The 573,860-nt window shown below is 37.3% G+C and overlaps 1 long non-coding RNA gene across 3 annotated transcripts, besides 3 other annotated features; it reads left to right on the top strand.

Moving 5' to 3' along the window:
• Window positions 1-17,383: 17,383 nt before the first annotated feature.
• On the top strand, window positions 17,384-445,547 carry LOC105374510 (uncharacterized). 3 transcript variants are annotated; one of them, XR_001741601.2, is made up of 7 exons: window positions 23,813-24,545; window positions 94,440-94,528; window positions 234,683-234,878; window positions 343,813-343,897; window positions 407,896-408,015; window positions 437,624-437,723; window positions 438,448-445,547. It is a non-coding gene; the product is annotated as an uncharacterized LOC105374510 (long non-coding RNA). The 3 variants fall into 3 exon arrangements; XR_001741602.2 differs by lacking the exons at window positions 23,813-24,545; window positions 94,440-94,528 and adding an exon at window positions 17,384-17,473; XR_925445.3 differs by lacking the exons at window positions 23,813-24,545; window positions 94,440-94,528 and adding an exon at window positions 126,378-126,809.
• Window positions 235,708-236,208: an enhancer, noted in NCBI's record as "H3K27ac-H3K4me1 hESC enhancer chr4:18631748-18632248 (GRCh37/hg19 assembly coordinates)". NCBI's record gives its function as "activates a minimal SCP1, AML or CMV promoter by ChIP-STARR-seq in naive H9 embryonic stem cells {active_cell/tissue: H9 hESC(naive)}" and the evidence as "EXISTENCE:reporter gene assay evidence [ECO:0000049][PMID:30033119]".
• Window positions 297,251-298,184: an enhancer, noted in NCBI's record as "OCT4-NANOG-H3K27ac hESC enhancer chr4:18693291-18694224 (GRCh37/hg19 assembly coordinates)". NCBI's record gives its function as "activates a minimal SCP1, AML or CMV promoter by ChIP-STARR-seq in naive H9 embryonic stem cells {active_cell/tissue: H9 hESC(naive)}" and the evidence as "EXISTENCE:reporter gene assay evidence [ECO:0000049][PMID:30033119]".
• Window positions 304,076-304,155: an enhancer, noted in NCBI's record as "active region_21360". NCBI's record gives its function as "activates an Ori minimal core promoter by ATAC-STARR-seq in GM12878 lymphoblastoid cells {active_cell/tissue: GM12878}" and the evidence as "EXISTENCE:reporter gene assay evidence [ECO:0000049][PMID:35858748]".
• Window positions 445,548-573,860: the final 128,313 nt, after the last annotated feature.

Below are 573,860 nucleotides of genomic sequence, written 5' to 3' on the forward strand. Positions count from 1 at the left end.
ACTGCTGTATTCTGAGGGAGTATTTTAAGGAAAATGTACATCTCATTATGAATTTATTTTTCACACATATTAAAAAATTAGAATCAATAATTTAAAACTTCTTTTTTTTACAGTTTAATAAAATCACCTTATAGTTTTCTTATGGCTCATACCGAGAATGAGCATATCTACCAAGGGCAGATATTATTTCACTCCATTTATTTCTAAACCCTTTCTAATGCTGCCTAGAATTTGCCAATCTTTTGGGGCTTTGTTGATTATTGGATTTTTTTGTTTTTACATGAAGACATATATATCCTCAATTTCTCATGTGTTGTTTTTGTATCTGTTCCTTGATCTTCCTTCCCTAAGTTACTTCATGAATCTGAGTTTTGATTCTGCTTTGTACTTGGGTAAAGAATGCGGTAGTGAGTGACAGTACCCCTCAGGCAAGGAAGTCCTACTTCACCTTGCAGTGAGTGAATGTTAAGAATGCATTTACAAGGTCACACAAAAATGTGAATTTGGGAAATTCTAGAAAGCAGACATGGGGAAACATATTCTTAGCAGAACACTAAGGGAAAGGAGAGATGCTGGAGATGTACCCAGCCAAAGGGGCCTCACAATGGGAGATAACACTTAACATTCAGAGATTACAAACCTATTGGGCCAATAATAGAATTTATTACCTCTTTCCTAATCATAATGAATGCAAAAATAAATATGAATCAGCAAGGTAGTATGTGTGCAAAGGCCAGTGAGAAGTGGGCTAGGAAGTATAAGGTTTAGAGATATAATAGAAAACATCCTGTATTTAGAATCGAAAGGCTGGGTTTAAGTCTTTGTTGTAGCCTGTGATCCTGCCTGTGATTTTGGAGAAACTTAATTTCTCCAAGTTCTCCTTTGTAAAATGGGGATAATAATAACTCTCCTTTATTTAATATTTACTAAATGCCAGGTACTGTGCAGAGTTCTCACAATAACCCTATGAATTCAGTATTATTATCTCCATTTTACAGATGGAGAAACTGAGGCTCAGAGAGGTGAAGTAACTTACTTCAAGGTAATCAGTTAATAGCTAGCTGAGCAAAGATCCTAGTCCAGCTTTTATTTTGAAACTTTATACTTTACTGTTCTATCCTGCCCAGAGAGTTGAAGGAAAACAATATTTATAATTGTGTATGAAAAGTTTTCAGACATGAAATTCGAACTATTATTATTCACTCCATTGTCCAGTCTCATATGAATAAAAATGGTTAAAATATCAGGAAATAAAACACACAGCCAGTAATTTCCATTGTTGTTTTTAATGTCATCAGTTTACCAGGGAAGATAAAATCTCTAGGGTGGGGACTGATCTTTTTCTGATCGACATCATCTTTGGGTTAAGTCATTGGTGCTTGGAAAAATAGAAATCATAAATATTCATGGCTTAGGGAGCATCAGCATTTCCGGGGCAGCCAAGTTCATACAGCACAGCAATAGCTTCCTGATGGAAGGATGGGATCCAACTTCTGCTCCAGTGGGTGGTGAAGCCACCAGAGTGTGCAAGGCATGGACAGTAGCATTGTTACCCACGTACCTCCTCTACACCCTCCTGTGTGAGGTGTAGACCAGCAGAGGAGACACCAGGCCTTGTATTCACAGAGGAAAAGGGAGACTGATTTTATTTCTCATCACTCTCTTCTCCTGTCATGTTGATTCACAAGGTTCTTTTCTGATTTGCTATTTCTTTCAGCCCTGAGTCCAAAGCTTAAAGCAATTTACATGCAAGTAAGCCAGCTGGATAGGACAGACCTGGCATCACGTACTAGATGCACAATTCTTGAAAATGCACGAATGTTACCTGAGCCCTGGTTTTCTCATCTGCACTATGGGCATGATAACATCTTCCCAGGTGCTTGGGAGGATTTGGTGAAACAAAATGTGAAAAGGGTCTGGCATGTAGGCCACACCCAATAGTCACCAGCGACAGCTGCCATTTTTGGCTGCTTGGCATCTATCTTTCTATTTTGGGAAACATCCCACCTGCCCCATCTCCATTCTTAAAAACTAGAGTAAAAACCATACATCCTTCCACTACCCGTTAGCAAGAGTTTGCACAGATAACCTAGGCTGAGCCAATCTGATGCCTCCATTCAGGACTGCGAATTGGAAACAAGTTCCGCAAAGACCAGGAGAGTTTGGGAGACATCCAAAGTGGGATGGTGGTGTCTGTAATGGGTGTCTGTAATGGTTAGAATTCTTGCTAACAAAATGGTCATCGTCATTTGTGTTCTTGGCCCTGCGCAGGCCCCTCCTTTCCTGCCGCTTTTGAAGTCTGTTTTTTTTTTCTTTTTTAAAAAAAAGCCTGTTAAGGATTCTGTGTTCCCTTGCTAAACTTCTAATACCTATTTTTCCTTTGAAGATAGCCAATTGTTTTCTGTTACTTGCAGCCAAGAATACTGATAAACACACTCTACGCTCAGTAGTGTTATATACATACCAACTGCACCTCAACTAATGGGGATATTTAATGAATCAAAATTGCCTTTTCTCCACCCTGTAGTCTGTTTTATTTTGGAAAAATTTTGACCAATGACATAAAGATTTTATTCCACTGTTTTATTTAATTATAACTATTCTTTTTTTTTTTTTTTTGAGGCAGAGTCTCCCTCTGTCACCAGGCTGTAGTGCAGTGGTGCGATCTCTGCTTACTGCAACCTCCACCTCCCAGGTTGAAGCGATTCTCCTGCCTCAGCCTCCCAGGTAGCTGGGACTACAGGCGAGTGCCACCACACCCAGCTAACTTTAAATGAGCTACCAACAGGAAAATCTTGGTTTGAGTATCCATTCAGTTGCATTTCTCTTCTCTTGACAGTAATAACTGTGAGCATTTGCATTTTGCTTGGTATTTTCCAGCATGTTTGGAAATACACTGCTAAGGCTGATACTTAATTCTATGAGATGAGTATTCTCCTGATTATCCCAATTTTAGAGATGCGGTTCCTGAGCTCCGGTGACTGGCACAGGGTCATGCAGTTTGTGGTGGAGCCAGGACTCAAGCCCAGGTTTCCTGATGACAAGCCCCAACTCTTCTAGTAATATTATATTTTTAATGACAGCTATGAGACTTTGCAAAACTAAGACCATAGCCTGAAATTTAATTTAATCAGGGGTGCTCATTCTGCTCAGCAAGCTGGTTCATAGTCAAGGAAAACCATCTACCCAGGAGTGTGTGTCTAAGGCATTGTGGAGATTGTGCTCAGATAACCTAAGATTGGAGTGTGGATGCCGTCCTTGTCCTACACTGCATGCCTCTTGTCAGTGTAGACAAAATGAATTAGACTGGTGAAATGCTTGCTAAAACTAATAGTTGACTGATGGCTGCCTCTCCCCTCCCCCAACCATTAACCCTGCCTACGGGAATTTGCTCATGGAGCTACAAATGAGTGACTGGCAGGCTGGGGAATAAAATGGAGACATCCACAGAACTGGGCATCACTAGGTAATTTTTCTCATCATGACATGACTTGTGACAGGTGCAGGGTGGATGTGTTTTTATCTCAGTAATTTCCTGGTGACATTCTGCTCTGCAGAGGGAAAATGCCTGAAGTACACACTGCTGTGGCATGCATACAGGGTTGCTGAACCAGGTTAACTGTTTCCTAAGATTTCTGTATCAGGGTACCTGCTGTTTGAGTTGATCTGGGAAGAAATCCCTAGCGATGCTCTCGTTAATTCCAGCTAATCATTCTTCAGCAGGAGTACCGAAGGCAGGCTTGTTCCCTTGGTGGGACTTAGATCTTTAAATGCTTGTGACTTTAAGTACTAATGAGCTAAAGGAAAGCTGCCCTACACAGTTTAACCTACTGCTTCTTAAATGACAATCCTCGGGGTCTTTCCTTCACATTCAATCTCTGATAAGCTATTTTATAATTTCCTGATGACAGTTAAATTGAGTCTCCTCATTGGCACAGTTACCCAATTTGCTTCTGACAATTCTGCCTTAAGAAACTTTTGATGAGGACATTGCAAGGTGGCACCTCCAGCAATCCCCATGGTGGGACATCATGAAAATGAAATAGCTGGTTTTTAAAACAAAAAGGAAAGAAATAGGGGAAATCATTTTTTTTTTAAAGCTTGTCTCTAAATGCAGGGATGGTTTCCCAGAATTCTATATGGTTAATGAAAAGTCAGACAGCAGATGACATTTACCCTGCTAAATGTTGATGATTAAGAAGGAAAAGGTTATATCCTGCTTTTTTTTTTTTTTTTTTTCCACTTCTGGAGCTTCTGCACAAGGGGGTCAACTGGAATGTCTGCATAAAAGGAATTGCCTGTTTGCGAACAACCGCAGACCAACTCCAGTATTGTTACAATTGCTGTTGATGATGGTAATTACTTTGTGTCCCCCCCTGGGGATTCAGCCTCCCAGTCCCCGATAGCCAGCTCCCTCCTGGACACATGCCAGCAGCCCGTAATTAAAGTGTTTTCTGAAGGGAGCATCTCTGTGTACTACCCATTGTGAATGATGTCCTTGGAGTCTGGCTGTAGTAATTGAAAAGAAATGAGACCTTTCCAGTTTGTCCCTCTTTCTGCAGCCCCTGCCCCGCCCCTTTCCCAAGACAAAAACACTGTGAAATGCCACACAAGAAGGAAGGATTCATTTTTGTGAATTTGAAAGCTGAAGCACAATACACTCCCATCCCCCACCCCGAGGAGCTGATGTTTCAAGTGTAACCTTCCTATTACAATTATTCTTGCATGATTAAATAGAGACTGTCCTCCTATTATGCTCTTTGTTGATAGATTAAATGTTCCAATGAGACATTAGACTGTGTTGTAATGAAGCATTTCTGGAGAGTCAAATTGTAAATTAGGTACGTCTTTGAGGATTACCTTCAATGAAATTTGATTATGTGACTGTTAATTCTAAATAAACATTATCAACATTTTCATATATATAATCTCATTTGATCTTGATAATAATTTTATAGGGTAGTTAGCACTGGAATTGTAAATCCAGTATTTTAATTCTGAGAAAACTTCAACTCAGAGAAGTTAAATAGCTTTCTCTAAATCCTCCAGTTAGTAAATGGAAGTGAACCATGAATCCAGATTTCTTGATTTCCAAAGTGGGGTTCTTTTCATGGAATCATAAGATAATTTATAAAGACAATGTACAGAATGTATATGTTGATTTTCACAAAATTCTGCAAATGTATCTCCAAATGCTAAGGCAATAATATTGAAAAATTATAATGGTTTTCAGAAGAGAGAGGTTTGATTGAGTCGTGCTGTCTTCTACCAGTTGGCCCAAATGCACAGAGTGAGAACAATTATATTACCAAACTCCATTCTCAACAATGTAATTCATATACAAAACTTGGAAGGAAATTAAAGAGGCTTGTTGGCTTCTGTTCCACAACAAACATGGGAAAAGAGATCTGTGTTTGCTTAATGGAAACCTTAATTCAGATTTCTAATTGGGTATAATGAACAAAGGAGAATGTCCCAAATGCTTGAAAACTGTAAACAGTACAGTGTTCTCTTAATGATCAAATACTGATTATCTTAGTGAATCTAAATGACATGGGTCTGAGTGCTGCCCGGGAATGCATAATTCCTTTTTTTGTGTTTCCAGTAAACTCTGAGCTGTCTTGGTCAGGGAGCCTAGGGGTGGGGCACAGCCGGGTGGGTTCTTGCTAGCAGGCTGATAGAATTGCCCGCCATGAGGACAACCACTTTTCAAAGATTTATAATAAAGAAAAACCTGAAATACAACTTTGATTTAAGGATGTTGACTTTTAAAACTTATATAGAGAAAAAATGATAGTTTATGTTTAATGGTCTTCGGAGACTAAGCCACGAATTTTACAGATGCTGAAGATTGTTTTTGGAACCTATATGAGGGGTTGACCTTAGAGTTTATATTGATTTCTTTTAACTTCTTCAGCAGTTGCAAATGTTTGTCTAGCTTAATTTTGGGAAAAAAATTAATGCTGTTTGAAATCATATCAGGTTTGGTGAATTAAATAAGGGAGTGATTGAGGGGGCCAAGCCCACTTGGGGTCAAGATGAAGCATAACAATGTATGAAGAATCATTTTCTTGTGTGCTTTGTTTACTACTCCTGAGGAAAATTCTAGAGGAGACATTGGAAGTACTTTTGGTGGTGGAAGCATCATTGAAATAATGCCATTAGTAGATTTTTTTTAAATAGTTTTTTTCGGCCAGGCACGGTGGCCCACACCTGTAATCCCAGCACTTTGGGAGGCCGAGATGGGCGGGTCATCTGAGGTCAGGAGTTTGAGACCAGCCTCGCCAACATGATGAAACCCTGTCTCTACTTAAAATACAAAAAATTAGCTGGGTGTGGTGGTACGCACCTGTAATCCCAGATACTCAGGAGGCTGAGGCAGGAGAATCGCTTGAACCCAGGAAGCGGAGGTTGCAGTGAGCCGAGATCACGCTATTGCACTCCTGACTGGGGGACAAAAGCGAGACTTCGTCTCAAAAAAAAATAGTTTTTTTCTCATTATAAAATTTATATATATACTCATATATATGCATATCTATCTATCTATCTATCTATCTATCTATCTATCTATATACATATGTTCATTTTTGGGTAGAAAATTTAGAAAGTGTAGGTATGTGGAAAGAAGAAAACAATCACCAGGATTGTCAAGTAGCCACTACTCACCTAGTCTGTTCTCATTGTTTTCACAGATATACATATACATGTTAGAGAGGAAGTAGAATATCGTGTTTATGAGTTTAGGTGGAAGAGTTCAAATCCCAGCTTCACAACTTTCTAGCTTTGTGATTCTAGCCAAATTACTTAAACTCTCTAAACTTCTGTTTTCTCATCTATAAAATGGAGTTAAGAGTTGTACTAAACTTGCTGGGTTGTTGATCATTAATTTTTATGTATTTATTCATGCATTCAGCAAATGTTTATCAAGCACCCACTCTGTACCTGGCTCTGTTTTAATCCTAGGACCAAAACAGGAATAAAAACAGTAGGAGTCCTGAACTCAGTGGATGTACTAGAAAGGGGATGTGGACAAAAAACCTTATAAATAAATTGAAACATGTTATTACAGTGCTTGCACCAATCCTTGATTACCACTGGCAATGCCAGTAAGGCCGGAAAGTGCCTGCACATGCAGTGGCTTGCATTACAGGAGAAGAATCATGAGTTTAGGGAATTCTAATCTTTCATAATGGACAGGAAACCCGCCTGACCTTTGTTCTAGACAGAGACATTATTATCTTTATTATATAGGACAGCAAATACACCCACCTTTTATTATCTTCTGAGTAGTAAAATATCCTTGTATTTAAGTATAAATACATCCTTGAAAAGTAGTCCACAAAAAAAGGAAGATAGTGCCTCTGCTTGCAAGATGTGCAGAAATACAAGAGACTCATAGAAAATTGTCCCAAAACACATGTTTGAAATGAAAAGTTTTCGGCCCCATCTAGACCTATGGGGACTGAAACTCTGTGGGTGTGAAACTCTCAGCAATTTGTGTTTTATCAGGCATTGAAGTGATTTTAATGCAGCTAAAGTTGGAGGTCCACTGCCTGGGGAATGGACTAAGGTCTCACTAAGGAAGTTGGGTAGAAGTGGATGGCAGCTCAGTAGGGATCTCTCCTGGGGCAGTGTCAGCAGTAGACAGACCAGCATGTGCCTGGGTTCCTGATCACGGTAATGTCACAAGGCACAGAGGGTGTGGGTAGGACTTAGAGAGACAATATCAATTTATAAACATGAACTAACCTAGAAATCAAGATACCAGGTTTTAGCCATTACCTTAGCCTTGTGAACTTGAAAAAATAATCCCATTTTAAAGACTTACAATATTTTTTAAAAAGTTTGAACAGTCATCTAGTCCTGGGATACCAAATAGGGATTTTTCTCTTTGACAACTCCAATCCCCTGATATGCAGGCTTTTGAGGGATTTGCAGGTGTCTGCCATGGATGAGGGAGGGATGTGACTATACTCTTACAGTTAACATATTTAATCCATCCAAATGCCTTATTTTTCTTTAGGACAAGAAAGGACAAGCTGTCTATCATTTGTTAGTTGTTAGTTTTCTGTTCTCCATCTTTTTATCAGGGACCACTTCAGGACCAACTTTCTTTCATAAGTCTAATTTCTGTTATAACTTTGAACTGTTTGGGTGAGCTATCATTAAGGCTACTAAAAAAGTATAGGACATTTGGATTTTTAGGCTATGATTTTGTATTATAATTCAGTCCAGATCAACAAATTTTGAGGCAAAAGTCTTTGTCAGGTTACTTTCTCTGAAGTCTTGCTTGTTCCCAAACCAAATGGATTTCTTAGTGCATTTGCAATCAGCAATAACTAGAGAGAGGAAAAATAGGCATTTTGAAATAGTTTCCTGAATATCAGTTCAAAGGTTTGAGCAAGTTGGATATATTATTAATTGTCACATAAAGTCTTAAAACAGCTTTGGAACTCTTAGAATCTTATCTATTTTTACATTTTTAAATTAAACATTTTTAGTCAGCCAAGCACATCGGACAAAGTACAATTTTGATTCAAATTGAAGAAATTTCTTTAAGGTGAATCTTTAATTTTAAGTGGGGCTAACACTTCAAGTGAAATTAAACATTAGTAGATAATGATTTTGATCTGTTTCCAAGAAAAAATAATTTATAGCAACAGATTTGTTATGGTACTAATTAGTTATTGCACCAGTAATTGCAATATTTAGAAAGATGAGAAAAAAATACCAAATAGTAGTACAAGTAGTGCAGAGAACAAGAGAGAGGAGTAGATAGGAGAGAGGAAGAAGTATGGAGAGAAAAACGAAAGAGAGAGAGAGAGAGAGAAAGAGAGAATATTTGAAAAGGAGTTGTCAGCCTCTTCTGCCTTGACTCCACCCTTGCTAAAACTGTGTAATTTCCAAGGGGTGAGAAGCTACTTTTCAGTTTTAAGCTAATGCTTTCCCAGAAAATGTTTTCTTTGCTCCCTAAATTATTGATTGGGCTATTAAGGGTCTAAAATGAAACTTTAACTCATTGTTTTAATCTTCCCAGAGTGACCTCCTAGAACATACTGACTGAGTTGCTACACTGCCTAATTGAGAAATGTCTGAGAGCAGAAAGTAAACGCCCATAGACAGCAGTGGCCTGACCACTCAGCACCTCCTTTTGCACGCCTTACCAGAAAAGATACTACAGAATAATTCCCAACCTCCCTATGCCCATGAGGCGTAGGGAGGTTGGGAATTATTCTGTAGTATCTTTTCTGGTAAGGGGTACAGAGTCCTTGCCATTACAACTTTAGCAGGGTTGGAAATTGTCACTGGCATCTGCTTAGGGGTCGAGAGCACCTACTTCAACTCATCATCACATCTACTCACTAAGAAACTGGTCCTAGAGGCAGAGGGTACTGAGTTATGAACCTGTCAGCCATGGAAAAGTTCTGAAAGTATGGGAGGTGGGTGATTTCTGTAGCTGTAAAAAAGACAGTCTTTGATACCAGACTCTAAAATTCCAGATTTAAATCTTTTATTTCCCTCTTAATGGCAGTAGTCTTGGAAAAGGTAATTAATGTATCTGCTTCTCAATGTTATTGTTTGTAAAACGGAGACGATGATAAAACAGCAGAGCCAGTATGTGGAGAAGATACAATGTAAATAAAGTGCTTAGTTACTTGCCTGGTAAGCACTTCAACTGATTTAAATGTCATCATTTAAAAAATTATTTACATTGTCATCATTGTCAGGGACAGGACTGTAAGATCCAGCTATTAGTTCACCACATCAGGAGCAAGTCAAAGGATTTGGGAACAAGGATGTGTAGAGGGGGATAAATTAACCAAGTCTTGGGGAAAAGATAGGCAGAGTATAGAGACCAGAACATTAAGCTGACATTTAATTATCACCAATACCAGTACGTATCATTTATTGCTAATTTGTCAGGTGCTACTCTCTTCTATTTTGCTATTGTTTCCAATCCTCATGTCTACTGTATAAAAAAGAAATATCATTTTCCTGTTTTAACTGGTAAGATAAAAGTGCTCAGAACATTTATGTATCAGTTGAGGACCCAAATTCTCATTCTAAGGACTGTGACTTTCCAGTGCACCCACACTTCAGGTGAATGCTGTCTGGGTCACTAGAAATGTCTGTGGGTTTGGGTGTCTTTTCTACTTTTTTCCTTCTGTATTTGTAATTATTAGGATTTTTAGCCTCAGAGAAAAATTCAGAGGCATGCTCCTCACCCATAATCTTCTTATCTTTTTCCTCTCATTTCCCTTTCATTTCCTGGCTCTGATTTTATTTTGCAGTGTTGGTGGATCTTACGGTACCTCTGATTTTATTGTGAAGAAAAAATATTGAAGTGTGTTAGTTAGATATTGAGTGTAGCAAGTCAACCTCAAACAACCATTTCCTGTTGTTCATAGTCTGTGGGTTGGCTGGGGATTGGTTTGTCTAGGCTGGGCTTGGCTGCCGGTGGCTCTGCTCCATGTCTCTTATGCTAGAACCATCAGGCCAGCCTAGAGCAAGGGAAAGCACACAGGACTTCTTTAGGCCTAAATTCAGCACAGGCACACCTCACTTTCATCTCATTCTGTTGGTTAAAGCAAATCACATGGCTGGGTCAAAAGTAAATGAGCAAAGAGTGCCCTCACTTATACTGAAGGGCACTACAAAAGTACAGTACGTGGCAAAGGATATGGAAATAGGGAGGGGTGGGGAATTAGAGCCATAGATGCAATTTATCACAAAGATATGTCAACCAAGACATCATTTTGAGACTTACTGTTGCCTGGTGGTTTCTCTTTCTCTATGTGACACTCACTTGCGGGTTAGCTGTCTTTTGAGTCCTGACAATCATGGGAAGCAGATGTCTCCCTTGGGCATGGTTGACACTGAGTGTTGCTTTTTCCAGTATCTCACTCTGCACTGTCTCCTGGTGAAACTATAAGCCTTAGGGAAGAAACAGTATCTTCAAACTCTTACATCATAAAGTAGGACATATTTGTGAAGTAACTGATTTTTTTCTTTGACTCTCCAAACAATTCCCTTAAAGCACTCTATTTCCTGCAGTAAGTTTAGGGAGAATAAGTTTATCAGTGGGAATATTCATACCATAACCTGGTATTCTTATATTTTAACTGGTATTATAACTCTGTAATCCTTTCCTTGGTATTATTGTTCTTACTGAAACTTGGCAAGACACAATGTCTTTTGTTAATGGAAGAATCTTAGGCAAGGAATATTCTGATTGGGTAATAGCAGGGCTCTGAAATTGAAATTGGGTAATAGCGGGGCTCTGAAATTAAAATTACCTCCTGTCCTTGAGCATGAGTCTTGATCATTACACAGAGCGGGTGCTCATACCTGATGACACTGATTGACTTAATGAATAAAAGTCACTCTTATTTTTGCTCTGCAAGATTCTATCTTTCCAAGGCAGGAATCTGAAACAACTTTGTGTTGGGTATAACCATAGGCAATTTCTCTCAAGTTGCTTGCAATCAAATATTGACAGGTTTATGTGAATTGAGATTCTGAGATCAAGTTTCCAAGGCCAACAAATCACAGACATTGAAGGTAGAGGGAGGAGAATGAACTTTTACAGAATACCCACTATGTGCTACGTACAATGTATTGGGCTCTCTAGGAATACTTTCTTATAAATTTACATTACATCAAAAGAGATGGATAGCATCATTTTAATTTTAAGAGAAAGAAATTGAGGCTAAGTAACTGTCCATGGGCACATAGCTCATGAGTTTAAGGTTTAGGCTTAGGTCTTTCAGATTCCAAAGTGTGTATTTTTTCCTAGGCCAAGCTGCCTACAAAAATGAGATGGTGATATTGTCCAAAGTTGGCTAAATTGAGTAGATCTTTGACTCTTTTCATTGTCTTTAGGGCTTGTAGCACTACCTTTATAATCTCTCTTATAAATCACCTCATGTGAAACCTGCTTTTCACAGTCAATAAATAACTGGGTGGTTTTAGACTTGGGTTCTTTGTTAATTATTATGGTTATGTTTAAATCCAAATAAAGCTTCATGATAAGATAAAGAGGCCAACTGAGTGTGGGTTGACCATTAAAGCTGGAAGCATTGATTTCTGATATAATTATGGGGGAAATAAATTCTTATCAGAAACTGGGTTAGCAATTGACAGTGTTGTCCCTGTACTAACCCTGTAGCCTTTCTTCTCGAGGAAGCTGACCCTCTGGGAGCATGTTAGACCCATTCACAGAGATTTTATTTCAGAGTTGATCATTGCCTTTTCCATTTCAGAGCCTCATCCAACAGTTTACTAAATGGTATCCCCACCATGGCCTCAAAGAGCTCTGTCTCCTTCTGTGAGCCTTCTTCTCTTTCCCAGGAAATTGCTTCAGTCCTGGTGGAATACTGCAAACTGTAAAAGCTCCTCAACTTCCTGTGTTCTAAAAGGTATTCACTAACAATCCAAAATTAAGGGGCGGCACAGTGGAATGGTAGAAAAACACGGAGCAAGGCAGACCTGGGTTTGAATTTTGGGTCCTCTGCTTAGTAGCTGTGTGGACATGGGTTAGTTAGTTAACCTCTCTGGTAATCAGTTTCCAGATTTGGATAGCTCTCTAGAAAAGAGGGTGACAAAATCTACCTCAGAGGTTTGTTGTGGATATTGAATGAGGTAAAGTATGTAGAAAATCTTCAGTGCAATAATACAATTATAATCTATTGATGTAGGCCTGCCATGAATGACTACAGGCCGCACACTGCTTGACTCTAGGGGGTGACATTCACAATGTGCTCAGTGCTATGCCATGAATAATCTTTATAACCATAGTCATCCTACTGACAAATTTACCCTACTGCCCAGTGCAAAGAAAGCATATATATAAAAAAGCAGTCATTATCATTATTATTATCCCTCCAGTGAGATTTGCGTACTGGTTACTCACCCTTGTTTTTTCTTTTTAAGTTATTTACTCTGTTAGGCAATCTACCTAACTAGAGTTCATTTTCATCCAAACTGAACAGTTTCTGCAATAGCCTACGACCATTTTGGACACAGCAACCTACAGGCAAGTTCTCATCTGGACTCCTGGATATTTTCCCCAATCCTGGACCTAGAAATTAGCCTTTTCATTTGCTTAGGAAATGGAATCAAAGGTCATGGATGAAACGCATGAACAGGGTTTAGGAGACGGGGAACCTGCTCTTGGGGATGAGGATGAAAGCTGCAGACTATCAAACTTGAACTTGAAAATTGTGGTGATCTTCTTGAACATCTGTTTCCTAATCACAGAAGCACAAAAACGTATTTAAAATTATGGCAAAAAGACTTCAAGGATCAATAGAACTTCTCACTAGAGAATTTGGCACTTCTTTGGAGAATATCCGTAATAGCTACAATCTATAATTTAATTGTCAAGCATTAATATGAATTTATGAATGCTGAACTTTAGGTGCAACCAAATCCCATTTTTAACAGCAAGAGAATCATTTTGTGGACCTTAAATTGCATTGATTTTAAATAACTTGGAACCACACCTGCATTTTTAATGTGCCGCTTTGCTCTCACTGTATAGGGTGATTCTTACCCAAACTGGTAGATGCGCTGTTTGCTCCATCCCTTTAGAAGTACATCAGGGGAAAGAAAAGGGAAGAGAAAACTAGGAAATTACACCCATTCAGAAATCATGAAGAGGCTGGGCTTTTGTCCTTCATATGTGATTTTTTTTGAAACATGATTTTTGAAATGATTTAAAACGTAAGTTGTTGTAGGTTTGAATTATACAGCTCAAGTGAAGGGGTGTAGGATGTATGTGGAGGGTAAGGGATGAAGGTTGGAAAAATTACTGTTTGTGAGGTCCAAGCTATTCATGTATTTGTTTAATTCTCATAACACTTCTGTAAAACTAGGGTTATTGTTTCCATTTAACAAGGAGAAAAGCCAGGCTCTAAGAAGAAAATTAATCTGCCGAAAGTCATAGCTTTGTTCTCTTCAGAATAAAACCTTTACTTAAAAGGTAAAGCTATAATGTTATTTTCTTTACTGAAGATGTCATGAATGGTACATTTCTAAAAGGTATCTCCCATATCTACTTACCCCAAGCAAATCCTCTTTCCTTTGAACCAAAGCCAGCACACATTTTTGGGAAATAGTAAATATTTTAGGCTTCATGAGCCATATCGTGTCTGTAGCAACTACTCAACCTGCTGAGGTGGAGCAAAACCAGCCATTGACCACATGTAAATAAATGAGCATGGCTGCGTTTCAGCAAAACTTTACTTATAAAAGCAAATGGAATACAAAAGCGGGGAGTCAGTGAAATTTGGTCTGCAAGCCTGGTTTGCCAACCCCTGCTTGAGTCCATACATCCTCAGAACAAAAATGAACAAAAAATCCAAAAAAGTGCTAAATGAAGGTGGAGTTTGGAGGTGAAAACATTTTCTGTAAAGGGTATCATAAGCTTTATATTGTTTTCATCATATATTGAGGGGAAAATCCATTACTGTATATATACTGTATGACTGTATCAGTTGTATAACTGTGTAGGTCCTTGGAATAAAACAAAACTCTTCTTTAAATATATGCATGCCCAGTGTTTCAAGTATTACACATAGTTAACCACAGAAGACTGAGTGAGAGCATGCTCTGATTCATGCAAAAACTGTTACAGTTCCGCTGTAGTTGAGTGGCTGGTTCCTTTTCTTCTTATCATCAACTCAATTTTAATGCAATCTTTAAATTCCCTGACACCAACAGATTATCATATTGTTGGAACAATTTCAATATCCTAGAGCTGGATAGATAACATTTACTTAAAAGGTAAAACTATAATGTTATTTTCTTTACTGAAGGTATTATAAATAGTACATTTCTAAAAGGACAATTTCTTTGCCATTTATTTATTTATTTTTACATGCTATACAGAGGCAGAGAGACTGGGAGACCTCAAATAAGATGCTAACTAAAAAAAGTAAAAGAATTTTTTATTTTTTTAGAAAAATCAATGTAAGTATTTGGAAAATGTGGAAAACACTGCACAGCTTCTAAACTCTCATTAAACTCCATAGAAAATCACCAACTAGCTCTTCTATGTAAGGTATGAGACATCTGATAGTTGGAAATTGCCTAGTGCAATAACTAAACCAAATAGTGTAACTGAGGAATACTAAAGGCCAGAAGCCAATTTACAGTGGAGTTCACGTCCAACAGCTTAATATTCTGGTTGAGAAATCCTATTGCAGTGGTTCAGGCTAGAGATAATGAAAGTTCAAATTGAAACAGTAACTGTTAACAGTGGCAAGAAAGGGATGAATATGAGAGATTTTTGGATATAGAATTGGCAAAAAGTGGTATACTAGTTAAAGGTCGTTGTAGATGATGATAATAATGACTTTTTGTGTGTGGAAGATAACAGAAACTGACTGGTGGAATTAAGAAGGAAAGATTTATCAGAAGGATTCTAGGGTAGCTCATTTAATTAAAGAAATGACTGAATATTCAAATCTTGGAAATGCAGAAATCAGGGGCTCTCTAGGGAACTCAGCAGTGAGCCTCCACATATCTTTTTTCTAGAGTATTGCCATTAGGGTTATTGACTTCAAATCTATGGTTAGTTACTTTTATTAATGGTCTCAATTAAAGACTTCATTGTATCTATGCCCTTTGCTCTGTAACTCTGTAGCCCCCTCTCATGCTGAGTCTGAAATTGGCCATGGAACAGTAGTGAATATGGTGTCAGCAAAAACTTGAATAACACTTGCAGAAATAGTTTGGCTCTGTGTCCCCACTCAAATCTCATCTCGAATTGTAATCACATGTTGAGAGAGGGATCTGGTGGGAGGTGACCGGATCATGGGGGTGGTTTTTCCCCATGCTGTTCTCACGGTAGTGAGTGAGTTCTCATGAGATATGATGGTTTAAAAGTGTTTGGCAGTTCTCCTCGTTCTCTCTATCTCTCCTGCTGCCATGTAAGGTGTACCTTGCTTCCTATTCACCTTCTGCCATGATTGTGAGGTTCTTGAAGGCTCCCCAGCCTACAGATCAACTAAACCTCTTTTCTTTTTAAGTTACCCAGTCTTAGGTAGTTCTTTATAACAGTGTGAGAATGGACTAATACACTTTCAGATTTCCACTTTCTTGGTTGCTCCCTGTCTTTGCCATGAGAATATACCTGGGCTAGCCTAATGGATGATGTGGCAAACAAGATATTGGCTCAAGATGGATGATGTGGCACAAGATGTGGAGCTATGACATCCTAGATTTCTGAGCTGAACCCCCAGCTATGAGAGAAAACCCATCTGAAAACTGCATATCCAACCCCGCAGCTGACTGCAGGCACATGAGTGAGCCCCACCAGACCTAGTTCAGATCAGCAGAACTGTCCAACTACCCACAGGCTCATGAGAAAAAACAAATTGTTGCTTTAAGTAAATTTTGTGGGTCTTCTGTGTCTCTGAATTCAAATCTCAATTTCTTGAATAACAGAATTTGTTTGATTCAGCTTGGTTCTTGTGTCATAACTCTGGATACTTTAGCTGTGACCAGAGGGCAGTTGGCATGGCTAAAAGGAGAGAAATTTGTGAGCTGGAAAAACATCCCACCTAGTAATTTATTACATATGAGAAGGGTTGAGATAAAATGGAGAGTCAAAAACTCCTGGAATATTTGTAATTACTCCCAAAGATTCACCAAACTCATGAGAAGAAAGGGAAATTGAGGATCAGCATTGGGGAAATTGCTTGTTCATAAGGAGCCAAAAATGACTGGTCCAGACCCATGAAGAATTTGATTGAACAGAGATCATAGAAAGGACACTTTTTTTTTTTTTTTTTTACTTCTGCATCTTCAGTGCCTAGCAAAGTATGGTACACACTCTCCTTCCTAAAGAAGGAGAAGGGCGTCAAAAGAATTGTTCAAAATAAATATCAGCTGTTGCTATTGAAACGAGAGGGGCCAAATGTTGCTGGTTATGAATATATCAATACATGGTAATGAGATACCTACATTGTATTAAACATTATTAAAAGTAAGAATCTGTGCCAGAAACAAAAACATTTATATTATCATATAATACACTAACATTTTTTTAGGCAACCAGCCGATGAACCACCTCCATGTGGTGTTTATCTCACTGTGCTTACATCTTGCTTGCCATAATCATAGAATTTTAGACCTGGAGGGCACATAAACCCTCTGGCTAGAGAGGTTATGGCACAATCCCAGATATACTCAATCAGCACCTAATTACTGAGCTCAAGCCATGTACCTTGCACAAACAGAAGGTGCAAGTAAGCAGTTCCAGGAGTCAGGTACTTATTATGACTGGTTAGTTAGTGATTAATGTGATCTTAATCACATTAGTCAACTTCTTCATTTTCATTTCTCATATTTCACCACAGTCTTCTTGCATATCTGGGCTCAGTCTCTGTACTCTCACTGCAAGCCTGAGAGGAATGCATTGAGAGGATGGCATGAGGAAGCACTTTTTCCTATGTGAGGTCTTGAGGTTAGTTGCATTTAAACTCTCATTCTCCCTTCTTTCCCTCCCCTATTACTTCTCTGTCTCTCTCTTTTCCCTCCCTACTTCCCTCCTTCCTTCCCTCCTCTCATCTCTTCTTTCTTCCTTTCCTTTCCTTTCTTTGCTTGTCTTTCTTTATCTTTTTCTTTCTTTCTTTCTTTCTTCCTTCCTTCCCTCCTTCCTTCCTTCTTTCCTTCCTCCCTCCCTCTCTCTTTCTTTCTTTTCTTCTCTCTTTCTATTCTTTCTTTCTTTTTCTTCTCTTTCTTTCTATGCTTTCTTGCTTGCTTTCTTCTTTCTCTTTCTTTCTTTCTTTCTTTCTTTCTTTCTTTCTTTCTTTCTTTCTTTCTTTCTTTCTTCCTTCCTTCCTTCCTTCCTTCCTTCCTTCCTTCCTTCCTTCCTTTCTTTTCTCTCTCTCTCTTTCTTTCTTTCCTGATTAAACCCTGGGTTCAACACATGGTATGTATCATATGTTCTCACTTATAAGTGGTAGCTAAACATTGGGTACACATGGATAAAACCATGGAAATAATAGACACTGGGGACTCCAAAAGGGGGGCTGGTGGGAAGGGAATGAGGGTTGAAAAATTACCTATTGGGTACAATGTTCACTATTTAGGTGATGGGTATCTTAGAAGCCCAAACCTCAGCATTATGCAATTTAATCCATGTAACAAACTTGCACATGTACACTGAATTTAAAATAAAATAAAATGAAAGTCATGTAATACTAAAGATACCTTTCCAGACCCTGACCCCCGACGTTGGCCAAAATCTAGCATATATGGTTAAAAAAAAAGACATTTTACTCAGATCTGAGACAGAAACAATTATGGAAAATTGTGGTTCCTATATTGTTCTAGTTGTTGACATAAAATATCTCCTTTAATCCATGCAGCAACTTTACAAAATAGATATTATTATCCTGATTAGTAGATAACAGAAATAAGGCTCAGACAAGTAGGTAATTTCCTCAAGGTCACATAGCTGAGATGTGGCACAACTGGGATTTGAGTGCTTGTTCTGCGAGTTATGACTACAAAACTTGTGCTCATTTTTCTGCACACGGCAACAGATCCATCACCCCTTAGCCAAATTCCCACTCATAAAATAAGACATAGTTTCTGTGTTATTTAGCTCTTGCTATAATAGAGCTGCATAATAAGCAACCCCAAAACTCATTGGCTCATAGCAGTAAACATTTATTTTTCTCACACATTGGATCTGTAAGTTGGATGGTATTTGGCTTATTTCAGCTGGACCTGGATGGATTCAAGTAGGTTTGGCTCTGCCATGCAGGTTGGATGCAGGTCTATTCCAAATGTCTTCTCAATTTCCTTCTACCACTATCCTAGGCATCTTCTCATAGTGAATGATAGGAGTGCAAGAGAGCCAGCCAAGCCATGGGAACCCTCTAAAGCCACTGCCCACAATAAAATGTTCATTAACATTTTATTGGCCAAAGCAAGTCACATGGCCAGCTGAACTCACAGAGGCAGGAAAATGTAGTCCACCCATTTGGGGAAGAACTATAAAGTTATATGGCAACATGTTCAGATGTATACTTCTGTAACAGAGAGGGAGTGAAAAGTTGGGAGCAGTAATTCAGTCTATCATAGTCCCAGACCCTCAAGATGGCCAAGTAAGCGTGTGAGTTGGGGATCTACTGGCTTTGTAACTTCCTGTCCATGAATCATTTTACCTAACATGCATCTTTTCTGAGCCTTCATCTGTGCTGGAATAGTCACCATAATCCCTGTTCAGTATTCCTCACAAATTTATTGTATGGGGCTGGGTGCGGTGGCTCGCACCTGTAATCCAGCACTTTGGGAGGCTGAGGTGGACGGATCACGAGGTCAGGAGATCGAGACCATCCTGGCCAACATGGTGAAACCTCGTCTCTACTGAAAAAAAAAAAAAAAATATTAGCCAGGCATGGTAGTGTGCGCCTGTAGTCTCAGCTATTCAGGAGGCTGATGCAGAAGAACTGCTTGAACGCGGGAGGCGGAGGCTGCAGTGAGCCGAGATCCCGCCACTGCACTCCAGCCTGGGAGACAGAGTAAGACTCAGTCTCAAGAAAACAAAACAAAAACAAACAAACAAAAACCAAACTTATGTATAGCTCTGAGAGATCAAATTGAACTTCTTTATAAACTTTACTTCAGACTGAAAGTTACATTGTCATGTATTATTTTTATCAATATTATTACCATTATCATTATTAAGGGTAAAAATACCATTAATTAGGATATTTTTGAAGTTTTGTTGGGTGCCACCTGGTAGTCTACAGTTGGAGAACCCAGTGGTCTTGTGGCATTAATGCTTGTAGATTGTGTGATAGCATCGATGGTTTGGTTTTGGGTATTATTAAGTTATTTGTTTATGATATTTAATAAAAGCAGGCACTGTCTCGTCTGCAGCTCATCAGAGGTGGTACCAGCTTTCCATTTCTTAGGGTGTGGTTTTCATTTGGGGCAGCCCCAAGTGGGAATGAGGGCGGTTGTTGGTTCGTGGGCTTCGTCTATTTCACCTAAGTGGTCCGCAGTCTGCCGGAGCTTGAGAGCCCTACTTCCCGTGAGTGCACTGACTCCCAGGCTGAAAGCATTCACACAATTTCTATTGCTTCATAATGGGCTGAATTCTCTCTCCATCAGACAAACACAAATAGTACTTGAGGTGAGCCAGAAAGCACAATAGGTAACCTCTGCCAGAGCCAACTAGCTGCAAGCGTGGATGAAAAAATATCTCCCCGAAGAAAGAAACCACAACAATGAAAGGGGGAAGAGGGAGGCAGAAATTGCTATTATAAACTGAAAATAAAATTTATAAGATAAACCTAAACATATTTTTACAAGGTTTGCATATTTTTTCAGTTCACCTCAAATCTATGAAATTCAATTCTCTGCAACTCAATCCAGTCAATATTTGTTGAGACTAGTATCAGAAACACAGGGATGAGTTTTAACTCCAAAATGAATAATATATGAACTCTGTCCTTAAGAAACTCTAGGCCGGGTGCGGTAGCTCATGCTTGTAATCCCAGCACTTTGGGAGGCCGAGGCGGGTGGATCATGAGGTCAGGAGTTCGAGAACAGCCTGGCCGACATAGTGAAACCCCGTCTCTACTAAAAATACAAAAATTATCTGGACTTGGTGGCAGGTGCCTGTACTCCCAGCTACTCAGGAGGCTGAGGCAGGAGAATTGCTTGAACCCGGGAGGTAGAAGTTGCAGTGAGCCGAGATCTAGCCACTGCACTCCAACCTGGGCGACAGAGCTAAACTCCGTCTCAAAAAAAAAAAAAGAGAAACTCCAGCCAGTGGTGAGCACCACCCACCCCCACATCCCAGACACACATACATGAAAAGTCAGCAGGTAGGAGTGAGGCAGACTGTTGTTCAGTTCCTGGAACAAAGTCTTGACCTCACTGAATCTGTTTCCTCATCTTTAAAACAGGGACAATATTGTGCACCTCACAGACTTCATCTGATGTCATTAATTTATTTAAAAAATATTAACTAAGCCCGTTTTGAGTCAGGAGATGTGGCAGCCTTTCAGAATCCCACAGACTTACACAGGAGGCTACAGTATGGCAGTGATTGGGAAGAAGGCAAAGCAGCTGTGGGGAGGCCAGTAGTAAGTCTACTGCGATCTTCCAGGAGAGGGGTGTTACTGGCCCCCTGTGTAGTAGGAGTAGGGGGTCGAGAAAAAGACAGTCTAGAAACAATCTTAGGAGGTCACCAATGTCAAGGCCATTACTGATCTACAAGTTGTTGCCAAATTCACTGGTGAATTCCTTGTCCTCCTGTTGCTCTACATTCGACACAAGCTGATTATATTGATTATGTCCTTCTTGAAGCATTTATTTCCCTGTGTTTCTGGGATACCACCATTTCTTGGAGTCCCCCTAATGCACTGGCCACTTCTTTGTCTGCTTTGCTGCATCTCTCTAATATTCAAGACTTACCAATTATTTTCTTTTCTTTGAGTCACTCCCTACCAAATTATTATTTCCATTCTAACTTCCTCCTGATTTGTATACCCAGTTGCGAACTCCACTCAGATATTTAAATCCAAAATGAAGTTGTTAATTCTACTCCTTGTCGTCTAGGTCCTAACGCTCCATTTTTTCCAGTTACTTAGAGCAAAAACACTTGGAATCAACCTCGACCCCTTTTTTTCCTTATAATTCACATTCAGTCCCTCACACACCTTGGAAGCTTATTTTAGGCTGATTGCCTTCATGACTTCAAGTAATGATGTCCCTGTGTCCACATTCTTTGCAATGTGGCTTTTCATTTCCTCCCATTAACTGTGGAGTCTATTTCCCCAACTTTGAATAGGGGTTAATTTTGTGACTCACTCTGCCAAGAGAGTGAAAGACTTCATATTTAAATGAACAATATCCAGCAGCACCCAGCCCAGAAAAAGAAACAATAACTTTCATAACCATTGGCCACAAATGGTCAGGACTTGATTAATAACTGACAACTTTCCTAATGTTTGCCCCTGCTTCCAAATTAGAACCAACTAGATAAAACTAAATATGCACCCCCAACCAATCACATAAGATGCCCCGCTCCCAGTTAACTCACCTATAGTTGCTCTGTGCAACAACCTACAATTGCAGCTCACCTGAGGCCTTCTCTTTTTTTCCACTAGAAAGCTTCCCACACCTCTGCCTGTCTTTGATTCTGTCATATGCAAGTGACAGTGGCTGACTTTCTTGCTCTATCAAGCTCTGAATAAAAAGCCTTTGCTTTTTCTCATTTGGGTGGTCTTCCTTTATTCCCAGAAGACCACAGTAGTAACAATATGCCCATTCTATGTTTGTGTCTCAAGAAGCCTCTTTGACAGTTAGCAATTCTGCTCTTTTCTCTTGCTTTTCTGCTATCACCATGAGAACAAGCCAGGCCAATATCCTGGGAGTTCAAGGGCCTGCTGGAGTTCAAAAGACTGTATGGAACAGGGTCAGATGTACTTTTGTAATAGAGTACACTTTGCAGTAGAGCCGCCTGAAAGTAAGAAGCCAAAATAAGGAAGCAGAGAAACTTAGAAGGTTAATTCTGGGGTTATTTGGGTGATAGGAAGATATGCAAAGTATTTAGCTTTCCAGTTAACAACTTGAGTTGGCTGGGGTTAGCGATAACTTGGGTTTCTCTTTTGGTGTCTACAAGAAGTAGAGGAGGCAGGATCACTCCAGGAGTCTAGGCTGTGATGCTGCTTGCAGGAGCTACTGCTAAAGCCCCGAGCCAATCAGCTTCTATTTCATGTTGATCTTTCGAGGGTGAAAACCTACTGGAGAAGAGCATGAGCAAAGCCATTGTATTTGCTGGGGCATTTTAAATATAGCTGAGATAGGAAATATTGTGTTTTACAGAGCCGTGAATGAATTCTTTGTGTGTTTATAAATGCTTAACAAGCACAGTCATGCATGGATTAACAACGGGGATACAATGAGAAATGGATCCTTAGATAATTTTGTTGATGTGTGAATATCAGAGTGTACTTACACAAACCTAGGAAGTATAGCCTACTACACACCTAGGCTACGTGGTGTGGCCTATTGCTTCTGTGTCCGGAATTGGTGGGTTCTTGGTCTCACTGACTTCAAGAATGAAGCTGTGGACCCTCGCGGTGAGTGATACAGTTCTTAAAGGCGGCGTGTCCGGAGTTTGTTTCTTCTGATGTTTGGATGTGTTCGGAGTTTCTTCCTTCTGGTGGGGTTCGTGGTCTCGCCCGCTCAGGAGTGAAGCTTTGGACCTTCGCGGTGAGTGTTACAGCTCTTAAGGCGGCACGTCTGGAGTTGTTCGTTCCTTCCGGTGGGTTCGTCGTCTCGCTGGCTTTAGGAGTGAAGCTGCAGACCTTCGCGGTGAGTGTTACAGCTCATAAAGGCAGTGTGGACCCAAAGAGTGAGCAGCAGCAAGATTTATTGCAAAGAGCGAAAGAACAAACCTTCCATGGTGTGGAAGTGGACCCAAGCGGGTTGTCACTGCTGGCTCTGGCAGCCTGCTTTTATTCTCTTATCTGGCCCCACCCACATCCTGCTGATTGGTAGAGCCCAGTGGTCTGTTTTGACAGGGCGCTGATTGCTGCGTTTACAATCCCTGAGCTGGACACAAAGGTTCTCCACATCCCCACTAGATTAGCTAGATACACAGTGTGGACACAAAGGTTCTCCAAGTCCCCACCAGAGTAGCTAGATACAGAGTGTCATTGGTGCATTCACAAACCCTGAGCTAGACACAGGGTGCTGATTGGTGTGTTTACAAACCTTGAGCTAGATACAGAGTGCCGATTGGTATATTTACAATCTCTGAGCTAGACATAAAGGTTCTCCACGTCCCCACCAGACTCAGGAGCCCAGCTGGCTTCACCCAGTGGATCCCGCACCGGGGCTGCAGGTGGAGCTGCCTGCCAGTCTCCCGCCGTGCGCCCGCACTCCTCAGCCTTTGGGTGGTCGATGGGACTGGGCGCCGGCGGAGCAGGGGGCGGGGCTCATCCGAGAGGTTCCGGTCGCACAGGAGCCCACGATGGAGGTGGGAGGCTCAGGCATGGCGGGCTGCAGGTCCCGAGCCCTGCCCCGCGGGAAGGCAGCTAAGGCCCGGCGAGAAATCGAGCGCAGCGCCGGTGGGCTGGCACTGCTGGGGGACCCAGTACACCCTCCGCAGCCGCTGGCCCGGGTGCTAAGCCCCTCATTGCATGGGGTCGGCAGGGCCGGCCGGCTGCTCCGAGTGCGGGGCCCGCCAAGCCCACGCCCACCCGGAACTCCAGCTGGCCCGCAAGCGCCGCGCGCAGCCACGATTCCAGCTCGCGCCTCTCCCTCCACACCTGCATGCAAGCTGAGGGAGCTGGCTCCGGCCTTGGCCAGCCCAGAAAGGGGCTCCCACAGTGCAGCGGTGGGCTGAAGGCCTCCTCAAGTGCCGCCAAAGTGGGAGCCCAGGCAGAGGAGGCGCCGAGAGAGAGCGAGGGCTGTGAGGACTGCCAGCAGGCTGTCACCTCTCACTTCTGGGCTACAAACATGGACAGCATGTACTGAGGACTGGAGGCAACTGTAATGCAACGGTAAGAGTTTTGTAGCTAAACCTATCTAAACATAGAAAAGATACAGTAAAAATATGGCATAAAAGATTTAAAAATGGTATACTTGCATAGGGGACACATCATAAATGGACTAAAAGTTGCCCTGGGTGAGTGCGTGAACGGTGAGTGAATGTGAAGTCCGAGGACATTACTGTATACTACAATAGATTTTATAAATTGTAAACTTAGACTACACGAAATTTATAAAGAAATTTTCTTTCTTCAATCATAATGAACCTTAGCTTATCATAACTTTCTTACTTTATAAACCTTTTAATTTTTAGAACATTTTGACTCTGGTAATAATAACACAAATGCATTGTATAGCTGTAAAAATATTTTCTTTCTTTATATTCTTATTCTATAAACTTTTCTATCTAAAATTTTATTTATTTATTTTACTTTTTGTTAAAGGCTAAAACACAAATACATTAGTGTAGGCCTACACAGGATCAGGATCACCAATATCACTGTCTTCTACCTCCACATCTTGTCCAAATGGAAGGTCTTCAGGGGCAATAGCATCACGGAGCTGTCATCTCCTGTGATCAAAATGCCTTCTTCTGGAAGACCTCCTGAAGGAGCTACTTGAGGCTGTTTTACAGTTATCATTTTTGTTGTTATAAACAGATAATTACACTATAAAATAATGAACAAAAGTCACTGCAGTAGGTTTGTTTATACCAGCCTTCCTACAAACATGTGAATTATGCACTGTGTTGTGACTTGTAACAGCTATGCTGTTACTAGGTGATAGAAACTTTTCAGCTTCATTATAATCTTATGGGACCACTGTCAAATATGCAGTTGGCAGAAATACCCTTATGTGGAACATGACTGTTCTGAAAAGGACTGTTATGAAAAGGAAAAACAAATGTACTTTTAGCCTCGGAAGCCTACTAGGTATGATGAGCATAACAAGATCCCTGAGTTGAGATTTCTGTTGTAGAAAGCTGCTTCAAATAAGCCTTCGTGAGAACTCAAAGGTTTGCGACTATGACTATCAAAAAGCCACAATTTGCATTGCCCAGACCACAGCTTATATCTTACTGAAAACATAAACATGAAACTAAATATGAACCATGTGGCCTAGATTTTTAGCTATCAATACTTTTCTTTCTTTTTCCCCCACTTTGTACAAAGAATACTTTGATTTCTTCCATCACATTTCTTTTTCTTTGCAACTTGCATCAAACACAGGCACCATGCACATGTACTTTGTTTGGGATCCAGTGTTCCTCTCTTTACAAGTCAATCCCTGAGGATAGATAGGGAGCAGCCAGTTGCTGAGCGCGAGAGCTTTCTTTTTCCCTATGAAGTTCACTAAGAAGTACCCAAGGGGCTGTCTGCAGTTCATTATTACCGGATAGGGCCTGAGCGGTGACCTTTCACTTCTGACCTGTGGATCTAACTCTAGCATTGTTTTTAGTGAGCATGCTCACTAAAAACTTGGGGATCATCTGTATCAATGGATATCCTCAGAAGTTTTTATTTTCTCTTTCTGTCAAACAAGCAAGTGATAATCTTGATGTCTTATGAAAGTCTTTGTACCAGTGTTTATCATTAAAATAGCTATGTCTAAAATCCTGTGGGCTTACATAGAAAATAACTAAGTGTAGCCAAACACATATCAGGCATTCCAGGTTCAAATCCTAGCTAGGTGAGTTGGGGCAAGTTGTTCACTGGGCTACAGTTTCTTTGGCTACAAAGAGACGTGGTTGCCAAAGTCTGTCCATCTCTAATGTTGGATAACATCAACTATGTGCAAATTGTAAATTTAGAATTCTGCAAAAATCCTAAATTGCGTAGTTTGAGTGCTTATTATATGGTTAAGGGATTTTAAGACAGTCATTTAACAAACATCAATTGCCCTCATCCCATGCACCGGGCAGACTTATAGGTGCTAGAATAGGACATAGAGCAAGACAGACATGATTCGTACAATCCCTGGACAAATGTGCTGGTGGTAAAACTGGCCTGAGGTCCCACCATGATTAAGTAATAAAGCCAGTTTTGAACTCAGGTCTGTAGGATTACAACATGCTTGTTCTTATTCCCTAAGCTTTATTGTCTCCTGACATTGAAAGACCAAGGCTTTACGTCCCTGGCTTTGTCTTACAGGGACACAAATGTGGTGGTGATGGCTAGGAGGGCCTTTTCATTCTTGAAGTTTAGCCCAATAGGAATTCAATATATTCATTGAAAAAGCATCTATTGACTGTCACCATAATTCTGGGAATATGGGAAATTGTAGCATGACACTGTATTTCTATTTATACCTTCCTCATATCAGTGCAGAGTTAATATTGAGCCCTATTTTCCCAACATTTATGCTACTTCCCCTGTACTTTACCTCTGTAATAGGTCTGCTATCAAGATAAGTGAGGACATTACAAATTCTCCTGAAAGAATGGACTCTATAAAATTAAGTATTTCTTCTACTTAGTGTCAGATCAGTGTGTTCTTCAGCAAAGACGTCACACTCAGAATAAAAACCAACAACAAAAACAACAAGTGAACAGAACTTAGCATTATAATTTACTAGCCTTTTGGATTTGGCTCACACAACTTATCTGATTCCCTATCACAGAATTTTGTCTGTATGTACCTAAAATAAGACATAATCTGTTAAGTGCCTAGCATAGTGTCTGAAGCTATTAAAGGTATTCAGTAAATATTCGTTCCCTTCTTTCTCTAGAAGGGAAGGGCACGCTGTATTGGCAGCCTGCCCTCAGCCACCTGGAGGCTTACCACAAAAAGAGCTGAGCTGAGGCCTTCAGCCTTAGGCAACAGCTAGGTAAGTTAAAGATAGTTTCACTTCAGGATGTGATTTCTATACATTTATTCACATTTTTATACCATACCCATTTTATAGATGGAGAAAATGAAGGAACAAAGAAACTTAGTTTACCTGGCATCATCCTGGTTAGGGCTAGAAAAATTAAGCCCTACAGTAATGAATTCGATGAAAGGTGTTTGTAGCCATCTCTGCTGTTCTCTTCATCATAGGCAGATATGTACCAAAGGGAAAATGTGTTTATCGTGAGCTTTCCATCCCTTTCTCTGATGTCACTGTAGAATATAGCCAGCAGGATATGGATAGTTCCTCAGAATGTGGTACTAACAGGGCAGGGACAACTATCTCTTTCTTTGATCAGAGGTCAAAGGGCTGGTGTGCTATCTATGATCTGGATACCAAAGAAACGACCAAGGTAAATGCACTATGTACAGGCTAGGGAACTTTTGATTCCTCTCCACACTATTGGCAAGAATGGCTTACATTGTGAAAATAGGACATTTGCTGAAAAGTGGCTTGATACATCCCAAATTAAGACACAGTAGAGCTGGAGTGAGAACATTTGTTTCTCCATTAATGATCCTAGATTATCTTAAAACCAAAATATTATATGTTTAACAAATTTCAGTGTACCAGACACTTGCCTTTAAATTACTTCCTTTATTCATCTGAACAGTCTTGTCAAGTAAGACAGGCGTTAGCACATTTTACTGATGAGAAAACAGAGTCTTTGAAGCTCAGTTAACTTGCCCCAAGTTGCTCAGTTGGTTAAGAAGTGAGCTAAGTATTATGAACCTTCTCTTAGCCATGAGTTACCTAATTTCAGATGACTTAAGCAACATGTCCGTGAAGCTTGTCCTTAGGATCACAAGTCCAGTGCCTTTGCAGCAGTGGACGAGGGTTAAACTCTCAAGGGTTTCCAAAATTAACCTGTGGCCACATGTTGAAGTCTGGTGGGATGAGCTGAGTCAGTGCTCCATCGGCTTTACTCTGCGCCCCTTGTTCCTTAAGGCCAAGAGAGGATGTCCCCTCCAGTCTGTGCCTTTCGGTGTCTTGAGTCTGGTGGCTTCCTTGCAGTTGCCATGACAACTGTGGTTACATAATCACTCCCTTCACCCTCAGGCACCCGTTAACTTCTGACCTTCCCTGAGGATTTGCTCCATGGGTAACCTGCTGTCCAGACAGCCTGTTTATGGGAGGACAACCCCACATTGTTTGTGTCATGAACTGCCAGCCATTTTCCATCTTCCCCCACTTCTCATCTGTCATTTGGGCTTGTGTCAAAAGGAGGGTCAATTAACTTCCTACAGAGATGTTAACATGGCAGACACAAATTGATTTACTTGCTTTAGCCTGGCCAGTTTTTGCCATGAGTATCCCAGGTAGAAGGGATAGTCGCGCCTGGAGACTAGATGTCGATCGATTGCTCTTTTATTTTGGAAGAAATACAACGTAAATAGTAGATGTGGGCAGATGGAAATTTGTCTGATAGATTGGTGCCATCCAAAGCCTGAAGGGATTGCTTCCTCCTTATGGTATTTCTGCTTTACAGCATCAACCTCCACTTCTCCATGCCATCATATTTCTTTGTCAGAGAGCACCTGCTCTATCTTGGTTACTGTTATCCTTGCTATTTATCTAATGGCTCCATCCAGAAACAAATTGTCATCCTCATCAACCTTCTTTAATAAACTATCCTTTTATCAACCTCCTCACAATCTAAATGGCCATTACATAATGTTGATTCTACCTCTGAAATAGTCTCTCTTCTATACCTTCTGCTACCTCCTTTTCCACTTAGCCACACTTCAGGCTACCATCTCCTCTCCAGTGATCATTGCCATCACCTTCTACCAGGCCCTGAAGTCTGAACTTCTCCAATCAATTCGCCAGCCTAGTCTTGATTGGAGGGCAGGGTTAATCATATTACTTCTCTGCTTAAAAGCCTCAATGAATCTGCTGCCTACAGAATGAAGTCCCAAGCAGGCCAGATGTGATGGCTCATGCCCATAATCCGAGCACTTTGGGAGGCAAAGCGGAGTAGATGGCTTGAGCCCTGGAGTTCAAGACTGGCCTGGACAACAAAGTGATATCCTGTCTATATAAAAAACAAACAAACAGCATGAAGTCCCAACATTTATGCATTTCTTATAAGGCTCTTTATTGTGGGGAAAGGACTCCCTATTCAGCAAATGGTATTGGGATAACTGGCTGCCATTTGCAGAAGAACAAAACTGGGCTCCTACTTTCACCACATGCAAAAATTAACTCAAGGTGGATTAAAGATTTAAATGCAAGACTTCAAATTATAAGAATCCTAGAAGAAAACCTACGAAACACTATTCTGGACCTTGGCCTTGGGAAAGAATTTACGATTTAGTCCTTAAAACCAATTACAACAAAAACAGAATATGACAAATAGGGCCTAATTAAACTAAAGAGCTTTGCACAGAGAGAAAATAAACTATCAACAAAGTAAACAGACAACCTACAGAATGAGCACAAATATTTGTAAACTAGGCATTGGAAAAGGGTGTTCAGAATCTATAAGGAGCTTAAATAACTGAACAAGCAAAAAATAAATAAGCCCATTAAAAATGGACAAAAGACACGAACAGACACTTCTCAAAAGAAAACATAACGTGCGGCCAATGAGCATATGAAAAATTGCTCCACATCACTAATCATCAGAGAAATGCAAATCAGAACCACAATGAGATACCATCTCACATCAGTCAGAGCGGCTATCATTAAAAAGTCAAAAAACAACAGATGCTGGTGAGGCTGTGGAGAAAAAGAATCACTTATATACTGTTTGTAGGAATGTAAATTAGTTCAGCCACTGTGGGAAACAGTTTGGAGGTGTCTCAAAGAACTTAATGCAAACTACCATTTGACACAGCAAACCCATTACTGAATATATACCCGTAAGAAAATAACTAGTTCTACCAAAAAGACACATGCACTAGTATATTCGTTGCAGCACTATTCATAATAGTAAAGACATGGATTTAACCTACATACTCATCAATGGTGGATTGGATAGAGAAAATGTGGTACACATACACCATGGAATACTGCTCAGTTACAAAAAAATAAAAATGAAATCATGTCCTTTGTAGCAACATGGATGCAGCTGGAGGCCATTATCTGAAGCAATTTAATGCAGGAACAGAAAACCAAATACTGCATGTTCTGTTTTAACTGGAAGCTAACCAATGAGCACTAATGGACATGAAGATGACAACAATGGACACTGGAGACTACTTAGGGCAGCGGGGGCAAGGGTTGAAATAATAACTGTTGGACACAATGCTCAGTATTTGGGTGATGAGATCATTTGTACCCTAAACCTTAGCATCATGCAATATACTCAGGTAACAAACCTGCCCATATACTCCCTGAATCTAAAATGAAAGTTGAAATTATTAAAGAAAAATAAAGCTGTCCATTATGTAAGCTCTGTGTACCTATGCAATCTTTTTCATAGTCATTCTGTTCTTTGAAGCAATGCTAAAGTCTTGCTTTTCCAGAAATATGCTATAATATTTTGTATAATTATATCGTTGCACATGTTCCCTTTGTCTGAAATAATGTTTTCTTTTTTTGTCCCTTGGAAAACTCTTATTCATCCCTCAAGATCCAATTCAAATATCACACCTTTAGACCAGTCTTTTATCCCTAATTTGAATTTAATAGCATCATTTTCCTTATACTCTGCCTCTGTTATAGCAAGTGTCCCACTGAATTACATTTAGTTACTTAAAGGATTGTTCTGCTACTAGCTTTGAATCTTTAGGAAGAGGAATCATGTCTTATATATTATTATATACCTATCACTTTGCAAGGTGGTGATGCATAATAAATTCTCAGTAAATGTTTTAGAATTATATGAAGTGATTACCTCCCAAATCTCATTGCCAACAAGGAGTTAGTGAGAGCTTTTTTAAATGCAAAGAAATTACTCACTCCTCCTATGATGCTTTATATCTTTGATTCTTTGCACACGTTTCCTCTGCTTGTGACCATGCCACTTGTCCCTTGAAGAAGTCCTATGTACTCTTCTTAGCTCAAATATCATTGCCACCTTGAAGCCTTTCTTTACTTTCCTAGGTAAAATTAATCGTTCTTTCCTTGGATTTCTCCCTGTACAATCTGTATACTTATTTCATTCTTTTATTGTAGTTAGCTCAATGTTTTTCTAAACAATCCTTTAAAAATCATGAAGCATAAATTAGTTCAATCATTGTGGAAGACAGTGTGGTGATTCCTCAGGGATCTAGAACCAGAAATAGCATTAGGATTATAAATCATTCTACTATAAAGATACATGCACACGTATGTTTATTGCAGCACTGTTCACAATAGCAAATACTTGGAACCAACCCAAATGCCCAACAATGATAGATTGGATAAAGAAAATGTGGCACATATACATCATAGAATACTATGCAGCCATGAAAAGGATGAGTTGATCTTCTTTGCAGGGACATGGATGAAGCTGGAAACCATCATTCTCAGCAAACTAACACAGGAACAGAAAACCAAACACTGCATGTTCTTACTCATAAGTGGGAGTTGAACAATGAGAACACATGGACACAAGGAGGGGGAACATCACACACTGGAGCCTGTTGGTGAGCGGGAGGCTAGGGGAGGGATAGCATTAGGAATAGCATCTACCTAATGTACATGATGGGTTGATGGGCGCCGCAGACCACCATGTCACTTTACTTATGAAACAAACCTGCATGTTCTGCACATGTATCCCAGAGCTTAAAGTATAATAATAAAAATAAATAAAATAGAATAAAAATCATTATTAAGCAAATAAATGCCCATTTCCTTCATTCTACCAGAATTAGTTGTAGCTTCTTTTGTAGGTTCATAGCGTGTATTTCTAATCCTTCCATATAACTTGTCTTAGAGTATAATAGTTATTTGCTTATGTATCTATAACATGTTAAGCTCCTTGAGGGAAGATTTGTGCTTTATTCATCTTACTTTTCTTATTGCCTACGAGGACACCTGGCACATAGGTGCTAAGCAATTATATGTTAAATTGAATTGAAATGAACAAATGAACAAAATGAACAAATGAACAAAACTATAAGATGTTTGAGAATAGTGATTTTACCTTCCTCCTTGATTTTACCAAAGTAGCCATAGGAGGAAGATTAAAAAAAAAAAAAAAAAGAATAGCTTTTGGTTGTGCCTATTTGACAACTGGAAACATTTCTGAAATAAAACAAGAGCCTGTATTATTGTTGACCTGTCACTAGAATGTCCCTAAAGTTTAAAAATAAAGTTCTCTCTATTATGGCTCCTGTGCTGGAGCTACATGTACTCTGCAGTGGGAACTTATAGACAGAACTTGTTTATGCGTTTCTAGTAAAGTGAGTTAATGGCTATGAAAAAACAATGTTGAGTTCAAATATTCCAAACTTCTGCTCCAGATCAAATACTCCAGAGATTCTCTTAGGATATAAAATGAGTCTTCTATTAAAATGTTCAGTTGTCTCTTAAGATGGCTCAATTAGAATTAACCTATGTTTCTTTTTACTGCAGGTAGCCCATCTACCTGAAGTAGTTGGTTCTTTTTTTTTTGAGACAGAGTCTTGCTCTGTCACCCAGGCTGGAGTGCAGTGGTGCGATCTCAGCTCACTGCAACCTCCGTCTCAGGTTCAAGTGATTCTCCTGCCTTAGCCTCCCGAGTAGCTGGGACTACAGGCACACACCACTATGCCCAGCTAATTTTTGCATTTTTATTAAAGTTGGGGTTTCACCATTTTGGCCAGGCTGGTCTTGAACCCACCATCAAGAACCAACATAATTTAAGGTCAAGATGTAACATATAATTGCCACAGAGGCAGCAAAGCGTAGTATTTAAGAAGATGGGCCCTGGAAGTAGAGGTTCTATGTTCAAATCTCAGGGATGTTGCTTTCTAACAGAGTATGCATTCCAAGTCTCTTAACAACTTTTCCTCATCTGCAAAAATGGGCCTACCTTAGTGGGTTGTCCATAAAATATACATGAATTACTGTTTGATAATTTCTTAGAACAGTGCCTTGTACATAGTAAGAAATGCTATGTAACTATTTATGAAATCAGTACCTTCCCTTGAGTCTTTTGGGGCATAGTTTTCTGCCTGAAATGTTCTTATTCATGCTTTTTTTCTACTTAAGGGTTTATTTTTAGTTGCATTCTATTTCAACCTTGAAGACTTTGATGATCAATCCTGCCTCAGTCACATTTCCTAAATTTAAATTATAGCCCAAACACATGGTAAATTCCTTGACACTCTTTACTCCATTACTGTCTATTGGGTGTCAAACAGTGACTCAAGGGACAACTATCAGGGGCTTAGCCATGTGTCAAGCCAAACCCATGGAATTTTCTAATTAAAAATCTTATGTGCAGACATATTCTGCAGGCAGATGGTCTAAGAACAAGGAAGAACTTAAAAAATTCCTCAAGAGAGGCACAAATCAATTACTGTGTATGTAGATGTGTGCTTAATCCCCCTAGGTAGTGGGGACTCTCTAAGACCACAGGGAATCCTCATTACTTTGGACAACAAAAATTCTAAACGTTTTAAATTTAAATCTTTAAAAATTTTACTAGTAAAATTAAAAATTTAAAGATTAAAAAAATGTTAAAATATTTGTTCAGTAGTCCTATGTGGACTTTGTCTGAGGCAGTGAAGAGCTAAAGTAATCCTGACTCTCAGAGGATTGTGAGAAGGTCCCAGTGACCTAGAGTGGAAAGTAGAGGCATTGTTTGAATGTAGGAGAGAGATTTGATTAGATTGTGGGTGTGTGTTGTCTACTTGGACTGTTTGAGTCGACCTGCACAGGGTGGATGGAATTCTCTGTTAGTTTTATGTTTACAGTTTATATGCCTTCAATTTGCAATGTCCAATAGAGTAAACTAGTCACATGTGATTTCTGAGCACTTGAAATGTGGTCATTCTGAGTTGAGATGTGTTGTAAGTATAAAAGACACATTGGATTTCAAAGACTTAGTATGAAAGAAGATAGAATATCTCATTAATCTTTTTATATAGATTACATGTTAAAATGATAATATTGCAGATGCGTTAAGTTAAATAAAATATATTTTAAACATTAATTTTACTTGTTTCTTTTTATCTTTTCTAAAGTGGCTACTAAAACATTTAAAATTATACATGTGGCCCACATTATATTTCCCTTGGACAACTTTCCCTTCAAGTATGATTTTGAAAGGCTATAAAAACTTATTGAGTACATATGATGTGCTAGGCCTTGTGCAAGTTGTTTGCAATTAAAAGATAAATAAGATGAATCTCACAGTTTGAGACAGAAACAGATGTATAAGCACCTATCTGTGATGCAGGGTAATGAGTGTGCACTTGGGTGGCAGTATTGTGTGGAAAAAAGGTATGAGGTTGGGTCATATGGAGCTGAATTTGAATTCTAATTCTTCTACCTGCTGGTGGTATAAAGGGGACATTCATTTGCCCCTCCGATTTTCAATCTTTTTATCTGTATAATGGTAATGATTATGTCAGCTTCTTTTATTTGTGGTTAGTATTTGCATAGCCCTTAACAGGTGTTCAATAAATGAATTAGTGTCATTTGATTATATGATCAAAGTTCTTTGGTGCTGTGGGAGAAGAGAAAATGAAGTGCCTAATGACTAATGTTGAGAAAGTTGAATAGGTGAGGCCTACAGAAAAATGTCATTCAACTGGAGTGTTAAATGATCATTAAGAATTTAGAGAACGGATGGCAAAATCAAGGACAATAATAAAAAGGAAACTTACATGCTCATTTATTTCTCACTGTTCTAAGTATTGTACCTGTGATAGCCCATTTGAACCTTTCAGAAGTGCTACGTGGTAGGCAGTTTAATTAAGTTCCTAGTTTGCAGATGAGAAGAATGGGCACAAAGAAGTAACTTCTCCAAGGTCACACAGCTAAGAAGAAGCACAACGGAGGTTGGATCTAGGCGCTTAGGCTCCAGAGTCCATGCTCCTAGGCACTCTACTCTGCTACCTGAAGAGGAACCATCCAGAGCAGGGCAGTGGGAGAACCTAGCAGACTGTCCATCATGCTTGAAATACATGAGGAGGGTACCATGGTAGCATATATGAGGGAAGGAACTTGATGAGTGAGGATGACGATTGCCTAGAGGTGAGACTGAAGAGGGTAGTGAGGGTTTACTAGTGAGGGACTTTGGTTGCCATACTAAGGAATATGGCCTTTATTCTGTAAACTGTGAAGAGCCGTGGAGGATTTCCAAATCGGGTAGTGGAATGAACAGGATTTTATTTTAGAAAGAGAATTCTAGTAGCAGGATGGAGATTAGAAAGGAGCAGATAGAGGACAGAAGCAAGGAGACTGCTTAGAAGAATACTAGAGTATTGAAGTAGTCCAGATGAGACATATTGATGGCTTGAGTTAGGGCAGCAGCAACAGGCATGGATCCAAGAGGTAGAGTCCATAGGACTTGCTTGTGGGAATCTATAAGGAAAGATGATGATGCTTGTTATTATTTGGTTTTTCTCCATTGTCTGTGCTTCTTTTTGTTGGCGTATGTTCCCTAGTTAGTCCAGATTGAGTTTTTCTTTTCTTTTTTTTTTCTGTTTTTCTATCTCAAGTTGTCTTTACACTGTTGTTTATATTCTGGACATTATAGCACATGATAATTGTTATGCTTCAGGTTACAGCTCCATGAAAAATACAGTGTGATTATTGTTCATCTGTATTTTTTTTCTTAATGCTTAATGGTATATTTTTACTGGGCACAAATAATCGCCTAATTGCTATGTGGTTATTGAAGTCACATACAATGCTCTGTTAAAGATTACCCTAATTATGAGGCAAGGTTATTAGATTCTTCGTTTGCCTAGTTTTAGGCCTGTAGAATTTTCAAAAAGCAAAAGGTTGAATAGGCATTGTTATCTTAATACTGTCCCATTCAGCACCCCTCTCATTTGGCTGTTGGGGCAACCTATGTACACAAATGGGTTGACTCCAGTCACACTCCCTGCTTTGATGAGACCAGGCAGCATGAGCCCTGAGCACGCTGGGGAAACCATTGTTGTCTAAAATGAGGACTGTCTGATAGGATATAATACTCTTGTGCTTTTGTTTCTAGTTAGATTTTCTAACCATGAATATATTTTTCCTCTTGGGTTAGCTATTTGTATGTTCTTGTTCAAATGTATACCTTATAGATATCTTATTTTTTAAAAATAATTTTATTTAATTAGATTTTTGGTAATGTTTCTGGCATCCAAAATGATAGGAGCAGTTGGACCTTCCATTTGTTTAGTAAAAATTTAAATGTAATTGCATTAGTGGAAAATGTAACTGTCCAGAAGAATGAATTTGAAAATAGGCAAAGAATTACAACACATTTTTTTTGTTTTTTTTGAGATGGAGTTTCGTTCTTGTTGCTGAGGCTGGAGTGCAATGGCATGGTCTTGGCTCACTGCAACCTCTGCCTCCTGGGTTCAAGTGATTCTCCCGCCTCAGCCTCCCAAGTAGCTGGGATTACAGGTGCCCACCACCACACCCGGCTAATTTTTTTTGTATTTTTAGTAGAGACGGGGTTTCACTATGTTGGCCAAGCTGGTCTCGAACTCCTGACTTCAGGTAATCTACCCGCCTCAGCCTCCCAAAGTGCTGGGATTACAGGCGTGGACCACTGGGCCCAGCCACAACACGCTTTCTATGGATGGAATAAGCTATATCCTGAACTGGTGTTAAATTGTGCTTGTTACCCATGCCCATTCACTCACAAGGTCATTATCACGCAGAAGGCATCCATTGTAAAGTTGCAGATCACACACTGCTGCAAGAAGAAGGAAATAGTTGGGCTATCAGATTAAGAATCCCAAAAGACCTTGACAAGCTGAGGCAATGGATTCAAGCTAAAATATCATCTTAAGATGGTTTTATTTGGTTCCAAGAAATCAATCACACAAGTATACCTTTGGAGATAAGAGCCTGGGATGCCATATATAAAGGAAAGATATAAATCCAAACCATAGAGTTATAGAAGAGGTGGCTACTTTAGTATTTTAGGAAAGTGGTGGGTAAGGGAAGAGAAAAGCAGGGATGGCAGTTCAAGAGATGCATATTCTTTCGCTTTCCATGAAAGCATAGAGCTGTAGCTATATGCTGAGAAGAGGGAGAGGATAGATAGTGTGAGATTGCAGATGCCAGAACAAGGAGATCTGATTATCTTGAGGGCGGGGAGTGAGGCCCAGTGGGGAAGAATGAAGGTGGTATTAAGGGCATAGTTGGAAAGATTAGCCTGGGAAGAAATGAAGGTTGTATGTCTTCCTAGACAAGAGGGGTGGAGGTAAGCCTACAGAAAAACATGGCCACTTTAAAGTTACAAGCATCGTGATGAGAAGGAGAGAAGAGATGGAAATAATGAAACTGGGAAGCTTCACCCTTCTCAGAAATGGTAGATGAAGTCACCTGCTAGGTGTGAAAAGGTGACATCCTCAGAGATGGAGAACTGTGAGACAAGGAACTGCAGATGTGGTCAATGCCAATGCAGAATGGGTCACTCAAAGCCTAAAGAAGTGAGGGCTTGGTGTGATATCATACCCTTTGTGTGATATATTGTGTCGTATCTTGTCACTTTCTTGATTTAAATGCTATGACGGCCACTCACTGCTTTTGGGGATAAAGATCAAAATTCTTAGCTGTTTTGCAGTCCCTCCATAATCTGGGCTGTCCTCCTTAGTGGCCTCGCCTTGTTCCGGTCGTCAGTCACTGTGTTAAATATCCTTTGTTAGTGTTGCCAGCCCACCCTGTGCTTTAAGCTCAAAGGCTCAGCCTGCAATACAGTCTCCCAGCTCTTGGCCTAGTTAGCAACTGCTTCTTCTTCAGAATGCAGAGGAAATCTGACTTTCTCAAGAATGCTTCCCTAATCTATCTGACTAGTTTTGTTCCCCACCCCTTGCATAGCACCCCTCTCTTCCTTTATATTTTGTCCTAAATGTAATTAAGTAAATCATTGTAAAGATAAATCAAGAGAAGGTAGGAAGAGAAATAAGAGTAAGTCATGTGAGTTCAGGATTGGTAGTATAATTTGTAGGTCCCAGTGCAAAATAAAAATGTGAGTGTCTTGCCAAAAATTATTAAGAAATTCAAGACAATGACAGCAGAGCATGAAACCAAGCACAGGGACATCTGATCATGAAACTTTGTGTGACCGCCTGGGTCATCTACCCACGAAGCAGCCCTGTGTGAGCTTCTCCTGCTGCAGACAGGGACTATGAATTCTCTGGATTTAACCCATGAATTGGCTGATTGACTCAATGGGAGTTTAAGAGTTAAGGCACTCTGCAATGCTAGTGAGGACAGTGTTGAAATGATGAACCACTGTCCTTAGAACAGAATAGGTTACAACAAGAAAGTAGAATGAGGCTGAGACTGGCTGAGTAGGAAACAGCAGAATGTCAATGCAGTAGAATTTTGGAGTGAAGGACGCAATAGAATAGAATGTCCATGCATTATTTATTAGTGCATCAAATTGGCATTTAATTTGTTGGTTCCTACTTTGTGTTGGAAGGAGAAGTCATTGACTTTTTCAGAGTATGACATAAAGGAAGACCTTGAGAAATTTTAGAGAGAGTCAGGTATGGAGTTGGAAGCTCAGTGATATGGTTTGGCTGTGTCCCCACTCAAATCTCATCTTGAATTGTAACTCCCATATGGGAGGAACCTGGTGGGAGGTGATTGAATTATGGGGGATGGGTCTTTACTGTGTTGTTCTCGCGATAGTGAATGAGTCCCTGAGATCTGATGGTTTCAAAAAGGGGAGTTTCCTTGCACAAGCTCCCTTCTCTTGTCTGCCGCCATCTGAGACGTGCCTTTCACCTTCTGCCATGATTGTGCAGCCTCCCCAGCCACATGGAACTGTAAGTCCAATAAACCTCTGTTTTTTTTTTTTTTTTCGTAAATTGCCTAATCTCAGGTATGTCTTTATCAGCAGTGTAAGAAGGGACTAACTAATACGCTCGGGTTTACTATTTATCAGCTCTGTGACTTTGATAAGTTATTAACTTCTCTGTGTTTTGGATTTATTTTTTGTGGGGATGTAAAATTGGGATGATGTTAACATGTCATATGGTTGTTTCAAAGACCAAATGAGTGAACTGGGTTTATAGTAAATTCTTATAATTTTGTACTTGTACACAATTAATTTTCTCTTCAATGCCATTTTCTTTAAGTAAGTTAGTTGAATTCAGTCACAGTATTACCATATATTATAAATAGCTAAAATTCATGATTAGACTTAGGTGGATGCAAAGAATGTATTTGTGTGCTTTGTGAAACTTGTAATGGCAACTTTGAGCAAAAGGAGCAAAATGTATAAACAAACTCATCTTCATTATAGTAAGTGCCAAATACATCTGGAACACATCAGCAAATTAGTGTTTAACATATTTCAGTGAACTCCAGCATTTTATATCTGTATTTCTACAGTCAGAGGGCTTTCTCTTGGGTACCTCGAGGTAATTACCAAGTGCTAGAAATTGTGGGAAACAAAGGTTAATGATCTATGGTTCTGTCTTCAGTTTTAGTAATTCATACGAGTAAGTATCTTTTATTTATTGAGCATAAAGTTTGTAGGTTTTTTTACTTTACAATTAGGATGCCATTTATTTTAGGTTGCTCTGCTCTGGAGAATATTCTGATAAATTTCATAATCACTATGCCTAGCATTTTCATTGTACAAAGGGTCATCAACAAAGTCATCTATATCATTACTAATGGCTTCCCAATTTATATCACTAGCTTGCCTGAGTTCCAGGTATGTATCTATGATTGTCCACTAAACATCTTTACCTGCATATCCCTCAACACTTCAAACTCTACTTGTCCCAAGTAAAATTCTCACTCTTTTCTACAAACCCAGTTGCTTCTCTTAAACAACTAGTTTTTTGGCTCGTTCCTAATAGAAAGATTGCCTGGTGTTGTAGATTCCACCTTCTTTATAATTCTTGAATCCATACCCATCTTTTTATTGCTTTTGCTGTTGACCTAGTTCAGATTCTCATCATCTTTGACCCTAGCATGTCAATCACCTCTCACTTTTTAGTCTCCCTTTCTTTGAATCCACTCTACTCACAGGTTAGTCAGAACATTTTTTTTCTGAATTACAAATCTGATCATGCTTTCAATTACATTCTTGTTGTTCCCTAGATAAATTCCAAATATTCTAGCATGTAATGTAAAAATTTGCACAATCTATTCCTAACACTTTTCCCCACCCATATCTTCTGACAATTCACTGCTCTTAGAGACAAGCACTGCATATCCCTAGAGTACAGCAAAAGGCACCCTACCCTAGTGGAGAGAGCCAGGAAAGTCTTCTTGGAGATGACATTTGTGTCATTTCCAAGAAAGGATTCAAAGAAAAATTCTAGGCAAAATGGGAGGACCTCTGTTATGAGATGTATATAACAAATTATAATTGCTTATTTATACAGGCAAACAACATTAATACTAGGAAGCCTCATTTTTCTAATAGGTCCTAACTTTCACAAATACTCATTTTTGTTGCTTTTTCTCTCTGTCAGCCTGTCTACATTTGATTTCCCTTGGAGATTCTCTCTAGTCTAATGGAATTCTCCTTATGGGACACAGGTCTTTGGTGGAAAAGCCTACACTAAGTTACTTATTAATTCAACACATAGTTGCTGAGTATTTAAAAATGCCAAACACTGTGCTACTTGTTGAGAATATAATGGAGAACAAAACTGACCACTTTCCCTGCCATCATGGAACTTACATTCTATTTGGGGAGGCTATCAGTGAAAAGGTAAACTGAAAAAAAATTATAATAAAGTACAAAGGAATAATCCAGGGCCCAAGAAGATGGATAGGATATAATAAACTTTACTTAACGTGGTAGACACTGGAGGCTTCTCTGAAGGTGACATTGAGCCTGAGATCTGAAGAATGAGAATAGTATGTGGGGAACAGCATTCTAACTGGAAGGGTTAATGCATATAAAAATCTGGGGAAGGGACAGTATGATGATGAAGGTGGGGTGGAAGAGGGAGATGCAGTGGGGAGGTGCTGGTGGCATAATCTTCCATTTCAGAAGCTCTCTCTGGCTGCTGCATTCAGCACAGCTCAGTGGAGGGCAAGCACAGCCACAGGGAAGTCTGTTATTATCTGGTTGTAATTGTCAAGACCAGAATTGATAGCAGACTGGACTAGTCAGCCATTAATAAAACACTCAGCACCCACTGTGCACTGATCTTTTGCTAGGATTGAAATATGATAAGACATCATCACAACACATAAAGAACAAATCCTTTAGTGGAAGAGAAACATTCAAAAACATCTCTTAAAGGATTGACACATAGTATATTAGCAGCATGAAAAATGAGCCAAGGCAACTCAGGGAAGGGAGTGATCATCCCTGGTGTAGCTGTAGCCAGGAGGCTTTACAGAGGAGACAGTAATTAGCTGGATCATGGTCTCCAAAGTTGAGAAAAGTGGACAGGTGGCCAAGAGTATAAGGAATATTCCCTGCTGTTGTTCTTTGTGGTGGGTGGCTGGGATTGAGGGTAAGTTCTCAGATCTTGGGTCTGGGCTGAAGAACTAGAAACAGAGCAAAAGTGTGTAAAATGCAGCCAGTTGTGTGTCTTTCACAATATAGTTCTTAGCAGCTTCAAAAGTAACCTTTTTTTGGCCTGTCTTCTGATCTTCTTTTCCATTCCCCTTATTCGGTGTAGTCATTGGCAAAGAGACTATTCCTAATGAAGTCGAGCTGACTTCATAACCCCTGATGATCTGCGTGCTGTTCTACGGCTGACGTTTCCACTTTGATTGGATGGATGAGACAGAAAACAAAGAGTTGACTACTTCTGGTGATTAAAACCTCCCTTGATGATTTTTAAAAGGGATTGTTCAAAGCTTTTAGTATGTCTGAGTAGCGAATTACACTTTACTTCCCTAAAACTACTCCAGCAATTGTGCATGGACATAGCAGACTTTCTTTTCTGCTGCACAACACTACAGAGAATAGTTTTTTTTAAGAGTAGCAGCCTTTTAGTAGGAGATTAAGTGATTTGTGCATATATAATTTATAAAGCACTTGAAGCTTTTTGTATAAGAGCACGTTGGAAAGGTAAAATTATTATTACTTATGTTGTTATTAGCTTATTTTATCCTGTTCTCATGTGAGATATTAGTTTTTGAACTAATAATTCAAAGCAGAACTGTTGATCACAAAGAGAAAAAGAAATAGATTGGACAAACATAAAAATTAGGGCTGATCTGTCACAATAGATAAGATTGAGTAGTGTATGACATTTGTTTTTCTTTATAATATTATATTCCTTATATATTGTAAGGAATATAATACATGATTATATTCCTTGTATTATGTGTGTGTATATATATATAATTTGTTTTTCCTTGAATTTATACACACACACACACACACATATACACAGAGAGAGAGAGAGAGAGAGAGAGAGAGAGAGAGAGAGAGAGAGAGAGAGAAGGTCTCACTCTGTCATCCAGGCTGGAGTGCAGTGATGTGATCATAGCTCACTGCAACTTTGAACTCCTGGGCTCAAGGGATCCTCCTGCCTCAGCCCCTCAAGTAGCTGGGACTATAGGCATGTGCCACCATGCCTGGCTATTTAAAAAAAAATTTTTTTTAGAGATGGGGTTTCACTATGTTCCTCAGGCTGGTCTCAAACTCCTAGCCTCCAGTGATCCTCCTGCCTTGGCCTCCCAAAGTGTTGGGGTTAGAAATGTGAGCCACCATATCTGGGCAGAAATTATTTCTTGATTATTGTTGGGCAGACATTTTTTTCTTAGGTTCCTTTATAAATCAGATCCTGAGAGCAGTGATTTACTGGTGTGTGAGTGTGTGCAAACACACACACACACACAAATTACTTAAAACTACAAATTATTTGAAACTTCTGTTTTACTTTGGCCTCCATGCAGCTGATAAACAAAGAACCAAATGACATAATTATGATTGTAGTGTCTTTAATTTAAGGTGCAGAAAAAAATGAGCTTTTACTTGTCTGCCTTCCATCAAAGAGCTTGCCCTGGATACTGGTACCTTGTGGGTTTTCGACATTTGTTATGCCCAAGGGTTAGGAATGGGAATGGAGGCATGATATAAAGTTTGATTAAGGCTTTGATCCCCTTTAGGCTAAAAAAAAAAAATCACAGGTTAAATTAATCTTTTTTCTATTATTCAGGTACATTAATTAAATTATTCTAAGATCCTTTAGATTATATACTTTGACTATATTTATACCAGTTAGGATTAAATTTGACTGCATACAACAGAAAAACACCAAAAACCAGGAGCTTAGATAAAAATTCTTTCTCAATTTAAAAGAATTGGATGTAGGTAGGGCCAGGTTAGGGGCTCCCCAGTTATTAGGGACCCAGGCTCCTTCTTTTTTTTTTTTTTTTGAGATGGACTTTTGCTCTTGTTGTCCAGGTTGGAGTGCAATGGCGCAGTCTCGGCTCACTGCAACCTCCACCTCCCAGGTTCAAGCAATTCTCCTGCCTCAGCCTTCTAAGTAGATGGGATTACAGGTACCTGTCACCATCCCTGGCTAATTTTTTCTATTTTTAGTAGAGACAGGGTTTCACCATGTTGGCCAGGCTGGTCTCGAACTCCTGTCCTCAGGCAATCTGCCTGCCTCGGCCTTCCAAAATGCTAAGATTACAGGCATGAGCCACCATGCCTAGCCCCAGGCTCCTTCTGTCTTGTTGCTCTGCTATCTGGAGCAGGTTGCCTCTTGGTCCAAAATGGCTGCTAGGGTTCCAGCCAACATATTAACACTCCTTTGCAGGAAGGAGCAAGGGAAGAAGAAAGGTATATATTCCACTTTTGAGGAGACTTCTTAGAAATCTCACTAACCCCTTCTGTTTATGTTTCATTGACAAGAGATTAGTCATACAACATGTAGCCAGCTGAAAGGGAGACTGGGAAAAATAATTTTTGTGACAATGCATCCAGCTAAAAAAATTTACCTTTCTGTGACTGAGGAAGATAGGGAGAATGAGTACCAGAAGTCATTTGCAACTTCTGCCATAGTATTTACTTCAGGTTGATTTGAAATACTTCTTTCAGAAGGTGGAGAAGTTGATTTGCTTTAAATTCACTTGGTTTTACTGAGTGTAATGGTGTGGCGTGGTGTGGTCAAATGAGTTCTGGGGTACTGGATTCTAATTCCAACTTAACGTGATGCTCGGCTTTGGTGTCCTCATCTCTAAATAAGGAGTTTGTATTATAGGTCCTCTAGGATTCCTTTCAATTCTTATTTCCTAATCTGGTTTCTGAAATTTTACAGCAAAGCTGTCCATATACACTCATATATAATTATATGGTATATCATTAAAACACTTGTTTCTATAGAAATAAAAGGTATACATAACAGCCATATTAGTGGAGAGCTACTTGTTTAATATTTTTCCATTTTCACCCTCCTTGCTCTAAATGAAAAGAATGGTATCTTGCATGCGAATTAAATGCTGAGAGACTGAATATGGGGCATAATTGTCCTCGTTCAAATTAGAAGTAAACTTTTCATCCTAAGGAGCAGGTCCCTCTCCCGTTTTTCTTGGTTGCATTACTGTTGTGTTTTGCTCATCAGCTTCTGTAGGAACCCGTGACCTGGAGGAGTTGGAATTTGTGTTCTTAAGTATGTGATGCAACAGAGTCCATTGCACTTTGGAATGCCTGGACATATTAATGCTGGTGTTCCTGGGAAATAGTGATATGGGTATTGCATTTTCTCTGTCTCCTATTTCCCATGGTTTCAACTGGTTGTAGTTCTTTGCCTTGGGACAGCTGTTATAGAGCACTTGGTAAACTTTTCCTAGGACTTGCTTTGTGCTGCTTGTTGACTGCTCCACAGGCCACACAAGATGCCGTCTTTCAGGGCAGTGGGTTGTGAGCCCTTTATAAACCATCCTAGTATGTTTTATCAGATGGAATGATTCTGAAGACACTTGCATGAAAATTACTAGAAAAAGGCAAAACAAAGCAATAACAACAAAAGAATATTGGTTGCTTTTCCTTCCTAACTGTTGTAATTTTTAATCCTAAGGGGAAGAAAAGCAATTATAAAATGGCATTATCCTTCTTAAGTCCTACATGGAATACAGCAAAGTTACAAACAAACAAATAAACTGAATAAATACTGCCTTTTTATGTTGTTGAAGCTAAAAGGTTATTGACAGGTTAGGTGTTTTAGGTTGAACCATATGAAATTGCTGCTTTTCAGGTCAAAAAAGGTCAAATATAGATAATTTTTAATGGTTCAACCTAATATAGAAGTTTTTAGTCTGGTTACAAAATAGAAATCTTTGGTTTTAAAGCTTATATCATTTGGAGTTTCTCCTCAGCCATATGTTTTACTTGGAAGAACATTTGGCTATTAGACGATATTTTAAAATTCAAACAAATATATATATATCTGTATATATATACATATATATACATATATATATATATAAAAGCAATGTAATTTTGAATAAATCCACTTCTTCCAAGGTAAAAAATTAAAAAGTTTAAGTTATATTTTTTTAAAAAAAGACTACATAGATTTAAAATAAGTATGCCAATAAGACTTTCCTCGTCCTTGACTTTTGAATCCATAGGTAAACACAGTGAAATGGAGTGGAAACAAAGCCTTTGCAAAATGAAATCTATGAAGAACTTTACTGTGAAAAATGACACCCTCTAATAGCCCCCAGAGCTCTCCAAAGGCAAAAATATACTCCACAAATTATTTTAATGAGTTGAGGGACAGACGTTTCCATCAGGAATGATTTAGCATCCACATGGGCAATTTAGGAGGAAACCAGATTCCTTCCTCTGTCCTGGCTTGGAGCTGACTCCCTCCGGCACCACTATCCATGGTCTAAACGTCCCCAGGCAATTCTTCAGCGTGGGTCTGTTCTCTCCAGGGTCAAGGAGGATGAGTCTCCGTACAAAAAACAAAAACAAAAACAAAAACAAAAACAAAACAAAAAGGCAGGCAGGGTGGGGATAGAGTTAATTGTGGAGCTCACTGTGACTTGTTATTTTTGGACACTCCGGGGAATATGGCTGTGTCTGTTTTGGATGGCCCTGATTTCTTTTGGCTGTGGAAATACTGAAACCACCAGCTAGCTACCTGCTGTCTCCAGAAGGCTGAAACCTTGAAAGGTAAATGCTAAGTGCCCCAGGTAGCCAAAGCATGACCTGTCTGGTTACTAAGGAACAATTTGCTCAGCTGGTTACTAAGTAAGACAGGGAGGAGGAAAGACAGGAAGAAAAACCAGTACAAGATATAGAATCCCCATCCCACCTTCAACCTGGATTCATTGTGCTTTCAAATTTTAGACTCCGATTATCAACCTGAGAAGAGAAGCAATCCTCTAAAATCTAGGAATCCTGTGGATGTAAATAAAAAGTCCTGAATGGCATTTTAGTTTCTTTCTCTGAATTGATATGCAAATTCCTAATTTACTTAAAGCACACTGTCGTGCATTATAATAAAGCCTAATACATGCTTCTATGTAATTATGCGTAATAACCAGTGATCAGAGGGAGGAGGGAAGGCGAGAAGGGAATTGTGTTTCCAGCTGGCCCTCTACACCTGCAAATAACAGACAACTCCTTTCAGTGTAGAGGAAACAAGATAATGACAGTATGATATTAAATACAAACATTAATTCTTGGGAACAAAACATAAAGAAGAGGTCTTTCAATTAAGATGTGTGATAGTGAGCAACTTAAATTACATTCCACATCATCTTAAGGAGAAATAAGACCAAGCAGAATGAAAACCTTAATTTGCTATTTACTGCTATACTCTGATGATATGAATCTTATTATTTATTTAAAGAAATATTTGTCTGGACCACTTAAACCCTGTGGTAGGATCCACTTTTCATACTCATTTGGTTTGGTTTAAGAACTAAATTGCAATAACATGGTCTCTCACTCTGAAAGGACAAATCAGATCCTAGAGGGAAAAATCTCAGGGTCCCAGGGGTGCCTCAATTCTGAGGAAACAAAAACAATATAAGGAAATGCTTTGTGAGCAGGAAAGTGTAATCCTAATATAGGAACTGTGGTCCCAGCTACTGTTACTGCGAGTTTTGTTATAAGAGGTGTCTTCCTGAAAAGTCATCTGCAGAAAGAATTTCTTGACATTTAAACTTACATCTCCGTGTGCAAGGTAGTTTAATATAGTCATTAGGACTTTTGAAGTTTTTCTGACCTGATTTTGCTTCCTAGTTTCATTAATTATTAGCTGTGTGATCTTGGACAAGTACATTTCTTAAAGCTTATTTTCAAGAAGACTTTTCAGCACAGGCCACAAAATTTCTGTTGGGTGCCCATTATGTTCCTAATATGATTATGTCACCATCCCTACCAAGATTAACTGTAGCTTATCAGTGCACTCCACCAAGGTAGTGGACACCTTGTTGTACGAATAAAGTGATAAACTCTTGGTGTGGGTACATTTTTTTTTTTTTTTTGAGACGGAGTCTCACTCTGTCGCCCAGGCTGGAGTGCAGTGGCGCCATCTCAGCTCACTGCAGTCTCTGCCTCCAGGGTTCATGCCATTCTCCTGCTTCAGCCTCCCTAGTAGCTGGGACTACAGGCGCCTGCCACCATGCCTGGCTAAGTTTTTGTACTTTTAGTAGAGACGGGGTTTCACCGTGTTAGCCAGGATGGTCTCGATCACCTGACCTTGTGATCTGCCCGCCTCGGCCTCCCAAAGTGCTGGGATTACAGGCGTGAGCCACCGCTCCCGGCCGAGTACATTTCTTAAAGCTTATTTTCAAGAAGACTTTTCAGCACAGGCCACAAAATTTCTGTTGGGTGCCCATTATGTTCCTAATATGATTATGTCACCATCCCTACCAAAAGGATCTCAACATTTCAAGTAGAAGATTTGGGATGTAAATTGACACTTTTAATTTAATGTGGTGAGTGTTAGGACAGTAGCAGGTATTGATGGGAGCCCTCAGTTCATCTTGGAAGACCAGAGAAGGCTGGTAGAGGGAGATGCATAAAGAGACATGAAGAGGGAGCAAAGTGGGTTAGGTAAATAATTGGGAAGAGTTTTCCATACTTGGAGAAATACATAAACTAAAGTATGGATTTCAAACATTGAAGCAATCACAGTGAGGAGGCTGTTCATAAAGGTGGTTGGAAAATTAGGTGGAGATGTTTCCTTAGTCCACACCAGGGATGGCCAACTTTGTTTTTCTTTTTTGCAAATGGTCAAGTAGTAAGTATCTGTAGTACTGAAAGGCATATGCTCTCTATCTCACCTACTCAGCTCTGATGTAGTGTGAAACCTGCCATATGTAAATATGCCATATAACAGGTGATTTGTAAACAAATGACAAGTGTTCACTTTCTAGTGGCGTTAATTATTAGCTTTGTGGTCTTGGGCAAGTTACCTAAGCTTCTGAAAGCCTCAGTTTCTTCATCTATAAAGTGGGAATAAAAATAACTACAACTATAGCCAACTGAGAGCATACTCATGAAAATGAAAGAAAATAACATGCCTACTCTATACCAGGCCTACTTCCTGGGGTCTGTAGAAGGTTTGGGCCTGGATTTGGCCTGTGGGCCATAGTTTGTCAATTGCTGCATACCTTATATCATCAGCATGATAAACCCACCAAATTCATTAGGTTACTACACATAAACTATAAAATGTCCTTTGATCTCATCTTAAAATTTTATCTTACGGCTTCTATTTTCCTTCTATTTTAGTAATTTCCTGCATCAAAATGTAACATAGAATGAAGAATAAGATAGATGGAGCCCCCTTGGGCTTTCATTGCATTTATACTTATAGCTATGAATGGGATTGTCTACTTTACTTGAGGAAAAACAGATGACTATTTAGATCACTAAATCTGTAGTCAGTACTTGGCTCTTAGAGATGAATGGTATTAAACTAACATTTGTTGAATGAAGACTTTATGGTAGGCATATGCTAGATACTTTTATACACGTTATCTTATTTCTTAAGGTCTCGAACATAAATTACTACCACTGTTGTTTTATTCCTACATTTTTTCTTTTTTAATTTTGCAGACTACATTTTATTTCTTTATATTCTATTCAAAACCCATTTATTGACTTCTGCTTTCAAGCAAGATGAAGTAAAGAGAAAAAATTTACTCTCTCAACCAATTAAAACATTTGACAAAATGTACAAATTTGACAAAAATGTACAAATCAGCTATTTTCAGATATTGGAGAGAGGGCAGTTCATGACAATGATACTTGAGAGAGAAGAAATAAACAATGTGAACTGTAAAATAGCCCAAGCTTACTGAGGAGAGATTAATGACTAGAGCATGGAAAGAGGAAACCAAGGAGAAGCTCGAATTGAAGAGACAAAGTGCAGAGTTCAGAGATAAAATGGAGGCTAATCACAAGGAAGATTTATGGGTAGGAGAGGACTGAACAGAGAAAGAGATAGCTGAAGAGATCTGCAGAAGGTCCCCTGCCCAAGTGTTCATGTGAGTACTACTCCACACCTGCATGTGAGAAAACTACCCAAAACTAGAACTACTTGAAAGGAGTAGAAGGACCAATCCTGGAGGTCACACAAGGCCAGGAATAGTTTGACCATCAGCGAGAGTGGAAACAGCTCAGCACTGTGCTCAGTTGTAAGAAAGATTTCACAACTGTAGTGGGGCAAAGTTTGCCCTAGATTAAAGGCTGGACTAGCGCGGCTAAGATTTCAAGCAAGGCTTGAAAGGATCAAATAAATTCAATATAAGTTAGCTGTGTCTCAGAACAAACCTCAAGAATTTAAAAAAGAAAAGAATGCCTATTATTTAATTCAAAATGCACATTCTGACATCCAATGAAAAATTACATGGCATCTAAAGGAGTAGGAAATACCATAATGAGGAAAAAGATCAGTAAATCAAAACTTAACCAAAAATTATATGAATGATTAGTAAACAAGACCATTAAAACAGCTTATAAGTATGTTAAAGAGAGACATGGAATACATTAAAAAGACCCAAATCAAACATCTAGAGATGATAACATAATCGCTGAGGTGAAAAATACACTGGGTAGAATTAGTAGAACACTAGAAACAGCAAAGTAAATGTTTAGTGAACTTAAATCCACAGTAATAGAAACTATCCAAAATAAAATACAAAGAGGAAAAAACCTGAATAAAAATTAACAGAGTGTCAGTGACCTGAGGAAAAATTTCAAGCAGACTAATATGCTTAAATGTGAGTCCCCAAAGGAGAGAGGAGAAGGATAAAGGAAAGAGAAGAAAACATGTATTTTTGGAAGCTTGAAATGTTTATAAATGTGATGAAAAATACAAATTCACAGATCTAAGAATCTTAATGAACCTCAAGCAAAGCCACACCAACACAGGCTACAATCAAATTAAAACTGATGATAAAGAGAAAAGTCTTAAAGCAGCCCTAGAAAAAAAGACAGTACAGACAGAAGAACAGCAATAAGAGTGACAGCAGACTTCACAATGGAAACGACAGATATGAAGGCAGTGGAATAACATCTTTAAGTACTGAGATAAAACAATTGTCTTAGAATTCTTGCCGAGTGAAAGTATTTTTCAAAAGAGAAGGAAAAGAAAGACTTTTTCAGGCGTACAATAAATGAAAGAAGTCATCATTAGCGGTTCTGTATTGCAATAGTATTACAATAAATATTAAAAATCTTTCATACAGAGAACAATATCAATGGTGTTCTGGATTTATACAATATAATGAAGTGCAGCAGAAATGGTAAATATATGGGTAAATATAAAATATTTTCTTTTTATATTTAAAATTACTCTAAAATATAATTGGCCACTTGAGGAAAGATCATTACAATATATCATATGTTTTATACCAACTGTGAAGGTAATGTATAACATGTTCACAAAATCAAAAAAGCTGAAGGGAAATGGAAGTATAGTATCATAATGTAATAATACCATATGTAAAATGGCATATTATTTGAAGGTACATTGTGATAAGGTAAATTTGTATGATGAAAACACTAAACTAACCACTATAATGTGTAACTCATATACCAAAGAGAAAAAAAATGGAATTATTAAAAAAAACACGATCACAGTTTGTAGAAAAACAGAAAAGGGGAACAAAGAATAGATGAGATAAATAGAAAACAAATACAACCATTGTATATTTAAATACAACAAAATCAATAATCACATTAAATTTAAATAAACTAAACATGCCAAATAAAAGGCAGATATTTCAGATTACTTAAAAAACAAGACCCAACTATATACTGCCTATAAGATATGCACTTTAAATATAAAGACAAAAATAGACTAAAATGGGAAACAGTGGAAGCAAGTGTATTATGTTGGTGCAAAAGTGATTGTGGCTTTTCCCATTACTTTCAAAGCAAAAACTACAATTGCGTTTGCACCAAACTAATATCATGGCAAACGAATTTAAAAAAAAGCTGGAGTGCTGATATTCACATTAGATTAAGAGGATTTCAAAGCAAATAAAATGACCAGGGATAAAGAGCATAGTTTTATTTATACACATAAGGTGATCAATTCATCAAGAGAACATATGTATGTTAAACATATTGTACCAATCAACAGAGCTTCAAAATACATGAAGCAAAAACTGATAGAACTATAAGAAATAATGAGATTTACAAATATATTGGGAAATTTCAGTATCCCTCTCTCAATAGTTGAGAGATGTCTGAAACTCAGTAAGCATATAGAAAAGTTTATCAATACTATTAACAAAATAACAATTTTATTTATAAAATATTACACCCGACAAGAGCAGAATATATGTTAATTTCAAATATAGATGGAACAGTTATCAAGATATAATTATATTATGGGCTATAAACCAAATCTCAAAATTTGAAAATATTCAAGACATAAAAAGCATGACCACGTGGAATTTAGAAATCAATAATATAAACATATTTAGAAAATCCTCACGTATTTTAAAACTAAATAACATTCTTTAAATAACCCACAAACAAAAGTTTAAAGTATTTTAAACTGAATGGAAATAAGCCTCTCCAAATTTCAAAATTTGTGAAATACAGATAAAGCAATACCTACATGGACATTTATAGCACTAAACACCTATTTTAGAAAAGAATTTAAATCAATGATCTGAGCTTCCACATTAAGGCACCACAAAATTAAGAGCAAATTAAACACCATGTAAGTAGAAGAAAAGAAATGACAAGGCTAAGAGCTGAAATTAATGAAATAGAATTAAAAATAGAGAAAAATCAGTGAAGCCAAAAAGTGGTTCTTTGAGATCAATAATACTGATAAACTGTAGCTAAACTGATCAGGAGAAAAGTATAGAAGACACAAATCACCAATATCATAAATGAGAGAGGCATATCACTATAGATACTATGAACATTAAATAAATATTTAGGGATTATATCAACTTCATTTCAACCAATTCAACAACTTAAGTAAAATGACCTAATTCCTTGAAAGACACAAACTTCCAAAGGTCATTCAAAAAGAATTAAAAACCTGAAATCTCTATATCTAGTAAACAATTAGTATTTGCTGTTTAAACCTTTCCAGAAACAAAACTCAGGCTCACATGGCTTCACAGGTAAATTTGACTAAATAAGTAAGACATAATAAAAAGTCTGTATAAAGTCCAGAAGTCTATATAATAAAAGAGAATGTTATAAAAAGTAAAAGTCTATATAAAAAGTCCAGAAAAATTTAGAGGAAGGGACACTTCCCATTCTATGAGGCTGTCATTACCATCATACAAAATCCAGGCAAAGATAAAGAAAAGAAAACCAATCTCTCTTATAAACACAGATACATGCAAAAATTCTTAACACAACAAACCTGGCAATATATAGAAAGAATAACATATCATGACCAAGGGAAGTTCATCCCAGGGATGTAATAATACTGATTCAATATTCCAAAATGAATCAATATAATTTACATTAATAGATAAAGAACAAAAATATCCATAGGATAGTCTAAGAGAAACTCAGGAAACTATTAATAGAAGGAAACTAACTTCCTTAACCTGACTTAGAACAACTACAAAAAGCCTACAGGTAATAATATATTTAATGTAGAAAGACTGAATGCTTACTCCCTATTGTATTAATCTGTTCTTATGCTGCTGATAAAGACATACCTGAGGCTGCATAATTTATAAAGGAAAGAGGTTTAATTGACTCACAGTTCCACATGGCTGGGGAGGCCTCACAATTATGGCAGAAGGCAAAGGAGAGGCAAAGTCACGTCTTACATGGCAGCAGGCAAGAGGGCATGTGCAGAGAAACTCCCTTTTATCCAACCATCAGAACTCAAGAGGCGTATTCACTATCACAAGAACAACATGGGAAAAACCCACCCCCATGGTTCAATCACCTCCCACCAGGTCCCTTCCAGGACACATGGGGATTGTTATAATTCAAGGTGAGATTTGGGTGGGGACACAGAGCCAAACCATATCACCTATGATCAAGAATAATCAAAGATTTATGTTCTCACTACTTCTATTCCATGTGGTACTGGAGGTCTTAGTCAGTATAATAAATCAAGAAAAAGAAATACAATGCATAGAGCTTGGACAAAAAGATTAAGACAGTCCCTACTTGCAGATGATGTGATTTGAACACACACTGTTCTATAGACTAAATGTTTGTGTCCCCGCAAAATTCGTATGATAAATCCTAATGTTGAATGTGATGGTATTTGGAGGTGGAGCCTTTGCGAGGTGATTAGGTTGTGAGGTAGAGCCCTCATGAATGGGATTAGTGCCCTTCTAAGAGATCCCTTAGGCTTCTATGTCCCTTCTGCCATGTGAAGTGACAGTAAGAAGATGGTCATCTATGAACCAGGAAGCAGGCCCTTACCAAACATTGCATCTGTCAACTCCTTGATCTTGGGCTTCCTAGCCTCCAGAAGTGTGAGAAATAAATTTCGGTTTACAACTCACCCAGTCTATGGTATTTTGTTATAGCAACCTGAACAGACTAAGACTGCTACAAAAGACATGTGGATATAAAATAATTGTATAAAAAATTTCTCAACATCAGTCATTAGGAAAATGCAAATTAAAACTACGAGATACCACTATACAGCTATTAGAATGTATATAATTTCAAAAAAAAAAAAGTGAAATGCCAAGTGCTGGTGAGAATTCATTGTTGGTAGGATTGCAAAAAGGTACAGCTACTTTAGAAAACAGTTTGAAATTTTCTTACAAAGTTAAACTTACACATATTATACAATATACAATCCAGTGATCTCATTCTTAGTTATTTACCCAAGTGGAATGAAAACCTATGTTCATACAAAAATCTCTTTATTTGGAATTAATCCAAATGTTTCTCAGCAGGATGATGGATAAACACAGGTACATGCAAAAATTCCCGTCAAATGAAATACTACCCAGCAATAAAATGAGGGAACTGCACACAACGACATGGATAAATCTCAAATGTATTATGCTCAGTGAAATAAGTCAAGCTCAACAGGCTACGTGTTGTACGATTCCATTGATATTTTTAAAAAAGCAAAAACATAGGGGCAGATCAGTCTTTGCCCGGAAAGGTGGTTGCAGGGATTGATTGCAAAGGGAATGATTGCAAATGGGGAAATTTTTTGGCGTGATGAACCTGTTCTATATCTTGCTTGTGCAGGTGGCTACATGGTTGTATAGGTTGGTGAAAACTTGCAGAAGTATAATACAGAAAGCATAAGTTTTGCTGTGTATAAATTGCACCTTAATTTTTTTTAAGTTGAAAATGACTCAGCCCCAAAATGGGGGTTGTACAATTTCCTCTTTATTAAGAGATGGAAACAAAGACTGTAATTAAAATAAATGTATTTCGCAAGTGGGGTTATGATGATGACACAGAAAATGGGTATCCAGCCCTCCCGAGAAAAGTATCCATGGGTATCCTGAAGGGCTTCCTGGAGAAAAAGAAGGTAACTAGCAAGACTTGCATTATTAGAAATCTGTCCATATCTTCCAGTTCTTCAAAATGCTATGACTTATTCTTTACCATTAGCCTAAGGGGAAATAAACCTTACCCTCCTATTTCACATGCAAAGGAAATGGACTTCCTCCCTCTCCTTTTCTGAAGGTTTCTCTTTCTCTTCCATCCAGTCTGTTTCAGTATTTTCATAAAGGAAGCTGCCAGAAACAGCCAAAGGGTCTGAAGGATCATGAAACAGTATGTTGAAATTGGTAAAGACTGATCTTGACATATTCCTCTGACAACCTTTTGATTAATTTTCTGCTTCATTAAAACCCTTAATTAAATTAACACGGGGTGTAGCCATATCCTTGACATATTTTGTGTATTAGCAAACAAATCCTTAGATTTCAAAGCCTGTGGCAGTGGAAAGAAGAAAAGGGCTCCTGAAGCTGGGTCAGTAGTTCATGGGAGATGGTGGTAATGAAGAGGAAGAGGATGAGGTTGGAGCTTGTTCAAAAGCCCTGTGGGATTTGAACAGTGGTGCTCAATGATAACACAGAGGAGGAGGCCTTGTGTGGATTGGCCTCACCTTGGTCAGACTCCAGCCTCCCACTATCGCCTGTCCTCCTCTCCCTACCCCTACCCCTAATCTGTTCCACCTCAGACAAGACATCACAACTCAAAATGGTTAAACTCCTGAACAGATCATTCACCGCACCACGATCAATACTTGATTTGTCCCTTTAACACTTACAGATATAGCTTTGTAGGCGTGCTTTTCATGAGTGATGAAAAATGAGGTGTCAGTACTCATATCTTGAAAAATTCTAAAAACGATAAATTGATCATTTTTAAAGTTCCTCTTTCACCTCTCCCCATATGTTGGATTTAGCAGCACATATGCTACTGTTGGCATGATGTCTGTGCCTGCATTGTGCAGAACTTAAAACATGGGGAGGGGGAGGTAATAAAAATCAAAGATCTATAATGGTATAAAAATTATGAACACATATAATTCATAAATGTATTCCTTCAAGTCAAATTATTTTAAGTGAAGTTACTGTCATTCCTATTTCATAGAAAAAATTAATTTCCACCAGGTTCTTTTCTAATATAACAGATTGACAAAGACGGGATGCAGGTTGCTCATGCATCTCGTGTATTAGCGTATGAATGGAACTTACACCCTTTCTACAATTAAATCACTGACTTGTGCCAGATGCAGGCTTATAGATGTTTTAATAAACAACACAAGTTTACCACTTTTCTTCATTTGTTAGCATAAAAATACAAACTTATGCTTATTTCTTGGAGGAAGGTCTTATGGGTTAGTTTACAAATTTCTGTGTAAACTTATCTGTTACAAATGAGTTTGGTTGATAGTCATACATTCAGCACAGGAGAATTTAGTGCCTACTAATGTGTCAAGCCATGCCTGGAAATATAGCGATGAAAACCACAGTTTCTGTTCTCAAAGATGCCATAGGTCAATATACCGGGAGTAGTGACCCAGATTAGCACAGCGGATATAGGCGTATATAGAAAAGTAAATTCAGTAAGATTAGGGAGGTGGTCAGTAAAGTCTTCTAGGAGTCACCATTGCTGATGTTAAGGTTTGGTAGATGAAAAAATGTTGTTTAATGGCCCTGGTGAAGGTTTGGGAAAGCATCAGGGAAGAAAAGCCTCACTAAAAGACATAGCTGTATGTGCCAATCACAAACATGCAAAGCAGTAAGTATGGTGGGGGTGGGGAGGCAGTACACCTAACAAAACAGTGTGGTCGAAGGCCTGGAGAATGGTTCAAGATGAGGCTTGAGAGGAAAGCATGAAACAGTTCATGAAAGGAAACAAAGAAATATAAGCGTGTCCCGGGAACTGTGAGGAGCTACTGGAATATTTTAAGGATGGATAGGATCCGGTTGGATTTCTCCTGCCGTAGAGTTATCACTGGCAGCAATGTAGAAGGGTGAGATGGATTTTGGAATGAGAATTTAGTGGCAGGAGGCAGTGGAACAAGGTAGGAGGAGGTGAAAAAAATTCAAGTTGGAAACAATTAGAACTTGAACTTGGAGGAAAAGAGAAGAGGGCAGTGCATGATAAATGCTGTTGCATTTCATTGAATGAACAAAAGGAGAGCTACTGTTGGCACTAGTCAAGGATACAGACCTCATGGGAAGGCTTTTAAAAAACTGTATCTCCTAAAGATAAAATATAATACTATCTCCATGGTTACAGCATATAGCCTTGTATTGGGTGATCCATATTGCTGCACACATTGTTTTACCTGGAATACTTCATTTTTACACGGACTAGAGTTGTTTAGTAGGAGAGATAGCAGCAGCAGCTCCAGAGGGATGTAAAGAAAGAAAGTTTGGCTCCTGTGGGTGGTGGGAGGATGTTAGGTGTCATACTAAGTGCAGGGCACTCTGCATTAACTCTTTTCATCCTGGCAACAATCCCTTGAAATAGTGCTCTGGTAAATACCACATAATGTTGAGAAGACTTGGAGACAGAGAGATTAAGTGACTGGACTGAGATCACACAGCTGGTGAGGGGAGGGATCAGAATTCCATCTCAAATCCTCATCTCCTCTTCTTTACATCTTTATCTCATGAAACTTCACTGTCTTTTTCTAATGTTCTTCTGTTGGTCTCCTGATTTCACCATTCTGTATTTACAGCCTGAATAATAAAAGGTATACAATCTTCAAGAAGATCTTTTGAGAATCAGCATGGCAGGGTGGTAATGAGCAAGGGCCCTGGCATGCAAATGCTTGAGTTCATATTCTGCCTCCATCATTTACTAGCTGTGTATCTTCAGGCTCTATGCTTTGGTTGACCTATATCTAAAACAGAAATAAGATAATCTCCAATTTAGGGTTTTAGGAGGATTAAGTGAGTTTATAGACATGAAGCACATATAAAAATGCCTGATGCATAGTAGGCACTTACTAAATATTAGCTATTGTTTATTGCACCTAATGAAATAAATGGTTTCTGTGTTGATATCAAGAAAGACAACTACATCTTAACAAAGGTGCCTCAAAGGCGACGAAGCCCCGCATCATGCCGTAAGAAGACCAGAACTTCAGAGTCAGTGTTGCACGGCTATTCCATCCAGAAACTGTGCTGCTTTGCGCACACAAAAAACTATGTCTCTTTAAACCTAGATTGCCTTATCCTTAAAGTGACATCTCAGTATATCTTCAGCAGAAAATATAAAGTTTAAAAAATAAATAATATAGTCATAGACATTTCAGAGCCACAAGAGATTCCAGATATGCCCAGATGCAATGATGTTTTCTTTTCTTTTCTTTTTTTTTTTGAGACAGAGTTTTGCTCTTGTTGCCCAGGCTGGAGTGCAATGGCATGATCTGGGCTCACTGCAACCTCCACCTCCCAGGTTCAAGCAATTCTTCTGCCTCAGCCTCCCAAGTAGCTGGGATTACTGGCACCCACAACCACGCCCAGATAATTTTTGTATTTTCAGTAGAGATGCGGTTTCACCATGTTGGCCAGGCTAGTCTTGAATTCCTGACCTCAGGTGATCCACCCGCCTCAGCCTCCCAAAGTGCTGGGATTACAGGTGTGAGCCACCGTGCCCAGCCTTGCAATGATGTTTTCATTAGGGTTCAGGGAAGAAATTTTTAAAATGATTTGAGAGGTTTTACAAAGCTCTGAGATTTTTTTTTCCTCCTTTTTGGGTTTCCTTTACCTTCCCAAAAGGATTGCTCTCATAATGTGGTAAGATTGCTCTTTGTTTCTGATAAGGGTATGTTGTAGATCACAGGTATGCAAGATTGGAATAGAGGTTTAAAAAAACACCCTTTTAGCCCCATATCTTCATTTTGCAGATGAGAAAAAAGACCCAGCAAATTTAAATATACTGCACAAGGTCACATAGCAGATAAGCGACAGAATTGGGACTAGTTCTTTTAAACCTGCCTAGTGGTTTACTGCATCATTTTGCTTCTCTTTTAAGGATCAATCCTTCTAAAATTTTAAAGTGTTTTAAAGAGGTAAGGTCTTTACTTGATGCTGGGCTTCATCGCCTTTGAGGCAGCTTTGTTAGGATGTAGTTGTCTTTCTTGATATCAACACAGAAACCATTTATTTCATTAGGTGCAATAAACAATAGCTAATATTTAGTAAGTGTCTACTATGCATCAGGCATTGTTATATGTGCTTCACATCAATAAACTTTAAAGAGGTGTAGATACATCATTCTTTGACTGAGACATTTAACTGGGGACAAAAGATTACAGCCAAATTAAAACCCTTAGAAGATCCAAACTCTACACAGATTGTACTGCCACCTCTTCCTCATACATAATTCACAAAAATATCAATATCAAACCATAAGGTAAATGTAAAGAAGTCCAACAAAGTTATGATTTCCAGTTATGATGTCCTCACTGCCTTATTTGAAATATCCATTTCGAATCTTCACAGAATTCTTTTAAAATATCAGGATGCCCCACATAGGCTGTTGCTCCAAGTATGTTCATGTCTTGAGATCAGGTTTGTCATAAAAATGAGGCAAAGATGGCCAATGTGTATTGGCCCCCAGTTTGTCCATTTCTTCACTGCAGGCTGAAACCTGTTAGCTCAAAAGCCACTGGCTCCAAACTCAAACTTTTATACATCTGATTGTTTAGAAATATAGCCCAAACAAGCACATATTTAACCACGTAGAACCTGCCTGTTTTATATACCCTATAAAACCTCACCTGGTAGGTGTTCCTACTGATAATATAAAGCCTAGCGGTTATACGGTCCCAAGTCACTGCTGCCCTTCAGAGCACTCTGACCTGGGAATTCCCTGCTGTGCTGCTGAGCCATGCTTGTTAAGGCCCCCAGTATGATTGATCCTCTTCTCCCTTGGGAGTTACCTTGCCTTCCTTCTGAATGATGGCCACCTGCCCTTAAGCCTCTGAGCAGTCTCCTGTTGTGAGAGGCCTCCCCTCTCATGCAACCCTGTCCAATTACTGTCTTAAAGGAGAAAGACACACTCTTACCTGAACCCAGGACACAGCCAGATGTTGTATATGAATTAATCCTGCCTATATTAACTTGTTTCAATATCTTTTCCTAAGATATTGGATATGCCACACCAAAAAAATGTTCAGGTCAAAGAAATTCTGACCCATAAATTAAACTTCACTACATATTACTTCAAGAGACTTCTTCCTTAGCCAAATTTCTGGGTAACTCATAAAGAGCCCCATTCATAGGTTCATTCTCAGAGTGGCAATGGCATCAAAAAACTATGATTCAGCAACAAAGGAAGACATTTCAAAGAAACCATTTCCTAATTGCACATTGCAATCCCTATAAAGAGGCTAGGAGTATCTCCCTATTGTTTTATTTTTCTTTCCTCTATGTCTCCTCATAGATACCCCACTGCCCTTGCCCCTCCTGATCTCCTAGGCTTCCCTGAGAACTCCTGCCCAGCCTTAGCTTATATGCTCAACCCTTGCCCTGCACATGTCCATTCCCACCTGATCATGGCAGTATATAGTTATTCTCTGCAAGAATGATTTTCCTCAGAAAGTGGAGATAGGAAGAACTATAGCAGAGAGAGGCAGAAGCCCCATGAGTTATCTTGGGAGGGAAACCTTGGCCACGCTCACCTGTTAATGATGTTCGTTCCATTCCACAGTAGCCTTCTTTCTCCTTAGATTCACAGCAAGATATGTCCAATGATAGGTGTTGTTTTCAATCTCAATCTTCTTTGTGTTGCTCCTTCAGTGCCTGACAGCAGGTTCAGTTTCTGGGGAGCTTTCAATAGTTGTTCTTAACCACTTGAGGGAAAAAAAAGCTCTTGAAGATATCCGTAGATTCTATAACTGTTTGCTCTTGGTTTTGAAAATGATATTTTCCAATTAGTCTTTGCCAAGCTTGTTCCCCTTATCCTGAGGGGAAAGTCAGCAGGGAGCAAAATGTAGACCATGAGAAGTGACACACTTGACCTTGCAAACAGTGTGAAGGTCTAGCTTTATTAGTCTGCAGCATTGCAAGAGATATTGGCTCCAGTCTTTGGTAAAGCTTTTAATAGGAAGAAACTTCTTAAAATTGAAAATCAGTTTCCTTGACTAAAAATAGTCTGATAGAAATTATTCTCATTGACAATCAGGTTACATTGCTCAAGGTCAGCCATCCAGAGAACTGAACAGAGAAGCAAAAAGTTCAGGGAAACTTTTACTTCAAGTTCTGCATTTGAGAAAATCCATTTATCACTCTGAAAAAACGATACCCACATGTTTCCAACTTTGGGATACATTTAAATATAGTTTCATGCTGGATTTATGACCTGATCTCTCTAAGTTTACCTGTCTTTGCAAAGTAGATTTGTTTTTGAAAGTTTGCATCTAACACAAATTTGTATAAAACAGACTCATTATTAAGCAATTGTTATTAAATTCTTTAAAATGGAAATACACAGATTGTTACATAATACAGAGATTATGTGTAGGGGTTGGAATAATTTATCATTTAAAGCAATATTATGATCAAGTCATTGATAATGTGACATAACCTTCTCTATTATAAATAAATATTTACTCTCTGCTTAGGAAAACACAACTCAACTAAATGCTGAGTCTGAAGATTCCTGCCCCCAAGCAGCCAGGTCATCTTGGTGAGGTTATGACTGTTTATTCTAATAATATTTGCAGGGCGGGTCCTGTAATAAACCATTCCCTTGCAACTCTCTAAAACTTTGATCAGAATAAACTACAGCAGGTTCTCAAATAACAATTTCATTCAGCATCTTTTCAGTAATGCCGATGAGCAAAAAAAAAAAAAAAGATTCCCAGCTAGGACCGTTCTCTGTGTGGAGTTTGTACATTTTCCCCATGTCTGTGTGGGTTTTCTTTGGATACCCTTGTTCTTCCCACATCCCAAAGCTGTGCACATTAGGTTCACTGGTATGTCTAAATGTGTTCCTGGTCTGAGTGAGTGTGGGTGTGTGTGAGTGCACCCTGAAATGGGATGGTGTCCTACCCAGGACTGCTTCCTGCCTTGCACCTTGAGCTGTTGGACCAGACTCTGGCCCCCTGTGACCCTGAACTGGAAGAATTTGGTAAATAATTATCTAAGTCATTTTTATTAATCTTTCTTATATGCATATGCACCTCACATTTATTTCAGTGTTTAATATTAGAAGTGTTTGGGTTTTTCTTTAGAAGTTTGGTGACGTGTTTGTGACAAGAAATGTGAGGTAGGAAATTAACGCTTGTTTATACCAATTAGCCTATGGTAAAATTAGTTTTGAGATAACATTGTTTCATTTAGTCACAGTTTCCAAGAAACTATCTACAAAGTGAAGACTTACTATGCAAGGAATATTCTTGGATAAAATCATTGAAAAGGGTCATTGGGATAGGAGGATGATAGAAAAATGGAAAGAATCAGGCAGATGTATTTTTAAAGTTCATGCCGTATACTAGCTATATGGACTCAGACTTGGTTAATTTATTTAATATCCAAACCTCAGTTTCATTATCTCCAAAGTGGAGTTAAGGATGCTTTTCCTGATAGGATTATTGTGAGCTTTAAATGAGATAAGGTATGCAAAATATCTGGCATGGGGCTAGACATTGCTTCTCCTTTCCTTGCCACTATATGAAATCTCACTTACACGAGAGTTGCCTCCTTTCCTATTTTTCAACAAGACATGAGTCTACCTTCTTCATCTCTGCCTTTCTTTCATCGTTCTTCCCAGCTAGAGTACTCTTTCACTTCCACACTGTTTCAAATATTTGAGGTTCAGCTTATACCCTATCTTCTCACTAAATGCAACTCTTTGCTGTTTATCACAACACATAGGGTTCTCTCTCTTAAAACAATAACAGATAAACAAACCCAACTGCTGTTCTTTGAGTGCCTACTATGTTGAAGATGTCCCACATATATTATCTCCAAAGAAATTCTATCAAATCTGTATTATTTGTACATAGACATATTTTAAAACATGTAGCTCAGGGAGGTCACCCATTTGCCCCAGGTCACACAGCTAGTAAGCAGCACACTAGGGATTCAAATCCAAGCCTGCTTGACTTCAAAGGTCGAGATCTCTCTTGACCACAAAATTGGCAAATTGAATAAAAGCAACTTGCATTTTTAAACATTTTCAAGATGGAAGAGAAACCTAATACTTGTGGGGACCATTGTATAAAAGATATGGGAATAGTAACGCAAGCCACTGAATCACCTGGTTGGAGCTCAGGGCAGTTATAAATCAATGCCTATGGGACCCATTCAGTATTTGGTAAATGCAGAGATTCTTTGTCTTGTGGAGAAGGATGTTTTGTTTGTTTGTTTTAAGGCGGTGGTAACCTTTTAAGAACAGGTTAAAGAGACAAGCCACCAAAGACTCCAATATCCTTAACAATTTTTTTTCTAATTTGTTCAATGAATACGTTCTTTTGGTCCCACTTTACCTAAACAGGATTCTGAGACTTTAAATCATGATTTTATCAGACACAGTAATCTAGAACTTTGGACTGAGAAGGGATCTGATAAATCATGTGATTCAATATTTTCATTTTGTCCTTTAAGATATTGAGATTCAGAGAGATTAAGGGACTTGCCCTCACTTATAAATGCAGTTAATGATATGTATTTTGGCTCAAGTGGCCAATTATTTGTCTTCTCTAGTACTTCCTCCACTTGATGGGATGATAGAATACTTGAGGATGGAGATGGCACTATAGGCTTTGTTTTATCTCACATTCTGGACTCACGGTAGTTATGTAATATGGAGTACTAGAACAGAATTCAAGAAGGGTGATAGTGAGTGCTTCAGGTCTTCTTTTTTGATAAAAAGCAAGACAAGAAAAATAAATTGCTGAACACAGAAGTTTGCTGACTCTGCAAAAGCATGTCAGATATGATTACGTTTTGGCCTAGTGATTAACTAAATAGAGCATGTGCCATGGTGTTATCGTAAGAGACCAACAGCTGTTATTAAAGGAAGCTATCTTGACTAGATCATGTTCTTACCTTAGTAAATGTCTTGTATATTTTCTCTCTGTTTTTTGACATCAGAATGATTCCAGAGCTTCCACCATCTCTGTTGTTCATACAGTGAGAATTTTGTGGTCTCTCATCTGATATCTAAAAATCCTTCACTCTTTGTTCCTAGCCCACATTCTACCCAACTGCTGATGCCTCACTCTGCCCCATGGCATCTCCTGTTGCTTTGTTTCTGACTTGACTTTGATAACTGCCTACAGCCCTGCTTCAGAGGCCAGCCAACAGGGGATGCCCAGGGTCCCAGGCTGAGCAGGTGAGAGGGTGGAAATTAGAAGGGAAATATCTCTTCTATTAAATCATAGATGTAAATCACAAATAAATTCCCAGAGATTTTAGCTAGGAAGAGCCCTGAAAGCAGACTTAGCAGAAATAAATTATTGATACCCATAAGTATTGTTGGTGACATGTTTGTAGGATTGATAAGACAGTCCTGGCCCACAAGGAACTGAGCATAGAGTGAGTGAAACCCTTAGTGTGCAGAGGCTGGCTAGAGGCTCAGCAATCCCACTTCTGTTCCATGGACACTCAGCAAAACTATACTTTTCAGCTTTCTTTACATTGTTAGGTTGGGGCCATGTGGCTCAATATGGCCCTTCAAATGTTGGCAGAAGGGATTTCTAGAACTGGCCTTAAAACATAGCTCTTTCTTTCCAGTTCATGTGGCTGATCATGTAATGATGTGATCATATAATCATGTTATGATGAACTCATGTGATAAGAGGTATCTGGATCACTGAGCTATTGCATGGAAGTGAGCTGCTGAGGATAGCCTCCCAATGTTTATTGGATTGTGACTTGAATGAAAAGCAAAACTTTGTTGCCTTGAGCCATTTAAATTTGGGTATATTTGTACTGTAGCATAAGATATTTTATACTACACATGACTACAAGACAATGGAATTGCTTCCCAGTGAAATTTTTTCAAATATTATGCTGTCACCAAGGACAGCAACTCTGTTATCCTGGGGAATTATGGGATGCTTCCTATAAAAAGAGATGTGTAAGGTAAGTCTTAAGATAATTCATCCTTTTCTGTTTTCACCTTTCTCTCTCTGGATTTTTTCTTTATATATCAAAGCTCCTTTAATTGAAATAGAAAGTGGAATGTTAAAAGTAGAAAACAGATCCAGGTGAATTTATGTCTTTGGCCCTCTTTTAGCAATGAGTTAGAGAAGTTTAAAAGTTCACTTTCATGTAGAAGAGAATTAGATGATAATTATTGCATGGAAACACAAGTTGTAAAGAAAGGGCATCAGATAAAGCACCTGTAGAATTATACCTACTCTTTGGAGTTGGAGTAAAGTTAGGATGGGCTCAGAAATCTGCACCTTAGAGACTTTTAAATTTGCTGAATCTTATGTATTTTCCTTAAGGATGTTTACACACAAGAGAAGCCTTAAATGCACTGGCAGTTGGCACCATTTGGTAAGAGTAGACCTCTTGTTACAGCTGTTGGATGGTAAGATGACTCTAGTTTGAATTATTTATTTTTTTAATATAATGAACACTAATGATCCAAGAACTATCCAAAGCACTTCATGAATATAAACCTCCTTAATATTCATCAATACCTTATGAGATACTTACTAATATTTTCTTCATTTTAAAGATGAGAAAACTGAAGCATAGAGAGTTTAAGATTATACATTTCCCAAGATTGCACATATAAAAAGTGTTGGAACCAGGATTTGAACCCAGGATGTCTGGCTCCAGATCCCAAGCATGTCACTGCTTTGCCATGCTGTGATGCTTTTGCTAATTAATAAAGACACCATCCAACAACTATGATTTATTGTTTACTATTTGTCAGGCATTGTTCTAAATTTACATGTACTGTTTTTTCAATGCTCTAAACCACCTTACGAATAGGTACTATTATTACTCTTGTTGTAAAGATGAGACAGGGAATAAGAGAGAAATAACCAGGAGGCATTCGGAAACAAGAAGAGACAGAAACTGTGCCAAAACTCAGGCAGACTTGGGTGCAGAGCTTTGTAGTTTACTATTGAAGCAGATATCCTCTTAGTAGTTGAGATGCAGGGTTTTTCCAGTCATAGATAGAAGAAAATTCCCTTGAAACCAAGAACCATGAGTCCTGTGCCCTTGCCTGTTTCTCCTTCCAGGTCACTTAGGAATGAGGACAAGTCTTGGCTATTTTCTTGGCCTGGAATATTTTTCTCTCCTTCTTCATTTATTGATGCTCTTGATAATTCCTAAACTATAATTAAAAGTCCAGCTCAAAAGCTACCTTTTTTCAGAAAAAAAATCTTCACTCTCCTAAATTATAAAAGAATGAATTTCCTTTTTGTCATGTTTCATTGGAAATCTAACAATGAAAAATTACCAGTAATTTATTCCAATGGATGCTTCATTAAAGCAAACTTTTACATATTAATATACCTACCATATCTTTGGCTTTTTTGTCTTATTTTCTGAGTTTTAGCTTTAGCTGGAAGAGATACTTTTACATAGTTGCATTGGTGGTAAAAATCTAATAATATGTGTAAAAGAGAGAACTCTGGGTCTGTCATGATGATTTTTAACCTAGAGATAGGAGGAAAATATTAGAAGTACTATGCATTTAAAGTTGTTTAATATTAGGTTATTTCAGATGCCACATTCGCTATGTTGCAGTACTGTAAATAGTTTTTGTTTAAAAATTAGCTAATTGTGTATATCAATATTTATAATTTTAATACATTTTCTTTCTTAGAATTTAAAAAGGATTTGTGAAAAATACATATCTTTGTCACATATAATAATTGCCAAAAATAAATTAAAAGCCAACAACAGAACAACACACACAATAAAAGCAATTTAGAGCATAGCTTACTTTTGAAGACAACTTATAAAAACATTGATGGACCCATTTATTCTTATTACGACACTGGATAATTCATTCAACCTTTTGTCTTCTGTAAAATAGAGGAAATAATATCTATTCTGCAAAAATGAGATGAAATTATTTATATGAAAATATTAAGGACAGAGGATGACATAGAGTAGAAGCTTTATTCAACTTCCTTCCCCCCTTCTTCCCTTGCTTCCATTCTCCATTTTTCTTCTTTTACTCCTCTCTATGTCGACTTCTTTAGGTCACACTGCAGAGCAGAGAGAAGAAAAATGGAGGAGGAGAAAGTGAAATGAGTCTTGTTTTGATAAGACTGGAATTATTTTGGGAAATGGACTTCTTAGATGGTGCTGCCCCTTAGCTACTTCAGAAATGAAAGAAGGGATGACTAGACTTATAGAGAATGTATTACAGTGCTCAGGATCCTGTGCACTGGTGGATTTAGTCCCAGCTTGAACTCCCAATAAGAAGTAACTCTCCCTAGCAAAGAAGGTTTAAAGCCTCTTTACTCTAATCATGGCAGGCATACTATTACTGGTAATTCCAGAAAGGACACAGATCAAAACACTATAGGTGGCTAAGGTAGAGTACTGTTTCCTAAAGCCATTTTTGATAATACATAATGCTGGTAATCATATGAAGGAGTACATGTTAAAGGAAAATCCTTCCTTGGAAACAATGAAATACAGAGTCAGAACCCAAAGATTACTTTGAGCAACAGCATGACCAAAATCACAGACTTCCTGCAACCGGTAATAAGTAAAGCAAAGTGTAGGCATTCCGGCAAATGGCAGTGTGGAGATCTAGCCTGGACTAGAATTACTCCCATAACCACTATATTATGTCTTCTATTGCTGTGTAACAAGTTACCACAAACTCAGTGACTTAAAACAACATACATTTATTGTCTTGAAGTTTCCATGGCGTGAGAAGTCTTGGCATAGCTTAGCTGAGTCTTCTGCTCAGGTCCTACGAGGCTGCAATCAAGGTGTCACTCAGGCTGCATTATCATCTGAAGGCTCGCATGGGGAAAAATCTACTTTCTAACTCATTCAGGTTGCTGGTAAAATTCATTTTTCTTGTCAGTTATGAATGAAGGTCCAGTTTTTGCTGGTTGTAGGTTGAAGGCCTCCCTCAGGTCCTGGAAGACACCCACAGGTCCTAGCCTAGTTGGGCTTCCTCAGCATAGCTGCTTACTTCATTAAGCTAGCAAGGAGAATCTATCACCTGAAGGAAGACCCAGTCCCTTTTCTAAGGGCTCCCACCTGTTTAAGTCAGACCTACTCAGGATAATTACCCTTTTGATTAATTCAAAATAAACTTGAATTACATCTACTAATTACCCCGCCTTTGCCATATAAGATAACCTAATTAAAGGAGTGACATCCTTTGCCATATTCCCTTGGTTAGATGCAAATTACAGCTCCCGCTCATACTCAAGGGGAAGGGATTTTACAGGGTATAAATATTAGCAGAGCAGGAAACATGGGGGCTTCTATAGGATCTGTTAATAACAGCCAAATTGGTTGAGGTTATTGCTGGTTAAGAGTAATCAGAGATAGGTGTAAGAATTCCTGTATACTCTTCACATTTGAATAATTTAATTCAATTAACTGTATAACATATGCAATTTCACTCAAGAAACTGTATCTGGTAAACATGTAGCATATTAATTGGTAATTGTTCATTACCAATTTACCAATTGCTCATTACCAATCAACTTTTTCTCACCTTTCTGTAGAGATAAGTTAATGAAGTCCATGAAGGATCTGTATGTATTCATTTATTCATTCATTTGACAAATATTTATTGACCACCAACTATAAGCCAGACACTGTTTAGGTGCTAGAAGTATGGTAGCAAACAAAAAGGATTGAAAATAATCCCTGCCCTCATCACTGTTACATGCTAGAAGAGCAGAGAGGCAATGAATACAATGAATTAGTAAATATGTTTGGTAGTGGTACGTGCTACGGAAAGGAAAGGAAGGCATGGGTTGTGATTATAGAGAGTTTGGGCAGGGATGGTGTTTTTAAGAAGATCACACGTAAGTAAAGACCCGAAGAAGTGAGAGGATAAATCTCATGGGGATTTGGGGAATGAGCACTCCAGGCACAGAGAAGAGCAACCGCAAGGCCCTGACATTGAAATGCGCCTGAGGGGTCCGAGGGATTATAAGGAGGTCGGAGTTTCTGCAGCTGAGTGAGCCAGGGGACCATGTAGGAGATGGAGTGAGAGAGGAAATGGGAGCTGGGTGTAGCAGGTCTCTGTAGGTCTTTGAAAGGAATTTGGTGTTTACTCTGAGATGGGAGCCATTGGAGCATTTTGGGCAGAGGAGTGATATGATCTGATGTGTTCTAACAGTGTCACTCTGGCTGCTGTGTTGAGAATAGGCATTCAAGGGTGAGACAGGGAGACCAGTAAGTGAACAATTATGATAATTTAGGTGAGGGATATACACATATATATGTGTGTGTGTATATATATTGGGGAATGAGCAGAATGTTGCAATCTGGAATACGCATGTTATGACCGATGCTGGGCATATTCAAGGAGATTGAGGTAAGAGGAAGCTTTTAAAAGCAAACGGAGAAGTGTGCATAAGTTGTTTTGAATGAAAGAGAACATTGGTTACAGGGGCTTTATTACAGGAGTTGACGTCAGTTCATTAGTGGAGACAGTGTGTCAGACAAGTGTTCTTGTACAAATGGTTAGCTGTCCTTGTGTGACTCATGGAGCAAGCTGTGGTTGGAAAAAAATCTATCAGGTAAATTGTAAATGAGAGCCCTGCCTTCATAACCTCCCAGCTCCATTTAGTTTGGTTTTAACATAAGTGACTCCATTTTGGTACTGACAGTTTTCACAAGGCTAAAATGCACTTTTTTCTGAATCCTCTAGCTGAGAATTGGTCTTTTGTCTTACTCAGGTTCTTAACAGAATCTCATTCTTTGCAGTAGTGATAGTAAGATCCTTTCTTCTGGCTGGCTGTCAGTTCAGGGTAGTTCCCTGCCTTCAGAGGCCATTGTATTCCTTGGGTTATGGCTCCTTCTTCCATTTTTAAACCAGAAATGGCAGGTCGAGTTCTTCTCATATCACATCTATCTGACCCCCTGTGAACTGTTCTCCACTTTTAAGGACTCGTTATTAGATTGGATCCACCCAAATAATTCAGGATAATCTTGCCTTTTAATTTTTAGCTGGTTAGCAACATTCATTCTCTCTGAAACTGAACAGAAAGAATTATGTGAAAAAATTGCTGTGTAACATACAAATTCACAAATTTGAGTAGTGAAACATAAATATCTTAAGGGACCATTTTTCTTCCTTACACCACATGCACAGACATGTACACATACACACACACACACACACACACAACTGGCTCACATTCATTTTTTGCCTCTTTCCACTTAATTATTCAAATTATGAAAAAGGAAAATAAAACCCAGTTGGTCTCTTCTGCTCTCACACACTTCTGACACCAAATGTTTGGGATATTTTTTTTTTCCACACCAAGCAATTTTTCAATTATTTGCGGATTCCAACTAGGTGTCCTACAATTCAATTCAGTTCTGAAACTGTCTTCCTGGAGCTAGCCTCAGATCCCCACAAGTTAAGGGCTTGGTCTAACAAGACTGCCCCAATTTTAGATGCCAGTTGCCAGTCTGAGCTCCACTTCTGACCGACCAGCTATAAATTGGGGGTTCCCAAGACCCCCTCCTTGAGTTTGATCATTTTCTATAGTGGATCATGAACGTCAGGGAAACATGTACTTATGTTTAGCAGTTTATTATAAAGGATACAACTCAGGAACAGTCAGATGGAAGAGACATAAAGGACAATGTGTGGGGGCAGTGGTGCAGAGCTGCCATGCTCTCTCTGGGCACACCACTCTTCCAACACCTTGATGTGCTCAACCCAGGAGCTCTCTGAACTTTTGGGTTTTTATAGAGGCCTCATTACGTAGGCATGAATGATTGAATCATTGGCCTTATGGTGATTAAGCCAAACTATAGTCCCTCTCCCCTCCCAGGAGGTCTCTACCCCTGAATGGTGTGCTGAATGTCCCATCCCATTCTATTTTTTTAAGGTTATTTTCAACTGACCACTAATTATATAAGGAATTACATCGACTTGTAAAAAAAAAATCTGGTCTATCTTTTCTCTATAGTACCGTAGTTTTGAGGTTGTAAGAATAAATTACACGTTTAATGCTACTTCAAAAGGGATTTAAAAAATAAACATTCCAAATGTGCTTCTAGGCTCATGCTATCAACTATTTTTCCAAGATTATAGTGATTAAGATTTTGCTTTTCAAACTGTTTTATGCCTATCGGTGTACGTTTACTTTGACCACGTCGTTTATCTGCTTAGAACTCTAAATCGTGTTTGAATTTCATGCTATCTACTGGCTCTGAGTTGAAATGCTTATTCAGTTGCTTAAAGGAAAGAAAACATTTCTTTGAGCTGCTTCAACCCGTAATAGTCTTTAGACAATAGCCATTGTATAAAAAAATCTGTACATCGCGCTTGATATTCATGTTTACTCAGTATAATAATCAGCAATGTCTTGGGGATGGTAACAATGTGCTATGTGTTTTATACAAACTTTTTCCTTGAATTCTTACAGCATACCTATGGGAGTATGTGCTGCTGTCAATTCTGTTATATAAATCAGAAAATAAAAAAACACAGGGGGCCGAAGTCATTTGTTCAGTCATGTAGCTGTGAAGTATCAGCAAAGAAACTTTAGCTCACTGACAAGAATGCCTCTGCCCTGAGCCATTTGGCCATAAATGCCTCATGAAATTTATTCCTTTTTAAAGTGGCTATTTTACCATTAATATGGGGGCATATGTGGATCAAATATTACTATTGCTTTATTGACAGGAAATTGAGTACCATAGTTGCCCTAGTCAGATATCTAATATTCATAATTGTATAACTATCCTTTCATTTCCTTGTTCTATGAAAGCTGTATTATGGCAGGTAACCAATTTCCATTATAGCCTATACATTTTGTTTCAGCTAATAGAGGTTTTTTTTTTTTTTAACCCACTGGACAAATCTTTAGATTGTCTCCTATTGCTGATTAGAAAAAAAGGGTTTTCTGGTTTTTCCTCAAAATTAGGGATAACTCTGGGGAATATTTAGGACAATATGTAAATAAATTTCATATCTAAGACAGACCTTTGTATAAGCAAATCAATAATCTTTGCCACATTCCAGTGTGTTCTGTTAGCATTCATAGAACACATTCATATGAAGCCAATCGCAAAGCTGAAGGTATCAAAGAAAGTGATAAGAATAAGAAACGAGTTCATTTAATTTACCAAGATTCTTCAGGTAGACCCTTCTAATTTTCATTTATTTTGCAGGTCTTTTCAGCTCCCCAAAAAGCTACATTAATCACCTAGGATATTTATATACCAATCCCCAGTTTCCAGAAATAGGTGCCAAGGTTGCATCATACATGCAAAAGAAGAGTATTTGGGAGGCTCTTAGGTAATTGATCTGTTTGAGAGTCTCCACCCTGAGTTTCAGTCTAGTGTCTAGGATCTCACCTCCATTCCCAGGGAAACACTACTTACTTATTGGCAAAGACATGCCTTAGTCCAGAGGAATAAGAAAAAAAGGTGTCACAGAAAAATCATGAGACATCTAAAGAGAACAAGCTGTAGGAATAAAAGGCACAAGTAGAACACATATAAGAGGATGCAAAATTGATGGAACACATACAGCAAGGCTTTAAAGTAAACATATTCTATGTTATCACAGAGATAAGATAGACAATTGGAAACAGTAGATCAGATAGTTATAAATAAACAACTGGAGGTATTAGAACGAAATAATAATGTTGAACTAAATTGCTGCATGGATATGCTGACTCACAGGATTGATATTGCTGAAGAACGAACAAGTGAGCTGGAAGATCACATTGAGGAACTCTCCTGAAAGACATCAGAAAATGACAAACAACTGGAAAGAATAAAATATTGAGAGATAGAGAGGATAGAAGTGCCAACAGCTAAATAAAAAGGAATTTCAGAAGAGAACGAAGAGTAAATAGAGGAGAGAAAGTAGTAGAAGTAATGAACAAGACATGCAGCCTTAGGCAGAAAAGAATCATAGAGTGCTGGTAGAACTGATAAGAAGAAAACTACCTCTAGACCCATGACAATGATATTTGAGGACATGAAAAACCACAAATGTTTCTAAAAGCTCCAGAGAGGAAAAACCAGACCCCTAGTAAATAAGTGATGATAATCTTTTCAATAGTAACACTTGCTGCAAGAAGACAGTAAAAATATATTTTCAAATTGTTGATGGAAAATGACTTTGAACTATATTCATTAAAGCTATTATTTAAAATTACCAACTGGGCATGCCTTTAATAGCAGCACGTTGTCCGAGACCAGCAATTTAAGAGCCATCTGGGCAACACAGTAAGACCCTATCACTACAAAAAAAAATTTTTTTAATTAGCCAGGTAGAGTGGCATGTGCCCATAGTCTTCACTCCTTGGGAGGCTGAGATGGGAAGACTGCTTGAGCTCAGGAGGCTGAGGCTACAGTGAACTATGATTGCATCACTTCACCTAGCCTGGGCAACACAGTGAGACCCTGTCTCTAAGAAATAAAATAAAATAAAAAAAATTGTTATTGAGTATAGAAGGTCTTATAAAGCAGACTAAATAAAAGTCTTAATAAATTCCCCAAATTAATATCATTCATGACATAAAATATGTCTGTAATTTAAGAAAAATGGAAACTAATAATAAAACTTAAACACTAACATAGCTAAATAACTAAAAATATACTAAATAAACAATAAAAAGAAAAAATAATAAGGGAAACTAAAATAGGCTAAATAGCAATGAAAGCACTACGTGTCAATACCTGGGGAGGCAGATTAGGAAGAAATTAATGGACTTAGAACATTTAGCAAATAATAAGAACTACTGAAATAAATTAGCTAAGTGTTCAACTTAAGAAATAAAGAACAACAGAATAAATCGTAAGAAACAAGAGGGAAATTAATAAAAGTGAAGGCAGAATTGAATAAAATGAGATTATATAAAGAAAATTAGAGAGGGTAACAATTTCAAAAAACCCCTGTTCTTTTAAAAGACAAATAAACCACTGGTGGGATTTAATAAGAAAAAATTGACAAGATATTTAAATAAAATATGGAGTGAAAATTGAAAATAAATACACATAGAATACAGATTTAAGAATCATTAAAATATGAAAATAATACTTAAATAATTTTGAAAACATTGATGTAGAAGACAAATTTCCCCTCAAATAACAAAATGAACAAAAGCAGATGGAAATTAAAATAGATTAATAACCACCAAAGTGATTAAAATGGATTCTCAAAATGTCCCTTGGCCTCCAATACCGAATAGTTTTACAGATGGATTCAATCAAATTGTCAAGAATCATATAATTTTTCTTATGTACATTATTATATTAAAATATAAAAAATAAAAGGGAAATGTGAGAAATTAGGTTTATGGGCCAATTCCATTTAAGAACATAGATGTAAATATACAAAAATTAACTAAGTAAATACAGCAATGCATTATAATTGCATTATGATATAATAGCATTGATTATAAAAATGCCAGGATGATTCAACACTGAACAAAATCTATCATCTTGATAGGTGTAGAAAAAAAATTGATAAATGTCAACAAAATGGTAGACAACCTCACACCTGTAATCTCAGCACTTGGGAGGCCAAGGCAGGCGGGTCACCTGAGGTCGGGAGTTTGAGACCAGCCTGGCCAACACAGTGAAACCCCGTCTCTACACAAAGACAAAAATTAGCCGGGCATGATGGCGGGTGCCTGTAATCCCACTACTTGGGAGGCTAAAGTGGGAGAATTGCCTGAATCCAGGAGGGCAGAGGTTGCAGTGAGCCAAGATCGTGCCATTGCACTCCAACCTCCATCACAAAAAACAAACAAACAAACAAACAAAAAACAAAAAAAAAAACCTCATATGAAAAACATTTTTACTGAAAATGTTTTAGCCACATTACATTTAATGTAAGAAAAAAGACAATAATTTTCAGTCTTCCTGTTACTAGTCAACTGATTTTTAGAGGTAGGGTAATCAACTCAGGTTTGCTAGAGACTTTTCTGAGTTTAGCTCTGAAAATCTTGTGTCTGGGGAAACTCCTCAGTCCCAGGCAAACTGGATGATTAGAATGGCACAGTTAGAGTTTTAAAGCTAAAGTCCCATGTCCCAGAACCCTTTTCAGCCTCAGGCAAACTACACAGCAACTACAGATCCTGACTAGAGCTATATAGAATAAAAAGACACATAAAGTATAAAAATGGGAAAAAAGAGGTAAATGTTTTAAATTATTTATTGAGAGATAACAAACTTACAAAATGTAAGAAAGTCATTAAACTGCTAAGATCAATAATATAATGGCAACGAAAATACTGGATCAACAATCAGCAAAACAGATTAATAGGATTTCTTAATAACCAACTAGGAAATGTAGACTGAATATCATTTATAAAAGTAATAAAAATTGTGGGGTATCTAGGGGTTGTCTAACAAAGTCTACTAGAAACTTTATGGAGACAATGTGAAAGTTACTTTAAAGGATCTAAAAGAAAAATCTAAAAATGAAATATACCTCATTCCTGAGAAAATAATTTTGCATTGTAAACATAAATTTTCTCTGTATTAATAAATCCAAAGCAATTCTAACCAAAATTCCAGCATAATTTGGAGGGGGAGGAGTGACTTGGAAAATTACTTTAAAACTGTATATGGAAGAATCAACTTCCTCAAATGGATAAAACAATATTGAAAAATTAGAATAAAATAGAGGGAGCCAGTCTCACATACTAATAAATAATCCAAAATATATATAGTAACAAAACAATGATGTATTGCTGCAGCAACAGGCAAATAGGCAAAAGAAACAGAATAGACAGCTCAGAAACAAACTCATGTTTAAACAAATTGGTAATTAATAAAAATGCAAATATGTGAAGATAGTTGGCTACTCTACTTTAAAAACATTAGGTTGGATACTTATCGTCTATTATATTAAAATTATTTACAGTTACTAAATATGAAAAACAAAATAAATATGATATAAAATAAAAGAAAATACCTAGTAATTTAAGAAAATTTAGGACAATGTGACCTCAGGATAGGGAAGGATATTTAAAACAAGATCCTCAAGTTCAAACATAAAGACAAAAAAATGACAAATGTGATTACATCTACTTTTCAATTTTTTTCTTCAGTAAATTATACATAGACAAAATTTAGTGGAGATAGGTGACTAGCAGAAGATATTTGCAATGTCTATAAAATTTTAAAGGCATCAATATTTAGTGTATACATGAATTGCCTGGAAATCAGCAAGATAAATGCAAGACATTCAACAGAAGAGTAAACGATAGGATTAAACTATTGCAGAACGGTGGATGCTGATTTAATAAGCATGTGAAGAGATCTTGACAGGTATTTAGAGAATGCAAGTTAAAATCAAGAAACACTCTCCTGCACCCAAAGATTTATTAAACATTAGAAAGTCAGGTAGTATCAGCTCTAGCAAAATGTGGGAGAAATGGGTATCCTGAGGTTGGTGGGAGTGCAAATTGATGTAGTCATTTGAAAGGACCAGCCAGTAGTGCTCGGTGGAACTCAGTACGCGGATAATGTACAATCGAGAAATCTCTTCATCTGTATACAGAAAACCTCTCACACAGGTCTGTAAGGATAAATGTGCAAAAATGGTTATTGCAGTAGTCACTTTTGGTAGCAGAGTTGGAGGCAATCCTTCAATTGGTCATCCTAGCAAAATGAATATATAACATGTGGCATATGCATACAATAGAAAACTAGGCAGCTTCAAAAATAATTATATATGTAAATGTACAGTTGTTCTTCACTATTTATGGATTCCATATTTGTAAATTTGTCTACTTGCTAAAATTTATTAGTATTCCCCAAATCAATACTCTTGGCACTTTCACAGTCATTATGGACATGACATTTGCTGAGAAGGGAAAGCTTTGAGTTGTTCAATGTGGATATTCCCAGCTGAGGTCGAACACGGCCACATTCTTTGTGTTTTGTCTGTCATAAGATAAACAAGTGTCCTTTTCGTGGCCTATTCAGTGCCACATTTATTGCATTTCTGTTCTTTATGTTGATTTTGCTGTTTATTTTTTTAAATTTTTTATTATGCTTTAAGTTTAGGGTACATGTGCACAATGTGCAGGTTTGTTACATATGTATACATGTACCATGTTGGTGTGCTGCATGCATTAACTCGTCATTTAGCATTAGGTATAAATCCTAATGCTATCCCTCCCCCCTTCCCCCACCCCACAACAGTCCCCGGTGTATGATGTTCCCCTACCTGTGTCCATGTGTTCTCATTGTTCAGTTCCCACCTATGAGCGAGAACATGCGGTGTTTGGTTTTTTGTCCTTGCGATAGTTTGCTGAGAATGATGGTTTCCAGCTTCATCCGTGTCCCTACAAAGGACATGAACTCATCATTTTCTATGGCTTCATAGTATTCCATGGTGTATATGTGCCACATTTTCTTAATCCAGTCTATCATTGTTGGACATTTGGGTTGGTTCCAAGTCTTTGCTATTGTGAATAGTGCCGCAATAAACATACGTGTGCATGTGTTTTTATAGCAGCATGATTTATAATCCTTTGTTATTGCTGGGTCAAATGGTGTTTCTAGTTCTAGATCCCTGAGGAATCACCACACTGACTTCCACAATGGTTGAACTAGTTTACAGTCCCACCAACAGTGTAAAAGTGTTCCTATTTCTCCACATCCTCTCCAGCACCTGTTGTTTCCTGACTTTTTAATGATTGCCATTCTAACGGGGGTGAAATGGTATCTCATTGTGGTTTTGATTTGCATTTCTTTTTGCTGTTTAAAGCTGCCCTGAAGCATAATGCTGTCTGGCATTCCTAAGTACAAGAAGGCTGTGATGTGCCTTATAGAAAAAAATAAGTGTGTTAGATATGTGTGGTTCAGACTTGCCATTGACTGTGAGTTCAATGTTGATGAATCAACAATATATATTAAAATGTCTTTAAACAGAAATATACATAATACAAGGTTATGTATTGATCAATTGATAAAAATATTGTGACCAGAGACTCAAGGGAACCTAACCCTGTACTTCCTCTAAAAGTAATGAGTAAGTATTTACTAATTCAGTATCCACAGTGGCTTTTTAGAACATAAAGACTGCAAATAAGGATTGACTATATATGTATGTATATATATATATGTGCATATGCATATGTATGTGTGTATATACATGCCTCTAAATATGTTTGAAAAAAATGCACATATGTGTACATATATATATATTATGCTGAAATTTCCTCTTTATAGATTTACATAGAGAATGATCTAAAATAACATAGTGTTAAGGAAGATTGTTGAAATAATATAATTTACAGTCAGTATGATGTACCATTTGAGTAAAATTATAACAACCCCCAACAAAAATAATGTGTTACAAGCATATGCACATATCTAAATAAGTTTATAAAGTTGGATTGGAATATATTATGTATTATAATGAGAGCTGGAGAATGGAAGAAATGGGAATGGGGATGGAGAAAGAAAAAAAATTATAAATAATTTTTCTCTTTCCCTTGCAAAGCAAAATAAATGACAATGTGCTATAAACCGAGCTGTGTTATTAGCCTAATTGTGAGTTTAAAATAAAAGTCTTCTGGCTTATAAGCACAGTCCATAATGTTTTATTTTACCTTTTTCTGAGAGAGTCTCACTCCATCATCCAGGATGGTGTGCAGTGGCTCAATCTCAATTCACTGCAACTTCTGCCTCCCAGCCTCAAGTGATTCTCATGCCTCAGCCTCCCAAGTAACTGGAATTACAGGTGCAGGCCACCATGCCTGGCTAAATTTTGTATTTTTAGTAAAGACAGGGTTTCGCCATGTTGACTAGGCTGGTCTCCAACTCCTGACCTCAAGTGATCCTCCCATCTCAGCTTCCCAAAGTGCTGGGATTACAGGCGTGAGTCACCGTGCCTAGTCTATTTTTATTTTTTAAATAAGAATTACAAAACTGACTTTTTGCCTTTCTCTCCATTCCTGTGAATTTAGGGGCCAATACAGGTTGCCATAAAAAATTAGGAAAAAAACCTGCCCTTTTTCAATACTTGATGGCATGAAAACCAAAGTTAATAATAATGTATTAATATTGGCTCATTATGACAAATGTAATGTATTCATATAAAATATTTATAATGTGAGATCTGGTTGTGTGGGTATATGGGAACTCTGCACTCTTTTCACAATTCAGTACATCTAAAACAAAACATTTATTAAAAGGTAAAGTTAAATACTGGTTTCTCACCACCATCCTGAGATTTTTTATTTGCCAGCTTGTGTTCACTGAGTATGAATCCTGATGTCTTTATCCAGAAGCTAGTTTTAAAAAGCCTTTCCCTTTTTAGTAGGCTGTTGAGTGTTTAAATTAACCTTAGAATATCAGGAGCTTAATAGCTTCCTTGAAACTTTTGATAAGCTATTTGTGGAAGAGAGGTCAGAATTAGGGTCTATAGATAAGTTAAAGGAAGGCCGACTTCGAGTTCTGGAGGAAAAAATATATACTAGTGATTTAAATGGGATGCAGATGAAATGGCTTGCCTGAAGTTGGCTTCTCATATCTGGAACATTTTAAACAGAGACCTCTTTTTAGGTCTATTATACATGGGAGAATAGGTAAAATGCTAAATAACAAGGTTAGAATAGTCTTTATTGATAGCCCCTTCTTACTGTCACCTTCTGGGTCTTTACTGAGTTGACAATCTGATTCTGCAACCCAGGTTCTCTTGATTTGCTTATTTGTGCATCCAATAAATATTTGTGAATCACCTACCATATGGCTAACATTTTACCAAGCCCTGGGTATTTGACATTGAACACAAAGAAATGACGTTCTTTCCAAGTCCACTGAGCAAGGTTTCCTTCTGTGGAACAGGTCAGAAATGGTTCATTAAATCCTTTGTCAGTCAGTTCAAGGGCCACTATTACTCTCTTTAGAGAGGAATCACCCAGAAGGAATGAAATCCTGATGAGGATTTACTGACAATAAAGGCTATCAAGACACTTTAAAGACATACTTTTTTTTTTTTTTCAGGGAGCAGGTGGAATGTAGTTGTTTGGCAGTATCTTCCTTCCCCTGACCTATGTCATCATTCTCCCCAAGATAGACATAAGAAACCAAAAACTGCTGTGCTGAAGACAAAGATGTGTGTAATTTAAAGAGAAGTGGGCCATTTAAAATTACTATCTTCCTTATGCCTATCAAGTATCATGTAATTTAGGAAAAATCATTTCTTTTAGTTCTGTTTTGGGGCTAATAATTCTCCTTTGCAAATAACCGCAGATGTTCTCAAATGAAGCTGTTGTGTGCATTCCACATGAATTTACGAATTTAAAGAGTTTTGCTCAGATATTCATTCTGTTGTATTTAGGGTCAAAAAGAAGTCAACCTGTCTCAGGAAGGAAGCCAACATTTTATCTAATGCATACCATGTAAACTTTATATTTATTATTTCATTCATTACCTATAAATCCTTGGAGGCTCAGAGAGTTTAAATAATTTACTCATTTACTTTAACTGAATTATTAAATGTGGGAACCAGGTAACCAAACTCAGTTGGAAACCCCGGAGTTCTTTCCTCACAATTGGACTTCTGACTCTTTTTACAAGGTCCTCCTTGGCCATCTGAGATTGATTCATTTATTTTGTCTAAAGATATTTCTTGGCACATACACTGTGTTCCTAGCATAATGGCAGATGATGGGAACACATTCCTGAAAAAAAATAGACACGGTTCTTGTAGATGTGAGACTTAGAGCCTGGTGAGAAAGTCAAACAGTAATCAAGTAAATACACATTTAATAAAACTAAATAATAATGGATCAAAAGATAAATCCTGTAATCTTAGCACTTTGGGAGGCTGAGGTGGGAGAATTGCTTAAGGCCAGAAGTTCAAAACCAGCTTGGGCAGCATCATGACACCCAATATCTACAAAAAATTAAAAAATTAGCCAGCCATGGTGGCTCATGCATGTAATCCTAGCTACTCAAGAAGCTGAGGTGGGAGGATCGCTTAAGCCTGGGAGTTTAAGTCTGCAGTGAGCCACGATTGCACCATTGCACTCTAGCCTGAGTGACAGTGTAAGACTGAGTCAGAGAGAGAGAGAGAGAGAAAAGCTATAGGAAAAATCAACAGATGCCATGACAGAAATCAATGAGGGTAGAGAGAAGGTTTCATTTAAACAAGTTAATTCATGAAAGCCCCTTTGCAGCAATGGTATTTGAAGATAAGCAAATGTCAGTTGGCGAAGGTTGAGGAGTGGAGTATTATAAAAATGTTTGAAGGTACAAGTGTGTTTCCATTTAATTCTGTAATCCATTTTGAGTTAAATTTTGTGTAAGATGTAAGGTTTAGGTTGGAGTTCATTGTTTTGGCCTATGCATGTCCAGTTTCTTCAGTGTCGTTTGTTGAAAAGGCTGTTTCCTCCCCTGAATTGCTTTTGTAACATTATAAAGTCAACTGCACTGATTTCTGGATTCTGGATTCTGTTGCATTGATCTATGTATCTGTTCCTCCATCAATATCACACAACCTGGATTAGTGTGGCTAACTAATGTCTTGATACTGAGCAGACTAATTTTTCCTACTTTATTCTTTTTCAAAATTATTTTAGATATTCTAGTTGTAGTTCTGGTAATGACAGAAGCTTATAAAACCATCAAATCTCATCAGACTCAGTCATTATCATGAGAACAGCATTGGGGAAACCACCCCCATGATCCAATTACCTCTACCTTGTCCTGCCCTTGACTCATGGGGATTATGGGGATTACATCAAGGTGAGATTTGGGTGGGGACACAGCCAAACCATATAATTCTGCCCCTCTCAAATCTCTTGTCTTCACATTTCAAAACACAATCATGCCCTTCCAACAGTCCCCCAAAGTCTTAACTTGTTCTAGCATTAACCCAAAAGTCCAAGTCCAAAGTCTTATCTGAGACAAGGCAAGTCCCTTCCGCCTGTGAGCCTGCAAAGTCAAAAACAAGTTAGTTACTTCCTAGATACAATGGGAGTACAGGCATTGGGTAAATATACCCATTCCAAATGGGAGAAATTGGCCAAAACAAAGGGGTTACAGGCCCCATGCAAGTCTGAAATCCAAAAGCATAGTCATTATACCTTAAAGTTCCAAAATGATCTCCTTTGATTCCGTGTCTCACATCCAGGTCATACTGATGGAAGAGGCAGGCTCCCACAGCTTTTGCCAGCTCCACCCCTGTGGCTTTGCAGGGTACAGCCCCCATCCAAGCTGCTTTCATGGGCTGTGGCTTTTCCAGCTGCATGATGCAAGCTGTTGGTGGATCTACCATTCTGGGGTCTGGAGGATGGTGGCCCTCTTCTCACAGCTCCACTAGGCAGTGCCCCAGTGGGGACTCTGTGTGGGGGCTCCAACCCCACATTTCCCTTCTGAACTGCCCTAACAGATGTTCTCCATGAGGGCTCCACCCCTGCAAAAAAATCCTGAACATCCAGGTGTTTCCGTACATCCTCTGAAATCTAGGCAGAGGTTCCCAAACCTCAATTCTTGACTCCTGTGCACCCATGGGCTTAACACCATATGGAAGCCACCTAGGCTTGGGGCTTGCACCCTCTGAAACAATGACCCGAGCTGTACCTTGGCCCCTTTGGCCACTTTTAGCCACAGTGGAAGCTGAAGCAGCTGGGGCAAAGGGCATCATGTCCCCAGGCTTCACAGAGCAAGATGCCCTTGGCCCAGCCCACAAAACCATTTTTCCCTCCTAGGCCTCCAAGCCTGTGATGGGAGGGGCTGCTGTGAAGGTCTCTGACATACCCTGGGCACATTTTCCCCATTGTCTTGGTGATTAATATTTGGCTCCCAGTTGCTTATGCAAATTTCTGCAGCAGGCTTGAATTTTTTCCTAGAAAATGGGCTTTTATATTCTATCACATCATCAGGCTGCCAATTTTCCAAACTTTTACGCTCTGCTTCCTTTTGAATGCTTTGCCACTTAGATATTTTTTCTGCCAGATACCCTAAATCATTTTTCTCAAGTTCAAAGTTCCACAGATCTCTATGGCAGGGGCAGATATCAATTCTCCCCAAAGTGATCTATAAATGTAATGCAATCCCAACAGGATTTATTTTTTGTAGAAATCAACAAGCTGATTCTAAGATTCATGTGTAAATGCAACAAATCTAGAATAGCCACAACAGCTTTGAAAAGGGAAAACGAGATTGGAAGTTTAACAGCACCCAATTTTAAGACTTATTATGAAGTTACTATAAAAAATTATTGGCATCAAAATAGATGATCAGATAATTGAATAGAGGACAGAATCTAAAATTTACCCATAGACATATATAGACCACAATTTTTTGACATATTTTCAAAGGCAGTTCAGTGCTGGAAGAATAGTCATTTCAACAAATGGTGCTGGAAAAATTGGATATTCATATGCAAACAAACAAAACCCAAAACTTTGATTCACACATCACAACATATCCTAAAATTAACTCAAAATGCATCAAATACCTAAATGTGAAAACTAGAACTACAAAGTTTCTAGAAGAAAACTGATAATTTCCCTATAGTACTTATCACTATCAAAAATTACCTTATGATTTGTATACTAAGCTTTATTTTAGATTTTTACTTCTTACTGACTGACTCCTCCCTAGTATAATGTATGCTCCGGGTACACAGATACAACAAAACATATCAAATAGAAAATATTTAATAAATATTTTTGACTAATGAATAGAACAAGGACCAAAAGGAGCTGTTTCCTCAGAAGCAGTGGAGTGGTCAGATGTAGCAAACTGAAAAACTACTGATGGGTGCTAAAAAAATAAAAATAAAAATAAGTCATTTTAGGCAACATATGCATTTAAAATTACTTGATTAAAACTTAATGGCTTAAAAAAATAACTTTACTTTTACACCATATCTTCAATCTCTATACCTTTACTTAAATATACAGGGCAACTAAGGTATAGGGGTAAAGAATGAGTTATTCAAGGTCACAGAAATATGCCATTCATTTATTTATTTAACAAGCATTTAATACAAACACTATTTACAAAGGACTGAAATGTATATAGGCAAAGATAAGCAAAATATAGTGTTGTTCTGTCTAAATTCTAATTTATAATTTTATTGGAGGAGGTGAATGCATACAAAATCGGGGTGGGGGGACAATGAATGAAGTGGGAGGAGTGGAGGAATTCCGTGTGTGGGTTAAATATGGCAATAACCCAACTTTTGGAATGAGAAAAGCAGGCCATTGTATATTTAATTCCAATCACAATGGTGTCACTGTGGCAGTCACCCCAGGTTGAGGTCAGCTAAGCCTACAGTCTGCTCTTATAACTGTTCTTAGTAGTCCAGTTGGCTGTAAAAGCAAAATACTATGGGGCAATTAATTTCAAGACTAGCACTCAATCCCAGGTTTCTGACAATCCTACACCTTTAAAAGTATGCGTTCTTGTTGCAATGAACAATACCCAAGTCATTAGTTAGCAGGCAACTCTAATTTTGATAAGAACATGAGAAACCCTTGAAAATATCCTCGAGCATTTCAAACAAAATCTTCAAAATGTTGATCAGTTAAAGTCATGGGAAAATACCTTTGTGCGTAGCAAAATAATAGAGAGAAACTTCCTCTGGAGGAATATTAATAACCAGGTTCTAACTATATTGATGATATATTTATAGATTCATCTCTGCTAAGGAGTTGCTGAGCTAAACTATTTTATTGTTCAGATTACAAGCTGTTTCATTCTAGATTGGAACAAAAAAAGTTTTAAGCACCATTGCAAAAGAGAGTCAAGATATAGTTTTAGAGAGTTTGTTCAACAGGAGATTAATTCGGTCGACCAAACCCATTTTCTCAACCTTCAAATATTTTGCTGTCTGTTTATTCATTTGTATAGCTATACTTGGTTATGAGTACTAAAACAGTTCAATTTTTAATTGTTGTAAGAGCCAGTTTTTCTGAGTCCAAATCCCATGCTCTGCCTACTTTGTTACATTGTCTCATCCCATTAGTGAGTAGGAGTTCTGCCCACTTTTCACATTCCATCTTTTTGGAGCTACAGAAGGCAAAAAGAATTTTGTCAGAGTACAACTCCTCCCCAGATCAGCTTATTTGTGGTGTTACGTGTTGTGGCCAAAAGGCTGCTTTCCTACAACAATCAATGAGAAGGTGTTAAAAAGTCAGCCTTATGAATAATCGCATTTTGTGTGTGTGCCAGTGGGGCTTGTGGCATTTCTGTGCAGTGTCTGTTAGTGACCTTACTTCCATTTCCTGAAAATTTATCTTGTCTACAGTATTTTAATCTTTTTAGCGTGAATAGAAAAAAATCTTTATAGCAAAACATACTTTTACACTAGGGACTGATTTGATTTCATGTTTCTGTGAAGGTTTTTTTTTTTTTTTTTTTTTTTTTTAACCTCTATTGAAGGGAGACTTTGTGAGCTTCCTCTTCCTAGTTGGCATTTTCAGGCTATTTTACAATCCATGGTTAGCATGTAGAGTGGGTGATCTAGAGAATATATTTTTAAAAATATTTTTTGAAGTTAATGCTTCTATAAGTTTATAAGATTTATAACAGAAAACATTTACAGAGACTTAATTAAGAGGTAACACTGAAAGCTTTAAGGCAAATGAAAACAAGATATGTGTACTGATTTCCACACAATGAGTGATTTGAAATCTGCCTGGTTAACATCTGTGGAATTTGGGTCCCAGCTCTAACATTTACCAGTCATGTGACCTTGAGCAAATCTCTTCTCCCCTCTGAGCCTAGAGAAGAAATTAGATAGAAGTACTTGCCTTACCAAACTCAGAAGGTAGCTAAGAGATTCAGATGAGATAATAAATGTGAAAATGCTAAGTTAACTATGCATTGCTTTGAAAATACCAAAGGGTAAGATTAATACAAAATTTAAATATAAATATATCAGATGTATCAAGATGGGATCTAAATAGAATAATTAAGCATACTAATAATAATGATAACTCCATCAGCATAATAATATTGGGGCTGGATGTTATGGAAGTGATGATAAAATTTCTCCCTTTTCTCTTGCTATTTTTTCTTGTCAAATGAATACTTTAAAAAGTGATATTTTCTTTTGTATATAGATAGCTTTCTTCACCTCCAGACCCAAAACTTTGTTCCTAAAGATGTGGCAGGGTGAGGACAAGCACAATTCTGAAACTCAAGCAGAGGTAGAAAGAGCCAGGAGCAGGTGACAGGAGACAGGATAATGGACCTGGGCTCCAGTGTTTTCATTAGAACCAAACAAACATAAATGATGTATTCCAAATGATTTTAAACATTAACAGAACAGACAGGTGTTTCAATTAAATAAGCAACAGAACAGGTAAGTTAATTATTAGCTTGGGAAAGACTTTTAATATTTTGAGCCATACCAACCTCCAACAGGTGATTTATAAGCAACTTGACTGCCCCTGAAAAAATTACAAGAATAATTTTTATAAAATGACCATTATGGTTTTCAAAGAAGTTTCACATGTTTATTTACTTACTTTTCACAAAAACCCTGTAAGGTGGGCAAGAGGAATAGCAACTGGACATAGACTTGCCTGACATTAGATAGAAGATAGATATCCTATGGTCTTTCTCTGGAAGGAACACATACAGGATTCTTGATACAAGAAAGACATAAGGACAGCATGTAGCTGAACATATTTTCTTGCTCTGCCTTTATTTTCAAAGAAATGGAAGTTCTAAGTTATAAAAATAACAACAGGAACAATAATGAGATTCCACAAATACCATAAATTAACAACTCAGGGAGAAAGATTTATTACCAAATCTGTTGGCATAGTCTCAATTATAAATAGATTTGCTAAAGTTTCAGTAGCAGATATTTGCTTCCTACAAGCAAATCCCCCAACTATCTTTCCTACTTATTCTGGATCCAGCTTAATCCAATGATTTAAAAATACTTATTGAGCATCTACTCTATGTGAGGGATTATGCTAACTTTTATGAATTCTCCATCAGTTCTATCCAATAGAACTTTGCTTTTTTAACTTTTATTTTAGGTTTGGGGTTACATATCAAGGTTTGTTATATAGGTAAACAGGTGTCACGGGGTTTGTTGTACATTTTATTTCATCACACAGGTATCAAGCCCAGTATCCAATAGTTACCTTTTCTGCTTCTCCCTCTCCTCCCACCCTCCCCCATCAAGTTGACCCCAGTGTCTATTATTTCCTTCTTTGTGTTGATAAGTTCTTATCATTTAGCTCCCACTTATAAGTGAGAACATGCAGTATTTGATTTTCTGTTCTGGCATTAATTTGCTAAGGATAATAGCCTGCAGCTCCATTCATGTTCCTGCAACAGATATGATCTCATTATTTTTATGGCTGCATAGTATTCCATGGTGGATTTGTACCACATTTTCTTTATCCAGTTGGTCATTGATGGGCATTTAGGTTGATTCCATGTCTTAGCTATTGTGAGTAGTGCTGCAATGTATTAGTCTGTTCTCATGCTGCTAAAAAAGACATACCCAAGACTGGGTAATTTATAAAGAAAAAGAAGTTTAATTAACTCACATTTCCACATGGCTGGGGAGGCCACATAATCATGGCAGAAGGCAAAGGAGGGGCAAAATCATGTCTTACATGGCGACAGGTAAGAGAGAGTGTGCAGGAGAACTCCCTGTTATAAAACCATCAGTTTTCGTGAGACCTATTGACTATCACGAGAACAGCACAGGAAAAACCCGCCCCAATAATACAATTACTTTTCACCAGGTGCCTCCCATGACATGTGGAGATTGTGGGAGCTGGAATTCAAGATGAGATTTTGGTGGGGACACAGCCAAACCATATCATGCAATGAACATATGTGTGTATGTATCTTTATGATAGAATTTTATATATTCCTCTGGGTATATTCCCAGTAATGGAATTGCTGGGTCAAGTGGTTGTTCTGCTTTTAGCTCTTTGAAGAATCACCGTACTGCTTTCCACAATAGTTGATCAAATTTACACTCCCATCAACAGTGTATAAGCATTCCCTTTTCTCTGCAACCTCTCTAGTGTCTGTTATTTTTTGACGTTTTAATAAAAGCCATTCTGACTGGTATGAGATGATATCTCACTGTGGTTTTGATTTGCATTTCTTTAATTATTAGTGATATTGAGCTTTTTTTTTCATTTGCTGTTGGCTGCATGTATGTCTTCTTTTGAGAAGTATCCATTCATGTCCTTTGCCCACTTTTAAATGGGGTTGTTGTTCTGTTGTAAATTTGCTTAAGTTCCTTGTAGACTCTGGATATCAAACCTTTGTTGGATGCATATTTTGCAAAAATTTTCTCCCATTTTATAGGTTGTCTGCTCACTCTGTTGATAGTTATTTTTTTTAGGTCCCACTTGTCAATTTTTGCTTTTGTTGTGTTTGCTTTTGGTGTCTTTGTCATGAAATCTTTGCCCATTCCTATGTCCAGTATGGTATTGCTTAGGTTGTCTTCTAGGGTTTTTATAGTTGTGGATTTACATTTAAGTCTTTAATTCATCTTGAGTTGATTTTTATGTATGGTGTAAGGAAGAGGTCGAGCTTCAATCTTCTGCATATGGCTAGCCAGTTATCCCAGCACCATTTGTTCAATAGGGAGTCTTTTCCTCATTGCTTGTTTTTGTCAGCTTTTTCAAAGATCAGATGGTCATAGGTATGCAGTCTTATTTCTGGGATCCTTCTTCTGTTTCATTGGTCTATGTGCCTGTTTTTGTACCAGTACCATGCTGTTTTGGTTACTGTAGCCTTGTAGTGTAGTTTGAAGTCAGGTATTGTGATGTCTCAGCTTTGTTCTTTTTGCTTAGGGTTGCCTTGGTTATTGGGCCCTTTTGTGATTCCATATAAATTATAAAATAGATTTTTCTAGTTTTGGGAAGAATGTCCTTGATAGTTTGATAGGAATAGCATTGAAACTGTAAATTGCTTTGGGCAGTATGGTCATTTTAATGATATTGATTCTAAAAATGAGCATGGGATGTTTTTCCATTTGTTTGTGTCTTCCCTGATTTCTTTAAGCAGTGTAATTCTCATTGTAGAGCTCTTTCATCCCCCCGGTTAGTTGTATACCTAGGGATTTTATTTTTTTTGTGGTAATTGTGAGTGGGATTGCTTTTCTGATTTAGCTCTCAGTTTGGTTGTTGTTTGTGTATAGAAATGCTAGTGATTTTTTACATTTATTTTGTATCCTGAAACTTTGCTGAAGTTGTTTATCAGCTGGAGGAGCTTGTGGACCAAGACCATGGGATTTTCTAGATATAGAATTATGTCATCTGCAAACAGAGATAGTTTGACTTCCTCTTTTCCTATTTGGATGCCCTTTATTTCTTGACCCAAGAGAGGAGACTAGTTCATCTCCCATAGATGCTATACATGTCGCACCCCCCTTCACATGCACACACACAAACTACTCATCACTAGACAGAAAACCCTCGGCTTGAGTCCACAGCACACACCCTCCATCCTGGGCTGATTGCACTGAGCAATTGCTTACCTGCATCTCTCTGAGGTAGAGTCCCCAGGGGACAAGCAAATGACCCTCAGCAACAACCACTACTAAGATCTCTTCTTCTCCTGCCTCTAAGTTGGGGAAGGAACATAAACACTGAGATCACTCCAGAGATGCAGTGGACAGCCTAAGAGTGCATCTCACAATTTACAGCCAGCACTTAAGGGGAAGAGGAACCCACACTTTCAGAGCATCGAGAGGGAAAATGACTGTAACTGTGAGGAAACATAGGGCAACCACACAACCAAGCAAGAGTCTACCAACTGACCAATAACCTAAGTGCCACCTGCTGGATCACACCCCAAAGCGTCAACACCAAAAATAACTCACTGACATATCCCCCTCTGAAACCAGAGACAAGAAGTCAGCTTCAAATAAAGACCCTACACAAAGCCTCGGCCCAGTGAAAACAAGTCTACTGACTTTATTACATCTATACCACAGTTAAAAGAACACCCACACAGAGAGATGAGAGGGAACCAATGGAATAACTCCAGTAACTCAAATGGTCAGTGTCGTACATCCTCCAAATGGCCACATCAGCTCTCCAACAAGAGTTCTTAACCAGACCAAACTGGCTGCAATGGCAGAAATAGAATTCAGAATACAGATAGGAACAAACACCATCGAGATTCGAGAAGATGGCAAAACCCAATCCAAGGAAAATAAGAATTACAATAAAGTGATACAGGAGCTAAAGGATGAAATAGTCCATATAAAAAAAGATACATAATGGCTCTGACAGAGCGGAATAATCCAATACAAGAATTTCACAATGCAATCACAAGTATTAACAGCAGAATAAACCAAGCTGAGGAAAGAATCTCAGAACCTGAAGACTGGTTCTCTGAAATAAAAGAAACAAAAATAAAGAAAAAGTAAGAATAAGGATTGAACAAAACCTCTGAGAAGTATGGGACTATGTGAAGAGGACAAATCTACAAGTCATTGGCATCCATTAAAGGGATGGGGAGAAAGCAAACGACTTGGAAAATATATTTCAGGATATCATCCGTGAAAACCTTGCCAACCTTGCTAGAGAGGCCAACGGTCAAATTTAGGAAATACAAAGAACTCCTGAAAGATGGTACACAAGAAGATCATCCCCAAACACATAATCATCAGATTTTCCAAGGTCAAAGTGAAAGAAAGAATGTTAAAGGCAGGTAGAGAAAAAGCTCAGGTCACCTTCAAAGTGAACACCTTCAGGCTAACAGCAGACATCTCAGCTGAAACCCTAGAAGCCAGAAGAGATTGGGGGCCTCTCAGAGAAATGCAAATCAAAACCACAATGAGATACCATCTAACACCAGTTAGAATGGCGATCATTAAAAAGTCAGGAAACAACAGGTGCTGGAGAGGATGTGGAGAAATAGGAACACTTTTACACTGTTGGTGGGACTGTAAACTAGTTCAACCATTGTGGAAGTCAGTGTGGTGATTCCTCAGGGATCTAGAACTAGAAATACCATTTGACCGAGCAATCCCATTACTGGGTATATACCTAAAAGGATTATAAATCATGCTGCTATAAAGACACATGCACACGTATGTTTATTGCGGCACTATTCACAATAGCAAAGACTTGGAACCAAGCCAAATGTCCAACAATGATGGACTGGATTAAGAAAATATGGCACATATACACCATGGAATACTATGCAGCCATAAAAAATGATGAGTTCATGTCCTTTGTAGGGACATGGATGAAATTGGAAACCATCATTCTCAGCAAACTATTGCAAGGACAAAAACCAAACACCTCATGTTCTCACTCATAGGTGGGAATTGAACAATGAGAACACATGTAGGGGAACATCACACACCGGGGACTGTTGTGGGGTGGGGGGAGGGGGAGGGGGAGGGATAGCATTAGGAGATATACGTAATGTTAAATGACGAGTTAATGGGTGCAGCACACCAACATGGCACATGTATACATATGTAACAAACCTGCACATTGTGCACATGTACCATAAAACTTAAAGTATAATAATAAAAAAAGAGAGATTTGGGGCCTAAATTCAACATTCTTAAAGAAAAAAGTCTTCAAGAATTTTTCATCTGACCAAACTAAGCTTCCTAAGTGAAGGAGAAATAAGACCCTTTAGAAGCAAATGTTGAGGGAATTCATTACCAGAAATGAATTCATTACCAGCCTACCTTACAAGAGATCTTGAAAGGAGCATTAAACATAGAAAGGAATGACCACTACTAGTCAATACAAAAACACACTTAAACACACACTCCAGTGTCACTGTAAAGCAACCACACGAAGAAGCCAAACTAATAACCAGCTAATAGCACAATGACAGGATCAAGTCCACAAATATCATTACTAACCAAGAGAACTTTCTACAGTGATGGAAATATGTGTATCTATAGATTTGTGCTGTCTAATAGTAGCCACTAAACATGAATGGCTATTGAGCACTTGAAAACTGTGATAGTTTGAATGAGGAAGTGAATTTTACATTTTATTTAATTTTAGATAAAGTAGCCACATGCGACTAGTGATACTATATTTGACATTGTGGCTCCAGATTGAACTCGTAAAGGTCGTCCTGATGCTATTTTTGATGGGAAGCCTTGGAGAAGTTATATTTTGACATACGTTTTATATAGAAATGAGGGAATTAAAAAACACTTTTTCTCCCAACCACTTTGTTAAACACACATCTCCCTATTTTTACTGTGTTACTGCAGTGCCTTTCTAATATTTCTTTAACCTGCTTTGAATGTCTGCTGATCTGATTTGGCACTGCAATCACAGTTCTCTGTTCTGATGTAATGCTCTGCCCTCTCCTGTTAATTACCTGTGTTCAGATATTCCTATGGTTGAATTTCTTTCACTTCATAGGACCTCAAAGGAGAAAGATTTCATGGAAGAATATATTGAAATCTGTCTATCTATCTTTTAATACAATTTTATTATTTTTTGATATTTTTTCTTTTTCTTCTGGACATGTATTAAAAATTTGATTTTATCAACCTTTTTCTGATTGCTCTTTGAGGATGCTATCTCTTATCAACATGTGGACACATGGTGGTTATGGTAATAAGATCCATACCTTATCATGGCCCCCCATGGACATGCGTAGTCTGGGGAGTGAATACCTCTCTTACTTCATTTCAAACCCCTTTCCCTTCACTCACTGTGCTTCAGCTTTATTGTTTTATCACAATTCCTACAAGACACAAACATCCTACCAGTCTTTGCACTTGCCTTGCCTTATACTCAAGTTTAATTATCATCTCATTAGAAGGGCCATTTTTGCTCACTTTACCTAAATTGGCTGCTATCTTCCTCCTATTTTATTTTTTGTCACAAGCTGCATTTATTTTTATTTGTTTATTTATTATTGCTTAATGCTCTCTCTAGAATGAAAGCTCAGTGAGGGCAGGAATGTTGCCTTTCTCTGAATTTCCAAGTGTATACCCATTGTCTCATACAGAGATTGAAAAAATGGTAGTTGCTCAATAAATTTTTGTTAAACCAATGAATAAATCACAATTTGTCTAAGGATTCATAAACTGAATTCATAACAGGCTATAAGTCTGGTTGTATTAATAGCTATTCCTAAATCCTGTGGATTTATATTCTTACCTTCTCCATAGATACATTGTTGGATAAATTGACAATTCAAATATTTTGGGTGTACTACATGCTAGGGTATTTGTAAATAGGAGTAATACAATATTGTTCTTATGCATAAGAAGTACAGTTTATTGGGAGTGCCAGATAGGTAAACAATTAATTACAATATTGTGTACGTTCAATAACAGAGGAACATGCTGCCTGAGTCTTCCTGAGGACAGAAGGCTGCAAAATGAGAGCACAACATCTGTGACATCAAATGCACTGTGATTTGGCAGTTAAACAAAATGTAACCTGGGCTAGTAGAAAAGTCATGAATTCTGAAGTCGAAGGAATTTGTCTTTTAGATCTTGTTCTGCTATTTCTTTCTTGTCCTTGGCTCAATGCATAAATTTGTTGGGCCTTAAGTTTCTTCCTCTGAAATGGGAAAGGCAAACAATACCTCCTTTGTAGAATTATTGTGGGCATTAAGGACCACACCCAACTTGCAGAACCTTCAATAAATGTTTCCTCCTATCTGTCTTTTCTCTGTTTAACATATCCCCTAAACTAGAAAGGAGAATTTTTTGAGATGATTTAGTGGGGCTCCAAATACTCAAAACTTTACAGAATTTTTTTTCCCCCAGAGTAAATTGAGGACTTTCACTGTTCCACGCAGAGGCATTTATCTTTGAAATGGAAGAAGATTGTATTTTGGCTGGCCTGTATTGACTCCTAGAAAATGAAAGTAGTTACTCACCAAGGATATAAGCCTTCCCAGAGCTTACTGATGCTTCAATCCTAGAAGTTGTCAATGTTTAGTGAGGTTAAAGCAGCAAGAGTGTGGATATCTCTGTCTTATACCTTAGCTTCCAGGGAATTGAACTAAACATTATATCTGTCTCCATAATTCTTATACAGATTTTTCATGCCAAATGATGTGGGATCTGGAAAGATGGGCGAATAGGAATAGCTCTGGTCTACAGCTCCCAGCAAAACCAACACAGAAGGTGGGTTATTTCTGCATTTCCAACTAAGGTAGGCAGTTCATCTCATTGGGACTGGTTAGGCAGTGGGTGCAGCCTATGGAGGGCAAGCAGAAGCAGGGTGGGGCGTTGCCTCACCTGGGAAGTCAAGGAGCTGGGGCACCTCCCTCCCCCAGCCAAGGGAAGCCATGAGGGACTGTGCTATCTGGTCCGGATACTATGCTTTTTCCACGGTTTTTTGCAATTGGCAGATCTGGAGATTCCCTCAGGTGACGACATCACCAGGGCCCCAGGTTTCAAGCACAAAACTGTGCGGCTGTTTAGGCAGACACCAAGCTAGCTGCAGGAGTTTTTCTCATACGTACCCCAGTGGCACCTGGAACCCCAGTGAGATGGAACCGTTCACTCCCCTGGAAAGGGGGCTGAAGCCAGGGAGCCAAGTGGTCTCGCTTAGTGGGTCCCACTCCCACACATCCCAGAAACCTAAGAACCATTGGCTTGAAATTCTCACTGCCAGCACAGCAGTCTGAAGTTGACCTGAAATGATAGAGCTTGGTAGGTGGAGGGTCGCCCGGCATTACCGAGGCTTGAGTAGGCGGTTTTCCCCTGATAGCGCTAAGGAGGCTGGGAGGTTTGGACTGGGTGGAATTCGCCACACCAAAGTAAAGCAGCAGTGGCCAGACTGCCTGAATAGAGTCCTCCTCACAGGGCAGGACATCTCTGAAAGAAAGGAAGCAGCCCCAGACAGGGGCTTACAGATAAAACTCCCATTTCCGTAGGACAGAGCACCTGGGGGAAGGGGCGGCTGTGGATGCAGCTTCAGCAGACTTAAACTTTCCTTCCTGCTGGTTCTGAGGAGAGCAGCTGATCCTGACAAGGAGGATTCTCCCAGCAAAGCACTCGAGTTCTGCTAAGGGACACACTGTCTCCTCAGTTAGGTCCCTGATCCCTGTGCCTCCTGACTGGGAGAGTCCTCCCAACATGGGTTGACAGACACCGCTTTGCTGCGTTGTGGTGAATTCCACCCAGTCCAAACCTGCCAGCCTCCTTAGCACTATCAGGGGAAAACCGCCTATTCACGCCTTTGGTAACGGCGGGCAACTCTTCCCCCACCAAGCTCAATCATTTCAGGTCAACTTCAGACTGCTGTGCTGGCAGGAGAGCTCTGGATGGCATCAGGCCAGTGCCCCTCTGAGACGAAGTTTCCAGAGGAAGGAGCAGGCAGCAATCTTTGCTGTTCTGTATCCTCCACTGGTGATAACCAGGCGAACAAGGTCGGGGGAGTGGAACTCCAGCAAACTGCTGCAGAACTGCAGAAGAGGGGCCTGACCGTTAGAAGAAAATCTAACAAACAGAAAGCAACAACATCAACATCAACAAAAAGGACTCCCACACAAACCTCCGTCCAATCATCATCAGCCTCAAAGATTAAAGGTAGATAAATCCACGAAGATGAGGAAAAACCAGAGCAAAAATGCTGAAAATTTTAAAAACCAGAATACATCTTCTCCTCTAAATGACAGCAACTGTTCTCCAGCAAGATCTCAAAACTGGGCAGAGAATGAGATTGATGAATTGACAGAAGTAGGCTTCAGAAGGGGGGTAATGACAAATGCCTCTGAGCTAAAGAAGCATTTTCTAACCCAATGCAAGGAAGCTAAGAACCTTGATAAAAGGTTACAAGAACTGCTAGCTAGAATTACCAGTTTAGAAAGAATATAAATGACCTGATGGAGCTGAAAAACGCAGCATGAGAACTTCGTAAAGCCTACATAAGTATCAATAGCTGAATCAATCAAGCAAAAGAAAGGATATCAGAGATTGAAGATCAATTTACATAAATATAGTGTGAAGACAAGGTTAGAGAAAAAATGATGCAAAGGAATGAACAAAGCCTCCAAGAAATATGGGACTATGTGAAGAGACCAAACCTATGATTGATTGATGTACCTGAAAGTGACAGGGAGAATGGAACCAAGTTGGAAAACACACTTCAGGATATTATTCAGGAGGACTTCCCCAAGCTAGCAAGGCAGGCCAACATTCAAATTCAGGAAATACAGACAACACCACAAAGATACTCCTCGAGAAGAGCAACCTGAAGACAATAATCATCAGATTCTTCAAGGCTGAAAAGAAGGAAAAAATGTTAAAGGCAGCCAGAAAGAAAGATCAGGTTACCTACAAAGGAAAGCCCATCAGACTAACAGCAGATCTTTCTGAAGAAACCCTACAAGCCAGAAGAGAGTGGGAGCCAATAGTCAACATTCTTAAAGAAAAGAATTTTCAACCTAGAATTTCATACCCAGCCAAACAAAGCTTCAGAAGTGAAAGAGAAATAAAATCCTTTACAGACAAGCAAATGCTGAGGGATTTTGTGACCACCAGGCCTGCCTTACAAGAGCTCCTGAAGGAAGCACTAAATATGGAAAGGAAAAACTGGTACCACCCAGTGAAAAAACACACCAGAATATAAAGACCAACGACACAATGAAGAAACTGCTTCAACTAATGTGCAAAATAACCAGCTAGAGTCATGGTGACAGGATCAAATTCACACATAACAATATTATCCTTAAATGTAAGTAGGATAAATGCCCCAATTAAAGGACACAGACTGGCACATTAAATAATCAAGACCTATTGCTGTGCTGTCTTCAGGAGACCCATCTCATGTGCAAAGACACACATAGGCTCAAAATAAAGGGATGGAGGAATAGAAATGGAAGGCAAAAAAAAAAAAAAAAAAAAAAAAAAAAAAAAAAAAGCAGGGGTTGCAATTCTACTCTCTGATACAACACACTTTAAACCAACAAAGATCAGAAAAGACAAACGAGAATGCACAAGCCGCAGTAACAATGAAATCAACTGGAAGAAAGGGTATCAGCGATGGAAGACGAAATGAATGAAATGAAGAGTGAAGAGAAGTTTAGAGAAAAAAGAATAAAAAGAAATGAACAAAGCCTCCAAGAAATATGGGACTATGTGAAAAGACCAAATCTACGTCTGATTGGTGTACCTGAAAGTGACGGGGAGAATGGAACCAAGATGGAAAACACTCTGCAGGATATTATCCAGGAGAACTTCCCCAATCTAGCAAGGCAGGCCAACATTAAAATTCAGGAAATACAGAGAATGCCACAGAGATACTCCTCGAGAAGAGCAACTCTAAGACACATAATTTTCAGATTCACCAAAGTTGAAATGAAGGAAAAAATGTTAAGGGCAGCCACAGAGAAATGTTGGGTTACCCACAAAGGGAAGCCCATCAGACTAACAGCTGATCTCTCAGCAGAAACTCTACAAGCCAGAAGAGAGTGGGGGCCAATATTCAACATTCTTAAAGAAAAGAATTTTCAACCCAGAATTTCATATCCAGCCAAACTAAGCTTCATAAGTGAAGGAGAAATAAAATACTTTACAGACAACCAAATGCTGAGAGATTTTGTCACCACCAGGCCTGCCCTAAAAGAGCTCCTGAAGGAAGCACTAAACATGGAAAGGAACAAGCAGTACCAGCCACTGCAAAAACATGCCAAATTGTAAAGACTATCAAGGCTGGGAAGAAACTGCATCAACTAACGAGCAAAATAACCAGCTAAGATCAAAATGACAGGATCAAATTCACATATAACAATACTAACCTTAAATGTAAATTGGGTAAATGCTCCAATTAAAAGGCACAGACTGGCAAATTGGATAAAGAGTCAAGACCCATCAGTGTGCTGTATTCAGGAAACCCATCTCACATGCAGAGACGCACATAGGCTCAAAATAAAGGGATGGAGGAAGATCTACCAAGCAAATGGAAAACAAAAAAAGGCAGGGGTTGCAATCCTAGTCTTGGACAAAACAGACTTTAAAACAAAGATCAAAAGAGACAAAGAAGGCCATTACATAATGGTAAAGGGATCAATTCAACAAGAGGAACTAACTATCCTAAATGTATATGCACCCAATATAGGAGCACCCAGATTCATAAAGCAAGTCCTTAGTGACCTACAAAGAGACTTAGACTCCCACACAATAATAATGGGAGACTTTAACACCCCACTGTCAACATTAGACAGATTAACGAGACAGAAAGTTAACAAGGATATCCAGGAATTGAACTCAGCTCTGCACCAAGCGGACCTCATAGACATCAACAGAACTCTCCACCCCAAATCAACAGAATATACATTCTTTTCAGCACCACACCACACCTATTCCAAAATTGACCACATAATTGGAAGTAAAGCACTCCTCAGCAAATGTAAAAGAAGAGAAATTATAACACACTGTCTCTCAGACCACAGTGCAATCAAACTAGAACTCAGGATTAAGAAACTCACTCAAAACGGCTCAACTACATGGAAACTGAACAACCTGCTCCTGAATGACTACTGGGTACATAACGAAATGAAGGCAGAAATAAAGATATTCTTTGAAACCAACGAGAACAAAGACACAACATACCAGAAACTCTGGGACACATTCAAAGCAGTGTGTAGAGGGAAATTTATAGCACTAAATGCCCACAAGGGAAAGCAGGAAAAATCTAAAATTGACACCCTAATATAACAATTAAAAGAACTAGAGAAGCAAGAGCAAACACATTCAAAAGCTAGCAGAAGGCAAGAAATAACTAAGATCAGAGCAGAACTGAAGGAAATAGAGACACAAATAACTCTTCAAAAAAATCAATGAATCCAGGAGCTGGTTTTTTGAAAACAATCAACAAAATTGACAGACCGCTAGCAAGACTAATAAAGAAGAAAAGAGAGAAGAATCAAATAGACGCAATAAAAAATGACAAACGGGATATCACCACTGATCCCACAGAAATAGAAACTACCATCAGAGACTACTGTAAACATCTCTACACAAATAAACTATAATATCTAGAAGAAATGGATAAATTCCTCGACACATACACTCTCCCAAGGCTAAACCAGGAAGAAGCTGAATCTCTGAATAGACCAATAACAGGGTCTGAAATTGAGGCAATAATTAATAGCTTACCAAGCAAAAAAAGTCCAGCACCAGATGGATTCACAGCCGAATTCTACCAGAGGTAGAAGGAGGAGATGGTACCATTCCTTCTGAAACTATTCCAATCAACAGAAAAAGAGGGAATCCTCGCTAACTAATTTTACGAGGCCAGCATCATCCTGATACCAAAGCCTGGCAGAGACACAACCAAAAAAGAGAATTTTAGACCAATATCCTTGATGAACATTGATGCAAAAATCCTCGATAAAATACTGGCTAACTGAATCCAGCAACACATAAAAAAGCTTATCCACCATGATCAAGTGGGCTTCATCCCTGGGATGCAAGACTGGTTCAACATATGCAAATCAATAAATGTAATCCAGCATATAAACAGAACCAAAGACAAAAACCACATGATTATCTCAATAGATGCAGAAAAGGCCTTTGACAAAATTCAACAATCCTTCATGCTGAAAACTCTCAATAAATTAGGTATTGATGGGACATATCTCAAAAATAATAAGAGCTATCTGTGACAAACCCACAGCCAATATCATACTGAATGGACAAAAACTGGAAGCATTCTCTTTGAAAACTGGCACAAGACAGGGATGCCCTCTCTCACCACTCCTATTCAACATAGTGTTGGAAGTTCTGGCCAGGGCAATCAGGCAGGAGAAGGAAATAAAGGGGATTCAATTAGGAAAAGAGGAAGTCAAATTGTCCCTGTTTGCAGATGACATGATTGTATATCTAGAAAACCCCATCGTCTCAGCCTAAAATCTCCTTAAGCTGATAAGCAACTTCAGCAAAGTCTCAGGATACAAAATCAATGTACAAAAATCACAAGCATTTTTATACACCAATAACAGACAGAGAGCCAAATCATGAGTGAACTCCCATTCACAATTGCTTCAAAGAGAATAAAGTACCTAGGAATCCACCTTACAAGGGATGTGAAGGACCTCTTCAAGGAGAACTACAAACCACTGCTCAATGAAATAAAAGAGGATACAAACAAATGGAAGACTATTCCATGCTCATGGGTAGGAAGAATCAATATCGTGAAAATGGCCATACTGCCCAAGGTAATTTATAGATTCAATGCCATCCCCATCAAGCTACTAATGACTTTCTTCACAGAATTGGAAAAAACTACTTTAAAGTTCATATGGAACCAAAAAAGAGCCCGCATTGCCAAGTCAATCCTAAGCCAAAAGAACGAAGCCTGAGGCATCACGCTACCTGACTTCAAACTATACTACAAGGCTACAGTAACCAAAACAGCATGGTACTGGTACCAAAACAGAGATATAGACCAATGGAACAGAACAGAGCCCTCAGGAATAATGCTGCGTATCTACAACTATCTGATCTTTGACAAACCTGAGAAAAACAAGCAATGGGGAAAGGATTCCCTATTTAATAAATGGTGCTGGGAAAACTGGCTAGCCATATGTAGAAAGCTGAAACTGGATCCCTTTCTTACATCTTATACAAAAATTAATTCAAGATGGATGAAAGACTTACATGTTAGACCTAAAACCACAAAAATCCTAGAAGAAAACGTAGGCAATACCATTCAGGACATAGGCATGGGCAAGGACTTCATGTCTAAAACACCAAAAGCAATGGCAACAAAAGCCAAAATTGACAAATGGGATCTAATTAAACTAAAGAGCTTCTGCACAGCAAAAGAAACCACCATCAGAGTGAACAGGCAACCTATAGAATGGGAGAAAATTTTTACAACCTACTCATCTGACAGAGGGCTAATATCCAGAATCTACAATGAACTCCAACAAATTTACAAGAAAAAATCAAACAACCCCATCAAAAAGTGGGCATAGGATATGAACAGACATTTCTCAAAAGAAGACATTTATGTACCCAAAAAACACATGAAAAAATGCTCATCATCACTGGCCATCAGAGAAATGCAAATCAAAACCACAATGAGATACCATCTAACACCAGTTAGAATGGCGATCATTAAAAAGTCAGGAAACAACAGGTGCTGGAGAGGATGTGGAGAAATAGGAACACTTTTACACTGTTGGTGGGACTGTAAACTAGTTCAACCATTGTCGAAGTCGGTGTGGTGATTCCTCAGGGATCTAGAAGTAGAAATACCATTTGACCCAGCAATCCCATTACTGGGTATATACCCAAAGGATTATAAATCATGCTGCTTTAAAGACACATGCACACATATGTTTATTGCGGCACTATTCACAATAGCAAAGACTTGAAACGAAGCCAAATGTCCAACAATGATAGACTGGATTAAGAAAATGTGGCACATATACACCATGGAATACTCTGCAGCCATAGAAAATGATGAGTTCATGTCCTTTGTAGGGACATGGATGAAGCTGGAAACCATCATTCTTAGGAAACTATCGCAAGGACAAAAAACCAAACACCACATGTTCTCGCTCATAGGTGGGAATTGAACAATGAGAACACATGGATACAGGAAGGGGAACATCACACACCAGGGACTGTTGTGGGGTGGGGGCAGGGGGGAGGGATAGCATTAGGAGATATACGTAATGCTAAATGACGAGATAATGGGTGCAGCATACCAACATGGCACATGTATACATATGTAACAAACCTGCACAATGTGCACATGTACCCTAAAACTTAAAGTATAATAATAATAATAATAATAATAATAATAATAATAATAATAATATAGAAAAAAAGAACATTACATGATGGTAAAGGGATCAATGCTACAAAAAGAGCTAGCTATCCTAAATATATATGCACTCAATACAGGAGCACCCAGATTCATAAAACAAGCTCTTAGAGACCTAAAAAGAGACTTAGACTCCCACACAATAATAGTGGGAGACTTTAATAACCCATTGTCAATAGTATCAACTGATCAACAAGACAGAAAGTCAACAAGGATATTCAGGACTTGAACTCAGCTCTCGACCAGGCCAACTTAATAGACATCTACAGAACTCTCCACCTCAAATCAACAGAATATACATTCTTCTCAGGACCTCATCGCACTTATTCTAAAATTGACCACTCCTCAGCAAATGCAAAATAACTGAAATCATAAGAAACAGTCTCTTAGTGCTATCACATTAGAACTCAGGATTAAGAAACTCACCCAAAACTACATGGAAACTAAATAACCTGCTCCTGAATGACTACTGGGTAAATCACAAAATTAAGGCAGAAATAAAGAAGTTATTTGAAACCAATGAGAACAAATGGAAATGTACCAGAATCTCTGGGACACAGCTAAAGCAGTGTTTAGAGGAAAATTTATAGCACTAAATGCCCACAAGAAAAAGCAGGAGAGATCTAAACAACACCCTTACATCACAATGAAAAGAACTAGAGAAGCAAAGGCAAATAAATCCAAAAGCTAGCAGAAGACAAGAAAGAACTAAGATCAGAGCAGAAGTGAAGGAGATAGAGACACAGATAACCCTTTAAAAAATCAATGAATCCAGGAGCTGGTTTTTTAAAGATTAACACAGTAGATGGACTGCTAGCCAGACTAATAAATAAGAAAAGAGAGAAGAATCAAATAGACACACAAAAAAATGATAAAGGGGATATTGCCACTGATCCCACAGAAATACAAACTACTGTTAGAAATTACTAAAAACACCTTTATGCAAATAAACTAGAAAATCTAGAATAAATGGATAAATTCCTGGACACATACACCCTCCCAAGATTAACCAGGAAGAAGTCGAATCCCTGAATAGACCAATAACAAATTCTGAAATTGAGGCAGTAATTAATAGCCTACCAACCAAAAAAAGCCCAGTACCAGATGAATTCACAGCCAAATTATACCAGAAGTACAACGAGGAGTTGCTACCATTCTGTCTGAAACTATTTCAAATAATGGAAAAAGAGGGACTCCTCACTAACTCATTTTATGAGGCTAGCATCATCCTGCTACTAAAACCCAGCAGAGACACACACACACAAACAAAATTTCAGGCCAATATCCGTGATGAACATTGATCCGAAAATCCTCAATAAAATACTGGCAAACCAAAGCCATCCAGCAGCACATCAAAAATCTTATCCACCATGATTAAGTAGGCTTCATATCTGGGATGCAAAGTTGGTTCAACATATGCAAATCAATAAATGCAATCCATCACATAAACAGAACCAATGACATAACCACATGATTATCTCAATAGATGCATAAAATGCCTTCGATAAAATTCAACATCCCTTCATGCTAAAAACTCTCAATAAACTAGGTATTAATGAAACATATCTCAAAATAATAAGAGCTATTTATGACAAACTCACAGTCAATATCATACTGAATGGGCAAAAGCTGGAAGCATTCCCTTGGAAAACCGGCACAAGACGAAGACGCCCTCTCTCACCACTCCTATTCAACTTACTATTGGAAGTTCTGGCCAGGGCAATCAGGCAAAAGAAAGAAATAAAGCATGTTCAAATAGAAATAGAGGAAGTAAAATTGTCTGTGTTTGCAGATGACACAACAGTACATTTAGAAAACCCCATCATCTCAGCCCCAAAACTCCTTAAGCTGATAAGCAACCTCAGCAAAGTCTCAGGATACAAAATCAATGTGCAAAAATCACAAGCATTCCTATACACCAATAATAGACAAACAGACAAACAGAGAGCCAAGTCATGAGTGAACTCCCATTCACAATTGCTCCAAAGAGAATTAAATACCTAGGAATACAACTTACAAGGGATGTGAAGGACCTCTTTGAGGAGAACTACAAACCACTGCTCAAAGAAATCAGGGAGAAGGCAAACAATTGAAAAAACATTCCCTGCTCATGGATAGGAAGAATCAATATCGTGAAAATGGTTATACTGCCCAAAGTAATTTATAGATTCAATGCTATTCCCATCAAGCTACCACTGACTTTCTGCACAGAATAAGAAAAAAACCACTTTAAATTTCATATGGAACCAAAAAAGGGTCTGTATATCCAAGACGATCCTAAGCAAAAAGAACAAAGCTGGAGGCATCATGCTATCTGACTCCAAACTATACTACAAGGCTACAGTAACCAAAACAGCATGATATTGGTACCAAAACAGATATATAGACAAATGAAACAGAACAGAGGCCTCAGAAATAATGCCACATATCTACAACCGTCTGATCCTTGACAAACCTGGCAAAAACAAACAATGGGGAAAGGATTCCTATTTAATAAATGGTGCTGGGAAAACTGGCTAACTGTATGCAGAAAACAGAAACTGGACCCCTTCCCTACACCTTATACAAAAATCAACTCAAGATGGATTAAAGACTTAAATGTAAAACCTCAAACAATAACAATCCTAGAAGAAAACCTAGGCAGTACCGTTCAGGACATAGGCATGGGCAAAGACTTCATGACTAAAACACCAAAAGTAATTGCAACAAAAGCCAAAATTGACAAATGGGATCTAATTAAATGGAAGAGCTTCTATATAGCAAAAGAAACTATCATCAGAGTGAATAGTTACCCTACAGAATGGGAGAAAATTTTTGCAATCTGTCCATCTGACAAAGGTCTATGTAGGTCCAGAATCTATAAAGAACTTAAACAAATTTACAAGAAAGAAAAAAACAACCCCATCAAAAAGTGGGCAAAGGATGTGAACAGACACTTCTCAAAAGAACACATTTATTTGCCAAGAAACATGAAAAAAAGCTCACTATCACTGGTCATTAGAGAAACGCAAATCAAAACCACAATGTGATACCATCTCATACCAGTTAGAATGGGGATCATTAAAAAATCAGAAAACAACAGATGCTGGAGAGGATGTGGAGAGATAGGAAGGCTTTTTCACTGTTGGTGGGAGCATAAATTAGTTAAATCATTATGCAAGACAGTGTGGGGATTCCTCAAGGATCTAGGACCAGAAATACCATTTGACCCAGCAATCCCATTACTGGGTATATGCCCAAAGGATTATAAATCATTCTACTATAAAGGCACATGCACATGTATGTTTATTGCAGCACTATTTACAATAGCAAAGACTTGGAACCAGCCCAAATGCCCTTCAGTGATAGGCTGGATAAAAGAAATGTGGCACATATACACCATGGAATACTATGCAGCCATAAAAAAAGAATGAGTTCATGTGCTTTGCGGGGACATGGATGAAGCTGGAAACCATCATTCGCAGCAAACTAACACAGGAACAGAAAACCAGGCACTGCATATTGTCACTCATAAGTGGGAGATGAACAATGAGAACACGTGGACACAGGGAGGGAAACATCACACACTGGGGCCTGTGGGAGTTGGGGGGCAAGTGGAGGGAGAGCATTAGGACAAATACCGAATGCACATGGGGCTTAAAACCTAGATGACAGGTTGACAGGTGCAGCAAACTGCCATGGCACATATAAATCTATGTAACAAACCTGCCCGTTCTGCACAGCTATCCCAGAACATAAAGGAAAAAAACAGATGTTATTTATCTGAATACATTGAATACATTCTTTCCCCTACTTAGAGATGTGGGTGTATAATGCTCAAATCTCCATCAAAAGAGGAAGAATGAGTTTTACACAATAAATGTAGAGAGAATGTAATAATTAGGTTTTGGTGGAAAAAGCTGGATGGAAATATGGAGTCATGTAAGACTGGGTTTCTGTCATGCAACTAGCTGTACAACTGGGGCATTATGGGTTACTGAACCACTTTGAGATCCTGGTTTATGACTTTTGCCGATATATTTAGGTTTAAATGTTACTTCAGGTTACTTCTATATATATTTGCTTAACAGTTTTCAATTTTGGAGGTGATTTTCCATGTATGTTTTCTCTGCTTGGAATGCTCTTCCTTTAGATACTCACCTGTAGATATTAACTTCTTAACCCCCTTCGAGACTGTGTTGATGTTACATTAGTGACTCCTCTTTGGAACCTTCTTTGAACATTGCAACTCCATCTTTCTCATCACTTATCACTTCTTTTCCCTTCTTCATTTCTCCATAACACTTATTACCTTATGATGTACTTTGTAATTTACTTATTTATTATGTTCGTGGCCTGTCTCCCCAGTTTGGAGTGTTAGCTTCAAGTTGGCAGACATTTTTGCACTTTGGTTTAGATCTATGATAAGACAAGATAAATAGCATGGATTTAATATTTGTCAGGTGAATGAATGAATGAATGAATGAATGAATTCTCTCCTTGGATTCTCAGACAATTCTGTGATGTAGTTTGAATACTCATTGATAGTTTAGAAATGAGGTATAGTAGGGAAATCAAAAGATAACTTAATGTTCTATGCCTGATTCCGCTCTCAATGCCAAGGACTTGCTTAACTTTCTAAGCACAAGAAAGCCCCAGAAGATTTCACTGAAAACCTCCTGTGTAGAGCTGGAAGCTCAAACTGCAAATTCTCCACCCTCTATGACCTTCTAAGGAAATTTATGACATAAGTTTGTCCTTGTGCTTCTTGATTTGCTAACTTCTCTTAGTTTAACTGAAAATATTCTACTAACTTGCTAATACATTTAAGTACAATTTTAAATTTCTTTTAAAGACAATTGAAAATACAGTTTAATTATTTTAAAGATCATATATATGTGTATGTATGTGTATATATGTGCATACACAGTCAGTTTGGAAAACGCAGATGAGAACAACAATACAAGAAAATTATGACAAAAATGCACTGCCAAGTGGTAATCATAATGAACATTTTGATCATTCTCTCTTGCTTTCCATTTATATATACATCCCCCAGCTATTTATTCAACAACTAGTGATCATTATGTGCCAGATTTTGTTCTAGCTAATACAGTGACTATAGGTAGGTTTATATATATTTGATAATATAGGACTATATCATCCATATTATTTTTAAACCACTTTTAAAAAATACAGTGAACATCTCATGTCATTAATGGTTTTCCTATTTCGATTAAAATAATGCATCATTTAACTGAGAGTATGAGAATCCACTTTAGAGATTTACCAGAGATTAGTCAATTTCTTCTTTTTAGGGAAGTTGAGTCTTTTCCAAATATTTAAGTTTCCTTAATCCTTAAAGGTGTATTTTAACTCTGTGAAATCCTCAAGGGCAATGATCTTGTCCTGTTTATTCATTTTATCAAGTGTAGTAGCTATTATATCATTAATTTGACAGATGAGAAAACTGAGGCTTAGAGAAGTTAAGTAATTTACTAACAGCCATAGAGTCAGGAAATGGCTGAAATGACCACCAAAGCCAAATATGACTGCAAATTCCATGTTATTTCAGCCACACCTGCATCACATGGGTGATTCTCTCTCACTTCCTCTAATAATTGTCAATATTATTCCAATACCAAGGCTACCTTGGCCTGGGCCCACCTTTCAGGGCCAGGCTTGTTTTCCTGGCTTTGTTGCCTGTAACAGTTTTTCTGAGATCCCAATGTCTGCAGTTTTTCATGACACCTAAACTTCTATATTCTAGTATAATCTCCTTCTTAGGAAAAATCTTCAAAGTCATTCATGGTATGGTATGTAAAACATACAAAAATGGAAAGATCGCCACTCCCAGCAGGATTTACATTTTTAGAATGGTCAGGAAGTCTTAAGATAAAAATAGAGCACACTAATGATGAAATTTTAGATATTGGTAGTATATGAGATGGATCTTTAGCTAAGTAGAGGTTTTCATGCAGAGAAGTTGGCTAGTGGGAGGGAAGTGTGTTTTAGGTATATGAAGTGCTCTCAGCAAAGGCAGGGGTGTAAAGGAGTGTGTTGGATTCAGGGGACAGTGAGCTTCACATTGTGTGTGGTGTATAGCTGAGAGCAGAGAGATCAACCAGTAGCCATTGCTTGGGACGTGAAGTCTCTGGAAGTTTATGCTTACCTGTGTGTAAGCTGATCTCTTGGGTGAGGGGCAGGTGCAGTCCATTAACTTACATGTGGAGTTCTAATTGGAAACCCAATTAGACAGGGTGCCTAATTGCTCTGCTTCAAGACACCCAAATCATCTGATTATTGAACATGTTATTTCACTTTCATAACTATGTACACAAACTCTGTGGCCTTGAACATGAATGGCTTTGCTATATACTGATTAAATAAGTAGCCCTTCTTACATTTCAAGGCCACCATTCATGTATGTTGCATTTTGTTGTCTTTTTAATTAACTTTTGCTTTACTGAAAATAAATTAGAAAGATCAATTTGATTATTCTTATAAGTAGTATCTTAATGGAAGACTCTCAGCATTTTAGCCAAGTAGATCTAGTCAAGTTGCTTTGTGCCTTTGAGTTCCAGACTGCTTCTGTGGAAAGTGGAGATAATATACCTAACATTTGCTGTGATGAGTAAATGAAGAAATGAGTGCACATGAATGACTAAGAAAAGGCACTCAATAAGTGGTATCATTGTTGGTATTATTTCAATAATAATGTATCATATGCGACGATATCAGAACTAGAAGGAGATGATTTATTGGTTAATCAGTGTCTTCATTCATTCATCCATTTAACATATATTTGTTGAATATTTTCTGTGAATCAAGGATTGTGCTAAGTTTTAGTAGTAAAGCCTAAAATGTAACACTGATATTGCCTTCATGGGGCTCATTCTTGTGAAGGCACATATGTTAGTTTTTGTGGCTGCTGGAACAAATGCCTACCTTAGTGGCTTAAAATAATGCAAGTTTATTATCTTACAGTTCTATAAGTCAGAAGTCCAACATGGATCTCACTGGGCTAAAATCAGCAGGGTTGTCTTCTTTTCTAGAAGCTCTAGAGGAGAGTCCGTTTCCTTGCCTTTTCCATTTTTTTAGAGGCTGCTCCTATTCCTTGGCTCATAGTCCCTTCCTCTGTCATCAAAGTCAGCAACTTGGTGTCTCCTTGACCATTCTTCTGTTGCCACATTTCTTTCTGACTCTGATCTCAATCAGAAAAGATTCTTTGAAGGACATATGATTTAGTTGGGTCCACCATGATATTCTAGGATAATTTCCCCATCTAAGGGTCCTTAAGCATAATCACAAGTGCCAAGTCCCTTTTTCCATATGAGGTAATATATTCCCATGTTCCAGAGGTTAGGATGTGGACACCTTTGGGGGAACATTATTCTGCCTACCACAGGAAATATACTATAAACAACAAAATATGAGCAAATAAATATGAATAGGTAGTGTGAGTTATTGATAAGAGTTAGGGACTAAGTAAAGCAAGCTAAAAGGAATACAGAGTTCCAGGGAGGAAAAGGGATTACAATTTGTCTGGGCAGTCCAGTAAGTCCTCACTGATAAGGTGACATTTGAGTGACACTTGAATTAGGTTTAAGCAGAAATTATTTAACAAACCTATACTGCTAAGACTAAATGCTTTTGCCACCTCCACAAATTCATCCTAACCCCCAAGTTGATGACATTAGGAGGTAAAGCCTTTGGTAGGTGATTAGGCCATGAGGGCAGATCTCTCATGAATGGGATTAGTGCTCTTATGAAAGAGACCCCAGAGAGATCCCTTACCAGGTGAGGACACAATGAGAAGACAGCGATCTATGAATGAGAGACTTCTTACCTGCTGGCTCCTTGATCCTGCATTGTTTATTTTTTATAAACTACCCTACCTGTGGTATTCTGTTTTGTTTTTTATAAACTACCCTACCTATGGTATTCTGTTATAGCAGTTCAAGTGGGCTAAGACATAAACTTTAAACATTTTTCTTGAACATAAAATGAATGAAGTGTATTTATTCACTAAACATTGATAAACGTCCAAGCCATTTCTGAATACATGAGCCTTCAGATAGGATACTAATCATGCATTGAGATTTTTTCTTTTCTTTTCTTTAAAGTGGACCAAGAACCTAAGATATTGATGAAAGCAATTTGAATTCTTAATCTTCAGGATTTTGACAATTTTCTCCCAATTTTTTATAGTTGTTTCTATAGCAAACTTTTTATTATCTTTCCTCTTTTCATACTCGCTTTATTGGTTTATATAAAACCAACGACTAAATTAAGTAATTTACAACAACAATTACAACTATAATGGGAACAAGTTGAACAGACTTCTGATAAATGTACCATTCAAATAATGGGAGAAGTATATGGGTATGTTAGACAGTAGACTATTGACTCTGGGTGAGGGTGCCACAGGCAATAATAGCTCTGTAGTTAATGGAGGAAATGAGAAGTATCATTGCTTTATCTGATGTGTTAATTAAATGGTGGTCTCTTACAAATGCTCTTACAGCATTACTAACCTGAATTCAATCAACCTTTATACCAAAGTTTCATCATTTTAAAAATTTGATGAAAAGGCTTAATGGGTATGAGATAGAAATATGAGTTGTTGTAGTGTAAAGATAGTTGAAGTTACAGAATTAGATGCATTCAATATTTATTCCAAAGACTTTCTATTGAAATGTTTCAGATGATGCCCCTAAATAACTTGAAAAAAAAGAAGAATTTTCTGCTTTTATTTTAGTTATAGGGGGTAGCTGTGTAGGTTTGTTACATGGGTATATTGTACTCAAGTTGTAAGCATAATTCTCAAGAGTTAATTTTTCAACCCATGCTTTTCTCCCTCTCTCACCCCTCTAGCAGTACACAGTGTCTATTATTCCCATGTTTTTGTCCATGTGTGTTCAATGGTTAGTTGCTGCTTATCAATGAGAACATGAAATATTTGGTTTTCTGTTCCTACATTATTTCACTTAGGGTTACAGCCTCCAGCTCCATTCATGTTGCTGCAAAGAACATGAATTTATTCCTTTTTATGGCTGAGTAATATTCCATGGTGTATATGTACTACATTTTCTTTCTTCAGTCCACTGTTGATGGGCACCTAGGTTGATTCCATGTCTTTGCCATTGTGAATAGCATGACAATGAACATAAAAGTACATGTGTCTTTTTGGTATAATGATCTATTTTCTTTTATGTATATACCCAGTAATGGGATTGCTGGGCTGAATTCTAGCTCTGTTTCAAATTCTTTGAGAAATCTCCAAACTGCTTTCCACAGTGGTTGAACTAATTTACATTCCCAGCAACAGTGTATAAGCATTCCCTTTTCTCTGCAGCCTCACTAGTATCTGTTATTTTTTGACTTTTTGATAATAGCCAATTCTGACTGGTGTGAGATGGTATCTCATTGTGGTTTTGATTTGCATTTCTCTAATGATTAGTGATGTTGAGCACTTTTTCACATTTTTTGGCTACTTACATCATATTTCTTCTCTCCCACTGAATCACTCAGCTTTGTGCAAGTCTACCCTCTCTGTTCCCCAGTTTTTTAAATTTGAGAATTGGGAATGATAATAGAACCTATCTCATAGGGTTGTTATGAATTTCAAGTGGGTTAAATCTAGTAAAGAGCTCAGAAAAGTGCATGGTATATAGTAATCCAGCAGGAAGTGTGAGCTACACATGTCTGTAGCTGTGAAAAATGCTGTGTATATGAGACCAAATAAAAGGTTCGTCTTCTTAGTTTACTTATAGTCCAATGTTGTGCTGGTAGTGCAGATCTCTTGGATATCATAGAGCATAAGAGTTATTTCAGAAGTTCATGAAAAATATGTATGTTATTTTTTTTGAAAACACTTGCTCATGACTGGGCGCAGTGGCTCACATCTGTAATCCCAGCATTTTGGGAGGCTGAGGAGGGTGGATCACCTGAGGTCAGGAGTTTGAGAACAGCCTGGCCAAATGGTGAAACCCCATCTCTACTAAAAATACAAAAAAGTAGCCGGGCATTGTGGTGGGTGCCTGTAATCCTAGCTACTCGGAAGGTGGGAGGCAGGAGAATCACTTGAACCCGGGAGGTGGAGGTTGCAATGAGCTGAGATTGCGCCATTGCACTCCAGCCTGGGCAACAAGGGCGAAACTCCGTCAAAAAAAAAAAAAAAAAAAAAAAAAAGAAGAAGAAAAGAAAAAGAAAACTCTTGCTTAATACGATTGGAAGGGGGCGTAGGAAACATTATTGTTGTAACAAGCACTCCAGGTGGTCAGAAGGCCACTGGGGAGAAGCAGTCATTTAGTCACCCATGGATTAAAGTTCAACTCTTTAACACTGGGTGCTCACTTTTTGTGTGTGTATATTTCCATTTCTGTGTGCAACGTGGTTAGTAGTGGCAGCTTAAGGCCCCAATATATCAACTGGAAAAAGTCCAAAATAATTTTAATTAAAAAAACTTTAAAAACATCAAGAGCAGAGAAAGAATCAAGGAACAAATGAGCCACAATTCCAGAGAGAGATAATTATTTCAATGTGAGATGACACGTGTTTCCCTTGGAGCATTTTCTGATTCTGGATGTGTGAGGAGGACCAGGCTTGGCCAGACAGAGAGGCTTTGTTAGGGGAAAGAGAAGCTAGTTGAGCTTTAGTGTCAGGTAGGGACCTGGGACATCCACTGAATTGTGGGGCTGTGTGGACAGCTAGGGGAATGGAGGATGAAGGCAAGGCCAAAATCATGTAAAGGCAGAATAAATTTTTTTTACAATATTGCCATATTTAGGAGGGATCTTACTCCAATTACAAATTATATAATTGGTCTCCCCCTTAGGAAGCTTGGTGAGAAAGGTTAAAGCTCTAAAGAGCAGAATTATTTCTTCTACACAGATTTTTAGGGCTAGGAAGAAAGGTGGAGCTAGAGCGAGAAAGAGAGAATTATCCAAAATATTAAAAATATACTTCATATACACTCAGAAATATTAAAAGTAAAATGATAAAAATAAGATGGAGCATGCAAACACTAGCTGAAGAAAGCTAGTATAGCTATAAAAATTTTAAAGTAAACTACAGGTAAGAATCACTATTAGAAATAAAAATATTTCCAAATGGAAGAGAAGTCAATTCCATAGTATATTGGCATCAAATATCTGTGTTCATCAATAATATGGCTTTAAAATATATGAAGCAAAAATTAATAGAACTAAAAGAACAACTAGAGAAGTACACAGTCATACCTGAGATTTTAACACATTTTTCTCAATAGTTGATTTTTTAAAAATAATAATAAATCCACATCCTACTTTGCATCCAGTTTTTAAGCATAGAATTATGTGCTACAAAGTCATTTGGCTCCTTGTAGAATACTTTTTATGATGAGACACTCACTACTTTTTTGAGGTAATCAAATCCATTTCAAGAGCACTCTAATCTAACTTGTGACTCAGATTTTATTAGGTAGTGATTCCTAGAAATGGAAGTACAACAATAATATATGTCCTCTCTAAGAACATTCAGCAAGTTAGTGTTTGATCTGGGTCATGAATCCTGGTCTCAAGACTCATAATTCAATTAAATATTCTCTAAATGAATTTTAAATATTATCTGACTGGATTAAATACTCCCTGAGGGTAGGAACTTTCTTTTGCCCTTTTTGCAATACATACCTTTAGAGTCCTCATATATTACTGAACACTTCAGTGGGGGTGGAGAGTGGTTTTGGTGGGGAAAGATGAAACAGATAAGAAAAATCACTGCTTTTATATCCAGTTGGGGTCAAAGTACTCCTGACTGTGTGCCCCCTAGAAACCCACCCAAACTCTCAGAGCCTCACTTTTCTCAATTTTTATGTAAAGTTGAAAAGCTATGCCATTCGAAGAGCCTATATGGCACAGGGGCTTAATATATATTAAATACATAGTTCCTGATAAATATTTACTGTTTGAGAGGCATAAGAAAAGTTACCAATAATTATGAAATAAAAAGACTGTAAAACCTTTTAATGAGGAAGATTGTACAAGCATATGTATCAGTCCAAAGTAGACAAATGGTAAATTCATCATGTTATTTGTTAAAAAACAGCACCAGTTTTACATAGCAGTCCATTATAAAACACAACACACTTTTTGTCTAAATGGGTTTTAGGCAGACTTTCATTTTTTTTAATGCTGTAAAATTCTTCTCTTATTCAAAGTTTAAAATGGCTCCCTATGAGACCATTAATAAATATTTCTCTCTGTTAGAGTGATTTTTTTAAGCTCTTCTTGTCCAGAAAGCAGAGACCAACATGATAATAAGTGAGAGCACAAGCGTATTTTCTCTTTAAGATATCTCTGGTCATAGGACAGGCTCATTAATGTTGTCATAGCAACCATTCCCTCACAGGTTACATGCTTGTGAGCTTCTACTAAGATGCAAATTCTCGATTAAACAAAGCAAGCTTACTCTGAAATGGCATGTCAACTTTCAAGGGGGAGTAGAGTGCTCTGATGATTTTATTTTTTCCATATGCAATATACTATTTAAAGAGCTGACTTCTTTGTTTTCCCCTATATGTTAACTCTTATTTTGTCCAAAATGCATTTTGCCCAAAAATAGGAAGAAGATAGATTAAAATGGGATCTCAATAGAAGCTCTCCTTTCACATTTATTTGCCTCCTGATACCACCTGTCACATCATCCCTTGATAAGCCAGTGCAGATAAAAATGTTCATAAGTCAGTCTAAAACATATTTAACATGAACTCGCCCTTGAAGCCTTCTTTTCGTCTCAGATCTACCCTTCTTTGATTGTTCAACTTGTGTCTACACCCATTACAATGCCATTATGAGAATTATAGTCCAGAAATCAAGGAAGTTTCAGTGAGAAAGCCAGGCTCAACTCAATACCTTGAAGTTGGATGTGGAGGTTGATCCTCTCCCCTCCAATCTACACACCTTGACCTTGACCCATAGAGGATGCTGCTGTCATTTCCCTTCCCCATAGAACTAATGAGGTCAAAGGATGGAAACTAGGGCATTTGATGAATAATTTGTGTGATTGTTGAAGTTTCAAAAGCTGCAGATAGAAGTGGGGGCAGGTATTAAGATAATAAAGCAGATGCTAAAGTCAACAATAAATTAAGGAGAGTGGCTAGGGTATTGAAAGAGCACAAAGAAGGGTAATAAGTGTAAAAATAGGAACATATGCTTCAAAGGAGCTGGGCTTTTGGAGAAGGAAGGTAGGAGAGACAGTTATAATGGGGCAATGAGAAGTAACACAAATATTTCCCCCATACATAGCCCACCTTTAAAATGGCTGCTAAGAGATCATCATGGTAGTAAGTGATTATGGATGATCGAGGGTGCTTTGTCTTCTGATGGAGAGTGAGGTGACAGGTATGTATGTTATGTTGCTTGGAGATATCAAGTGAAACTCACCTGAGGCTAAATGTGTTTTGGTAGCCTGGAACATGCAGTCATTGAACTTCTGAGGGTGCATGTTCTTGCCTGATGGTGGGGTACACATGCTATTATGAGAAACCCTATATTTTGGAGGTTTATAAAGTTTTTCTCCTTGTATGTATTATCTATTACCAGAATCCTGAAGTGAATGAGTGATGAATGGTAAGACTTGGCATCCTGTATTCAAATTATTCTTAGTAATGTGACCATAGGTCATTGTTAGGATCTTTAGGGAATATACCATTATAATCTAGAGTGAGAGATAAAACTACAATTGACTGCCGTGCACATATTTGCAATAACCAAATATTGTCTCATTTGATGAAAAAACTAAAGAGAATTAAACGTCCCAGGACTCTCACTCCTGTATGAGTATCCTTCCTCTTTTTAATAGAGTTTCAGCCAACAGAGGACTAGACTGGAAATTGAGAGATCTAGACTTAAGACTTATAGGAACTCCTAATTAACTAAATGAGTGACCTTTGGCGGGGGGAACCTCTCTGTGCCTTAGTTTCTCCATGTTTCTCCATCTATACTACAGAGATAATGTATACTGATCCTTTTTCCTATAAATGTGGAGAGTCAAGTATTGATGCAGATGAGAGTGCTTTAGAAATAAATTACTTTTTATAAATGTTATATCTATTTTCTATCTTGGAGATAGGATGAGCACTGCAAGTAAGATCAAGTTTGGTCTATGCACTTCGTAAACAAATTCCATCAGCATCATATTTAGAATAGTGTCCTGACATAGTGATGGGTTGTAAGGTATTGTTTTGGAGGCATTTGTCTGGTGGCTAACATTTCTAAGAGATGGCTATATTTTAAGTCACAAGATGAGCCCATAGAACAACACTGCCATTTCCAAGTCTGGGTTAATCATTTAATTTCTCTGGACATCTAGACCTTCATTTGTATGTAAAGTAGAGATTTTGATATGTGCTCTGCCTCTTTTGTGGGAATACTGTGAAAATCAAATATAATGCATATTAAAGTCTTTTGTTAACCATGGAAAGAAACCATTTCTAGTGGAATTTGATGAGGTCCATAAGTAGAATGCATGATTTATTGTTTTTATAACCTTAGTGACTAGTAGCATGTTACACAGCAGGAATTCAAGAAAAGCTTGTAAAAATAAATTGTGATTCTGACTTTGCATTTGAGTCCCTCTTCTTTCTCTGTTTCCATATGAGCTTAGCTCCAAGACCAATCATGAAATCTATAGTGTGGGTTCCATTCTGTTCCTGGGCCCTGTGATTCCCAGAGCTATGCTTCACTTCTCTTCCCTCTCGTTCCTCACCCCACCCTGCCACCCACCTAGTTCAGGGTGAAGTCTGAAGTCTTTATCCCAGTGTTATTTTTTAAATATCCCAAATGATTACTGCATCACTGAAAAGATCTGCTGTGACCCACCTATCACATTACAAATGCGTAATACTGAAAAGGCTGGCAAGAGATGGGACTAATGTGCGGGCTTAGATTGTGTTATTTTAAATCGGTTTTAAAACATACTTTTTGTTAAATATTATTCCAAAAGTGGTTTGTTTTAGATGAGATAATGATGTGGAGATATATTTTTTGAAGTTTTAATATCTTTAATATTTATATGTTTCTAATTGATAGACATTTTTCTTACAAAAATCAATAACAAATACAATACCAACAAGCAGATTTTGTTTACAAGTGGTTGAAGGACAGTGCTATTTTGAGCTCACTTGGGCAAAGAAGGGACAGAGAGGCAAACATCAGCAGGTGAATAATGGGCAGAAAATGATTTTTTTTCACATGACAAGACTTAAGTCTTTACAGGAGCAAATGTCAGTTACCTGGAGAATGGAGGCCATGGTTACATATGGGAACATGGGAAAAGCAACATCTGTGAGGCAGGGCAGCTATGAGAGATGCAGCCAATGACCTGGAAATAAGGTTTGGCTACAGTTCAGTCATCCATGGGTTTAAATAGTGTTCTTAGGCAACTGTGCTTGTCTACAAAGGAACCTCTTAGAAGATCTTGCTTTTGCTTCATTTGGTGTGCCTTGCATAGCCAACTTAGAGACCCTCTTGGTTTGACCCTTACCCAACATAAGGCCATAATTCATTTTGGGTGGAAGACTCCTCTTTCCTTTGATAAGTGATTGAAATAAGACAGTCATGGGAGTTTATATTTATGTTATATTGGCGCATTCTTTGTTAGCATTCTTCTTCCATCTCTCTTTTCATCCCTTCTTTTTTAGCTTTCACTGCTTCTTCCTCATCTACCTTCTCTTCCTTTTCCTTCTTTTCCTCCTCCCCCCTTGCCTCTTCTCTTCTTCTTCTCCCTCCTCTTTTTCCTTTTACTCATCCTCCTCTTCCTCTTTTCAGAGTAAAGAGGCAACAGAAAAGTTCAAAGGAGTGAGAGGCAATAGAAAAACCTCATCATAATTTTCCGGGTAAATATATGACATATGGCTCTGATATGGAAAAACACTGGCAAGTGAACAAAGTAATGTAAAAGGCCATGATAGGAAATTGCTCTGAAGCCCTAGGGAATGAAAATGAAAGCAGAATTAGGCACAACAATTTAATGAAAGATTATGTAGAAGGTTAGAGCTCTAAATCTTCCAAAGATCATTAAGATTTTTTAAAGAAAAAAGTAACAACAATCTCTATTCCAGTTAAAATATTTTTAGCTAAAAAGATATTACTCAATTGGCTTAAATAAAGGAACATGTTACTTTACACAAAAGGAAGTCCCAACATAAAATAGTGTCAAATCAAAATTGCACTAGCCAGAGTTAAACAGGCAAGGAAGACTTTTTTCAACACTATTGCAATAGGAAAGAGAGAAAGAACTCAACTCCACTGAAACAAAGGGCTGGAGGGCTTTTAAACTCTGGGTTGAGCTCATGGAAAAGTACTGAAATACATTGGAGGGGAAGTTGGTCAGTGTGATTAGGCTATCTGAGTTCACTAATTGTCCCTTATTGTAGTTAGGCTCCTACTCTCCCACAGAAACTGGGAGATAGGGGTATTACATTTTTAATTATTATATTTCAAAGGGATGGTGCCTAGGTCCTTGAAAAAAAAATCCTGTATTATAAAACTGTCCTGAGGCTGGGAGAAAATTTACATCACAAAGGGCAGAGAAATAATTTACAATTGCAAGTTTTCTAAAGTAAATCTAAGAAAAGAACTCAGGGACCTACAGTCAAGAAGAAACAAACTTGAAGTTTAGTAAAACTCTGGGGAATGCCCAGGCTGTCTTGGTCAATAGTTTTGGGGCTGATTTAATTCAGAGTGGTAACCTTAAAGAAGCAGGGTGATTTTATCTTTGCTCAAATTCACTTGAGAAAATAAAGAGAAGAGTCATTCAATGCTGATATAACTGAAAGTCAAGGGTAATTGGCTTTGGGCATTGTTGGACCTAGGTGTTTGAGTTTCATCAGAAATCTGTTTCTGTATCTTTTGCTTATCTTTTTATTCACTTTTATTTTAGTTCATTCTCAGACAGGCTTTTCTTTCCTTATGTCAAGATTCTCATTATTAATTCTAGAATTACATCCTTTCCATCTTGCATAACTTCAGAAAGAGTGTCTCATTCTCAATAATTTTAACAAAAATCTCATATGATTTACACTGTTCAGCTTGGACTATGTGTCCGACTCTCAATCCATCTCTTAGCCAGGGGAATAGAAAATATTCGTTTTCTCAGTCTGGGCATTTTATGTGCCTTAAGCTGGAAGATGAGTTCTTTCTTAACCAGAATGAGTAATTTTCAAAGGGAAAATCATCATGCTGTAGCAGGAAAGGGCAAAATGCATGTCGGGGAGGCTAAAACAATAGATTATCGAGTCAGGGTTTCTTTCATTCCTCTTCCTAATTCTCTTCAGGGAATAAGCAGAATAGGGCTCTGCTGAAGGTAGGAAATGAAATTGCAGAACCTAGGGCCATATAACCAGCATGGTTCCATTATTATTGACAGATAATGTTCCTGAAAGATAAATTACTGGGATTGCATAATCAGATGTATATTGCAGTTTCTTCTATACTAGGATGGCATCATCAGACCAACTTGATGACTCTAGCATAATTAGTCTCCTTCCCTCACCTTTGTTAAGGTTTCATAGTCCTCAAGTATTTCTGTGCTGATATACTTGGTTCCATGTTGACTTTTCTGGAAGAGAGAGATTGTGACCTATCCCTTGCTGTCCCTTCTCAGAGATTCCTACCTGGCTCTTGCCCACCAGTTTAGCTGCCTGCATTTAGTATTGAGAGTAACTCTCGTTAGGGCTCTCTACCTTGATTTGAAAATTCTCTCCTCATGACCCTTTGACTTTTCATGTTTGGCTTTTTACCTGTACTCCTTCTTTTTGCGTTACCCCAGATTGACAACTTTCTTTTTTTTTAAATTTTATTATTATTATACTTTAAGTTTTAGGGTACATGTGCACAATGTGCGGGTTAGTTACATATGTATACATGTGTCATGCTGGTGTGCTGCACCCATTAACTCGTCATTTAGCATTAGGTATATCTCCTAAAGCTATCCCTCCCCACTTGCCCCACCCCACAACAGTCCCCAGAGTGTGATGTTCCCCTTCCTGTGTCCATGTGTTCTCATTGTTCAATTCCCACCTATGAGTGAGAATATGCGGTGTTTGGTTTTTTATTCTTGCGATAGTTTACTGAGAATGATGATTTCCAATTTCATCCATGTCCTTACAAAGGACATGAACTCATCATTTTTATGGCTGCATAGTATTCCATGGTGTATATGTGCCACATTTTATTGGATGGACTATTCACGTCTAATCTTGTACAGTCCAAGACACTGCTTCTCAACTCTTACCTTGGTCCTTTGTACTGCAATTTACAGGCAAATCTATAGTACATTGTAATCAGCCCATTAGATCATTACTTCTCAACTGGGTCTCAGTGTCCCTGGATTTTTATTTTCTGAGAATTAAAATGAGACAGAATGCAATAGGGAGATGAAATTAGTTTCCTAATTGTATGATAATATATTTCTCATTTTTAAGCCATAAGTTGGATTTCCACTTCATATATCACTTTTTTCTGTTGAGTTTGGTTGGTGTAATCACTCTCGGTTCATTGACAGAGAGAAGTGTCTTGACAAAGGCAGTATCACTTTTGAACTGAACCCATTTTAATTCCAGTGCAGTCTCCCCAAACTGCATGGCCGTGGGAAAATTACTCACCATCTCTGGACTTTGGTTTTCTCACCTAACAGCAAATGATGAAGGCTACTTCTCAATGTTGTGGGGATTACTGAGGCAATTCAATGCATAGCATACTCAATAAATACTCTTCTTATGGTTGTATATTGTATTTTAAGAGAGTCTGAGAAAAGTTTAGGCTCAGATTCTGAAGTGTGGTGACAGCACCAAGATAATTTCACTGTCTAAGACTCTGCTTGAGTAGGCTTCTTCTCCTTCAAAACTTCCCAGGCATATTGGTATGCTACAAAAGGATGACAGATGTTCTTTCAATTCTCATTTGCCTCCAGGCAGTTGAGCAGAATCTCAGGGTTGTTGAAATTCCCTAGGTGGTTCCCTGGCATCATTCAAAAACAGCCTTACCTGTTTACTCTATTGTACCATACAAATATTTTTATGTATTATATGTGTCATGATGTGAAATAGTTTGGAAAGCAATACTGTACATTATTTCTCTTTAGATGCAACAATCCTATATGTGAAATGTATGGCACATAAAGTAAATATGGGAAAATGAATGCTGAAGTCCAGAAGGCTTAGTAAATTGGTGAAAATTGATCTGATTCTTGAAGAACAAGCAGTATTCAACATACTGTGAAAGAGTAGAAGCAGAAAATTTTAAAGTGAAGTTGAGGAACAGATATATTTATTGGCTGTGCTTGTTGGGGTACTTAACACTAGCTGACATGGTGGCTTGATTGTGTGTGTGTGTGTGTGTGTGTGTGTTTGTGTGTTTCCATTCATACTACATATAATGTAAGGTAGACCCTGGAAGTGGTGGCTCACACGTGTAATATCAGCACTTTGGGAGGCTAAGACAGGTGGATCACTTGAGGTCAGGAGTTTAAGACCAGCCTGGCCAACATGGTGAAACCCTGTATCTACTAAAAATACAAAAATTAGCCTAGTGTTGTGGCTTGTGTCTGTAATTCTAGCTACTCTGAGGCTGAGGTGGGAGAATTGCTTGCAGGTGGAGGTTGCAGTGAGCTGAGATGGTGCCACTGCACTCCAGCCTGGGTGACAGAGTGAGACTCTGTCAAAAACAAACAAACAAACAACCAAAAAACAAAAAAAAAAAAACAAAAAAACAGTAAGGCAGTAAGGTAGAGAACCGCCCTCCATCTTGTTGTAGATTTGCCATTTGGAAACACATGATTTCCAAGTTTGCATAGGCAGTGCAGAGAAGTTAAGAGGATTTAAGAGAAATTGTAAAGAGCCAGGCCTGTCTTATGTCATATCTCCCATACCCCATTGGCCACAATCCATTTCTACCACCTCAATCTAATTGCAGAGGAGATTTGGGAAACATAGACTTCCTATGTGACTAGGAATATAAAATGTTGTGTTAAACACATAATATAGTCTGTGCCATAAGAATTTTCAGAATCACCTATATGGAAATCCTAATTATCAGCAAGGGTTGATTAAGAAGCAAGGTATCATGAGACAGAGAATGCGCTGGGGAGTCTCAATGCCAGAGCCATAAATCAATACAGCCTAAGGTGTCCGTCATCACTAAAGAGTATAAAAGATGAGAATCCGCATGTCAGCTTGTCAAGGTGAAGATGGAGACACTTGACAGTCTTGATTGGCTCCCCCTACCTGTTCTGCCTCTGTTGGTCAGCTGTCACCTCTATTTAGCCCCATCATATTTATGCACTTAGTAAAAGTAGTAGGGGCTGGTGTCATAGAAATGTTGGAGGCTTCCTCAGGAAAGTATCAGGGGTTCTTGGACAAACTTTATGGAGAGTGCTTATAACAGTCAAAGGAGAGAAGGCTGCAAGAGTTGCTACTATCTTGATTGTGAAAGGACAAACTGTATGTTAGGCTAAAGGGGACCATCTTCATTCTTAGATTGTGAAGATTCACTGAAAAAAAAAATTGAGCAGTGTTGTCATCTTGTTTATCAAACTATGCCTTTGTTAGATGAATCTGGCTTTTCCTGATGCCACTGCAAGCTATGCTTGTTGTAGCCCAAGTTGGCCACTGAAAACAAGCTTAAGATGTCTCTTTTCTGTGACTCCATTGTACTGAAAAATTTTTGGTGCTAATATCTGTTTTATGTTTTCCTCATCTACCCTAATGAGCTTATCCTGGACTAGGACTAGTCTGATTTGTTTTTCTATCACCAGTGTTTTGCGTACTGTCTCATAGCAGCACGTTTAGGGAGCACAAGTTCTCAAAAGCTATTTATTTATAAAGCCACCTTTCCCATTCTCCTCAACAAACCAATCTGGATAATTGTCAGTTCAACTCTTCTGTGAAATGGATATTCCTGAACCTGAGCCCTAAAAGAAGCTAAGTAGCCTCTGAATCATCAAAGAGATTCAATTATACTCAATCTATATTTTAATGGCTTATATGTTGATTATATACAATTATTTGAAACTTGTTCCTCTGTATATGAGGATATTCTACTAAGTAGGGCATACTGTTTTTAAACTATCATTATCTCTTCATGTTGATTTAAATAATCTGTTTGAGTGGGTGAGAAAGCCACAGGGAAACCAAATAATTCTCAATAGTTTTATGCATATTTACAAACAAAAATGAAGTATGGAGACTGACCATACAGTGTTTTTTCTGAGAGTAAGCTAAGCCTTAGAGGATTTCAGTGAGATACGGAAAGGAAATAAAATGTTTTGAACACCTGCAATACTCTGGGAAATATGCTAGGCATTTTACATCTGTTTTCCCTTTTAATTCTTCTAACAACCTGCAGGATTGATATCAGTATCCCCATTTTACAGATGAAGAAATTAAAGCTCAGAGAAACTAGGTCTGTTGTCCAAGGCAAACATCCAGGAAATGATCTGTAGGACTCTGAAGTTTGCAAACCAACATTTTATGTGGCAAAAGCAGATCTGAGTCTTGAGTATGGTTAAGACAATACCTTTTGTAAATATCTGAAACTTACTTATCCATAATTCAGTAGCCGTTTTTCTACCCTCCCTTCTTCCTTTCCTTCTGATTCTTCTGCACTGATCTAATTAATTGGCATTGCCCGAGTCTGCCCCTTAGGGATTTACCTCACCTTGAATGGCCTGTATGGAAAGCACCTCTCAGCAGGAAAAGATCAACTTAAAAACGTTTCTGTGGCAACCATTGACTCCCAAAGACTGCTCCTCCTTTGACCATATATCTGAAAGCCAGAAAATAGATTACTTTTTAAAGTTTCATTTTACAGCAAAGTCTACTTACCAGTGATGAACAGCTAATATTTTAAAAAATATAGTCAGTTATGTAACCTCTGCTGATTGTTGCCAGTGGAAATCAAGGAGCTTAGAGCTATCCTCTTCCCTCAATCCTTAGCTCCTCTGCCAATAGAATTTTTTTTCAAACGCCAATAGAATTGGAGTTTGGGGAAGCTTAGGTGAATTGAATTTGCAGGGCAGGATCCTTGAGAAAAGTGAGCTTAGTGAAGAGAGTTCCCAAAATCTGCACAGAAGTCTTCTTTAGTCTTTAAGTGACAGTTTGTGCATGTATTAGATACAATTTCAGAAATATGCACATAAAACAATTTCTGGGAAAAGAAAAATTACCTAAGAGCTGTAAATTCAATAATTCCCAGGTTTACACAGGAATGGGATCTTGTGACCTTTTACATCCAGAAGGAAGAGAACTTGTAAAATACAGGGGACAATTATTAGGAATCGTAGAACAGTAAGGTCTTAGTATTTCTACTGAATTCCACCTATAGGAAAATCTGCCACAGACTAGACCTAAGATAACTTGAAAACGATGCTTAACAGGAACAAACTATTGAGCAAATAAATGAATTGCTTGCTGTAACAAAGTCTAAAAGTCTGTCAAATACTACATCAAAATAGAGCACTCTATTATGTAAAAGTCACAATATCTGACATCCAATCAAAAACTGCTCGACCTAGTGAAGGAGCAAGAAATTGTGACCCACAATCAGGAAGAAGAAGACTGTAAAGAAAGGTTCATAAAGAACAGAGATGGAACTGTTAAAAAACAAAGATCTTAAAATAATGTTTATAGGAATTTTAAAGGAACATGAACCTAGAGAGGAAAGACATGGAAGAAGAAATATTTTTAAAATGAATGAAGCTTCGACAGATGAAAAATAACCTCTGAAGTAAAATTTTCACTGAATGCATTAAAATAGATCGGACATTTCAGAAGAAAAGATCAGTGGACTTGAAAGAAAGCAACAAACACTATCCAAAATGAAGAACATAGAAAAAAAATTAAAAAAAAAGCTTACGATCTGCAAACAAAATTAGTTCTCTAACACACGTCCTCTGTAGCTAGAGCCCCAGTATCTAAATTTTTCTGTGACTCTAAAACTGTCCTGAAAAATAAAAAGTCTACTTAAAAAGAATAAAATGATGGAATAAAATATTTTGTGATAACATTTATCAGAAAGTTGGAATGGCAACATTAATATCAGACACAGTAGACTTCTGGGTACCAACTATTGCCAGAGATAAAGAATGACATTTTATAATAATAAAAAAGATGAATTCATTATGATGACATAATCAACCTAAATTTGCATGAACTTTATAACAGATATTCAAAATACAATGGAGCAAAATTTTGACATAATTGAAAGGAGAAATAGAAAAATTGAGAAATATAGTTAAAAATTTCAACACTCCTTTTTCACTAACTGATATAACAATAGTCAGAAAATCAATAGAAATATAGAAGAAATTATAAACCAACTTAATCTAACTGATATTTGTAGACGTTTCCACCCATCAAGTGAAGAATACAAATTATTTTATTTACCAAGATAGACCATATTTTGTGTCATAAAACATGTATCATTACCTTTGAAAGGACTGAAATCATACCAGCTGTGTACTCTGACACACCAGGAATTGACTCAGAAATCAGCAACAGAAAAATATCTGGAAACCCTCCCCCCACAACATAGCTGGAAATTTAAACAATACATATTTCTAAATAACCCATCTGTCAAAGAAAAAAATCACAAGATAAATAAAAAACTATTTTAATGGAAATAAAATACACTAAATTGTGGGATGCAGGATCTTAGTGTGCTTGGGCTGCCATGATAAAATACAATGGACTGGGTGTCTTAAACAACAGAGGTTAGTTTCTCACAGCTCTGGAGGCTGGGAAGCCCCAGACTAAGACCAAAGTGCTGGCTGGTGTGGATCTGACTGAGGGCTTTCTTCCTGGTTTGTAGAGGCAAGTAAGGGAGCAAGAGAGGAGGGGCGATCTCTCTTCCTCTTCTTATAAGGCCACCCATTCCATCATAAGGACTGCACCTTCATGACCTTATCTAACTCTAATATTTCTCAAAACACCTCTCCAAATACCATCATGTTGTGAATTGAGACTGGAATATATGAATTTTGGGGTGTACACACTTATTTCTTAACATGCAGCCAAAACATTGCTTAGTTCTCCCCTCTCAAAAAAAAAGTTATTGAGAAATTTTTCATCATCCCATAATAAAACTCTGTTCCCACTAAATAAAAATACCCCATTTCCTTTCTCCGTAGACCCTGGTAACTGCTGCTCTGCTTTCTGTCTCTAATAATTTGAGGATTCTAGGTACCTCATATAAGTAGAATCTTATAATATTTGTCCTGTTGCATCTGGCTTATTTTATTTAGCATAATGTCTTCAAAGTTCATCTATATTATATCAGAGTTTTATTCCTTCTTAAGGCTGAATAATATCCCATTGTATTCACATACCAAATTTTGTTTATCTGCTTATCCATTGGTGGAAATTTAGGTTGTGTCCATTTTTTGGCTATTGCGAATAATCTTGCGATGAACATTAATGTGTAAATGTCTGTTTGAGACCCTGATTTCAATTTTTGGGGTATATACTCCAAAATGAAACTGATGGATCATAGGGTAATTCTATACTTAATTTTTTTTAGGAACTGCCATACTTTTTTACACAGCAGCTGCACCATTTTACATTCCCACCAGCAATGCACAACGGTTCTGATTTCTCTATGTCTTGTGAGTATGTATTATTATCTGTTCTTTTGATAATAGCCATTCTAATGGGTATAAAGTCGTATCTCATTGTGGTTTTGATTTGAGTTTTTCTAATGGTTATTGATGTTGAGCATCTTTTCATGTGCTTCTTGGCCATTTGCATATCTTCTTTGGAGAAGTATCTATTCAAGTATTTTGTCCATTTAAAGTTTTTTTAATGCTTAGATTAGATACAAAGAAAGGTTTATAATTAGTACTCTTAGGTGGCATTAAGAAGCTAGAAAAGAAAGCAAAGTATACCCAAAATAAGTATAAGGAGATAAATAATCAAAATAAAGGTATAAATCAATGAATTAAAAAACCAGAAAAATAGAGAAAATTGATTAAACCTCCGATCAATTAATAAGTCTTATTGTTCCCTATCTCCCAAATACATCTTAAGCCTGCCAGCCTTCCAAATTTGTTCATCTTGGTAATTCCAGTGGCTGGCATAGTACCTTGTTAATAATGTGTGTTCAATAATTACTTGACCAATTAATTCACATATTTTTTTTCACAAATTAAAAATGGTAAGATAAGACAAACACATAGAAACAACACAGAAAAATGCAAAGAAGTGCAGTGGAAAAGGAACAACATTTAGAATCAGAAAATTCACTGTGTAATTATGTTGCTCTACACAAGTTCGTGTGGCTTTCTGATCCGCATCTGTAAAATAAATATGATTCAAATAACAAATATTAATGTTTGGGATCTCCGTTCAACATAAATTAAAAATGGTTTCATTAATCCAGATTTTGGGGTTAAACTTGGTTCAGCTCAGAGCAGTCCTGCTCTATTGTCTCTCAGAATTGTGCAATGTCTGCATGGGTACCTCTTCATGTGCTGTCTAAAAATTCACCTTCTCTTGTGTTACCTTCTTTGAACTGTCATTCCAGCTTAAGTCACAAGACACAAGCTCCTTGAGGTCAAGTACAAAAACTTTCTCTCCGTCTTCCTTGAAACTGACAAGTTCCTGGCATAGTAAATCATTGTTGAATTAGAAGGATTAGAAGAGTGTGAAAGCTATCAGAGCCTAGAGAAAATTATAATTGCTAATACTTTATTTCTGAAAAAAAAGTAACGTAGGATCAACTGCTCAATAGTTCTGTTTCTTCATGTAACACTTGTTACTTGAAATACCAAGGATGAAGTTAAGTACTTGATTCTATGCAGCCTTTTCCCATGATCTCCTTAATACCGGACTCCAAATTGTTTTCAAACTATTTGTCAGATCTCCTTTCTTTCCTATAAGCATTAAAGAGGTTTTCTCTCTGGCACATACTTAGCACGTAGTGCTCTCTTCACCAAGCAAGACTTGTGGAATTTGTCCATGCTTTCAAAGCAAATACAGTGAGCAGAAAAAGGAAAACTAGACTTGACTGAAAACTAGCACGAGTTAGAAAACTATGAAACTGGGAGTTTCTTATTTTCCAATCAAGTCAGAATAGTTCATCTGTTACAGTAAATTTCTCCCTCCTCTTTGCTGTCCAAATCACGTCCATCCTCTTCAGCCCCACTCTAATCACACTTCCCTGTGTAATCAGACTCTTACCTACTGCCCTCTGCTTTATCTGAATTTCTGCAGCATTTATAAATAATATCACAAATCTAGTACCTGTTTAAAATCTGTTCCGCAAAAATAATTATATCTGAACTGCATTACACTTTTGAAATGCTTTTACTTTTAATTTCTTTGGTGTTTGCAATTATTTGGAGAGTTAGGTATTAGTGTTTATGCAACCATTTTAAAGATCAGAGGCAGAGAGAGCCTTGGGGACTTACATGAGGCTGTGTATCATGATGTTAGGATTCCAAGCCTATCCAGTGACCTTACCCAATGGTCCTGCATTGTTTCTCTGTGCTTGCCTTGGCTTCCCCATCTCCAGCCTTAGCACGTCATGTCGTCCCAGCAAAGCCTAGTAGAGCACTAGGCACAAAGCCTCGTGCTTACTTATCCTTTGTCCACTGCAGGGTACATGTTCATGTAAAATTTCTATTTGTTGTAAAACATCATATTTTTGCTCTTTTGTTATATTAAATGTTCATTGCTTCAGATTTTAACTAGCTTCTCCGGTACTTGTTTGTAACGGGATCTAGAATAACAGAATACAGAAAAAATAAGCTATGAAGAAACTTGAGATCATATAAGCCACCACCTTCTTTTCCGGTACAACATCAATTCCTCTTGGTGAAAACAGACCTACCAACCTAGCTGAGAAATGAATTCCATATGGTTCTGATGATCGTAGGCCCTTCTTCTTTTCTATTCACCACACATAGAGCCGGAGACATGACTCAGGAATGGAACAACACCCAAAGCCCCAGTCAAAACTATTGGTCTAGCCATGGGCACGTGCTTGAAGAAAAGGCAGAATTCTCCCTGGGATGTACATATACACATATATGTATTTTGCCAAACCTTTGGAAGAGGATACATTTCCCCTGGCAGAGTATCAGTTCTGATTATGTATTTCTATTACATTCATTACTTGGAGAGAGTGTACTTGAGAGAAATGGAACCCCAACTACATTGTTTGAGTCTTTTATCCTAGCCATACCTAACCTTAGCACTAAATTTGATCGTTTCTATTGAGTAATAGTTCTTTAATGTTGAAACTAGTTCAAGTCATATTTTTGTTACTTGACAATTGGGAGTAGAGACTAATGCACTTGTCACTACAGAAGAGAAAACTCATGTTGGAAATAACTTATTGAAAGTCATAAATCTAGTTAGTGACAGGATCTGAAAAGAAATAACCCAGATCACTTTAATTATAGTAAAATATTTTTTCTAGCTTACCAAATTTCAGTACGTGAGGTTTTCATTTTCTGGGTTTATAATTTACAACATCACTGCCTCTTTATTATAAGAGTGCACAAATATTCTTATTGCAACATTTTTTAATTTCAATAAATTTTACCACCCATGATGAAGCCCCTTCTTATTCAAAGGTTCTATAATTGATGTCTGCCCTTCATGAGTTATGACATGGTATATATTTGGTATATGTATGCCATATATTTAAAATAAACTTTAGGGCTGTACTAATTATGATGGCAATTCTTATGTGCCAGCTACTCTATTTTGCACTTTCTATGTTTTCTAAATCTACTTAATGATGCTATAAAGTATCCATTTTTAGAGTAGAAAGTTGAGGGTGAGATAAATTATATAAATTGTTCAATGTCACTCAGAGTTAGATTGAAATTCAGTTGTATTTGACCCCAACCTGTGCTCTTTTCTCTGTACCAGATACTTTCAAGTTTCTCTGCTTTTATCTGAGTTTTCATTTTGCTGATGAAAAATCTAAACCACAGCAAGTTTTGCCACTTGTTCAAGGTCATCCATTCAGTTAGTGGCAGAGCTGAAATCTATTCACTCAATACCAAAAATCTAGACAACACTAAGAACATAATCACTCACAGGTACTACATGGCTTTGGGGTAGCTTTCAACAGAATTATTCACTTCTCATTATACTTATGTTGGTATTGCTAACCATCCAAATTCCCTGGCTTCTGGACTCTAGAGCTTTGAAATTAGTGCCTTTTAAGTACATAAATGTCTCATCCGCTGATAAGGGAAGTAGGGCCTGCCAAGCAAGTGTGTTTTTCCACAGGGATCTATGCCAGGCAGATGGCGTGAGCCCAGGTGGCCATCAAGGCAACACAGCGGAGAGACTTCGGAAGGCAAGCATGAAACCATGCCAAGAGAGTTCTGGTGGTCACAACTGAAGAAGCCACATCTGTTGTCATGTCCCTAAAACAAATATGGAGCTAAGAATGAAAAAAAAAAAAAAAAAACCCAAGGGATGAAGTCTAAGTAGCACAGGAGTATAGTGGATGCTAACGAACAAAAGAATGAAGTAAGATGGTTTAGGACTTTCATGTTAAGTGGCGCTGGGATGCTGATGTTATTGGCCTATACCACATGATGCTTTGGTAGACACAGCCTGAGTTATAGGAAAACGTTGGTATTGGAAAATTTTAGGAATTTGTAGGAATTCTACTTCAAAACATATATGGTGCGGAAGCTGCCTAACTGTGGAAGAAGAGCAGTAGATGTTTTTGCTGTTTGGATTCATTGCAAAACTGCTCTTTTCTCCAATTTACATAAACTCCACATTGAAGTACTTACATATTAAAAGCATTTCCTGAAAGCTCTTGGAACACTTCACAGTTTTCATTCTTTAATTCTTATATATAGGTACTCTTAAAAATATTATGAAAAACTATTCCACCACACAGAACTGAAGAAAGCCTGAGAATGGCAGACAAGTTTTCTGTGTTGATTTTAAGACCAATTACAATTACTTGGAGAATTTAGACTTGAAGCTTTCTCAGTTGAGATAAGGCAAATGGCCATTTGATCATTCTGTTCTATAAAACAGAAAAAGTACATCTAACCAGAAAACTGGTTGCATTTGGAAGAGACGCTGGCTTCTCTTCTGAGAGCTCAGGTAGTACTATTCACTCTTGGACTGCAAGTAATGAAGTTGGCAACTCCTCAAAGGGAGTGAGCTTCTTGTTGTTTTATGAATTTTATTTTTCTTCTTTTTAACCTCAACTGGCTTGTGTTTTAAGATTTTCTTTGATTTTATTCAAATGAAGTGCAACTACTTTTGAATTTGATTGACATATACACTTAACTCCAAAATTATATAATATTTATTGCTCTTATTTTGTTTAAAGTAGTATTATGAGTTTATTTTAGAAAATTTGAAATGTACAGTAAAGCACACCAAAAATGCCAGCTGTAATTTCACCATCAGAGAAAACTGTTTTTTCTATTTTAATGTCTGGGGTTTTTTTGTCAGTTATTTTTGATGCTTAATGATATTTTATCAGAAATATTCATGCTTCACATACTAAATTGTAATCTATCTTTTATCATTTTACACCAGAAAATGCACTCTCCTAAAAGAATGTATACCATCATTGATTTAACCAATCCTATCAAATGTTTAGATTATTGCTACTTCTTTCTTACTCTCTTACAATGCATGATGCTGGAATAAACATCTCTTTAGATATCCATGTACATATCCATGATGTTTGCCTTACAATCAATACAATTCTAGAAGTGAAATGTATGCTTGAGTTCTAGAGTAACACTTTGACATGTTACCTCTTTATTATCAGGTTGTAAAATAAATATTGGCCCAATTCAAACTAGTATTTAGGGGGTGAGGCGTAAACCTGGAAGGTTGATAGACAAGTCAGTGTTGGTCAATGTTGAGACTGGATTTTGAAATCTGTAGCTCGATTTGATGGAGATAGTAATTTGAGAAAACTGAGATAAAGGGAACCTAAAGACCCAGTTGGTTAAGTGGAGATAAAATTATAGTTTAGGAGTGCCCATGTGACTGAACATTTTGCTTTGTGCTAGACATACAATGACTGTAATCGTCAAAGATCTCTAAGGCAGGTATTACCCCTATTATTTTAGAAGTACAGCAACTAAGGCTCAGAAGGTTTAGCTAAGAATCTTTTAAAAGGGCATCCCTCCAGGTCAGGGTTTCTCAAACCTGACACTATTAACATTTTGGGCTAGATAATTGTTGTGAGAGGCTGCCCTGTGCATTGTAGTATGCTTAGCAGCATCCCTGTCTAGGTACCACTAAACACTAGTAGCACTCCAATCCCATCACTGACAAACAAAAATGTGTCCACATTGCCACATCTCTTGGGGATGCGGTGGGAGAAGTGGTCCCTGGCTGAGAACCACCACTGTTGTAGGAAGAGCTAAAGACAAAATTCAAAATCTCAACTGTGTGATTTCAAAGCACGTGTTCTTTTCTCTACAGTTTATTACCTCTCTCCAGAATAGGAATTCTGATGTGCTCTGGAGCCCTGGCTGGTATCCGATCTGATTTCTCACAGAAGCTGCTGGTGGCTTTTACATTCTCTAGAAATTTTATGATCCATTTCTTAGCAGACTATTTCACCATATTTCACTGAAAACCGGACACTCATTTAATATTTCCTCATCTTGCCTTTTTGTTCCCCACTCTTTTCATCCCCTCCAGAGTAAACTTGATATCTTCACTCAATTACTTCTCTCTCCAACTGTCTGAAGGAACAGAGTAATTTTCTGGACAGGTGTGGTGGATAAAGCTAGGCTTTGGAATGCAAGATCTCTGGGTTTGAATCTAGACTTTTATACTTGCCAGCTTTGTGACCTTTGATGAGTTACCTAACCATTCTAAGTCTACTGTTCTTTATACGTAAAATGGGGATTAAAAATAACACCTTATTCGCTTGCTAGGGGGGTGCTGTAACAAATACCACAGACTGGATGGCTAAAACAACAGAAATTAATTATCCCACACCACTAGAACTTCAAAGTATGGTGTTGGCAGGTGTGGCTTCTCCTGAGGTCTCTCCATGGCTTGCAAAGGGCCATCTTCTTGCTGTGTCCTCACATGGGCTTTTCTCTGTGCCTGAGCATCCCTGGTGTCTCTCTGTATGTCTGAATTTCCTCTTATTACAAGGACATCAGTCAGAGTGGCTTAGGACCTTAAGGGCCTCATTTTAACTTAATTACCCCCTTAAGGGCTCTATCTTCAAATACAGTCACATTCTGAAGTACTGGAGGTTAGAGCTTCAACATGGACATTTTGGAGGGAACATGATTCAGTTCATACCATGTATTTACTGTAATATTTTAGGAATAAGTTTATTAATAAATTTACTTTTTAACTTTTATTTTAAGTTCAGGGGTACATGTGCAGGATATGCAGGTTTGTTACCCAGATAAATGTGTCTCATGGGGCTTTGTTATACAGATGATTTCATCACCCAGGTGTTAAGCCTAGTATTCATTAGTTATTTTTCCCAATCCTCTCCCTCCTCTCGCCCTCTACCCTCCAATAGGCCCCAGTGTGTGTTGTTCCCCTCTATGTGTCCATGTGTTCTCATCATTTAGCTCCCACTTATAAGTGAGAATATGTGAATCAAAATCAAAATGAAATACCATCTCACACCAGTCAGAATGGCTATTATTAAAAAGTCAAAAAATAACAGATGCAGGGGTGGTTGTGGAGAAAAAGGAATGCTTTTACACTGTTGGGAGTGTAAATTAGCTCAACCGTTGTGGAAGACAGTGTGGCAATTCCTCATTAATTTATTTGAAGGTACATCACAGAATGATGGCATGAAGGAGACCATCTATCTGAATTAAAACATCTGAACCTCATTGAAAAATAATTTCAAATTTTATTTTAGTTTCGGGGGTACATGTGCAGGTTTGTTACATGGGTATATTGCGTGATGCCGAGGTTCATGATTTGGTTGTTCCCATGTCCCAGGTAGTGAGCATAGTACCCAATAAGCTAGTTTCTCAAACCTTGTCCCCCTCCCTCTATTCCTCCACTAGTAGTCCCCAGTGTCTGTTGTCGCCATCTTCATGTTCATGAGTATCCAATGTTTAGCTTCCACTTATACGTGAGAACATACTGTATTTGCTGAACCTCATTTCTTTCCTCAGGGTATACCTTGACTCTTCCATTTCCTTCTTTTCCGGAAGCCTTCTTCACTTATACAATTTATCTTTTATTGTCTCTCTCAAAACAATATAATTCAGAGCAGAATTAGGTATAGCATAAAAAGAGAACAAATCAATTACAATTGTATATCTTTTGAAAGATGTACATACGATATGATATACTAAAATCTTTTATTTTCCACCATATATAGGTATTTTTAACTTACCTATATATGTAGTGAAATATATAAATACCTATATATAGTCAAATATAGGTAATTTTTAGACATACCTATATAATATATGGTCAAAACCAGAACACTTTAATTTTGACCATATATATAGATATGTTTAAACATACCTATATATGGGATCAAATATATAAATACCTGTATATATATGGTCAAATATAGGTATATCCTTTTAGATAATTTATAAATGTACTTTATGATATACTAAAATCTTTAGTTTTCACCATATACATAGGTATTTTTACCTTGCTCCAACCTTGTATATACATAATTTTGTATCCTGATCTCTTCAGTTAATATTACACCTGTGCAACATAGACACAGTATTATATAGCATTCTTTTTATGTTAAAAATAACTAAATTAACAGTCTCATCATTTATTTAACTATTCACATACTTTGCAATATTTGGATTGCTTTGATGTTCTGGGGCTGTTATCAACAATACTGTCATGTACATTTTCAGCATATAACTTTTATTTCTTTTGGCTTGTTTCTCAGAATAAATTTCCACACTAAATCAAAGAGAATGCACATTCTTATGGTGCTTTTAGATTAGAAGGCTGCTTTTCAAAAAGGTAGCACTAGTTTGTACCAACACTAGCAGTGAACTTGTGTGAAACTTTGACCATGAGATTATTGAGGATTTGATCTCCCTTTGCTCTACTGTGCACAGTCATCAATTTTCCAGGTGTTGTTGACTTAATAGGTGAAGTGACATCATTATTTATTTAGGGGCCTATTTTCCTTTTGATGAAGTCATACTACTTTTGTGTATCTTTATTGATTAGATTTTTGTACTGTTCTCTATTTTCTGATCTCTAACCTTTTTATCATATTAGCCTACAGATGGAAACCAAGTCTTACTTTCCTCAAATGAAACTTCTCTTGATTTTTCTTTTTAAATGTTAACATGATTTCTTTCCTTTTAATAATGTCTTAAATTTTAAGAACATTTTTTGGTAACAAAACAATAATATTTTGAAAGTAGTAATAGTCAAAAGCTTAGAAAATATAAGAACACTTGGAAATAAAAAATTCTTAGTCTGAGCATGTGGCTCATGCTTGTAATCCCAGCACCTTGGAAGGCCGATGCAGAAGGATCACTTGTGTCCAAGTGTTGGAGACCAGCCTGGGCAACATAGGAAGACCCCAGCTCTAAAAATAATTTAAAAAAATTAGTCAGGTGTGGTGGCGTGCACCATGGTCCGAGCTACTTGAGAGGTTGAGGTCGGAGGATTTCCTGAGCCTGAGAGGTTGAGGCTGCAGTGAACCATGAACCATGATCCAGCCACTATACTCCAGCCTGGGTGACAGAGCAAAGCCCTGTCTCAAAAAAAAAAAAAAAAAAAAAATTATGATTTAACCACCTTAAGATGACTCACTTAAAAATACATTATCATAAAGTTTTCTTGCATAAATATATTTAAAATTAGGATGATATCGATGATGGTTTAGTATCCTAATTTTTTCACTCAACATTATGTCATTAGTATTTTCTGATATCCTTTGACTTTAAGAACATTAATTTAAATGGTCAAACTATATACCATAAAAGAACTATACTGCTTTGCATTTAACTATTGGTCTACTAAACACTTAGGTTAGAATCATTTTGTTCCTGCCATTATAATTAATTACATTGAGCAACCTTGTACACAAATCTATCTACTCATGTATTCAGGATATATTTGTAGAAGCTACTGATTCCATAGATATAAACTTTCTAAAGACTCAATTCACATTGCCAAATTGCATCTCAGTCAGGTTGTGCCAATTTTCCCTTCCTTATAACGGGTGAGTGCCTGCCTAATGCATCCTTGCCAATACTAGGATAATCTTTGAAAAATCTTTGCTACTTTAATACTTGAAAAATATTAACTCATTACATTTGCATTTGTTTAGGGAGTCTGATCATTTTTGCATATGTCCACATTTGTTGTTTTACTTATGTGAGTTATTTAGTAATGTCCCTTTCCTATTTTTAAGATATGAGTGATTTTTAATTAATTTATAAACATACTTTATGATTAAAGATATTATTCTGTTGTCAGCATATTACTTATAAATAGTGCCCGTGACACTATCGGTTTGCTTTAAAATGATTATTGTAGCTACTTTGTGGAAAAGAGGTTATAGGGTAATGAACAAGATGGGGCAGATCAATAAGAGGCTATAGCTGTCACATTTGGAAGATACAATACTATTAATTTTTGAAAATGTATTTGTATTTAACTACTTTATTTAAATTATCTTTGTTATAATTCTAGAAGTCTTTCAGTTGGCTTATTAGGATTTATAGATATATAATGATTATTTTTAATTGATAATATTTTTTATCATGTACGATATTCATACCTATTGTAAGAGGTATTTCATTTCCTTAACTTTAATGATAATGTCATGGTTGAGCCATGATTAAATATGGTAATGCACACTGTTTATCATCCTGTGTTTTTAACACGCTTTTATCAGTAGTTTATATTCAATTGCATCAATGCCATATTGGCATCTATATGATAATCACATAGTGCTTCTCTTTCGATTATTATGTAGTCTTATCTCTTCTCATGGTTACAACTCTCAGTCCTGTGACATTAACCCCATCTTAGAAATCTAGCTGGAGAGAGTCTGTGGCAGGTGACACTATTATCTAAAATAAGGAGCTCCAGAGGTGGGAAATTAAATGATTTGTTATAGTCACACAGGATTATCCAATTCTAAGACTTTCACATCTTTGGAAGTGCAGGTTTAAATATAACACCCTCTTCGGCTCATTTGCTAGTTTTTATTTGGTGTAAAACCTCAGGTCTGCATGCAGAAAGAGCCAGAAAGAATAAAGAGGAAAGAAGGACCAGGGAGGCAATATGATTGCCATCAAATGTGCAAAGATTTGGGGAGCCCTTTATTGCATGGTTCGAATCCCACCTTGGCTGTTACTAGCTGTGTAGCTCTGGGCAGGATACCAGATTCTCTGGGATAAGAATCTTAGCTTTGAAGGAGGACTGTGAGGATTGGATGATAAAATTTAAGTAAAGGATTTAACACGGCGGTTGGCAAAGAGTAATTCTTACAGAGATTTCCTAGTGAGCCTAGCATTGCACTAAGAACTGTTTTGTGCTAAAATGTTAACTCATTCAATTCTCCCAACAACCCTATGAGATAGGTATTATCATTATCATTTCTGTTTTGCAAAGAGGGTAAATGAGACACTGAAAGTGTAAGTAATTAACCTGCATTCCCACTGAAAGTAAGTGGTACTGCTGGGAGGTGATATTGGGTAGTGTGGCTCCAAAGAGCCTGCTCTTGACCACTGCTGAGACACGACATCTTACTGTAGATAGTGTGCATCTTTCTCTACTCACTAAGACTTCAAGTTCTTAGAAATCACAAAGTACAGCTACTCCATTTAACAACTGAGGAAATTGAGGCCCAAAGAGGTAAACGACTCTCCCAAATCACAAAGCAAATGAATCCCAGAACTAGGATGAGAATTCTGGTCTCCTCACTCCATTTTCTACTTCTGCAAGTAGAAGGCGCTTCCAGTACCACTGGTTTGGAACATTCTGGGCCTACCTTCAAGCTCTTATATAAGCTTCAAGCCTTGGAAAGTGAAAAGAGGCATTTATCTACATTGTGTAATTATTTTCAACCAGTTTTTAAAAGCTTTTCCTTTAGGTCAGACATAATTACTTCAAGAATGTAAGTTATAAGTCTTTGTGGATCTTTATGATGCTACAAGTGATTATATTTATCATATTTTTTTCTGTTTTTTTTTTTTCTTTTTTTTTTGAGATGGAGTCTTGCTCTGTCTCCCAGGCTGGAGTGCAGTGGTGCGATCTCTGCTCACTGCAACCTCCGCCTCCCGGGTTCAAGCAATTCTCCTACCTCAGCCTCCCAAGTAGCTGAGACTACAGGCGCGTGCCCCGACGCCCAGCTAATTTTTGTATTTTTTTTTTTTAAGTAGAGACGGGGTTTTACCATATTGGCCAGGCTGGTCTCAAAATCTTGACCTTGTGATCCGCCCACCTTGGCCTCCCAAAGTGCTGGGATTACAGGCATGAGCCACTGCGTCTGGCCTATTTATTACATTTTTAAATTGTGGAAGAAAGTATAAACAAAAGGAAAAAACTGAACAAACAAAAAATTAAGAAAAATCTACATGTATAAGTCTTGCAGGTTTACTTAAGACTTAATTTACCTGGCCTAACTTGAATTTCTAGCTCAGTTTCAATAAGAGGAAACAGTGCCATGCTTCCAGTACCAAAATGGATTCATTTCTGAATAACATAGATAGAGCAATGCCTAAAATGCAAATCCCAGTTTTCTCATTACCAATGTGATGAAATGAGATTTGTTTCTATGGAGGAAACCTTCCCCAGTGGACTTTGCTAATAATATCTGATGAGGAATGAATTGAGGTATTGGGAGCTCAGATTCTAGAGATAAGTTATCTACCAGAAGTTCACTGTTAGACGTCTTCACCGTATTTCCTATCTTTGTTTTTTCTAAGGTTTCAACGTTGCATTCATGGAGCTCTGGCAGTTATTTTCTTGCCATTCTTTCAGCTGCTGCTGAACTGAACCTGACCAAATAACATCAATTATCAAGTTAGTGTGGTCATGCCACAAGAATTTCCTGCATGGCTCTGATCACATTTTGGAATGGATCTAAAATATACAATTTGAAAAGGACAACACAATATCTCACATTAATAGCACTTATTTTCTACTTCATTACCTCCATAGACAGGGAACTCATCACATATTTACCACCATTATCATCACCCAACACTACAATTTACTCAGAACTTACTGTGGGCTGAATGCTGTCTGTGTCTACCCTTTTTAGTCCCTTCAAAACTTTATAAGGTAGGTATTATCTTCCAAATTTTATGGAAGGGGAAATGAAAGATCAAATAAGTAAGAAAAGAAAGAAAAACTGACTCACAGTTTCACAAGAGTGAAGATAAAATTGAGCCAAATTCTTTATGGGTTCTGAGATTAACTCCTTCCTGATAACTGAGAAGTCACAATTACAAGGCTGCATCATTTCCACCAAGGGGACAAAAAGGAAGAAGCTTTATTTCTTCCTGCATATCTCGACCCCTTGATTGCTGATTTAACCCTATTCTCTTTCATTCTGTGTTGGGAACATGACTTCTCTGGGTCCTGAAAATTTTGCAATTATAGTTAGTGAGTCAGATTACATTGCTAGTTGTCATTCTATTTTGGAGACACCGACAGTGGAGTGCACTGGATAGGGACACAGACTGTGATGCCATGCTGCTTGAGTTCAAAGCTAAGTTCCTGTGATGGTTAATTTTATGTGATAACTTGACTGGGCTAAGGAATGCCCAGATAGCTGGTAAAATATTATTTCTAAATGCGGCTGTGAGAGTGTTTCTGGGAAAGAACGGCACTTAAATTGGTAGACTGAGTGAAGACTGCTCTCACCAGTGTGGGTGCACATCATCCAATTTGTTGAGGACCAGCTTAGAACAGAAAGGCGCAAAAAAGGACAAATTCACTCTGTCTTCTTGGGCTGGGGTATCCTTCTCCTGCTTCCTTAGAGATTTAGTGCTCCTGGTTTTCAGACCTTGGGACATGGAGTGGGACTTACATCACTGGTCCTCCTGGTTCTCAAGCTTCTGCTGTTGGACTGAAACTACACCATCAGCTTTCCTGGCCTCCAGCTTGCAGACAGGACACTGCGTGGCTTCTCAGTCACCATAATGGTGTGAGCCAATCTCTCATAATGAACCTATTTATATTGCGCTCTCTCTCTCTCTCTCTCTCTCTCTCTATATATATATATATATATATATATGTTGCTCTCTCTCTCTCTCTCTCTATATATATATATATGTATATCTGTATCTATATATCCTGTTGGTTCTGTTTCTCTGAACAACCCTTACTAATACAGTTTCCCCAACAAAATTAGCTCTATGACCTTGAACAAATTACTTAACTTCTCTATCCCTTCATCTGTAAAATGGGAAAGTTGTGAGGATTTAAAGAGTTAATAGGTATAAAACACTTAGAGCACTACCTGGCATTTGGTAAATGCCATATGAAAGGATTTACTATTATTGTCACTACACACCAGCCCAACCTAATTCCCAGCTTCCTTATTCCTGCTTCTTGGAGAACTGGAGCTGATGTGTGAGACAGGGTGCCTGTCCTGAGGTAGAGTGTGTTTCAGGACCTCTTCTTTCACATTCTGGGGCTCAGTCTCCAGTCTTATCCAGATCCTGTCTCTCCTTCCCATCACTCAATCTATTTTCCACACTACTCTGGGCTTTTGTTGTGTCACCTGCTTCTGACCCAGGATGGCTCCTCAGAATCTCCACTGTGAGATCCCTGCTTTACTGGGGAACTCACTCTACCTGCCATCCTCCTCATCTGCCACTTTTCCCAGCTGCGTCCTATGCTCCCATGTCTTGAAATAGATTTCCCTCCCTGAGCACTCCTTCCAGGAGTTTTTATCATTTCATTCCTTCCTTCTGGAAAGCTCTTTGTCTTATCCTCATGGCAAAATCTCAGATATCATCATGCCAGACCCAGTTAAATATGTTATAGCCATAGAAGTCTATCAGTTTTCCTTCTCTGGATCACCAAGACTCTATTTGTTCAATTTCTTGTAATAGCCCATGTGATATTAGTGTGCTGCATTAGTTGTTTATGAGTGTCTTCACTGTCAGTAAAGATGATGTAGAGTATCACCCTGGCATGGTGTACTCATGGTGTACAGAGTGGTGTAGAGTACCACTCTGGCATGGTGGTGTAGTGGATTGGGACGTGACTCCGGCAGCCACATTTTTTTGATTTAAATTCTCATTTTTCAACTCCCTGTGTAACCAAGAGCAGATCGCAGTGTGCATTCCTCTTTGCCTTGACTTCCTCATGGGGAAATTGGAGGTAATAATAGTAATTTCCTCATAAAATTGTTGTAAGAATAAAATAAATGTATAAATGCTAAGAATATGGAAACATAACTTGGTATATCAAAAGCATTCAAGAACCATTGGTTGCTAGTAGTATATTGTTATTATTAAGTCCTCACTGCTTCTCATAGTAAATGACATGGCCCATGGATATACTCAATCACTATTTGGTAATTAGATGAATTTCCAATTTTAGAAAATCTCAGCTCTATACAAATATCTATTGTATATCATATCCTTTCTCTTTTTCTTTTCCTCCCTTCCTCCATTCCTCCCTCCCTCCCTCCCTTCCTTCCCTCCCTCCCTCCCTCCCTTCCCTCCCTCCCTCCCTCCCTCCTTCCCTCCCTCCCTCCCTCCCTCCCTCCCTCCCTCCCTCCCTCCCTTCCTTCCTCTCTCTCTCTTTCTTCCTAAACTGTTTTCAATGTGCTCAGTATGACAGGGTCCTCTAAATCTGGAACCTTCTTTCTACCTTGCTTTACCCAATCCAGCAACTGGAGTCTGGCCCTCACACTTAGTCTCGGACCTGAGTTTCTATCAGCTGACAGTCCTAGCTCTTTGCAGAGGATCCTGAGCAGCCCCTGCCTGGGTTTCCTGTCCGGCTTTGCCCTCCTCCTTATCTTGGATGCCTATCTTTCAGGCCACTGCATATTTATTTTCTGGTCTGTGCCCCATTGTTACCCATCTGTTTGGGAACCTGTTATGTCCCTGGACAGATCTGTCTCTTAGCACCTGTAGGGGGCCCTGTCTCACTAACTCTTGCCACATCCCTTGTAGCTGAGTTAGTTCTAATTCCCAGCTCCACCCCATCTGCTCTGTCCTGCAGATTCATTGCACTATATTCAAATATATCTGCAACCAAAACATCAAAGCTGGGGAAGGGCCAGTTTGGCTTGTAATTTAGATATCATTGGCTTTTTTTTGCATTATTAGGAGATATAATGCTGAGTGAACCTATTTTCCTTTGAGGATGCCCTTGTGCTGAACTCAGCAATGAGTGAAAAGGGTAAAGCAGGGAGTAATTCTTAAAGTATTTCACAGTGTAGTATGAGCACCTCTAAATTAGAGTAGGTGCTGCATGTAAACAGTCAGTTTGGCTGTTCCCAGGGGTTCCCGCTGGAGAAGAACTCAGTCCTAGAAGCTAATATTGCAGTGATCTTTTAGGCCCTTATTAGGGAGCAAAATGTCTTTTTTTCAGTCTCCTTTTCTGTATACATGTCTTTAACTGTTAATGTTGCCAGATTAAATACTGTACACATGGTAAAATTTGAATGTATTCAGACAAACAATGAATGATCTTTTAGATTAAATATTCCTCAAAGATTACATGGGACATACTTATAGTAACAGTAATACATTATTTATCTGAAATCTAATGTTAGCTGGACATCTTGTATTTTTGTTTGCTAAATATAGCAACTCAATTTACTGTTCCTCACCCCATTCTGGCCTAAACGTTGTGCCCAGCTTTATCCCCATGCAGTTGAAATTATCTATATTCCCATTTCAGTGACTGAGTGGCACATAGTAACTGCTGCAGAAATGTTTGTGGAATTGTCTTTTAATGAAGGAAATTGAAAGAAATCTCAAATTGAAAATCAAATACAGTGCAAGGAAGAGAAAAGAAAGAATTTCTGAGAACTTCATTTTCTTTAGACAATGTTCGTCTCATAATGGAGCAGATACCTGTGTGTATCTGTTGCTCCCCAGAGATGACCCATGTAGCTCTGATTTATTCTGTATTCTGAAAATCTAGAGAAATGGAAATGCACCATCACACACAACCTCTCAAAAGGCAAATGGCAGATGCTCTGCTGCTGTAATTCAAGGAAGCATATTTTTTTTTCTGTTTCATGGGTCTTATGCCACTCCTTAATAAGCATTTTCAATAGGCACAGTCCAAGCTGGCACTTTCCCACAGTGTTCAAGTTTCTCTAGTGATGGAGAAACTTCTGAACCAGGCTATTGGCACATAGTGGGACGCAGTATCACTCAATAAATTGCAATGATCCACTTGGAATGCCCCCACAATGGCCGAAGGTTAAATCTTCATAGCCTTACCTGGAATGCCATGATATCTTGTTCTCTCATCCTTCCACACCTTTGTTTCTGTCATTGTTTCAGCCTGACATGTTTTTTTTTTCTTACTTTGCTCCTAGACAAGTTCTAAGTATCTTCATAAGTTACATTTTTTAAGTTTCCTGTGCTCGGTGAGGTCTTACATAGTCTCTTATTTATTTGACAAAATTGCATATATTTATGCTGTACAAATGATGTTTTGAAATATATATATATCATGGGATAACTAAATCAAGATTATTAATATATTTATTAGCTCATACACTTATTTTTTGTGGTGATAACTCTTAAAATCTATTCTGTCAGCAATTTTCAAGTGTACAATACATTGTTATATTTACTATAGTTACCACATTGTACAATAGATCTCTTGAACATATCCCTCTTGTCTAACTGAAATTGTGTTATACTTTGACCAACATTTCCATACCCTCCCTCTCTCATCCCCTCCCATCATTCTACTCTCTGCTTCCATGAGTTCAGCTCTTTTAGATTTCTCATATACACGGATCATGTGGTATTTGTACTTCTTTGCTTGGCTTATTTTACTTAGTATAACGCCCTCCAGGCTCACCTCTGTTGTTGCAAATGACAAGATTTCCTTTTTAGTTAAGGTTAAATAGTACTCCAGTGTATATATGCCACATGTTCTTAATCAACTCATTCATTGTTGGACACTTAGCTTGTTTCCATGTCTTGGCCATTGTGAATAACTCAATAAACATGGGAGTGCAGACGTATTTTTGATATAATGGTTTCATTCATTTCCTTTAGATTTATATCCAGTAGTGGAATTTCTGAGTTATGTTGTAGACCTATTTTGATGAACTTCCATACTGTTTCTCAGCTTCTTATCATGTTTTCATCATAGCATCTTTCCTCTGCATTTTCTTCTGCCCAGAAATGAAGGAGGGAAGATACCCTCTTTTGGGGTCCATATTAATTAGTGATCCATATGTGTTAGAAATTGTATTCAGCTATGAATAACAAAAACCCTCCAAAAATGACTCAAATCAATTAGTAGTTTTACTTTTCTACTATTTTATTTTCTAGTTTTATTTTTCCATGTGTTGTCTGGAGGTTTACATTCTAGGGCTGGTATGGTGGCTCTGCCACAGAACAGGGTCTTTCTGTTTTTCTGGTGAGCTATCCTTAACATTGTATCCTGGTCTAGGGAATGTTTATTTCTAGATCTTTGAAGGCAGGGGCTATATTATTTATTTAGATTTTTAAAATTGTTCATATCCCTCAGGGCTTATAGAATAATGCTTAAAACATAGTGACTATACAGTAAATGCTCATTGAATGAATAATAAACAATGAGATAATTTCTCACTTGGGGAAAAATGAAAAATGTGTATTTGATCATTGTTAAACACAACCTCAAAGCCATCACCTACAGAACTTAAGAAAAATATTCAGTGCTTCCTTTTATTTGTCTCAGATATCACACTTTGGTTTACCTATTAGTGCCTCGATCTGAAAAGTCAACTTAAAATATAGGAAGGCTCCAAATTAGAGTGTGATATATTCCTAAAAACCCATACGATAGAGTGTGATTCTTATGGAAATAATATTATAATTGACACATATTTTCAAGAAGGATTTGTCAACAAATCACAGAAATGATGATTAGTGTGTCATAATAACAGAAAGCTACAATGATTTAAAAGTGTAAAATTATGCCTTATGTCCTAGAAAGTGAACATATACTTACAGTAAATATTTATGAAACAAGGAGTCCAAATGTACTATAAATTGTATATATTACACATAAAACACAACTCTATTCTGCCATAAATATGACTTAAAACTAACATGCTAGTGATAATAATTCTTGAAAGCTTCGCTAGATCCCATTGATCTTGTTCAGGGCTTATTGCAGTCCTTTTCACATAGAAGATGCCCAAGAAATGCTTCTGAATTGAATTAAACTGAATCTGTGCAAAGTTCATAAAGCACTTTCACATCCATCATGCCATTTTGTTCTCTTAATAATACTTCTGTATGCTTAGTAGAGAGTATCCCAATTTACAGACAAAATGAGGATCATAACAACTTAGTCACATTTTTTAAGATCAGAAAATTATTGAGTTGTGATGCAAAAGCTCTTATCTACTTTTTTTTGGCTCTAAGTTTAGTGTGTTTCCATGTTGCCTCACACAAATATTGATGATTCAGATGACCCAGGTCTGCACAAAAAAGTTTGCATAGCCAAGTGCTTTTTCTCTTAACAACTTTTTCTGGAGCAGAGACATTCAAAATCATTTGATTTATCTTAGTTCTGCCTCAATATAAAATAATATTTGAATGGGAGTGAATTTCCTATTGATGAGTGTTATAGTTTGGATTTATACCCCACCCAATCTCATGTGGAATTGTGATCCCCAGTGTTGGAGGAGGGGCCTGGTGGGAGGTGATTGGATCATGGAGGGCGAACCTCCCCCTTGCTGTTCTCCTGATAATGAGTTCTCATGAGATCTGGTTGTTCAAAAGTGTGTAGCACCTTCCCCGTCTCTCTCTTCCTCCTGCTCCGTCCATGGAGGACAGATCTGCTTCCCCTTCACATTCCATCACGATTGCAAGTTTCCTGAGGCCTCCCCAGCCATGCTTCCTGTGCAGCCTGTGGAACTGTGAACCAGTTAATTATCTTTTCTATATAAATTATGCTGTGTCAGGTAGCTCTTTATAGGAATGCGAGAACGGCCTAATACATTGAGTAAGATAAGTTGGGTGTTTTTCTCACCCAACGATAATTTCAACAGGAAAGTCTGGCCTAAAGTTTATCCCTGCTTCTTCTCCTATGCCAGTTATTTTTATAAAGAACTACAGTTTGCTATCAGGACAAAGAAAGGCTACTTTAATACATTAAGCAATGACTTCGCTCCATTTGGTCTTTGTGTATGAACTCAGGGTGCTTCCCATTTTATGGAAAACTTGACACAACAATTACCACCCAAATAACCTATAATTTTATAAGGTAATCCAATGCATCTACCAAAAATTGTCAAAACAGGAAAAGAATGGTATGTCAAGGGAGCATCCTTTATTAGAAAGTGAGTGTGCTGCAGTGTTCAAAACCATGGCTTCCAATGTCAGATTCTCTGTGTTCCAGTCTCTTCTCTGCTTCTTACTAGAAGAGTGAGCTTAGCAAGTTACTGAAACCGCTCAGTGTCATAGTTTTGTCATCTGAAAATGGATATAAGAATGATACCAACCTCATATGATTGCTGTGAAGATTAAACATGTTAAAATACATAAAACTGATAATCATTCTTAACAAGAAACAAGAATTTAATGAACTGTAGCAAGTACTGTTATTGGTTATACATTTTTGAACAATAGTGGGAACTTCTAATTGTCTGCCTAAAATGTGCTAAGGATTAGAAAACTAGACAATTATGCTTAACATAGATTTCAGTAAAATCTGAGCTAATAGTATCTACATGTAGATTGAATGACTCATACAAGGTAAAAAGTGCTAGTTGTTCTGTTTACTAGAATTCTGAAATTCACTTTTGGAGTCACAATTATGTTTAACTACTAGATTAGGAGAGGACTTCTTTGCTTTTATCACTCTGTTTCTCAAACAATTGGCACATTGTTGGTGCTCAGTAAATTCTTCTGTAATGAATGAGTAAATAAATGAACAAATTAACAGGATTTCCAGAAGTTTGACTTGTGATTAGGTTACCATATAACTACCAAACCTATTAAGTTGGCCATCTTGATTTTACTACTGAATGCATTAGCTTGACATGTAGATACACTCTTCTGAAATATAGCTTTTGAAGTTTAGAAAGATGTAGCTGCATTATAAATTTTTTCAGTGCTAATTGTTAGTTTTTCGATTACTGCAATCCCAGTATTTTCACATTACCTATGCTCTTCTACTTATATGAAACATAGCAGAAAGAGACCATAATCTAATACATTTAAATTTGCCACAATGGAAAAGGAAATACATGGCTGTTAAGTAGAAGCTAAATGTTAAAAACTGTATTTAAATATGATCTTTGCAAAGGTTAATGACTTTTCTGAAGACAGAGACTTTGTATTTTATGTTTTATCTTTGTCTTGAAGATTTTGGTGCAGACCAACCATTAATAATTCAAAAGTAGTTTCATAAAAAATAGTATGTGGGGGTCATTTTGTGCTGTGACCCTCTGTCTGGTTTACTGACTTAAGGAAAGATGAATGACCTGAAAGAAGAGTTTATTCCCTTCCTGAGGGCTCGGAAAGACTTGGGAACTACTTTCATAACCTAGAGATTTTGAAACTTCCATTATAATATGGATAAAAAAGAAGTGAACCACAATATTAGTTTTAATGGCATGTTGAAATGTATAATTCTGTTTGTTTTGTCATATTCTGTGAACATGAGATACTCCCTGGCCTTCAAATTTTATTTGCTTATTGGCTGTTTGGAGCTTGATACTTTGCTACATGAACAATGTTAGCAACTGAGATAGAGAAACAACTACCTCCCTCCCCTCCGCTCCCCTGCTACACTGCAATCATCATTTCTATAGAAAATGTCATTCCAAATTCTAGCTTTTATTTCTGCCTAATTCTATGATTATTAGGAAGTAGATGCTCCTTAAATTTTGCATGACAAAGTGATTTCAATAACATTTCTCTGGAGCAGCCCCAGAATTGGAGCTGTCATCTGCATCTGACCCTTTCCTTAGGGCCTCAATGCCCAAGGAATGGGAAAGATTTTGTCCTAAGGGTCTGTGGGTTGAATGTGGGAATAAAATATTAATACTCCAGATAACAGAAGTTACTTTTTATGGCATACTCATTATGTGCCAGGTACTGTGCAAAGCACCTTACATGCATTATTTCATTTGATTCTAGGAATGCTCACTTTAAGAATGAGGAGACTAAGGCTGAGAATAAGCAACTTGTCTAAGATCATAGAGCTACAAGTGTCTAAACCAGAATATTGTGGCTCCTGTTTATATCTCTCTCTCTTCCTGCCCAGCCCCCAAAGTTATTTTGCTTTGGTGGCTTCTCTGTCCCTGCAGAAGAGGCCAGACACAGTACTGAGACTTGGTAAATTCAGTTGGGAAAAGAGATAGGAAGCTTGTTGTCCATGGGTTCAAGTCACATGAATCTCACCACCTTTCTCAGCAAAAGCAAGTGTATTTTTCTCCACCTGACTCCCATGTCTATTCCTAATTGCTTCTAATTTTTAGGAGGAAAGATTATGATTGACTACCAACCTTCAGACACCAGGTTGGGGAACTGTCTCTGTGTAGCACTGTGTTGTGATACTGTTTAATGTTTGTTGGTTGGTGCTTTAGAGATCTTCTTTGGGGACTACAAATCCCTTTGCAAATAGCACTATAGGTACAAGATCAATTGAAATAATAATAATAATAAAAAAACAGAACTAAACAGAACACAAAAACCATATTGGGTGAACGGAAACTCATATCTACATTAAACCACCTTTGCAGTGTGCTGATGGACGAAAGTGACATTTACACAGAAATGCCCTGAAGGAGAAAGAAACAAGAGTTGAAACAAAAGCACCACAAACAATGTGGCACATAAACCTGAAAACAGGAAGAGTGACCTTTCCAAAGGTTAGAAATGTACTGTTCAGCCTCTAAAATTCATATCATTTTTGGTATCAAAATTTCCTCAAGCTCCAAGTTGGTGTTTTCCTCAACATGGTTGAATTGAAAACTGTTGTAGCTTAAACTTCAGGTCTTCAAGTGAAACCAGCATAAAGTCTGGGCCAGGGAAATGTTTCCCTGGGGGTAACATAGAATAGCCAGTGGGCCTCTTTGAAATCAATTGCCCCCATCTTTTCTTTCTGTAGTTGACAGATGAGAATTGCAGAAAGTAACATCCAACCCTTTGAACTTTTGTTCTCTGAAGGTTTCATCTGACTGTCATTCTATGGCCAGGTAAACCTTCCTAAAGTACCACTTTCTTCAACAGACTATAAACCAGCAACAGTGAGTATTACTCAGGTCTCATAGGGTTTGGGTACAAACTTAGTGTGTCAAGAGAACTAGAGAAGTTTGTTGGAAAGAATATAACCCTTGGAGAAGAAGTGAGGGTGGTCTACAACGGCCTGAAGGACTTTTACAAGGAAGAGGGGTGTCTACATCATAGACCCTTGGTCTCCATTCTGATGTGCTCAGATCCCCTTTACCATCGCTGTGAAACATTATTATTTACCATTTCTGGGAAATGAAATTCTGTTTATTCTGGAAAACAAGATTAGGATGAGTAGATAACAGAGAGAAGCAGATTTTGAATCAATACAAGAAAGAACTTTTTACAAATTGAATTTCTCAAACATGATTTGTGAGAAACTACCTGGAAATATTTAGATAGAAGCTGGATGAGTAATATTGGTACTGTGCTTGGGCAGCATTCATGCATGAGGTGTGGCATTACTTTTAGGGTTTCGTACCAATTCCTTACTCTCAGATTGTCATGGTACATGAATGAGCCTCAAACATTCACAGGTGAGTGCCAAATTTGAGCAGTATTTAACATGGATATTTTACAGTGCCTGTGTATTTCAGTTGTTATAGAGCTCTCTGTCTATGTCAAGTGTGGAGTGTAGCTGGGTGGGCTGCCCAGTTCAGGAGAAACAACTGCTACATGTGTGAGGCATAACATCAAATTGGCTCCAAGTTAAAAATTTGTGTAAGAACTTTATCTTTCAAGTATATATAACAGTGATTGAAGCAGAACATGGTCTGACAGAAAAAAAAGTGGAGAGCTAAATGCTGACTGAGTAAATGTTATGCAACTGAGACTGATACACAGTGATTGGGTACTGCAAGAGACTGACAGACTGAGACAAGGATTGAACTAAATTTTTGCTTACTTAGTTAGTGGTACTTTAAATTTTTTAATTTTCCTATATGGATTACCAAATTCCAGTATTTGAAATCCTACACACACACAAAGATTAACAATTGGATTTCAACACCCTCCTCCTCAACCTTCAAAGTCTCCCCTATCTGGAGGATAAAAACTCCAGTTGTGGTTGAGTATGCACAAACTCTCACACAGCCCCAGGAGCAGGTTTTATGGTAGCAGAGTCAGAGTTTTTGTTTTTGTTTTTGAATCTAGAGAAAAAGAAAGAAGAGATATAGTGTCAGGCATAATTCATATATGAAAAAGAAGTATTACGTTGGGAGAGGGTGGAAGACAGGTTAGAGATGGCAACAAGAAAGACAAAAGCAAAAAATCATAAGAATTCAAGGTAAAAAATAAACAAAGCTAAATAATTGGAAATGAATACTATGATTGCCCTGAGGGGAACTAACAGATGTGGGCATGAAATCCTTCACAAGGCAGAGATGAGGTAACTTCTGCCAAATGACACCTTCCCAGAAGTACCGAATGCTTGGAAACTTGGATACCTTAATCTTCCTCTTAATCTTCCTGGCCTTAATCTTACTACATAAAATCTAGATTTATTTTGAATCACCTTGCACTTCTTCATCCTGCTCCAGTTTTTCTGGTTTACTCCTAGTAGTTTGTTCATTGATTTTATTTGTATAAATATCCTCATCTCAGGCAAGCTAAATCCTACCCATCCCTAATGGCCTAGCTTCAGACTCTTCTCCACTATGAAGTGTTACATAGTCCTTCCAGCCCACAGAACTTACTTTTATGTTGAAACCAAAGCACATTGCTTGTGCTATTTATTTGACCCTTGTCACATAGTATCTTCTGAGATTTTCTCTTGCATTTATATATTGAGTCTTGTATATTAGGTATTTGTAGATTTGCCTTCTCAGTGATATATTAAATTGCTTGTGCCTTGACTTCCCAAGTAGATCTCAGTGCAGAGAATCATCCACTATAAATGCAAATTATATCTATTTGGGTTGTCAGATTGCACATGTCAAAATTTACACTAGGTAACATAACTGCTGAGAGTTAGGAGAGATTGCTGAGGACTGATGTGCTAGTCGGAAAGCCACAATGGAGGTGAGGGGAATGAAGGTAGCTGAAGGACGTAACCTTAAGAGTCAAAACCTTTCAGCAGTGGTGTGCAGATGCTGTAGAAGAATAACATGTAGTAACAGAAACAATTGATAGTATTTATTGCTATGTGCTAAATGCTTTACTTATATTCTCTTATTTAATCTTTCAACAAATTTAATTTCTTCCAGAAGGTGTAATGACAAATAAAAACTGGTATATTTAAGATATACAATGCAATATTTTGATAGCCATATACATTATGAAGTGATTAGCACAATAAGGCTAATTAACATACCTGTCACCTCACATATGGTTTTGTGTGTGCATGTGGTAAGATCTACTCTCCTAGCAATACTTAGTTATTAACTGTAGTAACCATGTTGTACATTAGGCCTTCAAAATTTACTCATCTTACAAGTGAAAGTTGATACCCTGATGAGCAAAATTTCCCATTTCCCCCCACCCATTCCTTAGTAACTACCATTCTACTCTGCTTCTCTGAGTTCTCCTTTTTTTGATTCTACATTTAAGTGAGATTATGTAGTGTTTGTCTTTCTATGTCTGCCTAATTTCAGTTAGCATAATGTTCTCCAGGTTCATCCATGTTGTTGCAAATGGCAGGGTATTCTTTATAGAGGTTTAATAGTATTCTGGGGTGTGTGTGTGTGTGTGTGTGTATCACATTGTCTTTATTCATCTATGGACCAACACTTAGCTTGTTTCCATATCTTGGCTACTGTGAATAATGCTTCAGTGAATATGGGAGTGCAGATAATCTCTTCAAAATACTGATTTCATATCTTTTGGATATATACCTAGTAGTGGGATTGCTGGATTATATGGTAGTTCTATTTTTTATTTTTTGAGAAGCCTCCATGTTATTTTCCGTAACAGTTGTACCAATTTATATTTCTACTAGAAGTGTATAAAGATTCTCTTTTCTGTACATCCTTGTCAATGCTTGTTATCTTTTGACTTTTTGATAATAGTCATTCTAACAATTGTGCGGTGGTATCTCCTTGTGGTTTTGATTTACATTTTTATAATGATTAGTGGTGTTGAACATCTTTACATATACCTTTTGGCTGTTTTTTGGGTTCATTGGAAAAATGTCTTTTAAGGTTTTTTGCCCATTTTAAAATTAGGTTATTTGATTTTTGCTCTTAGAGTTCTATGAGTTCCTTATATATTTTAGATACTAACTTCTTATTGAATATGTGGTTTGCAAATATTTTCTACCATTCCACAGGTTGCCTTTTCATTTTCTTGATTGTCTCTTTTGCTGTGCAGAAACTTTTTAGTCGATGTGGTTCCACTTTTTTATTTTTGATTTTATTACTGATGCTTTTGGTGTTATGTCCAAAAAAATCATTGACAAGATGGATGTCATGAAGATTTCCCCCTATGTTTTCTTCTAGGAGTTTTACCTCTTTAGATCTCATGTCTAAATCTTTCATCCATTTTAAGTTGATGTTTGTGTGTAGTGTAAGATAAGGATTATTTTATTTTTTTCACATGTGGATATCCAGTTTCCCAGCACCATCTATTGAAAAGACTATCCTTCTTTACTCTATCTCATTGTGCATTCTTGGCATCTTTGTAGAAGATGAGTTGACAGTATCTGTATGGGTTTATTTATGGGCTTTCTATTCTGTTCTCTTTCTTTATACATACTGTTTTGATTAGTTTAGCTTTGTAATATAATTTGAAATCAAGACGGGTGAGGCCTTCAGCTTTGTTCTTCTTGCTCAAGATTGCTTTAGCAATTTGAAGTGTTTCATGGCTTTAAATAAATGTTAGGATTGTTTTTACATTTTTTGTGAAAAATGCCATTGGAATTTTTAATGTGATTTGATTGACTCTGTAGAGTGTTTTGGGTTGTTTGAATATTTTGACAATATTGACTTCTGATGCATGAACATGGGATATATTTCCATTTATTTTTGTCTTCTTAAATTTCTTCCATTAATGTTTGATAGTTTTCAGTGTACAAGTCTTTCACCATCTTGGTTAAATTTATTCCTAAGCATTTTTACTTGGTTATAAAGGCGATTGTATTCTTAATTTGTATTTCAGATAGTTCACGGTTAGTGTATAGAAGTGGACCGATTTCTGTATGTTGATTTTGCATTCTGCAATTTTACTGAATTTATTAGTTCTAGCATTTTTATGGTAGAGTCTTTAGGGTTTTCTCTATATAAGAGTATGCCTTTTTTCTCAGGTTTGTCAAAGATCAGATAGTTGTAGATATGCGGCGTTATTGCTGAGGGCTTTGTTCTGTTCCATTGATCTATATCTCTGTTTTGGTACCAGTACCATGCTGTTTTGGTTACTGTAGCCTTGTAGTATAGTTTGAAGTCAGGTAGTGTGATGCCTCCAGCTTTGTTCTTTTGGCTTAGGATTGACTTGGCGATGCGGGCTCTTTTTTGGTTCCATATGAACTTTAAAGTAGTTTTTTCCAATTCTGTGAAGAAACTCATTGGTAGCTTGATGAGGATGGCATTGAATCTATAAATTACCTTGGGCAGTATGGCCATTTTCACGATATTGATTCTTCCTACCCATGAGCATGGAATATTCTTCCATTTGTTTGTATCCTCTTTTATTTCATTGAGCAGTGGTTTGTAGTTCTCCTTGAAGAAGTCCTTCATGTGCCTTGTAAGTTGGATTCCTAGGTATTTTATTCTCTTTGAAGCAATTGTGAATGGGAGTTCACTCATGATTTGGCTCTCTGTTTGTCTGTTATTGGTGTATAAAAATGCTTGTGATTTTTGTACATTGATTTTGTATCCTGAGACTTTGCTGAAGTTGCCTATCAGCTTAAGGAGATTTTGGGCTGAGACAATGGGGTTTTCTAGATATACAATCATGTCATCTGCAAACAGGGACAATTTGACTTCCTCTTTTCCAAATTGAATACCCTTTATTTCCTTCTCCTGCCTAATTGCCCTGGCCAGAACTTCCAACACTATGTTAAATAGGAGTGGTGAGAGAGGGCATCCCTGTCTTGTGCCAGTTTTCAAAGGGAATGCTTCCAGTTTTTACCGATTCAGTATGATATTGGCTGTGGGTTTGTCATACATAGCTCTTATTATTTTGAGATACATCCCATCAATACCTAATTTATTGAGAGTTTTTAGCATGAAGGGTTGTTGAATTTTTTCAAAGGCCTTCTCTGCATCTATTGAGATAATCATGTGGTTTTTGTCTTTGGTTCTGTTTATATGCTGGATTACATTTATTGATTTGCATATATTGAACCAGCCTTGCATCCCAGGGATGAAGCCCACTTGATCATGGTGGATAATCTTTTTGATGTGCTGCTGGATTCGGTTTGCCAGTATTTTATTGAGGATTTTTGCATCAGTGTTCATCAAGGATATTGGTCTAAAATTCTCTTTTTTGGTTGTGTCTCTACCAGGCTTTGGTATCAGGATGATGCTGACCTCATAAAATGAGTTAGGGAGGATTCCCTCTTTTTCTATTGATTGGAATAGTTTCAGAAGGAATGGTACCAGTTCCTCCTCGTACCTCTGGTAGAATTCGGCTGTGAATCCATCTGGTCCTGGACTGTTTTTGGTTGGTAAGCTGTTGATTATTGCCACAATTTCAGATCCTGTTATTGGTCTATTCAGAGATTCAACTTCTTCCTGGTTTAGTCTTGGGAGAGTGTGTGTCCAGGAATTTATCCATTTCTTCTAGATTTTCTAATTTATTTGCATAGAGGTGTTTGTAGTATTCTCTGATGGTAGTTTGTATTTCTGTGGGATCGGTGGTGATATCCCCTTAAAAGCAGTGGGGAAAGGATTCCCTGTTTAATAAATGGTGCTGGGAAAACTGGCTAGCCATATGGAAAAAGCTGAAACTGGATCCCTTCCTTACACCTTATACAAAAATTAATTCAAGATGGATTAAAGTCTTACATGTTAGACCTAAAACCATAAAAACCCTAGAAGAAAACCTAGGCATTACCATTCAGGACATAGGCATGGGCAAGGACTTCATGTCTAAAACACCAAAAGCAATGGCAACAAAAGCCAAAATTGACAAATGGGATCTAATTCAACTAAAGAGCTTCTGCACAGCAAAAGAAACTACCATCAGAGTGAACAGGCAACCTACAACATGGGAGAAAATTTTTGCAACCTACTCGTCTGACAAAGGCCTAATATCCAGAATCTAGAATGAACTCAAACAAATTTACAAGAAAAAAACAAACAACCCCATCAAAAAGTGGGTGAAGGATATGAACAGACACTTCTCAAAAGAAGACATTTATGTAGCCAAAAGACACATGAAAAAATGCTCATCATCACTGGCCATCAGAGAAATGCAAATCAAAACCACAATGAGATACCATCTCACACCAGTTAGAATGGCGATCATTAAAAAGTCAGGAAACAACAGGTGCTGGAGAGGATGTGGAGAAATAGGAACACTTTTACATTGTTAGTGGGACCGTAAACTAGTTCAACCATTGTGGAAGTCAGTGTGGTGATTCCTCAGGGATCTAGAACTAGAAATACCATTTGACCCAGCCATCCCATTACTGGGTATATACCCAAAGGACTATAAATCATGCTGCTATAAAGACACATGCACACGTATGTTTATTGTGGCACTATTCACAATAGCAAAGACTTGGAACCAAGCCAAATGTCCAACAATGATAGACTGGATTAAGAAAATGTGGCACATATACACCATGGAATTCTCTGCAGCCATAAAAAATGATGAATTCATGTCCTTTGTAGGGACATGGATGAAATTGGAAATCATCATTCTCAGTAAACTATCGCAAGGACAAACAACCAAACACTGCATGTTCTCACTCATAGATGGGAATTGAACAATGAGAACACATGGACACAGGAAGGGGAACATCACACTCTGGGGACTGTTGTGGGGTGGGGGAAGGGGGGAGGGATAGCATTAGGAGATATACCTAATACTAAATGACGCGTTAATGGTTGCAGCACACCAGCATGGCACATGTATACATATGTAACTAACCTGCATATTGTGCACATGTACCCTAAAACTTAAAGTATAATAAAAAAAAAGAGTATGCCATCTGCAAAAAGAAACAATTTTAATTTTTTCTTTTCAATTTGGATGCCGTTTTCTTTCTTTCTTTTTTTCCTTTTAATATTTTTGTTTTTATTGTTTAGTTGCTCTGGCCAAGACTTACAGTACTATGTTAGATAGAAATGATGAGTGTGTCATTTCTATTTAACTTGTCTTCTCCCTGATAGGCCATATATGACCTTTATTGTGTTGAGGTACATTCCTTATATGCCTAATTTGTTGAGAGTTTTTATTGTACAGGGAGGTTGAATTTTGTCAAGTGGTTTTTTTTTTTTTATCTATTGAGGTGATCATATAATTTTTATCCTATTGATGTGGATTATCTTATTTATTGATTTTCATATGTTGAACCATCTTTTTATCCCAGGGATAAATCCCACTTGATCACTGTACTATCCCTTTATTGTGCTGTTGAATTTGGTTTGCTAGTGTTTTGTTGAAGATTTTGGCATCCATGTTAATCAGGGATATTCACCTGTAATTTTCTTTTCTTGTGGTGTCCTTGTCTGGCTGTGCTATTAGAGTAATGCTGGCCTTGTTACATGAGTTTGAAAGTATGTCCTCATCTTCAATGTTTTGAAAGAATTTGAGAAGCATTGGTATTAATTCTTTAAATACTTGCTAGAATTCAGCAATAAAACCATCAGGTACTGGGTTTTTCTTTGATGGGAGATTTTTGATTACTGATTCAGTTTCCTTACCTTATGGATCTTCTCAAATTTTCTGTTTTTCAGGATTCAGTCTTAGTATGTTGTATATTTCTAGGAATTTATCAATTTATTTTAGGTTATTTAACTTGTAAGCATATAATTGGTCATAGTATTATCTTATGATCCTTTGAACTTCTGTGTTTCTGTGGTATCATTTTTAATACCTTCTCTTTCATTTCTTGTTTTATTTGTCTTCTGTATTTTATTCTTAATCTAGATGAAGGTTTATCAGTTTTATCTTTTCAAAAAACAACTCTTAGTTTTGTTGATCTTTTCTATTGTTTTTCTAGTTTCTATTCTATTTATTTCTGCTCTGATCTTTGTTATTCCCTTCTATCTGCTGACTGTGGGCTTAGTATGTTTTTCTTTTTCTATTTACTTGAGGTCTAAAGTTAGGTTGTTTTGTTTGTTTGTTTTTTGAGATCTTTCTGTTTTCTTAACGTAGGTTTATCACAATAAACTTCCCTCTTAGAACTTCTTTTGCTGCATTCTATAAGTTTTTTTCCTTTATCTTTTGGTTTTACCATAGGTTTTTGCCTTGTTGTTTACAATGAGACTTGCATAAAGTATCTTAGAGTTATGAAAGTCTATTTAAAAAGTAATAACTAAACTTCAATCACATACGATAACTCTACATTCACTCCACCATTTTATGTTTTTGGTGTCACAATTTACTTCTTTTGACATGAGGTAGCCATTAACAAATTACTGTAGCTTTAGTTATCTTAATACTTTTGTATTTTAACTTTTACGGTAGAGTTTTAAATGATATACAAAACACCATTATATTATTATAAATTTCACTATATATTTACCTTTAACAGTGAATTTTATACTTTCATATGTTTTTATGTTATGAATTAGCTTTCTTTTGTTTCCACTTAATGGCTCAAATTAACATTACCTATAAGGTAGGTGTAGTGAGCTCCAGTGATCTGCCCTCCTTGCCCTCCCGAAGTGCTGAGATTACAGGCATGAGCCACCGCGCCCGGCCTCAGTCATTATTTCTTTAAGTAAACTTTCCTTTTCTTTCTCTTACTCTCCTCCTTCTAGACTCCATAATACAAATTTAATTCTCTCAATACTGTCTCATAAATCCAGCAGGCTTTTTAAATTTCTTTTCTTTTTCCCCCCCTTCCGACTGGATTTGTTTTAATGGCTTTTAGTTCACAGATTTCTTTTTCTGCCCAGTCAGGCCTGCTGTGGATGCTCTCTATTGTATTTAAAATTTTATTCATCGTATTCCTCAGCTTCAGAATTTCTATTTCGCTTGTTTCAATGATTTCTATCTCTTTGTTTAACTTCTCATTTTGTTTATGTATTGTTTTTCTGATATCATTGAGTTGTCTGTGTTCTCTTGTAGTTCACTGAGCTTCCTTAAAACAATTGTTTTGAATTATTTTTCAGACAATTTATAGATCTCCATTTCTTTGGAGTCAGTTGTTGTCATATTACTGTGTTCTGTTGATGTCATGTTTTCTTGATTTTTTCATGTTCCTGAAGTCTTGCATTGTTGTCTTCACATTTTAAGAAGCAGTCATCTCCTTCAGTCATCTTTACTGAATGGCTTTGGGAGAGAAACACCTTCACCAAACAGCCAAGCCAGCATTAAAATGAACTACATATGGCCTGGGAAGGACTCCATACTATTATATTTGAGTCCTTGTGGACGAACTGTAACCTAGCTTAGATAGGTAGACAAGATTGAAAACCTAACTTAGGAGTATGTGCTTGTAACAATTGCTGAGTCTTGGCCAATCCCAGTGTCCGTACTTCAACCAGTCATACACTGCTGAGTGTCCAAACAAGGGAAATGCCAACCTGTAACCAATCCAGACATTCTGTACCTCATTTCCAATTTCTGTATGTCATTTCCCTTTTGTTGTCTATAAATCTCCTTCCATCACGTGGCTTCACTGGAGTCTCTGTGAATCTGCTGTGATTCTGGGGGCTGCCCAATTTGGGAATACCTCATTGCCCAATTAAACTCTTCTAAATTTAATTTGGCTGAAGTTTTTCTTTTATCACTAGTAATTTTGAGACTCTCTCAGACCTTTCCTATGAATTTACTTGATCCACATCTCTTGTTGTTTCTTAGGGTGAATTCCTTACATTGTGTACCCTCTCAAGATCTTGCTAAACCAGGCTAGAGCTGATAGCCCTCCTTTTTATTTTTTTCTTCTATGGTGATTCCCTGAAATACTCAAGTTTGTCTGCCTCCTGTCAATCCCACAGAGTTAAGCTTCGTTATTTACATGAGACACTTGCACTTGCTGTCTATGAGGACATGCTCAAGAAGTCTGCCTGGGAGTTGTGGTAAGGTGTGTGGAATATTTGGGATGCCCATCAACAAGTTGGGGGTTCCACAGAAGAGGGGTTGAGTTCTTGGAGTGATTGTTAGGGTTCACTGCCTTTCTTCCCTGCTCCAAGCCTCTCTCAGCTATTCAGCCTTGCTGATCACCTCAGTATTCTGGGTGGAGTGAATGAGAAGTGAGCCTAGGCCAGGATATTTGGATTCTCACTCATTATACTTTCAGTATTTCCTGTGGGAGAAATTCTGGGCCAAGGGGATCTCTCCTGGCAGTGGGCTGTGCCACTTTGAGGGAAGGGTGACATAGGTGAAATAAAACTATTCTTACTCTCTCCAATGCATCTGTTCTTGGAATTTTGTTCCAGCAACGTGCTAGAATTTCTCTGATGGACTCCTGGACTACCATAAATGTACTCTCATCTGTGGGTTGTTCTCAAAATTGATGCTTCTGTGGGGGCATGATGGTATAATTGAGAAAATTGTTTTTTTGAGCTTTATCTGCTTATGATGATCTTGGAGCTTCAAGATCCTGATGGGACAGAGACCACAATTTACGATGTACTGCTCAATTTTATTTTTGATTTTTAATGTTGTTCAGGCACTTTGCATTCCCTCAGAACATCTACTGTAGGATTTTTTTTTTTTTTTTTTTTTTTTTTTAGCGCACCACTTACCACTTTTCCCAAGGGCTTCTCTGATTATGAGGGGGTGATCTGGAGTCTGGAAGTTAAAAATCTAGTCCTGCTCTACCACCTATAATCATAGGCCACTGAGATTGGAGGTCAAAGAAGACTCTGCTTCCTCTAAGCTGTGTAATTATATAAAAATCGTAGAACTATTTTCCAAAAGATACATTGATGATAATTATGTCTGAAAAGTTTAAGAAACATAAGTGTTTATTATATTATTTCCCATATGTTTCTACATTTCATAAGATGATATATGTTTTTAATTATAGGATTTGTTATAGAGTTGCTATTTTTTTCTTCTGCCAAGTAAACAAAAATAAAAGAAAACAAAACTATAATACTGTTTGCTCCTACCATTATAGGATAAAAGAGAATATTATTACACTAGTAAAGTACTGAGGACATGATTTTAGAATTAAAAGGAGTCATTTAGTCTCTGAAAATCTTACTTTACCATCTTTATTTTCTGGGACATTTTCTTGGGGTGATAAAAACTTTTTAATAGTCTTTACCCATTCACTCATTGGCATTTGGGACCCATTGAAGTGGATAACACTAAACTCAATTATACCCTTCTCTTGTGTCTATGCAACATTTGGGCTTTTTGCATATAGACAAAGCAAAGAGAAGAATTTCAGGAATTTGAATGCTTCAAGGAAACTATTAGCTATACATTTGTCCCAAATTCTGTTTTGTGTTCACATGGAATTGTTTGTTCTTTGACCCATATCAAGATTTTTGCTTCACTTCTCCACATCCTAAGTTTGTTGCTTCAGTCACGTGTGAAAAAGTCTATCTATAGATGTGACCAACACAATGATATCATATAAAAATATGTATTGAATCCATACACTCCATGTACTAGGAAATTGTTGTAGGAAGAATAATGCCAAGATTAGGTGTGTTGGTGTCTCTCACACATGAAGTGTTTAGCTCACTAACTTTCTGCAAAATTGCATCTCCCTACTGTAATCCAATCTTTCTAATTGTTTGCAAAAGCAAACCATGTCTGGGGCAGCAAGTTTTGCCCATTGGGGATTCTCTTTTATAAGCTTTCTCCCTTGCCTTCCATCACAGCTTGGGTTTGTCAATTATTAGGAGGCATGGCATGAAGCAATGGTTCCCTGTGGTTCGTTAGGAAAGTGGGGCTTCATAATGGGAGAATAAGGCAAGAACTCTGCTGGTGACTCTGAAATCTGTGGAGATTCACTGTTGTGAGTTAGTGGTGTCAAATTTGGTTCTGTTGCTGTAGTGTTTGGCCACTTGGATTATTTGTTTTATCTTTTGTTCTTGTACCTATATGTGGGATGTGTATTCGGTCAATGGAAAGGAGGCTGAAGAAGCAAGGTGAAAGAGGAAATAATTACTTCGGCTTGGAAATATGTCAGAATCCCAAGATATTTGTTACTTGGGTTCATGTGAATGTGCTCCTTAGCTTCCTTTTTAGAAGTGAATCTTTGCTGTCATTTCATGATGATCAATATTTGCAGCCCCGCTCCCTGCAATCAAACATGGAAACTCAGATTAACATTCAAACTAACAATATTTAAACAGGAAATTTGAACTTGAGCTGTGGATTACAGTCTTTACGGTTCAAACAAGACAGTTTACATAATCAGCTTTTGTAATATTTTTTGCCAGTGCCTGACATTTTCCCCTGGTTTTGGCCTTTTCAGATTCAATGTGATGTTCTGAGCAAAAGCTATTACCATGTAAACAACTTCCCACCCACCCCCATTTCTTCATCTAAAACTTGTGCATGATGATTTGCTCCTCAGTTCTCTAACCAGGAACTCAATGGCTGTGTCTACATTGATACAATGAAATGAATGGAGCCTCCCTGCAGTTCTGTGAGCCTGGGCTCCTTATGGCGTGAAATCCCATGTCAGAGGTCAGAACTCTAACATCTCAGTTTTCCCTAAGAGCAAATTGCAATAAACCAAGTGGACCAAATTCAGTTGCTTGATTATCCAGTTTAGCTCTTCATTGTTTTATTCTTTCACATATACACTCATTCTTTTATTCTTGCTTTCATACATTTTATAATGCAGTCGTATGTTTGTTCACCAGATATTCATTATACATGCGACAGAAATTGAATGGCACTTTACCAAGGAGCTGGCCAAGAGAGTAAAGTGGGAGAATCAGAGATAAATGAGACAAGATCTCTACCTTGAAGGAGCACACAATTTAACTGGAGAAAAGACATAAACCCAACTGGTAATAGTGTCATGTTTGACATGCTCTAATAGTGGTAGCAGTGATGTTACAGCTGTGAAAGAAAAAAAGTAGTTTATTTTAGCTTAACTGTTGGTAAAGATAGCTGGAAAAGGCTTCATGGAGGGGATGGACCATCAGCTTGGACTTAAAGATGATTTAGGTTTGTCCAACAGACAAATGAGTGGTGGGGAATTTCAGTCAGAAGGGACAACTGGGCAAAGATTATGTTTTATAATAAAACATTCATTTATGGGTTTATAATTTTACAAGTCAAGATAACTCATGTTCTACTTAGTTTTTACTTAAATGATGCCTAGTAAATGGCTAGACTGATTATTTCAATAATCAACTGGTTGCCTAGGTACGTTGTAAACAGAGCCACAATGGAACCAAATGGTCTACTTCTGTCTACTTTTTAAATCTTGGATTCCCAGTGTAACTAAAAGTACAACTTAAGTTTTATGACTTGTAGACTTCTTATGCTACTTAGCATTCTCATTCTTCTGTAAGTTAATAATAGACTCTGCAAGTTTGGGTTTGCAATAGATTGGGATCCGTGTCAAAAATTAGCTTTAACATAATATGTTGCTTTACAGGTTTCACATTTGCATTGCTTCACAAATCAATGAAATATTGATGACTCCTAACACCATGCTTCAGGTGCTCTTCTGAATCCTTCCTGCACATCTTGAATTGCTTTCTAGACATCTCTCCAGAAATGTGCCACAGAAGTCACAAATGTCCAAAGCTAAACAATGCATCTTCTTTTTTGAACCTGGTCTTTCTCTTTTCTGTCTTAAAGTAACCACCAGTAATACATAACAGATGCATCAGTTAGTATGACGTTCATTTCTTTTCACTTTGATCACATTAATGCTGTAGCTTTTGGTTTGGTCTGTCTACTTCTAGTCTGAATTCACTTTAAAAACCTGCAATGGATCACAATTATGAATAATAGTAGTTGTTAATGGGTACCCAGGAAAGATAATTACAGGAAAGAAGGGAGAAAGAAGAAAGGAATGTGTGTGTATATAGGAAGAGAGGGCAGGTTTTTTCCATGATATAGCGAATTAGAAAATGTTAGGTGGAATCATGTTATATAGATTTCTTTCATCCAAGACTTGTCTGAGTTTTTAACATCTAGGGAGCATTTTGAATTTCCAGGGTAGTGGATTTAGTATTAACCATTTTCCAAACTTATTTGATTACAAAATGTATGCTTCTGAGGCAAGTTGATTAATATCTTGTGGGACACTGGTATTTAAGAAAAGCTGTCACACCATACTGATTTCTTATCAAAGCATTTAGAGCTCTTTTCATATTGTTCCAATATTTGACTCCTTGGATATTGACATTCAGAACTGCCAGTCAATTTGTGGTTTCATAAATACATTATCCCTTTTTTTCTTGTCTCTTTAATTCTCTTTCCTTTTGCCTGGGAAGTAGACTTCCACTGTGATTCCTGCTACTATATCCTCAAAAATATTTTTCTCAACTACTTGTTTGTGTCACATGTTGTCCACATTACTATGAAAAAACATAAAATGGCAACTGATTTTTTTTCTAGAGTAATTATTTATTGTTCATCTTGTGTCTCCTCAAATGGTTAATGCAATACTTAGAACATTTTAGTGTAAATAGTGTAAATGATTGTAAAATCTATGGCAATTTTTCTCTGGATATAGCATATCACCTTGAGTGCAAGAAAATGCCACTGTATTCCTCAGGTATAGGAAACTTTTATTTGAACAATTCATAAACTAGAGCATCCTCTAAATTAGCTTATCCTGCCCTGTGCATTTGAAGTCAGGGTAGAAGTTCCTTTACGAGGAGGAGAAGAAACTCCCACTAACATCCCCTAAGACCAACTTCAGAAAAGGTAGATTTCTGTGTGGCTGGGAAACATTTGTGACTTCTTGACTTTCATTTTGCATTATTACCTACTCCAAAAAATCAGAGCCAACCCAATTTTAATTTCTATTGCTGAGATCCTGGAGATAATTGATTTAAAAAAAAATTTAAAATCAAATAACCTCAGAAGTATTAAATATTGTTAATTTTGACTTTGAAAGTTACCACATCTGAAATTTTTTATCTCAAAGTTAAAAATAGGCAGGTGGCTGGCAAGACGGCCGAATAGGGACAGCTCCAGTCTCCAGCTCCCAGCAAGATCAATGCAGAAGGTGGGTAATTTCTGCATTTCCAACTGAAGTACCTGGCTCATCTCATTGGGACTGGTTAGACAGTGAGTGCAGCCCACAGAAGGCAAGCCAAAGCAGGGTGGGGCATCACCTCACCTGGGAAGCACAAGGGGTCTGGGAACTCCTTCCCCTAGCCAAGGGAAGCCATGAGGAACTGTACCATTAGGAATGATGCATTCTGGCCCAGATACTACACTTGTCCCATGGTCTTCACATCCCACAGACCAGGAGACTCCCTCGGGTGCCTATACCACCAGGGCCCTGGGTTTCAAGCACAAAACTGGGGAGCCATTTGGTCAGACACTGAGCTAGCTGCAGGAGTTTTTTTTTTTATACCCCAGTGGCACCTGGAATGCCAGGGAGACAGAATCATTCACTCCCCTGGAAGGGGGTGCTGAAACCAGGGAGTCAAGTGGCCTAGTGCAGCAGATCCAACACTCACGGAGACCAGCAAGCTAAGATCCACTGGCTTGAAGTTCTCACTGCCGGCACAGCAGTATGAAGTAGACCTGAAATGCTCGAGCTTGGTTGGGGGAGGGGTGTCCACCATTACTAAGGTTTGAGTAGGTGGTTTTCCCCTCAGAGTGTAAACAAAGCTGCTGGGAAGTTCAAACTGGGCAGAGCTCACCACAGATTAGCAAAGCTGCTGTAGCCAGACTGCCTCTCTAGATTCCTTCTCTCTGGGCAGGGCATCTCTGAAAGAAAGACAGCAGCTCCAGTCAGGGGCTTATAGATAAAACACCCATCTCCCTGGGACAGAGCACCTGGGGGAAGGGGTGGCTGTGGGCGCAGCTTCAGCTGACTTAAACGTTCCTGCCTGCCAGCTCTGAAGACAGTAGCAGATCTCCCAGCACAGTGCTCGACCTCTGTTAAGGGACAGACTGTCTCCTCAAGTAGGTTCCTGACTCCCATGCTTCCAGACTGGGAGACACCTCCAAGCAGGGATCGACAGACACCTCATACAGGAGAGCTCCAGCTGGCATCTGGTGGGTGCCACTCTGGGATGAAGCTTCCAGAGGAAGGAACAGGCAGCAATCTTTGTTGTTCTGCAGGCTTCGCTGGATATGCCTATGATACCCAGGCAAACAGGGTCTGGAGTGGACCTCCTGCAAACTCCAGTAGACCTGCAGCAGAGGGGACTGACTGTTAGAAGGAAAACTAACAAACAGAAAGGAATAGCATCAACATCAACAAAAAGGATGTCCACGCAAAAACCCCATCCAAAGGTCACCAACATCAAAGAACAAAGGCAGATAAATCCATGAAGATGAGGAAAAACCAGTGCGAAACGCCTGAAAATTCCAGAAACCAGAACACTTCTTCTCCACCAAAGGATCACAACTCCTTGCCAGAAAGGGAACAAAGCTGAACGGAGAATGAATTTGACGAATTGACAGAAGTAGGCTACAGAAGGTGGGTAATAACAAACTCCTCTGAGCTGAAGGATCATGTTCTAAACCAATGTGAGGAAGTTAAGAACCTTGAAAAAAGGTTAGAGGAATTGCTAACTAAAATAACCAGTTTAGAGAAGAACGTAAATGACCTGATGGAGCCAAAAAACACAGCATGAGAACTTTGTGAAGCATACACAAGTATCAATAGTCAAATGGATCAGGCAGAAGAAAGGATATCACAGATTGAAGATCAACTTAATGAAATAAAGTGTAAAGACAAGATTAGAGAAAAAAGAATGAAAAGGAATGAACAAAGCCTACAAATAATATGGGACTATGTGAAAGACCAAACCTACATTTGATTGGTGTGCCTGAAAATGATGGGGAGAATGGAACCAAGTTGGCAAACACTCTTCAGGATATTATCCAGGAGAACTTCCCTAACCTAGCAAGACAGGCCATCATTCAAATTCAGGAAATACAGAGAACATCACAAAGATGCTCCTCGAGAAGAGCAACCCCAAGACATGTAATTGTCAGGTTCACCAAGGCCAAAGGGAAGCCCATCAGACTAACAGCAGATCTCTCTGCAGAAACCCTACAAGCAAGAAGAGAGTGGAGGCCAATATTCAACATTCCTAAAGAAAAGAATTTTCATCCCAGAATTTCATATCCAGCCAAACTAAGCTTCATAAGTGAAGGAGAAATAAAAACCTTTACAGACAAGCAAATGCTGAGAAATTTTGTCACCAATAGGCCTGCCTTACAAGAGCTCCTGAAGGAAGTACTAAATATGGAAAAGAAAAACCGGTATCAGCCAATGCAAAAACAGACCATATTGTAAAGAGCATCGACAATATGAAGAAACTGCATTCTGCATCAACTAACGGGCATAATAACCAGCTAGCATCATAAAGACAGGATCAAATTCACACATAGCAATATTAACCTTAAATGTAAATGGGCTAAATGCCCCAATTAAAAGACACAGACTGGTAAATTGGATAAAGAGTCAAGATATATCGGTGTGCTGTATGTAGGAGACCCATCTCACATGCAAAGACACACATAGGCTCAAAATAAAGGGATAGAAGAATATTTGCCAAGCAAATGGAAAGCAAAAAGAAGCAGGGGTTGCAATCCTAGTTTCTGAGGAAACAGACTTTAAACGAACAAAGATCAAAAAAGACAAAGAAGGCCATTACATAATGGTAAAGGGATCAACGCAACAAGAAGAGCTAACTATCCTAAATATATATGCAACCAATACAGGAGCACCCAGATTCATACAGCAAGTCCTTAGAGACCTACAAAGAGACTTAGAATCCCATACAATAATAGTGGGAGACTTAACACCCCACTGTCAGTGTCAGTATTTGACAGGTCAACGAGACAGAAAATTAACAGATATTCAGGACTTGAACTGAGCTCTGGACCAAGTAGACCTAATAGACATCTACAGAACTCTCCACCCTAAATCAACAGAATATACATTCTTCTCAGCAACACATCACAATTATTCTAAAATTGACCACCTTATTGGAAGTAAAACACTCCTCAGCAAATGCAAAAGAATGGAAATCATAATAAACAGTCTCCCAGGCCACAGTGCTATTGCATTAGAACTCAGGATTAAGAAACTCACTCAAAACTGCACAACAACATGGAAACTGAACAACCTGCTCCTGAATGACTACTGGGTAAATAATGAAATTAAGACAGAAATAAAGAAGTTCTTTGAAACCAATGAGAACAAAGAGACAATGTACCAGAATCTCTGGGACACAGCTAAAGCAGTGTTTAAGAGGGAAATTTGTAGCACTAAGTGCCCACAGGAGAAAGTGAGAAAGATCTAAATTCAACACCCTAACATCACAATGAAAAGAACTAGAGAAGCAAGGGCAAATAAATTCAAAAGCTGGCAGAAGACAAGAAAAAACTAAGATCAGAGCAGAACTGAAGGAGATAGAGACACGGAAAGCCCTTCGAAAAAATCAGTGAATACAGGAGCTAGCTTTTGTTTTTTTAAAGAATAACAAAATAGATACACTGCAAGTGAGACTAATAAAGAAGAAAAGAGAAGAATCAAATACACACAATAAAAAATGATAAAGGGGATATCACCACTGATCCCACAGAAATACAGACTACCATCAGAGAATACTAAAAACACCTCTATGCAAATAAACTAGAAAATCTAGAATAAATGGATAAATTCTCGGACAAATACACCCTCCCAGGAGTAAGCTAGGAAGAAGCCGAATCCCCGAATAGACCAATAACAACTTCTGAAATTGAGGCAGTAATTAATAGCCTACCAACCAAAAAAAGCCCAGGACCACACAGATTCACAGCCGAATTATACCAGAGGTATAATTCCTTCTGAAACTTCTGAAACTATTCCTTCTGAAACTATTCCAAACAATAGAAAAGGAGGGACTCCTCCCTAAGTCATTTTATGAGGCCAGCATCTTCCTGATACCAAAACCTGGGAGAGACACAACAAAAAAAGAAAATTTCAGGCCAATAGCCCTGATGAACATAGATGCGAAAATCCTCAATAAGATACTGCCAAACCAAATCCAGCAGCACATCAAAAAACTTATCCACCGTGACCAAGTCAGCTTCATCCCTGGGATGCAAGTCTGGCTCAACATATGCAAATCAATAAACGCAATCCATCACATAAACAAAACCAATGACAAAAACCACATGATTATCTCAATAGATGCAGAAAAGGCCTTCTATAAAATTCAACACCCTTCATGCTACAAACTCTCAATAAGCTAGGTATTGATGGAACATATCTCAAAATAATAAGAGCTATTTATGACAAACCCACAGCCAATATCATATTGAATGGGCAAAAGTTGGAACCATTCCCTTTGAAAACTGGCAGAAGACAAGGATGCTGTCTCTCACTACTCCTGTTCAACATAGTATTGGAAATTCAGGCCAGGGCAAACAAGCAAGAGAAAGAAATAAAGTGTATTCAAATAGGAAGTCAAATTATTTCTGTTTGCAGATGACATGATTGTACGTTTAGAAAACCCCATCATGTCAGCCCAAAATCTCCTTATGCTGATAAGCAACTTCAGCAAAGCCTCAGGATACAAAATCAATGTGCAAAAATCACAAATATTCCTATACACCAATAACAGACAAATCATGAGTGAACTCCCATTCACAATTTCAAAAGAGAATACCTAGGAATGCAACTTAGAATGGTTGTGAAGGACCTCTTCAAGTAGAACTACAAAGCACTGCTCATGTAAGCAGGAGAGGACACAAACAAATGGAAAAACATTCCATGTTCATGGATAGCAAGGATCAATATCTTGAAAATGCCCATACTGTCTAAAGTAATTTATAGATTCAATGCTATACCCATCAAGCTACCATTGACTTTCTTCACAGAATTAGAAAAAACTACTTTAAATTTCATATGGAACCAAAAAAGAGCCCGTATAGCCAAGACAATCCTAAGCAAAAAGCACAAAGCTGGAGGAATCATGCTACCTGATTTCAAACTATACTACAAGGCTACAGAAACCAAAATAGCATGGCACTGGTAAAAAAACAAAAAAAAACGAAAACAAAAAAACAAAACACAGATGTATAGAGCGATGGAACAGAACAGAGACCTCAGAAATAACTCCACACATCTACAACCATCTGATCTTTGACAAACCTGACAAAAACAAGCAATGGGGAAAGGATGCCCTATTTAATAAATGGTGTTAGGAAAACTGGCTAGCCATAGGCAGAAAACTGAAACTGGACCCCTTCCTTACACCTTATACAAAAAATTAACTCAAGATTGATTAAAGACTTGAACTAAGACCTAAAACTATAAAAACCCTAGAAGAAAACCTAGGCAATACCATTCAGGACACAGGCATGGGCAAAGACTTCATGACTAAAACACCAAAAACAATGGCAACAAAAGCCAAAATTGACAAATGGGATCTAATTAAACTAAAGAGCTTCTGCACAGCAAAAGAAACTATCATCAGAGTGAACAGGCAGACTACAGAATGGGAGAAAAATTTTGAAATCTATCCATCTGACAAAGGGCTAATATCCAGAATCTACAAGGAACTTAAACAAATTTACAAGAATAAAAACAAACAACCCCATCAAAAAGTGGGCAAAAGATATGAACAGATACTTCTGAAAAGAAGACATTTATGTAGCCAACAAACATATGAAAAAAAGGTTGTCATCACTGGTGATTAGAGAAATGCAAATCAAAACCACAATGAGATACCATCTCAAGCACGTTAGAATGGTGATCATTAAAAAGTCAGGAAAGAATAGATGCTAGAGAAAATGTGGAGAAATACGAATGCTTTTACGCTGTTGGTAGGAGTGTAAATTAGTTCAACCGTTGTGGAAGACAGTGTGGTGATTCCTGAAGGATCTAGAACAAGAAATAGCATTTGACCCTGCAATCCCATAACTGGGCATATGTCCAAAGGATTATAAATCATTCTACTATAAAGACATATGCACAACCCAAATGTCTATCAGTGATAGACTAGATAAAGAAAATGTGGCACATATACACCATGAAATACTATGCAGCCATTAAAAAGGATGAGTTCGTGTCCTTTGCAGGGACATGTATGAAGCTGGAAACCATCATTCTCAGCAAACTAACACAGGAACAGAAAATCAAACACCTCGTGTTTTCACTCATAAGTGGGAGTTGAACAATGAGAACACATGGACACAGGGAGGGGAACATTGCACACCAGGGCCTGTTGGTAGGTTGGGGGCTAGGGGAAGGATAGCATTAGGAGAAATACTTAATGTAGATGATGGGGTGATGGGTGCAGCAAACCACCATGGCACATGTATACCTATGTAACAAACCTGCACATTCTGCACATGTATCCCAGAACTTAATGTATAATTTAAAAAAAAGACAAAATGACAAGTTATATGTGGACAAGAATATTTTAAAACCACTTACATATTCTGCAAAGGACTCATATCTAGAATAAAGAACTTTAAAAAAAAGTTAAAAATAATTCTTAGCATTAAATCATTAAAAAAAATAGACAACAATCTTCTAAGTCAACTTGTGCTTCTTAATTACTTCTGACTTTATGAGAGCCTTATCATTGACCCTATACTTTCCTGACTTTATTGAAGTCCAATCTTATATCTCAGCTCAAGAGGAATCAAGGAAAATTCCTCCTCCAGTCTGATTTGGCAAAGTTTCACTAAATGCATTTTCTGTTTTGTCAAAGGATCATTATCAATAAGCTATAAAGAAGTTCCTAGAAGAAAAATGGTTATTAATTTAATGTACTCTTAGTCACTTAGATGATGGGAATGTTTAGATGCAGATTCAATTATCAGATCTCTCACATTTTCAACAGTATTGGAATCAAGAAGAATGGCCCATTAATTACCTATATTGTCAGGGGAGTCACTTGGGAGACTTTGGAACAAAAGGAGTATTCATTAGTGGAAAAGAAAACGGATGGAGCTTGAGTACATCAGTTCCCTCTTTCATGCCAACTTTGAAAATGGCCTAGCTTCAGCTCATATCCATGCATTCCTATAATTGCAGAGGATTCAATAATGTGTTTGGAACACCAGGATGTGGCTTGGATTATTATGCACCAATTCAGTGTCTGTCTGCTTCAGGGCAACCGTTCTTGTGCTAGGAAAGATTGTCCAACCTGAAATTACTTTCTGATCCAATTTCTTTATAATTGGACCCAAACCCAAAGTCAATAGGGAGACAGAAAAAGTTGCGTCTTTTTGGCCTCTGCTACAGAGCTGTCACCCTTGGGTATACAGAGGCTTCTATGCAGCCATGGGTGCTTGCCTTGGCTTATGGTAAGTTTCCCATATTGATTAAGGATAATCCTTCCAATGTATGGTTGTCTCTGGAATGGTTTCTGGAATACTGTGAGGTTCCTGAATTCGTAGAGCTCATACCCTGAGCTTTGATTCATGAAAATTATTTAACGAGATCAAGATTTCTTATTCAACCAATCCTGCACTCATTTATGAATTTTTTTATTGAGCATTTCCAGTAAGTCAGGCACTGGGGCACAGCAAGTGCTCAGATATGCCACTAATTTCAGAACACTTAAAATATAGGAGGCAGATGCATGTCCATAACACTAGTGCAAAAACCTCAGTTTTCTTTGATACTGGCTAGTTGTGTTACTTAGTTTACAGATGACACAATTGAGGAACAGGCAACACAGCTAGCCAAGTACCAGGAAGTACTAAGATTTAAAATATGGTGACCTGATTTAAGAATGCAGGACCTTACCATGTCACAAACCTATTCTAGTTATTATATTCACAGAACTATATTGCAGAATAAATAAAATACCCATGTAAAGTCACATAGCACTTGCCATAAAAATGTTCACTAAATGTTATCTGACATGATTGTTATTTTCATTATTATTGTCCTATTGTTGTGGCTTCTCCACTCTCATACTTTGGTAAGCAGGAGGGAGCGTTACAGCTCCTTTACTCCTGCTGCCCGCAGCTCAGCAAGCAGAAGTGTTACAGCTCTTTCACTCCAGCAGTTTGGCGAGTTCCGGGTTCTTGTCCTATGACCAAGAGTACTAAGGTATGTGGACACTGGAGAGGGGGTAAGACAGAGTAGAATTTATGGAGCCAAAGAAAAGCCCTTGACAGTGAGAAGGGACCCAAAAGTGGATAGCCATCTATGAGGCTGAGTCTGGGATTTTTATGGGCTTAGAATGGAGAATTTATGGGTAGGCTTGGAAAAGGCATCATTTGATTGGTTAAAAGGCATCATTCAGAAAGAACCAATCAAACGAGAGCGGACAAAACAGGGATGAAAGTTCTCACTGTAGTTCGTGGATTCTATCTGTAACTGGTAGCTCTGTTTTCAAGCTTTAGACTATCCTTGGCCTGAAGGTCAACTTTCACTAGGGATCCATCCCTATCTGCCTAGGAATCTGTCTGTCTGCCGTTGTTATCACTATTACCCCACTTAGTCACTGTTGGAAAAATGTAGTAGATAAACATGCTCTGTGCCTTACTGGCTGCAATCCAATCCTGACTTGGACACTGAAAGTGTGTGTGACCTTTAGTAGTATACTTAACTCCTTCATACCTCAGTTTTGTGTAAAATAAAAATTATACTGGTAGCTCTCAGTAGACAGTGGCAAGGGAGTAACGACATTTTCTATCTTGCTCTTTGCCATAACCTCAGCTCATAGACTACCTGCACAGAGCAGGAACTCAGTAAATATGTATTGAATGAGTAAATAAATATCTGCTAGAATTATCCTAACGACTAAATGAGTTAACAAATATATAAAAGAGTTATGAATATATAAAGTGTTTGGGAAAATTCCTGGTATAATTAGGTCTATTCATGTTATTTTGGCTTTATTTCCATTTTATCATTAGTGTTGTTATTATTATCAAATGCCAATTCCCCCATGAAGCCTTCACTGATTACCTTAGCAGGACATGGTCTCTTTTTCCTCTGGACATGCAAAGGTATTTGACAGCTTCTTTCTTGAGCTGTACTTTTTTCACATTGTTTATCTTCTCCTAAAAATTTTGTGAGAACAGGCATTGCCATTCATCTTTTGGCAATGATGAAAAGTTAGCAGGCTGCTACTCTGCCAACTCAGTTTTCAAGTTTTGCTTAATTGTATTCCTATGCTTTTGTACTAGTATTTTTGTTGTTATCGTTGTTTGCTTTCTTAAGTCAGCCATACAAAATCAGTAGAAAGAAAAATATCAAGTCAGATCTATGGTGTCATGGGGTTTTCAGGGAAGACATTAAACACTGGCCCCAAACATTCTCCCTTCTTCTCAGACACTGCTTTCCTCCTTCAGGTAACCACTTAGTGGTGTCTGATGAAGGAATAGGGGATGGATGGAAAATAGAATATGTTGACTTTCCTTGACTGTAATGACACAGCATGGATGTTGTAGTCTTTCCTGAAAGCAGAGACTGGATAAAGGGAGGATGAAAAAGTGGCTTCTTAAGTAACAGCTTTCTGTAAATAGAGTTTTAGAGCCACATACAGAATTTTCAGATGGTAGAGGATGCAAAAAGACTCAAGACAGGTAAAGTCTCTGTGAGAGTTGTTCACATATGGGAGAGAGCTCATTGCCTTAGGATCAGATTGGGGTAAGGCATTCAGAACGTACTTTTTAGTACATGCCACTTGAAAATGAATATCTTAGTAAGCAATTCCTAGAGGAATGGTTCCACCAAGTGGTAGGTTGTTGTGGTGGAAAATGAAATAAAGCCTGTGTTTTGAAACCAAGCAGACTGCAGTTCTAAACCACGCTCTGCTGAATCACCTTGGAAAGGTTACCTGTACTTTCTAAGACTGCATCATCTTTTGTAGGAAGAAAATTGTGGATGTGGTTGTAGACGTTATTAGTTTGCCATGTTCTTTTGAGCACAGAAGACCAGAATTCTCAGCCCCTTTAGAGTTTGTCCAGGCCATTTTAATGATTTCAGACAAAGGGCTATGAGCAGAAGTGACACAGATCGTTTCCAGCCTAAGGCAGTAAAAAGTCATTGCCAAATTCTTCAATCTCTCTTCCCTATTGGCAGCCTGAAGGAGGGCTTGTTTGGAGACGGCGAAGTCACAAGATGAAAGTATCCTGAGCACTAAATACTGCATGGAGGATAGTTGCCTCTGAAAGTTACCTGATTATAACAAATACAGTTAAACCACATGGTTTAGTGTATGGCATATTGTAGGCACTAAGAGTTAGCTCTCCTCCTTTGGGAGTTTCAGGCACAGAGAGTAATGATAGTGAGATGGTTTGGAGTAAAAGAAACGTAGCATTTGAGTCCCTTTGAGTGCATGTAGGTGTCTAGTTATGCCATCTGTATGAAAAGCCACCCATATCTGGCACTGTTTGTTTTATTCGGCATCATGACTCCTATCTGCCTGAAAGTATGTGATAAAAAATGGTACTCAGTAAAGCTTTGCTGAATAAAAGCGGGATGAGAATCTGAAGTTAATTACAGAGTACTCCAAATAAAATGCTGGTATTAGGTGGGATTAGTTAGTTGAAATCACCAGACTAGCTAATGATAATAATTCCTTATATTTGCATAGTGCTTTAAAGCTAGTGGCTTGATTTCAGAGATGTCATTTACATTCTCTTATTTAATGAGAGATATTACACTGACTATGATCTATCAAAGCCTTTACTCTTCTGAAACAGGACAGGTTGGACTTCACTTTCAAAGTATCATTATTTAACATAGAATTGTGCATTGGCAGGAAATGAGGCAATAGTGAACACAGAGCTTCTCTTCTCAGTTTTATAGTGTGTGCACTGCTTGCTGATGGTAGTCTCTGTGAGTCAACCCATGTGCTCTGACTTGGGGATGCATTCTCCAAGGACAGGTGCTTTTTATCTTGACATAGGCATATCTGGGCTGCATCTGATTGTTAAGAGGAGAATACTTTTTCTAATTTGTTTGCCCCAAATGGGTTAGTGTCAGCTTTGGGTTCACATATATAGAAGCATTGTTGTGGTAGCCAGACTTCTAACATGGCTGCAGATGATGCCCACTTCCTTCCCAACATGCTTTTGTATAATCCCTTCCCCTTGAGCATGGGCTGGACCTAGAAACGTAAAGAATGTATTGCTTTAAATGTATAGAGTATGCCAAAAGTGATGGGCTATAACTTCCTTGATTCATTGTGAAAGACTGTGGCTTCCATCTTGCTGTCATGCTCCCTTTCATTGTAACTACCTCTCTTGACCCCTTACTTGCTCACTCTGGGGAAGCCAGCTTCCCTATGGACAGTCGAAAATGACAAGGAACTGAAAATTGCCTTTGGACAACAGTCAGCGGGAAGTTGAGTCCCTTAGTTCAATAGCTCCTGAGAACAAAATTCTAACAATAACTACTGAGGGACCTTGGAAGCATATATTCCTTCAGTTGAACTTTGAGTTGACTGGGTCCTTTATTGACACAACATTGCAAACTTTTGAAAGACTCTAAGCCAGATGACCCTGCTGAGCCATTCTTGGAATCTCTGACATATAGGAACTACGAAATTTGTGTTTTAGGCTGTAAATGTTTTGTGAGTAATGTGTTTTGCAGCAAAGGACAAGTGATTCACATTGTAAAATGCCTTTGACTCCTCACCTATCCCTTCTTCTTCAAATTTTACTTAGGTTGCATGCTCACCACTATTTTTTTCAGCCAAACGTCCAGATTTTAGGGTACTCCAACCAGCAGTGGGTGTTACATACACCCCTTTGTCAATAACAAGGGAGGACAACATGACTTAGAGAACTAAGATAATTACATAGAATTGGAGAAAAATATTTCCCAAAGCGACAGGCAGGCAGACAGATAGTTAACGGATGACCAGTACAAAAGGTGAGATGGGCAAGTGGCATACTCCTGGAGTTTCATACAAAGATTGTCACGCTTGAGTTGCGCACTGCCCACAGAATCCCCAAGCAACTATTTAGAAGACCCATTGATACAGGGTCTCCTCTTAGGGCTGAGAGAATTCAGATGCCTCTCTGTTCAAAGCAAGCAAATGATAATACAAAATCCATCATCAATCCAAGGGCAAATGTAGATTCTGGGTCCAACTGAGAATCTGCAGGAAGCATACATGGATATGTATATGTTTTGATGATTAAATACCTTAAACAGCAGCTTGGAGATTGAGATACTAATCAGAGCCTCCCTTTGCAAACTAGCATTGAGAAGCACAGTCAGTTCTTCTATGCTTCCTGACAAGTCCTTTAGTGCCACTATTGTCAGACAGACCTTGGCCTCCATACAATGACTCATTGCAACAATCTCTGTATCAAAGTCAACATTTTTACACTATCAGATACCAAATGACTTTACTGTAAGGACCACACACATAGAAACTAGACTGATTAAAATCTAGACTCCAATCCGTATAGACCTGGTCAGATGGCAGTCCTTGGTGGTATTTGTGTGAGCTCAGCTAGGAAATGGTTCAAGCCAGTAAAAACATTGAATTAAACTGAATTGAACACTCAATTGATTAAGAGCTTACCACATGGAGAGAAAAGACCACAGGATTCAGGTCAGCAGTTCTGGCTTTACGAGCACTGTGTAATTAAATGGTTGCAGGTGGGCAGTACAATCTGATGTGGTTGGCCAGTCACTCAGTAAAATGATACTTGCAGCACTTAAAAAAATCAGTCCTGAAGAAAAACAGTGTGATTTTTTTTTACAACAATAAAGAGGAGATTAATGATTTCTAGAGATGATTTTGTGCAATAGCATTCTTAGAAAATAAATATACATAGTATTTAGAAACAGAAATCCTAGGAACAAAATATCTTAGTCAAATTTGGCTCAATTTCTTCTTAATGGTGTGGCATTTGACAAGTTAATCTAAAGTATGTGACTCAGTTTCCTCATTTGTCAAATAAAGATATCTATTAACAATACCTACACTCATCAGTTTGCAGTAACAGCACCAAGGATATGTATGGAGAAGCAGATTAGTTAAGTGGTTGTGCACATGGACTCTGGAGGTAGACTGCCAGGGTCTCAAGTGCAATGCTACTACTTCCTAGATGTTTGCTAGCAAGTCAACCTTGGAACATTGTTAAATCTGTCTGTGCCTCAGTTTCTCACCTGTAAAACAGGGTGATACTAATGGAATAATAATAATAATAATAAATAAGGAAAGGAGGTTATGAGAATTGACTCATTTAAAAAAAATACTGATCGAATGAGCTTCTGTTATAATCCAGCCACCACTGTAGGTGTTATCAGTAAACCAAAAATTTTAAAAATTTCTGCCTTGGTCCTTATTTTCTGGTAGAGTAAAACAGAAATAAAGAAATAGAGAAAACAGAAGGGAAGAACATGCCATTGAGGAGTTCAAACCAGGGAGGAGAATAGGGGTGGTTGGGGTTGGTAATGCCAAACAAGGGAGGGGGATTGGGAGTTCCAGAAAGAGGGATAGGTACGTTGCAGCAGCAGAAGATAGGGTGTTTAGAGTTGGCCTCATTAACATGGCAATCTGTGAGCAAAGAGCTGAAAAAAAATGAGGGGGCCATTCATGCAGATATCAGGGAGAAGCCTCCCAGGCAGAAGGTCCATAGTCTAAAGCCTGAGCTGAAAGCATGCCTAGAATATCTGAGGAAAAGCAATAATTCAGCATGGCTGGAGCAGAGTAGAAGCTGGGAAGAGAAGTACAAGGTGGAATAAGAGGGATAATAAGGGTTTCTGATACTGCAGGGCTTTGTAAACAACTGCTGGAAACTGGCATCTAATCTGAGTAAGGTGGGCTAACTTGCAGAATTTTTTTTTTTTTTTTTGAGACAGAGTCTCGCTCTGTCGCCCAGGCTGGAGTGCAGTGGCCCGATCTTGGCTCACTGCAAGTTCTGCCTCCCGGGTTTACGCCATTCTCCTGCCTCAGCCTCCCAAGTAGCTGGGACTACAGGTGCCCACCAACACACCCGGCTAATTTTTTAGTATTTTTAGTAGAGACGGGGTTTCACCATGTTAGCCAGGATGGTCTTGATCTCCTGACCTCATGATCCACCAGCCTCAGTCTCCCAAAGTGCTGGGATTTCAGGCGTGAGCCACCGTAACCTGCAGAATTTTAAGCAGAGGAGTGACGTGATCTAACTTACATGTTAAGAAAATAACTTTGGTGTCTGTATTGAGAACAGATGTAGAGTGGCAAGCATAGAGGCATGGAGCTCTTTGTCAGATATGCTGTACTATGTGTTCCTCTGCATTTCTAAGGATCCCTTTCAGCTGACTTGACCATAGAACTGAATTCTGGCCAATGCAGTGTGGGCACAGATGATGATGTCTGCTCTGTGAAAGGGCCGTATATGCAAAGCAGCTCTTAAATGCTGAAGGAGCTGAGAAACCAAAGAACAAGGTAGACAAATCCAGTTTGTCAATATTGGCTGATTTATTTGGGGAAAATAAAATAAAAACAAAAGCATGGTTTTGGGTGGCCATGAGACAGGTAGATCTCTGCACCTGTTACTCCCAGAACTAGGGGCTTATATACCATAGAGAAAGGGTACATGTGCTCTGGCAAGACAATTAAGGGCAACCCTGCAGAACAGGCACAAATGCTAAATGCATCATAACCTGTAATTTGTGCCGTAACATCAAGGTTGACATTTTCTCACACTAAGAATAATAAATAAAGTAGGAATCAGGAGGCATTCACAGCACTGGGGCTAATCAACATAGAAGTCATATCAATATAGTGGCTGAGCATCCAAGATGGAGTCACTTTTATCTCTACAATGTCACCTCCTGTAGAGACCCTGAGGCCCTAGGAATTGTAGAGCCATCAGATGGATGAGGTCTGGCTTCCTACAATACAGCTGGGAGGAGAGTATCCCAAAGGAACCACCAGACCAGGAACATCTGCTTAGAACTCTATATGAGTTAAACTTTTGCTGTGTAAAGTCACTCATATTTGGGGATTATTTCTTATATCAGTTAACCTACTTGATCAGTACAACCTGTTGAAGGCTATTGTCAATAATTCAGAAAGAAATAATGATGTCTCATATCAGTGTCTTAGCAATGCAGGTGGTGAGAAGGTAGAGCTTTCTGGTTTGGGTTTGGGATATCCAAGAAAGAAAAACATGAAGGATGACTTCATGTATTGCTACTTGAAAAATTGCATGAATGGAGTTGCCAGCTGAAATGGGAGAATTCCATGTGCAGCAGTTTGCGGGTAAGGTCAGGGATTTATTTGCTTATATTTGATGTGTTGAATGTAAGAAATATATTAGACATCGGAGCAAAGTTGTTGAAAAGGCAGTTGGATATATGTGTTAAGTGTGAGAGAAAGATCTGGACTGGAGACTTAAACTCGAGAGTCATAGGTATATGGACGGTGTTTAAAGTTATAGGATTGGATATGATCACTAAAAGTTTAAATATAAACAGAAAATTAGAATAAGAATTGTGTTCTGGACTACTTAAAAATTAAGAAGTCAGGTAGAAGAGCAGAAACTCAGGAGGCCGAGAAGAAATAATCAGTGAGGGAGGGAGGAAAACAAAGGGAGTGTGCTGACTTGGGAGCCAAGAAAGTTTTTCAAGAAAAAGGAAGTGATCAGTTGTATTAAAAATGCAGCTGAAATGTAAAACAAAACTCTCCATGGAAATAATCAATCCGAGGTCATTGTTGACCTCTGCGGACCTTTTCAGTGCAGCAAAGAATTGATCAGCATGGCCTTAAGAAAGAATGGAGAAATAGAAATCAGAGTTGGTGATTTTAGGCAACTCTTTTTCAGGGAGTTTTGCTGCAAGTGAGGGTGAAGAAATGTAGTGGTAGTAAGAAGGATGAGCAGGTTAAAAAAATTTTTTTTAGGATAAGAGAAATGACACATTTGTGTGAAAGTGTGAATTATTCACTAAAGAAGATAATTTTGATTATGCAGTGGGGGAGATAATTGCTTTCATTAGGACTTTAAAGAATTTTTTCCCTATCCCATTGATCTATTTGTTACATATGCTCTATTATCCTTCTTTATTTATAGAGATGAGGTCTTGCTATGTTGCCCAGGCTGGAGTGCAGTGGCTATTCACAGGCACGATCCCACTACTGTATCTATATAGTAAGTGTTGCAATCTGCTAAGTCAAATCTTACTAACCTGTACCCCTTTTCTACTCATCTTTTTACTGTGCCCATTCTCCAATGTTACCATGGCTAGTCTAGGATCTATATTCTTTTATATAAATTCTATAATCCACTATCAAGGCGATCACACAGAAACACACACACACACTCTCACACACATACAGGTTTTGAGACTTTGAATGCAATTGCATAGAATATGTAGATTTATAACATGTATGAGATTGGATATGGTGTATATTTTCATGAATATGGTACATATTTTCATTAATGTTTTTCAATAAAGTCTGATAATTTTTGGACAAATTTAAACATCTCCGAAAATATATTCTAGGTACTTACATGTTTCTTTTCCTGTTTTCATATTGAAATATTATTTAAATAAAATAAAATGTCATGGATCTTAAGGATTTTGTTTGATAATTGGGACAGTTTGATCGTTGTGATAATTGCATAGACTTTTATGTACCCAAAACAAGATATAGATCATTTCCACTACCACACAGAGGTTTTTTAGATATATTTCTTATAAATTGACTTATACACAATGTGCTTTTTTGTGTCCGGATTCTCTATAACGTTTTTGGGGTTATTTCATGTTGTTGCATGAGCAGCATTTTATGTGACTTTATTGTTATGTAAAATTCTACTATACGATTATAACAATGAATTTATACATTTTCCTATTAGTACACATTTGAGTTGTTTCCAGATTTGCTTATTATTAATAAATCCCCTAAAAGAATTGTGCAGTTCTCTTTGTGGGTATAGACTTTTCTTTCTCTGAGATAAATACCTGGAGTGGAATTGATAAATCATACGATAGATGTGTGTAACTTTATCAGAAAATGCCAAACAGCTCTCCAAAATGAAGGAGCCACTATACACTCCCATTCTCTTTACAGTTTTCTTCCTTTGTAAACATTGCTGTTCAAAGATTTGCATGTTTCATTTGTTTACTGCTGGCATACTAGCAATAAGGTTTATTTAAAAATATTCTTGTATCCAGCAAATTTGCTGAAGTATTTTGTTAATAATAAAAGTTTGTACACCAAACTTATTGGATTTTATATGGAGATAATATAATTTAAAAATAATAAACATTTTCTTTCTCCTTTTCAATTCTTCTCATTTTTATTTGCTGTTTTTGTCTTAATATACTGGTTAGAAACTCAATGTTATATTGAATAAATGTATCAGCAGGTATCTTTCTCTTCTTTCTGACTTCAAGGAACATTATTCCCAATATTTCCTCATTAAATATATTATTTCTGTTGGTATATGATAGATACACTTCTAAGATTACAGTTAATTCTTTTATTCCTGTTTTGCTAAGGATTCTTATCATGAAAGATTGTTGAAGTTTATGAGAAGTATTTTCTGTACATATTGGGGATCTAATACAATTTTTTTCTTAATATGGTAATGTAAATTAATAGATTTTTTTCATGTTAAAACATCTTTGAATTCCTTTCATAAATTATTATTCCTGACAAATTATTTTAAAGACATAGTTTAATTCTTCTTCCTAATATTTCAGATTTTGCATCTATATTCATATGTAAGATTGGCCTATAACTTAATGGTCTTTTCAGGTTTGGTTTTTGGGTTTGATTATAACAGCCTCATAATCTACTTCGGGAAATTTACCTTCTTTTTCTTTTCTCTAGTACATTTTATGTATCACAAAATTTATCTGTTTTCTGAATATTTGGGAGAACTCATCTGTGAAACTGAGGTGTGCGTGTGTGTGTGCGTGTGTGTGTGTGCATGTGTTTGAATTTTAACCATTGATAATTCATTTAAAAGTTAAATTTTATATTCAGTTTGAACAAGTTTGTTTTCTAAACAGATCTTTCTAGATTTTTGTCCTTTTCATCTAAGTTTTTGGTGTGTGTGTGTGTGTGTGTAAAGGGGGTGTGTATGTGTGTGTGAATTTGGCTGTTACTCTAATCATAATTTTGTGTAGGTAATCTTGTCTTTTCTCTCATGTTTGTTTAATTATCATCAGTTTTATTTTTTATATTTAATATTTTTTCTTGACAATGTATTTGGATGTCGATTTATTTATTCTGCTTAGGATTTGTGTTTCCTGAATCTGAGGATTGTTTGCTTTCCTTAACTCTTCTTAAACTGCCAACACTTCTTCCCTTCCCTCCCACACCTTTAGCCAATAACCATTCTTATTTACCTGAGAAAAAAGAAGCAATGAGAAGATAATTTGTACATCCTCCCACCATCTAACTTCCTTGTACTCACATACTCTGTACCTATACACTTTACCTTTTCTCCTTGTACCATGGAAGAACTATTTTAGCTCTGTCTGGGGCCAATCTCTTCACTTGTTTCCTTGAACCCATTCCCTCTTGCCTATATTCAAAGACATTCCTCATGGTATTGCTCTCTCTCTCTTTCCTCTACCATCAATTTGTGTATCTGTTGGTCAGTTCCTATCAGGTAAAAACATGTTGTCATGCTATAAATTTCATATAACCAGTTCCTGTTCTCAAAGAGTTTATAATTTAATTTTGTAAATAGGTAATTATGGCGGAGTGTGCTATTTCTCACCAAATACCCACAAGTTCCTCCACATTTCCCATTCTCAATCTAAGTGATGTCAATATTATGGATTCTTGCCAGTTTTTAGCTTTTTTGAGAAAGTTAAGAGCAGATGTAGCTCCTCTCCTCCTCTCCTCTCCCCTTCCCTCCCCCTCCCCTCCCCTCTCCTCTCCTGTCTCTCTCCTCTCTCCTCTCCTCTCCTCTCCTCTCCTTTCCTCCCCTCCCCTCCCCCCACCCCCGCCTTCATTACCCTCTCGTTTTTTCTCTTCTCTCTCCACTTCTGTACACTTAGGTGCAAACAGAGGATTCTGAATAGAAAAAAGAGTTGAATCTAGAAGCAGCCTGGATTCTTTAATTATTTCTTAAATAAGAGCATTTAAATAGGGCCATCCAGTTCACAGTGGTTGGTGATTTAAGTGAGCAATACAGCTTTGTTAAAGTACTGAAATTTGGGGGTTTACTTTGGAAGTTTAGCTTAGCCTATCCTTCTGCTACAAAGGGTAAGGGATTATTACAAAACAATTAGACACTGCCTTAAGATTAAACACAGGGTGCCAGGAAAACACAGAAGAGGACACCTGACCCAGTTTTAGAAGTTAGAGAACACTTCCTAGAGGAATTAATGTCTAAAGTGAGATTGCAGAAACTAACAGGCATTGTTGTGTCCTAGCACAGTGCCTCGCGCACATGGTCACCAAAATACTTTCTGAATGAATTAACGAAACTATCAACTATCAGAAGTGAGGTGTGTTGCTGAGCACATCTGCAAATGGTTCCTGTCTGACTAATCTGGCCTTTTGACAATGTAACATTCTGTTTGATCTGGCCTTGGGAGCTAGAACTTTTTGGAAAACAACTCTGTGTATTCCAACCGTGGACTGATCATCAGAAAAAAAAAATTGTTGTCTTGCCTGCTTTACATGATATTTTGAAGCAATGCAAGCTCATCAGCTTTTCCTTGATTTTTATGTTCCTGTAGCCTGACAGTATTTACAATTCACAGACAATTCCACCAGGCTTCTCAAAAACAGAGGATGCCAGAGCCCAGAAAATGTAATTCAAAGCAAAATGAGGAAAAAGAGCAAAGGTATTTGCTTGACTCAGGAAGACTCACAGGCGACTGTCTGGGTGTGGTGATCTGCAGGGAGAGAGAGTGAGATTGAAAGCAAACTGGTAAGAGGTTTCAGGGACCCTTAAATTCAGGTAACCTGGGAGTAAATGCCTGAGAGGAAACAACTGCTGGGGAAGGACATTTTTCATTTTGGATGAAAAACACTGGAAGTAAATCATAACAAACATACACAGCATCGTACATTTTAGCCCAATGGTAGAACCTGGTCATCACATGAGGACATTAAAGGTCATTTATGCAAACTTCGGAATTTGTCCACACAAGAGATGAGGATTTTGTTAAAAAGAAAGGAGCCTCCGAACTTTGTTTTAAATCTTGAGGGGACAAAGTGCGTGCTCTTTTAATTGTTTTTATGTTTCCTCTGATGGCTGTTAAGTACTCATATAATCAAGCCAAATGCATCTTTTCTTCTTTTCCTGGTGAGAAGTGCTCTCTATCCAAACAGTGACAGATAGTATCAGGTGCAACATGTTCTGCAAGGGTTGCCATGGTAAGAGTTCGTCTGCTCCCCCACCGCGCCCCCATCTTTCCACAAATAACAGAGTGGAAGAGTGCAGAAAGCCTGTATAGAAAAGATATCTAGGGCCAGAGTAATTACTTAGTGCTCTGCCATGCAGAAGAGTCACTATGTTTTATGTTAAATATATTGGATATTAGAAGTGTGCACTCACATGCTCTCTCTCTCTCTCTCTCTCACACACACACACACACACACACACACTCCTTCTGTTATGGGTAGGTGGCCTGATTTTCAACATTAGACAGTTCCAAGCATCACCACCAAACACTGGCAGATTTAATTGATTTAATGAAGCAGCAGTGTAGTGTGTGAGTATGCGTGTGTGCGTGTGTGTGTGTGTATGCGTGTGTGTGCATTGAGATGCAGCTGAATTTCAGTAGCAGCTCACTTCCTTGTAAATGCCAACTCTGTCTTTATTATAACATACTTAGTAGTCATTTGATCTTTACAGTGGCATTTTAAACATAGGGTTATGTTTCCTTTTTAGAAAGGAAAACTCGGTTATCTCTTGTACACTTACTGACAATTTCTAATATATTTTCCTGGAATTCTTAAGAAACTATATCCTGGAGTAAATTACTTATAGGTGACTCGAAACATTTGTTTCCTGTGAACAGAGCAAGCTTTTGTTTCAGTTTAGCAAATCCTCCTTTAATGCCTACTCTGTGTTCTGTCTAGAATGTTCTGAGGAATCAGAGACCATTCAGATATGATCTTTGTCCTCCAGGAGTTCATATTCTTTTGACTTGTTTTCAGAACATTGGTCTTGGGTTTAGAAGGTTTTCTTTGCAGACTGGAGAGAAAGTGTTTTGGGGGCAGACACCTAAATGTTCTGCTTGCAAGCTATGTTGGCTGAGTCCACAGGTACGAGAAACGTGGAAGGGCGTGAGCATACTGGCCTAGTGGTCCAAGGCAGAAGGGATGGTAGAAAGAGCCACTTTTCTTGCTTATTCAGTCCTGGGCAATCTCCAGCGGCCACAGCAACCACTGGGCTGAGGTTGGCACGATCAGGAGCAAGAGGCTGTGGCCACAGTTATTCTGTCTTTTGCCAGGAAGCATCCACTGCCATTTAAACCAGAGTGGCTCTGAGGTTTCTGCTCAGTTCCACCCTTTCTCATTGGACCCTCTGGATTTAAAGGACAAATTTTGGATGGGGATGATGCATTGCCTCTACATGGCTGTCCTGACACAAACACTTGCTTTGGCTATTCAGGCTGAAGAAGGGATCACATTTCTGTCCAAGCACAGGGAACTGATTAGAGCAGCACTGTATCTCAAAGTATGGTGCACAAAATTATTCTACAGTAAACTTTTTTAAAAATTTACTTTAAGTTCCAGGATACATGTGCAAAATGTGCAGGTTTGTTACATAGGTATATGTGTGCTACGGTGGTTTGCTTCACCTATCAACCGTCATATGCATTAGCTATTTGTCCTAATGCTCTCCTTCTCCTTGCCCCCACCCCTTGACAGGCCCCGGAGTGCATTGTTCCCCTCCCTGTGTCCATGTGTTCTCATTATTTGACTCCCATTTATGAGTGAGACTATGCTGTGTTTGGTTTTCTGTTCCTGTGTTAGTTTGCTGAGGACGATGGCTTCCAGCTTTATCCATTTCCCTGCAAAGGACATGATTTCATTCCTTTTTATGACTGCATAGTATTCCGTGGTGTATATGTACTACATTTTCTTTATCCAGTCTATCATTGATGGGCATTTGGGTTGGTTCCATGTCTTTGCTACTGTAAATAGTGCTGCAATAAACATATATGTGCATGTGTCTTTATAGTAGAATGATTTATATTCCTTTCCCAGTAATGGGATTGCTGGGTCAAATGAACTTTTAAAAGTGGTTTTGGTTTTATTTCTTGTAATAGAAAATAAAAAGTAGTCAGCACATGAAATCTACATGTTAAAGTAAATAATGCCATAATAAATAAATTTAAGGAAAATGCAAATTTATTTAAATAAAATTATTTAGTAAAAATGGTTGAAGGTGTATTTGTCAGGGAAGACTGACTACATAATGAATAACCCCCGATTTTCAGATGCTTAATTTAGAAAAGATTTTCAAGGCATGTCACAATTCATTCTGAGTTGGTATAGAGTCATATAGTCATTAAAGCCTCAGGCTCTTTCCAACTAGGTGCTCCAGTATCCACTGAGCCTCAGGGGCCTCCGTTAGATCATTTGAATATGACTAGGAGATGCAATAATAGAGCTTGGAGGATTGCACAGGATGTTTCATGAGCCAGGTTTGGGGTGGCAGTGATCACACACACCACATTCCTTTGGCCAGATTTTAGTCAAATGGCCACAAAACTTCAAGAGAGGCTAGGAACTATGGTCTGGCTACCTGCTCAGATATTCTCCTGCTTGCATCCATATAACAAAGTTACTAAAGTTAAACATGAATGGCTGACTTATAAGAACATGGATGGATTAGGAAAAGCATAAAGCATGAAGGTTTTTGCTTTTGTTTGTTATTTTAATCACAACACTGATGAAAAAATATCTCAACACTGCCTTTTATTTCTGAGGAGATCATAGGCACTTTATTCAGTTCCTCAAAGGCCCTTTCTGTAGAGTAGGAGAATCTATTTCAAGGGTTTTACAGGGAACTAGAGGAGCTCACATGTGTTTAGCGTCATGCACAATACTTGGCAATAACCTTGGGTACCAAAGGTTAATGCCCTTTCCCTAGCATCCCTTTCTTCTGAAGCTTTCTCTTTAAAAATCTGGGGACACACCTTTGTCACAGAAGTAAACTTGTCAGCTCAGCAATTAAAGTAATAAAATAATGCTTCTACCCCCCAGTGAGAAGGATGCCTTCTCCTTTCCTGAATTGGCAAGCTTTCAATTTCAGTATTATATTTTAAATTGTGCACATTTTAAGAATGTAAAAAAATCACCAGGTGTGTTCATTTTTTAACAAAATTAAGAAATACTCACATTTGGTCTAGCTAGATTAAACAAAAAAAAAGTTATCATAATGAAACCTTGTCTACAGAAGCCCCAAATAGCCTTTTAAGTGGGTCAGAAAACCTTGATTTTAGCCTTGTTTATTTGGTTGGAGCTTTCCACACAGATCTGTCCTTTAACATTTAGTTAGGACAATGATGAGACACAAAGTCACATAAAGGAGGCAATTCTTCTTCAATTTTTTCTTCAACCTGAGGCAAGAACTTCTGGAGTCCCTTTAGGTTTACAGGTCTACATTTTTTGTTCATTTGTACATTTTATTATTCAGCCATAGTAATCACATCTCCTTAACCTACAGAGAAGTTCCTACTGTAACTTATAAGGATATCAGCCTAAATTAGGTTCTAAAACTAATGAAACTTAGCAATTCTCTGACAGTACCTGAATAATAATCTCAGCTCAATGAACACAGAAAAGTTCCATTTTACTATGAATGAAGAAAGCCTATGAATAATGGGTGGAAAATGAATCATAACACAAGCACTAGCAACTCAAGCCTTACATTTCCCCCATTGAGGCACCTGCTGGGGATTGTTTTCCTCCCTTAAGAGAGAAATCTCGTATTTAACAGTGGGAGTTCATCACATAATGTTCCCTTGAGATTTCTGAGTCATTTTAAAATTTCTGGTGAACTGAGAAATCACCAAAACATATATTAGTGGTAATAATAGAAACTGTCATCTAATTGGCACTTACTTGGTGCTAGAGGCTGAGGTGGTGCATCACAGCTGGTGGAGATGAGGTTTCAACTCCAACTGGGTGACTCCAAAAATTCCTACTCCTACACTACCTGCCTCAGGGGACAGAGGAAGACAAAGGAACATTGGGGCCGGATTCTACAATTGTTCCACTCACTTCCTCCGGGACTGAAGGAATCAGTTTATCTCTCCAGGCCTTCTGCTTCTCACTTCTAAAATGAAGATAAATAAAAATACTCCGAAAAATATAGTTCTCCTACTTATGTAGGTTATTATGTAAAGTCTTGATTCATTTGAGGCTCTAGATAAATCAGATTTGGAATTCATTGCATTTCATTCTGTGAGTTATGGCTTAATTGGATCTGACATTTACTGAGCACCTGCCATGGGCCAAAACTCACTTTGATGTTTCATAGAAGCCAAAAATATAAATAAGCTGTGTCTTGGTCAGCAGGAGACTCTTGATTGCAGGTGATAAGAACTAAACAACAATGACAATAATAAGCAATAGAAATGGATTGGCTTCCCTAATTGAAAGTTAAGGAATGTCATCCACACAGTCCATGAAGCCAGCAGGACTTGGTCTCTCCATCTGTCAGCTCTGTTTTCCTAGAGTTGTGTGTTTTTACAGGTGAAATGGTGATGTGCAGTTCTCAGCTCACATCCTTCTAGTTTAACAGCTAGCTGAACAACTCACGCATAAAAGAATACAACTTGACTGTATTTTTTTTGTTTGTTTTACCAACTCTGCACCAATTTCAGATGTCTTTCTCATTGGCCTGGATTGGGTCGCATGCCTGCCCCTGAACTAATCCCTAAAGTGAGGCGAATGCCACACTCTTTTTGACCAGAACTAGGTAAACCTGTACCCGTTTTGTGGCATCTGCAAGGAGTGGCATCTGCAGCTACACCAGGACAGTTCCTCAAAGGGCATGAAGGGGAGCAGAAGACTTGTTGTCCACAAAGGAGGTCGTTTTGGTCGGGCCATGAAGGAAGTGCAGGGTTTGGGCAGAGAAAGAGGGAGATGAGGTGTATTTCAGGTGGAGAATTCAGCAAAAGCAATGATGTAGATACAGGAAATAAATTTAGCTGATTGGAAACATCAGCTGCATGTGGGTGATAAAGTGGAGTCGTATACTGGAGTGTTCTGAATGCCAAACAAATAAGTTCGCTTTATTTTCTGGGCAATCAGAAGCCTCTGATCCCAACTGCAAATGAACACATGAAGTAAAATATTCCCCACTACGTGGTGAGTCTTGGGAGAGCCAAAAGGTATCCTTTTTTCCCACTTTGACTCCCAGCACAAGATAGAATGCTTAGTATCTAGCCAGGTCTCATTAAATACTTTTGAAGAAACATCCATGTTATCACCAAATGCCTAATGATACTTGACACCTGTTGGGTGCTTCTGTGCATCAGACATGATGAAAAGTGCTTTCCAGGTATCTCATGGGTCGTCACAGAAAACGTATGAGGAAAATGTTGTGTGTATTACATTATTCATAGATGAAGACTGTGACACTTATCATTGTCAGGTAGTAGGTAGAAGGAGGACTTCAACTAATGCATTCAAATCACACATTCATAGTATCACACCAGAGGACTCCAGGTAATGTTTGTGCAACACCTGAAAGAAGATAAAGGACTTCCATATACACACTGTCTTCCTTAGGCTTCACTGTATTCCCATGAGGTAGGTGCTATTATCATTTCCATTTATGGCTGATGAAATTCAGAGGAAAGAAGTAATGCAACCAGAATTACAGAGCTACTAAGTAGAGGTGCTTGACTTGTGTTTGACAATTCTGTGTCTAAAATCCATGTACTTCCCCCACACACTTACGGTTTTCCCGCAGCTGCGAGGGAATATAAAGTGAGCATAGTGGGGAAGATAATCTGTTGGATTTTTTTTTAATTTTATTTTTTGCTAACTCTAACAGTCAGATTCCAATGTTCTGACAAAAAAATTATAAGCACATAGCACTTGTCTCAAATCTTTCAAATATAAAATGCGAGCCATGCAGGCTAAAATAAAAAGTCATTAGAATAGGCTCATGATTTTAGTTGAAGTGCTGCTGATTGAATCACATGAAAAGGGTCTAGGTTAGCTTTCTCTGTATTGTCTTTTAAATTTTTTTTAATTTTTTTTATTTCCATAGGTTTTGGGGGAACAGGTGGTATTTAGTTACATGACTAAGTTCTTTAGTGGTGATTTGTGAGACTTTGTTGCACCCATCACGCGAGCAGTATACACTGAACCCAATTTGTAGTCTTTTATCCCTCACCCCCTTCCCAGCCTTTCACCCTGAGTCCTCAAATTCCTGTATTGTCTTTTCTTGCTCATACAAATATCCACAAATTCTTTGCTCCTGAGATCCTTTACATTCATTCCATGAGGCATTGAATGGGAACCCTTCTATGAGGAGCCATGGTTTGGCTCTGTGTCCCTACCCAAATCTTAAATTGTAATCCCCATGTGTTGAGGAAGGGAGGTGATTGGATCATGGAGATGGTTTCCCCCATGCTGTTCTCGTGATTGTGAGTGAGTTCTCATGAGAGCTGATGGTTTTATAAGGGGCTCTTCACCCTTTGCTTCCTTCACAGGCTCTTTCACCTGCTGCCATGTAAGACATGCCTGCTTCCCCTTCTGCCATGATTGTAAGTTTCCTGATGCCTCTCCAGCCCTGTGGAACTATGAGTCTAATAAACCTCCTTTGTTTATAAATTACCCAGTCTCAGGTAGTATCTTTATAACAGTGTGAAAACAGACTAATACAAGGAGCACTTGGCAAGGTGAACTGGCTTGTAAAGCACTTTCGAACTTGTAACTTGAACTTTGATGCAGCATATGACATATTGAATGCATCACCTAGAATCAAACCTAGGATTCACAAATTAGGGATGGATATGAAGAACTACTTTTGTTTCATTTGAATCTGAAGGTAGCAAGAAAGTAAGGATGTTTTTACACTTGGTGCATGCATGTGCTGGTATGGTGGCATGCAGTTGGGTGATAACAAATGACCACTACAATGATTAAAAAATTAACATCACTTGAAGACTTACTGTGTCCCAAGCACTGTCTCAAACAGTGTATGTGGAAATCTGCCTTTAGCGTGGAGACTTCACTTGCTTTGTGTTTAAGTTAGAGTTCTCTTTGTTTCTGAGAGTCTTTGGTGAGTCTTTCAGTTTTATTGATGTAGGACAAATCCATATCCATTGCTCTTGGCAAAGACCAATCAACAGTGGAGTTTTCCAACTGCAGATGCTGTCAATGGCAGTATGAAGTCATTGGTTTAGAAATTTACATTGGACATATATGTTGTGTCCCTGAAAATAGTGCAAGGTATTTTTTTTCTAAATTTGCATTTAAATTTCTGTATGTCTAAACATTATTTTTTGTCTTAGGGATTTATTTGCATGTTTTCTTGTTAAGCATTTACTCCCAGGAGATGGAGAGTGGAGGGCAGACAACATACGAGGGATGTGTTTGTTGGATCTCTTCCTCACCTGGCATTGGAGGAAAGGTTAGGAAAAAGAGTTGGGATCAGCTTGGTACAGCACAGTACAATCCAAGCAGGACTACTGACATCTCACATATAGAGTTGACTGACTAAAAAGCAAGAATTTTAGAAATGGGCTGTCAGATGAGGGGACTGCCAGGACTGTAAGATTAAAATACATCTTATACTGGGGATGGGATTTCCAGTGATGAGAAACAATGTTGTGCCTGCCAGTAGTTGTGGGAGAAGATCCTGGGCCAGGATATGAGGTGGGACTTAAATGAATGTTAGAGAGGTAGAGATTAACACATTCTCCTTTCTACTCTTTGTCTCTGGAGTGGCTAGGGCAAGAGGGTTTCCCAATCAGTTGGGCCTAGAGTTGAATTTATGGAAATGGACGTTGATTCTAGCTGGGATGTGTAAGTGTGGAAATAGGCAGAAAGTCAAGGAAAGATTCCAGTTTGAGCAGCCACTTATACTAAATGAGTAACTGCTTCTTCTAAGTAGCCATGAATAGAATAATTTAGGGCAGATGAGTGGCTCCTCTGGAGGCCAGGATGGGCCACATCTTCGATATAAGACAGCTGTCTCTGGAAGAGAGAATATTTGACCAGTCAATTGGTGGTAGAAGTCACAGCCTGCTAGCAAGGAGAGGGTGGAAAGGAAGGATAATAATAAGGATAAAAACAAAGATTTGTTGAACGTTCATTGAATACATACCATGTGCCATTCACTGCATTAAACTGTAGCTTCAAGCACAAATGCCTTCTAGCTTGGGAGATGATTACTCTGAGAGGCAGGGGAAACTGGAACTAAATATGGGAATAGCAGCTTCACACCTCCCTTCTCACCGAGGCAAGCAACCAATTATTGAAAGTGGAATTTCACACACTGTTGAACTGTTATTTCTTCCCTTTCTTTCTTTTTATCTCTATCTCTGGACAAGAGCTTACAGTTGAATTCACATAAATTCGATGTGGGTGTTGGGTACTGTACTTGCATGATCTCATGTAACCTTTATAACAATCCAACAAGGCCCATAGGTAACAGCTATTATTTTTTCTTATGTTATATCTAGAGAAACTGAGGGTGGGGAGGTTGAGTGATTTTTCCAGAGCCATATGGAGCTAAGTGGGGTATCTGGCACTCAGGGCCAGGGAAGAGGGAATTAAATTTAACAGCAATGAAGGAACACAAGCTCTCATGTCCCTTTGCTCATCTCCAGGGTCATAATCCACTTTTAGAGTTTCATGACCTCCTGATGGGACTGTTGTAAAATCCACCAACTTATTTCACAGTCTAAACACTCTCACCCTTTCTTTCCCAACTCATCCTTTCCTATCCTGTTTATCTTCTGGATGAATCTGAGTTCACGCTGAATTTCTTGCGATCTAAAGCATGATAGTCCTTTCACTTCTCCTTGCCTTTGCATTTCCTATCTTCTTTGTCTAGGGTATATGTTCTCCTTCTGTCATTGACAAGAAAGCCCCTCATCTCTTAAAAATGGGCCAATGTCAAGTCCTTCAGGAAAAAGCATAGCATAATACTTAGAAGCAGTGACCCTGGCTCTGCCACTTAACATCTGTGGGAATTCTCTAAGCTTTTGTTAGTGTTTTCATCTCTAAAATGGAGCCAGCACTACCTATATCACGGGATTATTAAAATCATGAAAGATAAGGGCTTTGCATAGATCCTGAGACACAGTGAAAGCAGAATGAATGTTATTATTTTATGTAACTGCATGTATTATTTTCAGTTCTCCATGAAAACATCCATCATTCTTCAAGTATTATTAACCACCTTCTCAGATGGGTTGTAGAGTAGGTACTGTTCATATATACATAAACACACACACACACACACACACACACACTAGAATTTATTGTTATCTTTAATTATCTGCTTAAATATCTCTTCTTTTACCATCTTATCCTCTGTCCCCATATATATTTCCTGTAAATAATCGCACAGAAGTCTTCTGCCTCCAATACTGTGGAAATCTAGGCTATGGAAGTTGAGTCCAGGAAAATCCCTAGAAAGCAGATCCCAAGGATCTGTTTTGGGGATGAACTGCTTATGGTCTGTATGCAATATGGGACCCGTGGTGGTTGTAAACAATGGGATAATAACCCCTGGCATGTAGAGGCATTATAATGAATGGTGTTTTTACCTCTGATTAATTGCGATAATGTGAAAGAAGTAGGTGGGGCGTTATTTTGTGCAAAGGCTCTGCTGAATAAATAGTGTGGGGAAAATGATAATTGGGAGGATATTGGAGTGGGTTAACTGCATTGTAATACTTAGGAAAAGAAAATGATAGCATCAGAGCAGTAAACTGTGAACTCAAAGCATGCCATGAAGGTCAGAGGGGCTTTATGGCTGCTTTGGAGAGCAATGATTCCTTTTATGGTTAAGGTGCAGATTATGTAGAAAATCTGAGTGGCAGAACCACAGAGGAGACTGAATGCACAGCCACACTACTTAGGACCTTACAGAAAAAGAGTGGGAGCCTGAGAAATGGCTAGGGTATATTTGGGTGGATGAGCCTGAGAATCTTTTTTTTTTAAATTTTATTTTATTATTATTATACTTTAAGTTTTAGGGTACATGTGCACAACGTTCAGGTTTGTTACATATGTATACATGTGCCATGTTGGTTGGCTGCACCCATTATCTTGTCATTTAGCATTAGGTATATCTCCTAATGCTATCCCTCCCCCATCCCCCCACCCCACAACAGTCGCTGGTGTGTGATGTTCCCCTTCCTGTGTCCATGTGTTCTCATTGTTCAATTCCCACCTACGAGTGAGAACATGTGGTGTTTGGTTTTTTGTCCTTGCGATAGTTTGCTGGGAATGATGATTTCCAGCTTCATCCATGTCCCTAGAAAGGACATGAACTTATCATTTTTTAAGGCTGCATGGTATTCCATGGTGTATATGTGCCACATTTTCTTAATCCAGTCTATCATTGTTGGACATTTAGGTTGGTTCCAAGTCTTTGCTATTGTGAATAGTGCTGCTATAAACATAAGTGTGCATGTGTCTTTATAGCAGCATGATTTATAATCCTTTGGGTATATACCCAGTAATGGGATGACTGGGTCAAATGGTATTTCTAGTTCTAGATCCCTGAGGAATCGCCACACTGACTTCCACAATGGTTGAACTAGTTTACAGTCCCACCAACAGTGTAAAAGTGTTCCTATTTCTCCACATCCTCTGAACAGACAATTCTCAAAAGAAAACATTTATGCAGCCAAAAAACACATGAAAAAATGCTCATCATCACTGGCCATCAGAGAAATGCAAATCAAAACCACAATGAGATACCATCTCACACCAGTTAGAATGGTGATCATTAAAAAGTCAGGAGCCTGAGAATCTTAAATCTGCAAATTCCCTTGAATTTCCACTACCAGAAGACCCAGTCACCTTCCTCTTGCTGGAGGATAGCAGCCTCTTACGTGGTGACCATGTGAGGATCTACACTGAGACAGGGCCTCATAATGCTATTCTGTTCTCAAGATCTGCCTCCGCCACCCCTCAGTCCCTCCAGGCCAATATCTAGGGTCAGGACTTAGCAATATCTGAATGGAGAAGTACTATCTCAGCTCCAGGATAAAAGGGCTTACATCTCAAAGGATTGCAGAACTTGACTAATAGGCACTGGTGAGGACTGGGGGATCACTGTGGGAGTGAAATGTGAGGCTGTGGGGGACCAGGCAAAGTACACTACACTGTTAAATGGGGAAGGTTTTTATGTTTTGTTTTTTTGTTTTTGTTTTTGTTTTTGAGACGAGGTTTCACTCTCGTTGCCCAGGCTGGAGTGCAATGGTATGATCATAGCTCACTGCAACCTCCACCTCCTGGGTTCAAGCAATTCTCCTGCCTCAGCCTCCCGAGTAGCTGGGATTACAGGCATGCGCCACCACGCCCAGCTAATTTTGTATTTTTAGTAGAGACGGGGTTTCTCCATCTTGGTCAGGCTGGTCTTGCACTCCCAAGCTCAGGTGATCCACCCGCCTTGGCCTCCCAAAGTGCTTGGATTACAGGCATGAGCCACCGCACCTGGCCAATGGGGGAGATACTTGATGTTGAGGCACTCATCCATGATGCTAGATTCAAGTTCTGGAAAATATACCTGGAGTTTTCTGAACTGGCACCTGAAGCTTCAATATAAAGATGGACCAGAATGAATGCGGTGGAGATGCCAAAACCTCCTTGGAAGCGCATTGTGGAATGGGTCAGAACGCCTGGGTAGGTGAAGAAGTTCAAATGACTTTGCTCTGTAAGACTTTGCAAGCCTACCAGCTGTGGTACTGATATGCTAGGAGTCTTCCATTTGGAGTTGGAGCCAGTGGAGACAGGGCAATAAATGGAATTTGATCCTAAGTCTTTCTTACAGTTATTATTCAGGATGCAAGTGAGTTAGAAATCCTTAGCTTCCAGTAGAAAGTTCACATTGGTTCTCTGAACTGTGGTATAAAGACCACTGTGGTACAAAAGACTGAGTCGAAACTCATGAAACTGCCCTGTGCCATGCTGGTTGAGGTAGCCAATCAGACACAACACTGCCACTCTCAAAGATTTAAAGGATTCAGAGGTGAGGGGCTCCATCATTGCTGCTTTGAACAGTATGCACCCTGCAACACCAGAGGGTTTGTAGAGGGTGACAGTGGATACCATAAGCTAACAAGGTACTGCTCTAGTAGCAGCTGCTGGGCTTGGTGTGGTGTGTTACTGCAGCAGGACTAAACAGTTTCTGGTGCTTGGAATGCATATTTTAAGTTGGAAAATGCATTATTTTTCACCACATAAGTGGAGGAGGATCCAAATCATTTCACCTTTGTAAAGCAGAAAAGCAGTAACCATACACTCCCATGTCTTAGGGCTGTGTTAATTCTCCCGCACTCTGTTGTAATATTGCTTGTAGAGATCACAACCATCTTGCTGTTATCAGACCTTCATGCTGTCTACTCTATTGATGACATCTCACTGACAAATTGTCTATTGTAAGCTGAATGTATGCTGGAAATGGTGTATTAGGAATTGAGCTCAAGAAGATCCAGAAATGATACCAGCAAACAGGTAGCCTAGACTCACTCCCATGTTATTCTGACACCTCTCTCTTGACACACACCTGCGGCTTGCTGGGATATTTCCTGTGATTAGTTGACAACTGAGGAAAGGACCCAGGCCTGGTTCACAATGGACTGGCATGATGTTGGTGCTAGCTGAAAATGCACTATTGTTCTATTATAGCACCATTAAAGGACAATGATGAAATAGAATACTTTGGCTGGGCAGAGTTTTAAACACCTGGTCATGAGCTTGGTGTGGTGGGAGATGTTGCCTGCTAAGATGCAGGCATATGCACACATACACACACCCGTGCACACACTTCTGGGCAGTGGCAAATGGTTTGGGTGGAATAATGAAAGGATCACGAATGGAAAATCAGGGACAAGTTGCTAGTGGAAACAAGTGTGTAGATGAACCTATGACCATGAGCCTAGAGCATGTGGATCATTTATCTTAGGTAAATGCCTGCCAGAGAGCACCTCCTGTGAAGGAGGATTTGAACACCCAGGGGAAAGATGATTTCCCTTCTAATCTCAGCTGGGCTCTGTCCCTGGCCCCCTAAGTGCTCCTTGCTGCAGCCTTAAGGTGATCGGCAGTGCGGTTATGTGATAGTTTTCAAAACCATAAAAACAGTATTTCTTTTTATTGTATTAGTTTCTTTCTGGTCCAACCACTCTTTAACCATATTTAGTCTGTTGGTGTGGTGCTATGATGTCATTTTTAAATTAAAAGAAAACTAACCATACATTTTCTTAGTTAAGATCATACAGAGAGGAAATAAACCGTTAGGATCTGTCAAATTAATTACAATACATCCTTGCTATGGAATCTATGTTAAAAAGAGAGAGAGAGAGAAGAAAAAACGGGCTAGGTGCAGTGGTTCATGCCTGTAATCCCAGCACTTTCGGAAGCCAAGGTGGGTGGATTGCCACAGCTCAGGAGTTTGAGACTAGCCTGGGCAACATTGTGAAGCCCTGTCTCTACTAAAAATACAAAAAATTAGCGGGGTATGGTGGCACACACTTGAAATCCCAGCTGTCTGAGAGTCTGAGGCATGAGAATTTGCTTGAGCTCCTTGAGCCTGGAAGGCAGAGGTTGCAGTGAGCCGAGATCATGCCGCCGCACTGCAGCCTGGGCGATAGAATGAGACTCAGTCAAAAAAAAAAAAAAAAAAAAAAGCCTGCATGATTTTTTGTTTCTTTCTTGAAACTTCTCTACTTAAAAATTTAAAAATACATTTGAATAATAAAAAAATAATTTTTAATGGGAGAGAAATTATTTTGAATGTAAAATGAGTGTGATGGGGAGGAAAATTGTGGGTTTATGCATTAGATTGTTCAGATTCTGTGTATTTACTGTCTTTGGGAGCTGAAGTTAGTTTATTTTTTTTTTTACTTTACTTTCTTCCTGTGTAAAATGAAAATAATGACACCTATTATACACAATTACTTTAAGATTAAATGAGATAGTCCCTTTGGTGCACCTGATATATATAATCAAGATGAAATATTTTGAATGCATAGATTGGCAAGCAGGCTGCACTGTGGATTTATTGCTAGACAAATACAACTTGTGTCAATTTGAAGAAGTCACCAATAAAAATGAAAAATGCCAAACCAAATATTTCTTTGCTCCTTGTTGGAAAGTCACATAAAGAGACAAGATAATAAAACTTAAACTCAGGGACACGTTTTAAGTCCATGATTTGCCTGAAATTGTAGTTGTTAGTTGTGTTTTGCTTTCCTTCTTGTATGAAAGCACCTTTCTCTAAGTCCCTAGTGATATTTGTGCCAAACAAAATAATTGGCTCATTAGGCTGCTGTAGTATTGCCTCTCACTCGGCACCCATATCCTTCTAGTAAGCTGGAAAGAAGAAACAGAGCTCTCTATTCAGAGACCACACAGCTTGCTATCTTTTTTTGCACATCTCGAAGTCAAAGAGGACACAAAAGGATGTTTTTCTGAGCCAATTGGCAGCGCACTCTTATTCTGAACTGCTGGGGCTGGAAGTCTTTCAATGCATGGTAATACTGCCACCATGTGGTCAAACTGAGAAAACCTCGCCCAAATCCTTCAGTCGAAGAGGATTTTCCTTAACATTAATGGGACAGAAGCATTGCGCTTCTTCGACTGGGATTGTTTCACGATAGTCACAAACTATCGTGATTGTTTAGGTAAACGGTTGTCTCACATAAAGGGGCTGAGTGTACTTGATTGGGTGCTAACTGCTAATCCTCCCATTAGCGTGACTGTAACTTTAAATCATTGGTACTTTGAAGTTTCTGTTCTAGGAAATAAGGATGAGAATCTCCATGCTTCCCTATTTCATAAGGTAAGGGAGATACAGTAATATATGCATCGCAACTCTAGATGTAATGGTGTCATAAAATTTCGGGGAGAAAAGTGGGATTTGCTAACCAAAGTGCTGCTATTTGAATGCTGCCACTTTTTAGGGGTATGATCTGAAACAAGTTTTTTCATTTCCTTGGTCCATAGTTTATTGTTCTGAAGAAATGCTGTGAATATTACCTTTTTTTTTTTCTTTTGAGATGGAGTCTCGCTCTGTCGCCAAGCAGGAGTGCAGTGGTGCGATCTCGGCTCCCTGCAACCTCCACCTCCTGGGTTCAAGCCATTCTCCTGCCTCAGCCTCCCGAACAGCTGGGACTACAGGCACACGCCACCACGCCCAGCTAATTTTTGTATTTTTAGTAGAGACGGGGTTTCACCATGTTGGCCAGGATGGTCTCGATCTCTTGACCTTGTGATCCGCCCACCTCGGCCTCCCAACCATTTTTAACTAAGATATTATGTTGATTGTTTGCTGAAAAATTGCTTTTTTAAAATGTAAAATGCTACACCAATATTAGTTTGCATGATTATTATTTGAATACAGACTTAAGAATCTTTATGGCGAAAATTATGCTTGGCTGAATTAGAAGATCTGTGTCCTGGTTCCCACTTGCTCACTAGTATTTTAGGTAAAATTGGACAAGTCAGATATGAAGACATCCATTATTCCCTCTCTCATATATGGATAATGAGCTCATATTTTGTGTATCCTATGGTGAATGTTATTGACATGAACCTTTTGGGGAGATATTTTGAAGACTCTATGCGTGTCAAGCATGTTACATGTTTAGATCTTATTCTTATTTCATTCCAATAACAAGTAATTCTTTCCTCCTATTAACTGGTAATAGGGTCATTCATGGATCACAGATTTGCTTCAAAGTAAATAAATAATCCCTATAAATTCATGCCTCATTTATTATAAATTATAATGCAACCAGGAGCTAGAATCACCCATACCCCTAAAGCATACACAATTGAATATCTTCAGCTGGAGAATACAGTGTTAGCTTCTTTGTGGCAGGTGGCAATTTAAATAGATGCTCTACCTGCTGATCCTGTTGATTTTATGTGCCCTATTAAAATGCATTTTCTGAATGACTTAGTTTAACATAGCGAATAATTTACAAGAAAAATTTTCCATCTCTCTCCCCAATGTTTGAAATAAGAGCATGTTCTGCTTTTTCCCATAGCCCATTTCTCCATTAAAAGAATGTTCCACATCAGAAATATAATTCCTCTCACACTGGCATTTACAGAGGTCTCATTACATTGAACAGAACATTCTTGAGTATGGCTTGATGAACAGCTGATCCACCTCCATACACCTCACACACAGATCTTGCCAGGTGGAGAAGCAGCACAGGAAAGGGAAAACCTGTGTCCTCCTGGGTACCAGAGAACAGCTTGGCTTTAAGCTTATGGAAAAATGGAGAATACTCTCTCTCACACACACACACACATACACACACACACACACACACACACACACACACACAATATTTCTGGGAGAATATACAAAGACTTAAGAGAGATTAGCTATGAAGAATGAAGATAGGAATGAATAGTTTGGGGAGGATTGGGGAAACCTTGATTTACATTTTTCAGTGTTAATGGTGTTTTTCTTACTATAAATGCGTGAATACATATCACTTCTATGCAAAAAATGATACTCTTTAGGTATTTAAAAGAATGATATCTGCATAGGCCATGTAAGCATTCCAAGATATTTTCAATAAAAAAGGAAGTTACAGAATATGTATAGTCATATATATGTGTACATATACACATATATAATGTATGCCTATGTATACATATATCACTATATATCTAACTTCCTTTCTATTATTTATATATAATGTATGTATATATTTAGAAAGCTTTTTGTTGTTGTTGTTGAGATGGAGTCTCACTCTGTCACCAGGCTGGAATGCAGTGGCGTGATCTCGGCTTGCTGCAACCTCTGCTTCCCGGGTTCAAGCGATTCTCCTGTCTCAGCCTACCAAATAGCTGGGACTACAGGTGCGCGCCACCACACCCAGCTAATTTTTGTATTTTTAGTAGATACGGGGTTTCACCATGTTGCCCAGGATGGTCTGGATCTTCTGACATCATGATCCGCCTGCCTCAGCCTCCTAAAGTGCTGGGGTTACAGGTGTGACCCACCGCACCTGGCCAACTTTTTTATTATTTATACAGACAATGTGGTGTGTGTGTGTGTGTGTGTGTGTGTATATATATATATATATATACATATATATATACACACACATATATATATAGACAATATGTGTGTATGTATGTATATACTTAGAAAACTTATGAACGTCTACATAGCCATATAGTTAAAAATTATTATAAGTGAAAAGATTGAAAGGGCTCCAGTGAAGAAAACATGAACTTTAAAACTGTTCTTGCATATTCTGAGTTTTTGATTGAATTTGTATACTAAAAACGCATTTGTGTATTACTTATGTTGTTCAAAAAGTATATATTTTTAGGGATCAGTCAGATTAGGTGGCTGTTTTGTGGCGGATGAAATATACCCACTTGCCCTGGGCTGTTTCCTGCAGTCTCTGCCCAGGATTTCTAGTCTCTATGCTGAGCCTGTCTGTAAGGTGTTTTCTACCCAGCCCGGACTGGATGATGGTCCTTCACTCTAGTCCCGTAATATTCCACTCCCACTTCTACCTGAGAATTAACTACACTGCATTTTACCTGCTTCTTAATTATCCGACCCAGATAGAACGCAACTTATGGTCACATTTCTACATAGTTTCTGATGTATAATAGGCTCTAAAATCAATGTTTATAAAATGGATGGATAAATGGAAACAGGGAAGAAACAAGCAGGAAAGGAAGGAAGGAAAGGAGGAGAGGATGGAGGAAAGAAGGGAGAAATATACATAAAAGAAGTGGTCGAATTGGATCTTCATCAAGAACAAAAATATCTGAGTTTTTATTCAGCTGTGTCTGAAGAAAAAATGATGGAGAAATGAGAATTCCAGTCATTATAGAGATATACATCATTGGGGACAAGTATTTTTCTTCTGTTTTTGTGTGTGTGTGTGAGTATATTTCTTTTTTATTATTATTATACTTTAAGTTTTAGGGTACATGTGCACAATGTACAGGTTAGTTACATATATATACATGTGCCATGGTGGTGTGCTGCACCCATTAACTAGTTATTTAACATTAGGTATATCTCCTAATGCTATCCTTCCCCCTTCCCCCCACCCCACAACAGGCCCTGATGTGTGATGTTCCCCTTCCTGTGTCCATGTGTTCTCATTGTTCAATTCCCACCTATGAGTGAGAACATGCGGTGTTTGGTTTTTTGTCCCTGTGATAGTTTGCTGAGAATGATGGTTTCCAGCTTCATCCATGTCCCTACAAAGGACATGAACTCATCTTTTTTTATGGCTGCATAGTATTCCATGGTGTATATGTGCCACATTTGCTTAATCCAGTCTATCATTGATGGACATTTGGGTTGCTTCCAAGTCTTTGCTATTGAATAGTGCTGCAATAAACATACGTGTGCTTGTGTCTTTATAGCAGCATGATTTATAATCCTTTGGGTATATACCCAGTAATGGGATTGCTGGGTCAAATGGTATTTCTAGTTCTAGATCCCTGAGGAATCGCCACACTGACTTCCACAATGGTCGAACTAGTTTACAGTCCCACTAACAGTGTAAAAGTGTTCCTATTTCTCCACATCCTCTCCAGCACCTGTTGTTTCCTGACATTTTAATGATCACCATTCTAACTGGTGTGAGATGGTATCTCATTGTGGTTTTGATTTGCATTTCTCTGATGGCCAGTGATGGTGAGCATTTTTTCATGTGTCTTTTGGCTACATAAATGTCTTCTTTTGAGAAGTGTCTGTTCATATCCTTCACCCACTTTTTGATGGGGTTGTTTGTTTTTTTCTTGTAAATTTGTTTGAGTTCATTGTAGATTCTGGATATTAGCCCTTTGTCAGATGAGTAGGTTGCAAAAATTTTTTCCCGTTCTGTAGGTTGCCTTTTCACTCTGGTGGTAGTTTCTTTTGCTGTGCAGAAGCTCTTTAGTTTAATTAGATCCCATTTGTCAATTTTGGCTTTTGTTGCCATTGCTTTTGGTATTTTAGACATGAAGTCCTTGCCCATGCCTATGTCCTGAATGGTATTGCCTAAGTATTCTTCTAGGGTTTTTATGGCTTTAGGTCTAACATGTAAGTCTTTAATCCATCTTAAATTAATTTTTGTATAAGGTGTAAGGAAGGGATCCAGTTTCAGCTTTCTCCATATGGCTAGCCAGTTTTCCCAGCACCATTTATTAAATAGGGAATTGTTTCCCCATTTCTTATTTTTGTCAGGTTTGTCAAAGATCAGATGGTTGTAGATATGCGGCATTATTTCTGAGGGCTGTGTTCTGTTCCATTGGTCTGTATCTCTGTTTTTGTACCAGTACCATGCTGTTTTGGTTACTGTAGCCTTGTAGTATAGTTTGAAGTCAGGTAGCGTGATGCGTCCAACTTTGTTCTTTTGGCTTAGGATTGACTTGGCGATGCAGGCTCTTTTTTGGTTCCATATGAACTTTAAAGTAGTTTTTTCCAATTCTGTGAAGAAAGTCATTGGTAGCTTGATGGGGATGGCATTGAATCTATAAATTACCTTGGGCAGTATGGCCATTTTCATGATATTGATTCTTCCTACCCATGAGCATGGAATGTTCTTCCATTTGTTTGTATCCTCTTTTATTTCATTGAGCAGTGGTTTGTAGTTCTCCTTGAAGAGGTCCTTCACTTCCCTTGTAAGTTGGATTCCTAGGTATTTCATTCTCTTTGAAGCAATTGTGAATGGGAGTTCACTCATGATTTGGCTCTCTGTCTGTTATTGGTGTATAAGAATGCTTGTGATTTTTGCACATTGATTTTGTATCCTGAGACTTTGCTGAAGTTGCCTATCAGCTTAAGGAGATTTTGGGCTGAAACAATGGGGTTTTCTAGATATACAATCGTGTCATCTGCAAACAGGGACAATTTGACTTCCTCTTTCCTAATTGAATGCCCTTTATTTCCTTCTCCTGCCTGATTGCCCTGGCCAGAACTTCCAACACTATGTTGAATAGGAGTGGTGAGAGAGGGCATCCCTGTCTTATGCCAGTTTTCAAAGGGAATGCTTCCAGTTTTTGTCCATTTAGTATGATATTGGCTGTGGGTTTGTCATAGATACCTCTTATTATTTTGAGATATGTCCCATCAATACATAATTTATTGAGAGTTTTTAGCATGAAACGTTGTTGAATTTTGTCAAAGGCGTTCTCTGCATCTGTTGAGATAATCATATGGTTTTTGTCATTGGTTCTGTTTATATGCTGGATTACGTTTATTGATTTTCGTATGTTGAACCAGCCTTGCATCCCAGGGATGAAGCCCACTTGATCACAGTGGATAAGCTTTTTGATGCGCTGCTGGATTCGGTTTGCCAGTATTTTATTGAGGATTTTTGCATTGATGTTCATCAAGGATATTGGTCTAAAATTCTCTTTTTTTGTTGTGTCTCTGCCAGGTTTTGGTATCAGGATGATGCTGGCCTCGTAAAATTAGTTAGGGAGGATTCCCTCTTTTTCTATTGATTGGAATAGTTTCAGAAGGAATGGTACCATCTCCTCCTTGTACCTCTGGTAGAATTCGGCTGTGAATCCATCTGGTCCTGGACTTTTTTTGGTTGGTAAGCTATTAATTATTTCCTCAATTTCAGATCCTGTTATTGGTCTATTCAGAGATTCAACTTCTTCCTGGTTTAGTCTTGGGAGGGTGTATGTGTCCAGGAATTTATCCATTTCTTCTAGATTTTATAGTTTATTTGCGAAGAAGTGTTTATAGTATTCTCTGATGGTAGTTTGTATTTCTGTGGGATCGGAGGTGAGATCCCCTTTATCATTTTTTATTGCATCTATTTGATTATTCTCTCTTTTCTTCTTTATTAGTCTTGCTAGCGGTCTATCAATTTTGTTGATCTTTTCAAAAAACCAGCTCCTAGATTCACTGATTTTTTGAAGGTTTTTTTTGTGTCTTTATTTCCTTCAGTTCTGCTCTGATCTTAGTTATTTCTTGCCTTCTGCTAGCTTTTGAATGTGTTTGCTCTTGCTTCTCTAGTTCTTTTAATTGTGATGTTGGGGTATCAATTTTGGATCTTTCCTGCTTTCTCTTGTGGGCATTTAGTGCTATAAATTTCCCTCTACACACTTCTTTGAATGTGTCCCAGAGATTCTGTTATGTTGTGTCTTTGTTCTCGTTGGTTTCAAAGAACATCTTTATTTCTGCCTTCATTTCGTTATGTACCCAGTAGTCATTCAGGAGCAGGTTGTTCAGTTTCCATGTAGTTGAGCAGTTTTGAGTGAGTTTCTTAATCCTGAGTTCTAGTTTGATTGCACTGTGGTCTGAGAGACAGTTTGTTATAATTTCTGTTCTTTTACATTTGCTGAGGAGTGCTTTACTTCCAACTGTGTGGTCAATTTTGGAATAAGTGCGGTGTGGTGCTGAGAAGAATGTATCTTCTGTTAATTTGGGGTGGAGAGTTCTGTAGATGTCTATTAGGTCCTCTTTGTGCAGAGCTGAGTTCAATTCCTATATATCCTTGTTAACTTTCTGTCTCGTTTATCTGTCTAATGTTGACAGTGGGGTGTTAAAGTCTCCCATTATTATTGTGTGGGAGTCTAAGTCTCTTTGTAGGTCTCTAAGGACTTGCTTTATGAATTTGGGTGCTGCTGTATTGGTGCATATATATTTAGGAAAGTTAGCTCTTCTTGTTGAATTGATCCCTTTACCATTATGTAATGGCCTTCTTTGTCTCTTTTGATCTTTGTTGGTTTAAAGTCTGTTTTATCAGAGACTAGGATTGCAACCCCTGCCTTTTTTTGTTTTCCATTTGCTTGGTAGATCTTCCTCCATCATTTTATTTTGAGCCTATGTGTGTCTCTGCATGTGAGATGGGTTTCCTGAATACAGCACACTGATGGGTCTTGACTCTTTATCCAGTTTGCCAGTCTGTGTCTTTTAATTGGAGCATTTAGCCCATTTACATTTATGGTTAATATTGTTATTTGTGAATTTGATCCTTTCATTATGATGTTAGCTGGTTATTTTGCTCGTTAGTTGATGCAGTTTCTTCCTAGCCTCGATGGTCTTTACAATTTGGCATGTTTTTGCAGTGGCTGGTACCAGTTGTTCCTGTCCATGTTTAGTGCTTTCTTCAGGAGCTGTTGTAGGGCAGGCCTGGTGGTGACAAAATCTCTCAGCATTTGGTTGTCTGTAAAGAATTTTATTTCTCCTTTACTTATGAAGCTTAGTTTGGCTGGATATGAAATTCTGGGTTGAAAATTCTTTTCTTTAAGAATGTTGAATATTGGCCCCCACTCTCTTCTGGCTTGTAGAGTTTCTGCTGAGAGATCAGCTGTTAGTCTGATGGGCTTCCCTTTGTGGGTAACCTGACCTTTCTCTCTGGCTGCCCTTAACATTTTTTCCTTCATTTCAACTTTGGTGAATCTGACAATTATGTGTCTTGGAGTTGCTCTTCTTGAGGAGCATCTTTGTGGCATTCTCTGTATTTCCTGAATTTGAGTGTTGGCCTGCTTTGCTATATTGGGGAAGTTCTCCTGTATAATATCCTGCAGAGTGTTTTCTAACTTGGTTCCATTCTCCCTGTCACTTTCAGGTACACCAATCAGATGTAGATTTGGTCTTTTCACATATTCCCATATTTCTTGGAGGCTTTGTTCGTTTCTTTTTATTCTTTTTTTATCTAAACTTCTCTTTTCGCTTCATTTCATTCATTTCATCTTCCATCACTGATACCCTGTCTTCCAGTTCATTGAATTGGCTACTGAGGCTTTTGCATTCGTCACGTAGTTCTTGTGCCTTGGTTTTCAGCTCCATCAGGTCCTTTAAGGACTTCTCTGCATTGGTTATTCTAGTTAGCCATTTGTCTAATTTTTTTTCAAGGTTTTTAATTTCTTTGCCATGGGTTCGAACTTCCTCCTTTAGCTTGGAGTAGTTTGATCATCTGAAGCCTTCTTCTCTCAGCTCATCAAAGTCATTCTCCGTCCAGCTTTGTTCCGTTGCTGGTGAGGAGCTGCGTTCCTTTGGAGGAGGAGAGGTGCTCTGATTTTTAGAGTTTCCAGTTTTTCTGCTCTGTTTTTTCCCTGTCTTTGTGGAAGATCTTTGGTCTTTGATGATGGTGACGTACAGATGGGGTTTTGGTGTGGATGTCCTTTCTGTTTGTTAGTTTTCCTTCTAACAGTCAGGACCTTCAGCTGCAGGTCTGTTGGAGTTTGCTGGAGGTCCACTCCAGACCCTTTTTGCCTGGGTATCAGTAGCGGAGGCTGCAGAACAGCGGATATTGGTGAGCAGCAAATGTTGCTGCCTGATCATTCCTCTGGAAGTTTTGTCTCAGAGGAGTACCCGGCCGTGTGAGGTGTCAGTCTGCCTCTACTGCGGGGTGCCTCCCAGTTAGGCTACTCAGGAGCCAGGGACCCACTTGAGGAGGCAGTCTGTCTGTTCTCAGATCTCCAGCTGCATGCTGGGAGAACCACTACTCTCTTCAAAGCTGTCAGACAGGGACATTTAAGTCTGCAGAGGATTCTGCTGCCTTTTGTTTGGCTGTGCCCTGCCCCCAGGGGTGGAGTCTACAGAGGCAGGCAGGCAGGCCTCCTTGAGCTGTGGTGGGCTCCACCCAGTTTGAGCTTTCCGGCTGCTTTGTTTACCTACTCAAGCCTCCGCAATGGCGGGCACTCCTCCCTCAGCCTTGCTGCCGCCTTGCAGTTTGATCTCAGACTGCTGTGCTAGCAATGAGCGAGGCTGCGTGGGCATAGGACCCTCTGAGCCATGCGCGGGATATAATCTCCTGTTGTGCCATTTGGTAAGACCTTTGGAAAAGTGTAGTATTAGGGTGGGAGTGACCTGATTTTCCAGGTGCCGTCTGTCACCGCTTTCTTTGACTAGGAAAGGGAATTCTCTGACCCCTTGCACTTCCTGGGTGAGGCGATGCCTCGCCCTGCTTCGGCTCACGCTTGGTGTGCTGCACCCACTGTCCTGCACCCACTGTCCGGCACTCCCCAGTGAGATGAACCCGGTACCTCAGTTGGAAATGCAGAAATCACCTGTCTTCTGCATCGCTAATGCTGGGAGCTGTAAACTGGAGCTGTTCCTATTCGGCCATCTTGGCTCCACCCCTGGGGACAAGTATTTTTCAACAGGCTTTGTCTAATTGTTTTTACAAATTCTTTCACACATATAAGAAAAAACAATTAGAACATATAAGTAAGTAAAACAATTTGAGACATCATTCATGCCAATAATTTTTTTAATGTACGAAACTAAACACAAGAATTGTGTAGGATCTATTGAAGAAAACCACAATGATTTACTGAAGGACATGGAGAAGGGCTAGAATAAAGAAAGAGATACTCCATTTTAGTAGGTGGGAGCACACAAAATTAAAATGATGTTAATTATCCACAAATTACTTTATGGACTTGATGCAGTTAAGTCAAACTCCCCATAAAATTGCTTTATTTTCTTTTCTGTCTTTCCTTTTTTCATTCTTTTTTCCTCCCCTTGCGTTAGTCACACTGGTATTCTTTCTGCTTCTTGAGCTCCAAGCTCTCCCCAGGATCAGGAATTTTGCATCTGTTCTTTTATTTTATTTTTCTTATGCTGGAATTCTCTTCTGGATCTGCATGTGGCTGCTTCTTCCTGTCATGCATGTCTTAGCCCAGTGTCACCCTGTAAGAAATTACTGAACCACCCAACTTAGAGTAACTTATAAGAAATTTTCTGTTGCATTGCCCTGCTTTCTCTTCTTCTTCACAGTTGCCAAAATCTGAAAATACATTGTTTATATATTTACATGGTGTTATCTGTTACCCCACCACTAGAACATAAGAGCCATGATAGCAGTGGCATGCTCCCATTTATTTCTACTGAATTTCTAGCCCCTAAAGCAATACCAGACACAAGAAAGACATTCCATTGATTGATTTTTTTTAATGAATGATCAGTTTTGCAATCTGATCTGATAATTTTGCAGAGAAAGCATTCTGCTTACAGACCCATTAGACTTAATTCTGTTATTTTAAAACATAACCATTTATTAGACTAGTTTTAAGTATTTACTTTGTTGTATTCAAACCATTTCCTAATTTTCCCTGAGTATGATTCTTATCACTACCACCATTTCTTTTTTTAAGTATTTCTCTCTCTCTTTTTACACATCCTTTTTTTAAGGAACAGTTTACGATCACAGCAAAATTGAGAAGAAGATGCAGAGATTTCCCATATGCCTCCTGTCCCCACACATCCCCCATCAGAATGGTGCATTTGCTACAACTGAGGAACCTATGCTGACAGATTATTATCACCCAAAGTCTGTAGTTTACATTAGAATTTACCTTTGGTGTACATTTGATGGGTTTGGACAGATACATAGTGACATGTATCTACCATTATAATATCATATTGATTTTTATCACTGCCCTTCTACCAGTTTTTAGCTTACGACTTTAGGCAAGTTGCTTAACTTTTCACAGCCTCAGTTTCCTCCTATGTAAAATGGGGATAATGAGAGTACCAACCTCATAGGTTTCTTGTGAATGATAAATGAATTAATAGAGATAACTTAAAACATTGTCTGGCATATAGTAAACATTCAATAGATGTTAGTTATTATTTTACTAATTATATAACATTTATTTCTATATCTAAAACCCTGTCAGAGAGGCTTTTTTACTTTTTAAACGACCACTTTCTGAAAGACTCTTCATCAGTCAGTTGTTCATAAGTAAAAAGTGACACCCTATGATTAATTGGTACAAATATATTGTTTGACAGACAAAATAAAACCTAGTATTTTATAGATCAATAGGATGACTATCATTTATAGTAGTCTATTGTACATTTCAAGATAGTTAGAGAATAATTCAAATGTTTTCAGCATAAAGATAATTATTTAAGGTGATGGATATCCCAAGTATAGTTATGTGATATTTACAAATTATATGAATGTATTAAATTTTCACATGTACCCCAAAAGTATGTGCATCTATTATACGTCAATAAAAAATTGTTAAACAACACCAACAAAATGGCACTCTACAAGGGCTAATGTGAATGCATTGGTGTTAAGTTTGGATTCACAAGAGAACTGTGCAGATTTATGGTTTTGGTTCCAGTGACTGCATTTACCCAGGTAATATTCATAATTTTCTCTCTTGCTTTGCTATCAAAATTTCCGGACTTGTCCTTTAAGTACTTTCACTGCATTTGTAAAACAAACATCTCTACAAATACATGACTGCTGATGGCATGTGTGGTGGTGAACAGGTTGATTTTGCTCTGGCAAATAACTCTTTATATATTTTCATTTAGCCAGTATTTACTGAGTGCTCCCCATAGACCAGCACTGTTACAGTCTCATGAGAACGACGTGGTATACACAGTCAATGAGAGTCCTGCTCTTTGGTAAGTGTGTAAACAGAGAACACACAGAAGAGCGGATGTGGAAAAACCTAAGTAGAAGATGTTGTGTGTTTTCAGTGGGGTTTGGTCCTTTAAAGACTCTGCAGCTTACTGTACACTAGGATTGTTTACTCTTGAGGAGAACCTTGGCTATTTCACCCTTGATTTTAGCATTAGAGATAGATAAGCCATACTACATGTTTTGACATTTCAGTTTGATTTAAACCAATTGACTTTGACAGCTTCATGCCAAAGCGTGTTAATTGTTCATCAGAAATAATATCCCCATGGACCAATGAATGTGTTTAGCATTAATGGGCAGTGGCTGCCTGCAAGCTTTCTGTGGGCAACAACGGACAGAAAACAAGGCGCAAGCAGTTTCAAGGGGGAAAAAAAGGTATTTCTGAAACAGCCACATCAAAGAGGATTTATCATTCCTTTGTGGTAACTATATTCTATTCACTGAACATACATGTCTTTATTCAAATAGCATTTAAAAACACCCACTATGCATAACAGGTGCTTTGGGGATACAAAGATATTGCACATTTAAGGAACTCATAGTTTGATGGTGGAATCATACATGGAAACAAATGATTAGAATCAGTTTGATTAGTTTCTTACAGCTTAGCTAACTCTGCAGGAAGTAGTTAAATGTTTGCACAGGAAGTAAAAATGGATATTTCTGTATATAGGGGAAATCTATTTTTCTCATTCAGAATTTCAATTCCTTGCAAGTGTTCTCCCTATCAACATATATTCAAAGGTCCTCTCCCATTGCCACAAGGCACAGAAAACATGGATTTCATGAGCGACTGCAGCTGCCCCAGGTGCGTGGTGGAGACCCGGTGTGCTTAGGTATTGCTAATGGATGTCATGCTTCTCCCAGTTTCTCAAGCTGAAAACTTGGGTGCCATCCTTGACTTCTCTGTTATTCTCCACATTCAGTCAATCACCAAGTTTTGTCAGTCTTCTCTCTTCTATGTATCTTTCTGGTGTAGATATATCTTTTTCGCCCGCTTTTAATTGGTCTGTGGTGTAGCTTTGACATCAGTAGCTTTAAAATGCCCTCAAGTGATTATAATACATGGCAACATTTGAGAACCACTGGTTTGCAAATAAATCAGAATTCGGAGTGAGACTCTGAAAGATAAATGAAGCTGGATGCTAGTTCAAGTGGTGAAAACAGATTTTAATCAATAATAACTATTGCAGTAGGACAAAGAGTCCCGTATGAACTGAACCCGACTTCAATTTTTAAAGAGGTGACTTGGAATTTTAAAGGAAAATGAGGGAATAGGGAGGGGAGCATTGGGAGGTCAGTAGAGTCAGGGGAGTGAAAAATTACTAAAAGTGGAAAGGGAGGGTTGGTCTATCTAAACTCTTCTGGGTTTGTTAATTGGCACTGATCAGTTAGACTCCTATGCTCCCACAGAAACTGGGAGGCAGGGGCCCTGTCTTCAGGTGTTGGCTGGAACAAATAGCAGGTTTTTTTGGCAGTCTTGTCTTTTCTCAGGCAGGCACTTTAAGGGGCAATAGGGTCATTCCAACAGCTTTGAGCTGTTAGAAATTGTGTTAGTGTTTTTTTCAAGTCTTGACTAAGCCAAGGTCGAGGCTTAGTCAAGAAAAAGGTTAGAGAAGCCTGGCTAAAATGTGGTGAAGGAGGAAATGTGGACACTGCCATTTTGCTAAAGCTTCTTAAATGACACATACTGATGTCCTGCCACGTTTGAAACCACTTGTGTAGCATAGCACATATCAAACTTCTATGTATGTACACATCCCATGGGGAATATGTGGATATATGGATTCTGATTCAGTAAGTCTGGAGTCTGAGATTCTGCATCTTGATAAAGCACCCAGCTGATGCCGCTGCTGCTGATTCAAGGACCATACTGTCAGCAGCAAGGGACTAGAGTCCTGCAAGAGCCTTGTGAATGGCCCTTGTGCGTTCAATCCACTTCCCCTCTGATTCCAGTGGAACGCTGCAACCGTTGTGACCTTTCTAAAGCACATCTAATCATGTTACTTATCTTCTTAAAACAACTTATCAAATATTAGTGCTGTCCAGGATGAAGTTCCAAATTTTGTATGATGGTTTACAAGTCCCCCTAAGCTCATGCCCCTGTCTAACTCATGGGTTTTGATTCTAGCCACTCCCTCCACTGACACGTTTAGCCATTCCTAGATGCTTGCAGCTTGATAATACCATGTTCTCTCTGGCCCTTGGAGATTTTCTATGCTGTTTCCTCAGCTGAAACATTCTTTCTCGTATACTGAAAGAATTTTATTTATTTCAGCTTAAATATTACCTCTTCTGACATCTCCGTCCTCCCTCTTCTCCAGCCTGGGTCAAGGACACCTTCAATATGCTTCTGTAATTTTTCATAATTACCCAGCTATTGTAATTTTCAATTTGTGTGTCTCATTCATAAATTATAGGATGCATCTCTGTTACTCACTCTAATTTCCTAGTACAGTATTTAATGCATGATAGATGTCCAATAAATATTAATTATATAGATGAGCAGGTACCATAAATACTAACTAAATGAATAAACCAATACCGTCAAAATTTGGTGGGGAGCTACAACTTTGGTAGAAATCAATTAGAAATCAATTAGGAAATATTTTGAACAAATGCCTAAGATGAATTAAGACTTTATACATTTATGCAGAAACGCATCACCTGACCAAGTCAAAGTCAACATGAGATTCTGATAAGGACACTTGGTCTTTATGAAAAATGGAAAGACTCTTCCTTTCGCCACCAACCCCCTCAAGTTAAGGATTATCTCCAGTTTCCATGTGTGAAGGAACTGGAAACTGACAACCCTTGGTTGTCCTTCATAATTGCTTGTATATATTACATAATGCAAACTCCTTCTGTATATATTTTTTGTCCATGACTTGGCTTTAGGCATTGCTAAGACATCTTTTGGTCAGCTTTATAACATTTTGCGTTATGAATTATGAATCTCATTCAAGGATACATGCACATACAAATAAAATGTACATATCTGAATTTGGTAGGTTCTTCATTAGACGGATGTCTAAAGTTGGTAAAATCAGTTTATCAGCTTCTACCCTTTGCCATTGAGAACATCTTCTCCAAGCTCTTGCTGACCTCTGAGCTTTGTAGATACTGTTCCCTTAGCTGAAATATCCTGGAGTAAAATATTTCACACTGCAGTGGTGGTTTTCACCCAATATTATGGGAAATTAGGCTAAATGGGCTCCCTGTCTTTTTCCTTTCCTTCCCTGCTTCTTTCCTCCCACCCTCTTTCCTTTTTTCTTTCTCGTCCAACTGATAAGGTTTTCATAAAGATATAATGAAATAATTTATGCAAAGAGATTAGCATTGTGCCTTACATTTATTGGGCACCCGGTAAATAATGGCTGCTATCATTATTCTTGTCTTAACAATGATCCAGTTTCTGGCCTTCCTCCTGGATTCACTTAGTTCAACCACTCATAGGAAAAAATGTTGACTTCAGTGAGGGTGATTTGAAAAGTCAACTTTGAAAGGATATGAAGTGGCATGAGAATTTGATTATGCAATTTCAAAATCCACATCAAAGCTGAAAAGTATAACTGCATTGGAGACAATGTTTGCTTCATTCAGAGTATGAGGCAGGATTCAAATCTGAGTCCAAAGATCTGAGATCTGAGACCCTGAGAAAAAACATCTTTAAGAAAAACTAGTTCTGTCTTTCAGCTTTGATATAGTCAGGAACTACCAGGAGAATTGTCAGTCTTGCAAGTTTTTGCCCTTAGGCGTCTTGTACGGGAAGGAACATTCAGTTGCTATAGCAGCAACTACATTAAATTATCTTTTATGCGGGTGGATATCTTTGTAAAAAAATGGTAGCAGGGTGGCTACAAGGGAAATATCACTTGTATACTTTAATTTGTAGCTCATTTTGAGCCTCAAAAAGAATTTAGGTTTTTTAAATTAGTTTTCAAAAAACTCATTTGTACATATTAGAAAAGATTTATTGACATAAAAATAATCTTTTTCTCCATTTAAAAATCTGATTACAACTACTGTTTAACACAGTGTAAACACCGTTTAACACAGTTTAACACAGTGTTGAGATATTCAACACTTTATTATAAAATAGGTTTTGTGTTAGATGATTTTGCCCAAATGTATGTGTTCCAAGCATGGTTAAGATAGACTGGGCAAAACTATACTGTTCAATAGGTTAAGTATATTAAATGCATTTTCAACTTATGATATTTTCAACTTATGATGGGTTTATTGAGACATAAAGCTAGCATAGGTGAAGAAGCATGTGTATTACATACAGAAAATAAACAGAGAAAGATGAAGGCATGCAAGAAGCAGTGGACCTACACTAGCAGAGAAGTGGTGGATTCTCTACAGTGGGCCTGGAGAGCAAATGGTGTGCATTGAAGAATAACAATAGAGAGGGAATTTTCTAGGGGAAAAAATAAAAAATAGTAGAATAAGCCTAGATAGTGAGATTAAAAGATTGATGAAAAAAAGTGAGGCAAATAACATTTAATTAATAGTATCAAGGCAAATAATACAAGAATAAAAGAAAGGTAACTAGAATTTTAAAAAATAAATTTAAAAGAGAAAGTAAAATAACACACGTGCTGATTTTCAGCAGTCGACCGAATATAGGAAAGCAGGCTGCATTGACTGCAATGCTAGCAGTAGTCGCAGAGTGAGAAGCAGTAGCAGCGGTGAAGGGATTTTCATATCCACAGAGTATTCTTGCTTCTCTTCCTTCCCACTTCCCTCCTTCTCTGCATATTGACTTTTCCTAATTTGTCTCAAATGTTTGTCCAAGTCATGTATACATGAAGTGACACATCAAATAATATGGAAGAATCTCCCTCAGTAATAGCTCCAGGAATCCAATATAGAACCTATAGAAAAGCAAACATGACCTTAACAAGCCATAATTATCAAACACTGTTTATCGCTTTGCACCTTTTACAGTTATTTACTTATTTATTTTATATTATTATCTTTTTTTTTTTTTTTTTTTTGAGACAGAACTTCACTCTTGTTGCCCAGGTTGGAGTGCCATGGCCCGATCTTGGCTCACTGCAACCTCCGCCTCTTGGGTTCAAAGAATTCTCCTGCCTCAGCCTACCGAGTAGCTGAAATTAGAGGTTCCCATGACCGCGCCTGGCTAATTTTTGTATTTTTAGTAGAGACGGGGTTTCACCATGTTGGTCAGGCTGGTCTCGAACTCCTGATCTCAGGCGATCCACCCGCCTCGGCCTCCCAAAGTGCTGGGATTACAGCGTGAGCCACCACACTCAACCCCTTTTAGGGTTATTTTACAAACAACACTTAGAATTCACGAATGCAGTGGCAGAACAAAATGTAGCCGTGTTAAGTGAATGTGCATCTAAAAAAATAACGGAAGAATGGAAGCAGAGGAGCTGATGAGTCTTTTCTTTTAAATAAAGGAAGTGCTGCTAAAAATCTTCATTTCATATTGTGGAAAACCAAGAGATACAGTCGAAAGTGAGTGGAACAGAAATGGAGGCATAGGTCTATTACTTAGTATTACAAAGGGGGCCATTTGAAGAACGGGAAAAGTATATGAATGTTAACCTTGAGAAGGAAGAGAAGGGAGAAAGCAGAAGTTTAAAAGAGCTAAGTCATCATATTGTGGAGTCATTATTTGTGGTCTAAAAATGATAAATCAAGAAATAGAGTTATGAACATGTCACTTAATGTCAGGAGGAAAATTATCAGAAGAGCCAAAAACAATGCTAAGAATGAATGCCACTGTGTAACCAGACTTGGTAGTGTTTACTGGGGTGTGCAAAAGAGTTTTGCTTCCTTATTAAAATTGGTTTATGTTGTTTTGTTACTGTTGATTTGTTAAGTGCATATATGGCTTAAAAACAGTCTTAAAAATAAATTACAAAAATATGTGAGGATTTTAGAAGGAAGGCAGGGAGGAAGAAAATGAGGGAGGAAGGGATGGATGGAGGAGGGAGGAAGGAAAGAAGCAAGGAGGGAAGGAAGGAAGGGAGGGAGGGAGGAAGGAAGGAGAAAGGGAGGAAGGAAGGAAGGAAGGTGAAAGGGAGGGAGGAAGGAAGGAAAGGAAGGCAGGAAGGAAGGGAAGGAGGGAGGAAGGAAGGGGGGAGAAAGGAAGGAAGGGAGGGAGGAAGGAAGGAGGGGGGAGGAAGGAAGGAAGGGAGGGAGGAAGGAAGGAGGGGGGAGGAAGGAAGGAGGGGGGAGGAAGGAAGGAGGGGGGAGGAAGGAAGGAAGGAGAAAGGCAGGGAGGGAGGAAGGAAGGTGAAAGGGAGTGAGGAAGGAAGGAAAGGAAGGCAGGAAGGAAGGGAAGGAGGGAGGAAGGAAGGGGGGAGAAAGGAAGGAAGGGAGGGAGGAAGGAAGGAGGGGGGAGGAAGGAAGGAAGGGAGGGAGGAAGGAAGGAGGGGGGAGGAAGGAAGGAGGGGGGAGGAAGGAAGGAGGGGGGAGGAAGGAAGGGAGGGAGGGAGGAAGGAAGGAGAAAGGGAGGAAGGAAGGAAGGAAGGTGAAAGGGAGGGAGGAAGGAAGGAAAGGAAGGCAGGAAGGAAGGGAAGGAGGGAGGAAGGAAGGGGGGAGAAAGGAAGGAAGGGAGGGAGGAAGGAAGGAGGGGGGAGGAAGGAAGGAAGGGAGGGAGGAAGGAAGGAGGGGGGAGGAAGGAAGGAGGGGGGAGGAAGGAAGGAGGGGGGAGGAAGGAAGGGAGGGAGGGAGGAAGGAAGGAGAAAGGGAGGAAGGAAGGAAGGAAGGTGAAAGGGAGGGAGGAAGGAAGGAAAGGAAGGCAGGAAGGAAGGGAAGGAGGGAGGAAGGAAGGGGGGAGAAAGGAAGGAAGGGAGGGAGGAAGGAAGGAGGGGGGAGGAAGGAAGGAAGGGAGGGAGGAAGGAAGGAGGGGGGAGGAAGGAAGGAAGGAGAAAGGCAGGGAGGGAGGAAGGAAGGAAAGAAGGAAGGAAGGGAGGGAGGGAGGAAGGAGGGGGGAGGAAGGAAGGAAGGGAGGGAGGAAGGAAGGAGGGGGGAGGAAGGAAGGAGGGGGGAGGAAGGAAGGAAGGAGAAAGGCAGGGAGGGAGGAAGGAAAGGAGGAAGGAGAAAGGCAGAGAGGGAGGAAGGAAGGAAAGAAGGAAGGGAGGGAGGGAGGAAGGAAGAAAGGGAGGGAGGGAGGGAGGAAGGAAGAAAGGGAGGAAGGACGTCTGTGGAACACTACCATTGCTATCATCACCTCCATGACCACTCTTACCACCCCTGCTGCTGTTTCTACTTCTGCTCTGCTACTGCCCGGGATTTATGACATGCTCTCTGTGTACCTAACACCATGCTAAATGTTTTGCATGTATCATCTAATGCAGCAGTCCCCAAACTTTCTGGCACCGGGGACCAGTTTTGTGGAAGACAATTTTTCCACAGATGAGGGTTGGGGGAAGGGATGGTTTCAGGTTGAAACTGTTCTGCCTCAGAAAATCAGGCATCAGTTAGATTCTCATAAGGAGCATGCAACCTAGATTCCTCACAAGGGCAGTTCATAATAGAATTTGTGCTCCTATGAGAATCTAATGCCGCTGCTGATCTGACAGGAGGAAGAGCTCAGGTGGTAATGCTGGCTTGTCCACCACTCTCTTCCTGCCGTGCGGCCCAGTTCCTAACAGACCAGGGACCAGTACTGGTCGATGGCCCAGGGGCTGGGGACCCCTGGTCCAAGGTAATTGCCTTTTAGTTTTAGTATCCTAGAAACAAGGAGTCATAAATTCTTACTAATAACTGCCCCAATGCTAATCTCTTTCTTGCCTTTTATATCTTGTTTGATACATATTAGTCAACTGCACATTTTTCATCAGATATTTAACTATACTTGGATGCAGGGTATTTAGAAAGAAAATGTTTAGTAGCAACACAATATTCATCTTCAATATCTGAAGAGCGGACATGTGAAAAATAATTAGATTTTTTCTCGAATGTTAGGGAGCATGCTATTCTTGCAAATTGTGATCTGTAGGTCTGATATGGAGAGGGCCCTCTTAGTACTCACCTCAGTTGATTCTGAACCAAATGGTGCATGGAGAAACGTTAGTGGCAGAGGTAGTATTTGCTAATCTCTAGGGTCCCTTCTACCAGCAAGAGCTTCTGACCTTCACAGATTGATGCCTTTCTCAGGCAATAACTTGGAAATGCTAGATAGACAATACTTTCTTGTAATGTGAATAGAAATCATTCTTATAATCAATAAAATAAATTCAATCCAAGTTATTTTACTTTGTTTCTGTCTCTTAGGTATTATTTGTAGCAACTTATTATGCACACAAATACAAATCCCAAGTTAAAAAAGGCAATCGAAATACAAATACAAATATAAAAATGCATTATGCTGGTTTGTTTAAAAAACAAAGCAAGCAAACAAATAAAACCTGTTTCTCTCTGAAAGATTGATTTTCCAATAAGAAGTAAAATAAATTATCCCATCAAATGCTCGTTTCTACTCTTAGAAATGCTTATTCCCAGAATCCCCAAAGATACAAGTACACAGAACAATGTTTCTATTTGCTGAGTTAACGTACTTCCCTTTTTTTTTTATTGCAGTCTGACAAAAGTAAGCAACAAAAAGGGTTATTCTATTTTTGGGAGCTTCATAAAATATCACATGCTTCATAAGACATAAACTTCCAAAATTTGAAGTAAAACTAATGAAACAAACACTACAGGAAAAACAAACTCTATTTCTGCTTATTTTGTGTCCTAACAACTTTGATTCTGTAATTTCTCCTTTATTTATTAAGCAACTTCTTATCTAGATTTGTGTGGAAGAAAAGAATCTGCAACTAACACTAAATAGAATTGAATAAGTTTCCAAAAGAATGTTTTGTATTTATTGTTAATAACATCCATGTTCATTAACCTTGGAGTAACAAAAATGTTGTTACCTGCCTTATTTGGCAAACTGCTGTGTCCATGAAGACAATAGTTTGTTCATAATTTTAGCTTGACCTTTAGAAACTCACAGTGACTCCAGTCACTAATAATCCAAGGATTGGTCAACCAAGTAGTGTTTTGCCCTCATGGATCTAGTTGAAGGATACCAAGAAGGTGGAAAATAATATATTTTTAAAAATTCATTAAAGTGTTAGCATGTTTTCAGTTGCATGAATGAATTTTTTAAACTTCATTTTGAAGACTATAAAAATGAGTAGAAAAAAGTTAGATAATAATTTTTAAAATATTGTTATTTTCTTATTACCATGTATTTGAACCTCAAACTATCAATACTGAAAACAGTTTTGGGGGAAATCATACTTAGATTAAATCTCTGCCAAAATATATCTCCTAGAATTCCTGTTATTTCCTTCCTTCCTTTCCTCCCTCCCTCCCTCCTTAAATTATAAAAATTCAAGCCTGCTTGATGAGAATATCTTAGTGAATTTAAATGTTCATTGTTAGGGGCATTTTGATACACATTAAATTTCTCCTCCTTTTAAATCACCCAGTGTTATTTTCTTCTTTCTTGTGATCGATGGGCTTTCACTTACTTCCTGAGATACTCACTTTCTTTCTTTTTTTTTCAATATTCTCATATAGAATTATCTAGACAACCTGGCTAGATCCTTTTCCAGCAAAAAAATAAAAAAGTTTGCAAAATTAAAAAAAATAGAAATATCCAGTGCTTGTATTGACTTTGGCATTTCAACTGTGTCATTTTCACAACTTAAGAATAATATAACTGATGAAAAGATGTCAACAGACAAAATCCAAGACTGAAGTGTTTCTTAAATGGCAAAAGATACTGATTTTCATGCTCCCAGAGGGAGGTACACACTCCCCAAATCTCTCAAATTTCCCTACACAGACATATAGTGGCTGATGAAAATACCAAATCAAAAGGTAAATTCAACTGGGTATGAGACATTTGCTTTTGTCATTCCCATGACCTCCTATTCCGCACCATATCTATTCACCCTTCTCTAAATGTTCCACATATTCTGAATACATTGCTATCTTATCATTGGACGTAAATGACTGGTCTACAGTAACTCAGCACATTTCTGAGGTTTCCATGTAAAATAGTTTCTCAGAAATAGTGTTCTTAACAGGTCCAAGTTTCAGATCGCTATAACACTTATTCACACACATATTTATTTTACATTATTTGCATTATCTATATATACATAGATATGTACACAGAGGGAGAGAAAGGAAGGGAGGGATGGAGAGAGAGAGAGAAAGCTTTTAATGTAGGCTTATAATTTAGTTATCTACCTAGGTGTAGATATTAATTTGTAAATCAAGTACATGTACTACTATCATTGGCAAATATACATGCAGGGCAAGGATCATTTTTAATGACCACAGATATCAAAGTATTCTTAATAATGTCATTAATTGGATATCTGACTTTACATTTGATTTTATGAGCTTATTGTTTATTTTACTAATAGTAGGAATAGGAGGAAGAAAATCAACTTTGACTTTTTTCTTATTCGTGTTCACATTTTGCGCTTGCATTTGCAGTATTTTCTTCAATCAATGATGTCTTTGAAGGAAATTTTTTTCAATTTATTTGTTCACTTGGTGAAGATTAGAGTTGCAGACATCATTGTTCTTTTCTGATATCTGGTTCCCCTCTACTTCTAGGTATGTTTGAGGATTTCTGTGTTACTTTGGGGTTAGGTGTTGTTATATGAGTATTTCCAGCTTATGATATTGGGCAAACGTGACATGTTGCCTCTGGGCCAGAGCATTTAAATGTTGGTGTTAAACCTCTTCTCTTTTTTCTGTTGTTGTGAGCAGTGACTTTCCAAAGTGGAAAGCATAACTAGAAGCTGCAATAATTACTTTCTATTATCCAAAAGCTGATCTTTCCAGGGTCTTAGAACCACCATGTAATCTTCACAGAACAGATCTAATAAGTAGTATAGGGTTATGAACATGACTGGATTTCCTATGGAAAACAGTAGAAGCAACCACATTCTGTGATCTGCTTCACGTGGGCCAAATCCCATAGATGAGTGGTCACAATCAGCAAAGTTAAAGATACTTAAATTTACTTATTGATTGGTTTATTTATTCCTACTTTATAGTAAGCTAAATCAAAGAATCAGGACCTCTACAGTGACTCTGCAGTTTAATAAACAAGCTATGCTATTCTACAGTTAGAAAGATCATAAAATCTTTGCACTTTAATAAGTTCATAAACCATAACATTAAAAGGGGCCAGGCACGATGGCTCATGCCTGTAATCTCAGCACTTTGTAAGGCAGAGGCTGGCAGATCACCTGAGGTCAGGAGTTCAAGACGAGCATGGCCAACATGGCAAAGCCCTGTCTCTACTAACAACAAAAATTAGCTGGGCGTGGCGGCACGCTCTTGTAATCCCAGCTACTTGCTGAGGCAGGAGAATCACCTGAAGCCAGGAAGCAGAGCTTGCAGTGAGCCGAAATCATGCCATTGCACTCCAGCCTGGGCAACAAGAACAAAACTCTGTTTCAAAAAAAAAAAAACAAAACAAAACAAACAAACAAAACTAAAAAGATATAAATTATTCCAGGGAATATTCACAAATCAGTGTTAAAACATAGATGTGGCCTCTTCCAATTTTGGAAGAGAAAATTTGTCTTGGGAAGCATATGCCAAATGAAAGGGCTTGTTTCAGTGAATTTAAAGAAACCTTTGAGTTTCAGTTTAAGTGTGTTGACCTTTAGCTTAAGACAATTTATTGTAGGAAATTGATTTTCACAGGTCCCTCAACAGGTCCCAAATGGCAGACTTCAGTGCCTTGATTTTGAGACAAGAATAGCATCATATACTGGTAATGTGGCCAGTGTCTAAGAAGTGATTTAAAAAACTGTGTTAAAAGGCAATTTTCTAACAGAGTCAATGTAACATTTACAGATAAATATTCAAATAGCTTGTTATAATCATCCATCTATCATTTACATACAGTGCATTAAATGAGAATGTATTTTGTCTACTAAATGTTAGGAGCTGGTTTGCAAAGACAAACAGGACATTGTTCTGGAAGGGCTCATAAACTGGTGGAGGAGAACAGAAAATCTATCCATTATAGAAGTCGGAAGAATGAAGTATGGCAACAGAAATAGCTTTGGGAGGTGGAGAGGGATATGGAGAAGCTTTTCTAGAGGGGACGACTGCTGCTCTGGGAATGGTTGGCCAGAAACATCAAAGGGGAGTGCATTCCAAGATGATGTATTAAACATGAAAACACCTGAGAGAACATGGGTCATTCAGACATTTACAGAAGCTTTGCTTCATTTACTACATATTCATTGTATTCATTAATTCAACACATATGTGTGGATACTATATGTCAGGTACTATGTTACAAATTTAGATTATAACTCTGAATGAGAGAGACATAGTCCCTACCCCAAAAGAGTTAACAATCTAGTAGAAGAGATTTATTTTTTGAAAAAAATTCCCCATATTGTGATAAAGAGCTAGAAAGATTAGGTAGACACCACTCTAGTGATATGAAAAGAGGAGAACTTAACCTGGATTAGTGGGGTCTGTGAAAGAAGTGATTTCTAAGCTGATATCTGAGGATGAAGAGCATTTATTAAAGACCAGGAAGTAGAAGAACATTTGAGGTAGAGGAAATATCATACAAAAAAGATCTTCAAGTCAGCAAGAAAGTGTATTACCTTGAGAACCAGGGTTATTTCAATGTGACTGGAAGAAAGGGTTTGAAGTGGGGATAACAAGCACTGAGTTGGAAGGACATGACTGCTTTTGGGACCTGTGTGCCTCCACACTTCCTGCCTATAGCTCTGAAGTGAGAGACAGTGAAGCTAAAATACACAAAGGTGTAAAAGAAAAAATAATTAGAGAGTCACGGCAGTGTTTATGTTCCCCATTCTAGCCATACATGAAGTCCGTAGGCCACCCTGTTCTATTACATTGGTTATTTAAATCTTCCCTGAATTTCACCAGTATTTTTGGCCTAACTAGATAGAGTTGACTTAATCTCACTAGCAGGCAAGAATACTAAGAAATGCTCTCATTAATAGAGCTTCTTATTCCCTTTCTCTAGTCTAACATTGTGTTGTGATTACTTGCCATATTCTTTCTTCCCAACTAAAGTATGAACAGAGGGGACCATGTGTCACCATCCTTGTTTCCCGAATACATGGAAGACGCAGTGAGAAGACTAAATAAGGCACATCACCCTGCCAACCTGTGAGTCAGGAGGCCCTATTTCTAGACTGACTGGCTATTACTAGCTGTTTGGTCCCTGTCCCGCTTCTGTAGGAATCTGTGCTTTTGTTTCATGTCTATGACAAACTTAGTAGATTAGATGCTGAGATCTTTGAGTTCTAAGTTTGAAAAAGCCTGTGAGTCCCCCTAATTAGGCCATACAGCTTCAGTGAGGTTCAGAATGAGTATTGCTTTATATCCTGTCAAGGCACTTAGCTTAGAGGTTTTTAATATTGGAATCCTAGCTCTGCTCAATATCCATCAATATTTACTTATTTCTTATTTTTTGAGACGGAGTCTTGCTCTGTTGCCCAGGCTGGAGTGCAGTGGTGCGATCTCGGCTCACTGCACCCTCCGCCTCCTGGATTCAAGTGATTCTCGTGCCTCAGCTTCAGGAGTAGCTGGGATTACAGGCACCTGCCACCATGCCCAGCTAATTTTTTTGTATTTTTAGTAGAGAGGAGGTTTCACTAAGTTAGACAGTCTGGTCTTGAACTTCTGTCCTCAAGTGATCCATCCCGCTCAACCTCCCGAAGTGCTTGGATTACAGGCATGAGCCTGGCCAATCTCCATCAATCTTAGCTTTCTCTTCAGTTATATGACAAATATTAATTTTCATTTTGTAGAGTTATTTTGAAGATTAAATGGCATGCAAAAAATGTCAAATACATTGCCTAGCATTTAGGTGCTAGAAATTTGAGCTCTCCTCCCTAGCCCATAGAAACATCAATCAATATTTGTTGTTTGTTTTGCCTTAGGTGTTAGTATAAAGCAGAAGGAGATGATAAAGTTAGGCAGAAATTCTAACTTTACTTCCCTAAGAGGAGAAAACAGGAAGGGTTCAGATTTTTGTATTCATGAGCCTCTTCCTAGTTTCAAGTTTTTATTATCTATTTAACAAAACAAATGTACTGATTCTCTATTCTGAGTCACTGCATTAGATTTTCTAGTCTTAAAGAAGTCAGCCCAAAACACCGAAAATGGAAATGAACCCAGTTTCAGACCAAATTACCTGGAACTCAAACCAGGAAATGTAACCTGACAAATACCTATGTGCTTTTGGGGGTGTCAAGATAGACTGTTTGAAATTGATTGTCTTGATTGTCATAGAAATGAGAACAGTGTATGTAAGAAGAACATTTTCTTCCCAGTTCCTGTCACATCCACTTCACCAACCAATTCTTTCTCATTGGTCAAATGTAAGTGCTTTTCCACATTCATTTCCTCTATCCACTGGGACATGAAATTGTCAGCCACACGTAAATACCTTCTATATCAAAGCTAAAGTGATACATGCCTGAGAAGAGGTGATAGACATATCCCCACAGGAATTCAGAGATGAAGACAGTATCTCCAGCTGGAACTTCTCTTTTCTCTCTATACTATTCCCCAAACCCTAGCTGCTTAGGGTTCAGCAACATCCACTTTCTCAAGAGCTGGACTGTAAGTTTCAGCAAGGTGAGTGAAAAATCAGTAAATTACACTGCAGAGCTTAAGTCAGGTTGCCTTTATAATTTGACACATTTTACAAGTGTTTGATTTAAAAACAAATGTAGTTAAAGAAGTTGGAACTGCAAATGCCCCTCTCCATTGTTTTCTGGTAAGGAGAAGTATTTCTTTAAGGCAAACATTTTCTGAATTGGATAGCCGCACACATGCCACAGCATCTCTCATTTTCAGTGAATCAAATTTTTAAAGGAACCTGCTTTTTCAGCTGCTCTGTATTGGATGCTCAAAGGATTTTTTTTTAAATAGGTTAAATTGAGGTAGTTTTTGGCAGGCCTGTAACATGCGCAGTAAATGCATGGCTTTAGGATTTTGTGAGTCAAAGACCAAATGGAGTAATTACTTGATGTCTGTTATGGACTGAATTATGTTTCTACAATATTCATATGTTGAAGGCTTAACCCCAATGCAGTGGTATTTGGAGATGGGGCCTTTGGGAGATAATTAGGTTTAGATGGGGTTATAAGGGTATGACCCTCATGGCAGGATTAGTGCCCTTATTAGAAGAGGCAGCAAAGAGTTGGGACTCCCTTTCTCTGCTATGTGAGGACACAGAGAGAAGATGCCCATTTGCAAGAGAGAAAGCGTGCCGCTTCCAGACCCCAACTATGCTGGCACCCTGATCTTAGACTCCTAGTCTCCAGAACAGTGAGAAAATAAATTTCTGTTGTTTAAGCTCTTCAGTGTGAAGTATTTTGTTACGGTGGCCCAAGCAAATATAGTCCCAACTTTTCTTCATGTATATATGTTAAGTTTCATGTATGGGAAACAAGCATGGAACTCTGTGGTTGAGTTACTTTCTAGGAAGATTCATGGCAAATAATGTCATTTTCATCTGAACAAATAGTGGCTCTGTGTGTCATGGCAGAAATGGATGGGAAAAGTGCATGATTTCCCCATGGTAGGAGTAAGATGGTTTTACTGAAGAGTGGCCTTGAGCCAATCCTGAGAAACTGTGTCCCAGGATGCAGCAGGACTCCACTGAAAGATGATGCTTGTTTCTCACAGCTCATGGACAGATCTAGGAGTTTGTCTCTCTCCTACCACCACCAAATTCAGCCTGTAAACTAAAACAAATGAGAGAGAAAGAAGCAAATAAATGCTGACTGAGGTCTATTCAGTGACTGTGTTTTCCAGGTATCCTGATGTAGGATTTCTGCAGATTATCTTAAATAATTATAATACTCTCTTTCTCAACCTAAACACCTTTCCCTCCTACCAATTTAGAGCTGGTTAAAGTGAAGCTTACAGAGAGAGGTTGATTGAATATCTCAGTATCACGTGGTGAGTAAAGATGGGGCTGAGACTTCAATCCAGGGGCATCTCATGTTTGTGTCATGTCTGACTGCTGTCAGTTGCAAAGACAGTCTCACAATCATTTTCCCTAAAGAAGTAAGGAGAAACTTTCATCCACTGAAAGGACCTACTCTAGCCACAGCACTGAAGGAAGAATCTCCACCTGAGAGTGGAGCAAAAATTCCAACTCTCAGCTTCAGCTGTTGTCTCTGCCTGGTCCATAATGAAAAGGAAAGGAACTCCACCAATATCAACCACCTAGAGGCAGGGCAGTGAGGGTTTTCTGCTTAATGGAATATCCTCCCTCTTATCCTGTATCCTTGGAAATGACTCCAAGCGCAAAGTTATAATAAGTTTAATTAACAAAAAATATTTTATGTGCTCAATTCAAATATTGAGTGGGCAGATGATACGCTGATTCTGAGATGCATAAAGCAAAGAATGACTGTACTACAGGGAGAAATTGTACAATTTCTCATTAGAGTGAGTGATTTTTAACATATCTCTCTCTCGGTAATTGATGAATATAGATGACTCTGACAACACAGTTAATGAGTCTTATTTAAAGGTATACATAGGGTCCTGAGTTAAGGAATCAGAGAATACATATTCTTCACACAGAGTATTTACAACAACGAACCGTGTACTATATATTGCAAAGGAAATCTTAATACATTTCAGAAGCTTGAAAATATTCAGACCAGGTTGCATTGACTACAAAGCAATTGACTTTGAAATCAGTTATCTCATTCATTTAGAAAATTTTTTGAACAGCTTCTATATAATTGGTACAAAAAATCTTTTAGATATTTGATATTCTTTATTTAATTTTATTTTATTAATTTTATTGAGACAGAGTCTTGCTCTGTCACCCAGGCTGGAGTGCAGTGGCACAATCTCAGCTCACTGCAACCTCTGCCTCCCGGGTTCAAATGATTCTCCTGCCTCAGCCTCCTGAGTAGCTAGGATTACAGGCAGATGCCACCACACCCGGCTGATTATTGTATTTTTGGTTGGCAGAGATGGGGTTTCACCAAGTTGGCCAGGCTGGTCTCGAACTCCTGACCTCAGGTGATCCACCAACCTCGGCCTCCCAAAGTGCTGCGATCACAGGTGTGAGCCACCAGGCCGGGCCTTGATATTCTTTGAAACTAAAAAATAAAGAAAATACTACACATTCATACTTGTAGGTATTTTGAGAATTACATATAGAGAAATATATAGCATGAAAAGAAAAAAACCTGAAAATTAATGAGCTAAACATTCAACTAAAGAAGTTAGGAAAAGACATACAGAATAAAACCAAAGAAAATAGAAAGAAGAAATTAATATAAATAGGAGAAGGTAATGAAACAGGAATAATATACAATAGTAAGAAATAAAGTCAAAAGTTCTTTCTTTAAAGTAACAAATAAAAATAAAACCTTCGCAGTAAGCAATCTAGAAAAAAAAAGGAACAAAGAGATATATCGAAGATAAATAAAGGGGCTTGATTAGAAATAGATTCAAGATTTAAATAATACAAATATACCTAATTATTTTGTATTATGTGTTCTTTTTAATTTTTTTGATTTTCTTATTAAAGTGCAAAAAATCTATCAAATAGCTAAGGGAAATAAGCACTGTTTGTTATCACACGCCTTAGGCAGAGTCAAGAAACACGATTTGAGAATGAGACCTTTAAGACTGGTACTGAAAGTAGGGGTAATTCCATAGGAGAATGCTTAGGAAGCTGGCAAAAGAAGGGGAGAAAAAGTGTGTGTGTGTTTGTGTGTGTGTTTCCAGAGTATACATTTTTACTAAACCTCTGTGTTTCTAATCTTCTTGGTCTAGATTTTGCCCATTACCACCCCTTCCTGCCAATGCTTTGATCAAGGTCACCATTGTCTTTCTAATTGTCCATTTAATGTCCTATTTTCTGTTTTCGATATTCTGATTTTTGTGTAGCATTTGCCACTTTTGACTTCCCCCTCTTCCTCCACTTCCTTCTTCAGGAATCCCTATTTATTTTCTTGAAGTTCAAAACATCACCATTTACTCAGACTTAACATGTCCTAGTACTCTCCTTTTAACTGTCCTGTTTCTCTGATGTATTTACACACCTTTGATGAGGCTGTGACATTCTCTGAATCTTCTGCTACAAACTTCCAGTGTCCTACAACAGATCTTTCTTTATTACTCAACATGTCCTTTTAGCTTAAAAGTAATTCCCATATTTGTCTCCTCTTCTCTATTACCATTGCTTTTACCTTTGTTCCAGCTTCATTGACTCATACTTTTAAACCACCCCTTTGAGTATTTTCAGTATGTTTATGGTCCTGAGGGGGAAAAATCCCCCAAGTTCCCAATAGTTTATTTTTATTCTGAAGATTGCTTCAGGATCCTCTCTCAGCTGTTCACTTTCCCTTCCCCAGGCTGCCATTTTGTGTGACTTTAAGCCTTGCCTTATTCTCATCTCTCTTCTCTTCATGTTGTTACGGGGAGTTGTGTGTTCTGCCTCCATTGTGTTTGACTGAATAAAGCAGCTTCCAATCCAAGCGCTGACAGGAAGAAGGCTTCTCGCATAAACTATGGGATACATCCATTCTCCATTGGATTTTCTTGTTTGCCAGTTCTTTGGTATGGTGATTTTCTTTCATCTGGAACTTCTTGAAATTTCATGTTAATAACTCTTTCTTTCACTCTTGGGAAGTAAAGGTCAAAGTCTTTCCAGTGAACTACAAGGTTTCACCTGGTCTAGCCCCATTTAGCTCCTTAAGCCCTCTTAACATTCTGTTCTTCTGCTTACTCAGCCTGTCATATTGTCCTCCTCACTATTCTTCAGACTCAGCAGGCATAAACCACCAGGGGTGTTTGAGTGAGCTGGTCCCTCTCCCTAGATGTTCTTCCCCCAGTTGTCCACAGGAATCCTTACTTCTCTCTAGAGTCTTCGAGTATTTGTCCCTTTCACAAGGCGTCCTACCTGATTATCCAACTCACTACTCCATGCCTATTGTTTTAAAATATAGTATATTAAGAGGCCGGGTGTGGTGGCTTATGCCTGTAATCTCAGCACTTTGGGAGGCCGAGGCGGGTGGATCACGAGGTCAGGAGATCGACACCATCCTGGCTAACACAGTGAAACCCCGTCTCTACTAAAAATACAAAAAATTAGCCAGGCGTGGTGGCGGGTGCCTGTAGCCCCAGCTACATGGGAGGCTGAGGCAGGAGAATGGCGTGAACCTGGGAGGTGGAGCTTGCAGTGAGCCGAGATCGCGCCACTACACTCCAGCCTGGGCGACAGAGTGAGACTCCATCTCAAAATAAATAAATAAATAAATAAATAAATAAAATATAGTGTATTAAATATAGCATAGAGCATATTAATATGCTTCCTGCCTGTTATACTAAAATATAGGGAAAATTTGACAGAAAGGCCAACAGAGTAGAAATTGATTGCCATTTTCCACTGAAAATATAATTTGTTACTCACAGTTCCCAGAGCATCCACCATAGGGAAGCATTACGGCCAGTCACAAGGTAGAAGGAGTGAGGGGAACTAAGGACAAGAGCCTTTATTCTGGGTTCTGCAGGAAGGAATGGACAAAGCAGGGCAAACAGACTTCAGATTGGCAATTTGAAGAACTTCAGCAGGTTCTGGGACATAGGAGTTGTTTCTAGTGATCTGGCACCTGGCCCTGGGGTGATTAAGGCAGATATGTAGTACCCCGGAGAATGAGAGCCCAACAAGGAATGTGGTTAGGGGTGTGGACTCTTGGTTGGGTGGTTTATATTTGAAAAGCACACCCTCAGGAGTAGAGTTGGGGGACCATCAGGGAGGCAGGAGTCTCAGGCTAGGCAATTCAGGCATATCACTGGGTTGTCCAGAACAAGGTGTGTCCAGCATATGCATGTAGGGCAGATGGTAAAGCACCAACTTTACAGAAGTTAGTAACATGGTTAATACATTCGTATTTCTAATTCTCTTTTCTTTTTTCCATAGTATTTTTTTTTTTTTGAGACAAGTTCTTGCTCTGCTGCCCAGGCTGGATTGCAATGGATGATCTCATCTCACTGCAACTTCTGTGTCCCAGGCTCAAGCAATTATCCTGTCTCAGCCTCCCTAGTAGCTGGAACTACAGGCACATGCCACCACACCCAGCTAAGTTTTGTATTTTCAGTAGAGATGGGGTTTTGCCACATTGCCCAAGCTGGTCTAGAACTCCTGAGCTCAGGTGTTCCGCCTGCCTTAGTGTCCCAAAGTGCTAGGATTACAGGCGTGAGCCACCGCACCCAGCCTCCACAACATTTTATCACCTTCTAACTTACCATACCATTTACCCATTATGTTTATTGTTTATTACCTGACTCCTCTCTTTAGAGTATAAGCTTCAAGGATAAGGAATTTAATTTCTATTTTATTAACTGATATCCCGAACCTAGAAAAATATGTAGCATGTATGTTCAGTCACTGTTTATGGAATAAACACCTTTAGCTCTACAAGCTGTAAACTGTTGGCATTATATCCCATGTCCCACGCAAGATTCTGAGATGCTCTAACCTGGCTGAAGATCTGGTCCCTGATTGTTCATGGAGTTGGACAGGACAGTCTGGACTCTGGAAACAAAATCTAACTCCTTAAGAGGTCTTATTCTTAGTTCATTTAATTTTCATTTTGTTTTTATGTTGAAGGTTATCTGGATGGAATAATACAGCTTCTAGAACTCAAGGTCTCTTAAGCTAGCTTCTTTGTTAATAAATAACAAGATAACAAGATTCTTCACCTGTGATCTTTAGGTTATTGTGAATTGAAATCCAGAGGTGGATACACACACATAATGTATGTGGATGTGTGTATCACAGGTGAAAAGGGAAGAGGAGGAAAGTGTGTGTATACTTCTGCACACAGGCTGGAGAATAGAAAACTCAGGATGATATTCATGGAAGGTTTCTAGGCCTTCTTTTCTAGTAAATCTCAATGTCTCTTTACATATTTTACAGAGTTGTTACCATGGTAACTATTTTAAAAAGTCAAAAACATTGTAGCTTTATATTCTCCACTTAGAGCTTCTAAAAAGGGGGTGTCCCAGATACTTAACTTCCAAATCTTTTCTTTCCAATTACACACCACATTGACCTTTTATACAATAAAAAATAGGCATTTGTTTTGTCAATGAATAGTTGTGTACAGTCCATGTCAACTTGGCCTTATCACTCACACAGTGTTGTGGTTGAATTGCAAAGGAAATATACCAAATTTGATATCTCATTAAAATGATTATCTCCTGAATAAATTTTCTGAATTTAACCATATTTCTTATTTTATGCTTAAAAAATTCTTTCACATCTATGATGGAATGAGAATAATATTTTAAATATCTCATGTGATAGGAATTATACTTCTGACAAATGTTGTCAAAACACTATGGAGATTCAGTCTATGCTGGAGTTTTTTTCTACCACCTACTTTCTTTAAAAAAATTGAGAACTACACACTGAGACAAAAATTATGAAAACATACTTGGTATGCTTGGAACTAGAAGCTCTATCTTTTGTTGTTAAAATATACTACAAAGATCGAGTGTCTGGAGAACTGAAATCCATTTTGGGTTTTCACTGCCATGCATAATATGTTGAGATACAACAATTGCCAGTTGGATCTCTTCCTATGCTGTCTACATTCACACAATATGTTTTTCTGCTAGGCGTGATAATGAATGACAAAAAAATTATACCAGTTGGTGGCAATGTTGTTTTCATAGCAATGGTCACTTAGTTAAAACTGCAGGACTTTGCTGATTTTTCCCTTATAAACTCTGTTATTTTGACTTTTTAACTTGTGCTACAAGTTATTTCTGGCTTAAAAATGAGGCCAGGTTTTCTATAACTTCCAAGTATTCATCTTGTTATCTTTAAGCCTTTTTTCATTTCTGAGGGCAAACCAAATGTGAAATAATAAATAGGGTTGTGTGACCTGAAAAAGCAAATTCTGAAGACCGCAGGAAACTCTGTAAAACATTGCCTTGCCTCATCAAGAAATTACACATACATGTGGTAGAAAGCAATTTTGAATACTGATTCCTGAATGCCTTTCATCTGGTATCTGTTTCAGAACTTATTACTTAATAGGCAGAGTATGTGATATTTAGTGAAAACTTCCCTGAACATCAATTTTCATCCAACTAAAATCAAAAAGCTTTCCAAGATAAGCAATTGATAAAGTTTAACTGTCTAAAATTATTTCATGTGTAGAATGGACATATGGGATACAAGAGTACATCTGGTGGTTGGAAATTGAGCATGTACATGCATTGGCCTAAAGTTGTGCTAGAATTCTTCACCCTCTTGCTCAGATTCCAACTCCTACAAGAAACCTTTCCAAATCACACACCGCTTTAAATTAGTATTTCTACATCAACTCTTATCAACTTCTAAAACACTTTATTCATATCTTTGGTGTTGTACTTATCACAACTTGCTTTACATTGACTATTTGTGCACCCATTACACTCAATAGGTATCAGTTTAATTCAACAAGTTAACTACACACCAATCATGTGCTAGTCCCACTGCTGGACATCAGTAAGTAAATGAACTTTGCAGAGTCCATGGCTTAGTCTTACTGAATTGTGTATTCCTCTTTCTTCCTAGAATTGTGTGTTTGTTGACTTTGATGAAATCTGAGCCTTCATCTTTAAAGAATGATACTGTTCTACCTGTTTCTTGAATAAATGCAAGCAGCAAACCTAATGTCAAGAACTAAATACATGAATTGATGAATAGATAGTGGGCCAAGACTCAGAGACTCAAATACCAGGGATAAAGCAAGTGAGGGGACAGAATGATGAAGCAAGTGGGTTTAGATGCAGAGCTAGGAGGAAATGGAGAAAACAATATAGTCATCATAATAGAAACTACAACCACCACATATACTGAGCTAAGGACTGTGCTATGTGCTTCTTATAAATTAACTCACTTATTCCTCCCAACAGTTTCCAAGGTGGGCATTATTTCCCTTTCATAAATGAGGAATCTTATAGGTGCTAATATCAGCTGCCTGTCTGGGTTCTGTTTCCTAATTTTTTCTTTCTCTCAGAACCCTGATTTGGTTCAGATAGTCACCTCCTCCCAACATAGACCAAACACCTACAGAACAGGAAACTGACGATTTTACCTGTAGGAGAGGTCCTAATTGGTTTAATAGTAACTCCATACCTTGCCAATGATTTGTTCAGGAACTTAGGCCTAAAATGTTCAGCTCATGGTACTGCCTGGTTCTAAGAATTTGTTGAGAAATAGGCATGTGATCCAATTCAGGCTGAAGGCTTGCTTGAGGGCTCCCAGGAAACATTTTCCTTTACTTGGAATCAAATCTTTCATTTCTTCTCAATTAAATACTGCTCAGATATGAATGCAGAAATTGCTACAGACATTTTGCCTTCATGACACAACTAGGAAGGATTTCCAGTTAAATGAGCCAATGTCTATCTGAATTAGATTTTTTTTGTTTTTGTTAGTCAATCTGAATGAATTTTTTTGTTTTATTAGTTACTGCTGAAAGCATCCTGAGTGACACAAACTTGAAGCATGCAAGAGGACTAAATAACTTCCAAAGTCACACATATTGCATGTCAAGAGCCAGCTTCAAACTCAAGTCCCTGTGACCAGAGGTCGATGCTCTAAACACATTTCTGCATGACCTGCTTGTGGCAGCCTGGAGAAATTCTACATAAATCTTCTCAGAGTGAGTCTGTACTTTTGATGTGCTAGTTTGGTCTTCCTAAATAGGCTTCTGTTTCTGTCACTCTTACAATTTCTTCCCAATGTTGTGGTTCTTTTATCAGGGCCCTGACCCAATATTTTCATAGTCAAGTTCCACCTCTCTCCCACAATGACTGGAGACACTTTCTTAAACTCTTGGCTAGTGGCTGCAAGGCTGCTCCAACTCAGACGAGTCTCTCAGGAATCATAATTCACCCAATTGTGAAGCCATCTCTCTTTAGAGTGTGTCTGGAATTGGTGGGTTCTTGGTCTCGCTGACTTCAAGAATGAAGCCGCGGACCCTCGCGGTGAGTGTTACAGATCTTAAAGATGGTGTGTCCAGAATTCGTTCCTTCAGATGTTCAGATGTGTCCAGAGTTTCTTCCCTCTGGAGGGTTCATGGTCTTGCTAGCTTCAGCAGTGAAGCTGCAGACCTTCGCAGTGAGTGTTACAGCTCGTAAGGCGGTGCGTCTGGAGTTGTTCATCCCTCCTGGTGGGTTTGTAGTCTCGCTGGCTTCAGAAGTGAAGCTGTAGACCTTTGCGGTGAGTGTTACAGCTCATAAAGGTGGCACGCACCCAAAGAGTGAGCAGCAGCAAGATTTATTGCAAAGAGGGAAAGAACAAAGCTTGGGCACCAGAAGGGGACCCGGAGGGTTGCCGCTGTTGGCTCGGGCAGCCTGCTTTTATTCGCTTATCTGACCCCACCCACATCCTGCTGATTTGTCCATTTTACAGAGAGCTGATTGGCCCATTTTACAGAGAGCTGATTGCTCCGTTTTGACAGGGTGCTGGTTGGTGCATCTACGAACCTTGAGCTAGACACAGAGTGCTGATTGGTGCATTTACAATCCTTTAGCTAGACACAAAAGTTCTCCAAGTCCCCACCAGATTAGCTAGACCCAGAGCGCTGATTGGTGCATTTACAAACCTTTAGCTAGACACAGAGTGCTGATTGGTGGGTTTACAATCCTTTAGCTAGACAGAAAAGTTCTCCAAGTCCCCACTAGATTAGCTAGACACACAGCACTGATTGGTGCATTTACAAACCTTGAGCTAGACACAGGGTGGTGATTGGTGCATTTCCAAACCTTGAGTTAGACATAAAGTGCTGACTGGTGCATTTACAAACCTTTAGCTAGACATAAAAGTTCTCCAAGTCCCCACCCAACTCAGGAGCCCAGCTGGCTTCCCCTAGTGGATCCCGCACCAGGGCCATGGGCGGAGCTGGCCGCCAGTCCTGCACTGCGCTGCGCACCCGCACTTCTCAGCCCTTGGGTGGTGGATGGGACCCAGCACCGCAGAGCAGGGGGCGGTGCCCGCTGGGGAGGCTCTGGCTGCGTGGGAGCCCACTGCGGGGGGTGGGGGCTCAGGCATGGAGGGCAGCAGGCCCCCAGCCCTGCCCTGCAGGGAGGTGGCCAAGGCCCAGCCAGAATTTGAGCACAGCATGGGCAGGCAGACAGCGTTGGGGGACCCGGCGCACCCTCCGCAGCTGCTGGCCCAGGTGCCAAGCCCCTCACGGCCCAGGGCCGGTGGCGCTGGCTGGCCGCTCCGAGTGTAGGGCCCTCAGAGCCTGTGCCCACCCAGAACTCACGCTGGCCTGCGAGCGCAGGGCGCAGTCCCAGTTCCTGCCTGCACCTGTCCCTCCACACCTGCCCGCAAGCAGAGGGAGCTGGCTGTGGCCTCGGCCAGCCCAGAGTGGGGCTCCCACAGTACAGCGGTGGGTTGAAGGGCTCCTCAAGCACAGCCAGAGTGGATTCCCAGGCTGAGGAGGCGCCAAGAGCCAGTGAGGGCTGCTAGCACGTTGTCACCTCTCAAGACCACCCGTCTATCCATGTGGACTCAGCAGCTCAGTCTCCTAAGAAATTCTGTAGCAATCCTGACTTGATTAAGAGTTCGTTTTGTCTCACAATACTGATTTGGGCTGCTACTCTCATTTCTCTTAGTACTAAATGTGTTAGATTCCAGGGTATTTCTCTCTTGCCAACCCTGCCTTTCAGAATCTATGCTTTGCAATTGAAGTGGGACTTGGCTGTGATAGTATGCTGGTTATGGTCAAAGATGGGCCATGTATATACCACTGTCATACAAGGCGTGATAAGAATTATAATCGACATCTAAAAAGTGCAGTTGGTGTAAAAGGGAGATTAATCCAAACTTTATCTACAGAAAGACGAAAAGACAGAACAAGAGAGAGAAGTTTATATAATGGATGGGAATATCATGTCTTATTTTTAACAAGCGTCTCAGAACCCACAATAGTCAATGTTTTTCCTCTCTCCTGCCTTCTAACTCTGCCCCTTAAAGGTTTGTGCTGGCCTCTTTTAAGATTTGGAGTTCTTGCTTGGTGAATTTGAAAAATGGAGACTCAAATTGCTGGCATATTGAATTGCTCCAAGGACATAATGAAGTTATCTTGGCAAATGAATCAAATGATAGTTGTTAAGCAAAAAATCAGGAAAATAATTTAATGTTTATACAGTGTTGCCAAGAGTCACATCTTTTTAGATTTCAAAGGAGCAACTAGCTGCCCAGAAATCTTGATAAATGTATGTTGACATCCTAGAAAAGAGTGGCCATTCAATTACTTCCATACTATATCAGCTGAACAAGGAGATGAAAAGCATATGGTTGGAAAATGCCCCCAAGTTCATGAGGCCTTTGACTGTTTCTAAAATATTTGATATTAATATCCTTTTCAAGCTGGTCTCAGAGAATTTCCTTTCAACCAAGAAAACTAAAGGGGAAAGATTAGCCCAAGTTAGATGTCAATTCAGATCAAATACACAAATTTATATGTATTCATCTATTCACTTATTCAGCCAGTTATTCATAAACCCTGAAAATATTTATTAGGCACCTACTTTGTGATAGGCTCTGTGTGAGGCTCCAAGCTTGTCAAAACTAATGTGAAAACAAGCTATTTTAAGAAACTCACAATAGGCTGGGCATGATGGCTCATGCCTGTAATACCAGCACGTTGGGAGGCCAAGGTGGGAGGATCACCTGAGCACAGGAGTTTGAGACTAACCCTGGCAACATAGCAAGATCTTGTATGTATAAAAAATAAAAAAAAATATAGATTCTGGCAAGACTGCAGAGAAAAGGGAACATTTAGACACTGTTGGTGGTAGTGTAAATTGTTTCAACCATTGTGGAAAACAGTGTGGCAATTCCTCAAAGAGCTAAAAACAAAAGTACCATTCAACTCAGCATTCCCGTTACTGGGTATGTACACAAAGGAATGTAAATTATTCTGCCATAAAGACACAGACATGCATATGTTCATTGCAGCAATATTCACAATAACAAAGACATGGAATCAACCTAAAAGCCCATCAATGGCAGATTGGATAAAGAAAATGTGGTACATATACACCATGGAATGCTGCATAAAAAAGAACAAAATCATGTCCTTTGCAGGGACATGGATGGAGCTGGAGGCCATTATCCTTAGCAAACTAATGCATGTTTGTTGCATGTTTTTACTTATAAGTGGGAGCTAAAGGATGGGAATACATGAACACAAAGAGGGAAACAACGGACACTGGGACCTACTTGAGGGAGGAGGTTGGGAGAACAGAGGCGGCAGAAAAAATATCTATTTGGTACTAGGCTTAGTATCTGTACAACAAACCCCCGTGATGCGAGTTAACCTATATAACAAACCTGCACATGTACCCCTGAACCTAAAATAAAAGTTAAAACAGGCCTGGCATGGTGGCTCATGCCTGTAATCCCAGCACTTTCGGAGGCTAAGGTGGGTGGATCACGAGGTCAAGAGATTGAGATCATCCCTGGCCAATATGGTGAAATCCCGTCTTTACTAAAAATACAAAAATTAGCCGAGTGTGGTGGCGTGCAACTGTAGTCCCAGCTACTTGGGAGGCTGAGGCGGGAGAATCACTTTAAACGGGGAGGCAGAGGTTGCAGTGAGCCAAGATAGTGTCATTGCACTCCAGCCTGGTGACAGAGCAAGACTCCGTCTCAAAAACAAAACAAAAAAGTTAAAACAAATGAAATAAAAAGGATAATATTTTTTAAAGTAAAAATAAGAACAAAATAAATAATAAATAAATAATTAGTTGGGCATGGTGGCTCATGCCTGTAGTCCCAGCTATTCAGGGGGCTAAGGATCACTTAAGTTCAGGAGTTTCAGGTACACCATAGTTGCACCAAAGCACTCTAGCCTGGATGATAGATAGAGATCCTGTCTCAGAAAAAAACAAACCCCCCCAAAAAAATCATTTCACAGTGTAGTAGGATGTGGGCAAAGGGATTAGGATCCTGTAAATACTACTCATTGCAATGCAATATGGTTGATACTTGCTCAATCAGAGGCTTAAAAGGTGATGTGGGGGCAAAGATGAGCTAAACCCGCTAGGGAAGAAGACACCACTGAACCGACATGTAGACAGAGACAAAAAGGAAGAGTCTGTGTCCACCATACTGGCAAAAGGAGAGAGAATAATAAGAAAAAAGATATGGAGGCATGAAGCGGCTTGTAGGATGTTGGTGATATGGGTTCAGCAGGACTTAGAGGGAGAGAGAGCCTATGAGGCTGGAAAGATCTATGGGGCTGGAACAGAAGGGGCTGTGGGCTAAGACATTTTGATTTTATACTACAAGGATGCTAGTCCTGAAGGCTTTGTTTTGAAGATGCTTTAAGAAATTTACTTGACACTAGACGACAGGATGGGGAGGAGAAGAACAATATGTATTCATAACAACCAGGGTGAGCATGTGATGCTTTTTGACCAGATGTCTTCTTCAGGTCACTTTTTCCTTCTGAAGAGATACCCAGCCCTGGCAAACACTACACAGCCAGAGACCCAAATAGTCTGGGTGAACTGTAGCAAGTCATTTAATTACTGAGTCTGTTTGTTTCATTGAGAACGATCAATGGACTTTTCCATTTCTTACAGTTTATTTAGAAAAGAAAATGTTTACGAGGGAATTCAATTAATATCTATGGCAGACCCACTATGTACTTATTGTTCTGCTGTTTTAACAGAAGAATTTAGCCTTTGTATTCTTCATAAGAAGCAAATGAGGTGATATATATGGAATGGTTTTATGCATGTATATGCAGGGATATTTATATAGGCATACGGTCTGGTTAATTTTTTTCTGGGTAGAATTATAGTATCAAGTGAAGAAAAGTGAGTAAAAATGGTGGATAGAGATTATCTGGATCAAACTCAACTTTTTAGTTAGTGTATTCATTATACCTTAACCCATTCCAAAATAAGCCACATCACATACACATGAAGAAACTAAGTCCTGAGAGAAGATGGTCTCAGGGAAACATGGTTTTCTGGTCAGAGAGGAATATTAGAACTGCTTCCCCTTAGCCCACCCACTGCACTTTCTCCTTTACTTTTCTCTTTTAGATGAAATTTATATGGTAATGTATTTTAAGAAAATAATTGGAATCTACCCTTAGAAACCAAGCAGTTAGTTCTTGTTTTTATTATTTTCTGATTGAAACATTTGGTGTGTATGTATGTCTGGGTGTATCTCCTCCACACAAAGACACACACACACACACACACACACACACACACACACTATAGTATTCTAATGTCTGATGTTCCAACTGACTCTGGTACCTTCAACATTGCAGGTAGATTCAACTACCCCTAGTTAAAAACACTCTTGGTGTATGGAACAATAAGGGTAAGAATTAATATTCATTGAGCAATTGCAATGAGTCACACATTTAATACCTATGAATTAAAGGCTAATCATTCCCATTCTACAGATGAAAAGACTGAGGGACAGAGAGAGTCACATACTGGTTTAAGTTTACATAGCTGTTTAGTAATAAAGCTCAGGTTTAATTCCAAGTAGTCTGACTCTAGACTCCTGCTTCAGTTCTAATCTAAGGAAAACAAATCTGATCTAAAGAAAACACCATCAACCCATGAAACTCAGCCAGGGTGTTGATAATTCTGGAGATAAATTCCATAGTCTCACCTGGAGCTTTCCCTGGTGACCCTTACAATGTTGAGATCCTACAGGGGACTGCACATGAATGTTTGTACCAGAAAGAGATGGGCAAGGGGAGTTGCCCTGCCTCTCTTATTAAGTTCATAGGAGACCTTCAGGCTGGAGCAGGCATGGCTGAAGAGTGATGCAAAGAGTAAAGCCCACCTCCTCATTTTTTTTTCCTTGACTATTTTGCTTTCTCCCCACTCAAGCCTTATCTGCCCAGAGATTGGGTCTCTCAGACACACTGTCAGACAGAAAAAAGGCACGAGAAACTGCTTGGAGTGTGGTAGGGAAAAGAAAAATAAAAAAGCATTGGAAATGTTTAGCTAAAGTAAGAATCATGCTTGACTGGAATGAGGGAATCTTGCAGGAGATAAAAGCACAGATGGGGATGTAAGATGCTGTGATAAGCACAGATCCTCTTTCTTTTGTGTGTTGGAGGGGAGGGAGCAGACAGCTAAATTTCCTTTCTATGTGTTATCCACCCATATTTCTTCGTTCCATTTAAAGGGAACATGTTGATCATACGTAACAGAGAACCAAAGGCTCAAGATATCTTTTCTAAATGGAGGCTAGTCAGAACTCTGGCCATTCCAGATCCCTTGATTTGATAAGAAATCATCTCTAGAGTAGTTATCTAATAAGTGCACAGAGAAGGATTTTATATTTGATAGAAACCTGTATTAGACCAATTTAATTTAAAGCTAAATAATCACATGTATCCCTGTAATGTTATGGAAATACAGCCTCTAACTGTGTAGGATGCCACACTCCTGACATTTTTATAACAACATCAAAAATGCGTATTGAAATTTCTTTTATATTTCCTTGAAAAATAATGAATGTTCTTCTTTGTGCCTCCACCGGCTGTTTTGTCTAATCAGCTTTCTCGGACAAGTGGACAGAAAACATTTGTTGAATAACTCGTGATAAAAGCTGTCAGGAGTGGTTGAGAATGCTTTTCTTTCTTATTTTTTGCAACCGTGGAAGAAATTAGATATGCATGTCATGCTGAGGGCATCTCATTTTGAGACTAAGCCAGTGCTTTTGAAACAATACTAATTTTCCAATTAGAGTGTGCGTAGCCCATGGAGCTCCTTATGAATGAAAATCAAGCATGGATTGCATTTAGACGAATTCCATGAAGCAGGATTAACAATACACAGGCTGGAGAAAATTGCCGCCGGCTGTAGTCTTTTATAAATGGTTAGAGCCAGAATTAACAATCATCTAACCAAATTTCTCACTTTATAAAGAAAGGTGTTGCGACAGAGAGAAGAAAATGTTTTTCCTATTGTTGGCAAAGGCTCCCAACACAGTGTCCATGCCCATTCCCAGGGAGATCTGTGTTTGGATTTTTATATATTCTTCCACTTTACAGTTGATGTCAATGTTTCATTTAATATCCAATATTTATTGATTTACAATGATGGCACCGCTTTTATTTGATGTTTTGTCTTTGCAGTCACAATGGGGATGTTTATTAGCTTGTCATTTTCATTTCAAATTTATTTTCTTGCCACTTTACAAAATGGATTCATCACAAAATTGGAGAACTGGAGGATGCAGAAGTTTACTTTTATAGCGTTTGTATTTTCCTGATTGAGCCAGAGACTGGAACATTGCACTGAAATTGTAACATTTTTCTCTACCAGAATATGTCAAAATGGCCATGTTTTGCATGTACCTCTAAATAATTCTGGAAACAAAAGGTCACTTTAGAATTCTCTGAGCACCCACTCACAGCATTTTACATTTAAGAAATTTAGACAGATTATTTAAATGAGTTATCACAAACTCAATTATTTACAGGATAAAGGCAGGAATCCTGGCATGACAATAGGACTAAGCTACTTACATTTCATGAAACAGACTATTTCACATTCCAGTTCAAAAATTGAGTAGTCCAAGTACAGCATTGGAAGGCAATATCCACAAAAGTCTTCCCAGTTTTGACCTGGATTTAAATTCAGTGTCTGATACCTAAACCCCTCTATTTGGAAATGAGAATTAGGACCCTGCTCTCATGAATCTCAGTGCCAGGGTTTTTCCACTCCACTGTGTGGCTTTTCCTGTCTTCTAATTTATACGGCTACTCCTTTATTTGAATCCATCATCTATGCTGGTGAGGACAAATTCCAATGAAGAGTTTTCATTGGCAGCACCAGTCAGGCAATAATAAAAAGTATTTGGAGGAATTTTCTTGATTTTTCATCTCATTGTGTGTGTGTGTGTGTGGTGTGTGTGTGCATGTGTGTGTATGTGCCTATGTGTGTATGTGCATGTGTGTGTGTCTGTATGTGAGAGTATGTTATGTGGATGAATATAAATGTGTGTGTACATGTATCTTGGTGTGCATGTGTATCTGCATGTGCATGCATGTATGTATGTGTGTGTCTCTGGGTATGGGTTGGCAGCTTGGCACATGACCTGGATTTTTCCCTGTGTTACCCTGCTCAATTGTGTGGGCACGCATTTATTTGCTACCATATTTTCAATGTCCATGAGCTTTGAAATGGTTTGTTCTCTAATTCATTATGGCATGTTTTCCTTATTTATCATGACCTGCCTAAATCAAGAATTAAATGCACACTCTTACAGGCTTTCTTCAACACCATGGATTGGCCAAGGGATATTTGCAGAAGAGGCAGACTCTAGAAATTAATCAAAGCATCTGCCATTTTCCCCCTTGACTTCTTACTGATGCCTACTTTTAAATTTCCACACCTTTCTTTAGTAGACACCAGTGATTTTTGGACTGCTTATATTGTGCTGTTTTTGCCAAATAGGAAAGGGTTACAATTGATGTAATTTGATGTCTTTCACCCTAATTGTAGCGAAAGCTACTCTAATTGTAGAGAAGCAGGAAGTACTAAAGACACATATACTTTTTTTTTTTTCTTGGCTGGAAAAGCTTTTCTAGCAGTTACTTGTCCCAGAAGCCAGTCTCTAATCTTCAAGTGTTTCTGGAGAAAGCATCAAAACGAAGGAGAAAAGTGTTTGTACACTGGGCACTTGCAGACGGAATTTGTGAGACCTTGAAACACAGAGGGAGACAAAAACAGCTTCATCTCTGCAGAAACTCACCATATTCTTGTGAGGATCCATTGGTCCGTTAGTGGTTGAAGTGAAACCTATATGTGTATGTTGTAATATTTAATTGAACTGCTTAGGAAAATCATATAATAGTTTTTTTTAATGGCTTTACACAAATAATTTTCATTCAAAGCCCAGTCAGGAAAAGTCTGAGTTATAGAAACTACCAGGCTATATAGGCTGCATCAAAAATACCTCAAGTGACCAAGAGATTTATTGGTGCCTAGACCAAAATGGACAATCCTTGGGTGTGGACATCTACCTACATCAGGCCTCACCTCTTTCATAGGAAAGAAAGGAAGAGGAAGATGTTTTGTGAATGCACTATCTTACACTCATATAATACATTTCCCACAGTAAAGTTACATTTTCAGACACCCAGCTGTTATTGCCTTTAATCTATACTGAGGATCAACAATAACTTGTATTTCTATAGTGTTTTGCCCATTACAGAGCTCCTGCATATACTTCATAATGACCTTTCCTACTAGCCATCATGCAAGTGCAGTCATCCCCACCTTACAAATGAAAAGAAAAAGGAACTAAGAATTCATGAAAATGGAAGTTGAAAACAAAGATTTATCCATGGTAGCTGAGGATCCTGAGGTCAAGAGTATGCAACAGTCATCACAATTTACTGAAAAATCAAAGCTTGTTAGCGGCAGAGCTAGAACAATATCACTGGTATTGTGATTCCAAAACCAGTGTCTATTCTGTGACTCATTCAATAAATCTTCATTGAATTCTTGTCACATGACAGTCAGTATCCCTGTTGCTGAGGCTACAACGGCAAATAAGACATGATTCTTGTTTTCAAGGATCTCAAATTCAGGTCAAGGAGACAGTGAAATATGCAATCAATTACAATATACAGTGTGGTGAGTGCTGAGAGAAATCCAAGTATAAGAAGACACTGAAAGTGGGCACAGATCTGGGCATTAGTGACCATTTTTGGAAGGAATCACTTTTGTCCAAGTTCTGAAGGACATATTGGTATTTTATAAATAAAGCAAGATTCTTAAAGGCGTTTGGAACAGTAGGGAGTGAATTTTCTAGGACCCAGAGGTAGGAGAGAAGGCAAACGAGAAACAAAAAAACTGAACATGTCAACCTTGGCGACCTGGATGAAATTCAATCTTACTAGTGTGTAGTGGCAGGAGACTAGGCTGGAGATATTAGCAGGGGGCCTTGTTAGCTGGATCTCCTCTCTCTGCAGCACATTTGGCTACATCCCTGAGCGCACAAGTCAGACTGTGCCCTGTTTCTAATCAGAAAAACCCTGCTGTTCTTGGTATCCAAAGGCAGTCAGACCTGGTAATGGGCCTTGCTTTGACCTTTGGTCTTTGATGAAGAGAGTTAGGATCTTGAAGACTGTCCAGGGAGTCACTGACTTTCACTTATAGAGAATCAAGTTTGCAATTAGTGAGGCCTGGGCACTTGGTATTGAGTTTGGCAAAGGAAAAATCCCTCTGCTGATAGGGGAATAGCTCTTCAGAAGGTGTTAGACCATCGGTAGCTTGCCAAGATTCTTTAAGTACCAGATACTGGAAGGTTAAACAGACCATCAGAGTACCTCGTAATTCAATATTTGGTGCAGACATGCTAGTCTACTTGTAGGCTTGTTTTACTGAGACAAGCTTGTTTTATGAGAGCGATACACTTTCTAATATTTCTGTGATTTGACTTAAAACTCATGTTTGTTCATCTCAGCTAGACTCAATCAAACAGAACAAGTAATCTGGCTCATAAAATACAAACTCAAGCAGTATATATTACTTTAAATTGGCTATCTCTGGGTTCCCAAGAATTCCACATATAGCTGCAGAAATTACCTTTGGTGATTACAGAGTTCCTACTAAAGTGAAACCATAACTGTGTTAGAATATTTGAGACATATTTGTTGATACAATTCTGTAGGGTAGTTCCCTGATTCACCATGGAAGATGAATGACACAAGATAATTTGATGGCATAAATTATTTATTTCAGGAAACATTTTTACCAAAGATCAGGGGAGACTTCCTTCTTGTCAGGCCATAAATAGTTAATTGTTTCCTTACAAACTGTAGTGAGTAAACATTGTAATTCTTTATGTCAGGTGTCAGATAAAAGTATATCTTAAATACATTTCATTTGTCCTCAATTTTAGAAAATGATAAGTAAAAATAAAAATTTTGCCTGCATTGTTTTCTCAGTCATTTTCTGGTGAGGTTCTCTTTTAGAATTGCTTAAATGGTGTTATGGGTTTAACCGTGACCTCCAAAAAGATATGTTGAAATCTTAACCTCTGGATCCTCAGAATGTGACCTTATTTGGAAACAAGGTTGTTACAGATGTAATTAGTTAAGATTAAGTCATGCTGGAGTAGAATGAGCCCCTAATACAATATTACTGGCGTCTTTTTCAAGAAGAGGGGAGGGAGATACACAGGAAGGTCATGTAAAGACAGAGGTAGAGATCAAAGTGGCGCATCTACAAGTCAAAGAATGCCAATGGTTGCTGACTGTCTCCAGAAGCCAGGAGAGAAGCAGGAAACAGATTCACTCAGAGCCCATAGAGGGAACCAATCGTGCTGGTACCTTGTCTTTGGACTTACAGCCTCCAGAATTGTTGGACTATGTTGTGTAAGGCTTGTGCTACTTTTTAATGGCAGCCCTAGGAAACTAAAACAAGTGATGTAAGCAGAAATGGAAACTCCTCCCTTCCCCACTTTCCAGCTTAGGATGTAAGAGAGAATGTGATCATGAGCTCCATGCTTATAACCTGGTTCCTCTTTGTTTTAAAATGAATTGCCTCCTTGCTTGACAGGAAGGACATCTAATTAAGAATTATCCTTTCCCATTGTAGCATTTCTGTTCTTTTACAGAAATGTTACAAAATAAAAAATACTTGAATATTCTCATGATTCTTAGTATAAGTGGCTGTAGCACATCTTTTATTGTCCTTCTTGATTATAATGTTTATGCATTAGCTATTGGGACACTGACACTCTAGGTCTTCTCTACCATGCTATCCTCATGAAAGTTTAGCTACCATGCTATCCTCATGACAATTTAGCAACATTGTATGTTCACAGATGAGGAAAAAAATAACCCCAGGATAAGCAGCCAGGACTGCAGCCTCCTGGGGTGGGGTTGTCCAAGGGTTCATGGCACAATCTATTCCTGAGTCTTCCCAATGATTGAGAACAGATGGGCACTAAACTCTAGGAGGCTTGGAAAAAAATCCTTGTATTTGACCATTTTCCAAGGCAAAATGAGAGAAGGTAGTCAGTGTTAGTTTGATTTGGCAATAGCACCAGACTAATAAAACAGTGACAGCCAGTAGATCCTTTTAAGGTCCAAGGATACCCGTCTTTGGTACTATTATCCCAGAAGCTCAGAGCCCACCAGTTTCATGTATTAATTTGGATTCTAATATGTGTCAAGTTTCCCTTGGTTGTTGGGTTAACTTAATTTCCAGATATGTATCTGCTCCTTGGATTACCTTGTTACATGACACCAGGTAAAATTTTTCCATTTCAGTTTAATTTAGATTATGAAAATCTAAAATTGAGGTAAACCTTCATTCGCCACAGCTTGGTAATGCTTGTTTATTTTGAAACAACAAATATCATACAGTTCTCCCTAGGCATAACCTTGTCTTTCAACCATTGAGGTGGTTTGAGTACCTGGCTTCTCCAAAACCATGGAGAACATAGCCCTCACGTGGCACTCTACATAACATTCATTGGTTCAATTAGTTTGTGACACCAAATTTATTGACCTGAGGTTGGATTGGTCCAGCCTTTCCATGCTGTCAAAGGGGTGTTTTAACGTGGCACCCACACTCCTTTAGAGCAAAACCAGCTGCCAGAAGAGCCCTAAATGAGCTGTAAATAGGGAACTAAAACAGACACTAAAACAGGATTATTCAGACCTGTTGGGTAATTAAGACTTTGGCAGGTAGACAGTTTATCCACAAAACAAGAGAAATCAAAGCAGAATGAGTTCCTTTTGGTACCATGAACCCAGGCAAGATGGCCATGGGGTAGTCTGAAGTATTGACAATGAGATGTAGTTTTCATAACTTTGGAAAAATTTGAGAACTATAATCAAAGGATATATTTTTCAACAGAGTCTGAGGCTATTTTTCAATTTAGTTGGAATGTAAAGCTGCTTGCATTAATGAATTTATAATTTTAGAGTTTTTGATTTTTGAACTTTATAGATGATGTATTCTCTCTCCTTGTTGACTAATCTTTGTGTTTGTTACATCTAGCTTGGAATACGGCGGTTAAGGAAAGAGTATCACTGAGTAGTTGTGGTGCTGCCTTCATGTGTCATACGAGAGGAAATTTGGAAATCAAAAACCATCAGGTCAGGCATGGTGGCTGATGCCTGTAATCCCAGCACTTTGGAAGGCTGAGGCAGGTGGATTACCTGAAGTCAGGAGTTTGAGACTAGCCTGGCCAACATGGTGAAACCCTGTCTCTACTAAAAATACAAAAATTAGCCAGGCATGCTGGTGGGCACCTGTAATCCCAGCTACTGGGGAGGCTGAGGCAAGAGAATCGCTTGAACTAGGGAGACGGAAGTTGCAGTGAGCTGAGATCGCACCACTGCACTCCAACCTGGGTGACAGAACGAGACTCCATCTCAAACAAAACAAAATGTGTCAATTTAAATCCGACTATGGTATTTACTAACCATGTGACCTTGAGAGAGACACCTAACCACTATGTGTGTGTGTGTGGTTGGGGGGTGGGTTTCTTTATGTGCAAGAAGTTTGCTAGAATAGAGCTGGAGTCCAAGTTCTTAGTGCTGGATGTAATTTATCAGTTGTGCTTGGAGCAAGCAGTGATAAACAGAAACAGGAGTATAAAGCACTGAACTTCATTACAGGTAAGAAGCATGAAACCTATCTTCCATTGCAGAGAAGGGCAGACTCCAGAAAGGGTCCATATAGGGGCCTAATAACAGTAAAATATTGTTGGGCATAGAAAACAACTTCCTTTAAGACATAACATTTATTCTCTAAAAAAGCAAGGGGCTATGATGATATAGAAAGTAGAATATTTTTTCACATATTTTCAGTAGATCAGAGGCTATGTATGATTCTCACTGTTTTCTATACATAGTGTTTCCCTGTCTTGTACACTACTGCATTTTCATGAGGTCAGTCATGCCCTGTGAGTTTCTGCTGCTTTTCATTGTTTTCCCAAGTTTACTTTCCTTTAACTGGCCAGTATGTGTTAAAGTTCCTGAGGACTGGACCTGATCCTTATTCTCACCCTGTAGGAAACCTCACACACAACCACAGTTTTAATCATCACCAGATGTCAAAAACTCCCAAATAAAAATCTCCAAGCCTAACCTTTCCTTAGAGTTTCAGATTTTTGAAACCAAGTTGTGTGCTTCACATTTCCACTTGGATATAACAGAGTCACCTCAAATTCAACACGTCCAAAAACACATGCCTGGTTGCCATCTGCAAACCTGGATTTTTTCCAGGTGTTCTAGTTTAATCAGTGATACTGCTTTTCATCAAACTGCATAAACAAAACATTGGAGTCCACCCTCGAAGCCTTTTTCCCCATCTTGAATTCACCAACTTCTCTATATTTCCACCATTATTTTCCTATCCAAGCTAGTGTCATGTCTTGCTTGAACTACAAGTCTCCATCCATTCTTGTCCCTTCCAAACCAGTTTATATTTTGCAGCCAAACTGGTCATTTTAATGTGTGAATCGGAATAGTAACTTACCTTTTTACTTCCTGTAGATGTGGGTGTCTATGTGTACACAAACACGTGAGCTTGTACGCATGCATTTAAGAACTCTTATTCCACTGTTGTTAGGATGAAATACCAATTTTGAATATAAGGTCTATAATGCTGTAACAGGCAAAGGCTTGGCAGAAAACAAATGACACACTCAAGTGAATAATTAAGAAGGATTTAATAAAAAGACTATTTTAAAAAATGTGGGCTAGGTTAAGGGAAAACAGCAAAGGATGTAAGGCACCCTGTGGTTAGAAACAGTAGGGAGCTATCACCTCTCAGAAGTAAAGAGGCAAAGGAAGGAAGGAAGGGAACATTACTGAAAAGGAAAGAGGGGAGGAGAGAGAGAGAGAGAGAAAGAAAGAAAGAGAGAGAGAGAAGAGGGCCATCATGCATGATCTGCTTTAAGTAGAGAGGCACAGCCACTGCTAACACAGGGCACAGCAAAGAAAGAGGTAGAGGAATACATTATTTCCTCACTCTCATTTCAATATCCAGTTTCCTGACAGTGCCTCCCATTGGCTAAGACACCACACCTGGAAGCTGGAGGGCAGGGAAGCTATTGATAGAGTTCTTAAAGGTTGCCCTTGTTGGAGAAGAAAGTAGGGCTGATCTGGAGGACCACATCCAGCATAGAGATTTTCAGCCCCATGATCTACTAGTCAGTCATGTTATGCCATACCTTTCCCTAATACTCCGTTCCATCCACATAGGTCTTCTTCTTTCAGTTACTCAGATTTTTACATATGCTGCTGTCTCCACCTAGAAATGCCCCCATGTCCAACATTTTTCTTGGAAAGTTTTATCACTTTCTTACACATCAGTTTAACTATCATTCCAAAATGGAAGCATTTCCCACACTCCCAGGCCCCTATTATATACTCCGTCATTACCATTCAACTTTCTTATTAGTAGTGTTACAGGAAAGGGGTCCCATCCAGACCCCAAGAGAGGGTTCCTGGATCTTGTGCAAGAAAGAATTCAAGGCGAGTCCACAGTGCAGAGCAAAAGCAAGTTTATTAAAAAAGTAAGGTAATGAAAGTCCAGCTACTCCATAGATAGAATAGGGCATTCCCGAAAGTAGGAGAAGGAATGTGTCCACCCGAGCTACAATGCTTGTTTATATATAGAATTGAAAAAGATCATGGGGACATGTGCTCTGTTACAGGGTTTGTGAGAAAGGATTAATTTTCTTAATTACTCTATTTTGCAAGAATCGATATTATTATCTTTAAAGCAAAATTTGGAATGCTTCTGTTCTCAAGATATAGGGATATCAGGATTCTCCCAAGTCTGAGTATGTTTAGTAAATGTTATCAATCTGTTCCTTTAACTGTAAACATCTAGAGGCTAGGAATGCCTAACTTTCTGGGAATGCAGCCCAGCAAGTCCTAAGGTCATTTTTCTAGCCCTCACTCAAGATGGAGCCGCTCTGGTTCAAATGCCTTTGGCAGTACTTGTTAGAGATTTAAATTTATATGTATTTCCCTGATTTTTCATTAATGCAAACAACCCCTGTGATACTCCCCAGTGATGTAGCTTCTTTGCATCTAACACAATGCTCTGGCACATGATAGCTGTGTGTACAATATTTGTCAAATGAATGAATGCATTTATTGTTCTACTATAGTCTATAAATGAAAAGGGGAAAAAAAGTTTTGAATGGATGACTCCCACACCTTTATTTTAGGTATCTAACATTGGGAGGAAAGGGCATACTCTTTAAATAGTACATATCAATTCAGAAGTTGAATGTTACAACTTAATGAATGCAATATATAGACATGCAAATAAGAAGTTAATTTTCAGAGGAAAAGTTAGATAGAATTAAGTAAAGACTTTTCTTATTGCAAAAGCTGTTACAGGACACTTAAAAATCATAGCTCTGTCCCTTGGTTTAGATTTTCTGATAGGAAATCAGCCAAATAAATGCAGCTTTCTAGAGTTTTTTTCCCCACAAGTACTTTCTTTGATTTTTATTGTCAAAATATGCATACTTCTGTTACTAAAGGAAATCCTCGAAGGCAAAAGTAGTGGCTTTCAGTCTGGGTCTGAAGTGGGGATATTTGTCTGAAGCAGTTTTAGACACCAAATGGAAGAATGTTTTCAGTGAAGGTTCATGAGAAATTCATCTTCCTCTGAGTCTCAGAGGGAACCTGAGATCTGGAATGATTTTTTTTTATTGTATTTCTTGGTAGAATGGAGAAAGCTGAGATCCAAGCAAAAGAGCACTCCAAGTGTTCAGGTATCAGGCACTTAAGTTATAAGGATTATTTTTGAGAATATTGAGTTGTGCAGAGGATTATATTAATGAAATATGAATCTGTCACCTGCCACTTGTGGTTCAGATTCCACTTGGTGGGAAATATATACAATATGTTTCACTAGCTGTTGTATTTTAAAGGGTGTATGTAAAACATATTGGGGGTCTGCACCCAAATCCCTGAAACTACATACCGCCCTACTAATGGGTATTGTTGTCTAAAATATCAGTTTGAATTTATATTATCCCATAATGTGTTCATACTATTTTTTTAGCCCAATGGGTTAGTGAGCAGCATAATAATTAGGAGTCCTTGGAAAGACATTGACTCTGACCGGACAAGATTAAGAATCTTAAGTTGTCATCTTTCAATTTTTATTTAGTATTTTATTTCATAAACTTACGTTATTAATTGGCTTTCAAAACAAATCATGTAAAATAAAAGGAGTCTTTCCTGTGTTTTTTGTGTGCAAATCAAAATGCCAAATGATATATTTATTATATTATTAAAGAACCAATATTTATCAAATAATAATTATGTGTCAGCTACAGTTTTGGACACTGTATTATTTAGCTCATGATGAAATATAGCTGTATAACAAATTATCCCAACATGAAGTGGCTTGAAATAGTCATTTATTCTCATGGATCTGCTGGTCAGTTTTGGTGATTCTGGTGATCTAGGCTGGGCTATACTGGGCAGCTGTACTTTAAGCTGCAGATCAGTGAGGTGGCAAGTGCAACTTACCTCCTTTTATGTCTCTCCTTTTCCTTTACCTCCTTACCTTCCTTCTCTTTACCTTAACTAGTAAGCTAGTTGAGGTAAGCTCTTCTCATGACAATGGCAGGAGTGCAAGGAAACAAAGATAAATTCACAAGATCTCTGAGTCTCTAGGTTCAGAACCGGCATATCTATCATGTTTACCCAAATGTCTCTTGACCAAAACCAATTGCAGACAAGCGCAAAGTCCACCTGCATGGAAATACACTCTACCCATAATGAGGACATGGCAAATTGTAGATAGGAGAAGGGGATGAGAGACTGGCGCCAATTATTCCATCTACCACAGGGTACTTTAAATTCTTTACCTTACTTAAATCTCACAGTAACCCTATGACATAGGTATTATTATACTACTTGGCTTGAATATGTCCCGCCAAAATTCATGTTGAAACTTAATCTGTAATGCAACAATATTAAGAGGTTGGGCCCTTAGGAGGTGATTTTTTTTTTGCTTTTCATTCCCTTTCTCCACGTAAAGACTCAGCGTTTGTTCCTTCCAGAAGATGCAGCAAGTAAATGCCATCTAGCAAGGAAAGAGCAGCCTTCATCAGACACCACATCTGTCAGTTACTTGGACTTCCCAGCCTCTAGAACTGTGAGAAATAAAGTTCATTTCTTTATAAAAAATTACCCAGTCTCAAGTATTCTACTATAGCAGCATAAATGGACTAAAACATGCATAATTTAGAGATAAGAAAACCAAAATAGCCTCAGAAGGGCAAATCAGTTATTGGCCTTAAAGATGAGGTTAAGAAATAGGGGTAAGAAGTTTACTCAAAGGGATAACAGAATACCCCAAACCAAGGAAAAATATGTATATCCAAGTACAAGAAGGATATAGAATACCAAGCAGAATTAACCCAAAGAAGACTACCTCAAGGCATTTAATAATCAACCTCCAAAAGGTCAATGGTAACAAAAGCATACAGCTACAAATAAAACAAAATATCTAGGAATTAACTAACCAAAGAAGTGAAAACAATCTCTACAATGCAAATTATAAAATATCTATGCAAGAAATTGAAGAGGGCATACACAAAATTCAAAGATATTTTATGTTTATGGATTGAAACTATTGAAACTATCAATATTGTTAAAATGTCCATACTACCTAAAGCAAGCTTGTTCAACCTGTGGCCCATGGGCTGCATACAGTCCAGGATGGCTTTGAATGTGGCCCAACACAATTTTGTAAACTTTCTTAAAATATTATGAGATTTTTTTGTGACTTTTTAAAAGCTCATCATCTATTGTTAGTGCTAGTGTATTTTATGTGTGGCCCAAGACAATTCTTCTTCTTCCAGTGTAGCCCAGGGAAGCCAAAAGATTAAACAGCTCTGGCCTAAAACAATCAATAGATTCAATGCAACTTCTATCAAAATACCAATAACATTCCTCACAGAGAGTAAAAACAATTCTAAAATTTATATGAAACCACAGAAGAGCAAGAATGGCCAAAGCTATCCTGAGGAAAAAGAACAAAGCTGGAGGAATCACATTATCTGACTTCAAATTATATCATAGAGCTACAGTAACGAAAACAGTATGGTGCTGGCATAAAATCAGACGTATAGATGATGGACAGAATAGAGAACCCAGAAACAAATTCATACACCTGCAGTGAACTCATTTTTCACAAAGGTGCTAAGAATATTCACTAAGGAAAAGATAGTCCCTTAGAAAATGGTACTAGAAAAACTGCATATCCATATGCAGAAGAATGAAACTAGATCCCTATTTCTTGCCATATAGAAAAATCAAATCAAAGTGAATTAAATGCCTAAATCTAGGACCTCAAACTATGAAACTACTATTAAGAAACATTGGAGAAACTCTCCAGGACATCTGGATTGGGCAAAGATTTCCTGAGTAATACTCCACAAGCACAGTGAACCAAAGGAAAAATAGATAAATGGAATCACATCAAGTTAAAAAGCATCTGTGCAGAAAGAAAACAATCAACAAAGTGAAGAGACAACCCACAGAATGCAAGAAGATATCTGCAAGCTATTCATCTGACAAGGGATTAACAAGGCACTTGAACAACTCTATAGGAAAAAAAATCTAATAATCTGACTTAAAAAAAGGACAAGTGATCTGAAGACAAGTTTCTAAAGAAGACATACAAATGGGAAACAGGTATATAAAAAGGTATTCAACATCATTTATCATTAGAGAAATGCAAATCAAAACTACAATGAACTGTCATCTCCCTCCAATAAAGATGGCTTTTATGCAGAAGACCAGCAATGACAAATGCTGGTAAGGATGTGGAGAAAGGGGAACCCTTGTACATTGTTGATGGAAATGTAAATTAGCACAACCACTATGGAGACCAGTTTGGAGGTTTCTCAGAATATGATCAGCAATCCCACTGCTAAGTATATGCCCCAAAGAAAAACAAATCAATATATCAAAGCAATATCTGCACTCTCATATTTATTGTAGCACTATTAGCAATAGCCAAAATTTGAAGCAACTTAATTATCCATAAATAGACTAATAGATAAAGAAAAAGTGGCACATATACACAGTGGAATACTATTCAGCCATAAAAAAGAATGAGATCTTGTTATTTGCAAGAACATGAATGGAACTGGAAGTTATTAGGTTAAATGAAATAAGCCAGGAACAGAAAGGGAAACTTTGCATTTTTCACTTATTTTAATGAACTGAAACTAAAACAATTGAACTCATGGAGATAGGGAGTAGAATGTTTATGAGAGGCTGGAAAGGGTAGTTGGTGATGGGAAATGAGGGGATAGTTGACAGGTACAAAAGTATAGTTAGATAGAATTAATAAGATCGAGTATTTGCTGGCACAACAGGATGACTATAGCCAACAATAATTTATTGTACATTTAAAAATAATTAAAAGATTATAACTGGATTGTTTGCAACACAAACAAAGGACAGTTGCTTAAGGTGATGGATACCTTATTTACCCTGGTGTGATTACATACCTTGTATACCTGTGTCAAAATATCTCATGTACCCCATAAATATATATACCTATGTACCCACAACAAATATTTTAAAAATATGAAAATAAATTTTAAAAATAAAACACCAATCTTAAAGATCCTCAAATATCAAAATAAAGACATGGTATAAGTCAATAAAATGACATATGAACAAAATGAAAATATCAATAAGAAGATTTTTTAAAAAATGAAAAAGAAGACAAAAAGTAATTCTGGAGCTGAAAAGTGCAATAATTGAAATAAAAATTTCATTAAAGGGATTCAAGGGCAGATTTGAGGAGGCTGAAGAAAGGATTAACAAACTTGAAGATAGAACAATACAAAGTATTCAATGGGAGGAACAGAAATAAAAAAATATTTAAGATGAGTGAGCAGAGCTTAAGGGATCTGTGGAACATCATCACACAAGTCAACATATGCATTTTAGGAATCCAAAAGGAGTCCCAAATATATGCATTTTTCTCAGAGGAGAAAAGGAGATAGAAATAATATTTTTAAAAATAATGGTGAAACTTTCCACATTCAATAAAATACATGAACATAAACATCCAAGAAGCTCAATAAATTCCAAGTAAGATGAACTAAAAGAGATCCACAATGAAATATTTTTCACTCAAACTATTGAAAGACAAAGAGGTAATTTGGAAAGCAGCAAGAGAGAAGTGACTCATTTCATGCAAAAGATCCTAAGAAAATGAATAGATGTCTCATCCAAAATTTTGAAAGTCAGAAGTCAGTGGCCCAATATATTCAAAATGCTAAGAGAAAAAAAAAAAAGCCTGCCAAACACGAATTCTATGTTCAGCAAAACTGTCCTTCAAAAGTAATGGAGAAATTAAGACACTCACAGAAAAACAAAAGCTGAGCAAGTTCTTTACCAATCAATGTCCCTAATAGAATTTCTAAAAAGAATCTTGCAGGTTGAAATGAAAGGACACCAGATAGCATTTCAAAGCTGTATGAAGCAATAATGATCTCAGTAAAGGTAAATATATGGGCAATTACAAAATTTAGTATCTTTGTAACAATCATATATACATCTACTTTTTGTGTTCCACATGATTTAAGAGACTGATATATTAAAATATATTAATTTCAAAGCTAGTATTATTATAACTTTGGTTTACAGCTCTGTATTTTGTTTCTGCATAATTTAAGAGATTAATGCATTAAAGGCATTAGTTTATGTTTTTGGATGCACAATTCATAGTGATGCAATTTTGTGACATCCACAACTGAAAGGGGTGAGGGCAAAGCTGTTAAAGAAGCAGAGATTTTATGTGTTATTGAAGTTAACCTGGCATAAATTCTGATTACTGTTATAACTTACGATGCTGAATATAACCATAAATAAAATAGCTAAAGAATAAACACAAAGGAAATGATAAAGAATTTCAATGTCTCACCTGAAAAAACTCACTCAGGACAAGATAGTGATGGAGGAAATTAGGAATAACAAAGCTATAAAGCATGTAGAAAATAATAGCAAAATGTCAGAAGTCCTTTCTGATTAGTAATTACTTCACATGTAAATGAATTAAATTCTCTAATCAAAAGTCAGAGATTGGAAGAATAGGTTAAAAATAAGCAAAGAAGCAATGCCCCCTTCACCCTGGAAACCATTATCCAACTATGTGTTGTCTATAAGTAACTCATTTTAGATCTAACGACACAAATAGTTTGAAAGTGAAAAGATGAGAAAGAATATTCTATGTAAGTAGTAATTAAAAGAGAGCAGGAGTATCTATACTAATATTAGACAAAATGAACTTTAAGTCAATGCCTATCAGAGACAGAATGACATAGTGGAAATTGCTCTAGGACCAGATCTCAGCTGTACAACCTACAAAGCTAAATTTAATATAATGCATAATCCTAGATTGAATCTTTGGCCAAAATAGTGTTATTGTAAAGGACATGAATAGGGAGGTTGGCACAACCTAAATATGTGTTGTATGTTAGAGTGTTTTTAATATTAGATTTTTAAAATTTGGTAATTGTACTATAGTTAGGTCAAGAGAATATCCTTGTTCTTAGAAGATATATACTGAGTATTTAGAGGGCTAAGAGTCATTATACCTATAACTTACTCTCAATGGTTCAGAAGAAGAGGAACTAAAATAATGATAATATATGTGTGTGGAGAGAGAGAAACCAAATGCATAAAAATATTAAAAAGTGGTGAATCCACATGAAGTACATATAGTGTGTTTATCCTACTATTTTTCCAATTTTCGCTTGGTGTGAAATTCTTCAAAATAAAAAAGTTGAAAAAATAAAAATGAAAAAAGAATTGAGGCAAAAAGTGTGATTTATTATAATGTGGAATATACATATACAGTGTCTGTAATGGAAATATGTTATTGAGTGAATGCTTACAATTTCTGGTGAAATATATATTTTACATTATCTACCAGAATACCTAGACATATTCATGCATATGTACATATGAAATGGAAACAAGTTGCAAAAAACAATACTTATTCCTATTCTAACTTGTCTACTGTATTGTATTGTATTGTATTACATTGTATTGTATTGTGTTGTGTTGTGTTGTATTGTATTGTATTGTACTACATTGCATTATATTAGGTTTCCTTTTTCAAAATCTTTTCTATGCCATCCACTGAATTGGTTCTGTAATCCACTCATAGATCACAAACCACGGTTTGAAAATCATGGTTTTGTGTATCACATGAAAATCCATGTGATACACTGTGAATATCTGGCAAGACATTAAGTATGAGAAGAATTTAGAGGCAGGTGGAATTACACAGACTGTGGTAATCTGATATATTTTCACCAATGAGAGGGAATTAACGTTGTTTTATCAAGGAAGATACAGTTTATAACAGGTGTACTCATATACAAGCTGAATAGTATATTGGTCCTCTTGAATTTGATGCTTTTTTTTAGTAATCAGTATAGTTACACTATAGTGAATAGGAAGTAATAGTTTGGTAGAAAGTTGCATAAAAGTTTCATATATTGATTCCTAAATTAATAGATATGATTTAATTCTAATTACATGGATTTCAGTTAATGTAAGTTTTGCTGCATTAAGCATTTGTTTGTGTATCATGGCATACTAATAGATATCAAATTATAGACACAGTTCCCAAGAACTCACCATTCTTCTTTATATGAGATAACTCTAAAAACTATATCCCTCATAATAAATATTGTGAATGTATTCTAAACTTACCATGGGCTAGCCTGTGTTTCAAGTGACATATAAGCATCACCTCATTTAAATCCACAAATGACTCTATGTGGTGATTTCTATTATTAAACTTAATTTACAGTCAAGAAACTGAAGCTCACAGAGGTGCAGCTCCTGCATAACTCTATGCAGCTAGTACATGATGAAGTCAGGATCGGAACCTAAGTCTCTTTCAATCCAATGTCTAACTGCAAAAATCTTAAACAATATAAAATAAGATGGAAGATGCCTGAATGGATTCCCTCCAAGCTTCTGTAGGAAATGTGATCCTGCCAATACCTTGATTTCGGACTTCTAGCACCAGATCTGTGAAAACATAAATTACCATTGTTTCAAGCCACCCAGTGTGTGATCGTTTGTTATGGCAGCCCTAGGAAACCACTATAAGCAGCGTGACAAAAATAGGGACATTAATTCAATAATCAAGATTTTCTTACAAACTGAGTGAGGGGAAGTTTGAGTATTTAGGGAGAAAATGTGAGGTTTAGGAAGCACAACTTCCAAAAAAATTACTCATACCTGTATTACTGAATGGCTAGGTGCAAACTGAATATTCACTGTCCAATCCAATAAAATTTTGTACATAATACTGATAAAAAATATATGTCTCTTTGTTGAGCTAGTGCTTCGCATCACATATAATTCAATAACAACGTGGCTATTGATTCTTGAATAAGTTCTATAGCAGAGATTAATCGTGGCTTTGTTTCATGTGCACCTGGTGACCAAGGAAAAATAATTACAGCAGGCCAAGTCATCAGAGTCATTACTGCCAGGGTGCCAGCCCAGAAGCAGGGGCAAGCTGACATTGAGCCATGAGCAGTGTAAGTAAGATGGAAAGCCTTGACTCTCTCCCTAGCTGCACTCAGTGGTCCAAATCCAATAACACAAGCACACCCAGCAAGGGGCATCACAATTCCAAAGCACTCACTGGGTCAAATCAAAAGAAGGAGTTGGGATAGATGCTTATAATTCTGGGATCCCATGCAAGAATGGAGTCTTGGAGTCAACGGATCTAATTTTTTACACACACAAAAAAATTGATTGTTAAATATTCACAAATAATTCAATGAAATAACACTGTGCAGGTTGTACAGAGAACATCCGCAGGCTATATACAGCTTGGTGGAGCACAGAGAGTTCTCCTATTAAATATATTTCTCTTTCCAGTTGGGTCTGAGGGCAGCAGGACTCAGGGAATGAATATAGAAGGCAGAGTTAGGTTAAGAATCTTAACCTTTGTCATCTGCAGGTGGCATTCTGTTCTACAGAGCTGAGCTCCACTAGAATACATTGGCATAGTTAGCAGGTTAAAGAAACCAAACCAAAAACCAAATACTCTTGGTATCAAAGAGAAGACAGGCAGGGAGGGACTAGCCTAACTGATTAGCCATCTACAGTCCATAAGATTAAGGGAGACTGAGAAAATTTCTTGTTCTCTTTCCTTAAAGTATAAGAATTTGCATGGTTAAAGTCTAGACTACTTTTTAATTCATTTATTATTATGGCTGGAAATTTTAATATTCTGCCAGAATTGTTTCTCACTTTCCTAGGGTTGAATGAGGCTGAATCTTACTTAGGTGGCTACTCTCATTGCTTATAATAGGAAAAGGGCTGAAATAAGTAGGGACTGGTAATTTGTGATAAATTAAATGAAAATTTAGTCCTTAGAGTTGTGTTGTCTCGTACAGGAACCACTGGCCATCTTTGTTAATGCTTGTGATGAAGCCAGGATTTAAAGTACTTGTGAGTCATATGGAACTATTAAGCCCTTGGATGTAGCTGGTCCAAATTGAGATGTGCTGTTAATAAATACATGCTGGATTTCAAAGACTTATTACAAAAGAAAAAAAGAAAAGGAAAAAAGTCAAATATCTTATGTTGAGATAAAAGTATTTTTGCACACATTGGGTTAAACAGAATATGTTATTAAAATTACTTTCACCTGTTTCCTTTTACTGTTTGTAATGTCACTACAAAATTTACAATTACATGCATGACCTGCATCTGGGCTCACATTTATTTCTGTTGGACAAGACTACTTTAGAGGATCGTGAGTTAGTTACCATTTGATATGGAAACTTAATTTGCTCGTTAACGAGCAAATGTTTCTCTTGGTAGCTGGATAAAATAACGTGATGTAGAACAAAGTACTGTTTAGTTTGCTGGAATTAGGCAAACAATATGACCTCATGAACATGCCTTTTACGGGGTAGGTATTTCTTATAAATATTTGTTCCAAATACTGTGAGTCAAATGCCAGAACAGGAGGTAGCTGATGAATGCCTGTCAAAGCAATCTTCACTTAGATGAGAGAGCATAATTCTAAATCATAGCCCAAATTATAACTGCATGCTGCATTAGCCATCCTAATCTGCATAGTATATTTTCTATAATGAATTTCCATGTGATAACACCAAGTCCAGATGTAGCATTAGGATGATCAGTAAGCTTTTTAGATGAATTTATTATGGATGAAAGAGGCATTTGTCTATTCCTCACACAATTTAATTTGCATTCTCTTTCTAGAAATCTTAAAAACCCAAGAAAAGGAACTGTAATAGACATTAAACCAATTCAAAGATGTAAGCCCTTAGTTTCCTCATGTAACATGGCTGTGTTTTGAATAGAAATGGAGGTATTAATTTGGAAAGAAAGTGTAAATTTTGCTTGGTGATGAAGGAAATATTGGAGTTTATGCTCTTTGGGCTAATGGAGAATCATTTGTCAGAAAATTATTGTTTCTAACCAGAAATCCAAATATTGTCAATTTGAATTTAAATTATAGAAAGGATTGCTATATCCTATGAATACAGGAATTTAAATAAGTGTCATTAGTAAGACATGCATAATGTTCTTAGTCTTATCCTATAAATAGTGCTATTGGGGTGTGTGTGTGTAATTTTCATGATCCAATGGCATTTGTTAAATGTCCTTTATGTGCACACAATATTAGTTTGTGTTAAAATGATAGAATAACACACATTTTTTTGAATTATAAACTTTTAAGATTGGAAGGAAAAGAGCCTATAGTCCAGTCCTCTGCCCAGAAGTGTATAGTGCACTGACACCATCCCCAGAGTTTTATTATCAGGTACCTCTGCCTCAAACTTCTAGCCTTAAGTAATTCAGAATCTCATGTAGAACATTCGCATTTTACAATCTCTTGAAATTTTCAGACATTTCCAGTTGTCAGCCGTGGTCATCTTTATACAATTCCAGATTCTACTTCCCTAAAATATAGATGTGTAGGGAAGTATCTCGTGCTGTCAGACATGCTTCATTCCTGGTAGTTCAGAGCAACACTCAATACTTACTTTTGAATGAGTAGTATGAAAATTATAAAAAGTCATCCTCTTACCTATCATCTTACCTAATCAGGTGATGCAATATTCTACTCTGAAGTCTCAAGGCTAATAGCTTGAGAAGGTTTTGTAGTATGAGGTTGTGTAGTAGGTAAGAATTTGGACTATGGTGTAGAGAGACTTAGATGAATATTTCTTAGCATTTTTACTGGTTCTTTGACCTGAGACAATTTATTTAACTTCCATTAGAGAAGCCCTGCTTTTATATATTCCATGCATTGGCATATGGAATCAGATTTCATTTGCTAAGTGAGTTATTCTTTTTTAAAAAATTCAGAGTGTACTAAGCAAACTCCTTACTTCACCAAAATGACCAGCTCTACAGAATCTGTAAAAGATAAACAGAAGAAAAGGAAAACTCTGATTATCCTTAGGGATATTGTCATTAAGTTTAGAAAATAAAATATATTCACATGGAAGGATAGCTGATTGATGTGTACCAGAGGAATGATATTAAAGAGCTGGGGAGTGTGGTGGTTAAGAACATGGGCCCTGGAGCCAGGCTGACTGGTTCATGTGCCCACTTTATAACTTATAGCTTAGGTCTTGGGCAAGCTACTTAATCTTCCTGAGCCTCATCTATAAACCAGGGATAATAACAGTACTAGACAGTATTATGAGAATTAAATGACATAATATGTATGAAGTTTTTGATCAGTGCTGGTTGTATAGTAGGCATTAATTAATTATACTTTCATACCTATATTAATGCAGAAAGGAAAGAATATTTTTATGCAGTGAAGAGCATGGATAAAGGAGGTCCAAGTGTGGTTAGTAATTGTTCAGATCCACGTGGGTAGCCTGTGTGCTTATGCCAATCTTGAAGCACAACTCTAGTCTTTGATACAGTTCAGAGCCACTTGATCCCCCACAAGACATACACGAGAAACTGATATTTTCCTAAAACAGTGTGAGGAGATTCAAAAGAAGGTTCAGGACACTTTACATAACCGAACATCATGGATCGCTCTTTGATCCACTCTTTTCTTCAAATCTCTTTCTGATGTTAATCACCTTATCCATGGCTTCTCTGGCAGCATTGGTTCTACCATCCTTCTCCTGGTAGACCCGAACATATTACCTCAACTCAGAGTCTCAAGATGCTTCTAGTTCACAGCCTCACATTCACAATTCTGCTCAGCAACAAAAGAATCTACTTCAGAAATTCTACTCATTAGATGGAGAAGAGGCGGCTAGAAAGTATTTCCCCTCTGAAAAATCAAAAAGAAGCCAATGGAGGAAAGTGTGATCTCACTACCAAGCAATGTCAGAGGACTAACGTTGGATAAGAATGCCTGATAAAAACTGTTGGACTTTTTTCAGTAGGTGCAAGAAACCATTACAAACCTTTTGGATAAGGGAAATAAAGAATAAACACAATCTTTCTGAAGAGAACCTACTTGTGTTGGTAAAAAAAAAAAAAAAAAAATCAGAACTGGAATCAGAACATCTAAGTTTCTGTGATTTGACCTTTAGAAAATCACCTTGTCTTTGAGATTTATTTCTCCATCTTCACACAATGTGGAGAAAGGCTTGAGTTAAAAGACAATTTATTTTTCTTTTTGAATCAGAAATCCCAAATCCTAAAGTAGTTCATCAGATGTCACACCATCCATTAGAGTCAGAGCTGAGATTTTAAAAAGACTTGAGTTCTGGAGGCTGCAGACTCTATAGTGCTTAAGAGTGAAAGTGTTTCATTTCTAAATTGACATTTTCATGACTAGCTAGAGTGATTAGATCCCCCTTTGTAGATTTTCCTTCATAGTATGCCAATCAAGGTTGAATTGATCGTGTTACTCTTTTATGCAAACTTTCATGGGATCTTCCCCTTCTTTTGGGGTCCGACCTTTGTCCCTGCTGTCTCCTCTGCAAACCATCTTGTCTTTCTAGGTAAAGGTTTAAGAATAAAGAAACGTATGGATGAGCACCTTGTCTGTGCTGAGCTAGGTCCACACAGAGATAACCACATCTGAAAGTGAAAGGAACTGAGTTTTATAGATTTCTGAATTAGAATTTGGAAAAATGAAGTGACTTATTGAATTACTGGAGAAATGGCTTAATCAAAGTCTAGGGAATACTCATTTGGATGATTTAACTATTTTTTAAAGTACAGAAAAGTGATCACTATGAAATTTAGGATAATGGTTACTTAGGGGAGGATGAGAGATGAAAAGGATATGACAGGAATGTAGCTCTTGAAAGTGGCTTTTCTAATAATCAGCAAAAGGCTATTTCTTGCCTTTGTTAGTTTCTATTAATAGTAATTAATTAAGCTATACATTTGCCTTTTGTGGTTATCCGCATTTATGTTTTAGTTTACAGTAGAAAGAGTGTGACAGTTATCCAAAACTCATCAGGAATTTTGGTGTTCGTGGTATAGGTAGAATTTGAAACCAATGATGAGTCTACAAAGACTCAGAAGCATTCTGCCACTCCAGGCAGTAAAAAGGTGCAGCTTAAAGTATTAAAAACTTTGGTCACCAAAACTTTAAAAAACCCCACAGATGTTCTCTGTCATCATTCTTCAATTTCTAATTTGATTTCAGGGAGGCAATATAAAAAATAATCTTACTTTTAAAGATACAATTAAATAATGAGTAGTAATTCCACTAAATTAGTCACTGCTTACTATTAAAAAAAATAAAATGCCATTTGCCAGAAACTGCTTTTTGAGTAAAATAACTCAAATGATATTCATTCACAATGCCATACCAGATACCCATTGGTCCACTATGTTAAACTTTTTATTTGTGTTCTCTTGGGTATTCAGTAACTACATGATAAAGAGGTCTAAGTGGCTTAGGCAGCTTTGTTCTGAGCTGTCAGCTCTTTCACAGTAAACTTGTGCAAAGACCTTTATTTCATTTCTACACCCTGTAGTGCTTGAGAGAGACCTAAAAGTGAAGAATAGATTTTACATTCTCTTGAAGTTCATGATTACCCTGCTGTTTAAAAAACATTTTTAATATAGGAGACCATTAATTACTAGGATTCTGATTATAACTGCCTAGTCTCGGAATTGATGAACAAAGCCATTTTAGAAAGCAATCAATTTGAAATCTAATTTGTTGGCGAAATGAACCATATAAACAAAATGCCACTCGCAGTTTGTCTAAAATGAGATGTGCTTAACGAGCCCATCGTCTTCTGTGATCCTCATCACTATGGGTCTCAGCTACCTCAAATGTCATCAGTCAGATCCAGCCCACAGAAAGCTGGAACAGAACACTGCACTATGAGCAGACTAAAATGGGAAACAGATGGCTTTGCAATCCCTGCAGGGTGACTTTTGGGGGCAGCTCTGGGGTGAAAGCAGAGTGGCTACTAAGATCAACAAAGTGCTGTAACACACTCATCTGCCCTGTGTCATCCACCAGAAGTAGCTGGGATGGTTTAAGGTAACTCATTCCATTCACATGTGTTCAGAATACAAAAGATAAAAATGCAAATAATTATATTTAGAAAAGAGGATCTGAATTCTTTCTTATGAAATACACACACACACACATATATGTGTAAAACATACATATATAAAATGTATAATGTTTATGTGTGTGTAAATACATACATTTATATGTATGTAGAGAGAGAAAGAGAGAAATACATCAAAAGGCAACTGATAGGCTCTATTGTAGAAACTGTGCTTTGCACAAAGTTTGGTATAGCACTCCCTTCTTTTTCATTGTTTAAAGAAAAAAATGCGTATAAGTCTTACTGGGTCATCTTTGATGGAATTACTTCATGGTCCTAAGACATTGTAAATTCTTAAATGGATCATAAGAGAACTATCAGTGTGTATGAGTTAAAGTCTTAGAGTTAAACTTGTTTTCTTTTTTTTTATTTTTTATCTTTTCTATTTAGCTAGGATGGTCTTGATCTCCTAACTTCGTGATCTGCCCACCTCGGCCTCCCAAAGTGCTAAGATTACAGGCGTGAACTTGTTTTCAAATTATTTTAAATTTGATAGGCCATGTGTATCTTGAAGCTTATTTTTAAAATTTTACTCAGTTGGCATACAGAAACTAGCAATTACTTGAAAATAGAGTGATCTCAGAGCTTTGTAAAATTAAAATGATAAAAACTGAAATAAACATGAAAATGAATAGTTTTATCATGAGATTGTGGGAATTATTATACTTGAGAACTGGAGGAAGGTGGGCTACTTAATTCTACAGCAAAAATCCCTTCTGATTCAAAAGCTCTACGTTTATCTAACATCAAGCAGGGGCTTTACAGAGACCTTTTGGCTGTTGGCAAATTTATTTTCCAATGGATCACTATTGAGAATATTGTATCCTATAGAAATTACTATGAGTCTGCCGGGCGCGGTGGCTCACGCCTGTAATCCCAGCACTTTGGGAGGCCAAGGCGGGCGGATCACGAGGTCAGGAGATCGACACCATCCTGGCTAACACAGAGAAACCCCGTCTCTACTAAAAATACAAAAAATTAGCCAGGCGTGGTGGCGGGTGCCTGTAGTCCCAGCTACTCGGGAGGCTGAGAAGGGAGAATGGCGTGAACCCAGGAGGCGGAACTTGTAGTGACCAGAGATGGCACCACTGCACTCCAGCCTGGGCGACAGAGAAAGATTCCGTCTCAAAAAAAAAAAAAAAAAAAAAAAAAAAAAAAAAAAAAAAATTACTGAGTCAATACAGCTTTGTTACTCAAAGTCATGGACTGGTGGTATGTAAAGAGAGTTCATAGTAAATGCAGCATCTCTGGGGAAATAAACAGCATTTTAGGAACACTGGACTGGAGAATCCCTTATTTATAGAACTCTTTAAAATTATTCCTTCAGAGAGCTGCCAATCCTCTTTGGTAACATGTAACTCTACATTAACCAGAATCCTTCATTATTCAAAGGATTAATTTCCCTTCACTTTTTAAGATAACACTGGAAATTTATTTTATTTTCCTAAAATAGCATCTAATTTCTGAGAATTAATGCTAATTGGATGGCAAATGGATGCCAGAAAGAACAAATGTATATGTTCTTTGGTTAAATATAGACATGTCCATTGTTACCTGAGAAAAATACTCTCTAGTGAAAAATGAAAAGTGAGTATGAAATAAATTAGTGACAATAATAATATCAGTGCTGAATACTTACACATGCAAGACACATACATACCTACATGCCCACACACAAACATATGTGCATACACACACATCACATCCAGATCTAGATCCAGGAGTATATTTTATAAGGGTAATATGAATTCTCCTTCTTGTTTTCTATAATGTTATGTGGGCTTCATTTTTTAACATTTTAAACATCAACAGAGTAAAGAGACGACCTCCAAAATGAGAAAAAAAATTTGCAAAATATTTGCAAATTTTTCATCTGACAAGGTAATAATATCGAGAATATACAAGGAACTCAAACAACAGGACAAGAACAAATAATCTGATTGAAAATGGGCAAGTGATCTAAATGGACATTTTTCAAAACAAGACATACAAATAACCAACAAGTATATGAAAAAAATGCTCAACAACACTAATCATAGGGAAATGAAAATCAAAACCATAGTGAGATAGCATCTCACCCCAGTTAGACTGGTTATTATAAGAAAAAGTAAAAGAGAGTAATAACAACAAACACTGGTGAGGGTGTGGAGAAAAGGGAACTTTTATAAACTATTGATGGGAGCCAGGGGATGAATGGTCCAGGACATGTCATCTGATGATCAGGACATGCAGACTTAGAAAAGCTGTCACTACTTCTCTCTTCCTTATCAGAGTAGCACCTCTGCCCATGGCATGCTGTTCCTTGCATGGCTGGTTCTTCCCTTCATTCTTTGCCTACTTAATGCCATCCTGTTCTCAGATCTAGGCTCAGACATCACTTTCCAGGGAAGTTTCCCATGACACCCTGGGAAGATCAGAGTCTTTGTAATACACTCCTAGGGCTATGCACCCCTCATTCACAGAACCTAACAGAATTGCAATTTTAGGTATGTTTCTATCATTAACCTTGTCTTCTGTCCTAGAGTGTGTAGTCTAAGAGAAGAGAAATAATGTCTGATTTTTGCTTACCATTGAATCTCTAGTGCCTGTATTGCACTTGGAAAATATTTGATCCTCAATATGTATTTTTGAATGATTTAATGAGTCATTCCAATTTTGTATCATTTACTGGTCATATCAGCCTTTTCCATCTGGCTCTATCTAGTTAAATACTTAGCATATTGACTAGCAAACAGATAGCCTATTGTAATGACAGAAGACAGCCTCACTGGCCCCATTTCTGGCAGCTGCAGCATCTGAATAACCAAAATTTAGGCAACTTCGGTGGCTCCAGGATTTATGATGTTGGAATAGTGAAGAGCTTTGTGCCCTCCCTAGCCTGCATTAATCCATGGTTCTTACCTCTACCTTGGTTAAACTCAGAGACTAAAAAAGCCACAGAAGATAATAGAAGAAATTTTAGAATAAAATAGTCGAAATAGAATAAAACAACAACAACAACAACAACAACAAATCATTAACCTGTTTTGGACTATTTAAGAACTTCTTGGAAAACTCAGAAAATAGTTCCTGGATTCTACCACAAGGGCCTTATATCAGGTTTTATCATATTAACACATTCATCAGCTGCAGATACAGATAGAATACTTTCGTGACAAAATGGAAAGTCAAAATAAACTAAAATAGATCAAAATTTAGACGTGATGAATAAAACTACAGAAGTAGGTTGTGAAATGGAAGAGATTACAAGGAGTGGGTTAATTTTTATAGTTTCTCAGTTCAGTTATATAGAAGGAGAAAAATGGGCCAGGCAAGGTGGCTCATGCCTGTAATCCCAGCACTTTGGGAGGCCAAGGTGGGTGGATCACAAAGTCAGGAGTTCGAGACCAGCCTGACCAAAATGGTGAAACCCTGTCTCTACTAAAAATACAAAAATTCGCTAGGCATGGTGGTGCACACCTGTCATCCCAGCTACTCAGGAGGCTGAGGCAGGAGAATTGCTTGAGCCTGGGAGGTGGAGGCTGCAGTGAGCCAAGATTGTGCCATTGCACTCCAGAGAGTGAGACTGTCTCAAAAAGAAATGAAAAAAAAAAAAAAAAAAAAAAAACAAAGAAGAAGAAGGAGAAAAACCTAGTGGGGGAAAGAAGAAATAGGTTTTCCTAGGCTTGTGAGGCACCTTATTAGGTCATGAGAATCTTCGAGGCTTGTAGGGGCATGATCTGGCCATTAAGAGGATAGCATTAGAAGTCTCCATTTCCTGTAGGAAGAGACAGTGGAACCACCGGGGAGCTGTAGCCATTGAAGTGATATGTTAAAAATGGCAGCCAGGAGAGCAATTCTGCAAGTATTAGACTGAGCTTTTGTCTCCAGAATAAGGGTCTTCCTGATTCTCCTGGATCATCCACAAAGCCATCTATTGACTTCCGACTGCAGCCGAGGCCACTGAAGACAGTGTCTGGGGAGGGAGTCTGAATACGAGGCAGTTATGACAAACACAGAGCTCTCCCTCCTGATGGGGCTGACTGTGCCAGGCTCTCAGAGGACATAACGCGCTTGTTAACGTTTGGTTGAATAGCACCAGTCTCCACAGAGGACGACTTGGGTTCCCATAGAGAAGTCATCAACACAGGGGAAGAATTCAGCCAATTACGCCTCACCTCATCGATCCTATTTAGATGGTAACCCCATGGGGCATGGACCATGTCTTTCTCTGTGTATTATACAGTGTTGAGGAAACACTTGGCACTCAATAAATACTAATCAAGAGCTTGTTTCTTGTCCCTCTCAGCCTCCCACTGAGCTGATCTGAGGAAGGAATTCCCTTTGAAGTTCCTTGTCCCCATGCTTTTTGATAAACAATATGGAGGCTTGGAGAGAGATGAGAAATATATACAGTCCTGGAGCTGTTTCTGGTGTCTGTAGATGACAAATGCTATCTCTGTAGTGATATACTTGGGAGTTAAAGGGCATACTTAGTGGGAACAAGCAGTGGGAAAGGCCCCTCTTTCCCCTTCCATAAACATTGTCTTACTTTTTGTTTCTCACAGATTCATGATTTGTGCTTTCAAACATTCATTAATGCTCCTACCAAGTGGCCTGGCTGAGCTGAGAACAGTCTTCATACGTTTTAGTTCACTTTGGTTGTTCATGCACTTTACCATGTACATAGAGAAAAGTAAAGTATAGCTGGGTAACAAATTAGAGGAGAGAATATAAAAATAAAAATTATGAAAATTAAAGTATATTTAAAAGATACCCTGTGATAACTTTAATAGGGCCTTGTTAGGGAGTCTCATACAGCTCTGAAATGTCTCTATCCAAAAATGACTTTGTTTATTACATTGTAAAAATTATAATTTTTGCATCAGGAAAAAAATATAATTTTTATAGGCATTAAGATTTAGGAAAAATGCAGTAAATACTATCAGTGAAATAAGGCATTTTGTGCGTAAAATATGCATTATATATGCATATTATGTATGCATACTATCAAAGGAATATACAATTTGCTTTACCTACTAGGGAAAGTCTCAAAGTTTTGTCTCTGACTAATGAGACCAAGACATCTAACATCTTTAGACAGGTACTAACAAGGTTAAATAATCTTTAGAAAATGTTACCATAAGTTGAAATGATGGCAGTTCTAACATTTTTATATACTCAGTTCCACCTTTCTCTCTCTCTCTTTCCCTCTTTCTCCCTTTCTTTAATCTCCATTTCAATACTTTATTTATAAAAACTATTCCATCTGACAACTTACAGAGATGAAGGTGTACCTAAGACTTTGATTCCATATGCCACCGGCATCTCTTACTTTGCATAATGTACAGAAAGAGAATGCAGCATGATGCAGCAGGACTTTAAAGAGAAGTGTAGGCTGGGCGCGTTGGCCCACGCCTGTAATCCCAGCACTTTGAAAGGCTGAGGCAGGTGTATCCCCTGAGGTCAGGAGTTCAAGACCAGCCTGGCCAACATGGTGAAACCCCACGTCTACCAAAAATACAAAAATCAGCCAGATGAGGTGGCACATCTGTAATCGTAGCTACTTGGGAGTCTGAGGTAGGAGAATCATTTGAACCCGGGAGGTGGAGGTTGCAATGAGCCGAGATCATGCCACTGCATGCCAGCCTGGTTGACAGAATGAGAAGCTGTCTCGGGAAAAAAAAAAAAAAAGAGAGAGAGAGAGAGAAGTGTAATGCCTACTCAGATTTCTTTTCAGTATAAAGTCAAATAGCTAAATTTTTCCCTGACAGGTGTTGCAGTTCTAAAAAGGAAAGTAGGAAGTAGAAATATCTTTGCCTAAAGGTAATATGAACTGGAAACTTTTGTTTTTGCAAATTTCCCATTTTGGTGTTGTTTTCTTAAACTTAATCTGTCCCTAAATTAAGGCCAAAGAATATGATGTTAAAACTGTTATAACTAAAATATGTGGGAGTTTACTCAATGCACTGAGTATTTTGTCACCTTTGGTCATAATGAGTCCTCAGGTAGAATTCATAGAGTTATAGAATATCAAATGAAGGCGAAGTTAGCTCTGTTCTGTGTAGGAGAATCACATCTTGTTTAGTGTTATGTTCGGTTTTGGAGACTAACATATTGGAGAGAATTGAAACGCAATATATTAATGAAAGTTTTAGGAAGTGGAGAAGTATTTCGCTCAGAACAAAGAAGGATGAGAGGGTAGGTGAATTGGAAAAGTTACATTGATACCAGTTATCTTTGATTTTACGCCAAATTTTAAAAACAATGGTGTGGGCCTGGGAGATAGTTGAGTCAGCAATTTGGATGATGATCTTTTCTGTCATAGTTGCTGAGACTGGGTAATTTTTAAGGAACATAAATTCATTTCTCACAGTTCTAGTCACCGGAAGTCCAACATCAAGGTACCAGCAGTTGCGATGTCTGTGGAAGTCCTGGTCTTTGCTTCCAGTATGGTGCCTTGTTGCCATGTCCTCTGGAGGGGATTAATGCTGTGTCCTCACATGGTGAAGGGGCAGAAGGAAAGAAGGTCCTAAGCCAGTTCCCTCCAGTCCTTTTATTAAGGTTGGTGTAAAAGTAATTGTGGCCTTTGGCATTAAAAGTACTAGCAAAAACTGCAATTACTTTTGCACCAACTTAATATAAGTTACTAAACCATTCATGAAGGCGAAGCCCTCATGACTTAATCACTTCCCTAAAGGACCCCCTCTTAGTGCCACCACAATGGGGTTAAAGTTTCAACACACAAATTTTGGAGTACATTCAGGTCATAGCAGTAAGGCATAAGTGATGGTGATGACCAGGGTGTTCAAATGTGAACAGTGATGTTTAGCTCAAGATCAAATAGCAGTTAATGCCCACAATCAGATCTATTCATTCAGATAATCTTTCAATGAATAATGATTGAGCTCATACACTGTAAGAAATGGCTTCTAGGCAATGTGTGGTGGAATGAGAATGCTATACTATCTGAACCCATGGGTTTTAGTTATTAGAAAGATAGGCTTTAATCAAGGAACTATAAATTTGGTCTTTAATTATATTTGCTAAGTACTAATGTATAAAGTGCTGAGAGGATACGCCAGAGGGAATCTGATCTTTCCTGACGGTGGGCTGGGTTGGTCATGAACGACTTCACAGAGAAGTGATATTATTCTGAGATGTAGATATCAAGAGAGCACCAAAGAGAACTTTAAAAGAAAAGCTTTAGCTGAATTAAATTTAAAATAGTTTAACTGAGTAAAGAATGGTTTGTGAATCGGGCAGCCTCCTGAGCCAGAATAGGCTCAAACACTTCAGCTCAGCCGTGTGATGGAAGATTTATGGACGGGAAAAGTAAAGTGACATACAGAAAATGGAAGTGAGGTACAGAAACAGCTGGGTTGGTTACACCTTGGTGTTTGCCTTATTTGAATACAGTTTGAACAGTTGGCCACCTTTGATTGGCCAAAACTCAGTGATTGACACAAGAGTAGACTGCAATCTGTATACAACTCCATTTAGGTTACAGTTCACGATGTACAGAGAAACCTTTAAGTCAAACTTAAAATATGTAAGGAGGCAGCTTTAGGCTAAATTTGATTTAACAGAATGGACCAGGTAGAGCGAAGAGCAAGTGTGAATAAAGATGTGGGAATAACGTTCTAGGGAAGAAACAGCAGGGTGCATTTCAAGGAGTGATAAGACACCCTGCATGATTAGGACATGGAAAATGAGAGGGAAAGTGCTGTGTGATGAGAAAGGGGAGGACTTGCAGGCTTTGATACAGATTTTGGATTTTATTCTAAGAACAAGGAGAAGCTCTAAGTGGGATATTGGTGTCATGAGATTCACCTTTTGGCAAGATCACATTGATAGTAGTGTAGAGAATGGTGTGGAAGCTGTTGTGGTCATCGGTGGAGAGATGTTTTCAGAACTGTTGAATAGTTTTCCATCCACAATAGCCAGAGTCATCTTTTCAAGGTCCCTAAGGAAGGTGTAGGTACAGAAGACAAAATCAGGTAGTTACTTATACTCCCTACAGGGTTCCTTTTTCACACTCCGGTCTATTCTGTGATCGTGAAATAGATGGACGCCATGGAAACCACAAGAATTCCCTCTTTTTCACCTTTCAAGGCAGAGCCAGGTTGAAGTGAGTAGTTCCAAACTCTCAACCTTAAACCCTGTCTTGAGTGTTAGGTAGCCCCCCACACCCTTTCCCCCAGGCATGCATTTTTATTAGAGTCTAATAAAGAACAGAGAGACAATCTATTCAAGGGGGGAAATCCAAAGGAAGCTGCTACTGGCAGCAAGAGCTTTTATTCCTTTCTTATCAGGGTGAAATAACCAGGTTCCTCCTGTATAACCCAGGGTCTCCTAATACAGCTTTGTCCCCTGTGGTGGAGCTCCTCTTCCCTGAGGTGGAATGAAAGGACAACCCTGCCTGAATGAAACTTACAGATGGGTATATGCCTCTCACGAAACATTGCATATACATAATGAGACATGATTATCTTCCCAGATTCTACAGGGAAACATTCCGCAATTGGCCCAGATTTTCAAAAAATGGAATTTTCAGTTTTCCCCTTGGGAATGCATTGATGTCTTCTGATCTCAAGTAGAATGCTGTTTAGAGTTCCTTGTTCTATTTATTCACTTGTTTTGCAACTATTAGCATTTTCTATATACCAGGTGTAGGAGCATGTGTGGCGGAGGCAGTGGTGAAGGAAGTCAACATGGTGTCTGTCTGCATGGAGTGTGCAGGCACTAAACAAGCACACTTAATATTCAAGATATTTGTTGACTGCACACTACGCACAAACATTGCATTAAGGACTTTGTATATAGAGCTAAACTGAGAAGATATTATCTCTGCACCTAATCGAACTTATATGGACCAGTGGTGGAGAGAGATAAATAGCAAAGCAAATAAAAATACAATTACAAGTTCAGTTAATGCTTAAAGGGAATGTCAGGGGACCATGAGAGAGAATGATGGTGAATTGAAGAAGCCAGTCTGAGAAATCATGCTCAGCTGACAGTTGAATAATAATAAGGATTAGCCAGGTTGAGATTAAATGGGAATATTATTCTTGCAGAGGTAATAACATTCATGTAAAGGCTTACCTAGGGCCTTGTAGAAAGTGGATATTTAAAGATGAGGAAGGTGACGCGTGTAAACAGATGTGTCTCTCAGTAGGGCTATTGAGGAAGAGCAGGGCCAGCCCATGAAATACCTGTAAGGCCAGACTCAATATTTTGTATTTTATGAAAAATGGAAAGCCACTGAAATGTTTTAAATAGGGGAGTGTATAAACTCTGTTACATGTTACATAATCACTCCGGATGTGGGTGGGGAGCTGACTGATGGGGAATACTGAGAACACCACTGTATAAGGAGGCAATTCTAGAGGAACTGGGGCTGCTTGAGTCAGAAAGTGGCAGTGGAGCTGAAGAGATGTGGAAGGTTTGCTATGGGTTTGGATGCAGAATTGTGAGATGAGTATTTCTTAGCAGAAGTGACACTGTATTCTTCTAAGACATTCCATAAAATATCTAGTGTAAAGGGCTTCCTGCTAGAGAACACAGGATACTTGGAATTTCATGTACATAAAACATTCAAGAATTTTCTCAGACTATACTTATGTCAATAATTTTAAAACTTTAGATTTATATAATTTGTATCATTTTAGTTGACTGTGAAAACTGTAACCTTACAGTCACCAACATGTTTTTTCCATATTTTGTCATTCATGGAATTTATATATATTGAGTACTAAGTGTCAGGTGGTTTACATACATTATTTTAGCACATACAGATATTCCCCCATAGTATATAGAATAGGGGACACCAAAAGATATCCATATCTTAATCTCAAAAACCTGTGAATAGTTACTTTACATGACAAAAGGGACTTTGCATGTGTGATTTCATTAAGGATCTTAAATTGAGAGGATTATCCTGGATTAGCCAGTTTGGCTCAGTATATTCACAAGGGTTTTTATAAATGAGAGGCCAGAAAGCCAAAGTCAGCAAAAAGGAGTGTGATGGTGGAAGCAGAGTTTAGAGGGACATGGCGTGAGGAGAGAGGAAGGGACCATGAGCCAAGGAATGCAGGTCCCCACTCACAACTGGAGAAGACAAGAAAATGAGATCTCCCCTGGAGCCTCTGGAAGGAGCACAGCCCTGATCACACCTTGATATTTATCCTTGTAAGACTCACTTTGCACTTCCTAGCTACAGAACTGTAAGATAATCAATTTGTGCTATTTTAAGACACTAAGTTTGCGGTAATTTGTGTGTGTGTGTGTGTGTGTGTGTGTGTGTGTGTGTGTTCCTTTTTTTATTGTTTTTTGTTTGTTTGTTTAGCTTTTATTAAAAAGTTCAGGAGTGTATGTGTAGCTTTGTTACATTGGTAAACTTGTCATGGGGGTTTGTTGTTCAGATTATTTTGTCACCTAAGTATTAAGCCTAGTACCCACTAGTGATTTTTCCTGATTTTCTCCCTTGTCCCACTTTCCACCCTCTGATAGGCCCCAGTGTATGTTGTTACCCTCTATGTGTCCATGTGTTCTCATCATTTAGCTCCCACTTATAAGTGAGAACATGTGGTATTTGGTTTTTCTGTTTCTGCCTTAGTTTGCTAAGGATAATGGCCTCCAGCTCCATGCATGTCCCTGCAAAGGACATGATCTCATTCTTTCTATGGCTGCATAGTCATAATATTCCATGGTGTATGTGTACCACATTTTCTTTATCCAATCTATCATTGATGTGCATTTAGGTTGATTCCATGTCTTTGCTATGGTGAATAATGACACAGTAAACATACACATGCATGTGTCTTTAGAACAGAATGATTTATATTCCTTTGTGTATATACCCAGTAATGGGATTACTGGGTCAAATGGTGTTTCTCTCTTTAGGTCTTTGAGGTATCACTACACTATTTTCCACAACGGTTGAACTAATTTGCACTCCAAACACGAGTGTATAAGCGTTCCTTTTCCCCACAATCTCATAAGCATCTGTTATTTTTTAATAATAGCCATTCTGACTGGTGTGAGATGGTATCTCATTGTGGTTTTGATTTGCATTTCTCTAACGATCAGTAATGTTAAACTTTTTTCATATGATTGTTGGCCACATGTGTGTCTTCTCTTGAAATGTGTCTGTTCATATTTTTTGGGGGGGATGGGGGTGTTGTTTTTTTCTTGTAAATTTGTTTAAGTTCTTTATAGATGCTGGACATAAGACTTTTGTCAGATGCATAATTTGCAAAACTTTTCTCCCACTCTGTAGGTTGTCAGTTTACTTTGTTGATAGTTTCTTTTGCTGTGCAGAAACTCTTTAGTATAATTAGATTTCATTTATCAATTTTTGTATTTGTTGCAATTGCTTTTGGTGTCTTCGTCATGAAATCTTTGCCCATGCCTTTGTCCTGAATGGTATGTCCTAGGTTGTCTTCCAGTGTTTTTATAGTTTTGGGTTTTACCTTTAAGTCTTTAATCCATCTTGAGTTAATTTTTGTATATGGTATAAGGAAGAGGTGTGGTAATTTGTTATAATGGCAATAGGAAACAGATCCTTCAGTAGGTTTGGTGTTGAAAGATAGGAATGGGATGGTACACTGAGGTAGAAAATTTAAAAGTAAGTGCTTTTTAGTATATTATGTGAAAAATTATGACATTTTATAGACTGAAGGTAAGGATTCAGTGGACAGGAAGAGATAAATCATGAAAGGTAGAGAAGAGAAAACTGATGAAAATACAAAGAAGATGGAAATGGCAGCGGAAGAAGGGGAACTGGTGATCTAGAGGAAGAAGTAGACTCTTTTTAGTTTCTGAGACCATACAGAAGATACAACAAAATCTTGAAAGACATAATAGGGAAGTTGAAGAGATTTGTTATGGTGTTGACATTGATGTTGGAAATGTAGAAAGAAACTTCATCTTCTATTTTTTTTTTTTTTTGAGATATCCCCCAGGCTGGAGTGCAGTGGTACGTTCTTGGCTCACTGCAACCTCTGCCTCCTGAGTTCAAGCGATTCTCCTGCCTCAGCCTCCCGAGTAGCTGGGATTACAGGCACCCACCACCATACCCGGGCTAATTTTTGTGTTTTTAGTAGAGATGGGGTTTCACCATGTTGGCCAAGATGGTTTCAAACTCGTGTCCTTGTGATCCGCCCTCCTCGGCCTTCCGAAGTGCTGGGATTACAGGCGGGAGCTACCGCGCCCGGCCTGAAACATCATTTTCAATACTGTAGGGCTTAATGGTTGATGAAGTAAAAAAAGTTGTGGTTTCAATTAATCAAATTGAATGGTTTTCAGATTTAACCAAACCAGGCCAGACTTGAGTCAAAGCAAGCCATAACAACAATAACAACAAAATAGCTTGTGTGAGTTGTAATACAAGGGCATTCAGAATAGACTTGGCAAAAGTACTTTCTAGGGGAGTTAGACACTTACCAATGTCATGGCCAAAATAAAAATACAAAAGAGGGCCTGTCCAGCCACACAAAGGAATGAACCACCTTAGAAAACACATCCAAAACTCTTTTTCCCAGTCTCAGTCCCTATTGGTAACCTCGGATGATTTGAGGCAGTCATTTGTCTCACTAGATTAGGAAGAAAACTTCCTGGGAATAAACACAAATCTGAGTTAAAATTGGAATACTAAAAAAAAAAAAAATTAAAACCCATTGTTATAGCATAAATACGTTGATTAGTTTATATTTACTGTATATTTTTCTGTTTGCTTTTTAAGGTTTTTAAAGTGTTTATGAGAATTTCAGTGTGGATTTGAGAAATGTGTAATCAATTTGAAAATTTGGGGATATTTAATTTGTTAAATCCTCACATTTTTGGGTTATGAGTTAAGTGAGTAATGTGTGAATATTTAGAGAATATTTACTATCTAATTTTCTAAACTGAACTTAGAAGAGAATAGGATCTAGGTAGTTCTCTTAACACTCCAATGTCCCTGGTAAACTACAATGAGTCATCCCTAAAGAGTTAAGCCAGAGAGACATCTTCCTTCTGGGAGTTTGTATTCTCCTTTGCATGCCTGAATTTAGTAATATATACTATACTGCTTTGTATAGCTGTTGCATTCAGTATATCTATACATTAATTTATCAACTGCCTTTTATGCATTTGTCTATTCATACAACTCATTCATATGTTCATTAAACATTCATCAAGTGCATACTTTTGGTGAAGAACAATGGTGGCACTGGATATAGAAAATCAAATAAGACAGAGGCCCTGCTGTCAAGGAGCATTCAGACCAAAGGAACCTGGAGATAATGTTATCACAGAAAATGAAGCAATTTCTGTAACAGAGCTAACTGGAGGGTATGGGAGCAAAGGGAGAGGAATCTTAACCAGCCAAGAGGAACAGCAAAGGTCTTTAGGAGGAAAGTGTCCTTGGATTGAGTCTGTCCTTAAGAAAAACATTACTGGAAGAGGCAAAAGCATAGCCAAAGACTCTTTGAGACAGCACCAGCATGGGCCATTCAAGAAACAATAAATAGGTTAGTTTGTTGGAGCAAGGGGTTTATTTATTCAAAGTCATCAGCACCAATTGTTGCAACATCCTCTGGTAGGCCTTGAAGGATACAGTGGTGCATAAGAAAGATGTTGACCTAGTGTTTTTGGAGTGCATATATTATTATGAAATGACAAAATAACTAGAAAATTAGGCAGAAATAAAATTACAAAAGGCCTTATGTATGAAGCTAAATTATTTACATTTTGTCCTGTACAAGTAAGGGAATTACAATGTCAATTAAGCTTCATTTAAGAAAGATCAACTTGGTTGCAGTGTGGAGAATGGATTAGAGAGGTGGAGGTATTTGAGAGTTGACATAAAAAGACTACTTAGGAGGCTATTCTGGGAATTAAGGCAAGATGGAATTCTGAACCAAGGCAGGAGGATGTTGTAGATGAAATTTATTTAGAGCTATTAAGGAGGTAGAATCTATAGATCTTTGGGACTAGCAGCTAGCCAGGGGAATGAGAGACAAAGGAGTCAATGGTGACTCCTGGTATTCTAACATGGGTTGCTATGTGAATGTGTTGCAACTTCTTAGGACTGGGAATGCCAGATGCACAGGTGTTTGAATAAATCCATAAGCTTATACATTTATGTATTCTGTTCTCATGAAATTATGAACTCCCTGCAAACAGGAAGCACTTTTTAAACCTTCCTTATAACTTTACACTTCTCTAAGCAGTCATCCCCATCTATATTAGAAACTCAATAAGTAACCATTGAATCATTTGAGGATTAGATTTGTCTTCTCCTATAGAGATTACTGAAGAGGAATTTCAGCATTTCCTTATACATTATGTGTGAAACGGGGTGACAATTTTTCCCAATTGGAAGCTTTCCCATTGTTACTGAGAAAAGACAATCTAGCATATTAGCTAGAAGCAGATAAAGTTCTCTATCTCTGAATTACATATCATAGAAAAATCTAAAAAATCTTTGATATCTCTAAAGAAATACTGATTTATTCTTTTCTGAAATACAAGTCTCAAATACAAAAGGTTCCTGATAACTTAAATAAAAATGTAACACTATTCTAAATCACAAAGCATAATCTATCCCTATATTTTGGAGATCTGTGGACTAAAGAGATAATTTCTTACAGCCTCACAGCCTTCCCTCTCAGAAAACTAAGTCTTAATGGAAGAAGCAAAGGTGTTCTAGTGTCAGGGCCATGCAATATCCACATAATTCACAGGGGATGCTACTGGAAGGGTTGCACAGGGAAGGGGCAAGAGAATATTGCAGCAGCTTCCCAGTGGAAAGTCAATGTGAGCGATGAATGTTTCACTGATTCCCAGTGTCCTTAATGGATTGCTTATGCTGATTCTCCCCACCTCCTCAACACACACCTCCACTTTAGTTGAATCTCTTCATATCTGTCCTGTCTCTTTTCTCTGTTTAGGCCAGTGGAGGAGGTTCACACTCACATCAGGAAGAGCCTGAGGATAAAGGGGAGCACAACATGTGTTTTGCAAATCAGTAAATCAATCAACTAATATTTATGGACTATTAAATTTGAGTGGAGCTATACATTTGCAAAGACAAAGGAAACAGGTATGATATAGAGGGGTTACCTTCAAGTCACTTACATTTTACATGCTGAGCCCTAACCAATGAAAAGATAGCTAGTAAACATATCTTTGGAATGGTTCTTACAAAACTATGGTGTGGTAATCTTCTCTTCCATAGAGCTTAGTTGCCTATCCCAATGAAGATGATTATTTTTATTTCTTTTTTTTATTTTTGTAAGTGCTGGGGATGGACTAGTCTAAACATAATATCATCTCTAAATTATACTGAAGACACTGAATATTGAAATAGAGTTTCTTGTGGCCTTCATGTAACATGACATGATAATGGTATAGCCTATTTGATATCACAGGGGAATTAAATTTGCTCTTTTTAATCATCTGGAAGAGAGCAATTTGGCATATGTTGCAATTACAAGGATGCCTTTCTCTGAGACTATTTACAGAGATAGCCACAGCTTAAGACAGAAGAGCATTGTTTGATTTGAGAGCTGTAAGGAAGGGGACGACATCAAAGGCTCCCAAATGTAGCCGGACACTTCGACTTCTCTGTACAGAAAGTTGATTATGGTCTGCAAAAGTGCACCAAGGGCATTGCTACACACAAGTTCAGTCTTTCCTCATTGAAGGTTTATGGGGCTTGTAATGTCAAGATCCATGAATTTCAGGGACTGTTCTTGTCCTTGGATCAGATTTGGAAGCAGCTTTTGATCAGTGAAGTGAAACAATTAATTATAATAAATAATGCTACTAGAAATCCTCACACAGTCAGTTAAAGGAGGAGGGGAGCCAAAGAAATAAAGCTTGTCTCTGGCAGAATCTCATCATCTGGTCTGCCTGGACCCTATCCTGTTTGGCTACAGCAACCACAGCTCACTAAGCCTCTGGTGAAAGACACAGTTGCGCCATATTCTCAGCCAGTGGTGGTATTGGGTTTTGGAAGGGTGGAGGGGGTGATAAAAGAAGCTCAAAAGGATCAGAGAGGAATGCAAAATTGTTTTCCATTCATCTGTATTTGATTGCTTTGTGCCCTGAAGCACATGATTTAATTATTTTCATCATTGCCTCAGCTTCCTCAGCTACCAATCTCATTGATGGCAATAAAATTATTCAGCCTTTACAAAAAATGCAGCCATAATAATTCTTGACTCAATGAATACTTAAGGCTATAAAATCAGCTCCTTGAATGACTGCATCCAATTGAAAACACCAACCCAGGGCTTTCTCAACAATTAAAGTGAAATATAAACTTATGTGAGATAGAAGCGTCCTGCTTCTATATTCAAAATAGCTACCTGTTATTCGTTGCCTACAACTTATATTCGCTATCTCTAGTCCACACAAGAGCCCTCTGTGAAGACAATTTTTTTTCCCCTAAGGGAGCTCAAAAAAGCCCTGAGTCAGTGTTTTGAGTTGATTATTGTAAGGTGTGTGGGAGGGGGCAGGAGTGGAGCTGGAGAATGGCCAGAAATGAATGCTTGAAGTACAGACAAAAGCAAATCAAAAGATGAATGTGTAGCAGAAAATGCTGCAAGTGGAGAGAAATAGGAAGTTTCAAGCCCAGTCCAAAAATCACGTCAGAAACCTGGGGGAGATGTCAGAAATGAACTACATGGCCCAGGACTTTCTCTAAAAGTGTAATTTTCTTGAAAGGCCCCAGCAAGAGGTAGTGGCTCTGTCTGGTACTCTCACAGCCTTCCCTTGCCATGTGTATGTGTTTTTTAAATGTGTGTGTGCACACAAGCATGTGTGTGCCTATGTGTGTGTATTTAAATTTAACCTCCTTTATTTTTGTAATCTCTTTATTAAAAGTGCTTATAGAATCCAAATCTTGGCTCATTGTAAACTTAGATGAGTTAATTCTAAAGCTTGCTTTTTTCATCTGAAATCGGGGACAATAAAAATGCTATTTCACAAAGTTTTGTGGCATAAATTGATGTGTAGCACTTAGCATAATGAATGTTTAAAATAAGTATACAATGATTGTCAATAATTACTCATTTTCTAATTTATTTACCTCTCCTCTTTCTTTCTTATATACTTGCTCACTTATTCACTTCCTTAAACTCACCATGCTGTTTTCAGATGATGTGTTGTTTAGCGCTGCATAAGTCCCCTCAGGTAGAAAGGATTGTGTTGGAGTGGCAAAGCTAGGAGTGTATGTGTGTTTGTATGTGTGTGCTAGTGGGCTGGGGGAAGTCATCTTGAGGATATGCTTAGTTAAAATGTGGTATCTATTCAATGACATTTTCCAACTCATATAAAGGTATATAAATATAAGGTGGGCATATAGTGCTAAGGTGGTACTCAGCAGAGACCTGGAAAGTATTAGTGTCCTTGCCCTGTGGCTGGTTGGTTTTGTTCAAAGTCATGGATAGAGTGGTTTTTCCATTAAACATCTGGCCAGAGAGACATGGTTGACCACTTATTTCTCATCAACTGGTGGCTGAGAGATTTTAAGCTCTTTTATAACTTTCATGTTACTAGTCCTTCCTAAGTGCATATTTAACTTTATAAAAAATATATTTACTGCCACCCACTAGGAAAACTGTGAACTATAGTCACTCCTATGATTCCACTATTTCTCAGAGTTTACAAAGGGCATTACTGGGCTGTCCATAAATACCTCAGGGTAATAGGTTGCTGATGGGGATTGTGACAAAGAGGACAGGTGGGTTTTAGTGTTGGGCTGTGTGGCTCTCAATCTTAATTTCACCACTTATCAGTTATGTGACCTTGGGCAAACGACTTTATCTTACTGATCCTGAGTTTCCTTATTGTCTGTAATTAATTCCTATTTCCCAGAGGTGCTGTGAAGATTAAATGGGGTGAAGCATATTAAACGTCTATCACAGTATCTGGACCAGACTAAGTGTGCCATTAATGTGAACCCAATTGCTACTGCCCAAAAATACTAAGGACGAATCCAAGCCTTGGTTAGGGGTTTAGATAAAATGATCTTTGAGAAACTGTCCAAGCCTAAGATGCTATGACACTGAGGTTACAAACCAGGCAGGTATACTGAGAAGTGATGCCTTAAATTGCAGGTATTGCTACCTGTCCCTGCCTTCTCTTGTAAATTACTGCATGGCTGGGTGCACACATCATCCGACCTCTTAGGGCTTGACATTTTCTAAGTATTAATGAGATGTTCCCATTTATATGATGGGAAATGATTGCTGATATTTTAAAATAAAGGGTACTATATGTTCCTAAGCAATTAATCAGTGTGTTTTTGCCACATGAGAATGAATTTAAGCTATAGAGGGAAAATAGAATTTAGAGTTTAGAGCCCAAGACAGCTGTATTCAAGTTCTCATTCCTCCACTTAGACAAGTGGAGGTTAACCCTTTGACTTCTGCTTCCATTGCTGATGAAATGAGAATACTCACTACCCATTGGATCATATGAGGATTAAATGAAATGAAGCACATAAAGCACCCACACATCATTTCTACCAATGAAAACAGTTATGATGCTCAAAGAATGGATTAACAAAATAATCACGGGCAATAAAAATATCCAAATTAGATGCTAGAATTTCAAATTTAAAAAAGTTTCCTAATATTACAAGGGATGAGAAGTACTTATCAGAGTTTCAATTTCTTTCCTTTCTTTCCATTACAATAGGTCTCTATAGACTTTGTCTAGAAAGGGCCAAATAGTAAATATTTTAGGTTTTACTAGCCATATGGTTTCTGTTGCAACTATGAAATTCTGCTGTTTTGTGATGACAGCAATAGACAATAGGTAAGTAAGTGAGAGTGGCTGGGCTCTGATAAAACCACTCACAAAAGCAGGCATCAAGCTGGATTTGGCTTGTAGGGGCATAGATTATCGACCCTTGCTTTGGAATTTATCCAACAATTTCACTAAACATCTACGATGTTGAAAATACTGCCTTTGAATGTTCAAGATGCAAAGATGCATCAATATCTAGTGTAGAGAAATAAAACAAACACTTAAAACCAAAACAAAAAAAAATTCTAATACTAGAAAGTGATTGGCCAGTGTAGGCAAAAAAAAAAAAAAAAAAAAAAAAAAGTTGATAAGGTAATGACTAAAAGCCCATATCCTGGGTTGAATCTTGCTTTTTTGTCAATTTATCATTATGTGACTTTGAGCAAGTTTCTAAACATCAGTTTGCTCTAGATCTATTACATAGTGATAATAGCTTCTAACTCACAGAGTTTTGAGGAGAATTGAACAAGATAATACACACAAAGTGCATAATAAGCAGTGAATACAGTTAGTTATTATCATTCAGAAGATTGAAGGAACACAGCTAATCACTGTTACTGTGCAATCCCTACTCAAGCCACAGTGGACTAAAACCATTGTCTATGTTGCTTCCTCTTCCTGGTTTAACTTTTAAAATCCTACTCATCTTTAATGACAGTGAGAAGATATCTTTTCCTCTGGGAAGATTTCCCCACAATAACAGAGTTGATATACTATGGAGTCAGTACCTGCATTTATAACTCAAATTTTAGACGTCTTGATCAGGAGCTTCCCTTCACAGAATTAATCCCTGCCTCCTATCCTTCTCTTAGCAAGTTTTGTTCACAGCTATAGCATAACATGTGGTTCTCAACAGACTAATACTATGTTGAGCCACGATGATATAAGAGGTGTTGCACACCAAGAGTTCCCACTTTGTCATTATAATCACCTGCCTACCAACTTCTTTACATTCTCTGTTGTTACTGCCCTGTCAGGGATAGTCAAATACACTGTATGAATTTTAAATATTTTCTGTCTATAATATCTTCATCAATTTAGGACTGAAAGGGTTTACACCCTACAATAAAGTTCTGCAAGGGACCTGCTCCTTATTTCACTCAGTCATTCATTCCTGCTGCCCAAAATAAAATACTGCCTTGTTTTCTCAGGCTCACTGATAGTGGGAAAAGAAGGGCATTGCTTAATCGTTATTAGGTTGAAGCATAAAAATGGCGATGTTTTTGTAGGTCAGATGGTTGAATATTAGCAATTTCACATGGATCAACCAAGTGATATTGTTATCATTATTATTGTGGTAGTGATTTGTGCTTTTTGATTAGAGTTTGAGCTGAAAATGAATTTCCACAATGGGCAGAAATATGGATGTCATGATTCTTATTTGTGTATGCAATTAAATATCTATCTCTTTCGGTCCTAGCTGCAACAACTTAATCAATGTTTAATCATTTCACCAACAAATATATATAAATATATGCTTTATATATTGCCATTAGTTTATTAATTCAGCAGGTGCTTTATAATGTTTCCAATTCACATTCATGCATTTTTTCAAACTAAATAAAGAAGAATTGTATGTCCTTGGAAACTCTCCAATTTGGGATGGGAAAAAGAATTGGAGGAGAAGAGAGCAAGCTACCAGTCATGGAGGGACTACTGCACGCTGAGCACTCTGTTGAGTGTTTTCTACAACCAGTATTCTTTACAGTCCTTCAATCGCTTTGGGAGATATTGTGCTAACTTGTGGAAAAGGAAACAGAGGTGGAGAGACTGTATGTTCAAGTTTGTCAGGATAGTCTTGACTTACACCTATTGTCTGGGCAGAAAAGCATGCCCTCCTTAGAGCTAAATTTTTTTTTCCTTGGCAGAGGTGGATGGAATCTCACTCTGTTACCCAGGCTATACTGCAGTGGTGTGATCTTGGCTTACTGCAAACTCCACCTCCTGGGCTCAAGCGATTCTCCTGCCTCAACTGCCCTAGTAGCTGGGATTACAGGCATGCACCACCATGTCCGGCTAATTTTTGTATTTTTAGTAGAGACGGGGTTTCACCATGTTGGCCAGGCTGGTCTCAAACTCTTGACCTCAAGTGATCCACCTACCTCACCCTCCCAAAGTGCTGGGATTACAGGCGTGAGCCACGGCATACTTGAGCTTTGAACCCCCAAGTTACATTAATATCTATATGACTATGCCTCTCACACTGTCTGGTACATACAGTTGTGTTAAATATTTGTTTAGTATTTTGTTTTTATAATGATTTGAGGAATAAACTTTTTATCCTGTGGGATATATCTCGGGCATGATCATTTGATTTGGGGGAAAACTTGCTCCAATTGATAGAAAATCAAATGACCGTAATAACACATCTTTGATACCAATTTAGATTCACCTTCACTAACAAAAAAGAAGAAACTTTTCAAAAAGCTAGATATGGATCACAAAAATTGTTTACAGACATGTGTGTGGCACAGATGAAGGAGCAGAAAGGGCAACCATTTTCACTCAGCTCCTAATCACAGTTTGACTTAAGTCAGTAGATTTGGCCTTGGCTTTGTGCTTGAAAAGGAATCATACCTGTCTCTGCCTGCCAACTACCATGATTACTGAGTATATTTCCTTTCCTTAAGCCAATCAAAGCACAATTCTAACTCTAAAAATTCAGAGAAGTGATGTGGTTCCTGATGCAAGTATTGAAAATAGATCCCATTCGCCGCATGGCCCCCCAGGGTACGTACCTCTCAGCAAACTTGATATTAATTGCTTTGTTTTAGGGTAGGTCAAGTGTACTGTCACTTCTCTCTGATTATATTTTTCCTGGAGCTTTTTAGTATCCAAACTTGTCTTGCTCTATCACACACAATTGATGTTCTACATGATCAGCAGATTAACACACAGCCCAAACAATTTCCTGTGGTTATTAGGCAGTCTGATCAGAACTGCCCTAAGCTTCACCACAAATGAGCAAGTCTAATTCGAAAAATATTAAAAGAAATAGATGAAGCAAGACATTTAACTCTACAGGGTGGAAGAGAATGCTCCCTTATAGTGAAGACTTGCTGGACATGGCATAGGTGTGTTTACACAAAGGATTATCATTCTGGGAGCTGTGACCCTATGCCACATTGTTTAGAAGGACTTCTGGATTGGGGTTTACAAATATTCACTGAGTACCTGCTGTGCTGTCCCTGTGCAGGTACAACAGTCAGACATAATTCTTGCCTGTGTGCTGGTGAAACCACCACCAAGATAAACCAAACTGAGTCTAAATCCTACATCCTAAAATTATTATGATTTAATGATTGATTTTCAAATTTTCAAATAATAAATTTTTATTTTCTGTTTTTATGATTATAAAAGGAAGGCAGTTATAAATTAGAAAATTTTGTAAAATTCATAAAAGAATTGAGAAAAAATCACCATACAGACTTGGCAAATGTTAAAAGATTAGTTATTTTCTTAAAATCTTTTTCTCTTTTTTTATACATATATGTATAATTATATCATACTTGGGTTTATGTTAGATCTATATAATTTATACCTTGTTTTTTTCCTACCATATAACATTAACAAAATATGTACTTTCCTAACCATTTAATGTGCTATAGAAATATTTTACTGGCTTCGTGTTTTTCAAAGTTATGGATATGCCATCATTTTCTTAATCCTTCCCTTGTTTATGAATATTTAGATTAATTATAATCTTTCCACATTATTACTAACTCTGTTAGGAGCATCTTTATGCGTTTATATTTTTCTCTGTCTTGGATTGTTTCTTTAGTCTAGGTTGTAGAATTGCCATTCCTGGATTCAAAGGTTTGATATTAAATAATTATTTTTATATTTACGTAGTGATACTTGTTTATAATTTTAAAAGCTCAGTAATCCTAATGAGTTTATGAGTAACTAGTACTAGAAGTAAATCAAAAGTACCCTGTTTTTCTCCTGCACAGAGGCAATAATCTTCAGAAGTTTCTGTTTTTTCTTTTTATGGTATTTATCACCCTATCACTTAACATGTTTAATTGCTAGATCCTAACTTTTTAAAATTAGATAATATTATTATATTTCTGCCATGGATGACAAATATTCAGATCTTATACAACTTTTCTCTTTCTCCTCATCATTTCCCAAAGTATTTCTCTTCTCTTATTACTTAATATAACTTAAAAGTATAGGTTGCATCAATATTCAGTGTTTATTATATTATGCAAGTAAACTATGAACTATATATAAACACCATAAAATTTATTATGTAAATATTATTTACAGGTGGGCCTAAGTGTATATGTTAGAGCTTATTTCTTATAAAACTTTTCACTTTTCTCAGAATTTGTAATTGCCTTTACTTTTAACTGATGTGTATCCTATCTAAATGTGACTAATTCATCTTCGTATTCTCCAGCAAATCTATAAAGCAAGCATATAATTAAACATATAAGATAATCTGTAGCTTTTTTACATCAATATCCTTCCTGGATTCTTCTGCCCACCTATTTTAAATAGAACAGATTGTTTCATTGCAACCTCAGTCTCTGAAACCACTAATCCATAATTATGTGATTTTAAGTATGCTATATAAATGTAATCAGAGAGTATATCACCTTTGGAGATTACCTTTTTTCACTTAGCGTAATTCCATTGAGATCCATCTATGTTGTGTGAAACAATGGTTGGTTGCTTGTTATTGCTGAGTAGTATACATGGTATTGATATACCATAATCGCTTAACCATTTATCCACTGAAGAACATCTGGTTGCTTCCAGTTTTTGGCTCTGTGAGCACTTATGTTGCAGAAAAGTTGTCCCAATTTTAATTACCAAAAGCAGTATCACAGGAAAATATGTCCACTCCCTCACTTGAGAGCAGAAGGGTTTTACAGCTTAACAATGTGTGTCCCCAGAACTTAGCATCGTTTGACCATGTCATAAATAGAATAAATTTGATTTCTGAATGACTGAGATGTTCCAAGGCAGAAGAGTAAGTAACTACTGTAGATCATCAGAGATCATGGTGTTTGAGGATTCAATAGAAGAGGCTTGTTTTGTCCTTTGAAGAGTGGATATGATATGATCAGGCAGCAGGCTATGAGGGACATGGTTGCATTGTTAACAAAAGACATTGTCCTTTAGTTAAAGGGATCGAGCAACTAAAGTATGTTAAAAATGATTGAGTAGATCATGTTCGATAAAGAGTAAAATTTGTGTAGATGAGTCAAGAAAAACAGTATGAAAGGATAGATTTGAGAGCAGATTGTGGATGGCCTGGAAAGTACAGCTGAAAACTGACGTTTTTCTGATAGGCTTTTGAAAGCCATGCCAGGTTTGTGTTTGGAGAAGGATTGTTGAAAGGTGCATTATAATAAGTAATTTGGTGGCCTTTGTTGCAATACTGCAGTTGCTTGGTGGCCTTTGTTGCAATACTACAGTTGCTTATATCCAAATAATATGTACATCTTTGCCTGTGGTCAACAAAATCTCAAGCGCGATATCATTTTCAGATAAGCAATCATCACATCAGAAGTCAGAGTCTATGAAGAGTTTCTTTTACCAACTAGAGGAGGGGGTCGCAAAGTGAGAAGGAGCTCTGAAGACAGTCACCGGAATCCTTATCATGCAGAGAAGGATGAGGACTGGCATATTTCAGGTGCCTCAATCTAGAGCCATTTTTTGCCTTGCTTTCTGTCCTGACTATCAAAGCCTCCTAATGACAGTAAAATAGTGCCAATAGTGCCAGCCCTCAAGACTTCTGCACCTTCCATGTATTTTACAGGCAATGTACCATTTACCCCTTACTCCAAGCTTGCATGGAAGTTATTTTTACTCTCATTCTAGAGATTCAGTGCCTTGGGCCTATGGACATATCCTGAGAGGGCACAAATAGGGTAAGAAAATGCTACTTGTCACAAAAAAAGCAGAGGCCACACAAGAGAGAGAGAGAGATCGGAGGATTTTCAAAAGTCAAATCAGAGAAATTCTGCTACCATCACTAACTCGAAAGTGCTGCAAAAGGGCAATAACGAGGCCACACGTAGAAGGAAATAAAGTTTGAAGAGCAGAAAGGAAACTGGAGTGAAATAGGAGTGGGTGACTCAAAGGAAGTCCTGGGGAGGGGCCTCTGCAAACACTGCAGTGATGTTGGTTACTTGCCTTTTGATCCCTGGAATATGAGTAGATTCACTCAACTTAAAGGAATGGAATAGTTTCAAACAGGGTCTTAAAGTGTGAGGGAGATTTTCCTATGGGAGAAGAGGCCTGAAGACCAGAAGCTGCCCAAAGGCACTATGGCAGATGGCAACAGGAGGAACAGCTCCTAATGCTGAGCTTAATATAGTGACACGTTTTTTTCTTGCAAGTAATGCAAGTAGCATTACTAATGCTACTAATACAGAGGGCATACCTCTGTATCAGTCAGGGTTCTCCAGAGAAACTGAATCAACAGGATGTGTATGTATATAGGGAGATTTATTTTAAGGAATTGGCTCATACGATTGCGGGGGCTGGCAAGTCTGAAATCTGCAGGCCAGGCTGGGAGTCTGGAGACCCAGGGAACAGTTAAGGTTGCAGTCCAGGTCTAAAGGAAGTCTGGACACAGAATTTCTTCTTTCCTGGGGACCTCAGTCTTTCCTCTTAAGGCCTTCCACTGACTGGATGAGGTCTACCATATAAAGGATGAGGTCTACCATATAAAGAAAGGTCATCTGCTTCTCTCAAATTGCACTGATTTAAATCCTCATCCCATCTAAAGAATATATTCAAATTAAGATTTAGATTGGTGTTTGACCAAATGTCTGGACATCATAGCTCAGAGAAGTGAACACACATGAGATCAACCATCATGGCCTTGAGCTTCTGGGTCATTTCAGGTTCCTGTCCAAGGTGAGAATGAAATCGTCCCTACTACACGGTGGCCACTTCTTCTCCTACTGCACACCAGCTCTTACCATACTGTTGGAACTTTCCTCATGTGGGGCTCAGAAAATGAAGAGGAAAGTTTCTTCCTCCTCAGGGCTGTGCATAGTGAATCTGAGCAATAAGCTGCAGACAGCCAGTTCTCTGCACTCTTGACAACAAACCTGAAAGTGGGTTTATGGAATAAACTTTCTAAACCTACTCCCTCCCTGGAGGATCACAGCTCTATTCAGGATTGGCAGCACATTCTCCTGCTCAGAACAGATGAGGGGTCTTGGAAGGATAAGTTGAAAAGCTAGGTGCAGAGGGCTGACCCTGGCAGGGGCCCAACCAGACCTCATCAGTCACACGAGACTTTCTCATGAGATCACCATGGGACTGAGCCACAGGCTTAACCTGGACATGCAGAAACCCAAGAAGATGGCTTATGTGCTTCAAAAATGAACCCAAAAAATCATCAATAAATGACTTTTCCGGAGATCGGAAACATTAGCTCCCTTCCTGTGCTAGGGAGAAGAGAGTGATTCTATTTTCGATGCTTTGTTGATTTAGAAATCATGCCAGGTTCAGATGTGGTCAGCAAACTGTGGACTAGATATTGCTGGAGGCCTGATTTTGTGTGACTAAAGAGCCAAGAGTGGTGTTTACATTGTTAGAGGTATAAGGAAGAAGAAAGAGGAGGGGGAGAAGGAGAGAAGGAGGAGGAGGAGGAAGAGGAGAAACAGAGATCAGATATGGCCTGCAAAACTTAACATACTTATTATTTGGCTCTTTACAAACAAATTTGCCAACTCCAGGACTAGAAGAAAGAATATATGCACTAAAATCAAACTCTTTAACAACACTGGTGCTGCGCACCATCTGTACAACTCAGGGATGATTACTTTGACTTTGAACCTAGGTGTCGTCACCTGGGGAGCACTGCACACCCAGCTTCTCCTCCAAAGAGAATTCTTGCAGGAAAGAAACGTGTGTAACTATATTAAGTACAGCATCTAAAAAGGGCATCAACATAACAACGAACATACTTTAAAGATTCTATTAATAGAAACTTTAAAAATAAGCAAAACTCTGGTAGGTGTGTGGAGTATAGTTACTGTTTTGTTGATGAGTGCTGGTTACATGGGTATCCCTGCTTATGAAAATTCATCAAAATTTGTGTTCCCTTAGGAACACTTTTTGAAATGTGAATTACACTATATTAAAACATATTTTAAATGACATCTAACTGAGAAAACTTTTGAAACTTCAAGAAAAACCTTTTGTTTTTCTTGAAGTCTACCAATAAAATAATATCTGAGGGGAAGTTTGTGTTCAACAAAAAAAGGGAACAGGATGAGATGCGCTAGTTTGGCTTAATCAAACCAAACCATTCTTTACATTGACTTGCAGCCCAGTGTTTTTTCCACTTCACCATGATATTTCATCTCTTCTGGACCTGGAGAGGTAAACACCTGTGGGATGGTGGTGACCAACAGGGCATTTAACTGAAGCTTTGTCTATCTGATGTCCCAGTAACGACCAGCTCCTAACAATCTGCCCCTACCCACTCCCTCCTCATATCTGGTTCTGTCCACATGTAAACACATACTCTGGTCACATTAAACTATTCCTTTTCCTGATCATATCAAGATGCCTCACAATTCTGACCTTCATACATTCCATTCCTGCTCCTCAAAATACCATCAGCTTTATAAAAAACTGCTTAATTTACTTCAGTAATACAGAAGAATTTTATACATAGTTTATTAAAAATAACTTTGGGAAGCTGTACTTTGATCAGCAATAAAACTATTGAAAAGATAAGGTTATCAAATAATTACCCCATGTTAATCCTGAAAATAATTGTTATAAGCCAATCTTGTAAATTCAAGACCAGGCACATCATAAATAATCACAAAAATTAGAAACATACTCAAAATATCCGTATGTTTAGTATACATAGAAAATTCACTGACTGAAATAAATCATGAAACATGGACTGGAATTTTGTGGGCTCTTAAACTTCATTTTGTCCCTATTGTTTTAAAATGTCAATGGTTTGGACCATTTCTGCATTTGTTAAAACTGTAACCTTAAAATTTTTTTAAAAAATAACTTTACAAACACATAAATATGCTTAATCACTAACTTGGGAAACTTCTGTTGCTCCAAATCAAGTATTTCTCTTTGTCTATGAAACTTTCTCTAGCCAGCATCATGACTGCTGACCGATTTCCACTGTGTATGTTATGCGTGCTTCTATGAGGGAGTCCATGACACATACATAATTATTTATTTGTATTGTAGCAGGACAAACCACAGACAAAACCCTTCAGACACCGAGTTAAAGAAGGAAAGGTTTTATTCAGCCGGGAGCTTCGGCAAGACTCACGTCTCCAACAACTGAGCTCCCTGAGTGAGCAATTCCTGTCCCTTTTAAGGGCTCACAACTCTAAGGGGCTCTGCGTGAGAGGGTCGTGATCTATTGAGCAAGCAGGGGATACACGACTAGGGGCTGCATGCACCAGTAATCAGAACGGAATAGAACAGGACAGGGATTTTCACAATGCTTTTCCATACAATGTCTGGAATCTGTAGATAACATAACCGGTTAGGTCAGGCGTCGATCTTTAACCAGGCCCAGGGCATGGCGCTGGGCTGTCTGCCTGTGGAATTCATTTCTGTCTTTTAGTTTTTACTTCTTCTTTCTTTGGAGGCAGAAATTGGGCATAAGACAATATGACGGGTGGTCTCCTCCCTTAGTATGTTTGCCTATCCTAGTACCTCAGACTTCTTGAAGAGAAGAAATGCCCTATCTCCCAGTGACTGATATCTAGTAGAGACTCAACATGCATTTGTTAAATAAATGACTTGAGAATCCTTATGACTTGAAGATAATGTTTTAAAATGACAGAAAATTATTTTTTCCATTTGTGTGATTCTTCCTAGTGAAGTAATACTCCTTCACAAATTGGTTAAAGCTTTCTTTTTAAAACATGTATTTATGTCAATGAATTTTAACACACACAGTGATATGATTTTCAAGACCAGTCAATTTTTTTTAAGAAACTCAATAGAAAAGTTAAAGACTCGATGAATTATACAAATATTTCAGATTATTATCTGACTATGCATTATTTCTTTCATGAAAGAAAGCCAAAAGCAAAAATGAAGCCAAAAGCAAATCATTTTTTAATGAACCATTGAAATTTAACCCCTGGAATAATTAACTAAAAAATAATATAGAATTTGTTTCATAGACTAACTGTGAATAGTTAAGAAGGTCTTCACTGAATAACCAGTGGTTTATATAGCAAAAATGTTGTTAGATAAAAGGAAAGAGTTAATCTTGTGCCTATTGAATAATACATTTTTGTGTTTGAGAACCCAGTTATTTTGATATTATTTAAAACACTGCCATTAGACTAATGTGAGCCTTTTTGAAAAAATCTTTCAACCCTCTTCCTTCAATTTCTCCGTCTATAAATACTTACAATATACTGCAACTCTAAAATAACTCAAGATTTAATTTAACCTATTTGTGTTGAGGAATGATCTGAGATGCGATACCCAAAATGCTCACTAGATGGCAGGGTTCCCATTTCAAAGGGAGCGCTACCTTGTTACAAAACAGTAAAGGCTTCCAACAAACAGAATTCGAAATGTGTTTATTTGTGTGGCTATAAATATAGCACATCTGATCCAATTTTCCACTGGGTTCCATGCTTTTCAGTGATTTTTCAGCCAGTTTTTTAAAAAGTCAGATTAAAGACGTTATTTGATATGCAGCCACATTCTTTCCAAATAATCAAAATTAATCCCTATTCCTTATTTTTAATCAGACATTGCATATCCATCCACAGTGTCTTTAGCTGAAAGAAATTATGAACCCATTTATTAAGTGGTGTGTGATTTTTGAACACAGTTTCGCCAAGCCCTCAGCATGTGTAAGTATGAATATCTCTGGAATTTATTTACAGTTCCAGAAAACCAAAGCAACACCTGCTAAACTTTGTTATATTCCTGACAGGGTGCTCACTGCTGTTTAAAAGCCATTCCTACTGTGGCCAGTTGTGACTGCCTGAGACCAAATATTCTCAAGGTAAATTGAACCGAATTTTCAGGCAAGGGAAGGTGCTTTGATCAACTAAGTAAATGTATGTGGTTAATCTTTGAAAAACAAATGGCATGCATACAGGCAAAGCTATTATTATTACCAGTTATCATGATTATTATTGTTGCTGACTATTTTATTTCTAAAACTTTCAGAGGAGTACTTTCCAAGAAATTTAAGATCAAGGAAAAGAAATGTATTTCTTCTAAATCTAACATAGCAGATTTGGTGTTTCAACCAAAAGAAATTTTTCCACTTGCATGGTTCATACTGAGCAACCTTTTATTAATATGAAAAAGGAATCTTCCAGACTTCCCTGAAAATTGCAAATTTGCTTATTCTCAATATTTATCATAAATTGCTAAACTTTCTGGCCTAAATTTAAATTATTTCAAGGCAGAGTCATTGGAAGCATAGCCCTGCCTTTCCATTTGCAAAGCAACACAACACTCTAAGAAGAATCCCTCTTAACATAAAACAAAGTGATATGTCATGTGGTCTTCAGGGTAAAATGTGAAACAAATATACCAAAATCTATCTTCCTTCCATTACAACAACAACAACAACAACAAAACTAGGTCACACTTGAAATCCCCCCGCCCTTGTCATGGACAGTAGCGTTTTTTAAATCCCTCTTCAGTCTCTGGGCAGTGTTTAGACACAAAGTATTTTAATATGTCATGAAGTCCCTGTCTTTCTGCCTAATCCTACTCTATCATAATGCATCTAGCACAATGGAGATGCATGCATGCTTAATTTCCATAAATTACACAGCCCTGCATTTTCATAAAGACAAATTCCAATTGTAAACTATTAAACCTAAGTCAACATCCTTTGATGTCTCTGAGAAAGATTGTGGGGGAAGTTTAAGCATTCCCACATGGGGATGTGTTCCCTAGAGTAGGTGAGGAGGGAGGTAATATTTTTTTTGCCCCTCATATCTCTTTATTAACTTGGATGTGTTCTTCTGAGGCTGAAGTGAGTTCCTTTACAGAAACTTAAAAAAAAAAACAAAAACACAACAAAACAAAACAAAAACACTGTGGGAAAACCAGCACCACACATCACTTCTCCCAAAAGCTAAACTCTTAATCAGAATCAAAAGAAACTCTGTTTCTCTGAAGCCATGGCTTGGTTTCAGCCTCTAAAGTGGGAACCAAGTCTAGCCGTCCCTAACCAATAGCCTTACTCTTTGGATTATCGAATGTTACTTTTTTTCTTTGTTTCGAAACTCTCTCCTTCAAGCTCTCTTATAACTATGTAGTTAGATCAAAGGGAATACCATCCAGACCTCTCCATTCAGGTACCATGGAGCTTTCATTATTTAGTTGTGGAATTTCCTCAACAGATCCTGTTCTCAGCATCCTGTTGACATAATTTAACATACAGGTTATAAAGACTTCTGTGAGCCTTCTCCCTTCCTGTTTACTTTCACTCCTCGGTGGAACCCAGGGCTCAGAAGCCGGCTCTTTTACATCTGAAAGCCGGATCACCTCCCCCCAAAGCAGGAAAGGTGTGAAAAGTAAGCAAGGGAAAGCAAGAAAGCAAATACAGTGGCTTTTTAACAGCGCTGCAGACCTGGCTCGGTCTGAGAGGTGATTCAGGGAGTGAGAATTCTGAGCAGGGGGCAGGATGGGGACCATGGATACATTTCTAGGTCCTGCTGGGTTGGTCCTTCACAGGGTGGCTTTGTTGTGAGATGTGACATGTTATGAATTCCTGGAACCCCACACACACTTGCATGCAAATGTAAGTTGATTTAAACACAAGAGGGGGCTCTCAGATTCAAGGCCACTAACCAGAACTAGTGAGATGGAAGATTTCTTAGTTCTGTAATTATTCCTGATGCACACCTCTGGGAAGAGGATGTCTTCCTAACTATATTTGCAAATGTTGGCTGGAAACCATGGGGGCCTGGCCAGAAATCGCCACGTGAGCCATCTCAGGTCCAGATAAGTCAAAATGTTGTAACAGAGGAATAGCGCCAAAGGGTATTTTAGCAGCAATTTGAACTTTGTAAGCACAATACAATGCAGCTGTTGAAGGTTCAGGGCTTGTGGCATGCAGTGGGGGTGAGCGCAAGGTGTTGGTGCAGGGGCAGTGTCAATGTGTCCACTGCCAAGTGATTTTGAAGCAGACATAGAGAGACCACAGATGATGGACAGAGCAGATGAGGAAATCCTTTATTTGCACGAAACTGCTGAAGGATGCAAATTTCAGAGCAGGTAGCACAACCTTTTCAGTTCCAGATGCCCCAGGAAAAAGATTTTCTTAAATCCATTTTGGCAAGCCAGCCACAAAAGGCCAGGCATGTGGACCCAGAAAGTATAGGGGTGAATAAGTGGTCAGTGTGTATTCCGGGTATCTGAATACCAGCTTAGGCAAACTACAGCCCCATCAATTCAATGCACACCTCTCTTTGTGAATTTACCTTGGGTATTTAGGTATAGTTTATGTGACATTTTTTGAAATTATCATCAAGAAAAAAACATATGTATATGTTTCTATACCTATACTCTTCCCGAATACAATGGAAACTAACATGGTTTTATTTTGCTACTTTCAAACCAAATCCCAATTTTTGTTGATAAAATCTGAAATTTAAAACCCATATTAATAGTAAATGTGTACTTTATATTGTGATTATAATGTTACCATTATAAATATATGAATATTTATATATTATGTTTTAGTTATAATTCTTTGCAAAAAGTATTGTCTCATGTGCTTTAAAGTGTATAAACTTTAATAATTCTTCAAACTTATAGTATATTTAGTTTTATTTCTCATTACTATATGTTTTTAATACCATAATGTCTCCATAGTTGATGTCTATATTTTGGTACCAATTAGAAGTGGGCTCTTTGAAAAATTTATTTTATTTTCTAAAAAATTTCACTTAAGGACATGATTTTGGCTGGAGTGATCCCAATTTCCATTTCATCAATTATATAAGGAGTTATATGTAGAAACTTGAGGTAATTAGTATAGTATTTTCAATTTATTCCAGTGATATTTTAGTACCCTTAAAAGATTGATGCTTACAAAATTATCTTTTAAATTTCCTGTGTGTGTGTGTGTGTGTGTGTGTGTGTGTTCATGTACGTGGTTAGGTACCATTGTAAAAGTACTTGAAGGCTATACTTTTATTCATTTCTCAGCTGACTGTGATGCAAATTGACTATTCTTTTTTTTTTTTTTTTTTACAAAGGGTATGGAAGGAAAGTGTACTTTGTAAATCTCCTATAAAGTTATGTTTCCTTTGTCCTGATACCAGGCAGCAACATAGCTTGTTGTAGAAATTTTGGGTCAAATGTTTGTTTACGCACAACACTAAAATCTCATTTATTTGACATATTTGCTGAATACCCATTGTCTGCTGGGCACCCTCCTAGGTTTTGCAGACTAGCGAACAAGACTGCAGATTCCTTATGTAGTTGAACTTGCATTATTGTAATTTAAAAGACAACTTTTACTTTCTTCCCCCTCCCTTCTTTCTCTTCCTTTTTATTTTGAGTGGGTGCATATAGAGATATTTTTCTCCTTTAGTTTTTTTTTTTTAATTATACTTTAAGTTTTAGGGTACATGTGTACAACGTGCAGGTTAGTTACATATGTATACATGTGCCATGTTGGTGTGCTGCACCCCATTAACTCGTCATTTAGTTTTGAATGTGAAAAATACTATTGAGTATATATGTGAGGATACTTCATTTTTTCCTAATTGTTCTTGTTTTGAGGAGGACCTTTCAAGATGGGAGGTGTTATATTAAATACATGTTACACACACCTCTTCATGTTTTATTTTAATCTTTTCTCTCATATATCATCCTTTATCCTTTCATTCTGACATATAGAATAATTTATTAGGCTACTCTCTCCTTTACTATTTTTTCTTCCATTCTATTCAATTACTATCTACATTGCAGTTTTTAGTTCATCAATGATATGCTTAATTGCTAGGTATTGTTTCCTGATCTTAGATAGTTATCTCTTCATGATTGCCTATTCCAGTCATTCTGTGCTGTGTGCCTTCTCTAATTTGTTAGAAATAAAATTTAGATATTTTTAAAAAATATGATTTCTTGCTGCAGCAGTGAGAAACACATGCACATTCCTCTGACTACTTTCTCTCTTTTAGAGAACACCTTTTTTTTTTTTTTTTTTTTTTTTTTTTTGAGGCAGAGTCTTGCTCTATCGCCCAGGCTGTAGTGCAGTGGCATGATCTCGGCTCACTACAACCTCTGCCTCCCGGGTTCAAGGGATTCTTCTGCCTCAGCCTCCCGAGTAGCCGGGACTACAGGCGTGCACCACCACACCCGGCTTTTTTTTTTATTTTTAGTAGAGACAGGGTTTCACCATGTTAGCCAGGATGGGCTCGATCTCCTGACCTCATGATCCGCCTGCCTTGGCCTCCCAAAGTGCTGGGATTACAGGCCTGAGCCACTGTGCCCAGTGGAGAACAGCATCTTTTATGTGTCTGAAAATTTCTCTCATTTTGCTCATGTTTACAAGGAGAGATTTCGGCTGGTTTTGTGTCGATTGTGTCGGTTAAAATGAATCCTGTCAGTGAGGCTTCCTGTCTGATTTTTACAGATCCAAATGAAGGGATAAAGAAAAAGTTTTAATTTACTCTAGATCCTCTTAACTATTTCTGAGATTCAGCAAGTATATGGTGGGGACTAAAAAGTGAACTAATCCTATAATTTCCTCTAGGCCAAGTCATTTCTTTGCCATTTTGTTGAGCCTCTCAGGGGTCCTCCTACATAATTCTCTATTCCTGACTATTGTTGTAGAGTTTTTATCTTTGTGGCCTCTGGGATCAGAAGTGCCACCACATCCACAGGGATCCTTGACAGTGACACAGTCCCGCTCAACTTCTCTACTTGACTTTCTGACTTGGTAGGAGAGGTTCTGTTAAGTTCTTTCACATTTTTCCCAGAACACAATGCTATCTCATCATATAAAAGGAGTTTCTACCCACTTTTCCGTTTAAGTGAGTTTATGCAAACTCTACTATGGCATAGACCATTAGTTCTTCCCTCAGTAACTTTCTGTATTTCTTCTATACAATTAGAAGCTTCAAATGCCACATAGATAACCAGCTAAAGACCTTATTCACCAGCTTCCCTTCCAGTAAATTTTCATCATGTAATTGGATTTAGGCAAGTGGTAGGAGAAAAAATGTGGTATATGCAATATCGTGCCTTGAAAAGGGATGTGTGTGTGTGTGTGTGTGCATGCACACACACGTAGAGAAAAGAACATTCTTTCTCTGTGTGTGTGTGTGTGTATATATATACACACACACACATGCACGAGAAAAGATATATATATATATATATATATATATATATATATATATAGTCCTATAAGATTAGGTGACTTAACTTCTGTGAACCCCCAGAACTTATTTAGAAACTGAGGCTGATCACAGTAACACACACCTCTACAGTTCATGGGTTTTTGTAAGAACTAATTGGGTAACTATATTCGATTTTATTTGATAAACTGTAAAATCTTATAAAAAGCCATTTGTTACAATTGGCTCTCACTATGTAACAGACTACCCATATTATTAATTATTATTAAGTAAATTTGTAACTTATGAAATGAAAATTTAAATTGTGCTTTTGCTTTTGTGTGTAATCCTGTCTTTATATTTTTGGATATATATATATATATTTTTTTTTTTAATAACTTTTGGGGTACAAGTGGTTTTTGGTTTTGTGAATGACTTGTATAGTGGGTACGTGGATGAATTGCATATGTATTCATATATATATATATATGAAACAGGAAAAGTTCCCTTGTCCCCCTCACAGGGTGTGTGATGGGGTGTTGCTGGCTTCTTTGGTGCCCTCCTGCTCAAACCTCTAGGGGGAGCATGCAGATGGACAGGCTGTGGGACTCCAACCCCATGGCAGCATCTAGGGTTGAGTGTTTAGAGCTTCTGAAGCCCCAGTGGGCGTGTGTTACCGTGCGCTCTTTCAGTTTAGCCATCCGTAGGCAGCTTGTGTTAATCAGCTCAATTAGACTCCCTGACTTATTGCAAGGACAGAGTGCTTTCTGAATCCTGGGGTTTCTTCCTTTGGTGTATTGGAAGGGATCAGAGGGCACGTGGGCTTAGAGAATGAGTGCAAGGTTTTATCGAGTGGAAGTAGCTCTTAGCAGATGGAGGAGCCAGAAGGGAGATGGAGTGGGAAGGTGGTTTTCCCCTGGAGTCAGGCTGCTTAGCGGCTGGGCTCTCCTCCAACCGCCCCAGCCAAACGCCACATCGTTCCGCCGGTCGATGGCCTTCCAGTGCCTCTCTCTCCATGTCCAGCCGCTTGTCTTCTTCCGCTGGTGTGTTCCTCTTGACGTCCAGCTGCTTGTGTGTGTGCCTGCTAGGGTCTCCGGGTTTTTTATTGGCACAGGATGGGGGTGTGGCAGGCCAGGGTGGTCTTGGGAAATGCAACATTTGGGCAGGAAAACAGAAATGCCTGTTGGCACCTAAGTCCACGGGCACAGGCCCTGGCCAGAGCCCTAACCAGGAACCACAACCTCCTCTACCCAACACTTCCCTGAATCCTTTCCATATCAATATGTATATGTGTGTGTGTGTGTGTGTGTGTCTATATATATATATATATATATATATATATATATATATGGAGAAAAAGAATATATATACATACTCCTTTTCTCTCCTTTTTCTGTTCAGTGGAATTTGCATGTGGTGGAAGGAACTAAAATAGTGTCAGAGCCAAGAGAAAAGTTCCCCTTTGCCTGCTGAAGGTTCACTGAAAAATCAACTCACAGAATGACATACAAGTTTATTTAACATGTACACACAGGAGTCTTTAGAAGGAAAAGCCAAAGATACAGGGGAAATCGTCTATTTTATGCTTAGATTCAACAAACTATGGACAGCTGTGTAGACATATCACTGGACAAAAAGGGTGTGATCCAATTCTAATAGACTGAGTTGGGAAGCCCAGCGAGGCCTGTGTGTCCAGATTCTTCTTGGCCCCTCTGAGCATGCATTTCTTTCTTCTGGGTGTGGGCCAGGACCCTCTCTAGAATGGGGGTCTTATGACCTACAGCCAAATAAGGTGAGTTAGGTCATTTCCTTGTAGTTTTTACACAGAAAGTTATAGAAGAACTTACACCAGTATTACTCGGTTTTATGGCTGGTTTGGGGGGAAACGCGGTTCTGGTTTCAGTGATCTGCCTTGGGGAAGAAGGATTCTAGGTTTTATGGGTAGCCTTTGGGGAGAATGGGACTGAGAGACTGGAGGGCAGGAGAATGTCAGAGAAAAACTTTGGTTTTTGAGGCTGCTTCTGAGGGCTTCATTTTAAGATATTGTTTTGGGGTATTTTTTGGGTATTGTTTTCCGAAGTCCCATCATTAGTCATTTTAAACCACCAAATGGGGAGCTGCATATTAAAGATGACAGAACAATACGACAGAATAAGCCTAGGTTCCACAGGGGAGAAAAGATTCCTTTTCTTACCCATCACAAGTTTCATAGCTGAGATCCCCCATAACCAAAGGCAGATGGACAAGAGTAAAACATTCAGATTTACTTGATATAACTTTTATGTGACATGGGAGGCTTTAGTATAAAGATCTGTGTAAGAGAGGAAAACTTTTTATGAACACGTGCAGAAGTCAGAGTGGAGGGCTTGAAAAGGGGTATAGTCTAATGGTAATACACGGCGGGGGTGGGCGAGGAACTTAGCAATGTCTGTTCAGATTCTTCTTGGTGTCTCTGTGTGGCATTCCTTCCCTCTGGGTACAGGGCAGGACACTTGTCATGTGAGAGTCTTCAGGGAAGAAGAGAGAGAAAGGCCAGAGAGTGACTTTCATAGGTTTTATAACCTGCTTCAGGAGAGAATGGTGAGAGAAGGCTGGAAAGACCTTTCTGCTTCTGTTTTTTTTTTTTTTTAAATGCCAAGGTGGGATATTGTGGGTAGCATACCCTGAACAATTTCAGAAGTGTGCAACTGTATATCACAACTGTGTAGGGCCCCAAAACATTTTCCTCCCCTATCTGAATGAAGATTCTATAATCGAGTCTGCTGAAATGAACTGACAATAGACAAAGCTGGGGTAAAGGCATACAAATGTATTGTGTGCATAAACACGAGAGTCACACAAAATATGAGGTTCAAAGAGGGGACCAGGTGGCAGAAACTTAAGTAGAAAGAAACGGGGGCCTCTGAGAGGGAGGGGAGGTGGTGACACATACCATGGAAGGATAAGGAGAGAAACAATGGTGAGCAAAGGCTGTCTTATTACGCAGATCAAGTTTCTCAGGTAACAGCCCTTAGAAAAGTAGCTGAAAGAAGAAGTGAAAAGTCTGTCCTGGCGTGTTGTCCTGGGCCTGGCGACTTTTAGTTTCCTTTCCTGCAATACAAATTAATCTTCCCTGGTCAATAAGATTTCAGACAGGAGATTGAAGGCAATCGTGTTTCTTTTGGAAGAATTTCCCTCAGTCAGATAAGGAAATTTCAGGGACAGCTCCTCCCTGCACTTGGTAGGAGAAACTAGGGAGGGTCAGAGAGTCCTTGATTCCAAAGCAGCTTTGAAAGCTCTCATTTCCTTTAGTTCTTCGTGCTGAGCGTGCCAAAGCACCAAACGTTGGGGTATCATTTTCTGAGCCCAACACCTGGCCTGCTTACCTCTGGACTGCTGTGTGAGTGAGAAACAAACCTTCCGATTGTGTATGTGCTCTTATACTGGTCTTTATCACCTTGACTGGAAATCTCTTTGCATGGCACCCTGCCCTGGTTTCTGGTAGTGAGGTAGGTAATTATGTCTATCATTTCTTGTGGAATCTGGACAACATCACCACCTCCTCTCACTCCTGAAATGATTTCAAAGCTAAGACAATGTCACTTTACCAGCGATTGGTTTCTCCTCTCCCTTCCTGATTTTTGCATACTACTATAGTATGATCAAGAGGTAGTGCTTTTATTCATTATTCATTGATGAAACACACATTATTTAGAATTTGCTACTATCCAGGCTTCACTAAGTACCAAGTTAATTCAGGATTCCTTAAATAATTTATCATTTAACAGAGGGAGATGGAAGTATTAAAAAGTAAGCACACTAAAGCCAAAGAGAGGCACGTCCAGGTGACAGTGAGAACGTAGAGGAAGGGTGTTGACTCAACATAGCTCATACTGCTCTTATATACTTTTAAAGGAATTCATATCATTTTAATATCCCATTTCTATGATGCTTCCATCACATAAGCTGATTTTTGCCCTCTCTTTGTTGTGAGGAATAGATAAAGGGCAATTGGTTAATAAGTTTGAGATCATCGTTCATAAAGTCCTAAGCACTGGTCATATTGAGAAGTGATCTTAACAAGTTCTACAACTCAACTTAAATGCTTACGTACTAACATGCAGAATTATTTCCTGTCTGAACTCCTACAACAGATGCTTTTCTTGCTACAAAGTTTGCTATAAATTATATGGTAAGATAGGGCACAGACCCCCCCTGCCCATTGCAGTGCAAAGTGCTGGACAAGCAATACGATCAATAATCACTTGTTGAGTTTGGCAGGGAGGGAATGAAGAAGGGAAGGAAAGATGATAGGAAGGAAAGAAGGATATAGGAAGGAAAGAAGGAAGGGAGGGAGGGAGGAAGGAAGGAAGGAAGGGAGGCAGGCAGGCAGGCAGGAAGGAATCATGGCATAGCCTATGTTACTTTCTAGATCACAAGAAACCAAAAACAAATTGATTCTTAGTATGTCTGATGCATTGTTACAATTGTTATTATTGAAGCAAAAATAGAAAAACAGGTAGCTGTATCATCATTCAAGTTACTGTTAGGAGACCTAAGTTAGACTCCTAGCTTAGCGATTTACTAGCTAGGTGGTCCTTGGCATAATAATTAACCTCAGTGAATCTCAAATTCCACATCTGTTGTTTGGGCATCATCCCTGTCATGCAATGTTTTTGTGAAAATGAAATGGAGTGTCTATGGAACTTCTTAGCAAAGATCCAAGTTCATAGTAAATACTCAATAAATGTTAATGGCATATGCATTTTAATAATACACTTTTTATTTGCAATATATTAACTATGTTGAAAAGTACATATTTCAAATAATAAATATCCATTTACCAATCTCTCAAGATTTATTGGATGTTAAAGATATACACAAACTCCTTTGTAGGAGGTAGGCATTCTGCATCATTTTTTAGTCTTTGAAATCATTTTTCCATTACAATTTCCCCATATGTTATCCCAATATATTTTTGCTCTTCAAAAATTCTTTATTGATTCACCAATGTATATAATAAAATAATTTATTTTGAAATTTGAAATGAAAATAATTTGACATTAAAATTATTATTTATTTATTGTGGCCATAAAGGTCTATGTGTTTTGTAGCTTTTCCTGGATTAGATTCTGAAGTCAAAAGTTAATATATAATTGATAAGAGCTTAAACATTAAAATGTTGTTAATAGATATTAAATGCAAAATGTAAATTTTGCTGGAAATCCTTGTATTGTTGAGATAGGCAGGGCTGGATTATCTAGTTATGTAGGAGCTTTTGCAGATATTTCTATTTTGAACTGTACCTTTGTTAAATACACCAGAAGTTTTTCCTCTTTAAAGCAATTCATCATAGTTGTATTAGGGATGAGGGCATCTTCTTCTTTTGAGAAATAAAGGACTAGTGATTGTGAAACAGGATGTGAAGAAGCAGATCCTATTGTCACTTTCTCAGTTTAGGATATATGGCATATATTGAGGACATGAAAATTGCTTCCCTTAAATTATCTATGAATATTTAGCTTTATGATGAGGAACATTGTGAAGAGGAAGCAAAGATAATGCAAATAGGAGTTAAAACATCGCACATTGCCTTTGTGTATTTTTTAAAGCATTTGTGTTCCTTTTTCTAAGCATAAAATACACACATTAGTAGTAAAAATTTCTACCAGTTGAGGGCAAGCATATACATACAAACCCAAGATTCTATGATAAATACTATGAATACTTTGTATATTATACTTTCTGATATTTTTCCTTTTATTATTATACATTAAGTTCTGGGATACATGTGGAGAACGTGCAGGTTTGTTACGTAGGTTTACACATGCCATGGTGGTTTGCTGCACCCATCAAACCAGGTGTGTGATGGTTTGTGATGTTCCCCTCCTTGTGTCCACATGTTCTCATTGTTCAACTCCCACTTATGAGTGAGAACATGCGGTGGTTGGTTTTCTGTTCCTGTGTTTCCTGAGAATGATGGTTTCCAGCTTCATCCATGTCCGTGCAAAGGACATGAACTCATCCTTTTTTATGGCTGCATAGTATTCTATGGTATATATGTACCACATTTTCTTTATCCAATCTATAATTGATGGGCATTTGGATTGGTTCCAAGTCTTTGCTATTGTGAACAGAGCTGCAATAAACATACGTGTTCTTGCATTAACATATGTGTTCTTGCAATAAACATAAGTGTTCTTGCATTCTTTAAAGTAGAATGACTTGGAATCCTTGGGCATATACTCAGTTATGGGATTGCTTGGTCAAATGGTATTTCTGATTCTAGATCCTTGAGGAATTGCCACGCTGTCTTCCACAATGGTTGAACTAATTTACACTCCCACCAACAGTGTCAAAGCATTCCTATTTCTCCACATCCTATCCAGCATCTGTTCTTTCGTGACTCTTTAATGATCGCCATCCTAACTGGCATGAGATGGTATCTCATTGTGGTTTTGATTTGCATTTCTCTAATGACCAGTGACGATGAGCTTTTTTTCATATGTTTATTGGCCACACAAATGTCTTCTTTTGAGAAGTGTCTGTTCATATCCTTCGCCCACTTTTCGATGGAATTGTCTTTTTCTTGTAAATTTGTTTAAGTTCTTTGTAGATTCTGGATATTAGCCGTTTGTCAGATGGGTAGATTGCAAAAATTTTCTCTCATTCTGTAGGTTGTCTCTTCACTCTGATGATAGTTTCTTTTGCTGCGCAGAAAAGCTCCTTAGTTTAATTAGATCCCATTTGCCAATTTTGGCTTTTGTTGCCATTGCTTTTGGTGTTTTAGTCAGGAAGTCTTTGCCCATGCCTATGTCTTCAATGGTATTGCCTAGGTTTTCTTCTAGGGTTTTTATGCTTTTATGTCTTACATTTAAGTCTTTAATCCATCTTGAGTTAATTTTTGTATAAGATATAAGCAAGGGGTCCAGTTTCAGTTTTCTGCATTTGGCTAGCCAGTTTTCCCAACACCATTTATTAAATAGGGAATCCTTTCCCCATTTCTTGTTTTTGTCAGGTTTGTCAAAGATCAGATGGTTGTAGATGTACAACCATCTGATGTTTTTTTCCTAAGAATCTATTTACATTTTAAACTTTTAAAATTATATATGATATTTTCTTAGATTTTTTCTGCATAAAAGTATTTAAATAAATATATATATTTCCATCAGAATACAACATTTTATATTTTTTATTCATTATAATTCAGTTCAAAATATTTTTTAATTTTTCTTGTGATTTCTTCTTTAACTCTTGACATTTTTATAAATGTGTTATTTAATTTCCAAATAATTTGAATTGGTTTTTAGGCAGCCATTTGTATCCTTTGGTCTTTTTTTAAGCAGCAGCCAGAGATTTCATTCGTTTGTAAGTTGGCTTACTACAATTCTTCAAAATAAGATAACAAAGATTTTATAATACACTATTATTTTATACATGACGAAGAGAAAAAAGTTACCAATCATACCATGTATTACACCATTGGATATAAGACATAGCTCTATTTTAGTGCTGTTAATATGTGAAAACCAAAACAAAATCTATGCCTTTGAATTGACAGACTGTATTATTGACTTCTCAGCTCACAATTCATGACCTTCAATCTCTTAGGAAAATCCATGGTTATTACAATAACCTCCAAAGTCCTTATGTAGTCTACCAATTTCTCTCCCTGACTTCTAATCTCTCTCTCCTTATACCCTGCTACACTCACCCTTACCATGCTCGCCATTCTGAACTTACTGAGCTCAAGGACTCCAGATGTACTTCTACCTCGGAACCTTCATTACAACTTTCTCTCCTCCCAGTCGCCCACAGCTTACTCTCTCACTTCTCTCAAGTCATTGCTCAACTTTCTTCTTTACAGCGAGACCCTTCCCAGCCACCCAATTCAAACATGAAATATTTGCTTTCTTTATCACCTTCCTGATCGATATTCCCTCCCCATTTTCTTTCTCTTGATTGCCCTTATCCGAATTTGACCTACTACAGAACATTCTATGGAATTACTCCCACTTAATATTTTCCCAGTTGCATAGTACTATGTTATTAATATACATTGGATTTATATTTGAATGCAATATCTTTTGGGCATGTTTATACAGGAAAAAAAAATTATTATGCCCACAAGTCTAAAAGCAACATTTTTAAATGAAACAATATTCATGAATAGTCTTTAGTTATATTGCAAACATCATCGATAGAGCATACAAATCTCAGGAAGTTAGAGTAGAATGTCAACTAGGGTGATGCACAACATGCTACTATGTTGATGTTAACTATTTATTAACATCAGTTGTTGGGTGAGCAAAATCAGTGTTTTATGTATTTTACTTCCCAATGTAACCATTTGTTATTAATATTTATATATTTGATATTTTTATTATATTGTAGGATATTGGTTGGGTTGGAGGTTAATGTGTCATATATTATTTTTTCTGATCTTGAACAATGGGGAATATATTTCTGTAATATGTTTTACATTTTTCATAGAAGTTACAATTTTTGTGCAAAAACATTTTGCTTTCAAGAATGGATGAGAGAATTAGTGATGGGAGAATTAGTGATGGGAGATGCCTATGTGTATCTTACTTGTTGCTTTATTATTATTATTGCTGTTAATAGTGCCTTTCTCCTAAAGAAAAATTCAGTGAAGGAAAGGCTTTATGTCTGTTTTGTTCACTAGAGCTAGGATGGAGCCTAACACATAGTAAGTGACTAATAAATATTTGCCTAATGAATGAGCATTGCTGGCCTCTTTGATATTTTTTAAATATCACTGTAGCCAATTAACTGAATTAATTTTTCTATTGCTTCTAATAGGTTTTCAGTTGATTTTTGTATGTTTTCTCAGTAGAATATAGAATTATTTGTGAATGGTAATTTTGTCTTTCCTTTTTCAAAAATGTTTCATGTCTTATTGCATTAAAACTTTGAGAAGACATTCAGTTTTGTTTTTTGTAGCAGGCTGTCTTAGTCCATTTGGGTTGCTATAAAAAATACCTTAGACTGGGTAATTTATGCACAACATAAATTTTTGCTCACAGCTCTGGAGGCTGGGAAGTCCAAGATCAAGGCACTGGCAGATTCAGTATCTGGTGGGGGCCTGTTCCTCATAGAAGGTATCTTCTTGCTGTGTCCTAACAGGGCAGAAAGTGTTAACTAACTCCTTCAGGCCTCTTTTAATACGGGACTAATCCCATTCATGACGGCAGATCCATCATGACCAAATCACTTCCACAAGCCTCAGCTCTTACTACTATCACAATAGGGATTAGTTTTTCCTCTCTCTTCCTCCCTCCCTTCCTCCCTCCCTCCTTCCCTCTTTCTTTTCTTTTCTTTTCTTTTCTTTCTTCTTTCTTTCTTTTTCTTTCTTTTCTTTTCTTTCTTTCTTTCTTTCTTTCTTTCTTTCTTTCTTTCTTTCTTTCTTTCTTTTTCTTTCTCTTTCTTGCTTTCTTGCTTTTCTTCTTTTTCTTTCTTTTTTCAATGATGTCTCACTCTGTCATCCAGGCTGAAGTGCAGTGGCATGATCACAGCTCACTGTAGCCTTGATCTCCTAGACTCAATTGATCCTCCTACGTCGGCCTCCTGAGTAGCTGGGACTACAAGCATGCCACTACACCTAGCTCATTTTTCTTTTGTAGAGATTGGGTTTCACCATGTTGCCCAGGCTGGTCTCAAACTCCTGGGTTCAAGCTATCCTCCTGCCTCTGCCTCCCAAAGTGCTGGGATTACAAATGTGAGGCACCACACCCAGATGGATTAGTTTTCAACATATGAATTTTGGGATAACACAAATATTCAAACCATAGCACAAGTATAACTACCTTAGTCCTAATTTTAATGGTTTATGTTTTAATATCTCTTTGTTCACCAATAGCTATGATATCAATTGGTGTTGATTAATATTTATTATATAAAGAAAGAACTCTTACTATATAGAATGTTTTCATTTTTAAATGGAGTGATTAATTTTTATCAGAATTTTTACAAAGTTTTTCCTCAGTGATGTGAAGCTGGTACATTTCATGATCTTGATCTACCCTTTCTTTCCCTGTATAAACCCTAACTGGCTCTTACATATTACATTTTTAGTGTTCTATTGAAATTGATTTGTATGTCTGTCAGGATAGCCTAGATGATGTCATGGTTAAAAGCAATCTCAAATATCAGCGACTTAAAATAACAAAGACTATTTCTTGCCCCCATACAGTCGGCTTGGGCTTGGGTAAATCTCTGGAGCAACTGTTTTCCATGTGCTAGATCATTACTAAACCTATATATGGACACAGCTGCCACAGTCGCCAGAGAAAGGGAAGAAAGTGGTGAAGAACCAAGTGCTGGTAATTAGTTCCTACTACCCAGGAAACATGGAAGTTCTGGCTTACCTTTTATTGGCTATGGAAAAATCACATGGCCATGGTTGAATTCAAGAAGACATGGAAATCAAATCCTTCCATATGCCATGAAAGAGGTGGAAGATGAATACTGGTGAATACTAAAAAGGCTGCCAGACTAGGCTAGTATTTTATTGAGGATGTTTACACATTGATTTTTAAGTAAATTTTGTGTGTAACTTTTTTCTTGTTCTATTTTTGTCAAATTTAATTACTAAGGTTATAAAATGTATGTGACAATATAACTGGATTTCTATTTTTTCTTTAAAGTTTGATATGTTTGCTAAAAAGGCTTTCTTATACACCCAGGCTTTTTTGGGATTACAGTTTGGCATTTTGAAAAAGAAATATATAATCAGATCTTTAATGTCCTTTTGATCTGATTATTTCATTTGTATTTTTATAGAAAACTGTATATTTCATTGAGATTTTCAAAAACTTACAAAGAACCTTAAATGTTTATTTTTTATTGTTATACTTTTAGTCACTTCTGTTTTGATAGCATAATTTTAATTTTTAATTTTGTGTATTTATGTTTTTCTCCATTTCTCATGTTAAACAATCTGGAGACTTATCTATTGCAGTTTTTCCTTAAAAAATTATTTCTGAATCTTCTATATGTATTTTGTTGTATCATCTCATTTGTTGTGGTTTCTATTTTTCTCTTATTGTTAATTTTCTTGAATAGGCCATACAAACACAAGGATATGCAAGGAAAAATAAAACTTTCTATAACCTCTGTCCCTCAGCCACACATTTTTCTTATTCAGAGGCCAAATCAACGTCTTGTGAATTTATTCAGATATACTCTAAATTATATACATGTATTTATAGTAATATATACATATTTTCTACTAATCTTCTGTTTCACAGATGAGATTGTATTCTACACTGCATTTTGGAATTATCTTTTTGAATATAAAGTATATCTTCAAATTATCACATGCCTGTACCTATGGAGTTATTTTATTCATTTCTGTTGCTACACAGTGCTGGTTTATATTATGGAACCATTATTGGTTTATCCAGTTTTCCATTGTTAGACCTTTGAGCATTCTCTGACCCTCATACCTTGATGCTATAAAATGTAGTAATGAATATCCTTGTACATCTGTCATTTTACACACGTGCCAATGTACATGTAGAGGAGATACACAGGACTATAACCTGGACCAAAGGGGAGATGCAATTTTAACTCTGATAGAAACAAATTGCTCTCCATGGAAGTTTCAATTTACTCTCCCAGGAGTTGTGTATGAGAATACATATTTCCTGAGATAATACATTGCTATTAAATTATTTGATCTTTCCTAACCTGGCCAGTTAAAAAATATCAGATGTTATTGTAAATGTAATTTGCATTTTCTCTTATTATGAATGATGTCTATATATATTTGTTTAAGAGCCATTTGGAATTCCTTTTCAGTGAATGGAGTGAGCTTGTAGCCTCTGGCCATATTTTCTATCAGAATGTCATTCCTTTTTTGTCTTAATTGAAAAGTACATTAGCACTTCACCCGCGACATGAGTTGCAAATATTAACTCACAATTTTATCACTTTTCTTTTGACACTACATATAGTAGCTTTTTTCCAAGCAGATTATTTTTATGCCTTCAAAATTACTAGATTTTTATGGCTTCTGTATTTTGGACACTCCTGAAAAGGTTTTTGCTACACTGAAAATTTTTAAAAGCTCTATCACAGTTTGTTCTATGTCTTTTATGTTTCTTTTTTATGTGTTAAAATCTTTGAATCATGAGGTATTTATTTTGATGTGAAGTGTGAGGTAAGCATTTTACATTATTTTCTTACATATGGCTATTTAATTTGTTGAACAAAATATATTAAATAATACATATTTTCCCTCAGACTTGAAATGCCAAATCCATCATATATTAAAATTCCATATATATTTGGTTCTATATGTAGACATATTTTCTGATATCTGCATATTAATATACCAATACTAAACTATTCTTTTACTTTTTAGCATACCTTATTATCTACTATAACTAATTTCTCTTTATTCCCCTTCTTCAGAACTTTACAAGTTATTTCAAATTTATTTTTTCACTTAAACTGTAGAATCTTCTTTCATAGTTCCAGAAAAAGAAATCTATTTGTATTTTTACTGAGATCATAATAAATTTATAGATTAATTTAACCTACAGCATGGTATAGCTTCCCATTTTCTAAGGTCAGCTTCTGTTTATTCTTAACTTGTGTGCTCAGACCACTTCATCCCACCTTTATATGTATAGGCCTCTTTGGATTGGGGGCGAACTGGTCCGCTCAGGCTGTCAAAACAAAATGCCACAGGCTTAAACGTTAAAAATTTAAATTTAAATTAGACATTTATTTATCTTGGCTGGGAAGTCTAAGATTAAGGTGCCAGCCCTGCTGATTTCTAAATCACTTTTAGGGTCATTCTTCCCTTATCCTGAAGGATAATGCAGGTTTGCAGTTGAATAGCTCTACAGGCCCATTCTACAGGATTGCAGAAGTCCACCTTCCTCCCTTCCATCTAGTTTTTTATGTCCTTTAGTCCCAGCTGGCAGTATTTCTGCTGGTGTAGTCCCAAAGCTATTCCTGGCTCCTGCTGATATATCAGATTACATCTGTTGTTCACACCCATACCAATCTTCCTATCAAATGGTTGTCCAGCCACATCCCTAGCACTCTCTTCAGAATATACTTCCTCATATTTTTGAAATATGAACAGGCAGGTAATTTTTCAAATCTTTAAGTTCCTGTTACTTTTTGATTAACAATTCCTTTGTCAATTCAACTCTCACCTCTTGCATTTTATTATAAGTAGTCAGGAGGATCCAGGCTATACCTTGAACATTTTACTTGGAAATCTCCTCACATAAATATGCAATTCTACCTTTCACAAGTGCTATCTCCCCTAAAGCACTAGATCACAATTTAGGCAAGTCCTCTAGCACTTTGTAACAGTGATCACCTTTTCTCCATTGTCCGATAACAACTTCCTCATTTCTGTCTGATACCACACCAGAATGACTTTAACATTCATATTTTTACCAACATTCTATTCAGGATTATTCTCTACATATTCTCTAAGAACATGGAGGCTTTTTCTTTAGCTCTCGTCTTTTCTTCAAAGCCCTCAACACAATTGCCTTTAATATTTATATTTCTTCGTGACAATCTTAATTTTATTTTTAGCAAGCACCACAAAACTCATCTAGCCTCTACCCATCACCCAGTTCCAAAGCCACCTCCACATTTTTAGGCATTTGTTACAGCAGCACCTTACTTCTGGTACCCAAAACTTTATCAATCTGCTCAGCTACCATAACAAAATAACACATGCTGTGTTGCTCAAACTAGAGAAATTTATTTTTCACAGCTCTGGAAACTGTCCAAGATCAAGACAGTAGCGAGGTAGGTTTCATTTTGAGTTCTCTTCTCTTGGCTTTTGGCAGCCACCATCTTGCTGTGCTCACGACTTCTCTCTCCATGTACATGCCCCAAGGAAAGGCCATAGGAGGACACAGTGAGAAGATGGCCGTCTACAAGCCAGGAAAAATACATGACTGGAGGGTCATGGAGGCAGAGATGGAGGCTACCTATGGGCCCAACAGCATGGACAATCCATTACTAAGGCTGATCCTGCTATTGCTTCCTCTGAGTGTCCAACTTTTCAGTGAGAGAAATGAACACTGAGTTCCCTCCTCCCCAAACTCCTTTATGGCACTATTCCTCAGGGAGACCACCTGGCCACATGGTGGCAATTTGATATCAGGTCCCTTCCATCCACAAAGGGTCAGTCATTCCTCTATTTCAGGTATAGATTTGTTCTTCTTGCTAGTAGAGTCTTAGCCACTACCACTTTCCAGGTGCTTAAAGAATGCCTGGTACATGGGCCTGGAATCCCATGGAACATAACATCCAACCTGGGGACCTACCTTATAGTGAAGGGGATGCAGAAGTAGGCCATGGTCCCTGGTCCCACTGGTCATGTCATATACTTTATGATCCAAAGGCCAATGGCCATGATCATAGAATACTTCTAGCTGTACAACTGAAGTACTAGTTTAGAGAAAACACTCTAAAAATATGAAGTACCATCCTGTAGAAGGCAGTATGTCTATTAAATGAGATATTTTGATATGGCTCTGTGTTTGCACAAAGACAGATGAATGGTTCCAAGACCCAAGGCATGGAAGCAAGAGTGGCCTCATTTACCATTCCTCTCGAAGATCTCCAGAGGACATTCTCCATCCTGTCTCCTCAGCTCTGGGCTTCCCTGGGTTGGGGTTCTTGGTCTCAGAATGTACCAATAAACACAGCAAATGTCCTGTTGAATTATAATTTATAGCTACCACCTGGGCATTTTGAAGTCTTTGAGCCCAGACACCATCAGACAATAAGAGGACTTCCTATATTGGGAGGGGGAATTGACCTTGATCAGCAGGAACAGATAGGGCTGCTTATACCAATGGTGGTAGAGGAGAATACATGGCGAACCCAGGTGATCTACTTGGGTGCCTCTGGTACTCCCTTGTCCCATTGTAACTGCTAATGGATATGTGGACAAACCCTGCACTGAGGAGGGTATGGCTATCAAGTGTTCAGACCCTTCAGGTATGAAGGTTTAGGTCACACTATCAAAGTAATCCAGCAAACTTTGCCAAGATGACAGCTGAGGGTGAGCGGAATTTAGAACGGGCTAGTGAAGGTAGGAGAAGATGAGCACCCATCTCTCATGATCTGAGATCATGAGCAGTTGGTCTCAAGTCAACTGCATCCATAGGGGCTACACATCATCCTATTAATCTTTTTCTGAGTTTTCCCTCATGCCAACACCCCCCATAGGCCATAATAAGAGCTGTGTATCAGTGTAGGATACAGTCTGTTTTAATTTGAGCTGATGTTTCTGAAGGAGGCTTCTTCCAAAAGTCAACATTTTGCAGGAAGGAATAACTAATCATTACTACCCAGTCTGATAGAAGCTGTGAATAGCATTTTAATAGTTAAAATAATGTAAACATATTTAACCATGTTGTGAGGTGGAGAGAATAAAAATATATGAGTACATTTGAGTATGTGTGTTGGAGGCTGACACTGGAAATAGAAGCAAATATTTATCTTTCATGGAAAAAGTCAACAGATAAAGCTAAAATCGAAGAAGAAAGCAATAGAGTGTTAGCAGACAAAACGAAAGATAAATAAGAATATTCAACTCAAAGAATTGAGAGTGATTGCTTCTGGGAAAAGAGAAATAAGGTAGAGATTACTCTGTTTTAAAAGGAAAAGTAGTCTCCTTCTTGAATATGTGCATGCCTATCTATGATTGAAACGTAGAAAGAACACAAGCAAATAATACAATCTACTGAGTAATAAGAATAGTTTAGGAGGATTTTACCTTTTCTTAGTTCTTTCCCCATCATCTCTTTATAATAATATAGTTTTGAATTTTCAATTCATTGTTGTTAGTGTTAAATTATAAATGTTAACGTAAGGCCGGCTGTAGTGGCTCACACCTGTAATCCCAGCACTTTGGGAGGCTGAGGCGGGTGGATCACCTGAGGTCAGGAGTTCGAGACCAGCCTGACCAACATGGTGAAACCCTGTCTCTACTAAAAATACAAAAATTAGCCAGGCTTGGTGGTGGGCATCTGTATCTTCTGTTTCATGTTTAATTTTATATTTTTAATAATAATCATATTAAATAGCATTTTAGATGTAGCCACATTTAACTAGTTTTTCTTTCTTTCTCTCTCCTTTTCTTCTTTCCTGTCCTTTCTCCCTTCTTTGCCCCTTCCTTTATTTTGTTTTGTTTTGTTTTTTTGAGACAAAGTCTTGCTCTGTCACCCAGGCTGCAGTGCAATGATGTGATCTCGGCTTACTGCAACCTCTGCCTCCTCCTGGGTTCAAGTGATTCTCCTGCTGCAGCCTCCAAAGTAGCTGAGATTACAGATGCCTGCCACTAAGTCCACTAATTTTTGTAAGTTTAATAGAGACAGGGTTTCACCATGTTGGCTAGGGTGGTCTTGAACTCCTGACCTTCAGTGATCGGCCTGCCTTGGCCTCCCAAAATGCTGGGATTACAGATGTGAGCCACCACTCCTGGCCTCATTTTCTCTTTTCTTCCTCCCTCTTTCCTGGTCTCGTTTCCCTTTATCCTTCCTCTCCTTCCTTTCTTCCTGTGTTTTCCTTTTTTCTCTTCCTTCCTTTTTCCCATCCTCTCTTGATTTCTCTCTCCCTCCTTCTCTTCCCTCTCTTTCTCTTCCTTCTTTCCTTCCTTCCTCCCTCCCTCTCTTACTTTCTTTCTCCCTTCCTGTTTTTTTTTAATTTTCCCTTCTTTCTTTCTTTGTTTCATTTCTAAACTTAATTTTGTCATTCTCAAGTTTCTTACTTTGATTTATTTCTGCACAGCTGGACTAAACCTTGAATATTTTTAATAGCACAGTCAGAAAAAGCAAATGGGCACTTGTACCCAGTGATAAAATTCCAGAGACAGCATTATACAAGGAGTCAAACAGTGTTATTGCATAAAAAGTGCCATATTTCAAGAAAGTGACAATACTGTGCTCTGGAAATTGGTTTTGGATGACTTGAATCTTGTCTTCAGTGATGATAAAAGCAATGATGTTGACTATAAATTTGAACAATTGCAATAAAATAGATTCACAAAATATGAGTTGAAATAACAATTTTTAAAATTCAAATACTACTTTACATAAAACATTGTCTTACACAAGAGTTCATATCATATTATTATGAGAATACATTTGCATATTTTAAACATACCTATTAAAACATAAAATATCAGATTTGCCAAAAATTTATTTTTGTATATTCTTATTGAATAAAATGCTGTCAGTCTTTATTTAGGGAAATAAGATATTGACTATTCAATTTCAACGACCCAGTGAGTTACAGTCTTACCTATACAGATGAAAAAACTAAAGCTTAGAAAGTTTAAGCTCAGTGTCACACAGCTAGGACAGAGGAAAGGAGGGATTTGAATCCATTTATAATTTATGCCCAAGACACTCTTAAGACACCTTAGACTTAGTTATACCAATGCCTCCCTTTAGGGAACTAGTGTTAAAATCTGAGCTAAGGATGGGAATGGCCAGGTAAACAGGAGTTCATGTTTACCTAACAGTGATGTACAACCTAATAGTACATTCTTAGGTTGAAGGTTATTGTAGAGATTCTGGAAAACAAGGGAAATACTCTAAAGCACTAAAGTAAGAGATAAAAGGTTGCAATGAACTGAATGCTTATTTCCCCCCCAGTATCAGCTATAGCAATTCTAACCCCCAGTGTGATGGTATTTTGCAGCAGGGCCTTTAGGAGGTAACAGGTCATGAGGGTAGATCCCTCATGGATGGAATTAGAGGGAATGGGAAGTCGGCACTCTACACCCCAGAAGGTGGTTCTCACCAAAAGCTGACCATGCTGGTACTCTGATCTCAGGCTTTCAGCCTCCAGAACTGTGAGAAGAAATTTCTGTTGTTTATAAGCCACCAATCTATGGCAGTTTGTTATAGCATCCTGGACTGAATAAGGCAATGATGAAATACAACAAGTCTGTGGACAGACGGTACCTACCTTAAAATTTTGTTGTAAAGTATTCCTTCCCAAGGCTGCCATCTATGTAAAAGACCATCTCTCCTGAAATGGCTTATAAATCTCCTGCTCCTCCATTGAGGCTCTCTAACATTTCTACCCTCTGGAATACCTTCCCTGATCTACTCATTCCTTCCTCTGAGCTCCCTTGCACACAAGTCTATCCTCCTGCTCCTTTTCCACCACCACCTCCTGCTCCTCTTCATTCAGTAATTTAAATGACAATTCTTTATTTGAATGTCTGGGTCCACATTGTACTGCTAAATCCTTGAGGGCAGTGTTTATGTTTTTTTAAAGGTATTTCTCTGCACAGCCTGGTGAAGTATCTGGAACATAACATGTAACCAATAGTGGAGCTGTGATTTGAACCTAGCTCTGATTATTACATGAATGAATAATGAATGAAGGACAGACTCCTTTGCAAGTCTACATGGGCAATGGGGTTTGGGAGTACATTTGACATGAGTTTTTCTGTTTTTATTTTTTATCCTGGAGAAAATGTTGTGATATTACACAAAACAGTAGATATGTTTTAAAACTCAAAACATAATTTAATAAGTGATTATCTATCACTTTCTGATTAGTTTTCCAGAGAGAGTTGTTTCTTATCATCTCAGATATTTGAACCTTGCATTGAGAACATTAGGTGTTGAGATACACTATTAAGTTGTGTCATAAAGGATGAGAAGTGTATGGTTATGTGAGGGGGTGGTCGGAGCACACCCTTCTGTTACTCACCCCATGATACACTTACAAAAATTTCTACTGCCTTTAATTTGAAAGTTTTTAAAATTATAGAACCAACTTTGCTATTAGACATCTTGACATGTTTGAATAAAAAAAGTAATTGTGTTAAAATAATTTTAGAAAATGAGTCCCAGTCTTTGACTCATGGGGGTGGATATTCTGAATTGTCAGGGCATTGTAAATGCTATCCGTTGTACTTTGATCAATCAATCTGAAGGAGAAGACACAGGGTTTACTTTGGAGACCACATTTTAGAAGAGCTGCCTGCTTAGATATTTGCTAACCAATGGAGGGGTAACCTGATATTCCCCTCAGAACTGCTGTTCTTCTCATGAGTAGTCATTTCTCTTCATGTTACAGAAACAGAACCACAGACTCTCAAGAGTTTGTTCTAGGAAGTTATTCAGCTCTGCAGCAAACTAATATTTCTCTGCTGTCCTATGGAGACATTTCAGATATGCGTTTCATCCCTCACACCTAATTTATGCAAAGAATCTCTTGCCCTGGGGGCTGTTCTGCTTTTTAATGAATTCACTTTGATGACAACTAAATGTGGCAGGTGTTTCAGGAAGCAGTTCAACCAGGGATAGTTTAACTTTAAAATTCTCTCACATGTGTAATATCTCTGAACCTAATATTTTGGTTGAGATGTGTAGATTCAGTTTGCTTTTTCATTTCTTTCCTTATGAAGCATTGTGTCTGAACTTATTATGGACTTCATTGTTGGGCTGGGAGTGAAGAAATCTTTAGGTTGACTCTGCCTAAAAATAGCCATTTGCCCTAGCATATGTCACTGAGTAAACTTTTCTAAGCAACAGATTTCAAATCTGTAAAATGAGTTGGTGGCAGTGAGGAGAGTTGGATGAGATCATCTCTCCAGGGCTTCATATACCTCGTCCCTCCTCAGTGCTAAGGATTCACATATACGGATCCTCAGTGCAGATTGTGAAACGTAGACGGACATCTTCATTCAAAGATTCCTCAGGTATCTCAAGGCCAACATGCAAATGTGAGCCAGGCAGGCATCTTAACAGTTTGCCTGTGTTCTCTGTGGCTGTGAATAATGTCATCATCTCAATTAATGAGAAAGATACCTAGACATTACCCCTGGTGTGATAACTACGTTACCTACCAGGTAGAAGTCTGTGTAGGCATTTGCCCTGAAGTTCTCATTCATGACTCATGTGTTTGATTTGCCCTCATGAATTTAAAACTGGATCATTGTTTAATAAAGACAATATATTTATATTTATGGCTGTATTTTACCTTGGAATAGCTAAACTTTTTGCTGTTAAGAGATCGTGAGATTGAAGTAAGATACAAAAAGGACATAATATAAAGAAACAATAGAGGCAAAAAGGAAGTAGAAAGCTCTGTTCTGAGTTAGATGGCATACAGGGAAAGGGGATTTGAAAGACAAGGGGTTGGATGCCTACATACTGCTCCCCACTTCTCTCATTTCAGAGAAGGCTCATTATCCACTCATTGCGGCATAGTCTGGGGACATTCTATCCCTGCATTTACCAAAATGACAACGTATTCCTATGATGCATGGGATGTAGCTTACACCCAGCTGAAGAAAGTATCTAGATGGGTTTAATGGCCTTCCAGAACCTTCAAACCCAAAGTGATATAGAAAAGCACAGAAATGCTGAAGGAACTGGTACACAAATAGAGAGCTGGGGTTGGGATAAGGAGCTCACAGGGCAGGGACTTTGGGGATCTAGGACTAGAAGCTACAGCAGAGATGTTAGCAGTAAGTGGAATGTGAACACAATCAAGCAGGGATTTTTTTTTTCTTTTTGGCTGGTTACTGTATATTTCCAGAACCTAGTACACTGTCTAGTATATACTTGGTACCCAGTAAATATTTATTGAATAAATAGGTGGGCAAGATACCTAAGAAAATCAGAGTTGATCAATTGTACTTCAGTCGACATTATCACAAGATGTCCAGAAACAAGGCAGGGTGAGGGACATCTCCAGGAGATAAGAGAAGTTTCTGATAACACAAGAGCCCAAAAGCTGATGCCAGTTTGGTATGTAAATTCTCTCCCTCCATCTTAAAATGTAGTTCTTAAGTTAAGGCAAGAGAAGGGAAAACAAATCCAGAATTATTTGTGCTTGAACTGATAGAACAGCTTTAAACAAATAGAAGGGCACAAGTTATCTTTTATTATTTTAATTATTTTTTCTCCTATCAGTTTTTTCTCCTATCTCCATTTTTTCTCAACGTAGACTTGGGAGAATGTGAAATCAGTTACAGAAAATAAAGTAACGTCAACTTTGACTTCACTACAATTGCTGTCATCGTCTGCCTTTTCTTTGCTTCCAGTTTTTCTCCTTTGTAAAATTCCTTAGTGGATTCATGTTATATGGCAGAAAGTTTCATCCATCCAAACCCCACATGGCTTTCTTTACCTATCTTCAATTTTATCTCTTGTCTCCTCTGTATCTCTTTTGCATTCTGCATTTTGAGGTCACCACATTAGGCACGTGACCTAGTAGTGACTGCCAATATCTGGTCCAGTTAGGGGTACCCTATTCTGATTTACACCAGAGTGTTCTATGGGCTTGTGATGGTCAGCTCCCCATTGCCAGAACCTACAGGTCAGCACACACACGCACACGTGCACACTCACACACACACACACTCTCTCTCTCTCTAATTCATGCACACACTCAGTGTCAAGTCATGTGTTACTATTTGTAGTTACCCCCAAACCACCAAGCCTTTGGTTATAACAGTTCTCTATTCATCCCCCACCTCTTTATCCAATCTCTCCACTTTGGTGAACATCAATACGTTAAAAAAATTCCAACTAAAGTGTCACCTCCTCGGTGAATCTTTCCTTTTCATATGCCCAGCGACAAAATTAAGTATTCTCTTCTTTAAAGTGTCACCCCCTCTGTGAATCCTTTCTTTTCATGTGCCCAGTGGCAAAATTAAGCATTCTCTTCTTTGCTCCCACTTCTATCTTGCAAGTACTTCTAGCCCAGCAGCTATAATACTTTTTATCTTGTGTGCAAATAATTTGCATTATAGTCATTACTTCAGCTATTTAGAGTCATGGATTATGTCTTACTCATCTTTGTATCTCTGGAAACTCGTATGTTCTCTGGATGCTAAAAGGACAAAATAATGTTTGTTCAATGAATATTGTCTATAGTTCTTCCTGTTCTAATGAGCTGAGATTAAAAGAATAAATGGATCCTAAAATTAGAAACACAATTAGATTGAGTTCCAAATTGCCTCTAGGACATCATGGCTACCTGATACTGATGAAACTTCTCAATATTTTCTAGACCTGAGATAAGTTGAATTAAGTTCCAATGTAAAGAGGAAATACAGTAGACGGGCCATGACTACATTTTGGTTCTAACCCTTATTTCAGCCACACACTAGCTATGCAAACTTGGGAAAGTCACTAGATACACTTGACTTCAATTTCCTCTTTTATTTAAAGGAAAATAATGCCTACCTTTAATCTTTAAATAGTGGTTATAAGTTAAAAAAGTGTTGGCTGGGCACGGTGGCTCACGCCTGTAATCCCAACACTTTGGGAGGCCGTGGCGGGCAGATCACAAGATCAAGAGATTGAGACTATCCTGGTTAACATAAGGAAACCCTGTCTCTACTAAAAATACAAAAATTATCTGGGCGTGGTGGCGCGTGCCTGTAGTCCCAGCTACTCCGGAGGCAGAGGCAGGAGACTCGCTTTAACTCGGGAGGCGGAGGTTGCAGTGAGCTGAGATTGCGCCACTGCACTGCAGCCTAGTGACAGAGACTCCATGTCAAAAACAAAAACAAAAACAAAACAACAACAAAAAACCAAACAACAAAAGAGTGCTAATATATGTGGTTCTTCTTTGGAGATTGTAAAGCAATATTGTTTCTTGGGATAATGTCTTCTGGGAAGTTCCTTGGCCCTCTTTCATTCCTCTTTCAATTCAGAAGCAGAAAAAGAAATCCTAGTATAAAATTTGGAGGATATTGATTGGGAGAATAAAATGAGAAATATTTCTATAATAACTAGTGTTGTAATCATTGCTAAGATTGGCTCTCATTTTGTAATGAAACATGATTCTGTGAAGTCGTAGTTAACTAAATGTCAAATGAAAGTTCTTTCATTAAAATGCTGTTTTAGTCCAATCAAGCAAAGACACACTTATACTTCTATTACTATTACTGAGTACAGCTATTAGTGTTTTTGTATTTATGCAATTTTCTTTTGCTGGAGGAGTTTCTGCTATTCTTTATTCAGGCTTCCTACATTAGAAGAATTTGTCCGGCATTCTTTGTGCTAATGAAAAATTACACATTTCATATATAATGTATATTACAAATAATTCTGCAGTCTAATATGTGTGTTTGTATGCACATAATTATAATATGTTTTTTCAAATAGGACAATGTGTTAAAGGAATAAAAAAGCACATGTGATGCTTTGTCTTGATGCTGAGTTTGGTGAAACACATAATGCTCTACTGCAAGAAGAGCAGACTTTTGAACCAGGGCTGAATAAATGTCTTAGGCACTACAACATCAAGTGAGTCTGGGCAAATAACTTAAACTTTCTGATGCTCAGTTTGCCTATCTATGATATTAATGTTAAAATGCCTCAACTTTCTTATCTCTTACTTGTAGCAATGTTAAAAATAATCAGATATGTAAAAACAAAGCACTTTGATACTGGAATATACAGTAACAGATTAAACAAAGATTATTATGGAGCCCAGAACTTTGGGGCAGCCTACTGGGCTCATATTTTGTGTCTAATTACTAACTGGATAGCTTTAGGCTGATTAGTTAGAGCACTCAAATTTCTTTCTTTTTTTTTTTTTTTTTTAAATAATGCTTACAGTGTATTTTATTGAAGTAAAACTCATGTAACATAAAATTAACCATTTTAAAGTGTATAGTTCTATAGCCTCATTTGTATAAGGGGGGAAAAGAATGTGCCTTACAAAATTGTTTTGAAGAATCCACAGGGAGGGCATTTCTAATACTCAAATGCCAGACACTCAGATATTAGCAATCCCAGGGCTCTCCCCTCTAACCATGCCTCTGAATCCAAACAAATCAAGTTTTTTTTTTTTTTTGGAAAATTAGTTGAGTACATTCTCACTTGTAATTACCATAGCTTGCTTTCTATCATAGTTTTAATATTTATTTTTTGTTTTGTTTTTAAGAAATGAGGTACCTGTGCTGAATTTTTATAACTTGTGGACCACCTCTCACGCTCTTCTTTCTTCCTCTTTTCACATTTCCTTGGCAAATGAGTAAGTGGAGATGAGTCAAAGGCTGTCTACAAGTCACATAATATATACTTTCCCAGGACATGCCTTTACTAAAAATGCAGCAAAATTATTTACCTTTATTTGTATTAGTTTATTTTGGTTTATTGAGTCAGAATTTAGGGGCTAGAAAAAATCTGATGAAATAATGGACATGACAGAAAACACATTCATTGCTAATCCATCACAACTTTTCCCTGTACTCCTTGCTGAGAAGTAAAGAGTGACAGCTTCACCTGCAAAGTAATGATAAGTATCTTCAAAAGAGTCCACTTCTCTGTTTTTAAAGCATATAAATCGAAAACCTGTTTTATTGCAGCTAAATGGAGTTAGCACCATTTCTACCTCATCCCTTTGTCTTCTTTCTCATTCTTTATGCTTCTTTGAAGTTTCAACTTTTTTATATATCATGTATGTACACATATACAAATATTTATGTGTATACATATGTGTAAAATATGTGTGTATATACATATATATGTATTTACATATACATGTTGATATATGTGTGTGTACATTATGCACACATAGATACATATCTGTATCTCCATCTCTGTCTCTAATCTCTCTACCAATCTATGTATCTGTCTATCTATCATCTCTCTCTCTCTTTCTCTATCATCTATCTGTTATCTATCCATTCTGAGAAATGCTGCTGAATGTAATTCATGATCTCAACACACAATTCTAGAGTTTTAGACTTGGGAGGGACTATTGGTAGCTGGCATTTTTCTTTTCATGAAATCTCCTTTTCAGAATTTCCCTCTGAATATGGCCTGAGAAGGACTCTGTACTTCTATATTTGAGTCCTTGTGGACGAACTGCAACCTAGCTTAATAGGTAGACAAGACTGAAAGGCTAATCTAGGAGTATGTGCCTGTAACAATAGCTGAGTCTTGGCAAATCCCAGCAGCCATGCTTCAACCAGTCATACACTGCTGAGTGTTCAAATAGGGCAAACGCTGAGCTGTAACCGATCCAGTTGTTTCTGTACCTTGCCTCCGATTTCTGTATGTCACTTCCCTTTTTTGTCTATAAATTTGTTCTGACCATGAAACATTTCTGGAGTCTCTCTGAATCTGCTGTGATTTGGGGGGCTACCAAATTTGAGAATTGCTCATTGCTCAATTAAACTCCTTTAAATTTAATTCAGCTGAAGTTTTTCTTATAACACCTCTAAAACAGCTCCCTGGTTGGCACAAGCCCTGCTTTATTCCCAGACACCTTGTCAAATGACTGTGAATTGTGTGCTATGAAATTTCCTTCTCAATTTTTCCTTGTTTGAAGATTTACAACATCTTGAGTCCAAACTATCCATGGAAAGAGGCAAGATAGACCGAGAAATTTCCACAGCTAGAGGGATACATAGAGGCTCACTATTTAAGTTCTCTTCAGAGTTCAGAGGAACTAAAGGCTTGGGACTAGGGACACTGGAGATGTTCAAGGCTGTGGCCAATGTACAATATGCAGAATCCCAGAGTTTCAATCCAGTATGAACAACAGCAATTACTTTTTTTAAAAGGCTTTTTCATTTTCTGTGATTTTGCTGATAATACAAATTAAGAATATTTTCTAAAATGAAAATATTTGCAGAAGTTGACAACTGCCAATATGGATATTTAATCAAATATTGCCCCAAATGACATTCAATGTATTTCTTAGTAGGAAGATTCACTTATTAGTTCTGTGACCCAATGATCATCGGTTCATCCAGCCTGCCACCCATCCAGTAACACTTATTGAACAGGAACTTATTTACCAGGAGTACAATTCTGTGCTAGACTTGAGAATGAATGTAATGATGAAGACCTAGTCCATGCCCTTGAGGTCTTTACAGCATACTGGAGCCTAAAATATAGTCATAGAATGGGCTATATTTCGAGGTAAAATGCAGTAAGTATCTTGAGAGAGTTGTGAGAAGGGCACAACTAATTGCCATTGAGGTATGGAGAAAGGAAAATTACTTCTAACTGAGACTCAAGCTGAGGAAAGCAGAAGGCTAATGGAGAAGACAGTTAATTCTGAGAAATAAACTGGATAAACATTCAGAGATAGGACAAATAATGAAGATTGAGGAATTAATTTTATTGAAGGATTTCATGCATGAAGAACGTAATGAGAGGTAAAGGTAGCCAAGTAGCATGGGAACTGATCTTGAAGAGCACTGAATAATAAATACAGAGTTTGGTTATGAAGTAGTGGGGAGTCATTGACTGTTCCATGCATAAAATCTTGGGGAGGAAAATGAGTCAATGAAAACTACTTTCTGAGGGGGGAGTGTTATATGAGCTGAGTATGGAAGTTGAAACAAATGTTGGGAAATGAAGAGTTTGATAAGGTTGGTGTAATGATGCATACATACATGCATACACAAACATTGGAGTGACTAGAATGGGTTGTTTGAGATACAGTTAATTAGAATCATCATGGTGGAAGCCAGGTTAAAGTAAGATGTAAAACAGTGACTAAATGGGCTGGTAATAGTAAATGAAAAAAAACTTGGTAAGTGTTTTAATAAATGTGCTAGTATTTCCCTGTTAGCATCTGCCATGGTGACTACCACATAGTAAGGATTCAATTAGTATTTGTGGAATGAATAAGATAAAGATAGATAAACTTGGTAAGCTACATGTTTTCTCATTGTGGAATTAGCTATAGCTACACTTAACCACATACATAAAACCAGCCATCTGGTTCACTAAGGAAGAAGAAAAACCAAATCTACATGCTTGACAATTTCAAAATGTATATCTAAATTTGGAAATATTTATAGAAATTATGGAAAATTAATATATTGAAGATAAAAAATAAGATTACCTGAGTTTTAATATTTGCTCTTCCTTAGGCAAGTTCTCTAATCTCTCTGTGCCTCGGTTTCCTCCATTCTGTAGAATGGAGATAATAAACTAGGTAGCTTATAGTGATCAATGAGAATTAGGAATTAATACATGAAAAGTGCTTGGAATAGGCTTTGACACATGGTTCACACTATATTAATGTTTGGTCATTATTATTTTCATTACTCAAGAACCTGTTTTGTAGGACTGTGTAATCTGTTTAAATTTGCATTTCATCTTAAAATTTACAAACCATGTTGACACATAATATATTGATTTATTCCTACATCTCTCGTATTCCTTCCATGTTGTCAATAAGGATAATAAAACTGAATATCAAACTCAGATCTTCTGGCAAATAGCCATTTATTTCCAAATGGTCACAGGGTAGCAAACATTGTTTAAGAACTTTGTAAAAATAATCTCATTTAATTGCTATTAAGCAAGAGTAGGAAACAGAGGATCAGAGAGGTTAAATGTCTTACCTAAAGCCACCCAGCTAGCAAGACATTGGAGAAAGAATTTGAAGTCAAGTCTTATGTCTTCAAAGCCTATGCACTTAGTCATCAGACAGAAGTGTCCTAATTTGAAGTGGGAGGAAGAGAGCAGTCACTTGGTAAAGTGAGAAGAAAGGCATCTGTAAGTGTGCTCAGTGAACCAGTGAACCAAGCCTTTTCAGCCTCCCCAGGATCTCAATTAGGAATCCCTGCTGCGGGCTGATGCCTTTCCAAGTTCTAACATGTGAGAGCTAAATTCTTCCCTGTCTTAAATTCTGAAGCCCATCTCTTTGACTCCACTGGCCCTGCTCTGCCTTGGGTCTCAGTAAACAACCATAGCAATAAACCTTTTGTGAAGGTGTAGAGAAGAGCTGCTTTTCATCAGATCACTGTAGGCAGCCTGGGCTGCCAACTTCCCATCAAAGCCTCATAAACCCTTTTATGAGTCCCATAAAATGCTGCCTACTCCAGTTAAAGAAGAGGACAGCCATCAGACCCAACTCATGCTGGCTTCAATTGCTTCATTTCCATATATGAGAGTTTTTGGAAAACCAAAAGCAAGACATAGCTTAATGGTAAATTGGTCTTGGTGTTTCTCTAGTGTTCCTTTACTAGGTCTCCCACACCCCATACCCCATGCTACACAGTGGTGTTTGATGACTCTGGAAAACAATTCTGGGTGGCAGAGTCAGCAGCAAGAACTGCTGGGAACTATGGCTTCCATTCATAGGTGGAAAAATATTAGCTGCAAAGTGGATTCTCTTTTTTCCTCATGTACATTGAAAAAGAAGGAAAGTTCCCTGCAAGTTCTCACAGCTTCTTCACTGTAGCTGGACATAGAATCTCTCCTATTCGCATCCATGTTCCTGGTATGGATTGTGGTTGCCAAAAGGAATGATAACCCCTTTGTTGATTAGTTTCATGGAACATTCCAGTCTCCAAGGTTCTCTCATCAAACTGATTCACATATTCATTAATTTTCTCTACTTTGTTGTAACGAACCAGACAATTTTAGAGTTCAAGGGATGGGAATAAAATTGGAAGACAATTTGCAGGTAATTTAATTCTCCAGTTAGTATTTTTTATCTCACTACGGCATAAACTGCTTTAGGGACAGCATTACTTCTATTTCTTTATCTGCAAGTATTTACTGTTAAGCCCGTTATATATAGAAAGTACAAAACTGTTCAATAAATAATTACGATTACATGCATCAGTCACTATATGCTAAGTTATGCTCTGGTAACAAACAGTACTGGAGGATTACTTCTCATTCTTGCTGCAAGTGGATCTCAGATTGGTTGTTCCATAACATATTTACTCAGAGATCAAGACGTATAAAGCACTCTTTTTCTGTAACATCTCCAGTCTCTTGGCAGAAGGAAAGGAGGACAGTGATGTAAACCGCATGCTGGTTTGAAAGTTTTTGCTTGAAAGTGAGATACCTCATGTACACTCTCATTTCATTTGCCAATTAACATGAAGACTAGGTCTGACTTCAAGGGGATGAGGAATTATAATTCCCTCCTACAATACCACTTTATTAATCTCTTTTATGTTTTGTTAGAATTTAATATTTATTTGAACTAGATATCCCAGGGATGGAATTTAGTGAACACAATTTCATTGTAATTTCGAACAGGTATAATTAATCTGAAACAGGTATATTTTGGGGATTTGAAGTGAAGCCAGTAACAAGACAACAACCAATGTTTATAATTTGGAATAAAAAAGCTTCAATGAGGTTATGTTTTGTGTTTAACATCCCAATACAAGACATCTACAGACTTGTATGAGAAGATTCAACTCTCAGAACAGTGATGCCTATAATATTGGGAAAATCTGTAATCATTAAAATCAGACTCTTATTGTCAACAGCTTGCAGTTACTAAGACAATGCAAGGACTTGATATATTTTAGAAATATTTTCAACAAAAAGTAATTGAAACAAACAAACATAAAGTTAACTAAAATTACAAAAACTTGTTGATGGATATACAATATAAAAGATGTAGATTGTGACATCAGTAACATAAAGTGTGGGAGAGGAGAGGTAAAATGTAGGGATTTGTGTTTAACTGAAGTTAAATTATTCTCAACTTAAAAAATATGCATAAGGTGTTTTATGTAAGCCCCATGGTAACCACGAAGAAAAAGCCTCTAGTAGATACACAAAAGGTAAAGAGAAAGAAATCAAAGCATATTGAGAGGTGAAGCCAGCTGGATTTCCTGGGTTGAGTGGGGACTTGGAGAACTTTTCTGTCTAGCTAAAGGATTGTAAATGCACTAATCAGCACTCTGTAAAAACGCACCAATCAGCGCTCTTGCTTTTGCTCACTCTTTGGGTCTGCACCACCTTTAAGAGCTGTAACACTCACTGCCAAGTTCCGCGGCTTCATTCTTGAAGTCAGCGAGACCACGAACTCACCGGAAGGAAGAAACTCTGGAAACATCTGAAGGAACAAACTCTGGACACACTATCTTTAAGAGCTGTAACACTCACCGCTAAGGTCTGTGGCTTCATTCTTGAAGTCAGCGAGACCAAGAACCCACTGGAAGGAACAAATTCTGGACACATTTTGGTGACCCAGATGGGACGCAATATCACTACACAAATTTAACAACTTACAAAGGAAGACAACAAGATTGGAAAAAAGGAACAAGGGAACAACTAAACAGTCAGTAAGCAATTAATAAAATATCAATAGTAAGCCCTCTTTATTAATAATTACTTTAAATGTAAATGGAATAAATTCTCAACTCAAAAAAAGCAGAATGACTGAATGGATTTTAAAAAATAGATCCAGCAATATGCTGCTGCTATGATTTGAATAATGGTATCCCCTCCAAAATTTATGTTGAAACTTCATCCCCAATGTAACAGTTGTAAAAGATGTGGCCTTTGGGAGGTAATTAAGTCATGAGGACTGTACTCACATTAATGGGGTTATCACCCTTATAAAAGGGCTCGAGATTGAAAGTTGAAGGAAGCTCTCTCTTGTTTTCTACCTCCTTCTACCAAGTGAGGACACTGCATTCTTCCTCTCCAGAAAATGCACCAATAAGTTGCCATCTTGGAAGTAAAGAGCAATGCTCATCAGGCACCAATCCTACCTACACCTTGATCTTGAATTTTTCCAGATTCCAGAATCATCAGAAATAATTTTCTATTGTTTTGAATAAATTACCCAGTATCTGGTATTCTGTTATAGTGGCACAAATGGACTCAATGCCTACTCATTTTAGCCTTAAGGACACACAAAGACTGAGAATAAAGGGATGAAAAAAAGTATTTCATGCAAATGGTAACTGAAACAGACTAGGAGTGGTTATACTTATATTAGAGAAAATAGACATTCAGTCAAAATCTGTCATGAGTAAAAGAAAGTCACTGTATCATGCTATATGGATCAATCAATCAAGGGGATATAATAATTGAAAATCTATATGCATCCAACATTGGATAACCAAAATATATAAAGCAAACATTAATAGAACTAAAGGGAGAAATAGCAACACAAAAATAGTAGGAAACTTCAACACCACATATTCAACAATGTACAAGTTATCTAGACAAAAAAATCAAAATGAAAATATTTGACTTGAACTACACTTTAGACCAAAAGACCTGACAAACATTTACAGAACATTCCATTTAACATTACCAGAATAACATTCTTCCCAATTGCACAGGGAGCATTATCCATAATAGAGTATGTGTTGGATCAAACAAGTCTTAATAAATTTAAAAACATTGAAATCTTTTCTGACAGCAATTGTATAGAAATCAATAATGTACAGAATTTTTAAATGTATATGAATGTGTAGAAATCAAACAGCACATTCCTGAACAGCTAATGGGTCAAAGAAGAAATCAAAAGAGAAAACAAAAAGTATCCTGAGAGAAACAAAATGGAAACTCAACATACCCAAACTTATGAAATGCTGCAAAAGCAGTGCTAAGAAGAAAGTTTTTAACTATAAATGCCTACATTAAGAGAACAGAAACATCCCAAATAAGCAATCTAATATTATACCTTTAAAAAACTAGAGGCCAGTCACGGTGGCTCACACCTGTAATCCCAGCACTTTGGTAGGCTGAGGCAGGTGGATCACCTGAGGTCAGGAGTTCGAGACCAGCCTGGCCAACCAACATGGTGAAACCCGTCTCTACTAAAAATACAAAAAGTTAGCCGGGTGTGGTGGCACACATCTGTAATCCCAGCTACTCTGGAGGCTGGGGCAGGAGAATCGCTCGAACCTGGGAGGGAGAGGTTGCAGTGAGCCGAGATCGCGCCACTGCACTCCAGCCTGGGTGACAGAGTGAGACTCCATCTCAAAACAAACGAACAAACAAAAAACTAGAAAAAGAGTAGCCTAAGCCCAAAGTCAGCAGATGGAAGGAAATAATAATGATCAGAATAAAAATAGATGAAATACAAACTAGTAAAACAATAGAAAAACCAACAAAGCTAAGAGGTTTTTTGTTTGTTTTTTTTTTAAAAAAAGATCAATAAAATTGACGAAGCTTTAGCAAGACTAAGCAAGAAAAAAGAGAGCACTTGAATAAAATTACAAGTGAAAGGGGAGACATTTCAACTGATACTACAGAAATACAAAGAATCATGAACAATATGCCAAGCAATTGGATAACTTAGAAGAAATAAATTTCTAGAAACATACAATCACCCAAACTGAATCATAAAAATTAGAAAATCTCCTGACCAACATGGAGAAACCCCGTCTCTACTAAAAATACAAAATTAGCGGTTGTGGTGGCGCATGCCTGTAATCCCAGCTACTCAGGAGGCTGAGGTAGGATAATAGCTTGAACCTGGGAGGCGGAGGTTGCAGTGAGCCGAGATTGTGCCATTGCACTCCAGCCTGGGCAACAAGAGTGAAACTCTGTCTCAAAAAAAAAAAAAAAAAAAAAAAAAAAAGTAGAAACTCTTAAACAGCCCAACAATGAACGAGAAGATTGAATGAGTAATCAGGCACCTCTGTATGACAACAACCAAAACCCAGGACCAAGTGGCTTCATGAGTCATTTCTATTTAACATCTAAAGAATTAATAATGTCAGTTTTTCTCAATCTCTTTCAAAAAATTGAAGATGATAGAACACTTCCAAATTCATTTTCTGAGGCCAGAATTACCCTCATACCAAAGCCAGATAACGATGCTACAAGAAAAGAAAATGGAGTCCAATAACTCTGATGAGCATAAATGCAAAAATATCATCAACAAAATACTAGTAAAACTGAATTCAACAGCATATCAAAAAGATAATATAGCATGACAAAGTGGGATTTAAAGAATCTTTTAAAAGTATTCTTCCACAAATTATATTTTTAGGAATTTTTTTTTGTCCATCCAGAAGACATTATTCAGAAATAATAAATAACTTTATTTTTGATCAATGAAAGCCTCTGGTCAACATGATAATCTGGATGACTGTGGTCTGTGGACTAAGTCAGTAAACCTACTTTACTGAGTGAGAGGAAGACCTTTTGGAAGCACAGTAATATGGCTAAGTTATTTTTCCTTCATGATATTTATTGAGCATTCATTATGTGTTTTTTTGTAGACAGGATTTTAAGCCTTCCCCTCACTCCTCTTTCGCTGCTGCCAAAGATGGCCTGTCCTAGTTCCTGGAACCTGTAAATACACTGAGATGTTACTCCTGTGATAATATGCTTTAGGGCACAAATGACTTTAAAGTAGGGAGTTTATTCCGACTTATCCATGTAGGTTCAATGTTTTTACATGAGCTCTTAATGTTTTTACAGAGTTTTCTCTGGCTAGTGGTAAGTGAAGAAGTCAGAGAGATATAAAATGTGAGGGGGATGTAATGTTTCATTGCTAGGTCAAAAACAAAATCTCCCGTCCATAGGAGCTGAGATAGGACTCAGCTATAAGCCTACAAGAAAGAAATCTCAGTCCTTCAACTGTAAGGACATGAAATCTGCTGATAGTAAGGTTGAGAGTATAATCTCAGGAGTGAATTCTTTCTCCCAGTCCCCAGAGAAGAACCTCGTTCAGCCAATACCTTGATGTCAGTCTTGTGATACCCTTAGCATAGATTTGGGTGTCTTATGATTTAGGGAACTAAGAGCTAATAAATTGGTATTGTTATAAGCCAGAAATTTGTGCCTATTTGTTATTCAGCAATAGAAAACTATGGGAACCCAATTTCTACATTTATGGAGTTTATATGATAAAGAAGGATACTCAATATGTAGTAGTTGCTTCATGAATATTTTTAAGTGAATGAATAAATTATCTGTTTACTTCACTGTTACTAACAATGGCTAACTCATAATTTTTTCTGTGTGCAGGCATTGTTATAAATGCTTTATATGCATTTAACCATTTAATCATCAAAACCCCATGTAGTAGGTAACTATTATTATTTCTGTTTTAAAGACAAAGACACAGGCATAGGGAGGTTGACAACTTGTTAAACGTTGCAAAGGTAATGAATTCAGAGCTGAGATTTAAGCCTAGATGTCTGGCTTTAGATTCTGAAATATTACCAACTGCTCTAAGTTGCTTAGGAACTATAATAAGTGATAAAAAAGAGAAATAGTGGGTGTCATGTGAGAAGAGATGACCCACGGGCACAGGAAAGGCTTTTGTAAAGATATGAAATTTAGGCAAAGTTTTAAGGGGTGGATTAACTAGAAAAAAAGGCTGCAAAAATATTTCAATAAGAAGAACATGGGGAAACTCTAGTGAAAAGTATGGAAGACTGACATTTCTGTTAGTCAGTGCATACTAGATAAATATATTGTCTTCATCAAACTTTAATATTGAGAAAAGTTTAAGAAAATTCAAAGATCTGGTTATCCCAGATTAGCAACTGCTGAATGATGAACAACAGATACTCTACTGCTTTCTTAACCACATGGAAAAGGAAAAAACAAAATAAAACAAATCAAAACACCTTTTTATTCTCTTAGAACTGGATTTGGAAAAACTACAGCCAATGGGCCAAAACTGGCTGACTCAATGTTTTTGTAAACAAAGTTTTATTGGAACACAGCAACACTCATTTATTTACCTATAGTCTGTGGCTGCTTACACACTAGAAAAGCAGAGTTAAGTAGTTATGGCAGAGAGCATATGACATGCAAAGCCTAAATATTTACTATCTGGATATTTTCAGAAAGCATATGCCAAACTCTGTGTATTAGTTCATTCTCACACTGCTAATAAATACATACCCGAGTCTGGGTAATTTATAAAGAAAAGAGGTTTAATTGACTCACAGTTCCTCGTGGCTGGGGAGGCCTCAGGAAACTTGTAATCGTGGCAGAAGGGAAAGCAAACACATCTTTCTTCACATGGTGGCAGCAAAAAGAAGTGCTGAGCAGAAGGGGGAAAACCCTTTGTAAAACCATCAGATCTTGTGAGAACTAATTCACTATCACAAGAAAAGCGTGAAGATAACCACCCCCATGATTCAAAGACCCCACCAGGTCTTTCCCACAACACATGGGGATTATGGGAACTACAATTCAAGATGAGATTTGGGTGGGGACACAGTCAAACTGTGTCTGGAATTGGTTCCTTCTGGTGGGTTCTTAGTCTTGCTGACTTCAAGAATGAAGCTGCAGACCCTCGTGGTGAGTGTTACAGTTCTTAAAGATGGTGTGTCCAGAGTTTTTCATTCAGATGTTCGAACGTGTCTGGAGTTTCTTCCTTCTGGTGGGTTCGTGGTCTCACTGGCCTCAGGAGTGAAGCTGCAGACCTTTGCAATGAGTGTTACAGCTCTTAATGGTGGCACGTCCAGAGTTGTTCATTCCTCCCGGTGGGTTCGTGGTCTCGCTGGCTTCAGGAGTGAAGCTGCAGACCTTCGCGGTGAGTGTTACAGCTCATAAAGGTAGTGCGGACCCAAAGAGTGAGAAGCAGCAAGATTTATTGTGAAGAGCGAAAGAACAAAGCTTCCACAGCGTGGAAGGGGACCGAAGTGGGTTGCCGCTGCTGGCATGGGTGGCCACCTTTTATTCCCTTATTTGTCCCTGCCCATGTCCTGCTGATTGGTCCATTTTACAGAGTGCTGATAAGTCCATTTTACAGCGTGCTGATTCGTGCATTTACAAACCTTTAGCTAGATATAGAGAGCTGATTGGTGCATTTTTACAGAGTGCTGATTGGTGCGTTTACAATCCTTTAGCTAGACAGAAGAGTTCTCCAAGTCCTCACTGGACCCAAAGGCCCAGCTAGCTTCACCTGTCAAAACCATATCACTCTCATAGAGCAAAGGTGCTAATATTTAAAAAATATTATTTTTTGTTTAATTACATGCCACAATATTAATTTTTAGTTCCAGGAGTAACATCCATACCTATTTTGTTGACTTTGGAAAATCTGAAGGAGCTGGCAGTTAAATTCCTGTTGGCATAGAGATTATCTGGATGAGTGTGGTCTGTGGTCTGATAAGTCAGTGCACCTGCTTTACTGAGTAAGAGGAAGGCCCTGTGGAAGCCCAGTATTATGGCTAATATATTTTTATTCAAAAATGAAAATGCTTAAAAATTGTAGGAGGTTCAATTTCTGCTGGACAGAAATTCCTGTGACAAATAAACTATTTGTGACAAACTATATTCCTGTGACAAATAAACTAACATATTTATAAAACAGCATGAAAACCAACCTAAAATATATATATCATTAATTTTTACACCACTATATATGGATTTCAGCATAAATTAGAAGATATACATCAAGGCAATCAGAGTTCATTGCTAATGTTTATCTCTAAAACACTTTTTTTAATTCATAAGTGTTTAGATAATTTTAAAAACATTTCACATTTTTAGATCCTCTTAAGGAATCAAGGACTGAGAACTTTGAATTCTTTAAAATATAAATATCATAACTTTGCCACATGGCTTTTTCTGTAGTATTGAAAACAGAAAACTAATAAATGTAGAGTCTTTTTTAAAAACTTTGTATGAAAGTAAGACCTGTGCACAGAAAAATGTACATGTCATGTACTCAGCTCAATGTATTCTCACAGATTAAATACGTATGTCAAAAAGCAGAAACTCACCACCCTTAGAAGGCCCCAGATTTTTCTTTTGAGTAAAAACTCATCCACAAGTCTGACCCCATCCTCATTTCAAACCCCACACGTTAGCTTTGCCTGATTGTAATATTTACTCTTTTGTGTCTTTTGGTAAACTTGATGCTTGTGAAATTCATTCATGCTGTTATGTATAGTGGTGTTTTGTTATTATCATGGGTATAAGGCATTTCATTGTGTAAACATATAATTTTTGCTTATTCTACTGTTGAGGGGTCTTGGATCATTTCCAGATAGAGGCTACTATGAATAGCATGATAGTGAATATTTGATTATATGGCTGTTGTTGAATATACATACATATATATTTATGTGTATATATATAGATATGCACATACATGTGTATGTATATATAGATATATGCATACATACATATGTGTATATGCGTATATATATGCATACATAGATGTAAATGTATATATCATAGATATATATGAATGCATATGTATATACACACATACACATATATGTATGTATATTCACTATATATATTCAACAACACACATATATATCTCTCTTTTTAAATGTAATATTTTATAAATATAATCTCTATTTGTTGAACCTCTGTAAAATGACTTATCTGCCTTTAATGTATTATTTCTTGCCCATAATATAAGAAATTAATTTACTTGAAATTATTCTCAATAATCTAAAAAATTCATTGTCACATCATCACTAAATATTATATTTGGGAGAATTTTGGAGTTTATCTCCAGGAATAATTTGATGTATGTGTCACTTCTCTAATATTATCAACCAAGTAATAAACCAGCTTCAGTTTAATTATCTCTAGGTAAAAGAAATGTATTTCCTGAAAAGGAAGCTACTTTGATTTTTACAAAGTTGTAATTTTAAAAAATACTATCATTTATATATGAAGCTGAAATATAGCTACCACAACCTTACCTCTTTGATACTAGTTTTCTTTTAAAAAAGATATGGATTTGAACTTAATTCTTCTTCTGCATGGTGATCTTTTAGGTATTGCAACAAAAAAAGTCATTGTGCCTCTAATAAAAGCCACTTTTCCCATTTTTAGTATTAGTAATTGTTTCTCAATTCTTTACCATCATGTAAACATTATATTAATATAGTCTCATCTGTTACGATTCCTTTGAAATGTTGATACTTATTAAATTTTAGAAGAAGACTGGAAAATAGAAACAAAAATAATCAACAAATGTTATTTCTGGATACTAGGGAATTCAATATTTGAAATAATTTTTTTCAGGATTTCATAAAGAAACTTAGCACTGTTTGTAAAAACAAACAAAAAAAGTCATTAAAAAGCATGGTGTCCAAAACTGAGGAAAACCCCCTGGAGAATCGCTAATTCAGTACAGAATGGAGCACAGCTATTTCCTCATATACTGAACATAATTTTTCTATGAATAATATTTAATTATTTTAGTTATGTTTTGCAACCACATTTGATTATTATTTCATACGTGTGATATGGTCAATCAAAATCTTACAGTAGCTTTCACTTATTCATTCGAATAATTATTTAGTAAACATCTATTGTCCAATACATATGAGTGCTTTAGTCCCTGCTGTCAATGACCATTCAGCTGGTGAAGGAGATAGATTTGTAAACTCCAGTTACAAAATGTATGATAACAGCTGCAAAACAGGTAACCAAAGCATGGCACTTAAAACAAGCATCTTAACCCATTTTGGAGACTTGTTTCGTGGGATACCAAGCCCTGGAATGAAGATGGACAAGGCTTCTAAAGAAGGGAACCAAAACAGGGAAGAGTGTGAGTGTAATGTGGTTCTAGAAGAGAGCTAGTGACTTGGAGATGAGTATAGAGAGGAGGCTGAATAGTAGACCAAAGGCCGGGTTCTTAAAGGCTGACTGAAAACTGTCCTGCATTCAACAGGGCATTGGCAGGACATTAGGTAGGAGAGTAACACGATCAGATTGGGTGTATCTAAAACCTCATTATAGATGCATGTTGCTCCATCATTCAGTCATTTTCACAGGACTGGATATTTATCCTTAACAGTTTCAATTTAAATGAAAGTTTTATCACTGAATAAATAGCACCTCTGTAGTCAACATATAGTTTATCTTTAATGGTCAGGGACAAAATTACTAAAAAGATATTTCTTAAACCAAAATTTTGAAATTTTCATTTTTCCTGGCTCCTTTATAGATGTTAACTTCAGACTTCAAATATTTACTTAATTTTACTGGTGTTGGTGGATTTACTATCTTTGAAAACCAAGTGTGACATAATATTTCATATTAATAATACTGTCTGAGCTTGGTTTCTCTGACTTTTGGATACTCGTTGGAATATAAAGACTATCTTCTGGAAGTGAGACAAGACCTTCACAGCTGTGCTTGCGTTAAGTGGCTTCAGTCCAAAAATAATCATGTTCTTGTATTACCATGGAATACAAGGAAAGGGCACTGGGCTTTCCTTTGTGTTCAACATCAATTTTGGGATCTACAAAATTTAGTATGCCAAGTTTGTCATCAAATCCTTGAAACTCAGGAGAGAGAATGCAGTTTGAGGTTATTTTTGCAGAAATAGAACTTTTTATTAATGTTGGAAAATAGCCACATTAGTTCAAGAAAGAGTGGGAAAGCAGCACAGTGTCTCTTTCAGTTTGAAACAACATGCAATCTCTTCCTAAGTGCTTTATTTCAAAGAGCTAAAACTGTACAGTGTTAAGCAGCCTGAAAAAATCAGCTTCAGAGTGAGGACAAATAATTGAATGATGTCTTTCTTCTAAAAGACGTCAGGCTTTTTGCCCGCTGCTCTTTGACATTTATCAAATCCTGCTCTTTAATGTCTGTCAAATTGTCCAGGTGATAAGCACAGAACTTGTTCTGGCCAATGGCCCTGTGCCTGCATTTTCAAATTTGGTATGGTTGGCTTGGGTTTCTTAGTTCAGCTCAGCAGGCTGCCACTGGAGTGAGTAAAGAGAGACTGTGCCCTCACAGAACCTTGCATTAAAAATTACCTTCAGCTTTCAAACCAGATCAGCCAACCTATACATGAGGCTGTTGGTGCATGAAATAAGAGAACCTTGAATTACCAAGCCCATCCAAAAATCTTGTCTGGTTGACACCTGTCTTTTATTGCTGCAGTTACTGTGTGTTAAGAGTTGAATTGTGTGCCTCCCTAATCCCCACTTCCTGGATGTTGAAGTCAAATTTCACTATCTCAGAATAACACCTTATCTGGAAATAGGTTTGTTACAGATGTAATTAGTTAAGATGAAGACATACTGGAGTAGGATGAACTCTTTATCCCAATATAACTGTGTCCTTCTAAAATGGAGAAATGTCAACACTGAGACACGCACCCAGGAAGAGAACTCCATGAAAAATCTTCTTTAATGCTATCAGAGGGAGTTCAGTCCCGCTAATACCTTGATCTTGGACGTCTAGCCTCCAGAACTGTGAGAAAATACATTTCTGTAATTGAAGCCACCCACTTTGTTGTACTTGGTTACATCAGTCCTAAACTAATATACTCTGCTTACTGTACTATCTCCTGGGTTTTAAAAAAAAATTTGGTTTTAGCTTTGTTTTATGAGCATGCCCATTGAAATAAAAGTAAACTTGACATCTTGGTACCTTGGCCTGAAAAGCAGTCTGGATTTCCTCTCCAGGTGGTTCTGCCTTGAGCTGTTCTACTACTACTACTACTATTATTATTATTGATTATTTTTTTTGAGGTGGATTCTTGCTCTGTCACCCAGGCTGGAGTACAGTGGTGCAATCTCAGCTCACTGCAACCTCCGCCTCCTGGGTTCAAGCGATTCTTCTGTCTCAGCCTCCCAAGTAGCTGGGATTACAGCCATGCTCAACCATGCCCAGCTAATTTTTATATTTTTAGTGGAGATGGGGTTTTGCCATGGAGCTGTTCTATTATAATTGCTATTATAATTGCCAAAGAGCTGTTCTTTGTAATAGGGCTGTTCTATTATAATTGCTTCTTTTAATATAATCCATGACTGGCACCCAGACTCAGTATCAACCAGCTTAGTGGCACACTTGCCATTTGTTCTAGAAGTTCTGTGGAAGTGATTATATACTCTCCAAAGTCCAGCAATATGCCACAGCAGCAGACCTTTCCTCATTCCAGGCTAGAAAGGCCATGTTAAAAAGTACTTTTGGCATAGCCCTGAAGTTACTTATAGCTGCCAAACTAGTGTCATAATTCATTTTTAGTACATTGGCTCATATACTATCTTTAACTCCGAAAATAAAATTTACCAAGTGAAATGTTAGAAGTATGTTAGAAGTGGCATTAGAACCATCAAGGTAATTTAAGATGAGCTTAGCCTTATCTTAATTTGAAGGAAATCAGGTTACCAGCTTACAATCTTTCAAAACTCTTTATGTTGTACATTCAACAGACATGTTGAACGTTAACCATGTGCAGCATGCTCTGTAGAATATATAAAAGTGAATTTTTAAACAGTGAGCGTCTCTCAATGTCCAACTTAATAAATATTTATTAAGTGAGAATAAGTTAGGAATATTAACTCATTCAATAATTGATTATTTGAAACTCACTATGTGCCTGGCCCTATGCTGTGTCTTATAGATACAGTCATTCTGCTATCAAAAACATTTCATTGTGGGGAAAGACCTTTTTTAGGTTCTCAAGGAACATGTACTCTAAAAGAGAGATAAGATAAATGGAAAAATAACTATATTAAAATCAAATGTGAATAAAAAGGCCTGAATGCTAGAGAATTAGTCAAGATTCACCAATAAGATATATATACATAGAGAACATACCTAGGATATATCTATATATAATATAGGGGATATATATAATACATATAGAATGCACACACACATATACATACACACCTACACATAGAGCCAGAGAGAGAAAGAGAGTTTGATACACAAAGTGAGAGAGAGAGAGAGATTGATTTATCCTGAGGAATTGGCTAATGCAATTACAGAGGCTGAGAAGTCCCAGGATCTGTAGCCCAAAGGCCCAAGAACCAAGAGAGATAATGGTGTAGGTTTCAGTCTAGGTCCAAAAACAGAAAAAGGCTGATATCTCAGCTCAAGACCATTAGGCAGAGAAAGTGAATTATCTCTTACTTAGCTTTTTACTCTACTCAGGCCTTCAACAGATTGGACCAGGCCCACAAACATTGGGGAGTGCCAACTCCTCAACTAAGTCTATCTATGCAAATGTTAATCTCATCTAGAAACATCCATACAGGCACACCAAAAATAATGTTATTCTAAATATCTGGGCACCTCATGACCCAGTTAAGTTGACACATAAAGTAAACAATCATAACTTCACCCCTTGTCAAATTTGCATTCATCTACATCTTCATTCATTCATATACATCTATATTTATATTTATTCATTCATATACATCTATACTTTATTCATATACATCTATACTTAATCTACAAATAAAGGTAATTACAAAATCATAATTTCACTTTACATGATATGACTATCCTAGTACAACCAAAAATGCACTAGCTCCTTCTAGAAGAAAAAAAGAAATAAAATCTTTGAGTGGTATTTACTCTTCCACTTGGTATTCTGTAACTAAATACTATTATGTATAACAATACTGAAACTATGATGTGATGTTAATATTGTATGCTATATGAGAAATGAATAACAGTGGGAAGAAAACAGATATTTGCTGTATATATATATACATATAATGATGTAAGGAAAAACACTCATGACAATTATAGTTCTTAATTCTGTAACTATTCATGTGGTCATAGCTGGTAATTATAATTACCTTTTTCTACCACCCACCCTGAATTTCCTTTGCCTTTAGCAAGCACCGTAGCTGGTTGGTCTTTAACCTGTTGGAAATTCATTAGCAGGATGATTACTCCTCATTAATCCTGGCTAAATTGGGTTGTTGTAGCTCTTTATTGACCTTCATCTCAGAACATGATAATACTAAGAAATCTCCTGTATTCTAGACATACTCTTCCTTACCTCCATTATGAAGTGACATTCCAATTTCCCTTTGGTAGTCAGTCAGTCACCCCAGCCAGCACAATAACTCTCTTTTTTGCTGTTGATTCAGATGCATAATGAGCCTGATGGCTGGGTGGCAATCTTAATTTCTAGTTCAATGAAATCATTGTGTGTCTCCTGGTGGAAGCATTCGTCCTTCTAGAACTAACACTTCTAGGCCAGCCAGCATTACATATAATTGTGGGAAGAGTAAACAAAAATTTTGCTAGTGGGTCACTAGAAATAATAGTGAGTGATGTCAGTCCCATTTCCATCCCTTGATTCCTAGACCCATGAATCCTGGCTATTGGAGAAACAGTACCAGATATTGGATACTGATTCAGAGCAAATACAGCCTTCTGGATAACTGTCTTCGTTCATTTTTATTGTTATAACAGAATATCTAAGACTAAGTAATTTATAAAGAACCAAATTTATTTCTTACAGTTCCAGAGGCTGCGAGGTCTGAGATCAAGGATCTGACACCTGGTGAGGGCCTTTTTGCTGCATCATTTCACATAGAGACAAAAAGGTAAGAGAAAGACAGCGTGAAAGAGGGGGTGAATTCATTCCCATGAAAACAGAATTAGTTCATTTATGAGGCTACAAACCTTCAGAGCTAAACACCTCTTAAATGTCCCACCTCCCAATAGCCTCACAATGGCAATGAAATTTCCACATGAGTTTTGGAGGAGACAAACTTTCAAGCCAGGGTATTCTAACTTACAAACTTTCAAACCAGGGTATTCTAACCTTGGTCCCTCAAAAGTCATGTCCTTCTTATGTACAACGTATGTTTATTCCATCCCAAAGCCTCAAAAATCTTATCATATTCTAACATTGACTCAAAATTCCAAAATCCAAAGTCTTATCTAAATGACATGGATAAAATTCAAGGTACAATTCATCCTGAAGCAAATTTCTCTGCAGCTCTGAGCCTGTGAAATCAAAACATGTTATCTATTTCCAAAATGCAATGGTGAAGTAGGCATAGAATAAACATTCCAATTTAAAAGGCAGAAATAGCAGGCAAGAAGAAAGAGATAACTGGCCCCAAGTAAGTCCAAACTCCAACAGAACAAACAACATTAAATCATAAGACTCTAAAATAATCTTTCTTGGTTCCATGTCTACCCTCCCAGACACACTGGGGTGGGATTGGATCCCTAAGGCCCCAAGGCAGCCCAGCTCCTGTGACTTTAATGGGAACAGCCTACACAGCAGCTTTTGTGGTAGACAGCTGTGTGTCTCATACCTGCAGCTCTCCTAGGCTAGAGTTACATGTTGGTGTATCTCTATTTCTATATCATGTCATGGATTATCAGGGCTTTCTTTACTACTAATAGTAGAGTCATTACTATCTTTAAATCTAGTCAGATTAGAGACCCAATTTCAGAAAATCTGGAACCAATTTAGGAAACTTATTCCTAATATTCTGTTCCACTAGAACCACTCCTGGTACAAAGAGGATATATATATCCTATTAGTTTATTGAGGAATAAAGCATTGCAGTGGGAATACTCATATCATAGTAAACCATGTGCATATTCAGGAATGTAAAGGGAGACAAAGGTTTTTAAAGTAAAAACAAAGAGGTTTATATGATTGTCTTGAAATGATTATCCTTGGCTACAAATATCAATAACAAGGATATATTTATCCTATTGTTCTGGAGAATCCTGAATAACACAGGTTTTGGTACCAAGAGTGGTTCTAGAGGAACAGAATATTTAAAATAACAGTATATATTATATTAAGATAGTATATATAATAGTAATATAGTGTAAATAATATTAATAAAATATATAATATTAATTAAATATATTAATATATTAAGGATACACATACACACACACACACACACACACACACATGAATTTATATTATGAGGAATTAGCTCACATGCTAATGGAGGCTGAGAAGTCCCATGTTCTGCCATCTGCAAGCTGGAGACCCAGGAAACAGGAAAGCCAATGTTGTAATTCTGGTCCATGTCAAAAAGCATGAGGATCAGGGAAGATAACAGTGTAGATACCAGTCCAAGGGCAAGAGAAATGATATTTCAGCTCAAGTAGGCATACTGGAAGAAAAAGGGGCAGATTTCTGCTCTTCAACCTTTTTGTTCTATTCAGGCCCACGGTGGACCAATGATACCTACCTACATAGCAGAGGACAATCTACTTTAATGAATCCATTGATTCAAATGCTAATCTCATGAACACGCGGAGAAATTGTATTTAATCTGGGTACCCCATGGTACAGTCAAGTTGAAATATAAAATTAACCATTACAATGTATATATGACAATTTCTTATAATCATTGTGTGTCTACGTATATATACATATATATACACTGTCTGTGTAAATATATGTCCTGCATACATATATATATTCTCTCTGTATATATATCTATATATGTATACAGAATATATACACATATATATACACATATTCTGAGAATATATATGTATAAAGAGAATATAGATATTGTGTAGATATATGTACAGAGAGAATAGGTATATAGAATATATAGGTATATATGTGGACATTGAGTGTATATATATATACATATATGCTTATATATAGTCATGAGTCACTTAATAATGTTCCAATAAATGTGTCATTAGGCAATGTAGTCATTGTGTGAACATCATAGAGTGTTCTTCCACAAACTTATGAATATGGTATAGCCTATTGCTCCTAGGCTACAAATCTGTACAGCACATTACTATATTAAATACTTAGGCAATTGTAAGATAATAGTGAGCATCTGCATATATAAACATAGAAAGGGTACAATAAATATAAAAGATAAAAAATGGTGCATCTGTATTGGGCACATGCTATGAATGGAGTTTGTAGAACTAGAAGTCATTCTGATGAGTCAATGTGTGAGTGATAAGTGAATGAAGGCCTAGGACATTGCTATACACTTGCAGCTACACTTAGGCTACATTAGATTAAAAATAATTTTCTTTATCCAATAATAAATTTACCTTAGCTTATTTAACTTTTTTTACCTTATAAGCTTTTTACCTATTTTAACACTTAACTATTTTAACATTTAACTATTTTAACATTTTAACTCTTTTGTAATAACATTTAACTATTTTTAACTACGTTAACATTTTAACTCTTGTAATAACAGGTTAAAATGCAAATACATTATACAGCTTTAGAAAATATTTTCTTTCTTTATATCCTTATTCTATGAGCTTTTTTTCTATTTTTCTATTTTCTCTATTTTTTACTTTTTAAACTTTTTTATTAAAAAAAAGACACAAACACACACATTATCCTAGGCCTACACAGGGTCAGGATCACTGAGATGTCACTAGGTGATTGAGGTTTTTCAGCTCCGTTATAATCTTGTGGGAACACTGTCACATATCTGGTCCATTGTTGACCAAAATATCAATATAGTGTATGACTATGTGCACACACACATACACACACACAAAGTATATAATTATATATGTGTGTATGCATATAAACACACACAGATAATATATGTATATATAGAGAGCACATAAGCATATACACACAGAGTATATAGCATATATATACACATACATATATATACATACACTATATATACATACGCACACACAGACACACACACACACACACACATAGACTGATTTGTTATAGGGAATTGGTCTATCCTCACTAGGGAGAACAATATGCTTTACTTAGTCTACTAAGTCAAATGTTAATATTATCCAGAAACATCCTCACAGACACATCCAGAATAATGTTTAACCAAATATCTGGGCACCTTATGGTCCAGGCAAGCTGACACATAAAATTAACCATCACACAGAGTTAGCCTGGAAAAATATCTAAAATGAAAAATACTTATTTTTTTCAAGATTCACATTTCTCTTTATGTTGAGGAAGATAATTGCCGGTAATGATTTATCTAACAAGCAATAGCATACAAAGGTAGGAACTGAATCGGCAGCATGAAGTCCTGAGTTCTAGTTTTTGCTGTGCTGCCAACATTCTGTGTATTTATGGATAAACATGCTCTCTGTCTCTCAGCATTATTTTTATCATCTTTGGAATCTGGTTAATTGGCCTGGATGATCATTAACTTTCCATTATTTTTGAGATATCTTACAAAATTAGCTCAATTGGAGCAAGAGGCCAATGATGTACACATTTCAGATTTTCTCCGACTGGATGCTGGCCTGCTGCTATTGTCTGTACAAGGCTCAAACATCTCCAATAACATGAATTATTGATGAAATAGCTAGTAATAATAGAGAACTTTCATATCAGATGCAATGTTATGAATCTTACTATTTCTATCATGTGATTTTTTTCACTACAAATCCAGGACATAGGTGCTTACGCTATCCCCTACATTTTATAGATGAGAAAAAGGGCTCTGGGTCATCAGTTGGTAACTGAACACCAGATTTTCACCAAGGAGTACCCGACTCCAAAGCCTGAGATCTTGAACTCTAGGTTTATCTGGTGGGTTGAACGATGGTCCCCAAAAAATATGTTCTAACCTTTCCAATGTGTGAACGTGAACTTATTTGAAAAAGGTTGTTCATGGACATAACTAAGTTAAGGATCTCAAGAAGAAATCATACTAGGTTAGGAACAGTTGCTAAGTCTAGTATCACCTGGTTTTATAACAGACAAAGAGGAGGACACACAAGAGAGAAAACCAGGTAAAGACAGAAGCAGATACTGGACTCATACAGCCTCAAGGCAAGAAACATCTGGAGACACTAGAAGATTGAAGTGGCAATAAAAGATTCTCACCTATTGCCTTTGGAGATGTTGTGGCCCTGAGGACATCTTAATTTTAGGTTTCTGTTCTGTAGAATTATGAGAGAATAAATTTCTGTTGTTTTAAGCCAGTAGGTTTGAGTTAAATTTTTATGTGAACCTGGAATACTGACACAGCTTGAATCTGGTAGTTCTTCAAAATCATATGAAGCTGTTCTTCAGTGATGACAGGAGGGCTTGAGTTCACAAAAATTGAGTAACGATGATATTTGTACTCCAGGTCATTTAGTTACCACCAGCCAGTAGAAAACTGTACTTGGCAATGACCAACCCACCCTACACCTCCATAGCCCTCAGCTGTGTTAGGGTGACTGCAATCACCCACATGCATGGCAACTGCCTCCGCAAGAGATCCACCGTTCTGTACTGTGAGCTCACTGAACCTTCCTTATGCTTATCATGGCTCAGAAATTACTGACAAAATATTGCAATGGCTCTGATTTTTTAATTTGAACTGTAAAATACAATATTAACAAAATCCAAAAAGTTTAAAAATTAAAGAGTTAGTCATCGTGTTTGTGAAGCAGTTCCTTTCTCGGATCATCTGAAAAGTAGATTATAATTATTCAGTGGAATAGTAGGAAAGTTAAGGCTACAATGCATGTCACCTCTCTAATCTGAAATCTCAGAGTTTTGATGTGTTATTTGGTTTTGTCACAGATATTTGGTTCAATGGGAAATAATCCTTCCTAGAAATTTATTCTTGGCTAAAAAGTTGCTTTGCTCCTTCTTTGTAATATTAGAAGTCACCAGATTTTGTCAAGTCCCTAGGTGAAGAGGGCTTTAATTCTGAGAAATCCCATAAAAGCTTAGTATAAGTACAGTGAGAACATAAATCTACATAAATCTTAGTAAATAAAATAATCTCAAAGGTACAATTTCCTAGTCTGTAAAAAGAATATGGAAACGACACCTACCTTGTAGGAATCTTTGCAAGATAACTTTGAAAATTAGGTGATACCTAATACAGTTCTTGGAACAGAGACGTATAGCCCATATTGCTTTTATTTTTGCTAGTGGCTTTAAATAAACTTGAAATAGATTTTCTTTTTCAATCTCATCTGGTTTATATGTTTTCTTAAGTACATGTTTCTTATAAATAGTTTTTTAGAAAAACATTATTGTAGGGTATTCTATATGTATTAAACACTTATAAGAATTTTTGTTAGGTGTTTATTTAGAAAAGATGTCCAATCATTGTTTAATAAGCTGATCATAAAGTCAATACTCTCAATAAGGAAAGATAATGTACTATGGTTAAGTAATAGCTTTAAATCCATGCATGCTTGGTTAAATCAAGAATATTTTTATTTGGCTCTATACAGGAAACAAATGGACCTTGTTCCTTTTAAATCCCAAGGAGTACATGCAATTGAAGATTATCCGTGATTTTCTCATTTTGCTGAGCTTTTCAGCAGAGTCTATTTTATTCAGGTTTGGGAAAAGGATTGTTCACAAGGGAAGAAGGATTTCTTTGATTTACTATTTTGCTATGATTTAATGATGAAAATAACATATTTAGTTAATTAAGTTTTTGAAAGATCGGCTTTTCCCCTTCTTCTTTCTTTAGCTTCTTTTTCTAAGAAGTACCCACTGAAGACGCTTTTGATAATTCTGTAGAGTCTTTACATCACATTTACCTAGCAAACCTTTTTTTGGTAAACTATAAAATTTTCTCTTTTCATTAGTAAACAATGAGTAAAAATGAGTAATTAAGAAATTATATCAGTAAAGTGTCATGGGAAAGCTGTCTTAGCTCTATAACCATAGGCTTTCTATTGGTGCAAACTGGTTTAACAGGTAACTGGAATCCCTTTATAATCTTTATAATAAGAATAATTAACATTTACTAAATGCATTCTGTTGTCTGAGAATTTTAATAAAACTTTCTATATATTAACTCATGTAATTCTCATCCTATAGCCATTTAAAAAGTGAGGAAACTGGAGCTCAGAGGATTTACATAATTTGTCTAAGGTCACACAGTACCAGTTAATGAAGAAAACTCAGTTGTTATTACATCTACTAACAAAAATATAGTGATGATATCTAACTTATTAGTAGAGGATGATGTCTATTAAGCAAAATGACTCAGACAATGCATTTTTTATATTGTCACTATGTGCTTTTTCAAGTAATATTTCTCACTAAATTGCATGGAAGTTTCCAAATGCATGTGTTGGTTCAGCTTAATGTTTTGGTTAAGCTTCACTGACACAGAGCAACATCAACATAATCAATAAGAGCACAACATTTAGAATAAGTTGAGAACTCGCAGAGGAAGCTGGCAACCCCTTGTTGTCTATTTCTGCATAAAAATTACAACAAAGTTGGAACTTAAAATAATATTCATTTATTTACTCATAGTATTTGTAGGTTAGGAGTCTGCACAACTCTCCTGGGTCCTCTGCGTCAGAGTCTCTCATGGGGCACCATTCAAAATGTCAGCAAGGGCTAGGGTTTCATTTGCAGGCTCAAATGGAGAATTTGCTTCCAAACTCATTTGCATGGTTGTATGCATAATTACATTTCACTGGGGCTGTTGGACTGAGAGCCAGAGTTTCTAGCTGACTGTTGTCAGGAGGTCATCCTCAGTTTCTTGCTCCATGGGTCTTCTCAACATGTCAACTTGCTTCATTAAATACTCAAGGAAGAGAGTCAGCTACCAAGGTGGAAATGAGACTCTTTTCTAGTGTAATCATGGAAGTGACATCTCCTAACTTTGAAGAGAAAGAATTATGAAAGGTTGTAGATATGAGGTTACAATAATTATTGACGGCTATCTTAGAAGCAATTTGTTACAATTCCTTTCCTCTTCTTTTGCCATTTTGCTGTGTTCCAGGAATAATGTGCAGTATTCCTGATGCCTTGCTGGGAATAAAGAGGGGACAACATTCTTCATTTGGGTTCCCTGTCACTGAAATCTCCTTTCTGGTGCCTGTGATATATTTTTTCTGGCTCTCTATCCTATCCTTTTGGATTGTACAACTTTATACGGATTCACTAGCTATCAACTGTCCATTCTGTTGTCACACTGAGATGAGTCTATTTTTTTTAAAAAGACTAGTTTTTGGAGCAGTTTTATGTTCACAACAAAGTTGAGCAGAAAATATGAAGACTTTTCATATACCCTCTAACCCCACACACGTACAGTCTCTCCCACTATCAATATGCCTCAGCAGAATGGTACATTTGTTACAATTAATGAATATAAGTGATATGTCATCATCACCCAAAGTCCATAATTTACACTAAGGTTCATTCATGGTATTGTACATTCTATGGGTTTTGACAAATGTATAATGACATGTATCCAAATTATATTACCATACAGAATGAATTCACTACCCTAAGAATTATCCATATTCTTCCTATTCATCCCTTCTTCCCTCTCAGCCCCTGGCAACCACTGATCTTTTTACCGTCTCCATAGTTTATTTTTCTAGAATGTCACACGGTTGGAATAATACAGTATGTAGACTGTTCAGATTGGCTTCTTTCACTTGCTAATATGCAGTTAAGCTTCTTCCATGTCTTTTCATAGCTTGAGAGCTCATTTATTTTTAGTGTGGAATAATATTTTATTGTTTGAATATGCCCATCCACCTACCGAAGGACATATTGGTGGCTTCCAAGTTCTGGATAATAATGAATAAAGCTGCTTTAATCATCTGTGTGTAGGTTTTTATACAGACATATTTTTCAACCAGTTTGGGTAAATACCAAGAAGTATGATTGATGGATTGTAAGATAAAGGTATGTTTAGTTATGCAAGAAACTGCCCAACTGCCATTCAAAGTGGTGGTACCATTTTGCATTCTCATCAGCAATGAATGAGAGTTGTTGCATATCCTCACCAGCATTTGGTGTTGTCGGTGTTTAGGTTTTATGCCATCCTATTAGGTGTGTGGTAATTTAATTGTTTTAATTTTAAATTTCCTAATAATATATGATGTGGAACATCTTTTCATATGCTTATTTGCCATCTCTATATTTTTTGATGAGGTGCCTGTTGAAATCTTTGTTCCATTTTTAAATCAGTTCGTACATTTTCTTACTGTTGAGTTTTAAAGCTCTTTGTTTATTTTGGATAACTTTTTTGATATCAGTTTTTAGATATCATGTCATATCATTTTTTGGATAACAGTTTTTTGGTGTCTTCTGCAAATATTTTTTCCAAGTCTGTGGCTTGTCTTCTCACTCTCTCGATAATGTCTTTCTTTTGAGGAGCATAAGTTTTTTTTTGTTTTGTTTTGTTTTCTTGAGACAGGGTCTCACTCCATTCGATTTCGGCTCACTGCAACCTCTGCCTCCCAGGTTCAAGTGATTCTCCTACCTCAGCCTCCCAAGTAGCTGGGATCAAAGGTGCACGCCATCAATCTCAGCTAATTTTTTTTTTTTTTGTATTTTTTGATAGAGACAGTGTTTCACCATGTTGGCCAGGCTGGTCTCGAACTCCTAACATCAAATGATCCACCCACCACTGCCTCCCAAAGTGCTGGGATTACAGATATAAGTCACCACGCCCAGCCAGAAGTTTTTAATTTTAATGAAGCCAGCTTAAAAATTATTTTTTTCATGTATCATGACTGGTTTTGTAACTAAAGTTGCCACCATTCCCAAGGACATTTATATTTTCTGCTATGTTATCTTCAAGTAGCTTTACAGTTTTTCATTTTATATTTAAGCCAGTGATCCATTTGAGTTAATTTTTTTGTGAAGAGCATAAAGTCTGCGCCTCGATTATCATTTTTTGCATGTAAATGTCCAGTTTCTTCAGCACCGTTTCTTGAAAAAATATTTGTTCTTTATTATATTGTCTTTTCTCTTCTGTCAAATATCAGTTGACTATATTCATATAGGTCTACTTATTGGCTATCTATTCTTTTCCATTAATCAATTTGTACATTTTTTTCACTAATACCATACTGCTTTGATGACTGTAGCTTTATAGTATGTCTTGAAGTCAGATAGTGTCAGTCCTCTGACTTTGTTCTTCAAAACTGTGTTTGTTATTCTGGTCGTTTTTCTCTCCATATAAACTTTGTATCAGTTTGCTGATATCCACAAAATAACTTTTGGGATTTTGGTTGAAATTATGTTAAATCTATAGATCAAGTTAGAATTTTGAGTCTTTTTTTCTATAAATATAAAGTATCTCTCCATTTTTTAGTTTTGATTTGATTTGATTACTTTTTTGTTACTAATATGATTGATATTATTATAATTAAAATTGTCTGGAAGCTGGCAACATAGACCCACATCTAATACTTTCCCAAGCAAAAGAGGGGGACACAGATGTGAGCATTTGAAGTTTCTATCCCAAATTTTGAAAAGTGTTTAAGAGTTTACTAGTGGGATAAAGTAGACATGAATAAGAAGCACAAATTTTAAAAAATATAAGAGGTTTTTGAAAAACTGTGAGAAGTGCAGGTGACAGATGTGTTGGATACAGCTTGAAAACAGTCTGTAAAGAGTCATATAAATCATGTTAGAAATTTTGTACTTTCTATTATAAATGACTCTACGTCAATAGGTGTTTCAACATGAGTGCATAAGCATATCTATTTCACATAAGCAACTCTAATAAGACTTTGCAAGATAGACTGGAGAGAGGAAAGCCTTGTGGCAAAAGAATATAATGTATAGGAAGCTGTTGCACTTCCCTAGAAGAGGGGCTTTAGATTCATTAAGGGAATTGCATTGAAGATGAAGAAGACAAGATAAATTATGCAGATAACTTCTTGGAAAACTCAAGATCTGATAGGAGTTGGTTGTGTAAAATAGGAAGAGAGAAATGATTTTAAAGCTTCTAGGTTTTGAACTAGAGAGGATGGTGGCATCATTTATCAAATATTCTTTTGGAAGTGGAGTGGATTTGGGGGTAGAATAATTAGTTTGTATTTTTTCACATTGAGTTTAATATGATTGTTGGAGGTATCTGGCCAGAGTTTTAAAGAGAATGAACTACTACCTAGAAAGAACGCAATACATGTACTTAATTCGAAACCTTGGTAATAGATGCAGTCACTCATGGATAACTAAAGTAATTAGAAAAAAATGTAGAAGGAAACAGGACCAAGGGAAAAATGCTGGGGAATGCTGAGAGTTCAGTGATAGGTAGAGAAATAAAACACTGTGATGTTGCTTTAGTGATTATAAGTTCAAGTTTCACAGAGGAGTGTGTTGTCCAGGAGGAAAAAAAAAATCCCTTCCATCAAAAATGGTATCTAAGAATTTTCCTTCCTTGGGTAGCACAGACATTTTTTTGTCAATATCAAATAGAAAAATAAAACCTATCACTATTAAAAGAGTAAATCTCTGTGACTATTACTTCAAACACGTTTCAGAACTTGTTGCTTGACTAATAGAAAGCATTTATGTTGAAAACATGGCTGCTGATACCACTTTTCTACATACAATCAACATTTTGTAAACATCCCCTTTTATTGCAAAAATAAGGGAAAGCATTTTCAGTACTGGCAATACATGTTATGTCTAATTGACAGCATGGTAAGCCCGAGTGCTCGAGCTTTGACCGCTGATGCTGGCATGCTGACTCTGTGGGAAGATGGAAATGATTGTCACATTGTTATTTACTTAGAAGAAGAAATATGAAATGAGTTCCATGACAAATACATATCCAAGAGATGTTTCTGTGTAAGGGAAAAGAAACAGCTGCTAAGGGGATCCTGATTTGTAGCATAATCAAAACTTGACAATTTCCATATTTATTTGTGAACATTTCCTTCATTGACTTTTAAATGGACATTTATAGAAAGTTTAGTATTTGGGGTAGGAAAAAGTATAAAGTACATGTTGCCAGCTTGGAATGTGAATAAGGAAACAAAAAACACATTAGTCTATCTATTTCTTACTTTGTTTAAAGAAAGAGAAGGACATTGAGCATTAGCTATATTATTGAATTAGGGCTCCCTATGGATCTGTGCATTATCCAACCAGACATATGTGCTCTGCGTACCTCTTTGCTCTAAACATGACTGTTTTTCTTTTGCTGACTCCATTGCTTCTGGACAAAGTGAATCACTTGTATTCCAAAAAGATTTACAATGGTATGGAATAAGGGAAAATTATGGAGGAAATTTTATCTCTGCTTTCTGTACAACACAGCTAAACTTATTAAAAATGTGCTATAGTCACAGATCATTTCACTGCTCTCTGGCGTAGACACTTCCCTACCTCTGCTTTCCACTGAAACAGCTCTAGCAAGGCTTCTAGTCGTCTCTCCAAGCAGTGGACTTGGTACAAGATGTTTCGTGCATTCATCAGTTGACATCTTTCTTATCTTTCCCCTTTGGCTTCTATAAAACCATTTATTCTAGTTCCTTCCTTACTCCATGACCACTCCCAATCTCTCTGTTGCAGCTCTTCTTAGGACAATTGTATTAGTTCGTTCTCATGCTGCTTTAATAAAGACATACCTGAGACGGGGTAATTTATAAAGGAAAGAGGTTTGATTCTCAGTGCCACAAGGCTGGGGAGGCCTCACAATCATGGCAGAAGGCGAAGGAGGAGCACATCTTACATGATGGCAGGCGAAAGGGTATGTGCAGGGGAACTCTCCTTTATAAAACCATCAGATCTCCTGGGACTTACTCACTATCACAGGAACAGCATGGGAAAAACCTGCCTCCATGATTCAATTACCTTCCAATTGGTCCCTCTCACAACATGTGGGGATTATTACAATTCAAGTGTAGGGACATAGAGCCAAACCATATCAACATTCAAATGTGATTTGTCTTCAGACTCCCATCTTTAAGGTGTTTCTCTCCTGACCCTGCACCACACATTCCTAATGTTCTATGTCCAGGTTCATGACACACATATAAAATTAGAAATTTGGGGATGAACACCATATTCAAGGGAATTAAAAGACTAAAATAAAATTTTAAAATCCTGAGCAGTTTTTACAGAGTTAGAATAATGGTATTTCATGATATAGAAAAATCCATAGTCATTGCCCTACTTGAATGAGCACCCTCAATGCAGTTTAGGTAAGAATGTTGTTTCAATTGTACACTCTAATTGATTACCAGATAAATTTCTAACACATTTTCAGTAATCCCCCCAGTCATTCTTTGGCACTAGACTGACATTATAATAGACCTGTACTTCTTATGGTAAAAATCATCCTGCAAAAAAAAAAATCACCATCCTAAAAAAAATTACATAGTACTCCTAGTTCAGTGTTCTGCCTCTTAGAATATTCTGCAGCCAAATAGGTTTTAAACAGATATGCAAGTGCAGCAAACCTGTGAAAGTGGTTTTGTGGTTCACATATCTACTAGGACCCCCACCTACTTTTCCATGCTTCTGCTAGTCACAGTCTCAGCAGTCTTCAAGGGCTTACACCTCGTCTTAAGTGCCAATGACTCCCAAAGAGTATTTCCATTTGCCTAGTTAGCATCTCTAAATAGCAGTTTTGCATTCACATCAGGCAAATTTTAGGTCTGTATTACTTATGACTTGCTCATCACACACACCCACATGTATCCATGGGGTCAGTTTGTAGAACCATCATTCAGCTAAGTGTACATTGAGAAATTGGGTCATCATTTTAATCTCTTTTATCCTTTAATATCCTGTTATGCTTTTTACTTCCCTCTCCTTATCCTACTCACATTCTGCCTAATCACATACCAGTTAATATATCTTATCAATTATACCCATAAATAGTTCTTAAGTTGGAGCTCTGGTTTCTATTTTCATCGTATATCTTACAGTTAATGGACAAAACTGATAACATTTTATGACATAGATTAAAAAACTCATATCTTGGAGCTTCTTTATATTTCCCAGACTCACTTGTGGTTAGTGTAGAGGTACTGAACAATACTGGCCAATGGACTTTTAATAGAATTAGTGTGTGTCTCTCCTAGCCTGAGAAATTTAAAAGTAGAAGTGCTTCCTCCACAATTATTTTCTTCCTGCCCCATCAGTCTTTCAGGTTGAATGTGTTCCAGATGCTACAGCTTCAAAAAGGGAGAGGAAATGTCTTCTATAAGTCAGAGATGATGGGAACAACTTCTGAAATGTCAGGGTTTATTTGTTACCACAGCATAGCCTAGCCTATTCTGACTAATATACTTTGTAACTAATCTTCTGGTTGTCATATTTTTTCTTTTTAATATGCTCTCTGCACCATTACCAGCTATCTTTCTAAATGTGCCTCACTGCACTCTTTTTCTTATATGCCTTAATGGTCCATCATATCTATAAAATGAAGAAGAAATACATAACAGTGCAGTGGGGCAGGACTGCAGGTGAGAAATGTAGAGAAAATCTTCCCCTTAAAAGTTGATATTTGTGCTGCATCTTGAAATACAAATGTGTATTCCACAGAATAAGGAAAGGAGCTCTGATAGCACCACTTGTATGCTGTTCCATGGTGAGCAGGTCTATGCAAACCTACTTTAGAAGTCCAATGAAGCTGAGAGGCCAAAGAAAGAGGCTGGCATATCCAGTTTCTCAAGAAGAAACATTTAATAGGAACTAGTAACAGAGCCCATGTCTGTGTCTCAGGCAAGCAACAAAACAAGATGGTGGATCCCCATGCCACTACCCTACAGACTCACAGTATATACACCTTAGGTAAAGGATGATTCTGCAGGGGTGAGTAGAACAATTGAAGTACAATAACATCAATGTTGTTTTGGCATGTGCTACAAGAAACAACCAATAAAATAGAAATCTTAGAGGTTTTTCCATAATTGGAGTTAATCAGAAGTCATCATGGTGGATTAGTATCCAAGATGGAGTTGCTTTGGTCTTAACAAGGCCCCTCAGGATCTGGCCCGTTATTACTTGAGTCTTGTCTCCTGCAAGCTCTTTGTGTGCTTCTCCAGTCACATTAAACAAAACACTGGAGTTTATGCTATTTTTTGAGCATATACTATTTCCTTTATTTTTATACATGTAATAGACAAATACATTCTCATTTTAACAAGTAAACAATATAGAGGCACACAGGGAAAAATGTAAATGTTCCCCATTTCTATCCTTTTTAATCATACACTTTCCATCAGAATTAGAAACTGGTTGGTCTATCAACATTTTGTGGTACATTCTTTCGGTTTGCTTTTCATGCACTTACTTCTGTGAATGTACCTATTCACATGTATCCTTTTCTAAAAATAAATGTTATTATATTTATACGTAATTCTGCACTTATATACCTTTTGTGCTGGTTCTATTTTGTATTATATTCCCTCTACTTAGAAGCTCCTTTCCTTATTCTGTGGAATACACATTTGTATTTTAAGATGCAGCCCAAATATCAACTTTTAGGGGAAGGTTTTCTCTAGATTTCTCACCTGCAGTCCTGCCCCACTGCACTCTTATATATTTCTTCTTCAGAGATCTTATTTAACTTAATATAATTATGGCTGTTTAAACCCCTCAGTAGACTGTGACTTCATTAACTCATTTAGTAGTTTTTCATGCACATAGTGGACACTTACCAAACAGTTATATGAATTAAATCCATCATATGTTCAACATACTTCAAAATCTTTTCCTTTACTTATCACTTTGTCTAGTGTTAGAAAGAATATGAGTTCTATATTTCTTCTTCAGAGATCTTATTTAACTTAATATAATTATGGCTGTTTAAACCCCTCAGTAGACTGTGACTTCATTAACTCATTTAGTAGTTTTTCATGCACATAGTGGACACTTACCAAACAGTTATATGAATTAAATCCATCATATGTTCAACATACTTCAAAATCTTTTCCTTTACTTATCACTTTGTCTAGTGTTAGAAAGAATATGAGTTCTCTGGCAAGAGGAATTTATTAATAAAATCAAAGTTAAAATAAACACATTTGTGCTATTTAAATTCGGGGGTTGGGGGTCTGAATACAGTAGTTGGTAAAACCGTTTTCTTCTTTTTTTTTTTTTTTTTTGCTTTTTCTTTTTATCCTATTCAGTCTATTTTCCAGTTGTAGCTATAACAATTTCATTTCTCCCAAAGTTGAAACTAATCATATATGTATCTCCTGCTTATTATTCTTCATTGAATCCTATGCTTTCAAGTAGACTTCAAACTTCTTTATATGGGCTATAAGGTCTTTTATGACCTAAACTACTTATGCATTTATCTCTTGCTGCATCTCTTACACAGTCTGTAATACCTTATCAATGAACATATTGACTGAAGATTCTATTTACCTGACAGTGTCATGCACTAGAATATGAATACCACAGGACAATCTTTTATTCATTATTATAGACCCAGGGCATAGTAAGTACATTATAAATGTATACAAATAGCTATTTTCATGAATTAATATATATTTCTATTATACACTGTTAAGTAGTTACCACTTCTTATTTGTTTTGTGCCATATAAAGAACTAAGTGGGAGTGACATTAGCCGAGTGACTGAGTAGGAAGTCCCAGCCCTCATTACACACAAGAAAACAAATTTAATAATATATGCAGTAAAATACCTTTATGAGATTTTTCAAAAGTCAGTTAAGAAGTTGCAATACTCCAGATGAGCACAGAACTGAGAATAGCTGCATTGAAAAGGATAATAAGATAAATTTTACTTTACCCGCATTCACCCCTTGCCCAAGCTGGCACATCTAGTGCCAAGAAAGATCATTTCAGCCTGTAATTTCTCCCTTGAGGAAAAGAGGGAATGGAACAAGCATCCAATATTGCAAGGCTTTCAATGCACTGTTCTAGGGATCAGTTTCAGTCTCACCTGGCACAGGGCTGAAATGCCTTGAGGCATTTAAGAACAAAGAAAAGGAATGTAAGTTTTATTGCTGCTGGCATGGCTCTGAGGGATTGGGAAATGCAACATAGCCCTAAAACTTCTCCATCAAGAGGTAGTAAGACAGTGGAATGTGTATCTAACATCTCAGCCTTTCCGAATATGGCCATAGGGAAAAAGGGGCAGGCAGTTTAGAGAAACCAGCATGACTCTGTAAAAATGAGAGAGGTCCCGCAACCTTGAGACTTGTTCCTCAGGATGGAGGAAGATAATTGGAGCATACATATCCATGGAAAGGTTTTGAAAGGCTCCCAGATTATTTAGCTGGGCTAATTTGGCAAAGGGCTTTCCTGTCAAAATCAGTCAGTAAAGTACAGGGAATGCAGCTGTTTCTTGAAATATACAGACACCAGTGCAAATCTAGAAGGAACAAACATTGGGGAAATATGACAAACCAAAGGAAAAAGAAAACTCTTGTAACTGACCCTAAAGAAACGGAGACCTATGAATTGCCAGACAAATAATTCAAAATAATTATCTTAAAGGAGATAGGTGATTTACAAGACAATACAGATAAACAACTACACAAAATCAGAAAAATGATATATGAATAGAGAATATCAACAGACAGAAATCATAAAAAATAACCAAACATATATGTTGGAGCTGAAGAATGCAATAACTAAAGTGAAAATTAAATAGATAGCTTAACAGCACACTTGATCAAGCAGAAGAAACAATTGGCAAATGCATAAACACGTCACTTAAAATTATTCAGTCAGAAGAATAAAAAGAAAAAATAATTAAAAAGCTTAAAGAAAACCTATGGGAATTGTGGGGCGCCAACAAGCACGCCAACATACACATTACAGATATTTCAGAGGAAAAGACAGAGAGAAGGAGAAAGAAAGGTTATTTTAAAATATAATGGCCAGTGTATTGATTATACCTCAATAAGGTGTTTAAAAGATAAAGCATAAGATTTATTTACTAAAACAAGACAAACACAATTCCATTCAATTTTCTTACCAATCCTGTAATAAAGACCCTATGCCCATTTATAGATGGGGAAATTTAGGCTTAGTGATGTTAAATAAGCTGGTCAGCATCACTAGCTGATAAGTAGCAAAGCCAGGCTCACCTGAACTCCAACTGGAATTTTACTACCCCTGCACTCTATTCGATGTTTGCAGATAATTTGTTTCACTCTCTTTTCTAATTTGAGAAGTTCTCTTAAAATGGATCATCATAGCTTTAGTGCTCTGTAGAAGCTTCAAAGTTTTCTTCATTTCTTTCCCCAATTTCTCCATCCTTCCCTTCTTCTCTTTCTTCTGTCTTCCTTTCATTCTTTCATCCATCTGATCTTCCTCATTCATTGAAACTTTAAGGACAACAATAGGGAATGTGCATAACAGTGACTCCAAATAAGTCTCAAACTTTATTCAAAAGATCTAAAAATTTAGTGGGAGATAATCCATGATCATTTTAGGGTTTTCCTCCAAGGTCCCTGAGAAGTTACCAAAAGTGAGCATCTCCATGTATCTTACTTTCTTCTGTACGAAGCATCCCAGAATCTCACTGTGTTCTCTTCTCTCTTGGACTCTGCCACCACTCACTGTATTCTTTAGGTTTCTTCTTCCTCAACTCTTCATGTGTAGAGAAGATATGTTTCTCTAAATGCTGCTCTGTCTTGCCATCTTTGAAGACAAACTACGTAATACCATTTTCTAAAATCCCTTTTAGATTTCAAAACACTTTTTTTTCCAGTTCTCCTGAAATTAGTCCAAAAATTCAGGATTTTTTTTAGTGCCCCAATATTTGCATTTCTGTATTAAGAAGTAAGGATAGAAAAGATTGTTAAGTGACTGGAGGAAACCTAGAATCAGTGTTGCTGGTGCTACTGTTCTAGAACTCTTCACCTGAGACTGTGATCTCCAAGCCTAGAAGTAAGTAAAAGCTACGAGATTCCTATGCATGTATACACAACACTTTGCTTCCAAGTTGGTAGCAAAAATCTAAGTGCAGTGTACCGTAAGATACCCACTCAGCTGGGAGAGAGTATGTGGGAATGTTCATGTGGTAGGCAGTAAATGCTGTTGATTATCTACTTCTGGGAGCAAGTTGGGAAATATTATTCTTCATTCTTCATACCCACTATTCATTTATTTCTTCATTCATAAAGTATTTACTCAGCATATAGCACAGGAGAAAAAATGGCACATACAACAGGTTCACAATTTATGGAATACTTCCCCTAGCCCCAGATTGCACCTTTTATCCCAATTGGTAATTACTAATAGTCACTCATGGAGAAACTAGCCTGAACTGATCAACTGGTGATACCAATTCACACACAACCATTTCTGATGTTGAGTTGACCTAACTTATGAGCTCATCAGCTGTTGGAGGTACAGCAGTGTTTTTTTGGTAATGGTGTCACTCCTTGCTTAGAGAACATCAAAGAACATAAGAATCCAGTTTATCTTCAGGATCCACTGTAAGCTCTGTGTCATGGTACAAGAGACACCATAATAACCAAGCTCTGACTAATCTATACTCATGTGTCACCACTCTTTGGTTTGTGCTTTGCCCATTAATGGAATCTGACTGCTGGAATTTCCTCACATATTAACAGGTTTTTCATTTCCTTGCCTTTCTCTGCCTGCAATCCTTCCCTGCTTCCATGAGATACTCCCACTCCCATCTCTCTTTGGTGCAGCACCTTGTACCTACTAATTCCTAATTATCTTTAAAGATTCAAATTTGTCATGAACACTATAGAAAACTGTCCCTGACACCAAGAATGTTGGATTTACTCCTCTTCTATCCTTCCTAAGTGTCTTCTGATTATTGCCATTATTATACCCAACTGCCATTCTGCAAGTGTAACAGCCCATTTCTGTGGCTGACTTCTCACTACACTGTGATCTTAAAGGCAAGAACTCTGCTTTACCTATATTTACATACACAGGTTCTTGCAAAGTATTTGACACACATAAGAATGAATAAAGAAGAAATAAATACAAGAAGGATAAAATTTAACGTCGTATCAGTTTGGAACTGCAGTTGGCATTGGGTAACAGATCCTGTTACCTAGAAAATAGTGGTTCTCACATAACATGATGTAATAGGTGGTCCCACGCTGGTACACATGTACCATGTCTGTCTTCAATGACTCAAGCTCCTCTTTGTTTTTGTTCTTCTTCCTTAAAAAGTGACATCCTGGCCAGGCACGGTGGCTCACAGCTGTAATCCCAGCACTTTGGGAGGCCAAGGCGGGCAGATCATCTGAGGTTAGGAGTTCGAGACCAGCCTAAGCAAAATGGTGAAACCCCGTCTCTACTAAAAAATTAGCTGGGTGTAATGGTGCACGCCTATATTCCCAGCTTCTCGGAAGGCTGAGACAGGAGAATCTCCTGAATCTGGGAGGCAGAGGTTGCAGTGAGCCAAGATTGTGCCATTGCACTCCAGCCTGGGCAACAAGAGCGAAATTCTATCTCAAAAAAAAAAAAGTGACATCCTTCAGATCTTCTTACGGTCACAAAGTGACTGCATAGTTCCAGTCATCATTTTGGCATCCTAGGTAGGAAGAGGTAGCAAGTGGGGGGATGAATATGGTTATATGGCAATTAAGTGAAGTAATTTTCTTGTACTTTCCTTAAAGGTTTACCAACAACTTCTGCTTATATTTTATTAGCTGAAATTTAATCACATGGCCACTTCCAACTGCAAAGGAACTTGGAAAATGTTGATTTTTAAATTTTTATTATTTTTATTTATTTTTTTTCGTTGATACATTCAAATTCAACAAATCAAGGTTCTGTTAGGCTGAAAAAAGAGGAGACAGGTGTCTGTCTGAACATTCAGACTTCTGTCTGAAAAGAACATATGTGTATCTAATGAGATAAGTTGATTTAAATGAAGCCTATGATTCCCATTTGGATTAAGATTTTCTAAATTATTTGTGTGGCTATTATGAATTAAGATCTCCTAAAGTTCAAACAGATACTATGATTCAATCTGACAGAATTAATACAGTGGCTTCAGAAAAGATAAAAGACTAAATAAGGGATTAAGAGGTAACCCAAGACTTATTAATAGTAGTGAGTACAACCACCCTTCAGTATTAGTATTAGTGAAATGTCAGAAGATGCATTACCAAAGTAAGGAGCCAAAAGTTCAATTGGAAGCTTGGACATCAAGACTGGGTGGGAGTTTCCTGGAAGAGCATAGTACCGTAGAGGAGATGTAGCTGCAACCAGACACAAGAGAGACAGTGAAAAATAGTCTAGACTCTCCTTCTCTCCTGCCTTCAGTCTCCCATCAATGCCTCCCACATCCTGTACGTAGTCAAAAGCCTGCTGTCAAGGCAGTTTGGGGAAAATATGTAGGATCAGCCCGCTGGGATCAGATAATGCATCTGAGAGAAAATGAGCAAATGTCTGGCACAAGCACCATGGTAGTGGGGCAAAGGAGAACAAACTCTAAGTAAATGTAACTTTTCATATATCAATTGAAAAAGAAGTACACTGTAGTTGGATATGCACTACATTTTATTCAGAAGTGGATTTATGAATTAGCTCTTCCAGTTACCAGATGTAGAACTTTTAGCAAGCTACATAAACTTCCTGTGCCTGTTTCTTAGTTAACAAAACAAAGATGTTAAAATCTCATTTATTTTTCTCAAAGGGTGTCTGTGAATGATGAAGTAAATTATGTACAGAAAAATATCTGTGTGCATACGTTGTAAAGGGTCTGTTTGAGGATGACTTATTAGGCACCTACCATACACCAGGAACTCTCTGTGTGCTTCATATATATATATATATATATATATATATATATATTATATATATATATATATATATATATATATATATGGAATACTACTCAGTCATAAAGAGGAATGAATTAACTGCATTTTCAATGACCTGGATGAGGTTAGAGACTATTATTTTAAGTGAAGTAACTGAGGAATGGAAAACCAAGCATCGTATGTTCACACTGATATGTGGGAGCCAAGCTATGAGGACACAAAGGCATAAGAATGATACAATGGACTTTGGGGACTTGGGAGGAAGAGTGGGAGGGGTGTGAGGGATAAAAGACGAAGGCATCATGGAACCAACCCAAATGCCAATTAATCAATGAGTGAATAAAGAAAATCATATTTTCTTTATTCACTCATTGATTAATTGGCATTTGGGTTGGTTCCATGATTTTACTATTGTGAATTGTGCTTCTATAAACATGCATGTGCAAGTATCTACACTGCTGGTGGGAATGTAAACTAGTACAGCCATTATGGAAAATAGTGTGGAGATTCCTTAAAGAATTAAAAGTAGATTCCTTAAAGAATTAGAGAATTAAAAGTAGAACTACCATTTGATCCAGCAATCCCAATAGGTAGTTTTCAAACCCACCCCTTCTTCCTCCACCCTCTAGTAGTCCACAGTGTCTATTGTTACTATATTTATGTCCATGTGTGCTCAATGCTTAGCTTTCACTTATACGTGAGAATATGTGGTATTTGGTTTCTGCTCCTGCATTAATTTGCTTAAGTTAATGGCCTCCTGCTCTATTCGTGTTGCTGCAAAGAATGTGATTTCATTTTTTTAATGACTGCATAGTATTCCATGGTGTATATGTACCACATTTTCATTATCCAGTCTACCCCTGATGGGCACCAGGGTTAATTCCATGTCTTTGCTATTGTGACTAGTGTTGCAATAATATATGAGTGTATGTGCCTTTTTGGTAGAATAATTTACTTTCTTTTGGATGTATACACAATGATGGGATTGCTGGGTTAAATGGTAGCTCTGTTTTAAGTTATTTTAGGAGCGCCCTATATGTAAAGTAAAACTTCAATTAAAAACCTGCCTCTTGGTAATGCAACCAATTATATAGTTTCATAATATTTTTGTTGAGGTTAAAGTTTACAAATAACTGTCAAATATAGTACCAATCCATGTATAGGTAGTACATTTTATAACTGAGAAAATTAAGATTTAGAAAAATTCAATCTTTTTAAAGTTATATGCCAATAGTTCTGGGCTGAGAGATCTGAATTTAACAACTTTTCTTTGCTACATATTATAATTTTAATATAGTTTGAAAATTTTCCTGTTTACCTTTATTCATTAACAGTTTTCCACATAAATTTAGAATTTGTTTGATCCTCCATGTGAAACATTTGTTTTGTAAATATTTTTTATTAAAAATATGTTCAGAGATGAAAACATTTATACTTGAATTTGAAGAATGTGGTAAGAATTAAAGCTAGAGAGGTTGATAGGTACTAAATTTTGAAAAGCCTGTAGATATTGTTAAAGATAATTTTTCTTTAATCTTGTGAGGAGCTTTTGAAGTCTTTTAGATGAGACATAATGACATCTAAGTTTTAGAAAGATCAACCTGGGTGGCAGGATGGAAAGTTGATTAGGAGTGAAAGAAAGTGGTAGAATGAAGACAACAGGATCAGCAATACAAGATTTGCTTAATTGTTTTTGGCATACACTTTAATCCTGCACTTCAAATTATTTATTTTTTATCATAAGAGAAAAAAACATGCAGTATACAGCTTTTGAAACAGATGTTTCATTGAGATGATTTGTCGAACCTTGATCAGGATTAAGGTCAGAATTTCCTGAGAATTTCTATTGATTAGTTTTTGCAGGTTAAACTATAATACCTTCATGCCACTGAGGGTATGAATTTGGCTTAGCGTTATGTCCATTCTGCTCAGCACACAGTTTGTCCATGATAAGAATCAGTGTGGGACATGATGCATGTCTGCCTGTTTCTGAGATTCTGTTTGTGTAGTTTACGTTTTTGTTCATTGTTCCCCGCACCTGTTTCAGGCTGTCTCATATTTTTGCATTCCCAGAAAGAGTTGCGGAGGGGAAGAGAAAAAACTCCTGTCTCTGGAAAACCCCAAATCTTTAGAGATGTCAAACATTGATCTTTTCAGAATCATTCGAGCAAACAGAGCTAAATATTTTTATTATTTTATTTGGAAATGTTTATTGATTGAAGCTACTGCGCAGTCTGTCACATTGGGAATAAATCATGTGCTGAATTGTGTGATGATCCTCGGCACCAAGTTCTGTGCTGTGTGCTTGCTCTTCTTGTGTCTGTGTGCTCTTACTGAGTTTCACTAGCTGCCAGACGTTCATGAAAAAAAAGTCCCAGCTTTTCTTACTACATGTTTGTGGTTTGCTTGCTTGAAAATTGGATGGTAGAAAGGAGCAGATGCCATGATACTTTTGTCAGTGGCAGGTAGCACCTGGGATTCAGCAGATGCGAGGTTCAGCATTATCAGTGGCTTCGAAGAACATTTTGGAAGTCACCTGCCTCAATTCTGCAGTCAGCAGTGACCATTTGACAGTGGTTTTATGGAGTTTCTGATTGGGTGGAAATTTCCCGAATATCTGCGGGCTGGTGAGATAAACCTGAGAGCTAGTGTCGGCCTTTCCTGATCTTGGTTCCCTCAGCCCTTCCAATAGTTATATAGGGACCAAATTCTGGGTACTAAATTTATTCCTGCTTGAAATACCAAGGGCATTTTTTTAAAATTTCCCAAACCTGACTAATACATCACATGGGTCACAGTACCTACCATATTACTTAGAAATATAAAGAAAATTTTTTTATTGTTTATTGCTCATATCAGGACTTATGGAAGACTGATAGGTAATCTTGGTCACAGTGAGATGAACACACTTGGATATTTCTCCTACCAACGTGGCTTCACATTCCTTGAACCAAACCTTTGAAAATTTATGATTTCTTGAGTTTCGTTTTCCATATTCTAAAGGCTTTCTCTGTTCCTTATAGAAAACCGCTTTTTGCAGGCCTTGCCTGTGCCCTCTCCAGACCAACTCGTGTTCCAAGGTGAACACATTAGGATATCACCTGAGAATGCTGTTATCCATGTGTGAACAGTATATTAAATAAGCACAACTCACAGTTTAAACAAAACAGACTTGTATTTTTGTCTTCCTCCATGTTTTTGCTCAGTCTTAGGCAATACACAGTCTGATAGCCATTTTAAGAAACACAAACTTCCTCAGAAATTTGAATGTCCAGTGTAAATTAATATACAAAACTTTGACCATGGTTGAATGCATTCTTCTCTTCTCAACCTCTAACCTGCATTAGAGTGTAAATCTGCAATTGGTTGGCTTCTATGGTATTTCTCTGTTTCTGCTCCTCCTTCATTCCCATTTGCTTGCTTTCCAGGTTCTAAGAACTTCAAGTTTAGAGGAAGGGAGGAGGGTATGGTGACATATGAAAAGAGATTTAATTCATTTGGTTCTCACATAACTGACTTTATGCTTTCTGGTCCTGCCTTATGCATAAACTTAGATCTCTCTCTTTGAAATCACAGGGTCACTTTTGTGGCTTTTCTGGAAGGTTCCTGTTGGGCTCCTCCAACTGCAGTTCCCTTGACCTGTGTGCAGCTGCATCCCTATTCCAGTTTCTTGATTCAGACACTTCCTGAAGTTCCTAACAAACTGGCTTTCAAATAACATCCAGTTTCTTGATGCTGCATTTTCTGTCCCCAAAGGCTTATCTATTACAAAAATACCATGATGATTACAAGTCAGCTCTGTGTTTCCTGATTAGCCCACATCAGATCCATGGGAAATAATCATGAATCTTTTCCACTAGCAAACTCAGGGAATGCACCTGCCCCTCCTCCCTCCAATATCTCCTGACATGTGTGGTCTTCCCTACCCTGTAGCTCTTTTTCCATGAACATCTGTGGTGGTCTTTTTCTTGTTCCTTGATTTGAGCCTCATTATTTTGGTGCTTTTTTTAAAAATTTTATTCAATCAAGTATCATTTTCTACTCTCATGGAGGTATTCTCTCTCTTTTCTTTTTTAAACATCTTGTAACTTTGTTCTATTTATTTTTAGAACCTCTTCTCTATAATCTCCCATAATGGAATTGTTAGGTTTTGATTTCTGAAGCCAATTTACCTCTTTGAAATTACTGAGTTTCACTAGCTGCGTAACTTTGGGCTAGTTTAACTTCCTGGTGCCTTATTTTCCTCATCTGCAAAATAGGAATGAGTACAGTATCCAAGACATAAATTTATTATAAAAAAATAAATTATATGATCCACATGAAGCCCTTAGCACACTGCCTTGTGTTCAATAATTGCTGGGTATTTTGCTATTATTATCTGTATCTAATTATACTTTTACTTTCCAGGATGATATCTATAAAGAGTTACCTTTCCAAGATAAAAATTGGAGTGATTCAAGGGAAGGAACCTAAACGCTTTCTAATATTAGGGAAATGAAGAACATGCTAACATCACTTGCATGGAGGAAGGATATGAATACATCTTTAATATATCAATAGAAAAAGGAACACAGAAGACCAAAAACAAGCCTTGAATACAGTAAAGGAGAAGGAACGATCAGAACAAACAAATAAGCAAACAGTCATTAATGCCAGTAAGAAATAGGAATACCTAGTATTCAAATTATGAATTGAGAGGTGTGTCCAAAAGAAGGAAGGTCAGCATTATCCACTACAGTAGACAGGTTAAGAAAATCAACTTCTACTTCAATAAGAACTTCAAGTACTTTTCAGTGGTGAAGTGCCTGCTATGCACCAAGCAGTACTCCAGGCAATGGCTCCAGGGTAAACCTAGCAGACCCAGACTGCATCTTCAGATCTATGATTCAGAAAATTATACTTGACTGTATAAAAAAGAAAACCAGGCTGGGCACGGTGGTACATGCCTGTGATCCCAGCACTTTGGGAGGCTGAGGTGGGAGGATCACGAGGTCAGGAGATCGAGACCATCCTGGCTAACACGGTGAAACCCCGTCTCTACTAAAAATACAAAAAATTATCTGTGCATGGTGGCAGGCGCCTGTAGTCCCAGCTACTTGAGAAGCTGAGGCAGGAGAATGGGGTGAACCCGGGAGGTGGAGTTTGCAGTGAGCAGAAATCAGGCCACTGCACTCCAGCCTGGGTGACAGAGAGAGACTCCGTCTCAAAAAAAAAAAAAAAAGAAAAAAAAAGAAAAGAAAACCTTTTGTGTTTTGCTTGAGCAAAAGTTTATAACCTGGGGATCTAAAACAAAAAAAATCTATGCCTCGGTTTTACCACTCAAAAATTCTGATTTAATTTGTCTGAATGAATAGGCATTTTTTTAAAAATCCCAAGTTGATTCTAACATTCAGTCAAGATTGAGAATGAAGTACTAGAGAGAGATTCTCAAAGTATGGCCAGGACCATTGGAATCAGCATCACCTGTTACATTGATCAGAAATCTGAATTCTTGGGCCATTTCCTACACATACTGAATCAGAAACAAGCATGGTTGGACATAGCCTTTCATCAAACTTTCCAGATGATTCAAATGCACACTAAAATTTATTATTAGTGGCATAGTGGGGGGAAAAAGCTAGATTGTAAACCTGTGTATAGAAGATACATGATAAGAAAATGAAGATGGGGATGCATATCTTAATAGTCTGGCAACAGAGGTTAATAGAGCTGCTTCTCTTGTTACTGCTTCTGTTTTATCTTTGTATCTTTTGGTTTTTGTGGCTTTGTTGTATTTATTCAAGTATTAGCATTGTATTTATTTGCATTATTCATTGTATTACTATAATAATTATAATAATTCATTGTATTATTTTAATAACACTGTCTTATTCAAGTATTAACATTGTATAAAACATTAGGTAAGCTGAGATGCCATACTCACCTTGTTCCTGGTTGGAAAATGCTGTGAAATTTGACATAGAGGCTAGGTGAATTGAAAAGGGTGGATGAGCACATCAGGACCCAGCAAGGTTAAATAGTTTGCCCACTGCTTCTCAGCTGGTAGATAGCAAACCTGGCATTAGAATCCAGGACTGTTTCTCTTTGATTTTATGCTTCTAGTCTTTGATTCAAAACTCCAGTTTGCTTCAAATATATTGTTAAACCAAAGTTGGAGAGAAAATTAATTACCAATGACTTTCTGTAAGTCAGCAAAATAGATCTCTCAGCGCTTCGTGTATTCTTCAACAACAGTACTTCATGAGGTTGGCATCATTAGAAAGAAAATTCAGATTATCTGTCTTCCTATGTATTTTTAAATGCACTTTAACTAAATAGAGTCTGATGCTACAACTGGTTCTGATTATGCACTAATTACTTGCTAAATTTGATTCCGAAGAACAAAGAAGTCTTGAGTTATTCAAGGACAAAAAAGTCTCCAATCTTCAAAAATATACATTTTTTACATTCCTACTACTCAAAAATAGCTAGCACATATTTCTTCCTATTTGAGGGGAAAATCTCTCTGGCTAAGAAATTTGTTCCAAGTTGTGGCAAGGAAAGAATGTATGCTTTAATATGGTGTCTTGAAATAGAAGAAGGTTGGACTAAGGCTAACTCCTTCTCCTTAGTTCTAAAATGCCTTTACTGAATGGTATTTTTTGTAGCATAACTTTTTTGAAAAAAATATTCCACTTTTATTTTAGATCCAGGGGTTTGTGCACAGATGTGTTACAAGTGTATTGAGTGGTTCTGAGGTTTGGGCTTCTCTTGATCTCGTCACTCAGATAGTGAACCTATTACCCAATAAGAAGTGTTTCAGCCCTTGCCCCTACCTCTCCCTCCCTCCTTTTGGAGTTCCCAGGGTCTATTGTTCCCATCTTTATGTTCGTTCATACCCAGTGTTTACCCCCACTCGTAAGTGAGAACATGTGGTATTTGGTTTCTATTTCTGCATTAGTTTGCTCAGGATAATGGCCTCCAACTGCATCCATGTTGCTGCAAAGAACATGACTTCACTCTTTTTTATGGCTGTGTAGTATTCCATGTCAGTACAGCACATTTTCTTTATCCGGTCTACCATTGATGGGCACCTAGGTTGATTTCATGTCTGCTATTGTGAGTAGTGCTGCAATGAACATATGAGTGTATGTGTCTTTTTGGTAGAACAATTTATTTTCCTTTGGATATATATCCCAAAGGAAATATATACCAATTTATTTTCCTTTGGGTATCTATAAAGTAATGGGATTGCCAGATTGAATGGTAATTCTATTTTCAGTTCTTTGATAAATCTCAAAACTGCTTTCCACAGTGGCTGAACTGATTTGCATTCTAACAGTGTACATGTTCCCTTCTCTCCACAGCCTTGCCAATATCATTTTGGCTTTTTGATAATAGCCATTCTGACTCGTGTGAGATGGTATCTCATTGTGGTTTTGACTTGCATTTCTCTAATGATTAGCAATGTCAAACATTTTTCATATGTTTGTTAGCTGCTTGTATGTCTTCTTTTGAGAGGGTCTTTTCGTGTCCTTTGCCCACTTTTTAATGGTTTTTTTTTCTTGTTGATTTATTTAGGTTCTTTATAGATTCTGGATACCAGTCCTTTGTCACATGCATAGATTGTAAATATTTTCTCTCATTCTTGTAGGTTATCTGTTTGCAATGTTGTTAGTTTCTTTTGCTGTACAGAAACTCTTTACTTTAAACCACATTTGTCTTTTATTTTGTTAAACTTGCCTTTGGGGATTTCATCATACATTCTTTGCCTAGGCCAATGTCTAGAAGAGTATTCCCTAGTTGTTTTTCTAGGGTTTTTAGAGATTTAGGCCTTAAATTTAAGTTGTTAATGAATCTTAGGTTGATTTGTTTTTATGTGGTTAAAGAAAGCGTTCTAGTTTCAATCTTCTGCATATGAGTAGCCAGTTATCCCAACACCATTTATTGAATAGATTTTTTCCCCATTGATTATTATTGTTGACTTTGTTGAAGAGTAGGTGGTTGCAGGTGTGTGGCTTTATTTCTGAAATTTTCAACTTGTTTCATTGGTCTATGTGTCTGTTTTTGTATCAGTACCATTCTATTTTGGTTACTGTAGCCTTGTGGTATACTTTGAAGTCAGGCAGGGTGATACCTCTGGCTTTGTTCTTTTTGCCTAGGACTGCTTTGGCTATTGGGCTCATTTTGGGCTCCATGTGATTTTAGAATGGCTTTTTCTAATTCCCAGAAAAATGATATTGGTAGTTTAATAAGAATAGCATTGAATCTGTAGATTGCTTTGGACAGTAATAACCATTTTAATGATATTGATTCTTCTTATGCATGAGCATGGAATGCTTTTTGATTTGTTTGTGTCATCTACCATTTCTTTCAGCAGTGTTTTGTAGTTCACCTCACAGAGATCTTCATCATGTTGATTAGGTGTATTTCTAGGTATTTTATTTATTATTTATTTATTTATTTATTGTGGCTATTGTTAAGTGGGATTGCATTCTTGATTTGGTTCCCAGCTTGAATATTATTGGTGTACAGAAATGCTAGTCATTTTTGTACACTGATTTTTTTTTAAGCCAGAGACTTTGCTGAAGTCCTTTATCAGGTGTAGTAATCTTTCAGCAGAATCTTTAGGGCTTTCTTGGTATAGAATCATATCATTTGATAAGAGAGATAAGTTGATTTCCTCTTTTCATATCTGGATGACTTGTATTTATTTCTCTTGCCTGATTTCTCTGGATAGGACTTCCAGTACTATGTCGAATTGGAGTGGTGAGAGTGGGCATCCTAGTCTTGGTCCATTTCTTAGGGGGAATGCTTCCAGCTTTTGCCCATGCATTGCAACGTTGGCTGTGGGTTTGTCATAGATCGCTCTTATTATTTTGAGGTCTGTTTTTCCAATTTAGCATGACTTTGACTTTCCAAAGTATGTGACCCATGATGATGTATAAACATTGATTTTTTTAAGCAAATACTTCTGAAAAATTTTGCATGCTATGCACTTTTTTTGAGATTTGCCATATTAGCAGTATATTAAAAGCTCTGGCAAGCCTTCCTATACAGACAGACTTCTCACTCTTTGAGTGTTTCATAAGCAACTTTCTTCATAAATTTGTTTAGCCACTTCTGTTTTTGTATATTTTTCCCATAAATTCCTTCTGTAAAAACACACTGCTTATTTCTTTGCCAGCTTTACCCATTTCTCTCAAAGTGGCCCTGGAACCCTTTCTTTCACCAATCCCATCTACGTGAGCTTCATGACCTCATATATCCCAAGGGTCTCACTTCTTAATACTATCACATTGGAGTTAGAATTTGAACATATAAATTTTAGGTGGACAAAAATACTCAGCCCACAATAGTAAGGTAATAAGAAATTATTTTTATCAATAAAAAATCAATTAATTTATATACAACCTTTATAAACCTGCTTTACTAAAAGTAAATTGGTATCGGCACACCCATCTGGCTATAACACCAATGTGATTCTAACACATTTGAATTCCTGTGATTTATATTGTTTACTATTCCCTCATTACCTAGCACAGTGCTATGCTAGACATTGAATACATATTTCTTTTAAACTTGACTAAAGAAGAAAACAAAGGGAACAGAACATGTAAAAATTCTGCCTTGCTTGTTTACATATAATATGTGATGTCTCTCAAGTTGCTTTGTATGTTTCTGTTGATGTTTGACTTGTATAAATAAGGCTATAATAAACACACTCTGAGGCAGCAATATAAAATTGGGGAAAACATATTTATTGACAATGATGCAGTCGTCAGGGTCTCAGGGACCTCGTTCTGAATGAGAAATGCTTTTATAAGTTAACTCCACTCTAGTTTCATATCTGTGTACCTTTTCTGCTGGATTGTAAATTCTTAAGGGCAACACCTTTGTCTGTCCCTTTTACACCTTTATCCTCACTGTCTAGCACAGTGACTAGCAAAGTCACTCAGTGGATGTTTTCTTAATACAGGACTGAACTTGCTTATTTTCATAGGGAAAGCTCTATTCCTAGTTCTAACTCATCTAATTAATGCACATACATAGTTAAGTTCTGTGTTTTAGAAACTATAGAAGCCGTGTCATAACCTCAGCTCATAATCCAGCAGGGAATTTTTCATACTTACAATTTGCATCATCAATATAATTTGCAATAAAATATTTCAGTACACATCGGTGTCCTACATTAAAGAACAATTAATTTCCCAGTGTCTGTTGCTTGCCCTGTCTGCCAAAAGTTTCAAAATTTTATTTACGATTGCAGTGTTAGCATATTTTAACCACCTGCAGCTTCTATCATTTATCTTATCCACAAATCATTGTACATTTTTTTGTCTTCCAAAATCAACTGTAGCAATCAATACATTTGTGTACAAGAGGAAAGAATCAACTCAGGTAGGTTTGTTGCAGTCTTATTGAAGAAGACACTACTCATATTTTGAAGCTGTTGGTTTTCTTGAAAATGTGTGACTTCTTTATAAATGGGAGCCAAACTCATCAACTAGAGTAATCTTCAAATCAACTAAAGACATATATAAAAGACAACAGAAATTTATTTCTCACAGTTCTGAAGCTTGGGAGTCTGAGATCAGGGTCCCAGCATAGACAGAGACTAGTGAGGTGCCTCTTCAGGGTTGTAGGCTGCCAACTACTAGATGTATCCTCAGATAATGGAAAACTGGGATAGAGAGTTTTCTGGGATCTCTTTTGTAAGGGCACTGGATTAGTCAGAATTCTCCAGACAAACAGAACCAATATGAAATATATATGAAATACATATGTTTGTGTGTGTGTGTATATATATATGTATATAATTCATATATATGTATAAAATGGGAATTAGCTCATATATAATGGGGGCCTAGATGTCTCACCATCTGGAGTCTATAAGTTGGAGAAAAACTGGTGATGTAATTTGGTTGGAGTTCAGGTGGGGGTCTGAAGGCCTGAATATGAGGCTGGGGGTCCTGGAGTCCAAGAATCAGGAGCTATGATATCTGAGGGCAAGAGAAGATGGATGTCCCTGCTCAAGAAAAGATAATTCATCTCCCTTTTGTTCTTTCTCTCCCTTTTTGTTCTCTTTGGATCCTCAGTAGAATGGATGATATCCACCTACATTGGCAAGAGGAATTTTCATTACTCAGTCTACTAATTTAAATGCCAATATCTTCTGGAATCTCCCTCATAAACACACTCAGAAATAATGTTTTGATAGCTATTGTCCATCTCCTAGCTCAGTCAAGGTGACACATAAAATTAACCATCACAAGCACTAATCCCATTTGTGAGGGTTTTATAACCTAATTATATCCCAAGACCCCACTTTCTAATACTATTACATTGGGAGTTAGAATTTCAACATATAAATTTTGGGTAGACAAAAATATTGAGTCCATAACAGTAAGATAATAAGAAATTATTTTTACTATAACTGACAGCAATATTGTTAATCCAAAATTGATTATATATACCCTTTATAAACCTGTTTTACTAAATGTAAGTTGGTATGGACACACCAACTGGCTAATGATTAATGACTAAACTCATACTCTGTTAACACTTTTTGAACTTGTATTTAGTGGGGTAAAGTGATTCTGTGTTTAAAAATATAAACTGAATGGAAGCCAAGATGGACAACTAGATGCAGCTAGGAAGAGCTTGTCCCACTAAGAGAGACCAGAACACGAAGTAGACCAGGACACTTCAAGCAGATCTTTGGAAGGAAGGCATTGAGAATGGACAAAAGGAGGACACAGACCGTGGGGCTAAAAGCTGGGAACCGTGGATGGGGTGTAGAGCACCAAGACTTGTTCCTAGCCCTGAGAGGGTCCTATGGAAGGGATAGGTAAAATAGGTGTAGAGCAGCCCACTCTCACCATGGACCTCTGGGATTCTAGTTGTAGGAGTCCTCATGACCTCCATGGGGGGTCCTGACATTTGGGTTGACTCCCTGAAGAGTTGGCAGAGACAGAACTCCAGTCTGTGTGGAGCCCAGAAGGTTTGGCACAGGAACAGCTGCAGTGGAGCGTGGTCATAAGTGCCTATCTCCTAAGACCCACCATACTCCTCTAGGTGGCTTTAGCATTTATTAGCTGCCAGAAGTGGAGAGAACAGGGCTGTCTTTTCTGTCAGATGGGATGAGTCTGATCTGAATACTCCCCTGTATACAGTCCCTCTTACTGTCCCTGCCTGGCCACATCTGCTTGCAGCAGAGCCTTAGTTGTCCTGCTGAAATACTTTCCAGCGAGCACCACTGCAGATTTTTCACCAGAAGCCCTCGCCTTTCCATTTGAACTCTTTTTCAGATGGCACCTCGCTGGCATATACCTGCCCTCAGCCTTCCCCGACCAGTGTGCATTCTCCTGCAGCTTCTACCTGCCACCTTGCCAGTGCACATATGTGTGCACATGTGCCTGTATCATTCCACAGCCCTGTTGGTGTGCACTCACCTGCAGCCCTCTCCCACTGCCCTACCATGCACATTTGCCTGTGACCCCCTCGCTGTGGCACACTGTCTTGTGGCCCACGACTTGCCATGCCATAGCACTTTTATCAACAGCTCCCATCACAACACCTGCAGACTGGGAACACTTCAACCCCTCCAGTGCAGCAGGTGCTTGACCTCGTGTGACCAGAAGACAAAGCTGTGGAACTTGGTCCAGCCCCTCAAGGTTAGTGCATGACACCCAGGAGACCTGAGATGGCCCCCTGAAGGCATCCAGAAATGAAGCCAATTGACTAAATCCAACTTATACTAGAGTGAAACCCTCAAGAATATCAAATAAAAGGAAAGCAAAAGGCCCCATCCAAAGAACAGCAACTTCAAAGATTAAAGGAACATTAGCTTATACCGATGAGAAAGAATCAGTGCAAGAATTCTAAGAACTCTAAAATCCAGAGTGTCTTCTTACCTCTAAAAAAAAACCACAGTAGCTTACCAGCAATGATTCTTAGCCAGATTAAAATGACTGAAATGACAATTATAGAATTCAGAATCCGGCCAGCAAGGGAGCTCAACAAGATACAGGAGAAGGTTGAAACCCAATTCAGGGAAAACAGTAACATGATCCAAGAGTTGAAAGATGACATAGCCATTTTAAGAGAGAACCAAACTGAAATTCTGGAAATAAAAAAAATTGACTACAAAAATGTCCTAATATAACTGGAAGCATTAACAACAGAATAGACCAAGCTGACGAAAGAATAACATAGCTTGAAGACTACTCTTTTGAATCAATGCAGGCAGACAAACATAAAGAAAAAAGAAGAGAAAATAATGAACAAAACCTCTGAGAAATATGGGCTTATGTAAATAGATCAAACATATGACTCATTGGGAGTCTTAAAGGAGATGAGAGAGAAAGCAACTTGGAAAAATTATTGAGGACATTGTCAATGAAAATTTCCCCAACTTATCTAGAGAGATCAACATACACATTTAGGAAATTCAGAGACCCTCTGTGAGATACTATACAAGATGGCCATCCCAAGACACATACTCATCACATTTTTCAAGGTCAATACAAAATTTAAAAAATCTTAAAGTCAGCTAGAGAAAAGGAGCAGGTCATATAATCAGTCTAACAGTAGACCTTTCAGTAGAAATCTTACAAGCCGGAAGAGATTGGAGGCCTATATTCATTTTCAGTAAAGGAAAGAAATTTCAACTAAGAATTTCATATCCAGTCATATTAAGCTTTATAAGAAAAGGAGAAATAAAGCCCTTTTTATACAAGAAAATGCTAAGGGAAGTTTTTACTACAAGACCTGCCTTAGAAGAGGTCCTTAAGGGAATGCTAAACATGGAAATGAAAGATCAATACTTGCCACCACAAAAACATACTTTAGCACACAACTCCCTGACAATATAAAGCAACCATACAATCAAGTCTGCATAACAACCAGCTAATATTATGATGACAAGACCAAATTCTCACATATCAATATTAACCTTGAACAAAAATTAGCCAAATGCCCCATGTAAGAGGCATAGAATAGCAAGTTGGATAAAGAAGCAAGACTCAACTGGATGCTGTCCAAAGATTCATCTCACATGCAAAAGTACCCATAGGCTCAAAGTAAATAAATGGAGAAAAATCTATTAAGCAAATGAAAACAAAAAAGAGCAAGGGTTACTGTTCTTATTTCAGAAAAAAATACAGATATTAGACCAACAATGATAAAAAAGACAAAGAAGGGCATTACATAATAATAAAGTGTTCAATTAAACAAGATTTAACAATTCTAAAAATATATGCACCCAACATTGGAGCACCCAGATTTATAAAATAAGTTCTTAGAGACCTACAAAAAGACTTAGATAACAACATAGTAACAGTGGGAAGCTTCAACACTCCACTGACAGTGTTAGACAAATCAACAAGACAGAAAACTAACAAAGATATTCGAGACCTAAACTAGACACTTGTCCAAATGGACCCAACGGACATCTACAGAATACTCTACTTAGAGTATATTTTTCTCATCTGCACATGGCACATACTCTAAAATTAACCATGTGTTCAGTCACAAAGTTTTCAACAAATTTTAAAAAAATGAAATGTTACCAACCACACTCTGAGATCACAGTGCCATAAACATAAAGACCAATACCAAGAAGATCTCTCAAAACCATGTGGAAATTAAACAACCTGCTATTGAAAGACTGTTGGGTAAAATTATGGCAGAAATTAAAAAAAAAAACTAATGAAAACAAAGATACACGATACCAGAATCTCTGAAACACAGTTCAAGCAGCAAGAGGAAAGTTTATAGCACTATATGCCTATATCAAGAAGGTAGAAAGATCTCAAATTAAAAAACTAACATCACACCTAGATGTACTAGAAAAAACAGAAGCAAACCAACCCCAACGTTAGCAAAAGAAAAGATATAACTAAAATCAGAGCTGAGCTGAACAACATTGAGACGTGAAAACCCATATAAAAGATAAATGAAGCCAAAAGTTGTTTTCTTAAAAGAATAACAAATATTAATAGACTGCTAGCTAGACTAATAAAGAGAAAAAAAGAGAGGTGATCCAAGTAAACACAATCAGAAATGACAAAGGTAACACTACCACAGACCCCACAGAAGTACAGGAGACTATTATGAACATGTGTATGTGCACAAACTAGAAAACCTAGAAAAAATGAATAAATTCCTGGAAATATACAACTTTTGAAGATTGAACCAAGAAAAAACTGCAATCATAAAGAGACTAATAACAAGTTTTGAAACTGAATCAGTAATACGTACCCTACCACCCAAAAAAAGCCCTGGACCAGATGGATTCACAGCTGAATTCTACCAGATATACAAAGAAGAGCTGGTACCAATCTACTGAAATTATTCCAAAATGTTCAGTGGGAGAGACTCCTTCCCAACACATTCTTGAGCCCAGAATTATTCTGATACTAAATCTTGGCAAAGGCAAAACTATAAAAGAAAACTTCAGGCCAATATCCCTGATGGACATAGACACAAAAATCTTCAGCAAAATACTAGCAAACTGAATTCAGCAGCACATAAAAAGGTGAATCCATCACAATTAAGTAGGCTTCATTCCTTGGATGAAAGCTTGGTTCAACATACACATATTGATAAATGCATTTCATCACAAAACAAAGCTAAAAACAAAAATCATATTATCATCTCACTAGATGCAGAAAAGGCTTTCGATAAAATTCAACATCTCTTCATGTTAAAAACCATAAACAAACCAGGCATTGAAGGGAGATACTTCAAAATAATGAGCCATGTATGACAAACTCACAGCAAATGTCCTGCTGAATGGGCAAAAACTGGAAGCATTATCCTGAGTACCAGAATGAGACAAGGATGCCCTCTCTCACCATTCCTGTTCCACATAGCAGTAGAAGTCCCAGCCAAAGCAATCAGGCAAAAGAAAGAAATAAAAGGGATCCATCCTTGTGTTCATGTGTTCTCATTGTTCAACTCCCACTTATGAGTGAGAACATGTGGTGTTTGGTTTTCTGTTCCTGTGTTAGTTTCATGAGAATGATGGTTTCCAGCTGCATTCATGTACCTGCAAAGGACATAAACTCATCCTTTTTTATGGCTGCATGGCACGTGTATACCTATGTAACAAACCTGCAAGTTCTGCCCATGTATCCCAGAAATTAAAGTATAATAATAAAAAAAACTAAAAAAAAAAAAAAATCTAAAAAAAAAAAGAAATAAAAGGCATCCAAATAGGAAAAAGCTATCTCTCTTTGCTGATGATATTATTCTATACCTAGAAAAACCCCACAGTATCTGTACATGGTCTCCTAGAAATGATAAAGAAGAAAAAAACCTTCACTAAAGTTTTAGAATACAAATTAATGTACAAAAATTAGTAGCATTTCTATATATCAATAATGTCAAAACTGAGAGACAAATTAATAGCTTAATCCCATTTACAATAGCCACACACTCAAAAACAATACCTAGGAATGCAGCTAATGAAGAAAGTGAAAGTTCTGTACATGGGGAATTACAAAATATTGTTGAAAGAAATGGTAGATGATACGGACAAATTGAAAATCATTCCACGCTCATGAGTATGAGGAAACAATATTGTTAAAATGGCCATATTGCCAAAAGCAACCTGCAGATTCAGTGCTATTTCCATCAAACTACCATTGTCATTTTCCCCAGAATTAGAAAAAACTATTATAAAATTCCTATGGGTCAAAAAAGAGCCAAAATAGCCACAGCAATCTTAAGCAAAAAGAACAAAGCCAGAGGTATCACACTGCCTGACTTCAGACTATACTACAAGGCTACAGGATCCAAAACAGAATGGTACTAATACAAAAACAGACACAGAGATGAATGGAACAGTTTAGATAATTCAAAAATAAAGCTGCACACCTACAACCACTTGCTCTTCAACAAAGGCAACAATAACAAGCAATGGGGAAAGAGCTCCCTATTCAGTAAATGGTGCTTGGATAACTGGCTAGCCATATGAGAAGATCTTTCCTTTCACCATATACAAAAATCAATTCCAGATGCATTAACAACTTACATTTAAGTCCTAAAACTCTACAAACACAAGAAGAATAACTTAAGAAATAGCATTCTGGATACAGCTTTGGCAAAGATTTCATGAGAGTCTCTAAAAGAGAATGCAACAAAAACAAAAGTAGACAAGTGAGAGGTAATTAATCTGAAGAGCTTCTACACAGAAAAAGAATCTATCAACATAGCAAACAGACAACCTACAGGAATGGGAGGAAATATTTGCAAACTATGCATCTAACAAAGGTCTAATATACAAAATCTGTAAAGAACTTAAATGAAACAACAAGAGAAAACCTAGCAACCCCATTAAAAAAATGGGCAAAGGACATGAACAGACACTTCTCAAAGGAAGACATACAAGCAGCAAACAAACATATGAAAAAATGTTCCAGATCACTAATCATCAGTGAAATGCAAATCGAAACCACAATGAGACAGCGTTTCATAGCAGTCAGAATGGCTATTATCAAAAGATCAAAAAATAACAGATATTGGCAACGTTGTGGGAGAAGGAAATGCTTATTCACTGCTGGTGGGGATGTAAATTAGTTTAGTTGCTGTGTAAAGCAGTTTGGACATTTCTCGAAAAACTTAAAACAGAACTACCACTAGACCAGCAGTCTCATTATTGGATATATACCCAAAATGACACATAAATTGTTCTACCAAAAGGACGCATGCACTTGTACATTCATTGCAGCACTAGTCACAATAGAAAAGACATGGAATCAAGCTAGATGCCCATCAGTGGTGGACTGATGAAAGATAATGCAGTGCATATACACCATAGAATACTACACAGTCATAAAAGAAAACAAAATTATATCCTTTGCAGCAATATGGATGCACCTGGAGTCCATTGTCCTAAGCAAATGAATGCAAGAACAGAAAACCAAATACCACATGTTCTCACTTATAAGTGGAACTAAACATTGAGTACACTTGTATGCAAAGATCGGAATGATAGACACTGAGGCCTGCTTGATGCGGGAGGATCAGAGAAGGGTGAGAGTACTATGCTCACTACCTGGGCGATGAAATCATTTTTACACCAAACCCCGGTGACATGCAGTTTACCCATGTAACAAACCTGCACATGTATCTCCTGAACCTAAAATAAAAGTTGAAAAAAATTAATAACACATAAACTGTAAAATAGTTAAATATCATTTTAAATTTTAATTTTATTTAAATTTTATAAACTACAATTAAATTTTAATTTTATTTAAATTTTATAAATTACAAATTTAAATTTTATAAACTATATTTATAAAATAAAATCACAGTAAATACACCTTGATAGGCATTAGTTAGCCCCAGAATTTCTGCTAAAGTCAACAACTCATGAAGGTAATAACCATGACAATAATAAACTTTTAGATGAGTCTATACATTATAGAAAATTACTATTCGAAGATATTGTAAGAATGGTTACAACTTTTGCTAATTCATCTTCTTTAAATGCATAAATATCTCATCTAGCATTGTTGAGCTTAATTTTACATTTTGTGTTTATAAAGCCATGACCCTCAAAATGATGTCACTTTTAAAGTACGTTGACCCAATCACATATTAATGTTGAGTCACAGAAGTGAAATAATTAAGGCATTCATGAACTTTGTCTAAGGTTAAGTCTTCAAAAGTCTCCTGTATCTTCTATACTCCTTATTCTTCAGAGTCCTAGGACTTGTTTTCTTTCATCCTTCTTCCACAGCATATTTTTATGAACATCACCCTCATAACCCTATGGCCTGAAAATAGTGGAGCCCATCTCAGGGATCAAGGAGGGAAAATAAGTAATAAGGACAGAGCAAGGGCTGTGGCCCTTTATGAATCATATCAATTTCTCCAATGTTTTGGCTAATGTTTTATTCTGACTACCTGCTACATTACTTATGAACTTGTAAGTTCCTGGAATACCCATTCCAATGACGAAACCCATCAAGAAATGAAATTTTAGTACAGCATCATTGAATATTTAGGCTTTCCTGGTCTCCGAGACCACATATGAAACGTGCCTCTCACAGTAATGCCCAGACTGGTCCTACCAGTGAGTACCAAGGATATAGAGAGAGAAATGAGATGAGGTGATGTAAAAATATTTGCTTCTTTGACCTGCATTAGTGGGAAAAGCATTAACTTTGAAGATGGGCAACTGGTTGGAAAAGAAAATGCCCATGTCTTTCCTTATGTTTAAAACTGGGATAATAATATCTATTCTTTAGGGTTAAAGGGAAAAAGCCTAAGATGGTGCCTCACACTCCTAAGGCATGCTATCTATGTGTTGGGCAACGTAGCCTGTATTTCCCTTATTAAGGTAACCATTTAATGTGTCCCATTCAAAATCCCGTCGAATGTATAATCTTCAATTTCTTCCTCAAAGTATTTTTTCCGCTCTATACTCTAACTGGAATTATAAATTAATTTCTATGTCCGGGACAATTCTGAGGCGAAGACATAAGAACTAAATAAAACAACAACTTTACAAAAAAAAATTATTGGTAAATTTCTTGAGGGATAAAGCTGTCTTATGTTCTGATTTTGTGATCTTGGTGAAAATTGGAGTAATGTGCTAAGTGATTTTGTAATTATGAGGACTATTCTATATCCTTAGTGAACAGGAATATAGACTCTCTTAGGGGGAAAGGGTTATTACCAAAGCACACACATATCTGTCTTTAACATTTGAAGATGGCAACTGATGGAATTTCTCATCTATATATAATAGTTCACGCATCTTAGAACATTATATAAGGTTTTCTTTTCTTTATCATTTGTAAAATGGAGATAATACTGACAATGGAGGTTAAGAGCACAGGCTTTGGGTACTATAATTTGCTTTCATTATCTGAGGATTAAGAAATGCTTAATAACCTAATAGTGAAGACGCTCTTTAAAATTGCAACTCGTCCAAATGAAAGTCACTGTTGGAGTAATATACTGTTGTTCCTTGGTATTTTGAGGATTGGTTCCAGAATGCTTGAGGATACCTAAATACTTGGGTATTCAAGTCTTTTATATAAAATAGCATAGTAATTGCATGTAACTTAAAACATGTCTTCCGATATACTTTAAAACATCTCTAGATTACTTATAATACCTAATACAATGTAAATTCCATTTAAATAATTGTTATATTGTATTGTTTTTATTGGTACTATTTTTACTGTTGTATTGTTATTTTTTTTTTCCTCACATATTTTCCATCAAGAGTTGGTTGAATCTGTGATATGGAAACCATGGATAAGGAGGGTTGACTGTATAAAAGTCAATATCTGTGTGTGTGTGTGTGTGTGTGTGTGTGTGTGTGTGTGTGTGTGTCTCACTCTTGGCTGGCTTCAGGTCTTAGGTTAAACTTCCGAAATACTCAGGTAATAATACTATTAAAAATTGAACCCAAACCATACACCTACCTTTGTACATGTAATAATGCATATGTTATAATGAAGATACAGTATAACTATGAAGAAATAAAAGATTACATAATAAATAATATTGGCACAATCAGTGAGTCTTTTAAACAATGGCAAATTTATTTCCTCGCCTATAGGGAATAGTTATCATTTTTGGCAACTCAACATCTTTTAAATACTCATGTTAAGTTTTTGAGAATTTCCCACATTATAAATTCTACCTCTCAAAGTCAGCATTTGGAACTGTCTCCCAGCCTTTACTTTTGAATTTACCTTCAATTGAAGGTAAATTGAAGCACGTGACCTTGGCTTCACAAATTACACCTACTAGCTCAAGACTCAGGTCCTAAGTTAATAAGTGAATAACTGAGCACTTCTTGGACTTGATTTTTTCCCTGTGGATGATGGCAGGAACATTTGATGTTTTCTGAGTTTCTCATCCGTATCCCTGACTGTTATATTATTCACCCTTTATACGAAAAGGCATTTCAGATGAATTAAAGAATTACATTTTAAAATTTAGATTTTTAAAGCATATGCAAAAAATAAAAGTGATTTGCGATCAAGTCTAGGGAGGAAAAGGCATTTTAATGTTAAAAGAAATGAAAGAAATAACAAAAGAAAAAACAGTGCAATAAAATTAAATTCTTTTCTATGTTTTCTATAAATAACCAACAAAATACAATAAATTAATTGGTTTATTATATAATAAGCTCATGAAGACCTAAGACACACAAAGATTGAATTAGTGTGGTGCTTGAGCTAAATTGCAAAGGGATGAGATAAAATGATTTACAAATATAAATACAAGTGAATAATAACTACTTGAGTAAAATGCACTAACTCTTTGGGTACAAAAATTAAATTACAGCCATGGTGTAATATAATTTCTTGCCTGTCAAATCAGTAACATTATTCTTTTAAATAGTCACACCTGGTACAGTAATAGAAGACTGATATATGCTGCTGGAGGGAGTACAAACTAATACAATGATTTTGGGAAATACTTTGGAAATACATATAAAAATATTAATATTCTATGACCTTGCAGTTCTCCTTCTAGGAATATTTTGTTAAGGAAATAATCTGAAATATCCACAATGATTTATACATAGGATGCTGATTGGAGCACTGAAACCACTTAAATATTCAACTATAAAAAAAGGTTAAGTACATTATAGATGATTCATATAAGTAAATATTATAGAATTGTTAAAATTATACCTCTGAAGAGTTTTCAATAACATGAAAAATACATATAATTGAAATGAGAGTTAAGGTAACAAAATTAACTCTATAACCTGAGCTCAACTGCTTAAAACACAGAGGAAAAAAAAGGTGGGAAGAATGATAGCAATAAAATTTTCAGGGGATAATTTTTTTTTCTGATTTTTAGAAAATGTATTAACACTTTCAAATTAATTTTTTTGTAATTAGAAGAAAAAGTTCTCTAAAATTAATTATCCCCAAAGGAACAACTGGTTGGACAAAATTTGGTTTAAAAATAAAGTATTAAACTAAATAGTCCTTGTCGGGAACAATTTGTTCAATGAAAAAATTTTTCACTTTTCCACTGCCAAGATCACTTACTTTAAACAATGCTTTTACCTTGCTCCCTGCTTAAAAAATCTCATTGGTTCCCTCTTTCTTATGTCATTAAGTATAAATCCTTTTTGACTGCTTTTCAAGGTTTTTCTAATCTTGTTCCATTCAAAATTATTCACCATTACTTTGCCTTCTGCTTGTCTGGATTCCAATGTGTCAGTGTGTATTGTAACCACCCTTGAAACTTCACACTTGCTCATAAAACACACACACACACACACACACACACACACACACCCTTGGACTGCCTGCTCACCAGTCTGACAGAAATCATATTTTTCATTCATTCATTCATTCAACAGATATTTAAATGTCTGCTATAGATCAAGTGCTGCTCTGCCTGTGGGGAGATGTACAGGATCAAAAAGATTAAGGAGCATGTTCCGATAGAACTGTTTTTCTAAAGAAAAAGTAATTTAGCAATAATCCTCTAAAGGCTATGAGGTGGATGGACTACCCCACGTAGTTTAAGGTCTTGCCTTAGAACTTAACTTCAGCGCCAAACCTGCCTGTTGGGCCAAATTGATGCAGTAGCTTTGGGAAAGAAAACCTTCATTGAGTTCTAGAGTTCTATCTTTCCTTAATTCCCTGCTCAATATTTAGAAGAAACAACTACCTAAAATGTACCATTGTATCTGCTGTGAACAAAATGCTGTTGAGTGCATTATTCCTTTATGTTATTCTGTTCCACCTTATAATGTCGGTGTGGAAGCTTTATTTTATAATTTATTACCTGTATTAGTTCGTTCTTGCATTGCTCTAAAGAAATACCTGAGACTGGGTAATTTATAAAGAAAAGTGATTTAATTGTCTTATGGTTGTGCAGGCTGTATAGGAAGCATAATTCTGGCCATCTGTTCAGTTTCTGAGGAGGCCCCAGGAAACTTACAACCATGGCAGAAGGTGAAGGGGGAAGCAGCCATGTCTTACATGGCCAGAGCAGGAGAAAGAGAGATAGCAGGGAGGTGTTTCACACTTTTAAATAACCAGATCTCATGAGAACTCTGCCACTGTACAGTACCAAAAGGGAATGGTGCTAAACCACTCATGAGAAACTACCTCTATGATTCAATCACCTCTCACAGTGGGGATTACAAATCTACATGAGACTTGGGCAGGGTCACACATTCAAACCATGTCATTCAGTCCATGGTCCCTCCCAAATCTCATGTTCCTCTCACATGGCAAAATAAAATACAATTATGCCTTCCCAACAGTCCCCCAATGTCTTACCTCATTCCAGCGTTAACTCAAAAGTCCAAACTCTCATCTGAGACAAGGCTAGTCCCCTCCTCCTATAAGCCTGTAAAATAAAAAAAACAAGTTAGTTACTCCAAAGATACAATGGGGGTACAAGGACTGGGAAGGTATTCCCATTCCAAAAGTGAGAGAAATTGGTCAAAAGAAAGGGGCGGCCCCAAACAAGTCCAAAACGCAGCAAGGCAATCATTACATCTTAAAGCTCCAAAAAATAATCTCCTTTTACTCCTTGTCCCACATACAGGGCATGCTGGTGCAGGGGGAGGGGCTCCTAAAGTCCTGGGCAGCTCTGCGCCTGTGACTTTGCAGGGTTCAGGCCTCATAGTTGCTGTTAAGGGCTGGTGTTGAGTGCCTGCAGCTCTCTAGGTGCACTCATTTTATGGCTAAAGAAGCATAGCAGTGGGCTCATGCTCATGGAATTCACTGGTCTTTCCATGTTTGCCATCATCCTGAAGCAGCTGGATTGATAGGATGGTGGAATGGCCTTTTGAAGTCACAACTACCCAAGTAGGTGACAATACTTTGCAGGCCTGGGCAAAGTTCTCCTGAAGGCCTTGTGTACTCTGAATCAGTGTCCAATGTATGGTACTGTTTCTCCCATAGCCAGGATTCACAGGTCCAAGAATCAAGGGGTGGAAGTGGAAGTGGCATCACTCACCATCACCCCTAGTGATCCACTAGCAAAATGTTTGCTTCCTATCCTTGCAACATTACCTTCTGCTGGCCTAGAGGCCTTAATTCTAGAGGGAGGAACACTGCCACCAGGAGACATGACAATGATTCCATTAAACTGGAAGTTAAGATTGCCACCTGGACACTTTGGGCTTCTCCTACCTTTAAGTCAACAGGCTAAGAAGGGAGTCACAGTGTTGGTTGGGGTGATTGACCCAGACTATCATGATGAAATCAGTGTACTACTCCATAATACAGGTAAGGAAGAATATGTACAGAATACAGGAGATCCCTTGGGGTGTCTCTTAGAATTACCATGCTCTGTGATTAAGGTCAAGGGAAACTACACCAGCTCAATCCAGGCAGGAGTACAAACGGCTCAGACCCTTCAGGAATGAAGGTTTGGGTCAGTCCACCAGGGAAAACAAACAAACAAACAAACAAAAAACATGACCTGCTGAGGTGCTTGCTGAAGACAAAGGGAATACAGAACATGTAGTAGAAGTTAGTCACAATACTAGCTACGACCACGTGACCAGTTGCAGAAACGAGGACTGTAATTGTCAAGAGTATTTCCTCCTTTTGTTAAAACATGTTTGTGCATGTGTACACTTGTACTAAGAAAATATCTTCATTTTATTTCCTTTTTCCTTATCATGTGACATAAGATTTATTGACTTCATATCGGCATTTAAGTGTTGTTAACTTTATTTAATAGCATTTGGATTGGGGATTGGTGCATTTCTGGTTGTACAAAGGATGGTCGTATTATGCTACGTGCAATTATGCCCCTATTATTGTCTTTATTTGAAGATTATGTAGGATCTCAGGAGATGTTTATAGGTTCAGGTTGACAAGGGATGGACCTGTGATGGTTAATACGGAATGTCAGCTTGATTGGATTGAAGGATGCAAAGTATTGATCCTGGATGTGTCGGTGAGGGTATTGCCAGAGGAGACATTTGAGTCAGTGGGCTGGGAAAGGAAGACCCACACTTAATCTGGGTGGGCACAATCTAATCAGCTGCCAGTGTGGCCAGAGTAAAAAGGAGGCAGAAGAACGTGGAAAGAACGTAGACTGGGTTAGCCTCCCAGCCTACATCTTTCTCCTGTGCTGGATTTTTCTGGCCCTCAAACATCAGATGCCAAGTTTCTCAGCTTTGGGACTCAGACTGGCTTCCTTGCTCCTCAGCTTGCAGACAGCCTGTTGTGGAACTTTGTGATCATGTGAGTTAATACTTAATAAACTCATATATATATCCTATTAGTTCTGTCTGCCTAGAGAACCCTGACTAATACACCTTTCCATAGCTTCTGATGATAGCTGGCAAATTCCGGCATTACTTGGCTTATAGCTGCATCACTCCAATATCTGATTTCTCTGCTTATTAGTAGAGGGACACTAGGAAACAGAGACTCACAGGGAGAAAGCCACGTGATGATGGAGGCAGATATCCAGTAATACTGGATCAGAAGCCACTCTAACTCAGTATGACCTCATATTAACTTGATTATATCTTTAATGTTGCCATTTCCAAATAAGAATTTATTCATGGATACTGAGAATTAGGACTGAAACATATCTTTTTGAGGAATGCTATTCAACCCACCACAAAGGTATTCCTTACTCTGTTTAGTCTCCTGGTTCAATAAAACCAATATCACAGATGCTATCATAATACTAATGAGTTGAGAAAAAATTACTTTTAGTTATTGACTGAAATGTGACCCCACACCTAGGAAAGGTTACAACACATTGCATTAAGTACCAAAAAGCCACTGCTTTGGCATTGAGTGTGCCTTCCTCACTTGTTTGATGCTCTTCTAGTCCCTTTTTTTGCCTCACCTTTGCCTAAAGTATGTAGGGTGCAACATTTTGGACAGAATTATGTAATCTCCTCTGACTAATTATGCCACCTGTTTCTTTTTTTTTCTTTCTTTCTTTCTTTTTTTTTTTTTTTTTTGATGGAGTCTCACTCTGTTGCCCAGACTGGAGTGCAGTGGCATTATCTTGGGTCAGTGCAACCTCCACCTCCTGGGTTCAAGCAATTCTCTTGCCTCAGCCTCCTGAGTAGCTGGGATTACAGGCATGCACCACCATGCCCGGCTAATTTTTGTATTTTTAGTAGAGACGGGGTTTCACCATGTTGGCCAGGCTGGTCTCAAACTCCTGACCTCCGGTGATCTGCCCGCCTTGGCCTCCCAAAAGTGCTGGGATTACAGGCCTGAGCCACTGCACCATATGCCACCTGTTTCAAACCTCTTCTTATATGTCTTTCCTCGTATGCAACTTCCATGCCTGTGTATCAATCTTCAGGATTATGTAAAATGTGAGAGTCATTCTGATAGTTCATCATATTATAAATTTTCTAAACTAATTTTAAAAAATAAATTAATCTATGAAGTATTAGTTCAGGGAAGTGTTAATTTTAATAATATTTCTTACGGCATGAAAAACGAGTGCTACATGAACAATAAATTTAGTAAACATGGGTGCTAAAGCTCCTCTTTCAGATTCTCAAGGTTTTTAGACTACTTAGGTTTGTGAGAATTCTCACAAACAAAAGCAAATGAATGAAACATGTTTAGCTTGGTTTAAGTCAGCATTTCTCACAAGTATTTAATCATAAGACACATTGAGAGGAGCCACATTGTGGAGCTTTTTTATAGCCTCTGTTTAGAAAATAAAATAAAATTGTCAGCATTTTGGTTTGTCTCTCCACACAGAAGGATTTTCTAAATTAGTTCTATAATCCAAACAAATTAGAGCCAATAATGATAACCTCAGACAATGGCACTGGTTTCAATGGGACATATCACTTTTTAGGATGTGTTTTACTATATATGGTAAAAATTTGGGTTCCAGTGACACATTTATTATTGATTGATACTACAATTTCAGGTTTAGTATATATTAACTGCAAAATTATAAGAAAAAGTAATGGAAATTTGTGTAGAACATTTAAAAAATAATATTCATTATAAAAAAGAGAAATTAGAAACAAATAAAATAATCAATTTTAAAATTAACTAAAATATAAGCCAAAATTTAGAAATATATGTAACATAATGGCTTCCAGGTCTATTTATGTCATTGCAAAGGACACAATCTCATTCTTTTTTATGGTTGCATAGTATTCCATGGTGTATATGTTCCACATTTTCTTTATCCAGTCAATAATTGATGGACATTTAGGTTGATTCCATGTCTTTGCTATTGTAAATAGTTCTGCAATGAACATATGCATGCATGTGTCTTTATAACCTTAGCAAATTAACACAGGAACAGAAAACCAAATACCACATGCTCTCACTTACAAGTGGGAGCTAAAGGATGAGATCACATGGGCACATAGAGAGGAATCTTTTGGAGGATGGAGAGTGGGATGAGGGAGGGGATCAGGAAAAATAACTAATGGGTACAAGGCTCAGTACATGGGCAATGAAATAATCTGTATAATAAACCCCCATGACACAAGTTTATCTGTGTAACAAACCTGCATGTGTACCCCCGAACTTAAAATAGAAGTTAAAATATATATATAGGTAACATTATTAAAGAAGAAAACCTGAGAGAAAAAAAAAGTAATAAATCCAATCTATCAGTGCCAACCTGTTTTTGCTTCTAAGAGAAAATCAAAGATTATCTATTTTGATATGTCATAAAAAAAGAATACAGGGCGGTGAGTTAAAGCATTTCTAAATTACTCAAGATCAGCATGCATTCCTTTCCTTTCAATGGTCTTTTCTAATACTATGCTCCTTTTAAGTTTCTTTTCTTTCTTTAAAAAAGCAAAACAAATTTTTCCCTTTGCAATGAATTTTAAATTCATTCATGTAGATACAAATCACAGTAGAAAATTATGAAATTTGGCAACTGTAAAATGTACTGTATTTATATGTAATTCTTATTCTAAATGATGCCACAAAGGCTAAATCAGAAGTTTCAAGTGTGCATGAAATTTCCTATATTTTTAATGTGTACGATGAATTTAATTCTTTTTGAATACTGAAGTCTGACAATTGCTATGAAAAAAAATATGGGTTCCAGAATCACACTGCCTGAGTTTGAATTACTTCTGCAGAATTACAAGTTATGTCTGTTTGGCCAAATCACTTATCTCTCTGACTCAGTTTCCTCATTTATAAAATGATTATAATAACAATAATACCTCCTTATGACATCGTTAAAGAGATGGGTTAATCTATGTAAAATGCCTAGCAGAGTGTTCAGCACACCAGCACACACTTCAGTCTAAACCTGAAGACTATTTATCTCAGTCTTTCTCGTTACACACACACACACACACACACACACACACCATTATTATGTTTAAAATCATATTGAATGGTGGACATTTCCATCACTGTTCCATCTTAGAGTTGGAGCTTTTTCTTTGGTTTTGAAAAGTACACTATGTTGGGAGTTAGGCTATTGGAGCTCTGGATCCAATTCTGGGACTACTCCTCTGGGGAGCCTAATGCAAATCAATTCTCTTTTCAGGCTTCTATTTGCTTTACCTGTAAAATGCACACAAGATGTAAAAGGTCTCTGCCAGTCCTCAAATTTAAAAATCTACTTAAAAAATTCAACTAGTTTCAGTGTAATTGGTATCTTGTCATGAATACACACTTTTTATTTTCACACACCGCATACAACTTTTCCACATTGCAGTAGTTTTTACTTTCTGTTAGTTGTTGCCACAGCAGTCCACAACATGAATCGCATTAAGATGATCTTATAGGATGCCTAAAAGACTTCAAGGAAAGCATTGAAATGTTTAAAATACACTTACTACACATTCTGTACTCATTTCACTAGGGATTTAGAGATCAGGCAGCCTAATATAGGGTAAGAAATGGACCTGGACTCACCAGACCCAAACAGAGATCTTGGTTCTACCACTTTTCATTTGCTCAAGTTCTTTCAGCCTCAGGTTTTTATCTGTATGATGGAGTTCGTATATTCATAGAATTATTATAATATGTATAACAAATTTATAAAACAATGTCTATTCTATAGTAGATGCCGAACACATGTGTGTTGTTATTATTGTCAGGGAATCCAATGTTTTTGCAGATGAGAAAACTGAGATAACAGAAGTAATTAACGATAAAGCTGTGAATGAATTGAGGTTTTGAGCTGGATTATTCTTCCCTTTTTGTAACAATTGTATTCCAGAAAGGATGCCTGTAAAATCAATCTTAGTTGCTTTAGTCATCCAGTTTGATTAATCCCTCAAAAGCCCTAAATCACTTGGGGTTAGTTTTCAAAATGAATTAATATTTTGAATCAAAATCTTCAGATTCAGTGATTTTTCTAGTAGGTAAGACATTAGAGAAGATTTCTATCAAGATGAAATACTAAAAACAATTTAAGTTAGTTTAATTCCAAAGATATTTATTAATTATGTATACTATAAATGACAAAAATGTAGAAATATTTATTTTAGAACTTGTTAGGGGAAAATCTGTCATCTACTCAACTTTATTTTTCTATAAGGAGATTCTTTGCTGGATCTCAGCATGGGTGCATTTATTCATAAAATAATATTTACTTAAAACCTACTATATTTCAGGCACTACTCTAGATGAAGAGAAGAGATTGGTGAAATCTATTTTCATGGATTTGCTATGGAGGACACCAAACTATGGCTTCAGTCCAAATCTGGTCTTCTATCTGTTTTTGAAAATAATGGTTTTTGTTTGTTTTGTTTTGAAACCGAGTTTCGCTCTTGTTGCACAAGCTGGAGTGCAATGGCATGATCTCGGCTCACTGCAACCTCTGCCTCCTGGGTTCAAGTGATTCTCTTGCCTCAGTCTCCCGAGTACCTGGGATTATAGGCATGCACCACCACGCCTAGCTAATTTTGTATTTTTAGTAGAGATGGAGTTTCTCCATGTTGATCAGGCTGGTCTTGAACTCCCAACCTCAGGTGATCTGCCCACCTCGGCCTCCCAGTGTGCTGGAATTACAGGCATGAGCCACCGTGGCAAGCCTAAAAATAAAGTTTTGTCTGAATACAGTCATGCTAATTCACCTCTGATTTTCCTGTGGCTACTTTTACATTATCATGGTGGAGTTGAGAAGTTGGAGCAGAAGTTGAGAAGTTAGGCTATGGACCTCAAAGCCTAAAATAGTTACCATTTATCCCTTTATAGAAAATATTCATCAACTCATGATTTAGTAGGATGAGTCATCCAATAAACAAGTAAACAAACAAATGAGCAGGATAATTTCAGATACTATAAATAGATCAGGATTATATAATAGTGACCAGGGAACTACTTTGTATTTGCAATATTATACACAGTAACAAGAGGACTACTTTGTATTTGTATTGTTATTGAATGTCTTTCTAAGGTGGTGACCTTTGAACTGAGACTAGAATGATAAGAACCTGAGAATCATGATAAAATCAGGTAGCAAATTGTTTCAGGACCAAGTACAAAGGACTGATCAAGAACTACAGTGGCTAGAATTTTGTGAGTGAGGCTAAGAGTGGTGAGAGAGAAGATTGGATATCAGGCTGGGGCTGAGTCATATGGGCTCCTATTTGAAGAAGTGTGGCATTTGACCTGGAAAAGTGGAGAAAACTTGACATGTTACATCATTTCTTATTGGTTCAAAATAAAGTTTAGTGTTCATGTGTGACCTCTTCTCTATTTTTATTTCCTCTCTTTATACCTAACATAAGTGTGTAGAGCAAGGTCACCTTTTTCTTTACGGATAGAAGTTTGCATATTTTTGCTCTTCTTCTAATTCTCCTTTGTCACTGGGTAGACCACTCTGGGTGCTTCTGGGCCACAGTCTTAGGTTCTCAGAGAGACAGAGAAGGCATTGCCCCATTCTCCGGTATTTTATCAGTAATAAAGTTTATCGGTAATAAATCACTGTTTTATTGCTGATTTGGCTTATTGTGTGCTCCTCCGTGACTACAACCAAGAGAGAGAAGGAAAGAGGATAAATTAGTAGCCTCGTAGCCAGATTTATTTCAGTTAAGTGTAATGGTTTTGATATCACCACATAGAGTCCACAGAAAACTTAAATGAACAAAACACAATTTACACACAGAATAAATAAACCAGCTAAGCAATATAGAATCTAATCAGATTCTAAAATGCAAATGAAATCTTGCTGTTTTCTGCATTTTACACTGTAATTGGCTGTGTAAACCATGGGTAAATGAGCAAAGAATTATTAAAATGAAAAGCACTGTATAAGTAACCACGACTATTCTAACTAAAAGGGTCTCTGTTAAGAGAACAGTAAAGGTCATACCTATGAGGTTGGCAAAGTTTCAAGAATCCTCTAAGTATTTCTCCTAATAACCCTTAGAGAATGCTTCACTGACAGTATCCTTGTATTAATTTTGCTTTCTTTAAAAGCACTCTTAAGTTGCTTTACTCATGTAATCATCATGAAATCCCTATTGTTATTCGTTGTTATCACTGGTAGTATTAATATTGATGAATAAATATTATTATTATTATTAATTTATACAATTGAATTTAGTGGCAGAGCTGGGATGTTAAGTCATTCAAATCTAGAGTTTATGCGTTTAAGATGTGGTACTCACAGCACCACTGGAGGTTGTTATGGAGTGGGCTTTGCAGTCATATGGAACTAGATTCAAATCTGAGATCTGTTTCTCACAGGCTGCATGATATGAAATATCTCATTTACTTAGCGATGAAATCTTGTTTCCATATCTTTAAGTTGTGGATCCAATACATAATTCATCATTTGCAGTATTCAGTGAGTTAAAATTGGGAGAATGTCTAATACAGCATCTCTCCCCAGCATAGATACTCTATCAGGAACAATCATTTTCATGATTGCTGCATTTAAATAGCAATAGAGTAAATTCCAGCATTTCTGCATGACACTTCACCTTAAGAAAGTAATATGCTAACAATTGCTTGACTAAATTTGGCTTGGATATCTAAAATGTAACTGACACATTGTAAAATAAAAATGGAAATTCTATTAATTACAGACACAGGAATTAAGAACACATGCAAATTAGTTTATTATAGCTCTAATATTTACATGGATTGGTAGCAGGAGCTTTACATTGTGGTTAGGAGTCACACACATGCTTCTGTGAATGACATACAACCACACATCAAAAGACGTTTAGAGCCTAGACCCAAAGCACAGAGTTATTATACAACCAGGCTGTAAGCAGATTATTTTATCCTGTGGATTCACCTTTTTTATAGTAAATACTTTTGCAGGTTTTATGTAAATCCAAGTTAAAGAAATCCAAAAGCTATATTTAAGAAACTCATACTTGTTGAGCTCATGTATTATTTGTAGTCACTATTCTGTGTCTGGAGTAAGAAGGTCAAATGAACAGCATCCCTTAGAAACCCAGGCCAAGTCAGGGCCTGTTTTTGTTTGAATATTTCACATTTCTTTTAAATTGGAGTACTAGGTAAAATCAGGATAAAAGTTCAGTCTCCCATGATAATTTTTTTATTATAAGAAAGTTTTACACTGGCTATTATTTATTTAGCTAGATAATTCCATGGTTTATGCCAAATAATTTCCTGGTCATTTTAGATTTGTTTTCAATCCTTTCAAAAAGCCTATAGAATATTATTAGGGAACATGATTCAGCAGGACATTAAATAACTTGCAAGGATTATACATCTGGAACTGAAGCAGCCATTTGGAGTTTAGGATCTTTGGTTCCAAAGGCTTACCCTTTTCTCTATGCCATTCTTCCTCACACTTGCAGCTGATGAATAAAAAAGCTTTCAATCTCCCAGCATAAACGTAGTTATCTAGAAGATGTTATTTGAGTCCACTGTGATCTAATCAAAGTTTCTGTTCTTTTTTTTGTATCACATTTTGGGGTTGAATAAAAGGAATTGAATTGGAACATATGCTTCTGATTCTCTGTCCCCCACTTCCCCCAAAAAGCACTCTTGTCCCACACAATGTGAGGAGCTAGCACTAGATAGTTTAATACTTTATATAGTTGTATCTTTTTAAGATCAACATGTCTTGTTCCTTCAATCACAATTTCTGTCAGTTCAATTAAAAAAATTATCTAAGACCACTATTTGTCAGTATTCAACTATTTTTCTCAACCAGATAATTTCAAAACTTTTCACCTCATGTCTAAACAGGTTATTACTTTAAGTTCTCCAAGTCAGGGTGAAGGCCTTGACTTGGAAGAAAGATTATAGCAATATAAGACCAAAACTTATTTTATTACCAAAGTTAATTCTTTTGTCTGATTTTCTGAAGTGGAGAAAAATCTTTGGAGTGCTCACTAGTGAAATGTATTTAACATGATTCTTCATTTGTGATTTGGCATCTCTGGTGTATATATGGAGACTTTTTAAATTTCCATAAAGGGGAAAAAAGGTGAATAATTTGGAAAAGGGGGTAACAGAAAAACCACCTGTACTGTTTAAATTAAAAATGCTAAATTCGATGTCTATTTTTAAAACTATGCAAATGGAAAAACACATGGTCTAATTTTATTCATTCAATATGGAAATTTTAATGAATTGATATTCTGGGCATAAAAACACAATGCAGTTCGCCTGGACTAAGTTGTTGTTTGTACTTGTAAAGAGGATACACCACAGCACCCACCTTGGACCATTTGGTGACTCTGGCTCATGTATAGAGTTGCAATCCACACCCGTGAAGGTTCAGCCTCTAATTCAACACTGTGACGGAGAGAAGAATGCTTTGAAAGTGGTTGTGAAAAGTCTAGTGAACATCTGGGGATTTTTGACTGGCCAAATTTTATGTTTGTTCCTCTGATTTTTCCACTGAAGAACTCACCTTTCCATTCTACAAAGTCCTGGTGGAACTGTCCTCTGATTTTTCCACTGAAGAACTCACCTTTCCATTCTACAAAGTCCTGGTGGAACTGTCAATCAAGATGCCACTTTTTCCCTGGCAAATGGATTACATGAGTTCAACTTCTGGTTAGTTACTATAGCTCCCAGAAAGTGCATTTTGAGTCATGTGACTAAAAAATGCACGCCATAGGCAGCTCTCTTAGGAAAATTCATTATTTCCTGCTACGCCCACCTGAGGACTCCTCTGATAAATGTTTTTCCACCTTTCCTTTGATTCTGTGAGATGCCTCAAATTCTCAATGAACAATATGCAGTCTCTCGATTTTTCTTTCTTTCACTTTGATTAGTCAGATTTATTTTGCTTGCAACCAAAAAACATTAATAAGTGCATAGATTTTTAGAAATTTCACTTAAAAAAAGTACATTAAATAAAAACTACAGCACTACCATTTTATAGATTTGAAATAGTAATAGCATAGTGGTCATATTAATTTCCCTTTTTCATTCCTCACTCCTTAGACAAATTTCAACATATTTTTTTCTCTAACAATTTCAATAAGATAGGCTTGGATGATAGCCATGAACAATGCTGAGTTTTCAGGTTTTGGGAGAGAGGATGGTAAAATACAGGCTGAAGGGTACTAGATGAGAACGTATCTGGCTGCTTTTAAAGTGTAGATTAAGGAAGATAGTTGCATATAAATTTATTTTGCTTTGTTGTAGCTGATACGCACAAACACCTTTGTCCTTTATACCTGGCCTTCTATTTTATTAATACATAAAAAGTTTAATTTTATAATTAAATAAGTTACCACCCTGGTCTGTGATTATTCTCACAGTTTTAGAAAAGACATAGAAAAATACAAATTCCCACATGGAATAATTTCATTCAAGTGGAATATCAGAAGATGTTTCTCTATATATTTCTGGTCTCAAATGCATTTCTTAACCAATTAAATGAAATTTCAAAGCCATATTTATTGACCTTCTTATTGTATATCTCACTGATAGAGATGGGTTCTAGGTGGATGGTGAGGGGATCTTCTGTTCCCTTCATTTCACATCTGGGGTACTTTTGTCTGTTTCTCACTATAAGCAATCAGAGTTCACATGGAGCATGGATTTCCTCTTATCAAGGGGAAAAAGATGTAACAGCCAAAGATAACTGAAGATTGATCCCTCTTCCCACCACACACACACACGAATCCATGATGATATAATGTTAGGCCTTAGTACACCTGTGGGGGCTTTGTGTTTTAGCATACAGAGAGAAGTTTATTTGGGTAGCAAATTCCTAACTTTTGATATTTATAGGACATTTATTTTTGCCAAGCTTCTAATTTTACTCTCACAACAATCTTGTGAATCAGATTCCTATTTAATTTTATTTTAGAAGTAAAGAAACCAAGGCTAATAATTTAAGTGAGATGCACTAAGTTCCCCCAGATAGGAAATGTAGGAACTCAAATGAAAATCTTGGCTGTGTAGCACTAGAACCCACATTCTTTACATTATGCCACACTGCCTTTCCAAATTCCTCTCAGACAAGGCTGGCTCAGACAGCCTCTCAGCAGCACAGATCCCCAGATCTCCTTCTGTTCATCCGTGTCAGGTACCCACTTCATTAGTTTCAATTTATTGTACAGGTGAAAATAAAGCAGACTTTTGTTTTGGAGATTTTTAGCTAAAATTGCTCCACTCCTTTTAAAAATTTAATTTGTTTTAGATGAGAGAATACAAATACACATATACCACACCCCCAGTCTTCAAACTAACAGAAACCAATGTATTAATTCATTTTTACACTACTGATAAAGACATACACATGACTGGGAAGAAAAGGAAGTTTAATTTGACTTACAGTTCCACATGGCTGGGGAGGTCCCATAATCATTGCTGAGGGAAAAAGACACTTCTTACATGGTGGCAGCAAGACAAAATGAGGAAGAAGCAAAAGCAGAAACACCTGATAAACTCATCAGATCTCGTGAGACTTATTCACTATCATAAGAATAGCATGGGAAAGACCGGCCCCCCTGATTCAATTACCTCCCACTGGGTCCTTCCAGCGGGATTTCTGGGAAATATAATTTTGTGGGAATTCTGGGAAATACAATTTAAGTTGAGATTTGGGTGGAGACACAGTCAAACCATATCAGCCATATAGAAGGTGAGAAATTAAAATATCAAATTAAAAATTCAATGAATGATAGATCTCAAGGTTGGAAAGAGTCTTAACAGGCATCAGGCTCAATTCTAATATTTCTGAAGTTAGGCTGTGTAATGAGCTGTTGGCACAAGACCAATGTCATTTCATTAAATCATATGCCACATAATCACCACAAAGATTTATACAGTGTTTCCCATTTGTGCCAGACACCATTCTAAGTGAATTGCTGGTATAGTAATATTATATAGGTATTTTAGTTGATTTTCTGTTGCTATAACTAAACACCTGAGACTGAGTACTTTATAAAGAAAATAAATTTACTTCTTAAAATTCTTGAGGGTGAGATTTCCAAGAGCTTAGAGCTATCATCTGGTGAGGGCCTTCTTGCTGTGTCACAACATGGTAGAGGGCATCACATGGTGAGAGGTCAAGAGCACACATGCCAGCTCTGGCCTCTCTTCTTCTCCTTATAAAACCACCAGTCCCATCATGGGAGCCTCAACCTGATGACTTTATCTAATCCTAATTAACTCCCAAAGGCCCCTCTGCAATCAACATATGATTTGGGGGATTAAGTTTTCAACACTTGAAATTTGGGAGACACATTAAAACCATAGCAATAGTCATAGCCCATAATATTATACCATTATAGAGTCATAACCTATATTTATCCATATACAACCCATATAGTTCTCATAAGATGTTATTACAAAAACTATTTCATTTTAGAAATGAGGAATCTTAGGCATAGGCTTATTTGTGTTACAGTTGTATAGCTAGTAAGTGGCAGTTGGAATCTGAACTCAAAAAACGTGGCTCTGGGACTGTTTCATAACATTTCCTCAAGGGACTGGGGAATAGATCACTCAGCCTCTGCAAGGATCACAACATTACTCAGGCACCTTAAAGATGATGACATTGTGAGTGATGTTCTTTTCATTATCTCTTCTAACTTATTTTTCTGTTATATAGGAAGGCTATGGATTTTTATATATTTTGCTATTGGGTAACTTACTGACCTCCATTATTAATTATAATAGCTTTTCAATGATACCTTCTATGTTTTCTGGAAGCATGATAATCATGTCTACACACTTTTTTTCACTTTTTTTTTCAGTTTAATTGTTATACCCTGTATCAGCTTCCTGCTTTATCAGATTGGGTGTAATGTAGGTCTCCTTAAAAATTAATTGGAATGATGGAAATATTGTGGAATTTTTGATATGTTATAAGCAGGTAAGAAGCTTTTCAGGAATAATGTAATAATGGTTTGGGTTCAGATGATGGCATGAGAAATTCAATATCTATTAGAGAGAGATTTTATATTAAAAATTGACTGAACTTGGAGATACGGGATGAGAAAAAGTAAAAGGTTTTGAATCTGAAGTATGCAAGTCCAATTGATAATGATCAGGAAATTGACTGTGTTTTAACAGCTGTTGAATTCCACTGATCTATTCATCTGAAACAAAATTACTGAAAGGAAATAATTAAAGTTTTCAGCTTATAAACAGGTTTAGGAATGCTCCTTCTTTAAAGGAAATTCAAATACATTTTTATTTTTATAGCCTCTCCATGGTCTGATATTTAATATAACTACTTATAAAATACATATATAAAGTTAATATAATATTTATCTAATATAAAGTAACCTGAAAAGCATTATATGGATGAATATAAACTTTTAAAACTCTGAGATGGATAACAACCTGTTTTTCAAATTTAGTTTACTTCAAAATCATTAGAGTAGCTCTTAAAGCCCCAATCTTAGAGAGTCTTGATTCCATTAGTCTGGAGGGGAGCTTGGGAATCTACATTTTCAGCTATTAGTCCAGGTAATTTTGAAAAACTGGTCCACAGACTATGCTTTTAGATACCCTGGTCTAGGTCTTTACAGTCTACACCAGCACGTTGCATTTGTGTGCTGTATTTGATACACTTATCCTTGTCATTCACACACTGAATTTCAATACCGTCTAATGTTTCTTTGAGCATTACATGTTGTTAAATTTTTCCATATCCCTGTCCATATGGTTCTGACTTCTTAGAATGTTCTGATTTGCCTACCAGATTAACAAGCAGGCTATCCTTCTAAACTCTCTCCAGACTCAGGAGAGCCTTGGTTTCCACCCCCAGTTGGAGTCTCTGCATGCCACTCCAACATGCAGGGTGCAGCACAGTCCCCTCTCAGCTCTGGTGGAATAAAACAGAAGGACCATGGGTGTGGTAGCTTTCTTGTACACATATGGAAACCTCCATGACAGTCCCCAACCCGTGGAAAGATACTGTTCTTTGCAGAGCTTGCCATCACAACCAAAGGAAGATTCAACAAAAGTAAAAACCAAATTGAAAAAAAGAAAGTACTTCTGTTACTCCTACTTATTTTTCTTAGACCAAGGAGGAGACAGAACAATATTTAGTATGGCCTACTTCCTAAAAATAAAAAAAAGAGTACTGTATATATCTTAGCATAAGGAAAGACAAATCTGCCTGTACAAAGCTTGTATATACTTCAAATAATTACTGATAAAGAGTAAGGGAACATGATTAAAAATACACTACCACTAAAATTGAGGAATGATGACCAACCTGCTTCTGGATTCTAGGGTCGATTTAACTAACTGCAAGAGCAATAGAAATAGATTAAAAAACAAGTATATAAAATTACAGCTAGATATTAGGTTGGTGCAAAAGTAATTGTGGCTTTTGTCACTATAATGGCAAAAACAGCAATTACTTTTGCACCAACCTAATAGAATTAATTATTGTGTCTTATGGCACTGTAAGATGAGTGTAGTTAAGAATGTATTATATAGTTTCAAATAGCTAGAAAGAGGATATTGTATGTTTGAAAGACAAAGAAATAAATATTTGAGATGATGGATATGCTAATCACTTTAATCTGATTACTATATGTGTATCACAACATCACTATGTATCCCATAAATATGAATAATTATTAAATGTCAATTAAAAAGTTAAAGTTATATTTTTAATGATAAAAATATGGTGTGGCAACAACCAAAAAAAGGCACACACAATGCTGAACCAGAAATACCATGCTACCACACACCTTGGGCCTATTTACTTGACAGTACATAGACATATTCTACTCACTTCATATCCCTTCCAGCTGGCATATGACTTGGAAGACTGATTAGGCAGCTCTCTCAGAGACACTTGGAAAGCCAGGGAAACCTGGTGTTGAGTCATGGGAGCTGCACATCCCACAAATAAACTCTTGAGTTGGGACTGAAACACAAGGTGCCCTAGTAGCAGCAGTCATTGATGAAGTCAGCCTTGACCTTCTCTCTCTGATTCTATGAGTATCAGAGAGTCGTGTACTGGCTCTAGGAGTGCCTATTTCTGGGCCATATGCTAAGAATTTAACCGTGGGCTCTGCATACCACATCATGGTAACAGCCAGTTTTAAGAATAAACAAAATAAATGCACCCTATCCATTCAAACAAACCAAAACACTGCAGAGCAAGAGAAAAATAAATGTGATCCTTAAGACCATCCTCAAAGAAAATATTCCAAGCCATGTCAATCACTGGCAGTATCTATGGGGTAAAGTGATACTTCCAGGACCTGATTAAAAGGAGGCAGCACTAATTTGATGGAGATTTTCAAAAATCTATGCTTAGAAGCAGTCTCAGCATAACACCATTTATATAATTTGGAAGAAATTTCTCCAATGTGTCTTTATGTGTTTTTCTGGTGAAAGAAATAGGGAAATCTCTTCTTACCTCTCCTGGGTGGTCCAGTTGTTTCTTCATAGTAGCAGAAAGGGCACAATTTTTTTTTTTCAAAGATGCTAAGTGGAGGTTATTGCTCTGTCTTTTTGTCTATTGCATTCTTAGCACTGCCTCACTCCTACTTGTTTATGTAAGAGCCCAATAGGGGACTTCCATTATCTTCTTTTTTTTCTAAGTGTCACCTTCCTTGCTTTTTTCCTTGTTTCCTTTCTGCATGCAGGCATCTTCATTTTCATTTTGCTTCTTTGAAGGGAAAAGTAGTATACTCATTTAAAAGTATATCTCATTCAAAACATAAGAGAATAATAAATTGAAAGGGAGGACATGAATTGAGAAAATTACAACGCCAAAAACTACAACTGTAGGAGAGAAAAGACAAAAAGAACAGTAGATAGTGTGAAACAATCTAGGGTGGAACACTACAAAACTCTATTCAGAAATGCAACAAATTGGATATTCCCTTTAGTCTGTCAGTCTTCTAGTCTCAATTCTTATATACCATCTTTCTTTTTTTCCTGATGTTCAGTCTGAAGTATTTTCTCTCATGAAAAGAATGGAGTTTTTCAAATGCAAGAGCCTAATTAGGAAGAAGGTTTTCTATCCTTTCACTATTGCATTGTAAGTTTAAATTCTCTTTTTCTGCACTATTTACAATGGAGGCATTTGTAATAAAGGGTATCACAGTGGGACACTGCTGTCATTGGTAGTATCAAGATGAGAACTGTAGAGAGAAAATAGACATAAGTTCAAGTACTGTGGTGTCCATTCTTTGTAAGTGTTTTTGTCTAATGCAATAACAAGCAGGCACATACCATATTGGAACTACACTAAGTGGGTTGTGAAACATCTCGACAATTTAATGAGCCTCAAATTTAGTTTTGGAAAAAAAGTGCTCACTTCCAAATTTTGACACTACTCTTACAGGGTACTTTTGTTTAGCTTTCAGGCAGGAGCAAAGTAGAAATTGAGATGTTGGGGAGAAAAGGAAGCATTTTCATGGGAGGGATGTATAGAATATTAGTTTTAATCACATACAACAATGCTTCTCATGCACTTCTTTGACTCTTTAGTATGCATAGGAATCGCAGGGAGAGCAATATTCCCAAACTTTGCCACCAGCAGTTCTGTAAAAGAACCCAATAATTTTCACTTCCAATAAACTTCCTGGTGATGCCCATATTTCCAGTACATACATGGGCCTCACTTTGAGTAGCAAGGACAGAACGGACAATATTTCTGAAGAGAAAGAATCCAAATAAGAGATGCCTGAAATTATGATGTCATCCTTGACTCCTTCTTTCCCTTGAATCCTAACCCTCTATGCTCTCTCACCTTCTGCCACAATATCTAATCACTGAGTTTTGCAGAAATATCTCTCTAGTTCACCCCCTTCTTTTCACTCCCACTGTAGTTCAAACCCTACTTATTTCTTGCCTCGATCTTCAGTAGTATCTTGAGTGATTCTCCAGTCTCTGGTTTTGTCTTAATGTAATCTAGACTCCATGAAACTTTCTAAAATCAAATCTAATCAAACTATTCTTCTGATTAAAATCCAACAAAGGGCTCCAATTCTCTACAGAATAAAGCCCACACTTCTTAGCATTGAATGTTAGGCCTTCTTGATCTCCCCTGATCCATCTGTCCAGTCTTCCTTGTAGTAATAGCTCACTCTACTCACTGAAAGCAATGCTTTATTTATCTGACAGCCAAGTTGAGCTGCTTGTGGATTCCCAAACAGGCAAAGCCCAAGTCTCTCCCTTGCAATATCTTTACCTTTCAATCAGAAAACATTTTCATTCATTCTTCAAAAATATGACTTGAACATAAATCATCTGTCAAAATTTCCATGACTCTCAGGTGCATAGAACCCTCCCTCTTCTGTGGCCATTTGTGAACATGTAGTAATTATTTGCTTATTTTCTTCCCTTCTAAAACAGTGTGATTTCCTCAAAAGCAGAATGAAAAATGCAACTCATGCAGGATCTAGCACAAGGTTTACTCAATTAAATTGATTTTAAGAGAGATGAAACACTATTTAGGATTTTCATTTTTCAGCTGCAGAGAGAAGGGAGGAAAGATAAAGGAATTGTGCCAAAGCCACTAAAATAAGGACTACATAGTGATGTGATGTCTTTGCTAAAATGAGGTAGTTCAGTCAAACAGGATTTCTGTCTTGTTAGAAGGCTTACGTGGATCACTGTAAGGACCAAAAAACACTTGGGAACCAATGAGTGTGTCTGTATATCTTTGTGTTTCAATCCGTTTGCCTTAAGTGAATTGTTTAAATACTCAGTACAAATATCACCAATTGTATATAGAGCATGCAAATTGCTAACACTTAGGCTATTTTATTCCAGCTGTGCTGTGCTTAGAAAAACTGTTGAATATCCCTTACCTCATTAAACATGAAGCTTACAGCAAGTCTGAAGATTTACAAAGCACCTATTTTCCTATTAGCCAAGAGGAAAAAAGAAACTTCATAAAGTTTCTTTATAAATAACATAACAAGACACTTGCTCCCTTCCTCCTCTACCATTTCTGTTTGTATATACCAACCAGTGCCGCAAACATGGGTCACCATAAAATTACAGCACATTCTTAGATATCTCTAGTAGAGCTGGGGGAAACCCTTAAAGATTTCAACTTTAAGAGGGAATACAAGTTTAAAAAAACAAACAAACCTGTGCCCAAACAGGATATGAATAGGAAAGACAGTCATTAGATTGTGTAACATAAACTTATGCTGGCAGAAGTAGGAAAGCAGTAGACTCAGACAGAGCCACAAGGCAGGTGGTGATCTGATAAATGCAAGTTTTTAAATTGTGTGACTATGAGTTTTGGTTCTCCATATGGCTTCAAGGCAATCTAAGGGATTCTCCTAGAACATATGCCATCTTGTGTGTTTTTCATAGCCCACATTCTCACAGAAGTGTGACCCGTTTAACTTTTCTTGCTGTTTGCAGTCTATTAAAGCACTTTGCTTTCAACATGGGCTCTAGTCTGAAAAGAATGGAATAGAAGAGGAGGTTATTGCGATGATTCGGAGCTCTGATTTGATAATGAAGCTCACACATATGCCACTCATGATGCCACTCACAGAGCAGTGGGGCGAGCATCCCATTTCGTTTGGTTCATTTGACCCTAGAGCGTCCTCTTAAGCCTCCCTCTCCTACCTCTTATTATCATACAGGTAAAAAACAAATTCACACCTCTTGCAACGGCATTTTTGACCCATAAGAGTCCTTAAAGTAGCTCTACCCTTCCCATTGGAGAATACAATTTTTCCCTCTAGGAGCATACTGAGCTCACTGTTGCCAAGGAAATTGAGAGAACAGAGCACAATCATTTCCATTTTATTGTCTATTGTCCAGATGAATAAGATAAAATATAGCTTATGGATCATTTGTGTGCTAGTGTTATTCTCTTTTTTCAGATTCTCACCTGTAAGCTTGAATTATGTCTACATCATGCTTGGGAAATGTCCATATATTCTAAGCTTGAAACTGCAGTGATGAGGACGTCACCACTTCCAGAGAGAACACTTTACTACCAGGTAAGGCTCTGACTTTTAACTCTTAAAAATATACATACCACTTTCAAACTAAAAATTATGTAGTATTGGGAAACATCACCAATTCCTTCCTAGTTCCTTTTTGATATTATTTCTCTTCTCTTTAAACTCTTGGTTATTCTCCTCTGAATAATTCCCATTTTAAGTTTTACTCCATTTAATGTAATTTATGTAAAATAGTATATACTAATTTAATTTTTAATGATTAGGTATTTTCTAGTGTTTTTACTTTTGAAATACATGTAATTTCACAAGATGTTAAAAATAATTAAAGTTAACCCTTAACACCAAATACAATAAGGCTTTAAATTTTCAGTATATATGTGTGTGTACATATATACATGTAAATAGACATATAAATTGTTGTGCTCTGAATGGAGGAAAGATGGGTTTTAAGAGTCACATAGCAAGATTATCACTTCTAACATTTTCACTTTTTGTCCTTCCATTAATGCAGTATAAGACTACCAGAATGTTAAGTTGAAGTTTATAACATATCATTACATATTAGGTTTACCATGAAAAGGAATATCCCAAGGTTTTTTTCTTTAAAAAAATACATACCTTAAACTCATACTGTGTGTTTTTGACCCTAATAAATGAACTTACAAGAACTCTATCCATTGCTTTAGTATCATTTTGAGTCTGGCTACTTATTATTAACATACTTATTATTAACACCTTGCCTTCTATTGCTTTGTTTCACTGATTTAAATATTGAACAGAATATTCTGCCCTATGGTAAATCTTTCCAGGTTGAAATGTTTAATTTGTAAAAAATGCAGATTTAATATCTCATGACCAAGTACAACTAATCCTGGGAATGTGATTTTTTTCAGCATATGACATTTAATTAGGATAATTCATTATATCAACAATTTAGAGAAAAATCACTTGATCCTCTCAGAATATACAAAAGAAAATGAAATTAACAAAATTCAACATCCATTCATGATAAAAATTCTCAGCAAAAGAGGAACAGAAGAGAACTTTCTTAACCTGATAAAGAACATCTGCACAAAAAGATAGCTAACTTATTAATGATAGAAAACTAAACACTTGCCAAAAAGATAGAAAACAAGACAATTATGTACACTCTTACCACTCCTATAAATGTCACACTCGATATTTCAGACAGTTTACTGAGGCAAGAAAAAAAAAAAGAAAATCTATACCAACAGGAATAAAAGATCTAAAACTGTCTCTATTATTAGGCAATACAATTATCTATTTAGAAAATACCAAATAATCTACAAAAAAAAACTATTAGAACTAATAAATAAGTTTAGAAAGTTTGCAGGGTGCAAAGTCAATATACAAAAAATCATTATACTTCTCTATAATGAAAATCAACTATTTTGGAAGATGGCAAAATAAGAATTCTCTGGGTCCAGTCTTCTTCACAAAAATCCAGCTAGTAACTATCCACATGCAAGAATACCCCTGTGAATATTCCAGAACATGAAAGTGGGGCTGAGACAACTTCTTGGATTGCAGAACTGAGAACAGCTGTACACAAAGAGTAAGAGGAGTTGTTTCACTTTGATTATGTTATTTCTCTCCCAGCTGGCCCAATGCCACACACAGAGGATTCCTAGGAATCATCATTTTTACAGAGGGAAAAGAGAATTGGAGACAAACATTCATCATCTCCATCATTCTAAGACTTCTTGCAGGAGACACTCTCTTGTGTAGCCCCATAAGAAACATTGGGGGTATTGGTAGGGCTAGACCACCGGGTTTCAGTTAGAAACAAAAAGCAAGAATGGCGCTCACAGAGGCCACTGTAGGGATGGTTGGTTGGTTTACATTTTTTCTGCAAATAGCACTGCTCTGAAGAAAACATGGTTAATTGGTCTCCCAGGCTTGAATTCTTGGCTGGTTTTCACCTCCAGCCTCAGTGCTATCCTTGAAACTTCTCAAGGCCAGGAGATTGGGTCAGGCGGATAACTATCTGAAAAGGGAGAATCTGACCTCGCATGGCCCTTGCTGTCAACCTTCAAACCACTCAAGCTCTGGTGCACTCTTTAACCCTTCTCTGGGCAAAAAGGCAAGGGCTGGAGGGTGATTATCCACAAAAGGAGCATCTGTTCCCCCAGGTGCTAATTGGCTAATGTACCAAGCCTTGGTGCTTTACTTAAGACTACCATAGGATGGGAAGCAAACATGGTTGAGTAGTGATTCCAGGGACCCCATGTATGGGTAGAATCGATATTGTAAAAATTACCATATTGTCAAAAGCAATCTACAAATTTAATGCAATTCCTATCAAAATATTATCATCACTCTTCACAAAAGTAGGAAAAACCATACTAAAATTCATATGAAACCAAAAAAGAGCCTGCATAGCCAATGCAAGACTAAGCAAAAAGAACAAATCTGGAGGCATCATATTACCTGATTTCAAACTATACTACAAGGTTATAGTTACAAAACAGAGCAGTACTTGTATAAAAATAGGCACATAGACCAATAGAATAGAATAGAATAGAGAACCTAGAAATAAAACCAAATACTTATAGCCAACTGATCTTTGACGAAGCAAACAAAACTAAAGTGGAGAAAGAACACCCTATTCAACAAATGGTGCTGGGATAATTTTCAAACCACATGCAGAAGTATGAAACTGCATCCTCATCTCTCACCTTATAAAGAAAATCAACTCAAGATGGATAAAATACTTGAATCTAAGACCTGAAACCATAAGACTTCTAGAAGATAACATTGGAAAAACTCTTCTAGACATTGGCTTAGGCAAAGAGTTCATGACCAAGCACCCAAAAACAAAAATAAATAGATGGGACCTAATTATACTGAAATGCTTTTGCCCAGCCAAAGAAATAATCAGCAGAGTAAACAGACAATCCACAGAGTGGGAGATAAATCTTTGCAAACTATGCATCTGACAAAGGACTAATATCCAGAATCTACAAGAAACTTAAATCAGCAAGAAAAAAACTAATATTCCCATCAAAAAGTAGGCAAAGGACATGAATAGACAATTCTCAAAAGAAATTATACAAATGGCCTACAAACATAAAAAAAATGCTCAACGTAACTAAATATCAGGGAAATGTAAATTAAAACCACAATGAGATACCACCTAATTTCTGCAAGAATGGCCATAATTTAAAATTCAAAAAAAAAATACACGTTGGTGTGGATGTTGTGAAAGGTAACACTTTTACACTTCTGGTTGGAATGTAAACTAGTACAACCACTGTGGAAAACAATATGGAGATTTCTTAAATAACTAAAAGTAGAATTACCATTTGAACCAAAAATCTCACTACCGGGTATCTACCCAAAGGGAAAGAAGTCATTATATGAAAAAGACACTTACACATGCATGTTTATAGCAGCACAATTTGCAATTGCAAAAATATGGAACCAGCCTAAATGCCCATCAACCAATGAGTGGATAAAGAAAGTCTGGTATATGTACACCATGGAATACTACTCAGCCATAAAAAGGAATGAAATAATGGCATTTGCAGCAACCTGGATGGAGTTGGAGACCATTATTATTCTAAGTGAAGTAACTCAGGCATTAAAAACCAAATATTGTATGTTTTTACTTATAAGTAGGAGCTAAGCAATGAGGACACAAATGCATAAGGATTATATAATAAACTTTGCGGACTTTGAGGGGAGGGAGAGAGAGGGATGAGGGATAAAAGTCTACACATTGGGTTCAGTCTACACTGCTCGGGTGATGGGTGCATCCAAATCTCAGAAATCACTACTAAAGAACTTATCCATGTAACCAAAAATCACGTGTTCCCCCAAAACTATTTAAATAAAAATTTTAAAAATCCCATTTACAATAGCAAAAAAAGAGAGAAATACTTAGTTGTAAATTTACAGGGTGAAAGACTCCCTACTTAAAAAAATTATAAAACACTGATAAAAAGAAATTGAAGAAAACAAAGTAAATGGAAAGATACCTCATGTTCATGAATTGCAAAAATTAGTAATCTTAAAATTTTATATTTTCCAAAGCAATGTACAGATCACTTTCTATCAAATTCCAATGTCATTTTTTCACACAAATAGAAAAATATTTCCTATATTTTTATGAAACAACAAACAACTAGAAACAGCCAAACAATCTTGGACTAAAAGAACAAAACTGTAGACATCACACTACCTGACTTCAAAGTATGTTACAAAGCAATTATGATCAAAATAGCATGGTACTGGCATAAAAAGAGATTTTTCAAGGAAAGGAACAAGATGAAGAGCCCAGATAAATCCACATATTTATTTTCAGTGTTATTTTTTGACAAAGGTGCCAAGAACACACAATGGGAAAAGGATAGTCTCTTCAATGAATGGTGCAGTGAAAACTGGTTAGCCACATGCAGAAGAAGGAAATTAGACATTTTTCTTAATTCAAGCACAAAAATCAACTTCAAATGCATTAAACATATAACATAACACCTGAAACTATAAAACTAGTAGAATAAAACATAGGAAAAAACTACATGACATTGGTCTGGGAGAGGATTTTTTGGATATGACCCTGACAGCTTAGGAAAAAAGCAACAATAGACATATATGATTGCATCAAACTGAAAAGCTTCTGCACAGCAATAGAAACAATTAATGAAGTGAAAAGACAACCCAGAAAGTGGGAAAAAATACATGCACAACATACATCTGATAAGGCTTAATATCCAAAATATATAAGAAACTTGCACATCTCAATAGCAAGAAAACAAATAACCAGATTTTAAAATTGAGCAAAAAAATCTAAATAGGCACTTCTCAAAAGAAGATAAACAAATGGCAAAGCAGTTCATTTTAAAATGCTCATTATCCTTAATCATTAGGAAAATGAAAATTAAAACCACAGTGAGATCTCACCTCACACTGGTTAGAGTGGATTTTATCAGAAAGATGAAAGATAACAACTGTTGGTGAGGATGTAGAGAATAGGTAGCGCTTGTACAATGTTGGTGATGGTGCAAAGTTTTACAACCATTATGAAAATAGTGTGGAGTTTCCTCAAAAAAAGTAAATAAATAAAAATAGAACTACCATATTGTATTAGTCAGGGTTCTCTAAAGGAACAGAATAGGCTATATGTATGTATATATACATATAAAGGGGACTTTATTAAGGAGAATTGACACACAATTACAAGGTGAAATCCCAAGATAGGCCTTCTACAAGCTGAGAAGTAAGGAAGCCAGTCTGAGCCCCTGAACCTCAAAAGTGGGGAAGCCAGCAATGCAACCTTCAGTCTGAGGCCAAAATTCAATTAGAAGTGGTCAATTAAAAATAATATACATTTTTAAAATTAACTATTTTGAAATGAATCATTTACAATAGCATCAAAAACATAATAAATTATGTGTGAATTCTGCACATATTTAAATGAATGGAGATATATCATTTTCATGAATTGGAAGGCTTTTCATGAATTGGAAAAATGTTTATAAGATGCCAATTATTTTCAAACTAACCTTTAGCCTCAACTCAATTTAAATTAAAATTCTAGCAGCAAATCCTTATAAAAAATCATCAATTTGATTTTAAAGTTTATATGGAAAGACAAGAGAATTAGAATACCTTAAACATTTTGAAAAACATGGCATACTGCCACTATCTAAGATTTATTTTATAGCTACACTATTCAAAGCAAGTTGGTACTGTCAGAATTATAGATACATAAACTAAAGGAACAGAATAGAGAGTCCAGAAATAGACACATAGGTATATGATCAATAAAGTTTTAACAAAGGAGTGAAGGTAACTCCTTTGAGTAGAGGTAAAACTAAAGGAGTAAAGGTAATTCCTAGTGTGGAAATTATCATCTTTTCAACAAATAATGCCAGAACAATTGGATATCCATATAAACAAACAAACAAACAAACCCTTGATTCTTGACCTCAAAACAGATCTTGTGCCTAAAAATAAAACCCAAAGGTATAAAATCTTCAAAAGATTATATAGGAACAATCTTTGTGATCTTGAGATAGGAAACGATTGCTTTGGTTAGACTCCAGAAACACAATCAATAATAGAAATCATGATATATTGGATTTCATCAACATTAGGAATTTTAGAGCTTCTGCCTTCTGAAATATCCTCTTAAAAAAGTAAAAACACAAGCAAGCAATGGACTGAAAGAAAACATTTTATTTCGCATATCTAAGAAGGGCGTTGTATCCAGAATAAATAAAGAACACCCAAATCTCAATGATAACAAAACAAATAATCCAATAAATAATTGAAAAAAAATTCAAACTGAAAATTTGCCCAAGAAAGTGTATGGATGGAAAATAAGCACTTATAGGGATGCTAAACCTCATTAGTCATTAGGGAAATACAAATTAAAATTAGGATGAAATACTACTATTGGCATCACAAAAATTTTAATAACTAACAATACAGTGTGTGTATTTGTTTGTTTTCACACTGCTGTAAATGACTATGTGAGACTGGGTAATTTATGAGGAAAAGAGTTTTAATTGACTCAATTGACTCAGTTCTGCAGGCTGTACAGGAGGCATGGCTAGGGAGGCCTCAGAAAACTTACAATCATGGAAAAAGGGCAAAGAGGAAGTAAACACATATTCACAAGCCAGCAGGAGAGAAAAAGAAGGGGGAAGTGCTACACAGTTTTAAACAACTGGGGCTTCTGAGAACTCACTCACTATAATGTGAACAGCAAGGGAGAAATCTGCCCCCATGATCCAATCACCTCCCACCTGATCCCTCTGCCAACATTGTGAATTACAATTCAACATGAGATCTGGGTGGGGACACGGAGCCAAACAATATCAGTGTATTTGTGAGGAGGCGGAGCAACTGGCACTCTTAAACATTTTCTATTGAGAATGCAAAATGTACATTAACTCTGGAAAACAGGTTGGTAATGTCTTACGAAGTTAAATACTCACTTAAGAGCATTTCCATTCCCAGGGATTTATCTAGGAAAAATGAATATGTTGCTTAATGAAAAAAAAATAGGTAAATATTTATAGCAAATATTTATTTATAGTAAACATAAGCTGAAAATAACTGAACTGTCCATTAACAAGTGAATGGCTAAATAAACTATGGCATATCAACTATGGCATACTACCTCACAATAGAAAGAAACAAACTGCTAGCAGACACAACAAAGTGGACAAATTTGAAATATATTATGATATGTGAATGAAGCCAATTCCCAAAAACTATTAACTGTGATTCTATGAAAATAGCATTCTGGAAAATACCAAACTATAGACACGGAAATGGATCAGTTTTTGTCAGAAGTTGGGGTATGTGGGAAGAATTATTACAAAGGAAAATGGGGAAATTTGAGGGGTTAACAAAGCTTTTTTATTTTGGTGTTTGTTACATGACTGCACGCATTTGCAAAACTCAGCAAATTTTACTAGAAAAAGCATGAATTTTACTCTATAATGTATACCTTAGTAAAAATAAGTGATATAAAAAGATGACAAAAGAAACAGTTCAAGTCACATAAGATTAAGTTTCCAGCCCAGATCATGTACATTAGAAATATATGATTTTAGAAAGGAAGCAAATCATCATAAACTAGGTCAGAAAGTGCTGAGAGAAGAAGATATAGCATTTTTTTTCAGATATGAAAAAAAGAGCATTGGCGAAGGACAGATAATCTTAGTTCTTTTCTGTTGCATTGGGTGATGAAAGGGATGAGCATGCTGTCTCAGGCCTCTTTCTCTTTTTACAAAGCCATCTGTTCCACTCCCATGATAACCCATTAATTAATTAACACATTAATCCATCAATCCATGAATGGATTAATTCCGTCATGAGGGCTCTACCCTCATGAGGATAGAGCCCTCATGACCCAATCACTTCTTAAAGGTCCCACCTCTCATTACTGCTACACAGGGAATTAAGTTTCAACATGAGCTTTTAAGAGGACAACATTCAACCCATAGCAGAGAGGAAAAGGGCAAGTTCAGAAACTTGGTTAGGAAAACTGTTTGGTCAAAGTTGTGGTCACTATGTGTCATAATGATTTATTTTTCATTTTGTCTAAAGACCTAAAGAAACCAACCAAGTAAATTTTAAAAAGGAATTTTACATCTTTCCTTCATCAACCACCTATCCAATATTGGAGAAGTTACTCAAAATATTGAATATTTCAACATCCTTATCAGATAAATATCAATTTCTGTCTTGAGATTCAATATTAACCAACTTTAATTTAGACCCTAAATAATTTCAGACTTGTCTCTGAAAATTTCCAGCTGAGGGACCAGTTGTAAGTTACTTAACCTATCTGAACCTCTTTTCTGTAAATAGGATGGGGCTGTTGAGAGGATGGAATAAGACAGGGGACACCCAGCTTGTTTGTATTTATTTTAGATCAAATTTAAAATGAAATGCCACAGTACTGGCAGAGAGAATGCATTAGTCAAAGCCAAGAAAGGAATAGAAAATCTGGTGCATTGAGGAAACAGAAAATAATTAAATATGGTTGATACTGAAGGTTAAAGGGGAAAGAGTGGTGAGAGAAGAGATAGGTAGGAACTAAATCATGAAAAACTATATGTGCTTTGGCCAGAACTCTTTATTTTACTCCTAACTGTAAAAATATCAATGAGAAAGTGTTGACTGATTTGAGCAATATTTGGCTGGCAGAATTTATAGAGTTCAGTGACAAATTAGATGAGGAATGATGGAAAAGAAGGAATCTATGACCACAGTGTTCATAATGTCAGTCTTTACATAGGAAATGAAGGACTAAAAAGAGGTGAGAAGAGAGCCAAAGACATAACTCTAGGAAATAAAAATAATTATTTCATCTGGCATAAAGGGTTACATTCAAGATAGAGACAGGATGAAAGACTAGATGATCCTGACAATAAAAATGATAAAGGAGACTTAGCATTTGTTAAGTGCTTATGACATAATAGACACTGTGCATATACATGTATTATCTCACTTTACAAGAGGAAAAGAAGACTTAGGGAGAATAAATGATCTTCCCAAGACACACTGCTCTATGCAATTGGTTTCAAACTCAGAAAGTCACACTGCAGAACTTGAATTTTTATAAGGTAAGTCCAACTTGAAGAGTTGTCACAAAAGATGTGAAGAAAGATGTACGCAAGAAGGGAGAGTTTAAGTGTGTTAAAGCTTGGACATTTTCCATTGGATTTAACAATTAGTAAGTGCAGCCATGAGTGATCTTGATGAGAAAAATTCTATGCATATGGCAGGAGGCAAAGGCAGATTTAAAAAAAATTGAGCCGCTAGAGCAAGGATGACAGCAAATATGATCTTGATGATATTGAGCCCACTTTTTCAGTAGCCATAGCCCTTTGGGTATGCAGAATAACTTTAAGAAGACAAAGACCTGACTGGTTTGTACAAATTATAGATTTGTTAACAATCATGTATTTGCCACATGAAAGCTGGTAAGGAAAATAAAACTATTGTGTTAAATAAGTAAGACATCAATAACAACAACAAGAACAATCACATGTATTCCCCACACCCTGCTTTTCATTCAAACTCAATATATACAACTGGTTCTCCCTATCAATCTGAATAAAAAAATTAAGTCAAGGCTCATGAATCTTCTGCTCACTCTTAGATAATGTGGAGTTCTTGATAACTTCCATAAAATAGTCTCAATTCAATCATTAGTATGTCCACTATAGTATAATAATGAAAATCTTAAAACTTAGTTTGAAGGTAAATTTTCCCATTCCACTTGTAGCCAGAGCCTGATTCAAGCTGATTTCTTGCAGGGTTAGGAATGGGGTTTAATAGATTGCATCTCTTTCCACTGCAATCACATTTGTACTTTCTCCCTCACCTTGCTAACAGATTTCTGACCAATGGAGCTTGGTAAGTTTTCAGCACTGGAGAAAAGAGTGGTACAGGGTCAGGAAAATTCTTTCATTCCAAAAAATGTGGTGAAGGAGTTGGTTTGGGTGCTCTCTGGGTCTAGAAGATGTCTAAAGTTGATGAATAAACTCATTGAGAAGTTTCTGGGTTTCTGTGAGAACTTTTCCCATCAATGTGATCTCTCTAATTTTTTAGATGAACAAGTGTGTCAACCTTATTGCCTTATCAATTATAACTTCTACCCAAGCTTGTAAGTACAAGAAAATACAATCCGTATTTTCTTTTCTGAGATTCCTTGCTTGTCCACACATGAGACAATAAATCTCTCTTATTACAGTTTACTCTCTCATGCGTACTCTACAATCAGTTCATAGGAACCAGTCACTTTGGGCCTGTCTTATAGACTAGGCAATTACTTCCCAAACAGCTGTTGCTGTGGTACATTTCAAAAGGCCTCTATAATCAGCCTCACTCTCACCCTTTAGATTTTCCAGGCAAGAGGCAGAGTGAGTCTACTTTGCTTCACAAGTTTCCAGAACAAATAACTCCTAAGTTTCCATCTAAAGCCTAGATTTGAACTCCCATCTATTTCCTCCCAGGGACAGTGTGACTTCTACCACCCACTGGATTTCTCTAAAATTTCTCCTGTATCTCTAACTTCTAAACATCTTATACTTTCTATGTAGGAGAATGGTTAAAAACTGTGAATTGGTTTTGTTATAAAATCCTGGGTAGTCTTGAACCGCAATCTGAAATGCAGCTAGGTTTTTTAGGTCTTTGCTTAAATTGAGTGCAAAACAATCCATTTAAATAACTTGAAATTTAGAAGATTTTTGGTCTGATTTGCAGGAAAATTCTGTCTAAAAAGCACACCAAAGAAAGAAGTTCAGCTTGCTGACCCATGCCTGGAATCTGGTGTATCTTTGAATGAATAAATTCAGATAAATATTAACTAAAATTGCAACACAATGAATTAGCACAACTTCCTTGTGTGACATAATGATCAATAAAGGAAAGACACAGGTGCCTTAGAGAAAATTTAATCTAAGTACAAATCTTTTATTCATAAGTTTCAAATTAAATCTGGTTGACTTTTAAAAGCTCCATTCAAACATTAATAAATGTTTATATATCAAAGGGGGGAAATGTCACACTTCTTTTGTAAACTAAAAGGCATGTGATTTTACATGTTCCCAAATGAAAAGTATGAATCAAGCAACAGAAATAAATGAGGACAAATTAAAATTAGTTTATCATAAGCAGGAGTTCCAGAGTAAGTTATGTCCACAATCACATCCTGTGCTTATGAATAGTACAATCGTCAAGCATTCAAACATGGAGTTTTGTCAAATATAAAGAGTATTCTTGACTGAAGAATTCTGTTTGCAGTAGAATGATAAATTTAATACAGGTGTTTATCACAACTGCTGAACAGGTATGTGTAAGACTTCTGCCACTAAGTCAAGGCTAACATGAGGAAAAGAAAAAAGAATGTTCAGTCACCCTTGTTATGAACAGTAGATGTTCATAGAACTGACTTCAGTTGGCCTAAGGCTTAAGTCTTTCCAAAATATAATTGATAATGAACAGCAGAGAAAATATGCACTTTGCTAAGTACTGCTTAGACTGTTTTTAATTGTGATAAACTTCATATAATGAGAAATTTGCTACCATAAGCATTTTTAAGTGTACAGTTAAGTAATGTTAAGCATATTCACATTGTTGTACAACTCATCTACAGAACCTTTTACATCTTGCAAAACAAATCCAATACTAACTAAAATAGCAACTGTCAATTTCTCCCTCCCTGTAGCCTCTGGTGACCAGCATTCTACTCTCTGTGTTTATGAGATTGAATATTTTATATATGATTCCTCATAAAAGTGGGTCATGCACTATTTGTCCTCCTCTGATTGGTTTATTTCACTTAGCAAAATGTCATGTAGGTTCATCAATCTTGTCACATATGGTGGAATTTCCTTCTTTTTTAAGGTTGAATTATATTCCACTGTATGCAAATATCACATTTTCTTTATCCATTCTTCCAGTCGACTAAAAACTTCTGCACAGCAAGGAAACAATCAACAGAATGAAAAGGCAATATATAGAAAAGAAGAAAGCATATGTAAACCATATATCTGATAAAGATTTACTAGCCAAAAATATAAGGAGCTCTTACAACTCAATTGCAAAAAACCCAAATAACCCAATACAAAAATGGGTCAAGGCCTTGAATAGACATTTCTTCAAAGAAGATATACAAATAATCAAGAGGTATATCATCGGTGACATAGTTTAAATATTTGTCCCTTCAAAATCTCATGTTGAAAGTTGATCCTCAATGTTGGAGGTGGGGCCTGGTGGGAGGTATTTGGATCGCATGAATGGCTTTGGTGCCATTCTCATGGTAAAAGAGACTGGCACCTCCCTTTCATCTCTCTCACTTGTTATATGTTCTCTACACAGCAGCTTCCCTTCATGCTTTGCCATGAAAACTGAAAACTTCCTGAAGCCCTCACATCAAAAGCAGATGCTAATACCATGCTTTTTGTACAACCTGCAGAACTATGACCAAAAAAAAATGTTTTCTTTATAAATTATCCAGCCTCAGTTATTCCTTTAGTGACACAAATGGATTAAGAAATAAAATCAGTTCTGAGGAGGGGATGTAGCTATAAAGATACCTGAAATTGTGGCAGCAGATTTGGAACTGGATAATGGGCAGAGGTTGGAAAATTTGGACGGCTCAGAAGAAGACAGAAAGGTGAGGGAATGTTTGGATTTTATTAAAGGCCACGTAAGTGGCTGTTACCAAAATGCTGATTGTAATATGGATAGTAAAGGCCATGCTGACGAGGTCTCAGATAGAAATGAGAAACTTATTGGGAGCATAGGTCACCCTTGTTATGATGTAGCAAAGGACTTGACTGCATGCATTGTGTCCATGTCCTAGGACTTTGTGGAAGGCTGAACTTAAGAGTGATGATTCAGCGTATCTGGCTGAAAATATTTCTAAGCAGCAAAGCACTCAAGATGTGATGTGGTGGCTTCTAATAACCTATAATTAGATATGGGAGCAAAGAAATGACCTAAAGTTGGAACTTACAATTAAAAGAGAAAGAGAACATTAAAACTTGGAAAATTTGCCACCTGGTCATATGATTGAGAAGAAAAGATAATTTTCAGATGAGGAATACAAGGGAGCTGCAGAGCAACCACTTGTTAGAGAGATTTGCATGACAAAAAAGGATCCAGGTGCTATTAGTCACAACAATGGGGAAAAGGCCCTTGAAGGCATTTCAGAAATCTTTGAGGCTGTCCTTCTATCACAGTCCTGGAGGTCTAGGAGGACAGAGTGGTTTTGGGAACTAGGCCCAGCACACTGCCCTGTGCTGCCTTGGGATGCTGCTCCCAAATCTCCACAGGTTCAGTTTTAACCACAGCTCCAAAGGCCTCAGATATTGCTTGGACTTCTGCTCTTGGACTAAAGGTGAAGGCAAATGAGACTTGCAGGATTTCAAGTGGTGCTAAGCCCATAGGCACACAGAATGCAAGAGTCATGGAGGCTTGGAAACTTCCATCTAGATTTTAGAGGATGTGCCTGAAAGCTTGGGTGCCCAAGGAGACGCTTGCCACAGGGTGGAGCCCCTTGCCACAGGGTGGAGCCCCAGCGAAGAGACTGTTTTAAATCAGTGCCAAGGAAAAAGTCAGTGACCCAGTATGGCTGCTCCCCACTAGGGCACTGCCTACTGGAGCAGTGGGAATGGGGCCACTGCTCTGTAGGTCCCAGCATGGTAGAGCCAGTGGCAACTTGAACCCTCAATCTGGAAAAGCTACAGGCATTTGACTCTAGCTTGTAAAAGCAGCCGTGTGGGATGTAACCAGAAAAGCCATTAAAAGGACTGCCTGAGGTTTTAGGGGCCCACGGCTAGCACCAGTGCACCCAGAATGCAGAACATGGACTCATGGGAGGCAATTTGGAGCTTTAAGTTTTAACGTCTGCCCTGCTAAATTCCACACATATGTAGAGCCTGTTACCCCTTTCTTTTAGCCAATTTCTCTCTTTTGGAATAGGATTGTTTACCCGATGCCTGTACCACCATTGTATTGTGAAAGTAAATAACTTGGTTTTGATTTTACAGATGCATAGCTAGAAGGAACTTGCTTTGAGTTTCAGATGACTTTAGACTTTGGACTTTTGATTTAGTGCTAGAACAAGTTAAGATTTGGGGGGAATATTGAGGAGAAATGATTGTATCTTGCACTGCAAGAAGGACATGAATGAGACTTGGAAGTAAGGAAAAGAATGATATACTTTGTGTCTGTCACTTCTACATCTCTGTTGAAATTTGATCCCCAGTATTGGAGGTGGGGCCTGGTGGGAGGTATTTGAGTCATAGGAAGGATCCTTCATGAATGTCTTCTCACTCTATTAGTTCCCACAATAACTGATTGTTAAAAAGAGGATGGCTGCTGGGCGTGGTGGCTCATGCCTGTAGTCCCAGCACTTTGGGAGGCCAAGGCAGGCAGAAAACCTGAGATTGGGAGTTTGAGACCAGCCTGACCAACATGGAGAAACCCCGTCTCAACTAAAAATACAAAATTAGCTGGTCGTGGTGGTGCAGGCCTGTAATCCCAGCTACTCGGGAGGCTGAGGCAGTAGGATCACTTGAACCTGGGCAGCGGAGGTTGCAGTGAGCCGAGATCACGCCATTGCACTCCAGCCTGGGCAACAGAGCGAGATTCCTTCTAAAAAAAAAAAAAAAAAAGAGGATGGCACCTTCCTGTCCTCTCTCACTTCTCCCTATGTGATCACTAAATGCCAGCTCCCCTTTGCTTTCTGTCATGAAGGGAAGTTTCCTGAAGCCCTCAACAAAAGCAGATGCTGATGTGGTGCTTCTTGTATAACCTGAAGAATCATGAGCCAAATAAAGTTTTCTCTTTATAAATTACCCTGCCTCAGATATCTTTTTATGGCAACACAAATAAATTCAGAAAATCAGAAAAATGGAAATCAAAACCACAATAAGATATCATCTCATACCTGTTAGGATGTCTGTTACAGACACACACACACAGAGACTCAAACACAAGATAAGTCTTGGCAAGATATGGAGAAATAGGAACCTTGTATATTGTTGGTAGTAATGTAAAATTGTGCAGTCTCTATGAAAAACAGTATGTAGGTTCCTCAAAAAATTAAAAATAGAACTACCAGATGATACAGCAATCCCATTTCTGGATATATTTCAAAAAGAATTGAAATCAGGATCTCAAAGAGATATCTGCATTCCCATGTTCATGGCAGCATTATTCACAACAGCCAAAATGTGGAAACAACCTAAATGTCTATGATGATTTCAAGATAAAATGGCCTTTCCTACTTCTGTACTCAAATTTTTAAAAAAATGTTGATAGCCTATCCTAAATACTTTTCAACATATTATATGTCTATCTCTAGTATATTGAAAGTGCTGCGCTTAGGTGTGCAAGCAGAAAGCAATTTGCTTCTTTCTTTCTTTCCTTCATCATGCCTCCCCTTTCCAGTGTAATACTTGAACTAGGTCCTATAGCTTATCTTGTCAGTTACATATGTAAACAGACTCTTATTTCTAGGAATTTTCTAAAGTACAGTAAAGCTTAACACTAAGACTTCAATTCTTTATTTATTCAATCCCCTTAGCTATTTATCTTCCTACTGAGGCCCCAAAACTGGAAGACAGAACTTTTTGGTTATATTATTTTAAGAAAACTCTAGCTCAGCTTTCTTTACGTTTTGATAAAACTTGAGTTTTTGTTTATTTAGTCCAGGCTGTCTTAGCTCTCTTTGCAGTGCAGTTCCAAGCATTTCAGCCAGAATTTAAAATTCGTGTCCAAAGGGAGGTTCAGACATCAATTTTCTTATATAACCAAAACTACTAGGCAAATTTTGCAAAGAAAATACTCAACATGCTCTCATCTAGTAGCAGAACAAGGTTGACCTTTAAAATTGTATAACTCAGCAAATAAAACTTGATGTCAGTGTCCCTTCTGATAAGCACACCAATCTCTTTAAGAGGCACCCTGTTGTTATCTTCATTTTAGTTTGGACCTGGGGTAACTGAAGAAATGGTGTTAGAAAAAAAGAGACAATGGGGGAGTACCTTCTACTAGCATGATGAAACCTCCCCAGATAGCTCCAAGATAGTCTTATGCTTCTTTATTCATAAACTGGAGATGGATAATGAGTGGTGATGTAGATAGAAAGATAGATAGATAGATAGATAGATAGATAGATAGATAGATAGATACACAGATACATAGATACATAGAGTGACCATATATTCACATTTCCTTGATATGGTATGTACTTACATTTGTACTGCCAGCCTTTTCTGTTGGGGATTTATTCAAACTTTTTCCTTTTAATTTATATTGGTATTAATAGTTGCACTTAAATCATCTGGGCTGAGAGAAAAAGAATTTCTTCCTTTGTACTTTCATCTTTTGCCATAATAATGCATGTGCAATTAACAGAATTTTGTCTTCACTATGTCGTTAAATCTTCTTTTTTCCTGGCACTATCTAAATCCAAGGCAGAGCACTGGTTGATAAAACTAGGTGTGCTCTGATTCCTGAGGCTAGGGAGAGCTAACTCCCATTTGTCATTATGGTGATACTAACCAATTGTGTCATGGCTTATACTCTGGTCTTTGAGACAGAAAACTCCAGGCCACCAGTCAGTGAGTTATAAGAAACATGGGTAATTTGGGATTAGATGTGCATAAAATATGTGCAGGAAATAGCAGCTGAGCAGAATTGCCATAGATCATATTTAAAGTAGTCTGAACAATCTGCTCCTGTGGTTTTGTCATTTATTGTACATATATTTATTTTATTATTTTGTCATTTTTTTCATTTAGCAATGAGCTCTTTTGGAAACAATGAGCACTAGGAAGCAAAAGCACATATTTAATGAAAATTTAAATACTGTATTTCTGCTACTTAAGAAAGATGTTGGAAAACAGTTAATTTTCACAAATTCTTTTTTGACATTTATCATTAACCATGAAACCATACTGATATGACTGGGTACATAAAAAAACAGATGACGCAAAGCTACTAAAACGTCAGCAACTACTTCAAAAGTTAGTATTTATTTTAGTGAAACTGCTCCTGAAAGTGACAAGTTACCACCTGCAGTAGCACAAGTTGTATTTGCATATCATCTTGGGAATATGACTTTTTATTAGCTTAAATTATTGTTGTTTTTATTTAACTTTGCTCATTTCAATTATGAGTTTCCTTTTGAGGGTAGAAAAAGTAAAATGTAGCTATCGATATGTTTTCCTAAATTAACAGAAAGGGCACTTACAAATAGATGATTTATGCTAGCTTTATATCAGTGCCATGTAACATTTCAAGTAGAAAATGAGTTAGAGTGATTTAAATAATGGTCTGATTTTAAAAATTAAATTTGAAATTGAACATTAATGTTTAGTCAAAAAGTCTAAAATTATCTTGAGGGAGATTTCAAATTTAAAAATTCATAATTAAATATAAAATAGTTTTTTATAGTGATTACACAAATAATTTTGGTAGAGCTCAGTCCTGTGTTAAAAATAAAGCTCTTGCAAAATTAATAAATGGATGAAACACAAATATACTTGGGTTTGATTGTGGTACACACATAATTAATAATTCCATTCAAATAAACCATAGCATTCTACCAATTGAAGTAGAAACTCTAAGTGTCTTAAATATGCTCATGAAGTTCAAGGAGAGAATGTACAAACAACTAAACAAAATCAGAAAAATAATATATGAACAAAATGAGAATATGCAGAACACTTTTCCAACCAACAACAGAACATGCATTTTCCTCAAGTGCACATGGAACAATCTTCAAGATAGAACATACAGTAGGCCACAGCAAAATTCTCAATTACTTTTAAAATATTGCAATCACACAAAGAAGCATCTCTGATTACAATGAAATGAAACTAAAAATCAATAGCAGAAGTAAAACTAGAAAATTGAAAATACGTGGAAATTAAATAATCCACTACTATTAAACAACCAGTGAATCAAAGCAGAAATCATAAAAGAAGTTAGAAAATATCTTGAGACAAACAAAAATGAAAACACAATTTACCAAAACTTATTGAATGCTGTGAAAGCAGTACTAACTAACAGGATAATTTAGAGCCATAAGCACTTACTTTAAACAAAAAGAAATAAATCAACCTGTGTTAGACCATTCTTGCACTGGTATGAAGAAATACCTGAGATGGGGTAATTTATAAGAAAAGAGGATTAATTGGCTTATGATTCTGCAGGAAGCATGATGGGATCTGCTCAGTTTCTGGGGAGGCCTCAGGAAACTTACAATTGTGGTTGAAGGCTAAGGGGGAGCAGGCACGTTACATGGCCAGAGCAAGAGCAAGAGAGTGAGGGGGGAGGTGCTACACACTTTTAAATGACCAGATCTCATGAGCACTCACTCACTATCATGAGAACAGTACAAAGGGGAAGGGTGCTAAGGCATTTATGAGAAATCTGCCCCCATGATCCAATCATCTCCAACAGGCCCCACCTCCTACATTGAGGATTACATTTCAGTGAGATTTGGGCAGGAACACACATCCAAACTATATCACAATCTTAACTTTACACTTTAAGGAGCTAGAGAAAGATGGACAAACTAAACCCAAAGCAAGCAGAAGGAAATAAATAATAAAAATAACAGCAGAAATAAACAAAATACAGAATAGTAAAACAATAGAGAAAATCAATGACACTAAAGATCAACAATTTTCTTTGTAAAAAGATCAACAAAATTGATAAACCTTTAGCTAGAGTGACTAAAAAAAAAGCAAGACTCAAATAACTAAGATAAAAATGAAGGAGGAACATTATACCCAATTTCACAGAAATAAAAAAATGATTATAACAGAATACTATGACCAATTCTATGCCAACAACTGGGTAACCACAATAAAATGGACAGATATTAACAAGGAGATTCAATCAGTAATCAAAAACTTCCCCAAAAGAAAAGCCCAGGACCATATGGCATTCCTGATGAATTCTACTAAATATTAAAGTAAGCATTGAAAAAAATCTTCAAACTCTTACAAAAATTGGAAGAGAACATTTCCAAACTCATTCTGTACAGCCAGCATTACTTAGATAGGAAAACCAATTAAGAGTGTTCCCTCCAAAAATTACAGACTAATTTGTCTGATGACCATTGTGATATCTTGGATGTTTGTTCCCTCCAAATCTCATGTTGATATGTGATTCCCCAGTTTTGAAGGTGGGGCCTAGTAAGAGGTGTTTAGATCATTGGGAAAGATCCCTCATGAATGGCTTGGTGCTGTTCTGACTCTATTAGTTCATTCAGGAGCTTGTTGTTTCAAAGGAGCCTGTAACCTCCTATTTTCTCTTGATTCCTATATCTCCATGTAATGCACCTGCTCACACAGCACCTTCAATCATGATTGGAAGTTTTTTGAGGTCCTCACTAGGAGCAGATATTGGTATCATGCTTTCTGTTCGTCCTGCAGAACCATGAGCCAAAATAAACCTCTTTTATTTATAAATTACCCAGCCTCAGGTATTCCTTTATGGCAATGCAAATGGACTAACACAAAATTGGTATGGAGGGGTGGGGTATTACTATAAACATACTTGAAAATGTGGCAGTGGCTTTGAACTGGGTAATGGGAAGAGGTTGGAAGAGTTTGGAGGGCTCAGAAGAAGACAGAAAGACAAAGGGTGGTTTGAAACTTCTTAGAGGCTTCTTAAGTGGTTGTGACCAAAATGCTGATAGAAACCTGGACAGTGAAGTCCAGGCTGATGAGGTCTCAAATGGAAATGAGAAACTTACTGGGAATGGGAGCAAAGATCACCCTCGTTATACTCTAGCACAAACCTTTGCTGCACTGTTTCGTGTCCTAATGATCTGTGGAAATCTGAACTTAAGAATGATGACTTAGGGCCTGGCACAGTGGCTCACACCTGTAATCCCAGCACTTTGGGGGGCTGAGGTGGGCGGATCACCTGAGATCAAGAGTTCAAGACCAGCCTGACCAACATGGAGAAACCCTGTCTCTACTAAAAATACAAAATTAGCCGGGCGTAATGGTGCATGCCTGTAATCCCAGCTACTCGGGAGGCTGAGGCAGGAGAATCGCTTGAACCCGGGAGGCAGAGGTTGCGGTGAGCCAAGATCATGCCATTGCACTCCAGCCTGGGCAATAAGAGCAAAACTCCGTCGAGCACACGCCTGTGCACACACACACACAATGACTTAGGACATTTGGTGGAAGAAATTTCGAAGCAGCAAAGCATTCAAGAGGTGCCATCACTGCTTCTAACAGCCTATGATTAGATATGGGAGCAAATAAATGGCTTAAAGTTGGAATTTATATTTAAAAGGGAAGCAGAGTGTAAAAATTTGGAAACTTGGCAGCTTGGTCATGTGCTAGAGAATGAAATATCATTTTCAGAGGAAGAATCTAAGCAGGCTATGGAGCAACCACTTGTTAGATTTGCATGACTGAAAGGGAGACTGCTTCCTACACTGCACTGCTCCAGCTCCAAAAGCAGCACAAAACGCCCCAGGTAGAGCTCAGGTGCCACTTTGACAGTGCAAGATACAAGCTTTGGTGGCCTCTATGAGGTAGTAAGTTTGCAGGAGTGAAAGAGGCCTGGCAGCTTCCACCTTGATTTCATAAGGATACATTGGAAACCCTGGATTCTCAAGAAGAAGACTGCTGCAGGGGCAGAATCCACACAGAGATACTCTACCAGGACAGTTCCAAGGGAAAACATGGGCTTGGAGCGCCCACACAGAATCCCCACCAGGGAACTGCCTGGTGGAGCTATGGAAATGGGGCAACTGCCATCCGGACCCCCGAATGGTAGAGCCACCAGTAACTTTCACCCTTAGCATGGAAAAGCCACAAGGGCAGAGCTGCCTAAGGCCTTGGGAGGCCACCCCCTGCACCAATGTGCTCTGAATGCCAGGCATGGAGTCAAAATTATTTTTCTGTTTTAAAGTTTAATGCCTGCCCTGTTGAATTTTAGACTTTTGGGGCCTGTTATCCCTTTCTTTTGGCCAATGTCTCCCTTTTTGGAATGGGAATGGTTACTCAATTCCTGTACCACCATTGTGTGGTGAAAGTAAATAACTTGATTTTGATTTTACAGGTTCATGCGGGGAAGGAATTTTCCTTCAGTCTTAGGTGAGACATTGGACTTTGGACTTTGGATTGAGTTGATGCTGGAAAGAGTTAAGACTTTGGAGACTATTGGGAAAGGATGATTATATTTTGCAATGTGGGAAGAACATAAGATCTGGGGGACCCAGGACAAAATAATATTGTTTGGATTTTTGTCCCCTCTAAGTCTTATGTTGATATGTGATTCCCCAATTTTGAAAGTGGGGTCTAGTGAGAGGTGTTCGGATCATGGGTGTAGATCCCTCATGAATGACTTGATGCTGTTCTCACTCTATTCATATGAAAGCTGATTGTTTAAAAGGACCCTGGCACTTGCTCGTCTCTCTCTCTCTTGCTTCTTCTCTCGCCATATGACACACCTGCTTTTCCTTCACCTTATGCCATGATTAGAAGCTTCCTGAGGCCCTCACCAGGAGAAGATTCCAGTGTCAAGCTTCCTGTACAGCTTTCAGAACTATGAGCCAAATAAACCTCTTATCTTTATAAATTACCCAGCCTTTATAGCAATGCAAACAAACTAACACAAGTATCAATGCAAAAGCATCAGTAAAATGCTAGAAAATTGAATTCAACAACAGATTAAAATAATTATATGGTATGGCCAAGTAGGCTTTATTCCGAGTGCAAGGATGATTCAACATATGAGAATCAAGGAAGATATTGCACCGCATTATCAGAATAAAACAAAACAAAACACGTTTATCTCAAGTGAAGAAGAAAAAGTATTTAACAAAATCAAATATGCTTTTATAAGAAAAACACTAAATGAACTGGGAATAGAAGAAAATTACAGCAACATAGTAGAGATAATCTATGCCAATCCCATAGCTAATATACTTAGAAGTAAAAGACTAAAATATTTTTTTCTAAGAACAGGAGACGACAAAGATACCCATTTTAGCCACTTCTCCTAAACATAGTACTGGGATTCCCAGCCAGAACAATTGGACAAAACAAAGAAATACAAATAAATTGAAATGAAAAAGAAAGAAACAAAATTATTTTCATTCATAGATGATATGTTCATATATGTAGAAAACTGTAATGATTTCATACACACACGGAAACACACACAAATTGTTAGAATGAATAAATTTATTTGTCAAAGTTGCAGAATAGGAAATCAACATGCAAAAATTAGTTGCATTTCTATACTCTAGATGTACTAATAATTAACAATTCAAAGAAATAAATTAAGAAAATAATTCTAATTATGCTAACAGCAAAAATAAATAAAATGCCAAAAAAAGTTAAGAGACAAAGTTATATACACTGAAAACTATAAAATGCTGCTAAAAAATTGAAGAAGAGACAAATAAATAGAAAGATATTCCATGTTTATAGATTGGAAGAGTTAATATTGTTAAGATTGTCCATACATCTCAAAGTGATCTACAGATTTAATGCAATACCCATGAAAATGTTATTGATTTTTTTGGCAAATATTATTAAAGCATATCCTAAAATTAATATGGATTCTCAAGGGTCCATATGAATCTTGAAAGTTTATATGAATTTGGACAAAATAAATTGAATTACAATTAAGTGACAATTTTTTTGTCTTGAATGGGCAAAATAATCTTCAAAAAAAGTTGGATGTCTCATACTACCCAATTTAAAAACTTACCACCCAGCTATAGTAATCAAAACAGTGTGGTACTGGTATAAAACCAAGTATGTAGAGCAATGATATAAAGTAGAGAACCCAAAATAAACTGTTAATTATATGGTAGTGATCTTTGATAAGGATGGCAAAATCCCTCAGTGAAGGTAGGGCAGTCTTTTCAAGAAATGATGCTCAGAAAGCTGTATATCCATATTTCATCCTTACATGACACAATTTACAACAATTAACTAAAAATGGATCAAATATTTAAATATAAGACCTAAAACTATAAAACTCTTAGGAGAAAATATACAGGAAAGCTTCACATCATTGAATTTGGCAATGCTTTTTTGGGATATAACACTAAAAGCATAAGCAACAAAAGTAAAAAATAGATACATTGAGCTACACTAATATTAAAAACTTCTGTACAAAAAAAGACAGACTTAAAAGAGTGAAAAGGCAACCTATGGAATGAGATACAATATTTACCAATCATATATCTGATATGGAGAGCTAATATCTAAAATATATCAACAACTCTTGTAACTCAACAACAAAAAACAAACAGCCCAATTAAAAATGAGCAAAGGACTTGAATAGATATTTTTCCAAAGAAGATATAGAAATGGCCATCATATACATGAAAAGATGCTCAGCACTATCAATTATTAGGGAAATGCAAATCAAAACAATAGTAAATAAGATATTACTTTTGACCCATTAGGATGAGTTCATGTTCTTTGCAGGGACATGGATGATACTGAAAACCATCATTCTTAGCAAACTAGCACAGGAACAGAAAACCAAACACCGCATGTTTTCACTCATAAGCGGGAGTAGAACAATGAGAACGCATGGACACAGGGAGGGGAACATCACACACGGGAGTCAGTCGGGGGTTGGGGGCTACGGGACAGATAATATTAGAAGAAATACCTAATGTAGATAGATGAGGGGTTGATGGGTGCAGCAAACCACCATGGCACGTGTATACCTATGTGACAAACCTGCACATTCTGCACATATATCCCAGAAATTAAAGTATAATAAAAAAAAACCTAAAACTAAAATAAAATAAAATAAAATAAAGGATGACTACTCTAAAAAATATCACAGGAAATATTTTATGATGTGCTTATTTCACATTGCATCCCTGTATCAAAACATCTCATGTATCCCATAAATATATATAACTATTATGTACCCAAAAACTTAAAAATAAGAAAAAACTTTTTAAAAAATCCCAGGAAATAAGAAGTGTTGGTGAGGATGTGGAGAAATTGGAACACTTGTGTACTGTTGGTAATGTGTAATAGTGAAACCACTATGGAAAACAATATGGCAGTGTATTAGTCTCTTTTCACACTGCCAATAAAGACATACCCCAGACTGGGCAATTTGCAAAAGGAAGAGGTTTATTGGACTTGCTGTTCCACATGGCTGGGGAGGCCTCACAGTCATGGCAGAAGGCAAGGCAGTGCAAGTCACATCTTACCTGAATGTCAGCAGGCAGGAAGAGAGCTTGTGCAGAGAAACTCCCGTTTTTAAAACCATCAGATCTCATGAGACCCATTCACTATCACAAGAACAGCACGGGAAAGACCGGCCCCCCTGATTCAATCATCTCCCACCGGGTCCCTTGCACAGCAGTTGGGAATTATGGGAGCTACAAAATGAGATTTGAGTGAGGACACAGAGCCAAACCATATCAGGCAGTTACTCAAATAATTGAAAATAGAATTACCATATAATTAAGCAATTCCACTTTTCGGTATATACCCAAAATAATGGATAGTAGGGCTACAAAGAAATGTTTGTACACTCATGTTTATAGTTGCATTATTTGCAATAGTAAAAAGGCAGAGCAGACCAAGTTTCTATTGACAGATGAATGGATAAACAAAATGTGGTACATATATGCATATCAATGAAAGTTATTCATTCTTGAAAAGAAGGACATCTTGATGCATGTTTCATTATGGATGTACCTTGAAGAATTTATGTTAGTGAAATAAACTGGCCACAGAGAGATAAATGTTGTATGATTCAACTAATATGAGGTACCTAGATTAATCAAATTCATACAGATAAAAAGTAGAATGATGGTTGCCAAAGTCTGGGAGGAGGAGGAAATGGGAAGCTTTTATTTAATGGCTATAGATTTTCAGTTTTGCAAGATAAACAAAATTGTAGATTGGTTTCACAACGATGTGAATATACTTAATAGTATTGGAAGCTGTGCACTCAAAAATGGTTAAGATGGTAAATTTTACATTATATGTATTTTATCGCAATTAAAGTAAATCTAAGAAGTTATACATCAATGTGCAGGTTTTCTCATTGCTGTCCATCATCAATTAGATTTTAGAAAAATTTGAGTCTTATAACAACTACTTACAAATCCACCAGATGTGAACTACATTGGAATTTATCATATTAATATTTATGTGCCGTAACTGAACCCTCTAAATTCTGCTTAATTCTTGTTTTAAAAATCAAAATCCGTTGGAATACATTAATCAAATATTTAAAAAATAAAATTATACCAAACTTTAGATTTTGGCAGTTTTATTGAACTGAGAACAAAGCTTGCATATGGGAAGTAATTTACATTAATTACAACAAAAATGAGAGTAAGAATTTAATAAATTAAAAAATGGGTGTTCAAATAATGTGTAAGATATAATTTTAAAATTTCTTAATTGTGCTTTGAAACATCTTGACTTGATTAAAAAATTCATTGAAGCTGTTACTGTGACTTGGTTCAATTCATATTTAATAACAGTAAAATGAAATTGATGAGGCCTGAGCTTGTAGCATCTAATTTTGAAACATCAAAAGTATGAATATGGAAATTATTTGATTAGTCTTGTATCAAAATATTTGAAGAAATGTACCCTAAATGGAGGAAAAGAAGCAGTACCTCTGAGAATAGTAAAGTTTTAATTTTCACGATTTAATATAGAAAAAATAGAACTGAGAATAATCTTTATTTAGAAGACTTTTCTCTGAGGTTACATTATTTTAGCCCCTGTAGAAAGAATGGTCTCTGAAATATAAATATTATAGTCTATATAGAAGAATCAAGGATTTAAGCAATTTCAAATTTTTGAACCTCAAAATGTACACATTCCTACCAATAGTATTATTAACTTTAATTGTTAACAGTCTTAGTGTGCTAAATTCTATCTCCATGGTAAGAAAAATGTACATTCTCACAGATTTAATCTATTTTTAAGTAAGTCATATCACTTTTAAAATTAAATTTTCAGATTTTTTACTGGTGGCAAATACATACAGACACATATAATGTGCGTGTGTATATATGTAATGAGCTGAAGATAAGATTCTTGAATTGCAGTTCTTTTTCCGCAATAAAATGTATATTTATTTCATACTTTTTAGTTGTGAAATTATATTTTAGGAGTCACAACTGGGCAAGAAACTACCAAAATATGCCTTAGTGGATCACCTGGGTGCCACACATATTCCTCTCTGTGCCCATTTTATAACCACAGCCCAACATGTCCATGCTAAGAAGACTCAATGACCCCTCCCAAGATGGTCATTCTTTTCCATCCATTCTGTTCCCTGGACACAAGGGTACTGGCATGCCCAGGCAACTGTCATAGCTGTTGGTTCCATGAGTCCTTTACAGTGTCTTCTGGTAACATGTGCCCACTTTGGGTAACAGCGGCGGACAATGACCCACCTATCAGCAGGAGGTTGTCCTTTTTGCCAGCTGAACACAAGTGAGCTATCTCCAATACCTCACCTGCTTTCTGAGAACACTCTCAGCATCAGATGTGGTAGCATCTTTCCATGAAGATGCTGAGATGGAGTTTGACCTGCAGGAATTTTTTGGTTTTTTGTTTGTTTGTTTTTTGAGAACTCCTTTGGAAAAGAGAGAAAGTAAGTAAGGTTGGATACACAAAGACACTGACTCATGTCAAAGGCCTGGCAGAAACTCTGCCAACCCTCTCTGGAGCTCTGGAAATACACACGGCCCATCAGAGTTGTCCAGAGTTGGACCAAAATGTTTGGGCCTTTATACCCCAATGTAGATTGGTCATTAGATGTGGACCACTCTGAGGAAGAGGTATTGTAGGTCACTGCTCCTGCAGCAGACCCTGAAGGGACTTATAGCTGGAACAATCAAAGGAAATCTAAGTGGTCCTACTGTGTGTCTATCATGGACAGTAGGGATCTGGCCTCCAAATGTCTCATTTTTTTCTCCAGTGTTTCAGGTTTTTATATTTTGTTCTGTCCTTTTGGATATTTTTCTCACTTGTTCTTCTAGGTCAATAATAAAGCTTTTAATAGTAGTCTACTGATTGCTTAATGGAAAAATCATGATTATTTTTAAACTCCAAAGTACATGTCGGAAGATACTTTTCTCCTAAGTGCTCTGATCATATTTTTACTCAAGTTTTCATTTAAAGCCTCAGCTGTTCTCTTTCACTGAGTCGATGTTGTGATCACTCTGCTTGATTTTCTACTTCCTGAGTGCTTGACCTCCCTGGATAGTTTGTCTTTCTGCTTTGTTAGCATATGGGGGCCTTCAGACTGGCTTCTGTCATATTCTAAATGGGAAGGGGAAGAAGCATGGGGCAGTGTAGAAAGAGGGATGTTGCCTCCCCGCCATCCTTCCCCCTTCCAAGGAACTATAAAGATGCTTTTTCCTTCTCAAGTACCTTAGACTCTCCTAATCAGAATCTGTCCATTCATATTGCAGTTTTCATCTTGCCCATTTTCTAAAACTGATGAACGTTACCTTTTTTTGATGTAAAAAAGTACAAAATATTGTTACGCTTTTTTTCCATCTATAGGCAGTTGGACACTATGTCAATTCATGGAAAAGCTACAAGAATTCTTCTGAAATTTCCTTTCACATCTCTAAGGCTCAGTTTCCTCTTCTGAGATTTTACTCCTTGAGGAAATTATTCCCTATACTGGTTATTGCTAAAACTACCTTCAAATAACTGCCTACACAAGAAAAAGAGACAGGTTTGATAGAAAACTACAATACAACATTGTTAGAAGAGGAAAGGTTCGGGAATCAACTTGAGTTTGAATTGCAGCTGTTTATTTACTATGTTTAAATGTTAGGTAAATAATTTAATTAAAATGGAATGCTATTCATTCTCTTTAAAAATGTTTAAAATCATCTTGAAAGTTAATTTTGTTGCTTAGGAAAGATTTTTATGTATACTAGTTAGTTGGTGGGGCTTGAACATGAATTCAGAACTGTCTGATTCCAAGAACCTATGAAAAATTATTTATAATGATGTCATTTACAGCTTTATGTAGCAGCAGCATTTCTCTGTTTCTTGTTTTTAATCAGTTTTTGCCTTCCTTCCATTCCTCCTTTCCTCTGTGTCCCTCTTTTTCTTCCTTGCTCCTTGTTTCAATGCATATTACAATTACCAACTCTATGTCAGCTACTGTGCTAACTGCTTGATATATAAGGTTGAGCAGAATCATCGTAATTTTATCCTTCAAAATATTTTACAGTCTACTAAGGAAAATCAAAAGTAAACAAGTAGAAAACTCAAAAATAAATAATTGCCGATTGTGATAGTACTATAAAAATAATGAACAGAAAAATAACAGGAGGGGATTTACCTTTGGGATATCAGACTCAGATCATGCCCTGCCCCAGATTTGCTTGAACCCACCTGCCTCCTGAGACCAGTTCTCTCCCTCCATAGAAAGCCCTGATAGTTGCTGGTGTTACACTATCTGCTAGTTGTGCAGGCTGCCTGGGCTTCCCCTGGGGTGAGATGTAGGCAGCAGCATGGCTTTCATTGTGCCTGGTGTGGGGAGTCCACAATAGCTCTGGCATCTAAAGCCCAGCCAGGCCAGGTCCATTCAGGCTCTTGCTTCTTCTACCCCTTCCAGATTCAAATAAAGCAGTGGGCCACAGAGTATGGAATGTGGCTTCCTAGTACCTACCTGAGAGGTAGTAACACAACCCAGAAATATGGGAGTCGTTGCCCAATGGGGCGATTCTTGACTAATGAAAGATAGGAGACCAGAAAGAGTCAACAGATTCCTTCCCTTCCTCCTCCAGAGACCTTCTTTGGAAGCACGAGGGTTCCAAGCTCTCTGCCTGAAGTATTTTGTGTGACAACATGCCTGATTGTGTTTGATTATGAGGCCTATTGATAACATGGTTTTGCTCTGTCTCTATCTTAACCTGGGATTTGAAAATAATAGAACTTGAGGTGATGTTGATGTGCTCACGCTTTATTAAGGACATAACCTCTGGTTAGCAAGAGTGAGAAAAAAAGGTAAGTATAGCAAGAAAAGGAGAAAGCAAACCAAGTTGGCACATTACCAAATGGCCACGGCCTCCCTGCAAACATAGCACCAGAATCTTATGGAATGGATCACGTGGATTAGAGAAGCCACATGGACACACTGTGTTTTGAAACAGTCTTAGGAAAAGCAAGGGAGAGATTTGTCAGGTGCTTTTCACCTCTTGTTTTTCATTGGTCTACTTTTGCCCAAGGGACAGTAACTTCCCCATATTATGGGTGGTGTTACTCAGTGCCTCCTATATCTGGGAAAGCCAGAGTCTTCATAAATTCAATAAGGTTAAACCTTTTCACTGGAAGTCCTGGCTCATGATAAAAAGGGGAAGACACAGGCCATACCAATGCCTGGCACTTATTCCAGATGAGAATGGGCCTGAAAGCAGTGTGAGGAGATATATTATCAGGAACTAGTGGCCAGATCTCTGCATTAAGAAAGTGGTAAAGGAAATTGCTATGGCCATATACTTGGTCTGGTCTACCCTTCTTTCCTGCCTTGCTTTGCTTTCACTCTTTCTTGATGTCCTGGAATGAAAACCCCAATGATGTATTAGTATATAAGCTTTGGTGTTTCTGTGTTTTTCTAGGCAACTTGAGTACAATAGGCAGCCACAAATATCATCCTTGCTAGCCAGGAATGACAAGGAGCAAGCCACATGAGGAGTCAGAAAAGATTATTCCAGGCAGGTAAGTGATCCCCCAATACTCTTACACACAATAAATATACTTTCTTTATTTCAGTAATGCCTGAACTTGTTTTAATCCCTTGCATGCTCTAAAAGTTAACTCATTATCAACCTTTATGATTTAGTATTTTTATTTTATACTTCGAGATCTTTCCATATTAACACTCGATCACTCATTGCCTCAACAAAGCATTGGCCTGACTGCAGTCATTACTCTTACATTATTAAGATGCTTGATAATGAAAGAGTGAGAATAAATACACTGATGAGGAACTAGCTCAAAATGGGGCCAATCATTGGGTAAAGGCATGATTGGACATTGTGGTTTTTGGAATGAAAATCTGACAGCCTCATTTCTAATTCTGTCCATACTCTAAGGAACCCATAGATCTTGAGCATGGAACTCAACATCCTAAGCATGGAAGGCAAGAGAACATGGCTCTCAGATCTGCAACTGCAGGAAGCCCAACTGACAGATGCGCCCCTCTGCCAAGCTCTGAAATCTACCCCCACATTCATACTGAGGTCACATCTCCAGGCTGATCATAGCCAAAAACTGAATGTGGAAGGGATGCAAGGACAGACATGCTCCTGGGAACTGAATGCTTACTTTGAGGCACAACTTTGGCTCATGATCTCCTTATAGGCTCTACTAAAACTTACTAAGAATTGCACAGTCTATGACTTTTCTTACCCAGTCTCTTGTCCTTCTCTCCCATCCACAGGGCTGAGATCTGCATTATGGTCTGGAGGCTGCCCCAGTCTCTCCTTTACCTCCATATTTTTCTCACAGGTAATTTCTTATCTTGCATATATAATTCTATCTTACATCTATTGCTTATAGGACCAGAATTAACGTATTTGGGCTTGAACTTCCTCATCTGTGAAATGTGACTATAATTATAACAGCTAAATTCTCAAGATTAACCTCTTAGCTTTCAGGACTGCTTATGTTTCATAAATGTAGTTATTTTGAGAATATTTATGTATAATATTTATAACAGGAAAGAAAAGTAAGTAAACAAGTTTGTGCCAAAACTCTACATCAATTCAATAGCTTTGTGAATAGAGTGATTAGAAAAACACAATTAGACTATTGAAAGTTGAGAAAAATTATCTAAAATTGTGGTACCTAAACCATACTAGGAAGGAAGCATCATTGTCTACAAGTTAGTAATTATGGGTAAATCACTCAGAAAAGTGTCTAGCATAAAAACAACTTAATAAATGTTCACTATTATTATTTTGTTTCACTTGTTACCACTTCTGTAAGCTGACCTTCAAATGGGTAAAGTTAGCAGCCATGACATGAACAATATCTAAACAAGTTGGCATGGGCTATATTCCAAAAAAGTCTTATTTATGGTCACAGAAATTTTAATTTTATATAATTTTAACACATCACAAAGTATTCCTATTCTTGTAATTTTTTCTCATTGTTTAAAAATGTTAGCAAATGCAGGTCAACAAAAGATATTGCCAAACCATACTATGTTATACCTGGATTGAAACTCAGGGATGGGTATAGGTGAAAAAAAAAAAATAAGTGTGGGTTAGGGGAAAAGGAAAAGAATAGAGTAAGACAGAGAGAGAGAGAGCTATAAAGACTTTCATCTTTAGCTTTGCACCTTGTGGAATAGTGGTCTTGGTCCATTTGTGTTGCTACAAAGGAATACCTGAGATTGATTAATTTATAAAGGAAAAGTTGTATTTGTCTCATGATTCTGCTGGCTGAAAATCTGGCATCTGGTGAAAACCTGAGGCTGCTTTCACTCATGTAAGAAGGTGAAAGTGAAGGGGAGCCAGTGCAGGGAGAGATCACTTGGTGAGAGAGAAAACAAGAGAGAGGGAAGGAGGCACCAGGCTCTTTTTAACAACCAGCTCTTGTGGGAACTAATAAGAATGGGAACTCACTCATCCTCCCTCAGGAGGGCATTCATCTATTCATGAGGGGTCCACATCATGATCCCATTAGGCCATGTCTTCAACACTGGAGATCAGATTTCAACGTGAGATTTGGAGGGGCCAGATATCCATACTGTAGCATGGTCCAAGCCAAATAGATCTAAAGACAAGGTAAGGTAACATAACTCTAGCTAATATTTTGGACACATGGACACACAAGAAGAATTGATCCTTTAATTCTGTTACTAACTTGAGGTAGTCTAGATCAAGGATCAGCAAACTACAGACAATGGACAAAATCCAGCCTACCACCTGCTTTTGTATGTTCTGCAAGCTAAGAATGTTTTTATATCTTAAAATTGTTGAATAATATTTTGTGACATGTGAAAATTAAATGAAATTCAAATTTCCATGATTATACATAAAGTTTTACTGGAACACAGCCACGCCAATTTGCAGACATGTTGCTTTTGGCTGCTTTCTGGCTACAAGACAGTCAAGTAGTTGTAACAGAGACCACATTGCCAAAAAAACCTAAAATATTTACAATGAGGCCTTCTACAGAAAATGTTTTGCATCTCCTGGTTAATATCCATACTCCAATATCACATTTTGGGGGATCCACATTCTGGTTTGTAATTTTCAAAAACTTTGGACACAAGTGACCCATTTCTAATGTTCAAGGAGAGGCTTTGATGGGAAGTGCTGACCCTCCTTTCTGAAGAGTGATATTAATAAAATTGTTTCAGTCAGCCAGTCTAGGAACAGGCAATCTCCTGTCTGCCACATGTGCCAAGTTAATAAGCCTCCAAGAAGGTTACATTGCAGGTCTTGCTTTGTGCCTGGAACATCTTGGTAATTATCAAACAGCTTCATTAAACACACTGGTTCCCTATACTGTACTTCAGGCTTTGTTTTAGTTATATTTTTCCATTCTCTAAATAGATCTGTGTATTCATTGCTTTGTCTTATTATGTTGAATGTTACACTGAACTGTACCTAGACACTAACAGCTGAACAGCAGAATGGGACAAGCAGATTTAAAAAATATATATATCCAACAAATTTTTTTCTAAGGTACTGTGGAATCTGCATTCAACTCATTGATATATCCTGAAGTAGGCTTTCTATTGGCTTATTTCTAAGAATGTGTTGTCTTTCCTGATTTCAGCATTCAATTATTTTCTCTTTTTTTTCTTTTGAACTTTTTGGTGATTTTTTGGGTAAGTCCCTTTCTTGTTCTTTATAAAAGAGAAAAAATAGAACATTGAAGAAAAAGAACAGAATTTTAACTAACACTTCTTATGCTTAAACTAAGTAAGGTGAAAGAAAGGAAGCTTGGAATAATCCAATTTTCTCTTATAACTGGTATGGGCACTCACCCTTACAGTTATTTAAGCTTAAATGCAAGTGTTTATATTTTGCTTGTTTTAGTTTACATCTTATCATTTATAGGAGGCTGTGTAATGCACCCTAAGTAAAGACATCATTTGCATAGCTCACAGTCAAATGGAGACTCAGTGAGTATTATGAAATATCAAATTAGAGAAATCATGTAAAAATAACTTCCCTCTGCCTCAATCTCAGCTGCATTTCATCTTGCCCTACATTTTTGTGGACCTGTATATGCAGATAAATGTATGACTTCACAAGTTTGCTTGAAGTGTATGAGAAAGACAAAGCTTTACACTTATGGAGCTAACAAGATCCTGAAACACTTTGACATCAGTTGCTTTGGCAACTTTAGGCTGAATCAATTCATTACACCCTGATATTAGTTGACATCCTGTGTGGATATTTTATGGGAGGGGGATGGTCCACAAACTGACATAGTCCTGACCCAGAAAATTCTCTGGGAACAAGAATTCCACTTGGATCCATCCATTGCTATTTTTCTCAGCCTCAGGAGTGAATGTGTTGACATGTACATGCTTGTTCACCCTGCCAGCATTTACTAAGCACCAGCTATAAGTTAAGATCACAGACATAAAGATGAATTAAGACATCTTTAATTTTCCCATGGTGTTTCATGTCTAGTACAGAGATGACTTATAAGTCCTGCTACAAGGGGATATTACACAGGCTCTGAAAGATCTGCATACAAGTTTTGCCCACATACATATGAAGAAAGAAAGACTTCTTAGAGAAGAGAATACTCATGCTTAGAACCTAGAGATGTGTGGGAGTAACCAGGAGAACAAGGACATATCATTCCAGAGAGATGGGGATGGATGGTAGCTGGTCGCTGAAGATCTTTCCCCTGCCTTCCCCACATCCATAGTCATACCTCACAGTATTCCTGTCCTTGTGTAATCCCCAACCATTGGGTCTGGACTTGCTCTTGGATTTACTCTTGGTTAATAGAATGTGGCAGAATTGTTGCTGTGTGACTTCTGAGGCTTGATCCTAAGAAATCTATGGCTTTCTTCTGGGCCTCTTTGAACTCTTGGCTTTTAGATGTTCCCTCTTGAAAGCCACCTCAGAATTGCACCTACCTGAGCCCCTCATGTTGTGAGAATCCTGAGCCATTGGGAAGACTCTGGAGAGTGAGACATCACACTGAGTAGGAGAGGCCAAGAGCCTCAGTGTGAGGCCCCAGGTGTGCATGAAGAAGCTGTCTTGAAAGTATGTCTTCCAGCTCCTTCCACCTTAGCTGAAGCATGGAATTGGGCCCTTCCTAAATTAATAATCCTCAAAAATATGAGCAAAATAAATGATTATTAAAAGCCCCAATGTTTTGAGGGTGGTTTCACATAGCAATGAACAACCAAAATAGAGGGTATATGTGCAAAAGTGTTGAGTATGCAGGGTGTATGTTTCAAAAAAATTATGACCTGGAAGTAGCAGGTAGTTCAATAGATTTTCATGGTCGGAGAAAGAATGCTAGCCGGAATATACTGGTATTGGAACATTTACAGCTACAAGTGTGGAAACACTAGCTCGATCTGAGTTCAGAGGTAAAGCTGACTCCAATCATGAATGAGACAAATTATTCAAATGAGGTCATGAAGTCTTTTTCTGATTCCTTTTCTACCTCCTCCTCCTCCTGCTGCTGTTGTTGTTGTTCTTCTTCTTCTTCTTCTTTTTCTTCTTCTTCTTCCTCTTCTTCTTCTTCTTCTTCTTCTTCTTCTTCTTCTTCTTCTTCTTCTTCTTCTTCTTCTTCCTCTTCCTCTTCCTCTTCTTCTTCTTCTTCTTCTTCTTCTTCTTCTTCTTTTCTCTCTCTGTCTCTCTCTCTCTCTGTCTCTCTCTCTTTCTCTCTCTTTCTCTCTCTTTCTCCTGATCATTCTTTTCTACATACTGGAGAAGATGACAATAAGTAGCTTCAAAATTACACTTTTTTAGCTTTATAATCTTTTTAATTCTAGTTCCAAACTGAGTAACCCAACAGTAGGTCTCGCTGACTGGATATGGTTCATGTGCCCAGCCCTGGATCAAACACTCTGGTTAGTAAAACGAGCTGTTGCAATTCACTAGGTTAAAGTCAACTTTTCTCCCCAGAAGTGGTGGATGCTGTGGGTAGCATTTCCACACAAATCAAATTAATAAAGCAAGGAAGAAGCCATTTCCCCAGGGAACAGAGGATGTTAGACAATAGCTGTTCACTGCAGGGAAAATAGCAGGAAGTAAATATATTTTAGTAGATGTTTTTTGTGGACAGTGTTATATTTGAGGTGCGGGTAAAGCCAGAATTTTTCCAAAGACTGATGTATATTGTTGTATAGCCACTTTAGTATGTCATTGATTAGATGTTCTTTCTTGGTTATATAGCCTGCCAAAGCCATGTGCATTGTTTTATTTAATTATTTGGCCTTACTTTGTTATACTAAAAAAAAGTTACAATGTTTTTCTCTTAGGAGGAAAATATTGATACATTATAAACATTGCATTTGCTTCCAATTGTACAGATGATTTTGCATCAATAAAACCATATTCTCTCATATGGCCTATTTGCTACTCAGTGACACATTGTTTCAAGATGCTGAGTAAAGGAGGTTCATCTATAGCTATAGTATCTTCCTGCCTTCATTCACTCATTCACTAAATATTTAATAAAATCTTTTTTTCCTGGACTACATAGATGAAATAAAGAAAGAAAGTAAAGAAGGAAAGAGGTAATTGGCTTTGAGTTTTCCAGTAGCCATAAAAAATGAAGATGAATGCAGAAAGATGATCAGTTCTATCTGCTTTGATTTTCCATGAAAGAAAACATAAAATTGAAGCTTCTTTAGCAATTAACTAAAAAAAAGACTTTTCTCATACAAAGGTTCATATAGAAGACACACTTAAAAGAGAGGTAAATAATTATGTTTTTAATTACATCTTTCCTATAGAAAAAAATCTAGAAGTTTTCTGAAACAAATAAGAAACAACTGCTACACTCAATCACTTACCCAATAGTATATGAAAGAAGTATAATCATGAATAATGGTGATGTTTCGGATGTGGTTGTTCTGTAGTGGATATACCCAGGGTGTTATCAAAACAAAGTGGGTGTTTTGCTAACAAATCTGGGTCTCAATGGCTTTATTCTCCTCAGGGGCCTATACATATTATGGAAGTTTGGCCACTCTGTTGTCAGATACACTGGAAGCAACTCAAGAGCAGATATGGACTGGGAAGTCCATCAAGGCTGTTAGACATCCATTCATTGACTGTAGATAGAGCAGCAGGGGCAGCAGAAAGTCTTGTGGGAACAGAAGATGTGGGTGCCTAAGTTAGGATGCCTTCTTAAAAGCTGATTTCTTCCCAGCTGCCTTGGCCTGGCTTTTAAAACACAAATTAAGGGAAGTGAGATAAAATGTTATTTCAAGGATTTCCTCCAGTCAAGAGGAAATTGACATTTTTTTCCATGTTAATTTGTTAGTCTCATTGACAGCTATCAGAAATATTATTCAGTGTCACTACACTGTATCTAGTAGGGTTAGGAAAAAAAAAACAAAAGGAATATGAATCATTCTTGACAGTAATAAAGAGCTAATTAAGATGTGAGGCCAGGTGCGGTGGCTTAGGCCTGTAATCCCAGCACTTTCGGAGGCCGAGCCGGGCAGATCACCTGAGGTCAGGAGTTCGAGACCAGCGTGGCCAACATGGTGAAACCCCATCTCTACTAAAAATACGAAAATTAGCCGGGCGTGGTGGCAGGCACCTGTAATCCCAGCTACTCGGGAGGCTGAGGCAGGAGAATCGCTGGAACCGGGGAGGCAGAGGATGCAGGGAGCGGAGATCGTGCCATTGCCCTCCAGCCTGGGTGACAGAGTGAGACTCTGTCTCAAAAAAAAAGAAAAAAGAAAGAAAATGTGCACATGCACAAGGAGAAGTATCAAGTATCAGGTAGTAGTTAGGAGAACAGAACCTGAGGGCAGACAAACTGGATGGGTGTGAATCCTGACACCACTATTTACTAATTCTTTCATCTTGAAAAAGTTACTGAATTTCTCTGTGCCTCTGTGTCCTCATTTGTAAAATACAGATAATTTTACGTACTTCATGAAAATGTTGAAAAGATTTAAAGAATTCACATAAAGTACGCGGAACAGCAACCGGCACGCAGGTCAAAAAATACATATGTTAATTTCCATTTTTTTTTTTGTTTATGTAGCTTATTAACAACAGCAGTATTTTAGGTAACTTCTCTTCTGATACCGATTATCTCTATTTTCTGACTATCACTATTCTCCCTCTTTCTTCCTCTATCTAAACTACCAATCTGCTTATCTTTACACATCAATATATAAGCTCCCAAATCTCATAGGTTTGAAAACTTAGGCACAAAGAACTTTCAGCATCTCTGCCAGCAATTATTTCAAATTGTTCAGAATAATATCAATTAAACTTATGATGTGGTTAATTTCACTAACTGAGACTAAAGACACAGGCTAAATGTGTCATGAGATATATTTTTCTTTAAAATCAGTGTTTCAAAGGTCATCAGCAGCCCCCTTGCTCACTAGGCTGTTTTTTTTTTTTTTTTTTTTTTTTTTTTTACAATGTGTACTTATTATTTTGAAGGAGTTGGTCTTACGGAATTCACAAATACTGTATGCCATTGTATCACGTCAAGCAGTCCTTCTCATAAGGTAAGGAAATGAAAAAATTAAAATCTCATTTAGAACATTTTTAGTTTACACAAATCAAGTACCTGAAACCTCCACGTTATGAAACATACTGGTATGGGACATTGTTTAAGAGCATAGGCTTTGTAGCCAGTATGCACAGGAATGAAGATGGCTTGGAAACTTATTAGCAGTGTGATCTATAGCAAGTTAACAACACTCTCTTTGCCTAGTTTCCTTGTCTGTAAAATGAGGTACTAACAGTTTCCATCTCATAAGGTGGTTGTGAGGATTAAATTAGTTAATAAATGAAAGGCACTTAGAAAAAGCATTTGACATCTACAAAGAAATTCATCTTTGCAATAATTTTTCTGCTCAAAAATCCCTATCAGTGAAGTTAAATACAATCATTTATTTAGCCGTGCACTACAGGACTGCAGCTCCCACCAGGCTTCTTTTGTGCCTCTATCTTACTTTTTTATTCCAGCCAGCTGAACCCTTTTAAGGCCCTCCAGTATGGTGACATCTTTCTACTCTTGTGGTTTTAGTGTTGGCAGAGTTTGTTGCCTGAAAGCCTTCCTCTGGTTACTTTTTCCTTGCAGGCTCAGATCTCAGCTGAATGTCAGCAACTCAAAGCAGAGTCTCCTGACCCCCGTGTTCCCTCACCACAATGCCATGATGCCTCACTCGAAGGCCTTGCTTCCTTCACAGCATGTATCCCAGTGCACAGTTATTTTATTATTTGTTTATTTTATTTCTTCTGCTTCCCTAGTAAATTATAAGCCCCATGAAGTTAGAAAACTTTTCTGCCCTTTACACAACTTTTCAAAAACGAATAGATACAAGCCAAGTATAAGTTATGAGATTAAATAGAACCTGACTATATTATTTTTTCCTTAAATATCAAACTTTTCTAGACTCCGACATTACATCATTTTTTAATCCACTGCCCTGAAAGTTTTACGTAAGAGTGGCATAACCCACTTCAGGGTCTCTGAGCACATCAATTTAGTTGCATAATACATAGATTCCTAAAATCTTAGAGTCTAAAAGGATCTAAGAAGTCTCATAGATCAATGTGCCCATATTACTGATGAGAAAGCAGAGTCTTGCAGAGGAAGCATGGCTTGTCTCATACCTTACACTTTATTAGGGACAACATTAGGAAAAAAGTTACGTCTTCTTTCTCCTTGTCCAGTGTTTTTTCCAAAGCATTAGAGTGTTTTAAAATATCTTTTTCACAGTTCACTTTCTTTTAATGTTTTAAGTCAGAATGACTGCATTAACCGCCTACTCTGTCTACCTAACCATTTCACTTCAGAGATACGTGAGAGAGGTTCCTACTATTGAAAAACATGTGTCTGATAGAAACAAAATTTTCTATGATAATCACAGTTTATCATTATAGGGACAACTATGCAAAGTAAAAGCAATAGCTCTCTGTTGAGTGTTTACTATGAACCCAGTCTTGCTCTCAGTGTGTTGTATGAGTTAACTCATGGAATTGTCACAACTCTATGCAATAGGTACTATCACTAGGTCCATTTCACAAATGCAGAAACTGAGGCACTGCTTGAGCAACATTGCCAAGGTTCTCCAGTAGAGCAGGGATTTAAACCGTTGTCTCTCCAGAGAGCACCCTCTTAACTACAGTGTTGTCATACCCTACACAATTCAGAGGAGAATGGGGTTTGGTAAAGAGGGGAGACTTCTTAAAGAATATTGATTTGGACTGGGCTTTGAGGGACCTGATAGATCCTTGGAATTTAGCCAATCTTCCCCCTACAATGATATCTCACAGTAGAACATTGTGACAGAGAGTTTCTTTCTTATGTTTCCTGTACATGTTCATGCTCATGTTTAGCAAATTTGGAGTGGCCTCTTTATTCTTATTCATCCATCTACTTCTGTTGTCAGATCAGATTTTATGGTGGTAGCCCAAAACATTTCTTTCGCAGGATATTAAAGATTGGCACCAGAGTATGCCTGTGACTTGTTCTGATTTCTGGTGTGAAGCCATGTTTATCCACTACACCAGACAACTAGCTCATAGCCATTGTTTTATTTAGCCCTCAGTTTTCATGGTGGCCCTCAGTGATGGTTGGAGAGTCAAGGTAAATCTCACGCCCATGTTTCCTACTGCATGCAGGTCACACATCATTCAGTGCACATGAACTCATTTCTTATGGCTAATTTTATACATCAACTTGACTGGGACACAAAATGTGCCCTTTTTTATCTGGCCTGACTGATTGAGCCAAACATCTCATTTCATCCTCTCCTGTCCTCATGCCACAGGATTCTTTAGGTGCCACTTCACCAGCTGGAAACCTCTATGGCCAGTGGTGCCTCTGCTTGAGTTTCACTGGTGCATGCTGGGCTTGCTTCACCTACTCAGCCCAGGAGGCTGCACTCAGCTTGCACTACCGGCCTGGATCCCATGCCCATCAATGGCAAGCTAGGTACAGTGGGCGAAGAGTGTGTGAATGAGCAAGTGTGAGGTTCGGCCACAGTGCACAGCCCTGCACTCCAGCTGCTGTGGCGGTGTGGGCAGCTCCAGGCAGTGGTGCACACACAAGCTCCATGTGAGGCTCTTGCTGGATCAGGCACACCTCAAGCGTCTTCTGCTGTGGGCACCAGCATCTGGACAAGGGGAAGGTGGTGGTGCCCAAAAACTCAAAGATGCTAGCAACCTTGAAGCCCCAAGGGAGTTTTACAGCATGTCACAGTTCTGGCTCAGGGATTCCTGAGGTCCGGGCCCCCAGAAGAGTGGCAGCTCTTCCCCCATAGTCCAGCTAACAGGAACATGTCACTGCCTGCATTTCAGCAGGCCAGCCAGGAACGTGTTTCATCTTGTTCATGTTATAGGTCATTCAGTCCCACCACCACACTCCAGCCCATGGCTCCTGGGCTGGTCCAGCAGCGTGGCCACTCCCTGTCATGGGGGGCAGCTGCTGGAGGGCAGGAAGACTACAGTGTTACAGCTCCTATGGCACCTGCCATTCGTGGATCCTGGGTTCTTGTCCCATGTACAAGAAGAATGAAGTTACATGGACAACCAAAGAGTGAGCAAGGCAGAGAAGAGTTTTATTGAGCAACAGAACAGCTGTCAGTAGAGAGGGGACCCAAAGTGGGTAGCCCCTACCTGAAGACTGGTAGTTCCAATGTATGACTGAGTCTGGAGTTTTTATGGGCTCAGATGGGGGAGTGCATGCTGATTGGTCCATAGGCAGGCCTGGAAAAAGCATCATTTGATTGGCTAAAAGGCATGGAGGAAGTTCTCACTCCAGATTGTGGACTCTACTCAGAGCTGGCAGTTTTCAGGATTCAGGCTGTCTTTTTCCCTGAAGGTTGGGTTTCAGTGGAAACTTGCCCCTTTCTGCCTAAACATTTGTCTGCCCTCTGCTGCTGTCACTTGGGCAAAGATTTATACCATCATCTAACCTGGTTTTCAGGACTTCAGACTTGGATTGAATTATACCACCAGCTTTCCTGGATCTCCAGCTTACAAACAGCAGACAGATACCTAGACTTGCAAAGCTCCATAATCATACGAGTCAATTCCTCATTTAAAAAAAAATCTATCTATCTACCTATCTATCTATCTATCTATCTATCTATCTATCTATCTATCTATTTATCTATCTACCATCTATCAATCATGTATCCAATCTCCAATTTCTCTGGAGAACCCTGAATGTGTCCTGGAACCTTCTCCCTGTTTCAGAAGCCAAACAAAACCTAAGCATAAGCTCTTGTTCACCTCCAACACTTCCATTCCTTTTACAGTTCATTGAGATGCAGATCATCACAAATTTATTTTCTTTTAATAACTTATGTAGGTTTGTAATAGAGGAGAGGTATTAAGTCAGATTTCTCATAAAAAACCTTCTTCCATCTTGGCTAAAATTTACATAATTTTAATTTATAGGGTACAATGACTTTTTTCCACAGGCTTGGCCTCAGTTAATCATAAGGAACTGGTAGATTAGATATTACTATTTTAAACTTACAAATGAAGAAAGTGACTCAGAGATTTTATGATTAAGCTTATAGAGAGGTAGGGCTGGGGCTTGAATATGTCTCCTCTTCCAATTAAGCTTAAGTTAGAGTGGCCAGGAGCAAGGAGTAGGAAGTAAGATAATGGGGAATTGCATTCAGACTCCACTGCTTATTATTGTGAGACCATGGGCATTCCCACTCAGCACTTCAGTTTGGTCATCTGCAAAATGGAGTAATTACATTTACAACAAACCATTGCTTATGTGACACATTTACACAATTAAAGTATATTAACAATCTGAAATGACTTGTGAAATGCTCTTTAAGCTAATATCTACTTTCTGTTCATATTCCAGAATTGAGTAAATTCTCCATTGCCTTTCATTGGCTCAGAAATAGTCAAATTGGTTCAGGAACCTGGCAAGTGCAGAATTATGTCATGACTGGATTTGGGGTCATAGAGATTATTTTATTGTCAAGGGTGACATTATTCTCTCCCCTGATTTCCCATAAGATTTTGTGAAAGCTTATCATATTTTATATTACTAATAAGTCTTCAATTTACCATGCGGGCAAAGATTCAGTGGTGCATGTTATCCTGTAAGCTCCTCTTGTTTCTCAGCTAACAGTGCCAAACAAGCCTAGTATATATTTTTGGTGGTCATTAATGGTACTCACTTTTGTGTTTTTGAAGGACTGCCTGTAAACAGTGTTTTTAAATTTTAACATGTATGGGAATCACTGGAAGCTCGTATTAAAATGCAGGCTCTGATTCATAGGTTTGGAATGAGATTCTGCATTTCTAATAAGAGCCCAAATGATGCCAGTGCTGCTGGCCTATAGATCAAACTTTGAGTAACAAGACTCTAATGATTCCTTAAGCTGACTAAGAACTTTAAAAACATAGACATTCTTGAGCCCTACTTTTAGAGATTATGATTCACTCAGACTGGGACCAGATGTCTATAATTTAAAAATATCTGCACAGGTAATTCTAATAATATGTCTTGTTTTGGAACTGGCAAAATATATTCCAATTATAAATGTTTTGATTAATCTGGGTCCAGTCTACCTTTGCAGCCTACCCTCTACACCTTGTTCTTAGTCTATGCTGCAAGGATATCAAATTACTTATAATTCTTTGAATATACTCTCACTTCATGGGCGATTTCCTTTGATTAACAATATTATATTTCACTCTGTTTGTTGGAGAAATAACTGTTTATTCTTAAATAGCCACTATCACCTCCTCCAGGGAACCTTCCCTGATGTTCTAGCCTGGTGGTTCTCAAATAGAAGCAATTTTGTTTTTCTCCCACCTTAGGAATATTTAATAACTTCTGGAGACATTTTTGGTTGTCACAACTTAGGGGAGGGAGGTTGCTGGCATCTGGTAGGTAGAAAACAGTTAAATATTCTACAATATATAGAACAGCCCCCCGACAACCAAGAATTATCTAGCCACAAACATCAATATTACTAAGGTTGAGAAACCCTGCTGTAGGCTGAGTTAGACTCCTCTCTTTTAAGTTCTGCCTGATTGCTTCTATTCTGTTACTTATCACACTTAATTCTTTGTTGTCTGTTTTTATTTTTGCCCAGTAGCATGTTAGGTCCTAGGATGAGGGAGAAATTGTTCCTTTGATCTCTATTTTCTCACAGTGGATATTGTGTGTGTGTGTGTTTGTGTATGTGTGTGCATGTGTATGCAAGTGTGTATATGTGTGTGCATGTGTGTGTACGATTTATATATATATAAATATATATTATTGTGTATAACTATTTTCTAAATAAAGGGGTAAATAGATCCTTGAATTTACAAATAAACTCATATGCAGTGTTTTGTGGTGTGTAGATGGGCTAACCCAAGCATTTAGACAGATTCATGGACTCCGGCTGGGGTGAGATGTTACTCTGTCTTGAAAGGCATAATATCAAGTCATCAATCACCAACCATAGAGTTAACCTCCTGAGAAAAAAAAAAAAACTTTATCATTTGCCAATTGGAAAGAATACAATTGACTTGAACCAGCTGGCTTTGGCCTCTCTGAAAGGCTGTGACCCATTTAATCAGTTTGGAATGCATCCCTAACTTTGAAGGTAGATCAGGAAGGATGGCAAGCATGAACTAAGTCAACTAGGCCCACAATCTCCCATTTAAAGTATTTGATGTAAGAGACACAATGATTAAAAAAGTAAAAGCTATGTGACTGGGGTCAAGGGTAAGAGTAGGAAGATGGGTTATTCTTTCTGATTTCAAAAACTGACAAACAGTGTTTAGTTTGGAAAGACCTGAAAACCCTCACATAACTCAGCCTGTGCTCCATTTCATCAGAAGTGTAGGGAAATAATGAAGTCTGCAGTTCCTGCTTTCTGTCTGTCATCTAAGCCATTCCAGGGATAATAATCCTGGGTAGTGTCTTTCAGCTGGAGCCATTTCCCTGGAGAGATGGAGTTATTGCAAGCTTATATGCTTTCTCTTACCTGGTTTTGATTTTCCCTCTTCCTAATGCAATTTCACTGATCTCTTGGAAATGAGACAAACAAGCGAAGCTCTTTGCTACTCATACTTTCTAAACTTGCTCCATAAATTGTCCTGCTATGCCCTGTGTAAAACTCAGGTCTAGGAGATTGGAAATGGCCTCTTACATTTGTAGGAGATATTCCTTCTGAAGTGCACATATGACTTGTTTTATTTTATTTTCACTTTAGCATAGCGATTCACTTATCTTTCCATTGCTCCAAATGCCAACCCCTCCATAATCTTAATTTCAAGTATCCTTTCTCTCTTCTTGCCTTTAGTGTTCATTCCCTTTGATAACCCCATTCAATATTTCCTGAAGCTCATTAAAATTTAGAATTCATTGACACTCCCTTTTACTCTCACCCTTCTCTTCTTGACCTCACTTAATCAGCATTGATTCCAAGGTCTGTTTCTTATCCCCCTCTGATACCCTTCCATCCCTCCACAGTTCTCTCTTTATTGTATTAGCTGGTGTAAACACCAACTCTGCTTAATTCTAACACTCTTCCCTTTCTAGATATGTACCTGAATAGCTGAAATAACCTTCCTTCTCCTCCATCTAGCCACACACACACACACACACACACACACACACACGCATATATTAATGTTTACTAGTTTTCCTTCAAATTTACGACCACCTTGTGCCTCTAAACACTGCTTCAAAATCCAACTCAACTCTCTAGTCCAGGAGTTGCCAAATGTTTTCTATAAAGGTCCAGACACTATGTATTTTAAGCCTTGGGGGCCACACAGTCCTGTTACCATTTGGCACTCATAGCAGGAAAGCAGCCATTGACTGTACACAAACAAATGGGCGTGGCTGCCTTCCAAGGAAGGCAGTTTGTTTAGAAAAACAAGCTGTGGCTGGATTTGGCCCACAAGCTGTAGTCTGATGACCTAGCTCTAGACCATTCAGTCTTCCATTATTCTAAATGACTATTTCATATCTTCTCTCTTTTCTTAAACCTTTTATACTTAGGTTAAAAGAAAAACTTAGACAAATTTAAGTCATTTGAGTTTAATTGAGCAAAGAATGATTCATGAATCAGTCAGCCTCCAGTGCCAGAGTAGGCTCAGAGAGACTCCAGAGCAGCCATGTGGCCAAATAAGATTTACGGACAGAAAAAGGAAAGTGAGGTACAGAAAACAGAAGTGAGGAACAGAAATAGCCGGATTGGTTACAGCTCTATGTTTGCCTTATTTGAACACAGTTTGAACAGTTGGCTCCCTATGATTGGCCAAAACTCGGTGATTGGCACAAGAGTAGGTTCTAGTCTGTTTATGACTCCATTTAGGTTGTAGTTCACTATGTACAGAGAAACTTTTAGGCTGAACTTAAAATATGTAAGGAGATAGCTTTAGGCTAAATTTGATTTAACGCCTACTTCCCACACCATGCCAAGTCTTTGCTATTAACTTTGTTCTCTGTTTTATTAAAATATTAAAAGCAATTGAAGAAGAAAAATTGCATCTTTCATCTTCCCTAGATATGTGTCCACTTTATTTTGCATTCCTTCCATTACTGTGGATAAAATACTGTGTTTTTTTCTGAGGCCAACCCCACCTCTTGTGCACTGGATCTTGTCTCCTCTCCTTTACTGAAGGCAGTGGTCCAGCAATCCACTCCTCTCTTTCCTGCACTATTAATTTTTTCTTCTTTGCTTGGTTGGTTATTTATATAAGCATATTAATATGCTGCACTCACTGCCATCTTTAAAAAAAAAAGATAGAGAAAAAGAAAAAAACCATCCCTCGACCTCACATTCTTTTTTAGTTACTGCCCCATTTCTCTGCTCCCTTTACAGTGAATCAGTGAGTCATTTATTCTCATTATCTCCTTCCGTTTCCTCCTGTTCTTTCTGGAACCCACTCCCCTCAGATTTCCATCCCCACTATTCCACTAACATTACTCATTATATTTGACCTATCCCACTTACCTTCTCATTGTCAACATCAATATTCACTATTTTAATCCTTATTTTTTTGCGTGTCTGAGCCATATATAAGGTAATTGATAATGGTCTCCTCTTTGCCACATTGCCTTCATGTGATTCCTGGAATCTATTTCCTTTTTTGCTTCTTTCATCTCTGCCTGTTTCCTCTCTGGTTCATGATTTAATGACCTGCAGCTCAAATGTTGTCTTCTCAGAGACCTTTCCGAATCACCCTACATAAAACAGCAACCCCACCACTGTGCTCCCATCTCCCTTATCTGCTGTTTTTACTCATAGTATTAATACTAAGCACCATAAATCTCATATGTCTGTGCTTATTGTCGTTGCTTCCCTCCACTAGAATCAGCTCTGTGAGTGCAAGGGTAATGCTCTGTTCACTGTTGTGTTCCTAACACCTAGAACAGTTGTTCAAACACTTAATAAATAGTTGTCAAATGAATAAACAAATGAATCTTTTATTGTATTTATTTATTTTTTTGAGATGGAGTCTTGCTCTGTTGCCAGGCTGCAGTGTAGTGGCGTGATCTCGGCTCACTGCAATCTCCGCCTTCCAGCTTCCCAAGTAGCTGGGGCTCAGGCACACACCACCATGCCCAGCTAATTTTTTGTAATTTTAGTAGAGACAGGGTTTTACCATGTTGGCCAAGATGGTCTCAATCTCTCGACCTTATGATCCGCCCACCATGGCCTCCCAAAGTGCTGTAATTACAGGCACGAGCCACTGCACCCAGCCGCAAATGAATCTTTTAAGGTTCTACGCACAACCACAGGAGATGCTCATAGTCACCTCTTGAACACATTATCCACTGCAGAGAAGTCTAAAGCTCAAAGGATTTAGGTGATCTGTGCAAAATCACATCACAGATGAGAAAAAAATCCACTTTTTTTTGAGATATGGCCATCCATTCTGTGTTTAATACCCCAAAATGAGACTCCTGCAAAACCCTGTCCTATTCCACTCTTGAAGGGCTCCATCTATTAGAAATTTCCAAACTAATGTTATTTCCCTATCCCCTACTCAGTCTGACCAAAATTCTATATTTCACCACAATTATCCAAATCCATCTTTAAACAATTTATGTGTATGGTACCCAAATTTTCACGAGCTGTATCTGCTGCATTTATTTCCTGATGTGGTTTGGCTGTATCCCCACCCAAGTCTCATTTTGAACTGTAGCTCCCACATAAAAAGGAGCTGCACAAGCTTGCTCTTGCCTGTTGCCATGTAAGATGTCCCTTACTCTTCTGCCATGATTGTGAGCCCTCCTTCACTATATATTTGCTACTGCAATTTATATCTGCCTAATTATTTATCTTATCTTCTCCTAGGCCTATAACAAATGCTAATAAAAGTTAATTTTTATAGTGTCATTCACAATAACTTGGTGCATTGCCTGTATTGATTTCATTTAATTTTCACCATACTACAAGGTAAATACAAGGACATGCCTATTTTATAAGTCAAGAGAGAAAGGATAAGAGAATGCAACTCTCCATGGCAACTGCAGCTATTAAACATCAGAGCTTGGACCTATTTATACCCATGTCTTTTTTACTCTAATGACCAAGCTCGTCGCTAGTATCTCATGCTCACAGTAATTTTGAATGAAGGAAGGAAAGAGTAAGAAAACAGCAGAATGAATGAAACATCACATCCATGATCTATCATTTGATCCAAACTGGCCTGCTAGATAGAGAATAATTACGTCCATTCCCTAAATAATGACCTTGTCAGTCTTTGAAGAGGACAACTCTGATCCCACCAAGGATCTTTGGCAAGATTGTCTTACTGTCTTGGTCACTACTGAGCTCTGTGACCTTCAGCTGGCTAGCATTGGCAGGCCTAGGAGTGTGATCTCTGACTACCGTGGGTTCGAGGCAGTGGAGTATAGGAATACTGGTTAAGATCATGGGTAGTTTTGAGTGATATCTGGATCCAGCACCCACTGGCTGGCTGCTTTTCATCCAGTCACTTGATCTCTATGTGAATTTGTTTCGTTATCTGCAAAATGGGGTTAATAATGTGTTTTATGTTTCTTAAGAGAATTAAACTAGTCAATGTTTGTGAAGTGCTTAGGAAAGTGCCTGGTACACAGTAAACTCTTTTTAATTATTTGCTAAGTAAACCGATTTATCTCTGCCTCTCTTGCATCTTATTTTAGCAATACAATAAAAGGCACCTGGACTTTGTGGTGGGTGATTTGGAAAAAGTGCAGAGGAGACAACAATTTTGACTTTGTCTGCCTGAGGCTGATAATTTCTTCTGACTGATTTGACCTGTCAATTCAAAGAAGAAAAAGAAAGTTACCAAATACCTAGTCAATTCAGTTAAACATCACTTTGGCTGATTATTTTACATTAAGCTGACTGGCAGATTGCCTGAAGAGATCAAAATCGATTTTTTTTTTTTGCATCATTGGACACAGGCTGAGAGCTGACAAACGAATTTTGAATTTAGGGGACTGGTGTCTGTGATGATTATGCCCAAGGCCATGACTCTAGGGCATGAAGAGGAAAATCATCAGGCTAATTAGGCTCCTATTAGTGGCCAAACATCATGACTCATGGATTTGGAGTCCTGAATTGGTTTTGCTTTCTCTTTTTGGTAAAGTGTGCCAGATCTAGGTTTTCTTGGCTGCTGCAGGCTGTGTAGACTTAGGGGATGGGATTGCTATTTTCCATCAGTGTGAAGAACAGAGCTTTTCATCTGAGCTTTGTTGCCTCCACTTCCAACTTTTTTGATGCATATGGTAAGAACTTAATAAATGTGCTCTGGGTGAATGCTGCACAGGGCTGTGCAATCAATCTGCACTAAGCTAGACTAAAATTCAGAGGTTAGATAAGACCAAATTGAGAGGCATGGGTCATCCAAAAGTAGAATCCCTTTTAGGGGGAACAATGGGGTTAAAGAATGTCAGAGCTGCTGTGTTAGAACTATTCTTAGAACCCAATGCCGTTTTGAACAGCTTGGGCCCCTTTTTGAGAAAATTTGTCACTGTCCAACTGAGCTATGCTTGACAGGCCAGTTTAGGCCTCCCTTGAAAAGACAGACTGCAGTGTGTTCATGTGGATGTTTAATGGTTTCGGGCCTCCAGTCACTATAATCAGCTACCATTAGGTATAAACGCGGACCAGCTAATTACTCTGGTTTTTGTTTGTTTGTTTTGTTTTGTTTGTTTTTTTGAGACAAGGTCTCACTCTGTCACCCAGGCTGGAGTTCAGTGGCATGATCTTGGCTCACTCCAACCTTCAGCTCCCAGGTTCAAGCGATTCCGAAATAAGTAGCTAGGACTACAGGCATGCGCCACCACGTCCGGCTAATTTTTTGTATTTTTAGTAGAGATGGGGTTTCACCACGTTGGCCAAGCTGGTCTCAAATTTCTGACTTCAGGTGATCCCCCCACCTCGGCCTCCCAAAGTGCTGGCATTACAGGCGTGAACCACTGTGCCCAGTCCAATTTCTTTGTTGATGCAACAATCCAAACCTGAGAGATCTTCATTTTCCTCACAACTCCAACCAATGCTACTTGCCACCTTTGAGGTATTGAAGGCACAATTGCATCCTGTGATGTGGGGTTGAACCTTCAGCAGCAGAAGTATACAGGTGCCTATATGGAAGTATTCATCCATCACCTCTCTCTTTTCTCATTGAATGCCTTTTCTTGTGCAACTCTTTGTGGTTTCTTCATATTTAGGTGGTAATATCTACACCCTTGCTACTCAAAGTATGGTCCCCTCAACAATGGCACCTTGGAGCCTGTTAAAAAATGTAGAATCCTGCAGTTTATTCCAAACCTATAGAATAAAAATCCTCATTCTCACAAGATCCCTAGAGGATTTTAATGCACTTTAAAGTTTGAGAAGCACTGTACTGAAACACTGTTTCCTACAGAATTGTTGACAGGGGTCTAGGACTTTATTTTTAGGTAGTAAATTGGATAATTTTAGGTTTCCCAGGAATTGAGCTTTCCCTAATCTTGAATGGCATAACAATGAGAATCCCCTTTCAAATACTCCTTTGGTCCTCTTTTTCAGAGAGAGTTTGAGTTCTAAGCTAGATGTTTTAACATTTCTTTAATACTTGTGCCTCTCCCTTTTCACAGTGGAAATACAGGCATAGCAACCTTTGGCAGTCAACAATATCTAGCTATAATTTAGTAATATTTCTTACTTTTCACTGTATTTTTATGTTTATTCTCTACTTGAAGCAAATTGAGATGCTTTTCCTTCAATGGAATTGGTATAGTCTAATTTAAAAACGATTTATTTTTTAAGGTATGAGTTGGGTTCACATAGAAATTTTAAGTAAATAATAGTAACCATGGTGCATAAATAAGGCAAAACTCATGCAGGTACTGTTTAAATAATTGTAGTTAAGCAAGCATTGAGGTCTGAAATAAGAGTATAGCCATAGCACTTCTCAAACTTGAATTTAACCAACTGGGGATCAGTTAGCAGAAACATTATGATTCAATAGGCCTGAAATGGACTGTAGGATCTGAGATTCTGAACTTCCAATAAGTTCCAAGATGGTGTTGGATGCAATCTCACTATTTCTGCAGATGCTTTGTATGGCAAGTTTCTAAGAAAAAATGTCCCCACAAGACCTTCAACTACTGCATACAGAAACTCCTCTTACAGCTCTTCCTGATCCAACCAAGGTCACCAGGAAATTACATGTGGCATGAGATCAACACTCAATACTAGTAATTATTGCCTGTCCATTTTCTCTACATCAATGGTTCTTAAAATTTAGTGTTTTTTAGAATCACCTGAAGTATTTGTTAAGCCACAGGTTGCTGAGCTCACTCACATAGTTTCTATTTGAGTAGGTCTCAAGAGTGCCTGAGAATTTTCATTTCTAACAAGTTTTAGAATGTGACGTTGCTTGCCCAGGAACTGGGCTTCGAGAACCATTGCTCTCCCCCAGTATATATACTTCTTAAAACCTACGGTGGTGATAGGGAACAGGCAGAGGATCAAGTTGCCCAACGAAATATCACGTTGACTTGAGTAAAATCTTGCCAAATCCAATACACTACAGATACTTCTGGGGCCAAAACCCAAACAAATAGTGGAATTAGTGTGAATTTATATGATCCTAGCAAAATGTAGGTAAACTGTAACATGCTGGCCAAGATACCCACAGTCAAAGCCTGTCCACAGACACAGCATACTCAGTTTAGGAGATGAGATGGCAACACTGGACATCTGAGGAGGCAGCTTGTACTGAAGAGTGGGGAATCACATCTTAGCAATGTCAAATGAACAGAATGTAGGTGAAGTTTCCCTGCATACACTTTCATGCTGATTATCTCCAAGTCTTTGCAAATACTATCCTCTCAACCCGGAGTAATAGAGCATCTCCTCTTCATCTCCCTCCAGTTCAAATAACATGTTTTCTAGAAAGTCCTCTGTGAACTCCAGCCTGACTCAGTTAGGTGCTCTTTTTTCTTGAGGCTCCAAAAATACCCTGTGAATAATTTTATTATTCCATTTCTACATTGTTTTATAATTGTCTGCATATATACATTTTTGTATTTCCAGTGTCTAACAAAATACCCGTGACACATAGTAAGCATGAGTTAAATGTTGAAAGAATTCATAATTCAGACAGATGGCTCAATCTCTAATGTTAAAATCAGGGTGGTTCTCATATCTTATGAGATTAACTGAAGATTTAGGGGGACAGTAGGAAGTAGCTCTCAGTTGCATTTTGAATAAGACTAGGCATATAAATTTAGAACTATTTAAAAGAAAAGAAAAGTTTTCCTAATGACCAAAGTGAGATATGTTCTCTTGAAGGAGTCATAGAAAAGAACAAAGGATAAAGTAACAATTAATATGCTACTTCTCAGAGTTAACTATTGTTGCTATTTGGGTATAACAGTATTATGTCTTCTCTTTCTATAAAAGTTATATGGATGTGTATTTTTATTGAAATAATAAATTATATACAATTTTGTTTCTCTTTTTTCCACCTATCATTATATATCTCCAGAATTTGTACCCATGAATGGGGACAATTTTAACAACTTCTGACCACTTGCGCAAAAAAAAAAAAAACAAAAAACAAAACAAAACAAAACAAAAAAACCAAAAAACTCTTTCATGTCCACTTCACAAAAGAAAACAGCATTGTGAATTGTGATTACTCCCAGGGACTGTATTTTATCTTCAGTGGCTGCCTGATTTTACCCCCACAATTAAAGTTGAAGGAATCCTGAAAAAAAACAAAAACAAAAAAAGAAAACATGTATTGAGATATTCTTTTCAAAGACATTTTAGTTAACAGAGTAAAATTCCATCATGAAAAGCAAGATTTGCAAACATCAGTACTATTGATATTTTGGACTGGATAATTTATTGTTGTAGGGGACTATACTCTTGTGCATTGTAGAATGTTTGCCAGCATCCCTGGACTCAACCACTAGATCTCCCTGCTCCCTAGATGTAATAACCAAAAACAACTCCAGACATTGCCAGATGTCCTCATGGGTACAGAATTCTCCAGTTGAGAACCACTAATAAGGAATAATCATAATTATATTCACTCTTCTGTTGATGGACATTTCAGTAATTTGCATATTTTGATATAATATATCCAGCTTCAAAGAATGAATGAATGTTCCCTCCCCTCCTCCAGCTCTCTCTTCCTCTCTCTCCCTCTCTGATTTGCCTTCATTTCTTTCAAGTTTCTTCAGCCTGATAATTTCTAATTAACCAAGTAAAAGATGCTAGAGTTAAGAAGAATAACTGTGATGGAGCCAGTGTAGGTAGGAAGACTGACAACTTGTGATAAAATGGCTATGCTATGTGCTGAATACATCTATGTGAGAGTGCCTTGTTCAGAAGAAACAGTACCAGGACCACTCTGCACCAACCTGTGTTATAATTCTTTTCCTTCTCATATTTCTCTCATCTTGATCTGGCTCACAAGAGCATCTGTTTTCTAAGCCTCGATTTTATTTTTTTATCTTTAAAGGTAGCACAATAGGCTGGGCGTGGTGATTTATGCCTGTAATCCCAGCACTTTGCAAGGTGGGTCCATCACCTGAGGGCAGAAGTTCAAGACCAGCCTGGCCAACATGGTGAAAACCCGTTTCTACAAAAAAAAAAAAAAAATTAGCTAGGCATCATGGCAGGCACCTGTAATCCCAATTACCTGGGAGGCTGAGGCAGGAGATCAGGAGGCAGAGGTTTTGCTTGAGGATTTGCTGAGAGATTGCTGAGACAGAAGAGAAAAAAGAGAGCTTATAAGAAGGTAAAATGAACTGTTTGGCTTTCTATATTTCTGTCTTGAATCTTGAGCCAAGATCGCACCATTGTACTCCAGCTTGGAGACGAAAAGCAAAACTCCATCTCAAAAAATAAAAATATCGCAATAGTAGGATCTTATTTAAAAAGCTGTTAGGAAGATAAATAGAAAAATACTCATAGAGTGTGTTATGACAATGCCTGGACTGATAAACAGTAACAGCCAAATAAATAAACTCTATTTAAGCACAGAGAAAGGCTGGTGTGGCTAAAGCCTCTTGGATGATGGGGAGGGAGATAGGAGGTGCAGTAGTAGATGAAGAAGTAAGGGAACAGATCATACAGTCTTGTAGGACAGGGTCATTTGGATTTTGAGTGCAAAGAAAAGTAGCTGGAGGGTTTGAAGTATAAATGCAGCATGATCTGACTTATTCTTATGAAAGATCTGTCTGCTTTGCAAGAGAAGATAGAGTACAAGTGACAGTAGTACAAGTGTTAACTGCTGTAGTCCAGGTGTTAGGTGATGAGTCTTGGACTAGGGCTTTAACGGTGATGACAGTGAGAAGTATTCAGATCCAGGCCATGTCCTGGAGACCTGGAGATGGTGTTGATAGGATTTGCCGAGAGATTGCTGAGGAGTGGGAAAGAAAGAAAGGACTCAAAGAGGATCCTCAGACCTAAGCTAATGAGTGAGGATGTCTGTGCCCTTTAATGACATGAGGAAACTAAAGGTGTAGGTTGCAGGAAGCTCATTAGTCTTTTTGTTAAGGCGTAGACTCTAGAATGTTTATTAGATACATGAAAAGAGATAGTCAGAAAGTATAGAGTTTTCAATTCAGGGAGTAGCTCAAACCTATGATTCACATTTCGGAATTATGAGCATTCGGATGCTACTTAATGCCCCGCAACTGGAGGAGATCTCTTAAGATGAGAGTGTAAACAGGAAAGAGATTGCCTCTCAGTGAGTCCCTACCCACTGGGGATGGAGAAGTGAATGCTATAGGTATAACCGAAGAGGAAGACTTACTGCCTACAACTGCCAGATGCCTACCTTACACCTTGGCATTGACTATGTCCCTGTTGCTGGCACAACCTCAATGGATAGAAAATGACTTTCAAGTGCTCTTGGCAGTTCAAGAATATGCCAATAATAGCTGAAATTCTCATGAGCCAGACAAGGAATGGGGTAACTAACCAAAACTAAGTTAATCTAAAGAATATAATGAAATTAGAATTTGTTTCATGTGGCCTGAGACTTGTACCCATGATGTCCTAATTCTACCACTGATGGTATAAATACACTTCCCTGGCTAATAGAGAGAGGGTACTTTGCTCATCATTTTCAGATTCCCAGTGAATGCTTACATTGCCTAGTATACCAGTTTTGAAGTGTGATCTTTAAAAAAATACTCATTTTCTGCATAGTGTTAAGAATGCATTTCTCTGTGCCTGGAGTCATGAACCTGACACAGTTAACGCAGTGAAATCTACCATACATTTAATCAGAGGTACTTAATTTGATTTTCTAAAATTAAGCAGAGAATCAGTTTGCCATTAGGTCTGAGAATTACTGCATTTCTGAAGTTACTCCGCATACCCCAAAAGGGCTTTATTGGATATGAATAATAACAACCTACAAATATGTTGATGATAATGAGCATCTAAATGTTCTGCAAAGAAAAAAAGACAAAGAAAATCCCTGACAAGCATGAATGTTGACGCATGATGGCAAGAATTTTTAAAATTTATGAATATTACAACATGAAAAAATAATTATGAATAATAAAAATCTGTTACAATAATTAGCTGTAATGAATGCTCATGGTGAGTTAAATGAACTGGAACAATTTAAGGCAATAGCACATAATTTGCATTTTGTGTTATGTCAGATCATTTTATCATTAGTGAGAGAAAGAAGAAGAAGAGAAAAAGAGAGAGATGGAAGAGACAAAAGAGAGCTGAGGAGAAAGTAAAATAAACTGACTTTCTATATTTCCATCTTTAAAAAAAGTGAAAAATGCTGCATATTGCAGTCTTTAGTTTTTGCATCCATTTCAGTTTCTATTTTGAGAGTGTCAATAATGTGAGAAAGTGAAAGATAATAAGTATAGCTAACATTGAAATCAGAAAAACTGGAATGAACCTCTACCTGCCTTTTTAAATACATTATTTAACCTAGGCAACCTCCTTAACTGACCTAAGTCTCAGTTACATCTGTAAAAGGGGGTAATAATAGATGTAGCCTAAAGCTATCATGAGGAGTAAACATGTATTTTACAGCTAACTCTTAGTCCATGCTCACTATACACCTGGCATTCTGAGATACCTTCACAAAAACTAAGTCAATTAGTCCTCCTGACATCCCTAATCAGTAAGTGCTGTAATTATCTCTTTTACAGATGAGAAAATGGAGATACAAAGTGATAGAATACCAATAGTAATTACATAACAGGGTGGGATTCGGTACCCAGGCAGTCTGGCTCCTGAAAACTCTCCCTTTCGCCACTGCACTAGGCAGCTTCTCTTAGCCAGCATCATCACAATGCCTGGGACACAGCTAAGAGTTCAATACAGGTCAAGTGTGACTATTTTTTCATATTACCTTTATGGTGTGAGAGAGTGCATTTGCATATTTGAACAGGCCTTGCTGTAATTAGACCAACGCTGGCCTGCAGGGTAGCGTTTGGGGATGGCTTTCAAATTTCCCCAATACAATCTAACCGGCCCTATCCAGCAGGGGTTCCTGTACTGTAAGGCAACAAAGTTACCCCAAAGTGATTTCCTCAGTTAGCGAGTGATAAGCTGCTCCCAGGCAGATTGTCATTGCCAGCTCTGAGAGGCTAGTTCTTCATGACATTAAGCAGGATTGAAGGCCATCACTCATCAGCTCATCATCCTGGAAGCCTGGGATGACCCCCAACCTACTGACTCCCACAGGGGCATCTCTTTGATGCAGCTGGTTGAGACTTAGCTGGTACCTGGCTTGGAGTTCAGCAAGGTAGTGAGGAGTGATGAGAGGTTAGTTTTGTGCTCCCAGAGCAGGAGGACAAAAGCCCCAATTTGCCCAAGTGTCATTTTTCTCTGACCATTATCTGCAAATGAAGTTCCAGGAATACTTGAAATCTGTACCCACGCAGATAATATTAAAGAGTTGCTCATTCTAGCTCTTCAATTTTTTTTAAAAAAGTGAGCATTGAAAGGGAGTACTATTTTTATAACCCAGTTTTGTTACTTCTGCATTTAATAGTATATCAGGAGATTTGTAAAGTGAAATATCTTAAAGTTTTCACATCTGGCAAGGAACCTGGTACGGTTTACAGAGTTATAATAGACAAGAGTTATCAAAATGCAGACTTGCTGACCCTCTTCATTGTATTGGGCCAAAAAATAAATGCAAAACCAGAACAGAGTAAGCATTAACTAGTATTTCTCATTCTGTGCATTGCACTTTTTCCTGGATGTATCTTTTCTTTTCTTTTCTTTTTTTAGAGAAATGCAAAGACTGGGACCCCAGCTCCAGCCTTTTCCTCTTACTGTCCCACAGCTCAGTTCCTTCTTTTCTTTCACCCAGATCCCCCTCACTCACTAGCTCCCACGCTTCTGTTTGCTCTCTGTGGTGGTCCTCCTGCTTGAGGTTATCAAGTGACTGTGCACACAGCTGGAAACCTCTTTCCCCGCCTCCAGACCCCCAGACTCCCCAGATCAGAGTTCCCAGATCACCTCTGGGAATCCCCAGGGCAAGGAGGATGGTTTTCTTTCCCTCTTTTTTCCTTTTGAGGATGTGCCTCTACTTATAAGAAAAATGCCTCTAGGCCGAACAGAGGCCTGCAGGAATTTGCTTTTAAAGAAAAGAGAAAACAGTAAGACAAGAGGGAAGTTCTTTACTGGCAGCATTTCTCCTCTGGGCAAACAGCTCCAGTTTGAAGTTCCCAGGGCAGAACCACAGGGCTGAGTTTAAGGCACCATTACATATTCAACTATGGACAGAAAGTCAGATAGAAAATTTGCTGGGATTTGGGATGGTCTCATTCACTGAAATTTTTTTTTCAGTGTTTTTACCTAGTGTTTGCTAATTTTTACCTAGTGTTTGCCAAAATCTAACATACGAAAACTTGTTTTTGTTTGATGATAATCAGAAAGGATTGGGTTTCTTTTGCATGCACAGAGGCCCTTATTCCCAGTTGGAGTTAGCTTCAGGCAAAACAGAAAAAGGAGAAAAAAACCTCAGCCGTGGATAGCCAATTATCTCAGGTCTCTAACAAGAATTGTTTTACTGTCATTTCCTTGTCAATTGCTTTGTTAAAAAAAAGGGGGGGGGCAGGTGGGGGGGTGGTGGTGGATTCATTTAATTACTTAAACTTTATAGTGAAGAGATGAAGACATTTTTTATCTTTGCTGAATCAATGGATTCTAGTGGTCTTCCAGGGACTGAAGAAATACTCAAAGTCCAACTTTTCGTCTTGCCATTTTTTCAGGGGAACTTTTGAAACAATTTTATTCCCAGTTTACAAATTGGAGATTCTTAAGAAATCGGTATATGGTCAGGTTGTTTGAACTGACTTTAATCAAAGAGTTCAAAGTCCCCTGTTCCAAGGCCTAGATTTGTTGTTTTTACATTAATTGTGTGTGTTTGTCATTTCTGGGTCAAAGTAAATTTTTCTCTAAACCAAATACTTTCATGTAAGACAAGGGCAGTTGGACATCAAAATATGTATTCCCCCAGGAACTTCTATCAAACTATTTCTTTTGATAACATTCTGCCTGACATGTTCAGTGCACCCATTACATCAAAGCTGATTCTGTCTTAAAAAAAAAAAAAAAAGAAAAAGCTCTTTAATTTTGTTTTTCTTAGAAAATGCATGTTTCAGTTTTCTCTCCATGTATATCTTTAAAACCGTTGATGTACTTTCAAAAGAGGATTTTCAATAACCTTGAGTAGAGATGTAGAATGCACACTTCTTATTTTGAACAACATAGAAACTGGCAGATTTAGGAAAAATTGTTAGATGAGGTCACTTTGGGGCAGTTCTATAAAATGCTTAAGGCTGACCTCAGTGGTCATGAGCAGGATGAAGGCCTTCAAATTATGTTCTCTTCTTGGATGGTGATAGGTTGACACAGTGCTTAGTTTACACCATCTTTTCTATTATCATTTCCAAACTGCTGGGTTCTGACTTTCTGATGGACCTGAGCCATCATAGGGTGTCTCCTGTTGCCCAGGAGATGGATAGCTGAGATTAGGAGCAAATGACTGTCTTGGAAGCATCCATAAACTGATTAAAAATGTTATCATTGATGGATACACATTATAGAAGAAAAATATAAGGGATGGATACAGATTTATGGCCCGTCCCCTTCATTCGTTGTCCAAAATACCTTTGGGTAGAAGATTTTGAAATGAGATTTTAAGAGCTGCCCAAATATTTGTGCTCTGATAGAACTAGTGATAATAGCTATGGTAAAATAAATAATACATATCTAACATTTTTTGCACATATTTATTTTCTGACAGTTCTTGAGCATCCAGTAAATGCCAGATGAAGCATGGGGACACTGAGATAACTATACTGCTATAGCTTCTGGTCTTAGGGTACAAAGAATCTACAGAGAGAGCCACAGGAAATCCTCAACTATTCTAATAAAAATACATGTTCAAAAACAAGAATTGAAGCAAGAGAAGAATGATCAGTAAGGGCTTCATGAAAGAAGAAACCATTGAGTTTACTTTTACAATGAAATATCTTTGGGGAGAAAATGTTGGAAACTTGACGCTGATGTTGAACAACATGTTAAAAATTGGCCAACATCAACCAGTTTGTTTAATGAGTTTGTTTAACTTCCTTTTAGCTAGGTCTACATTGAGTTTAACATGAAATTGTGGAAAGAGGCCTAACTTTTTATGGTGTCCACTATTTGGACCTGGGTGGGCATACGATCCAAGACCTCTTATTGTTCAAAAGTTTCTCAGCTTGATCCTAATCTCTTTTACTTAAAGTTTACTAATTGTAGATATTAATCATATCTGAAAAATACCTTTACAGTTCACTTGTTTTATGAAACAACTGTTTATGGCTGTATCTTCTGCATTTAGCACATGGCTAGGTTCATGGTGGGTGCTCAGTAAATACTTGATCTAGAAAGGAGTAGTAAATGAATAATTAAATAGTTTATTGGGTGACTTTTCCTTAAAAGTCATTGAGTTCTTTGTGAGTAGACACACTCTCTTGTTTTGCTATTTTATTATCAGTTTCTAGCATATTATTGGGAATGTTAAAAATTTCCCCTTGAAAAATTTAGCTTAAATATACAGAGATAATAATCATTAAATGGCTGGCCCTATGCCCAAGGGTTCAAGAAATAAAATTGTGGTTGGCAGTCATGGTCTATCTCTAGTAAGGCGATAAACAGGGAACCTTGTTGGGGAGTGAGTGAGTGGACTGGCTAACATGAAAGATACCTGAACATGTAGAGAGAGTGGCCTCGGTTGTTAAATTTCTGCTTTTCTTTGTTTTACTTGCCTTCTGAACATACCTTGATTCTAGTCTTTGGATTCTGAGACATTTCAGTATCTCTATAAGAAATCTCAATCCCACTTTTTCCTTTTAATATTTAAGTTATTTATATAAGCTTTTACTCCTTGTAGCCAAAAGAACTCTGAATGATCACTCAGCCACTAGGGTATGCTTTGGCTGACAAGATTACTCACTACCCTGCTATACTTGACTTTCTCCTCCTGCAATTTTTCTGCCTTCCCTGTTCTCTTACTATCTCAAGAGCATGAAAAAAAAAAAAAAAGAAAAAAAGAAAAAAGAAAAAAAAAAAGAAAGATAAAACCAGCAAAATGCAATTTTTCCTTGCCTATTCTGATAGTGACCAATGGGGATTTGACTATATTTAAGTGAACGTGCATTGAGCTTAAAATCTGGAAAATAATAAATATATCCACAGTAACAGCTAATACTGTTTTTCATTTACATCCCTACATTGTGCACTGCACTTTAGTGGCATTTTCTGAAAACTTCCCTGACTGTTGGCGCTCCTTCTACCCCCAGTTGGATTAAGGACCCTCCTCAGTCTAGTTTGTATAAAATATCTTATTAGTATACTTACCACATTGGTTTGTAATGATTCTGATCAGTCTTTCTCACCATGTGGTGAACTCCTTCAAATGTGAAGATCCCAACACAATAATCTCTACATCAAAGGTGTTGAAATAGTGCCTTCTGTATGAATGAATAAGTAGATTAAATACATTATTTTAAATAATTTCAACATATCAACATATATATAGTTCTTATGAGCTGCCAATTGCTTTTTAAACCCATTCTTTTAAACTCATTTATACACTCTGTTTTTAAAATTGCATTCTAGGGGTTTCTCGATTCCTAAAACTGCACTTTTCCACCAACTTTTATCTCCTCAGATAAATTGGGTTCACATTATGACTCTGCACTTTATTTGCTTCGATATTGGACAAGTCCCTTAATCTCATGAGGATCAGTTTTCTCTCATATAAAATGAGGATAGTGTCACCCACCTCTCAGTATGCTGGGAAGACAGAATTGTCTTTTCCTAGCTCTCTATGACTATGGAGTGTATTATAAATTTGTAACATTTTCCACTCTCATTTTTCAGAACAATGCAATAGTACAATAAAGAAAGAGAAGGCAAGGGAGTTCAGGGTATAGAGAAGATAATGATTATACCTGTTGGGCACTTCAACGTAAAAAAAGAGGGGGAGTAAATCAAATGGATTTTTGGGCATGCTGGAGGTGAAATGCTAGTGAGTAAGCTGGAAAAAAGGAGATGCTAGTCAAAGAGGAGTATTCATGGAATGAAGACCATGGAAAGATCACCAGAGCTGGAAATGGTAATGTTGACATATAGCTATGGGAATGAGTGACTACGCTAGGAGAGTTGGCAGCAACACTACAGGAGAGGTATACAAGGAAATGAGAGGCCAAGAGGTATAAGAATAATCTGCACAAGTATATTGTAATTATCTAGAACATAAGGTGAGTATAAAATGTCAGAGAGACTATAAGTGAACTAGGAATTAAAATGGTCAAAAAATGTCCTACATATTCCCACTGAAATATTACATTACATAGTCAGAAGATATTAAACCTTACATTCTACGCTACCAGTTACTAGTTATGTAACATTGTGGAAACACTTTTTCTCATTGTTGGGTTTCTCATTTTAAAAATGAATGTAAGAGGCTGGGCGTGGTGGCTCACACCTGTAATCCCAGCAATTTGGGAGTCTGAGGTGGGAGGATCACCTGAGGTCAGGAGTTCGAGACCAGCCTGGCCAACATGGAGAAATCCCATCAATACAAAAATTAACCTGGTGTGGTGGTGCGCACCTGTAGTCCCAGCCATTCAGGCAGCTAAGGCAGGAGAATTGCTTGAACTCGGGAGGCGAAGGTTGCAGTGAGCTGAGATCGTGTCACTGCATTCCAGCTTGAGCGACAGAGTGAGACTCCATCTTGAAAAACAAAACAAAAGAAAAATGAATATAAGAATATCATCTCTGCATTCCTGGAGTATTTGGGGGGAAGAACATAATAAATAATGTATATAAGAATTATCTAATGTTATGCTTGGAGACTATGAGATGGTTCCAGTATCATCTTGATCTTTACATCTGAACTTTAGATTTTTCAGATCGGGGTAAGAGTTTCATCCAACAGATGGGGCGCTCAGTCTGTGGTATGGGAAAGTGAGGAGTCACCCGTCTTTTCTTCAGTCTCTTTTAGATGAAAAGGTGGATGACATTTGGGACTGCTTTTCATCTACTCTCCTATACTCACTGTCTGTTTGCAAACACCTCACTCTAATCAATAAACATGGTTGGTGATTTTATTCAATAAAGATTTATAGAGCATCTGTTTGGTGCCAACCACATATTCACCATATGAGATAGTTTACATTTCCATGTTTTTGGTCCAATACATCTCAGTTTACTTTTTAGTGAGTTCTTCAATTTTCATATATTTTCACTTCAGGTTCAGGAAAATATCCAGACTTCCTTGCCACCTAGATCATTCTGCACTGTAGAAAAATCCTACAGTGTTCCACATTCAACTCCATAGTCAAGATCTTATTCAACTACAAAGCAGTCGGGTAGAATCAATAAACTAAAATGGAAAAAGCAAACAAATAGAGAAACACAACAAAAATAACTAAACTAAAATATTTGAAGCTGCATAATTACTTTATATTACATTAGAATTATATACTTTGAGTAAAAGATCAATTGTCAACCTTGCTTTTTTAACAATAAATAGTAATAAGTTTGAACACTTTAGAGATAGAACAAAATATATAATGACTGTTCTAATAATTATTACAGTCTCTAATTTGTCTGTATTTGCCAGTAGATTTTAAATTCTTAGAAAACAAGGGGCATGCCTTTTCTGTACTTCTATCCCTAGGGACTAACACACACACACTGAGTTATCAGTAAATGTTAATTGCTTTTAATTAAGATAAAGATAGATGGAATTTATACAAAACAAAATTGTTTTAAAAATGAACAATAAACCTTGAACCAAGATAAGTTAATATTTTCAAATGTGAAAATAGGTATTATTTCTAAATTAATTCTTAAAAGTTGTAAATCAAAACTGTTGTGTCAAATGCTTTTATCTCCGATTTCAAGAAAGCAACTGTAATGCAAAATGTATAATATAAGTAATTTATCGTGTCTGACATTGAACAGTAGTTTAAATGACCTCTCCACTCTCCAAACATCTGGTATGTCTCCAATAAATAGGGAAGTATAAAAGGTAATATAGAAGAAAAACTTGCTCGTGGGTTTAGGGATATAAGTTTGCTAGGCTGGAGGATTATGGATGTATATGCTTTTAATCATGGAAGATTATAAACATACAATCAAAAATTTTTATTAAAAAATATAAATAGCTTCTGAACAACTGTTGGAATTTGAAATTGAAGCAGTGAGCTCCAAGGGCAATGTAGTTTTCTTAACAATAATAGCTTCTATTTGATGAGAATTTTTATTTTGCCAGACACAATAATAAGCAAATTTAATTCATTACTTTTCATTCTTATAACAATCTTAAGAGACACATATAATCTCCAATTTGATGTTGAAGAAACTGAAGTGCAAAGAATGTAACAAACTAGCCATGGGTCACAAAATATAAAGTAGTGAAACAAAGTTTGACTTCAGGCCTCACAAATGCTAAGACACATGCCCTTTTTGCTAACTACCTCTTAGAGCCTGTGTGAGACTACAATAATCATGATGATAATAGCTATGATAGATGTTTTTCCATGTGCAGACTCTGTTTCAAACCCTTCGCATATAATAACATATTTAATCTTTGTAGCACCCTCATGAAGAAACTGAGAAACAGAAGTTATACGACTGAGCCAAAGACACACAGCTAACGTAAGACCCTGGCTTAAGTGCGTAACTACACTGTTTTTTAAATAAGAGAAATTATAAACAGTTTCTAGCTGAAAGCATGGCACATACTAGGCACCAAGTAAATGTAAGCTCCTTTCTTCCCCCATATTCCCCAAATTAACATTTTATTGAATGAATCATGAAAATGATAACACATTATCATGTGCGATGTGTAAGAAATACTAGATGGGTAAAGGATACCTTCTCCATCTATGGTTTTGTTTGATATTTCAGCCCTCTCATTTAAAAGAGAGTTATGATTTTCTGTATTTAGGTTAATAGTAATATCTGGCACAGTCATCACGTTTAGGTTATGCCTGTTTCATAAACTCTTGTAGTCTGGGCATTTTCATCTAAGTGCCAGGCAATTTGTGATTGTGCTTTGTTTTATGACCTTTCAGTTAGTATGCAATCTATCTGACAGTGCTCATCTGACACCTGCAGCAATTTTGCCTAGTATGAAAGCAAGTTTTCCTGAGACAATAACTTGGGCTGAATAAATCAAATGTAATCCAATACTTCTGAAATGCTTCCATTGTCGATATATCTCTGAATGGTATGACAAGAAGAGTCATACTTTCTGGCATGAGTTGTTTCTTTAAAATTATTTTTTAAATTATTATTTTTTGAGACAGAGTCTCGCTCTGTCACCCAGGCTGGAGTGCAGTGGCGTGATCTCAGCTCACTGCAACCTCCACCTCCTAGGTTCAAGTGATTCTTCTGCCTCAGCCACTGGAGTAGCTGGGAATACAGGTGCACATCACCATGCCAGGCTAATTTTTGTATTTTTTTTAGCAGAGACGGGGTTTCACTGTATTGGCCAGGCTGGTCTCGAACTCCTGATCTTGTGATCCACCCACCTCGGCCTCCCAAAGTGCTGGGATTACAGGTGTGAGCCACCGTGCCTGGCCGTTTCTTTGAAATTCTATGCAAATTCCAGCTCATAGTCTATTGCTTTTAAAAATAATAATAATAATAACTGGTTATTTTCAAGAATTGGCAGTTCATCATTTTAGTGAAGCTAGAAATAAATGCTTTTAGAGAAAGGAGTTTTTATATCACCATCATATGGCAAATCATTGAACCCCACCATTTGCCTTTATGAATTTAAACAAGTTAATAGACTGTTTTGAGGTTATTTAATATTTAATCATTTCCTATTTCTCCCCCAATTGAGTGTTTATGTATGTATTCTTCTTTTCCCTTTAAATAGTAAGGACCAGAAGTAATGATTTGTATTACATTCTGTGCCTAGCACAGTAAAAGCACATAGTAGTTGCTCAACAATTTTACTTTGTTTTACCTTCTCAGCCAACTGAGGAAGGGTATAAAGTTATTGTTGGGTGTCCATGAGCAGATATCATATAAACCTCAGTTCTAATCTTCTTTTAATTCCTACTGGCTGTGTAGTCTTGGGCAAGTTAGTTAAACTCCAGGTTTTCATCTGCATTGGGGCCATGTGAGATCGAATGAGATAATTAGCACAGTGGTTGACACATCATAAGGACTGAAAATATTACTGGCGTTAATTATTTAAGTAAAAACATTTATTGGGCACCTACTGAAAGCCAGTTAGGAACTGAGCTAAGGGTTAGAGAAATCAGCGTATCTCTTTCCTTTAGGGAGAGAGATATGTAATATTATGCGACCAGTATTACAATCCGTTATGTGAAAACATGGCACAGCAAGTGTCTAAATGCCTTAGGGAATCAGTAACAGTTTAGAGAGGAGCAGTGTTTGAACTAATACCTAAAGATGAACCTGACCAAAAGTGTAGAGAAGAAACATTATAGACATTTAAATATATGATCAAATAGCTTGTCTATCTGAGAAGCATTTTCATGAAATTTGGTTGTTTATAGCCAACAAGTTCACTGAGTATTTTTTATTATTTACTTTCAATGGGGAGATCCTCCTTTATCTCTGCTTAATATTCCTCCCTAATTACCATCCCAATAATAGATACTTAAAACATTTTCTGTTGGAGGGGTATGTTTGTGTGTGTGTGTATTTAACTTGACAGTTTCTTCATAGTGATAATCAAAAAGTTACCTAACCTCTTTTGAGTTCTATATTTCTCATCTACAAAATGGGACAGCTCTTCTGAACTCATATACAATAAATATATAGATCCCTGGTGATGGTTCGGTTTGGATTCTTACCTTGTACTACTGTGTGACTCTTATTTGCAAAGAATGTCTGGGTTTGGAAGAATATCATGGAACCAGGGTTTGAGAGTCTTCTGTGCAGGCTCAGAACCACTGTTCTAAACAAGGGGGGAGAGATAATAGACTAATGTATTATGTTCTACCTATAATATCTGTACTACATGCTTTATACACTGATAAACTTAGGATTTTCGTTTGACTCTTTAAGATAGAAGGGTCTGTTTTTTTCTTATGTGAAATTTCACTATAAAAGGTAGTTTAGGGTCCCAACTCCATGAGATTTTATAGGCACTCAGATTCCTTCTCTCTTGTTTCTCCGTCATCTTTCATGATATTCCCTTATTTGCTTGCAAAGTTATTTCACCAACATCATGTAAACTTCCCAGCCTATGTGAACAAGGAAAGAGGACAGACCGAAAAAGAAACTTCCTTTTAAGAACACCACCCAGGAATTGAACAGCACTCGTATTACAGATCACTGGCTGGAACTTAGTCACAGGGGCTTAGCTAATTGCAAGGGAGGCTGGAAAATACAGTCTTTAGCTGGGACACTGTGTGCTCAGCTGAAACCCAGAAGCTTAATTATTAAAAAGAAGAATAGATAATGGGGAATAATTATCAATTTGTGCTTCATGCATGTTATTGCAACAATTCTCTAAGTGTGATCTTATTGTCCACATTCAATGGATAAGATAGTTGAAATTCAGAGAGAAGAGGTTACTTGTCTAGAGACATTTAAATGTGTAGGTCATGGGAGGATGATTACAGTCAAGGCAGCACAACCTTAGATTCTTAGCATAAAAGAGAAGGGGGTAAAAAAGCTGCTTAATACTGCTTTACAACTCATCAGAAAACAGGCAGCTGCAATGTTCATGTGCCTTTGGCAAGCCTGTGTTTTGCAGGCAATCTGTGAGAGGTGACATAACAGGATGAAGATTAAATCACTGAAAATAGTAGCTAGAGTTGAGCCCTTGGAGAAAAAAAAAAATAACGCCATTTGTTTTCAATTACTTGATTACACAAGCTTCAAAGATTCTCCTGTATGCCTTGCCATCTTTTAAACCATCAGCTTTAGTTGAAATATTAGTTTGAGAGAACAATCCTAGGAACACAAGCAATATAAATTTACAGGAAAAACAAATTCAACCCTGAAAACATGGGCAAGACAAGATAATAAAAAATGTAGGAGCAAGAAATTGGACATGGCCTAGCAATTTGCAGAAATGTTGAGGTCAGATGTCCACAAGCTATGGAATTGTTTAAAATTTGCTCGGGTAGATAAATACATGTTTGGCAGAATTGCTTACACAATGATTTTTCAAGTTTCTCTATAGGAAAATGACAAAAAAAAAAAAAAAAGTTAGATGAGAGAGAAAGTTCCTGAGGGCCAGTGACAACATGAACACTATGGAATATATCCATGCATAAAGATAATTTATTTGACACTACATAATCACTTCCTTTACTCCCCCTATTCATGGGGAAAAAATTCTAATCAGCCATTTTTAAGCAATCCTAAGTACTTCTTTCAAGAATTAAAATTTTTCAATCATCTTTCTAGTTTTATTTAATGTTTTTTAATTTGAAAATTCTGGCTAGGTGTGGTGACTCATGCCTGTAATCTCAGCACTTTGGGAAGCCAAGGTGGGCAGATCACTTGAAGCCAGGAGTTCCAGACCAGCCTGGTGAGGACTAAACTCTTATTTTTTTTATCTTGTCCAAATTCCTATCTAAAGGGTCTGGGAAGCCATGCCCTACAAACCATAAATTCTCATCAGATGGGTTTTATTTAATCCTATATATTGTGACTTACTTGCCAACCTGACTCTGGCATAACATTACGAGACAAGGAAGAAAATCACAATATTTTATCCCAAAATGTATTTCTTTGCCATATCTTGCAATGTCCCTGCAAAGCTGTCCTTTGTGGGGGAAAATTTGCATTTGTAAAGAATTCCTGTTAACATAGCAAGATCTTTTTCTTCCAGGCCCTCCCAATCCTAAAGAGATTAACTAAAAGTCTAATACCTTTAAAAAATCAGAATAGCAAATATTTGTCATTTATTGTCTCTAAGGATAGCCACTATAAGACTTCAAAAGAACTGTGGTTTCCACAATCTTTTAATTTAACCTGAACATTCCCCTTCTATGGTTCCCAGGTATTTAGACAAACTCAACCAATTGAAAACAAAAAATGTTTAAATTTACCTATAGCATGGGAGCCTCCACGCTTTGAGTGGTCCTGCCTTTCTGGACCAAACCAATGTACTTCTTAAATGTATTTGATTGATGTCTCATGCCTCGCTAAAATGTGTAAAACCAAGCTGTGCCCCAACCACCTTGGACACATGCTCTCAGGACATCCTGAGGGCTATTTCACAGGCCATGGTCACTCAGATTTGGCTCAGAATAAATCTCTTCAAATATTTTACAGAGTTTGACTCTTTTTGTTGACACTGGCCATCATGGCAAAACCCTGTCTCTACTAAAAATACAAAAATTAGCTGGGCATAGTGGTGCACGCCTGTAATCCCAGCTACTCAGGAGGCTGAGGCAGGAGAATTGCTTGAACCTGGGAGGTGGAGGTTGCAGTGAGCTGAAATCAAGACACTGCACTCTAGCCTGGGCAACAGAGTAAGTGAGACTCCGTCTCCAAAAACAAAACAAAACAAAATACAACGACAAAAAAAAATTCTTTGACTTTTGCTCATTATATAAGACTCAATTAGTTTCTACTGGTTGTGACATTTGTCTTTCACCCTATAAATCCTACTTAAAGAAGGGTTGCCTATAAGCTTTGATGGCAAGTTACTTTGTAGGGAAGTGAGGAGGCTGTGGCAAAAAATATTCCATGCTGGAAACTGAGAATCTGAGAATAGAAAATGTTCCCATGTATTAAGCATTGTGATTTTAAAGAGAATCTCATGTTGCACAATAGGTATCTTGAACTGATTTTTCCTATGTAATTGAAATTTTATACCTTTTGGCCAATATCTCTTCAACCTCTCACCTCTCTCAGCCCCTGGTAACTACCATTGTACTCTTTTCTTCTATGAATTCAACTTTTTTAGATTTCACATATAAGTGAGGTCACACAGTATTTGTCCTTCTGTGCCTGGCCCACCTCACAACATTGTGACTATAGTGCATACCAATTTTTTATGTTTTGAAAATCACAAGGAAAGTAGATTTTAAGTATCTTCACCACAAAAAAATAAGTATTTATGGTAATGCTTGCATTTATTGGCTTGATCAACTCATTCGACAATGTATACATATTTTAAAACATCATGTGGTATGCAATAAACATAAACAATTTTTTGTCAATTAAAAAATAGAAATGTCAGTTGGTTTTGTTACAGGAAAGGGGTCCTGATGCAGACCCCAAGAGAGAGTTCTTGGATCTTGAGCAAGAAAGAATTCAGGGCGAGTCCATAGAGTAAAGTGAAAGCAAGTTTATTAAGAAAGTAGATAAATAAAAGAATGGCTATTCTATAGGCAGAGCAGCCCCCCAAGGGCTGCTAGTTGCCCGTTTTTATGCTTATTTCTTGATGATATGCTAAACAAGGGGTGAATATTCATGCCTCCCCTTTTTAGACCATATAGGGTAACTTCCTGATGTTGCCATGGCATTTGTAAACTGTTATGGTGCAGATGGGAATGTAGCAATGAAGATAATCAAAGGTCACTCTCGTGGCCATCTTAGTTATGGTGGGTGTTAACTGGCTTCTTTACTGCAAACTGTTTTATCAGTAAGGTCTTTATGACTTGTCTTTTGTGCTGATCTCCTATCTCATCCTGTGACTTAGAATGCCTTAACCATCTGGGAATGCAGCCCAGTAAGTCTCAGCCTAATTTTACTCAACTCCTATTCGAGAAGAAGTTGCTCTGGTTCACATGCTTGACATTCCTCCTTCCCCCTTTTATAATAGAACCCTTAATCTTATGGATTTCAGAGGAATGAAGATCCATCTTCTAACTTCTTCAGGCTGAATAGGGGCAATCATATTTCTACCTAACTATGATGTCCTCTTGTGTTCAGGGTAGAGAGGAACTCAGTCAGAAAGCATCATTATGGTAAGGGCCATTCATGACTCTTGAGTTCTGACAACAGGTGATATCTGGAAGATTAATAAGTGTTCAATTTAAGACAATATTCAGGAAGCTAATTTTGCGTTCCTACCCAAAGAGTACAACAGCAATATATTCCACAACAGTAAAACAAAATAAGTAAAATTATTCCAAGTAAACTAAATAAGAAGGCTTTCCATGAACTGGGCAACTGTTGGACCAAGCTTATATGAGGTTGCTAGCTGATTGCAATGTGCTCAAGATTAGAATACTGATCCAGATTTTTACATTACCCATCCCTCTTGTTTCTTCTGAGCAGTAGTCAGAGATCACTGGTTAGTTCACAGGAACAAACTTTCGGTCTAAATTGCAGAAACAAACTTAAAAACAACTGATGAGACTAGAATTTGATAACAAGTGTACCATAGTTCTTGAAACATTTCTTTCCAGTTTCCCATTTTTATTAAAGACAAATCATGGTAAGACTGATATGCTTTATTATACTTGGCTGATTATTTGTATCAAGTGCAGCAAGAATAATTCTTTTGTACATAAGCTCTTTGTAAATTGGCTTTGATGGAACTCTGTTCCATAGAAGGACTCTCAGATATGTCTTTTTTAAAGCCAAGCCTTGCTATGGGTTTGTACCCTCAAATACCTATGAGTTGAGTTAATTCCTCTTCTCTTTGGGTCCCAAAATAACTTGGGGTTCCTGGACCTGTTAGAAAGTGACATTCTTTGCTTACCACAGTCAGAAACCTTGCACAGGGACTGTGAGGAAAAGGTCTGAGGCCAGTTCCCCAAGAGACTTTTATTGGCTTTACAAGTCAAGTTTGATTCCTTAAAGGAAAACACACCATTCTAGTCAAAGCCTTGGTAAAATAACCAATTTCTCCAATTGTGTCCTGTTGCAAAAGAAAACAGATTCTTATTGCACTTATGCAAATAACTATATTGCTGTAAATTAAGAATACTCACAAACAGTTTCCAAATTTTGGAAAAATCAAGCAGAGAGAAACAAATATGTTCCAAATGTTATTCACAGCAATATACTGTACTCAATTGCTACACACTGTAAATAGCTGAAAAGAAAAGTTTCCTTGACTCTGAAAAACAAATCAAAGGATCAGCGACATTTTAAGCACAGCTAAAAAAGATTAGACTTCTTCAGTTTAGCCCACATAGCTAACTTCTGTTTGACATTTATGAACATTTCAACTCTCTATAAGAGTTCTGAAAGTTTTTTCTTCTATTCTGTTACAATTTCCAAAGTTATTGGACACTTGTATTAAGTGCCCCTATTAAAGTCCTATAGCTGATTATAAACCACCTCCTAAAGAGGATTAAAACAATACAACAATTGTCTGTGGATGACAAAACATCTTAGGACAGCCAGTCAAAAACAAGATTGACAAAGAAATTTGGTTATCTCTATGGCATACAACAATTTTATTTAACAAACATAATTATTAATAAGATTATAATAATATATTATATATAATCATAACAAGTTATATCAAAATTGTAGGAGCACTCCATAATTTTGGAACATGTAGCAATAACATATTTATACAAATACATCCCAAAGAAAACCAAACACCATTTCATATTGATAATGCTTCCTGTATACTTTTTGTACCAAATAAGCCAAATTTCACCTTTACATTAGTGTACTATTAATGTTAAACTCAATTCTTTTTTTTTTTTTTTTTTTGAGACAGAATCTCACCCTATTGCCCAGGCTGGAGTGCAGTGGTATGATCTTGGCTCACTGCAACCTCGTCTCCTTGGTTCAAGCAATCCTCTTGCCTCAGCCTCCCAAGTAGCTGGGATTACTGGTGCCTGCCACCATGCCCAGCTAATTTTTGTATTTTTAGTAGAGACAGGCTTTCACTATGTTGACCAGGCTGGTCTTGAACTCCTGACCCCAGGCGATCCACCTGTCTCAGCCTCCCAAAGTGCTGGGATTATAGGCGTGAGCCACTGAGCCCAGCCAGTGTTAAAAACAATTATTACTAAAACCTTATAGACATATCTACCCAATTTCAATGTTTGACCATAAGGTAAGATTCTTATAAACCTCTTATTAACTCTTTACAATTTTTGTGAAAGAGCAGATCATAAGCAGATTTTCCTTAAAGAAAAACCAGTTGTGCTTTTATTCCGATGTTTAATTTACAGAAAAACTGAATAATACTCTTAACTTCAGCCAATATGTTCACACACAGAATCTCTTACAATTAATTTTTCACAAACCTTCCACAACTGTCTAAACCTTTAGATATTTCCTATTTCACCTAAAACAATCCTTTAACCCTTTCGTCTAGGTAAGAAAAATCCACATTCCCATGTCTTTTTATAATCTTCTACCAAAAGTATATTCTATTTTCCTTACACACCTTGCACATAAAACTATTCTTCAGTAGTTTCAGTTACATGTTACAATGTTAACTCTTAGCGACTTTTTTTTTGGTGAAAACCTTGTTAAATAACAATTTTAATGATGTACTAGGTGTGGAGCCTAGCCTAGTATACACCAGCCAGAGTGCAGATAAGGGCTGACTCCAGCACACCTCGGGGGCATGGCTAACTCCACATGTCCCCAGCCTTATCTAGAATCTATTGCTCCAAAGCAGGTAAATTGAACAATTTCCAAAAGTCAAAGAAGCAGTTTATGACCTTAAAGCATTTAGGATACTTAATATCTGATCTGCATAATTTAGACCAAAGATTTATTTCCCAAAGATTATTTAAGTCACGTGAACTAAAAGGCATTATACTTTTTATTTTTGTGACAAAATGTTTGATTTAAGCTCTTATTATTTTTAAACCAATTAATTAAAGCTCTTTTATGTTACACACACATAATACATAGAAATACTTAGACAGACAGAAGATAAAGTATCATTCCCTAAGCCGGGAATTGAACCCTGAACCAGGGCCACTGTTGTGATGGTGGAGACCAAGAGAAACTACTGCCAAATGGTTACAAGGTCAAGCTCCCAAGGACATGACAACCAGTTTGCTGGGCCATCTTTAAAACAGGCTTACAGGTGTTCTAAGCCCATGTTCTATCCTAAGGTACTCCCTTCCATTATAGAACATAGAAAGACACACAAAACACACCAAATTCACCATAGCTCAAGACTAGCCTCACAAATCCTTCTTCCGATTAATTAAAACTCTACAGAGGAGATAAACAGTGGTTTTTTACCATTCAACCAGTTTGCACAGAGAGAGAGAGAGAGAGAAAGGAAAGCATTGCCTGAGGCAGGGAGGGTGAGGAAGGAGAGGTGCTCAGGGAGGCCAGAGAAAGACCTGCCCATGGCAGCCCCACTGAGAATTTCAGGTGGCTGCTTTTCAATAGTGAAGGGATCTTTTCCAGCAGTCCCATCAGCTCTCAAATTTCCCATTTTAGGGAGGAAAAAGTTCCTCATGTCCCAAGATGCTGTACATGCCTAATCCTGTCACCCACAGCCATCTGCAAAGAGTGTAAGGCAGATTATTCCAAAAATAATAGCAGTTAACATCCCGTAGTGCCAAACCTGTTCTTAGCCGAGAGGGACTTTACTGAGAGGGCCTTAACTGAGAGGGACTTTACTAAGAGGGGCCTCCAACTCCCTAAATCTATAAGGGATGCTAACCCTCCTAAGCTGGACCTCTAACCCAAGGTCAGTCAAGCATCCTTGCCTTTTATTGAGAGGAGCCTTTAACCATCTCTGTCTTAGGAAAGACTCTAACTCCCCTAAGTTGGGCCTCTAACCCAATTCCATTCTTTAACTGGGTACCCCACCACTTACCTAATGTCATCCAATTAGTGCCACAACCTATTTCCTTTGGGTCAGGGGTCTCCTCAGTATTGTCTCTTCAGGGTTTGCCAGAAAGGTATTACCGAACCCCATCACTTACCCAAAGTTAGCATTTGGATTGGGGGTTTCCTCATTATAGTCGCTTCTGTGGTCACCAGAAAGATGTGACAGGACCTCACTACTTACCCAAAAGTAGCCTTTGGATGGGGGGGTTTCCTCACTATAGTCCCTTCTGTGGTCACCAGAAAGATGTTACAGGAAAGGAGTCCCCCGATCCAGACCCCAAGAGACGGTTCTTGGATCTCACGAGAGAAAGAATTCAGGGTGAGTCCATAGAGTAAAGTGAAAGCAAATATATTAAGAAAGTAGAAAAATAAAAGAACGTCTACTCCATAGACAGAGCAGCCCTGAGGGCTGCTGGTTGCCCATTTTTATGGTTATTTCTTGATGATATGCTAAACAAGGGGTGGATTATTCATGCCTCACCCTTTTAGGCCATGTAGGGTAACTTCCTGATGTTGTCATGGTGTTTGTAAACTGTCATGGCACTGATGGGAGTGTAGCAATCAGGAAGACCAGAGGTCAATCCTGTGGCCATCTTGGTTTTGGTAGGTTTTAGCCTGCTTCTTTACTGCAATCTATTTTTATCAGTAAGGTCTTTATGACCTGTACCTTGTGCTGATCTCCTGTCTCATCCTTTGACTTAGAATGCCTTAACCATCTGGGAATGCAGCCCAGTAGGTCTCAGCCTCATTATACCCAGCTTCTATTCAAAATGGAGTTGTTCTGGTTCACCTGCCTCTGACAGTTTCTTCTGTGAAATTAATTGATTAACAACAGCAGAAGAGGAATGATAAGACTCACATTACAGTCGTCTCCTCTATAGATTTCTTCTTTTCCTATTAATGACTTCAACCACTAAAAATTGACAAATAAATTTAGAATCCTAGTGTAAGTTGGCTTTGGAAATTTTTCTCTCCTTGATCTACAGTCAATAATTGAGTAATAAACATTCAATGATCCCAGTGGTATATTAATATTCTAGTGTTCAGAATTAAACAAAACATTTAACTATGATGGTGGAAAAATTGAGTTACACTTCATGTAGATTAATTTAAGTGGCTTATCAAATCTATGTTTTGTATGGTCTATTTATCTCAGCCTGGAGGATGGCTAAAGTTCGCACCATTTTATCCAGTCTTCAGATAATGGCTATTAGTCTCCCCTGGTTGCCATAACAGGAAACCACAGACTGGATACTTGAATAATATAAATTTATTTTTTTCACAGTTCTGGAGACTTTAAGACCAAGATCAAGATGCTGGCAAGGTTGGTTTCTGGTGAGGACTTTCTTCCTGGCTTTCTTTTTTTTTTTTTCTTTTCTTTTCTTTTCTTTTCTTCTTTTTTCTTTTTTTTTTGACAGGGTCTTGCTCTGTCGCCCAAGCTGGAGTGCAATGGCACAATCTCGGCTCACTGCTACCTCCACCTCCTGGGTTCAAGTGATTCTCCTGTCTCAGCCTTCCTAGAAGCTAGGATTACAAGCGTGTTCTAACACACCCAGCTAATTTTTGTACTTTTTGTAGAGATAGGGTTTACCAAGTTGGCCAGGCTGATCTTGAACATCTGACCTCAAGTGATCTGCCTGCCTTGGCTTCCCAAAGTGCTGGGATTACAGGCGTGAGCCACTGTGCCCAGCCCAGATGGCTGCTTTCTTACTGTGTCCTCACATAATCTTTCCTCTGTGTGAGTGTAGAGAGAGATTTCTGGTGTCTCTTCCTCCTCTTATAAGGACATCGGTCCTACTGGATTGGGGATCCATCCTTAACCTTCATCGCCTCCTTAAAGGCACTAGTTCTAAATACAGTACGGTAGGAATTAGGGCTTCAACATATAAATTTTGAAGTAACACAATTCAGTTCATAACATGCTGTTCCCCTCTTTCTCAAAAGAAAAACATGAGGAGAAAACAAATCTGTATCCTTCATGAATAAGAAGGCCAGAGACTTTCAAAATATATCTGTAATATGGGCAGCATTATCATGTTCATTAATTGTCATGTTACAAATCACAAAGCAGGATTTTAGTAATGTGGAACATGGGACAAAGCATTTTGATGGAAATAGTCCAATGGCCAGGAAAAGACAGTACACCATTTGCAGGTACGAAAGGTCTCATGGGGAACAAGTAGATGAAAGATGAAATGAGGAACAGAGATACAAAAATGGGCTATACAAACTGTATTTGTCCCATTCCTGCTCTTTTGACATAAGCCACCTGCCTTTCTACTATTTGGCTAACATGCAGGAAGCAAATTCCTAGGAGTACCCTTCTATGATTTAGTGTCACTGTCTTGATCCCTTTTTTATGTCATTGTTCCTTCTCAGTCTCAGTCTCTGACATTTGGTCCTAATAATTATTCCTCTAATTCCTTAGACATGATGATGGAAACGTCCATTAAACATAACATTAAAAATAATAATATGCTTATCTAAGTATAAATATTGATACAATTATTTCAAGTACTTATCTACAAAAACATCAACTGACAGTTCCTGAGAACTTACAGTGTGTTAAGTGCTTTATACTTTATTGTATTACTCTGTTCTCACACTGCTAATAAAGACATACCCCAGACTGGGTAATTTATAAAGAAAAGAGGTTTAACTGACTCACAGTTCACATGGCTGGGAAGGCCTCACAATCATGGCAGAATGCAAAGGGGAAGCAAGGGATGTCTTACATGGTGTGAGGCAAGAGTGCTTGGGCAAGGGAACTCCCGTTTATAAAACCATCAGATCTCGTGATGCTTATTTACTCCCATGAGAACAGTATGAGAGGAACCACGCCCACAATTCAATTATCTCCACCTGGCCCCACCCTTGACACGTGGGGATTATTACAATTCAAGGTGAGATTTGGGTGGGGACACAGCCAGACCATATTACTCATTTTTTAATTGTATTCTCAAAACAACTTTCCAAAATACATTATTTATTACATCCACACTTTCCCAGTATTGAACCTAGAACCTTTTCATTTAGCCAACATCTCTTCCTAGCTTGTCACCTATGCTTTAGAATATAACTCAAGATATAAAACTATATTCGAATATAATAACTTAGGATACAATATTACAGGAACACAGAATGGAGGATTGCATTAAGTTGAGCCCCCATGACATAATAGCACCACAGCAAGTGGCTAGTTCTGTGGTAAGCATCCATCAGACCTGCTTGTTTGGTGCTGGGGTGGATTTTTTACTTGATAATGAGGTTATTATTTCATAGAGCATAGCAAAAAATACATGAGTGCTTCTTTGGATCTGTCATCTTCCCAAAGGGCCCCTCTAACCTGTATAGCGTGGTTTGCTCATCTGTCTTATTGCTACTGAACATCAAGGGCTCCCTTTTTCCCAAATACCCAGGAATTTTACTGGCAAACATAACTGTTTAGAATGAAAGAACATAGAAGTAATTGTGCTTTCAACTTCTTAATTTTTTGAATATATGTCATTACTCCTTTAATGTAGCTTAGATAAGATTATCTTAAAGTTGATCCAATTAAATATAATCTACAAGTCCTTTTAAGCAACGATTATATTAAATTATATTTATGTATCATAAGTATTTTGCATGAATGTCTCATATGTACCTGGCATCATAATAAAATGAGTATACTAACAGCAATTAATATTTGCTACCTCCATTTAAAGGTGCAGAAACTAAGGTACAGAGAGGTTAAATATCTTTTGCAGAGCTATGGACCTTATAATTGGTAGACAGAGCTAGGGTTTGAAGCCATGGTTGGCTGAGACTACAATTCTGATGTGTTTTGCCATTAGTCTGTGATTTCTCAAATGATTTTGACTTTTCTAAGTTATTAAATATGACCACAGGTGACCACAGCCACTACAGTTAGTTTCTATTCTAGTCTATATAAAGATTTATTTGCTCTTCTTACCATTTCCTTCATTTTCCAATAACATGTCTCAATTTCTTTATATGTTTATGATTTAAGTAAAAATGTTGCCTTCTTTGAATATTTTTTTATCTTGAATTAAAGAAACTCCAGAGAAACATTCAGATTAAAATTTTCTTGAGACATTTTAAAGAAAAAATAAAAGGTACAGATTTTCGTTTGCATTTTTTAAGTTTGAAGGCACTTTCCGCTTTTGCAGGTTAGGGATTTGGTTTAAACCCTTGGCCCTGCTATTCATCCCTGGCTTGTGTATGACCTAAGAATCACTATGCAAATATCACAAATAGGCATGTTTGGGTGTTTTTTGAGAGTATGTTTTCTGATCTGTGGACTTCATTTCTGTGTTTCCAAATGAATGCATTTTTATATGAGTATTTGCAAGTCTTTCCCCCGCTCTGCCCCAGAGAAGATTTCATTTCCAATGGGATCTGTAATGGCATAAGGAAGGCTCCTGATTTTTAAGAGACTTAAAATCCTGCTTCAAGATAATTTAAACTTAACCCTTCTATTTTTGCAATATTCGATTATCCCCAGGTCCCTCTGCCCACTTATTTTCTGACTTAAATCATAAGTGCTCTCAGAGCCAATTTTCAAAAAATTTTACTTTGAAATTTTTATTTGATCAGCAGCCTCAAGATCTGAAGGGGATTACATTTTTCCCCCTTTCTTGTTTCTCAAACTAGCATAAATAATCCTCTTTGTGATAATACCCTGTGTCCCAGAGCACTTGTTTATCATAAGAGGACTCTTGTTTCCATGGACTAATGAACTCAGAAGCTTGGCTGACTTTCTGATGCAAATGTCAGACAGGAACCATGTCTTTGCTTTTCCAGCCAAATTGCTTCGGTTTTACAACACGATGCTTGATTTATAGGAGTTTTTGAAATATTGAAATTGCCCCCTGTACTAAAAGAAATGCAATGTGTAGGCATTTTATTATAGAAACATTAATAAGAATAATTTATAGGGGAAATGGGTTGCAGGGTTTTGGAAAATACTCAACTCTTTGAGCAAAATATGGCAGTGTCAATGAACAAAACTGACATTCTAGAGGGAAGTGTATGTATTGAGGAACAACCAGAGCCAACCTCAAGAGAATGTCATAATTTCTCAGTTTGGATTAAATAACCCTTATAGAAACAGAAAAAAGGGGAACATAAGACATCAATTCGTTTTTGTTTTCTCTAGTATGCTTCTTTATTTTTTATTGATAAATGATCCAAAGTGACCATCAACCATGTGCTCACTCAAAAATAGGTTTTCTATTTTAGTCAGGCATTTAACTAGGAACCATAGATGTTCCTATATAAGCACTGGGGAGGATGGTGAGAGAGACTAATTTATTGTACATATTCAACATGCCAAAAACAGGGACAGACAGCTTACATGTCTTTTTAAAGCTCATTCCTTTTGTATAACATGAAAACTGGGTGTTAGTGTCTGCATGTCATTGCTTTGGACACCAGAAGTGAGAGAGATAAAGGACATGCCTAACATCTCACAGTTAGTAAACTTTGGGTGAAATATGCAATTCAGAGACCATGTTGATAAGGACAGAGCAGAGTAAAACAATAGGCTGGTTTGAAAACCTTCATTTTATAGTGTTAAAATATAAGAAAACGCTGACTAAATCCATTTAGTAAAAAAAAATATATGTGTGTGTGTGTGTGTACGTATATGTGTGTGTGTGTGTGTGTGTGTGTGTGTGTGTGTGTGTATTTTTCCCCCAAATGTACGGCATCATTTGTGCTACAATTGGTATGTTGCTGTTGTGGGGATGGAAAGTGGGTTCTGGCAAGATGATCTGCATGCCTCTTCAGAGTAGTTTTTATAATGTTTTTATGTAAGAATTCAATGATTTTATCACCACTTGGAGGTCAGAGAGAACCTTTCAAGATGCATTAAACAGGGACCGTGGTTAACAACAGACACATGACATAAAACTTAAAATAGGAGACGGAGAGTAGAGAAAAAAGTAGAGACACAACAGAACACAGAAAACTGGCCAACTGAGGCACTGGAGAAGAAAATGTTGATTAAATCCAATGCCCTGGAGATATAGACTGCTTCTGGATAGTGTTATTCATTTGTGTTTGATTATTTTGGGGGATCATTAGTTTTTGAACACCTGGCAGATACCAGCCTTTGTTCTGGACAGTGAAGAGACAGAATTCCATGGCACAAGTTGCTTACAGCCTAGGAGGCGCAACAACCAAAGAGACACGTGATGGTGCCAAGATGGGGATAATCCGGAGTCACCCTGGGAGAACAGAGGGCCACTAGCCCATACATAAAATGTCAGGAAAAGCTTTCCAAGGGAAAGACAGTTAAACTAGGCTGAGATTAGAGGTGTAAGGAAGAGTTAGGTAAAGAAAGGGAGATTTGGTGGGGACAGAAAGTATTTCAAACACATTCTTTGATGCACAGTATCCCATAAGTGGGAGTGAAATGGAACAGTCTAGGAGATGTAAGCAGTTTGGAATTCCTGGAATGTAGAATGAGAAGGCACAGCAAACAGGGTAGGACTAAAAAGGCCAGCAGAAGCTATCCATACTTTCATTAAAAAAAAAAAACACCATCACCATTATTATGTTACTCATCTATTTACTGTTCACAAACATTTATTATATGGCAGGTACTCTGCCATTTAATGTGAGTTTTTTATAATGGAAAATACTATTTTATATGTAAGAGCAATGTTTTATTTATCTTTATATTCTTCATGATACCCTGAAAATTGCACAGTGCATAGAAGTTGTTATTATATACATATATGTGTGTGTATATATATATATATATATATATATATATATATGATACTTGTTAAATTATCCGGATGTGATAATGAAGTGTAAATATCAGCTAAGGATCAGAAAAGAGTTTTTTTAAATCTATGAAGAAATTTAGAAAATGATTTAATTTACTACAGCGTCAAAAAGAATAAATTAGGAATAATTTTAACAAACAAGTATATTGAAAAATGTAAAATGTCATTGAAAGAAATTTAAAATGGCTTAAATAAATGGAAAGACAGTTTGTATTTATGGAGTAGAGGATTTAATATTGTTAAAATGGCAGTACGCCTAAAATTAATCTACAGATCCAAAGCAATCCCTGCGAAAACCCTAACTGCCTTTTCTGGTAAAAAGTGACCAACAGCTCCTAAAGTTCATATGGAAATGCAGAGTACTCAGAATAGCTAAAACAATTGTATAAAAGTAAAAGCAAGTTGGATGACTAACACTTGTCAATTTCAAAATTGTCTACAAAGCTATAGTAAGCAATACGGTGAGGTCCTGGCATAAGAAAAGCCATATAGAACAGTGGAAAAGACTTGAGAGTCCAGATATAAACTCAGGCATTCATGGTCAGTTGATTTTTGATATGAGAATCAACACAATTCAATGGGGAAAAGAATAGTCTTTTCAAGAAAGTTCTGGAACAAGTGGCTATCTATACATAAAAGAATGAAATTGGACTTCCTCCTCACACCATATAAAAAAATTAATGCACAATGGATCAAAGGCCTAAATGTAAAAGCTAAAACAATAAAACTCCTAGAAGAAAATAGAGGAGTAAACCTTTGTAACCTTGATTTAGGCAATAGTTTCTTAAATATTATACCCAAAACGAAAATAGATAAATTAGACTACATTAAATTTTTAAAAACTTTTGAGCTTCAAAGGATACAGCAAAGAAAGTTAAAAGACAACCTACATATGGGTAAAAATATTTGAAAAAAGTTTTATAGTCAGGTAATAAAATGTGTTGGTGAGGATACTGGGAAATCAGAACTCATGTACACTGTACACTGTAAAATAGTGTGCAGTTTTACAGTGCATGCTATTTGAACAGTTTGGCAATTCCTCAAACAGTTAAACACATTGTTACTATATGTCTCAGCTATTCCATGCCGAGTATGTGTGTGTACATATATTGGTACACACACACACACACACACATACACACACACCCCAACTTTTACATAAACATTTATAGAAGTATTATTCATATTAAGGAGAACATGAAAACAGTCTAAATGTTCATCAACTGTTGACTAGAGAAATAAAATGCAGCATATCCATATAATGATATAGCATTTGGCCATAAAAAGGAATAAAGTACTGACATATGCTACCACATGAATACACTTGAAATTGTTCTACTAAATAAGCCAATATAAAAGGCTACACATTACATGATTCCATTTATAAGAAATGTCAGAATAGCAAAATCTATACAGATGGAAAATAAATTAGTAAAAACAAAGCAAAAAAATGAGGATAATTTGGAAGTCTCTTATTTCTGTCTTCTGCAATTAAGGGCTGACTTATTCCAAAGAGGCATTATGCAGTCCATGGGACTCCTGATATTTTTTTTTTACCAAGTTTCACTGAGTAATAGAATTTTAATTTTTATTTTTATACAAATGTAGTAATAGAATATATTTTTTAATAGAGGAAGGGTTCAACAAAGGAATGTGGCGAGGACCCAGCAAAATCATAATGAGACTCTGCTTGCTGCATTTGAAGACAACCTCATCCCATCCCGCCCCAAGGTAGAAATCCCTAGGATGAAACAGAAACTATTCTTTTTTGTAAATTGCATAAATGGCCATCATACTTTGCAATACTTTCCATCAAACAGTGGGTTTAATTTTCTCATGTCTTGTATCTGTGCTCACCTTTGATTCGTAGAATGTGGTGAATATGATGTTATGCCTGTTCTGAGCCTATGCCACAAGAGGTATTGCAATTTCCAATGCCATGCCCTTAGAACTGGAAAAACACCATGTGAACAATCCTGGACTAGCCTGCTGGAGCAGGAGGGAACAGGTGGACAGAGGATCTGGTCATAACATCCATGCCAGAGAAGTTATCCTGACCCGCAAGCCCAAGGGACCCCACATCTTCTGGCAAGCACCTGAGCAGAGATCAGCTGAACCTGTTCCTTATTTTGCTGCAATACAGCCCAAGATAGTCAGATTTTAAATATCTGACTCCAAATTGACCTACTGTGTTAGAAAAACTTTTTTAGAAATCTCAGTTTTGAAGTATCTATTCTTGAGTTTGATTGTGTACATTTGACCTAGCTGAAATTTTATTATCTGTTTTCTTCAGTGCGAGCTAGAAGATTCCACTCTTACCTTGATTTCAGAACAATGATCAGTCAATGCTATCTGTGTTGAGAGGTAAAGTGGTCTCTAGAATAAAATATGTGGCCATGGCAGGACAGTATGCTACTCCAACTCTTAGATATAACTGTTAGTTTTTTCTTACAAAACATGATAATTTATTTATTCAATTATTTAAAAGTGCTAACAAAAATGTGTAAACAGTAACAGCATATAAAACATTGGGTTTTTGAATGCATTGCCTCGGGGTCCAACCACTGGTGATTTTCATAACATAAAATTTAAACAACCTCTCCCCCACCCCAACACACACACACACACACACACACACACACACAGCCAAACACAGTGGTTCACAACTGGAATCTCAGCATTTTAGGAAGCTGAGGTGGGAAAATCACTTGAGCCCTGAGGTTTGAGACCAGCCTGGGCAACACAGTGAGACCCTGTGTCATTAATAATAATAATATTGAAATAAAATAAAAACCACAATTTAAAAAAATGAAACATACTCTTCACTTGCATTCTGAAATTAGGTGGTTAAACAAATAAAGAAAAGCTCTTTTTCTTAGCTTGGCCTTAAAACAAACTAGTTATTGTTTTCTGTCCATCAAAAATAACCATAAGCTTTGAATCACAGCACACCTCAAAACAAACCCCAGATAGTTACACAATTTAATAAAAGGAGATGAAAAACATAAATATATTTTTATCTGTAACATAAAGAGGAAGACATTCTTATAATCAAAGCAAAGGGAAAAATCACAAAAGTATGTATCAGATTTGGTGTTCTTAACACTTTTGTTTGTAAAAACATCATAACATTAAAATACAAGTAGAAACCTAGAAAAATATTAAGCGCAACCTATATAACACAATAAAAGCTAATGTCATTTATACGTAAGGTGTTCATACAAATTAAAAAAGAAAAATTCCTGTAATTTATCTATTTCCTAAATTAAAATTACTTATAATCAAAGAAATACAAACAATAATATTTTTTACACACCTATTTAACAAATGAACTTAAGACCTGTTTTCACTGGGTACTATTGCTAGGGGTTAGTTTTACAAAACTAAAAAAATGTATATTTTTCCTTGGAAAGTTTTCAGTTTTGTGTGAGAAAACTAGATCAATAGGTCCACTAGGTATAGTTGTGTAGGTTGTGCATAATATACAGGACTCAGTTTAAGATGCAAGTTGATTCTACCCATCAAGCCACAAGCCCTGGTATGAGCTTCATTTGCTAAAATTAGATATTAAAAATATTTTATATAGGCTAGGAGCATGTACACAGACACAAACATTAAAAACATAGGTATAATATAATAACTACTAAGGGGAATTTTCAGAGTTCTACGTGAGCACAGCCTGGTGTTCAAGAAAAGGATTCTGTGTGAAGGGGTCAGGAGCAGAGTCCTGAAAACTAAACCGAAATTGGTCCCATTAATAAATATGCATAGATAAAAGAGCTTTAGACAGGAAAGATTACATGGCACATTTAGCATGTCATGTAGTGTGTGAAGAGTGTCATCATGCTTGAGACTGGCAAAACAAAAATGAAAAATATAGGAAAGACTTCGTATAACCTACTAGGAGTCTGGCTGAGAGTAATGGAGAGCTATGGAAAGCTTTCTAGGCAGGAAAGTAATAAACAGATCTCAGTTTTAGGGAGATTAATCTGCCACACCAAGGAGAATAGATTGATGATGGTTTTGGAAAGAAATTAAAAGTCTGGCAAGATTTGCTGTTCCTCTATTTATCTCCTAACCAAGTTTTTCCAGTGCCTTGCTGTAGTACAGATCTGAGTTCTCTGTGACATCTGTCCACCCAATTATTCTTTCCCCAGCTCACTTATTGTGCAATCTGATAATTTCTGTCAATGATTTTTTACATCATAGCTCCAGGAACATATGGAGTCTGACTCAAATTGCTATTAGTCTTAACTCCAAATTCCTGGGAGAGGGAATATGGTTGGTTTAGACAGTGCAGGGTAGTTTGATCCAAATAGCCATGGTTGGGGTGGCTCAAAGCTGGCTGCCACCCCTCCTTATTCAGGGAATAAAGATGGAGCAATTCCTGCAAAAAGAGAGAGGTTTTGAGTCAATTTTGACACAGCCACACACCTAAAATATACTGTACTAAATCAGGGGAAGTCTGGTGTTATGGTCTGAATGTTTGTCCTCCCCTCAAATTCATGTGTTGAAACCTAATCACCAGTGTGAGGATATTGGGAGGTGGTGGGGCCTTTGGGAGGTGATTAAGTCATGAGGGTGGAGCCTTGGTGAATGAGATTAGTGCCCTTATAAAGGAGGCTGCACAGAGCTGTGTTGCCTTTTCCATCACATAAGGACACAGTGAGAAGATGCCATCTATGAATATGAAATCAGTCCTCACCAGACAGTGAATCTTCCAGCCCCTAGATCTTGGAATTCCCACCCTCTAGAACTGTGAGAAATAAATTTCTATTGTTTATAAGTTACCTAGTTTATGGTATTTTGTTATAGCAGCCTGAATGGACTCAGACAGCTGGTATTTTAAGGACAGGCAGGGGAAAGTAGGTCGTAAAAGAGAGATATGGGAAGGAATAGGAGAAACATCAGGAGAGTGGCTGAATTCGTTATGAAATACATGCAGGAAACCAATCTGAAATATATCAAGAATTTTTATATTGCTCACATTTGACCCAGCAATTTCCCTTCTAGTATTTCATATGCTCCAGATACATCAGAGATCTCACAGGAGTCTTGCTCCCTTCTCTGCGTTTCTTCTAGACTCATCTCCCAGCACTTCTGGATCTACTCTCTATGCCCCAGCACCATTTATATGCGTGAAAGTTCTCTACTTCTTGCTTGCGCTTTTTCACTTCTGAGTTATTTATATGCTTTTGTCATTGCCTAAAATATCTCCTTCTGAACTCTTTTCTATATGTGTACAGGACTTTTCTTCATCATGTGAAGAAGCCAACACAGACATCAACTCTTGCAGAAATATTTACATTCCAGGATGGGTGGAATATTCATCCTCTAAGACACTCTCCTTACTGCTCATTTCACTTCTGGGTACAGTAAATATCATTATTTTTTGGTTTTTTAATATATCTGTCTCATAATATTGTTCATTCTTAAAGGATAACAACCATATCTTGTCCATCTTCATAACCTTGAAGAATATTATAGTACTTTGTTAATAGATAACATTCAATAAATATTTGTGGAAGAAATTTAATGATTGGATAATTATAGTCAAATATATTGAGAAGAAACAGGGTAAAGATATTGATTAACTACTGTCATTGTTTAAAAAAATTGTCATGTTAATATGTGGGGACAAAGAGATTAGCTCCTCTATAGCTCTGGGAACTGTTATGTGCGTTGCTGTGAATATTTTTATTCAAGAGAAATGTCTAATTTTGTTTGACTGAAAAGATAAGCTTTTATCTTATAATCTTAAAAGTGAATGTGATTACCAAGCCTAGCTTCTGGATTAACAGGGTAAATTATTAGCAAGATTTTACTGAGTTAAAAGGCAAACATTAGGCAGTTAAAATTATAATACAGTAGTTTCTCATGTAAGGTCATCAACAAATTATTGGAAACTGCGACTTTAAGCGAAATGACTTACTATAGGCTACTTGATATAAGGAAAAGTTCCTACTACATATTTCTGGTCACAGAAACATTATCAAATTTCTAAATAAAGCCCCCAAATGCTTCTAATATTAAACATCAAAATAAATCTGAGCTATCCACACATTTAAGAAACATTAATTAAAACAGGTAAGATAGTTATTTACCCACTTATTCTCTATTCAGGTTCACAGATGTCTTGAGCCTCTCACTGTAGCTCAGGGCACCGGGCAGGGACCCACAGTGAACAGGAAGCCATTTCATCACAGGGCACACTCACACACACCCCTACCCCCGCTCAAACTGGGACACAAAAATTCACCTAATGTGCACATCTTTGGGATGTGGGCAGAAATGAGAGTACCTGGAGAAAACACACACAAACATGGGAAGAATATAGAAACTCCATAGAGGAAGTGGCCCCAGCCGTTTTTCTGATCGTTATAATAAAACAATGTTGAACGAAATAACATCATTTGAGGGCCTGCTGTAGTCCTATTCTGAATTTCTAATGGTGTTTTAAAGTGATTATTGATTGATTTGATTCTTATCTCACCTTATTAAGGATCTCAAGAATTGGCATATTGGCTGGGGGCAGTGGCTCATGCCTGTAATCCCAGCGCTTTGGGAGGCTGAGGTGGGCAGATCACCTGAGGTCAGGAGTTCGAGACCAACCTGGCTAACATGGTGAAACCCCATCTCCACCAAAAATACAGAAACTAGTCAGGCATGGTGGCATGTGCCTGTAATCCCAGCTACTCGGGAGGCTGAGGCACGAGAATCCCTTGAGCCTGGGAGGCGGAGGTTGCAATGAACTGAGATGGCGCCACTGCGCTCTAGCCTGGGTGACAGAGAGAGACTCCATAAAAAAAAAAAAAAAAAAAAGAATTGGCATGTTTATTCCCTTGGGTGTTTATTCTAGGGAAAACTGTTGAGTAGGCAATACCAGCATTTGGTGTCATCAATTACAGCGTCTCACGAAAGTCTTTCATGTACCCAATAGTCTCAAGCTCATTTCACATATTTTTAAAAGCTATTTTAAGAAAAAAATAATAATATACAATCACTTATAATCTCATGTAATTTTAAATCAATTTTTAGTGAGCATTAATCCTTCTTTCTGATTGTGGAATATATTCCTCCTTTTCCCCTCTCCTTTCTTCCTACTATCATTCGTTCCTTATTTCCTGTCTTTTAATTCTCTACCCTTACCTCCTGTCTTTCCCTCTTTCCTTTAAATTAAATAGATGAATATATTAAAGCGATATTACAATGAAAAAAGAGCCCTCTGGAACCTGTGAAATCACATCCAAACCTGATATTAAAATGTATGCTTCCCATCAAATACATGTTTAGTCACCTTAATATCAGTCTTCCTTATATGCAGACAGCCATGTGTCACTTAAAGATAGGGATACATTCTGAAAAATGCATTGTAAAGCAATTTCTTTGTTTGTCAACTTCACAGAGTGCGTTTACACAAACCTAGATGGTATAGCCTGCTACACACTTTGACTATGTGGTATAGACTATTGCTTCTAGGCTACAAACCAGTGCAACATGTACTGTACTGTACTGTAGGCAGTTGGAACACAAGGGTAGGTATTTGTCCATCTGAACATATCTAAACATAGAATAGATAGAGTAGAGATATGGTATTGTAATTTTATGGAACCACTGTAGTACATGTGGTTTGTCATTGACTGAAACATTGTTATATGGTGCATGGCTATTTCTTTAGGAGAGATTCCAGTACTGACAGTTTAAAAGGCCAAAACTTGTTTTGAGAAAACCTATATAGTTTTGGTTGTTGTGGCCTAGAAATTGTCTTGAAACTAAATAACATTTTAATTATCCCACGCCTTCAACTAACATAAGGTTGAGTCAAAGTTAATTAATAGATTGAAGGTTGTTTGCCTCAGGATAGCATTTAGAAGACATGTGTTAATTCCTTAGTTGAATTTCTGACTTGAAGCACAAAATAAATAATAAGCATTATTTCAAGAAAAGATACTTTTCTATCTTCCATTAAGCTTTGCAAAAAAGGTAAACTTATAAATAAGAATAAATAAGAAATAAGAACCTACAGAGTTTATTATTTCCAAGAGACATTTGCAGGTGGCTGACTTCTGTTTAAATTTAGGTGGTTTCAAAGAACAAATATAATGAAAGTGCTTAATGATTAGAACTTAAATACATTAGGATCCTCATTAAAATCTAGAATATCTGCTTGAAATTACCATTCAATGTAGATGCATCTCAATTAAACAGATTACGTGTATATTTCTTCACAAGTTATACTCTTCTGAGAAAAAAAACTACATATATGGCTTCAGAAGTATATCAGAAGGGCTTTGGACAAAATGACCTTCAGTTTCCATGAGTTTTGTGAATTGAAAATACGGTGTATCTCAAAGGGGAGCAGGCTTATATATTAGGACTGAAAAGCAACATTTATTTTGATATTGAGACTATTCCCTTCCCCTAAGAAAAACATTTTCAGAAGGCTCTTAAAATTGGATTGCTTTAAATGATAAGTAAAATTTATATATGTCTATATTTTGTATATATGCTTGTATATTTGCATATATACATATATACATATAGAATAATAAAGTTTCTTATAATAAATTATATGCTTGAAACTTTGAAATAAAGATGAATGAATCCAGTACCAGACTTTTTAATATATTCTTAGTTGAGAAAGAAGTGAATTTTCCTCGCTGCATCAATTTGTCACTTTTGTTGACAGGGTAGGTACAGTAAATTTCCATCCAGAGAGAATCAGTCAAATTTATACATAGTCTTTGTCATGACTCAAATAAGAGATTTTGGTGATTTCTACGTCTTCAACTAGAGCTGTGTTTTTGTTGACGTTAGAGTTGCAGTAATAAGGTAGGATAAGGATTGGAATAGATAATAAAAATGCTCCAGATGTAGTTAAGCTTAAAGGGAGATAGAAGGAAGGTAGGGCAAGATATCCGCCATGGTAATAAAAACTAGAGAAATGGCAGATCTTTGTATCTAGAAACCACACTGATAATAAGCCTGATAATAATCTTCAAGATAAATCACTTGTAAAGAGCAGTTGTGGAAGCTGTCACCTGGACTTGCGTTTATTGGCTTTTATCAGTGGTGCTGGGGTATGGGTAATAAATCTGGTTAATATAAATTCATAATAATGCATGTGAAGATTCTAATAAAATAACTATGTTTTCACTTGAGTGTTCAATTTACTCTACATTTTTTGAGTGTAAGTCTTATGAACTAAGAATATAAGGCCTAACTACCATGTGCTCCACTCTTTTCTATCCATTGCCAAATGATAAAACTCTCTCAGAAATTATGGATTTGACATGAGATGAGGTGTTAATTGGAGTTTGGAAACAAATTGAAAACCCCGATCCTATCTTTTGAAAGTTTACAATAATTATACTCTCTTACAAAAATCATCCTTTAACTGCTTTTCATGAAAATCTTGATCAGGACAGGATGTTCATGAGACCATCACATGAAACAAAATAAGCACATTTCCAGTTGGATTTGATCACCAGATTCTACCTACTGAAATCACACTGAGTCAAATAAGCATGTTAACCTGCATCTACATTTTGTTTCTTTATTTATAGAGGAAAGTGTTGGATTAAGTCATAAAATTGAACTCTATTTTACTTAAAGGCAGCTGGGTACAGTGTATAGAACAGATTTTATAGGTCTCATTTAAAATCGAATTGTGCCTATTTGGTGTGTGACTCTGGGCAGAGTTGCTTTACTTCCCTGATCCACAGTTTACTGTTTCTTGCATCTAGGATGAATGCATTTGCTGGTCTTCTTGCATTTGTGATAACATTTAATGTATGTTGTCTCTGTTAGTTGCATTTATCTATGGCATTATTTCCATATCATGGATGGATGTGTGTATGTATTTGTGTGTCTATGTATAAAATGCCAACTAATAATTTTTATTATCATTTTATGAGGTAATTAATTTAAACATTTATTCAGCATAGTAATTTGGGCAAACCAAAAGGGAAAACACCCTTTTGGTAGTCTGTTTAATATAACATCTTTCTTTTGACCTTTGATTCTCAAGTTTACCTGGAAAATTTACTGTAATGGCCTTAAGATAGCACTCTCCTGGAAATCAGAACTTTTTCAGCCTAAACACAATATTCAAGTTTGTTTTCATGTTTAATGTGTTTTTAAAAATATGAGTGACTGGCCAGGCATTGTGGTGTGGGCCTCTAGCCCCAGCTATCCAGGAGGCTGAGGCAGGAGGATAACTTGAGGCCAAAAGTTTGAGGGTACTGTCCACTATGATTGCACCCATGAATAGCCACTGCACTCAAGCTTGGACAACATAGCAAGACAACATCTCTATTTAAAAAAAATGGGTGACTGATAGCAGTCATTTGACCTTGCATACATCTATGAGTAGTTTCCCAGATCATCTAAAGCATTAATTCTTCAAAGGCAAACTTAACAGAAACACCCTCAAATAGTGATAGAATATCTAGATTTTCATTGTGGAATTAATATAACTTATTTTAGCAGCTACAATTATACGTCATTTATAAATAGCCTAGACTTCAGATAAAATTTTCTTTCTTAAACAAACAAAAAAGAAAAAATAAATTTTTGAAGTGGTAACTATGTGAATTCTATTGACATGTTTATATTTCAGGTGTGAATATTTAATTTTTACTACGGATCTATTATTTCCATTCTTAAATTTTTGTTTGGTTTTGTTTTGTTTTGTATTTTTTTCAGAGTCAGGGTCTCAGTCTGTCACCCAGGCTGAAAGGCAGTGATGCAATCCTAGCTCACTGTAATATTGAACTCCTGAACTCAACCAATCGTCCTGCCTCATCCTCTCCAGTAACTAGGACCACAGGTATGCACCACCTTGCCTAGCTAATTTTTCTGTTTTTCTGTAGAGACAGGGGTCTTGCTATGTTACCCAGGCTTGTTTCAAATTCCTGGGCTCAAGCAGTCTTCCTACCTTGGCCTCCCCAAATGCTGGAATTACAAGTGTGAGCCACTCCCTCTGGCCTTAAATTTTTCAATAGAATGACTTTTGTTTTTTTGGTAGTCACCTTGCTTAATAGTTTTGATTAGCAGTAGCTGAAAACGATGCCACAATTTTCATATTACTACATGAATAGGTCTGCCCATCTGACAAATGCATAATTTTTGAACATTTTTTGAAGGTCTGATGGAATCTAAACACTGATTTCTATTTCGTAGTTGGCTGAATAATGGCCCTGCCAAGATGCCTGCATCTTGATTCCCTGAACATGTACCTTATGGCAAAAGGGACCTTGCAGCTGTAATTAAGTTAGGAATTTTGAGACATGGAGATTGTCCTGGATTATCTGAATGGCCCAATAAAATCACAAGTGTCCTTTATAAAAGAAGGCAGGGGGAGATTGAACCATAGAAGATGAGAGGATGATGGAAACTGAGGTTGCAATAATGCACTTTAAGATGGAGAAAGGGGCACCAAGACAAGAAATAGAGGCCTAGAAGCTGGAAATGCAAGTCTAGAGGCTGGGAAAATCAAGACACAGATTTTCCCCTGGAGAATCCAGAAAGAACACAGCGCAGCCAACAAATCAAGACACAGATTATCCCCTGGAGAATCCAGAAAGAACACAGCCCAGGCAACACCTTCACTTTAGGCTTCTGACATCCAGAACTATAAGATAAACTTGTGCTCCTTTAAGTCAATAAATATGGGGTAATTTGTTAAAGTTTCAATAGGAAACTCACACACTACTGCTTTAAAAGAAGGGCTGAAATTATATATTTTGGTGTTTTTCTCTTCCTCTCCTAAATTAAATAATTAGTTGAACAAATTATCGACCTATATTCTGACAATTTTTAGAGAGGGCAAGTTAGGGATTTTAACCTTATAATGTTTGTGGAGTCTCTGATCTGCAAGAATGTGATGAAAAAGGGAGAGGGGATGGGGTGAGAACATCCCACTTAACCTGTAGTTACTTAAAGTAGAATTGCCTTAACAAATGAGATCGTCATCACCCTTCCCTTTACAAAAGTGACTGATGTCTTCAGCTGCTATTAATAAATGGTGCTGGCAATTCTACTGGGTTATTTGTTTCATGACCTTCCCAATCTTCACATTCTCTACATCTTAAAACTTTTCACTCATTCATGAACACTGCCTAATGCACCAGAACATTGCATTAGGTTGCTATCTGGCTCTCTAGATAAACATTAAAATAAAAGAGTCATTAGGAAGAGGTGAAAAAGATTACAGTAGAAAGAAAGGCCTTTTGTAAATTGCTTTCCAAGAGCTAGGCACCATTCCGGGAAAATGAAGGGCACTGTTCAATGGACTTTAACCTTCTCCTTTTGGTGGCATAAAGTCCTTCTTTAGGACATCAACTATGCAAGCCAAGGATGAATATTTTGCCAGAATTTTTGCATTAAAATTGTAATCACTTAATATTTTGAGGTTATCCAAAGATATTTGATTATATAGTGATGTTAAAATTTGCATTTTATGTTTATTATAATTAACAGAACAAGTCTGTCGAATATTTCTTTTGGAACTCATACAGCTACATTTTTTCCATATATTTGTGTCAATATAAGAAGAATTCCCATTTAGGAAAAGAAGTTGTTCTTTTATGAGTAAAACCTATGTTTTCAATACTATGACTCCTCGGAAAATAAATATTCCTTACAAGATAAGAGTGATAGAAATTTGGACATGAGAAACCAAACATTCCTTATACATCACCTACCCTCAATGAAATAAACAAAGAAAATAAGACTTGGAAGAAATATTTTTAAATGTGAAGTAAAGTGAAATATAAAGAGAGACATATAATATATATGATTAAATCATGCCATTAATGAATTATTAGAGCAGAGCCAAATTAGTTAAGTGTATGTGTAGGCTAAGCCCTTCTTTCTCTGATACATTAATCTATATGAAATCAGGTTTGGAAGAGCTTGCACATTTATTATATGCTACACAGGTGTGTGTACTACCCAACTCCTATTCTCCATTTGACACCATTGGTATGACACCATTTCATAAACTACAAGGAAATGGAATCCCTAAGGAGTACTTTGGTTAGAATTTCACAACTAGCACATGACAGAGATGAAATTAGAATCTGTCTTTTGATGCAAAAAGTATGCTCTTTTCTCAAGTAAGAGGTAGTCTAAAAAGCGAGTGTCAAAAGGGGAAAGGGAGTATTCCATTGAAATTCTTCTTTATGAAGTTAATGTGGAAGGGATAATATTTTGAGATTTGTCAGATTACTGTATGAGTCTTGGTTCCATGTATGTGTGTATCACAACTGGTGGGTCACCTGAGTTTCTCAATGAAAAAATCCATCCACCAAAAATTCCTTATCACAATCCCCTTTAAAAAAGGAGAAGTAATTACAATGGATCTATCAACCCAATGAAAATGAATCTATTACCATATGAAAAATCTGAAATTTACAAAAAACATAGAACTGATAGGTAAATTACATGTGCATTTTTTTTTTTTTTTTGCTATTTGGTATATGATATTTTCTGGGAGAAAATTCATGTAATTGTTATTTTGCAATAGCCAAAAAGATTATCACTGGCCTATGGAGACACTATATTGTATTAAACATATAAATATAATGTTAAGAAACATTTAAGTGTGCTAGTTGCCAGATAGAATTCTCAGATTTTTTATTTGTTATTTTTGTATAATGCATGCCAACACAGTCCTCACAGTTATTTATGCTGTTGGGTCTGTTATAATCCCTATTGTACAGATTGAGAAACTGAGCACACAGAGGTACAGTAACTTATACAAAGTCACCAACATAGTGGCTGTACCTGGGATTCAAATCCAGGTGTCTTGGCTCCAGAGATCTTTGTGTTAATATATGCTCAAATATATAATAATTTCTAATACAAGTTGAGTAGATTTTCTTAAGATATTAACAATTGTTTAAAAATGGAGAAATAGAAAAATGAAACTTCCTAAAGCTAAATTATGATGTGAGTTTTCAGCATAAGAGAGTCTGCTAAGGACTGAGTAGGTTAAATAAAAAAATGTCCATTTAGACACCTTCCTCATAACATTTCAGAAAATTGAAAAATATGTAAAAGATTCCAAAAAGATATGAACACAAACAACAAGCTGGTTACTTATAAAGAAATAAGAATTAGAGGCCAGGTGCATTGGCTCACGCCTGTAATCCAGTACTTCAGGAGGCCGAGATGGGCGGATCAACTGAGGTCAGGAGTTTGAGACCATCATGGCCAACATGGTGAAACCCTGTCTCTCCTAAAAATACAAAGGTTAATTGGGCAATTGGGCATGGTGGCGCACACCTGTAAGCCCAGCTACTCAGGAGACTAAGGCAGGAGAATCACTGGAACCCGGGAGGCGGAGGTTGCAATGAGCTGAGATCGTGCCTCTGCACTCCAGCCTGGGTGACAGAGCAAGACTCTGTCTCAAAAAAAAGAAAGAAGAAAGAAATAAGAATTAGAGTGGTATTTGACTTATCATCAGCAAATCCAAATGTGACAGTGGAAAAAAACAGTTATTTTAAGTTCTAAAGGAAAATACCATTCCTTGCCAAAATATCAAGGACAAGTGCAGGACAGACACATATTTGGATATGCACGGACTCATTAAGTCTACCACTCACCTCCTAAAGTGATTTTGTAGAGTGAACTCCAGCAAACTTAAGATGAAATACCAGAAAGAGAAGACATGATATTCAAAATATCACACAAAATGTGAGTGAAATTTAAAAGCTTGATGTTAACTGTGAAATTGTCTTAGAAAATAGAATAGAAAGTCAAAACGTTTTAAAAGGAACACATTAAAGGACACAATTGATTCACTGAAACATAGAAAATAATATAGAAATTACATTATTTTGGTCCAGGGTTTCTCAATCTGGGCACTATTGACATTTTGCATCTGATAATTCTTTTGTGTGAGAGGGTGTCTTGTGAATTACAGAATGTTTAGCAGCAACTGGCAAAATGATGAAATGCTTTACTTTTCTGACACAAATGTGCTCTATAAATATTTGTTAACTGAACTAAGTTTACAGAATAAAATGGGATGAATGTCAAAAACATTTATGTGAAAAGTAATGGTGAATAAAATATGAGCAAACATCAGGCATTACATTGCTTAGCTTACATCATAAAAATCAAGAGATAATGACAAGTTGATGGGTTATGACCTAGTATTAAAGTAAGTATGCAAATCTATGCAGATAATAAAGAGGGAAGCTAAAAATAAATTTGGTATACTTTGGGAGGAATGAGGAATAAGAAAAGCACAAAAGAAGGTATACTTTATGTATGTGTATGAAAAATAGCTTCCCATATTAATAAAAAACAGGAAGCAAACAAAACAAAACAGAAATGCAAATGAAAAAACCCAACATATTAGTGGGACAAGTCAATGGTTGTGAAAGTCATACCATTATCTTTTACTCTTATATCATTCAATTTATTATTTACTTTATTTAAAACAAAAATTATAGATTTTATGGAAGAAAATCTGAAAATAACAAAATGGTTGTGCTATGTAATTAATTGGTTGTCTCATGGGAAACCTAACATCCTCTTCAGGAACACTGAATGCTGAATGAGAAATTGATAGATGAGTTTTTAGGAGCTGCTCCCATAGAAAAGTCTAAGTTATGGCATGGTGCAATAAGGCTTACATTTTGGAAATATCATTTTCAGGGCTGAATAAATGATAGGTCAAAGAGGTACTATATCAGAGATACAAATTCAATTAGTAGGTTATTTTGGGTGAGAATAGCTGCGGATTTGAAGGGAAGGACAAACAGACCGATGAGAAACTTGGGAAACAGGAGGGCCAGGATGTGGGAACAAATTCTATATGAGAAGTAGAAAAAGAGAACGTCTAGCATGACCTCTGTGATCAACTGCGAGAGGTAATATAGGAAAAGAAAGAGTTTTATTTTAGGAGAAAGAAAAAATCAGTTTTTGAAAATGTTGACTATGAGGGCATGTTTTAGTTCATCTGCACTGCTATAACAAAACACCATCAGCTAGGTGGCTTATAAACAAAAGAAATATATTTCTTCCCATTTTGGAGGCTAGAAACTGCAAGATCAAGGCACTGGCAGATTTGCTATCTGGTGAGGCCCACTTATTGGTTCATAGAAATGGTGCCTTCTCACATGGTGAAAGTGAGAACTTTGGTCTCTTTCGCCCCCTATAAGGGCACTAATCCCATTTACAAGGTCTCCATTCTCAAGACCTAATCATCTCCCAAAAGGCCCCACTCCTAATATGATCACCTTGGGGGTAAGGATGTCAACCTATGAATTTTTGGGGGGGAACCTAAACATTCAGACCATAGCAGGATCTGCTGTTTGTTCACACAGATGTTGAAAGATTCAAAGAGTTATATAGAAATATAAATTTGTCGAAAATATTCAGTCTAGTGCTATTATTTTCAAGATAATATTATGAATGTGGTAAGTGGTATGTTATTCAGGGCTCTAAGCACTTAGCTATGTCAACTTGAAATATTATTTATTTTCCACACTAATAAAATGAAACAAAGTTAGGATAAGATGACATTAAAGATATCTTGAGGTTCTGGGAATTTGTCAAAACTTTTTTTTGTTGTTTTTTCTTTTCGAGACAGAGTATTGCCCTGTCGCCCAGGCTGGAATGCAATGGCACGATCTCAGCTCACTGCAACCTCTGCCTCCCAGGTTCAAACAATTGTCCTGCCTCAATCTCCCGAGTAACTGGATTACAGGTGTCCGCCACCACGCTCAGCTAATTTTTGTGTTTTTAGTAGAGACAGCATTTCACCATGTTGGCCAGGCTGGTCTCGAACTCCTGACCTCGTGATCCACCCGCCTCAGCCTCCCAAAGTGCTGGGATTACAGGTGTGAGCCACCGCGCCTGGCCCTAAAACTTCTTACTGAAATTAGTCTAGTATTGACAGTAACTAGATACATAGAGACTGAGTTGTAGTCTGTATGTCAGAGTTATGTGTATTCCAATCAGCTCTCTCTATAATTGGTACTTCATAATGCAAATGCTAAACTGAGTCTGGAGTTTTCAGAGTTGTATAGTCTCTGACAAAATGCCCCTCATTTGTTTTTATTATTGTGTTCATGGACTATATATTATGTACTAATGCCCAATATGTTCCTGATTTTAAGTGAAGCCATTTATCTTATTTATTTTCAATCCATTTATAACATATTGTTAATTTAAAAATATCTTCAGGACAACTGGTTGAGTTAGGAGGAAATGTGCCTGGGACTCCAGGGGATGTTTCTAGATAGAGAAGTAGAATTTTGGCCTGAGCACATTTTTGTGGCTTAGATTGATACTGTCTTCTTCAGTGTTTATTTCCTGAATTAATCCTGATTGCTCAAAACACAGTTAATTTTCCTGTTGTTTTTTGTCTGCCTCTCCGGTCTAGACTGGAAATATGTCTTCTCTAAACATTTGGTAAATAGCCCAACCTGAAACTCCTTTACCAAATCTATATACAGCATTTCCCCAGGAAAAATACTAAATTTGACCACTATACCCAAAAGGAAAATCTTAGCAACCTTTCCAAATTTAAACATTATGATTTTTCCAACAAGGATCTTTGGAAGCAAAGATGTATGGAGTTTGCATATTTTGGTTTACAGAAACTCAAACTGAAATTTGATTCACCTTACTTTTCATTAAGTACAAGGAAGAGAATAATCCAGGCTTTTCCTAGAATTAAATATAATCTCTTTCCAACTGTATTCTGTGAATTTAAAAGCACTTCAAGTGATTAAAAATAACTTTGTATCTATAACTCAGTCACAGTGCATATGATCACAGCACAGCTGACTTTTATCACATGTGATATCTTACAAATAAATGGCCTTGTCTGTGAGAGAGAGGAATTTTAGATTTATAAAATTGAAGATTAAAACTAAGCAAATTCCAGGTTCTATTTTAAAGTCTGTGCTTTAGCAAAATACTTTCCAAGTAATGTTGATTAGAGAGCAATGCATATTCAACTAGTTTAAGATTTTTTTATTTGCATTGATGGTTTTGCTCATTTAAAAACACAGTTTAGTACTTTAGTCCAGGTTATAATCTATATTATTAGAGCTATAGATTACTTGAAAATTAAATATTACTTTTATCACTCATTATTATTGTTAAACTTGAAAACTTTACACAGTATAAGAATTGGTTCATTAGAGAGAGGGATGGATTACTTTGTGGTCTCTCATGCAAATTATGTGTGTTTGCATCTTTCTAAATGTACCGGGGAGGCTATTTTAATAATGTTTGGAAATGAAGATTTTGGAAAAAGGGAAAGGAGCTAATAACTATTCAGTCTTGTGTTAAATTAACATTAGAAAAAGCTCCTGGAATTTGAGTGGATTTATGAACTATAAAAATATTCAATTTTTGAGATGGATTGACCTATACCTCACAATTTTAAGAGTTTGATTTTGAACACCTTAGTAAAATTAAACTTCTCCTGATCACAGCATTTTGTATTACTAAAAGATGTACAAATACAGTAATGTTTAGAATTGTTGCTCTATATATTAAATAGCATTTGAAAAATATTTTTCAAATGGACATATTTTACTTGACTTTTAATTAAATTTTGTATGTGGTAGTAGTCATGACTATAAATAGTTTGCCTGCATGACAGTTGTTGGCATACTTCTATGAATAGCCCAGAATCCCCATACAAAATAGATACAGTCACCAAGATAAGCATAACGGAAAGACTACAGGCATCATCTTCAATACAATTATATAATAAACTATGCTGATGTAAGTGGGGTCAAACAAAAAACAGTAATAAAAGGCATGATTTCAACAAATCTATAACAGAAAGCAGATACAGGAAATAATCTTCAAATGGGCCTGAGAGCAGAAGAACCCAAAAATCACCCTCATTTGTTATGAAAAGCTTGATGGGCAAATCCAGAAGAGTCCAGCTAAAAAGACATCTACAAAGGCTACCTTTCCAAGGAAGTGAATGGTGACCATGAAAATTTTAGGCAATGTTAAGATGGTATGGTTCTTATGCAGTTTTTTAGTTAATTAACTCATTTTTAGGATAAAGCTCCAGACATAGGTGTAATTGCTGTCAATAGACTTTGCACTGAGCAGAAAATAGATACTGGGCACAAATGGTAAACATAGTCCATAAAAAAGTCAGCAAAACAAACAAACAAAAAACAGAGCTAGCCTGTCTCAGAAAATGCAAGGCTGTGTTTTTAAATTTTATAATAATAGAAGATATTTTTCTAGAGTCATGTGACTAAATGACATTTTTACCCTACCCTTCCCTTCTAAGAGTCTGGGAAAACTTATTTCACTTGGAAATGAACAACTAAAATATATATAAATGGAACCTACACTAAATTCCTATAAGGAAAAAAAGGAAATGAGCAAAATAAAACACCTATAGACATTTAAGTCATTTCAAAAAAAACCAAGCACAAAATAAGATTTATAAGCTAATATTTTAAGCAGTTAAAAAGTTATTAATAGCACAATGGAAATCAGAATTAGAAAAGATTGTTAATAAAAAATAATATGAATGAAAGACAAACAGAATTCAGAAAATAATTGGAAATGAAAGTAAAAGGTCAATTTCATAGGTAAATTTAAACCAGAATGAAAACAACAGTTATGTCATAAGGGACATAAGGAGATATATACATATGCGTGTGTATGTGGCTTATGATATATCTTTCATATATATACAGCACATAACTGTATAATAGTAGTAACTGCAGAAAAAGAATAGCAAACAACAGTGAAGCAAATACTAAAGAAAATAAGAAAATTTCCTCGGAATAAAAGACTCAAAATCAAATTTTGAAAGAATACAATACACACCTTTAATAACCCATAAATACTGATTGTTACAATAATTATGGCCTTTAAAGAAATAAAAATCCTTCTGGCATTCTCACAAAAAGATGAAGTCATTAATACGAAAAAAAATATCAGACTGTTATAGAAATTAATGAAAGCAATATTTTAAGCCAGGAAACAATGTAATATTATATTTAAGAAGATTTAGAAAAGAAAATGTGAGCCAACAGTTACAAATCTACTCAAATTGATATTTAAATATAAAGTTTTTTTCAAAATACAAACATAGTGTTATTCACACAGAATATCAGTTAATATTTTTTATGTGAGTCCTTCGTAAAAATATATTAAAGATGTATAGTACTATGTAAATGATTAAAAAGACACTGTCATAACTATTCACAGTGAGCATTGGATAAAATTTTAGCAATAGAACTAAAATCTGTTTTGAGAGAATATAGACAGTGAAAGGAAAGCAGAATGAGTTCATATACTTTCCTATAGATATTAAATGAGAGTAAAGTATCACATATCATGATAAATTATGTGCAGGGAGAGAGGAGAGGTTTTACTTAACAAACTTGCTTATAGTAGGAGACAAATAGACATATCCAAAAAGAAAAAAAATAAAAGCATGAATTGCATATTCTGAAAAGTAATTACTACAAAGGTAATTATCATAAAAAATACAAACTTAGCTAAATAGCAAATACATGCACTGAGAACAAGAGTAAGAACAAGGATGAAAGAAAGATAAAAGAGACAAACACTACAGTAAAATGACATTTAAAGGCAAATAGAGTTTGAGTATTTCCTACTTGAAGCTCTTGTGACTAGATGTGTTTTGGATTTCAGATTTTTTCAAATTTTGGAAAATTTGCATATACATAATGAGATATCTTGGGAATGGAACCCAAGTCTGAAAACAAAATTCATTTATGTTTGATATGCAGCTTTTACACATAGACTGAACATAATTTTATAAAATATTTTTAATAACTTGATGCATGAAGCCAAGTTTGTGTTAAGTATTTATCTGTGGGATTTTACATTGTGGTGTCATGTTGGTGATCAAAAGTTGTGTATCCTAGAGATTTGGGATTTCAGATTTTCATATTAGGGATGTTCAGCATGTATAGCTGTTGCAGAGGAGTGACATCAGAGTGATGGTAGAGTAGAAGGTGCCATCCTTCTTCTCCCCCACCCCCCACCTAACACACACACAAATACAACAGCTATCGCTGAACAAAAATATCCCTGGGAGTGTTCAAGAGTTCATTTAAAAACCTGCAGCCACAGAGTGATGTGAAAGTAGAAAACAATTGCACAGAAAGGACCCCTGAGGTAATTGGCATACCTGAGTCATTGGGAAATGGCTAGGAACAAAGATGAAGAGGAGAACTATCAGTGTAAGCTGACCCAGAAAGACTGATTGTTAAGATACCATGGGTGATACACAGTGGGTGCTACCATGAGTCCCAGTTGCCTGCTTTATGGAGAACCCAAGCAGCCTTTGCCATTGAGGACCTCAACAGCACATATGATACTTGGGGGCTTCATGGAGCTTTCACAGCAGTGGTCCCATTAGTGTTCATTGGTGTGGACCCTAGTAGCCTATTTTACAGAGAACACTGGCAGCTTTTGCCACTGAGGTACCCAGATGTGGCTACCATAGGCCCTCTGGAGAGAGAAGCTGCTGTACCTCGAAGAAGAAGCTGCTGCTGTGTCTTCTCAAATTGGGGCCACCAACTCCCCAGACCTGTGCAGACTCCAGACCCAAGAGTCACAGCCACCTTGCATGTGCCCATGCTCTAGATCCTGGATCTGTTGATATTTCACATGCATTCATGCCTTGCACACAATACTAACACTGCAGTGGAAGTCCCTGCTCTCTTGGAACTGGTGCCACCATCTTTTTAGACACAAGAACTGCAGTACATCCATATTCACTCACACTCCAGCCTCTGGTTCCATGGCTGCTCTACAGGAACCATTCATCAAAACCAATATCATCACCACAGTAAGCACACTGACAAGCTGGATCCAGCTATTCTGCAACCTCCACTGGTGATATCCAGGTGAACAGGGTCTGGAGTGGACCTCCAGCAAACTGCAGCAGACCTGCAGAAGAGGGGCCTGATTGTTAGAAGAAAAACTAACGAACAGAAAGCAACAACATCAACATCAACAAAAAGGACCCCTACACAAAAACCCCATCGAAAGGTCATCAGCCTCAAAGATTAAAGGTGGATAAAGCCACAAAGATGAGGAAAAACCAGTGCAAAAATGTTGAAAATTCCCAAAGCCATAATGCCTCTTCTCTTCCAAATGATCACAACTCCTCTCTAGGAAGGGCACAAAACTGCACAGAGAATGAGTTTGATGAGTTGACAGAAGTAGGCTTCAGAAGGTGAGTAATAACAAATCCCTCTGAGCTAAAGGAGTGTTTTCTAACCCAATGCAAGGAAGCCAAGAACCTTCATAAAAGGTTACAGGAATTGCTAACTAGAATAACCAATTGGAGAGCAACATAAATGACCTGATGGAGCTGAAAAATACAGTACGAGAACTTTGTGAAGCATACACAAATATCAATAGCTGAATAAATCAAGCAGAAAAAATACCAGTGGTTGAAGATCAACTTACTGAAATAAGGTGTGAAGACAAGATTAGAGAAAAAAGAATGAAAAGGAATGAACAAAGCCTTCAAGAAATATGGGACTATGTGAAAAGACCAAACCTGTGATTGATTGGTGTACCTGAAAGTGATGGAGAGAATGGAACCAAGTTGGAAAACGTACTTCAGAATATTATCCAGGAGAATTTCCCCAACCTAGCAAGACAGGCCAACATTCAAATTTAGGAAATACAGAAAACAATACTAAGATATTCCTCGAGAAGAGCAACCCCAAGACACATAATCATCAGATTCTCCAATGTTGAAATGAAGGAAAAAATGTTAAGGGCAGCCAGAGAGAAAGGTCAGGTTACCTACAAAGGGAAGCCTATCAGACCAACAGTGGATTTCTCTGCAGAAATCCCACAAGCCAGAGTGGGGGCCAATATTCAACATTCTTAAAGAAAAGAATTTTCAACCCAGAATTTCATATCCAGCCTAGCTGAGCTTCATAAACGAAGGAAAATAAAATCCTTTCCTGACAAGCAAATGCTGAGGGATTTTGTCACCACAAGGCCTGCCTTACAAGAGCTCCTGAAGGAAGCACTAAATATGGGAAGGAAAAACTGGTACCAGCCACTGCAAAAGCACACCAAAATATAAAGATGAATGACACTGTGAAGAAACTGCATCAACTAATGTGCAAAATAACCAGCTAGCATCATGATGACAGGATCAAATTCACACATAAAAATATTAACCTTAAATGTAAATGGGCTAAATGCCGCCAATTAAAAGACACAGATTGGCAAATTGGGTAAAGAGTCAAGACCCATTGGTGTTCTGTATTCAGGAGACCCAGCTAATGTGCAAAGACACACATAGGCTCAAAAGAAAGGGATGGAGGAATATTTACCAAGAAAATGGAAAGCAAAAAAAAAAAAAAAAAAAAAAAAAAGCAGGGGTTGCAATCTTAATCTAATTTAAATAGACTTTAACAGAGATGAAAAGACAAAAAGAAGGGCATTACATAATGGTAAAGGAATCAATGCAACAAGAGAGCTAACTATCCTAATATATTAATTTTAAAATAGTTTTTCTAATTCTGTGAAGAATGTCATTCGTAGTTTGATAGGAATAGCATTGAATCTGTAAATTTCTTTGGGCATCTTGGCTATTTTGACAATATGAATTCTTCCTATCCATGAACATAGAATGTTTTTCCATTTGTTTATGTCATCTGTGATTTCATTCAGCAGTGTTTTCTAATTCTCATTGTAGGTATCTTTCAGCTCCCTGGTTAGCTTTATTCCAAGATATTTTATTCTCTGTGTGGCCTTTGTTAAAAGAAATTTAGAGACCAATATTACAGTATTATAGTATTCTGAATTTCATTATATACATACTTTTACCTGTGATTTCTATATTTTAAAAATTTTCATTAATTACAGCTTGATGGACTCTCTTTAGCCTTTCTTATGAGGTAGTACTAGTGGTGATCAACTCCCTCAGCTTTTGTACAAATAAGAACGTCTTTCTCTTTGTTTTATTTCTGAAGGCCAGCTTTGTCAGGTATAATATTCTTTATTGGCTTATTTTTTGTTGTTGTTCATTCAGCACTTTGAATATATCATTACATTCTTTCCTGGCCTATATGTTTTCTTCTGGGACATTCATTGATAGCCTTATAGAAATTCCCTTGCATATGACAAAATTTCTTCTACTGTCTTCAGTTTTTTCTTTCTCTTTGATTTTTGATAATTTTATTGTACATATATTGGTAAGACCTCTTTGAATTTAACTTGTTTGGGAATATTTTCAGCTTTAAGTATGTGGCTGTTCATATCTTTCCTAAGACTTGGGAAGTTTTCAGCCATTAATTCTTTAAATAAGCTTTTTGGGGCAGGATGGCCATACAGGAACAGCTCCAATCTGGAGCTTCTAGCAAGACCAATGCAGAAGGAGAGTGGTTTCTGCATTTCCAACTAAGGTACCCAGTTCATCTCACTGGGACTGGTTAGGCAGTGGGTGTAGCCCACAGAGGGCTAGCAGAAGCAGGGTGGGGCACTGCCTCACCCAGGAAGTGCAAGGAGCTGGGGGACCTCCCCCCTCAGCCAAGGGAAGCTGTGAGGGACTGTGCTATGTGGCATGGATACTATGCACTTCTTGCAGTTTTTGCAATCTGCAGATGAGGAGATTCCCTCGTCTGCCTACACCACCAGGGCCCTGGGTTTCAAGCACAAAATGGGTGGTTGTTTGGACAGACACTGAGCTAACTGCAGGAGTTTTTTTTTCGTACTCCAGTGGCACTTGGAATCCCAGCGAGACAGAACCATTCACTCCCTTGGAAAGGGGGCTGAAACCAGAGAGCCATGTGGTCCCACTCAGCAGGTCCCACTTCCATGGAGCCCAGCAAGCTATGAACCACTGGCTTGAAATTCTCACTGCCAGCACAGAAGTCTGAAGTTGACATGGGACAATTGAGCTTGATGGGGGCAGGGGCATGGGCCATTACTGAGGATTTAGCATGCAGTTTTCCCCTGATAGTGCTGAGGAGCCTGGGAGGATTGGACTGGGTGGAATTCACCACAATGTGGCAAAGCGCTGTGGCCAGATGGCTTCTCTAGATTCCTCCTTACTGGGCAGGGAATTTCTAAAAGAGAGGCAGCAGCCCCAGTCAGGGGCTTACAGATAAAACTCCCATATCCCTGGGACAGAACACTTGGGGAAAGGGGTGGTTATGGGAGCAGATTCAGTGGACTTAAACTTTCCTTCCTGCTGGCTCTGAAGAGAGCGACTGATCCTGACAAGGAGGATTCTCCAGCACAGTGTTTGAGTTCTGCTAAGGGACAGACTGCCTCCTCAAGTGGGTCCCTGACCCCCATGCCTCCTGACTGGGAGAGACCTCCCAACAGGGGTCAACAGACACCTCATGTAGGAGAGCTCTGGCTGGCATCAGGCCAGTGCTCTTCTGGGATGAAACTTCCAGAGGAAGGAGCATGTGACACACCTGCTCCTTCTTTGCTTTCTGTCATGATTAGAAGTTTCCTGAGGCCTCCCCAGAAGCAGATGCCATTATGCTTCCTGTACAGGCTCCTGAACCATGAGCCAACTCTTTTCTTATAAACTACTCAGTCTCCCATATTTCTTTATATCAATGTGAGGATGAATACACCATATGTTCTCATTTATAAGTAGGAATGAGGCACTAGTACACATGTACATAGAGAAGGAAATAACACACACCACTGCCCACTTGAGAGTTGGAGGAGGACAAGGATTGAAAAACTACCTATGAGTTACTATGTTTATTACCTGGGTAGTGCAATAATTTGTACACCAAACCCCTGTAACACACAATTTACCTATGTAACAAACCTGTACATGTACCTATGAACATAGAGTAAAGGTTAAAATTAAAAACTCATATAATGGCTGAATAGATTAAAAAACAAGACCCATCTATATGCTGCCTAGAAGAGACACATCTCAGTTTAAGCATCCACATAGGTTGAATGTAAAGAAATAGAAAAATGTAATTCATAAAAATGGAAACCAAAAAAGAGAATGGATAGCTATACTTAGATCAGTCAAAATAGTCTTTCAGTTAAGAAACTATAATAAGACACAAATCAGGTCATTATCTAATAATAAAGGGGTCAATTCAACAAGAGGATAAAACAATTATATATTCATCCAGCATTGGAGCACCAAATTAATTTAGAAAATTAACAGATATGAAGTGAGAAATAGTAATACAATAACTATAGAGAACTTCAATATCCAAATTTTAATAATAGGTAGATCATCTAGACAAAAATCAATGAGAAAACATTAGACTTGAACTATGCTTTAGACTAAATGGATCTAACATATATACATAACATTCCATCTGACAGCATAAGAATATACATTCTTGTCAAGTGCACATGGAAGATTCTCCAGAGTAGATCATATATTAGACCACCAAATAAGTCTCACCATATTTTAGAATATTCAAGTTATATCAAAATGATATCTAACTACAATGGTATGAAACTAGAATCTAGTAACAGGAGAAAAACTGAGAAATTTACAAATATGTGGAAATTAAATGACATACACCTGTTAACCAATGGGCAAAGAAGTGATCAAAGGAGGAAATTTCTTAAACATTTTGAAACCAATGTGAATGAAAACACAACCTAACAAAAAACTATGAAATGCAGCTAAAATACTGCTGAGAGTAAAATTTATAGTGATAAAAACATACATGAAAAAAAAATTAACTTTAAGCCTCAAAGAAATTAAAACAAAACAAAAACTCAGCTTAAAGTTAGCAAAGGAAAGAAATAAAAAGATTATAGCGAAATAAATGGAGTAGAAAACAAGGTAAAAGATTAATAAAACTAAGATTTTTAAGATAAAAGTTAACAAAGCTTTAGCTAGACTAGTGAAAGAGAAAGAGAGAGAAGAGAAAGGACTCAAAATCAGAAATGAAAAATGAAACATTGCAACTTATGCCACAGAAATAAGAAAAATCATAAAGGACTATGCACAATTATATGCCAAAAAATTAATGTGCAAAAAGAAACAGATAAATTTCTAGAAACATTCAAGCTACAAAGATTGAATCATGGAGAAACAATAAAATCTGAACAGACAAATAATGAACAAGGAGATTGAATCAACAACTGAAAATCTCTCACCAAAAAAGGTTCAGCATCACAAGACTTCACTGGTGAATTTTGTCAGACATTTAAAAAGAATTAATACCAATCCTTTACAAACTCTTTGAATACATCAAAGAGAAGGGAACATTTTCATCTCATTTCATTAGGTTATCATTACCCTGATGCCAAAGTCAAATAGGAAAAATACAAGAAAAGAAAATTATATATCAATATCCCTGGTGCAAATAGATGCAAAAATCCTCAACAAAATACTAGCAAACAAAATTCAAGAGTACACTAAAAGTACACCATGATCAAGTGGAATTTATCCCTGGGATGTAAGTATAGTTCAAACTACATAAATCAATAAGTGTCAGACCACTATAAAAATGAAGAATAAAAATCATACAATAACCTGTACATGCAGATGAAAAAGGATGTGATAGAGTTCAACATCTTTTTTTGATAAAAACTTTCATCAAATAAGATATAGAGGGAAGGTACCTTAACATTCTAAAGACCATGTAAGACAAGCCTAAAGCACATCATAATGAATGGTGAAAATATGAAAGCTCTTCCTCTAAGATCAGGATTAGAAACAAGTAAAAGATGGCCACTCTTGCTACTTCTAGTAAACATTGTACTGAAAGTCCTAGCCAGACCAAACAGGCAAGAAAAAATAGGAATCCAAATAGGAAAGGAAGAAGTAAAATTATCTGTGTTGGAGATAGCATGATATTGTGTAGAAAACCCTAAAGACTCCACCCCAACCCCCCAAAAATGTTTAAATAAATAAATTCAGGCAAGGCATGGAGGTTCACACTTATAATCTCAGTATTTTGGGAGGCTGAAGTGGGAGAATTTCATGAGCCCAGGAGTTTGAGACCAGCCTGGGCAACAGAATGAGACCCTACCTATACAAAAAATTTAAAAATTAGCAGGGCATGGTGACACATACCTGTAGTCCTCACTACTAAGGAAGCTGAGGTGGGAGGATCCTTTAAGCCTAGAAGTTCTAGGCTCCCATAAGCTCTGATTACGCTACTGTACTCCAGCCTGGGCAACAGAGTGAGACCTTTTCTCTAAAACAAACAAATAAATAAATAGATTCAGCAAAGCTGCAGGACATAAAAATCAACATACAACAACCAGTTGTGCTTCTATGTAACGATAACGATGTGAAAAAGAAATTAAGAAAATAATACCATTAAAATAACATCAAAAAATAGACTACTTAGGTTTAAATTTAATCAGGAAAGTGAAAGATCTGTACATTCAAAGGATTAAGAAATCGAAGAAGACACCAATAAATGGGAAGATATCTTGTGTTTATGGTTTGGAAGTGTTAATATTGTTAAAAAGTCCATACCACCCAAAGAAATCTAAAGATCAGTGCAATCCCTATCAATATTCCAATGGCATTTTCCAAAAAAAATTTTAAAAATTATAAAATTTGTATGAAACTATGAAAGATACTCAATAGCTTAATTTGGAACAGAAAGTACAAAATTGGAAGAAATAAAAATCGTATTTCAAAGCTATACTAATTAGAAAAAGTATAATTCTGGCATAAAAACAGACACATAGACTAATGGAAAAAAAATAGAGCTCAGAAATAAACCCATGCGTATATGGTCAACAAATTTCTAGGAAAGGCACAAATAATACACAATAGGGAAAGTGTGGTCTTGTCACTAACTGATATTTGAAAAACTGTATATCCACATGTAAAAGAATGAAATTGGACACTTTATCATACTAACTCAAAATGCATTGAAGAGTTAACATCAGATCTGAAATTCTAAAACTGCTTGAAAGAAACAGAGGAAATCGCCTTGACATTGGTCTTGGCAATGACTCTTTGGATTGGACACCAGAAGTACAGAGAAGACAGGCAAAAATAATCAAGTGGAACACATGAAACTACAACGTTCTGCACAGCAAAAGAAACCATCAAAAAAATGAGAGGAAACTTACGGTATAGGAGAAAATGCCCGTGATATGGTTAGGCCTTGTTTCCCCACCCAAATATCATCTTGAATTATAATTCCCATAATCCTCACAAGTCAAGGGAGAGACCAGGTGGAGGTAACTGGATCATGGAAGTGGTTTCCCGCATGCTGTTCTCATGATAGAGAGTGACCTCTCATGAGATCTGATGGTTTTATAAGTGTTTGGTAGTTTCTTCTGCATTCATACTCCTTCCTGTTGCCTTGGGAAGGAGGTGCCTTGCTTCCCCTTTGCCTTCCATCACTGTAAGTTTTCTGAGGCTCCCCCAGCCATGCTGAACTGTGAGTCAATTAAACTGCTTCCCTTTATAAATTACCCAGTCTCCGTTATTTCTTCATAGCAGCATAAGAATGGACTAACACAGTGAATTGGTACCAGGAGTGGGGCACTGCTATAAAGATAAGCAAAAATGTGGAAGCAACATTGGAACTGGGTAGCAGGCAGAATTTGGAACAGTTTGGAGGGCTCAGAAGAAGACAGGAAGATGTGGGAAGGTTTGGAACTTCCTAGAGACTTGTTGAATGGCTTTGACCAACATGCTGATAGTGATATTGACAATGAAGTCCAGGCTGAGGTGGTCTCAGATTGAGATGAGGAACTTATTTGAAACTGGAGCAAAGGTCATTCTTGCTGTGTTTTAGCAAAGTGACTGGTGGCATTTTGCCTTGCTCTAGAGATTTGTGGAACTTTGAACCTGAGAGAGATAATTTAGGGTACCTGGTGGAAGAAATTTCTAAGTAGCAAAGCATTCAAGAGGTGGCTTGGATGCTTTTAAGAGCATTCAGTTTTATTTATTCACAAAGGTATGGTTTGGGATTGGAACTTAGGTTTAAAAGGGAAGCAGAGCATAAAACTTCAGAAAATGTGTAGCCTGATGATGCAATAGAAAAGAAAATTCCATTTTCCGAAGAGAGATTCAAGTCAGCTGCAGAAATTTGCATAAGTAATGAAGAACCAATTGTAAATCACCAAGACAATTGGGAAAATGTCTCCAGGGCATGTCAGAGCTCTTCACAACAGCCCCTACCCATCACAGACCTGAAGGCCTAGGAGGAAAAAGGTTTCATGGGCTGGGCCCAGGGTTTCCTACTCTATGCAGTCTCAGGACTTGGTGCCCTGTGGCCCAACCATGGATAAAAGGGGCCAACTTACAGCTTAGGACATAGCTTCAGAAGGTGCAGGCCCCAAGCCTTGGTGACTTACACATGGTGTTGGGCATGCAGATGCACATAAGTCAAGAATTGAGGTTTGGGAACCTCTACTTAGATTTCAGAGGATATATGGATATGCCTGGATGTCCAGGCAGAGATGTGCTGCAGGGGTGGAGCCCTCATGGAGAACTTCTGCTAGGGCAGTACAGAAGAAAAATGTAGGATTGGAGCCCCCACTCAGACTCCCCACTGGGGCACTGCTCAGCGAAGCTTTGAGAAGAGTGTCACTGTCCTCAAAACCCCAGAATGGTAAATCTACTGACAGCTTGTACCGTGCACCTGGAAAAGCCACAGGCACTCAATGCCAGCTCATGAAAGCAGCCAAGAGGAGGGCTGTACTTGAAATCTGCTAACAGAGTAAGTCTCAGTTGTTCTCAGCATACCTACACACACCTATGTATCCAGTCACACACACACACACATACAAGGTAACTAGGTGGGATAATGGGTGTGTTAGCTTGATTGTAGTAATAATTTCACAATGTATAAGTATATCAAAACTTCAGATAATATGCCTGAAATAGATAGAATTTTAATTGTCAAATATACCTCACTAAAACTCAATAAAAAGAGTTCATTGTAGTTTAAAACTTTTGGAATTAGAATATTCTATCCTTAAAAATTAATTTTATGGAATCATTATAAACAAAATAAAGGTAAACATAAAATATGAAAAATACCACAAAACTCCAATGTCTGAATTAGTTAGTGTGTCAGTCAAGCTTGAGTCAGGAAGACAGAAGGCATCCTGTGTATTCAGGTAGAGTCATTTTATGCACAATAATGGACTTAAATATCTGTTGGAAGAGCTGTTATGGCAGAGACAGGGAAGCTGCTATTGAAAATCGGAGGATCTCCTGCAAGTCAGAGGAGTCAACACTAACAGTCTCAACCTGAAGCACCAAAGTGAATAATTCTTAAACTGGAAGCTGCTGCAATTCTTAAGAAAATTAGAGTTCCCCACCAAATACCTCAGCTCATTGTGGAGAAGCAAGTAATTCCTAAGAATTGTCAGGAATTTTTCATGTTCCTACATGTCAGGCCACAACTGCCTCAAGAGAATAATCCATATTTTATTTTCTCAGATAATTCTTTTCTTTCTGATGTCTCCTTTTTCATCCCATTTTGTGTGATATTTACACTGACATATAAAGTACATCCACAAAACCAGCAATGGGCAGATCCTTTTTGTTTTATGAGAAAAAAAGTTTCTTATAATTCATGATAATTTTACTGTACTATATCAATAATTTTTATATTTACAGGTGGAAGCAGATTGAGCTAGTTGTTCTAGAGAAAATTTTTCTAAGAAAAGAATTGCTCTTCATTTAAGAATAACTCAACTCAATGAAGTGTCTGTTTTATTATGTAAGGTGTTCTTCTTTAGTAGAGGCTTAGACAAAACTCTACTAATTAGATCTTACAATATGATAAAGTTTCAATAATTCTGACGTTAGCCTCTTGTAGGTCTTGAAGAATATTGACACCCAAAAAGAGGAGAGATGTAAAATGAATGTAGAAGATAAAGTATGGTGAGGGATAGGGTTGAGAAGAAACATGGCTAGTGGAATGAGGGGTACATTTCTAGGAATAGTACATCCTGACTCGTGGTTTTCAGTAGCATTTCTCGTAGTGTCATAATCAATTTACAAAACTGTCTTGCCTCATTTCCATTTACCCAAGTAACCAGTAAAATGTTTTATACTTAAAGTCCTTGTGGTAGGTGTGCTTTTAGTGAGTGAAAAGGGAAAGAGATGTTTCATAAATTTGGGATAAGTGAGTTGAGAGATCAGGAGCTGCAAAAGGCAATACCAAAGCAGGTGTGGAAGATTCATTGTGAATTCAAATTGAGAATGAAAATAGCCTTGACAATGTAAATTGCCCCTGAAGTTTCCTTGGAGGATGCTATAATTTCTGCTTTTGAATGGCATGTTAGCTTGAGTGATTTGATTTTTTTTTTTAAAGAAAAGGCTATACCAGAAAATGGAGGACAGATTACACATATTTGGACATTCAACCGCACTTACTAGGCCTGCTGAATTATTTGTAAAGTTAAATCACAAGGCATAACATAAGAAACGCGAACATTTTGCAATCTCCAAATAGCTGAATACATCCTACTATTGGGTTGCAAGCATATTAGAAGTAGGTAAAATAAGTGTGGAAGATTTTTAAAATTGAAAAATGGGAAATGAGAACTGTCACTGGGAAGAAGTGCCTGGCATTATAGCAAGGGGTATGAAATCAAAGAAACATGGGCAGGAGGATGATATTTATAAACTAAAGCCCTTGCTAACTATTTTTAAGAATATTTTTAGTTATTTCAATTTTCACTTCTAATTCTGTCTCCTACAACTGAGGTTGCCTTTGCCTAAAATAGCAAGCAAGTTCTAAACTGTAAACCAGGAGATAATATTTGCAGATCTAAACAAGGTGTAGTCACCTTGTCTTTCTACAGCTTAAAGGCAACTGTTCTAAGTTGTCCTATGAGTCTCCCTGCAAAACAACCTTCAAGCCAGATAATCAAAGACACTCATAATTCAACTACTGCATAGAATTTAAGATAATTCCAGAGTTTTACATTATCTTAGTAAAGAAGAGACTAAAGGGGAAAATTCTCATATTTTGATTAGTGACTCAAGGAAAGATTGTATATATTAGTTTAAAATATTCCATTTATTTTTACCTTGCTATATTCATTATCTAAAACTGTTCAAATATTTAAGATCTGTATTTGGAATTAGATATCAGGCACTTACACCAGCAACCTTAATATTAATATTTACCTTTGTTTAAGACTATATTTATATATAACAACAGTTATAGAGGTTAAAGAGACTTTTCTTGTCCTTGATGACTTATGTAACCAAGCTCAGAGAGCATTAAACAGATCTTTAAGTATCAAAGAGATCTACTGTTATATGTTAAATGATTCTGTTATCTATTGTAATGGGCCCCCAATACAGTATTACTTTAAGTCCAGAAAATAAGGTGGATAAAAATAAATGGTCTGACAGATAGATACATAGAATGGAATAGAAGACCTCCAAAATAGACCCACATAAATATGACCAATTGATTTTTGACAATGATGTAAAAATTATTGACATAATTTGTATATTTGTCCCCACCCAAATCTCATGTTGAATTGTAATCCCCAAGACTGGAGGTGGGGTCTGCTGGGAGGTGTTTGGATCCAGGGGGCAGATCCCTCGTGGCTTGGTGCTATCTTTGTGATAGTGAGTTCTCATGAGCTCTGGTTGATTAGAAGTGTGTGACACCTTCCCCACCCCTAACCCCCTTCTCTCTCTAACTTGCTCCTGTTTTTACCATGTGATGTGCCTGCTCCCCCTTCACCTCCACCATGATTGTAAGCTTTCTGAGGCCTCTCTAGAAGTAGAGCAGATGCCCACAACATGTTTTCTGTAAAGCCTGCAGAACTGTGAGCCAATTAACCTCTTTTTATTTTTAATATTACTCAATCTCAGGTATTTCGTTATAGAAATGCAAGAATGGCCTAATACAATTACTGAATGGTGAAGGAAAGGAAGGGAGGAAGAAAAGAGAGAAAGAAAAAGAGACAGAAAAGAAACTAAACCTTTACCTCTCTACATGAACTCAAGATGGGTCACGATGTACATGTAAAATGTACAATTATAAGACCCTTGGAAGAAAACATGAGAATAATCTTGTGACCTTGAGTTAGGCAGAGTTCTTAGATATGACACCAACAGCACAATCTTAAAAAAGAAAGGTTTTTGTCCTTTATCAAAATTCCAATCTTTTTGCTCCACTAAAGGTATTTCTAAGAAAATAAAAAGACAAGCTACAAACTAGGAGAAAATATTGCAATCACATATCTAAAAAAAGACTTGTATATAGAATATTTTTTAAAAACTTTCAAATTTCAAAAATAAGTAAACTAATCACCCAATAAAAATTTGAAGAAACTATTTGAATAAACCCCTCACTAAAGAAAATATTGGTATGACTAATAAGCACATGTAAAGATATTCAACATCAAATTAAAATAAAAATTAAAACAACATTGAGATACCCCTATACAACTACTGGAATGGCTAATTTTATGCAAAAACACACACACACACAAACAACAGCCATTACTAGAACAGCAAAAATCCTCAGCCACTCTGCAAACAGATGCATATGTCCTATAAAGTTAAATAATATACACTTACTAGATAGCCTGGCATATAGTATTTACCCTAGAAAAAAGCAAACTATTTTTGCCCAAAAACCTGTACACAATTGTTTATAACTAGTTTATTCTTTACCCTCCAATCCACATATTCTTCAACCAGTAAAAGGAAAAGCAAATAGTGGTATATCCATACAATGATACACCATTACATAATAAAAAAGGAGCAAGCACTTGATGCTTACAATACATGGGTGAATCTCAAAGGCATGTTGCCAAATAAAAGAAGCCAGTAAAAAAGTTACATACTTTATGATTTCACTTATAAGGCATTCTCTTAAAAGCAAATATATGATGATAGAAGGAAATCAGTGGTTGCCAGGGGTTAGAGGTTAGGTTTGTGGTTCATGACAAAGGAACAGCAGAAGAGAATTTTGGGGGTGACAATTATTTTGTATCTTGATTGTGGCAGTGGTTACATAAATCTATATGGATGTTAGAATAATTAGAATAGTATACCCAAAATTTAAAAAGTTAACTTTATTGTATGCTAGCTTAAAATTATATTTTAAAAAGATAAAAATTCTATTGCAACTGTAAAACTAATTTTCCAAAATGATTGGAGAAACCCTTGTGTAAATTTATAGCTGTTGAACACATTCAGCTCCTAAATCAAGGTTAAATGTCTCTCCTTAAAGCTACATTACCTGTGTTCTTCTTTCTCTCTCTCTCTCTCTCTCCCTCCCCCACCGCCCCCGTGTTTGTGTGTGTGTGTGTCTTTCTGTCTGTCTGTGTGTGTTGTGTTGCACTCATTAGGAATATTTGCCTGGACCTCAAATTTGAGGAACTTTGAAATTATAGTTGCTTTCCAGTAGCTTCTAGTTCAAGAGAGCCTCCAGAATCTTCATTACAACCCTTGATATACATTAACATCCACCCCTTCTGAAGCTAAGTGTATGGATTTAAGAGTGAGAGGGTCTCAGAATCTGAAAGCCATATTTTGTTTTTTAGAAGAATTGGAAATATGCGGCTACATATTCTGTTATACTCACTCTAGTTCCTGGTCTTTATTTAATCTGCCCTTCCCAGCTATTTCTGCTTCTCGAAATCCTTCCCATTCATCAGAGACAATCTCAAATTCTACATTGCCCAGTAATAATCCATCTTCCCCAACTCTAAGCTATATATATCTAATTTATCTCTACTGTATACTTTAAATGTTTGCATGCAGCTCCCCAGTGACTATATCTATTTGTTTTTACTACCAGATTGCAGTTGCCCTGATATTACTAAGAACTATGTATGTATAAATTTCACATTGCATGGCATACATAAAACCTTCATTAATTTACTAACCTTATTTTCCCTTTGTGCCAATGCACTAAGAACTAGAGTTACAAAGAAGAATATTGCAAAGCATATGTGTGAAATTTCAACAAGGGCTTATTTAAGAATATGTGAGCCTATTTGAATTTGAGCACACCCAATGCCACTACCTATTCTTTACTTGTGTCTAGAATAGAATCAAAGACTGCCAGACACTAAGGAAGAATAAATATCTAACTTGCTTCCTAGAGCTAAGAAGTAAGCTATATAAAAACGGATAATTTGTCAAGCACACTCCCACCTTTCTGGGAAAGAGCATTCCAAGCCGAATGAACAGAAAGTGCATAAGCTGAGTTAGGATGGTAGCTGGCACATTCTAGAAGAAGGAAGAGGCCGATGTAACTGAAGCAGATGGAACACATGGAGGGAGTTGTAAGACATGGTGTAACAGAGCTAATAGGGACCAGAACATGCAATGCCTCCTGTGCTATTGTAAATATGCTTGCTTTTATTACGAGTGAGATGGGGATTCACTAGAGGATTTGAGAAGAAGAGTTATAGAATTACTCTACCTTTGGGTAAAAAACGACCATAGTTGGGCAAGGATATAGCAGAGAAACAAATTAGGAGACTATGGACAGAATCCAGGTGAGATTACACAGTGTCTTGAACAAGAGTGTAATGTCATTGGTTTTGAAAAGTGGCTTTATAGCTTGTATATTTTAAGAAGGTATTAGCTTTGGTAAAGTGCATAGGAGAGAGAAACCATATAGGAATGATTTGGCCTTAGCAACTGAAAAGTTTGTGTTGCCATTATATGAGATAAAGAAGATTTTGGGGAATCAGTTCTAGTGGGTAATAGGGGGAAATCAGATTATAATTTTTGGAAACACTGGGTTTGAGATACATATTAATCACCTATGTGAAGGTGTCTAGTAGGTAATTGTGTTTATAAGTCTGAGGTTCCAGAAAAAGGCTTGAACTGAGGATATAAATTTGGAAGTTGTCAGACTGAAGATAATATTAATAATCTTGGGTTTGGAAGAGATCACTGAGTGTGTTAGTGTAGATAGACCAGACGTCTGAGATTTGTCACCCAAAGCTTTTTATTGCTTTGAGATCACAATAGGTAAACAAATAAACAAAGGAGAATGAAAAGAAGCTGCAAGTGACATTGAAAAAAAATAAAGTAAGGGAAATGTCCTGGAAACTAAGTAAGTGGATGAGTTTCAAGAAGAGTTGATTCACTGTATCAAATATAGCTGATAGGTATAGTACGACACAGGCCTATAATTGAAACCAGTAGTTTTAGTGGAACTACGGGTTGAAAGCTTGATCATATAGGGTTTAAGAGAGACTGACAGAAGATGATTTGGATACCTAATATTGAAATAGCTTTTCTGAAAAGATTTTCTATAAAAGAGAATAAAGCTGGAAGGGGCTATAGGATCAAAGATAATTTTTGGTTGGTTTGAAACTGAGAATTATTATAGCATGTTCACAAGTTAATAATCATGATCCAATAAAGAGTATAAGGTAATGATTTAACAATGCTGGAACAACCATCTCCTTGAGCAGGTGAGAGAAGACAAGTTCTAATGCATCCCAGTGGGATTGGCCTTAGACAGAAGCCTGAGCAGTATGTTCATCTTAACTGGAATTAAGAAAAAATTGGCAAAGGCAAAAGCAGTTTTCTTGTAGGTATTTTGGTCAGAGCATATGGATTTACCTTCTGATTCTCTCCGTTTTGTTGGTAAAATGGGATCCTAGGCCATCACCTGAGAATGAAGGTGAAAGAGGAAGTGTTGGAAGTTCAAGGAGACAGAAGTTGTGAAATAGTTATCTGGGGGAAGAAGAAGGAAAATAAATTTGTACTAGAATGTATGGGCATCCAATAGGCTATATGAAGTTAGAATTCGAGCATTTAAAGCCAGACTTCTTTGCAGAGTTTTATGCTTTCTTCTACCCAAATTTAGTTGCTCTGGTTCAGGTGTGGCAGAGGCAAAGAGTTGAGTTTTCCCAGATAAGTACGACACAGTGAGATGAGGGCAAGGGAATTGATGGGATATACAACTGTCATTAAAATCATGCATCTTACTTGAGGGAAAGTCAGTAGACCTTCTATTGCATTTCCTTCTAATTTGGTGTTGATCTGTAGTACAAACCTTCCAAGAGAAAAGGAACTGTCAGTGCTAGTATTGTGGATGAATGTGCATCAGAATTTACCTATATCTATAGCTGATAGCCTAACTGGAGTAATAATTACATTGATGCCCGTGGTTTTCATCTCTCAAAGTGTATCATTAAATGATACCCTATGAAGATTAGACAGGTTCAAAGCAGATGAGAGATTTGAACTCAGAGAGGAGAAGTGTCTTTCTTTCCTAAGGCCCCAGACAGTGGCTGAGCTGAACGCAGACCAACTGCATCCTTTTACATGAGCCTTGCTCTGTCTACTACAGTGTATCAGCCTTGGGCCATAATTTAATTACATGTGTTAGTGTTAGTTCTGGTTTGGGACAACTGTTATCTGACTTGCAATTTCCTTTGCATCTATTAGTGAAAAGGTCAAAAGTTTTAACTATAACCAAAACTCTTTTCTAATAAATGGCAGGCCTTCCTTTTTAACTTTCTTCAGTCTCAAGGCTGTAGGATACAAAACTGCAAAAGCCTCTGTTTATGCAACACAGATTACGTATGGCATTAGAGGACTGAGAAGGTTTTGGAAACTAAATCTGAAAGGCAAATATAGGGTAATTAAATAAATTATTTTAGGGTCAGTGTTTATTTTGTCATAAAATGTGGATCACTCAAGGAAATAAAAATTAAGAAAATATCTTTTGTCAAAACACTAAGTGGAAATTTAATTTTAAAAGGAAAAAATGTCTCTGTTTTTGACCATGGGGCCTAAGCTCTGGGGAATTACCTTGCTGTCTATGTGATGTGTTTCTTATACATGCACTACCTAATTTTGCAAGAACACAAAGGAAAGCATTTTTCTGTAGTTTCTTTATCTTAAACCACTTAGAAATAAGTTACTTTTATTGGGAACTTACTGTAGCTCAGTTATTAAAATGTAGAGAATATGCTATTTAGTAGTATGTTGACATTAGTTTGCTATACTGGTGTCTGAACCTTTTCATTCATCTTCATATGACATTTTCAGAGAGAGGTGCAAATGATGGTGTTTTAAATATGTTGCCTTCCAACTCTATACCTGCAATGCAATTGTATGAATCATAAGCATCTGAAATGCAATGCACTACAATGCACATCTGACTTGTTCTCCTATGAAACAGTAACCTCTGTGGATATTCTTGTCATGTACTAGGGGACCCAAGCAAGAACTATGGAATTTATCCCAGGCCCCATACCTCAATGGGTAAGAATTTAGGCTCTAGAGCCAGGCAGATACATATTCAAATCTTGACTCTGAATCTTATTAAGGCTTCTCTAACATGTCCTTTAGCTTCTCCAAACACCATTTTTTCTCATCTTTAAAAGTGGGAAAATAATAGTGTCTAATCCATAGGATTATTTTGAGGATTTAAGTAAGATAATTTGGTTAATAAATATTTACTGAGCTTCCACTCTCCAGCATTGTGTGGACATACCCATGAGGAAGATATACAAAGTTCGTCCTTTAATAGACTAAACATTCTAGTTGGGAACACAGACATTAAATCAACAAACTAAAAGCAAGCATGACTGTATCAAGTAATACATGTAATGATAAAAATAAAAGCCATCGACATGGCAGAGATCAGGGAATTAGATGGACAAGAGTGGGAAGATTTTTGAGGGAGGTGAAAGTCAAAACTCAGTAATGTAGAGATCTAGAGGAGGAGGATTTCAGCTGAAAGAAGGCAGCAACTAATGCAAAAGCACTAAAGTGGAAGTGATGTTCTTGAGATATGCTGAACAAGAGAAAATAGGCCAGTATAGTAGGAAGGGAATGACAAGGAAGGATGCAGCTGATGTCAGAGATGGCAGGGACTAGATAGCATTCTTAAAAGACATAATCGAGTATGTCTACTTTCACTTTTCATGAAATAGTAATGAGATAGATAAAGATTTGAATAGAGAAGCGGCATGATGCATTGTATTTTTGGAAAAATATGACTTGGTCAATCTTTATGCTGTAGTCTCACCATTTATGCTGTAAACATGTCCTCTGATTTATCTTTCACTATAGTTCATATAATTGCTTGCCATATTTGACATATGTTTATTTGCTTACTGTGTACCTCAATCCAATAAAATATAAAATGCATAAGAGAAAACCAGAACCCTGTCTGATTTGCTCCATGTAGTGTCTTAGTTTCCTAGAGGGTTCTCAGCGAAGACCAGATGATGTAAGTTGAGTGAATTAATGAATGAATATATGAATTAATTAGGAAGAGTAAAATCAGTATGATCTACTAATGAACGGATTAAGGAACCAACTGAAAAATGGTGAATAATCTCTGAGATTCAGCAGGCTGTCAAGTAATATTGGGGTTGGGGGATGGTAGGAAGTTAAGGTTTGGGAATAAAATTTTGGTAACCAAATATTAAGATGGTTATTAGACCTTCAATGGAGGTATCATATAGGTAGTTGGATATAGAATAATAGAATTCAGGGAGGTGATTGGGGTAGAGATCAAATATCTATAGAAATGGAGTACCTTTGCTCAGGGCATCATAAGTTGCAATAAAGGTTTTGGTCAGAACTGGGATTTCATCAGAGACCCTACTGAGGAAGTATTTACTTTAACACTCCCTTGGGCTGTTGCCAAAATTCATTTCCTTATAGATCTGGATTCATGGCAGCTTGCTTCCAAAGCCAGCAACAGAGAGAGACTCCATCAAGATGGGAATTAAAACTTTATACAATCACATAATTATAATCATGTATGTTTTATATCATTTGCTATTATTCCACTTGTTAGAAGCAATCACAGGTCCTGCTCACATTTAAAGGGAGGAGACTATATGAAGGCATGAATGGCAGGAGGTTGGGATCACAGGGGTCATCTGTTTCTGTCTACAACAAGGGCAGAGGAAGAATAAAAATAGCTGCAGAGTGCTAAAAGGAAAACTAGAATGTCACACCAGGACGTTTTATGTACTGGTAACATCACTTAGAAATGAAGATACCATGCAGACCTCTCAGATGAAAGAAAACCAAGAGAATTCATGCCAGGAGACCTACTTTAAAGAAAATCTGAAGGAAGGTTTCAGGCTGAAGGGAAATGATGTGAATGGGAAAGTTTGATCTTCAGGAATAAAGAAACAAATACAAACTGTAAACAGCTGGATAAATATAAAATATATATTTTCCCCTGCTCTAAGCTCTTTAAAATACATATGATGATTTAAGGCAAATATTCTAACATTGCCTGGTGCTTTCAGTGTATACAGATGTAATACATATGACAACCATAACATAAAAGGCAGGAGAGAATAAGAAAGGACCCACAGAATGGCAATGTTTTCTAGATTTCACAGGAAATAGTAAAAATATCAACTCTTCAGACTGTTAAAAGTTAAATATGTATATTGTAATTCCTAGAGCAACCATAAAAAAGGTAATGTAATGTGTCCATAAAGCCAATAGATAAACTAAAAGAGAATTCACATAATCCAAAATAAGACAGGACCATGAACACAGAGGAAAACAACAAAAATAAGAGGAGAGAGAACAGTAATAAAATTGTACACTTAAATTTAATTAAATCAATGATTACACTAAATATTAATCATGTAAACAATGTAATTAAAATTTAGTGAATAACACAGTGGAGAAAATAGTAAGGCTCTCCTATATGTTGCCTATGAGAGAAACACTTTAAAAATGAAGACACAGGTGAAAATAAATGGATGAAAAAAAAAAAAGACATACCATGCACGAAGTATAGAGGAGTTTGGAGTTGCTATGTTAATATCACATAAAATAGACTTGAATTCAAAGAGTGTTAGCAGAGATAAGGAGAAAATTCTATAACAAAACAAGGGAATACTTCACCAGCTATAAATAATAATTATCAGTGTGTATGTATGTAGTAACAGGACCTCAAAACATACGAGGCAAAAACAGACGTAATTAGCTGAAGAAGTAGATGATTCCACAGCTAAGAGAGCTTTAATACCCCATCTCTACAACTGATAAACTAAGCAAAAAGTTACTAAAAGCATAGAAGATCTAGCAACACTAGCAACCACTTGATCTATATGACATTTATGGCACAATACACTCAGCAAATGCAGAATGTAACTTCATTTAAAATGCACACAGAACATTCACCAATACAGTACATATGTTGGGCCATAAAATAATCTCTATAAATTTAAAATGTTCAGAATCATACAGATGGCATTCTCTTACAAAACAAATTAAAATTCAATACTACTGCTACTGGTACTCATTTTTTTTGAAGAATCCAACTAGCTGCAAAATAAACAATACATTTCTATATAATACCTGGAACAAAGACAAAATCTTGGAGAAAAATATAAGACATTTTAAGTCAGTGACAATAAAAAACATATCAAAATGTGTATGTTGAAAGTAAAGCAGCGCTTGGGGGAAATTTATATTTTTCAATGCTTATGTTAGAAAAAAGAAAATATGTCAAATAAATCACATTTTTAAAACCTAAGTAGCTATAAAAATAAAAGCAAAGTTATCCAAATGAATAAAAGAAAAAATAACAAAAAGTAGAAATTTTAAAAAATACAAAGCAGGCAATGGAGAAAATGTACAAAGCCAATAGCTAATTATTTTAAAGTATCAACCAAATTGATTAACCTCTAGTTCAACTGATCAAGGGGAGAGAGAGATAAAGAGAAAGGGAAATCATAAAGAGTGAAAAAGAAGTTATCAGATTCTAGACACTAAGAAGAGAATGCTATGAACAAATTTATGTGAACAAATTGACAACTTGGATGATTGGATAATATATAAACATTTCTTTAAAAACAAAACATAGCAAAATAGCTATATTTCCCTATTCAGAAAAGCTGAGTATATCTATACTTATTTAAAAATCAAATCTGTTATTTAAAATCTTTTCAAAAATAAATCTCCAGTCCCAGATGTTTCACTGATGAAATTTATCAAACACGCAATGAAGAAATACCAGATTTAGACAAACATCTTCAGAACATCAAGGAGAAAGGTCAATACTGAAATCATTTTATGAGGCCAATATAACCCTAATACCTGAAAAAATATATAAAAAGAAAAGACCAATATTCTTCATGAACATAGATGCAAAAGTCTTAAAAATATATGAAGTAATCAAACATAACAAAGGGAAATATGTTATGAGCAAACACAGTTTATTCCAGATAAGTGAGATTTAAAAATTAACCAATGTAATTCACCAAAAGTATATTATTTCAATTGTTTCAGAAAAATTGTTTGACAAAATTGAACATGCATTTAAGATAAAAACTATCAGCAAATCAGTTAATAGTATGGGACTTTCCAAATGACAAAGGGCATTTATAAAATTACATGGCCAATATTTTACAACCTAATAAAAGACTTAATTGCTTTTATCTGAAATAGGTGATAAAAAATAAACACTCACTATTGCCATGTCTATTCAACATTGTACTGGTTGTCTTAGGCATAGCAATAAGGCAAGAAAAAGAAATAAAAAGTGTAATGACTGAAAGAAAAGAAGTAAAACTTTTTCTATTTGTGGGTTACATGATTGTTCATACAGAAAATTCCAGGGATCCTACAAGTAACCACTAAGATAAGTACATAAATTTAGCAAATTTTCAGATACAAAGTAAATATATAATATAAAGTATATTTGCATTTACAAAAAGCAAACAATTAGAAAGTAAATTTTTAAAATCCCTTTTACAGTGGCACCAAAATCACTACATACTTAGAAATATATCTAATCAAACACAGTCAAGCCTTCCATACTGAAAACTTTAAAACATTAATAAGTCAAAAAAGAAATGAATAAATGCAAAGATATATGATACTCATGAGTTGAAGTGACCACTATTGTTAAGATGTCAAAATTTAAAATCTTTCTAAAGATTCAATAAAATGATATTAAAGTGACAAAGTTTGATTACCTATTTTTAAAAATAAATTGACAAATCTGCTTCTAAAATATGCAAAGGATTTGAAATGCAAAGGATTTGGAATCACTAGAATAATTGAAGGTCTTATCCTAACTGAGTTTAAGACTTACTACATAGGTCATTAGAAAGCACAAAAATTGGTACTGCTGAGAAGATGAAACACATGCATACATCACTGGAAGAGAATATAGAGTCCAGAATTGTGCCTACAACATAAAGAAAATGAGGCATTGCTATGAGGAAATAAACGTATTTTTAACAAAGGGTGATGGACAAATGATACAAGTAAGCAAAGGTAAAATAATAAAAATATACACTTTATTCACATTATACACAAAATTTAACTTCAAATGGATCATAGCCTTAACTGTAATTGTAAAAGATTAAAATATCTAGAAGAAAAGAAAAATCTTTACTATGCTGGCATGAGCAATGGTTTCTAGAAGAATGAATAAAGCATAAAGCATAATATAAAAAAATTAGTAAGTTGGATCTCACTAACATTTAAAAAATGTTTCCCATTAAAGTACACAATTAAGAAGATGAAAATGAAAGCTACATACTGGTAAAAGTTATTTACAACACATATATAGGGCAGAGAACTTGCTCCTGGAATATATAAAGAAACTTTACAATGCAATAATAAAGTAAATCATCCAATATAAGTTGGGCAATAGATATGGGCACTTTACAAAAGATGAGCTAGGAATGGCAACTGAGCACATGGAAAGATACTAAATATCATTAGTTATCAGAGAAATGCAAATTAAACCACAATCAGATACCACTGCACACCATGTACATCCACTGGATTTGCTAAAATAAAAAATAATGAGTGTATCAAGTATTACTGAGGATTTGGTGTAACTGGAATTCTTGTGCAGTAGTGGAGAGAAGATAAAATATAAAATGCAAATGTTTGGTGGTGTAAGACACTAAATATATATCTAGTTTGTGACCCAGCCATTCTCTTCCTAGTTATGTACCTAAGAGGAACTAAAACCATGTATGAATAATGACATATACTAATATTTATAGTGGCTTTATTTGTAGTGTCTCTTAACTAGAATAACTCAAATGTCCATGAGCAGGCAATTGGATACTTATCCATTTAAAGGCATAAACTACAGATACACAGAGCAATATGAATCTCAAAATTATTGCAATAAGTGAAAAAATGTAAGGCAAAAAAATAGTTTATACTCTATGATTTCAGAGATATACAATTCTAGACCATATACATTTAGAATATCAGAAAGCAGGTCAGTGGTTTCCTGGAGATGGGGTGGAGTGGAGAATGCATCACATATAGGCACAAGGAACTCATGAGTGATGATGGAAATGTTTATTATCTTGATTTTGAGGTTGATTTTACAGGCATATACATAGTAAAAATGATTACTATTCAAATATATGCAATTTACTTCAATTATATCTCAATAATGCCATACTTTTTTTATAAAAATATAACAACAGTAACAAACACTTGGAGAAATAGGATTATCATCCTTAGTTGCTGAGAATTTAAATAGACATACTCTGAGAGTAACTTGGCATATTCTTTTTGTTTTGTTTTGTTTTTTGAGATGAAGTCTCGCTCTTGTCCCCCAGGCTGGAGTGCAATGGCACGATCTTGGCTCACTGCAACCTCCGCCTCCCGGATTCAATCGATTCTCCTGCCTCAGCCTCCCAAATAGCTGGGATTACGGGTGCCTGCCACCACGCGTGGCTAATTTTTGTATTTTTAGTAGAGACGGGGTTTCACCATGTTGGCCAGGCTGGTCTCAAACTCCTGACCTCAGGCGATCTGCCCGGCTTGGCCTCCCAAAGTGCTGAGATTATAGGCGTGAGCCACCACGCCCAGCTGTAACTTGGCATATTCTAATAAAATTGAATATAAGTACATACAAACTCTTCTGTTGCAATTCCGCATAGAGAAACTTTCCCACATTTACCTAGAAATGTCTAAAAATTTTCTCACTAGGCTATTGTTTATAATAAGTAAGATGCTTACACTAGCAAAATACTCATCAGTAGGATTAGGAGTCAATAAAATGTAATATAGTCATAGAGTCAAAAACTATGCAATACTTCGGATACACATAAACTCGATCTCTAAATAGTGATATGGGAAGATGGCCAAAATATCACAATTGAGTGAAAAACAAAACATGATATAGAATGTTATATATAATATGATACAATTCATAAAAATTAAGCATACATGAAAACTCCATGTTTTATGTACATCTATATGTATAAATTTAGAAAAATGGACATCTACATGGTTAACATACAAACATGCATTAAATTCATTTTATATATATAATATATATATTTTTTAATTGAAGGTCCAGATAATGTATAGATAAATGAAAATGAAAGAATCTCAAACCTTAATGTGAGGCTTCATCTGTATTTGTAATGTACAATCCCTAAAAATTGTGAACAAATATTACAAAATAATAATAGCTATTAATTTTGTGTGTTTGGGATGCAAACATTTGTTACATTATTCTTAATGTTTTAAAAAATTTCTTAAACATACACACATAACACTTAGTATTTATAGATGTTTATGTATATAAATATATGTACACATATGTGTGTATGTATGTAAATGCCTAAAATGTACATCTGAAATGATACAAACAATAATTATAATAGTTGTTCCCTTAGGAAAAGAGAATGGAATTCAAGATTGGCAATCTGCCATGGCTGGGTGGCTGGTAGTTAGCCAACAGTCTTTATATTGTTTGAATTGTGACAAGAACATATTTGTGTCTTACCTGTGTATTTAAAATAAGTACTTCACAAAATTAAATTAATAATAAAATGTTAATACACTGGGCCAAGTTCTTTGACAGAGGCAAACATATGCTATCTTCGGAGTTCTGAGAAAGGGTGGTTATCCTGGCCTTCATGTGGGAGGTGGTACCAAATATTTTATAATCCGAGAAGTTGACTCCTGAATATAATGTAGAATTTAACTTGCATATTTAATTCAGGAGTTGATTCGTTTGGATGAGAAAATATACATCTTTAATTTCACTAGCATCTAACTGAAATTTAGCATTTTCATCAACTATGAAAGAGGGTCACAGACAATATTAGTGGCAGACCTGAGACTTTGTGACCAATATTTCTATTGGTCATGACTTTTTTTTGTCATATTACAGTTAAGGTCGACATATGAAAATGTCTTTTAACGCACCACTAATTTGAAATTATGGCAGTAGTTAGATATGCTTCAAGATCTTGTTATTCGAAGTATTAATAGAAAGACATAGATTACTTTATCTTAAATTTTTATTTTAAGCATTTTCAATAACTGCTTTTGTTGATAATGCTATATAGTACAGTTTTAAAACCATCATTCTGAAATGGAGTAAATGTGCTTCATCAGACTGCCAACAAGGTCTAACACACACATGTTAAGACCCTCTGATCTAGAAGAATGAATCAACTATGGCTTGGTGATTCAACCCCAGATGGCCTGGGGTTGGGTGGAGAGCAGGGCAGCCGAAGGCAGCCAGACATGGCACACGAGAACAAGAGGGGATGTGACTCTGTCGGGTGCAGCTCATAAATGACTTTATGCTTTACATACTGATTTTCTTCCATAGTTACCTAAGGAGGGGGGAATTCTCTTTTTATCAATCTAATCAGCAGGTGGTTTGGTTCAGGAAGTGAATAACTTCGAAGCATGAAAGCATATCATGAAAAAAAAATGCTTCTCAGATTCCACCCTTTGTACCACTTTACATGAGAAAGCTATTATCCTCAGAGTTTTAAACGTGAGTTCGTATTTCATAATTACTTATTAGATTCACAGTTGAAAAAAGAACCCACTAAAATCCTCATGATTCAAACTCGTGATTAGCAAATTTGGGTTTCTCCATGATTACTACCATTCAAATGAAAAATGAAAAATCCAGAGAAATACTGTGCATTTTGGCTAAATCAGTAGAAATACTGTCTTCAAACACAATTTTAGTTGGAACTATAGTATGTAAAAATAAAAGCAAAACTGTTCTGCTGTGAGCCAAAGGCAAAATAGGTCCTCTGGCTATGCATATCTACCTTGTCCATCATGGTGGCCCAGAGGCTACTTTACCTTAACTTAAGTCTCCACATATTTCAACATATAGATATCTACAAGCATCTACCTTTTTCCCTGAGATTTTTCTTTTTATGTTGTACTTTGCATGCTCTGTTCTCTTAAAATATTATCATTATGTATTACATACATATCAAAAATACGATAGATTTTACAATGCTGCCACTGTGACTTTCCATTGCTTATCTTTTGAGAGTGTAGTGACACTATTCAGAAGAGAAGGAAGGTAAAAACCCCTCTGTTTCCTCTTCTACTATTCATTTACCCGAAGGTTTTCAGGTCATAGGCTCTGAAAAAATTCTTTAGAGTTCCTTGGTAAGAACATGCTCATTCATTTCAATAATATATTGCTTAGTTTATTAGCATGTACTCTACCATAATGTAGATTTTTCTCAATTTCAATACTTTCCCCTTATGAACAATCACTTCTTTTATATATTAGAGATTGACACCTGTAAATTCACCTTCATAACTAAGTTATGACCTTGCTAATAACAGATCACAAGTGAAAATTTCAAAATATTCTGTGGTGACATTAGCTATTAGTCAATAGTTCTACTCTGACAACTTCACAAAGATATATTTAATGATGTAAATTTAATACTGATTTATTGTATTTTGCTTTATTGTTATATAAAAATGATTAGGGAGAAAAACAAAGCATGAATATTGTGTTAAAATTAAGTACAGTTATAAATCATTTGTAGGCGTGTCAAAGTCACAGCACTTATTGTTCTGGATTGTCTGGGTACCAATTAAAGATAAGCCTTTCAACTCTAGGTTCAGTTATGATAAAAAAGCACAAAGAACATTCTTATGAAATAATCAAATTAAATTATATTGTTAAAGATATTTAATCAGGAACACAAAACTTTTCCTTTTGCCCTACCCCATAGCATATAATCTATTACTCAATTTTGACAAGGTCTGCTTTTTGACAAGCTTTAGAGATAGCAATGTGAGGAAGGTTCCTGTGCAATTTCTTGCTTCCAGCAGTCTGTATACAACAATGGCCCAGCTTGCTGACAGTGCTATAAGCACTGTAACTCTGAGCAAATCACTTAAACCTTCTGAACCCATTTCCTCATTCATGAAATGGCAAGGGTTTCAGGACTAGATGATCTCTAAAGTCCCTTCCAGAGCCATTGTTATAAGACTTAATATTTACTGGATTGAGGCAAGATACAGTCTTGGCTCTCTCTCAGCCATCACACAAATCTAGAATTAACCCACACCTCCCACCAGCCATCTGTGACATCTCGTACAACATATTTTATTGTATTGATTGGGTGATAACCTTTTCAAAACAAGACATGTAGTGGGATGCTCTTTTATATCACAAATTGCCTTTATTTTGATGCTTTCAAAGGCATGCCTTCTCTTTAGATAAAGTATAAACTTATTTTATTATATCTGAGAAATTCTGACATGAAAGTAAAAGGATTCCAGAGTAAAATCAATAAACATCAACTTTCCTTCAACATGTTGCTGTAAAATTAAATGCCAACTGGTAATTTAGTCCAAGATATGTTCATGACTTTACTGTAACTGAAAGTAGCTTCAGATAATTTTTTTCTAGCTAGAAAATTGATTTCATACATTACATCTAAACAGTTTAAATCCATGCACTATTAGTAAACTGGCAAAGGGGGTCTCCAGTGTATGTAGTATTAATTCAGATAGCTTGTGATTTGTTAGCATAATAATGAGGTAATAGTTTGGCTAATTTAATCTTGACACAGTGGTATGTGACACTTCAATAATAGCTGATGGGACCTTAAAGGTTAATGATGGCATTGCTCATCTGAAGTGACAGACTACTTCAGGTTCTCTTGCCATTGATCTTAATTCTTTCTTTGCTTTTTTTTTTTCTTCCCATTAGGTTACTAGTGCAGTAATGAACTTTTTTTTTATTAGGTTACTCATGCAGTGAACTGTTATCTGGAATTGCAAACTCAGGCAAATTACTTCCAGAGGTCATATGATGAGACATTCCATTCTAAAAGTACTGTTCCATTCTAACAGTACTGGCAGTACTGTTATGATAGTGGACAGGAGGGGGTAGAAATATTTTTATGTAGGTAATAAAATGCAGGAACTCTTCAGAGATGCTTCGGCATATTTATGGAACTTTTTCAACTACCAAGATAAAGTTTTCTCAGGCTATTGTAATTATATTGTAAAGCCCCACAACTTTGTGCAACAATCATATATGTCGCCGCTATCCTGTATAAAACATGGTGTTTGGCTATGCGAAAAAAACTGAAACAAATCAAAATATAATCCAAATTATAAGGAGTTTATAATCTACTAAAGGAAAGGCAACAAGAAGGTAAATCACTGTAATAGAAGATAATGAGCACAATTGCCTTTGAGGAAAAAAAATGCTTTTGGATTCACAGGGCGGGACAGATTTCTCTCAATGAGAGAGAGAAAGCCAGTGAAGCCTAAGGAAGGCCATTTACTGGACCTTTCTCAAAAGCGGGAGAATTCAGAAATGCTCTGATTAAAATACACCTTACTCTTTCTTCAGTCTCCCTCATGCATTGCATCTTGTGTTGCTCTTCTGTGTCTGATGACAGAGCAAACAGGTGAGAGAATGGTGGATGTAGATATATAGGTGGATTGGATGAGGCAGGGAAAGATTGTTTTTGACCATCAAGATACAGAAGGACTAGCTTCAAAATATTGCTATTTAAGGCAACTTGAAAAACAGAACTTAACAGAATTACCTTGAATGTGGAGGGATGTGAATTGCTTTCTTTGATCTATATACGGGAATGTGAAGATGAGACGGAAGATTTAGAAGCTCTTCCACTTGGGAAGTTTAGAAACCCATGAAAAGTCAGATTAATTTTATGCTATGAATTATCTCTGAAGGGATCTTCTTTTTGACCTTTCTTAGTTTAGTTTGTGATAGTTTGAGCTTGTTTCTTCAATATTAAGAAAGTCAGAGAAGAATTTGTTTTGGTTCAGGAAATAATATACGGTAAATATCCCACTCTGTTTTATGTCAGGCTTGGGAAATCCCTGCCTTGAAGGATGAAGAACTGGACTTGGTGATTTTTGAATTTCCCTCACACACACACACACACACACACCCTCCCTTGTGTATGGTTCCTGAATAACTGAAAACATTCACTAAAGTGCTCATTAAAAAGAAATGAATTAATGGGAATGAAATATTTCACGTGGCTGGCATGTGACCTTCAAGCCACTGCTGAATTTTCGTAGGAAACTCATTTATATATTGTATCAGCTCCCCCTTGTGTCTATCCAGCAGTCGATTCAGCAAACAGGAAATAAAGGTATCTCCTCTTTATCTACTTCCTTCCCCTTAGTAGAGTGTTTAGGACAGAGTTGCTGATCAGGGATAATTACACTCTCAAGTGAAGAAAAACCCAAGTCATTAAAATTAGTGAAACTAAGACCCTTTGTGCTCTAACTCCAATGACGTATTCTCACTCACATGATTCATTCTCTAAAGACCCTGTATAACTGTCCATAGAGTGAATGCCTCACCAACCTGCAGACATGAGTATGATGTAGTACAGATTATGACAGGTGACATCAAACAAGAAGTCAAGAATGCTATGGTACACCATTAATTTTCCAGTGCTATTATTTTCCATAGCCCATTAAGACCAACTGAAGGCATTTCCTCTAAACACCAAAAATAAAGTGAAATACAAATAATAGACAACTTGTTCCAGTCATCAACTCTTAATCCTGTTTGCTTATCACCTGGATATGTATTTTAAATCATCTATTTCATCTTAATGGAATTTTGTCCACTCTGTTTTGTTAAATAACAACAGCTGACTTTTCTGTTTGGGGATTGTTTTCTTATGCCTGTCTCAATCCACTCTTACTGTGTTTAGCCTGAGAGACTAATGCTAAATGCTGTTGTCATTCACCTTCATCACAGGCAGGGGTTGTGGAGGTGGGAATCTCAGTCCAGTTCATTCTCAACCAGCAAATAGTGGAAATGAACTGGATTCCCAGCCATGAACCCTTGTTTTCTGACTCTAGGACTGGCTTTTGTTGTTTACAAGTGTTTTTCAAAGAATTTAAAGGGCTACCTGCTACCAAGGTCAGCTGGGCGCTTGTAAATTGCAGAATCAGGTGCTCCCACCAACCTTATGGAATCAGAACCTTTGGCTTCTCATATCGTCTCTTCCTGTTTGCTTTCTGTATATATTTCTTTTAAAAAAATCACTGTTTTTTATCTCTGCCATCTTGTTTTTAAAAATAATCCTTAAGCTAAGTTTACAATTATTATTAAATATTCATCCATATTGCCATGTAATAAATATTTGCCAAGCTCCCACTATGTGCCACATGCAGATGCCTATGATGCAGAGACTCGTAAGAATGATGTCTTATAAATAAGACATAAATACAACAGGACAGCGTTGACATCCTAGCTTGCTTTCTGTCCATGGGAAACCAGTCATCAGCTGGTTAGTCCTACCATTGGATTTCAGACTTGCAGGGGCATTCAGATTGAGATCAATGATTCAATTCTCTTCAAAATGGACAGTCTCTTAAAAGGAAGTAAAAGGAACAAAGGAAACAACTTGTCAGAAGTTCAAGAAAGAAGACCTCAGGTAGTCCTGATATAACAGTTAGGGAGGTGTAAGCTAAAAGATGACAGGCCAAAAATCCAGCTAAACCCATCTCACCATGTATCCAACTACCCAGCCCACTTCCTGCAGCCCCCAGTGGTTCCCTTTGAAAGGAACTCACCGTGTAAGCAGGTGAGGGAATTCGTAACAGGGCACGATCAAAAGTGAACTGGGTAAGCGAGGGAAAGCAATTACACAAGGAGATCATTAATTGGAAGGCTTATCTCTTCAGTGAGTTTGGAATGTGTAAGCTGTAGTGTTGTGAATTGAATTTCATGCACTCCTATTGTGTGTGAAGAGCTGGCTGTGTGTGGGAGGTGCTGAATGATTTGCCAAAAGTGTTGTAAGAACACCAGCAATCAAAAAGCCACTGGGCTCTGAAAAGCCGGGAATTGAGTGATAGTGCAGAAGCATGAAGGCTGAAGCAAATTGAGACTTTGCACTGAAATGTAGCTTGAAGCGGAGGGAGTGCAATCAGTCATGAAAGGCTGTGAAGAGAAAGGCAGGGCGGAGGGGACTGGCCAAGGTCTTGCTAAGATCTCATTTCATCAATCAGTCCCCTGCTGAGACAAGGTCTACCTGGGCCTGGGGTAAAAGGCTCCTTGAAGTTCATAAAACTTATAAACAAGGGCCTGTTAGGAATCATCGACCTCTGTTGAGAGGAAATAAAAAGTCATTTTAAACCATTCACATATTTAGCCAGGACACAAAGAAACATGAGGAAGAGGAAGACCAGTTTCTTCCCATTTTTAAAATTTATTTATTTATTTTTTATTTTACTTTAAGTTCTGGGATACATGTGCCGAACATGCAGATTTGTTACATAGGTATACATGTACCATGGTGGTTTGCTGCACCTATCAACCCATCATCTATCTAGGTTTTAAGCCCCCCGGTACCAGACACTACAAAAACACACCAAAATATAAAGACCAATGACACTAAGAAGAAACTGCTTCAACTAATATGAAAAATAACCAGCTAGCATCATGATAACGGGATCGAATTCACACATGACAATATTAACCTTAACCTTAAATGTAAGTGGGCTAAATGCCCCAATTAAAAGACACAGACTGGCAAATTGGATAGAGCCAAGACCCATCGGTGTGCTGTATTCAGGAGACCCATCTCATGTGCAAAGACACACATAGCACACATAGGCTCAAAATAAAGGGATAAAGGAATATTTACCAAGACAATGGAAAGCAAAAAAAAAAAAAAAAGCAGGGTTTGCAATCCTAGTCTCTTCCCTTTCTTATATCCTTTTCCTCTAACCCATGCACTTACCCACTCAGACTTTCAAACTCTTTACCATTCTTCCAACAGGCCATGCTACCTCTAACCCTGATTCCTTTGCCGGGAATACCTCTTGTAATTTTTTTCTCCCTAATCGCTACAACCCAACTTTTAAGTCCTAGCTCTAATTCCTCTTTGAAATGAGTCCAAGTTAAGAATATTTGTTATATTTGTTCTATAACCACAGAGTAGCTTTTATCACAACACTTCACATCTGACCCCTGCCTAATCTCAGTAGGTAAACATGCTTTTCTACCTTTCCTTCAATTTCCTCAGCTTATGCACCTGCACGCGTACTAGGATGTCCTTTTCAAAGCTTCTGAATTTCTCTTCATCCTTTAGAACTTCCTTCAAATGTCATTTCCTCAGTGTAGCCTTTTGGGATCCTCAAGTCAAATAGTCTAACAGCAGTCTGCACCTCAACTTTGGAACACTGATTATTTGACTTCTGTCTTCCTCACTAAACTGTAAGCTCACTGAGGTCAGGACTCTATCTGTGTTGGTCTCCATAGTATTCCTGCTTTCTAGTACACTGCCTGGCATTCCTGATGCCCCGACAATTACGTATTGTCTTTATTCTGTCTTCTGAGTGGGTTGTGAGATCCTTGAGGTTAAGGGCTCTGTCTTAGATTTGTTTCCTCAGATTGTAACAAAATGCTTGGTGCATAATCGGTCTTAAATAAATGCCTATTAAATGAATAAGTGCTAGAAGAAAATACCTAGAGCAGGGCTTCTCCTCCTAGGCAATATTGATTGACATTTTGGGCTGGACAATATTTGTTGTGCGGGTCTGCCTCGTGCACTGTAGGATGTTTAGCAGTGCCCCTGGCCTCCACCCGCCAGATGCCAGTAGCATCCCACAATTGTGAAATGTCTCCAAACATTGCCCAATATTCCCAGTGGGAGTGGGAGACTGGGCTGAGAATCAGCCAAAATCACCCCAGGCTGAGAATCGCAGATCTAAGATAAACACTTTTAAATCACCCAAACAGATAAATACACATTTCTAGTTTTTATAGAAAAATTGACTTACAAATAATGGATAAAAATTATAATAATATATTTATTCAGGATTATTTAAAGATTCATTGCATTGATAAAGGCTACATTCCAACATTCTTCAAGAAGTTCATTTTTATGAGGTAGATAGAGGAGTTAATAAATTTTCTGAGAACATTCTACTAAGGGATATATTAGATAACATAGCTAGACGCATTCTAGCTCAGCGCCCAGCTCATAGTCGCATTTCAGTTAATGCTATTTCTCTTTTCCTGATCTAATCAAAGCATTTGATGTCAAATGGTCACAGCTAACAATGAAAAACTGGGAAGAGTTTAGTCATATGAACACACACACACACATACACACAGAGTCTATTTAGTTAATTTTTTTTAAAGGCAAAATTTTGATTGACCAAGTTCTTTGTTAGGGGGTTGCTATGTTGACACAGAGGGCTGGTTAAATTTCTTTCCTGCTGGGGAACACTAAATTACATCCCACCAACTTAAGTTCCCCTGGAGTGAATCACAGAGTGGTTGACTTTAGAGTTCATTGAAGGTGAGAGTTTGAGTTCTATGAGGTCAGATTTTCTCCATGAAGCAGAACAAACAAAAATGTATAATACTGGGCTTCTTGATATAATTTTTAAAAGTAGAGGGCCCCACTGGTTTCCTTCCACCCCCACCTTCCACCACCAACTCTTTCCTTGAAAGAAAGTGTAAGAATGATCTCCCGAGGCTACTGGCAGATGGAGAGTTTCTGGGTAAGTAGGTTTTTTTTCTTCCACACTCAGGGGGATTCATGGCTGACTGAGTAGTAAATTCACTCTCAGTGTTTCAGTTCACAAATATAGAAGTAATAAGAGAAGCTCTGCATGTGTATTGGGCCGAAATGGAAAAGGGACAATACACAACAGGGGTTTGTAAGAAAACACATCCTGTCAGAAAAATATGATTGCTATTTTAGAAAGAATTGCCAAATTGGAAAGTACAGGAAAGTGTAGAGGTCGTGCACTTTAAATTGAGGCAAATCTTAGATATGACAATTTATGAAATAAGATTTGCAAGCATAAACCGTCCATTTAGACTGCAATGTGGTTACAAGCCTGGGAGGGAGTGCATGAGGAGATTGGGACTAGGGAAGACAGGCTTGTAGGAATGTCTGCAGAACACCTAGGATTATTACTGCTGCAATTCATTGAGCTCTATTTTCACATTTGGGATTAGACTAAAACTGTTTGGCTATAGGTTCCCTAATGTCAAATATTTTGTGGGGTATATAGAAAACTCTCAATACATTTCTGGTTTCTGTGAGCCATCCACAAAATTTTCTTCAAAATTTCTGAATTAAAAACTAAGAAAAGTTTTGTACCTCCTTCTTTTCTTCAACTTAATATTTCTTTCCTGTAAGACACTTGCACATAAATTTAATGTCTTTAAGTAGCTATGTGATTCTGCGAGAGTCATATAACCTTTCTGGCCTCAGTTTCTACATTTGAAGAAGGAAAGATTTGGCAGCTTCTATAAAGTATTAATTCTTCTATCTGACTCTTTTCTGCTTGGATTCTATTTTGTTTTCCCTGATTAGTTTAAGATGAACTCAGGCTGAATAACAAGGGTTTGAGCTTCCTTGGAATAACCTTTATTTGGTTATGACGTGAAATCTACTGCAAAAAGATTCATTATATTCATAGAGTTTTCTACAGGTAGTGAGAAATATTAGAGAACAATGTTGACCCACAGCTAGAGTTTATGAACCAACATCAGAGATACATAGAAAGGATCCAACAGGCTAGGAAATGAATGGAAATAAGTTAAGGGGTATTTACTACCTATTGGATCCATAACCTTGGACGGCTTGCTCCCCCTCTTCAACTTCTTCATTTGTACAATAGAGTTAGCCATTCTTTCTGTGAACGTTTTCTAGGACGACTTAAGAACCTGAGTTAGAGAGGAGAAGCAGTGTTCACAGTGGCCTCAGATCAAGAAAAAGGGCAGGAGACCAGGAGAGGACTCATAATTGAATGTTAGGTTGCTCAGAATCATATCTCTCCTGTATCTTGGAACCTCTTGTGGATTTATTCCATTGCAGTCCATCTGGTCCATTGCCCAGGTGTTTAATTTGTGGGTGCACCAATATTATCATGGGGTATTTCAGTAGCCTCTTTGTGACTTGACTTTTGAATTACACACAAACCAATCACCACCAACAACCTCTTCATCTATTAATCTATTAGGTTGGTGCAAAAGTAATTGCAGTTTTTGCCATTACTTTTCATGGTTAAAAAAAACAAAATGCAATTACTTTTGCACCAACCTAATAGATTAATAGATTAATACTTGGGCTCCTGTGACAAACTACCAGACTGTGTGCCTTAAACAATAGAAACTTATTTTCTCAGAGTTCTGGAGGGTGGAAGTCCAAGATCAGGGTGCTGGCAAGGTTGGTACTTGTAGAGGCCTCTTTTTGGGGGTTGCACATTGCCACCTTTTTGCTGTTTCCTCACATAGTCTTTCCTCTCATTAGTGTCTTTTCTTTTTCTTATAAGGAAACCAATTCTATTGGATTGCAGCCTTACCCTATGACCTCATTTAACTATACTTCCCTCCGTAAAGGCTCTACCTCCAAATACAGTCACATTTGGTTTTAGGATTTCAACATGCAAATTTGGGTGAAGGAGGACACAGTTTAGTTCGTAATACTGATCATCTATTCAGTTTCCTTGTTTCCTATGGGTTTCACGGGAAAAGTGCTGAGGAAAGGCAGAATTGCAGGCACATATTGAATAAGTTATTTATAGATCCCAAGACAGTTTGGATCTATGGTTTGGAACTGTCATTTGCTGATTCCTACACATGATTTTTACCTACCCAGAGGGCTGCACTGGAAATTCACAAACAATCATATGGAAGTAACACTGGACTTTGTGTTACACAATGTAAATTTGTTCTGTAGTCACTCTGTGGCCTTGAAAAAACATCACTTTTGACCTATCTGAGCCTCGATTTTCCCATACATAAATAAGAATAATAAGATACTATCCCTCTTTGAATGTAGACAAATTGCTAAATTAACTATTTACTATTTTTAGATATGATCTATGTCTTCCTGTTACTCTTTGCTGTTTCTAGTATTCCTTCCCCTATTAAAAATGGACCCATATTCCACCTCTTTCATGAAGTTTTCCATGGTATCCATGAATATCCCCTCATATTAGTACTTGTGATGGTTAATATTGAGTGTCAATTTGATTAGATTGAAGGAGGCAAAGTATTGTTCCCGGGTGTGTCTGTGAGGGTGTTGCCAAAAACTATTAATATTTGAGTCAGTGGACTGGCAGAGGCAGATCCACCCTCAATCTGGGGAGGCACCATCTAGTCAGCTGCCAGCATGGCTAGAATAAAAGCAGGAAGAAGTTGGAAGTACTTGAATTGCTGAGTCTTCTAGCCTCCATCTTTCCCCCATGCTGGATGCTTCCTGCCCTCAACTATAGGACTCCAAGTTCTTCAGCTTTTGGACTCTTGGACCTACACCAGTGGGTTGCCAGGGGCTCTTGGGCCTTCGGCCACAGACTGAGGGCTGCATTGTCAGCTTCCCTGTTTCTGAGGTTTGGGGACTCGAACTGGCTTCCTTGCTCCTCAGCTTGCAGATGTCCTATTGTGGGACTTCACTTTGTGATCGTGTGAGTCGATACTCCTTAATAAACTCCCCTTTATGTACACGTCTATCCTATTAGTTCTGCTCCTCTGGAGAACCCTAATACAGTATTCCAATACAATTTTCAAGATGCTTTGAATTAATATCTTGTTCTAGGATTCTTTATGGATGTCTTCAAAATATTTTAAGGGTGAAAGTCCTGTATTTTTAAATTGTATTCCCATTATTTTCTCCAGCAATCATCTGCACGCTGTACAGATGCAGCCACTGTTTCTTGAGCTATCTCTAGTTTCAAAACATAAATATTGATTATAGAAAAAAGTAAAAACCACACTCAGAAAGCCTTCACAGATACCCTTGTGTGACTTGTATGCTTGTCACCTTGTCATAAAACCTAAAACAAACTTCTCTATCTGTTCATTTACTTATTCTGCTTCCCACTATGTTCTGAGATCATATAAAGTAGGCACACTGTATAATTCTTCTCTCTGTCCCTAGGACCATTATGCTGCCTGTTAGATAAAAGGTTTTTAATATACTGGATGAAAGAAGTATATAACTGAAAGACAGTGGTTTAACTCAACTTATATATTTTTCCACCAGTTAAATATTTATTCTTCTAGTATCTTACACCAGGGGCTAGTGTCCCTTTACCCATTGAATAAGCATTATGGAATACCTACAGTATTTTAGGATCTGTAATAGGCAACATGAATTTACAGAAATGAAAGTCCCAGCCCCTGACATCAGCCCTAGAGAAGAAGCACATCAGCAAACAGACAATCATATGGTGGTCTAAGACACAGTAAGAGAGAAAGAAGCACAGAGGATTCAGCCCCCAGAGGAAGCCCAACAAATTCAGCCCTAACTGTTCCCATGCACTTGGCTCTCTCCTCTCCCATAGGTACCAGGCTTTTTTGCACCTTGCAGCCTCCACACCTATTCTTTCCTATGCCTTGAACATGGTTTTCCCACATGTGCACATGATAGGCTCCTATTAGTTGCTCATGTTCCAGCTTCAATGTCACCTCAAAAGAAAGACTTTCCTGATATTCTAATATTAAGGCCAACCACTAATATTCTTTCTTGCATTACCTCTTTGTTTTTGGGATATGGTCTCACTTTGTTGCCCAGGCTGGAGTGCAGTGACATGACCACAGCTCACTGCAGCATTGTTTGTTTGTTTATTTTTACAAAAAGTATGAAATTCCACATTGGAATTATGTAATTTGATTTTTTAATCATTGAATGTTTTTCTTCCCCCTTAGACCATGAGTGAAGGGAGAAACTGTGTCTCTTAATTAAACACTCCATTTGAAGTGCAGAGAACAGTCTCTAGAATAATGTAAGAGCTCAATAAACATCATTGCATAAGTGCAAGAATGAATGAGCAGAGAGTAGCCCCAAAGAAACCAATGAGATGAAGGCACAAGAACAGCTAACAAGTAATATTTGTTTAGGATTACTTTATGATTCAAAGTGCTTTGTTATTCTTCTCTGCCCATTTGTTATAAGCAACAATTTGTAGATGAGAAAACACAAAACACAAAGCTAAGTCTCCCTCCCAGAAATAAAGTAATACATTGTGGAATTAGAACTGATAGTCAATTTTTTTTTTTTTTTTTTTACTAAATCCTTGAATTATAACAGTACCTCAAGCAGCTTCTAGAATTGCTGAATGCACTATCCATCTTATTCTGGGGAAGCAAATATTTTACTACTCCAATGTATCTTACAAACACAAATATTCAAGATTCTTTTGCTTCCTTAAAAGTCCTCAGACTTTTCCATTTCTGCCTCTGAAATCTTTCCTTTTATTATAATGTTCATGATGCTCTGTTTTATATTACTTTGGCCCTGTTGTTACTCTGATAAGAAAGATTAAATTTATGGTAATATCTTGCATCTCCATGTACTTTGCATATTCTGCAGCAATTGCTCTGTTCACTGTTAATTCTTTGCCTCACCAAAGTTAATTCTTTTATTAACAATCACATGTTTTCAGTGCTCTGTCTAGCCAATATCTTCTAATTTCTTTTTCCCATTCCCTTTATGTATTATTGAATTCTCTAAGTGAATTATTTAACTCTGCACAGCATTTTGGAATATGATTTGCATGAAACAACTTTTACAAACTAAAAGCATATCATATTAAAATGTCTATAATTGCTTGAAGGAAATACCCTCAGGAGTGTTTTAGGCTATGTACAATGGCTGTGAAGAAGTTTTGAGTTCCAATGTGACAATAATATGAAACAAACAAAAACTACTTTCACAGATTTGACTTACACTTAAGTAGATGAATTGTGTTTATGTGCCACCTGGTTTTTTGTTGTTTTCAACTTTCTTTTTCCTTTTGACCTCAAAGGTAATGGAAAAAGAAGAAAGAGAATTTCTCCCTTAATTAATCCCCACAACAATTTTTTGGAGTGGGTATTATTATCCCCATATTACAGTTAAGTCAAAAATGTATCTGTAACAGTAAGTCAAAGAGGTTAGTTGCCTTACACGTCTTTCTGATTCCAAAGTCTCTTGCCTTTTTCTAGATGTTATCTGCCGAGAGAGTATGTGATAGAATAGTGTGACTAAATAGATTGCGCTCTGATCCCCATGCTTTTGTCACAGAACTGAGCAAAGGTAGGCTAGGGGCTTTTGAGGGAGCGACTTGTTGGTAGGTCTTCCAGAACTTGAACCTGGAAGTTAGGACCTCCTAACTAATACCATTGCTCTTAAAGTGGTACCAGCTCTGGCTGTTGCCCCCATGCTTATATTCAAACTCTTTTGCTTAACTACAAAAGCCCTTGGTTATCTAGACTTATCTATGGCTTCGACCGAACTCATTGTTTTCTCACTTTTCTCCAGTAAGATGATATATTGCTATCTTTGCAACACTTTCCTTTCAGCTCCACAAACATGTGTTTCTGAATGGTGGAGTGAATTAGCAAGTAATTTCACATTCCATTTTCTCAGAAGGAGATGGAGCTAGGAAAAATAACAAAACCTCATCTAATAAAGATGATGCTACTCTTCCAGAGGGGCAAAGAGGCAACCTGGATGGCAAATGTAGGTTGTTTTTTATTGCCTCTCAGCTACATTATAAATCTCAGCTAACAGAATAAGTGCCCTTTCATCAATATGGGGTTGGACTGTGGCTCAGAGAAAAATGCATGTTTATATAAACAAAGTTTGCTCATTTCATGGCAGACATGGTCAATAGGTGTTGAGGGGCCCATGTTCAGATAACTTCATGTTATTAGAACATGCTCCTTCTCTATAAGCAGGCCTTTATAAAGACTTATGTGAGGCAGACCCTAATTCCAACACACACGGGCACTCACGCACTGATAGTGTTGATCTGAGATTTGTTTGGTCCTCTGTGAATCTATATGATAAAGAACTTGTACACATGCATCTTAAATTAGAGTGTTGGATCTGATGGAAACAGTTGGCAGAAGTAAAACTTTTTCAATCTAGGTGGCTCATAGAAGACTCCCATTATCTATAAAGGGCAAAATTGACATTTTAATCACTCTTCATAGTTTCATGATGTATATCAGAGACCAAAATGGAGAGGATTATATTACCTTTAAAAATATCCCATGTAAGTTATGTTAACTTTTAAAGCCTATGTCAGTGTTGATTCTTCTTGAAGTGGTTCTAAGTATCTCTAGCTAGGAATGAGTTTACCCTTAAGAGCATTTCGATGTTTTTGAACTTTGCCATTGATTCACAACAAAGCTTATTGAAGATGTAGCGTGTGCCAGGAAATGTGTGCAGCTTTAAAGATGCTGAAACTAGCAAGTTGACATAAGTGCATACATCAAGTTTCCCCATAGGAGCATGAATTGCCTAAGCTTGAAAGTAAAAGACCTCTCTTTTGAATAGGCACCAGTAAATTTCCCAATTCTAGCTTCTTGAAACTTAGCACACCAAATAAGCTGAGTTTGCTAAATGCAATGTATAATGTTCTCTTTTTTCAAAAATTACGCTATACTCAAAGAATAAATTTGCAAAATTGAATTTGCCCAACCCAGGGAACTACTACTAGGTATTACTAGGAATTAAATCAGTTTTGCATATCTTGGCCTTCTAATCCCTACTGTGATAGTCATGGATGTTAATGTTCAAATACTAATATAAAAATGACACTTAGGTACCAGTTGGTTCTGTTCTTAACAAACTTTGTATTATAAAAATTGCATTATAAAAGCAAAATTTTTTTCAATGTGGGAGTATGGTTTGAGGAGTTTAGATTCCTATTTAAAATTACAAACTTTCTGCAGAGATTTAAATGGCAAAATGTTTAAACAAACAGAACATAAATGCTTAGGTATACAGTCTTGAAATCACCAAGAAAATCCAAAATTTGGTTATATCTTGTTCTTGACCAATAATAATATGTGACTAATAATCTCACAATATTTATAATCACTAGCACCATTATTTGCATATTACTGCTATCCATTCATATACTTCTGTCATCTTTATCTTCCTTTGTTACAATAAAAAAGGCACAAAGTCAATGAATTAAAGCAACAATGCTCATGAGGAATAATTTCCTGATCATGTCACTAGTCTGTGACCTCAGCACAATGCCACACATGTTCTCAAAAACAGCAACCATTTGTTAAATTCTTACTATTTTCTACATATAAGCACTTCTGTGTACACTATTTAATTTACCCTTACTTCAGCTGTGTGAGATTGGTACTGATTGTAGTCCCACATTAGCAGGAATAAAGTGGCTTCTAAACTACTAAATAGCCACACTGGGATTTGAATCCCAGTAATGGTGTCTCCACAGACCATCTTCTTATACAGCCCACCTTGATGGTTCCTCTCATTAATTAGCTGTCATTATGAAAATGAGAGCTGTAGAAATGCCTTGCTTTATCGACACAAGTCAGGTTGTAAGGAAGAATTAGTACATTTTGCTGTATAAAAAATTTGAACATAATACACAAGAAAGGAACATATGTTAATGGGGTCCGTTATAAACTTTCAGTTATTCCTTACTCAAGCAGTAACAACCATTCTGACCCACTGTGCTTAAAAGGTACATCTTTTTGTGATTTAAATTATGTTTCTCTTCACCGATTCTGATGATTTTCTCTAGTTTGTTTTATAATATTCATGCTGCATTTTCTACTCCTTGCTTTGGTACTCCTTTTATCAGCAATAGAAAAAATGCATTTCATTTATATGCTAGGCAAAATTGTAGTCTTTAAGCAGCATTTCTTTATTAGTTCATAGTTGTTTTCTAAGAATAACTTTGCTTCATAAGAATGGGTCATGCCATCTATTGTTCAACATGTGCAATAGATAAATATAAGACCTCTGAAATCACACTGTTTTAATACAGCTGTATTCCTGTAAATAAGTTACTTAACTTTATATTTCTGTTTTGTTTCTCTTTCTTTTCTTTTTTTTTTTTTTTTTTTTTTGAGATGGAGTATTGCTCTGTGGCCCAGGCTGGAGTGCAGTGGCACGATCTCGGCTTACTGCAAGCTCCGCCTCCTGGGTTCACGCCATTCTCCTACCTCAGCCTCCCGAGTAGCTGGGACTACAGGCACATGCGAAAATGCCCCGTTAATTTTTTTATATTTTTAGTAGAGACGGGGTTTCACCGTGTGAGCCAGGATGATCTCAGTCTCCTGACCTTGTGATCCACCTGCCTCAGCCTCCCAAAGTGCTGGGATTACAGGCGTGAGCCACCGCACCCAGCCATGTTTTGTTTTTCTTAAATTTTAGTTTCGGGGTCCATGGTTTGTTACATGGATATATTGTGTGATGCTGAGGTTTGGGCGTCTAATGATCCTGTCACCCAAAGAGTGAAGATAGTACCCAACAAGTAGTTTTTCAACCCATCCCCTCTCTCCCTCCTTACCTGTTTTGGAATCTCCAGTGTTTATTGATCCCATCTTTTTGTTCATGTGTACCCAATGTTTAACTGCCACTTATAAGTGAGAATATGCAGTCTTGGTTTTTCTGTTTCTGCATTAATTCACTTAGGATAGTGGCCTCCGGCTCCATTTCTGTTGCTGCAAAGGGCATGATTTCTTTCTTTTTTATGGCTGCATAGTATTCCATGGTATGTGTATCACATTTTCTTTCTCCAGTCCACTACTGATGGGCACCTGGGTTGATTCTATGCCTTTGCTATTGTGAATAATGCTGCAATAACATATGAGTGCAGGTGTCTTTTTAGTCAAATGATTTATTTTTATTTGGGTATATATCCAGTAATGGTGCTGAGTCAAATGGTAATTCTAGTTTTAGTTCTTTGAAAAATCTCCACATTGCTTTCTGCAGGGGCTGAGCTCATTTTCATTCCCACCAACAATGTATAAGCATTCCCTTTTCTCTGTAACCTTGCTAACATCAGTTATTTTCTGATTTTTAAACAATAGCCATCCTGACTGGCGTCAGATGCTAGGTATCTCACTGTATTTTTGATTTGTGTCTCTGACGATTAGTGATGTTGAGCATTTTTTCATGTTTCTTTGCCACTTGTCTGTCTTCTTTTGAGAAATGTCTGTTCATATCCTTTGCCCACTTTTTAATGGGGTTATTTGTGTTTAACCTCTTTAAATCTTAGTTTAGTAATCTGTAAGGTGTAAATAATAGTTAACTTACAGTGAAGTATTTGCAACAGTGTAAAAGCCCTATAAATATTAGATGTTTCTTACCAGGTTAAGGATGTTTCCTTGTCTTTCTGATTTATTGAATCTTTTCATCATGAATGGATGACGAATTTGTCATAGGCATTTTCTATATCAATTGACATAATCATATGGCTTATCTTCTTTAGATTGTTAGTATGTTGAACTACCTGATGTCCTATATTATCTACTTTCCAGCTAGCTCTCTGATATTATTCTTTTTCTCTGTCTCTACTTCAGGTGTATCACCTCCTTTCTGTTTCTTCGTAACTTCGTGTTCCCTCTAGATTTCCCCCAAGATATCACCATGGCTAGTATCTTTACTTCCCTCAAGTCTTTGCTCATATTTTATCTTCTTTTTGAGTCATACCTTAACTATTCATTCAATAATGTAACCTGAACCTAGTACTTCTGGTTCTTCTTAATTAGAACCAATTTTTAGTAGTATTTATTTCCTTCCAATCTATTATATAACTTACTTTTCATTGTATTTACTGAATATTTTTCCTGTTTCTCTATCCCAATTCCTCCTCTCTCCCTTTAGCCCTATCCCCACAAAAATATAAGCTCCATGAAGGCAAGGGTTTTTATTTCTTTTGTTTTTTGATGTATCCTAAGTACCTAGAATTGGCTCATGGTAGATGCTACATCCATGTTAGTTGAATGAATGACTGATTAACAAAAGAAAATTTTCTTTTGTTAGCCTCATTCTTACCATTGCAGGTGAATTCCACAAGAAGAAGTGGGGCATGGAAACAGGGAGCATCATATTATCTTTGAGACTTCAGAGGAAATAGAAATATACCATAGTAAGAAATACACTTGTCTTGATAAAGCAAGGTATGCCATAATATACCAAAAGAAAGAGAAATATACCATATGATTCAATAAGAAATATACCATAGAGACACACACACACACACACACACACACACACACAGAGAGAGAGAGAGAGAGAGAGAGAGAGAGAGAGAGAGAGAAACAGGAAGGATCTATGATTGGCCAAATTTTGGTAGTATTTCTAAAGCTGTTGTCAGGGATAGTACAAAGAAAGGGGTCTTTCTCATGAATTAGACCATGTGGATCTTGGGTTAGGGTAAACTAAGGCCATTTACCCAAATAAAGTATTGTGTCTTACTAGAAGAAAAAGGTGAGGAGATGTTGGACAAACAAAATCTGTAGATGTTTATCTACGTTGTCTATGTTAATGTGACACCTCTAAGACACATCTTTACTTGAGTAAAGAGCCAAAATGATCAGATATGTCAGTCCACTTTAAATCTCCTCAAAACAGGAGTCATTCAAAAAGCTGGCACAGCTAGCTCTTATAAGTTCCTTTTTTAAGCATGGAAAAACTCAGAAAATTTAGTTGATATTGTTTTTTTGCTCCCAGACCTTTTCAACTAATCACACTGTTAGCTCTTTTTAAATGTACATTAAGAGGGTTCTTGGGTAGCTAGAAAGTTTATGTTTATTTTAAACATAAAAATATTTATGTTTAGTCAGCAAAGAGAACTTTTTCATTTTGGCAAAACTGTCCCCAACTTATAGCAATTAAGGAAACATACAGAATTGAGATGTGATAGTACAAATGAAAACAAACAAGATTTTACAATGAATGTAAATAGCAATGTCAAGAACGCAGTTTAAAAAGGGAAGTTATTCAAAATACCAAGTTCTCTCTAGCATCAGTATTTACCTGTATCTGAAATAAAATTATAGAGACTGAAAAAATACCAATTACATTTACATTATATTATTTAATTAATAGTATATTTCATTCATTTAATTTGTAAATCACATTTAAATATTATTTCCTGTTTAACAGATTATTTGATAATCTTAATAAAATTAAGGGATAGAAATTGTTATCGCATCTTACATATGAGGACACTAAATTCTTAATAGTTTCATTTTCTCAATATCATTCAGCTGGTACATGGTCAGGTGGGGTATCACACTAACTTAGGATTCTCTGATTCTAAATGTGATTTTCCTACATTAGACAACAATAATTTTCTCCTAAGAGACTTGAGACTATTTTCTTCTAAATCACAATATCATAAACGTCACCAAACTGTTATAAGTAAGGCTGACTACACGGCAGCCCGACTGATCCAGGTTCATTAGGTTCAAAAGCTCTTCCTGTTATCTTTGTATGAATCCAAGATCTAAACCATTGAAGGCTCATACACTGATTCTTTTACTTATTACTAATACAAGACCAGGGTTAAAAATAAAAATCAATTAGTGAAATGCAGAAATGAAAATGCATATTTAAATCAATCTTTATTATTGGAAAGTTGATCCTTAGAGTAAGAATGATTAACTCTACCCAAGAAAGCATTCCAGATGAAAAGTATGTTATTGGCTATACTGTAACTATAACATCATGTAATGAAACATCATGTAATGAATCTGTGAACTTCTATTATGTCATTATCTGTAGCAAAGATTTCAAGTAATTAAAAACTGAGTTCATTCTTATAACCATAAAATATTTCAGAAAAGTGTTATTATTTTCATTAACTTGAGCTAAAAACAACATTAGAACCCATGAGACTGAATAAAGTAAATGGAAACAAGCAGGCTACTGTTTTAAAGAATGCAAATATTGTTAACCAAAGAGAACAATGCTATCTGTCTATATTGTGATATCAATTAACTTCCACTTGTGGTAGTAAACAGCATTGGAATTCCAGTTAGACTATTGATGACAGGTTCTATTAGCTGAGAATTCTATTACCTTGTTGGATAAAGTTGAGCAAGTCACTTAATTCTCTGGGTCACTCTGCATTCATCCATTAAATATGGATACTCTTGCCAGTTTATAAATAATTTATTAAGGTACAGTAGGAACACATATGCACAAATACACAGTAAACCATAAAGTCCTCAACATATATAAGATGTTGCTCTTAAATGCATTATTATTTTATTTTTATTTTATTTTTTTTTGAGGCAGAGTCTAGCTCTGTCACCCAGGCTGGAGTGCAGTGGCATGATCTCGGCTCACTGCAACCTCCACCTCCTAGGTTCAAGTGATTCTCCTGCCTCAGCCTCCCAAGCAGCTAGGATTACAGGCGCTTACCACCACGCCCAGCTAATTTTTGTATTTTTAGTAGAGACGGGGTTTCACTGTGTTGGCCAGGCTGGTCTCGAACCTTAAATGCATTATTAATCACTCTAAAAATACCCTTTCAATGGTTTTGTCACTGCTGTCATTGACCAGAGTATCTTCTAACCAAAACTTGTTTTACTTAACAGAGAGGTAATGGGGGTGGGTGGGGGATTATTGATATTATGAGATGCTTTTGCTTCTTGTAAACCTGAACACTTAACTTTATAGATGTAGCCATTAATGGGAATATTCTATGTCTCTCTGTGTGTTGTGAGTGTGAGTGTACTTTAAGGAAAGGGTTTGTAATGCTAAGAAACATGTAGCTGTAGCATTGAGAATTTTACTACAAAATTACTAACCAGAAAATATGCAACAGTAATGTATTTTCTAAGTAACCCTTGAATAGTATGTTCAAAATTTATATAAAGAAATGGTTACCATGGCATCCTTGCAGTACCTGAAATCAAAAATAGCAATTTTAGTATTGTTCCTCAGACTGAAAAATATACATGTGTAGAAAGATCACTTGGGGTTAATAGCATAAAAGCATGTCCATGGAGGCATTATAACATATATTCCAATGAGGATTCTTTTTCAGGGAGGAAAATGAGTTAAAAGAATTTAAAATAAAACATATATAACTTGTATTTGTGTAACTATACAATAATTACATTTATGCAAATAAAGATTAGAAAATGTTTTAAAAACATCCAATTTCATGTCCTTTGATGAACTACCTGCATTTACCTTTACTCTTATGATTCCCTGATAGGCATTTTGGCCTCTAACTTGCCATATTACTAGTATTCCTCAGAATGTGTTTCCTACACGAGCAAAGTTCTTTCATGGCTTTTTGTTTTATAGGATGACTCCACTTGACTTCCATGCCCTTTTCACATCTCACAACATCTCTTCTTGGTGACTCTGCTCCATTCTTAAAGATTAAACTGAAAAGATTCATACTTTGAACTTTCCTCTACTACCTAGTGCTATTAGGAGCTTCTCTGTGCCTGATGTAATTATTTTGGTTACTTCTGTAATAATGCGATGTAACAATAGCTTACAAGTCAGACTCACCAACATAACATGAGATCCTTAAGAGAAAGGTTCACAAAGCAAAGTATTACTATATTCAGGTTTATTTATTTATTCATTCTCCATCTCAACAAGCATTTAAGGAACACTTACCATAGGTTAAACCACCATCAATAAAATTTACACAATCTCAACTCCTAGTAGGGAGGTAAATACGTATTGAAGAATCTTAGAAGCAATTTTTAAAATGATAACCATGATAAATTCTGTGAAGGTGAGGGAAATGGTACTAGAGTTCCTGTGATAAGGGAATCTGGCTTAATGCAGCAGATCAGAAAAGGTCACCTTGTGACAGGTTTTGGAACCCAAATAAAGCTGATATGGCTGGAGCAGAACCTTACGGGAAAATGAGCCGAAATAACGGTGAGGATCAGACCTGTTTGGAGTTCTGCCTCTGTACTAAGAAAAATGGAAAGTTGCTAGAAGCTGTAATGGAAGATGACAACATCAACAAAGAACAAGATCATACTGTCTTCAGTATGTGTGAATCAAATGGCAAACGTCTCATGATGTCCAGATAGAGATGATGGCAATTTGAATCAGATGGAGAGTACCAGTCAGATTTATGATATCGTTAGCAGTTGACATTAATACATTTTTGGTGTATAGAGGAGTTGGCAGATTGAGAGTTCGCCAAGTGCCAAGGATGCTGTCCAGGTTTCTGGCTTGAGCTAGGCAAGCTGACAATTAGATTAGGAGCTCCTAGAGGAAAAAAGTGGCTCTGGTTCAGCCTATGGCTTCTTCAAAGTCCTGGTTCTTTCTCAGTGCATTGGACAGCATATTAAGTCAGTGTTTGCTAACTAAGGTTATTAATTGTTTGTATTTAAAAACAATTATTATATTTATGGCACTGTATTTAGTAGTTATTTCACTTTTTCTTTCTTCTAAAGTTAAATGTAAGGTGAAATTCCTTCCCTTAAGACGCTTATTATGGTTCAATTAGAGATACAAGTACATATTCTCTTATTTTGTCATGATGTAGTGTTCTAGGTATTTTAAAATCTATGATTTTAAAGGGTGTATTTTAAAATCTATGATTTTAAAAGGTCTATTAGGATCACAAGGACATAAGAAACTTACTAGAGTTAAAAAGATGTGAGATAAAAATATAATGCAAATAATGAAATTTAAATATGGCCTTAAGAGATGGGCATAATTTTGAAAGGCAACTGTTGGTATTTTGGCAGAGTAAATTTATTTATTTATTTATTTATTTATTTATTTATTTATTTATTTATTTTAGAGAAAGGGTCTCACTGTTCTGCTCAGGCTGGACTAGAACTCCTGGGTTCAAGTGATGTTCCTGCTGCAGCTTCTTCAGTAGCTGTGACTACAGGTGCATACCACCACCCCTCTCAAATAATGGCATGGACATAAGAATGTGGCAGGGTGATACATGGAGAGGATGAGGTCGAATTTGGTGGGATACATGTTTGAGATAAAAAAACAAAGTCAGCTAGAAAGGCTGATTTGAGTTTTGATTGATAGAACGAGGATTATTTGCTTGATTTAATAAGTGGAAAGTTTTTTTGAGTTAAAAACAATAGCAATGGAAAGCCTTTTTTTGTTGTTGTTAGATACAATACTTGATAAGAATTGGAGTGGAGGAGTGCTAGGATACTGGAAGATGCTAGATAAGTATAAAAGGTTGATAAAATAGACACAAAGTATTGTATCTTTCCAAAATGTGGAGAAGTTAAGCATAACAAGGGGGCAATATTCACATTTTAAAACCTAAATATAAATTGTTTAGGCCATACAGGTAAAGATATTTGAAATAAAAAGAAATAGAAAGCATTCATGATCAGCTCAATTTCATATTTATGCATAATACATAAAAAGCAAATCTTATTTTAGACTTTTTTTGGTTAATCACACTTGGGTCTCCTGTTATTTTTATTAAAGTAAAAAGTACAGAAAATCTAAAATTCTGTGATTTTTAACACATATGTGACCTAGAGAGACTACATTTTGATTTAAGCTTGAATAAGCATATTTTATGTTGTTTCAATAAGTTAGTAAACACTGCTTTTCATTTAGAAGATAAGTACTTTGTTGTAAAACTACTGAATCCAGTTCAACAAAAATGTTTCAGTACTTACGAGGGGAATGAGTTTGCTGCTGAGTAAATATGAACTTGAAAGTTAATGATTAATCTTTCTCCTCAAGGAATTCAGCTAAGCTTTAAGAACTTGTAAAGATTTGGAGATTTAATTAAATACGAAGTTATTTGAGGACAGGAAAATGCCTTTTGGATTTATGCCAGAGCTTTATAAATGTATATAGTTAAAATATTGTCTGTGTTGACAGATTTCTTCTAGTAATTATATTATTAATGGCAGGGGTATTTTAATGAACCCTTACTATGTAAATATGTTGTTAAGCACTTACACATTTTTGTTTACTTAATTTCACTGAACTCTTATTTTCCAGAGGGAAAATTAGCATTTCACAACCTAGCTGAAAAATACCTGCCATTATTTATTCATTTATTTGATGAAATTTATTCATAATCTACTACATTTCAGTCTGATAAAGATATAACCTAGACAGGGGAGGCCAGAGGGGAATTCTCAGTTAATGTTGAAGGTAAATTGAAAGTGTGATTAAGTCCCATTCATGCAAGAGGACGGGCAAACATTCTAGAATCAGAAAGCATAAGAATATCACAGAGGTGAGAAGCAGCAGTGGTAGAAGGGATAAGATATGTAAATGAATGCAAATGTATTATTTTTTTTCCTTTTGAGATAGGGTCTCACTCTGTCACCCAGGCTGGAGTGCAGTGGTGTGATTACAGTTCATTACAGTCTCGAACTCCTGGGCTCAAGTGATCCTCCTGCCTTGGCCTCCCAAAGTGCTGGGATTACAGGTGTGAGCCACTGTGCCCAGCCTACGAATGTAATTTTTGAGAGTCATACTTAGAAACTCAAATTTCAAAGCGAAAAATGGAGAGCCATCAGTGACTAGTTTGGATTCATGTTTCAGACGAACCACATTGGTCTCTGAAAGGAGAATGGACCTGGAGAACAAGACAGGAAGACAATATCAGGTAGGAGGCTCTGGGATCAGTTAAGACAACTGGCCATGAAGACTTCAATGAAGGGGGCAGTAGTGGGAAGGAATTGTATTTAAGGAACATTTACTTGATGTACAGTCTGCATAACTTTCGTTTGACTAAATTTGAAGCATGAGAGTAAAAGAGGAAGAAATGTGGATATATTTGTAAAAATGATACTGGATTGTATAATAAATAAATTATAAATTTCCATGGCTTGATAAAATAGAGCTTTATTTCTCAGAGACTTTCCAGAACAGATGTTCCTGACAGATGACTGTCTTTCTTCCATGTGGTGACTTAGGGAACCCAAATGTATCACCCTGTGACTCTGTCATGCCCTCATGCCTTGGAATTCTTTTCATACAACTAGTAGAGAGGGAAATAGAGTACCAGGAAGAAGAGATACTTCCTCGAAGCTCCAGACTGACAATTACATATATAACTTCCACTTATATTGCACTGTCTATTAGTCACATGGCTAGGTCTGAATATAGTACTCCCCACCTATGTATGAGGGGCATGTTCCAAGACCCCCAGTGAACTCCTGAAACCTCAATAGCACCAAACCCTGCATATACTATGTTTTTTCAATCTGATAATTGAGATATCTACTAAGTGACTAATTGGTAGGTAGTACATACAGTATGGAAATGCTGAACAGATGGATGTTTCACATACTAGGTGGGTCAGATCACATAGGTGTGAGGTTTCATTGCATCATTCAAAACAGCACACAATTTAAAACTTATGAATCCAATATTTTTGGTTTAATATTTTGAAATCACATTTGACCATGGATAACTGAAATCATGGAAAGCGGAACCACAGATCAGCAAAGACTACTGTACAAAGAAGGCAGGGGAACACAGTTTAGCCATGTACCTAGGCAAACAAGAGGGCAACAGATTCTAGGAGACAACTATATCTGTTGCCTACAGATAGCTTCAAGGAGGCCAGCATGTGACCATGTATGAGTGCTGGTGTCACTTGTTAATATGAACAATAAACAATAAAGAGAATAATGCTAGGATATTCTGAATATGTTTACTGTGTTTTATGGACCATCTTATTGGAGATATCCAGGAGAAATTTGGTTTGTAGATTTGAAACTTGGAGAAAATATTTGGGTTACCTTTTAAATATGGGAGAAAACTCATAGGCTCAGCTGACTGTTGTAGAATTTATTCAATAAATAAAAATACGGTGCTAGAAATAAAATGATGGTTGAAATAGATGTATTCTCTCTATTCAGGGTAAGAGAGGATAGTGCTGGTTAAAATGAGGGAATTAGAAAATTGGAAAGAGAATATTTTTGATTGACACTGTCTTCTATAAGGCCGTGTGGTGATGGATATGTTCTATGTCTATTCTGTTCAATACGATAGCCAATAGATATATGTGGCTATTGAGCACTTGGCATGTAGCCAGCATGACTAAGTAACCAGATTTTAAATTTTATTTAATTTTAAGAAATCTAAATTTAAATCTAAATAGATTGAAATTTCTTAAGACAAGGGCTAGGTTTTAACTTATTTAAACAATAACAATCAACAGCAATGATGACAAATGCCTCTGGAGTGCTTACTGTATGCCAAGCAAACTTGAAAGCACTTTGCAGGTATTCACCAGCTTAGCCTTCATAAATACTTTGTAAGGTTAGTAATTCTATTATGATATTTGTTTATTTCTGACAAGGAAACTAAGGCAGATATATTTCCTACCTTTTGGAAACATACAGTGCAATACATGAAATAAGCAAGCATATAATTGTATGGCAATGGTGGTGAAGCTATAGAGACAACCAGAAGGCACTTGCAATAAACCAGGAAGGAAAAATAGAAATTCCCCTGATAAAGGAAACGGAGAGGCTAAGATGGACAATGGAATATTCTAGATATGAACTAGGACAGGGTGGTAAAGCTGGCTACATGAAATCTCCTTTATAAAATCCTAGTGTTCTTCATTTCTTCTTTTCTCTATCCTAGAATTATACAAGGTTCAAGTTACTCCTTTACCCACGTGGCAAATATCCAATTTAAAAAATATACTTTAATCCTACCTTGGTTTAAAGCACGTGGAGCCACCAACAATATAGAAATATCGAAGTATCAAAACTGAAATGAGCCATTTTCCTTCCAGGCCCACTATGTGCCGTTGGTCTGAGTCTCATCTGCCAAAAGCCATGGCCTGGCTGCCCTTTCCTTGGGATAGGTCAGTCTGCCTGAAGCTGAGCTCAGCCCATTTCCATGCATCATTAAGGCTAGATAATGATTAGCTAAGTTATTCCTTCTCTAAGCCTAATGAGCTGTGAGGTGATTCGTTTGTAGTTCAGTCTAAAAAATATAAAAGTAGATAACGTTTTTATCCTGAAAATCTTACTCTAGAAACCATTCACTTAATCCAACATGGTTCCTCCCTTTTAGACTTAGATAAACATGGCCGACATGGTAACCCAAATTGTTTATAAACTATTATCAGCTTTGAGATGACAGCAGATACTTTTTCTTAATTTATGTTACACGTGTGCGTGCATGTGTATGCATTTATTTTTGTGAAAACATGAGAATGTAAAATCCTGGAGGTTTTCCCAACTGGAGTGATAATAAATATCTTCCTGCTTTTTAAAAACTTTTTCTTTAAATTAGTTTCTTGTTTATTCCTTGCTGATATATCTAATATAGATTTTCTTCTATCTCACTTTATGCAATACAATAGTGTTTCTGAAGTTAGCCTTTCAACTTGTCTTTGCAAAAGAAGTGAAGACACTTCATGTTTAAATGAATTGAATGGTGCATGATCACGTATGACTGTGTGTGTTTAAATCTGCATAACAGAGTTTGGCATTATTTAAAGAAAGTTGGAATTGCATTTACTGATGTCTTATTTTGTGCCAGAAACTCTATGTGCTTCTTATGGCAGGCTTAGCTGAGGAAACAAACGTGTCAGTGGCTTGACAAAATAGAAGCTGATTTCTTCCTCATGTAACTGTGTGGGAGTTTGTTCAGATAGGCAGAGCAACTCACCTCATCTAGGTCATTCTGGGACCGGTCTCCCTGTAGCTTGTGGCTCTGCCATCCCTCAGAAAAGAAAGAGAAAGGGAAGAGAAAAGAAGAGAAAAGGAAGCATGGAGGTTCTATACCAACTCTCTTAAGAATTCTGAACAAAAATTTTCCCACATTTTTTCTGCACACATTCTATTGGAGAGAGCCTAGTCACATGATCTAACTGCAAAGGAGGCTGGAAAACAGTAGTATAGATTTCTATCCAGCAATGATCCCCATTTTGATGAAAGGAGAAAATTTATTTTGGTGAGCAGGTAACAGTTTCTGCACCACTCCTGTTATGTAAAATATCGTATAGATCCAATTGACATATTTTCTATCTTTCTAATATAAAAAAACCATAATCTTCTGTTTTTCAAGTGTCAAAACTTATGCCACCTTACTGTCTCCTCCATTCCCCTGGCTTCTTTTGATTTCTTTATAATATACGTATTTGTTTTCATTTATCTGCGCTTGAGATGCTTTGATTCATTCCAAGTCATCCCAGGCTCAAAACTCCACACACAGTTGTAGGTCAGTCTTTGAGATGTCGGCCAAATCCTTCCCTTCTGTATTCATCCATTTTCACACTGCTGATAAAGACATACCCACGACTGGGTAATTTATAAAGAAAAAGAGGTTTAATGGACTCATGGTTCCATGTAACTAACTGGCCTCACAATCATGGTGGAGGGTGAAAGGCACATCTTACATGGTGACAGACAAGAAAGAATGATAGCCAAGAAAAAGGGGAAACCCGTTATAAAACCATCAGATCTCGTGAGACTTATTCACTACCATGTGAACATTATGGGGGGAACCACCCCCCTGATTCCATTATCTCCCACTTGGTCCCTCCCACAACATGTGGGAATTATGGGAACTACAATTCAAGATGAGATTCGGGTGGGGACACAGCCAAATCATATCACCTTCCTAACTATTCTTGCTGTGGTCACCTTTCAGACCTTGACAACATTTTCACTGAACTTTCCTATTAGTTTTCAGTGAGACTTCCTGTCTCCTCTTTTTCTCTCCTCCAATCCGTTCTATACACTGTTTCTAGTTAAAATCCATACAACCCCCCGCCCCCACCCAAAGAAATTCCCAGCTTGACATTTGTGATAATTTCACATATATTTTAAAATTTAGACTTGTCTTACCCTGAGGGTAAAGATGCTTCTTACAGTGGTAATAATCTACATTCCTTATATCGCCATAAATTTTATAGAATGCACTGTAGTTTGGTTCTCACAATCCAAATCCATTTTCCAAAAACATTTATTACATTTTTATCCCTGCTCTAGCAAATTACCATGGATTTAGTAACTTAAAACTATACAAATTGTGGGCTGGACGCAGTGGCTCAGGCCTGTAATCCCAGCTCTTTGGGAGGCTGAGGCGGGTGGATCACCTGAGGTCAGAAGTTCAAGACCAGCCTGGCCAACATGGTGAAACCCCATCTCTACTAAAAATACAAAAAATTAACCAGGCGTGGTGGCACATGCTTATAGTCCCAGCTACTCGGGAGGCTGAGGCATGAGAATCGCTTGAACCAGGGAGGCCAAGGTTGTGGTGAGCTGAAATTCCACCACTACACTCTAGCCTGGGTGACAGAGTGAGGCTCTGTCTCAAAACAAACAAAACAAACAAACAAAACTATACAAATGTATTGCCCTATCATTTTGGAGGTCAGGACTTCAAATAGATCTCGAGGGACTACAGTCAAGGTGTCAGCATATCTGTGATTCTTTCTGGAGGCTACTGGGGACCCTATAAATACAAGAGGCTACATTTTCCTGCCTTTCCAGCTCTAGAAGCTACTTACTTCTAGAGGCTATTCCTTGGTTCATGGCCCCTTTCTTCCTTCTTTAAAAGCCACCAACTGCATCAATCTAACCTTGCTTCCGTCTTTATGGGTCTTTCTCTGAGTCTTTCTTGTGATTACATCATGCTTACCCAGATAATCTGGGATAATCTCCCTATTTTGGAGTCAGGTGATTGGAAGCATTAATATTACCTGCATCCCTAACTCCCCTTTAACCTAACATATTTATTAATTCCGTGGAATAACATGTGTATATCTTTGGGATTATTATTGGGATTATTATTCTGTCTACCACACCTTGTTTTCCTCTCTCTTCATTACTGCTCATCCTTTCCCTCTTTCTTCCCTTACCCAACTTCATAAGTTTCTCTTTATGCCACTTTACCCTTTTGAAACCTTATCCATCCTCTGTATTCAAAGTCCATCTCTTATACAGCTTCCTCTTCAGATTCTGCTCACAGGGAGAAAACATGTCCTTTTCCTGCATTTTGTTACTTTTTATACACATTGCCTGATTTACTTAGAATTTTAACTTAAAAAAACATGAATTGCTTATTGAGTTATATTTGTGGCTCCATTGCAGACTTCTTGGAGGGAAGGCACTGTACTTTTTATTCACTTTTTACAGCCTTTGTGGCCTCTAAGAATGTCCTTTTACATCTTAAGCACAAGTATAATTTTTGTTACATTTAATAGAATGTACTAATTTACCACTGGCAACCAAGGGGCACAGTAGCATAAATAATCCTTTAAGAGCAGATGACCGAAAACTAACTTGCATGCGTTTTATGAATACTTCTTATGTGGCTTTTGCAAGAGATGTCTGGTTACATTTTCCTCCTCATACTGATTTTATTTCATATGGCTTCTCTCCTGTACAGTCTCATGAGTAAACGTGACGATATCATCTTTGACAGCATGCTTACCCACACTGATCACATTTATTGGCTTTATCCCCAAAATGGATTCCCCCGAGAAATGGGATTTAGACATTCGTCTGAAGATTTTCTCAGAACAGAAACTCTTACACATAGTTCCTCCCTGTGTGAGTTCTCTGATGAATGACAATGTTGATTTCCAAACTCATTTTTTTCTCTAAGTACCCGAAGTATAAATTTTCTTCCCATGACGACCCTTTGGTTGATCTTTTGGCAAAGTAGTTTTCTCAACCTTTCACCCTGATCTGGATATTGTCTTACACTTTGATCAAATGTTGATCTTGGAGCTTACTTAAATCTCCTTTTTGATAGTCTTTAATTATTTTTCTTTGCTTTTGGCTTTTCTGTAAATACTGGGTTATCTGTGTCTTTCAGATTTTGAGATTATGTGTCATTCACTTCTTTTGCTGAAGTTTTCCTGAAACTGTTCTTAAACTTTGTTTTTTTTTTAAAAATCTCACATTGACATATAATCTCTTTATAGCATGTATTTTGTGAACCCAGGTGCTTCCTCTTGTTTCACTGGGATGCAACCATGGAATGCATAGTTCTAGGTAATGTGAGTCAGGCCATATAATTGGTTTGCAAACATGAGCATGCCTTATGTGCATTAGAATCACCTGGATAACTTGTTAAAATAAACTTTGTAGCTTCCTCACAGAGTTCCTGCTGAGAATCTGCATTTCTATCAAGCTCTCAGGTGAGGTTGATGCTGCTGGCTGGGGAATAACTGCTTCTTAAATTATGGTACTACTCAACAGAAGCATAGATAATATTCCCTAGAAAAAGGCAACCTAAATGAGAGTAAGAAAATGTATTCATTTGGTCACTAACTTATTCATTCATTTATTTAATAAATATTTATTGTGTGCCTATATCAGATTCCTAAGTTTATTATTTTCTTTTTATATTTTCCAGTTACTCAGAAGGAAATATGAAAGTGGCTTGAATTTTACATAAATTAACATTTAACATAATTTCTGAAAATGCATTCATATATTAACATCTAGTTTATGATAGGTTTCTTACAAATCATAACTCAATTGAGTAATTATTTATTGAATGCCTACATTATACAACGTATTGTACTAGCAAAAGAGAACAAAACAAGAATAAGATTTTTTCTCAAAAAAAAAAAATGAAATATATGAAAGCACACCTCCATTCTTCATGCTCCCATGCATGGTGTGTGGATTTGTAAATTTTACATCTGACCTTATTACAATAAAATCTGTTAATTAGTGTAAACTCGTTTGCTGTTGTCGTGCATTATGCTAGCCAAGTTTAATTTTGTTTTTCTTTTCATTTTAGCTTCTTTTGTTGGGTTGTTATTTGAGCTAAATTGGAGAGAAACATTGTTCAAAAATATAAAGTGTATAAAAATTCAATATTAAACCTAAATTTATTTGTATTTATTTTGATTCTATTTATTTCCACAGGTTTTTACTATTTTTAAAAATATAACAGTGTGTTAATATTAATTTTTTATGTTTAATTTATTTGTATTAAGGTATCTATGTTTACCATTTTTAAGTATACAATTCAGTGATAATAAAACTATATTTACATTCTTCTTTTTTCCTTTTCTCTGACTATCCTTCCTAGCCTTCAGTAACTTCCAGTCTATTCTCTATCTTCACGAAATGGATCTTTTTAGCTTCCACATAAGGATGAGAGCATGTTACATTTGTCTTTCTGTGCTTGGCTTATTTCATTCAACAAAATGGGCTCTAGTTCCATCCATATTGCTCCAAATGACAGGATTTCATCTTTTTTATGGCTTAATAATGTTCCATTTTGTATATATACCATATTTTCTTTATCCATTTATCCATTGATGGGCACTTAGGTTGACTCTATAGTTTCGTTATTGTAAATAGTCCTGGAATACACAAGAAAGTGGAGATATCTCCTCAATGTATTGAGTTCCTTTCTTTTGGATATATACCTAATTGCAGAATTATGGGAGCATATAATTCTATCTTTACTTTTTAGAGGAAGCTTCAAACTGTTCTCCACAGTGGTTGTACTAATTTACATTCCCACTAACAGTATATGAAGGTTCCTCTCTCTCCACATCCTCACCAGTATCTGTTATTACATACCTCAAAAGCACAGGCAATCAAAGCAAAAATAGACCATTGGGATTACATCAAGCTAAAAAGCTTCTGCACAGCAAAAGAAACAATCAACAAAGTAAAGAGACAACCCATGGAATGGGAGAAAATATTTCCAAACTATCAGAATATATGAGAGCAAATAAACTCAATAGCAAAAAAACAAATAACCTCATTAAAAATTGGCTAAACATCTGAATAGACACTTCCCAAAAGCAGATACACAAATGATCAACTGGTATGTGAAAAAAAATGCTCAACATCACTAATCATCAGAGAAATGCGAGTAAAAAGCACAATGCAATAATATCTTACTCCAGTTAAAATGGCTTGCATCAAAAAGGCTTTTACTTATTATTCAAAGATTACAGTCAAATATAAAGAAAGAATCTTTGGAAAGAAGATAGAAGACTCATAATCCAAAACCCCAAGCTCATTAGCAGCTGTGTGAGTGTGCATGTGTGTGCATGTGTCCTTGTACATGTATGTGTTCATGCCTGTTTCTGTGTGTGCACACATGAATGTTAATTGCTGACTCTTTTCTTTATGCATATTTTTTCTTATAATCTTGAAGTATTTATTCATAAGTTTGAATTTTACTAACTTATTGTATTATAAACTATTTCTTTTCTCTATAGTCTTCATAATTATTTAAATAGCTCCATAAATTTTTATTTAGACAAAATACACTGAAATTCCCTTTATTTTTATCATATCAATACTTCTGTTCCTCTAATTTAGAAATTTTATTGAATAATATTCTTATGAAATAGTCCTAGTAGAGATGTTTTATGGTCAAAGCTATGTTTTTTTATGAATTTGTATGAATCTTATTAATTTATAATGTAAACAACAGTGTATAAAGATAATGATATTAAAAGTTTATCAATACTAGAAATGATTTTTAGTCACCTGATAGATATTAAAAGGGTTTTTAATTTTAATTCACATGCATTTCATTACCAAGCAATTTAGTCACTTTGTTATATTGATTTACACTTTTTATTTTTATAATTGGATACAGGTCATTTGAGTGAATAAAATATGCTTTATTTTTCTTTTTTAGTGGAAAAGATCAATTTTATAACTGTGGGCACTGAGCACAAAATATACTCTTATTGCAAGTTTATACAAACAGTAAATAGAAAGTGGACATTTAACTATATAAATAAATAACTGAAACTATGTTTTTGAATGAAAATGAACATTTTCTAATTAATTTTTGAATTAAAAAAAACAGCAACAATAGCCATAATTTTAACACTACAAAAAGATTTCACTTTATCAGCAATATAAGAATTTTATAAAGTAAAACTGCATGTAAAATAGCATTACCACAAAATATTTTATTGTCTTTTAGAAAATTTGATAAACCTACAGAAAAAATTCTCGGAAAATGAATTTTTTTTCATCAAATTAATGCTGTGGACTGAATTGTGTCCCCACCAAATTCATATGTTGAAGCCTTACCCTCTATTGTGACTGTATTTGCAGATAGGTTTGCTAGGAGCTAATTAAGGATAATTGAGGTCGTAAGGGTGGGATCCTAATCTCATAGGATTGGTGGCCTTATAAGAAGAAGAAGAGAGAGAATGATATCTCTCTTTCTCCAGGTACACACATGCAAGAAAGACCATGTGAACACATAGCGATAAGGCAGTTGCTTACAAGCTTGGAAGAGATCCCTCACCAGAAACCAACCAGAATGGTGCCCTGATCTTGGATTTCTAGGCTTCTGAACTGAGAAAATTAGTTCCTTGGTTTAAGTCACCTTGTCTGTGGTATTTTGTTTTGGCAACCCAAGCAGGCTAAGAAAATTAATAATTATGCATGTATTTATGAACACTTCTTTTCTTTTCCCTTAAAGAAAATATATTTATTTGAGACTAATGCAGAACTTTGTGTTGGAACAGCCAGAAAATATGATTTCTAAGTCTGCCAGTATTTTCCCAATTGCATAATAGAAATGATAATATCTGTGCTATTTTTTCTCCTTTTCCCACAAAAAGTCATTGTATTATTATATATGAAAGTGGTTTGTAATGGGAGAAAATTTTTGCAACCTACTCATCTGACAAAGGGCTAATATCCAGAATCTACAATGAACTCAAACAAATTTACAAGAAAAAAACAAACAACTCCATCAAAAAATGGGCGAAGGACATGAACAGACACTTCTCAAAAGAAGACATTTATGCAGCCAAAAAACACATGAAAAAATGCTCATCATCACTGGCCATCAGAGAAATGCAAATCAAAACCACAATGAGATACCATCTCACACCAGTTAGAATGGCGATCATTAAAAAGTCAGGAAACAACAGGTGCTGGAGAGGATGTGGAGAAATAGGAACACTTTTACCCTGTTGGTGGGACTGTAAACTAGTTCAACCATTGTGGAAGTCAGTGTGGCGATTCCTCAGGGATCTAGAACTAGAAATACCATTTGACCCAGCCATCCCATTACTGGGTATATACCCAAAGGACTATAAATCATGCTGCTGTAAAGACACATGCACACGTATGTTTATTGCGGCACTATTCACAATAGCAAAGACTTGGAACCAACCCAAATGTCCAACAATGATAGACTGGATTAAGAAAATGTGGCACATATACACCATGGAATACTATGCAGCCATAAAAAATGATGAGTTCATGTCCTTTGTAGGGACATGGATGAAATTGGAAATCATCATTCTCAGTAAACTATCACAAGGACAAAAAACCAAACACCACATGTTCTCACTCATAGGTGGGAATTGAACAATGAGAACACATGGACACAGGAAGGGGAACATCACACTCTGGGGACTGTTGTGGGGTTGGGGAAGGGGGGAGGGATAGCATTGGGAGATATACCTAATGCTAGATGACGAGTTAGTGGGTGCAGCGCACCAGCGTGGCACATGTATACATATGTAACTAACCTGCACAATGTGCACATGTACCCTAAAACTTAAAGTATAATAATAAAAGAAAAAAAAGAAAGAAAGTGGTTTGTAAACAGAAATACACTGTGGAAATAAAAGAGAATACCAAATGATAAAGTTTGTGGGTGTTTACTGACCATCTATTATATTGCCTGAACTATATTCTTTCGATCACAGTCAACATTATCAGAATCATTGGCTCCCATACAAGTTACAAGACAATTAGAAAAATAAACTAAATGGATTTTGGATACATCCATGAGCAGAAACATTATTGTCAGAAGTTCTGATCTGGCTCTTAAATTAATGAATCTTGTATTTTTAACATGACTTTTCTTCATAATATACTTATACATGCTCCATTACCCTCACCCCTCAGTGTAGGGGGAATATTTTCAAGAAGCACATTTTGGAAAATAATGACTCGTTTGTAACTTGTTTTATTTGTAGGAAGAAAGAGGGAGGTGGATAGTTAATCTGAATCAACACTTTGCTTTATGCTTGACGTGGAACCATTAGAACCTTGAAACGTAGATGAATTTTTCACCTTTCCAAACTGCTCAGTCTCTCAGTACATACTGTCAATTTTGTTATATAAAAAACTTAGCAATGTATATAATTACTGGGCAAAGCTATTATTTAATATGAAGAAAAAATTGTCAGCTAACCTAAGGACAAAAAATATATAGCTTCCAATCCCAGATTTATTACCTGGAATCACAATCAAAATTTATTTCACTGCATTAGCAAGACTTTGTACTCCTGGAAGTAAAAGGCTACAGTGAATATTTCTTCTGGCCAAGAGTCTTGTTCCCATTTTTTACTCCTGCTGGTTTTGTTCCTCTTATGTAACTGGGGAAGTTGGCTATGATAAACAGAGCCAGGTCACAATATCAGCATATGGTGGGCTCTTAAGACATATTTGTTAGAATGAATGTGTTTACTTATTGCCAAAGCCAGATGAAATCCTGGATTTAGTTATTAGCTAACACTGTAGCCTCATGTCAATTACTTTTATTCTCTGAATCAGAGTTTTATCACCAAGCATAATAATAGCTACACAGGTTTGATGTGAATATTGTGTAAATATAATAAATATAAAGTAATATTTATAAGATGGATGATCTGAGTCTGAAGCATATTAATTATTCCCTTGATGTTACATATCCTATCCTACCCCCTCCTATTTTAAAAAGAGAATTAAATAATGTTCTATTGCACTTCAGGTAAATAATCTCATTTAAGAAGCTCTCAAGAGCCAAAGATAAATTTCCACAAAAGTAAAAATGGGGGAGGTTTGTGATGTCTGCTATGGACTAAATATTTGTGCTATGGTTTGAATATTTATCCCCTCCAAAACTCATGTTGAAATGTAATTGCTGTTGTGACAGTATTAATGGTAAGTCCTTTGAGAGGTGTTAGGCCATGAGGGCTAAGCCCTCATGGGTGGGATGAATGCCATTATAAAATGGTGAGTTTGGCCCCCTTTTTCCTCTTTGCCCTTCCACCACATGACGATGAAGCAGCAAGGCCTTTGCTAGTTGCTGGCACCTTGATCTTGAACTTCCTTGCCTCCACAATTGAGAGAAAATAAGTTTCTGTTCATTATTAATTACCTGGTGTCAGGTATATTATTAAAACAGCAAAACTGGACTAAGACAATCTGTGTCCCCCAAAATTCATAGGTTGAAATCCTCACCCATAATGTAATGGAATTAGGGGATGGGAGCTTTGAGGGGATTAGGTCATGAGAAAAGAACCCT

Source organism: Homo sapiens, chromosome 4 (assembly GCF_000001405.40).
Source record: "Homo sapiens chromosome 4, GRCh38.p14 Primary Assembly".
In the NCBI taxonomy this organism is placed as follows: domain Eukaryota; kingdom Metazoa; phylum Chordata; class Mammalia; order Primates; family Hominidae; genus Homo; species Homo sapiens.